General features: G+C 40.7%; 47 protein-coding genes, 4 long non-coding RNA genes and 3 other non-coding genes across 113 annotated transcripts; 31 read left to right on the top strand and 23 right to left on the bottom strand.

Moving 5' to 3' along the window:
• Window positions 1-971: 971 nt before the first annotated feature.
• LOC105663938 (uncharacterized) lies at window positions 972-12,912 on the bottom strand. 3 transcript variants are annotated; one of them, XR_013040481.1, is made up of 13 exons: window positions 12,780-12,912; window positions 12,438-12,681; window positions 11,554-12,368; window positions 10,936-11,292; window positions 10,557-10,858; window positions 10,367-10,483; window positions 9,647-10,295; window positions 8,848-9,056; window positions 8,356-8,716; window positions 7,304-8,047; window positions 6,912-7,060; window positions 6,665-6,774; window positions 972-4,989 (listed from the first exon to the last, which is right to left on the bottom strand). It is a non-coding gene; the product is annotated as an uncharacterized LOC105663938 (long non-coding RNA). The 3 variants fall into 3 exon arrangements; XR_001097313.2 differs by lacking the exon at window positions 8,848-9,056; XR_013040480.1 differs by lacking the exon at window positions 11,554-12,368 and having other exon boundaries at window positions 8,848-10,295.
• On the top strand, window positions 2,717-6,905 carry LOC100878912 (inactive ubiquitin carboxyl-terminal hydrolase MINDY-4B). Of its 3 annotated transcripts, XM_012296225.2 has the most exons (11): window positions 2,725-2,861; window positions 4,745-4,818; window positions 4,879-4,964; window positions 5,070-5,287; window positions 5,363-5,588; window positions 5,672-5,737; window positions 5,793-5,863; window positions 5,945-6,095; window positions 6,156-6,355; window positions 6,433-6,585; window positions 6,706-6,905. In XM_012296225.2, exons 2-11 carry the CDS (start codon window positions 4,752-4,754, stop codon window positions 6,749-6,751), a joined length of 1,284 nt encoding a protein of 427 aa, XP_012151615.1. In that variant the 5' UTR covers window positions 2,725-2,861; window positions 4,745-4,751; the 3' UTR covers window positions 6,752-6,905. The 3 variants fall into 3 exon arrangements, with proteins under 3 accessions (XP_003700041.2, XP_012151615.1, XP_012151625.1); XM_003699993.3 differs by lacking the exon at window positions 4,745-4,818 and having other exon boundaries at window positions 2,717-2,861; XM_012296235.2 differs by lacking the exons at window positions 2,725-2,861; window positions 4,745-4,818 and adding an exon at window positions 3,553-3,677.
• Window positions 9,677-16,168, top strand: Cad96Cb (protocadherin Fat 4-like Cad96Ca). Its single transcript, XM_012296260.2, has 16 exons — window positions 9,677-9,784; window positions 12,423-12,709; window positions 12,803-12,895; window positions 12,984-13,091; window positions 13,185-13,286; window positions 13,357-13,482; window positions 13,544-13,738; window positions 13,804-14,001; window positions 14,068-14,214; window positions 14,313-14,427; window positions 14,498-14,567; window positions 14,633-14,743; window positions 14,830-15,003; window positions 15,075-15,412; window positions 15,485-15,756; window positions 15,822-16,168. The coding sequence occupies exons 1-16, from the start codon at window positions 9,718-9,720 to the stop codon at window positions 15,909-15,911; spliced, it is 2,493 nt and encodes an 830-aa protein (XP_012151650.1). The 5' UTR covers window positions 9,677-9,717; the 3' UTR covers window positions 15,912-16,168.
• A 142-nt stretch (window positions 16,169-16,310) lies between these two features.
• LOC100882650 (uncharacterized) lies at window positions 16,311-18,469 on the top strand. Its single transcript, XM_003700105.3, has 6 exons — window positions 16,311-16,922; window positions 17,242-17,321; window positions 17,388-17,609; window positions 17,674-17,778; window positions 17,840-18,131; window positions 18,206-18,469. Exons 2-6 carry the CDS (start codon window positions 17,249-17,251, stop codon window positions 18,381-18,383), a joined length of 870 nt encoding a protein of 289 aa, XP_003700153.2. The 5' UTR covers window positions 16,311-16,922; window positions 17,242-17,248; the 3' UTR covers window positions 18,384-18,469.
• LOC100882543 (nicotinamidase) lies at window positions 18,390-22,463 on the bottom strand. The gene is made up of 4 exons (XM_003700104.3): window positions 21,582-22,463; window positions 20,519-20,780; window positions 19,728-19,874; window positions 18,390-19,618 (listed from the first exon to the last, which is right to left on the bottom strand). The coding sequence occupies exons 1-4, from the start codon at window positions 21,830-21,832 to the stop codon at window positions 19,217-19,219; spliced, it is 1,062 nt and encodes a 353-aa protein (XP_003700152.3). The 5' UTR covers window positions 21,833-22,463; the 3' UTR covers window positions 18,390-19,216.
• Window positions 22,464-22,857: 394 nt separating this feature from the next.
• LOC100882429 (5'-deoxynucleotidase HDDC2) lies at window positions 22,858-24,835 on the bottom strand. 2 transcript variants are annotated; one of them, XM_003700103.3, is made up of 4 exons: window positions 24,522-24,835; window positions 23,942-24,066; window positions 23,685-23,853; window positions 22,858-23,591 (listed from the first exon to the last, which is right to left on the bottom strand). In XM_003700103.3, the coding sequence occupies exons 1-4, from the start codon at window positions 24,570-24,572 to the stop codon at window positions 23,361-23,363; spliced, it is 576 nt and encodes a 191-aa protein (XP_003700151.2). In that variant the 5' UTR covers window positions 24,573-24,835; the 3' UTR covers window positions 22,858-23,360. The 2 variants fall into 2 exon arrangements, with proteins under 2 accessions (XP_003700151.2, XP_076395837.1); XM_076539722.1 differs by lacking the exon at window positions 24,522-24,835 and adding an exon at window positions 24,291-24,311.
• Window positions 24,836-25,725: 890 nt separating this feature from the next.
• Window positions 25,726-29,441, top strand: LOC100878693 (Vacuolar H[+] ATPase 68 kDa subunit 2). Its single transcript, XM_003699991.3, has 12 exons — window positions 25,726-25,861; window positions 26,589-26,698; window positions 26,769-26,881; window positions 26,973-27,338; window positions 27,428-27,484; window positions 27,554-27,648; window positions 27,727-27,998; window positions 28,090-28,273; window positions 28,352-28,469; window positions 28,539-28,819; window positions 28,889-29,078; window positions 29,146-29,441. The coding sequence occupies exons 2-12, from the start codon at window positions 26,617-26,619 to the stop codon at window positions 29,236-29,238; spliced, it is 1,851 nt and encodes a 616-aa protein (XP_003700039.1). The 5' UTR covers window positions 25,726-25,861; window positions 26,589-26,616; the 3' UTR covers window positions 29,239-29,441.
• Window positions 29,442-30,188: 747 nt separating this feature from the next.
• On the bottom strand, window positions 30,189-32,490 carry LOC100878581 (upstream stimulatory factor 1). Of its 2 annotated transcripts, none has more exons than XM_003699990.3 (5): window positions 32,335-32,490; window positions 32,059-32,129; window positions 31,670-31,950; window positions 31,421-31,585; window positions 30,189-31,344 (listed from the first exon to the last, which is right to left on the bottom strand). In XM_003699990.3, exons 1-5 carry the CDS (start codon window positions 32,373-32,375, stop codon window positions 31,123-31,125), a joined length of 780 nt encoding a protein of 259 aa, XP_003700038.1. In that variant the 5' UTR covers window positions 32,376-32,490; the 3' UTR covers window positions 30,189-31,122. The 2 variants fall into 2 exon arrangements, with proteins under 2 accessions (XP_003700038.1, XP_012151549.1); XM_012296159.2 differs by having other exon boundaries at window positions 32,203-32,477.
• A 640-nt stretch (window positions 32,491-33,130) lies between these two features.
• LOC100878361 (ubiquitin domain-containing protein UBFD1) lies at window positions 33,131-38,219 on the top strand. Of its 7 annotated transcripts, none has more exons than XR_013040477.1 (6): window positions 33,131-33,284; window positions 33,787-34,161; window positions 34,243-34,433; window positions 34,515-34,703; window positions 34,814-35,020; window positions 35,466-36,202. XR_013040477.1 is itself a non-coding variant. In XM_076539719.1 (6 exons), the coding sequence occupies exons 1-5, from the start codon at window positions 33,272-33,274 to the stop codon at window positions 34,922-34,924; spliced, it is 879 nt and encodes a 292-aa protein (XP_076395834.1). In that variant the 5' UTR covers window positions 33,131-33,271; the 3' UTR covers window positions 34,925-34,973; window positions 35,466-36,202. The 7 variants fall into 7 exon arrangements, 5 of the variants coding, with proteins under 5 accessions (XP_076395834.1, XP_076395835.1, XP_076395833.1 ...); XR_013040478.1 differs by having other exon boundaries at window positions 35,099-35,513; XM_076539719.1 differs by having other exon boundaries at window positions 34,814-34,973.
• On the bottom strand, window positions 38,087-42,244 carry Wbp2 (WW domain binding protein 2). Of its 2 annotated transcripts, XM_003699986.3 has the most exons (6): window positions 42,087-42,244; window positions 41,488-41,822; window positions 41,258-41,410; window positions 40,913-41,110; window positions 39,515-39,600; window positions 38,087-39,440 (listed from the first exon to the last, which is right to left on the bottom strand). In XM_003699986.3, exons 1-6 carry the CDS (start codon window positions 42,140-42,142, stop codon window positions 39,393-39,395), a joined length of 876 nt encoding a protein of 291 aa, XP_003700034.1. In that variant the 5' UTR covers window positions 42,143-42,244; the 3' UTR covers window positions 38,087-39,392. The 2 variants fall into 2 exon arrangements, with proteins under 2 accessions (XP_003700034.1, XP_012151516.1); XM_012296126.2 differs by lacking the exons at window positions 38,087-39,440; window positions 39,515-39,600 and having other exon boundaries at window positions 40,337-41,110.
• Window positions 42,245-42,656: 412 nt separating this feature from the next.
• On the top strand, window positions 42,657-48,656 carry Ent3 (equilibrative nucleoside transporter 3). 2 transcript variants are annotated; one of them, XM_012296054.2, is made up of 10 exons: window positions 42,657-43,028; window positions 43,635-43,789; window positions 43,875-44,003; window positions 44,083-44,157; window positions 44,237-44,460; window positions 44,534-44,645; window positions 44,719-44,886; window positions 44,951-45,138; window positions 45,204-45,444; window positions 45,519-48,656. In XM_012296054.2, the coding sequence occupies exons 2-10, from the start codon at window positions 43,696-43,698 to the stop codon at window positions 45,899-45,901; spliced, it is 1,614 nt and encodes a 537-aa protein (XP_012151444.1). In that variant the 5' UTR covers window positions 42,657-43,028; window positions 43,635-43,695; the 3' UTR covers window positions 45,902-48,656. The 2 variants fall into 2 exon arrangements, with proteins under 2 accessions (XP_012151444.1, XP_003700032.1); XM_003699984.3 differs by having other exon boundaries at window positions 42,658-43,369.
• Window positions 48,657-49,069: 413 nt separating this feature from the next.
• LOC100878020 (serine/threonine-protein kinase MAK) lies at window positions 49,070-54,963 on the bottom strand. 6 transcript variants are annotated; one of them, XM_076539712.1, is made up of 12 exons: window positions 54,834-54,963; window positions 54,103-54,700; window positions 52,072-52,817; window positions 51,757-51,999; window positions 51,564-51,685; window positions 51,269-51,481; window positions 50,824-51,171; window positions 50,607-50,765; window positions 50,402-50,527; window positions 50,048-50,311; window positions 49,439-49,650; window positions 49,070-49,284 (listed from the first exon to the last, which is right to left on the bottom strand). In XM_076539712.1, the coding sequence occupies exons 4-12, from the start codon at window positions 51,916-51,918 to the stop codon at window positions 49,154-49,156; spliced, it is 1,737 nt and encodes a 578-aa protein (XP_076395827.1). In that variant the 5' UTR covers window positions 51,919-51,999; window positions 52,072-52,817; window positions 54,103-54,700; window positions 54,834-54,963; the 3' UTR covers window positions 49,070-49,153. The 6 variants fall into 6 exon arrangements, with proteins under 6 accessions (XP_076395827.1, XP_012151456.1, XP_076395828.1 ...); XM_012296066.2 differs by having other exon boundaries at window positions 52,628-53,806; window positions 54,139-54,700; XM_076539713.1 differs by having other exon boundaries at window positions 54,139-54,700.
• Window positions 54,964-57,454: 2,491 nt separating this feature from the next.
• On the bottom strand, window positions 57,455-61,012 carry Alg9 (alpha-1,2-mannosyltransferase Alg9). The gene is made up of 12 exons (XM_003700102.3): window positions 60,875-61,012; window positions 60,447-60,585; window positions 60,091-60,296; window positions 59,894-60,007; window positions 59,708-59,818; window positions 59,360-59,642; window positions 59,177-59,293; window positions 58,882-59,095; window positions 58,669-58,810; window positions 58,462-58,591; window positions 58,223-58,353; window positions 57,455-58,150 (listed from the first exon to the last, which is right to left on the bottom strand). Exons 1-12 carry the CDS (start codon window positions 60,952-60,954, stop codon window positions 58,015-58,017), a joined length of 1,803 nt encoding a protein of 600 aa, XP_003700150.2. The 5' UTR covers window positions 60,955-61,012; the 3' UTR covers window positions 57,455-58,014.
• A 28-nt stretch (window positions 61,013-61,040) lies between these two features.
• Window positions 61,041-62,487, top strand: LOC100882211 (cilia- and flagella-associated protein 300). Of its 2 annotated transcripts, XM_003700101.3 has the most exons (6): window positions 61,041-61,180; window positions 61,247-61,328; window positions 61,407-61,476; window positions 61,541-61,713; window positions 61,775-61,947; window positions 62,014-62,487. In XM_003700101.3, exons 1-6 carry the CDS (start codon window positions 61,086-61,088, stop codon window positions 62,210-62,212), a joined length of 792 nt encoding a protein of 263 aa, XP_003700149.2. In that variant the 5' UTR covers window positions 61,041-61,085; the 3' UTR covers window positions 62,213-62,487. The 2 variants fall into 2 exon arrangements, with proteins under 2 accessions (XP_003700149.2, XP_012151414.2); XM_012296024.2 differs by having other exon boundaries at window positions 61,775-62,487.
• Window positions 62,488-63,009: 522 nt separating this feature from the next.
• LOC100877796 (uncharacterized) lies at window positions 63,010-66,492 on the bottom strand. Its single transcript, XM_076539792.1, has 10 exons — window positions 66,464-66,492; window positions 65,396-65,443; window positions 65,141-65,325; window positions 64,954-65,074; window positions 64,347-64,875; window positions 64,068-64,225; window positions 63,742-63,979; window positions 63,447-63,663; window positions 63,208-63,380; window positions 63,010-63,108 (listed from the first exon to the last, which is right to left on the bottom strand). The coding sequence occupies exons 1-10, from the start codon at window positions 66,490-66,492 to the stop codon at window positions 63,010-63,012; spliced, it is 1,797 nt and encodes a 598-aa protein (XP_076395907.1).
• LOC100882103 (phospholipid-transporting ATPase IF) lies at window positions 65,659-73,099 on the bottom strand. Its single transcript, XM_076539790.1, has 21 exons — window positions 72,905-73,099; window positions 72,694-72,798; window positions 72,370-72,624; window positions 72,037-72,189; window positions 71,667-71,965; window positions 71,388-71,602; window positions 70,655-70,941; window positions 70,413-70,592; window positions 70,045-70,192; window positions 69,799-69,941; window positions 69,476-69,715; window positions 69,122-69,264; window positions 68,859-69,018; window positions 68,346-68,654; window positions 67,971-68,157; window positions 67,752-67,897; window positions 67,577-67,680; window positions 67,206-67,434; window positions 67,016-67,107; window positions 65,787-65,904; window positions 65,659-65,689 (listed from the first exon to the last, which is right to left on the bottom strand). The coding sequence occupies exons 1-19, from the start codon at window positions 73,097-73,099 to the stop codon at window positions 67,045-67,047; spliced, it is 3,561 nt and encodes a 1,186-aa protein (XP_076395905.1). The 3' UTR covers window positions 65,659-65,689; window positions 65,787-65,904; window positions 67,016-67,044.
• A 185-nt stretch (window positions 73,100-73,284) lies between these two features.
• On the top strand, window positions 73,285-78,286 carry LOC100881994 (2-oxoglutarate dehydrogenase, mitochondrial). Its single transcript, XM_003700099.2, has 14 exons — window positions 73,285-74,044; window positions 74,192-74,301; window positions 74,367-74,648; window positions 74,765-74,975; window positions 75,031-75,208; window positions 75,279-75,394; window positions 75,453-75,592; window positions 75,656-75,991; window positions 76,048-76,269; window positions 76,382-76,658; window positions 76,720-76,805; window positions 76,994-77,314; window positions 77,442-77,726; window positions 77,963-78,286. Exons 1-14 carry the CDS (start codon window positions 73,666-73,668, stop codon window positions 78,161-78,163), a joined length of 3,144 nt encoding a protein of 1,047 aa, XP_003700147.2. The 5' UTR covers window positions 73,285-73,665; the 3' UTR covers window positions 78,164-78,286.
• A 1,571-nt stretch (window positions 78,287-79,857) lies between these two features.
• On the top strand, window positions 79,858-87,292 carry LOC100881886 (solute carrier family 25 member 32). The gene is made up of 6 exons (XM_003700098.3): window positions 79,858-80,324; window positions 82,951-83,104; window positions 83,187-83,439; window positions 83,524-83,637; window positions 83,716-83,861; window positions 86,301-87,292. The coding sequence occupies exons 1-6, from the start codon at window positions 80,168-80,170 to the stop codon at window positions 86,473-86,475; spliced, it is 999 nt and encodes a 332-aa protein (XP_003700146.1). The 5' UTR covers window positions 79,858-80,167; the 3' UTR covers window positions 86,476-87,292.
• Window positions 84,589-89,601, bottom strand: LOC105663919 (uncharacterized). Of its 2 annotated transcripts, XM_076539777.1 has the most exons (5): window positions 88,739-89,601; window positions 88,530-88,665; window positions 88,224-88,405; window positions 88,051-88,158; window positions 84,589-87,963 (listed from the first exon to the last, which is right to left on the bottom strand). In XM_076539777.1, the coding sequence occupies exons 2-5, from the start codon at window positions 88,650-88,652 to the stop codon at window positions 87,822-87,824; spliced, it is 555 nt and encodes a 184-aa protein (XP_076395892.1). In that variant the 5' UTR covers window positions 88,653-88,665; window positions 88,739-89,601; the 3' UTR covers window positions 84,589-87,821. The 2 variants fall into 2 exon arrangements, with proteins under 2 accessions (XP_076395892.1, XP_012151391.1); XM_012296001.2 differs by having other exon boundaries at window positions 88,530-89,600.
• Window positions 89,602-101,034: 11,433 nt separating this feature from the next.
• Window positions 101,035-103,813, bottom strand: LOC100877571 (uncharacterized). Its single transcript, XM_076539776.1, has 5 exons — window positions 103,746-103,813; window positions 103,323-103,452; window positions 103,034-103,224; window positions 102,639-102,746; window positions 101,035-101,443 (listed from the first exon to the last, which is right to left on the bottom strand). Exons 1-5 carry the CDS (start codon window positions 103,769-103,771, stop codon window positions 101,308-101,310), a joined length of 591 nt encoding a protein of 196 aa, XP_076395891.1. The 5' UTR covers window positions 103,772-103,813; the 3' UTR covers window positions 101,035-101,307.
• A 1,765-nt stretch (window positions 103,814-105,578) lies between these two features.
• Window positions 105,579-117,483, top strand: LOC100877463 (uncharacterized). Its single transcript, XM_003699980.3, has 7 exons — window positions 105,579-108,995; window positions 109,715-109,901; window positions 110,586-110,754; window positions 110,956-111,106; window positions 113,335-113,652; window positions 115,002-115,297; window positions 116,345-117,483. The coding sequence occupies exons 1-7, from the start codon at window positions 108,858-108,860 to the stop codon at window positions 116,499-116,501; spliced, it is 1,416 nt and encodes a 471-aa protein (XP_003700028.3). The 5' UTR covers window positions 105,579-108,857; the 3' UTR covers window positions 116,502-117,483.
• A 3,953-nt stretch (window positions 117,484-121,436) lies between these two features.
• On the top strand, window positions 121,437-133,785 carry LOC100881561 (uncharacterized). 3 transcript variants are annotated; one of them, XM_076539601.1, is made up of 5 exons: window positions 121,437-121,550; window positions 121,765-122,029; window positions 122,714-122,904; window positions 124,456-124,572; window positions 125,579-127,143. In XM_076539601.1, the coding sequence occupies exons 2-5, from the start codon at window positions 121,856-121,858 to the stop codon at window positions 125,742-125,744; spliced, it is 648 nt and encodes a 215-aa protein (XP_076395716.1). In that variant the 5' UTR covers window positions 121,437-121,550; window positions 121,765-121,855; the 3' UTR covers window positions 125,745-127,143. The 3 variants fall into 3 exon arrangements, with proteins under 3 accessions (XP_076395716.1, XP_076395718.1, XP_076395717.1); XM_076539603.1 differs by lacking the exons at window positions 121,437-121,550; window positions 121,765-122,029; window positions 122,714-122,904; window positions 125,579-127,143 and adding exons at window positions 127,806-127,957; window positions 131,751-131,953; window positions 132,447-132,554; window positions 132,644-133,785 and having other exon boundaries at window positions 122,922-124,572; XM_076539602.1 differs by lacking the exons at window positions 121,437-121,550; window positions 121,765-122,029; window positions 122,714-122,904; window positions 124,456-124,572; window positions 125,579-127,143 and adding exons at window positions 127,167-127,630; window positions 127,806-127,957; window positions 131,751-131,953; window positions 132,447-132,554; window positions 132,644-133,785.
• A 153-nt stretch (window positions 133,786-133,938) lies between these two features.
• On the top strand, window positions 133,939-137,013 carry LOC100881452 (uncharacterized). Its single transcript, XM_003700094.3, has 4 exons — window positions 133,939-134,286; window positions 135,786-135,943; window positions 136,510-136,617; window positions 136,684-137,013. The coding sequence occupies exons 1-4, from the start codon at window positions 134,164-134,166 to the stop codon at window positions 136,787-136,789; spliced, it is 495 nt and encodes a 164-aa protein (XP_003700142.2). The 5' UTR covers window positions 133,939-134,163; the 3' UTR covers window positions 136,790-137,013.
• An 877-nt stretch (window positions 137,014-137,890) lies between these two features.
• Window positions 137,891-141,249, top strand: LOC100881341 (uncharacterized). 2 transcript variants are annotated; one of them, XM_076539600.1, is made up of 4 exons: window positions 137,891-138,168; window positions 138,350-138,485; window positions 139,801-139,917; window positions 141,026-141,249. In XM_076539600.1, the coding sequence occupies exons 1-4, from the start codon at window positions 138,048-138,050 to the stop codon at window positions 141,153-141,155; spliced, it is 504 nt and encodes a 167-aa protein (XP_076395715.1). In that variant the 5' UTR covers window positions 137,891-138,047; the 3' UTR covers window positions 141,156-141,249. The 2 variants fall into 2 exon arrangements, with proteins under 2 accessions (XP_076395715.1, XP_003700141.1); XM_003700093.2 differs by having other exon boundaries at window positions 138,066-138,168; window positions 138,313-138,485.
• Window positions 141,250-143,037: 1,788 nt separating this feature from the next.
• LOC105663918 (uncharacterized) lies at window positions 143,038-148,147 on the bottom strand. The gene is made up of 4 exons (XM_012295989.2): window positions 147,898-148,147; window positions 147,652-147,830; window positions 144,475-144,591; window positions 143,038-143,505 (listed from the first exon to the last, which is right to left on the bottom strand). The coding sequence occupies exons 1-4, from the start codon at window positions 148,036-148,038 to the stop codon at window positions 143,400-143,402; spliced, it is 543 nt and encodes a 180-aa protein (XP_012151379.2). The 5' UTR covers window positions 148,039-148,147; the 3' UTR covers window positions 143,038-143,399.
• Window positions 148,148-148,430: 283 nt separating this feature from the next.
• Window positions 148,431-151,048, top strand: LOC100881117 (uncharacterized). Its single transcript, XM_003700091.3, has 4 exons — window positions 148,431-150,299; window positions 150,452-150,654; window positions 150,722-150,832; window positions 150,897-151,048. Exons 1-4 carry the CDS (start codon window positions 150,126-150,128, stop codon window positions 151,033-151,035), a joined length of 627 nt encoding a protein of 208 aa, XP_003700139.1. The 5' UTR covers window positions 148,431-150,125; the 3' UTR covers window positions 151,036-151,048.
• A 1,903-nt stretch (window positions 151,049-152,951) lies between these two features.
• LOC100881004 (uncharacterized) lies at window positions 152,952-164,318 on the top strand. Its single transcript, XM_003700090.2, has 5 exons — window positions 152,952-153,011; window positions 156,780-156,926; window positions 156,988-157,322; window positions 159,882-159,992; window positions 160,600-164,318. Exons 2-5 carry the CDS (start codon window positions 156,789-156,791, stop codon window positions 160,838-160,840), a joined length of 825 nt encoding a protein of 274 aa, XP_003700138.2. The 5' UTR covers window positions 152,952-153,011; window positions 156,780-156,788; the 3' UTR covers window positions 160,841-164,318.
• A 4,807-nt stretch (window positions 164,319-169,125) lies between these two features.
• nAChRalpha1 (nicotinic acetylcholine receptor alpha1) lies at window positions 169,126-282,375 on the bottom strand. Of its 3 annotated transcripts, none has more exons than XR_013040497.1 (8): window positions 272,682-282,375; window positions 238,820-239,095; window positions 216,591-216,635; window positions 211,427-211,536; window positions 198,842-199,022; window positions 193,463-194,506; window positions 184,097-188,082; window positions 169,126-176,209 (listed from the first exon to the last, which is right to left on the bottom strand). XR_013040497.1 is itself a non-coding variant. In XM_076539827.1 (7 exons), exons 2-7 carry the CDS (start codon window positions 239,075-239,077, stop codon window positions 187,879-187,881), a joined length of 1,842 nt encoding a protein of 613 aa, XP_076395942.1. In that variant the 5' UTR covers window positions 239,078-239,095; window positions 272,682-282,375; the 3' UTR covers window positions 169,126-187,878. The 3 variants fall into 3 exon arrangements, 1 of the variants encoding a protein (XP_076395942.1); XR_013040498.1 differs by having other exon boundaries at window positions 185,665-188,082; XM_076539827.1 differs by having other exon boundaries at window positions 169,126-188,082.
• Window positions 282,376-282,539: 164 nt separating this feature from the next.
• Window positions 282,540-286,285, top strand: nAChRalpha2 (nicotinic acetylcholine receptor alpha2). Of its 3 annotated transcripts, none has more exons than XM_076539828.1 (8): window positions 282,540-282,740; window positions 283,586-283,826; window positions 283,905-283,949; window positions 284,024-284,133; window positions 284,202-284,382; window positions 284,451-285,144; window positions 285,192-285,412; window positions 285,477-286,285. In XM_076539828.1, exons 2-8 carry the CDS (start codon window positions 283,590-283,592, stop codon window positions 285,681-285,683), a joined length of 1,695 nt encoding a protein of 564 aa, XP_076395943.1. In that variant the 5' UTR covers window positions 282,540-282,740; window positions 283,586-283,589; the 3' UTR covers window positions 285,684-286,285. The 3 variants fall into 3 exon arrangements, with proteins under 3 accessions (XP_076395943.1, XP_076395944.1, XP_003700025.2); XM_076539829.1 differs by having other exon boundaries at window positions 282,541-282,740; window positions 283,603-283,826; XM_003699977.3 differs by having other exon boundaries at window positions 282,545-282,740; window positions 285,204-285,412.
• A 90-nt stretch (window positions 286,286-286,375) lies between these two features.
• Window positions 286,376-289,477, bottom strand: LOC100880891 (lipopolysaccharide-induced tumor necrosis factor-alpha factor homolog). The gene is made up of 4 exons (XM_012295947.2): window positions 289,209-289,477; window positions 287,828-287,986; window positions 287,481-287,745; window positions 286,376-287,400 (listed from the first exon to the last, which is right to left on the bottom strand). Exons 2-4 carry the CDS (start codon window positions 287,979-287,981, stop codon window positions 287,298-287,300), a joined length of 522 nt encoding a protein of 173 aa, XP_012151337.2. The 5' UTR covers window positions 287,982-287,986; window positions 289,209-289,477; the 3' UTR covers window positions 286,376-287,297.
• A 2,710-nt stretch (window positions 289,478-292,187) lies between these two features.
• cos (kinesin-like protein costa) lies at window positions 292,188-296,249 on the top strand. Its single transcript, XM_003699976.3, has 2 exons — window positions 292,188-292,411; window positions 292,487-296,249. Exon 2 carries the CDS (start codon window positions 292,553-292,555, stop codon window positions 295,133-295,135), a length of 2,583 nt encoding a protein of 860 aa, XP_003700024.1. The 5' UTR covers window positions 292,188-292,411; window positions 292,487-292,552; the 3' UTR covers window positions 295,136-296,249.
• A 247-nt stretch (window positions 296,250-296,496) lies between these two features.
• TRNAV-CAC (transfer RNA valine (anticodon CAC)) lies at window positions 296,497-296,569 on the top strand. Its single transcript has one exon. It is a non-coding gene; the product is annotated as a tRNA-Val (tRNA).
• A 498-nt stretch (window positions 296,570-297,067) lies between these two features.
• TRNAL-CAA (transfer RNA leucine (anticodon CAA)) lies at window positions 297,068-297,189 on the top strand. The gene is made up of 2 exons: window positions 297,068-297,105; window positions 297,145-297,189. It is a non-coding gene; the product is annotated as a tRNA-Leu (tRNA).
• A 423-nt stretch (window positions 297,190-297,612) lies between these two features.
• Window positions 297,613-297,684, top strand: TRNAE-CUC (transfer RNA glutamic acid (anticodon CUC)). The gene has a single exon. It is a non-coding gene; the product is annotated as a tRNA-Glu (tRNA).
• Window positions 297,685-297,841: 157 nt separating this feature from the next.
• Window positions 297,842-306,106, top strand: LOC100880777 (odorant receptor 13a-like). Of its 2 annotated transcripts, XM_003700088.3 has the most exons (7): window positions 297,842-298,321; window positions 298,396-298,685; window positions 299,012-299,349; window positions 299,413-299,628; window positions 299,690-299,794; window positions 299,897-300,055; window positions 300,126-306,106. In XM_003700088.3, exons 1-7 carry the CDS (start codon window positions 298,248-298,250, stop codon window positions 300,186-300,188), a joined length of 1,245 nt encoding a protein of 414 aa, XP_003700136.2. In that variant the 5' UTR covers window positions 297,842-298,247; the 3' UTR covers window positions 300,189-306,106. The 2 variants fall into 2 exon arrangements, with proteins under 2 accessions (XP_003700136.2, XP_012151297.2); XM_012295907.2 differs by having other exon boundaries at window positions 299,012-299,628.
• On the top strand, window positions 300,203-346,372 carry sha (shavenoid). 2 transcript variants are annotated; one of them, XM_076539425.1, is made up of 10 exons: window positions 300,203-300,277; window positions 331,853-331,979; window positions 332,795-332,965; window positions 340,799-340,912; window positions 340,994-341,127; window positions 341,189-341,339; window positions 341,405-341,751; window positions 341,817-342,035; window positions 342,166-342,268; window positions 342,338-346,372. In XM_076539425.1, the coding sequence occupies exons 2-10, from the start codon at window positions 331,868-331,870 to the stop codon at window positions 344,899-344,901; spliced, it is 3,915 nt and encodes a 1,304-aa protein (XP_076395540.1). In that variant the 5' UTR covers window positions 300,203-300,277; window positions 331,853-331,867; the 3' UTR covers window positions 344,902-346,372. The 2 variants fall into 2 exon arrangements, with proteins under 2 accessions (XP_076395540.1, XP_012151319.2); XM_012295929.2 differs by lacking the exon at window positions 300,203-300,277 and adding an exon at window positions 306,284-307,081.
• A 1,777-nt stretch (window positions 346,373-348,149) lies between these two features.
• Window positions 348,150-352,833, bottom strand: LOC100880554 (ATP-dependent RNA helicase DHX30). Of its 10 annotated transcripts, none has more exons than XM_012295812.2 (14): window positions 352,705-352,833; window positions 352,390-352,593; window positions 352,149-352,275; window positions 352,025-352,066; window positions 351,881-351,941; window positions 351,400-351,791; window positions 351,126-351,304; window positions 350,056-351,039; window positions 349,635-349,976; window positions 349,342-349,565; window positions 349,063-349,264; window positions 348,806-348,989; window positions 348,657-348,742; window positions 348,150-348,583 (listed from the first exon to the last, which is right to left on the bottom strand). In XM_012295812.2, the coding sequence occupies exons 2-14, from the start codon at window positions 352,437-352,439 to the stop codon at window positions 348,391-348,393; spliced, it is 3,066 nt and encodes a 1,021-aa protein (XP_012151202.2). In that variant the 5' UTR covers window positions 352,440-352,593; window positions 352,705-352,833; the 3' UTR covers window positions 348,150-348,390. The 10 variants fall into 10 exon arrangements, with proteins under 10 accessions (XP_012151202.2, XP_012151188.2, XP_012151207.2 ...); XM_012295798.2 differs by having other exon boundaries at window positions 352,390-352,590; window positions 352,695-352,796; XM_012295817.2 differs by having other exon boundaries at window positions 352,390-352,590; window positions 352,705-352,788.
• Window positions 352,834-352,856: 23 nt separating this feature from the next.
• LOC100876898 (ribophorin I) lies at window positions 352,857-354,976 on the top strand. 2 transcript variants are annotated; one of them, XM_012295865.2, is made up of 2 exons: window positions 352,936-353,074; window positions 353,160-354,976. In XM_012295865.2, the coding sequence occupies exons 1-2, from the start codon at window positions 352,986-352,988 to the stop codon at window positions 354,820-354,822; spliced, it is 1,752 nt and encodes a 583-aa protein (XP_012151255.1). In that variant the 5' UTR covers window positions 352,936-352,985; the 3' UTR covers window positions 354,823-354,976. The 2 variants fall into 2 exon arrangements, with proteins under 2 accessions (XP_003700023.1, XP_012151255.1); XM_003699975.3 differs by having other exon boundaries at window positions 352,857-354,976.
• A 111-nt stretch (window positions 354,977-355,087) lies between these two features.
• LOC100876788 (deoxyribonuclease TATDN1) lies at window positions 355,088-357,275 on the top strand. 2 transcript variants are annotated; one of them, XR_013040471.1, is made up of 5 exons: window positions 355,088-355,265; window positions 355,420-355,599; window positions 356,039-356,432; window positions 356,493-356,762; window positions 356,840-357,275. XR_013040471.1 is itself a non-coding variant. In XM_003699974.3 (5 exons), exons 1-5 carry the CDS (start codon window positions 355,226-355,228, stop codon window positions 356,943-356,945), a joined length of 924 nt encoding a protein of 307 aa, XP_003700022.1. In that variant the 5' UTR covers window positions 355,088-355,225; the 3' UTR covers window positions 356,946-357,275. The 2 variants fall into 2 exon arrangements, 1 of the variants encoding a protein (XP_003700022.1); XM_003699974.3 differs by having other exon boundaries at window positions 356,493-356,696.
• A 295-nt stretch (window positions 357,276-357,570) lies between these two features.
• On the bottom strand, window positions 357,571-361,976 carry Tmem214 (Transmembrane protein 214). The gene is made up of 9 exons (XM_003699972.3): window positions 361,308-361,976; window positions 360,911-361,107; window positions 360,151-360,834; window positions 359,866-360,076; window positions 359,658-359,797; window positions 358,563-358,689; window positions 358,231-358,496; window positions 358,017-358,168; window positions 357,571-357,954 (listed from the first exon to the last, which is right to left on the bottom strand). Exons 1-9 carry the CDS (start codon window positions 361,432-361,434, stop codon window positions 357,840-357,842), a joined length of 2,019 nt encoding a protein of 672 aa, XP_003700020.1. The 5' UTR covers window positions 361,435-361,976; the 3' UTR covers window positions 357,571-357,839.
• A 280-nt stretch (window positions 361,977-362,256) lies between these two features.
• Window positions 362,257-368,033, bottom strand: LOC100880444 (uncharacterized). 2 transcript variants are annotated; one of them, XM_012295756.2, is made up of 5 exons: window positions 367,829-368,033; window positions 367,370-367,657; window positions 366,648-367,214; window positions 364,050-366,317; window positions 362,257-363,782 (listed from the first exon to the last, which is right to left on the bottom strand). In XM_012295756.2, exons 1-5 carry the CDS (start codon window positions 367,896-367,898, stop codon window positions 363,556-363,558), a joined length of 3,420 nt encoding a protein of 1,139 aa, XP_012151146.2. In that variant the 5' UTR covers window positions 367,899-368,033; the 3' UTR covers window positions 362,257-363,555. The 2 variants fall into 2 exon arrangements, with proteins under 2 accessions (XP_012151146.2, XP_012151173.2); XM_012295783.2 differs by lacking the exon at window positions 366,648-367,214 and having other exon boundaries at window positions 367,829-368,031.
• Window positions 368,034-371,779: 3,746 nt separating this feature from the next.
• On the bottom strand, window positions 371,780-380,685 carry GLS (glutaminase). 3 transcript variants are annotated; one of them, XM_012295707.2, is made up of 12 exons: window positions 380,234-380,685; window positions 378,630-378,727; window positions 376,484-376,519; window positions 376,263-376,362; window positions 376,023-376,165; window positions 375,545-375,918; window positions 375,200-375,480; window positions 374,951-375,127; window positions 374,679-374,839; window positions 374,069-374,212; window positions 373,829-373,969; window positions 371,780-373,692 (listed from the first exon to the last, which is right to left on the bottom strand). In XM_012295707.2, exons 1-12 carry the CDS (start codon window positions 380,324-380,326, stop codon window positions 373,512-373,514), a joined length of 1,929 nt encoding a protein of 642 aa, XP_012151097.1. In that variant the 5' UTR covers window positions 380,327-380,685; the 3' UTR covers window positions 371,780-373,511. The 3 variants fall into 3 exon arrangements, with proteins under 3 accessions (XP_012151097.1, XP_003700019.1, XP_076395822.1); XM_003699971.3 differs by having other exon boundaries at window positions 374,069-374,194; window positions 380,234-380,668; XM_076539707.1 differs by lacking the exons at window positions 376,484-376,519; window positions 378,630-378,727; window positions 380,234-380,685 and adding an exon at window positions 377,642-377,971.
• On the top strand, window positions 376,106-378,728 carry LOC143265776 (uncharacterized). Its single transcript, XR_013040472.1, has 2 exons — window positions 376,106-376,627; window positions 376,917-378,728. It is a non-coding gene; the product is annotated as an uncharacterized LOC143265776 (long non-coding RNA).
• A 114-nt stretch (window positions 380,686-380,799) lies between the features above and the next one.
• On the bottom strand, window positions 380,800-389,879 carry NKAIN (sodium/potassium-transporting ATPase subunit beta-1-interacting protein). 6 transcript variants are annotated; one of them, XM_076539710.1, is made up of 7 exons: window positions 389,265-389,858; window positions 388,352-388,489; window positions 388,189-388,269; window positions 387,925-388,116; window positions 387,787-387,847; window positions 387,416-387,449; window positions 383,137-383,280 (listed from the first exon to the last, which is right to left on the bottom strand). In XM_076539710.1, the coding sequence occupies exons 1-7, from the start codon at window positions 389,316-389,318 to the stop codon at window positions 383,271-383,273; spliced, it is 570 nt and encodes a 189-aa protein (XP_076395825.1). In that variant the 5' UTR covers window positions 389,319-389,858; the 3' UTR covers window positions 383,137-383,270. The 6 variants fall into 6 exon arrangements, with proteins under 6 accessions (XP_012151118.2, XP_012151130.2, XP_076395825.1 ...); XM_076539709.1 differs by lacking the exon at window positions 387,416-387,449 and adding an exon at window positions 386,951-387,008 and having other exon boundaries at window positions 389,265-389,857; XM_012295728.2 differs by lacking the exon at window positions 387,416-387,449 and having other exon boundaries at window positions 380,800-383,280; window positions 389,265-389,879.
• Window positions 389,880-391,959: 2,080 nt separating this feature from the next.
• Window positions 391,960-400,096, top strand: LOC100880333 (uncharacterized). 3 transcript variants are annotated; one of them, XM_012295647.2, is made up of 7 exons: window positions 391,960-392,236; window positions 392,313-392,997; window positions 393,083-393,221; window positions 393,314-393,432; window positions 395,451-395,545; window positions 396,726-397,428; window positions 399,938-400,096. In XM_012295647.2, the coding sequence occupies exons 1-7, from the start codon at window positions 392,226-392,228 to the stop codon at window positions 399,965-399,967; spliced, it is 1,782 nt and encodes a 593-aa protein (XP_012151037.1). In that variant the 5' UTR covers window positions 391,960-392,225; the 3' UTR covers window positions 399,968-400,096. The 3 variants fall into 3 exon arrangements, 2 of the variants coding, with proteins under 2 accessions (XP_012151037.1, XP_012151026.1); XR_001097249.2 differs by having other exon boundaries at window positions 391,961-392,236; window positions 396,726-397,729; XM_012295636.2 differs by lacking the exon at window positions 399,938-400,096 and having other exon boundaries at window positions 391,961-392,236; window positions 396,726-399,111.
• A 770-nt stretch (window positions 400,097-400,866) lies between these two features.
• Window positions 400,867-412,586, bottom strand: LOC105663875 (uncharacterized). Of its 2 annotated transcripts, none has more exons than XR_013040496.1 (2): window positions 411,357-412,586; window positions 400,867-403,798 (listed from the first exon to the last, which is right to left on the bottom strand). It is a non-coding gene; the product is annotated as an uncharacterized LOC105663875 (long non-coding RNA). The 2 variants fall into 2 exon arrangements; XR_013040495.1 differs by lacking the exon at window positions 411,357-412,586 and adding an exon at window positions 405,122-407,458.
• Window positions 412,587-413,225: 639 nt separating this feature from the next.
• On the top strand, window positions 413,226-419,996 carry LOC100876229 (silk gland factor 1). Its single transcript, XM_076539809.1, has one exon. The coding sequence runs from the start codon at window positions 413,875-413,877 to the stop codon at window positions 415,399-415,401; it is 1,527 nt and encodes a 508-aa protein (XP_076395924.1). The 5' UTR covers window positions 413,226-413,874; the 3' UTR covers window positions 415,402-419,996.
• A 50,695-nt stretch (window positions 419,997-470,691) lies between these two features.
• LOC143265763 (uncharacterized) lies at window positions 470,692-471,541 on the top strand. Its single transcript, XM_076539618.1, has 2 exons — window positions 470,692-471,064; window positions 471,209-471,541. Exons 1-2 carry the CDS (start codon window positions 470,865-470,867, stop codon window positions 471,435-471,437), a joined length of 429 nt encoding a protein of 142 aa, XP_076395733.1. The 5' UTR covers window positions 470,692-470,864; the 3' UTR covers window positions 471,438-471,541.
• Window positions 471,542-511,572: 40,031 nt separating this feature from the next.
• Window positions 511,573-512,196, top strand: Pet117 (cytochrome c oxidase assembly factor-like). The gene is made up of 2 exons (XM_003700083.3): window positions 511,573-511,767; window positions 512,058-512,196. The coding sequence occupies exons 1-2, from the start codon at window positions 511,676-511,678 to the stop codon at window positions 512,194-512,196; spliced, it is 231 nt and encodes a 76-aa protein (XP_003700131.1). The 5' UTR covers window positions 511,573-511,675.
• A 145-nt stretch (window positions 512,197-512,341) lies between these two features.
• lin-52 (DREAM core complex component lin-52) lies at window positions 512,342-513,338 on the top strand. Its single transcript, XM_003700081.3, has 4 exons — window positions 512,342-512,402; window positions 512,466-512,543; window positions 512,746-512,844; window positions 512,920-513,338. Exons 1-4 carry the CDS (start codon window positions 512,363-512,365, stop codon window positions 513,054-513,056), a joined length of 354 nt encoding a protein of 117 aa, XP_003700129.1. The 5' UTR covers window positions 512,342-512,362; the 3' UTR covers window positions 513,057-513,338.
• On the bottom strand, window positions 513,257-515,768 carry LOC100876115 (PI-PLC X domain-containing protein 3). Its single transcript, XM_003699968.3, has 6 exons — window positions 515,310-515,768; window positions 515,043-515,189; window positions 514,683-514,931; window positions 514,378-514,580; window positions 513,995-514,202; window positions 513,257-513,912 (listed from the first exon to the last, which is right to left on the bottom strand). The coding sequence occupies exons 2-6, from the start codon at window positions 515,131-515,133 to the stop codon at window positions 513,404-513,406; spliced, it is 1,260 nt and encodes a 419-aa protein (XP_003700016.1). The 5' UTR covers window positions 515,134-515,189; window positions 515,310-515,768; the 3' UTR covers window positions 513,257-513,403.
• Window positions 515,769-525,746: 9,978 nt separating this feature from the next.
• Window positions 525,747-553,883, bottom strand: LOC100879880 (insulin receptor). 7 transcript variants are annotated; one of them, XM_012295542.2, is made up of 8 exons: window positions 553,743-553,883; window positions 540,271-540,956; window positions 539,666-540,086; window positions 538,681-538,834; window positions 538,218-538,232; window positions 537,677-537,854; window positions 537,414-537,582; window positions 525,747-536,944 (listed from the first exon to the last, which is right to left on the bottom strand). In XM_012295542.2, the coding sequence occupies exons 2-8, from the start codon at window positions 540,546-540,548 to the stop codon at window positions 533,897-533,899; spliced, it is 4,263 nt and encodes a 1,420-aa protein (XP_012150932.2). In that variant the 5' UTR covers window positions 540,549-540,956; window positions 553,743-553,883; the 3' UTR covers window positions 525,747-533,896. The 7 variants fall into 7 exon arrangements, with proteins under 7 accessions (XP_012150932.2, XP_076395858.1, XP_012150921.2 ...); XM_076539743.1 differs by lacking the exon at window positions 553,743-553,883 and adding an exon at window positions 553,356-553,487; XM_012295531.2 differs by lacking the exon at window positions 553,743-553,883 and adding an exon at window positions 551,994-552,130.
• On the top strand, window positions 552,310-555,370 carry LOC105663843 (uncharacterized). The gene is made up of 3 exons (XR_013040487.1): window positions 552,310-552,447; window positions 552,892-554,492; window positions 554,596-555,370. It is a non-coding gene; the product is annotated as an uncharacterized LOC105663843 (long non-coding RNA).
• A 23-nt stretch (window positions 555,371-555,393) lies between these two features.
• Ugt50B3 (UDP-glycosyltransferase family 50 member B3) lies at window positions 555,394-562,455 on the bottom strand. Of its 2 annotated transcripts, XM_003700079.3 has the most exons (8): window positions 561,813-562,453; window positions 558,260-558,898; window positions 557,771-558,037; window positions 557,185-557,383; window positions 556,800-556,976; window positions 556,426-556,743; window positions 555,732-555,960; window positions 555,394-555,655 (listed from the first exon to the last, which is right to left on the bottom strand). In XM_003700079.3, exons 2-8 carry the CDS (start codon window positions 558,494-558,496, stop codon window positions 555,517-555,519), a joined length of 1,566 nt encoding a protein of 521 aa, XP_003700127.1. In that variant the 5' UTR covers window positions 558,497-558,898; window positions 561,813-562,453; the 3' UTR covers window positions 555,394-555,516. The 2 variants fall into 2 exon arrangements, with proteins under 2 accessions (XP_003700127.1, XP_076395860.1); XM_076539745.1 differs by lacking the exon at window positions 557,771-558,037 and having other exon boundaries at window positions 561,813-562,455.
• Between the last annotated feature and the right edge of the window lie 3,321 nt (window positions 562,456-565,776).

Below are 565,776 nucleotides of genomic sequence, written 5' to 3'. Positions count from 1 at the left end.
TTTCATTTTAGTTCGCAGTTCCGCCGCTAGATGGCGCCACAAATTTTCTCCATAAAATGACATTTTTTCGATTTTCTTTAATAATTGTCCTAGCGGGCTATAATTAGATTCGTACGATTCCGTAGGCGACAAGGAACAATTTGTATATCTCAGAATTTCAAAAAAGTCCTTAGTTTTCGAGAAAATCGAGATTTTCTATTTTTGTAGTTCCAACTTTCGCCGCTAGATGGACGGCAATTTTTTAGTCCATGAAATGGGCTATTTTTCTATTTTCCTTAATAATTGTCCTAGCAAGCTATAATTAAATTCGTTCGATTCCGTAGGCGATAAGGAACAATTTGTATATCTCAGAATTTCGAAAAGGTCCTTAGTTTTCGAGAAAATCGAGATTTTCTATTTTTGTAGTTCCAACTTTCACCGCTAGATGGACGCCAATTTTTTAGTCCATGAAATGGGCTATTTTTCTATTTTCCTTAATACTTGTCCTAGCAGGCTATAATTACATTCGTTCGATTCCGTAGGCGACAAGGAACAATTTGTATATCTCAGAATTTCGGAGAAGTCCCTAGTTTTCGAGAAAATCGAGATTTTAGGTTTTCGTAGTTCCGCCGCTCGCCGCTAGATGGCGCCACCTGTACCGTTTTGGACCGAATTCGACAAAAATTGATTTCCTAGCTTTATTAGGCATCAAAACGCATCAAACCCTAATAGAAATTTGTTTCTAAATGCCTCAGGAACCATACTACGTCGTCAAAGTGCCGAAATATTCATTTTTTTTATTTTCCTTATATGCGTGTTCGGACCCTCGCTTTTTAGGATCAATTTTTTCGGTGATTATTCGTTCGTGGCAAGTCCGATTTAAATTTTTTTTTTCTATGTCCATCTGGATGTACATACGCATGTGCATGCAAAATTTGACGAGGATTGGTTGAGTGGTGCAAAAGAAAAACGCGGACAAACAAGTTGCAAAGTCAAGTATAAGATCATCGCTCAATAATTTAATTATTCTTCGAATTTCCATCACATAAAGTAAACAATAGCTTATTTATGAAATTAAATTTGATAGTCCGAAAAAGGATTACAATTTCTATAATAGTAACATTAATGAATTTAAAAGGAAAGGATGTATATTGTATTAGAATCAAATTATGGAGAATACTTCTATTATATCTATAGAGACTAATCGATCAGTCAAATCAGACACTTTCTAACATCTTCGCAGGAACGTGTAAATCCAATCGATCATTAAGTAATCAAACACTCGTAGTTGCACGTAATCTACTGTTACTTCGCTCCTGGTACTACGCCACTCGGTTAGATTTCATATTGCACTTTGGCAATATACCAGACGTTATATACCATACGAGTCTACACACGCAAACGTTTCCGAGAATGCACGCATGCAAATATCGTGCATCTTATAAGGTCAATAGTAAGCTATTACCGAACAATTTCAACACCCGAAATAACAGAAACTTTGACGCTTTTGTACAATTATCTATTTACTGTCTATTCCTAAAGTCTATATACAATGTTACATATATTTAAATTGTGCATAGAAGTACACGTGCTTGCATTTGAAATTATACATCGTATATCCGAAGGCCGAATATAGAGGATCTATTTCGAACTAGCGCGAACTTGAACTTAACGATACGACGTAATCTTGATCGTGGAGGCGCACTATTCAGGAAATTAGTAATTATAGGAGATAAGATACATGTTCTACATGAATATCTGTTCCAGAACTATACAGATATTCGTACATAGAAATTATGTAATACGGTTATTAACCTTTCCTCTAGAAGAAATAATCATGTGTATCAAATACTTTTATGTCATGAAACAGACTCTCTGTTTCTGAATTATAAAATGCTGATTACAACAATTGACCGTGTCCACACATTAGTTAATAATAATTACTAACATAACTTTAACGACACGCAAAATTTATCATTACAAAATTGATTCTTTCTATGCATTCATAGCATCCACCACGGTAGTCAGAGAATTAATTACAGTTCGATAGTTTAACTCGCAGAACGCCTTTCGAACAAGATGTGCAATTTTAGGGTTTCCTAAGGTGTACGTTTTACTTTCTCGAGTTCATGGCTCGTTATGCATATACCTATCCAGAACCTGGTGGGATGGTAGCTCGTGCGCGGCGCGATGAACCGACTAGACTCGGCCAAAAGCTGCTGGAATTATTAACTCCTGTCAGTCTAGTCAGCTCGATGCACCAACGAGCACTTAACTGCCTCTTTCACTTGTTAATATTCTTTGAGAACTTTGATCGATTGACTTCTTACAGATCTAACTCTAAAGACAATTTCTTTGCCTTCGCAAACATATCTTTCTCAGCTCTACGAGTTCGACCCTCGTGACAAAATGGAAATATGTACAATGTTTCATAATTTCTAACATTCTGTAATATTCTATAGCATTCTATTTACGTGACATTTATTGACTTTCATTGAAGAGTCGAGTAAAGCATTAGTCGATTAAACTTTTTGTGTTACGTGTGATATAAGGGTTGAACAGCTCGTACGTAGCAATTCTTCGTGTTAATTTATCAAAATGAAGATATACAATATGTGTGAGAAATTTGTATGATTCTGTTAACTGTCGATTATAAGATGGACATTCTGAATATTTTGGATCGGTTCACGACTTTAACATTGGAGAAATTTGAGATTGTATAATTTGAAGTAGTGTAATGGCTGAGGATACACCTGTCGACATGGAAGAACTTGAAGAGGCGGAGGAGAGTAACAATTCGTGTTCGACGATCACTTCTGTGCGTGGCAAGAGACACTGCACGGAAATGCGAGCCGAAAAGCCTGTCTACCTCCGACAGAAAGGTATCGATTTCTAGATTCAAATATAATTGCTTAATTAACACGTAGCTCTTTTGAGCTGCAATTTATTTATGATTTGGAAATTTTCGTACCTTTAAATTCTTTAATTCCCTAATCTTTAAATGCCTCAATTCTTAAATTCGTAATCTAATCTTGTGCATACTGAGACTTTTAACTCTGAATAACTTGAGTTTTACAAATTATTTAGGAATATTGGTTCGGTGAACGAGATCGATGATAAGCGAAGAAGAGATCCGAATCGGGATAAATTAAACCGAGTTATATCGGCAGGTGTAATCGGCGAATGCAGATGCCTGTTCCGACACAAATTTGTAATTCGATAGACTCGATTACACGCGAACACGCGATTCGACCGACTTTGAAGTATTTTCGAGACGTACACAGATGAAGAACCCTAACCGTTATCTGATTCCTGTGCGCGAAACGAATAGCTACGTTATTCACCGTTATCATGAGTTTAGAGTTCAAGCTAAACTGATAAAAACATATAAAAATAGCAGTCTAAAAATGAATCACTCTATTTTCTAAAGTAGCATACTGAATACAATAGTGATCATTGATTACACATGCATAATATGATCTAATAAGTATTTAAAACGTACTGAGTCATTTGAAAGTACATACATATACAAGAAACAAATTGCAGACAATACAATTTGCGACGCAAAAATTCTTATTTCTGAAAGTTATTCGTTTCGAATAGAGTTCACAGGCAGGCACCAAATCTATTATGTTCGCGGACGAAAGAAAAAAAAACCCATGCAAGGGAGAATGTGTTAAGCGAGAACCGATTTACACGTACGTATCTCAGCAAGGTTTGCGTGTCACGCGAGGCAGTTTTCGCGAAACGGATACACATATAATACATCGGTAAATGATACACGCGTGTGCAAACACAATAAAATAGTAAATGAAAAGACGGACATTTTACGGTGCTGAAAACGGCATTTTCAATTTTTTATCTCGCTCCACTTAGAAAATTGCGGAAATAAATTTTACGTTTGCTGCACCGACTGATTGCCAAACAATTGCATAAAAATCGGATTCTTATTCTTTGGAATCTTCTTGTTACATTTACCGTATACTTAAGTGTAATACTGTTACTACTACTATTACTTATAATCGCTAATCTTTCAATTTGGAGTCCTGTTATTGACATTACTACTATTTTTAGTATTATACATACGGAAGATTTGTTCGATGACAACGTTAAATGCTATAATGCATGACTACATCATATCCTATCACTTATACTTTTGATTGGAAGAAACTGCAGGTACAGTGCAGAGCTGGAGAAAAGTTATTTGCACCAGTTGACTTTTACATGAATGATCGTTTTGACGAATGCACGAGTTCTATTTTTAGATTTATATTGAAGAGTTCTACAAATAACCAAGGTATCCAACTGACTACATCCAGCTCCACACAGTACTTGCAGCTACCTCTGTATCAGCGATCATTCATGAATATCGTTCGATTGCATTGCGTGGGTCGAGACACGTGCCACGAGAAGACAGATAGACAGACGTTATTAGGGCATGTCTGTCGTTCACCTGAGTGTCTTTGGACATCCGAATTGACGCGTTTCGTGCGGCTTGAAGTTTCACGGATTTCTCGAGATATCAAGCTAGATAAGCGTATATAAAGGGACCTGAAATCCTACACGGATTCCAATTGATATTTGATAGCTTGGTGCGCTGGGGTGCCAGTGTGCATTGGGTGACAATCGTTAGAACTCCCTTGTGTCCCGTGTCCATGCTTCGTTCCACTTCCTGTGCAAGACTTTTGCTTCGAAACTTACTCAAATACCTGAAGATCCTGTGATTCTATCGTGTATGAAGATAATTTTTTCATTCTTGGACGAGATTCGTGATGCTGCTGTCTGCTAGAGCCGCTAGGTGTGCAGCTCTTATGGGAGAGCCTGATCAACTCTATCCAGGTGGAGAACAGGAAGAGTACATTATCGAGGATAGATGATATTCCTGTTTCCCTGTTTCAGAGAAGATTATATATCCGAGGAATACCAGGACTTTGGCCAAGACGGTGGTCATCGGTGGTAAACCGATTGATGAGGAGACGTGCATGGTAATTTCTTCTGATTCTTCACGTCCTGTGAAAGATAAAAATGCATTAAAACGCAGGTCACAAAATTTAGAAAAGAGTCATAATCGTAGATATATCTATTTCCAGGCTTTAAGAACTCTAGTTTTCGGGAGTTCCGCTAGTCCACCTCGACCAGAATGGGCAAGAACCGGATTGACCTTACGACCTTACGGTCAAACTCTAGCTTTTGGACTACGAGCACCTAGAAATACAACCAGGGGTCTCGTCACTGCTGTCCAAGCTATTATGCTCAAGCATTTTCTGTTCAAATGCAACAAACAAGATGCTCGTACCAATCCAGAGAGGTACTTTTGAAGTTACAAATCTCTTAGTTTTCATTCTAAAGCAAATAATTTTCGAATGACACTGTCAACGTACAGCCTGCTAAAGCCCTCATACGACAGACAAATCGATGTTCTGACATCAGCGATAGCAGAAATCATTTGGCGATGCGCCGGAGGGTTTGTTGTACAAAATACTGGTTGTTCGCCAAATCAAGGTGTTACTGGAAACACAAACGCTGCCAGAGCCATAATTACTTTGCCCCAGGAGACACCCTATGTACAACACACTGTGCAATACTTTCAGGATGGTCTGACAGAGACTGTACGTGTACAAATTGAAACTTACAAGTTGTGATTATACCATTATTAATATTTAATTAAAGACGACAATTAATTTGCTTTTAGCTGCACTTATTCGAGCTTGATTCCCTGGAGGATCTTGAAATATTTATCAAACGATATTTATATTTGGTAAGTTAATACATCTTACTATGTTAAATGTATCTACATCAATTTATTGGTTCAGTTCCAAGATGAGGGTGGCCCTGGAGCACAGTTACTGTTATACAGTGCTCTGCTTTCAAGAGGACTTTCAAAGTAAATATAATAAATACTTTTATATCATCAGATCTTGTCAAACTTTATATGTTCGAAAAATGATCATTTGATATTTGATAGAATTCGAGCTGATCTTGAAGACCCAAAAGCCTCGATATTAAGTGGTTGTCCCGAAGAAGGTCCCACCACCATTGTAATCCTCTCCTTAACCGGTCGTGCTTCGCCTCATCTGCATAATGGAGTATTGCACGTAGGGGATGAAGACACATACGTGAGTAATTTTCTTGTTTACTACTTCGCAACCTAGTCAATCGCTTTTTTTTGTTTCAAGGCTGTGCCTCAATGGGGAGTTCTCGTGAGAAGCGAAATAGGATTCCTCGTTCACGAGGGTGACGGGCAAATCAGTAAACAACCTGGTTCTCGTCTCAAGACCCCCAGTCTACCCATTTGGGTCACATTGTGTCATGGTCATCATGGTGTACTGTTCAATACGAACCGGGAGTTATTGAGGAACTATCATGCTGAACGACGGTATAATTACCCTTATTGTAATCTCTCTTCTTTATTTTAAATATTTCTACTTGTAATGTCATAAACTTTTGTTCAAGATTTGAGGTCCAATATTTCACCTGCGGAGGTAGCCACGCCACCCTAACTGTGGATACCAGATCAAATTCAGGGAATGACTTAGAATTTGAGGGTCCTAGCAAAGAATGCGCAGATATGGCTGCGACTCCATTGGAGAAGCTCATTCGTTCTAAGTAAGTAGTCATTTATATAATTTCAGAATAATAATATTTAACCAAATGATCAATAATCACGGGTAAACCTTATACTTACAAGTAATTAAAAATAAATATCTCTTCGCAATTATTTTACAGGTGGCAAGATGCTTGTATACAATGGAACGGAACTCCCTTGATGTGATTGCACCTTTGTCTTCTGTGTCCCTACAAAATTACACGTTAAAGTAACTTTAAAGTAACACAGATACTGAAGTAACTTTGTGTTGTACTTGTTTAAACTCTGTAGCATCGTGTCTTTGTAAACATTTGTGTAAAGATTAAATATTGTAATAGAAGCTTACGTGAAAGTTACTCTCTTCTTGAAAAATTCGATAAAAAGTGATGCGAGTGTTTTATGTTTTCGACAAACATTCTTGAACACGCGATCGCGTGAAACAAGTTTTCAAACGTGTAGATAATTAATCGCACCTTAACGAGTTTCCGACACTACCTGAAATTAAAACGAGAAATCCTGTTCAGTGAATAAACCGTTAAAGCGTGCAGTAAAAAGAATGCAACAATTTTAGTAACATTCATGTACTCCACTTTAATAACAATCAGTTCTAATAAATAGAAAAGTAGAACTAGTTTACCGATCACAAACCTGAGTAATCTAAATACCAAAAGTTCCAAAACTCTAGCAACGTTCATTTACCAAGACTCATTTGCAGTTCTCTGAACCATCAAAACTTACATTTTCACAAACGAACGGTCTTGAATCTCCTCCACACGAACAATCACCAATTAGAGAACAATAGACTATTTCGGTCGTTCTCGACCAGAGGATTTCGTCTTAGACCATATCGGAAGAAAAAGGGTAAGGCATGAGTGCAGTTGCATGTGCGGACACACACGTACCCGTCGAATTTCCTGCCAACGAAAGTAAACACCTGTTCGAAGCAGGGCCAGGAAGGCTCTCGGTTGGTCGTCTGTTCCCCCTTCCTAACAATGGAGAACTCGACTTCCCGAGTGCCGGTCTACCGAGCTCTTTACTCGCTCGAGTTTCATAGTAGCGAGTTCTGCTATTCGACAGGTATATTCTACGGGTCTCTTCATTAATCTCTTCGTAACGATACCTTTTCAAGGTACAGACAACAAAGCCGATCGTCGAAAAAGTGTTCTCTTTGGTACAATTTTAAACGGTAGTTCCATTAAACGTCGGGGGTGAATAAGGTTCGAGGAACTCGACAGCGTTTGGTGTTGCTGAAGATGTTCCGTAATGAAATGTTTTGAAGAGTTGATAACCAACAGTGATAAGAATTATTATAGTTGAAGTGCGATCCGGTTTATAGATAATTGGTGAGTAGTGATGATGGATTGATGAGAAATTCCTTCGTTCAAGAGGCAACAACCAACTGGGAGCTTGAGTGCTGAAGAGTGAAACAGTTCTGCTAGCGATTCTGATCATCTAGTACGATTCTTGTGGTGAGTATGGACTCTGGAACAATGTGCAGAGATGACTGAAGCGTGCGAGATATACAACTGATATTTCATAGAATAGTTTTTAAAGTTCGTTGAACTGTACAGTTTAGATTCGTTGAAGAACACGTTTCTTATAGGAGTGTTGCATCGAACGATGAAACTTTGGAAAATACAATTCTTTAGTATATAATTAAATAGACAGAATGATATTTAAAATAATTCCCATAAAGAATCTATGCAATCAGACTACATCCGAAAAAGCATTAACATTTTCTATTTAATGGATCCCATCAAAGGCAATAAGAGTTGTTTCCGTGTCCGTACTTTCTTCACTTTCGTGAAAGCACACGTTGAATCGAAGCGCGGAGGGACGAAATGATTCATCAGGCCCGTTTCTTCTGTATAACCACCACTGAATTGATGGCGTCGCGAATCGTGGCCAGGAGGGAGACTTTTACGCCGGTTGCCCATGGCAGTGCGTTTCAGTTTACGGTCTGTGAATTTGAGGAGTATCGTGGCCCACATAGTCGTCGTATCCGGCTCGTGCATCTCGTATAAATCATTTGGACCTGCTTGGAATCTTTTTCCCGCCAGATTCGCGAATTATTTCCGCTTACTTTCGCGGCTTTTACCGCCCCATACTACCTTAGCACTGATTAGTATTTCTTAGTACCAAAGACAAACCCTGCAAAAAATACGTAAAGCTTAAGGTTCAATAACAATTACATAAGTGTCATTTTATGATACTTTTATGAAATTATGCTATAAGTTATATATTTCGAAATCAGTCATTTATACCACCTTAATATATTATACCTTAAAAAAGTAAAGTAAATTAAAAAACATTTTTCTTTGCATTGTCTGAAGAAATCACGATTCTCAAGCAGACACTTTTTGTGCACTGTCAGCCTACTTTTCCTTTTGTACTTCAATTCGTATTGCCCTTCTTCGGTTTCAAACATGTAAGATCGGCAAACTATCGCTCTCGCCACCCCCACTTATAGCCCTGATGTCGTTCCAGGTACCTAAGTTTCACGTAATAAAGTAGTTTCTTCGCATGCTTTCTAACCACGCGTTATGTTCACTCATTACTGACATACACGCTCGTTTTTCGTCGAAGAACTCGCTAATCAAATATCGATCGAACAAATGTTTACGCTCGCTGCTTGTCGAAGGCCTTAAGTTTTCATGCCACTCTCGGAAAACCCTACGATTGACTATAATAGTCTATAAAGACTGTAATCGTCTACGATATAAATCATCCAAATGAATGACTTGAAACAGTTTTTAAATTATGAAAGATTTTAGAAACTTGAGTTTATCGCACGAACGTCAAAGAATTTAGAAAGCTCATTTCCTTGCTTGACTGTTGCAAAACTTGCAATATGTGTGAATCTATTGAACCAGCGATCAAACCTGAACATGTTGAAAACTTAAAGCATTGAGATATTTATAACTACATTGTTACAGAGAGACTAGCAGAGACAATATCAAAATATCAAAGCCAAACTTTTTTCAAAAATAAATGTACATAAGAGTCTCTGTCCTTAGCTAAGAGAAATCTAAGTTGAATCAGAACCTACAATAATAGCTAATTGTTTACTATTATTTCAACCTCAAGTTCATCATCAATTTGCAGATGCATCGGCCGGTGCTCGAACCGGTGAAGGATGTCCTTGGATCGCCATGAGACAGAACATTCTGAAGATCCTGTCCATCCTCTGTTGCACGGTGCATTTGTACACTGGACAATGTGGGTATTCAAAAGCTTTCTCACGCACCTGCTGCCCGCTTCTCCTCTCCTATGCCCACCTTTCGTCCCTTCTGTTCCACAATTCGTCCTGCTGCCCCTTCTTTCAACTGTGCTCGCGACCTTAATCGCCCCTTCTTCCGCTTCATCACACGGTTGATCGCGTGTGAACGGTTGCGCGGAAGAATTGTGGTCGCGAAGACACCAGGTAGATCGTAATCCGTGTACGAAATGGATATCTCGTCGGCTATGTTCCGTTTCCCTTCGATGACTCTAGCGACACTTCCAGTTGCAGATAACGATCGGGTATCTTAGAAAGTTGCCTCATTGCGAAAATCGCAATGGCCCGCTCTGATGACCTCCCTTCCCTGTCACTGGACATTTGTGAAAACTGCTGTCCAATTTACGTGCTTGATAATTGGGCCGTAATAAATAGACTCGAGAACAGGTGCAATAATACTTTCCAAGTTTCGTTTTGTGACTTCAACGTAATTAATGTCATTTCTCGAGTAGACTGGAATTAGCGATTAGAGAATGTTGTAAAGTATATGGACAATTAAAAAAAGATTATAGATATAGACTCACTCTAGGTAAAATTGCTAGTTACGCCAATGCCATTAAGATTTACAAAATTAGTCGTAAAATGAAGTGAAGCGCGATTAATGATTACATAATTCTTTGATGCGGCATTCTAAAGATTATCTAAAACAGAAACAGAGATAATTAATTTAAATTATAGAATCATGGTATACTTGTGTACATAACAAATCCTTACATCGTCATGGAATTGCGTGTATAACTGTTAATCACGTGACTCCCACGCGAATCTGCGATCTCTTTAGTATTCTTATAAAGGATGATTTGTTTTACTACTAAATCAGCATTTCTAATTTGCATGACAATTAGTCGTTATCTCGACATGCAGGAAGCGCCTCTGTTGTTAAGATAAACGAGCATTTACTTTTTCCTTGATCGTGTGAATCAGCGTCGTTGATCTTTGTTTTGTCCACTGTTCAATTGAGCGAAGGAGATCGCTAATAAATTGTTGAGACAAATAACTCGTTCCACTTTATCACCCTAGTCATTGAAGCATAACAACATTATTACAATAAGATTCATTCCTAATCTATGAAGTAGAAATTGTTGATACTAACTAGCATCGTTTATAATAGATACAAAGTCGATAAAAAATTCTAATACTTTCAGCCTCAGTTATTATCTTTGACCAGTCATTATTAATTTTGCAAGATGGACATTATTCGAATCAGATAGGCGCATAAATTCTCGAAGGGAATTTATAGTGTAATTTTCTTCTGGAAAAGTCTTCGAAGTAAGGGGGGAAAAAGGTTACGAAAGGCACAGCCGGAACGTTGCATCGTCGATATACCGTGAGTTGGCAGCAGACGGAACTGCGCTCCAAGGGAGCGCACACGTCTAACCCTCGTGCACGCGTTCCTGTTAAATGACGTCTGCGTATGCACGTTTGATACCCACACACATCCGTATATGTACTAAAATCATAGGAATACATGTAATAATGAAATATATGAAGCATTTGATGATGTATACATGATACAAAAATAGAAAGAAAACGCTGCGTAAGGTCCCCTATGATCTTATCTAATCGCGCATGCGTAGTTTCTCGCAAATCGACATTGCACGCAATATTTTGAAAATCTTGGCAAAGAGAAATAAGAACCCTATTACATCGTTCTCTTTCTACTGTTATAAAACTATATACATAGCTAAGTAAAAAAGCATTGCAAAATTACTTTGTTATACAAGAAAGATCACACATAGTACAGTTAAATTGCGCAAAATAACGGATAACAGAGGCTTCAGTGCACAGTAAAGTAGAGTCAACGATCGCTTAACACCGCCTGCCATCCTGTTATGAACGCTTGTCACGATTACTCTTAATTCATGATCACACAGCGTTTAAATTACTTCTTATCGTCTACTAAATTAAAGATCACATAGAATGTCGACTAATTGCTCAGAGAACATTGCTTTTATCAAGTTTTTCCGTAAATAAATACAGCTGACAATGACAGCTTACACTGCCTCGCGCGTGATAGTCACGTGACTAGTTTCGTTCGAAACAACTTAGCCGCTAACATTAAAATCTGAGTAAGACTATCGTCAAGTCTTAATCAGTACATAGTTATCTTTAGTTTATACTACATTAAACGCAAATTAATTAAAGTGCTAGTTCTAAAAATTAATTTTCTGTAAATCGTATAGTTAGCACAGTTTATAAATATGTCTATAAAAATATTCGAAAATAGCCATAGTTAATGAGCGAAGGAATATGCAGACAGGAAGATGAGACGGCCAACCGGTTCATGATAAACACCGGAAAACCAAAAACCGCACGATTGTCGTGAACATAATACCCATTTCGGTATCAATGGAACACGATCAGTCGTTATTCCAGGAAGCTAAAGAAACAGAACCTTCGAACATTGTGTAACGTATCCTTAAACTTGAACAATCAAACGGCATGTCCTTTCGGTTTTTAAAATATCGTCCATTTTGTATTCCTTCATTCTACCTAATTAATATTGTTAAATATTTGTAGTTCATTCTACAAATGGTTAATTATGATTAGTTTCATTAAAATTGTATTATTTAAATATAGTGATTCGTGACGTACGATGCTTCCTGGAGAACGGTGCCACTGCCGCGCATCTCTTCGTCAACGAAGATTTGCCGGTCGGTGACACTGTGGGTGTCCTGGGAGTACTGGGTGATCCTGGACCGCAAGGAGATATCGAGCTCAGGCTGCAGGAACACGACAGCCCTGTAGCGTTTTCAGCATTTTCAAAAAACTTGACTTTAGTCAGACCTCTTGATAAAGAAGGCGTTGATGGACCTGCCAGCGTTTATGTGAACGTAATCTGCGAAAGGAAACATACATTAGATCCCGTAAGTTTAACACATCATATAAAGAATGCATTACATTGTTCGCTCATGATCTTCAATTTACTTAACATACCAATTCCTTAAATTTACTTCAAGGGTTTCGTGATACCAGTCAATATTCGCGTGACAGACGCAAATGATAATGCACCTCAGTTCGTGAACGCTCCCTATGTACTGAATATTTCAGAGGTGAGAATGAACCGTTTAGCGAACTTCACATAGACTAAGCTATTCTTGTCAATGTATTCGGTTACTGATGAAGATTGTGCCAATGTAGGTCACGGTAGTTGGTACAAGAGTTCTCCAAGGAGTACGTGCTGTAGATGCCGATCAACCAGGACCTTTTTCGACTGTACAGTATGCTGTTCTACCAGGTCCACATTCGGTAATTTTTCTCCCTTTTCCTACACGAAAAATTAATTCATTACATTTACAAAATATTCTAAAGATTTTTATAAGTATTCTAATTGCTATTTAGGACTATTTCGTGTTCGTGAACGCTTTGGAGGGAACCCTCGTGCTGAGAAAACCGCTGGACTATGAATTTCTTTCAAATTTCTCTGTTGACATCCGTGCACAGGTACCATCTTCATTCTAATCATTTAAAAATGTTGAAGAGGTTCTGTTATTTTCAGAAAATTATTTTTCAGGATCAAGGCAACCCTCCTAAATCATCAACGACCACGCTTTATGTGAACGTCATTGACGCGGATGACCAAAATCCTGCCTTTGAAACGGACCAATATAAAATTGTCATACCTAGGCATATAAAATCGGTAAGATTGGATACTTTATCATTATGAGGTGTTAGATTTCAAGTTTAACTCGCTCTTGTAGAGAAGAATACTGAAGGTTGAGCCAGCTCCCATAAAAGCTGCGGATCAGGATGCCGGGATCAATGCTCCAGTCAAATACACAATTCAAGGTGGAATCCTGCCATTTCTTACACTAAATCCTGAAACAGCCGAGGTCACGATAACACGGCCATTATATGAACATGAGTTGCTATCTCCAGCAACAATTGTTGTTAAGGTAAGAAATGTGGTATTGATATAACTCCTTCAGTCGTTTATTTAATAATGAAATCTGATTTTCAGGCTACGCAAATAGACAATCCAGACAAATACGCTCTGTCTACCATAGTTGTTTCTCGTGAGAGCGAATGGAACGTAGAACCTACTGCTGGTGGAAGATTACCTGTGAAGTTTATAAAACGAGATCACCAAACGAACATTCCAGAGAACACTCCTCCAGGAAGTGTTCTATTAACAACTGCAGTAAATAAAGTAGATTCTGTAAGTTTCATGTGAATTGTATTGTGTTATATGTAAAACTTTATTGATTATTTGTTCTCTTCGTAGAACTTGCGGTTTTGGCTTGAAGGAGCAGTAGAAGATTTGGAGAGGTTCTCCATCACTAATTCTGGAGAACTGATTTTAAAAGGGACTTTAGATTATGAGAGAAGGATACAGCACAGCTTCTTAGTTCGAGTCACCGATGGTCATCATGTATGTTTACTAAACCATAAAAAATTTTAAATTAATTACGACATAACTTCAGTGTTCCATAATAGAATATTTCAATCAAGTATTATAAAATATTTTAGAACGATACTTCACGGGTCAACGTCTCGGTGGAAGACGTAAATGAATGGGAACCCCGATTTCGTCATCCCAGATATGAATTTCACGCTGCAACCTTGAGAGAGGGATCTATTGTCGGTGAGCCTACTTTCTCCTTCAGAATTGTCTTCGTCTCTTTATCAATTAATAATACCGATACATTCCTTAGGAAAACTGGAAGCAGCCGATGGCGACAGAGACGATAAAGTCAGTCTTTCTCTCAGGGGTCCTGATGCAAGGTATCAAGATTATATCATTTAAATCCTTCAGCCATGATAGAACTTTAAATGTGCAATTGCAACAGGTCTTTCGAAATACGCGACAATGGAGAACTGATTCTCAGATCAGCAGCGACTATCAATGGTTCCTTGGCTCGATTAGTGGCTGTGGCCTCCGATTCGGGCCGTCCTCCCAGGTACATCGATAGAAAACGCTTAAATTTAGTGAACAAAACCTGTTGCCAGTTATAACGCGTGACTGTTTCAATATTCTGTTTTAAAGATCAAGTATGATCCCGGTGATCGTGCATATACCGAGCAGTGGCTCGGTGCCAATCGCTGCTAGAGCTGCACCTGCTTGGTTGGGCAGCAGCGTCCTTCTGGTAGCCGTTTTCGGTGCAGTCTTGGGACTCCTCGGTGTTATTATACTCGTCTTGATTCTGTACATATATAAACAGTGAGTAACATTATAGCTCACGCATTCTACGTTCGATTGAATTTCTTACAATTTTTACCGTACATGTTTAGTAAAAGACCAAAGACCAGTGGCTCTGTGAGTTCTGTAGGCACCGGTTACCGTGAAAAATCACCGGTTCCTTCGGCTCTGAGTCCTACTCCTCAAGTTCTTGGGGCGAACATGCTACAGGACAGTCTAGATATACCGCGAAGAGGACACCGCAACGAGACCGTCCAAAGCATCGACGAGCACGACGAGGCCGATGCTGGTGACGATCCAGAGGATGACAATCACGTTGATCAGGAAATCGTTGACGACAGCAACAACGGTGAAATTCAGGAGACAACCGACAGAAATGATGTTGAGAATCCAGTTTTTGGAGCAAGGAACTATAATGCCACCGTTAAAAGTAATTTGATGAGCGATGGATCTTTGTAAATGATTCATTGCGTATATTTCATTTATTATTTATGTAAATTAGGTTTAACCTCGGCTAGACAAATGCCTCTTTACGCGAGACACAAGGTTGCTCCAGCTCCAACTCCTCCGGGATTATCGGCAACAACCAACATCCCAAACATCGGTGGTCTTGTCCAGAATATGAATGATTTGAGCGCAAAGACTAACGTAAACGTTAGTTCAAGAGAATCTTCCAGTTATTCTGTCGATCTTCCAGATTCTTTAGTACCTGCCTGGCCCGCCTGTTCCGTTTCACAAAGAGTGAAGAAATTGTCCTGGGACGACGACGACAGGGTATCTTCCTCGTTGCTCACCTATAAATTCATAAATCTAAATTACTAATAATTAAATCTTTTCAGACAGTGGACAGCGTCGAAGTAGCGGCTGAAACGAAGAGCAGAAATAGCCAAATCGGAAACGAACGACTCAATCTCACCGTCTACTTTTAATCGCGACCAAAATTGAAAGACTGATAGCATGACTGTTCAATGTTACTGCCTGTGAAACCATAGTAGAACGTTTCAATGAACGATTGTTACGTTGCGTTACATCATTGCCAGATACCGACCAAATTTATTGTAAACACGAATGTACATACAAAGTGTATAGGTAATTATACTAGTTGCCGACGATTTGCATTGGACAATTGAGAATCTGATGCAAATTCCTCGTCACAATAGTTGTTCCATTAAAGAAATGCAAAGTATGATGCTTTGTTCCCTTCGATTTACATTACAATGCTAATCTACTGGCTGTATCAGTGATTCATTTTTTGGTGTGCCACGTAATTGACGAAAATTGTCCACTAGCTGTGGCTTCGAATGAGTCGAGAGAATGGAGAGAATCGTGTCAGTAGGACGATCTTTGAGAAATGCTGCATCATACTTGGATGCAAAAGCGAGCGAGAAATTCGTGAAACAATGTCCTGGAAATTTTATCTGGAACTCGCGAACTCCAAGTATTATCTAAAATATTCTAAATTTTTAGATATTAAAGTACATAACAAGATTCTAAAATTCTAATAGTCCAGAATTCTAAACTTTCACTGCTCTAATGCTTTAAAATTATCCCAGGATTAAAAAATTTCAAAATACTGGTAAATTAATATTCTCTTGCCCTAAAAAATTTAGTATATACTCTACTTATTTGTAAAAAATAACTTGAATACGATAACGAGTAGAATTTGCAGAAGTAAGTAGCATGTTGACGGAACAAATAATTCTAATAAGTGGTTGCAAAACCATGCGAGAAGGGCATAGTCGAATTCGTCGAAGAAAGTGACTTATTTTCCGAGGAGGAGAGAGAAAGTGTCCAAGCAGAAGGCTACTCGATCGAGTCTTCGGTCGATAGTCTTGCTTGGTTCACAAACGGAAACGGACCAAGCAGGTGCGCGTCTTGAAAGAAGAACTTACTGTGGAATGATAACAACCGAGAGGACGTCTCTGTTCTACGAATATTACGTAAGTAGTATCTTCATCTTACCCATTTACATTTCTTCTGAAAGAAAGACTTATTCCAATAACAACGCAATAAAATTAAAAAACAAAAATGATGAATACAATTTTATAAAAATGTTCTTATCAAAGAAATTATAACAATAAAATGAACGAATAAATTCACGAAGAAGAAATGACTAGTATAAGGTAAACGAACGAATTCCTTTTAAAGAAGTAATTAGCATAAAGTTAAGAACCGTTGCTCGAAACTTTCTTCGCGTAAGTCGGTATACGAAATAAAAACCACACTAGGTTTTTCCTGACCATCGTTTTCTACTTTCAGGTCTACCATGAAGCGTAAAGGATCTCATTTACATTTCCTATTGCTAGTTTTACAACTGTCCGTTTGTATGGGAATCCCAGGTACGTGAAGAATGACTTTTATGAAAATGGATGTCTTTTCTATCGAAGTTGTATAAATGTTAATAGGTAATTTGTCCCCCGTGCCTGCTATTGATTCATTGAACAGTACGCTGATAGAAACTTCCATTGGGCCTTGGAGCGAGATTCTGGAAAACTGGATTGTCTCTGATTCAAAATTGTCAAGGACATCGAAAGTAATGAAACTGGGTGACAAAACTTTGACCGTATCTAATAAAGTTTCGACACCGAACAAAAGAGAAGTTTCTGAAACGGATCTTTACTTGCTTGGTAAAGTACTTGATAACGCAATTCTGTTAAGAACATTTTATGATTGATTGTTTATTAACATTAGGTGCAATAGAAAAGCTCGTCTACAGGGTAGATTTCCTAGAGAATCGTTTGAGAAGAGCAGAAGAGCTACTATATTATGTAATTTCTGGAAATATCAATAAAAAAGGTGAGCTCTACCCTCTTACCAATTTCCAATACATTGTTTGATAATTAATTATATTTTTCAGAACCTTGTCCTTCCAATTACACGAAGATTGGCCAAAATTGCTATCACTTCAGCACCCGTGATTTCGACTGGAAGTCATCAGCAAGTTTGTGTCGAGGTATGGGTGGTCAATTGATCGAGTTCGATACGAATGATGAGAAACGTGACGTGTTCGCTAACTTGCAAACGAACTCCAAGCTGAAAGGTAAAACCTTTTGGACGGGAGGATTGAATCCGGGTCTCCTGTGGATCTGGGCAAGCAGCGCCAAGCCAGTTTTTCAAAACACAAAGCAAACGGTACCTGGTGATGGCAGGTAAGAGTTATGATTTATAGCATTGAAATTTATGTGATATGTGTATGGTATGAAGCTTAACCTTTCAATTGTAGGTGCTTAAAATTGTCCTACAATTCAACGTCCAGACTGTACTCGTACCAAAGCGATGATTGTGGAGCGAGACACAGATACGCCTGCAAATTAACGGTAGATGACGAGTCAGCGAATAAAATTGAGAAGAGTGCGCGAATGTTAATGAGCAAAGATTATTCGGGTACAAACAACGACTGAACTATATCATTATACAATCGTATTTATATTTATAATATGATATAATGTAAACTATAAATATATTATAAACTATAAACATATTTTAATTCATAATATAAACATATTTATTTGATTGTTTGCGAGATTTCTTACACGCTACTGAATGTTCTGGCAAGTAGTTTTAAAATAAATTAATGCTTTACATAAATAAAACTATTTCTATATTAAGTACCAGTGTTACTTTCATTTCCCTGAATATTGTTCTGATATAAGTTAAAGTATATTGTATTAAAATATTATATATATTAGATATGCATATTCGGTGACCACTATACTGTGTACTATGTACATAAATATATTTAAACCGTGAAGGTACCATCATCCCTGATCTAATATTCAGTAATTTTAACATATAATCTTATGTATGATAGGACTTAAATATAAATTATTAAAACTAATGAAATTAATTTAGTTAAACTAGGAATTTAAGACTATTGCGAGATATGTTGTCTTGAGAAATAGTTACTAGTCAATAAAAGATATAAGATTCTTAGATTTCCTTCATGATCTTTTATCTTAAGACTAGTCACATACTATTTCTCTCTTCTCCTTTTTAATAAAATACTGTATCTTTACATATTTATCATAAAAGCATTAAAACATACTGCAAGGAAAGGAAAGTTCATTTCTAAATAAATTCTAGAGTAATAATTATCTTGACATATATCGGTTCTAATAATTTCTACTCTCCTGTAACTTAGACCCATTTGAATGTTATGTTCTATGGCTTCAGCTCGTTTCTTGCCATACTCGTTTCAAAGCATCCTGCTCATTTCTTGTCCTCTCGTCTGATATCACTCAGAACCATCCACGGATGTATCCAAGGCCGGAATTGAGGTCACAGCTTTTGCAGATTGATGGCTCATGATAAGACTTCGTTTTCCCTCGTTCACCAACGACAGCACATCGTTACTGTCGGTGATCAAACCTCCGTTTTCAGCAATCAGTTTCTTGGTGGTCTCGATGTTATTTGCGTCCACGCCACGGCAACAGTCATCGATAACGGCTAATGCGTATCCTAATCGAAGTCCATCTAAACAAGTGGCTTTTACACAAATGTCGTAAGCCAAACCACATACATATAGGTGTGTAACGCCTGATTTACGGAGGATCGTTTGCAATTCCATAGAATCCTTCGAATTATTATCGTAAAATACCGAGTAAGCTTCCAAATCTGGATGTTGGCCTTTGCGTACCTGAAAAATGATGCACGTTTAATGAAAGCATTATTAAAATTCTCCTATCGACAACTAACGTAAAAGTTAACAAAGCAATGTATATAGAATGGATAAAAGTATGAACTACCTGTTCCGAAGCTGTCGCAATGACAAGGTCTTTGTGCAACTGTGCTCCCCATGTGTTCATGACGCAATGCTTCGGCCAAAGTATTTGTTCCAGATAAGGCTCCGCAAAAATTACGGTACTAAATGGCTTTGCATTCTCCTTGGTCACCTGCATAAATAAAAAAATCACGTTTGTATTATTGTATACGAGAACAAATTCGTTATTAGCAAATTTGCTTGACCCATTATTATTAACGGTTTATCTTTAACGGTCCTATTGAAATGAAATTTACTAAACTCTATTTGGGACCCACGTGTTACCGACGGTTTATTTTTAAGAGCCCTCGAAGAGCAAATAGTCAGGCGCTATTGTGCTTTCGCACGATTTATGGCAAGGACTTATCCTGCACGTGGCCTAAAGGGTGCTTGTAAAAAAGGACAATCCAGATGTCCAATAATTACTGGTGACTCGACGTTGTAGGTATCGGATGTTATGGCATTGATTGTTTGAAAAAAGGCATGGCATTATTTGGGAATAGAAAGCAACTTTAACGCGATGTCGCATTGCTTTAGAATAAAGTTGTCCCTCGCGGACTCAAGGATCTGGTCACAACATGGGATAAAGGAATGTGCCTTTCAACAAAAAGATTTATCGATTTATCGTCCACCATTTGTCCCGTTAAAGAATGAACTTTACAAAAGTACACGTTTCGAAAATTTCTTACTTAGTCTATAAAAATATATTTTTACATATTACGTCTATGAAAGTAAGAAAAATATATGCAAAAGAAAGGAAAGGAATTATACACCTACTTTTGAATCCGAATGCAAGTCGCGTAGGTGTAAATTTTCATAAAAACTGATATGATTTTCTGGATGCCAATCCAAAGAGTAAATAATATTATCAAAATGTCCCTTCCTTATCAAACGATTTATCGGCTCAATTACATCAACTCCATCCTGATTGCAGCCGCATCGACGGAGGGCTAAAGATCCGTCGATAAAGTCATTTTGCACGTCGACGACAATAAGTGCCTTTACAGGTTCAAAAATGATTCGCAACCAAACGTTGAATCTGTCGGTTAAATCAGATAAATATTATTGTGATATCGTAATCTAAAATTGAATATGAACAAATTAAAATTATATATATAAATATAGCACTGAAATCACAAATGTATATTAATTTTAATCATATTGTATTTATCTGTAAAAAAATTATTATTTGAATGACTTTACATATAAATCAATCTTACAGTAATCAGCACTTTATGAAATTTTGCTTAATAAAAAAAAAGGTTACATAACGTACATTATGAACAAATTCTGTTATAACATAACGTTCATTATCATATCTTCTATGCAGATACAATTCATATCTTTTGTAAAGATATGAATTTTCATATAAACGGTAAATTTTCGTTATATTGCCATATTTGCATGAATTTCTATGAACTTTCTTTATGATACTTCTGCACTACAATATAATACGTAGATCTATAAAAATCGCGGGAAAATGAAAGAAACAGTTCTTGCCCCGTATTAACTTTGATTCATTCCACTCCATTTTAACAATTTTTCTAAGTCTCTTTTTCTAACTTTGTTAAAAAACTATTTTCTAAATTTAGCGTTCGTACATTGATTTGTTAATTGATTGGTTAATTGACTCATATAATTACACTCGCGCATCTCTTTGTATTCATTCTTTCTCTCTCCCTCTCGTTGCTATACATCGCAACAATTATGTAAATCTTTTTTTCGAAGCTATGTTCAAATCACCAACATTACGTATATATGTTCAATGAGACTATAATGTTATGCTGAATTAAATTTATTGTTCGTTTTACTTGTAACATGCACACACATGCATACTCACATCGTCCATTCTTGGTCCTTTAAAATGCCATCTTTGTCACGATCGAATAAATTGAAAATTTCTTGAATTCTCCATTCTTCCTTTTCGAGTTCATCCGATTGGAAAAGTGCCACGCAAATCGACCGAAAGTTCGTATAATTTAAATTGTTCTGTTCTTTCAAATCGAAATCGGTTAAAAATTTTTCCATAGGGCGCCGCTTTTTCGCGCAAATTGAATTCACTATTGATTGGGTATCTCTTGTTCCCATCATCTACAAGAAACACGGTTACCAGTGGCAAAACCAGCTTGTATCCTGACGTAAAATTTCACTTGTAGTTGTAGATAATATGTTTATGCTGTTTCGCCGTAATATGTTCACAAGTGAAAACTTGTATTCGCATACAATTGATGTACGATTCTTTTGTTGATAATTGTTAAAACAACTTATTTTACAAGGTTAGTTTTAAGCAAAACGCTCGTAACGCGTACCAGCTACTAACTGACGATCGATCAATATCTGTAGACAACGCTTAGATTTCTAAGTGTATCTTCCAAAAACAACGCTTTGATTTCTAAAGATTTATTAGATAAATTACTGATTTACAATGATAATCAAAAACTTCTTTCAAATACTTGTTTCAGTTGATATTCTTACAGGAAATAAAGAAAAATATTTTCGTATATAGTCTGTGTCCGTAATTTTTTTTTAGCACACGAACAAAGTCGGAAACTGATTCCGGGAATTGATAAAACGTTTGGTTTCCACCGTTACCGATGATTATACAACTGATTGATTCCATTCACTAACCCTTATATATAGAAAAAGTGCAACGACGTCTTTAAATGTATGTGTGTACAATGTAAATGTAAGTGATGTATGTGCTTCGACGAATTTCGATTTGTATAAAAGAGCAATAAAATACTAACACACCTACTCATGATATTGTATTAAGAGTATTATCTTTGACTTTATAAGTTATATTTTAAAGGATTTTGTGAAAAAGATAAATGGATTATAATTATCATTCTATATCAAGTGATATATTATTAGTTTAGAAATAAATACATTTTACAATGGATGGATGCTTAGGGATATATCAGTTGCAGGAATATGAACATGAGGACAGAAATTTATTTTATAAAACTTTATTTACTTTTATAAATAGATAATAATAAATTAAATCATAAATGTTTGGTGTGGTAATTAACTGTCAGATTTTTAAATATAACAAACCAATATCTAATCTTATAGATATTAATTATACTTAAGTATTAATAATTTGTACTATTATTAAATTTCACTCAAAAATCAATATATTTATGACAGATAAAATTAAAAGTGTTTTAATTTTTTCAGTTACTTCACATTGTTTCTTAAAATTACCATAAATTAGTAATAAGTAATGTTTTCACAAAAAATAAAAAAAAAATCATTGCACTTGTGAAACATATTTTAAGATCTATTGAAAATGTAGTACATGTGTGCAACAAAAATTTGGTATTATTACTTTTATATTATTGTTCATTAACTTTTAGTGGATGTAAATTAGCTGTCAATATGCACCATCTTTTGTATACTCTATAGGCAAACTGGGTCATGTACATCAACTCACTGTTTTAAACTTTCAAAACATGTGAAAAAAGTTGTTAGTACATTGTAGAACGTTTTATCTATTAAAAATAAGAATTTGGAAAAAATGAAATGTTATTTGCGCTATCAATGACCCAGACTACCTATAAATAATTAGCCAAAACAAGAGTTATAGTTTTCAATCGCGTTTACAGAACTTCACATTTTTTCATTTTGAACTAGTTGAGACAGTCTGAAAAGCTTCTCTCCTCGCAGCAATTTCAGTAGCTACTTTATTGATAAAAGGATGTCTAATTTTTCCATTAGTTGCAACAAAAAATTCCTCTAGCTGTCCAGGAATTTTCTCTCTCTTTTCATATTCAAATGCCTGCATGATCAGGTCTAATCTATCCAAATCTTTAACATATTTTGCCTCTGCGGATTCCTGTTTTTCATATTCCTGTAGATCAGATTTAAAAAGAAACAATGATAAAACAAATTATTAAGGCCATTATACTTTTATAGATGTAAAATATGTATCAATTATGCTTACACGAAACATTTCTAATATCATAGGACCTTTGTTTCCTAACAGTTTACAAATGTCTTCCATAGCCTCATCTTCTAGCCTGTGTTTCTCATCAGGTGGTATACCACAATGAGGTGTTATATCTCCCACAATACACTCTGCTAAGTCATGAATTAAAGCCATCTGCATGATTCTATAGTTGGCAAAAAATAATTTATATATATAAAAATTTTGATGATCAATTATCTTCCACAGACAATATTAATAATACCATTTCATACTTGACTTTGTCTAAATTTTCTTCGTTATCCACTAAGAACGAAAGCATGGCCATTCTGTACATGTGACCAGCGATTGTTTCTGGATCAGGAATATTTCTGATCACCCATCCTGTCCTTTTCATATGCTAAAATCATAAACATGTTTATTAAAAATCTAGTTGTTTTATTAAAAAAAAATAAAAAATAGCTTTGATTAACAGAACATAAAAATATATGTAAGGAAGACCAAAGTTAAAACACATGAATGGCAGATGAAATAAAAAATGACTGCTTTTGTTTTTTAAGATAAATATTTAAAAAATATAACATTAATTAACAGCAAAACTGTCAAATAGCACTGAATAATTACTTCCTACAAATTTTTAGAAATTTTGTAGAAATCATTATATAATAAACATTCTATAGCATCAAACACATTATTAACTACACAAAATCATGCTGATTGCACTTGATTGAGAATGCCAAAAGAGAACATTTGACGTATGAATACATGTATACAGAAGCGAGATCACGAGTCCGAAACTATGAATTTATATTTGTCGCAATGTTGCCTTGACAAAAACCTTCGTTAACGACTTACCTTCAATCGACCAAGCAATTCCATGAATTCTTGCAGATTTGTTATATCCATATTTTAATATTAACAACCTTTCACCTACTGAAATGTCAAATGCACTTTTTAGGAATATCTATCAAACCAAAAGTTTTGAATTGCACTTTACTGATCAAGTTTTACAGATAATTATTAAATTACAGTATGAACAATCGTAGAACAGATATGCGACGAAGCAAGTCAATCAACTGCTCAAGACTGCGCGAAAATCTGACGCTCAAATGATATTCTTAATCACAGAAGTAGGAAATATATATAACATCCACACATATTTATGAAAAGAACTGTGTCAGTAAGCCATAGATTTGGTAATAGATAGATGGTATATTCGATACTTTCCGGAAGTATGATGCACCGGAAAACAAGTTTTCGTTCACACTACGTAAGTAATTTGTGATAAGGCGCTTATACTTTTTTAAATATTTACTTCGCCTGTACATTTATATCAAATTATTGACTTTAATGCTATATTTATGAGATTTTTATTTCTTGCAATGTTTATATTGTAAATTCGTATTTTAATTCATGTCTGTAAGTAATTCTTATTTAAAGTGCCCGCTAAATCGAGGTACTATATTATAATGTTCCGTACTAATAATTAGACATTAAATATATAATTATAATATATATAATGATTAAATATTACGAAATAATATTTGGTAATATTTAAAATCAGAGCTTTCCTTAAAAAGCTGTTTCCTTTAGCAATAACAATTTTTTTGTATGAAATACTTGAAAATCATAACTACATAAAATGTGCACAAATTTGTAATGCCTAATTATAATAATAAAGCTTAATTTGCCTTGACTGATTCTAATTTTAACTAGCTTCGTCAATGTCGTTTAGAATTTGGTATATACGAAATTTGTAATTGTTGCGCGCACAATACAATTAATGTTTAGTGTATTAATAAGTATTCTATTTTTATAATTGAAAAAAATATTAATTTCAAAATAACCTAATTTTCTACATTTCTACAATGTCATAAACAAATGTAATCTGTTAAATAATACTTTAAAATGATTACTCTTTTGTGCTACTATTAATCTTGTTGCAATTACGTTGTATTATTATAACTTTTAATTAACATTTGAAACACTTGGTATACAATGTTTCAGCAAAAACACGTCTAAAATGTTTTAATGACAAAAATTTTGTTCGTTTGTAAATCATCCTTAAAACTCGATCATTGAAAATAAGCTTTTAAATCAGTCAGCTGACCTGTCTTGTGATAGCAGCCAGGCTCGACTTGTGTAGCTTGACTTGCTGTTGTAGGGTGGGCTTACTTCGATACGTTTCACGTCTCGTAAGTTTCTTTACTGTCATTTATTTCATTGATCGTAGATGTACTGGGTGCTTTACAGTTTACCGCATAGCGAATATAATCATAACGATTTTATATCGCATAAAAGATACCTGTGATTTTTGCGAAAAGGCTGGCGCGTATAGTATCGATCGTGCCAGTTTGAATACACCATCGTATTTTCAATCAATGATAAAATTTATCTATTATATTCAGTCTGAGATCAATAAAAAAGGGATTAAACTGTTCCATATGGGTGATCGATGATAAATATCCCGTTTAAAATCGATATTTTGTTAGGACAGCAGACGTCTCGCGGGCTTAAAGAGGGCTACGCCTACTTTTTAAATGAACTGCTCACGTGAATTTTATAGTGAATGAATGTGTTAGTTGACATCAATCTTTTTGCCAATTCCAAGCGAAATTTATTTGAAACTGTTTGCAAAGGTAGTCGATTTGAATAGAACATTCACGATCGTCGATTTTTCTGTTCATTTTGTCCCATTTAATGATTGGTAAAGTGAGTTTAAGTAACATTTCGTATTACACTTTACTAATTTGTCTTCTGTAACTTAATTTATGATACAGTTGAACTTTTATGTAATGATCAATTAACAATATTTAATTTTTTATCAGAGTATATTTTACTTCCCTTCTTGTTTAATAAAATATTTCTAAGTGAATTCATTACATTTATGTCTACATAGCTTATGACTTAAAATGCTTTCAGTTTGGTTTTACATAAATAACGATTCACAATGACGAGTCGTGGGATGCCAAAAATTAGTAATGAAGAGAGGGAGACCAAATTTGGCTATGTTTATGCAGTATCTGGTCCTGGTTAGTATATTATACTTTTTACAATTTATACTGTGATTTAATTCTTTCTAAAATATAATTTTACTTACAGTTGTTACTGCAGAGAAAATGTCAGGATCAGCTATGTATGAATTGGTAAGAGTAGGATATTATGAACTGGTAGGAGAAATTATTCGTTTGGAAGGTGATATGGCTACCATTCAGGTATGACAACATTAAAATGATTATGTATGTTCTAATAATTACATGCACATTGTAATACTATGTCATTTATGGTCTTACTATTTATACACAGGTATATGAAGAAACTAGCGGTGTGACTGTAGGAGATCCTGTCTTACGTACTGGAAAACCATTGTCTGTAGAACTTGGACCTGGTATCCTTGGCAGTATCTTTGATGGTATTCAGCGGCCATTGAAGGATATCAATGAGCTTACAAGCTCAATTTATATCCCAAAGGGTATCAATGTACCAGCATTATCAAGAACCGCTAGCTGGGAATTTAATCCATCCAATATCAAAAATGGTAGCCACATTACTGGTGGAGATTTATTTGGCATAGTTTATGAAAATACATTAGTCAAACACAAGATGATTTTACCTCCAAAGAGTAAAGGAACTGTTACTTATGTAGCACCTGCTGGAAACTATACAGTTAATGTAAGTTAAATACTGATAGGTAAACATTTGTAGTGCAATAATAATGTGTTTAATATAATTAATAAACACCTTGCTGCTGTGTTTTATAGGACATTGTTTTGGAGACAGAATTTGATGGTGAGAGACATAAATATACCATGCTTCAGGTATGAATATAAGTTTACCTATATTTTTAGTATGAGCACATACACAATAATATAATTATATGCCTGCAGGTATGGCCAGTCCGTCAACCTCGTCCAGTTACTGAAAAATTACCAGCTAATCATCCTTTACTTACTGGCCAACGAGTATTGGACTCTCTTTTCCCGTAGGATTTTAATTCGTTACTTCTAAGCGTTTTTTATAGCAAATGGAACAAATACTAAAGATATTTATAAAATTATAGATGTGTACAAGGTGGAACAACTGCTATCCCAGGAGCTTTCGGTTGTGGTAAAACTGTCATCTCGCAAGCTTTATCGAAGTATTCGAACTCCGATGTTATTATTTACGTTGGTTGCGGAGAGCGTGGTAACGAAATGTCTGAAGTACTTCGTGACTTCCCTGAGCTTACTGTAGAAATTGACGGTGTCACCGAGTCTATCATGAAACGTACTGCTTTGGTTGCTAACACTTCAAATATGCCTGTAGCTGCTCGTGAAGCATCTATTTACACCGGTACATATACAATTGTCTACAAAAGAATTCAGCACATTTTGTTCTTGCTTTATTATATAAAGAATGTATGCAAAAATTATGTGTTCTATAGGTATCACATTGTCAGAATACTTCAGAGACATGGGTTACAATGTATCTATGATGGCAGATTCAACATCTCGTTGGGCAGAAGCTCTTCGTGAAATTTCTGGTCGATTAGCTGAAATGCCTGCCGATTCTGGTTATCCTGCTTATCTCGGTGCACGACTTGCCAGCTTTTATGAACGTGCAGGAAGGTAGTTTAATTCATTACAGGCGTATGTGATTGAATATTTCAATGTACTATATACTGATTTTAAACACATTATTTCCAGAGTAAAATGTTTAGGTAATCCTGATCGTGAAGGTTCCGTTAGTATAGTTGGTGCTGTATCACCTCCAGGTGGTGATTTCTCTGATCCCGTTACTAGTGCAACTCTTGGTATTGTGCAGGTACTGATTAGGATTCATAATTTAATATTTTTTGAAGAAACCCTATATTTATGTGTTTTATTTTTGTAGGTATTCTGGGGTCTTGATAAGAAACTTGCGCAGCGTAAACACTTCCCGTCTATTAATTGGCTTATATCGTACAGTAAATATCTGCGAGCTTTAGATGACTTTTATGATAAAAATTTCCAAGAATTTGTTCCTTTGAGAACCAAAGTTAAAGAGATCTTGCAAGAAGAAGAAGATCTATCAGAAATTGTACAGCTAGTTGGTAAAGCTTCCCTTGCTGAAACAGATAAAATTACGCTGGAAGTTGCCAAACTTCTGAAAGATGACTTCTTACAGCAAAACAGGTACTGATTATTTTCTTAGTACTATCATATTTAGAAGTAATAGTATTAATGTATTGCTGTGCTCTACAGCTACTCACCATACGATCGTTTCTGCCCATTCTACAAAACTGTGGGAATGTTGAGAAATATGATCGCATTTTATGATATGGCAAGGCATGCAGTGGAATCTACGGCGCAATCAGATAATAAAATAACATGGAACGTTATTAGAGATAGCATGGGTAATATTCTCTATCAGTTGAGTTCCATGAAGTTTAAGGTAAATATTATTAACGATATATTTTGGTATATAGAAACAGAAGCAATACGTATTTTGATTGTTTCAGGATCCAGTGAAAGATGGCGAAGCAAAGATTAGAGCTGATTTCGATCAGTTGCACGAGGATATTCAACAAGCATTTAGAAATCTAGAAGATTAATTATCAGAAACAATTATACGAACATAAATTCTCTATGTTCAGGAACCTTATATGCTGGTCATTTAAGGATGTCCTGGATCTACTGGAGAGAAGTATAACGAATATTTCGTAATCACGTATCACGCATTAAACTACTGTTATATTAGTTTCAATACTTACAAAATCTTGTACATAAAATGTTACAAATATAAAATCTACTATAATTGTATGTGTATTAACTGAATACTTAATATAAAAACAATACGTGATGGTTGAGATAATAAAATGGTAGGACGTCCTTAAATGCATTTCCAGCTTATAAAAAATATGTATTAAGTACTATAATAAGTTACTGCAAAAAATTTGGAACAAAGTTACATGTAATTAGTTGAAAATGTTAAAGAGAAGACAAGTTGTCTGGAGAATCAAGCTTCCTGTTATTTTGTTTAGCATAAATGAAACATGATTGTGGAAGATGTTATGCAGAGAAACATTTGTACGTGTGTCAAATAAAACATCGTAAAAAGCTCTCCATTCATCCATATATAATACATATTTTTCTTTCGAAAAGCAGAAACATGCGCTTGTTTTAGCAGCAAGGGTGATATGATAGCTTTTTACCTGGACATGAAACTTTCAATTAAAGAGTATTAAATCTTGTATTATAATAGTGTATTATGTCTACGCGTTAAGCGGTAAATATAACGTTACATAAAAGTGTTATTTTGAACGTTAAGACGTTGAGAAATAGTCTGAAAGTTTAAAAAAAAATATCAAGCTGTTAAACTGTTGAGGTGCAGGGTCTTTATATCGTTAAAAAGAAAGTATAGAGAAAAAAAGCATCGAAAACAGTGTTCTACTAACTTCGACATTTCCGTTGTATCATATGTAAAAATAAATAAATACTATACATAAAAAGAATGGATATCTTATTCAGGATTATGGTCAACGTTTCAATAAAAATAATGGAATCTCGTTAAATTTCATTTTAATAATAATATTATTATATAACAATAACCTCGCGATATTTACATCAACGATATATTACAAATCAGTATTTAATTTTTTTTTAATTATTTTGACGCAATTTTCATAGCATTCAAAATCTTGATTTGAAAAAAATATGTTTATTGCTATACGCGTACGTATATGCATATGTACACATATGTGTATATATACATATATACATACACATCTACACGTGTACGATTAATCTATTTTACATTCTCAGTCCCTAGATCATTTTATGAAGTACCTACTCTACACTTGTGAAAACAGTATTAAAAATAAAAAATATTTAACGATCTCTGTAAAGATTCAGTCACCATATTTTGCATCGCAATTTTTCTCTTGTATTGCAACAAAATTAATTTTTTTATTTAAATCAACTTTGGCTATGTCGCCCAAAATTGTATCTTCGAGAATTTCAAATCAATGCTCAATATTCACAGCCTTGGCTCGTTCACGTACACGAGGTAATTCGATCCAATGCACATGTACACATTGAAATAAAAGTATTTTTTAATAGGTCCTATAAGGTATAGTCATAACTCAATTACTATAAATTATATAAACATACATAATTGAATCACATCGAAAATTTAAAAAATTATGATTCTGTTTAACACAAAGCATAATTTGAACATATTGCAAAATGAATCATGTTATGTTTGTTTAACGTCATTAAACAATTAATAGAAATATAAAAATATATATGGACATACTCGTTATGACTATACCATTGAGACCACATAATATACCTTCTGACAAATATAATTCAAATATATCGAAATTTGACATTTTCATAAAAAAAATTCTCAGAGTAAATACTTCTTCTGACAATGAAGTCAGTTTAGATATCCTAATATTTACAAAAGAAGCACTGTGTTAAAAACTAAAGATTCTTTAAGGACTCAAGTGCACAACATCAACATTGGTTCCTGGGGTAGATGATATCTGTGACCTGAGTTGAAGGTTCTCACGCTTTAATTGTGCAACTAGTTGCTTTAATGAAGTTATTTCTTGTCGTAACTTTTCATTATCACGTAAGCATTGGCCCAAACCCTGATTAGCTGCTCGTAATTCCCCTATGTATTCACATGCTTTTGCTAAAATTCCTCCTTTGCTCTGTATGAAAAATAAATATGAAACTCTTAGTATATGTCTAGATTCATAAAATTTTCTCTAAATATTAATCTTATACCTGAGTTTCATAATTTGCTTTGCCTTCACCACTGCCACTACCACTACCATTTGCACTAGCATTGCACTCAGGTATAATTTTTCCTAATTTTGCAATCCAATTATTTATTTTATCTCTTCGTCTGCGTTCAACTTCATTGTGAGTTGCTCTTCTTCTATCATCCCTCTAAAAATATATACATGAATGAAATTTAAACACTGTGCCTTTTAAAGTTGAACACAAAGTATTTGGTAAAATATGAATTTGTACCTTTTTGAGTACAGTGGTACAATTTCTTGGTGTTTCTATCTGTAGAGTAGTAGTTCTAGGAACCAACGATCTTGAAGTTTGTGCAGTGGTGAAAACATCATTGGCATTTCCAATAACATAAAACTGGCCATTTAATGGGGATGTTAGGACCTGTACAGTGTTATTTCCTGGTTGAGTAACTGGCAGTTCTATTTCACTTCCAGCAGTAGTGCCATTTACTTGAACTACTCTGTATGCAAGAGTTTCTTGATAGCGCATTCCATCTTCCCCAACAGTTTCCCCTACAAAAAAAATTTGACAAAGTCAATAGGTGTACATTGAAGCATGTAAATTGTAACGAATAACGAATAACACAAAAAATACTGTCTACAGGTTGTGAGTATATTTACCTTCACAATCCACGATTTCTGCTTCTTCAATAACAATTCCCGTGCCGCTGTCATCCTTCCCGTTAACAGTGCTGTAAAACAAGCGTAGGTACGTTGAAGAATGGATATGTAACTTATCTATAGAGTTACGTCTATGCCTATTACTTCCACGACCGTTGTCCTAAGTCTTGTAAGTGCGCACTGTGCACTACGTGATGACCTTGAGGAGACCTCGAGCGAAACAGGAGGGATAGGTGTTCGCATTATCAGCCAGTCGATATTTAACGTAAACACTACCTGACATCCTGTTGTTCGAGGTGCTGCTCCAAAATATCCATTTTTTTCTACCAAAACGTTTGAATTTGTCAAAATTCACGTGAGCTGGTCACGGGACACGGCAACGAGGTCATGTGGTGCACAAGATGGCAATCTGTGATTACAGCTCCACCTAACGTCGTTCATATTTATAAGTTCAAAATTCACTGTACATACCGATGACTGATAATTGTTACTTGCGTTCAATAGATAAGTTTATGAATTCGAAATTTATATTACTATAAATGTGTTCATTTTTCAAGATTATCTAGTTATTCAAAGAAATAATAAGTATAGAAATAATTTATTGAACAATGTAAGTAAAATTGTACATATGTGTATTCACAGCCGTCGCTGGTTTTGTAATACTAAGAACAAAAATCGATATTATTGAGATCACCATCACGCATTAGATCTCTACACTCTGTATCGCCTCTCGTTATATCTCCATGCACTATATCGCCATTAAATTTGATATCAAAACTTTACAGTTCTCAAACGCAGAACCTTGGGCAAGTGCCCCATTTGCTTAATACTAACGGCGATACTGTATATATATTATATTTTCAATGAATAACCTAAAAATAAAACTTTAAATATAATATTTAGAAATTTCTGTGTCTACGTGGACAACAGACATTTTATTGCATTACTTTTATTAATCTATTACTTATTATTTAAATTGGCGTTAAGTTATGATTATTAAAACGACATAACGACATATATATTTTAATCGTTAGTTTTTTGACTCCACTAAAATTGAATCAAAAATGTAATTTCATTTGTGGAATGTATTTGAAAATTTGAAAGTCATTCCAAGGATCGCTGTAAATACGAATAGTAGGAACTGCAACGCATTCTACGATAATTTTGATTGGTTGCTGAAATATAGTATCTGTAGTCACTGATATAGTTCATCATGGAGTACGTCGGTACGTACTAGCTTGCCAATTTTTCATAGTTTTTATTAAAAGTTGCGAACCAATAAATATTTTTTATTATCGTTTGTTACATGTTTTCTAATTATTTTAATTGTATTTAATATTTCTTCCTGGAAAGGTCCTGTTGTGTAATATTATGAATCATTGCTGTATACGTTGGGTTAATTTCATAAAAACAATCATTGTTTTAGCTTAAATTTGATGTTTAACTGGTTTCAATTTATTTGAAATTCTGTGCAGTATTGGGGCTTTATTAGTTTTAAAAGTGATATGCATTTTTACATATTTTCTTCATCTGTATTTTAAACATAACCTTATGTCCTCATAAAATTGTTTGCTTGATAATTCTATTTAAATGTTTAAGTTACAAATTTGTTATCAGAATTTTGCAGAATAAATATTGTTTTTGTTTTCATAAAATTGAATTATATTTAAAATAATACTATAAGCATATATGGTTTGGATATCTATATAACATTTCCATATTTTTTAGATGCTGCTAAAAATGAAAGCAATGACAACTCTTTTAACTCAACTTCTTGTTCTGAACTAGTATCAAATACAAATTCCAATAAGGACTCATCAATAGAAACAAAGGATTCTGCATCGAAACATGAAATTCAAAATACACAAACACAAGATAATGATACTCCAACTACCTCACAAAATTTATCCCAAGAGAATATAGACTTTAAAGTGATTTATAATAAACAGAGAATTAATGTAAATTTTCCACTTGATGGTACTGTGGCAGAATTGAAAGCTCATCTTCAGAACATCATATCTGTACCACCAGCTATGCAGAAAGTTATGATCAAAGGATTAGCCAAAGATGAACAAACACTTAGAAGTTTGGGTGTTACAAAAGGTAATTTTTATGATATAATAGAAAATTGTCCTATAAACCATTTCTGTGAACATTTACTAAATCTTTTATAATACATTCAAGGTGCCAAAGTCATGGTAGTAGGATCAAAGTTAGATGATGTGTTAGCTGTATCAATTCCAACAAAACAAGATCTTTCTGATGAAGCTGCTTCCACTACAAATAAAGAACCTTTGTCTCAACAAAAAATGCATAGAAAAGTATTAGATAAAGGTATTCCTGAAGATGTTATGCCTGGTATATTAAACAGTAAGGTATGATTTTTTGAATTAATTTTTTAGAACTGCATTACTCATATTAGTTATTTATCATTAATTTAATTTAATTGAAATTAGGAACCTCTACCGGAATTCCCACTGGCTGGCATGTTAAATAAATCTGGTGGCAAAGTTAGATTAACATTTAAATTGGAACAAGATCAACTTTGGATTGGTACAAAAGAAAGGACAGATAAAATACCTATGAACTCCATAAAAGGTGTACACAGTGAACCAATTCATGATCATCCAGAATATCATATTATGGTTTGTATTTTAATAATAATTAGAACCTACATAAGTATCAAAATTTAAGTTTTATACTACAATTAAGTTTTATTGTTTTATTTACATTTAAATACTCTTAAAATTTGCAGGCTATACAATTAGGTACAACAGAAGCTTCAAGATATTGGATATATTGGGTTCCTGCACAATACATATCCGCTATAAAAGATGCTATCCTTGGTAAATGGTGCTACTTCTGATCAACCGTTGAAAGAATTTTCTTTCTTCGAAAGCAAAGTGTAATCAGATGTAAGCATTGATACAAACACGACTGTACTAGTCACACATTTTTAACAGTAAGTAATAACTTATTTTGCGTTGAATTATAACTGATACGTTCTAATAAAAGTATTCTTGTTAAGAAAATTTTTTAGGTAAATGATTTTTAATTTTATTGAAAGTAACGGCAGTTATTTTATATGATTGACAGTTTGAATTTTAAAGAACTTACTTTCTAAAATTATTAAGCGTTTACATAACATTATGATTTCTGAACCGTCTAAAATTTTTGTACATTAAAGTAATACTGTATTTGTAATTTCAATTTATCTGGATTATATTATACATAAGATTTGTAAATATAATAAGTTTTTTACTCTTATAATGTACATTTACAATTAAAAACGTTTTATTACCTTAGAAACAATTAAACACATAAAGTTTTACTTTTTTCGTTTATTTAAATAGATACATTTAAACCCTTAAAGCTAAAGTGATACTTTTGTAAAATTAAATTTATAGGAGGAAACGAAGAAAGAAGTTATGATGTTGCATTTACAATCTTTTGAAGTTCGTGGAGAAATAATTCAATTTTTTAACATTTTTAGGACATTAAAATTAAAATAGTTTAAGTTTATACATTCGAATTATTTCAAATTTTATTTTGACAATTGTGTTCAATATCAAAATACCTTTTATAAATGTTATGCTTAGCAGAAGAAAAGAAGAAATAGTTGGGAATTAATTTTCTCAAATGTAAAACAAATATACGATTTCTATAAATTATCCAAGTTGCAATAAATTAAGTTTTAAAGAAATATAGTCCGCAGACACGAAACTGGTGTAATTTAATATAATCGTACTATTTGTTTACGAAACAACGAATTTGTTAAAGTAGATACATTTACTATATACTTCAACATTGGCCTATGGACAAAAACAAATTGTAAAAAAAATTAAATCGTCCCGAAATTTTGGTATACATAAAATCGAAGTGGACTGTATCTCAACGGACGTAAACGAACTAATACCGTATAATTTTAGTATTGTAACTGCTGTAAATTAAATTTTATACTCTGTAATATGTACAATTGAAAACAAAATCATGAAAAAGAAACGACAAATCAAACTTACATCTATCGTAACATTTACATTAAATTCATAACTATTTGCACGTTTAAAAAACTATTCAATGTCCGTTTAAACGAGACTTGTATATCATGTTGTGTGATTTGATAAAATAAATAATTTTAAGTCTTCTTTATGGTGTTATTTCTATTATTTTGTTCAGTCATATATTTAAACAGAATTACTTATTATTAATAAGTAACAGAGATGTAAATTTATATTTCTAACTTTTGGACAAATATCTTAAATATAGCGATTAGCTGTCGTTGATGTGCTGTATTACTCATTCATAGGATATTTAGTTTCTTGCCCGCATTACTACGAAACATCTGCGTCTATTCACATTTGTTCAACACGTGAACAGGAAACTTCTTATTAAGGTTTTAAATTACTTGAAGCTATATAAGCAAGCTGGCCTTCGGACTTTCTTTTACTTTAAATAAGAAATTGCAAGAGTCGAAGGATACAGGATCTTGTACCAATCGAAAAACGATTGTATTCATTACATAATCGGTATAGAACTTCGTATTTGGAAGGAAGATAAGTGGTTCAAGGTTTGACACAGTATTTGTATCATGTGTGTAGGTATTCGTGGATGTGTATAGGTGAAAGTGGACGGATACGTATACAGTTATACATTTCGTGGAAATAGGTGTGTACGGCACGGTGTCATTGATGCCGTTCGATTCATAGCGTTGGTTCATTACTCTTATTTTTACACTTTGTGTAAATGATAAAGAACGAGTACATTTTTTCACCGATAATGATACAAATATGCTTAATCATTATGCAATAAATATTTTTGAAAATAATGTGTGTTTTCTTGTCACATGAAATTTGTATTGGAGAAATAAACGCACAATCATATTGGCAGAAAGAGTAAATTGAGAAAAACAACGCGGGAACTAATGAATTTTATAGTGGATTTGTTATTGATGACTTAACTAATGCTGTCATCAAGTTAAACATGATAAAATCATTTATAATTCAACAATCAGAATTTAAATAAATGAATATTAAAAGTGAACTCCCATAAATTTTTAAACAATTAAGTATCAATGATTACTTAAAAATTTATTAATTCTGCTAGTGATGGAACAAAGTGATAACACATTAGAAAGTATACAAGAAGCTTTCTTATCTTTAACCGAGAGATTTATGGAACAAGGTGTATCATTAGCAGATCTTAAATCTATTGGCATAAAAAATAATACAAGACATAAGAGAAGCTTTTACTTGCACTATGTTTATTCCAAGAAAGTTTTACTTGCCATATTTGCACCAATATTTTGTGGTGTGTTTTTTAAGTACCTCTATGTAGACATAATTAAAAATATCCGTGGTACCAGATGTTTAATACCAAATAATTATTTCATTTGGGAGTTCACAAGACCAATATCAAATTGTGATTATTGCCGAGATATCACTTCAGCTTTGATTTTGCCAAATTTAACTAGAGAAGAATTTAAGCAATACACTTATTCTTCTCGACCAATGGTGGTAAAAAATGCTGCAAGTCATTGGCCAGCTTCGAAGGTATTTAGCTGGAAATTTTTCAAAGATTTATATGAAAATATTGATGATGCTTATGATTCGGTAGATGAATGTCAGTTTTTACATTTCAAAAGTAATCTTACTAATTTACATGATGTTTTTGCAATGACTGAAGAAAGAGCTTTGCAATTTAATGGAAAAAATCCCTGGTATGTTGGTTGGAAAAATTGCAATCTTCAGGTTCTGGATACAATGAAAAAGTTTTATAGTCTACCTCATTTTTTGCCAGAAGATGCAGAAGTTCCTTATTCCAATTATGTTTTTTTGGGATATGAAGAAGGTGCTATTATGCATGTATGTATAATAACAATGATAAACCTAATTATTTAATTTTTAAGATTACACTTATGTTAAATGAAATTGTCTCTTCCTTCATAGCTGGATTATATTTCACGTCTCATGTGGCAAGGACAAATTATAGGCAATAAAACTTGGACTGTTGCTCCAACACCAGAATGTGATAATGTTTGTAAACGTTTTAATTTTACTGTTTATGCTGGAGACATTGTTCTTTTAGACACAAGAATTTGGTATCATGGCACTTATGTTAAAGATGGAAACTTTAGTTTAACAGTCACCTCTGAATACGGGTAGACTTTTATATATTTATAATCACGTTTATTGTATACAATTCTAGGTGCTATACAGATAGTATTTTTATACTATGGAATTTGGAAATCTAAAATCATCTGCCTTACTGAAGTATTTATAATAATATCTAATTGAATATTTATGAAACTTTTATATGCATAAGAAAAATTAGAACTATAAAATATACTGTTAAAGATCAGTATTTAAGCGTTAAATTATGCGTGTACGAAATTTTTATTTTACATTGTCTGTAGATGCCATTCTTAATGAGGAAGTTACTTATTAATGCAAAGTATAATATATAACATAGGTTGAGATAAGTTTTGAAACATATATATTAAATTGGCCATTTGTTCAATCGTTGTAAAATACTGTATATAATTTATGGATACATATGAAGTTTTATATGTACCATTTCTGCCATATTTAAAAACTAGTCGGAATAAAAATTAATATTTGATAATATTGCTGCAAGTAAATTGATTTGTGCTTTAATGAAGTTGGTTATTGTATGTTTAAAAGATATTTTTATACACACATATTTAAAATTTTATACATATACAAGCATTTAAATATACGTGTTATACATATATACATATATATATCTTCAAGAAATTAAAATATTTTACTTGCCATTAAGAAAAGATTTATATTTACATATTGAAATTTTGTTCTAATTTAATGTAAATTTTATTATTCGCGATTAATTTTTATTTATTTTATGTTTAATTGCATATGTATATACATATATGAACACTGTGTACCTTCCATAACTTTTAATAAAATATATAAATATGAACAATGCGTTTCAAGAAAAACTTTTCCCATATTTAATATGCAATAACTTTTATTTTATATATTTATTTCATTGCATAAAACACAACAATCATTTTTTTTTATATACCATTTATACAGTCTACATAATAAGTATAAATACTTGTATATTTTTAAGCATAACAATATAATATAATGTGGTAATTAAAATTGTGAATAGTATAGGAAATATAGAAATATGGTTTCATTTAGTTGCATACACCAAAACAACATTATAGCAAAATCTAAAATGGAATGCATATACCTGTAACTATGCAGTATAGTGTATTATACATATAATACTAATTAGATGGTAGTAGTGTTAAAATTACACCACTATTTTCAGACTCCGAAAATGCAGTTTTACTGGTCCTTTTTTTCCGTTGCTTGTTGGAAACTTGGTGGGCTTTCCTAAAATATATGATATGTATTTTTAACATTAAAATTGTAAGACCTTAATAATAGTTTAAAATTAATATAATTACATAATATGCAGGAGGTGGAACATAGGCACATTGCGGTCTGCTTGGATCATAATATGCACTTTGGGCAGCTTCTGCTGCCTTTGCATCTACAAAAGAAAGAAATAAAATGTTAATAAAATGAAAGTTGTTGTGTTGCAAATATATTACAATTATTATAAGTTACATACATTTGTATACGTTTGATGCAGTAAATTTTAATCTGTCTGGCATTTTCTTTTATTTTTATTACAATTAAATAAATATTTGAGAATGTTCTCCTTTATTTAATCATAAATTAACTTTACAATGGCAATGAACAATTATGGAAGCCAAATTCCAAAATACATCAAGCATAATATAAATCTTTAAATATTTGCTCTAAAAATATAACAAATTCGAAAGAATTTTTAAACAATATCGATCTGTATCTCTAAAGGAGCAGTATTGTATTATCATATATTCAAATTGAATTGTTCATGATAATAACTCAATATTTTGTATATTATTTTTGCAAGACATGGAAAATTAATAAGTTTATACACTATATTTACAATTTACACAAATCAGAAAATAAGTTAAAAGTTGCTAAGCACTCATAATACCGCTTCACGTATTTTTGAACTATCTCTGACAACTATGAGATAATAACTGAGCATAGTGAAAGTCAACCTTACTCCAGGTCAACCAAACCTGTTATGCAACAATATTGCATAATACTCAAAACCTTCAGACTTGTCAGACAAAATAGAGACTATGATTCCATTACCTGATTATTTTTATAAAAGATATAACATCATAACAAAACAATATATCAAATTGGTGGGTTCAAATAAAAACAGCAAGTTGTATTTGACTAAATTTTAATAACATAATTTGTTTATAGTATAATATTTATCATAAATCTGTAATAAGGCAACAAAAACATAATACTTAATTATTATACATGGCAACAATAAGTAACAAGCTTTTCGTTATTCATAAATACATTTGATAAAAAAAAATAGTTAAAATAATTAATCATTTTTATTAAAATATTATAGCATGTGATCTCGAATTGTGTTATAAAGAATACTAAGGGTTTATGCATTTGTATGTTTCATTAAAGATATAATGTTTCTTATGTTTTTAACAAATTATGTAAATGTATATTGTGTTTCGTTTGTTATACACAAAGAAATTTTTTAAAAAAACTTTAATACTATCAATAATATATAAAACACAAGTTATGTTAAAAGGCTTGTACAAAAAAATATTTAAATTTTTTATATTATTAGTAATTACGCGGATATGGATTATAAGTATTTTGTTGCGGATAATAGCCAGGCTGTGCGTAGTTGTTACCTTGTGGATATGCAGTATATGGAGGAGGATTTTGTGGATAATTATTGTACACTGGTTGCCCATAATTTGGATACGCACCTGCTTGAGACATTGATTGAGCATTATAATTTGGATTAGCCCACCCAGGTGCCCCATTTTGTTGTGGTGGTGTCCAGCCAGATTGTTGAGTAGAGTTTCCCCATGCTCCTTGTGGAGGTGCACTGCTTGCATATCCTTGGTAAGGTGCATTTATACCAGGATATGGTGGAGGCATATCCGTCATATATACACTGTTTGCTATGTAATAAAACACAATATAATAATTTAATTTCCTTATATTTAAAACATTTTGAGTAGTGTTTTTACTAATTAATAAACACACAATATAATTAGTATGAAATAAGAATTATATTTTAAAAAATACCAAAAAAAATAGAATTTAACCTGGTGGCATGTCTGGAAATACATTAGTTGGAGGTACCCAACCATAATACCCAGTTGGTGCAGCTTGGTAAGCTGGTGGTGGTGCAGCATACCAACTTGATGTTGGTGGTTGGTATGGTGGTGGTGGATCTGATGCAGGTCCATTACGTTGAGCTACATGTAAAGAAAATATGAAATATCTATTGTTTTAATAATAGAGAATTTTATAATCATATGTATAATAAGTATACCCATTGCTGCTGCTCTCAGCATAGCTTGTCCATATTCTATTGCACCGCCACTCTTGAAATGCAACTTGAATTTACATTCTCCAACCCAATTGCCATTCGGTTGAGCACGACATTTGCCTTTAATGTAATTAGCACCAAACATTGGTTGATCCACTTCGACTTCACTTAATGTTACAAATGGAAAGCTAAAAGACTGCATCCTATCCTTAGGATCCTTTGAATTGAAAATCATCCTGTGTGTAGTCAAGTATAATCGTCCCCGTTTAGTACCAACAAATTCTGCTTGTTCTTGTCCATGAAATTCCATTGTGACATTGTCGCAAAATAGTAATATGCTACATAAATAAAAATTTTATATTATATCGATTATATCGAAGATGAAACAAATATCTTATGATTTCATTAATTGTTGCAATCGTTTAAGGATTATAATTTTATGGATTTAATGTACTATTGTTATTAGCCGGAAAAATGATTGATAATAACAAGGAAATTGCTTTGGGAAGGTCACGATAATAACTACGTTGCAAAAACGTCATACTCGGGAACATGTGAAACAATGATATTTTTAACAATAATTAGTTTTTCTTTTAACTTACCATTCCCCGGCATGTATAAGAACGCCGCCATTAGCGTGAGCTGTATTTAAAGACATAGTTTTTAATTTTTGGTTCAACTTCAACAACAATACTTCTTTTTCATCAGCTGATTCATAAGTGATGAGTATTACGTAGTGCGCAAGCGCATTTTATCTCAATACAGTATATTCAATGATATAGCAAACATGTAATATATACATATATATATATATATAAAACAGATATAATTATAGGTATATATGATGTTTATGATATATCATATTTTATTGCATGTTTGGTACTATATAATCTATACATTGATTTTCAAAATATATAAGTTACAAACAAATACAATGATTTACTAAAATTCAATTTAAACTACATTTAAGTAGAGCATTGCACTTGCGTGGATCTGTAACGCTGTTAAAAATATATTTTTACATCTAGCTGTACCGTGTCTGCGATTTATAAAGCATTTATAACTTATTTCATTAATTAAATTTCGCGGTAGAACACGAACGAGTGATGATTATTCGTTCAATGGAAGATCATACTCATTTTGCGCAATGTAGCTAACTTCAGTAAGATCCCCACTAGTTAATGCTGAACCCCTACTATATACTTTTTAACTCCATCTATCATATAAACGGTGGAGGAAAATTTGTCAATAGAACATAAAAGGTGGCGATGTAAGAAGCATATAAAATAAAGATCACTGGGTATACACGTTTGGCACTAGCAATGCCATCAACGCGCACATGCGGTGCTGCTGGTTATAAAGTATGTTCAAACCAATCAAAGCTGAAATGCGCAAAATGAACAAAAATTTCATCGAACAACAAGTACGATCTTTCGTTGAACGAATAATAAATGCGCGCGCAGAAATCAATGCCGCAAATTTTCAAAGCATGCGCTCAAACTCGCGACAAACACGTCTGTGCTTTGCGTAAAGAAATAAATAAGGTAGTGATCAGGTGCAATTAACCGATCGGCAAAAAGTGCGGCGTGACGTGCTATAATTCAATCAACGTCTTTGAAAAAATTGACTACCAAAGCTTATCTCGAAAAAATGGAATCATAAAACAATTAACAGTTATAGATTTATTTTATCCTTTCACGGCAGTCACGGCAAACATGGATGAGAATTTGAGCCGGGGCTATGTACAGTTAGGAAAAGCGAGAGGCATGAATGAATTTAAATTCTCTAATGGATTCACTCATTTGTCACCGCCAGTCGACAAATCTAATTTCATCTACTTTGCCCTTACTCTTGGCGGTATAGGATTTCTCTTGCCATACAACAGGTCATGCTGCAATAAAAATATTTTTTATATGATGATAATTAAAAGACTTTCTGCTCTTATAAATTATATTTTTATCCAGACTCTAGAATTAGGATGTTAATATACACTACTGCATGTATATTGACATCAAATATAAGCAGTCAATAACAATTTTTTATAATTTTTAAATATATATGTACATATACATATTGTTTATATTATCATGGAAACAATATTATCATTTCAGTAATTCATTATCTATAGCAACAGTATTTATATTTTACAGTTTTATCATAGCAGTGGATTATTTTCAAGCAAGATATCCTGGGACTACCATAATATTTGATATGCAAGGTGTCTACATTATCATGGCTTTCTTTGCAGTATTTGCAAACAATATTTTAGTTGAAACATTATCATTGAATACACGAATAACATTTGGTAAGCATTTAAAATAAAAAGAATTATTGTATACTCCTCTTTTTTTCACATCATGCTTTGTTTTATGCATTGATTCAAATTGCAGGATACCTTGTTTCTTTTGTCACTTTAACTTTCATTGTAATTTGTGAAGTTTGGTGGGAACCTTTTGGTGTTACCACTTCATACACCATTAATTTAGTTGCTGTTGCAATAACAGCACTTGGGTGCACAGGTAATAATTGAGTATTAAATTACTCATTAACCACTTTACAAATTTTTGAATAAGTATAAGTCTTTTGTTTTGTTCACAGTTCAACAATCAAGCTTTTATGGATACACATCTATGCTTCCCAGTCAGTATACTCAAGCAGTAATGACTGGAGAAAGTATGTATAAATATTGTAGGATTTTTGTTCAAAGTATTTGATCAGTTAAATTCTTTTTATAACAGTTGAAGTTTTATAGGTCTTGCTAGCCTGTGGGTTTCTGTTAATCGACTTTTAACAAAATCTTTGCTTGATGATGAGCGCAGCAACACATGTGTATATTTTGTTCTATCAAATATTACTATTCTTATGTGTTTTGTATTGCATCAGATAGTTCGAAAGACTGATTTTGTGCAGTTTTATGTAACATTATGTCAGGAAAGAAATCGAATTACACTAGAACCAACAGAAGATGTTGGTTTGGTATGTTTTAATTCTTATTCTGATTCAGTGAATTACTGTAACTATTATTAAATTCAATATTCTTTTTAAATAGATGGATCCATTGGATCAAGTTGGTGATCCTTCAAAAGGTCAGTATGGAGTTCTGAAAATTCAAACTAGTCCCTTAGGAGGTGAATCCACAAATGGAAACAGTGATTTAAATGGTACATATGATTTGTAATAAATTCAATAAATATATTTATTTAAAATGATAAGTAAATAACTTTTTATTTTTAGGAACAAATCAGTATTCAGCATTTTCATTTAGTAATCCTGTGTATGAACCTGGTGCACCATCAGGAAATCCTCCTGGTAGTACTGGTCCTACATACAAGGTTGAAGATGTAGTTGTTATGAGAGGAACATATGGGACTCAGACTAATAAACCATGGACCGAAATTAAAAGTATAAAATTTTTGTTCTCATAATTTCAACAAATTTGTCAGTAACATACAAATCTTTTACTAAGGGGGTTTACTTGCAAGACTCGAAGTGGCAAAGATAATATTACCATATATGGTCAGCATTGGAACAGCATATTTTGTAACACTCTGTTTATATCCTGGAATTATGTCAGAAATAATCTCTTGTAAACTTGAATCATGGATGCCAGTAATTTTGATAACAGCCTTTAATGCTTCAGATGTATTAGGAAAGGTAACAATGTTTTTAATATGTGTGATATATTTAAAAATTATGCATTACATCATCTAATATTTCAGATGCTTGCATTGATTCCTTATGAATGGAAACGAACTCAGTTACTATATTTTGCAAGTGCTAGGGCCATACTAGTTCCTTTGTTTTTACTGTGTGCACTACCAAGAGGTGCTGCAATTCTCTCTGGTGAAGGATATCCATTATTGTTTGCTTGTTTGCTTGGTGTTACAAATGGTATTGTTGGCTCAGTGCCAATGATGCAGGCACCCACTAAGGTTCCAGAAGGTCATCGTGAATTAGCTGGTATTTGTACTTTTATTAAAAATAAATTTTTTTAATATTTTATTTCATATATCTTCACAGTTTTTCACTTTTAGGTAATATTATGACTTTATCATATACTACGGGTTTAGCGCTTGGCTCATTACTGGCATATATGATGAATACTGCTTTTGGACTGTCTATCCATCCAAAAGATGTATGTGATAACGTATTAAAACTACCAATAGTGCCAGATAATGGTACAACCTCAAGTATTTTGATAAATACTGTGTCTTCCACTTTACCCACATTAGAAAGTGTCACACCAAAGGTAAAAACTACTGTTACTGTTTTATCAACGCTTTTAACATCCACCTTAATGTCCAACAGTACTATTAGTACATTAACTACTAGTATGATGGATGCATCTACAACTGTAGCTCCTAAAATTTTTGTTAATGTTTCTGCCTCGGTTAATAATGCAATTTTGCAGCATTAGGATACGCAAGTTTGTGTGTTGTGTTGAATCTGGTGTTTTATCTGAACAAAATTATTTAAGCTATATGTAGTTTTATTTTATAGTATAGTGTTATCTATTTTTATTTTTGAAATTATATCACTTTCATCTGACACACTAATTAGTTTAAGTATTTTTTAAATTTTTTAACGAAAAATTTATAGAAACCGTAGAAACCGCCAGACTGAACACACACACAAAGATTAGAATTCTTCTTTAATATGATTCCATAAATCAATGATTTGATTTAAATTTTTAATACAACGTTGATTGACAAGCAACAACTATTTTTGACCAAAAACAGAAGTTAGTAATGAATAAAAATAGAATAATAATATATGATTTTAGTTAAAATTTTAATTGATTCTTGTAAGTATCTCTTATTCCATGAATTATATAATACTTATTTAAGAAAGTGCTTAAAAACTTGGACAAAAAACAAAATTTATTCTACATATCTTTTAAATCTACAAATTATTATATTTTATTTTCTTAAAAGATATTGTGCCTTTCATGCTATTGTGAATAATTTCATAGCTCGTGCTTATCAAATTTTATTGTTAAATACGAAAAAATTTCAAATATATAGCTGTACAATTTGTTGCACGCGGATAAAAGAATAAGCGATTTTTAATCTTTAAATAATATGACGACAAATAATTTCAGTGTGGCAGCTGTAGTATTAATAATGCTTTATTATTTAGTTAGACAAGTGTTGAAAATGAAAAAACCAATATTTTTGGAGAATTCTGCCTAATTCAGGAAAGAGATTAGAGGGATTAGAGATGCTGAGATTAAATTTGATCTCGTATAATTTAAGAATTAAGTCGATTTTCTTAGAACGCGATTACTTTTTCAATTGGAACTTGTTATTTTAAGTTCTTCTGGAACTGTCTGGAACGGCTATTATAAAACATGCGAAACGAAAACGTTGTATCCAATCAATACGGAATCAAAGTCCTTCCAGTAGTTCTGATGCGCACCACACTTGTTAGATTGATGGTTGAAGAATAGTAAATTTATGCGATAAAGTTATTATACAGATATATTCTGTAAGAAATTGTTACGAATCTGCGCGAATAGTTGATATTATAAACGTAAGATACGTATACTTGCAGTATACTTCCATATAAAAAGAGCATGTGTTTCTTTCAAGAGCGTAGTTTTTATCTGTGTTACATCTCAAAACATATGCACAATTATATGGGTAACTATAATCAAATTTTCAATCTTTATAGCAGTTAAATTTACACGATAGTTATCGCCAAACTTGAAACCATATTCACGTATTGTGATAGAAGTTAAATGCGTAACTAAAAGAGGTAGATTCCTTGATTTTTGTTGAAATTAAATCACATAAATGAAGCTCATCCAAGCTCGTGAATTAAATGGATTTAACTGACAAATCGCACGTGTGCGAATATGTGAAACTCGGATGCATTTTTAAGAACATTCCGATGGATTACTTCAAATATAAAATTATACAGTGGAGTCTCGCTATATGGCTTTAAATGGGATTTTAGGAGCAGTTGAAAATTTCTAAATGTGAAAATTTGGACAGCTGTAAATTTGAAAATACTAGAAAGTGTAAAGTTCGAGTGAAGAGGAACTGACTTAACAAGTTGTGTGAAAAGGAGCCATGTAGGAAGACTGCACTGTATTTTAATGGATAAATGTATATGTGTAATATTCACCAATGTACCACCCATCCAAACAGCTTACAGATGTACTTCGTATATTTAAAGTATACCTAGAAATCATTTAGATAAAACATACACGATAACTGCATAGATTTCTTGACTATACAAATGTATAACTCCAAAATAACGTAAATTAATGTCATATCACTCTTTGATCCCATCATCGATTAATATCACACTTTATCTTGTGCGGTGATTTGTTTTATACAATATTTCTAAGATGCACAAATATCGATACCCATATAAAAACAGCATGGAATGGGGTTGGTCTCGTGAAACGGAGGGAGGTAAACTATTAGGTATCTTACTTTTAACATATCATCATTAAAAGGTTTTTAAATTTTTGAGCAAATTTAAAGAAGTAAAAGTCTAGGAACAGGGATATGACGTGTACAAATTCTTGTGAACGAAGATAATTTTCGAACGAACTTTTTTTATGGAATGTTCCTTTGCAAAATATTTTTACAAAACGAATCCAAGTTTGTGACTGTGTGATAGAGAAACTAGTCATTGTTCGTTATGTGATAGTAGTATATTTTTTATTATGTTTAACGTATACTGTAAACACATCAGTTCCAAAATATATATACGCTAACATTATGTTTAAAAAAAGAATATTTCAAGGATTAAACTTATTGCAATGGCAAAAGTATTATTAAAAGTATTTAAATGAAAGTTCAATCCGCCATAGTTTATGAAATGAATGAAATATATGATTATGAATGTACAGTATCAGAATGCTTCTTAAAGATTGTGTGTAGAAAATACGAAGAATCATTTTGTTTTGTATATTACTTTTCATTATAATATTCTGTCCTTACATACTGTGTCAAGTGCGATATGGAGTAATTTTCTGAGCATATTTTGAACTATATTTAATAAAAAAAATACTATTAATTATACAAAGAAAGATGTGCTTGATTAATTTTTACATTAATCTTCTATATATGTCTGAAGTTACTCCATATTGCAATGAATCAACATGTACAAATAATAAATATGTATATATATTATATTATATTCTTTAATATATCTTATCCAAGTATTATGCTCTTTAGGAATCAAATATTACATTTTTAACCAGTATCATTAATCATTACTGTTTTTTACAACAGTTTTGTTTAGTAAATTATTAAAATACAACAAAAAAAAGATCAATATACTGAACTTTATATGTATGTAAGTATTATCAAAATAGCATGACTCAATAATTAATCCAATAGTACTAATAATAAAGGTAAAATATATAAATTGTTTTTCCCTACTTATCATTACATTAACATTAACCACAAGATCTTAATGGAATTATTTTAAGAATGTGATCATTCGTATGCAATTTAAAAAATAATCAGTGAAGTGATTACATTCTTAAAAGAATCAATTTTTTGTAAGTTGGTGCTTTTATATTATTCGAATCATTGTATCATTCACTTTGGTCTTCCTCGCAATGCAATGAAACGACGAACGTCATTTTATCACAGTTCAATAAATTGTATATGCTAACTTGGGTATATGTGTAATAGTTTTTAAGTAGTTATTTCAGATATTTAGCAGCCCAATCAGTTCTTCCATGAATACTTCCACTTCCCTTTGTGTTCAGTACATTCCCGTAGACATTTGGTTGAAATGTTCCTTTGTTTGTAGTTTCTATCAAATTAATCAATTCTTGATCAGAGTTTTTAATCATCTGTCTATGCTCATTATACCAACTATCTATATTATCTGTACATAATATTTGTAACTCTCTACTTATGAAGACTTACTTTGGAATATTAATACTCTAAATAACTTTCAATATAAATTGACATTGAATACTCACTTATCGTTTGTGTACCATAAACGCTGGGATAAGGCAACCTCAAAGTCTGATCCGTAATGTAACGATTTCGCGGTAGATAATATTGCTTTCCTTGATTTTCTACAGAATTCCTAGGTACCCAGAAGGAGTCTGTGAATTCTTCATACTTTTCCATCGGTTGTCCAACCAAATTCCGCATCAGCCTCGGTCGATTTGATTCGACGTCGCCGTTTCTTTTAAAGAGAAAGAAAAACTAAATTATTAGCAGAATACAACGAAAAAAAAAAACAATTAATAATGAGGTCTAAAAAAATTCGAATGATTTTATTGAACACCACAGATTTACAATAAAAATGAGGAGTACAATAGAAAAAACTGTGAAGAACCTGATTCACGTTCTAATAATCAATTAAATTTTCTTCACTAAAAAATCACATGACAATTTTAGATTAGTTAAAAGTTTGCAATGAAAGTTCTTTCATGGCAAACTTCTTTAGCAGAAATAAACAATAACGAGGATGCTTATGAAGTTCATTTTTCCAGATTAAACAGCACACCAGCGTGTATCCCAGTATTAGCAGTGAACAGGGGATCAGGATTCTCTTTAGAACATCTCGAAACGTTCGATACCTGGACGACAAACTTGTGCTCTGCCCTGTGACGTACCGAGCCACGCTGAAGTAATGTTGTTTTCCCGACACTTTTCGGCCATTTTTCAAGCTTGACTGCGATTGATTCCAACTTATCGTGGCCGGTTCGTTCCAGTGAGGTAACACCCAGTTTCCATTGCTCTGTTTCGGATTGTCTGGCAAATAATTGTCGTTCCAGTTGGCACGGTTCTCTTTATACACTCGTTCTGGGGCAAGGATTGCGTTCTCGGGAACGATCTTGCTTCTGACGTGGATAATCAAGGATTAGATTATAAAGTCGTGGGCGGAGGGAATCCACTTAACCAGGTTTCATTAGTAAATTCGTGCAACCAACCCTAAGAGCTCGGCAAAATCGTCTTCGTCCATTTTTGTAGGATTGGTTTCGCGCACGTAATTGTTATGATTCAGTAAGGGCAGCATCGGTTGCTCTTGCGCCGGTTGCATCATTTTCTCTTGCGCTCTACAACGGATGTTGAAATATATTATAGTGAACATTATGAACTGAATTAAGAACACATGATACGGTCGTAAGATAATACCTGGATTCCAACGTGTTAAGAATATCTTGCTGCGAGTAGTACTGCTTGGGCATGGGAGGTGGAAGATTCACTTTGTTTAGAACAAGATCTCGCTGAGAGGTAACTCCAATCTTCTTGCTGTTAATCGGACGTTGAACGTTTACTTGAAAATATGGATACCTGCACAGAAAAGTTTTAATATATGTTTTCGATATTTATAACAGTTAATTTCACCTACCTCAAAGATTGTTGAGCTGTCGGTCTTTTTATAGGGTTCCATCGCAACATGTCTTCCATGAGTATCACCGCTTCTTGGCTGGCATTTGGTATTAAAACGCTCAACGACGTGCGAGTAAAGTTTGGAAACTTGAAATTCATGGCAGCAGCTAATTGATACCCCTCTGGCCAGTCATCTTTCTCTGGGGTGCCGATTACGGAACATATTTTGAAGATCTCGTCGATCTCGCTTTTCCCAGGGAACAGTGGTCGAAACGTGTACAATTCTGCCATGATGCAACCAACTGCCCAAATGTCGATTGGACTGTTATAAGTTGTGGAATGGAGCAGCACTTCTGGTGCTCTGTACCTGGAATGAATTACAATGTGCTTAGAATGAACGATAAACAGAATAAATTCTAGAAGTAAAGAAGAAGAAATAAACTAAACATTTCAGAGATAATTACCATCTCGTAGATACATAGTCCGTATAAGGAGGTCTTGACCGTATTTCTCTGGCTAATCCAAAATCAGCAATCTTCACCAATTCTGGTCCCATGCATAATAAATTTTCAGGTTTCATGTCGCGATGGAAGAAACCATGTTTATGCATGAACGCCAGACCTTGCAGTACCTGGTATACTATATTTCTGATCACTGATTCAGGGAACAGTTTGTCCCTGGTATAAAACAAAAAATTCATGAATCTATGTCCACTCGTGATTGATGATACTATGTGTTTAACAATTTTAATGATTATACCTATCCTTCATCAACTGGTAAAGATTTTCTTTCATGTATTCAAAGACAAAGTATAATACGTCATTCTCGCGTATTACTTCCTTTAGTTTCACAACGTTCGCGTGACTGAGTTTCTTCAAGGACTGTAATGAAAAGCATCGCGATTACCGAAGAATTATGACATTCGTTTCACCTAGATAGTAATCTGTCTTACTTTAACTTCGCGCAAATTCATCGCTTCCTCCCAGGAGTAGTATTTTCTCTTCATTCTTTTTATAGCAACTTTCTCACCGGTGTCGATGCGTTCTCCAAGAACGACGGAACCGAAAGTTCCATCGCCCAGCTGATTCAAAGTTATGTATCTATTCATTTTCATCGATGCTTGACTTTCCTAGATTTCAGGTATCTTCAGCTTTCTAGCTGATTTATCATATACCTTTGTCGCGTCATAATAATTCTGAAAAATAATATATTTTGTTAATTTATACAAAAGATGCTGTTACAATAACTTCCTATGCAAAGATATTACAAACTGTTAAAGTTATTAAGCTGTTCCATATGAAATTTCGAATATCGAAATAACGTGATTTAACATAATTAAAATTATTAATGCAAAGTTATTCGCAATCGTATCTTATAAATCATATATGTCGAATCACACAGTAAACAATTGCTAATCGAATTTGCTTAACCTATAGCGCAGACAAGATGTTTGATATTCTGTATTTCTATTTCTTCAATGCCTACGTATATTCAATAACTAACATCCTGAATGAAATCTTAATTATGGCAATGCATACATAGAATAATCTAAGTTTATACTGTTTCAGGAGTTAACCGAGGTAATTTTCTTTTCATAAATATAAATTTATTTCAATAATTGTTATGTCTGGATCACCGTTCTTGTGAGCCTTGAATAGACGTGGAAAATTAAATCTATCAGAGTTACAATTATTGATTAAACAAAGGTCAATAAAATATAAAACTATCGCCGTTGTGGTCACTGCGTGTACAATCTTTTTCTTGAACTAAATCAATAAGGAGCATGTCGGCCCTGGTGACTTTTTCGATTAGGAATGACCTACCACACATCCTAGGAAAAGTTATTCGACCGTAACTCATGAAACGCCATATGAGTTTGGTTGTTTTCATCAGGTAATATTAGACTGTTCGCGTGTCGTCGACGAAATACACGACGACCTTTTCTATACTCGATCTACGGCTTGCCCATTATTGATTTTCGTTGATAGTTTCGCTGGTCGTAATGAGTAAGGACTAAAAATAAGAAAGAAATAAAAAAATCAAAAAGAAAACGAGGCAGTATTAATCTTCACCTATTCGCTAATCTATTCTAAATAATGTAGTATTGACTTTCTTCGCGAAGAATTGATTTTACGTCTCTTGTTTATTATTCAAAATTAGCCAAACTTACGTCCGGCCAAAAGTTAAATAGTTTGGCAGGAAATTTTTGATTGTTAAACACAAATATATACGTCAAACGGTATGTTTAAGCTTTTTCGCGTTTGCTGAAGTTTTCGATTTTGTTATAAACGGTATCGCTAGGAAACGTTGACATACCGTTCATGAAATATGAAGCGCTTACTTACGAGCACTTACGTACTCAGTCATTCAGACATGCACGTCGATAGCTGAATTTTAGTTATACTTCCAAACAATAATATTCATATTTCTACGTAGGTGCATGAATGGATTTTGCTAAAGACACGTGTACCTTTAGTTAGTTACATAAGAATAAATAACAAAGAAATTCGATAAGTATCTAAAGAAACAAAACGCCATATAACGAGTCTCTGAAAGATCGCGATTCTCTTCTCGTCGTTTGACATTGTACAATATCAAATAATACGTCCTCAATGTCATCCAGTTTCCGATAACCCAGTTTTAGTGTGGCAGGGTTAACAAATGACTTTGTCCTACAAGCAAGAGGGCCGTAATCGAGCACCTGGTCAAGATTAGCATTTTCTTCGGCTCGCATGCGACCGATCTTCAGTCATGCGAGAATATAGATTTTCTTGAACCAAGAAAACCTGTACATACACTGAGAACATATTTATACTAATTCCTTGAAGTACAAATTTTTTAATAAATTGTTAAACTTGTAACCTGGTCACTGTTCAATTAAAGAAACAACTCATCCTTCATAATTTATTGTAGTTGCTTGTTCGTTTCAGCAATTGGAAATACACAAATTTTAATGAAGCGAAGACAATAAGTTATGTGACTCTTCACCATTACTTCTAGCACTAAAATTAAATTAAAATACATTATGCAGAAAAATCTTATTACAATTGATAATAATCATATCACCAAAATTATCAATTAGTAAAAATTTATGTAACAAACGTCACGTGCCTGTAACATAAATTTAATTAAAATTATGTTCTTAAAAAAAAATTGAACAATACAATAAAACTACAGCAAGTTAACAGGGTTTTTAAACCTTGTAAAATAGCTGCAGGCGTTGTGAATTAACAAGATACCGGTTCGTATATTTACAGAAAGACACTGATAAAAAATAAATAAATTTAATTTTACTCACTAAAGAAATTAGTTGATACAATAGCATTCCACTTACTTCTTCACCTTTCTCCGCAACGCTTACTCGCAAACTGTTAATCGAGCGGCCATGCTTCGCCATGTATCCATAGTAACAAATGCTAACTAAAACTTGAACTGTTAGGAGATTGTAACTATAATGGTTGTTACGAACCCGCGTTGCTTCGTTCATTGACCGTACCCATTTTTTCCTTGATAAAATATTTATAATTAATACTTGTTATTTCAGTACTCTAATTTATTATTTCCAGTAGCATATCCTACATATTTTACCTTAAAATGTAGTATGTACTTACCTCTTTAAAAATAAATGCATAATAACAAATAAGGTTAAAATAGTAACTCACAAAGGTAGAAAGAATAAAACGTTTAGTTTTATTTCAATTGAATTCCTTTTGTATCTTCTATTACATTCTACAACCTGTTCTGTCGTTTTGTTTTCCTGCTGTTCCATACGAGTTCAGTAATAAGATCACATAATCGAAATGTGTAACTGCGTGTCTTCCCGCGTAAATCTTTGCGCATACGCACTCCATCAATTAATTCCTTTGGTATTCTACTTTCCTGTTACCAGGAGCGGTCTTTATAATAAGAAGACATAATTTAGTGATTTAATAAGTTCCATTTGCACATGCGCATATGTGCGCATATATACTTCCTTCGCTATTCTGTACTTCTACTATTGCATATACGCTTATTATTCGGGATACATACCCAAGTTAGAAGTTGTTACAGGGAAATCACGTTTCTCAGTGATGCTTCAAAATAGGGAAAGATGGATTCCAGTAAAAATATTTAAAACAACTGGGTGCATTTTATTTTGGATTATAACATTATTGATTGCCATATGCATAACAAATGAATGAATTCTTCAGGTATTTAAATAGTTGGGCTGATTTACTTTTAGTTCCAAAATGACGTACATAGTGCGTAATCTTTCGTCTTAATTGAGCGAGTGAGCGAAGGCGGGTGAACAACCAAAAAGTGAGGGTCCGACCACGCATATAAGGAAAATAAAAAAATGAATATTTCGGCACTTTGACGACGTAGTATGGTTCCTGAGGCATTTAGAAACAAATTTCTATTAGGGTTTGATGCGTTTTGATGCCTAATAAAGCCAGGAAATCAATTTTTGTCGAATTCGGTCCAAAACGGTACAGGTGGCGCCATCTAGCGGCGAGCGGCGGAACTACGAAAAACTAAAATTTCGATTTTCTCGAAAACTAGGCACTTTTCCGAAATTCCGAGATATACAAATTGTTCCTTGTCGCCTACGGAATCGAACGAATGTAATTATAGCCTGCTAGGACAATTATTAAGGAAAATAGAAAAATAGCCCATTTCATGGACTAAAAAATTGGCGTCCATCTAGCGGCGAAAGTTGGAACTACAAAAATAGGAAATCTCGATTTTCTCGAAAACTAGGGATTTTTCCGAAATTCTGAGATATACAAATTGTTCCTTGTCGCCTACGGAATCGGACGAATCTAATTATAGCCCGCTAGGACCATTATTAAAGAAGATAGAAAAAATGTCATTTTATGGAGAAAATTTGTGGCGTCCATCTAGCGGCGAAAGTTGGAACTACAAAAATAGGAAATCTCGATTTTCTCGAAAACTAGGGATTTTTCCGAAATTCTGAGATATACAAATTGTTCCTTGTCGCCTACGGAATCGGACGAATCTAATTATAGCCCGCTAGGACCATTATTAAAGAAGATAGAAAAAATGTCATTTTATGGAGAAAATTTGTGGCGCCATCTAGCGGCGAAACAGCGAACTAAACTGAAAAATCGTATGTCCGAACACTCGTTAAGGGGTCAAATAAAAATTGATTTTCTGGGCTTAATACACAAAAAAAATGAATAACTTATTGAACAAAAATTGCTTTAAAATGTCTAAAGAAGCATACTACGTCGTCAAAGTTGCGAAATATTACTTTTTATATTTTTCCTTAACGCGTGTTCGGACATACGTTTTTTCAGTTTAGTTCGCAGTTTCGCCGCTAGATGGCGCCACAAATTTTCTCCATAAAATGACATTTTTTCTATTTTCTTTAATAATGGCCCTAGCGGGCTATAATTAGATTCGTTTGATTCCGTAGGCGACAAGAAACAATTTGTATATCTCAGAATTTCGAAAAAGTGCCTAGTTTTCGAGAAAATCGAGATTTTCTATTTTTGTAGTTCCAACTTTCGCCGCTAGATGGACGGCAATTTTTTAATCCATGAAATGGGCTATTTTTCTATTTTCTTTAATAATGGTCCTAGCGGGCTATAATTAGATTCGTTCGATTCCGTAGGCGACAAGGAACAATTTGTATATCTCGGAATTTCGAAAAAGTGCCTAGTTTTCGAGAAAATCGAGATTTTCTATTTTTGTAGTTCCAACTTTCACCGCTAGATGGACGCCAATTTTTTAGTCCATGAAATGGGCTATTTTTCTATTTTCCTTAATAATTGTCCTAGCAGGCTATAATTACATTCGTTCGATTCCGTAGGCGACAAGGAACAATTTGTATATCTCAGAATCTCGGAAAAGTCCCTAGTTTTCGAGAAAATCGAAATTTTAGTTTTTCGTAGTTCCGCCGCTCGCCGCTAGATGGCGCCACCTGCACCGTTTTGGACCGAATTCGACAAAAATTGATTTCCTGGCTTTATTAGGCATCAAAACGCATCAAACCCTAATAGAAATTTGTTTCTAAATGCCTCAGGAACCATACTACGTCGCCAAAGTGCCGAAATATTGCACTTTGCATGCGCACTAGAATTGACATAGGCGGCTCATGTACGTATCGCAATGCTGATACAAATTAATTAATTACTCATTACCCGAACATTATTTATGAACTTTTATGATCAAACCATATAAATAATGCATTGCTGTCCATTCTTCAATCATAAAAGTGCACAAAATATATCCACAAAACGTGTAATTAATTATTCAAAATGACCTCGTGTATACCGCTTGTCACCGTGGCCGGCCTTAGGTTATTAGTTAATAACTAATTAATTTCATTAAAAATCTGAACAAATACGATATGAAAAAGTAGCTGAGAGAAAGTAGCTCCGCGCATGCCACAGAGGAATAATCACCGAAAATCCATATCCCCGTAGACTTTAATGCAAAATTGAATTTGCTCGCGCTTATGTACTTGACTTTTCAACTTTTTTGTCTACGTTTTTCTCTTGCACCACTCAGCCAATTCAACCGGATGACACGGTTGACTATTTTTGCTTTAGCGTGAAATTTACTCGCTCGCTCAATATTGGTAGGTTTGGCGCGGAGCGCCTCAATCAAACAAACCTAGTTATAAAATAAATACCATTTAATCATATACAAAAATTTTTGGTAAATATATCTTATCCAACAAGAAAACTTAACATCATTCATAATTTTGTACTTGATACCAGTGATGTATTAAGAGCAAAGCTACTGTATACTAAAAAATCAATGGCTTTCACGTAATTAGCTGATGAAATAAATATCATATAGCAGTTAATAAAATTGATATCATATAGCATTGTGCATGTACATACATATGTTTTGTATACAAGTAATCATATTTCCTAAAAATTTAGTACATTTATAATCACAAATGTTCAATGGAATGTTATGTTACTAAATGTTCTACTTTATTTTAATTATGGTACATATTTATCATATACCTTAATTTTTTAAGTACAATTCAATGTTTAATAGAACATGAAAAGTTATGTCACATACAAAATTTGTAATTACTACGAATGTCTTCATAGTTTTTAATCACTATTCAATCATTGCTTACATTTTTATTATCAAGTACAGAAATTTAATTGAAACATTTTATCAACTATATAACTTCCCTGACAAAAACCCTGTTCATTCAAATTATATAAATTCCCAAATTTTGTAATTAAGATCTATGTTTTTCTTTTGATAAAAGTGGAATTGATTTAAGTTTAATATTTTGTAATAAATTATATGAACCATATGTACAAAATTTATGTGATACAAATGGTATATAGAATGCTCTAAAAAATTGATGAGATCTGTAATGTAAATCATGAATTAAATAAAATAATACAACAAAAAACATTATTTTTTATGTGTAATACACTCACTTGGCAGAATTTAAAAATTTAGCAGACTTGATTATTGTAAAATTGTCAGTTAATCGAGAATAATTTGGTTCCAAGTCTGTTTCATTATCAATATCCAAGTCTAACACAAAATGGCATTTATTTATATTAAACTGAAATTATAATAAATATTATTAATGGTATCAAATAATGAGTAGTTATAAATTTTAATACTAATTATTTTTATATATCTACATTATGCATTATGAACAGTAACTTACATAGCGTGTTGGTTCTTCTTTATTCATATCATTAAAATGTGGTTGTATTACACTAGTTGCATTTTCATGATCTAGGAAAGGTTGTGGTAATTGTCCTTTAAATTCTGACTTTAAGTACTGAAGTTTCCAACTAAACATAATATCATTATAATAATTTTAGAGAAACATAAAACATGAATTCCGAAATGATAAAAAGGTGCAACTTACTTATTTGATGGGAAGAAAAAGCTACTTGGAAATCGGTGCCACTCCTTCCCAACACAGAAATTTATATAAACATCTTTAGGTATTTCTCCCTCTAATCCAAGTTTATTAGCATCAATCATTACTTCCATTGGTGCATAATAACCTGATTTTAAGGAAAGCGGTAAATTTTTAATTAATCGATGCAAAAATAAAAATCTATATCAATCTTCATACCTTTATATAATGCTAATGATCTCGATATACCAAGAAAACCACATAATAAGATAGCAAACAATGTAATGTGAGCAGTATATTGTAAATAATGATAAGCAATATGTAAGGGACTAAGTTTTGTTCTGACAAAAAAATATAACTTTTGAATAATATCCACTGCTATGGCTCCAGCCACACAAATCATTGGATAAACTGGAAATAAAAATCGTTCTTCCTACAACAAAAATATTCGTTAGATATGTACATATATATTTCGCCCTATTCTCGATATTCAAATAATTTTCATTTAATTCACCTTATGAGGCTGTAAGAAAAATACAAAAAGCCAAAGATACAGTGGTGCCAAAGAATACCAATAAGACAAACAAAGACGATCTCTTGGCCTTGCCGGTACAATCAACCATACTATAAACTATAAAATTTGTTGAAGTACTAACAATTATGAACATTTAAAAATTGTGAATATGTGGAATATTACCAATCCAAATGGAGCACAAAGTGCACACAGGAAAATGAAATTGAAGTTTAAAAATCCATTATAAATATAATAACTGAATGGCTCAATTCCATAAATATTTGGTCCATGATTAGTAAATACATTGTAAGTTATAATATTCAATGGTGCTATTACCAATTTACCATAATACACTGAATCAATCCATATTATTGGTATTAAAACAACAACACCAGATATGATTACCCACTTTATAAATTGACTCCATTCTTGTTTGTGTACTAACATTTCTATTGCAATTGGTAATCTACAAATACAAGAAAATTAACAGTATTGTTAGGTGTGAATTTTTTAAATATATGTAAGTTATACCCAAGTAATGCAGCAAATGGCCATCCTAACAAGGCAGATATAGCAGTAGCAAAAATGGCTAACTCATATTGACGACCATACCAGGCTGCTGTAGCCACAGTACTTAAATACCTGTTCAAAAGATATGTACAATACTGATGTGAAGGATCATTAATTTAATTATTAATGAACAATCTGTAAACATACATTGAAAAAGAAGATGGTAAAAATGCAGCACTAGCAATATACATGCCAGAGCTTAGAATTAGAAATACTAATGTTAGTCTGCCTATATGAATTCCAAATTCTCTGCATACATTTCTAAAACAAAACTTGGTCATTGCTTCAAGAAAACATTAATTATTATTATATGTTATCTGTAATAAATTTTTGCAGATACATACTTATAAAAGTATACCTCAGATAATGCACAACCCACAGATAATAGACATCTTACAAAATAGAAGACCAGAACAGGATTAGGTTCTAATAAATAATGATAGAGTTTTGCTGGTACCATATGAATTAATAAATACATGTACGATCTTAATGCATATTGTGGACTATATTCCCATGTTTGTTGACCAGTACCATAAAGTAAATAATGACTCTAAAGCAAGAGAAAAATATGATAATAAAAAGCACAGTATTCTTAAAAAATAAATACCTCATTTATTAAAAGAAAATTATATAATACAAATATATAAACTTATATAAATCATTAAAAATCACAATATAAAATTTAAGAATTATCTCTTACTGGTTCCCAATAATTATAGGTTTCATCGCAATCTGTTATGTGACTCCATATAGCTGAACAAAATCTGGCTGATAAAAGTAACTTAAAAGCTGTATCCACACCAGGATAAATAAGACCCGTACCAGAGGATTCTTCTGGCCTGAAACACATATGCTTGATTTTCTTCTTGGTTGATATATATCTACATTATTTTTTAATTGTTACTTTCATTTTTAATTATTTCAAACAATAGCACTTATCAATTACACATTAAATACATAAGTAAAATAAAGTCGTCAAAGATTTTACAAACTAACATATTGAAAATCTTAAAATTTTTCAGTCTAAAAAGGTTAACCGGCATGCAATATGTTCATATTTTATTAAATATAATATGACAACAAATTTCCCATTCAATGATTATTAATGAAGGAAACTATTTTCTTTACTTTGAAAATCTCCTGCCATTTAACTTTTTCAGTTCTTTCTTTGAAATAAAAAGCTGACGTTGACGTTGATTCGGCGCCATAGTTTTTCTCTATTCTATGTCAATATAAGCATGTATTATGCATATGTATTCATTTAGAGAGGATGCATATTTATATTCAAAACACACAAGTTCCATAGCTTTTATTTCTATGGCAACGAAATTAATTAAAAATGGATATCGAACCCAAATACACGTTTGTGCCTCTTGAGCAAAAGAATTATTTGGGAATTAATGACAAAATAATTCAGGAACTTCTCTTAAAGTGGTAATTTATGTGCTTGATAAATTATATATAAAAATTAACACAACGTACAAGAATGTTATTTTACAGGGGAATAAAAGGAAATTTTGTTATACAACATTTTTCATTTAATGAACCTTTTCAACAATATCACAAATATCATTTAGCTGAAGTTAGTTAAATTGATCTTAGTACATTTAAATACTATTTAAAATTGTAACATTAATGTATTATTATGTGATTATCTTAGGCTTTCTTTAAAGACAGTACTGTTTCAAAGCTATTATTAACAAGAAAAGGGAATTGTTGGGTAAAAGAAGGTATTGAACATATTTTTTTATAAGATACTAATTAGGTTTAATTAATTTTTTTAATGATTTGTAGGTATAACAGCAACAACAATAGAAATAAAACCTGTGCCTTGCAGTGTTTTGAATATGTCCTTTTTCAATAAATTAAAAGATTCAGATAATGGAATTACATATGACTCTGGGACTATTTGCAAAAGATATGATATGGAAATTGATGGTTTTCTAGTTTCTGATAATCTTAGAGGAGTATGCATTTTTTTCATGGGACATTAGTAATATAATTTTAATTTTAACTTAATATTTGTAGATATTATTGGATGAAGAATGTCCACAGTATAATTTATATTTGAAAGATGAGAGAGAAGAATTTATATTTCGTATTTTCCAACTGCTAGTTCTTGGTGGAGTATTATGTCAATATGAAGATGTTTTAGATCCATATTTGAAAGTTACTAAAACTATTTATAAGGATTTAATCAGGTTGTATTCTCATAAATGTTTTCTCTTTGTAATTCAAGAAACTGATATGTATTTAATTATTTTTAGAGTGGGAAAAGGAAAAGACTCAGATTTGTCAATCAGTACCCTAGTCCTGGAAATAGTAGCCAAAGATAAAAGAGGACAAGCATATTTTCCATGTGATCCATTTCACATACAAAATGTTGGATTTTTACTAATAGATAGCGTTACTCGTGAAATTACAACCTTCTTACATCAGTTTGGAGAATATTGTATTTCCGAATAAATATTATGAGCGGAAATATATATTTTCCAATAAAATAATATTTATTATATAAACATTATGTACCACAATTATGAATTTATTACATTATATTGTGCATTATGTACATCATACGTTCATTATATATTTTACATTAGTCAACTTGTTACAAATATAATATTTAAAAATGTTTAATTGTAAATAGTTGAAGATATCATCCTAAAGATGCAATGTATGTATAACCTACGAGATATGTATAACCTGTGAGACTATTAATAAAAAATAGGAGATTTTGATTATACTATCTATTACCCTTTGGTATATTGTAACAAACTTGTGGCAAAAAATAGTTTATAATGATTAACTGGCACTGTATACAACGTATAAATAATTCAAATATATTGTTGTGTATACTATGTTACGATCTTATTTATATATACAAATATGATTATTTCTCAGTACGTTTGCCATTTAAACTCGGTAATACCTCATTTCTTAGACATTTCTAGAGCCCCGAAAAGAAGAAATTGTCGAACGACTATTGTATTTTGTAAAGAATATTGACTATCACAATCAAATTAGAACTAATACACTTATAAATACTGTCCATAAAATAAAATTATTATGTTTATTAATTAAATGAAATTATATACCCTGCCCAGTTTATATTTATAAAGACTAGAAATGAACGTAGCTTGTAAATATAAACAATAGAACATAATACTAATTACAGCACCTTTTTTTATGAACGTTGCAATCTGTTATACTTGTTACCTATGTGTTATTCTTAATGTACGTTAAAATCATTAAAGATTAATTCGTTAATCCTTGCAGTAACAATACTTTCGTAAATGATGCAAAGAATTTTCCACACATCTTGCTTGAGATCCATACATGTTAATTCTACTGACATCTGATATCTGAAATTTAAGTTTTGTACGTTGTTATTTAATATGTATTCTATGAATATTTTTATCAATAATTTTGTTTAATCGTCATAATTTTGATAAAAAACTTACTTTAGTGGAAAACTTATTCTTTTTTATATCATAAGTAATGCTGACTTCAAATAATCCATCTCCTGGTTCAGTTTTTACTTTCAATTGATAAATTTCACTTGTTAATTTTGTTTGTGCACTAAAATCTCCTATGAAACCATCTTGATCGCCAGACTTTTGAAATTTTAATAAACCTATAATTCATTACTTTATTAAAATTAAATAAATATATATAATATTAATAGAAATAATTAAAATACCTTTATTAGGTATAAGTTTAGCAGCCCATAAAATTTCTTTCAATTGTAGTTGTTCACAAATATCACGATGATCGTCCGTGTATAGATTAAGGAACTGAATAAAATATCTAGCTGCAGCGATTACGTTATCTTCATCGACAGAGATTTCTTGCCAGCTAAGGCAAGCACACCAATGTGGCTCTATAAATGCATCCGCACACGTTCTATCTAAAGGTACCTATATGATAATAATATATAATAATTTATAATATATGTATAATGATTGGTTCTATTGTTACACGTATAATGCAATTACCTTATCAAATAAACTAATAGCTCTATGTTGGCGACTCCCGGTTTTCGGTGTTTCAAAGTTCAGTATGCTTTCTAACGTTTTATGCACATCAAATGGCGTTGTTAAATACTGCGTATTATGTAGAAAGTTTGCATATGCTTCTGGGTACACTTTTTTGAACCAAGGAGGAAAAACGAAAGAAAAGAACGGTAATCTTTCTTCTTGTTTACCTTGTACAGTATTACGAATATCTGCAAATCTTCAGATAAAAATTTACTGTATCAATTGTTTAATTAAGAGATAACTTTATTGAAAAATTTAATGTTGTGTTAAACATAATTACAAACCTATGTCCATGATCGCTCATTAATATAAGTATCGTGTTATTCAAATGACCGAATTCGTGCAAATCTTTTACCCAGTTATGCAAATCGTTGTCAACCACACCTATGTCATTGTAGGAATCATGTGAAAGTTCACCATGAAAGCCAAATAAAAATTTTGGCTGATTTTTGTAAACATTAAAAATTTCTTTAATATAATTCATCATTACCTGTAACAATATGAATTTGCATTATAATTTCTAAATGTAACATAATTATTGACATTAAATACTAAAAGAGTACCATATGTCTTGGGATGCTTCCAATACAATATTTATTATAATATCTAAAATATGGAGCTGCAGCTAAGTAAAATGTTCTCATGTAATGGTTAGTTGGTTGTTCTTTAAAACCTTTTAAACGATATGTAAAAGTTCCAATATGATGCACATCTTCCATAAATCCTGTTATATATCCATTTTGTTTATACTGATTCCATATCATTGGATATACATTAACATAATTTGCTTTTGCACCCATGCGCTTTCTAGTATCTGGTAATTCAAGTTCAATTTTTCCAGTAAGAATAGGAATAAGTGCTTGCGGTGTTCCATCACCTACTATATTGTATCCCTCTAAGACTAAAGCACTTAAATATTCTCTTAAATATTGATATGTTTTTGGTAATTTCCGTATAAACGTGTTTCTGGACAAAGAATCAAAACCAAACATAAGTACATTTAATTTTAGAGCCTTGTTTCCAACATTTTCCCATCTGTGTCTTTCTTTCGCTTCAGGATCATCCTTTACTCCAGCCATAATAGAATGCCATCTGAAAAATAGATAGATATATTAGACTAGAAATTTCAACTAACCGATTAAATACGTGCTTTCATTAATCCCAACTTACTCTGTCCCATCTTTTGATTCGCATTTAACATCAACAAAATCACTATGTTTGAGAACATAAGAGTTATCAGATTCAACAGGAGTTGTATATGATACCTCGTTGTCATTGTCTCTAAGGATTTCTGCAAGCGATATAAGCAAATATGAGTTATAATTTTGACAAATGAAATTATAATCATGTAACTCACCGCTAAAAGAACAAGATATCGATCCAAATTTGTTCTTTGCTTTACTGCTAATGACAAGTCTGGAACCACGGAGTATAACCCAATCTTCTGGCGTGCAAGACAATGGGGGAACATCATGTAGAAATTTTGTAATTTCTGGATTAGAAACATCCAAGTGAGGTAGCTTGCAAGCCACGACTCCTTCCCTATAGATACACGAATTTGATCTAATGTTTGTAGTTAAAATATAATTGTTATTATTGGTTATAAATGTACCTAACAGAAGGCTGCTCAGATTCCTTAATTAATTGAGATATGTGTATTCTGAAATAACATAAATTAATCACAATTAAACATGAAACATTATATAGTAATGAATCATGTTATAAGAGGATAAGTTGCCCACAATTTATCTAAATTCGACAGATCGTTATCAGCGAATCCCAATTCAGATCGAAGAACTTGCACAATGCAAAACAGCAGCGTAACGAATAACGCTGTTATTATAATACGCCGAAGATAACATGACATAATCCTCATCCTTACTCAGTTTATCATACTGCTATCTCACTGTAAGATAAATATAAGACAATCACAGGATATCGATTTATTTACATTTGTATACAATACGAATTATAATTCTGAAGTAAATATACAAGGTTTTAACCTCTATTCTTACAGATGCCGAGGGTAGACTTTTTAATCAATATTCACGGTCGTTGTTTAACGACTGCAAGATCGAGCGCTAGCTTCAGCTCGATCTGAAGGGTAGCTTTCGATAATACCTATAAAACAAAATGTATATTTATACCGTACACAAGTTGAATTTGTTCCGTCGAGTCTTAAAAATATCTCGTCGTTTAACAATCGTCGTTCAACCACACGAATATGTTGTTTAATGTTTGTCATTCGTTTACGTTAAAAAAACTGAAATAATTCAATGAATAATTCAACCGTGATCAATTATTTATATCATTACTGTATAAATTGACTCCGTATTAAATCGTGACGTTTAATATTTACCGATTAAGCGGTGAAAGTAGAAAAACAGATATAAAAGAGAACAAATATTTAGTCGAGAAATGTTGCTTTAAAATTATTTCTCTTCTGTTATACTGACACGTACACGCGAAAGCGAGGATCTTACTACGTTAGAGTATAGATGCGAAATTAAAATAACATACACATACTTTGTTCTCTTATTGAGTTATTATGACTTTTAATCATACTCGAGAGTGTCATTCACGAACAATTTACGATGAATAATGTGTGTGCATTTCAGCTTTTTTTTTATGAAACCGATAAGAGAAGTATATATGCAACGGTAGACATATGTATACGTACATGCTGCTACATACGTAGATGCAAACCATAGTCGTTGCATAAGTTTCCTGAATCAAAGGTCGGTTACGGAATTGTAAAATTCTTCAGTAATAAATGATTCGAGCGTTTTGAGTTTTCTCAATCTTTTATTACAAAATTTGGTTTCTTAAAAATTAAATAAAAAAAAAATGCGTATACCTCAGTCACAAAGTACAAAGGCATGTACTTTCCTCTATTTGTATGTTACAGTCTTAAGCTAACTTATTTAGGTATTTACAGTACGAATGAGTAAAAAAATTCATTTCGAAGAACATGTTCAGAAATATTACTGGTTATATCCTCACTATTTCGAGTACTATAAATTACAAATCATACTTTCTTTTTGTACTCTTTCACAAATTAAACAAGTATAAAATTGAGCGAAACATTTTTGATTTCGTTCCATAAGAGTTTTATAAAAACTGATCAGTATACTCTCGCTATATTGCCATGCCACGAAAGTTTACTGTATAATAAATATATTTACAAGCGTTGATTGTTGTGTGAATAAATTAATTAATTAAAACGACTTACGTCCCTTAGGAAATAAAATGTTATTCGATTCAATCGATCTTCCGCACCGTAAAACTATGTCTCCACGGAATTGCGTTGAGAAGACTTTGACTCTGTAGAAAACGATAAGTACGCCACTTAATTATCGTTATACGAATATTAAATTATAGCCTACATGTACACATATAATAGTTGTATAATTAATGTTTACCCAAGTTTGCAATGGCACGTTCTCTGTATTATCGTTGCTGTTTGCGTTTATATACTGTTGCGGCTGCTCCTCGTTTCTTCTGGTTATAAATGCTGGTCTGTAACTGTCGTACACGAGAATCAAATAGTCTGGAACTAAACACACGACGGCGACGATAATAGTCAAGAACCAGAACGTTATGGACGATATCAGCACTTGAAAAACTCTCAGCATATCTCCATCATATTTTCTGAAAAAAAATGTAGATATCCAATAGTGTTATCGATTCAGATTCAGATCAAATTCTATTTGAGGTGTGAGAAACACCTGAAGTATATTTTAGCAAACATTTAATTTAACGATCATTCTTATCGTCATTTTTACATACGTACATAGGTATGAAAGAATAAATAATTGCTACTGCAAAGAACGATAGCTCTGATAATCCTACTATTAGTACAAATGGCATTGTCCAATATGAACTACGAATTAATACCTGAAAGTTAAAGAAATCGATGATGTATTTATTGCAAAATAATTTTTGTAAATATCGAATTAGAGATATACCATTAAATTAGATATTAGTGTAACTAAATGGAAAACGCATGTACTAAATGACCACTGATCCATCGGTGTATTATTATACAAAATGGTGGGATTGATGTTTATAAAATTATATGCCATAAAATATGTAACAGAAGTATGCCAACAACCTAAAAAGAACAAAATTTTTAACGTGCTAAACAAAAAGGAGATTTTATTTGTTATAAAGTTGTCGTCAATTACCTAAAATTGTCCATATTATGAACTGATTTGTTGATAATAAATAATTGTTCCGATGTAACTTATATAAATAGGGATAACGTAGAAGCTGACCAGCAGTATAATCCTGCTCTAATAATCCGTATGCTAATATTGGTAGCGATGTGAACAGTACGTTGAACAACATTAAAAATATTCCATCGTAAAATGCCTAGAATCCAATCGTGAAACAAGTTATGTTCAGCTGACTCAACAATGGATAATGAAAGATTAATATGCTATCACGCTTCACACGTGACTGACATTAACGAGAATATATTACTTTTGATATTTTTAATTTTGTTATAAATATCATTTTTACAGTTCTTTCGGTTAGCATTAAAAGGGTTGAGATAATACCTGACCAGAGAAACCGCTATGAAAGCAGAAGAACAGTTGTGGCGTTATGAACATGAAATTCTTGTAAAAAAAATATTGCGTCAAAACGCTGATCCTCAGATAAAACCAATGTCCGTGAACCAGCAGAGCTTTTCTTAAAAATCTGAACTTTGCTATGGCAAAATCGGAACACATGGTAGCTTGACGACCCTCTTTGCCCATTATTCCGATTCCGACATGAGCTTCTTGTAGCATCGACACATCATTTCCTCCATCACCGATCGAGGCAGTGTGTGGTCGGCTTTTTGCAGTTTTTATCAAATTTACAATCTGTATAAAAATGGTCGGATAGAATTATATAGGTTATGAATGTTTTATGAAGCGAAAAATTTATGCAAAATTTTACTCAAATATTAGATCTGTTAATAACCGATCGTTTGTACAAGTGTTGCACGTTTATTTGAGTCTTCTACTTCTCGCAACACAGAACGTGTTAACGATGTTGCAAATGTAATTATTTCACGCGAAACTTACTTCGCTTTTTTGCAAAGGCGTTAATCTACAACAGACTACCGCATTACAGGCCATCCCAACGATTCTAAATTGTTCAGGATAATTTTTTAACGCGAGTGCTATAGCACCACCATCCACTAACAAACCATATTGACTATATGGCTCGATTTTTATTCTTCTCCTGGAATCGTACAAAAATAGCAGGTTATTACAACAAAATCCCAATTATATTTATTTTGGGTTTGATGCTATAGCATTTTACAACTCCAAGGAATTATACCTACTCAAAATCCGTAAGACGACGAAGACAAGTTCCATTGTCGGTTATTTCAGTCAGTTTCAGTATTTGAGTACCTTCTTTGAATTGACCACAGAGGAACGCTATGTTTTCAGCGGTTTCTGCTTTGTCCCCAGTCAACACCCATATCTAAGTTTTAAATATTCATTGAAAAGTAACTGTTCGATTTTTTATATTTTGTAGGCCAACTGGGTCATCTTTGTCACTTTACAGTTTTTAATTAGTAAGGTTTTTTCTTCGCTCGTGACATCGACGACCCAGGTCTTCTACCAAGGATTAAGTGAACAGTCAGTTAACAAATCCGATGATAGGCTACCATTTAATTACTCGGATTACTAACTTTAATGCCAGCAACTTGTAAGCATTCGAGAGTTTCCTGCACACCTTCTTGAAGACGATCCTCGATGCCAGTGATCCCTAACAAGGTGAGACCGTCTTCCATCTGACTGTAAGCTCTTCGCATATATATCGCTCGTTCGATGCCGATAATTTGCCTGGCCTGTTCCACCTTCTGCACCAGCTGATCGTACTCTTGCTGGTTCATTTTCTTGTACGCAACGACCAACGTTCGTAGACCTCTCTGCAAAACGAATCTTCGATGAATAGAGCTTAAACTCCGAAAGAGAAGAATGTTATGAACTCGTTATAAGACAGTGAACGAACTCTGGAAAAGTCAGCAACATGAGCAATAGCCTGATTAATGTCTCCCGAGACTATCAATGGGAAGATAGCCGAATCCGCCCCTTTGCAATACAACCAGTAATCATCCGCGGCGTCCTTCACTATTACCGACATCCTCTTGCGTTCTGTCACATAAAAGATTCTTATTAATCTCGTTGCCAGTCTGGCGAAAACGGACGATAAGTAGTAAGCGGATTCATAGAGAACTTCCACATTTCGAATACCAACCGGAGGTGAATTCCAGGACTTCCAACTTCTCAAAAGTCAACACGTTCTTGTTGATTTTGAGTTCCATTTTGTCCGCGCTGCTTTTGTAAAAAACGACTCCGCATCTGGCGCTGGCTTCGACCAAAGCTTTCTCGTCTGCAGATGCTGCCTACCGCATATGGATTACATATTTCTTGTTTGAAATGTAGAAAAGTTATATTGTTCAAATTAGACACACGGAAAATATTGACGTTATCGTTTAACATGATGCAACGTGTAAATTTATCGCCAGCTGTTGTTTACGGTTATTTGTCGAAGATAAAAATAACGACGCAGAGTCAATGTCACAGCTAGCGTTGTTCGAGATACTCGTTAGCAGATAATTTTACCTGATACTCTGGTAAATCCGGGTGCATCAACAAGGAACTGTTCAGCTGCGTCACCTTCTTCAGCCTAAAACTTTTGCGATACTCTGTTCGTTTTGCGATGACGCTCAGTCTCTGACTAGGGGGTGAAATTTGAACGACGTGGCACAAAGCGATGCTTATCATGAAGTGCCAAAGATCGTGCTGTAATTGTAACAATTGCATCGAATAAATAGAATCGAAATACGGACGCAATTTTTGTTTACCTCCCACGTTGTTAATTTCACAGCTTTATCTTCATCCCCGTCAGGAGGCACTTCGTACAAATAACCGTCGCAATCTTTTTCCAGGTATATTTTCCCATTGACCGAACAACGTTTAAACACCATTATATTTTCAGTGAGCGTGCCAGTTTTGTCTGCAAACAGGTACTCGATTTGCCCGAGCTCCTCGTTCAAGTCCGACGTGTTGGTTAACGCCGATTGATCGGTGTGTTCGTCGTACATGTCGATGTCCCAGCTGAAGAAAAATGAACTGAGGAATTTTTGTAATTCTGCAACGAGAACAATTGATCGCAGCTCGTCAGTCACGGTTGAATTTGAAAAAAAAAAGAAAAATAAACGAATCGATCAGATACTCGAATGATTGCATTGGAAAGAGAATTGCATTTGTCCCTCGGTTCATACGCGATTTTGAGCGATTTCTTTTTACGCGGTCGATATTGACCCCGTGTACATGGTGACCCGCTTTGCACTCGATCATGTCGAACGCCTACCGCTAAGGGACCGCCTTTTTTACGATATCGTGCAAAGCAAAGGATCAATATTAACTTCTCGAGACATTGACGAATAAAAGTTTTAAATAACAAACGCAAACAATGACACATGAAGGGAATTTTGCAATTGCTCTAACTTTAGAATCACGACACGATTGTTACGATGTCAATTTGGAAATATAAGTTTCTCACGATAATCATAAATACAAGAAATGTTTTTTTACCTATGGTGACGTATAACGATATAGGAACGATGTAATTGTACAGCACCGTGAAGCTTAAAAAATCAGTGACCAAAGAACCTACAGTGATGGTACCATCTTTATCTAAATATGCTTCCCATTTGGCAGTTTGCTCAAATACGATCTTCAATATGCACGACAGCATTATCTCGAACACTAATACCACAATGTATACGACGATGTATTTATTAATGGACCTGAAGTGCAACAAAATTCGTAACTGAATGTTCATTAGATTCATTTCAACAAATAGATGCTTACTTTTCAGCTGTAGAGAATTTGTTGCTCCTGATCTTGGAATTGAGGGATAACTTGGTATCCTGGCCAGTGTAAACTGCACAACCGACGATGTAATCAGTGTCCTTCAATCTTGATCCACGAAGTAACAAGTTCTCGATCGTCAAGTGGCCGCTGGCTACTTCGTTATTGCGATCCGGGACTTCAATCTTGCCGTGGAAACGATAAAGATCGGACGAAGGATGTTGGCAAGTAATAGTGGCTTTCATGGATGCTACATCCGGCATGTTCATTTTTGAGATCACTTTTGGAACGTGCAATGTCTAAACGGGTAACAAACTATGATTATTGTAATATGTGGAATTTGACACGATTCAAAGCAATATGATCTTACTTTCAAGTTAGTTTCTCCATCGAGATTCGACGTGGTTACGTAGCAACGTGCAGAATCTTCAGCGCTGTACAGAAGCAACAGATCGCAAGGAATATCTTCGTCGCGATTCACCTTCACCAAGTCGCCGACCACTATTTCTTCACAATAAATGTTCTGTAAATACGGGAGAATGCAAGAGACAAGCACTGCTACTAATCTCGACTTTCATCTGACACGAAAGTTCATCTAGTCTAGTCATCGATAGCTTATCAATGCGGTGTACGACAGAAAATTGAATGATTTTCAAGTAAGCGTAACTGACTTTATCACGATAGCGTACAACTGTTCACCAACCTGTGTGCACTTGTTACGAATCACAGTAACCAATCTCCTATTTATTCTTTGATCCAATATGTGACGAAGATAATCCTCGTATCCTTGTTTGCAGGCTGTTACCAGTATGACGAAGCTTAAGGGTAAAATGCTAGTTATAGGCGAAATCGGTGACGTGATCATCAATGATATTATCGCTGTTATCAGGAAATAAAAATTGGCTATTCGCCTGAACTGCTCGAACAGATTTTTTGGTATGAAGTTCCATATTGTATACTGTAAACGAAGTAATTCGCTGATAAATAATTGTATGTAACATGTGGACAATGAGCTAAGCATATTTACCCTCTTTGAAACGATACGATTGCTGGGGAAAATTGTTTGAGATGGATCGTTGTCGGGGCTGATAGTTACAACTCTGTGATCCGTGTACACCGACGGTGCACTACCCTGCAAACACAAAGCAAATACAAAACATAAATTATTCGATTCGAAACTATACCTTACTTTACCTGTCATGTAAATTAATTGTTCGGTAAAAGTTTTGCAAACTTGCTTGGATAAAGAGTATCACGTGGGATAAGGTATGGTCTGTTCGCACAAGAGCCGGAACTCTCAAAAGCCTTTTGGATTTGAACCATTTCGTTCTAATGAACTGCCATATTCTCACACCGAGAGATTTAATATCCAATTGTATTTCGAGATAAGGGAGGTTAACCAAATCATCTATGGGTTGAGTAACGTGTTCCATCTTTCCAGTTTCCCGCGCTTAACCGATCAACTCAAGGTACCTTATCTTTTACTATCGAATCACCGACGTTTATGTCAAACATTTCTATAGGAAAGAAAATATCGATAAGAAATTTGACGATGTTAGAAAATTGGATAACAGACCACAAAAGTTGCGTCGGTATTTATCGATTCGTTTGTTTCTGTTTTCTTCCACGTGCACAATATACAGCAACGGTCAACGAATATCGAATTAACTATCATTTTACAACTCAATGATAACGAACAATTTTAAGAAATAATCATTTCCATCTGTTCGTAATTTCGTCAAACGCTCTAGATAAAAATCTAGATATTCATCGAGATGTAAAGTGATGATTACATATTCGAAAAATGCGCGACTTCTCGCGCGAAGATCGTGCGACTATCGTCCGAAAGTGGTTGCGAAACGCAAACAGTCAAGTGTCAAATGATTCCGGAGGTGAGATGCAGTTCGATAAATTCGGTCAATAAATTTCGAAATTCAATGAAAATCGGAGTTCTCCCTCTTCTGCGATCCATCTATCGCGAGTAGAAACGTATGGGGTCATGTACACGAATCCACAGTTTTGTCGTCGTTCTCGATCCGTCGTTTTACGTCTGTATTATGGATGCCATTCCGGTGACATTGCATGCAAACGATTACCCCATACGGTGTTCGATTTGCCAAACCACATCGTTCGCTTCAAACACGACAACAGTGACACGCGTAATTTCGACAATGTGTTGAATACGTCTAACAGCCAGTACTTGGAGTATCTGTACAAGTTATGGCTGCAGGATCCGAAAAGTGTGAACATCTCGTGGGATTCTTTCTTCAAACTGATTCATAAGGATGTAGCGTTAACAACTACAGCTGTCAAAACAACACCGGTACGAGTCGAATCGCCCTCTTCTTTGGCGCCGCCGCATTTGACTCGTCCGCAAGGTAGATCGTTATATCGCCACGATGATTTAATGCTCTGGATAACTGCATGATTGTGTGTTGAATCGCGTTATATCTCCGCACTATGTAGCGACAGTTATTGCCACAGCATTAGTTGCTACTAGTTATAAGCATCATCGTAATTTCTAGGAGTAGCATTCCCATCTCAAAGCTCGAGGAACAAATCAGACAGCGAAATGCAGGGTGAAAGTTACATAAACGGAGCCCTCGATATTAACGCGACGATTCGAGCCTATCAGGTATTGAAGTATCGATTTCGACTAGTCCGGATAAAAGAACTGATTTTGTTTGTTTTTGATAAAAGACTCGAGGTCATCTGATAGCCGATATAGATCCATTGCGTATTCAAAATCCAGATTCACATAAACTGAAAGGTACAGCGAATTTACCACCCGAGATCGTGGTGCGACAGCATCTTAAAGGCATGACCGAGGCTGACATGGATAGAGAGTTTCCTCTCGCTCCGTTCACCGTCATCGGTGGACCTAGACGAAGTCTTACTTTGCGCGAGATACTGACCAGGTTAAACGAAGTTTATTGTGGTCATTTGGGTCTCGAGTACACGTATATCCACGATCTTAATATGGTACGATTTATGAATGAACAATACATGTCACGGTGAAAAAATCATCGGTGTATTTTCTGTTCTTTAATCCTGTAAGATCACCCTAACTCGGAATTCTTTTGTGCCACCTTTTCCAGTTAGATTGGCTGCGAAATAGATTTGAAGTGCCAGGCGCTTGGGACCTACCTGTTGAACACAGAAGGTTCACTTGGCTGAATATCATGAGAGCAGTTACGTTTGAAAGCTTCTTGGCCAAAAAATATCCCACCGAAAAGAGGTTCGGTCTGGAGGGTTGCGAAGCTTTCATACCAGCGATGGTAGAATGCTTGGAAACGTCAGCTATGCATGGTATTACGGCGCAATCTGTCTCAAACAATTGCTCTCATTCCGCGTTATTTTGTAGAGGTAGAGACTGCCGTGATAGGAATGGCGCATCGTGGACGATTAAACACCCTAATCAACGTTTGCTTCAAGCCGTTGCATCAATTATTGACGCAATTCTATCCGATCGCTTTCGAAGGTTTTGGCTCCGGTGATGTTAAGTATCATTTAGGAACTTACGTGGAGCGAAAACTTGAAAGGTGAAGCAATCTTTATGAATGCGAGCGAAAAATAATGTACTCAGGTTGTTGAACAAGATATTGTTCGCAGGTCTGACAGAAGAATGCACGTCTCGTTAATGGCAAATCCTTCGCATCTGGAAGCCATTGATCCCGTGGTTGTTGGTCGTGTTCGTGCCGAGCAAGTAGAAAAAAACGATGCCACGGGTACGTATAATCTTATTAAGTAATCAACGCTTAAAAATTAAACTGTCGATCGTTCTAGATGGTAAGAGGTCCATAGCAATTTTGGTTCACGGTGATGCCGCTTTCTCGGGTCAGGGTATCGTTTACGAAACGATGCACTTAACTAATCTGCCACAATACACCACTGGTGGTGTCATCCACGTTGTGATTAATAATCAAGTAATTCTTTTCATCTCAAACTTTTTTGGGTTCGACGATTTCACTTGCTTCGATGAATTTCAGATTGGTTTTACTACGGATCCAAGGTACTCTCGATCTAGTGCACATTGTACAGACGTAGCACGTGTTGTAAATGCCCCCATATTCCACATACACGGCGACGATCCGGATTTGGTGACTTACTGTAGCAAAGTTGCCAGTGATTACAGGGCAGAGTTCCACAACGATGTTGTATTAGATATCGTCGGATACCGAAGATTTGGTCACAATGAACTGGATGAACCAATGCTGACTCAACCATTGATGTACAAACGTATTAAACAGCATCCGAATGTACTCACTCTGTATAGCGATAAGCTGTTAAAAGAAGGAGTGATCACCGAAGCGTATGCCAAAGAAGTACGAAAAGAAATCTGCGTTTTATTCGGAATTCCTTATTTCACAACTCGTTCCAGGAGATAGACAAGTATCTGGATTACTGCGAGACAGAATTCACGGAAGCAAAAAAGGTGGAATCCATGCAATTGACCGATTGGCACGACGTACCATGGAGCGATTTCTTTGCTAATCAGAGTCCTAAAAATAAAATACCGCCAACCGGTATCGATTCGAACACCATACTGGCGATCTGCAAGGCTATTTCTACTCCTCCTAGCGACATCGAAGCTCATAATCAAGTACAATCAAGTATCATTATTAACACTTTCCTAGTGTTAGACTTTTCTTAGCTCTAGGCTCGTTCAGGCTATCACTAGCTTTTACAATAGTAAGCTCATGTTGTACGCGCAGGTGTTGAGGGTAATGGATAAAAGATCTCAGCTTACGGAGTCTCGCAGAGCAGACTGGGGTATGGGCGAGTGCTTGGCGTTTCTCAGTTTATTGAAAGAGGGCCATCATGTAAGGTTGTCCGGAGAAGACGTCGAACGAGGCACTTTCTCTCATCGTATACACATTATTCATGATCAAAGCAGAGATAAAACATACAAGAACATTTTGCACAATGTTTTCCCTGGACAAGCTCTGTACACTGTGACGAACTCGTCGTTGTCGGAGTACGGTGTTTGCGGTAAGTTTTGGGAAAAAAATATTGAATAAAACGTGGACGAAGATACCGTTAATACTTGTAGGATTTGAGTTGGGGTATTCAGCCTACAATCATAATTCTCTGGTAATTTGGGAAGCCCAATTCGGCGACTTTGCGAACACTTGTCAGGTAACACCGTGAGAAAGTCCAATTTAAGTGATATTTATAATTTCTTTGTGTCGAAATAATACGTTATCGATTATTATCGGATTAATCGCAGTTTCATTCGTTTATCACGAATTATCTTTAAAATCTGTATATTTTAATCGAACATGAATATTGAAAACAGAAGAAGGAAAGAAAAATGATATATTTAGGTTGTCCATGATACTTTGTTATGCTCTGGACAAGTGAAATGGGGTAGACAAGTAGGACTGGTCCTTTTTTTACCTCACGGAATGGAAGGACAGGGTCCTGAACACTCGTCCGGGAGACTCGAAAGGTTCCTCAAGCTCTGCGACGACGATTGCGTTTATCTTCCTGGATCAGAACCAGGGGCACCTGGGAATGAAACTCTCGAGGAAATCATGACGAGGCAGTTGTTCGAAATAAACTGGATCGTTTGCAATTTGACTACTCCTGCTAATCTTTTCCACGCACTTCGCCGCCAGATTCTTATGCCTTTTCGAAAACCTCTGGTTAGATATATATGTTAATATTAACTCGTTTTTAACTAACCCTTCACTAAGTTATCGACTGTCGAATGTCTTTTCTCGCCCCGAAATCTTGTCGTAAAACTGTGTCAGTTTTTCTGTTACTAATTAGGTAATTATGACTCCTAAATCTTTACTACGACATCCTATGGCTTTGTCATCTTTCCAAGAAATGGAAAGCGGTACCTCGTTCATGCCCGTCTTATCAGATCCGATGGTGAAACCAGGGAACGTGAAAAAGGTTCTGCTCTGCACTGGAAAAGTGTTCTATGATTTGCTGGCGGAACGTCAAGGGAAACAATTAGAAGATAAAATAGCGATCATTCGTGTCGAACAACTTTGTCCGTTTCCGTATCACCTCCTTGCCCAGGAAATGGCGAAATACCCTAATTCTAAAGTAAATAAATTTATCATTCATTAAAAAATTTCTAGCTAATCTTTCGTATTTTAAGCCTTCATACACTTCACTGATTTCAATCAATCAACGCATTTCCTGTATTAAATGTTTTCCAAAAATTTGGACTTTGTACGCACTTTCATCTTACATGTATCGAACAAATTTTTCGCCTAAATTAATTGATTCTATCTATGAGCACTACCCATTAAAAAGTTAACACGTTTTTTGTTCTTTAGATCATGTGGTTGCAGGAAGAGCACAAGAATCAAGGTCCGTTTAGTTACGTAAGGGACAGGGTAGCATTAGCACTTGGGATACGTATAGAAGATGTTGTTTACGGTGGTCGACCACCATCGGCATCTCCTGCGACTGGTAGCAAAGTTATTCATAAGAAAGAGTACGACGACATGATTGCGGTCGCTTTGAAACTGGACTGATTCGGAAAAGTTGTTCAATTTCGAAGATTAGTATAAAGAATATAATGTATACTTTGTAAATCTGGAAGCGACCGACGTATCAAGATAAGAACATTAATAAACGAACGAACAATCAGTGATGTACACGATGAGTTACCATTGACTTTCATTTCTGCCGAACACATGTCAATCTACTCACCAAAAGGCACAGATACCTCGCATACGTTTTATTGGTGTACCAATTTCCATCGAAACAGTTCCACATCGAATTCGTTTACTTTTTAATTGCTTAGTTTAAAACTGTTAAACACTGTGTTGCAGCTGATAGATACACACCTACTTGACGTGTAACATATAACTGAACTTGAGAAGGCTCTAGGTGTATCGTGCTAATAGTACGATCTATATATGCAAGTAATGAAACTGTATCATGATTTATGTATGTTCTCATGTTTATAACATTTATAGAAGCACAAGAAATCGTGACTTCGCGACGTAAAATCAGTACATATCGATGCAAGTTACTCTGTATACAAATTTTTAAATTTTATTTCAAATAACAAATACCTATTCATTTATAAATAGCACTGTTTTTCACAGTGCCAGACTCATTTAAAACCGGATTTATTATGCTCCTTTTTTATTAATAATTCTGGTCATTTACGAGCGAGAATTAGAATTAATTTTTTTCGCCATTGAATACATTAAGGAAGCGGATTAGCATTGATCATATGCAATATTGTGATTTCTCATTCAGAGGGAAACAAGTTAGAGCGAAGATAATTAATTCCTGATATTATATAGAAAATAAAAATTGGAAATTTTTTTATTAGAACAAACATCTTACTGGTCAGAACTAAATTGTATAATGTAAAAATAAATTGAGTCAGAAAACTTCTTACCATTTCAATCAAGGTTTTGAGAACCAATGTTTTGCCGATGAACAAATTTCCTTTTCCCTTTCAGTTGATTTTCTTTATTAATTCATTTGCCAAATTCGAAGCACCTGATTCATTGTTTTAGAGTTACTCACTGTTTCTTCATTTTATGCTTGATAGAAATAATTCTAACGCGGAATCGGATCGGTATTCGACTAATTAGAAAATTTGTATTCGATTTAAATACACTCAACATATGTTAATTAAATACACTTTTAGCAATTAATGAAATTTGTTATCAATTACACTTGGTATATCAGAGGGTGACGTGAATCGATCGGTTCACAAACTGTTGCAGGATAAAGCGAGAATGCTAACTGCGATATACTATCGTGACCGCGGATAAAAAATACTTTGTCCAATCACCAATACATATCCCGCCCTATCAGAAATCCAAAAGATAAGCAATAGCTTATCGAACTCGTCGCATCCGGTAACTTTCTGCAAAATTAGTTAATCGATACGTCCATAATGTTTTTTAAGAATCGAATAAATATTTGCAGATTTATGTTTATTTTCTCTGTACTCTTTTTATTATTTATACATACTGAAAGCCTAAATCATGTCCAGTCATATTGTCCCTATCGAATATTCAATTTCAGTTTATACTACTTCTATACGAAGTAATTTAGTAATCGTAAAACAAGAGAATCTTTAATATACAATTAAACAGTTCCTGGAGCGTGGCACGTAATCATAATTCGAATCGTATTTGCCGCGTAGATGCGCGCGCTTATTCTGATAGAGGGCGCTATATTCGAAGCATGCAGATGAAACGATGCGCAGAGCATCTAGTGCGGTCAGTTGAGTGCATAATATGCTGGTGTTCGGTGCGTATGACATTTCATCGCGTTGCGTAATCGTTTAAAGGAGCAAGCGAGAGAAAGAGAAGAAGAGCCGATAGAATAAAATCGTGTAGGCGAATATAATCGTGCCTCACGTTACCGTTAATCCTACGACACTGCCTGGTGCGGATCAAGAGATATGCCGAAGAGTGGAGGCGAGCATTGCTAGCGCCGAGAAGGATGCAAGTGGATTTTCCGCTAACAGATCGATAGCGAACAACGAACTGCTTGACACGGGAAAAATGTCGGCAATGAAGTCCAGTGGTACGCCGGGCACCACTCGCGTTTTGCCCGTGTTAAGCCACTTCAGATACGAGCATTTTGTTGCTGGCATATCTGGTGGTGTAGTATCAACGTTGATGCTGCATCCGCTGGACTTGATCAAAACCAGATTTGCAGGTAAGCGAATTTGTTTCGTCGTTGACGGCATAACGTTTGCTCGAAGCAAATGGCGGGTATGCGTTCGATTTGTTCCGCGATACACGTGGTGTACGAGTTAATTATTTGTTTCGCTGACTAAGACACGGAAAATTATTTGGGTCCGTTCTTCCGTACGATTCGCCTCTTTGACCATTTTCTTTTCGATCGATGCTACTTGTCGACATGTCGAACTACATAGAACGTGTACAGTAACTGTAAAGTTGTACCAACCAGTCGATGAAACATCGCAAGTGGCATTTCTAATCGAAAGGGAACAATTAATTTTTGCAGACACCAGGATTTACATGATATATTTATATACCAAATTAGGTTAGGTTAGAAATTTAAATAATACTAAATAGATGCGAATGATATGTTAGATACTATTTCAGTCATTCCCATTCGTCTTATTATCGGATTGTCGATAACATTTCGATATTATCGATATCGGCATCTTTAGTTCAAATACGCCATTTGCAACGACATAATCAGCGATAACCGAACAACTTGCTAAGTAAAATCAACTAGGAAGTAGTCACGTAACAAGTCTCGTTAGTCACTAAATATATTTAAACCAAAAATATTTGCATTGTTAAATGTAGAGTTAGGAATAGCATAGATTTTGTGAAATGTTTGCGAGCGATAAGTGTAAATGAAATATTTGCGAAATTGAATAACATTTTGGGTCGACGATTCTATCGATATTCGGCAACAAGGTCAGCCGAGCAAAAGCACGTGGCGTTATCGAGAAGAATCGAGAAAAGTATTTTCGACTGGGCTAGAAGCACGCGGTTATCGATTAACTTAGCTCGCTCGTGTCATGGTCTTTTAAAAATACATAAATATTTTAATATATATGAGAGGAAGTGATGTTTTTCAATGTTAGTTTTATTATTTCTTTTAATTAATGACATTAAAAGTTTCCTCTTAGCGCGAGGCAATACCAAATAAAAAGAGGTATCGCTATGACATTCTACTATAAGTACTCTTATCTAGCAATGTAATAAGAAAAATATATTTGGAATAATTTGCGTTTTCCGGAACTTGTAATCGGTAGACGAAGAAATTTACGAAGTTGTTAAAATATTTCTGTCAACATGTTATCGTTGTTATGATACGAATTTTTAATTAACATAAGTGAAAGAAGTTTTTTCATTGTCTATCAAAATATCTGAAAATGCCGCCATCTGCATATGACCTTGACACGCGTAGAAAAAAAATGAGATGATTGAGCCACGTGATTCTGGCAAAAACGAAATGGAAAGTAAGCGGGTCCATTTTCGATTACGGTCGAGAGTGGAAAGTAGAAATTGTTGTGGTTTCTTCGAGATAAAAAGCGTTTCTTATTCGTACTTGCGAAATTTAGTGTTGACTCACAGCGATTGTAACTCTACGCTGCTTTCGTTATTTAATTACTTCTTTTATAGTTAACTGATTTATCTTGAGCAGAGATAATGCAATATGTAATTACAATGAAAAGTACTCGATCCAGTTAACAATAAAACGATTAAAATGAAACATAACATCAAATGAAAAGAAATCGATTTATCTCGTTCGAAGTAGTCATCTAGTTCGTTATCAAAAGGGCTTCCGGTATTCAAGTTCGTGCATCTATCGACGAACTTCGAAAGTTTATTCATCTTAGCTTTCGATTTCGTTATCATTAAAACGCTGATGAGGTTGTAACGAAAGAGGCTCGTTTACCAATGTATTTTCGTCGTAAAATTCGTTGGCTAAACACCAAATAGCAAGAAATTCAGCGGATTGCGTCAGAAGCACGTGAGTCTGAACGATCGCGCGTTTTAACGCGGTTTCTTACGATTAAAATTGTTGGACGAGAAAGCTGACAAATTTGTCATTTCTGACGTCCTTCTATAATTAAAAACAATTTTACTTCTAAAATTCATTGCTATAATTTTCAGTGATCAAATTCAAAGTGTAGTATTAATTTCCTTTTCCATTATAAATAAATACGCATTTTTCTTTATGCAAATTTTTTAGCGCACATTTTATACTTTCTAGCAATATACGTATATGGTGCGTACGGTCATACAGCGCATAGCGATACGATGTGTAACCGTATGGTAATAAACATAAAACATCGGTGATGATGACAGAATAACGGTAGTTTAATTATCGTTATATACGTCCTTATCATCTTGTTAATAAAATTTTGCAATGTTATAATTCGTCCGATTAAAGTATTCGCAAATATTTAACAGAGCGATAAGTTGTCATAACAAGAGCATCTTGTGCATGTCAATAATATTGTCGTCTTTTCGTCGGTGTTTGTAAAGGCAGTTTAGAATACTATTATACGCTGCTGTTTATTCTGAACATTCAAGGAATGTAACATCGTTAAGAAATAAAATATGATTTTCACTCGTGATCCAAGCAATCGCGTGGCGAACGAGACTACAGATAAACCGTGACACGCGATGAAAGAAAAAGTTATTAGATTTCGTTTATCGCGCGCCTCCCCGTTATCGTTCAAGTAGAAACAGCGAACAAAAGTCTCGGACACAATAGTTTGGCTTCTACAAAATTTACACACAAAATTTTTGTTTTGGTAATTCATTAAAAATTATTTCTTCTCTCTTTATAGTCAGTGATGGTCATATACACGCGGGTCCACAGTACAAAAGCCTTAAAAGCGCAGTTATGCAAATTGTTAAGACTGAAGGAATCAAGGGACTTTACAGAGGTGTAACACCGAATGTTCTAGGCTCTGGTGGTGCATGGGGCTGCTATTTCTTTTTGTAAGTATCTTGAACAGCTTCCATTTGTCTTTTTCTGAAGTTGTTTCACAATCTCTAATATATGGCCATTGTTTCTGTTTAGCTATAATACCATTAAAACTTGGATCAATGGGGGAAACAATAAGAAGTCTTTGGGACCCTGTATGCATATGTTCGCTGCAGCAGATGCTGGAATTCTTACTTTAGTTATGACAAATCCATTGTGGGTAGTAAAGACACGTTTGTGTTTACAGTATATGGACGATAAACATCTTCCAGAAACACTACGGTATAATGGAATGGTAGATGCAATTAGAAAAATTTATAGAACCGAAGGAGTTAGAGGCTTGTATAGGGTAAGCTGAAGTTCCTATCAGAAGAACAGAAACAATTCATTTATATGGTCTTAATTGCATTTTTTCACTTTGGGATGTTAATAGGGCTTCATTCCTGGAATGTTTGGTGTTTCACATGGTGCCATTCAGTTCATGGTGTATGAAGAGCTGAAAAATTGGTACAATGAGTATTTGAATGCACCGATCGATTCTAAGTTGGTAAGTTTGATAAGTGATACTCATGAATTGCATGAAGTACTCTTGTGCAATATGTACAAGTTGTTTATTTCTTTGCAGAGTACACTGGAATATATCTTCTTCGCGGCAGTTTCAAAATTAATCGCAGCAGCAACGACTTATCCTTATCAAGTCGTAAGAGCACGTCTTCAAGATCATCATCATCATTACAACGGCAGCGTTGATTGTGTCAAATCGATATGGAGGTCAGAAGGAATTAAGGGTTTTTATAAAGGCTTAACACCATACCTTATACACGTGACACCAAATATTTGTTTAATTATTGTAATTTATGAAACATTTGCTAATATGTCTTCGGATTGATTTCTTAGATTATGTTAATCTAAAATTTTAAAACGTAGCAAGTAAAGGAGCGTATTACTTTTATTTTAAATATTTTAAAAATTTACCGAGGCACAATTTTGCTTTGATACTGAATTTTCCCAGCTCTTAAGTTGTTTTTTATCATTTTTTCAGTAGTAATCGATCAACGAATAATTTTTTTAATTTTGTATTTAAGACAGCCTGTACGAATTGTATTTTGGAATTTTGTTAGATGAACGTACATTTACAGCAGTATTATTAAAAAGAAAAAACTATTATTTTCTTATACAGTACACTTTCGTGCAGATAGTAAAAGCAATACGTGTTTTAATAGCATCTTTGTGTATGCTTCCGCCGTGTCGCTGTTTACGTTAAATTGGCAAATGTCAATCGAGAAAGTAGCATTGTTAGTTAACATTGAATATTTCTCTAACTATATAAGTGTATTATAATAGCGTAATTTGTGGAAAAGAAATGTTACTTTGTGGTTGTAAAGGATACAGCTGCTCAATTAATTTAGACAATACTTTTGAGGACTCTCTTAGGAAAAAGGCAACTCACTTGAACAAATGATATTATTGGAAATAGTTTCGTTGTTCTTGGTAACAGTACTTGATACACGATTAAACGATAAATGCCTTGATATTTTAATGATAGATATTAATTTATTTACACTTATTTCCGAGAACGAGGAGTGCACTAGTTAATAATCGATACGAATTTTAAAATGGCAATAAACCATATTAACGCTTTATTTATTTGACAGTCGTACGCGGAATACTTTTGTTTGCTATTTTAAAAGAGCATTCGGAGAAAACACGTATCTTTGAAGAACATTAAACTATTTTTCGTAGAAATAATTTTTATTCGGGCTGGCACTCAAATACATATATCACACGTAATAATTTTTAAGATAAAACTATATTTAATAATTCTTATTAGCATAAATTAATGTTATCTATATCTTGATTAAGAGCAATTCTAATTTGAATATTGTACTTCAATGTAAAGAAAAATATAACCGCGAGAAATACAACTTTGTCTTGAAAGATGTAAAATTAAAACTGAATTTCATAGACAGATTATATTTATGTCGATTATAATCTCAATTGAAAATGTTGATGATAATTGTGCGTAGAAATGCTAATGTCTATAAGTTCATCGTTATGTGGGCATCATTACATTTCTTCCGTTGCAATGAATAAGTACCTCAATTTGAAAGAAATAGAAAAATTAATAAAAAAGAAAAATAACTCAACGTTGCAAAGTTTGTTGTTGCAGAGTCTGGCACTCGAAGCAGCCGAAGCGTAGCAATAAAACACTCAATATCATTGGAATCTTCAACAAATACATATTTATTTATGCAGATTATTGATCATAACTTTATAACAAATTTGATAAACACCAGAAAAAAAACACTTAGTTATTTTACAGTGAAATCATTAACTGTTAGATAATGGAGGATCTTTCGCTTATCGTTTAACGGAGATCCCTTGCTTTTATATTTCATCCCTTTTTTGGAATCTGTAGTGACGCAAAATTTTGTACGGTTGTGCATAACGATTGTAGAAATAATTCGAAGAAGAATATTTCTATGGATGGTCATGATAAAGGATCGGATTTCTCCAATTAATTGTTCAAATATTTTTCTTCGAATCGAATGATCATTTCTAAGCGCAACTACGTGGCAGTTCTTTTCTTCTTTCCCTTTATAAATATTTTTACGAATAAATTGGAATGCTGTGGCGGGTCCACAGACAATTATAACGCACTGCAATATGTAAGGAGAGGCATTGCGTTTGCGTGCGTGTGTTTGCGTGTATGTGAACATGTGGATATAATTACGAATAGGCGGATCGTTTTGTCAAACCACCAGCAGTACGATTTTTGGACGTGTTACGTATTATATTAACGCTGTATGTGTACTCTACGTGACATATCGAACCGATGCAAAAAAACATTTGATTTAGAAATAAACTGTGTAGAATTGGAACTGTTTGGATTTTCAGAAACTCCTTATCCGTTTATTTCATTTGTCGTCGAATTAACATATTTAAAAAGTGATAAGTGATTCAACTAACAAAGCAATTATTTTCGATCTTTACTAATATTATTTTTTTTTTTTTAATATATGACGTACGATTACTTTTAAAGGATGGTTTTATGATACAAAAAGAACGACAAGAATCGTACGCCGGTTCAAACATTTTGGTGCGAATGAGACTTAAACTACTATAGTCAGTTAAATAGCCTAACACAAGCAACCGCGATATAGACACGGAGCAAAATAACAAAATAGTATTGCTGGTGGTTAATTGCAGGTATGAGGGTTGGCGTGGCTATTACAAGGGCTTGAGCGCGAATCTGACCAGAGTGACCCCAGCAACCGTCATCACGTTTGTTGTGTACGAAAACGTTTCTCGTTATCTTCTACATAGAAGGGACGAAGACAGAGCACCATTGCCTTTTCCGGCGAAGAACATGGAGAAACAATAATAATAATTTCATCGACGTCAACGCTTTGTCAATTGATCGATCTAGGGGTGTTCCTTTAACTTGTAGGAATTCAAATTTTAATTTCAAATTGTTGTTATTCGAAGTTGGTAATTTTAATTAAGCAAAATATCGAAGTTGAGTATACCATCTTTGTTACGGTGTATACTTTTCTTTAAACAGTCTGTTGGAAAAGCGTTAACTTGCCAATTACTCGTTCAGATCATTAAACATGTTTATACATCACGAAAATTTTGGTTAAATTGCACGAAAGCAAGGCGTACTGCATTTAATTAATTCCAAGCAATTGATCCGACAAATCGATTGATTTTCTGAACGCATTTAACGTGTTGTATCCGCAAAATTTTCTGTCCTAAGCGTTGCACTTGTATTCACGTGTTTATCGTGCGAGGGAAGCATGCATTATATGTATGTGGAATGTATCGTTATGAAAAGCAACTGCGAATATGGCAACCGAATTTCTAACGCAAAATTCTTACGAGCGTTATCGATTTTACTCAGTTTCATTACAGACTGTTTGACCGAAAACTATTGAAACGCACACTACGTACAAATTTGCGAATTTTACAAATTGTGACGTTACAAGTGTTGGAAACATTGTGTATGGCTGTTAGGTACCACTTAATTTGTAGTAATTGGATTACCTTAAATTCCATTTATTTTCAATTGGATTGGAGAACCTTTATAAAATTGTTGGAAAATAATTGTGTCCATCGGTATGCGCGTACATAAAATTTATTTGGCACGCAACTGAATGCAATGTCGATTTGAGATTAATTAAAATGGATTCTCACTGTTACTTTTTATTCTACAATTGCCTATAATTATCGATTGTACTCGCAAACACATGTTAAAATACTCATAAATCCAAGCGACTTAGTTCCTGAATCACGCGTATTTAATATTAAGCTCTGGATTTATGATGCACTTGCACGAGTGAAATATTAATAAACCTGGTGTTTATTGCAATTTATAATTAATTTGACGTTGTAATTCGATCAACGGTTAACAAGATGTATGATTTAATATACTTTATTTCACTCGTGTAAATGCAACGATACCTTACCATCTCTCGATATTTGTATCATTTACAGTGCCTGTAGAACAAGCTTTATTTCCTCAAAATTACGAAGAGTAATTTAGACGCTCATTACTTAGTATGTAAAGTATCTTCGTTTAATTACTTCTTTGCGACGATTACTACTTAAGCTTTATGCTTATTATAAAACATTATTTATCTAAAAAGCAATTCGTCTATTATTCATTCCGGTAGTTTATCCTGTCCAAATTAACGATTAACGAAGATTACATTAAATATTATGGCGTGTTTAACTAATTCCATTAAGATTCTGATGGCTTATCAGAGCTAATGGGCTTTGGGGACAGTTTTTGTACTGGTTATTACAGTCTTCCATGTATTCAGCCTCGGTGATTTTACTGGGAAGGTTTTCATTTTCTGAAGAGGATGGTCTGCGAAAAAATGTGTACAAAGATAATCATCCTTCAATTATAATATTTTTCTCATTAAGTTAAAAAATTCATCAGATCGGTACTTACGTGAGTAAAATTTGTAGTACATCACCGATAACTCCATTGTTGGTCAACGGATTGTTTGCGACTTCACAAATCATTTTTTGTAGACAGCCTTCTCCAGAGAAACCTAAGCTTTGGTATCAACGAGAAAGATAACGTATGTGTCCATGCTTTTATCCGTTGATCAGTGTCTTTACCTTTCTAACTTGTTTACAATAACTTCGTATGCCAGTCGTCGATTCAAACTCCGCTTTGCAAAATGATCGTCCAGGTAGTAGCTGGAATTCCAGTCTGGCAGACCGTAATTTGCTTCAAAATAGAAAGAAACTTGAATCGATTTATTGGGGATATCGAGAGGTAGTCCGATTGCCATGAATATCTGTAAACGCAGTTGTCTAATTTTGGTAGGGATATAAGATACAAAAGCAGTATATGGTACGCTATGTATGTGTTAGAGTTAGTCGACAAAGATCGTTTGTTTAGTAATTTATTTGGTACTTTACCCCCATGCCGCTCCCGTCAGGGAAGGATACAGATCTTAGGTGCCTTGCTACGCCTTGTGTGATATTTTTCACCCCAGAGACTCTCGATAGCCACATTAAATAACATACCACGAGAATATACATTATACTTAAATATCTGAAAGCCACAAGGATTATTTATTGTCGTACAAGATGTACAGACCAATTTCTATTGTTAAATAAGCTGTCACCTCAATGAAATGAAAAATTCTAATCGTTTTTACGAAGCGACAAATTTTCTTTGAAATTTTAACATTTTGTAAAATCCTTTTTCACTTCTCTCGTTTGCCAAGCAGGAAACGCTCGACAAGATACTGAACACATTCGTAGAAAAATCAACAGTTTTATGCGTTTCACTTCGCGGTGCTATGTGTTTCGGATCCGTGAGAAATTTTATGGTTTGCCTGCCAATGTTCGTGATTTTACGAGAACGTAAAATCACAAATCGATTCGTGCACGTAGTACAAGAGATGCATGAAAGATTCTGATTTGTAATTTACAATTTCGGATTTAACAATAGCACTCGCGAGATTCACATCGTTAGATTCATTTTTGTTCGAAACAATATCGCGAACGACTAGTACTGGAACGTCACAGCGATTTATAAACTTCCCGACAGCGTTAAAAAAGAGATCGTAGAAGTTAGCGGTGGTCTAGTAATTACCTATGTTAATGAATCGTAACCGGTGCTATTCGCGTTTCCGTGTAAACTCGGGATGCCGTTGTAACGAACGAAGAAGATAAAACTACACGCTAGAAACTACGTTTACCCAGATAATAATATAATAAATTTAATTTTACTTCGTACGTTTACTTTACTTGTTTTTACTGTATCTCGAAATTAAAGCTTATTAAAAACTTGCACACTATACAGTGATTATTTGAAAAAGAAAAGAATATGCTGTACATGTAGGACGTTAAAGGATTAATTTATGCCCGGAACATCTTCCTATCCATTTTCGTAAATCCTCCCCTAGCAGGATCACAAGGGGATGCGTTTATCATCCGTGGGTCGCTTAAAACGATCCGGCGGCGTACGGTCGCGGCCGGATCAGTATGCATTAGCTCGAGATTGAATTAATCATTGAATCGTAATGCGGCTGTTTCTGCGTTGTTTAGCGCATTCCAGATTCAATGGCGAACTTGTAATTATACTCGAGGACTTTGGCCCCGTCGCATCGCCAACCTCCGCTGGAATAACGCGGCAAAGCTACTACCCCTGTGTTTGCCGCGGGGGTTGGGATATCTGGGGCGAACTTGTGCTGCTGGAAACGCACGCACCCCATTTACACAGATATAACTGCTGAGATACATCATTGATTAGCAACCCTGCGAATTTACCGCTCGTGAATTTCTCTATGGTAACTCGCGAAATCGTTTTAATTTATTCATAGTCAATTTGAATTCGCGTTCCGCGTATATGTATTGTCATGCGCGAAAGAAATGTCTTATTTCGAACACTGTCACTCGGTATGCAGGCTGACCCATTTCAAATTTATCAACAAAATTATCCGTTGAAATACGAGCGTTATAACGAATCAATTTTACGGGTGTCTCGTACAAACGTAGTTTATAGAAGAATAATTATATTCATTTCCGCCGCGTCTCAGCGTCCACGAAATTTAAACGATATTCCGGTGCTAACGCGCGCGAAAATTGTTTTTACGGTATCAATAATTATCACACCCTCTGTTTAACGCGCGTCCACTGTCCGTGGTTTGTTTGAATAGCAACAGCGAATAATTAGAGCAATTTGCTTCGAGTTCGTTGCACGAGGTGCAGAGTTTAGAAGATTTTCGCTGCACGAGCAAACTGAAATATTCGAGTTTAGACTGTCACTCGAAGCTTCAAGAGTTAAATATTTCATTCGAGCTACAATTAAATAGATGACGGAAGGAAGAAATTATTGAAAAGTGCAAATGGTTTTCTGTCATCACGGACGATTATTTAGCTGTCATCGATCAAGAATAGAGAATGGAATCTCGAAAGGAAAAGGAGAATCCACAGAATTCCGTTGCAGGGGTTGGAACGTGGAACAATTGCAACCCCTGCTGCACGAGCTGCAGTTTCCAAGATTGTTCGACCGTCGGTTTGCAGATGGCGGCCGGTGGTTGGTATCCAGGACTTCCAGCCCCACCCATCTAATTTGAACGAGAACCTTTTCGGCTTTGTTGGCTGGCGACGTCAAAATTTTCAAAAATTAACCACTCCCCCGTTGTTCCTCCGCTTTTACTGTCTGGGAGTTTCGATCAAAATCCGAGATAGCGCATTAATGGAAATAAGTCCTGAATTAAATTAATAACAAAATCGGGAATTAAACCTTCGGAGTCGAAAAATTGAAATTTATATTATTGGAGAATCAGGAAAGATTAATATACGAGGGAGGTTATAGATTTCGTAAACAAAATTTCAAGATTTATGGAAATAATACCTTAACTCCCGATGACAAGAATGGAAGAGGATTAATAATTAACGCGAGGATTTCGACTGGAAAATTGTGGTTTTCCAACTATCGATCCGTTGATTTAACATGCACCGAAAGGAGACGGAGTAATAAGAACCAGACGGGGATTTTACGGTCGGTCCGAAGAAAATAAGCGCGGAAAATGTTTGCTTTCTTTTCATACATAATTTATGATCAAAATGAATAATCAACAGGATGGATATCAAACCTTGTTTCGATCGTTAGTAAACAACGAATGCGAAACGATAAAGGAGCGACACTTTTTATTTAAAATTCGGGCAGTGCATCGTTATGAAACCGTTTAAAATAGTAACGACCGAGTGGTCACAGCAGTTTGCCACTATTATACATATAAACGTGACTTATCATTTTCGCCGCGGGTAAAAGCATTCCTGGCGTTGCTAATTAAATAAAGTGACGAGTTTCGGTTGACTGGCAAACAACGGGATTACGCAGTGCTTGTAAGGTGTGTGCCTGGCGAGAACAGAGAATATATCCCTACGGGGGTGTCGTGAGCTAGGATCTGCGGAAATGGATATGATCCTTTTGTTTGCCGTGGAGATTTCGCTAACGGAAGGCGGAGGCGACAGAGAACAGCTGTAAAACGGATGTGGTTAATGTGACTTAAGAATTAAATTAACTCGCCTGAATTATGAAAATCTACTGGTAAACTATTGTTCAAAATTAATTTCGTTCGCGTAGGTCAAAAACCGTTAACTCGCGAACGAATTAATTTATTAAAAAGCTATCGACGTTCGATGCCTCGTTGGATTACAATTGATCAACGAAACCATGAACCGATTGCCTGATGTCGCAAGGTTCCGGAGTACGGATTAATTCCAAGCTACACAGATTTCAAGTACGTCCCTAGACTTACCGCAGTTGCAAGTAGAACAACATTAAGTACCTAACCAGAATTCGTGGTGCGGGACTTCGAACTGCCTTAGGCTGCGTCAAACAGTTCCTCTTCTGCGTCGAAACTTCGAGGGTTGCTTTGAGGACTCCTGAATCGGAACGATTATGAGTTTACTGAACGTCGGACAGGCCAACGATCGACCACTTTTCCTTCGGATTTAACCCTTCAAACACCTTCGATAAGCACGTACGAACGATGCTTTCAAATTATTTCACGCCCAGGTAAATTTACAAATTCATTATGCACCTCTCAATGTCCCATAATTTACCCTCCCGGCCCTTTCACGTTTTCAACGTTATAAATCAATTCATTTCGAAATTGCTCGTGTCAGTCTAACATTCAATTACAATAGAGAGTTTCATTTGAGAAATTGATCACCTAGCATTTCGTGATTAAAAAAACGATACTCGATTCGTGGACAGCGCTTGTCCCAGTCAATCGATCAATGTTTATGAAACGAATTTCATCTCGTTCTATTATCGAAACTATTTCGGATGTACATACGCGAAACAGACACGTTCAAAATTCATCTGCCGCGTAGAAGTTGCGTTTTTATGAAGCGCGTTTCTTGCGAAACCGCTTGCGCGAGGTTGACACAAGATTCTTAAGTACACGAGTATAAAAAATGTTCGCTTTTTCTGTTTTAAACGACTCGGTAGAATTTTAATGCGTTCCGCGTGCGAGGTCATAATAATTGGACAGGGAATATTAAAGGTGCTAACGGTATTTTCCAGGATCCAGCCGTGTCACGCTGGTTGTCGACACAGCAACGAGACGCGAAAGAAAATTCCGTCTAGCGTGGTCCTTTTTCCGCGGCGCGGATCACGAGGAAAAAGTGTACCGTAAGCGTTTATTCCGGTCGAGCCGGCCACGAAGCCGTAATTCACGTGAGCGAGTCGTCAGTCCAACGTGGTTATTATCAAGAGAAATTACTTTCAGCCGGAAGAATCACGCTCGCGTTACCGCCAGGTGCGTGTACACATTTTGGGGTAAGTTAATACGCCTAGTAAATTAGCCTGGCGCCGAGGGAAAGAGAACAAAATTTTCTCTTTCCCAGATTTTTCATACTTTTTCCCGCGTTCTTTCTGCTTCCACTTCGTTATTTTTTCTTTGTCTTTGGACGAGAAATGGTATTACGAAATGGGTCGTTTTCAGCGAGATCGCGGCCCAAAAGAGAACCTTGCGATAACGCACGCCCTATTTCGGTTTCTCTTCTTTCGCTTATACGCGTATCCACCCATTTTTTAATCCTCCGCGTTGTAATTACTTTTCTAGTTTGCTTTAGCTTTGATTTTTCTATGGTAACTAACGGATTTCGAAACGTACATAGATTTTATGACTCGGTACACTGTCATTACGAAGTGCGTTTTCGTTCGATTTACAACATTCGCAATGTTTTAAATACTTATTCGCTGAAATCACTCGATAATTCGGTGAACGCTTTAATTACAAATTCGATTATATACTTGCGAATAATAGGTTAATCTTTCATGCTAATTTTCTGTATTGCAACAAGTCGTTTGTCAATTGATCATGTCTTTACAATTTAAGTCTTGACAATTTCGTTCAGAATAACTCGAACAGCTACTCGAATTCTCGTTCAAATATTTCCATCGGAGAGGAAAATTCCTTCCTAATTGTCTGATATTTCCTTCGCCCTCCATAAAATTCCTTAAATTTACATTTTGTACCAAAAATTTATCGCCCAAACGAGATTTCAAAGAAGAACACGCTTGTTTACTGTGTGCGAGCAGAAAGAACTCGAAGGGTAAATTTGGTAAAAGAAGGAAAAAAGAGGGGATTGCGAGTCCAATGGCGACGAAACGCGTTTACTCGACCTCAATTCCCGTTGGCCAGTTCAAGGGGGGTTGAAATCGGGGTTTCACTTGTATCCTCACCATCTGCAGCCACCAGCACTTCTGTACATACTTGGTTAAAGGGCTGACAAAGCTAATTCTGTAAAGTGTGCGTCTGGGACTGGACGTGTTAAACGGGTAACGGACGTGGAAGAAGAGGGTAGGTTTGGTCCACTCAGAGGGCTTACGGTGCGGGTACGGGGAAAAGAGAGTTATTCTGGAAAATTTGGGATTGAACCTGTCGCCAGAAATGGAGAGGGAATCCTGAAATATGCAATCCACCGGTTGTTTGCCGGAGACGCTTGAGAAATCGTCTATGTCACGATTTAGACGCGCAAGGGATGTTTCGTGAATTGACAATCTTTAGACGATCGTGGCTCAAAAAGAATTTCAACGATATTTTATTTTGTCAACTTTCACATTCTCCATATATTAAGCATATTGTTTATTCGAAGGGAAAGTTTGACTAACAGAGAGGCGAAGTAAAATGTTTTAATTCGATGTCTGACTTTGGAGAGGCCACGAATTCTGGTAAATATCCGTAGTCCAATAACGAAGACTGTCGATTTCGAGATGACGGATTTAACGATCATTTCTCGTTTCTAATTGTAAGAGAAAAATCTCCAGAGAGATATATCGGATTAAGAGCTGACGAGGGTAATACTGCAGGAAACGTGCTTCGAATGGCGGATGTTAATATGTCTTAGAAGAGTAATAAAAGTAGCCACTATAGCGAACGTAAAACTGCCAGCTATCAAATTGGCTCTTTATCGAATAGACAGATATTATTTCCAATCGAGCCACGTAAAATACACGGTAGGCTACTATTCATAACACGAAAGCGGTTCTAACGTAATCCGCTTAGCGTTTTAAACTATATTACTACCTTGGGAATTTAATAGTTACAACAAACGAGGTAAGTTGCCGATTGTTAGCTCATTATCATTGCACCGGGCGCTGTTCCCCGGCAATTAACGATCAAAAGAGCATCAGTGTTTAGTTAGCGCACGATCAAACGCTTAAATCGTAGAACGGAAGGTGGATGTTACGAATTCACGGTGAAATTAGTTTTGTAGCCGCGGTGTAAGAGGAAATTCGAAGCAGCCACTGAAATATGCAATTGCCGACGAAATGATATTGCTCGTCGAACCGAGAAGTCGAGGAGTCGATCGTTCCTTTCGCGAATCAACTCGAATCCGTCGTCGAAACCGTAGAACGTTTTGGAGTAGGTCGTTTCTCGAAATAATCGATGCTTAGTAGCACGAAGACGACTCGAGAAAGAATTTCGTTGCTCGAAAAAAAAAGATATCCACAGGCCGATTACTTTCGACCCATTGCAATCGTTAATGACCCTTCGGAATCGATACTCCTTGTCGTGATCGATTGCTCACGATAATTATCCTCGTTTTCATGGATGCCGATTCCAGTTAGCGAGTTAAAGCTCTCTTTTATTGGCAATAATTCTTTCTCAAGGATTTCATTCTCTGATCTCTAATGTCTCGGTTAGCTTGTTACATATCGAAATCTTCCTGTTTAAAAGCGCTCGTTCTAAAAAGTAATCGCGTTCCGATGTAGCACATTCGTTACGGAAGCTAACTAACGCGCAATCATCGACGCCCGTCGCGACGCCTTTGTCATCCGTGAACTTCCCAGATCGTAATTTTGTCGTAGATTAACTTTCCCGGTTCCCGCTTCCTCTGTCTGTGTGGGAAAACTTTTAGTCCAATCATTGGCACGGAACTCGCTCGAAATGAGACGGACATTACCTTTCACCGAATACTTTCCATCCTGCTTTGTCTCCTGTTCGAAATTAAAATTGAAATTGCTCCACGTTATTTCTTTCATCTTAGGTAATTGCTACCAAATTGCCAGTCTATTCAATACCACTGTTCACCACCGCTGACCAGTGTCAAATTAATATAATAGAATTAGATCTTTTTAGAAAGAAACTCTGTCGTCGTCGCTCTCGGCTCGATAAAAATAATTTGAACGATAGGGTTAGACCCTTTCCATCGTAGGAATCGAACGCGTTACACCTCCACGATCAACGACCTTTCTTTTCCTGGAGTTGCCACACCCTAAATGTCTCTAGATACAACGATGCTTTCGACCGTCAGAAATCGTTTGCGGCATCGTAATCAAAGTGTCCGTGGCAGTAGAGCACGGTTCCGGCAAATGAAAGTTCGGTGGTTTCCTAGAACGATAGACCGGCGGGGGCGGTTTAGCAAAAAGACGAAACGGGCTGGAAAGGATGGCTGTTGGCAGCGGTGGATGGACGCGGTTTGTTTAAACGAAATGACGCAAGGCTCGTAGATATACGCGGTGGGAAATGCAATTTCTCTCTGGTCTGCTCGACCGGCTACAATCAACCCCAACCATCCCGGAGGGTCTTTGTCCTCTACCTTCTCTTTTCATCGTCGTGCCAACCCTCGCTTACAACTCGTCCCTAAACGAAATCTATTCGCCGTTCACCGCGATATGCGGATTACCTCGCAAACTCTAAAAAAAAAGACAAAGGAAGCTAGGCGGTCGGGGACGAAGATTGAAATATCGTTTCCAATGGAGCTCTTTTCTCCTTCGCGCTTCCATCTTCTCCTTCGATTATATCAGGACGTATCCTTCCTCGATCATACCATTACCGTTCCTGGCTCTCTTCCTTGTTTCGTATTTGATTCGTCGCATGTACCTCTCTTTCGTTTCTTTCATACCGGTAATCCCTGATGGTTATTTGGAAGAGATCTCGTTAAACATCGAGGTAAGATTTCCATTCCGGTTACCTGATTACGTATTAGTTAGGAACCGCATCGCGAAACCAGTTCGAATCGGCGTAATTTCGGTTAAAATTGGAAATTAAACGTTCGAAGATCGATACGGTTATTATTATCGGGCGGTCGATAACTCGTTATAAATTGTATTACAAATAGAGGATCACTCGAACAATCGTGATGTTTGATTGACTGTAAAAATCGAGGCATCAAGAGTGAAATGAACTGACAGAGTCTGGCATCGATTTTCGTTTCCCGTTGGCCAGAAACGCCAGCCAACCGCTACCCTCCCGGAACTGTCCGGTTTGGTAATCAACGTACCAAGAGGGTTTAATCGTGACCGCGGCGGCTTTATTTTCAGCCTGACCCGAACTTGAATCCTATCAGATTGCCTCATCGTTGCGGAATACACCGGTCGCCAGCTTAGCGGTTACACCGTGACTCGGATGTCCTGTAACTCTTTGAAGTTGAAACGCCTACAACCGGATCCGATTGGTTTGTTCTTGGTTTCAGCTTGATTAGATTCTCCAATGAACTTTCACGGTGACCCTCCTCGTTTCACCTCTTAACTCCCGGACGACGGATGATGGGTCATTCAAGAGCCGGCTTATTCGAGTCGAGACCGTGACATCCGCGCGATACCTATCCTATTTGTCTCGTTCTTTCTGAACGGTGCCGATCGAACGAAATCGGAATTTAAAGGTGTTACCTACGAAATCGAATTCGATGCCCTTTAACGCTTCTTAGGCCGCATAAAATCGCAATATCTGCTCGTTTACCCGTGTTCGGTGCAGACTTCTTGGCACGATCTTAGAAGGTCGTGATTTCCCGATAAATTCAGCCCGAGGACCAAAGAATCCTTAGCTCGCGAGTTCGTAGACTCTCGCCAGGGTTGTATGCGAATTTCTCCAGTCGATATGCAAATTTCAGCTTGGCGGAGTCGTCGAGAGCCAAATCAATGGAAGGCTATTACCGAGAGACGGATTATTCGGTGAAATTCGCGGAAAGTAATTAATGCTGGCTGACGCGAATTCAATTCGCCCATATAAATATTTTAATCGTTGGTTAACGAACTTCCCTCCGACGATCGATCGATGAAATCACCCGACCAATCTCCCGCCCTCTCTTTTTCCACCGCGTTGTCGTGGATCAAGTTTTCGTCGAACCAGCTAAAGAACAAAGTGATTCCTAACGGAAGAGGAAATTTGTTTTCCGGAAATTCGTTCGAGAAGTTTGTACAGAACATCAAAGTTTCCTTAGACACGGAAGAATTCATCGAACATTTTTCCCTCCTTTTCTTGGTCCAAGAAAGACAACGCTCAACTTTCAGATTTATCGTTCTACATGATTTCTCATCCGTGTTCTTCCGCTTCTTTCGTTCCTCATCCTTTTTATTAATATCCACGGCTAAGGAAGTACTTCGGGAAAGAACGCAACCACCGACGTACAAGTAAATTCCTTTTCTAATAAACGCTGCCGCTGGAAGATATATTACCAACAAAGTGGCGCTGCTGCTGGAATTTGTTCAGAGCTTTTTCTGCATTCTTCCTGCGTTTTCGGTTCGCGTTACGTACTTTCCGTTCAAATTGAGAACGCCAAACTTAACGTTCGAGCTTAGAACACGGAAGATCGAAAGTTTTCACTCGGCGAACAACGATGCATATTTCAGAATTCATTTTAACGGGGTCTCATTTAAAGAAAGACACGCTAATAGCTATGAAATCTCAAAAGCTGGTTTTACCGGGAATTTTTTATAACCGAGAGAGCCGGTCACCTTCAACGAGAAATGAAATATTTAAGAAACGTTGATCCTCGATTAAAAATTCCCTGAGAGAATCGTGATTCTCCGAGAAGAAAATTTCGAGCAAAGATCATCGGGACGATAGAAGTTCGGCACCGCAAAAGTACGATAATAGAAGGTCACGACTTACGGAGGAACAGGATACGGAAGTAACGTACGCTTCAAAGGAAAATCTACGTTGACTGTGTTAGCTAGAAGTCAAAGGTCGATCGAAATAAAAAGATTCACCGAGAAAACTTTTCGAGCGCCTTGAGCCGCTTTTACGGTTTACATCAAAGAATCTTTGCTAGTGATACTTCGTTAAAATATCTTACTTTGCCAAGTATTTAATAGGAAATTTATTTGCAACTTCGCTTCCCTCGCGCTATAAAAGTTCCGTCAGAAAGAGGGAAAAAAATTGGGACGAGATTTCTTCATTTTGCCAATGGTCGCAAGATTGTCACGATTGGATCTTGTTGGAGGGCAAGCTTGTTAGAGGGACAAGGCTGATGAAACGAAATCGTGAAGTGTAACGTTAATCAATCTTCGCGGTTGATAAGATGAATTGCACCAGGGGAACAGCGTCGGACCGCACGATTAATTAGACATCGTATACCTACTAGGATAGAATCGTATTCGCGCACGTGTGCGATTGTGTCGTCTCCAAAGGAAACATTGATTTCACGATTCGAGACACGGGATTTGATCTTTCGATGCAACGAAAGGAAGACTTCTAAACGGAATCAAGGTTAATATTTCTTCGCTGCCGTTTCTTCCCCTCGAAGAACGGAAACGCGTGTATCCAGGGGGTAAAACAAGCCGAACACGTGCCAGGTTCGTTATGTGTTTCGCGATCCATCGATTTGTCTCGTCATCGTTCACTAGGAACAGATTCGATGATGGATCATCTTCCCACGGTAGATTGATCGCGATGTCGCGTACGACAAATTTTATTTATTTTCCAATTCAGATGTACAGGTCTCAAAGGCGATACCGTTTCGCCGTGTGAATTTTTTTGTTTTATAAAATTTACAGTTTGCGAGTTGTGTATTATTTTTGACTCGCTCTCTAGGAAATAGAAAGCTATTAAGCTAAGGGTGAATCGACGATTTCTACCGACGCTCAATCTGTCAAAGACACAGAGATTAATACATATTCAACGGTACGCGTTTCTGCGCGCTTCGAATCGCGATGTCGGAATAATATTAGCGAGCGTTCATGCCTGGCGAGAAAATGTGCCAAGTCTCGCGCTTCGAATTCGGTTTCGCGAGCTTTAATCGAGTCGTAGCGAGCGAAAGTTCCGAGCCGATTCAAACAGCGTGGCGCCAGTCGGAAAGCTCTCGAAACTTATTGAATCGTCTTAACAGTCTTCATACAACTTTACCTGTAAACGTTTGAATTTACTCCGAACTTTACGCGGCGCTTTACATATCGTTTCCAAATCTTCCAAATTCTCGAATCCCTAATTTCCAAATTCGACAGGTACGATCCTGCCTAAAACAAAAGCGAAGAATAAGAGAAAGAAGGGTAAATTGGAACCACGTCACGGAGTCTTGTCCACCTCGATCACTATGTATAATGTACACCATAGAGGGAGGCGTGTAAAGGAAATCGATTAACAGGCCAATTTCGAAATTCATTAGCCGATCAAGCTTGAATCGCTGTGGAGTTGCTGCATGCCAACGAGCTGATTAATCGGGACTCGACTCGTGAACTTTCCACGCGTCGATGACACACCTGCACACAGATTAAAATCACCCTGGCTGGCTCGCCATGCCAATCGAAAATCGTCAACCGTGTGGAAATTCGCGAGGTATATGCAAGAAAATAGAACCGAGAATTCGCGATACTCTTCCGACCTGCGCTACTCTGTTCAATTCTAAATTTATTATTAAACACGATTATATCAAGGAACAATGCTGGGTAATTTATTCGTTTTTATTTGTAAAAATCGTACGGTCAGCTCGCGTAAGACATCTGATTGGGTTTACGAGGAGAACGAAATAGGACAGAGTTGTTTTTCGGATGTTGGTTTATTCATTTTAGGATTTGGTGCGGCTGGGATTTGTCAGCCGATTTTCTCAGCTAAAGTTTCCCGGTTGTATTCTCTCCACGGCAATCCGAAGGACTTGATTTATAGCACGGCTTCCTGAACAGAGGACTTTTTAAAAGATTACTCAACGTCCTACAGGATATATCTCCCGCGCTTTCGACCCTGCCAGAAGATTGTTGAAAATTTCTTTTTTAATTTTTAATGGCGCTACGAAGTGTGCCGAAGCAATCGAGCGACAAAATTATCTACAATGTAGATACACAGCGAGAAGATCGAAGGAAGAGAGAGGGAATTCTCGCTTACGTGCACTTAAGCACTCTCACCTTTGAATCTCTAATGAAACTTGTTACAAGTTCCGAGTAGTTGCAACGCGTAAAATATCCGACTTTACTTTCGTGACCGTCGAAACTCTCCCGGACTTTACATCTATGGCGCGTGTAAAATTCAGCCGGTTTCACGAAGTTCCGGCATAAAACCTGCTGAACTTCGTATCGCGGCTTCAACTTTTTTTTCCTAAACACCTTTCGTTGCTGTAGATTTTCCTTTTACCTGCCGACACTGGAAACGAGAGCTCGAATCGTTGTTTACTGTCACTTTAAATAGTTCAACGTAAGGAATAAAGCGTTTTTGTTGACGGGGAATGAAAAGAAATGTTCGAGAGAGAATACGTACTATTCGAGAGGGCAAACATACCGGTGCAAGGCTTTTTCTAGTCGACATAGAAATCGCCAGCAGTTACCGTGAAAGGGGAAAGTAAATGTTAAACGATACATTAATATTCGCGTCTCTTCGAAATGCAAGCAGCTAGCAGAATAGTCGATCAAGAGAGTACACGCGATACAAAGATCGTGGAAGGTGACCGGCAGTGCAGGCATAAAATCGAGCTGTTCAACAAGAATTGGAACGCGGCGGTGGTTTTTCACAGTTCAACCAAAGACTCCAATCAAGTCGAAGAGTCCCACGGGACATTGCGGTTGGTAGTTCGAGCAGCTTCCATTACGTCCGACCACTTCAGCTTGAAGAATGTCCTGCGGCAGTGGCTCGTGTCGGGAGCTTGTCGGTCTGAAAACAACGTGCACCGTACATACATCCGGACGATAATAAGGAGCTTTTTCTTGCTGTGTCACGGTGCGGTAACGAGCTTCGCGTAACGTCGAGAGACTCGTTAAAGAACGGCCATTAAATCGCCGTCATGCGATTCTTCCTTCGGGCCAATTTAATGCCGTCCAACTACACATTTGACAAATCAAACGACCCGGCAAACAAATAGGCATAACAACGACCCGCTTAAGCCGTTATTACCGGCCGCGTTTCCAACAGGTTCGTTTAGTAGGATAGCAAAGAGAGTTATTAAGTTTCCCCGTCGTATAATTACGTCGTGACATAACCGCGATGAAATCGTCGTTCGCTGGCTCGAAAGAATCCGTCGAAATAATAGGATTTCGCGAGTGGACTAAGAACCCGGGAAGGGATGGAACCTGACAGAAGAATGGTTTCACCCATATGGAAGCTCTTTTCTGGCAAGTTCATTTTCAACTTGGTAGCTACGGGGAAATTTTCACGACGAGGAGCACGTAGTTGACGGCGAGGACAACGACAATGTGGCGTCACGGGCCGCCTGCGGGCCCTCTTTTTTATTCATACGTCCCTGGCTCGAGAGTTTATCCATCTACTAGCACACGCACGGACACACCGGTTGGGCGCACACGAAAGCGAAGGAAGAGAAGCTTGGCACGCGGGCGAGAAGCGAGAAAGCTAAACCAAATTTGCTTTTCTACACGGTCTGTGTATCTACTCCAATTTGCGCCGCCTTGGACCGGCCGAAAAAACGACTGGCTCCTTTTTTTTTCCTTTTCTCCCTTTTCGCCCTGCGCGAAAGGAGGTCGCGCCGACCAAATTTTCTGCTGAATCCTTTAGCGCGTTTATGCGCCTGCCGAACAATGCCCTCTGTTCGGCTCGCGAACAACGCTGGCTAGTGGCGGTGAAAGAACTCGATAAGTTACTAGACCGTCGGGTATCTCGTATTCGACGTTACCGCGATACGCGAAGAGAACGTTGTTAATTAATCGAGAAGATCGTTAACCTCCTCGTGGTCGAACGAGCTTAAACTTCGCGACGGAGCGAAAGAGAGACTCGAACGAGGAACTTGAATGAATTTCAACGAATTCGGGGGGTCGGAATGGAGTCGGAGGGCAAGCTGGAGAGGTTATTATCGGATAAGGATTAGGATAATGTAAAAGTTAATGAAGAAACTTACGTGAAGATCACGTGCAGAATATCACCGATGAGGCCGTTATGTCTCAAGGAATGTTCCGAAGTTTCGCAAATGGCCCTCAGCAGACATTCGTGACCCTGATATCCGTAGCTGTGCGGCAAGTCAGGAAGCAAAGTGAAAAAAGAAAAAAAAGAAAATAAAATAAGACCGTCCTCTTTCTGACCTACTATGACTTCTGGGTCACCCTACGTGCTCACCTACACCGAAGCTTTCGCGTTTTCTACACCCTCTATACACAAATGACTGTTACCACTGTACGAGAGTGTAACGTCTCGTTCGGTACAATAGCACTAAACGCGACCATTAAGGTCAAAGGGTTCACGAGCACCGGAATGGAAGATAAAAGCGCCATCAAGGATAATCAGCATCAAACTCACTTGATAAATTTCTTCTCCACCAGTTGATAAAGCGTCGCTCTGTTCAAGCTGCGCCTCTTTCGTCTTCCTTCGCCGGGATCGAACCATGGGTCGCTCACGTTCACTGGTAAATTGTAAGTGGCTTCGAAAAAGTCTGCTATGGACACTGATTTGTACGGTTCATCCAGCGGTATCGCCAACGCGATGAATATCTGCAAAGTAAATTTAGCCATTGTTCTTCAATTTCGAACCGAAGTCGATTACCCATCGTACACGCTTTACGCAGAAATTATCCGATAAGACCACTCACCGCGTAAGTACTTTCCTCCGGAAACGCCATGATATCTCTCATGGGTCGATGGAGGACTTCCGCGAACTCTGAATTCAAAAATTTCGAAGCAGTTTGTTGGAGCATCAGCGCCAGATTGGCCATTAAAAGTCTGCAAAAGGTTCAGCTTTCGTCACATTGAAAAAATTCGATGAAAAATCTAGAGAAAAGAACGTTACGTAAACGCGGTACGACCGCAGTGACGAATATCTATATAAAATTATGTCGCGGTTGATAATTGCAAACTGTTAATTAAAGTTTTAAATTAGCAGGCACACAATGAAATTAAAACTTTTATCGCGGATAGAATGAAAATTCATCGTTTGATCCCATCTCGCGTGAAATTCGTTCGTCAAAAACCTGTTAATGACCGATAACCAATTTAAACTTAATCAATGAACGTACAGAAGTTCTTCCTTAGAACTCTTCATGTTGGCTCGGAGAGAAAATACGAAACACTGAGAGTTCGTTCTGGTTCATCTTCGTTGTGCAAACCGGTTCTTTGACGATGTTAATTAATAAATACCTGCACGGAGGGAGATACAGTTATAAAATTAGAGCCCGTTCGCGTTTATAGAGGCAATTAAAAAATTGCGATTAAGCAATCGACGTAGCGAACGATCGAACGAAATAATGGGCAACTATAATCGAGAACGTCAAATAACGCTTGCAACGTATAACATTAGCCGCGAATAATCTTGCGCGGCGGTAAAAGGACGTTACGTGGCAGAAATATGGATGGTGTAAAGGTGTTTCGAAGCGACGTAATTGGTATAGTGGCTGGGGATCTAGTTTGCCACGAAAAATGCCAAGGTTCGAGGTCCAAAGGGGCAGAATCCATTTATCTCTTCGTTTTACACCCCTTCTGGCTACGATGGCATCTACGGTGCGTGTTCGTGCCACGAGTGTCGCTTCTAAATTCACTCGATACGTATTCGCTGATATTAATTCGCTACCCTTACGCTTCGATTCAAAACTGGCTAGTAAAATTTTGAAACGAAGGAATTTCATATATCGGAAAGCCTCGCCACATCGGGGCTGCGAGGAATTTTCGCGCGACGCTGCAAATATTACATAACACAAATTTTTTCCTGCTAGAAATTCCTACAAATTGTGTGACACGTGCTAAATAACTCGTACTTCGTTCGCTTTTCACCGGACCTAATTTATGCGGGGAAACAGTTTCTTGTTGTAGGGTTAAATTTTTAAATAAAAACGATAAGTCTTTTTGTCTGTATGTACAAAGGGAAAAGGAGATCTTTCAAACGTAACCATATTCCCTTTGTTCCAACGTGGTATTAAAAACGCACGCGAAAAGAAAAGCGATTTTCTCTTCTTGTCAGCGTTTTTCTCCTCCGTAATCCTGCAAACAAACTTAATGCGCTCTATCGAATCGCAACGAGGACGGAAGTTAATTGCCCCTTTTCTGAAATCACGAACAACCACCATCGAACGCATTCTTCTCTCTTCCTTTATGTACCTTGAGTCCGTCGTTTTCGTGTTGCGGTTTTATCATCGTTAAAGCGAGGCGTTATCGTGGCCCGTGTGCATCGATGTAAAACGCGAAAAGAGAATTTAAAAACGAAGAATAATTACCGTCCGAAGTGGGCTCATTTACGTACGCACGGTTTAACCTACGGCCAAGCCAGGCCGTTTTCAACCCCGTGGCCCACTCGGCTTTTTTACCCGTTTCAAGGAAGTTTTTTAATCACCGCCACCCAGAGCCTCCGCGGATATCTGACGCGGAGGATCGTAATTGCATTTCAAAACGGTGGCCGGTTACGCGTGGAAAACTTTCCCGACTGACTTTCGAAACCTTGACGCTCGTGGAATCGTTTGAAAGCGTTTCGACGATGAATCGACGCGAATTAAATTCCATCTCGAGCACGGTTCGCGGCGAGAAGTGGCCTCCCTGTCAAACTTTCATAGCGGACGGCTGCTACAGTCATGCAAGATGTTCCTCTTCCAGTTCATACGAATTCCCTGGTCCATGCGTTCTTCCGTTTCCTACAAATTATCCTATGCATCGACTCCTACGTTTTCACTCGACGGTGGATAACTAAGGGGTAAAAGTTACCAGCAATTCATTAACATTCAGATGGTGGGTCAGCGTTGAAAAGAGCATGGGAGAGTTCATTGTGAACTCGCGTTATTCCTGTTTAGAGGCGTACACGGATCGTAATTTCGACGCGGCGCCTTTGAACAGATTTTCCCGCGGCCTCTGAGGATGGACCAAGGGAACGTTACATCTCTATCATTAAAATTAGAATGGTCGACGCTCAGAGGAAATTACAGACCGCTGAGAACTTCCTACGTACCATTGAAACTCGACGAAAATCTAACAGCGTGGTTGCACGCGAAACGCGAACGAGAAAATTCCGAAAAATTTCACCTGGTCACAATTTTTTTAATCCCAACTTTCTTCTCTCCCTTTTCATCCTTTTTCAAACTCTCGAATAAATATCGCTTCGCAAATTTCAATATCGTCGCACGTTTCAATTTTTATTAAATGCATCTTTTCACCTTAATCCTTCTTCGGACTTTGAAGTTTACTTCCGTAGAGCCATTGTTTTTTGTTTTAACATCTATTAAAATATGCTTAGCTTCCAGTAAGCCCCCGTGAATAATATTCCGAACACTCTGCGAGCTAATAAATCCTGGTTGATATTCATCGACACGTAAGGAGCATCGAGTTCGATTATTCTCGGCGAAGAAGAAGGAGCAGACATTAATTCATGGGAGTTTTTTTACGTGGATTATGTAGATCGAGTTTTCTCGCTCGGCTCGGATATCGAGCATCCTTAAAATGTGCCAAATACTGTAAAAAATGTAACGAGCCGTCTTCAAATTCGCCGAACCGACTCTGACAGCCTAATTTTGTCGTCAACGGTCAAGGAAATAATCAGAGTAATTTTTTTTACGTTCCTGTGTTCTATCGATGTCCCGTGGTTACACAGTCTCATGAATATTTCAATTCTCTTCGAATCGATATGCGTTCAAGAAAAGAAAATGTTTGGAGAGATCGATGCTCGATGTTTTTACCGATGAAATTTCAACTGAATATTTTTAAACGTCAAACGAACGATGGTGAAAAAGGAGAAAACGACAGAACGTAATATCGTGATCGTTAACAAGTTACAGTTCGATAAATATTAGAGTGAAATTAAGAACATCTTCCGTAGGGGGAGGTCTTTGACAAAGCACGAGGACTGATTTTTTTCCACGCGAGTTCCTGCTACTCGTCAGCGCATCGATCCAAATCTAGCTCAGAATTACAATTTATAATCGCGCGTATAAATCAAGCAACGAATAATTTTTATTTCTGGGACGTTATTCGTGCGCTCGCGGCGTTAACAAAGAGAAGGAAAATTTGATATTTTAAATTACCGCCGTGAAATGATAGTCAGGAACGTCTTTGAAATTTGTCTCGTTGATAAATGTATTAACTCGCTGGCAGAGTCTATACGAAAAGCATTTATCGTATCAGAGATGGTTCCAGCATGAACTACACGCTACTGAAATGGTGAAACTTCGTCGAAGGAGAGAAGAAACGCGACACATTCTATCCCCCTAAAGAAAAAGTAACAGACGCATCTGCGGTGAATAGGCACTTCGTCCTGGGGAGGAAAAATGGTCTCCGACCTGTTTGTGAAAACGGGAAAGCGTCGCTATATGTCATACGCGAACGGTCGATGTACCATGGAATGTTTCTGGGACAAAACACTGAAAATATAACCAAATGAAAGCGGAGGAACGGGGAGAAGACACGGAGAATCGCAAGATTGAAACCGTTGAAAAAAGAATCATCGAACCGCGAAGAAATCTTTTAATACGAGTTTTTAATCTCCTTCTGGTTCGAGTATCCTACACGAATTTATCGTTTCAATTCGACCGGTTTAAGGTCCGGTTCACGGATCAGTGGAACACACAATTTTCGCCTTTTCCGCGCGTTACAGCGTTCAAGGGAAGAATAACTATTTCCGTGGTGAAAGTGAGGCACTATTTTTCGAGCTTCCTGTCCAGATGGAGATAAATTGTCGCTGAAATAGACCGGCCTCGTGGCTGCGCCCGTGAATGCGCTCATCGGCCCGAGGAAAGATGAATGAACTGCAGTTACCGACAGACGAAATGTGCCAGAGCCTGCGAGAAGGATACGACGATGTTTGTATTCCGTGCGAGAAATTGAAATTCCTTCGAATCTCGAAGAAAAACCCGATACTTTTAGTCCTTGCCTTTTCCGACTCTGTGCAAGTGGAAATTCGTATCGTACACATCGGACCGGGACTTTTATCTTCCGAGATGGGTGTCCCAAAATAATTGATCTCGTCGACGTAGATGCATAATTTTGACCCTTTCGAGCGATTACCGTGAGTAGCCCGCGAACGGTTACAATAACAAGCGTGGATCGATCCATACGGACAGTTCTTATCCGCAAATCCGATTCTTTCTCGTACGTACGCTTTTTCTGCCTTCGGCTTCTCAAGGCTGCCAACCAATATCTGAGTAAGCTTCTCAGAATCAAGTGCCCCTTTCCCTCCTATCCGGACCTATTCAGGGGAAAAAACGAGCGTCGAAGACAGCGAGTGCTTTGATCGCTTCGAGTTCCCCGATAATCACCTTTCATAACCGCGTTTTTTTCTCATTACCCTCTTCGTTTATCCGTGGTAATTCTCGTGGATATCGGTCCCAGTTCGAATCAATCCCTCGGGTACTTGGCTGCCTCGAGAAGGATATATTCCTCTCTGGCGTCTACGTGGCTTGTTGTTAAGGGGATTTATGACCGTGGCCGGATGCTTTGGCATAAACGAGACCGAGCGTAATACGAAAATAATGCAAATACTGCGAGCGAATGCGACGATACAATTTGGGAGAAGCCAAGGGAGGAACAACGACATTCATGTGCTAAGAGGACGGTGAATCGCCGACGACCTCGGCTCTATCCATAGTTTTGGTCTTGTCTCGAGGATCAGGTATTTCGAGTTCGGTTCGTGAATGGAACTCGAATGGAACTTTAGGGGTTAACCGTCCTCGAAGCCTCGGAATGTCAGGTAACTTCTAAACTATGAGGTATGGACAAGATATTGTTACGCTTTCTCTTCGAATCACCAAATAAAAGAACTTTCGCGGTGCATGTCACGATGATCAATTTGAAAATATTTGAGACGCGAACTGGAATGTCCGGAACGAAAGTATGGAAGTTGCTAACAAGGCAGTGGACTACGAGGAACGTGTTAATTGCAGCGGTACTCTAAAGGATTCGGTCACGCAAGTCGCGAATACGCGAATGGAAATTCACGTCTGAATTAATTTGAGCGCAGTTTCGATGCAACCTGTCCATCCGACGCTTACACGCCTTGGTTGTTAACAGGAACCGCGATCGAAGCTGCTTCATTGTTCGCTTAACTCACGATAACGAACTAATTGCCCCTATTAACGAGTCCTCGCGCCTCGCTGGTTGATCTCCCAGCCACGAAACAGTCCGAGAAACATTCTCTCGGTATTGTTCGAACGTGCGCCATGCGGACCATCTTTGTCCTTTCGTTTCTGTTCTTGTGTCAAGTTCTACGATGTCCTTTAGACTGCTCCGCCTACGAAAGGAACAAGAGGTACTTGGTCTATCCAGCACCTGGGAAAATAGTCCCCACTAAATTACAGGTATACTAATCTTAACCTGTCAAAACTTCCCTGTCTCTAGTACGCGTTATTAAAATTATAAGTGTCGTGTGTTTTTCTTAATTTGCTTCGACGTTGAAACGCGAGCAGGTGAATGGTCGGTGCATCCACGCGCCATTCTAATTAGGTATCGATCACTAATTGTTGAATCTGCTGTACGTGTTAAACAAAGGTGATAGGAAGCATGAGCAGTAACTGTCTCGAGACAGAGACATGACGTTACAAAAGACACGACGCGATAATGATATCGCTGTGATAACTTGACACCCGTTTCGCGTGCAATTAGAACGCCACATTACCCGTGGATCTTAATAGTTCTGTCAAAATTCAATAACCAGAAACTGCGCTACTGTAACGCGTACGGTAAAAAAATTGTAGAAAAATATCTAGTAAAGTTTTCGTAATTTTGATGCTATGTAATACGTAACGGAATTGAACGAGTAACAATGGAGAACGATATAAATCACTCGGAATCGGTACAGTTTAACATCGTGACGATCGATAACGTTTCGATGCATAGTACGACGTATCCTAGGATAGATAAGCCAAAATTATCAACGTACATGTAGCTCCGAATTTTGCCCCTATCGCGCGTTTTCCGGGTCTAATTTAGTCCGATCGAATGTCAATCGGCCCGGTATTCGATTGGCGGTTATTATAAACGATCGATGACACCTTCGTGTATTTGAAAACCGTTCCAGTTAATCCTCGGCCTCGGTTTACCTATGGAAGTCGACGTCAGCCTGATTATGGGATATGTGGTGAAATTTAATTACGCCCTACCCTCTAACGCATCCTACTTGACGGATTCATATGTTCGCTATGACAGATCGATCAGTCCCGGTGTCCAGGTCGACGAGAATGACGAATCCTCGCTGGATCATCAAGGTACGTGACTTTTCTCTTCTTTTCGCGCCGATGCATTTCCGGGATAATTTATCGATCGAACAAATATACGTTTTCACCCTTTGACACGAGCTTTCTCTTATGTAATTTTTGAGGATTCAGCACTCGTTCACGTAGACGAAGAGGAACGAAAGCGATCGCTCGAAAATCTTTGAATTAAACGTTATGGTTATTGAAATCGCTGGAATATCCCCCTTTTAAGTAGACTTTCTCGAATTTTATGTATCGCGATAAAGGAGGATCAGTCTAGTGGCGGATCCAACGTAACAGTCCAATTCCTCTAAATCCGGACGAGCACCCCTTGGCCTCGAGAGCCGGAGGAAGGAAGCTCAGTGCCCGGATAAGAAGAAGATCCTCTTCCTTTACATATTAACGAGGCTACTTTTGTTGCGTGCCATGTAACGCCGTTCACGAGCACGATAACGAACTGCTCTTTGTCCGTGTCGATTCCATTAACGCTTTTCCTCTTATCGATCTATACGACAAACAACAACGATACAAAGCATATCTTTGGCGATCTAACACGAGAGAGAGCAACGCGTAGCGTGATTTAACGCGCGGCCATTAGCCAGTCAGGCAACAGTTTGTGTTTGAAGAGCACTCAAAGGGTTGATCGACCCTTTCTCTCCCTCCTCAGCTCCACTGACGGAGAGTTTCTGTCTGCAGTAGAGGAACCGATCATTAACAGATGGGAAATCTACGAAATCCTCGAGTCGGTTCTCGGTGATTCGCGATCCGGCAAGGCCTGCCTTTTAAGAGCGATCTGCGAGGCTTCCGCCGTTCCTTTCAGCCGTGTTCACGGTCTCAGCTCTCAGCTCATTCATCTTCTCCTCACGTGAGTATCGATTTTAAGGTTCGAACGGCGCGAAAGTACGGAAAAGGTGGTTTCGGTACGTTTTCGAGGCGATTGTGCCTTTAGCCACGAGTCGATATCGAACACCGTGTTTAACTCGTTCGCGAGAGAGTCGGCGTTACACTCGATGACTCTTTACATTCGCGTTTCTACCTGTCTGACATAAGTCTATTCTCGTTTCAGGCCTTCCAGCACGTCCGAACCTTTCAGAACCACCTATGATCGAGTGTATCGCGCGGCTGAAATCATGGGTCGACAGGCAATTACCTCTTGCGACAATTTATTCCCGGAATGCTCGGAAAGTCCCTTGGAGTATTTCACCGAGGTCCATGAATAAACATCCGATTAACAAAAAAGACTGACAGCTTGTGTTCATCGATATTCTACGTTCTCATAAATAATCTGTAAAACTGACAAACGGAAATCTGTACCAAAAATAAAGTAAAAAGTTTTGTAAACGCGATTCTCTTCCTATAATCCATCACACCGGAGATAAGAAAATGTCACGATGGTTTTAACGAACTCGTGGAACCTCCAAAGAATGTGAACTCGCGGTTAATCGAGAGTTCAAAGAAGGCTGGACGCGTTAGAAAACAAAACGAAGAATCGATTGGTAGCTGCGGTCGAAACGGAAGGTTCTATCGAAACTGGAGAAGAAATTTATGTGTCCCGATGTCGTGGGATATTAGAAATATCAAGGGAAAGAAAAGGAGGGCGGTAGCAAGGAGAAGTAAAAAGGGAACAAGGTGTGGCGAGGGAGAACAGGGTCTGGTGGCGAAACGTGACGCAGTTATCCCGGCGTTATTGGCAGTTCTCTCGTTCAATAACAGGTACACGTAAAGAGAAAATACTCCGGTTGAAATTTATAGAGGACGTAGGGCGAGCTGAGCGCGGAGAAAAAATGGCCCGTGATTCTGGTCACCAACTACGAACGGAAAGGGGCAGAGAGAGAGAGAAAAGCTAGTTTTCTAGGACGTAACGATTCGTGGTAATTAACACGGGACAATATACGATTTTACTTCCGCGTCGTTACAACGTCAGCGAGGTCGAAACCTTTGAACTTCGAAAGCTACCATATCCATCCTCCTTCCCTCGTTTCGTTCGTTTTCCTCTCGCTGCACCGCGTGCCGGTTAATTGTTGATAATTCCCGATGCGTGCAATCGACGAATCCGTTCGCGTTGAACAGATTAACGAACGCATTGTTCCCCGGATGCGCGTTGCTGGATTTTGTTGAGAACTTTCCGTGATCATTCGCTCGATTGTACTCCAGCGTTTGCGCATATCCGAATACGATTGTACGACCGGACGATGAGTCGTTCGAAATTACGAGGTTGATTAAGAGTTTCATTTCAAAAAAGCGTTGACCAGTTTTAATTTGGAATTACTTTTAAATTTCTTATCGTGTAACAATTCTTTCTCAAAATGGTATCCTACAAGCAACGCTACAAATATCTGTACTTGTCTCGATAGTATTATCACGGTGCTAGTCTCCGAGAAACATTTAACGGTCGAAGAAGACCAGCAGCAACCGCATCTCGATCCTAGCAAATTTCCTCCCAGCCAGTACTAAAATTTTCTAGATCCTCGCATCGATTCTCGATCCCCCAGGCTGCTGGTCAGCTTTCGATTTCCGGGGTCGGATGTCTCGGTTGGTCGGATAAGGAACGACAAACGGACATCGTTTAACCTAGATAGATAAAGGATGGGTTATGCGTGTCCCCACGTTCGCGGTTACGCTTCGCGAAAGAAAGACTCGTGTACATAACGAGGACGAGGTTTACGAGGCCGTTCAGGGGGTTGTAATTCAATTTAATGTCGGGATCGTAGACTCCGTCCGACCGGTTCACGAAGATTCCGCCTCCGAATTACGGGTCACGAAGCAGGATACGGTGAGAGATTCTTTCTGAAAGCGGGATCTCTCCACCCGCTTGTTCAGTCCGCCCTTCCTCTTACCAAAGAAATCCCGGCAGGGGTTCCCTTGGAACTCTCGCGAGGATTTTATTGCGTAGTAACGTCGCTCGCTGATTTAAGCGTTCTCGGCTTTCGGTTCCGTTCAAACGGCGATTCAGAGATCCGTCAAGAACTTTCAGGCGAAGCGGCTAAAATTTGTTTTTGCGACGTGCTCTTTTCGCGTGTACCTCTTATGCCTTCGACGCACAGAAAGGTTGCGACAAGATTTTTATGAAAGTATCGACGCGAACAATTAATTTCTCGATAATATAATTCTCTTCTCGACGGTTCCTCTAAGCCTAAATCAACAGCACCTGGCAATAAGTCGAAATTACTTTGGTATCCATCGACAAATCAAAGTGCTCCAGAAACAAGCCAGTACGAAATTGGAACTCCAAACAAAGGCTAATCAAAGGAGATCTCTCAAGAGCACGCGAATCAAGTGTCCTGTTATTCGAGTGGCAGTACGAGTTAGCAGGTTCAGAGGTGCAAATCAGCCACTCGAGTCGGACGAAGATCTCGTTGTACGTTTAAACATTGACATCTCACGGTTTCGAGACAAAACGAGGCAGGTTATACCCACACGGTCAACATCGGAATGATCGTGGTTACGCAAGCCTCTCGGTTCGTCGAACCGACCATACGTGGTAATCGTTTGCTTCGGGCAATTTCCGATCTCTCGTCGACTCGTAGCGATCGTAGTTCGCGTTTCTACGGTTTGTCCGTCGCTTCGGGCTCGAAAAGTCGCTTCAATGACTGGGACGATCGTCTTCCTAACGGTGTTGCTCGTTTGTCTGTCTCGACATCCGGTACAGAGCTTCGAGGACCATGACAGAGACGATTCCATGGGAAACAACGGAACCGGGCTGCTCAAAAGTCCCTCCCGGCGACCCAGAACTCTCATTTTCCCCGATCCCGTCCAGCTTCTGGTACGTAGAATCGCAGATCGTGCTCGGTTCGGCTAATGAGCCGTTTCTGTGGCCGATACACTCGTTCAAACGATAACGATCAGTTTCCGCTTCTTTCGTCTCGAGAGAATTGAAATCCATTCGTACAGTGTGTGACCTAGGGACAACGAGGATAATATTAGAATTAGGCTAAAAATCTATCCTCTCTATTAAGGTTACAATTACGCGGTAGTCCGCGAGTAATAACCGTCAGGGCTGCAGCAAAGTGTATAACGTATTTCGATTCCCATCTTCCGGTCTGATATCGTGGTACACATTCCACCTGACCTTTCAGGGCTCATCCAATTTCTGTGCCAGGTGGATACCTACATATCCTCTGTCCGTGTACGTTGGTTGGCTGCGTGCAAGCCTTCGTATATACATACATATTCATGCACACGTAGGCGAGTAGCATCATGGCCTGGGCGGTATATGAATTTTCGATAAAACCGCGAATTTCCACGGAGAATCGTTTCGAGCCGCACGCGTCTGGGGAGGACAGTTTAACGAGATTCGCGGAGGGTTCGGGTTAAAGCGTTTTTGCATCGAAATCCGGCTCGTTGCCAATCGAGATCGATACACTTCAAAGAGCAACGATACGCTGCTCTGATCCTGGCTACTCGCGCTAATTGCACGCCACCGCCTGCGGAGAAAGCGTTTTCCCTGATATTCTTTACATCTTACAACGTTCGATCTTACCTGACAATCGTTCGATTAAAAATACTAGATTAAAACGAGAATCGTAGCAGGATGTTCCCCGTTACGCCAGAGTAACACGCATCCGAAATCTTTTTACCGATCGCAACATTTTCCGATGCTTTTCACGCTAGAGTTTACAGTTTTACGGCAGAAACCGAAGTTTCTCCTTCGATTATTTCCACGGGAACATCTTCTAGATACACGGAACAGCGGTTACTCGATTCGTTTCAACTGCGGATCGCTCCGATGGACGAGATACATCGCTAGATTTTAACTCGATCTCGTCTCAGTTCATCCAATTTCCTCCTCGAAGTCGTTTCATTCCCCTACACCATGAATAACCGCCATAACAACGATTTTTCTGATCGAATCGCGTCCTCGGTGGTCTAGGTAGTCGCTTGATAACGACTGATTTCGTGGAAACCTTTAACCACGTACGTACATTCGGCGAAACGTAGAGCAGAATATAGGGAGAAATTTTAACGGCAAGTTCTGTCGCGTGCAAATGTACCCTTGGGAATAATAATGTACTTGGCCCGTCTTCTCTACCCGGTCCCACGCGAGTCACGATACGCTCTGTTAACTTTCAGTTTATTCGAAAGATAAAAAACTAATTTTGTTACGTTTGTTAGCTGATCTTCGGCTTGGGCACACCGTTGCAACTGAAGTACGAGAACGTGATCATGGGTATATTCGCGAAATACGTGTACATGGTCCCGACCAACGCCTCGGACTTTACCGTTCCCGGTGTCTATTATTCTCGGACACAGAAGAGCAGGTGGAGCATCTACAAGGTGTTGGAGAAAGCGGCAGGACTGTACGGATTCGGTGGCAAAGCGTGTCTGTTGAAGGCCATTTGCGAAGCTGCGTCCGTCCCCTTTGACGGTACTCACAGTTTATTGGGACAATTGTTGCAGGTATTCTTCAAGTAAGTAATCTCGAGTTAAGTACGATCGAACAAGTTTTATCGGTAGCTCCCTCTGCAACGCTAACGCGAAACTTTCGACCTGGCTCACGTGTAACCACACCTAAACCCCACCCTATCCACGCCCCAAATCCTAGAGAATATAAAGTAGCGTGCTACGTGACACGCTGAAAAAGTATCTTCATTCAACGTTAAGCAGCATCGAACTGTACCGTTAACTACCACCATAATTTTCAGTTAATTACTGTCCAAATTTGGGATTATCTAATATTTGAAGTTAGCGCCAGCGTCCAAACTCGAAGCTATCTCGCATACTGATGTATCTAACGTTAGTTAGGGTCCGGAGCTGTTATTTAGTACCCTAATTTATTCTCGCAAGTGACTATGGTCGCTCGAGTTAAGTAGAAACAATTTTCAGCATCGAGAATACTAGCGTGTACAGTTAACGAATTAATCGCAGAAACCGTGTACAATTTTAACGAATAGTTTTGAAATTCTTCGCCGCTCTTTTTAAAGTACCACGAATTCAAAGTAAAGCGATCTCTCCGTCTATCTTCCATCCTCCTTTCGATCTCACCCTACCATAAGGGAAAAATTTCGTCAATTTATCGTCTTTTTTTCCCCTGAACTTCTCCCCCGATCCCCAGCCATCGCGCTAAGCATCAAGCACATAAATTCTGTCGGTATCCCAGGAGTTTGAAAATTATTCTCTGAGAAACCGAACACAGACGGGATGCGAGGTAAAACTTTTCAGCAACAGCGTTAAAAGCCAAGTTACGATCACGTAACTGTTGAACCGGGTCGATTATCCATGGCGTTAACGTCGAAGGATTAACCAATGTCCGCATAATTCGAAACTAATTAACGAGCTCTTGACTACCGGGATAACTCGGGAGTTTCTCGCGTGTTATCGATCCCACGGTAACTCCTCTTCTTGCCACCCGGATTCTTTTTACCAAAACCTTGGTCCTGCTCTGTCGCCTCGATATCGTCCGGCGACGATTGCGATCTTTCACGGAGAATTCGAACGCGAATTCGTTGGAATTCCAGGCCTTCCAGCACCGACGAGCAATACGACCAGTACGAGGACCAGGAATATCGGGCGGCCGAACGTTTGGGCGAGCAAATGTCGGCGGAAAACTGCCACGCCCTTTATCCGGAATGCCGCAGAAGTATCCTGGATGTGTTTTCCATGGTCACCGTATGAATTCCAGACTAACACGACCACGACTGAGATTTTGCCCCGGTTACCTTATGGAACGAACAGTGCGAGGTTTGTTCGATTGATTGGAACTTTGGTTACATTCTGTCAAGCGTGTAAAGGAATCGGACGGACAGATTCTACGTCGGTAGATATTTATCGAGTTCCGTTGGGTTTCCGCTGGAAACACGATTTCTGATACAACCGAGCATCGGTTATCGGCTTCCGAGGTGTAAACCTCCCGTTGCGAAAGAAATTTTGCTCCGCGAAATTGCGCTAGATTTAGTTTAACGTACGTAGAAATAAAACTTTGCGAATAGTTTATAATACTTTAATTCGTGCGAAGATAAATTTGTGTTCAGATCGATATACGTATATGTATGTTAAGGATCGATGTTATTTTAGTAAATAAATGATATCAAAGTGAATAATTTGATCGAAATACGCTCTTTTCCAAGGCGAGTATCGATCAACGTCATAAAAGCAGGGGTACGATCTAGTATTCGAAACATAACAATGGACGGACGTATCTCGAGCGTTTCTAGCAGTCAGTGTATTTCTAGAAGAACGATTCTTCCGACAAGTTGAATCCCCTGCCGGGCCAGTTGAACGCTTGATTATCCTCAAACGATGCCGAAAATTCATCCCTTCGAACCGAGCGTCGTTTCTCAAGGTGTCAGACGGCCGTGAAAGCATTTCTTAACCGCCAGGTTTTCCGCGAGCATTCCGTTGCACGGTCTCGAGTTTCATTTTCCTAAAAGTACCCGCAGCAATCGTCGAGTTTCGCCCCGGCAGTTCGTTGGAATCTGAAATTAAAGAATCTTCAACGTTCGCCGGTAGTTGCTTCGTTTCAAACGAACTCTGATATCATGCCACTAGCCTCGATTACGATTCTTCGAGTTGCGGGAAGATCAACTTGTTTCCTTCCAAATAAGAAACTTCGTTATTGAAGTGAACGTTTGTCCCGAAGATCATCGTGGAAGTCCAGTTACTTGCCGATACTTGCCGCTGGAACAACGCGTAGCACGGTCAAGCGTTAGGTTTTCGATAGATCACCGCCCGTTGTATTGCCACTTGCAACTTGCAGCGTTCACGAGTATTCCGGAAGTTCAAGAATGCGTTTGTCTACAAAGATGCGAGCGTCGGAAGATCGAAAAGCGAGGGAGGCTTGAGCCAACACTGATCTAAAGGGTGTACTTGTACGTAAATCTCAAAGAGAAACTGCTTTAGACTCGGAATTGAAAGCTTTCAACCGGCTGCTTACAACGGAAGTTTTACTTAAATGGAAAATCTCGACGTGCTTGAAATTTCATTTCAGGATCCTTATCGATTCTCATCGATTCTCCGCGGGGACTCGATGAAAAATCATGGAGCAGGAAATTCTAGTATGCCGGACGTCAATGAGCAGGTTGCAAAACGATAATAGCCGGTATTACGGCACTTTAAAAAGCGTGGTCCATTATCGCGCGGGGTGAGCCAAGTACGTGTAACGCTTAAAAGCTCGAAGGAAAATGTGCCGGAGAGAGAAAGAGAGAGAAAGATCATTTACATAGTATGCATATAACACGGAAGAACAGAGAGAAAGAAAAAGAAAGGGATTATATCCTGCGCGTAAACTAAACCTTGGTAACGAGAATTACGCGAAATGAAAGGTCGATTAGCTGCTTTTTATTCGGTCGTCGCTAAAAGGTTAGTTAATAACGGATTTCGGTCGGATGTTAAAATACTCGTTGTTCGTAAGGGAAATTGATACGCGTTTAATCGGAAATAACGGTGTCGATGAACAACTGAAAATAAGCGTCGTAAACCACGATGGCTGTAGTCTCTCTTCGTTGCTATTCCGCTCTGCTACGAAGCCACGATAGCGCGAACGATTTCGCGAGACGTGTTCCTTCTACTGTACTTTCATTCGAGCTCTTCAGAAGCAACGGCAGAAAGTAACGACGCAAGAATGAAGGGTGGAAAAAGGGTGGTCGGAAAGAAGAGAAAATGGCCAACCCTTCGCGAAGGACGCTTTGGATTCTCCGGCAGACTGCGAGATATCTCTCTGCTTCGTGAAAAGATACGTTCACCCCCTTTTTCGCTCTTCGTCTCCTCTCTCTCTTTTTCGTTCTTTTTTTTTTATTTCAGTCAAATCTAGTTCGTGGATCACACGGAATGAGAATGAACGGGTTTCCGAGAGGAGAAAAGGAAGATACGTTTGGCCGCGTTTCCCGCGTCATTTTTTCGTCCCGGCTATTATAAATTTTCGTTTCGTTCGACTCGGGGAAAATCTGCTTTCGCTGGCGTTCTTTCGCGTCCTTTGTGAACAGGATCTTTATGGAGGGTAAAACGGTAATATTTTTTCAGACCCTCCGGGCTATCGTCCGCCGTCGTGTTCGCGAAAGCGCGGGAAACATCTTTGTCGTCGATGATCTTTTAAATAAGAATAAGGAACGAGACAGGATCAACGCAAACGGGGTTAAGTGTCGTTCCTTTTATTTTAGGACTAAGCAACCCACGAAAGACGAGATCCGACCTAACGCCTCATGACAAATTAGGTTTTAGAGTCAAGACCGTTTTACACCATAAATTAGGATATAAAACTTCAGCGGCGTAAACACGCACCCTCATAAATTAGTTCCCAAACGCTTTAAACTTCTTTACCCTTGTTTATTCGTACTTTTTTCTATGACCTGATTTTCTGCATCACCTACCTTTCCAACACACGAAATTGGTATATAAAGTTATGAAGTAGCGACTCGATCGATATTTCGTATATTTCTTCGCGTTCATCGACAGAAAAATTTACAGCGCGAAATCTAATTTTCGTAGGGTGCGAATTGAAAAAGCGTCACTTTCCCGAAGTTAAAGATATTACAACGCACGATGAGCCGGAAAGGATCAAAGAATCAAAGAATTTCGCGAATATCGTTTTCCAGCCAAAATATTCAGCTACCACGAAGGAAATGCAGCGGCGGAGGGACGCAGGGTGAGGATATCGAGAAAGCGATGTCCTTCGATCGAACAAGGGTCTATCGGAACGACCCTCTAGGCATCGAGCCATCGTAATTTACGAGGAGACCCTGAAGGAACGTCTTCTACCGGGTGCAGCGTAATCGGATCACGTCGCGGCACGTCTCTAAAATTCAGGACCTTCAAAATGTCTCTTTCTTGTCTTCCTCCAATTACCGTCCGGGGAGATTTTCAGTTTCTTCGATCGAACCTCTTTGCATTTCATGCGCCCGATGAGTGCTTTCAAAAATGTTCCGAAACACCTCGGGAAACGTCTCCGTTCTGATTACGATACAAAATGATTATAGAACGATTCAACGTAAGACGATGCGTATTCGAAAGATTTTCGCCATTCGAGGATAAACGTCGTATCTCATTTTTCTCCTGACATCGACGTATTACTTCCGGCGTAAGTATCGCTTTTATTGCACCCGTCATTATGATCCTTTACGAGCCAGGTGAACGTAAAAAAAAAGCAAACTCGCCTCGTTGTCGATGAAAAAGCTCGCGGAATGCGTGCTTTCAGGAAACGCGTCGACTGCGAGAGGCCACCGCGTATCGATCCTTCCGGAATGGACCTCGCCTAAAAATCCTGGCCCTTTGAATCCCTCTCGCTGCCTATTGTTCGTTTCCCAGTCTCTTTCTTCCCTTTTTTCTTCTCCTCTTTCGTCTTCCTTGCTTACTGTCTCTCTCTCCCCTTTTTTCTCGTCGTTTGCTGCGATTGTACGCGTCGTTGAAACGGTCACACTCGATTCACGGCTGTCGGAATTCGGGGGGCGAATTAAATCTGACTCGCAGCTCGCTGAATTTTAATCTCGCCGACGAACGACAGGATCCGAGATCGTTGCAACGAGTTAAACGAACCGTTGCTTGTTCATCTCGTTTGGGACTTTTATTTTCTTCGACACTTTGCTGTTTCGTTGTCGAATTAGTCTACAATCCAAACGATCGACGTCCGAATTCTTCAGGGAGATTCGTTTATTACGAGCATTATCTTTTAAATAAAATTTTTTAGTTCGAATTTTGTCTATTGCATTGTAAACGATTCGCTCTTATTGCCACGACTCTGCGAATAATTTTTCTTTTGTATCCGTGTCTTCCGTTTAATCGCTTATCGTCTTTGAACGACGTCGAAATGGAACGCGAGAGAAATCTCTGAAACGTCGGCAACAGAACCTTTCAGACCTCGTATCATCGAACGAGATTTTAATTCAACTTCGGTCGTTAATCGTGCAGCGTTGGAAACGGAATTAATTAAAGCTGCTTAACGGGTCAGGCCGGGCAATTATTGGATTTACAACGCTATCGGTGGCAAGAGTTAAGCTGATACCCCGCCGATGAATCGAGCATCGGTTTTCCAAGTAATCGTTGAATACCTTGATAAAACGCGTTGGTATCGGTGTCGATCCTTTATTCCACGCGATCCGCGATGCTTCAGCGACAGCAATTTTATTTCCTCGATCGAATCGATTTGTCGCACGAAAACGGAGAAATACGCGTGTCTGCTGACAAATTCGATCCGTTTTAAATTCGCCGAACGCGACACGGTACCCTAGAAAATTCTGGGGCCTCGATGCATTTTATCTCGTTATCTCGGGAATATTGATTACTATGTATTTAATAAAATTTCATTACAATTTTTATTTTCCAATAATCGCGACCGATACGGCGTCCGAGCAACACCGGCAAAATTGCGCGACGATTCGTCTCCAGGGACGCTGTAAAATGTTTTCACTCGGCAATTTTGCATCGCAAACGTTCGTCGAACGCAAACATCGTTCCATCTCCCGCCACAAACTCCGGGGCTCATTATCGCGTCGTCACAAACTGGTCGACGCGTGCTGGTTCACGAGGAAGGGCACACTCGCTGCTAGTTCGTTGACCAACCATCGAAAATCGGTCTCCAAATTATTCCGGTAAAGCGTCTGGTTAATTCCGTCGATTCGACAAACGTTCGTTGGCAACATGTTTCAGTCGTTCGCGTTAATATTCGCGATTCTATCGCCGTTCGTTCGGAACAGCGACGGTGTTCTTCTGTTTCCCGCAAAATCGGTATTCCAGGTAATTACGTTGTCTTTAATATAATCATTTTTTAACGCGTTTTCATAGCCCCCGAGACGGCCAATGTTCGAGACTTAAACCGTGCTTCTTATCCTCTTAGACAGCCCGTGAAACTTATTAAGTCCGTTGCTCAGATAACGAGTACTCCTACCAAGTTTCCCCTAATTAGATTGCTTCTCTGTTTGCATTGAATTCTTAATGTTTTCTGTCTAAGACGACCGAGGAAGCGGCGCAACTCGACGGATATCCGCTTGTCGATGCTTCGCCCGTGACAAGCAAACGTTCCTTCTTAATAAGGGGTTCTCATGAAACGTTTGAATAAGCAATTTGAAAGAAGAAAGTTAATGGAGTATTCGCAGCTTTGCCGGCGAAATTGGCAGAGCCTGCTTTTAAATAAACGAGCTGAAAGTCAAGCAGCGAGCGGGCTACTGAATGAAATATCATCCTTGAAACGTTTAATATTTAACCGGATACAATTGGTAAATATTTGACGAAGTATTCTCACCCTATTTGCTGCTTAATCAACCAGTTTTTTACGATAAATCCTAGCGTGGGACGTTCATATCCGTTTTGTTGTCGAGTCATCTGGAAAACCTTTCTCGATTTCGACGAAGAGCGATTTTTACAAAATTCCCTCCATTCTCTTCTGCTTTCACGTCCGATTTCTTTGCATCGTATTCCATATATTTTTTACCCTAGACATCGTTTCGCAGGAGAATACCGCGTTACGGGATAAATTCTCCCACTTACGGCTCTCGGGGAGTCGATAGTTTGTTACGAGCCAAGCACGCGTCATTTACTTCGCAATTTTTTAAACGGAGATCGATATCGCGGTAATAAGCATTTGCAGCGGAAATCGATCGCGCATTCACCGTGGGTCACTCCGTGTATTAAAGCGGTATCTGTCGTAAAAACGAGATCCGGGTATTAGCGAATATCGAAGAATAAAAAAACTTGCTACGAGGCGCATTTCCTTCGATACGCAACGACCCCTTCCTAAACGCGCGTCAAACTTTTCCAACGACTCGGAATCAGTATCCAGAACCGTTCACCTTCTCTGGATAAATTTTTGTTGTCTCCCTTCACGAGTCGGAAAGTTTGTTTCGTTCGAGAAACGATCGTTCCCCGTCTCTCATACGGCGTCCGTTTGTTCCATTTTCCAGTTCACGACCGGCATATCGGTTCCGGTTTCCATGAACAAAAGAGGCAGCGTGGTTTTCTCGGCCGCATTCCAATTCAATTATAAACTTCCGTCGAACTTGTCGGAGCTCGAGCCTACGATAATGCCAGCCAGGCAGTCGAGGGATCTCAGTCTGCGGGACACCTACGAGACCATCGAAAATTTATTCGACCGGTGAGTATTTTTCCTAATTACCGCAAGCTCCTTCGATTCGATACATTTTACCGTCAACTTTTCGAACGTAGAGTACGCATAGTAAATCTTAGCGCGTTACGGGGAAGAATAAATCGATAAACGCGACTAGGGCGAACGAATAAATTCGTAATTAATGGACACTGGAATTGGCTGTGATCGTTCCTGGCGACGTTTAATGAAATTCCATTTTCTAGCCGAGGATCATCCGCCGCGTCCGTATTTACCGCCGATGGAGCGCACAATGGGCCGCTGATTACTCGAAACAAACGGGAAACCGGGCCTCGAAATGCGTTTTATGAACCGTCGGATAAACGTTTCGTTGGTTTTCAAGGCAATTTTAAGCTTTTTACGCAGGGAACAACCAAAGGTGGAACAAAAAAAAAAAAAGGCTTCGAGCTTTTCCTCGATAACGAATGTCAATTTTGTTCATTTAGCGAGTTTACGCGTTGACTGCCACGGTAAAAATCAACGTGTTTACCGTGGCACGCGACAATAACGATTTTTAAGGACAACGTCCTTCAGTTGATAACAGAATTTCAATTACTCGTACGCTATTCGGTTACATTGTTAATACGTTTCCGTAAATTATTCGATTACGTCCCATTGCGAAGCACCGCGTAATTTCGTAATCAATGGTTTATCTAATAGACGCACCCACTGTCATAATTTCCTGCTACTTATCGTTACTCCTTGGCGATCTTAGTTTCCAAGACAATTGCTCTTGAAGCTAACAAAGGACATTCTTGCCGGGAGACTAAGCGAGTATAACGGCCTCAAGATCAAAGGGCTCGAGGATGAGGTAAGGTAAAGACGGGAACCTGAACATAAATTAATTGCGACATAAGGCAATTACTTTAGCAGCTCGCGGTACAGACCGAGAGACGGAGTAAAGCGTACGTAACTAGGGAACAAGTCCGCTTTGGAAAGGCTGTGCGGAAGTTAAGAAAGTGTCGGGGCTGATTCGTGGTTGACGCAGGGAGACGCGACGTCGAGCTAAGTGGATCGTTAGCGGATTGAATGGGACGAAATTTCGGTCAGCTCTTTATTCTAATAAATTGGAAATCATTTATAAGCAACCTCCGTATCGATCAGGGCGCGTTCAAGCAAAGACGCTTCATTCGTAACGCTTTATACTCGCTGTTCCAATTCGAGGGCACCGGTATATCGAGGCACAAGCGTTCAATCTAATTTTCATGTTTCCTCGAGCAGTAGATAATTTCATTGAAGGTAACCGGGGAACGAGAGCGTCGGAAACGAAGAATAATGAATTTCTCGGTTCTAGAACGAACGATGGAATAGGGGGACGCGTTTAAAAATTCTCTTTTGCCGGTTTAGAGAACCAATATCATCTCGCGGCTGCACGACTCAAGGATCTCGCCACTTCCTGATGAAATTACCTCCGCGAAGCGTTCGAAATGCTAAAAGACGGCAAAAAGGGAGCAACGAAAAAGCATCGGAGCAAGAAGCGGAGGAAGGGCGCGTAAGCTTCGAGAGGGTGAAAAATTAAAATTGAGCGTTCGGTGTTTATAGGTATGGCTGGCAGGACGGCAGAAAGTGTCTTTTAAGGACCATTTGCGAGCTCGCCGAGACACCATTTGGCAGGACACGCCAGGACGTCCTCGAGGAGGTGATTCACTTAATTTTAACGTAAGTTCGTTGCGACGAATCGCGCGCTTTCAACCATCTAGCACACCGCCGCGTGCATTTCCCGAAACGAAATTCATTTCTTGAGGAGCTTCCGGTTAATGAATTCCGTTGGAAGTCCCTAATGGCTGGTCCTGCTCGCTCGCGATAAAATAGGGCGACAGTGCGGTGTAACGAAGCACGTATAAGCCAAGATAACGCGATAAATCGACGCTACGTTTTGACAATTTCAAAGAACTCTCTTAAAACTAACAAATTTATTACCGCTCTCATTATTTCGACGAACGCGATTCGATGATTCGGAAAATGCCGAGAAGTTATGTACCCGAGGAAAATCTATCATTCCAGCGTATACAGAGCACAAAGGTAGCGCAATAATACCGGAGTAATTTGAAGGGATCGAACAACGAACGAGGATAGTCGGCGAGTGGAATAACGAACAGGGATTTAATTAACCATCGATCGGCAGAAAGGGTTAGCTAACGTATTGGCAGGACGATCGGGTAGCTAGAAAACTGGTCACGAATTTGCTATTCCAAAAGCGGCTTCGTGTACTCGAAGGAAATTGCAAGCGATCCGGTAGCCGTGTTCTAATTGTGACCAAGTTAGGCGCGTGCATTAAGCTTTTAATGGAAGGTGTTTCGCTTAGCTTTTCCCTTTGTATCTTCTTTGTGCACGCGTGCCACCGACAAATTTTTACACGCTTAATTTTACTCTTTCGTTTTGATGGATCCTTCCTTTCTACTTTTTATCTTACGTTTCAAATTACTCTACATAGTTACAGGATAAAGATAGCAACAATGTTACCTTTTGTATGATTACGTTTCTTCCGCGAACAATAGAAGACGTAGTCGCATTAAAATACTGGCTATAGCAACGGTGAAAAGTAATGGAACGCGGCTCACTGCTGGAAACGCGTTGATAATAGAAAGCAATTGCAATTTATTCTACGTTAACACCTTCCCGCTGAGATCGTGCTCATCGTGGAAACCTGGAATTTCTCGATCAGGCCGACGGAGGACTTGCCAGAAACGACTAATTCCACTCACCAGAGCGTCGACCAATTGTATCAGGAAGCGGAGCGATTGGGAAGATCTGGCGGTGACTGCATCCTGGCCTATCCCGATTGCATCGATTCACCCTTGGAAACGTTTACGGAAATCTTGTTCCCTTAGGGGACACGCCGCATTTAAATGTCCACTTCGAATCCACTCGCTTCGTCTGAACTTTCGCTCTCGAACGAGACTACATCGAATCCGGTAACCGGATCATTCGAACACCCATGTATTACGACGATTTGCTCGAGAACCACGGTCAACGTTTAATACAGCTTTTTCTGTAAAATAAGAAAGATAATTTATTTCTCCAAAATACCTGTGTTTATTCCCAACATCGTTAGTAACGCGCGTACGATACGTTCTTAACGAAGAGAAATGTTGCCGGAGCAGTTTTAATGAAAGCCAGTGAATTTCACGCAGATAGATTGTTTTATCAAACTTTCGCGTCAACTATATTGGAGTTGATGCACGAGGGTTAAGGAAATGTACGGTGCAGCAGCCTGGTCATAAAAGAATTTATTATGGAGGAGCTTTGACACCGACGAGGACAGCAGGGAAGTAAGGTGCTAAGTAAATTTCGCTGTAGCAGCTTCCACGTTGCCCTAGAAACCTCTATGTTCAGCTACTACCCCTTTTCCTTTGAATAATTCCTAACGAAAAAGTCTCTTACAATTCATATTATTCCACGCCTTACATCGACCAACACTTTCTACGAATACCTATCGTTTATCATCGTCAAAAATTCCGAACGAATTCTCTAAACTGTCGAGATACGTGTGAAAATGGTCACGTGACAAGAGCCTGCTGTATCTAGAGCGACAGCGTAATATATAGGGTGGGTAAATGATTGCAGAAATCGCTGGCAAGTGGGTTCATTTGTCGATATAAAAGAAGCGGTCTGCAATTGCGTTAAGTGATAACCGAGGAACAGTGATCGAAACGGTAATCAAGATCGACAGGATCGATTCACTAGGCAGAAATGGAGGATAACGTTTCGTTTGGCAAGCAATTCCATTGATCGATAAGACCACTCTGTTTTCGCGATAACTTTTCGTGCTGGCAACCATAAGTCGGCGATCGAAAGCGATCGTTCGCAGGCCAAGAGCGAAAAATAAGGAAAAGTCTTAAGTAAATTTCGCTGTCGAGGTTTGCTCTAAAGTAGCCGGGGACGCGATCATTTTTCCGCGCGAAATTTGTCCATCTGATATTTTATTTTAGTTACCTCCTAAACGTTCAACCATTCATTTGTTACGTTCTGCGTTTATTTTTTTGCTTAGTAGAGATTTTGTACTTTCAAAGTATCGAGCCGCCGCTTTGAAAAATGTTCCAACGCGTCTTAGTCCCCTTTTGTGATTCTAAAAGTTTTATTAAACGTCAAGCTTCTACGTCCTGTAATCGTGTGATTTATGCTCGACTCGTACCCCTTTCTTTCATACTTTTAGGGACAGAGATGTGAATGGCTCTTTTTCTCGCGAAAGAAAAGAATGGCACTTTAACGATATCCAGACCTTCCACTTATATTATTTTCCACATATTTAATCTTTTCTTGTCCAAATTTTGGCTCTCCAAAATACAGACTGTCGAAACTCTGCGAAGCAGATGAACCCAACAACTGTTACGTCCTAATGAAGTATCCAAATAACGCCGACGTAACGAAAAATAACGTTGTTTGCTTAGCTGATTATCGAATTCGGTAGCAATGGCCGAAACGGGAACCGACGAAGAAAGAAGAATCGCGTCGACGAGTAGCAGGATTCTTGGCGGTACAAAATTAGCTCGTTCAACAGGGTACAGTCAACCACAGAAGCTTCCTAGTGTAACTATGTTCCGAGTTGACAGATGACGCGTTAATTTCGCGGAGGAACTGGAAGTTTCGGGCATTCAGACCGGTCGACAGAGTCCCGGCGAGTTTCGTGCTAGTTGCGTGCCTTTGTGCTCGCCACCAAGGGGACGAAATTCACTTTGAGATCAGGATATAGAACCCTCATTCTTTCATCCACGAGGTGAGTCAAATGTACTCTCTGAAAGTTTGCCAACGTGCTTTTCGTGAGGTCGTTCGCCACATTCGTTTCAGACTCGAGTTGACGAAACAGGGGAAAAACAAGCTTCTTATTTCGAGAATCATAATCGAGTAAACCGATTTTGACGTATCTTAAAATAATTTCTCTTCGGTTATAGTTAAGATGTTTATTTGGACGAAAGTGGATCGGAAGCTGCCTCTGCTATTCCTTTTTGCGCTGATCCAGCCTGAAGAAAGCGAGCAAGCGAGAGAGACGAGGCAAGCACTGTATCCTCCGCCTCTTGTTTACCCTTTGACCGGCAATTTCAAGGTATTTATTTTATGCTTCGACGGGAAAGCTTTAAACTTTAATATCGGCATCAGAAAATTAAGATGCTGCGATCCTTTGACGCGCTCCTCCTCGAATCAAAAAATTATTGTGCCATAGTAACGAAATTCGCGATGGTTATACGTTCGAGTTATTTTTGTTTCGAAGAGTACGCCAACGTTAGAATTGGAAAGCTCGCAGACGAAAGATTGGTAAATTGTTGGATTAATTATTAATCGAGAACTATTAATAATTAAATTTCAACGAGTCCGGTTTCTGTACACTTGGATAATGGTCGGGCAATAATTCACGCTTTTCGCTGGTATCTGAAAACCATATAGAAGATAAACAGGCCCATTTAACAGGAAACGCGAATGAAAAATACGCTCGAGTGCACGGTGAACGTGTCCGGGCTTCGTATTTCCCTTTTATTTCGCGTCCTTCTTGCCACATAAATATTGTCGGACGCTCGTACATCTTGCGTATTCAAATTTCGCCGTTTTTGAACGGATTCGCGAGTGTGCTCCGCGAACCGTAAGCGAATTCGTTTCGTCGACCTGTATGGAACTCGTTACGCTTCTAATTGATACTGCGAATAAACTTTTCGGAAAGAAACGCGAACAGATATATCTCTCGGTAGTAAATCTTCGATGAAATAATTAATTTTATCAATTAATTTCAGTGGCTCGGAGACGGTTCTTCGAAAGAAAGTTTCCTCGAACTCGGTCAACGGTGCTCGTCGAAATACCGGATTCAGCAACCCCGGCACGTAGAAAATGAAAAAAGAGTCCTTTAAGAATACAGGCCGTGTGTCTGGCTAACCAGTAATTTAAGTCAATCTTAGGCAAAGCATTCCCTCTCGCAAACTGATATTTTTCTTTCGCTGCCGGTAATTACTGGCTGTTTCGCACGAATCCCAAAGCGATGCCGCGAGTTAAAAGAGTTCGCGATGCAAACCGTATCCGAGTCTTATCGTGGACAGCCGCACTGTTTTCCTTTCCGCAATTAACGTCTCGGATGTCGGAGCGTCAGACACGAATTAATTAATCCTCGGTTGAGTCTTCTCCGGCTCGATCTCTTCTCGAAGTCCTCGACAAGGACAAGCGGGGAATCGGAACCGAAAACTAAACGCAAACTGAACCGGATTCCTCGAGTTCAGGACTTACCAGCGTGTTTCACTTGTCGGAAGTCGAGAGAGTCTGCCTGATAATTAACTGGAATCTTCTCCGATAACTTTCGAATTAAATCTTTTAATTAAATCGGAAAATTCCTCTCGCTGCTCCGTTACGTTGTACTTTCTTCGATTTCGCTTCGCGCGACGCGTTCGATCGACGGATTTCCAGTCGGCTGCGCGATTCCAAATATTTGGAAATTTGCCTTACGAAGGCGGGAAACATGAAATAAAATTCACCGTTTCTGGGTCAGTATGTATCTAAACAGTCGAAGCTGCACTGCGTCAAAAGCGCAGCGTCAAAGCGAGAAGAAAAACGAACCTAGCAAAGAACGTTGGATTACTTCCGTGTCTTCGCTTCGTAGTCAGCCATCTTATCGGGAGAGCAATTTCTTTCTCTAACTAATCTTTAAAGAAATACCTAATGGACCTAGTAAAATTATAAGAAACTTCCTAAAGTACGATTCGTATAAATAACGCGGCGGTGAAAATGTTACAAGGTTTTCTTACAACGATATCGGTTTACTTAAAGAAACGGGAGGAATAACGAAGTGCAGGGCAAGAGTGGAGGGAAGAAAGTTCAGCGACGGCTTAATATCTTGAAAACGAATAGGGGTTAAGCAGTATTCCAAAAGTTGAAATACGAGGACCAGCGGATGCGAAATTTCCTCGCGAATGGCAAAAAAGACCCACAGCTCAGCTGTAATTTTCCTCCATTCCCGTTTCTTCCCTTCGGTCGCGAACCTCTCGGTTTACATATTTATTTGCCGAGTTAGAAAAATTGCGTTGGTCGACTTAAAAACGAAAGAGTCTCGCGAGTAAAACGAATTAACGGTAGCGATGTATCGCGAAACATCTTCGAATGCTTCATTTCGAAGGCTGTTTCTTCTCGAACGGCAACAGAGCCAATTTTGCTGTCCGTTTGATTTCGTTTCCTTGGGCTTTTCATTTCATTACATCCGGCACATTTATCTCGCTCGAGCAGCGATTTCAAAGGGAAGGCGAATCCGAGGAAAACTACTTCATCCAGACTTCCTTTTCGACTTTTCCTCTTTCTCGAGCCAGTAAATTCTTTACACTTGCAAAAGTTCCTCCTAACAATTCCGAGAAGATTCTATCTCGGCATCGAAAGAGAACCCCTTTACGCTGTTCTCTTTTTCCGACAATTACTCCGAGAATGGAAAGAAACTGTCTTCGGCGTCGCGATCTTTTTCCTCATCCTCGGTAAATCATTTATAAACGCTGAGAAAATCGATGATCGGTTATAATTATCGGGTGGTTTGCCCGGTCGTTTCCAAGTTGCCGCGAATGCGAAAACGAACGGAATTTCCGTTCGTTAAACTTTACCGCAATCTTCTCGCTCTCGCGAGCGGCTGGCGCTCGCAAACTTTAATGAAATCTTTCGCAGCTTTTTCATCCGGCCTACGCTTTGAAGACAGGATTTTTCTGCTCCCTAATTGCCCTCACTGCCAACTTTCCACGACCGAGTTCTGCACCGGGTTGCATTGTTTTTGCAAGCCTTACACTTGGTCTCGAGGCGTCGGGAAGCAAACCAAGCGAAATATCATGAAACGCGAATCGCTTTGCCACGCGTCTTTCCTGGCTGCTCGTTCCGAGACAAGTTTGCCTTCACGAATTTCTCTCGTTCTTATCGTTTCCGTAGCGTACCCGACACAACTTTCTCCTCGTTGTCCCGCTCCTTTTTCCCAGGCTTCCTCTTTCTCCTCAGGATTCTTTTAATGACGGTCTTCGAGTCATTTGTTCCGCACTCCGCAGCGTTTTCTTTTCCTTCGGCAAAGAGAGTCATGAGCGTTGTTGCGTTTCCCTTATGGTTGTTCTTTGTCACTCGACTATTCTTTTGATGCCCAGCGTCGTTTTTCTCCAAGGGAAAACACAGAAACGTGCACTTCTTCGTGGTCGTCTTCGGTGATCCAAAGAAAGTCAGAGTTACGAGGAAGAAGCTTTTATTATCTTCACCGTGTTTCGCACGCTTGCTTACTCTCCCTGATGGAGTTTCTTTCTCCTCTTTCTTTTCCTCCAAATTGTTTCTTTGAATGCGTAAGTAAAGCTTTGCTCAAAGTGGCGGAGAGATTTTATTTGATCAAATTTTTTCACCAATTCTTTTTCTCTCTTCATTTTTTAATCCCTATTCCAATTAGCGAAACAGCGTTTATTCTCATCGCACAGCGGTTGTATTACGCAGCTTTCAAGGTTTCATTCGATCGCTGTCCAAACACTTTTTCATCGCTATTTTTTTAGTAATCCATTTATAACTTTTATTTTAAACCCGTACAGTTTCAGGACAGGATAAATCAAATTAATTCCGTCGTCCCATCATTCTCGATATACGCCCTCGAGAAGTTGGTTAATTATTTATCCGCACCACTTACGGTGCTAGTTGCTTTACCGAATGTAATTATTACTTTAGAAAAATTTGATAAGTGAAAAATCGATAGAGTAAACAAAGGTCGGTTAAACGATGCAAACGTTGCAACATATATCGCGAAAGCATCGCGACAGGAATCGAGTAGGTTGGTAAGCTTTCGAAACGACGAAATATCGTCGAAATCGAATTCGACGCGCATCTATCGCGTGCATCTGTATATTTATTGCCTTTCTGTCAAGCTAGTCGTGGGCCTAGCAGTGCCGGTGCAACTCTCCGGGAGGATTTTGGTTTACGGCCAAAACTTTCAGTTCCAATATATGTTGCCAGACAACGCGACCTTCTTCACGAACTTCTTCGAGGGCTCGTCACGGCGACGTCGCAGAAACGTAAGTTGGAACGAGAGGGCTCCTGTTTACAACGTTCTGGAACAAGAACTTGACAGGTAAATGTCTGCTCTGAAATCCTTAGTTCCCGCGATGCCTCTTTTTAGCTTAACATCGCGAACAATTAGTCCCTTCAGGGGACGTTGAAACTTTTGCTCGAGAAATAACGCGTCAATCCAGAAATTTACAACCGTGATGGATTAATAGCCGGCGTTTCACGGAAGTCGTAACCGTAACAGCGTTTAATAAATTCCGACGCTTGGAATCCGCGTTATCGAATAATTAACCTGTCGAGAAGTTTATGAATAATTTATCGACGTTACCGTTTCTATATTGTTAATTCTGGTACTCGTTACACCTTGTAAATCACGCGTATTCAAAGTGAAATGCACATTTTGATTCGATCAAGCGATAACGGTAGCTTCGGTAAATAACCGATGTAGCAAAGCGTTTAGAAGTTAATATTTAATTACGAAATGAAACGACAGTGACGCGTCGTGGTATCGGGTTTACACCGAAAGGTCTAAGCTTAATTTTCTAATTACTTTTCAGGAGGAACATCGACGGAAAGAGTTGCTTGAAAAAGAACATCTGCGAGGCTGCTGCAACACCCTTGAAAGACGAGGGTCTGCTGGGTGAATTATTGCATCTTCTCCTAACGTAAGGCGCCTCGATTCGATCGATATCGATCTTTCAATTTGAGAAAAGAACGTTAAAGAGTGTAGCACGCGTTCAAACTTCCATTACAGTCCCGATCACGGAGACGCATCGACGATGGACGAAGAATATTTAGAGGCTGCCGCTGCCGGAAGACGCGGGAAGAACTGCTCCAGCCTTTACTCGTCTTGTCCCGTCGGCGCTGGGATTTTAGATAAAATATCCATCGTTTATTAAGCCAGCTCGCATTCGCGTTATCAGATTCTCCGCGTACGTTGGCCACTTCTCGCAGCCTCAGTTTCCTTCCTCGACCCAGTTGCATCCATCAAGCTCGCGTTACGTCAACTTTTCTTTCACAGCGGAATAAATCTCTTTCTGTCTTGCGTTACACACGCTGTTACGCTCGTTACGACGCGATAAACGAGCAACCCCGCCAACAGCTTTCGTAACTTTTCCACGCGAAATTCTCGTTAATTAAAGGCTCTGGCTACCGTCGAAATAATTTTCAGCGTGGCTTATGAAACGGGATTCTTTGATCCACCACGATACGCTCCTCTCTTTTTTTATTCTCCCTTCTACCGCGTTCATTTTCTCGTGCTACTTGCTCCTCGAATTTCCTCGCATTCGAGGCACGATTAATCAGAGAGAAGAGGAAAAAGGAGAGGAACGAAACGCAAGGATGCTTACCGTCAGTATATTTTATACAGCCTTCCGGATTAAGCATGCCGCGAACAGGTGTTCGTGTATAGGCGCGAAATAATTTATTATCAAGTGCCAGTTTCACGGTTGTTTCGACCGCGACGGGATCGTTTCAAAGCGTCGACCAGAGCTGAATGGAAGTCGCTTTAATCGAAAGGTAGCCGAAGGTAGCAATTGCCGTCTGTCGAGCCGTTCTTTCCGCGACTCATGGGAATTATTTCGTCGATTTTTCGCCCGGACGTTTCGTCTCGCTTCCAGGAATACGGTTAAACGAATTTGCCAAGTTTAATGAACTGCCTTGTTTGATAAGTACACTCGTACAACTGTACCTTGCATGTATCGGGAAATAACCACTCCTACTGTTACTCGATCGAGAAGTTTCGTCGTCGAGCAAAGAAATCGAAACTTTTCATCGTATCGTACGAACAATACGGCAAATTTCTGACAACTTTCGAAGGAAATGAAAACATGTGTGTAAGAGGCGTTCTACCAATTGTATCCGCTTCCGTAAAATAAAATGATTCTTTCCAATCTATGCGGAACGAGGCAATAATTTTATATTTTCCTTTCCGTACTTATCTTCCTCTGACATTTCTCCTTTACCGTCAATAGCAAATTCACGATAAAATTATTAAAAAAAGACAGTCTAATTGGAATGATTTTCGTTTCGAATAACGTATAGAATAGCTGTACGCGAAGGAGGAACCGAGAGTTTGTAAAATTGAAGAAAAAATTTGCGAATTGGTGGGGACCAAAGCACCGTTATCAATATCCCACAGCAGCGCTGTCCGTCCAACAGATTCAATTCCAGTGAAGCAAGGATTCCAGGACAGACGAGAGTATTTTCATAGCAAGTTGTACGGGTCTCGTGCGACAACTTCGCAAGGACATCTTGGCCCAGGTCCCGACATTCATGCTGATTATGCGACTGTTGTTCTGGAGTATCCTCTGTGCTACCTTCATTACCGCGGGCAAACTCGTGACCGCAGGCAGACCCACTAGATCCTTGACGTTCCGGAAGGGCAGCTCCTTTTTCGTGAGTACCTGCCAAGTGCCTCTCTTCTTCCGGCAATCGAATCTCGCGAACGAGAGCTCAATTATCGAACGAAACATACTTATTCTATTTACTCTACGATTCTTTTCTATTCACCGATTCGTTATTACAGAAATAGTCGATTACAACTTTTCTCCGAGAGCTTATTTGAAATCTGAACAACCTTTGGTTTCGATTCAATAATTTTTTTTTACCTGTTTCTGATGTGTAACGCTTTCAAAGGTTGACCTCGCGTGGTTCACCGCGGTAAATTTTCCTGTACCCAACCATAGGATAAGGCGTTCGACTCGTAGACGGGAAATACATTTCAGGTGGATCCACGAATTACGACAGAATGGTTTCATAGTGCATTAATGCGGTGCATCACCGAGTGCTCATCTGCTACCCTTTCAAGCCGAAAATATGCCGTTACGATTAAGTCACATCGTGTCGCGACTTTCATCGATCTGTCGGCACGTTTCCTGTATTATAAGATCGGATCCTTTAAAGTTTCGTTTCAAGAGCGACGATAATCAGCGAAATTAATTAGAAGCAAAGTATATCGATGAGGAGTTTAATTATAAACGCTGTTAATAGATAAGTTTGCTCGATCGTAAAATTTGAAACGAACGTAGCAGGAAATTTGTTGAACACGGTGAGGGAAAATTTAGGATTTTAGGGGTGCAGCAGGTGCGAGGCTCGGGTAGGCTGCATTTCCAGCCCATTCCACCAGAAGAATTATGCAGCTCGCGATGATCCGGTGCACTTACGAGCGAGTGCAACGCGGTATCGACGACACTGCACGTGCGCTACTCCTCCTAATGTACGAGACACCGGCTGAATTTCAGATCAGCATCCATAAATCGATACACTCCGCTCGACCGGAGGCCAATATGCAGCTAGCAATAATAAAGTGCAAAACTACGCCATCGCGTGGCACTTTATTCGATAACAGAGACGATAGGTTCTTCATGGGTGAAGTGGTCGTGAAAGTGTTATCATAACACGAAACTTTATTCGATTTCTCGGTCAGCGTTCGCGGGGCTCTTTGTCTTCGCAAAATGCTGCTTATTCCTCGACGTCTCGCTTCGCGTTTTTGATCGACGTAAATTGATAAGACTGTTCGCGCGGAAGATTGTTAGCGCAGCGGAATACGCTATGACTTTAGAGAATAGTCGCAAAAATTGAACAGTAGCGTATCGCGTGGAACCATCCTCGCAATTTATCATCGTTCTCTTTCGACAGTCCTGAATACATTCATACGCTTTCCACCGGGATTATGCAATACGCCGGGATGCACCCGCGCAGTATTTTCATGAATCCGAAATCCTACCTTCGATGTTCTTCGGGATGTTTCGAGAGATTAATTTAATTGCAAGATACATTTCCTTGCGGTAGATCGCTACGCGTTATAAGATCAAGCGTTAGAGAGTTAACTATCGATTGGCATAACTCCCCGGTGTTAACGGAAGGCAACTACTAACGACGATGTTCACTTGCAGTACAGAGTGAATTACAAGCTCAATACGTTCGCGTACACGACAACGATCTTTGCGCATGCAGCCGGCTTCAAGTTGGTATGGCAACTTCCTAGCGATACGGTCAGGATCAAGAGGTCCATCTCGGATGTACACGAGGCCGCGGAGCTCGTGTACGAAAGGTAATAAATAGTTTAATAGTCCGTGAATAATGCAACGGACGGTAGCGAGACCCGGAGAAGCGCAGTCCGGGAAATTGGCAAGAAGGCTCGCTGGAAAAGGGTGCCGGATGGATTTCTGGCCATCGGAGCCGAGGGTTTCCGGCGTCGACCGCCGGATCGGCCAATGCTGTACCCGCCGACTGCTTCCGCAGTCACTCACTGCCCCAGCTTCCCTTCCTTTTTCTTATTTCCTCTATCCTTCGTTTCATCCTTTCCAACTGCGCATCCGATGGGCTTCCACGATTTCTCTGCGAATTTTATCCTCTGACCGTTCGTGCGCCCTATTTCTGCGCTCCTCCTTTCGATACCGAAACTTAGATACAATCTCTACCTCCGACGTTACTCAAACGTTTGCCACTGTTTTCATACCTCGATGCAATTATGTATTTCGCGACATTTCTTCAAATGTTCCAAGAATTTCTGCGCTCTCGAAATGCTTGAAAATTTTCGAGATCAAATATTCGTCGCAGATAAGCAGTTTATAGGAATGGTTCGAAATCTTGATTTATATTCCACGAACATTTCAGCCACGGTTTCGATGGCCGATCCTGCTTGCTGAAGAACATTTGCCAATCGATGGAGTACGTGAGGCACAGAGATGGAGTAATAGCGAAAATATTAAAATTACTTGTAGGGTAAGCAAAATCAATATCGATTTCACGGTATCAAAATACGAACCACTTAACCGTCGTTGATTTCAGGTCGTATGGGAATAATGGCAGTTTGTCGGAGGATGGCGTTTACTGCGACGTTCACGTCAGAAATTGTCCCCTCGAGTTAGTAGGAATCGATAGCTTTATAGAGTAATAAAGCCGAGAACGCGTTACAATCTGGTCGACGCTGATTGATATCCCACGTTTAAATACGTAATGGAGAGCGTAGTCTTAATTTTAAATTAAGTCGGAGGGAGAGAGGATTCGAGAGCTTATCTTCTCCCCTATACTTGCTCGAAACCAACATTGTATCGTTAACGAAGATTTATGTATTTTGGAAAATAAAGATGAAATTATTTATTAACGCTTGTCGACTGATTCTCGACCATTACCAGAGGATTAATCGGATAACGATTCCCATCGTTAGCATCCATAACTCTTGCTTCTCCGAGGGATCAATATCTCGACGTAAGATCATATTTTTAGAGTTTGAACCGGAAGTGTCGGTCGTTCATCATCCCGGCGGATTTTCCACTCTTCTGCGACAACTCTCGCCAACATTCCACGACAGAACGGTTATAATTGCATCCACGTCGGACCACGCGTTAACGAAAAGCATTAATTTAGAATGCTGTGCGGTTTTCTTGCCAGAGACGTCGACTATGGTGTGGGTGGTGGTCGCGAGAGCGCACAACTCCCATATGCAATTAACAGACGCTCGTTGCACAGCTATGGTCTCCGAAATGAGGAAATAAGTACCGTGGCCCGGTGAAAAAGAGCTTTTCGTCTCTCTCTGTTAGATGGATTTTTTCTTTCGGCACGGTAACCTTCCACCAGCGAAGACAGTACGAATTAATATAACGGAGCCGTTGAAAATATAACAAACAAGTAGAACGTCGAGAGTTCGTTCGTTCGTGTCCTGTTTCTACGTATTTTGTTACATTGTATTCAAAAAAATAATTACGTTTCTCCAAATAAAACTGTAACGCAGAGGAATCTACCTTGCGGTAAATAAAGAACCGCTGTACGAACCACGGTTAAATTTCAGAAATAATTCTTTTCGTATCAGATTCATAATGGTTTACGTCGATTTTGATAAAATTTAACCCAGTTAATCGTAAAACGGGATCGAGACGGCCGACAGCCGTTTTGTTTGTCGAAATAATTACCGTCCGACGTCTGATTAAACTTGTGAAAAGCTACGACTAGCTCGTTCCCGTTAACTCGCACCGGTAACTGATCTTCCAGAAAGGAATCGATGCCTCAGTGTAGAACGCACTGTAGTCGCGGTGAAATCGACTCGGAACTTGCAATCTCGTAAATTTCCTCCGATACTTTCTCTTTCGAGGAGAAATTCAAACGCATGAGAACGAAAACTAACGTCGCGATCTCGTCGAAGCGATGCTCATTCGATGTCTTTCGATCGTGCTCTTCTGCTTCCATTTCTTGATGATCGAGGGTCAAAACGACACGTCGAGATCGTTGTCCAGGCCGAAGAGGTACTTGACTTTTCCAGAGGGCAGCAACATGCAGGTCAGAAACGATTTCGTATCGAGCACAAAAGTTATTTTCACGAGTTTAATACTTCCCGAAGCACAACACGTTTAAAGCGTTAATACTACAACAATTGAATAATGTTACAAAACGTTTCCCGTTTTTTTTCTCTTTCTTTTATAGCTGGTGTACTGTTTGACCTTTGGAACGTTCATTACAGAAACTGACATTGTAGTGGGAGCAACAGCAGCTTTTGCTTGGGAGCTGCCGCACAAAGTCGACACAAAAGTAACAAGGTTGCTCCATCGTAGAAGCAGGAGTGTCGTATTTCCCAAAATAGAAGCCTTTTTGCAGTCGTAAGTAAATTACAATACCCACTGTTTATCCAGTTCAAAGGACGGATTCAGTGTTTTCTTTCATTTAATCCCTTTGTTAACCGTTCGCGATGCAACCATTATTGACTCGCACTACTTGGTAACAAGCCACCGTGCTGATGTCTCTCCTCGTTCGGTTACCGTGTTCAGAAATCGCCATTTCACGATATTCCCTTTCACTCGAGATATTTTATACATCTTTCGATTTCAATAACTATTCGTAAACATTATTATTGACTCGTACTACTTACCGCCTACGTTTCGCCTCCTTTCCGTAGTTATCGCAGTTAATTAAAAAATGTTCTCGCGAATATCTACATCGAGTGGCGGAAAGTTTAACGAATTCGGACTGATTTTGAAGCTGGAAACTACTCAAACAAAACAGTGATTCGTTTTAAAACGAGTTTCAGTCGTAGGTGGCAGAAGTTAAGTAGAAAATAGAGCGCCGAATGGTAAAAGGAGAGGGATGGATCCTGACGCAGAGGATGGGAATTTCAATTTTTTTTTCTGCTCCCTCTGTGCTTTGCTCGCTTGTTGTTTTTGTCTGACGAAAACTCGCTTCCTATTCGCTCCTGAAGTGTGATATAACATGCAAATGGAACCCTTTTTTCCTGGCTGGCACATGCAAATGCACGGCAGGCTCAGGAATTTTCATGAGAAACGTGTGAGAATAACGAAACAGGAAGTCGCTTGGTTTGATTCTGTCCCATTTATATAACACGTTCCATTTCCTCTCCTTCGACCATTTTTGTGCATTTACGTCGCTAGATGCTCGACAAACGAGCTGTACGCAGAAGGTTGTCGAGTATTAAATAAAAACACGATAATGGGATGAATTATTCAGAGGACACTGTAACTGCAGTTCACAGCTTTCAATAGGTTATTTCATTTTCCAAGATGGGCTGAAAAGTTCTCAACTTCCATGCTTTAATACTTCGGTCGATGAAGTTTGCAAGTAATTCAGTAATTTTCACTTAACGCTTCGTTGAGTTACGGTCTTACCTTTCATAGTTATTTCTAGAAATTATCTTACGTTTCTACGTCTATTAATACACTTTTGAAATTCTGAAAAACTCGTGAAGAATTATTTAGCAACAAAGTTAAAAATTTAATCGACGGTGAGAATTTCGCTACTCTTATCGCTCTAATGACTCGCAACAGCGATTTCGTGCGACGCATAGTTATCCCGGAAGTTCGTGTCGCGGAAGTTTCCGGCGGTATCGGCTAGCAAAGCGTACGCGTTCTCGAGTTTCGAGCTTAAGGCAGAGAAATATCTGAAATTAAACGTCATTGACAGCACGGGACTAGATGGAAGAGCTTGCGTGATGAAGGCGCTCTGCGAAGCGGCCCAACGAGACCCTGCGGACGTTGGCAAAGGAACCTTGGTTCAGGAACTCCTGCACGTAATATTCACGTAAGTCTTTCTTTCTCACAACGTGTCAAAACTTTCAAAAAACGCGACATCGTGTTTACGCTTCGGAGCTTACAGTACATTATCGGTACAGAACATTTGTATTCATGATTGTATAAATACCAGATACAGGATATGAATATGGGACAAAGTATTAATAGTACAATGATAATGTCATTAATATTAAGTGAAATATTTGCATTCATATTGGGGTCACCGGAGGGACATCCGCAATAACTTTCCCGCAAATCCTCACTCGACTATCCTTCAATTGATTATATCCATAATTCAATATGCATTCCTATATACATATCCCTCGAAGCGACTCTAACTAGTCTGGTTCACGAGTCCAGACCTTCCATAGTAATAAAGTAACTTCCCGAGTAATATTCTATTTAAGTCTCCTCTCCATAATTCTTTAAACTCTTATCAATTTCACTCGCCTCCGTACGCAATACGGGTACGAGTCGTTATTAGATAATTAATCGGAGGAAGATTGATATCGTGCGTACTCATTGATGGGTGTATAATGAAACATTCAGCGACAAAACAGGCCTGTATCTAATTCGAGCAGTTAGTCAATTAGAGCGATTATCAAGCTAAAACGTCTGGCCGACCAGCATGTAATCAATTAAAGGAACTAATCAACCGAAACGATTGAGTTACGAGTGGTGGACCCATGTAACCGATCATCGACACTTGGCGAGTCCATTTTAGCTTGGCTGAATAAATCATTTCGCTTGTCCGATACCTTGCTGTCATACTTAATTTACCGAAAAGTGTTAACAGTATCGATTCTTTTCGTCTTTTATCTACGACCTAATTTCTTCCTGAAGAATTTTCCAAAAATTACGAAGGGCTAGTTAAATTTAATACAACTTTGTGAATTTTGTATCCAACGGAATGATCAGCATCTTTTTTTGCACTCATGGTATGTTTCGTAAGGAAACGGTTAAATCAGGTTTTCTAAGCGACGACGGTCGAAAATCGGAGGTCCTATGGCTTTCGGTGGATCCTATCAAGAGGAGCCTCGAAGCTAGTCCGTTCGACGAAGCAATCTCGATTCGTCGGTTCCATTTGGCTACCTTAAATCCCATTTTCTTTCTTGCAGGCTGCCCAGGGACGGCGGAAGGTTCGAGCGATCGCAGGATCAAGCTTACGAGGACGCATACCAGAGCAGCGAAAATTGTGGCCAACTTTATCCGACTTGCCAGCATTCCATTTACGATCTAGACTTCTGAGGCCCCGTTTGCCTCTTCAGGGATACACGCGTGTACGTTCAATTTTCTTCTTCACTCGCAAGGACTAGGTACATCGAATAAACATTTCCTCAGATGTCCCAGTTAAATTTATTTGAAACCGTAGACCGCCGTAATTGAGCAAACTATGCGCATCGTTTAAAATTTTGGCAGAAACGAATGGTGACACGTTATTCCGGGGCAAGCGATTAATAAATTTGACCCTGAAGAGTTGAAGGGACCGTGGAATTGGACGCATTCGTATGCGTGTTCAACGTTGACCGCGTTTCTCTCGTCGGACGTGCCCCGAGGAAGAAACGTTACCGAAGTTTTCCTGGCTACCATCCCGGTCCTGGACGATTTTTCAACCCGAACATTGCCGCATCACTGCATAATCTTCATCCACCGCGAACACGGTTGCTCGATTGCTGCCAAGTTGCGCGAATCTCCGCGTTCGAATCTCGGATATTCTTTTTTCGCGCGACAACTTTCCATATTCGATATTCCAAGCTTTTTCCGATATTATCTCGACCACCAACTTAATTAACGATCTAATACGCGTTGAGGGATTACCGCGTGTTTTAAAGATAATATTCGTAGCAAGCTTTTCCACGTTCGCTTCAGAAAGGGTTAAATTCGCGATACACCGTTGACCTTACAGTAAACAGCGTGTTAATCAAGGCTGTGTTTCCATGTAACTTCCGTTTAATTCCATTGCGAATTAGTCGTTGCTAACTTTCAGCCTGCAATCAAGGTGCATGCACAAATCACTTAAACCAATTTGCAAAGTAATACTTTCAAAGCAATTATTTATTTTATAAATCGGTAACTTTCCACGAAATTAAGGAGTCCAAATGGAAAAAGCGGAGAGAAAAGAAGTTCGTGAAAAGACTGATCGATTCCAGTCGGAAGGCTGGAAGTTTAATTTAGCATATGGAGGCAAGGGAGATGGAAATTGGTCTGGAATCGATTGGGTAATTCGTTTAATTCGTTGTATCGATTAAAAAGAATTTCATGAGGATAAAAGACTAACGAGTGCTTTGAAAATGTGGATAATTAATCGATAGCGGGACGTTTACTTTCCTCGTTTCATTTTACCGCTTTACATCGATAAAACAATCGATTTATAATGCATTCGCGGTTCTACGAGTTTGAAAACTGCTTACGAATTATGTTGATACACGACTAATGTTGAACTTTAATGGCACAGAAGGAATTGAATATGACAACACTTGTTACAAAGCTAATTTTAATCTCGAGTTCGCGTGACAACGTGTTGCGTTTACAACTTGGTCCTCATTACTAATCCGTCGAATTCGTAATTTTGTTCGCGGAGCATTGCTATAATTTTCGGAACAATGGAAATTTCAAGCCCCAGCTGACGTTCTCAAAGGGAGAATTGCGTTATAGGCGCACAATATTCGTGCACGCATAAACACAGTACCCTAGGAGGAGGCACACGCGTGCATGCAAGCAAAATAGCGAAACCATGCAGCAGATCTCAATTCCCGGTAGGGCGCATCCTCGAGTATGCTGATATTATTCTAGAATGAGCGCGAGATTATTATAGGACTAATGGATTCACTGATAACGTCTACTCGATAGATAGCGTGCCTCACGGTGTTCTACAAAATGTACGCTCTTTGTAATAAGTACCGTGATTAATGAACGTTCACCTTTCTTACGTAGGTTATTTCGGAAAGAATCTGGATTGTCTTACTGTTCAGACAGCTCCATATAAAATATTAACTCCCCGTCGTTTGTCTTCAGAAAATTGTCTGAAATATAAAATTAATCTGGTGAGGGGAAATCCGCGCCATTTGTTCCAGAAATTGTTTCATCGAATTATTCTGCAACTTTGTGTAAGGATATAATTAAGCAAAAAGTAAACAGTGGCATCATGAGCTAAAACTTTATTTCGAGAGATTTAATCAGATTATATTTCACGTCAAAACGGATGAAAATTTATTTACGGAGATGGAATGAAATAAGTTTACAGTCTCACCGCGTTCTCACCGAGCTTTATAACTCGAAAAGATTAAATATCGTTTGAGCTTACGAATGTAAGTGTGAGCAAATAATCAGCACGGTAAATTCGTATAAACTGCCCCAACGCGCATCGATCAAATTATGACTAGTAGATACAGTACGGATTAGTCAGACACGGCGCGATTTCCGTGGCAAACGTAATTCGAGTGCTTTCGAAAGGCTTCGCGTGGTCATTCGTAAAACGAAGGTTCTCTCTGTTCAGAACACGTTTGGACATTTTTCTCGCGCTTGTTCGCACTCCTCCTTCCAGAAGTAAGCTTTCTCGTAATCGGTCATCGATTCCGTGTCGCCGATCTCCGGTATTCTGAAAGACGATAAACGAACGAGAAGGCCCTTGATTAATTATATGACGAGAATTCAAGCTTCTTTCGCGCGAAACAATAAACAACGTTCCCTCGATCCGTGAAAAGCTGGCGATTCTTGGCGCGTTGGAAAGTTCCGAGCGATTATTAAAACGGGACGGCGCGAAAAGTTGTCGAAGGAAATTCAGCGAGTTCAGCCTCCACGGGTTTCTGAAGTTTCTCGGTTGTGCTGGTCGAAGACTACGTCAAGCGTCACACCGGATGCCATGAATAAATTCAACGTGTTATCGAAAAAGTGTAACCTAGGCAGACCGTCTCTCGCTGGCAGCTTTGAACGGACTTCGAAAAACGTGCACCCGACGACAGTTTGATGGCAGCATCCGTCACTCTACTTTATTTTCTCTATCCTCTTATATATCTTGTTTTAATCTCCTCCTTGCTCGAATTATTGGGCAATCTTTTAACAAAGCAATTTGCAACTTATTTTCGCTTCAACCGTCAAACGTACTTTCTCTACGTCGAAAACAATCGGTCGCGCACATCATACAAAATATCGATTTTCGATCGACTACGAAATTTAAACGTCAACGTTCGACAGATTCGAAGTTTACAGAGGGATCGCGATATTAAATTTTACTGGGCACCGACTGCATATTAACTTGTCCCTTTTAACGATCACCCTTCGATTAATCAATGCCTCCAGCTGATCAATATTGCATCTTCCTTAATCAATCTTTCGCTAATCATCGTTTAACCATTCGCTTCGATCACCACCTTCTCAGCTTTTCCCGTCTCGATGAACGTTCGATTAATCAATGCTTTCTACCGCGATCTTCCTCTGCCATTCCATTGTCCTTTAATTAATCTTACCGTCGATCATTGTTCGTTCGAAGCGGAGAAAGCGTAGTCCGTTTTAAGATCCTTAAGCGTCGCGCGTCGAAGCAAAGTAGATAAAAAAAAGATATACTCACGCGAATACGGCGTGCGTAATCTCCTGAAGGAACGATCCGTTGCCAATCTGGTGTCGACTTCTTGTCGCCGCGTTGCAGATCGCCTTAAGGACGCAGGACCTCCCGTCGTTGCCCTGACTTCGTAACAGGATACGCAGTTTAAAGCTAGCTAATACCAAAGGACTCTCGGATCGTTTGTCATTATCGTCCTCGTTATCGTCGTCTGGCTGTCTGTGAGTCGGCGGTCTATTCATTAAGTTCGCGATAATACCGAGCCGGGACAGAGCGGGGGTACGAAGTGGTTCGGTGTAAACCGGTGAACCTTTACAAGCACCCACTCCGCCCTTTTCAGCTAACTCCGCCCCAAAACCGTTGCCGGTTACCCCGGAAGCAAATACTGGCAATTATAGAGCACGGTGCTGCGCTATTAGGATTGGAATAATGCGGTTCTCGTGTCTACTCGCGACACTGCCAGCAATCTTGGGATCGTGTTTACCCTTTTAGTTACCTAACGCGTATGTACACGGTCACGTGTATCCCTTAGCATCTGCTGATCACGTACGCGTACGCTCAAACTCCTCGATGCGCTGCAATTTACTTATATCGTTTGTTTCGTCCGCTAGAACATCGTTCGATGCTTTTTCGATCGGCGCTTTGTTCTTTATGAACTCGTGTTGCGCGCTAATCGGGCTGTTACCGTGATGAAAGTTACTTTTTATCGTTGCTGGAACAGCATAAAATAATGTCAAAGTTACGAGTCGAAGGTACGAGAAATCGATTTGGAGGCTATCCGGGGAAGTAAATGAAACGGGCATAAATATAAGAATTAATCTTGAATGCCATTTGTCGGGGGGCACGCGAATTCCGATGCAGCAATTTGACAAATGGCTACCAATATCGGGCAATCGAAGATATTTATGCAAACGGCTACGCGACACGTGAGGGGTTGGGTGTTTTAATCGATCGATAATGCTTCCTTTCGAGTAATGCACCCCTTTCGTTCATCGAGATAAATCCCTCTCGTTTGTCAATACTCGACCGGTCTTGGCTGGGCTTCTTGCGCGGTTCAACCCCTTCTCTGCGAAGCCGTATATACGTGTTCGAAAAACTAACTAATCTGTACGCGGAAACAAGCGTCGAACTACGTTTTTATCCAGGCACCTCTTTTAAACGAACGATTTAAAAAATTATTCAGATCTTTTCGTTAAATCCTTCAAGGGTTCTTTCTGACTTTGTTTTGGAAAAGTTTTCAAAGTATCGGAGGCTCCTTTTTATCCTGATTGATCCTCGAACGCAAAGAAATTGTATAGCAAACTCGCGAGGATTTTCCGCGTATCAAAGAGCGTTGCAAGAAACCGAATCGCTTTCCAGGTAATCCTTAATGCTCAAAGATTTCTGCAACCCTATCGAACATCGAGTGGCAGTAATGCGACGCTTCCGAGACTAATTTCGTTCGTTAAACGAACGATCGGTATACCGTTCGATTTATTTCAATGAAATTCCGTCAATCGAGGGTTCTCGATCCCTCGTCCATAATCGCTCCGTCGAAGAACCATTATTTAAGGGTGAAACAAAGCGAGCCACATTCTTCAGGAGGGCCCATTCGTTCGTTCGTCAACATCTCGAGGCTCGCTTTATCGTTAACGCGATTCAGAGCGCACAATCGGTGCCGAATCCACGAAAAGCTCAACCCTTTCACCGGCATCGACAGAAACGAGCGACGAAAGCTTTGCTTGGCCGGCGAGCTTTGTTTCTTTCATCGGTTTCTTCTGTGCGTCGCTCATAAGGGACGATGAAAAAGAGAGAGAGAGAGGCAAAGCTTTGAGATTGAAAAGCGGTTCTATCAGTGGCGTTTCGTGATCGCCTTCCATTTTCACAACGGAGGTCAACGTTTGTTCACGTTCGTGACGTGGATTGAAGGGATAAGGGGTGTTGAGAGCCACTTAAGCCTCCTCATGCTTCTCATTGTCGTTTTCGACGATTATCCAACGAGAAACGGACAAGTGGCCACGAAGAAGGCCGCTCTATCGACGGTTGAAAATTCGAGACCGCTCGTTGTTTTCCATTCGGAGCGAAGAAAATGCCCGAAAATCAACTCTTCGCGAGACCGGAACAATGCAGCGAGCTCTTGGGATCGTGAGCTTGTTTATACCCATTTGTTTATAAGTTGCAGGAAAATAGGTCAGCAAACTTCGCTCCTTGCGACTCGAAATTTACGACCAAGATAATTCGAAGCTCTTCACTTATGCCATTACGAGCATCGGCAAGTAATATTAAGTTACAGCTTTTCACAGGATCGATACAGTTTGACGACGTCACGAGATAGGGCTTGCGACGTCTCAATTTGAAGCTCGAAGTTTGACGAAAATGGCCAGGTAAACGGTTCACCGGTATTATTGATACAAACCGGCCGGTTCTTCGTTGAAATTCATAGAGAAACCTTGAAGAATATTCGTTGCCGCGAACCGAGAGCAATTTAATCGCGTTTTCGACGTCTTTCATAGCAGGATGTAGTTAAAGATTTAATTTCAACGGAAATGGTACATTTTGGAGGAGAACACGATATCTGAATTGCCATCTAAGTGACCGCGTCTCGCGTAAAGGCGCATCGAATCTGTGCCAGCTAACTTCGTTAAAGGACCCTTGTCGTTCCCCTTACAGTCTCTTCAGAATTTCTATCGCGTTCAAAATGAAACGAACAAGAATTTGAAAAACAACAAGATAAAATATTCTTCCAGCCTTAGAAGGTAACTCGGTTATTTAATATTAACGACAATAAGATTTCATCCATTTTCAATACGCTATTTACCTATTTTATTTTCCGAGCACGCAATTCTTTTCAATTCCGAATCCCCTCGCTATCCCTTAATCCCTCCGGTTTCTCCCAAGAAAAACCCGCGTCAGAATCTCGCTATTTTAATCGTTAACACGTTTTCACGATTCGACCAAGAAAAGTGGTCATAGATTTCGAGTACAAAGATCTAGAAACGGTTTTATCGACAATCACCGTGATCCCTTTGATCCCTTCCTGGCAAGAATCGCGCGATGATTCGAGTTTTATTCGAAAGGATGCGATGAAACCTTCCCCCCGTTGTCGGGGATTTTTCATCGCGCAAAAAAGGACAGGCTTTTTCGAGAAGGTACCTTAAGGTAAATGCTCAAAGAACTTTCCTTTTGCAAGAGCCTTTTCAAACTCACCTTCCTAGCAGCAGCTCCACTTTGCGATACAACTCTCTTCTGCTTCGACGATGATAATCCCCGAACTTGTTCGACAGCATGCTCTTCGAAGGCAACTGCCATGCCTGACCCGCGGTAACTCCTAAGCTGAGCGAGCCGGAAGGCCTCGCGTAGCTGTTTATGGTCATGCAGTATACCAGCTGCACGCGTGATCGATCGTTTTATAGTTACGCGTAGGACTACGTAGTTAAAGAGAAAAAAATCTACCTGAACATTGCTTCCCTCAGGAAATACCAGATATTTCGTCTCGAATTCCCTTTTGGTCCGACCGATGCTATGATTCGTGGAAACTGCCGGGTCAAATAGAGAGAGAAATCTGATCAACAGGATGGCGAACGACAGATTCATCGTCGAGGTTCCGTTATAGTTCGCGAATTACGTTGGACAACGTAGGTGGATCGGTCAAGCCGGTTCGCTCGGACAGAGACGATAAGTGACTGAAACTGGTGAATGATATAATGACAGGCAATGGTGGTTAGAACGTTCTCCTGGACCGTTTAGCGAGCAGTTTAAGGCGGGGTCGTTAAGTCGCCTTAAATTAGCCGTTAAAATCTGCCAGGACAATTGTGCCCGCTTTTTAGCTGTCCATTTTTCTTGCCTCAGAAATTGTTGCGTTTTATAGCGATCGAGCACGCTGTCGTTATCGCAGCGAAACTTCCAAACACTGCCCAAGAAATTCTATTTCTTCCTCGATTACTTTATCTCTCGCCATTTATTTTCGGTTGCTTGTAAAGGGTGAAAAGTTCTTTAGTCGTATAATCTGGGAAAAGGCGAAGCGTGAAAATAATGATTACGGCGGAAAATGTTAAGAAACGTCGATCGTGCAGGAACGAACAAAAAGGAGGCGAGGGAAAAATTTATTATCGCCGGTGAAAATCCGCAGTTCCGTTTCAGCAGCGACGAACGTTCGCAATTATATTTTCGACCGTCGAGTCCAGCGGATAAAATTTCACGAGCTGAATGGGGACCGTTTCCCATCGTTCTAATTACTCGTCGAGCACGGAACGATGATCCGCGATCTTTCCAGCATTTTCTATTAATTCTCGTTGCGGATCGTATCGCGGTAATTCGCGCGATTCAACACCGGTTCGTTGACACTCCGTGGCCCAGGGCATCCTTCGCTTTACTATTTATGTGGCCAGACCTGACGACAACCGTTTGCGTCATTTATTCAACCTGTCTGCTTTTTTCGACGCTGTACGATATAAACCGACAAACGAATATTATTTATTAAACTGATCAATTCGCGTTATCGTCGCGACAGTTAGGAATGTAACTCGCGACGGTGCACCGCGTAGCTGTACAACGCGAGAGTTAATGAAAACGTCCTTAAAATTCAATTTCGTGGACTTCAAAGCGGTCCTTTCAGGTTACCGTGCTCCCGGTCTTCATTCATTTATACAAAAACGATTGGGCCGACGTAATTTCGCGAAGTCCCTGTTCTCGTTTAAAATGCAGCGACCCGTTTAATTAAGACCGATCGGCCAACATCGAGCAAAACTAGCTTTCGTCTTGGACATCGAATAAATCACTCGTTGGTTCCTCGACGAACTTGCCGGCCGTGTTCCGTACCGTAAAGGGAATGAAAAAGCAGCAACATCGCGGGGATAGGAGGGCTACGAAGTCAAATTGCCCCGTAGATGAGAACCACGAAAATGGTCAGGATTCCTCGAGATTGGATAATGCAGGGACGTCGTCGTTGAATATATTCCCGGAGATTTGCGAAATTTAGGGACACCCTGATCCTGCATAGCGCTCACGGCTTCGGGATGGAGACGGGTTCCTTCGTTCAGGAATTCTTCAGAACCAGCTGGAACGCGAATTTGAAATTCCGTCACGACGAGAACCGCCGGTCGAAGGATACGGAATCGTTTACGATACACGGCCTGCTTAACGCAACATTTCCCAGAACAACGTTTCCTCTAAAAATGTTAAGAGCTTCAGGGTACGATCGAATACTTTCAGCAATTGACACGAGACAGTACGCCTAAACACCCACGCAACGTTCGAATCGAATAATTGCACGCGACGTTGTGATTTATAGGCGGACTGTCCGATCAACGACGCTGGACGAAAACACTGGTTCATTCTTGACCGTGTCAACAGCCATCTCCTTCCATCTCGTCCGTGTACTATTCGGAACCTGGACAAATATAATCGCACGATCAGCGTAGTGGCCAAGAATAGTCCGGCAGGTTCGATAACTGGAAGGTCAAACACGCGTGGCCGTTCGAGACGTATTCAAAGGAAAACAACGAGCTACGGCAGTCGGCGAGAAACGCGTAAACGAACACGGCCGTTCCGATCAGCTTAGTAACCGCGAAAGATGTTCCCTGCTACGCCGAACAGCGAGTTTCCGAGCCAGCTCCTCCCAGGAGAGGTCTGAGCTTCTCCGCAACCGCGAAACGGCTGATTTCAGCCGGTAATTCCGAGAAATGAGAGCCCCGTGGCTCGTCCTGATTCTCGCCAAGATCCTGGACCTGATGCTGGTCCTCGGGGACACCGTGTGTCACCATAATGACACGGATTTCGCCGTTCCTAGTCAAAGGTCCACGGAGATTCTGTCCAGACGTAGACGTCTCGTTTTTCCAACGGGCAGCACGTTCGTGGTAAGTGTCGACGATTTCAACGGGGAGTCATGTGGCGTTTTGCGACGGAATACCAAACGAATCCTTGGGAACGCCGCGTGGTGACGATCGTTACAGGATGGAAGACGAAAGTAGTCTTTGGTATAAATGATCGTGTGGTGCAATTTTTGTAGCTTACGGTGTCCATACTGCAACCGATTCCCGTCAAACTACCCAACAACTGGAATCTCGATTTCGAGTTTGACATGATCTGGCCGATCCCGGTCACTCGAGAGAAAGTAGCTGCCAAGAGAAAGTATTTCGTCAAAAGGCCATGGACTGTGAAACGAAGACATCGACGAGACCTCTACGCTAATCTCGAGGCTGCTTTCGATAGGTATACTTTGATGGAATGTTTCTGGAAATCCTCGTGGAGCAGAGCGTGAAAAAACAATTTGTTTCAGCCAGAAATTGCCGGGACGACAATGCGTTTTGAGGACTATCTGCGAGGCGAACTTACTGTTGAGCCCTCCGGGCGTGTCTTTTATCGAAGACGCTATACGATTGATTTTGAGGTATCTAAAGTACATAGAGAATCTCTTGTTTGTCGATTTATCGAACGTTTGATGTTTGTTTCAGCAACGTCGAGGACGTGGAAGACGTAGATTCGTACGACATCGCGTACAGGAGCGAGGTTCCATGCGACGTCGCTTACGCTTGCCCCTTTTCTTTCTTAAAATTATTGTTATACCACTTGTATTCGGACAGTTTGAGCTGACAATAAAGGTCTTTTCTTACGGAGGTTTATTTGTCTTCGATACCAAGCCATAGCTTTAATTGGGAATTTCAGAATTCGAGAAGTCTAACTTTTTTCCTTTCGAAATCGGACAGCGACGAGTCACGCTTCTAATTAATTACACGTAACCCGGAGCTTCTTCGGGATGTAAAAACACGTCCCTGGGAAGATAATCGGAAGCCGATAGACGCGACGAACGAGCCATCCGGTCGGGTTATCCCGTTTCTCATAAATTTCCATCTCGTCATCGAATAAGTTGAAAGCCCCGAAGGCGTAAACATCATACGCGAAGAGGTGGCTAAAGTGGATAAGCGGTTAATACATATTCGAAACGCGCAGCATATCCAACCAACATGAACTGGTTAAGCGGTTGCGATGCGACGCCACGCGACGTCGCGACGCACGTGTCGTGCTCCAGCTGTCTGTGACGAGCTGCTACCTGCTGACGTGCTGCGTGACGATGCAATTGACACGCGTGGCTGCGATTATTGGCCCGAACTAGCTTTCACCGATCCTCCAGGATACACCTTGCTCTAAAACGCGAGAGGAGCAGCTTGACACTCGAGAGCGAACCTCCAATGATTCGATGAAGGGACGTTATAGGTTTGGACCTCTTTACAGCCTCTCGAATATTACAATCGAAAATCATAGTTGCCGGACAAGCTGTCCGCTTCAAAATAGCTCTCCCCGTAATTGGCACTTCATTTAACGAAGTTCAGAGAATGAATCGATTCGAGTATCTATCACGGTGCAAGTCGAACTTTATCGAAGTTCATCCTCCAGCTTTTAATCGATCTCCAGAGAAATTTGTCCTACACGAAGCAGCTAATTTCTCTCAACGTATCTTTCTAATTTTTCTCAAGCTGTTCCTTAAAGTCCTTCCATTGTCTTTCAGGGAAACTTCCAAACGAGTCCCGACGGGCTTTTTCCCGGAGACACGACCCAATTTTCCGTGGTGCGACTTCGAGACTCTTCGGTATCGACAGTTCCTAGAATCAAGCCATCTGCTACGTTTATTTTTTCCCGCCTCTTAAAAGTCGAACAGATCTCGTCGGATCAACGCTCTCGATATCGGAACGCTCAATATTGTCGAATTGGTCCGAATTTAATAACGGGCACCGTTATGTTTGATGTCGTCGTTGGGACGTTCCTGCAAAGTCGAGCAAAGCATCGATCTAATTTTCACGCCTGTTCAACGAGATTCTTTATAGTTACAACGATTATTGCTTATCAAAACAACTACCGAGACAGACGAATTGTAATATACACAGAGGATGCGACAGAAATTAGAGGGACGTGCAAACTGATCCTCATAAAGTGTTAACGAGCAGTTGTACAAGGTGTTCGTAATAACTTGTGTCAAACTTAGTTATTATGTGCTCATTAAGTAGAACAAGAAGCTGACCCAGGATATACCAGGGTTCTCCGAGTGAGAAATGAACGTCCTAATACAGATAACAGGTTTAAACGTTCTGGAAAAGTAAAAAATGGAGCTGTTACTTCCTACATCTCTCGTTACGCTTTCGTTTGCGATTACTTTTCAGTTCATTCGCGTAACTAGGTAATTTCTCAATCAGCAAATATGCAAATCCTCGATTCCCAGATTATCGGATTCGAGAATCTGAAAGTTCGCGATTTAAAAAAGTGCTTGACGCGTATTTTATGGAAAGAAGCCTCTGTCCTTGGTGGGTCCGAAAGGAAAACTTTACCGCGTATAATACGTTCGTAAGATGTCAACCACAGCGCTAGCGGTGGCAGCAATTAGCACGCTGGCTCCTTACGGTCGTTCGACCGTCGGCCTGTTAATTGTTTGTCAAATAAGGCGCGAAGGAACGCGGCTCGCGTTAATGAACTTGACAATGGCTGGTCTGCTCTCGAAATGCAATAATAACGGTCGTTTGACATTGGCCCGAGTGTCATTCGTCGTGAAGACATCATCGAGAAGCAACTAGACACCGGTGAGTAAACTAATTTCCATAAATTCCGACAGAAACCTCTCTGGTTTTTGTATTTCATCTTACATCATCTGCGTTGTTCGCGAAACAGGAAGTGGGAATTTTATGCGTGTTCAATTTCGCGGCTTCGTTAGCTCAGTTTCGACAAGTCTTAAGCGGTGAATCTTCGGACACAAAGTTTGTTCGGAATATTAAAAAGCAGGTTCTTCGTTATCTGGAACCCAACCGATTTTAGTACTCCTAGATAATTCTCCGAGACATTCTGCTATGGTATTCAAATGGCGTTACCTTTGATTAAAAGCTGTTTGTTGGGTTTTAATAAACGCTTTTATAAGAAGTGAAAGTTTAACCTAGCAGGTTAGTATATCATCGACGTATTAAGTCGGTAAAAATAGATGGAAAAACGTGAGTTAACTGAAAGGCAACATGCAACGGAACTAGATATAATCGAGAGTGCAAGTGGAAGTATCGGGTGTTGTTGAAAAGTTGGAGCAATTGTAAAGAAGAAACGAAAAGGGGAAGGAAATCCGGCGATGTAATCAACGGTAGAGGTATCGTTATCAATCCCGTCGTTTCCCAAGTAGGCCTCGTAAATTGAATTGGACGAATGAGCCACGGAATTGTCGCAATATCATATTTCTTGGAGCCTTAACGATCGGGTATCTCGTCGGGGACGGACAAGGAAAAAAGAAAGGAGAGCAGGCCGAGTAGTCCTGGTCGGCACAGGGTAATATGCTTTCCCGATAAGTGAGATCACGTCGTTGCCATCGTTCATCGCCGAAAGCCCCATTGGAAGCATGGTTCCCGTGTTTTCTCCGGTATCGCCGTCACCTATCGATCATTTCCTCCGCCCGTTGCTTCCACGGCCGACTAACAACTTCCTGTTTCCTAAAGAGTTTACCGAACTGAGTTACAAGATACTTCCACCGACGAAGGATCGATCTTCCTTGTTTCGAGCGAGTTTTCTTTCTTATTTTTTTTACCCACGCTTTTCGACTCTTTGCCTTTTCTTCTCCTTCGCGCGCACGACAAAGTTTTTCCTATCTTCACGCATTGTTGTCGAGAAGAGTACGTTACTCGTATTTTGGAGCATCCTGTATCGTTTATTGGTTCGTTTAGCCACATTTCGTCTGGCTCTTTCCCGCAATTTTTGACGGATCGCCGCGACGATTTCCGAAATTGTTTCGGCCCTTGAAATATGGTTCGGTTCCTCGTTGAAACGAACGGACGATCGATACACGCGGTCCTAGTGTGTGCACACCCGCTGGAGTCACGTCTCCAATAAGCCGGCATCAAAGCAGCAAGTTGACGTTCAACCTGCAAGACGGTGAACAGCTCAGACATTTCTGTCGTCCAAGCTTTCCTACCCAGAACCGTACACGCCATCCGACCGAATCGGGACGAGCTCGTCGTTGATTATGATAAATCTTATCCGATAGCGAACCACCTTTATTCAACCTGACGGCTGTTTCGCGCGATCGATGAAACGTCTTGTCGCCTTTCGACCAGATTTTCAGACGCTTCTCGTCGCTTCGGAATCCTCGAGCTTCCTTCCTCCAAATTCCGATCGCGTATCAAGTTTTGCTCTCTAAGCTCTTATTCTCGTATCAGTATTTCGACTATCGCGGTTTAATCGTAACGAACAATTTGATGTTTTTCCAAAGCGCTGTTCGCTGCAATCGTGTGTAGCTTCCTCGCGAAAGCGGTCGAGAGTAAATCGTTTGTAGATTATTTATCTTCGAGTTACAGAATCAATACGGCGCTTGAAAGTTTCATAAAGTATTCCATATGTAGAAGTACAAGAGACGGTTATATTCCGATGCATCGTTAGAACATCGGAATATTATCTGGCCGGAGTCGCAGGAACAAGCTGTGCAGGATTTACAGCCCATTCGAAATCGTCAATATTTGCCAACCCTTACTTGCCTCGAGTCGAGAAACATTTTTCCAGAGCGTGGAATCACGTCTGCCGTGTTCCGGATACGCGAGGCTACATCAGACAGGAACGAACGAGGGTGAAAAGTAGTTGAGAAATTTCAATCGCTTGTGTTGACTCGTCTAATAGATTCCCGAGGTGCTGGCAAACGGGAGCACTGTTCTGATTCGATCACAGACAGGGAATTTCATTTCGATCGCGACACGTTCATCAGCCTCGTCCAAATTTAAATCGCGGCACACGCGTGATTGGATTTTCTTATTTAACTCGTTAACCGTGTGTCATCTCGTTCGATAAGATGTCCGATTCGTAAAAAAGAAACTGATAACGGTTGAACTAAATAGAAGCATGTCCCGGTGGCAAGCGAAGGTACGATTTTCCCTAACGCATTTTCTCGTACACTCGCGCACGAGTTTCCACGCACGGCAAACAATTTTTCCACGTGAAATAATCGCGGCAACTGACGCCGGAAAATTGACGTTCGTCTGACAAGGCGAAAAGCGGTGGCACGAACACCCTCGAGGTATTCGACAATATCCTTTTCCCCAACGACAAAGGCGAAATTCCTCCGAAAGGAGCGCGGGTAAAGACGACGGATAATCGGAAAGAAAAGCGACGCGAGTGGAAAGGAAAAGTAGACTCAAAAGTACAAGTTGCAACGAAATTGGTTGTACAATTCGAAATCAACTGTTTTCGCTTTGTTCTTGTCGAAACAAACTCTCTGTTAAAGATTTCTGTATGTTCGAATATTTGGGAATTAAACAGAAGGCAGCCTCGACGCGTAGTCGAGCGACAGGTTCATCGATTTGATCGGTACGAGTTAATCTCCGCTCATCGTTCAAGATTATTTCGAGATCCTGTTCCAGCAATCTCGACTTAACTCCTCCACTCGTGGAGAATTCCACCGCCGCGTGTCAGAGCTTACCACGTTCCTCGTGGTCGCGAGAGCAGCCGGTTTTATCAACGTACTCGACGCCTCTTTTATTTCAACCGAGTCGTCGAACAATTTCTCAACGGATTATACCAAGATTTGCTGGCAGAAAGTTGGGTAATTCCTTTACAACTCGCCACCGACCAAGTTTCCGTGCCTGTTGACCAAACCGTCCGCGGTAGGACAAATAAAATAATTCTTTGTCGTTCGGAAAAAAAGTCCTCTGGTTCGTTGCTGGGAAAATTGCTCGTTCGTCGTTTCAAGCTCGGATTAATGAGATGTCCTTCGAAGAAAAGCCGGGTTACTTCTTTCTTTCTCTATCCCTCTGTCTTCGTGTTTAACGGCTGTCTCGATTCTACGAAGACTGAAATGCGCTTGCCTCGAAAACGGGGCAAGTTATTTAATTTTCGTTCAACGACTGATGCACGCAAGACAGAAATTGCTTTATCGCGATCTCGTAGTTTGCTCGATGGCAATTGAAACGAGAGGACGGGAAACGAGGATACGTCTCGTATAAAATTTCCCCTTGTTTTTTAGGCTCGAGGAAGTATAAATGAGACTAACGCGTTATGAAACGTCAGAATTTTTAAACGCTGTTTCGGTCGTTTGTCGAAGCAACTTCCTCCTCTATATCGACAAATATTTAGAGGGAACGTAACGCGTTGCGAACGGGGTTAATTAAACTTCGCGTACAAGTAACTTTATCCCTGACTCGAATAACGTTTTCCGAATACGTTAAAGTTACAATGTAACAAAGCAAAGTCTTCGTTAGTTCGGCGGAGAATCTGTCTAACGTTTGATCTCGCCACGGTATAACAGCGGCGAAAGAATGAAAGTTCCCAGGAGTTCGTTGCTTCGAGGAACGTTTCGAATTTTCGATAATAACTTTTCCTCTCCTTTTCAGCGCAACGATATGAATCGAATCGGAGGTTACACTCTGCTTTTAATATTGTGCATTCTGGCAAGCGATTATCGAGTCAGTTCGGACGAAAACACTCGTTTGTCGAGGAGAAAGCGATACGTCGTTTTTCCCGAAGGTTCTACCTTTTCCGTAAGTGAAATTTCTTCCCCTACCGTCAAACTTTGTATCAATAATTCGTCCTACTTTACAGATCGCCCTTTGTCTAACGGTGAACACTTTGTCGTCGGATGACATTTTCGCGGAGGGTGTGAACTGGGGTATCGCGTACGATTTACCCAACGAAAGTAAACCGGCGCTCGAGCCGTTTTTACAGCTTAGACACGACCAAATTAAACCGGCCAGCAAATACGACAACTACGCGAACGTTTCGCCGAACAAAAACGCCGTCAAGTATCCGCAATGGAACACCAACGAGAAATATTACTTCAAACCTGGAAAAAGGAAATACTACAAGCCCGACTATTATTATCTGCAACGAAGGCATCGTAGAGATCTCTATAACAAGCTGGAAGTCATCATGAACGCGTAAGTTCTCATTATTCGAAGCTATCGTCCGAAAGCTCTGCAGATAAATTAGTCGTTTCGGTATTAACGTTTAACGCGTTAAACGAAAGGGTTCGCGAAGAAGACGCATAACCCGACCGGTCGAATCGTGTAGAACTCAAACAGAAAAACGGACAAAGGTCTGTTGACAATGAAGTAGAATAGACACGGCGCTGCTCAGACAAGTAGAACTAGTACCAACATCGATTTAGTCGGGTAAAACGACGGAACGTGTGAACGAACAAAGCGGAACTACGCGTCGCCAACAAGCGAAATGATCCTCTGCATGGTCAGGCAACTTGCGCTTCTTTTGTCACTGTTAACTTTATCTCTTTTATTCGCGTTATTGCTTTTGTGTCTACGGCCGCGTGCAATCTACGTTGCACGATAAAAAAAACGTAGAAAACCGTCTCGTATTTTTGCGTAAAAAAGAAAAGAAATATAGATAGCCGACGATGTTAGCTGGATCAAAAGAGCGTTGGTTCTCGAAGTCTTAAAATCGTACGGACGAATAAATTTTTGCGGAGCGCGTCAGACCGAGTGGCATGCCGGATAATAAAATGTAACAGCGGCTTTAGTAGTATGGACGTGATCGAACGATCGTCGTTCGCGTTTATGGAGAGCCGTCGAACCGTCTCAGTTTTTTTCCGTGTCATCTACGCTGATGTATTTCGGCCGCGTTTCTGCGAAACCGACCGTGACAAGATCAAGAATAGACGAAGGAATATTGATTATGACCATCTTGATCCTGCTGCATTCGACAGAGGGAAAGCTTCAAGAAACGCCCGATCGGATTAATAACCCTGATCTCGATTCTAAATCTAAACCGCTGTAGCGGAAGAAAATTGAATTTTTAATTAAAGGCAATAATGGAAAACATTCAGTGCGAAGTAACGCGGCAAAACTAATGTTCCACGTACTATTTGCATGCGTCCAATATTATATCTGATGATCGGCCGAGGAAAATAATCAAGCCCCTCGGCGGTGGGATATAAATCTGGTTATGGACAAAGCGCACAAAAGAGAGAGAGAGGGTAAACTATTTCCCTCATGGCTGTTGGCCCCAGAAACAGATAAATGGTCTGCCAGGCTCGTTCAGAAACAACCCCGACCCAGCTACCGACTGCTACCCCACCATTCAACCAACGTTCCACGCTGCTTGAGGCGCCACCCTCTGATTCATACCACCCTTAAGCAGCTCCAACACCACCAACTGTTTCCTTGCAAGATTCCTCGACACGATCCTCATCCTACCTCTGGAATCAATTTTTGCGCGTTGGAAAATGTTCTTATTATTTGCGGCTACATGCTTATAGAGCCTCTGCTTTTATTTATGGAAGGCTGTTTGAAAAAAAGAGATCGTTATAAACGAGCTTCGACCCGAACATATTTTACTCGGATAGATTATTTTCTATCTACATTGTTTATTTATGCAACGTAGGAAATTGATGACCGCGGAGAGAATGCAAAGCGGATTAAAAGTTATGCTGTTCGAAATGATCGCAAGAAAGAAATTGTAAGAGGTTTGTTTGCGCGATCTTACGGTTCTAGCATTAATTTTGTTCAGCTTCTTCGGATCCACTTTTCCGAATTAATAGCTGGCATTTATCCGGATTGGCGATCGCAAAACGTGACCTTATTTCATGGGGTCATGCGTTCTCCTCCTTGTTATCCACTCCTTCTATTCTCCTTTCGCCAAGCAAATATTATGTTTTTCTATAAAAGTCCAAGCCAACGTGGAATAATATTTCGTGGGTAAACTCTGTATTCTTTGTTCGAAATTGATATTTGGAAGACTAACAAGGGATGTTACGAAGTTGACAAACCCAAGCTTTTAAGCAAATAAATCTTACAATAGCGAACTTACCAATCGGAAATACGCAACTTGCGAACTCGAACTTTTTTAAGGTACAGAGATATTGGTGAAATATGGTTTCCAACCCCAATTTCAAGCTCCATTTTCACCCCTTCAAAGCGGAGAATAGCTGATAAAAAGAAAATATACGTGAAATATTCTTTCCAAATATTATAGTATGCCAGAAATCTATCCGAACCGACTACGTAACATTTGTTTGCTTAATATTAATAGCAGGGTCGTCGCTAATTTTTTTTCATTATCCCGAACATCGGTGCCGTAGCTTTTATTTTTTTAATAAACGATAACAATTTTCAAGATCGATCACGTGACTTGTTCGGAGCCACTCAAATCAAGGGTGAAATTATTGGGGAGAGAAACGAATTTTTCAAACGCCGCTTCAAAGGAAACTTTAATCTTCCACGAAGGAGGGTCGGTCAGATGAGAAAACATTACTACCACCCTCTTTCATCGTTCTTTACGTGCAACGAGATGCTTGTTCAGCGGCGAAAGGATACATTAATACACGATTTCGAGTATTTTTTCCTTTTCGTCTCGCATTAAACGTGATTAAACTTTATTTCGACCCCATATATTTCTGTACGATTTCGCGCAGGGTCGAACAACGACAATTTCAGCCTCGATTAGAATTTATTTCTTTCGCTTAATCCCGTTCGTTATTTCAGGATGAATTTCGACGGCAGAGCCTGCATACTTCGAGCGCTATGCGAGGCCTCGCAGCGTCTGATGCCGAAGGGGAACACTCTCATCGAGGAGATGATGAGGATATCGTTTGCGTAAGATTCGCACGTTGGATCGCGACGAAGGGGTTCCTTTCGAGAACGAGCTTTGCCCTGGAAATCGATGGGATTTCGGAATAATCTTATTTCAACGGAGATAGGGGATAGGTGGAGCGTCGAAAGCGAATTTTATTAAGCGAATAAAGTTAAAAGGATGACCTTCCAGGATATTTTGCTGTACACCGCGTAAACTTCGTTTCGTACCGTCTCGGTTCTTTATGCGCGAAATTTTATCGAGCTTGACGGACTCCGACAGCTTCCCTCCTTGCATCGTAAACTTTACGCCGACGACGAAGCAGCCATCGGAGCGTAGTAATATTTCACGCGAATTTTCGATTAACGTTCCTCGAATTGCACAAATTGAATCGGGAAAATCGAGCCACCCGTGTGTACACGGCAGACCCTCGTTATTTCGTTACACGCCATTCTCGACGAGTCCTTTCGAGCTGATAGAATCGCCGTGTCCCAGGTGTGACCACTGGTCGCGATAATTGGCAAAAACCGGTCGATTGCTTTTTCAACCCCTTCGACGCGACCAACTGCTACTTCCCTTCAGCGTCAGAGAGAAGGCAGTTTCTGATTCCACCTCCCTCGATTGTTACAGTTTCCCATTGAAACGGCTGTTCTCCGGCGAGCCCGAGGAGCACCACGCGTACAGCAAGGCGCACAAGGCGGGCCACGAAGGTCAGGACTGTGCCAGCATATTTTCTGGATGCAGTTTTTCCTTGATCGATATGGCGCTCGGAAAATACGACGCGTCCCGATCGCGGGAACACTCGTTTCCGTCCGACTATGCGGATGCCACTCCGTTTTCCGGCGACCGAATCAGGTACAACATGAAATAAGAACTCGCGATGGAAGAACCAGTATTTCGGACGAATCCGAGAGTCTGATCAATTTATCGAGAGATCTTTCGGATAGAAGATTAGCCGGTGGTCAAGATCGAGTCGATACTTGGAATCGAAGAGCAGGAAAAAGCAAGTAGGAGAAACGTGGGCTTCGAAAGCGAAAAGAGTCGCTGCGAGTTACTCGAGGTACTCTTAAAAACGGAGATATCCATAAGATAGTAGCGCAGACTGCTACATTTTCGGTAATTGGATGAGCTTACTTATCGAAACGGGTAGAGAGGGTTGAACATGAAATAAGCGGCGGCAGGAGGGCTCGGATAAGGGTTTCCGGAGATACGAGGTTGCCGTGGCATCCGCCAGTTCACCGCCTCGGCGATAATAACGATTCTTTGTAATATTGTTGCACCAGACGCCAGTATATTCGACGTAATAGGATTAGGTCGCGCGTCGGAGCGAACATTATCCGAAATCGGGAAAACTGTTTCGAACAGGCGACTGCAGACGTTCCGTGAGAATAAGTCGGCTTTAGTCGCGTCGCGCGGTTTCTACATTTGCATGATCGTCGACCTTCTGCTGTATTATGCATCTCGATGCAACCGAATAACGGATCCGGTGTCCGTAAACGAGAATTACAAGCATAAACAAAGATCTCGATAAGTAACTCGTTCGATTTACCCAAAATACGTCTAACGATTATAAAACGAAGTTAGTCCTTTAACTGGATCAGTAGTTTCTACGGAGTTTGTTTTTGCTCGCTAAACGAGTAGAATGGCCCTGAATGCGATCAGGCATATTGCGTTGAAAGTTCGTAAAGTAAGCATCCGTCTACGGACGAGAAACGAGCCGGAACGGGACTCGTGTATAGTCAAACAAGTTACATCGGACTCCATACGTAATAAGCGAAGTAGAATGACTGCGAGTTGTGTGTACTTTACGTAATACCGAGCCTGTAAATAGCGGCGCGGGTAGAATATCGTTTCCGTGTAGCCGGATAAGTAGAATAAGTCGACGATGCGATCAGACAAAGAGTATTAGGTACATATGTACATACATGTATCGTCAGGAGAGCAATTTCCTGTCCTCGAACGTTATCGAATGCCTCTTGTAAATAATATCTCGAGTACATATCGACAATTTGATGGTCTCGCGAGTGGGTCACTACGGACCTATCGTTATTCCTTTCTTCCCTTTCATCGTTTAGGAACATGATTTCTTACTTCGAATAATTGGTATTTCCAATCGGAAAGATTGGAACGTAAATAAAGAAAAGGAGAATTAAAATAAACGTTCGAACCGAAAAGCGATAAATAAGCTCGTTATCATCAATTGGTCGAATAAAATTCAGTAAGAGTGAACAGATATCGATTCGATGACAGTGACACCGCCCCAGTTCGCGGGCCAAGCAGGGCGTGGTATAGACCGCTTATAACAACCCTCTTTTTCCACGACACTACCGATTCCGTACGGTTAACCACAATTCCCTTCGGTGGAAAAAGAAAAAACCAAGAGCTACTCGTCGCTCCTTTTTTTCCTCTCGTCACGCTTTTCAACGACGACGGTCGCGCTGTATCCAGAGACGTCGGTTTTTATGCATAAGACGCTCCTTTCAAAAGCGTATTTTCCAAATTACCAGATTACTCGTCGTTACCTGAAAAGCAGTCGAACACAATGGCTCCATAATTTATACGTATCAGCCTTTGGCCCCGACACATTTAATTCGCTCGTTGGTACATTCGCCTTTTAAACTTTTTTTCTTTTTCCATTGGCAAAGAGTACCGGTGCTTTTTCAAAAAATATAAAAGAATTTTTCCCCGTTAGGATCGCCACACGTACATACCGCATTGAACCTAAGCGAAAGCAACGGTTCTAAAGCAATCTTTTTCGGTAGCAATATTTCGTTAATAAAATAAAAGCTGGAAGGTAAAAGAACGTTGCGATAAGGAAACGCATTATCCACTTTGAAATTAGAAAGATCGGTCGACTGGCTGTTTTAATATAAAGAATATTTCCGTTCGCGTTTCTGATCACCGATGGAGAAACTTTTGCGGAGAGACGGATTCTCATCGAATGCTGGTTCAAATCAGCTCCGTTAAAAAAAAGTTACGGACATAACTGGTTCCGTCGATGAAACTTCCAGGTGAAAAGTTCAACCACATAAAAGTGGCTACTGTATCGAGGTTCGCATCGACATCGAGACTTCTCGTCACGGATTCCCCTTACTGTCTCCACGAACACCAATCGAATTCTTCGTCTTCGATGTATCTCTCGTTCTAAATATTTCGTCGAGAATAAAAGTTACATCGTCGGCAAATACCTCGCGTGTTTTTTCCTCGGTCGCGCTATTCGCTCTTCGACAATATCCAGCGTGCATCTGTAGCAAGAACGCGACGCGAATGTTCGAAAACGCGTACATACTGCGCGAATCGTGCTCGCTAATATTCGATTATCCGCATTACGAACAATGGACAACGTGACTATCATACTCAGCCGGGATACGATTGTTTGAACATTCGAACATTACGAATTACGTTAAGCGGCTGAATGCAAACAACGCGGCTACGTTTCAGCAATATTTGCCGCTAAAATAATACCTCCGCATTCTGTTTTAAAAGAGAAAGACCACTCGTATAATCGGTAAAGAGTGAAATATTAAATTTTCGATAGAAATCCTTGTAGTTTCATCGTGTTTGCCAGATGAAACCGACGGAATTGAATTTTCTTTCAATCAGAAATCCTATCGCGGTGAACTTGATATTCAAATATTTGATATAATACAGGCATGCCCGTTCGAGATTAAGTCGAACCGCCGACCAAATTTAACTTTTCGGGTCTGTTTCGTTGGACAAACGATAAACACGAGATTATACGTGCCGGCGAAAAATAATAAAATATAGAGTATTGTTTGAAAGCTAGAGGAATTTGTAGAGAATTAAACGACACGATTAAAACACGTAACACGTAGCTACGGTTCTTGCCACTTTCCGCTTCATAAAGGATTAAACTGCTACGTCCATACTTGACTATTTTCTGCCGCTTAAGGTCCAAATTAAAAGGAAAGAAATTGCCTCGGGGGGTAGGGGTTGCTAACGTGCCAGGAATTAAAAGCGCGGTAAAGAGCGTTACACGTATTAAAAGTGATAATTAAGGAGCGGTCAGCAAAAAAACTGAGACAATGACAGTATCCGCAGGAATTTCATTTCTATCCCGCGAAACGCTAATGTTAGAACGCGATTAAAACGGTAATCGAATATCTTCCGTTTTAAAACAATTTCCAAAACCATAACGCTAGAATTTCCTCCGAAATTGCATTACTCCGCGTACACTTTAATCTCCGACAGATTTTATAGAGCGTATCGTTTAAAAAGAAGAGGAGAATAATTATCGAAGACGTATAAACGCGAGCCAGCGTGGCGAAATAAATTGTTCAGCGAAGGAACGCGAAACAAAAAGACGTCTAATAAAACAATTTACCGGATCCTCGTCGTTTTTTCATTGTTTTTCCGCAAACAAAAGCAGCACACCATAGAAATCACCGGTCCCCAAACACGCGGCCTGTATCCGTTGCAGCCGCTTAAGGGTTTAATAATCCGTCTCGACGAGGACAAAAGGGTTGGCTGCGTTATCATCCCGCCCCGTTTGATTATTCATTCACGCTTCGAGCCACGGCAAAGCTCGAATCCGCTTTTAACTCGCCTTGGACCGGCCTGCGAAACGCTCGTTGCGACGAGCCGGGGCTATTGATTCGGCCGCCACCGCTGCCGCAGTACTTGCCCGACAAATTGCTTCTTCTCTCGATTAACTTCGTTTCGCGACCACGCGTATTAAACCGCCTTCGACCATTCTTGCTTTCCAAACGCTTCTCCTTTTTCCCTAACACTCCATCGATACACAGATAACGCCCTCGACGATCAAAGCGCCGCACAGATTTCCCTCTAATTAGAACATTTCGATCGCGGTATTCTTCTCCAATTTATTGTTCGGCTCCCAAGACGGCAACAACTAGCGATACTTAAACCACACAGGAAAAAGTGTATCGATCATTTCCAAGAACTTTCGTTGTTAACCGAGTGTCTCGATTCCTCTCGCGATCGCTTCTCGAACTTTTCATCGAGACGTTTTAACAAACTTCCATATAAAAAGTAACCGGTAACTTTCCTGTCGACTCGATCGTTAGAGACGTCACGAATCTCGTACGGCCTGAATTTTGCTGACAAATTCTCGAACCGTAATATTCTGGGAAAGTTTCCGAGAGATAACTTCGCCGAAAACAGGCTACTGATCCCGGCAGTTTTTCATAAAATACGGGGAGTCGGCTTTCTTTGAAAAATTGGAGATTTCGAAGATAATATTGTCGAAATGGAAGAAATCAGTCGAGTGTCTGGTAGGTCGCCGATGGAAGCTGTCGAGGGTAACCGCGAGCGCCACTCCCGAGAAGATAGGGGATGAAAGGGAAAAAAACAGAGGGGTTGCTGGTAAGAGATATCCAGCGATTCGCCAGGGGAAATTCAAATTCGTGGTGGAATCCAATATTTCTGGGGCTTGCAAGAAAGTCCCGAGGAATGTCACGTGGAACGATATTACGCGTTGGCTCGGGGGGTTGGAAACGGTACGGCCAAGGGTTGCAGGGAGTTGCAGGGGGCCAGAGGGGATAGGAGAAGCCGAACAGGGGAAAAAGTCTGGAAATCCAGCTAGGCAGGTCCTTTAAGCGGACGACAAAGGATCTTCAGCAGAAGTATGTTGGGAAAGCACTCGAGAACGAGCAGAAAAGGGGGAAAACGTCCGTCAAAACAGTTTCACAGTGGCTACGACTTCGAGTGGTCTTCTTTTATGCTCGTCTCGTTCATCGCGCGCGGATCAATCGAAATCGACGTTCGTTAATCGGATCGCGTTACTTCCAATTAACGTTGCTCTCGCTCGAAGCCGATTAAGCGTTTCGCGCGTTTTTTATTTCGAATATATTCGTGCGCGGAATCGATGTAAGCCGTCTCGAGTAAATAATGGAGGGGGTAAAAAATGAGAGTCGTCGGATCGCGAAGATAATCCGGAAAGAAACGAGGTCATCGAGATCTACCTTCCAATCTAAAGTTTGACGTTTAACACGGCATGCTCTTGGGCCGACGATAAAAACGCGATGATTCGCGAAGCGTTAACAAACAGTCGTCGCGAGTAACTGGTTTATCGCGAAACTTTTAATTACGTTTGCTCGTTTTCGGCAGCGAGGCAGCCAGTGGCTCTGATTTTCGATGAAACTTTACAAACTATCCGACCAGTCCGAAAGCGAGGGATAAACTGCTTAGACGACTTCGCGACGATAAAAACTGGCCAAACCCTGGCTAAGCAACGGACTTCGACGAGAGATAACGTTGTTGAAGTTGAGAACAGCCTTCCTCTCTTCGAGAGAACCGACTTTTGTCCTTTTATCGTTGCTTGCGGAAACGGAATCGAGTTATTTTAACAAACGGACCAACCCGCTCTGTTCGACTTAACCTCGTTACGATAATTGTTTGCGGAAGTTTCAATTTTCCTCAGATTTCTATTTCGACGAAGAACTCGTTGATAGGCGGTAAAGAGGAAAGATTGGATAGAAATTGACCGATGAATGAAACGATGTTTGATCAATCGATCGGTTCCGCTCGTTGAATAGCGATTTCACTCGATGAAAGCGAGTCAATGATGAACGCGTTATTTGCATATTTATGCGTCTCCTGGTCCGAGGATTTCCATCAAATTTATTCATTCATGGAAACGTATTTGCTGGTACATATTGAAATATATTGCCTCGCGCTGGTAAATAAAAATTGGTTCGATAATTTGTAAGCGGGATAGGAAAAACTTTGAATCTTCCTCGTTGACGATTGTTCGATCAAATAGAATTCGATGCTTCGTTTCTTTGTCTCTTTTTCTTACAGTTCCACTTAACGATCTCTTTACACAATTGATTACGAGAAGCTTCGTCTCCAGATTCAGGGAATAATTTGAGGTAAGAATGAGAAATCAATAATGCCGGTTTATCGTTAAGATGCAGGAAGAACTTATTATTTACCGTTATCAGATTTAAATATCGGGCTCAGGCATTCGCCAGGGAGAAGGCGAAAGAATCTTGCCAAGTTTTGCCAGTCGAACACAAATTGTTCGCAAACGAGAAACGCTCTGGCCGTAGAAAGTTGCTGGTAACTATGCGCCAAATGAATATCATCGTAAACTGTTTCCGCAAACTTCCAATCCCGTTGCTCTTTTTACCGATTCCCGGGCCAACCAATGTATTTGCCAGTCTACGGCAACTCGAGAGCCCCGGAAATATTATTTACGAACGAGATTGGCGTAATTGCAAATATTTCTCTCCACTTTATGTAAATAATTAGATACGCTATTTGGTTGCATGTCGCATGATCCGATGTCGCAAACATATTACCCTTTATCGATATAAAGCTCACGATTTCGCGTGCGAGCGAATACTATGCCGTAAAGCGATTCGTTTCACCTACAAAGCGGTTATTTCGCATAAAGACCGTAGTCATTTTCGTCGAGCTTTCAAATTTATGCGCTATCTCCATTTTTCTAAAAAAAAACACAGGATGAACCGACGAACGCTAAGAGCTTCGTTCGCGCAAGAAAACGTAAGGAATGTATTAATCTCAACGCCACTGGGACTCGTTATCTGTGTGTACTTTATAGCTAGCTTCTCATTGCCGTTTACAAGCTCGACTTACAAGAAGTTGCATCTGATTTATTAAATACGCTATCTTGAACGGAACGACTAAAAATGTTGCCGGAAGATCGTCGCAAAACGGCAATTTACACGAAAACGAGATTAAGCAAAAGAGATAGGATCGATTTCTTAGCGGGAAACAAAGCAATCCTCGAACATTAGAAAATTAAGACTGTTTTCGTTTGGTTTATTCAAGGAACCGCAACCACCCCGCCCCCATATATACGTTTCTCTTTTTTTTCACCCAACAACGTTTAATTAAAATGAAATTGTTTTTGTGTTGCGATTTCATCCGGCGCGGCGCATAGACCTTCTGCCTACGTAATGAGGCAACCTCCACGAGGAATCGGCTTTAATTAACTTAAATTTATTGTCCAAGCGAGACGGAGAAAAGGGACGAGAGTACTGTAGCTGCAAAGAACGACAAAGAGCAAGAGAGACCCGACTTGTGTTTCACTTAGGAGAGAAAAAAAAACCGCCTTAATTGTTCTTTATATACCCTCGTTGCCGTGGTTTTCTGGCCGCCAGTGCCTGGAAACTTCGTCCTAATTCTTCCGTCGGGACGTATTCTTCAGCATCCCTCGTAATTTCCGGTTTCCATTCGCGCCAGCTACGAATAAACCTCGATACACCGTAGCCTGGACAACGAAGGAACGACGAGAAAATTAGGCGGTCGTCTCGTCTTCGCGTCGAATTTTCAACGAAATTAAAGTCATGGAATTTTAAACGACATTCCAGCTTCGTATCGCGACAGTTCCTTGAATCCCTTTCTACATTTTTTACGATCGCGCCGTTTATCCCGAAGCGAGGCAAGCAATAATTTGCAAAATATTTCATCTCGAAAGCAACGTTCAAGGCCTCAAAAAGTTGCTTCCACAACGATTCGATTCTCTTCCATCGAGAGCGTTCGAAGTTGCGGAACTAAGACAAACAAAGATCTTTCGCCGGAGACGACAAAAGTCCACAACGTTTCGCTGACCCATTCAACTTCTCGATACCTACCTCCGTTCGACGTCTTCGGTCGTCTAATTTCTTTTTGTTTCTCGTGCTCACCCTCCTCTCCGTTGATCGCGAAATTCGCTCTTCTCGGCTGTTTGCTATGGAAACAACACGTTTCGTGGTTAGGTTGGAATATAGAGAATAGGGGACGATAAAGGAAGGAAAAAAGTGAAAGAGACATTAGCGGAGGCGTAAAATGTTTCCGTCGTTCCTGCTGCGTCCATTTTTCGACGGATATTAGTAGTAAAAGCCATCAATAATGGATTCTTATTAAATAAAAGGCAGAAAAAAAGAGGAAAGTCGGAATATAGCGTGTCATATCGTCTAATGGTTTTACCGTCGAGGGCTTTTTGTCCTCGCGAGGTTAAGGGATGATTTTGAAAAATGATCGATAGTCCTTGATTAATAACGATTAAACGAATCGAAATTCCCATGCTACTACGCGGTCTACATTATCTAACTATATCTACTAGAATACGGTGCAGCCGAGATGAAAAATGGAAAAAAAATACTGGCTCTCGAACGAATACCCAACGTGACAGGATTACACATCTCCGACGCCACCATCAGTATATATATTTTTGTCAATACGTTTATTATTTTTTAAACAATAATTTTAACCGCTCGTTTATTTCAATCGTTTTACATACGTGGATAGTTGTGTGTAGAGTGTAGACGTTAGCTTACAAATAGGTTAGTTTGGTTTCTTTTGTTTTTTTATCCATACATAACGTGAGTGTTCATGTATATGTGTGTATTCGTGTGTGTGGATGTGTTTCATGTAATTCGTGTACGTAATGTATGTATAATTATGCATGTGTGTATGTACGTATGCACCCTCGCGTGTGACTCCCTCTCTCTTCGGAGTATTTGCCAGCGTCCCTTTAATTAGGTAATTAATATATTACACGTGTCTCTGTTTCTGTCCCAGGCAAACCTCCCTCTTTCCCCTTTACACCTTGCAAACCCCTCGACTCAGCCCTCTTTCAACCCTTCCACCTCGAACTACTCTATTCGCCAGCAGCGGAATCGCTTGAGGAATTATAAGACGGATTTAAGTGACGTTTCTGGTTGCCTTTTGTTAACGGAGGCGACTAAAACGAGATCGAGAGCGTGTACGTGGATCGGCGATCGAGCGATATCCGCGAGAGGAAGTTCGTTTTATGTACAAAGAATCGAATGGTCGAGTCCTCGCGAGCCTCGATCGATAGGAGATCCAAAATATTGCTGGACGGTTCGATCGCTCCGTAACCCTGTGTAATTTTAAGCTAACGTATCAAATTTCTGTAAATTCGGTAAATTTGATCACGAAACAGACGCGTATGTACACGCGTTCGGAATACGTATACGAAAGGTGTTGTCGGTGAAACAACTGAAATGTGTATCTTGCAACAATGTACCACGTGGTGGTTCTCGTTAAAATAGCTAGAGAGGATTAATAACGATTCTCGGTAAAAGGTGCGATATACGTATATCACAGCATATCAGACGAACCGTCCAGCCGGTCGATTGAATTTCCCTAACCAGACACGCTACTCTCGTCGAGTCTGATGTACAAAGGGTTTCACGAAGGTTAACTGTATACAGTGTATCGTACGCGTTAATGGCTATGGGGGCTCGTGAGGCTCGTTCGAGGGTGGTGGATGATTGACTTGGTCGCTCGCTGACGGAAATGTTGCTCGATCGGCGGCCCCTGCTTCAAATAACGTCCTATTGTTTGCCTATCGATCGCGATTATCGGCCCCCGAACGACTGCTAGTCTTGAGGCTTTGTCGCGACAAGGCTTGTCGCACTTAACACGCTCGCTGCGGTTTCGATTCTGCGTCTCTTCTAACATATGCAACAATTCGAATCATAAAGAATTCGCGTTTTAGGAAAGAAAGAAATACCGCAGCGAACGTGTTATCCCTTTGCGATCGTACTTTTCTGAAACATGGAGTTCGTATTAAAATAAAAACGAAAAAGCTCTGTATACAGTGTCGACTCGGAACGTGCTGCTCGAGATAAAATCGCAAAGGGTTAATCTGTTGTCTGATGCTTCCGGACGTATCGAATAAATATCCTTGGAACCTCGATGAAGATAGGGACAAATACTCCCGTAGGATGTGCTCTCGCATCCGGAAATATCAAACGGCGATAAGGTGAATATCCACTTGTTGCGAGTATCCGTGTGTTATCGTCGTTGCGTATCGCGCGATGATTTTGTTTTCGTATCAAAACAGAGGCTACGGTCTCGTTATTTCTTTAATGCGACGATGAAAAACCGACAAGTGACCCATTCAGCTTGTTGCGTTCCTTTGTATAAAAAATTTTGATACGCAACGATTATTTGCAACAAAGGGATACCCCGGATTATTACGAAACAGTGTTAAGTGCAACGGTGTTAAGTGTTCTCTCTATTGTTCAGCAACAATGGCACAGCAGGGGCTGACGCGAAAGAAAATTGAAAAAAGAAACGCACGAACACGGTAACAAGAATACGATGAACAGATGGCACTCGATTTTTTTGTTTTTTGAGACACAGACGCACGAGCAACAGGCAACGGACAGACAGACAGACAGACAGGCGGACAAACGGATAGACAGACAAACATATATGTGTAGACAGAAAGATCGGCACATGTTAACAAAGATTCTCAGTGATTCGTTGTTGTTTATTTAAAACAAAATTTCTTTCATTCTCCTTCCGGTACTCTGCTCCTTTTTCCCTTTTCTTCACCAACCGTTCTCACTCGATTTCTGTCATTCTCGCGTACGTTCGAGCGTCTTCGTCGACTCGCCCGAGCGATCGTAACGATAATAATAATAATAATAATAATACCGTTAATAGCGATAATAAATAATCGTAACAGTCGCGATAACAATAATGGCAAGTACAGTAGTAATGATAATATATCGATTACGACGAAGGATCCTCGTGAACGTACGATATTAGTTAATCGTTACTCTCTGCCCTCGGCATAACGCGCGATATTCCTTCCGTCGTGTTTCGCGTTCCCCGTTCTTCATATTTTTATGTACATATGTATATTAATACTCGTCTCGAGTCTCTTTGATACAACGCCAAACCGTTACGCAACAACAACCGATCAAACGACCGTCACGAATAACGATGTTCGATATTCGTCGCGATTTATCGCTGCTCTCAGCGAATTCGACGAATCTTTCGTCGATTTTTCACGGAAAACGACTAATCGTACAAAATATTTCGTAGCTTTTGGATGCCGATAGTTTATGCTGTCTGTCGTGTGCTTTTATTCAGCGAACCACGCTTCGGGTACTCCTCTCGCACGAAAAATCCTTTTAGTACGTCAATGATATTTGCATCTACCTTTTTGAAGAACGCGAAAAATTGAATTATCAAGATCGAGGATACGCGTATAACTTTGGTTCTATGTTCTCGATTCAAGACGATTCTAATGTTATAGAATTAAAACAAGGTGTATCGATTGAAATTTTGCGCTGGTGAATTTTCTCGGATCCCAGTTTTCTTTTATTCGTTTGCTCCGAACTGATCATATTTCTAGTGTTGAAATTTTTCACAGATTCAAAGATTCCGTAAAAAGTTCCGATTGAAAATCGATAATTCCGCAAGGTTTCCCGCAACCGAGTTATTCAAATTCAATTCACCGACCTTTGGTTCGTAAAAACCCGAACGATTACGTGGTCCCGGTTCCAGGATATCCTCTCGCGTTCTTCTTTCTCTTTTCCTCCGCGATTGAATTTATAATTTCGATGCCCGGAGGCGTCTACGCTGCTGGCCATCGGCGATCCATTAAATTCGCGTACGTGCTAAAAATCGAGCGATTACGAATTTCAAATGATCCGCGAGAAAAACTGTCGTTCCGCGGCGAAGCGTGATTCCTCGATTAGCAAGTTGATCGGATTGAAAAAAACCGCAGCTTTCGTTTATCGATTCTTCCGAAACAAACCAATGAAAATCGAAGTAGTCGATGAAATTTCGTTGAATCAGGCGCGGCGACTCTCGATCAAACAACGTCGAGCTGAGAGCAGCTTGACGCTCGATTTCGTTTCTTCGACCGCTTTATTTCGCTCGACATCGTCGATCGGATACGTACATACACATATACATACATTTACATATACATATTATTTATAATCACGAACGAAGGCGAGCGAAAACTCTCGAGAGAAAGAGACCGTTGAACGTTCCTCGCGAACAACGCGAGAAGAAGCGTCGTTTCCGGTTCCGGTGAACGGATCACGCGTCTCTGGTCGAGAGTTTCCGGGACGCTTCGCGAGAATTAAATCGAGACGCGATCGAGTAACAGAAAGAGGTTCGACGTTATTTATACCGATACATGAATATATGTATTCGAATAATAGTATATTCACGGATAAGCGTAATATATGTTTCGATTTTGGACGATGAAAAGTTTTTCGTCTTCCGACGACGCTAGAATTTCAATAATTTCGCGATGCCCTTGGTTTTGCGACAAAACAAAAACGCGATCGGTTTAAGACGATAAAAATGGAATTTCGTGAAATCGCCGGCTCCGTTGCTGTACGATCGATATCGATTTTCTCAGTGAATACGCTATTGTTCGAGCATTTTCGTGCATCTGTGTACGTTTGCTCGTTGCTCTTCGCGTTGCCACTCATTCTCTGCCTCCTTCTCTCTTCGCCTCTCGTTCGACTCAAAATGATCATTCATCGTCTCACGCGCAATGGTTAATAACTTACGTTTAACAAATTCATTATTTGCGTATCTCGCCGCTACGTGCTATTCGTTCTCGCTCGTTGCTCTCACACGATCGTTACATTCATCAGATTTTTTTTTTATTCGGACACACACGGCCATACGAACACGATCTCACAATAAATACGTATATAATCAAATATTTATATTCCAAGCCGACTTAATACAGGATAACAGTTTCTTGTCACATTTGTATATCTCGTTTTAGGTCGTAAATCTAGAGGATTGGCACGAGACCGCCGTACGAATCGGTTAGTTAGAAAAAATCTAGAATCTTCTTAATTACCCGTAATTTTATCGTAAACATTTAACTGTAGATTCGATACGTTTTAACTTCCTTCCAACACACCTTTCACCTTTCTACCATCTTACGTACGGATATAACAAAATGTTCCTATGTTTCCTTCGCGTTTTCACCACTCGTATTCAATGTATCGTCGTCGTCGCGAGTTTCTTCGTGTTTCTCCACTTGATTCGACAACGTTTCTTCTTCTCTTCGTTCGCGTCTATGTATGTAGTGTACGAGTGTGTCAAGCGTGTGCATGCGTGTAACACCCGATCGCGTGTAGAACGTTTCTGTTTCTATCTGTTCGTCCATACCCTTCCCGTTTTCGAATATACACGATTTTTCGATGAACGCCAGGAAAAGGAAGCGAAAGCAGGAGAAACGACGATGGAAAGGAAACCGAAACGGAAGAAGAAACCGAACTTTCGGATTGAACGCTTTTTCGCCCTCGAGGAAGGAAACGAATCGAACCTGATATTCCGATTAATCGGTTGATACCTATTTTTTTTCTATTCTCGGTGCAACGTCTTTTTCGTCCGCGGAAAGAACTTTTAAACCCTCGAGGAGGAAAAAGTTACGGGGGATGGCTAGTTTCTTCTCGTTTCTACGAATATACCGCTTACGACGAAAGATTCCTCGGGATAATAAAGAGTGCAAACTTCCCATTCTAGACGTGCATCTTGTTTCAATACATTTTTATTCATTTGTTACATGAAATTCTTCGTTTCGATACAAAAAAAATCACCGCAATGATTTAACAAAGATCGATTAATCCTCCACATAGCGTAACAGCGTTTAACGACAAAGGAAACCTTCGTGAACGAAATGAACCGCCTCAAGCTTTATTTACACGTGTTCTTTATTATCTAGGTTGTTTTTTGTGCGTACTATGTAGCCCTAAATTCGTTCTCGTCGACTTCAGACTCGCCTGCTGAACGTTACTTTAACTGCGATTCAGAACGAGAGCGATGCGAGTCGAGAAACGAGTGAATTATTGAAAATGCAGGAAAATGGACTCGTATGCCTCTCGTTCTACGAGTGAAACATACGCACGTGTGCAGCATATGTCGTTTATACAGGGTGTTTGTCGAAATTAGATATCGCGTTTAACTCTGACATGCCCAAAATCGTTTCTCCTCGATGTTATTCTATTTAGTACTCTACATTAGTTCGTAAGGAATTGTCTTTTAAGAAAAAATAAAATAGAAACGTCTGTTGTCCTTACAGAGGGATAGCGCGTCAGAGTTAAATTAAAGTTTCGATTAAAATTTAGAAGCGAAATTAATCTCGGCATTCTATGACACTTGTTAATCAACAGCGTAAAAATACTTGAGCGATCCACATATTAAATTTAACCCGAATGTTCACCCCGTATAAACATGTTCGCTGTAATAGTGTAGTTCTTTCTCCTGATCGGCCCAAGAAAAAGGGGTCGATGGTTGTTTGTCGCATCCGAATTCCCACTAAAACACCCGACTCGGTCAATTCACGCAAACGCAGTCGTTTCACCACCTTTCGCTCTCTTTTATCCGTTAACGATCGTTTGTCTGTTGTTCTTTTTGAAACCGTAGAAAATCTGAGGCGTAGAAAAAAAAGCGTCCTCTTCGCTTTGCTCGAACATCCATGCACGAATGCAAGGATCAACGTCTCTTCTCTTAAAACGCTCGTCGATCGTTTATCTTTTCTCGCCATAAACAATTCTGTTTTCGTCCATTTCGTAATAGAACTCGACAGAGGCGAGCAGACGAATCGTTAGCACCTACTGTTCGTTCGTTCGTTTCGTTCCATCCAGCTTCGATACTCGATTATCGACGGCGAATATTCACGGATGGCCCGCAAGATGGCCGGGAGCAATAAGTGTCTGATTGTCTTAACAATACTATCAGTTTTACACGGTTTATGTTTGTTCTTCAACAACTAGTCGCTTTTAATTCTTCTTCTTCTTCTTCTTCGGTTCTTTCTTCCCCGTAATTCTTCCTTCTTTCTTTTTGGTAAACGATAACAACACACACACACGCACATACACGCGCTAACACACATACGTACACACATACAACGGTAATAACGTTTCGTGATCGTCGCATAGTAAGAGTTCAACGCCTCGATATACTTGCAAAGGGTACCTTTTTTATTTATTTATTTATTTTTTCTTGTAATTAATTAATATTCAATAAATTTGTTTATTCAGCGTGATTATTTTTCTCGTTTTACTTAACCTTAGGGTTAAACGTTACTCGTAACTCGTTTATTGTTTAAGTGGTAGTTTATTACTGCGTGTTACGTGCTATTATCCGTTATTCGTTTATTCACTATGCTTCATTATTCCTTAACAGCGTTTTTAGCATCGTTATTAGTATCGTTATTACTATTGTTACCTTTTTTTGGGTTGTTCTTATTAATCTACACACTGTCTCCTTTCTTTCACCATCTCGCACCGTATTTTCCTTCGTCATCGTTCGCGGCCGCCGTGCATCGATGGTGTTCACACACGTATTCCGTTTGCGTCTCTTCGTCGCTCTTTGTCCCTTCGGTATTTCGCCGTTTCCAAAAAACAAGATCCTTCTTCGTTCCTTGAACACAACGGATCACGACGTGGCCGGAAACACGGAATTTTCTTCTTGCTCGGCCGTGAATTAACACTATTTTGCAACACTATAAGATAACATCATCTTATTTATATATATATATATTTATATTTATATTTATATATATATTTATATAACACGTATGCAACGTTGAGCAAAGATTTCGATTTAATCCGTTCGAACACACGAAGAGATCTCTAGCCAACGTCCACCGATCTCGCGACCCCTCCCTCCCTCGACCCTTCCATCCCCGGGATTAAAAATGTCCGTTCGATATTCATGGAACCACGTGCGCGTTGTTTTATGGTTTCGTGGATTCGGTTGACCTGCTTTCGAACACGTGGGCGAATAATGACTTTGCTTCTCGAGGCTTTCGTGATTCCGGTGACCCTCTATGGCGTTGCACTTTCGAACACCGTGTTTCTCCTCCATTTACCGTGCCGATGCTCGCAGTTTGCCGCGCGAAATTTACCGTTATTACGCGAATCGCTACGTGACAAGCCGGAGGGCCGATGAATATAGCGGAGGAACAATAGATGTCCGGGTAATAATTTTGGAATTGAAGGGAAGGCGAAAATGGGCTGAATGGAATTTGAAAAAATAACGACGTACAAAGAGTTTCGGTTTAAACGGTGAAACTACAAGGTACGCGATTGTAAAAATACTGCTATAGAAAAATTCTGAACTTGTATTGCCTTCTACAGCCCCGTTCGTGGCGATATAACCGCTTTTTTATTTTTGACAGAGCTATTACTCGGTAGTTTCGCTTAACGCGAAAGCAAAATGGATGGCGAGTCAACAATTGGTCGAACCGTATTCGTCGCTTCGAAGCTCGTCCTCGAAAACCGGAAACACGCTACACTTCCCGAGGAAAAAGGGGATTCAAAGGGTTTCTAACTTCTCCCGCGTGTCTGTCGACCCTCCCTGTGTATCGAAAGACGATCGTACATTCTCGCTTATCTTCTTGTTCGGTTTTCCGAAAAACAACACGCTTTTTTCCACCGTGTGCTTTTCGTCGTTCGAATCCCTTTCGAAAGCGCCTATCGTAGAAAATAACACTCGCGTTTCGGATAATCGTTTCTGCGTCGATATTTTCGATCTTCGTCCACCTTTTGCGAATTCTACAATATCGTATCAATCGTAAAAAAATGTAAAGAGCTTCGTGTTCGTTTTACTCTCCACGGAAAGACAGGGCAAAGTTCGGAGGGTTGCTGAATTACAAGTGCCAATTAGAGAACGTGGTAGAATTTCGTAACATCGATCAAGCTTCGAGACTTCAAATTGATATGCCACAACTGGTATTTTTGCCTTACGAATTCTTCTCAGTCTTTTATCTTTCGAAATGAACCGTTTCTTACGAAATAATTACGCGTAAGTTTCGTGTGTTTTGTTCTCTCTCTTAAAATGAAAATAATCTATTTTTGCGAACTAGTTCTACCAATCTGTCTAATTCGTACCTATAACTCGAGAACACCGTGTAAATCGAGCGACCAAAACGTGGACAAGAATACTGGATCCGAGAACGATGCTCCAAAACGCAGTGCGTCACGTTGCACTGTGAAAATTCTAACGCGTTTGGCGATTGTTACAAATAGTTTCGTTAAACGAGCAAACAGGAGGGAACCGTGCGTGTGCGCCAACAGAGATGCTTCGACTTTTGGCAAAAAATTCATCGAGCAATCGAAACGCCGTTCGCGACCGTTCTTCGTTTCGTTATCGTTTCGATTACGTGTCGCGATCACTCTGGATCGTTCGTCGTCGTGTTCGTTATAAATCTAAGATCCCTCGATGAAAACGTGAAAAATTGTCCCGTAGCAAAGAGACGCGCCCCTTTGATGGTATGATTCAGTAATGCTGAGATTCGTACGACTATGGAAGAAACGATTGATGCACGATTGTCGGAAGAATTCACGATCACTTTGTCAGAGACCACTACGAACGTAATTAATAAACTGTTGCGTGTCTTTGTCGCCAAAGTAGCGAGATCCGATCGACCGAACCTGATCGATACAATTCGATCGTTCGAGTAGGCTTCTTTCGAGCCTGTTCAAAGTCTTCCCAGAGCGTACAAGAAGCGTACAGAACGTTTCGAAGTACGAAGAATCTTCGGAGGATCGTCGAAAGAGTTAGATTTAAAGCATCGATTACATCGGTAGAATATCTAGCTCGAAGCGATGGCATAAGGGATGGAATTACTATTCCAGGGTAAATTCCTACTTTACTCTACTCGACTAACCACTCGCCTTCGGTCTAGGTTATATCGGTAAAGTGGTTAGCGTTAGTAGAAAAAATCCGCTTTACTATCCTCGCGTAAACGGTTGGGCAAGTGGTTAAACAGAGTACTCGAGCGAATAGTTGGGAAAGTAGAGTACGGCAGGATTTCACCGTGCAATAATACCATTCGCTTTCCCTCGCTATTCCAATAGTCCAGCTACTTGCTCTATCTCTGTAACCTAGACCTAACTAAGAACAGTCCTCGGTACCAAATATCGGAGTAGAGTCAATAGCGAAAGTTTAATGCTCTGTTTAACATCGAAATAAACGTGTAACGGTATTTCGGAAAGGAATTAATCTCGTTACTTTCGCGTCACGCAACCGTTGTTCGGTGCTAAAAATGCAATTAAACGACAGAAAATCTCTATGTCCAATGATGTTTAAAACGATAAAAAATAATCAGATTACTCGAGTGGACTACGCAGTGAACCGTGCATTCGATAAAGTAGAAAATTCCCGTTTGCGATACGGAAACGAAATCCCTGTCGTTCGTCGTACATGTTACGTAAATTCTCTTTATGGACGGTTTAACATTTCTCTTTCACGTTCCCACGTAAATCGACGGTGTGTTAACAGGACGACGAATTTACCGTCGAGTTAAACATCATCGTTCCCCCTTGTTTCTTTTCTCTCTTTGTATTTTTTTTCTGTTTTTTTTTTTTCTTTATTATTATTTCCCTTTTTTTTCGATCGTTTATTTTGCCGTTTTGCGGATCACCCCGAGAAAAATCGTCATTGTCAGGAATGCCCCACGGAAGACTTTAAGCTTCTGACGATACAGTTAACTTGGTTTATTTGAGCGTTTCGAGACTGTGACCCAGACCGTGGCCGCGTACGAAACGTCCTCTTTTTCCACTAGAAACCACGTGGACGTCCGGACGGCTCATGAACCACCGTGAAAACCCAACAAAATTTCTCGATATCGTTTAACGCTGAAACAACCGACGGTGGACGTACAATCGTTCTCCGATGAAAAATTAACGAACAGAGATCAGAAAAATGAAATAAAAAAGGTTCTCGACAGGTTCGGTTGTTCGAACGTTAAACTTTCGCTCCTGCACCGAAAACAGTGATTTTTAGATCGTTAAACGAAGCGTTCATCGAAGGTATATACAAACCGAGGGAGAAATCGAATATCTGAGAGTTTGTAGCTTTTGTAGACGGGTCGAAGAAAAAGAAAGAGAATTCTGGGCACGAGGGTCACAATCAGAAGGATCTACCTATAGTAATTAACACGCTTACGAGATTATCACTTACGCAATTGTCGAGTTTCGCTTATCAAGGCTATCGCGCGCGCGAGTTTATATTTGTAAACACTTACTCGAAATTTAATCTACACACAGTCACACGTATGTACGTAATGTATAATTCTCGAACAACGTTTAACCATGGTGTGTCCACGTACGATGGACACGCGAGAACAGCGAGAAACTGGAAAAAACACGAAGACAGGAAGACGGATTTTTGCAACACGATATCCGATCACGCGTGCTCGCGAATCATTTTAAAACTAGTAGGCGTCTGATCGAAAATTTCACTCAATCGTACCTTTATCGAGTTAAACGGAATTAGTGAGATTACTTCGCTTTGTGCTGTACATTTCGGAAGAGACGCGAACGTAAATTCTACGCAAGGTCGATGTAAAAGGGAATCGTATATTCTGATGTATGAATTAATTTTAACGACATTACGTACTATACAATGTAGAATGTAATTAGCTGGGTGTTAAAGGGATCCGGTAATTATAAAATCAAACTGAAATCCTACGAAATGTTAATTGATTTATTGTTGCGAATTTAAACGAAATTTCTCGTTAACTAGCAGGGAGATTCGTTATACGGTAATCGTACGATTGCAATCGATCGGCGAGTTTTTCACTCGAATTTCATAAATCAAGGAAATTGTCTGCATGTTGTGTACACGCATCTCTCGATCCGATAAAATGGTAAAATATTGTTTTGGGAGTAAGTAGAAACGGAGTATCCTCGGATTTAGTTCGGCTTAAGACGAAGCTTGGAATGTAACGAGAAATCGGTCGATCCGAAAGTTTCGACCGAAAAGAAAACGTTGAGACGGGGAATTTTAATCAGAGCCGTCGTTTCGGAAAGGTGGACACGTTTCCCCGTGATAATCGAAACTGAGCGTACCCCCGTCCCGTGAGAACGAGCCCACGTTCACGGAATCAGCGCTCGCTTAATCCATTTGCTCGTCGTTTCGTTCGCTCTCGCTCGTTTACCTTACATGCTCGCCCTAATTTCCAGCCCCTGGGTTTACACTGCTAATGAATCGCGCGTCTACCAAGGCCCGAGGCGACTGAAAAATTCAATTACCACGCGGCCGGCACCAGCTATCCTTTCAAGGCTTGGCCAAGCAACGCCCGTCGTCGCCCAGCCTCGTCGCGAAAAAACCGACCGGATCTTACACGCGGGAATGCGAATCGACGAGAAACAGAATTATTTCGCGCACGGAATCCTTTTCTATTCACCGGAGGCTGACTCAACGTCCCTATTCACGGCCGGCCAGGCCAACACACCATGAGATCAAATTTCGAATCTCTACTCGCGGATTTTAATTAATTCTCGCCTCTTTCTGAATGCTTAATAAACAGCCGAATGTCGCGAGATGCAGGGTTCGAGCTTTTTCGGCAGACGATAAGATACCTCGATGAATGACTGCTGGACATAATTACATTTACACGGGATTTTGTTTAGTCGGCTGTAAATAGAAGATGAATCGGGTAACGTTTACACCGACTCGCGTATCTGCTCTCATTTATACCGTCCCGTTCAACAAATTTAGTACGCGGCGATTTAAAAAGCTTTGCGGGTTCAGTTCTGAAAGAAAAATTCAGATGCTACCTTCTCTTTTCAAAATTTCATCGTTATTCGTGTGTTACGTATTAACGTTTTGAAAAGTCATATTCTATGGTCCGAGTAGAAATAAACTGTAGGTAGAATGATCAAATAAATGCGGTCCGAATAAACTGACGAGTCGGTGTAACCTTCTGAAACATTTCGTCTGAAAAATCTATAAGAAAAAGGGATCAGCTTGTGCGGGTTTCCTTGTACGAAATAAAAAAATACTTGTCAAATAATCTCTCCCTTACAACAAAGATCGTTTGTGTCTCGCGTCGAGATAGAAAATTAACTCGTCGACGAAGAGAACGCGTGATCGGAATCGTTCGACGATTTTTAGGGTGAAAGTTCGCCGCGTATGGGACGAACAGGCACGACGGCGTATTCGAATGTGTTGGCACACACGCGTGCGACACCTACCCTTCGATCAACCCCATGGATTGCAACGATCCGCGATTACCTGTCGTTAAACATAACGAGCCTGCTTCGATTGATCAACCCGCGACGATGTTCGTTTCGACCATCGTTAACGCGTTGACTGTCACACCTTCGAAATATTGCCAAAAATGATCGAATATCGATGTCAAACCGAAACAATGTTAAAACCTTAAGAGTTACCTATAAGAGTTTAATGTCGAAAAGAAAAACTTACGGAAAGTTGTTACGAAAATTAAGTTAAAGAAATCATTTTGTATGTCAGTCAACGTGTCCACTTTTCACCTACCCTTATCACGTATTTTTGTACTCTTTAACGTCAACTACGTTATTTCGCGTATCTTCCTGTATATACTAATTGTAAGTACATGACAAAGGTGTATACTCACTTTCGATTGTGACTGTGTTTCAAAACGAACGAAAGGAAAACGATTAATTAAAAAGGTATCGGCGAAACGAGTATCGTCCAAGATTTCGTTGATCAATCGTTTGGATCGAAGCAGAGTCAAACACAACAACTATCGTATTATCTATTAATTAATCCTAATCGTTTGTGAAGCCTGTCGATCGATACGATCAATGAAACTGTGAATCAAATTGAACCCACGAGAAATCGCACGAACCTACAGTTTCACCAGTCGCTTCCACTCCTCCTGTTTTTCATTGTCACGATCGATTATCAACGTTTACTATCAACGAGTACCAACTTAACGTACGACAACAATCTCTATCGTTTTATCTGTAAAACCCATAAAACCTCCATTCCACGTCGTTATCGTATTCAACAACCTTCTTCTTCGTTTGCTTCGCTTCTTAAGCTCGACGCAAACGAGCGGCTTCTTTCGTTGCGATTAGCTAGATTAATTCGCTCTTTCAGCTTCGCAGACAACCATAATCGCTCGCTGCGAAGCGATCATTGATTACCGCGATCCGTTATGGTCGTTCCGCGCAAAAAATTTACCTTTTAAGACGAAGGAGCATGCAAGGGAAATTCTCGCTCTCGTCGGGAATAAAATCGTCAACGGAATTCGGGTGAATTGGATAATTCGCGAACGAAAGAGTTAATCTGCAACGTGTCCGATCCCCCTACGATGTCGCGTTTCGTATTAGAAATAAGCGGAGATAAATATTAAATTGTTTATCGAATTTTAAAATACGCGGGATGCAAAATCGCAACCATAAAAGTCACTCGTCTACACCGGAGCTTAATTTAATCGTATCGATTATCGTTCTTATAATTCTCCAAACAATGGAGGTGGTAGAGAAAGGGGCTCGTTCAAACGCTGCATCGATTAACTTTGCCACGAAATATAAATTCGTCTCTCCTTTTTCTTTCGAATAACGGATTAATAATTATCTTTCGGTAGGTGAACATTTAATATTTTCCAGGAGAATTATTATCGGACTTCTACCGGGGAACTCGAATGCCAAGAGAATTTCGTGATGCGCGAAAAGTTAGACTCGTCGAGGCAAATTAAACTGTTTCGCGGTAATTAATGCAGGCTAATTCTTTAACGGTAACGACCGAATTTCGCACGAGCCAAGTTAATTTAATGTATCGTTACGGTTAACCTTGTCGCGTTTCTCTTTTGCCGAGAATATTCGTCAGGGTGTCGCTCGCCGTTTAAAGGTTGATTTATACTACTTCCATTCGGACAGCAAAATTATAAACTCGACTAAGGACCAATTATTCGTATCGTTGCAATTAACTCGTCGAGCCACTGTATAACGTGCCATTTTCGTTTAAAGCAGTAATTAAACTAAGCAACAATAGTTCGTTCCTTTTAACTCCGAGGATATAATTCTTTAAAAACCGAGATAGGAGGAGCGGGTACAAAATTGCAATTTCGATTGAGATTTATCGACGAACGGGTAGATACGAACGAACTTTGTTTTCTTTTGGTTCTACAATTTGTTGGGAAAAATTGTTCCGAGATGAGCGCAGTTCCAAGCGCGTGACCCAGTTTCTACTTTGGACGCGACACCGTACATTATGCTGCCGCGTGACGTTCTCGTAATAACGTCAGAAAGCGTGGCCGATTCCTATTTGAAGTCTGATTTAAACCGTGTCGTAAATTAATAACCGGGAACAGGAAGTTGGAGATACGGTCAGTAAACAACGCGGAGCGGTACAACGCGCCAGCAACAATTTCCTTCGACACACACGGAAAATTCTACTTCGCGATATCCACGAACAGAACTTCGACTTCACCGGATTATTCGATACCGCGAACATAACGCAAACGCAGAACCACCAATCAATTCGTTGTTCCTTTTGTCGACAATCGTTTAAGCGTGCGCAAATTATAAAATTGAAATCGAAACAAGTTAGTCGTCTGTTCGCACCGCGCGACGTACAAAATACAAAACGAATTGAATTTTGAACTAACCTGTCCAATTTTCCAACAGCACCGTTTCAAACAAAAAACATCCCTGAATGTCCAATACTCTCGTAGAGAAGTTAATCTCTGCAGCGGTACGCCAGTCTAAAAAGCAAACTCGAAAACACGCCGGTTGCACTCTCTATCTCCTCTTCCACCCCCATGAATTTTGGAAAACACGTATATCTCGTTGCATCAGGGCGGATCATCGCGTTTCCCGACACCCAAACTTCACGCAGCCACGTGTTCCTCTGGATCAGCGTAACAATACGTTCCACACACCACACCATTAGCAACCACCATCACCACCACCACCAGCACCACCACTACCACACCACCGTCAACCACCACCGCCACGGACTCGACGAGTGTTTCGTTCTCGGCTATGCGATTGATTAGTTCTCTCGTGTAATTAATTCTCTCCCGTTTATACCTATATGCACATATTAAATATATAATTATACCGTTAACTTTACGTGAGCAAATAAATTGATTATTATACCGCTCGGAAGGGGCGCGGGTTGTCCTGGTTCCCCTTCGTCGCGACTCCGACAACGAGGAGTAGAAACGTCTCTGTGGCACGAGTTGTACGCGGTCGGCCACTCGCTCGCGCGTGTACGAGCGCGTAATCGTGCACGTGGCCAGTTTGACGGGCGTTCGAGGAAGGATTCCATCGATGAACGAACGTTCGAGCCGCTTTGAGCGTCGCTTGAACATGAAAATGATCGATATTCTTGAAAGACTGAACGAGTTACGGCGAGTTCCGGTGAAAACGTAAGGCTCCCGGGAGTTTCGGGTACTTTGAAAGACCGACGAGAGGTTTTGGGAACGGTAGAACTCTTCTTCGAGGGTCTGACGAGGCACGAAAGCATCGATACACCGAGTTTACGTATAAATTACCCTTGTAAAACTCCTTAAAACGTTCTTCCTTCAAAATTCTTCTGCCTCGTGAATTTCTATGGTTTCAACTTTAATTAAAATATAAAAAACCTAGCCGCTACACGTTCCTCTTCTTCTTCCCTTTCTCCGAACCGATCTTCTTCCGGTCGAAAGTTACCTTCTCTCCGTAAATTTCTGTAGTTTCGGGTTCGTACGAAAAATTGAAACCGTTCGAGATACCAAGATCCTTGATCCTGTTCATAAATTTTTATAGTTCGAAATTTGCATTTAAAGAACAAAAACGAAACTCGCTGCACCCTCTCCGACCCATCGCTGCGTATTCTTGCGACGATATTATTCTTCCTGCTTTTCAAGCTGGTTCCGCTGCACCGAAAATTATTCTTCCCTATAAATTTCCATAGTTTCGAGATTACATTTAGAGGGTCAAAACGAAACTGTTTACGGTGCCAGGGTTCTTTTCATAAATTTTTATACTTTCGAATTTGCATTTAGAGGACGAAAGCCTTTCGAGTTTACACGCAACAAGGGAAAAACGGAGTACTTATTCCGTTGTTCATCTTCCTCGTAAATTTTTTAACAAAAATTCCTTCGTTTTCGGACTACCGTCATCCTTTCGACTAATCGCAGCGCGTTCCTTCTGCGGCCGTTTCACGGTGTGCTCGATTCTTTAAACTCACCTAAGAGAGATCCGGCCAAGAAGAAGAGAACGCGCGTCTGGTGTTGCGGGACGTTCGCGAAACGCACCGGGGAATGGCAGTCGTTGGTCCTCCGTAAACTCTGATCCCTTGGCTCGACGAAGGTAGAACAAACTGAAACGGCGGCTTTCTTCTAATATTCGAGAAGGAAATCGACGGAAGATAGATACTCCGTCTCGACGAAAGTTGATCGATGTCGGAGCGTTCGTTCCAAGGAAGAGTAGCTCGCCAAAATATCCCGAACCGAAAAAAGAATGGCGGAAGAGCCGAAATCTCGATTGGCACCGGAACATCGAAACAATTCTCCTCGTAGTTGGCGCATCCTGGCATCGGATCCTTCCACGACCATTCGTTGTCCTGTTTCTCGGTAACCGATTGGATTCATCGATAACGCTTGAATTAGTCAGAGGTTCCTTTAGTTGGCAGTTGTTTGCGAGTTCTTCCGCTCGCGATCCTCTCGATTCTCTCCCGAGGTTTCGTCGAGAACACGCACGACGAAGGAATTGCCAGTGGCCAACGTTCGATCGATTCGAATATCCTCGTCGCAACGGCGCGTCCGATCGAACGATTCGTCTCGACAACAGCGAGCGAGCGAGCGAGCTACGCGCTCTGGTCCAGAACAATCGAGAAGATAAATAAATTAAAAAACTGTCGACGAGGCTGTAAAATCCGTCCGCCAGCACACCGTTGCCACGTTCGACGATCGAACGAAAGAGGAAAAACGAGGAAAATTTTCAGTTCTCTTCCTTCTTCTTCTTTTTCCCTTTTCAACTCTGTTACCGCACGCTTCCTGGCATAATAATCTCCGGCTCGACGACTCGTTCTTTATCGCTGCTAGCAATTCTCTGGCCGAAGAACCCTCCTTCGTCGTGTGGGTTACGCTAGCTCCCCCTGTTTCGCTTTATCTTTTTTTTTTTCTTCAACGATGCGCTCGGTTGTGCGAGTGGCCTGTGCTGAGCGCGACCGCCATGATTTTACACGATGTGTCGAGAATGCGGATGAATATCGCGCTGTGCTCATACGCTGAGATCGTCGAGTATATACCTACGCAATGTAATAGATGTATCATTTCTATATACCTATGTACACGTGTGCACGCCAAAGGGATGCGAAAACGCACGCGTGCGTTTTCCTCTCTTCCTCCTTTCTTCCTTCTTATTTCTCTCCCTCTCGTTTGACTCGTTTCATTTACGTATAAATTGTTTACGTGCTCGTTTCGCGATTCGCGTCACGCGCGCGTGCGTGTGTATGAGTGAATATCCTCGGTATGTATGCGCGTGTGTGTATGTGTGTGTGCGCGCGCGTATGCGTGTGTGTCTGTACGTGTATGTAACGTGTGCGTGCGTGTATAGAGATGTACGCGTCTTCGTAGCTGCTGCGTGTAAACGTCATCTTATATAAAATCGGCAGTTCGGGCAGTTCGACGTCTCGCCGCACGACTCTAGCCTTACGTATGAAACCAGATTTACAAAAATACGTTGCGCGTGTGTCTCGCGTATTTGGCACTTTTTCTCCCCTCTCTTTTTTGTTTCTCGTTTCGCTATTCCTCGAGCCCCTTTTCGTCCTCGCTCGTCCCATTTCGCCACCATTTGCCCCGTGAGCTTTCCGTTTCTCTCTCCCTCTCTCTCTTGTTCGCGCTCGAACACACTCACGCACACATGCACGCACTCTTTCGCTCCGTCGTGTTCATTCACGATCACTCGCGCTACCGCTCCTTTCGATTCACCCTCTTTCCCGCTATCGTCTTCCCCGCCCTCGGAGAGTCGACGATCGAACGATCGATCGGCAAAGTTCGCAGAGGGAAAGATCAACGCCACCGATACACGGATTCGTCGCTGAGAACGAAACCGGCACTCGAACGAATTCTCTGTTTGTTTTTTTCTTTTCTCCAATCGTCAACTTTCTTTCGCTTTTTCCTCCTCGTTGCTGGCTGGTCCCGCGTGTCCCGAAGGATCACCGGAATCCTTTCCGACAGCAACGATCGAGAGAGGGTCCTCTTCCACGCGAATCGTGGAATCGACGCGAAATTCGGCAGTTTCGATGATACGGAACAGCCGTTGAACAACGACCGCGCCAACGGCGACGACGACGACGACGAGAACGACGACGACAACGACGACAGCGACGACGTCGACGTCGGCGACGATACAACGGCTGATGCGAGTGACGCGGCACGAAGCCGCGCGGGATCGTCGACTAATCCTCCTCGGGGCCCATGTTCAACAGCATCATCTTCTTCTTCGCGATCTTGCTGTACTTGATGTCGATCGGCTTCGTGGTGTCGTACAAACTCGGCGCCTGAAGGATAATCAACACCGTGCCCAGCACACAGGCCACCGTGAATATCCACAGAAAGATCCGATCGAGCACCATCGCAACGTACTTCCAGTCTTCCTCCACCTGAAACCAAAAGCGATTCGTGATCGATTAAAATCGTTACGGTTAAACGGGAATGCGACAGAGACTCTCCGAATTCCTACGTTCTAAGGTTTACAGTTTATAGGGCGTGCCGTGTACCGAGGGAGAATTTCCAAGTTGTACAAATTTCTAAGTTCTCTTCTCTGAAATGTCGCTCCGTGGAGGCAGCGAGTCGTGAATTCAAGAACCGGAAGTCTAAATCCCGCGCGTATCAAAAGGAATTTTTAAGTTCCCTCGTCGCTCGAGGAACCTTGAGTCGGTCGAATTAACGTTGAACCCGTGTTTCTTCGATTCGACCATTCGCAGTCGAGGAGTATCGGACCGAAGTAAAGAATCGAGTTTCCTTCGTCGTTGAAAATATGACTTTGCCATCGAACGGTCGTCCCGTCGCTCAAACTTCGTTGTCCAAACGTTCTATCAAAGTTTTCTTTCCCCGCTGAACCGAATGTATCATTCACCGAACGGAACAGGGATCGCGCGTATCCTTGTACGTATCTAAAAGCCGAGACGTATCTTTCGAGTTTCAATCGAGAACCCTCGCGACGTATACCAGCGCGTTACCCCAGTTCGTCTCGGAAACTGGCAACAGGGCAGCAACTGATCCCTCGTCCCGACGTTGTATCGACTCCTCTCGATTCCCTCTGCGACAAGAGAGGAAGTGGCCGATAAAACAGACATCCGATACTTTTATGATACTTTCACGAGAACGCTGCTACGAATATCCTTCTCTTTCAATTTCGTACAACCTTTCCCCGTGCATCCTTCTTTTTACACACCCTTGCAAACTACTATCTCGACAAACGAGCTTATGCTCGTTTCCCCGATCTCTGCGATCAAGTAAATCAACACTAAAGTATCCACCGCTGTGTCGTAACTCCCTCGAATTCTTCCTCTTAAGGTGGAAGTAGGACATATCGGATAGATTATATCGGCATCGTAGTAGACGCGCGGCGCAGTCGGATCGTAATGGGGTGGAAGCGTAGAGTGGCAGCCAGGCGAGAACGTAATGGCGCGAAATAGAAGCGTAATAGAAACGTGGTAGAAGCGTAATGGGAACGCGGTGCAAGTTTTAACGTCGCGATCAACAAACATATACGAATTGCTCGATTTTCGTATTTCGAAAAGTAGATGCAAAGTTGGTACGCGAACGAAGATAAGGCGTTACTTAATCCCGGATCGCTACGGTCAAAGTACTTCTTGCCAACACCTTCGTGACATCTATCTTTGGCACCGAGCCAATATGCTGGAAGCGAAGAAAAGCCGTTGCTGGTTATATCGTAGTGCCAACAGACTATACTTCGGTCATAAAACAGTTCGTTTTTTTTTACAGACCATTTGTCTTTATGAAAAACGACGATGACGCTTTCGCGATAATTTTCAGCGCACGTTTTCTCTTCCACCAAGAATCGCCGTAATATTACCGTAAAAGACGAAGATTCAATTGCCGTCGATCGCGCGTAAAATTAATACGAAGTTTCGTATGCTTCTCGGCGCAACAAAATGTATATTTTTGCGAGATCCACCGGCCGAGAAGTGTTTCAGTGTTTCGCGAAAAGTTACTCCGTGCCAAGGGCCAATTCTTCCCCTTTCTCGGATCCGGAGATCTCTATCTCGACCGTATCTCTACCTTTTTCTTATTCTCGCCCTCGTTCCTTTCCAGCTATTTACATTCAGAAACGTTTAGGGGTCGTCAGGTAGGGTGTGACCGAGACAAGCACCCTTTTGGAGATGGCTGACTGTTATGAAATGCGAACGACGAGATCTAATCATACTTTCCACTTCTATTGTACAATTTCACTGAGTCCACGCTGTGAAGCAACCTGAGTAAATAAAGACGCCTCGGTATATGCTAACGAATTGCTGTACGTGGTTACGGATCGATTAGCGCGATGCGACGAATATAGCTAAGCGCTTTCGGAAAATATAAACGATAGCCGCCTCTCCTCTTCCACTTCTATTCGCAAACCGTGAAACTACATAATTCGCGATGCACAGAAATTCAAACCGCAAACAGGTTCAGTTAATTGCACGCTGTATGCACGCGTCCAGGAACGGAGTTTCAGTGTACTTTGTGCGGGCAAAACGCGCACGATCGCGTCCATTTTCAGCCTCGGTCCTAAACCAGTCAGCGACGATTCGGTTTACTGTGGCCGCGAATCAAATGTACAGTCGTTCGACCGTACAATTTTTCATCGAACCCGAACATTCGCTCAGCGATCGAACATTCGCTCAGCGATCGAACATTCCTTTTGTCGTACAAAATTTCTAGTCACGCTCGACATCTTTTGTGTGCAACCTGTACTTAAACGTCGTTGTTGCAAGCGCTTCGGAGCGGAACATCGGGGAACTTTGTCGACGCATCTGTTTCGCGAAAGTTACCAGTTTGTCCAGCAATTGTCGATCCGTGAAATCCGTTCGAAACACCGAGTCTATGAATTCCGTCACTGTGCTTCCGCTGCGAGTAATTTTCGTATGAATTTTGAATCAGTTGGATGGCCCTTCATCCCGATCAGATGAATCGTTAACTTATTATTTCCAGGATATTTCGTTTTCTTAGATTAATAGTTCGCGCTGATAACTTATTAAAAACATTCCACGATTCGCAACGAGGCTCGAATCGAGTTTGCCTTGGGAGCAACCGGAAGTCCCCGGTTGATGCGGTCAGCAGACGGAAATCAAGGCATCTCCGGGATCGTGACTCGAGAATTCGATGTCGAACAGATTGAATTTGGACCGTGGTCTCTCGCTCGTATGCAAATTCGTAGTAACGTGGTTCTTCGAGCACGCCGTTTCGCGTCATTTTCATCAAACTTCGCAGCCGTTAGGGGTTGTAAAAGTTCTCAAGATTGATATCTTGTGCAACGTTCGATTAAATTTTGCTCGTAGAAAGTAACGCGAGAGAGGGGCAGAGATGGAGAGAGAGAAGACGAAGGTAGTTTCTCGCGTTTTCAGAGCGCCAGCATTGATAGCAGCCTTTTTTACGCTCGAGTTTCATAAAACACGTCCGTAATATCGGAAAAGTGGAGCGTGAGTGTAATAATAGCGCCGTCAGCTCCAAGGGTCTCGTTAAAACAAAAACGATATTCCTCGACACTTTCTAGAGACACCAGGCCTCGTACACGAATTATCATATTTTGGGCTGTCGAACTTTCGGACCAACTTCCGGCAGGACGAAGCGATTCTAAAGCTTAGGACTATATCGAACTTCTTAAGTATCGTTCTCTGGCATAACCCTGCAAAAAGGCAGCAAGTTCGAAGCTTTCGATGAAATTCATTAGGTGCTAGAACAGCGTTGACTTTAATAAGGTCTAGTTAAGTCGTTGCATATTAAGCACAGTCTATCGACACGAAAATATATTACAAAGTACCATTTGCACGTCATTGTATACATATAAAAAATATTTTCTGCATACGAATGCTGTTTCACGGGGTAATGTCGCTTAATTGAACCGAAACGACAGTAAGAACCAGGAAAGAAGAATTTTGGAGAATGATTTCCGAAGTGCAAGACGCCATTCGAATAAACTGGATACAAGATGGATCCGTGAAACGCTGTCACGTCGCTCGTTCCGTGCAACTATGAAATAGGGAGCATAAATTCGTTCGAATTTACGAGTGGCCCGGACAAATGTCTCAACTTTGAAACGTGTTCCCCGAGAGGCGGACTTGTCAACGTCTGAACCAATTTCCGGAGTTTTACATCGTTCGCCAAGTCGCGAAACTTCGAAACGCAAAATTGAGAGAGCGAAAGTTCGCCCGCCTACGATTTGCTCGAAATTTTCGGATAAACTTCGACCGACTTATCAGTGATTAATTGAAACTCTTTACTGCAAAGAGAAATCTCGATGCGGTATACCGTGTTCCAGAAAAAGCTGACCAATTTCGCGGATTCAATTTTTCGACCGAATTTCTCCTCTAAATTCGAAACTACCCTGCCAATGTAAAAAGCCTTTCGTTCGAAAACCGTGCACTTTAATCGAAACACCGTTGCAACGTTTGGTAGGTTCCAATCGCGGGAAGAAGGAAATTATTTTCTTGGAAACTCGGAGCAAGATTTTACGTTGTTTCTCTTCGCGTATTATGGTCTAGCAGATGTACGCTTTCGAAGGTAATGTCACGGGTCTGGAAGATCGATGGGGACGAACGGCGAGCGTCTTTCGGGCTTATCGAGACTTCGTTCTTCTCGAATCCAACTGCAGCGTGTCGGATCTCCGAGTGAAAGCGTGCAAGGCAGCTGGTTAGTTCGCCTATTCACGCCAGGATACTATACAGAAGCTTGCCGTCGACGGTAAAGGAGTTTGCTCGAATAATAATACGCTAACCAGACCTCCGCCTCTTCAAAGAACTCGCCGGTTCTTTTGTCTTTATCGCGAGCAGACATTCTCTTTTCTTCGGTTAATTCGGCCGGACATCGCCATTTTAATTAAAGCCGTGCTACGAGGGACATTAGAGGATTTCGAGGCACCGAATCTTGAGATGGAAAGCCGTGTTACGTTCGCGCGGAATCCGATACTCGCGGAATCCCGATTTCGAAAGGAAGGCGACCGTTCGACGGTAACGAACGGTTATGCCACTCGATACGCGGACTCTCCGAAACACGATTGATTCGCGAATCCCGTAATTCGTGGCCCGGCTACTTGACGCGATCTCGGCCTAGCCCGGGACACATACCAGCTTTAGAATTAATACGATACCCTCTGGTATGCGCGGCCAGTTTATCCCGCGGAGAGAGAATGCGCATCGATTGTTTCCGCAAACGACATTCGCGATATCGGATTCGTCGCGCGACCGCCACGTAACGCTGTTTTCAATGGTGCACTCGCACAACGGCGTTCCTACGACATCCAACGCGTCGAAGACGAAGTTTGTAAAATCTCGCGAAAAATCGATACTCCATTTGGAAAGTGGAACGAAAGCAGCGTAAAATGATAAAAGCGCGTTCGTTTGCGATGCTGCGAAAAATATCGAGAATGGAAAGACTGATCATCCCGTGCGGGTCGAAGAACGGCCTTTTAATCTTTGCGAGTGAGCCACGTGACGTGATCGGTAATGGAGCTTGCAAATAACGGCGCGTAGATAGGATCCGGTCAACGGGAGCAAATTATAACGAATAAACCGTAGGTAGCGTGATACGAGGCCTGATAGGATGGCGGCAGTAGTATCGGATCGTATTAATCAGCCGGAAACACCTCGGGATCCGATTGCCGTTAATAGCTTCGGTTCCGTTCGTCGAACGTCGCACGATTTATACGTTTTCTTGTCGGTCGGTTCAGAGATTAACGGGGGAAATCCGATTGCGGGAAATGTAGGGATTTATTCGAAAGAGAATAACGAAAAATCTGCTCGAGAAGAGAATACTTACACTCTCGAACTTGTCCTTGTTCTTGGCGTGCTGAGCGATGAACCTAGCGTCGTCGATGGTCTTCTCGATCTCGCGAACCAACGGCTTCTCGAAGGTGGGGCTGACGTCCTCGTGAACGTAAGCGGGGCTGGCCGGGCCGAAGAGGTCGTCGTCAGCCCCCGGCAGTGGGAGCGAGGGTAGCGGCTCCTCGAAGCAGGGTGCCACGGTGCCGACGGTGGCCACCGCCCCCAGATCGTACCTGGTCGCGGTGGGTGGCAAGCCGTGCGTTGGTATCTCGTATTCCCCGCTGAACCTTTTGCCGTAGTACGAGTCGTACTTATCAGTCTCTTGTACATGGAACACATCGGTGAGCATGCCCTCGGCCGGTTTCCCGTTGCTCGCTTCGACGTCGTCGTCGTCGTCGTCGTCGTCGTCGACCGGTTCGCCGTCGACGTTAATCCCGGCGACACCGACGCCGTTCCTTCCCTCGTCCTCGTCCTCGTCGTCGTCCTCCTTCTTCGGCCTCTCGATCAGAAGGTACCGCGGCAACACTTGAATGAACACCACCCGCACCCATTTGGCCATACGATGGGTGACGGGTGAACGAAAGTTCACGTTCAACACGGCTATCGTCACCACCACGGACAGGGTGACCAGCACCATCGTGAACAGGAGATACTTGCCGAGCAACGGCACCGTTAACGACGTGGGCGGTATGATCTCGGCCAACAGTAGGAAAAACACCGTCAACGACAACAGTATCGAGATCGACAGCGATACTTTCTCGCCGCTGTCGCTAGGAAGGTAGAACACCAGCACCGAGAGGAAAGATATGCCCACGCACGGTATGATCAGATTCACCGTGTAGAAGAGGGTCTTGCGGCGCAGGGTGATATTGAACACGATATCTGGATAGGGCTCCTCGCAGCATATGTAGAACGCCTCGTTCCTCACGGCAGGCACTTTTATGATGTCCCACTCGACGGAAATGTAGTAGTCGGTCAGGTCGATCCCGACCTCGATCCGGTTCGAGTCCTCCGTCTGGTGCAGGTGTCGTAGATCCACCTGCGAACAGTCGTTTCCATCGATTTTAGTCCGCGAATAACTTCCGAAATTCTTCGACAATTTCGAACGGCAACGATTCCTTTAAAGATTACCGCATCCCTATGTAATCGAGGACCGAGATAAGGGGCATTACTCGAAAGGAGTCGTTTCACGGAGGTTAGGTATATTCGTGCGCGTGTACGTGCCTGAGAGTTAAACAGACACAAAGAAAGAGGGGCGATGAATAATAAGGGGTATTTCATAAGATGTCGTATAACTGGGAAATGAGGGATTCTTCAGCCAAAAATAAAATGGCTACGAAGGACAACTCCCGACGAGAATAATCACCATTTTTTTCTACAACGAGTAACTTACAGACGTACTTCGTGAAACTCTCACGATCTTCCGTTATGCTTTACGTTACTTTACTTTCCTTCGCGCTATCGCGTAACGCTTTTCCGAGACCGCAACAAGATTTTTTTCAAACAGGATACGAAATATCCTTCTCGTTCTATTCCCTGGCGCATAGCGACGGATCCAATTGTTTAAAGAAAAGAAGCAGAAAACGGACAAGGAGAGAGGAGGAAAGAAATTGGATACCTCTAATGGGTGCTAGAATAGGTAGCGGATTTCCTGGAAGCCGTCGAATATAGGAACGGGTATAAACTCTGAAGAGTGGAGCCGAATCTCTCTACCATCGAACTTCTGCCGCTAGCAGGATGCTCCTTGATCCTCTCTGGACCACTTTTAAGATCTCGATAGCAAAAAGATCGCCACGCGTTAACCACACCCCTTTCTTTCTTTTATCAGGACTCTTCTCTTGGCTAAATAACTTCGATGCCCAACGAATCGTTCATTTACGGTAAAAAGAGTATTCGAGCGATACCAACGAACCGGTTAAAATGCGCGTTCGAAAGGACGGTGACCAGCAATGGTCGCTCAACGCCACAGGAATGGTTTATCGTTTCACGCGCGGGATTTATTCCCGCAACGGTGTGTTCACTGGTGAAATCCACGGACAGGTGGATTTGTCGGCGAGGGACAAATCTACCCGTTCACGCGCAGAAGATACGCTCGTGGGGAGCAGACGACGAAAAGGACTTTGACCGTAATAACGCATTGTAACGTTTCGTCCGTTACATTCTACACTTAATTACTGATCGCGTTACTGCACCGTTACTATTGCTGCTATAATCGCTGTACATTCAGACTTAGGAATAATCTGAACCCAGAGGAAGCTTAGACCTCCGACTAAATTACGGCTAAGTAGATGATAGTTGCTGGAGAAGTTTGCAGTTTCGCGAACAGCGTTTAATGCGCGCGAGATTACGGTAATGTTTAATTGGCAGAGTTGGCGAAGGAAAAGCAAAGGAGATTGGTTCGATGCGTCTGCCTGTCGCTTCTCCGTAAGAAGACTCTCGTCTCGGGGAAGCTGGAAGGAAAATTCCGACGGAAAGGGTTCTTCGACCAGGCATCAACGAACGGAATCGACGAATCGTGGCATTTTATTGACATCTGTTAGCGCGTTGCTCTTGTATCGAGAGATCCACGAAATTCCAAGGATATTCTCGGATGGAACAGCTCACGGTGAGAAGCAACGTTGAAAGCTGCCAAGAGTAATCGATAAATCGCCACGTTTCGTTGTAAATCGTTCTACCCTTTCGTCTGAACGAGAACGCTCGGTGAAAGGCATCGATCAATGGCATAATTCTACACGATTTTTGATCAACTTCATCCGAACGAACGATATTTCCTTTGAAGGCGAAACAGACGCGTTAATAGAATCGATGAAAGGGTCGACTTCTCTCGGAGAATTGAATGGTAACGCGCTTCATCCGCGAGACAGAAAACGGTTGATCGCTCGAAACAGATAAACGCTAGTCATAAAGTGTTGCCAATGCGAGCTCTGCTTTCTCCGCGTGAACTTTCTTCTGCTCATCGAGCGTTCGCGCAAAATGGATTCCATTCCAACCGAGACCCTTGACGATCCATTGTTCCGAGACTTCTTGGAACTATCGCGCGTCTCTCGTTTCCAAGTTTAGATGCTTTTCCATCATCGTAGACAACTTTATGGAGATTCCGAATGACTACGATAAGGATAACGACCGAAGCCGATGAACGTCATCGAGGTACGACAGAGAATTAAGCTCGTCCGATGGAAACGAATACCTAAAGTTCCTTTACTTCTATCTTCGGAGACTACCGATGTAGCGTGGAAGAAATGACGCGATTTATGGACGGAAATTAGGAAGTTTTCCGTGGTTTCCAAAAAGTATGGAACGAAGGAGACAAAGCTTCGAAAGTTTCTAACGTTTCGGTTTCTTAACTCCGAATAGGCGTGCCATCGAGTTATTAATATTAAGTCAAATAGCAGAGAATAAGTGGGTCACGTGGAAAGTTTGGAGAATCGCGAAAGAACGGTTAACCATTTAGGTATAATGCGTACTTCTTCTCTGCTTGTACGTAGAGCAAACAGATGGCGCTACCTCGCGCAAAAATGGCAAATTCGCAAAACTTAGCGACCCGTATTTATTAGTTTTACTTTCGAGATGAAAATATCGCGAGTACGCGATACAATAACGATATCGTGCTCGTCTGGCAATTTAGAGAGAAAAATACGGTCCAACCGAGTGATTCATCGAAGATTTGCCACGCTTCTGCAGCTGTATGAATTATTTCGTCGCAGAGAGGCACACAATGTTCGAACGCTTTAGAATCCAACAATCTCGAGGGATTCGTCGACGAGTCGAGGCGAGGCAAAATGAAAGAAAAACACCAGGGAATAGAACTGTCAACGTAACTTCTAACGTAATTAATAGTTCAGGCACCACGCGAAAAGTTCAGGCAACATTTTTCCGCGTTGACGCGACCCTACGATTCTACGAAAGTTGGTTTAATAGGGATTTTCAAATTCTCATCAATTTATTACGAGTACGAATATTCTCGAAAAACGAAAAAGTGTCGCACGGTGAAAATAGGTTGCGCCTCTGCAACCTTTTCCCTCCTTTTGCAATAAGGATTCGGGATATTTGAAATTATTGGAGCGACGTCACGGATCCAATGACATTTCGCCAAAGGTTCAGCCGCGATTTAGGTATTCCTTGGGGTTCTGATTGCATTACCAGCGTGGTCATATTTCTATCCAGGTCCACTTACGGTTTAATAAAGTATTCCTTAAGAGATCGATCGAGTTATAAAACCGGTCACGTCCAGCTTCGCCACCGTTCCTTTCGAATAAAAAATTCTTCGACCAGTCACCCTACATCCAATCATACTTTGTCCTCGATGTCGCTTCGATAAAACGTTGCTGCGAAAAGCAGAATCTAATTCGTGACATAACGATCGCGTAATTAATCCTTTTTAAACTGACTCAAAGATTTCGAATAATAATATTCGACGCCACGAAACGAACTTCGATATGTAAATTGTAGAAAGCAGAGATATCCGCTGATAAAACTAATTGACGTATTCGATTCAAAGGGAAACGATACGCTACAGAATTTCGATGGCTCGTTCAATTTTTACGAATAGCGAACGATGTGTCGTAACATTCTGGTCTACAAAAATAAAGTCCTTGTTCGGAATAAAGGAAACAAAGAAAAAAAAAACGCGAGGAAAAACGTAACATAACCATCGCCACGAGTATCGAGGGGATGCAGATATAAATGGAACGTCGATGTTCCGGTGATTTTCGTTTATCGACAGCAACGTACATTTTTGTAAAGTGACTTATGCGTTCGATGATAAGTCGTTCGTTGCCTTTGAAAAAGGTTGGCCTTATCGGGAGCCAAGAGGAAGAGCAAACACCGAAGATGGATGGCCATTTTGGGAAGCGCTTTTTGCAAATCCTATTTTCTAAACTCCGTATCTCTTACAAAGGAATGATTTTCAGTTACACTTTCAATCTTTCAGAATTCTATAATTTCTGTTTGTAGTTTTATTTCCTATACTCTCTGCGGAGCTCCGATGCTCGCTGCTTCTTACCAATTAATGCCTAATTAACGCAACTCGAGCAAACACCTTCGTACATAATTCTCGTCGGACGAATTCGGGTTAAATCTTTGAGAACGCTATTAAAATTTTATACCGAGTAGAAAGGTCAAATATTTGTTGATCAATTATTAAAGAAAGAAGATTTTTGGGTTGCGAATCGATTATTAATCGATGTGTGCGCAACTTCCATCGATCATCGAGCATATTACTTTCGAAAGTTTGAATCGTCGAATAACTGGACTTCGTAAGTTGAAATACGACAGCTTGGTTATTTCTTCGTTATCGCGGATGGGTAGAATTTCTTGACGATGATTAATTGCCGCGTAAAGGTGGCCGAATTGTCGGTTGAATCTTATTACTCACCGTGTACCCGTCGTAAGTCCACGAACCAAACTTCATGAAGCAAGTCTGCTCGTCAAAGGGAAAGTACTCCACGTTGATCTCGCAGAATGATTTATAGATAGCCGGCGGTTTCCACACGACCTTCCCCGTATGGTGCAAAATCGCCTTGGTCATAATGGTCACCTCGTAGTTGCCATCGGCGCTGAAAACAAAATTAATGTCCACCCTGATTTATGTTGGCACACATTTTTTTTGTCGGTCCGTCACCCTCGTTAGAAAGCGACTTCAATGTCAGATCAGCGATATTGCGTTTACGTGTCATTAATTAATCTCTTCGTTCTTAAGCCCCGAACATTCGAGGCTATCTCTCGCGAACTCACGAATAATTTAATCCCCCTAGAATTTCGGGTAACTTGGACGATTATTCGCGAATGAAAAGTTCTCGATAACTTCGAGGAACTTAAGGACCCTCGATAGACTCGAAAGTTTCCATTCTTCGTTAATTATAGAAAACACCACCGGTGACGAGATACGACACGAGACGATGGAACGCGCAGCCATAAAACTCGACTTCGGTATGCATCATGGTCAACGAACATTTTCCTTTTCGATCCTGCTTTTCGAAGGAATAAAATGTCAATACTCGACAGTGTGTTACGAGCGCTACATTCGAAGCAGCGAATTGGAAAATCGAAAGAAATTTCAGTGGCGCGTCCAAGTGCGACGCAACAACCAAGATAAGAGATAAGAAAATCCAGGGAATAAAGAACGAAGGTAAGCAGGAAAAGCGCGCGTTCTAGAAGCTACAACGGATGCTAGGGAAACGGAGCTTCGGAGGAATAAACTCGACGAGATAATGCGGTTGGATTTCTAATATAATACGCGCGACTGCAGCTGCAGCTGTCGTTGCTGCAACTGCACTTGTTGCGCTATATTCGCCGGACCGTTCTCTTTTATTATTAGTCGCTTACTCGGTTTTCTTCCTACCGTACAATTTCCCTCTGGTCGATGTCGCGTTCTTTGCCACTTCAATTGCGGCCCTTTTAACTGCTATGTCTTCAACTTTATCGTCGCGCTCTTTAACGAGCGATTCACGTATCGTATTTTTCTTGTCGCGATAGGAACGTATCGACAAATACATTCGCCGAATAATAATTGATACGCGTGAAAATTCCTGCAACAGGGTGGCAACAAAATCGTGACTACCCTCGGAATAAAGTCTCCATTCTCACGCGCGCCATTCCTTTTAACGAAAGCAAACAAAACGTGCGAGCAGTCGGACGTAGAATCACGGCGCCGATACAATATCGAGCACGATTACTTCCGCGAATAGCAAGGATTCAATAAATTCCCTGTTAGGAAAGCGCTGTTCGCGACAGCCGACCAGAATATGGAAAATCAGTGGGAAAGCACGTTTTGAATTCGAATATGCGACTACGCTCTACTCAGCGACAGGTGCGCGTGGCTCGCAGCGGATCGCTTCGAGGATGAATGAACGTTGCTGGGAATTGAGGTTGCGCACGTGTAATGCGAAATAAAGCCAAACGACTCTGGCTTTTTATCGCGTCTGACAAAATATATGGCCCGGCAAAACATGTGTAAACGAATTGTTGACAAAACTTATCGTCTACCCGAACTTGCTCCTTTTCTCGCCTGTTTGATCGATGCATTTTGATCGGAATCGAAATTGTTTCGTCTAATAACTCTAAATGAAATACTGGACAAGATACTTCTATGACAAAACGCAGTTTTATTTCTGGAACATCGTTTCCAGCTCGTACAGAGTAGTACGCCAGCACGGAGATAAAAAAGCACGTGTCAACTAGCCTAAGCGTAGAAAATTGTTCCAAGGCAACGAGCGGAAGTCGTCGTTCCCGAGCATTCCTTGTTCAGGATTCATCCTGACAACGAGAACAATGCGTGAACAGGACAATAATTTCGTAGCGAAAACACAGGGGCTGACATTTTCAACGTCTCCGTGGATTTCTCGAGCTTTGTTCTTGGCTTCTCTTGGAGAAACGTCGCTGCTTTTAAGTGGACGTCACGTAATTACAAATACCGTAGACACGAAGGAGAAGACCGGGTACCGTGACGAGAGACACCGGTCCTGTTGCTGGAACAACTTTTGAGTAGATGCTTCGGGGACTGAAAGATTCATTTTATGTTAATGCCGGTTCTTTCGAACTTCTACTGGCTGGCTGATTCAAGTTGGATGGACTACTGAATATGTCCGCGTTGGCTTGGTGACAAGAAGTTTGTTTGGGGAGGAATAATTGCGACCACAGAAAGTCTTCTGCGGACTTTCTAATGCGTTGCTAATGGTTTTTAAACTTAACATCCTCGCTGGGAATGACGTGTCTCCGTTGTGCGAAATTTCTCCACGCAAACTCAATTTTCGACAACAAATTTTTCTACTCGGACTAAATAGTCGGCAAAGTAATTCGATGTAATCGTAAGAAGTTTTAGGAGCAAAGGGGAACAGTGGCGGGGTAATACCGTAGCAAACCCCATAACCGTCGTACGCAAGAAATCTCGTAGTGGGATGAAAGAGCAACGACTCCGAAAGTCGCGCCAAAGAAGTTTCGGATCTCTCGATTAATCATGTTTTTTTTACGGGTCCCGTGTCGGTTCTTGCGACCAGACGCCACGTAAATCTTGAAAGTTGACGTCCCTTTTAAGCGCTCGTCTACTCGACCGACGTCGAACACCATAGGAAAAAACCACATTGTCCTCTTCGCGAAGGACATTGAATTTCCCGTTTCCAAATCCTATCTCCTCTCGACGTTTTCCATTTGTTATTTCAACGCGAATTCGTATTGCTTAAATTGTCAATGTATTTAACCTTTCCTGCCTCTCGTTTTATCGAGACTCGAAATAACATTTCACAACTGCGCGTTAACAAGAACGCGAATTAACATTTGTTTAATTTTAATCTTCCCCTCGTCTATCATTCCACAAAGGACATTAGTAAAATTATTTTACGGAGTACGGAGATAAATGTATTTAACGTTCTCGCGACTGCACCGTGATTTTTACGTAAACGTACATATAAAACAGGCGAAATGTACAAGCAGCGTAAACGATAAAATATACATTCGCGTGTACACTCTATGTATTTTCTTCTTTTCGCGCGTGTACACCGTTCGTTATACCGAGGCGTAATATTCGCAGTCAAGACTGTATTAAAAACGCGACGTTTTATTTAGCGGGTGAAACGAGACGAACGTTCCAGTCGGATTTCGGGAAATTATTCATCGAAATTCATCGCAGCCTCGCGAACGGATCTCACGAATTATCTAAAAGAAAACACCGAAGGAAAATGGTCGAAACTCGCGTTCTTTACGGCGGTGCCGCGAAAGCGATTCAACGAATTATTCCGCGTTCCCTCGAGCGCGATACCCCGTTGGGATTAAAAATAAAACTGTCGAAACCGTGGATTCGGGGTGACCACCCTCTCCTTTCCAGGGTCGATGCACCCTCGCGCTCGGAATAAAGGAAGAACGCGTATCGAAGTTGGGAAAACTTTGGGGTCGGGTAAAGGGGATGGAACATGTATCTCTTCTTAAACCTTGAGATTTAGTTTACCATTGAGCGTGACTGTTGGGGTGGAGTCGAAGGGTGGAACGTTCACGGATGGCGTGGAAACTGTTCTTTGCTTAGCTAACGTTGCTATATCTCGCTAGATTTATCGAAATTCCCTGTAGTACGTGATCCGCTGGAAATTACTGGCCCCTTGCCGTCTGCGAAACTAACTCGAACGTTATCGAAATACCTGTTATTTAACTAACCGTGAAATTTCTTACGTAACTCGAATGTCAATCCGCTTAATATTTCGCTGGAATATCCAAAGTATATTCCGGAAGATGTACGACAAGGGCAGGAAATAAAATTGAAAGAATCGGAGGGAGAAGGTCTGCGCACTCGCTCGGTACGCTACTGAACGTACCGCGAGATGGGCACGGTCGACGGATCGATATAAGTTTCGTGGTAGAACGGGAAATTCTGCAGCTCGTTTTTGTCCTTTTTTCGCCGAGGATCCTACGCTGCACCCGTTTCAGCCAATTAAAATCGCACCGGCGATAAATTCGCGATCGCACCAACGTAAAATACATGGAACGAGATTAGTACGGATCATGGTTCTTTACAATTAAACTTAACGTTTCGTCTGTGCGAGCGAGTTTCTTCGGAACGAAATTCATGGTGAAAGTTTATCTCCGGTGTAAAAGACATCTCTATGGTTCTTCGCTCTTTACTTCTTTTTAGAAAGCGATCGAAATCATAAAGCAATTCAATTTCAGGAAACTTTATGGAATCGACAATTTGCGGCCACCTTTTCACCTCGTCGAATAAAATAACTCGGTTAGGTTTATCGACCCCCTTTACGGATTACCAAAGTTCGAATAATCCTGAAACGAAAGTTAACGTTAATTCGTTCCAGATATCGCGCCGTGATAAAATTTAGACGCGTAATCTGTTAAAAGTCTGCCGAATCGCGATGCGTATCCTTCCGTTCGGCATCGTACATTTTGTTGAAAACTGTGTCGGTGTAAATCTCAATAAACGATGCCGGGGAGCACGTAGGAGCAACCTTTATGACGTAAAAGCAGGAGTTATCGGGAAAAATAAATCTTACGTAGTGACATTTGGATTAGCAGATGCCGAGATGGATGAATGGGTTTCGGTCGCGGAGAGGAATCGTAATTTTTACCGGGTCACCGTCGGAATTCGCTCCGAAAAAGATTTCTACGTCATTAGTCGCGAACAATTCTATGGAATAAAAATTTCATCGACCGATAACTAAATACATCGATAACCGTGAAAACGGCTGGTCGTTTGCAATTTTTAAATATTCAACAGGAGACCTCCAGAAATTCCTATTTCGCGAGCCGGTCCCGTTTCATGCAAATACCGTTCGATTCGCATAATTTCGCGCGGCGATCCACGGTACGCGAAATTGAAAAACCGCATCCGTCGAACGTTTCGCGTTGCTCGCGAAAAATGTAACCGTTGCAAATATTTTTATACATTTTTTTCAACCTTTATGCGGGGTCGGGCCGCGGATCGAATGGTGATTTCCAAAGTTTCGAGTCGTAAATCAATCGAACGAAATTTCTAAATTGCCACGAACAAGCAGTCGCGAGCTCGTTCTCCCGTTCGGAAACAATATTGGCGAGGTCAGTTGGTCGAAACAAGACAAACGAGCGGGGTGAAAACGTTGTCCCGAGAACGCTTCATTCGCCAACGATCCGCTCGAAAAAGATTATCGTGGATTTCGCGAGAATGGTCAGCGATCCGTGGCAACGGTGGTTTGTTTCCTCCTCGCTACTCGGTCCATTTTCGTTCACCGGCTCGAGGAGATATCGGAGCGTGCTATCAGAAAATGCGCATCCTTCTGCTCGTGGATTTAAATTCCGTCACGAAAAAGCTCCTCTTCCCCAGGAAATTCTATTTTCCGGTCAATGTCTCCGTCACGATTTTTAACTCTTTCCCGCCAGAACATCCTACGCGTTCCAGAAATAATGGTCACCGGCTTCACCGTAACGAAGCGTAAGATTGATGTACTCCGTCGAAGAATTTGTCTCGAGCTTGAATTTGTCAAATCTTATACCCCGCGAAGTTTAACGATCGAGGCGTATCGCGTCGAATTTGCGAGCGTTTACGCGTTTCAAGGGTGAAAAGCGAACGGAAAGGGGTGGAAGCTCGGATTCTAACAGGGCCACGTGTACTTGGCATATTTTAGGTCAGCCGACACCTAGGCCGTTATAATGCGCCTGGATGTCGCCGAGTACTCGACTCGAGAACAGGGGTTACGGGGGATGAAAAGAGGAGCTGATGAAGACAGAAACGAAGGAGAATACTCGGTGATGCGCGCGACAACTGCGACGATAGTTGAACAGACGCGAGTTTCGACTCTCGACACCGAGGATAACGCCGTTTTCGGCTAGACGAGTTAAACGCGACCTCCTTCGAGGGTTGCTATCCCCCTTGTCGCACTCTTTAGCGTGTTATTTTCAAACGGTTCGAACTTCGAACAAAGAAACACGCAAGTTTCGAGCGTTCCAAGGTATAAGAGGGAACTTCGAGAGGTAAAAAAGATACGCTAGAGAACGAAGGGTTGAAATTATGAAAGTTTGCGTAAGATTCGAGGGTCGAAGTTTCGAGAGGAAACGAGAGAACGACTTTCTACTTCCTAAAAAGAATAAAGCTATCGCGGGCAGTGTCAAACTCGAATCGATTGGCCATAAGAGAGCATGGCGTGCTAACGCGTTATGGTCCCCATCGCGTGACCCAACGAATCGCCTCGATTTTCATTCGGTTCGACGAAAATTAAAAGGAAAATTAACGCGATACCGTAAATTAGAGTCTGTTTCATTGTGCAATATCGCAACACGGTCCTCGACGATCAAAAAGTAATTCATCCGAATGAAAAGTGAGCGAATTTCACGCCTATAAGCATGAACGATCGATCGACTCGTACGTAGGTAAAGGGTAGCAGAAATATCGAATCGAGCTGCAATTGAGTTAAAGCGTCGTTAATTTGCACGAACACAGAGAAGCGGAACACCGTCGGAGAACGAACGCGTGACTTACGAGCATTAACTCACAAATTTGATACCTTCGCGAACAGTTCAATTTCCTTTTAATTTACCGCGGCTCGACTTGAAACACCCGTTAAAGCTCGCTGACGTTAAATGTATTACCTGACGCGATAACCCGTTTCTGCTTCGAAGAGGATTGTCGCGTGCCACTAATCATAAACTCGACGCTTAGCTGTCTCCTGGACAGAAACAACTACTGTTACGTGATAAATAGTAAACAGGTTCGAGGAACCGTCTGCGGCGTCGGACTTATCGCTGATCTGTTTCACTGGGAAGTTGCCTTTCCTAGGAAATCCAGAGTGTCGCGTAAAAATATTTCGCAAAAAAAATTAAAGGACCAGAAAGCTTCTGGAGTCGAAGTGGATAGCCGACAATATCGAAGGGTCGTTTTCGCGAGAAAACGATCGCTGTAAAAGAGTATCAGCGGTCCGTGAGAGTGCGTTCGGTTTAATTGAAGTTCCTATGGCCGACGGTAACGAGCTCTCGAGCAGGATCCTTGGACCCGTGAACGAGGTTTTAAACGTTAAACGCGTACCCCACGGAACAAGCAATTTCTCCAGGGGTCGAAGGCCCATCTCGCGAGCGGCTCTCCCGGTTACTTTGAGGTCGTGTTACTTCGTTAACACGCGCGTTGCGCGTACGCGAGCGTGGCACACGCTTCGACCGGATTACCGTGTCTGGGACGAGCTGCAGGCGCAGTAATCCGGCGATAATGGAGTAACGAGATTCCGGCACACGTACGTTCCTTGCATATTTTAACTTTGCATTTCACGCTGTCCACCCGCACGTACCGGTGTGCTCGGGTCATTGTACCGAACCCTTTTGCCCGTTTCTCCTCTGACAAACCTACACCTATTTACGCCCGTTGATTGCACCCAGACGTCCGCTATCGACGCACCTTTTTGCGCAGCTTTTTCCATCTTCCTTCCCCTTCGATCATTTTTCGTTGATCCTCGGGCGAAAAGACCGGATTTCGGAGACCGGAAATCGTTTCGTTTCTATTTTCGACGATCGAGACTCAACGAACAGGAAAGTCTCGTGGATCGCGGTGACGATTGAACACGCTCGACGCACGAGAAACACTTTTCCCTCCTTTTACGCGGCTTTCTTTACGCGGCCAAGCATTCGCATCGTTGATTGCACCTCGACGCTTCGCCAGTTTTATTGGATCCTCTGCTATCTGCTCCGAACTAACACACGAGCGCTTTTTCGCCCGCTATTGGATCACTTTCAACGAAAATCGTTTTTCCTCGATACAGGGAGGGCCGAGATACAGCCCTCGGGGAAATAGTTTCCATGTAATTTCAACTTTTTCCCCCTGCCGCGCCCTGCGAAACTATTTCGATTCTCTTTCCTTCTCTACGATCTCTCCCTCTTTCTCTTTAACACACGCGCGCGCAATGTCCGGCCGATTAACCGCAGAATATTTGATTCGTTTCAACGGGAATCAATGGTAATTATATAGTGCATGATGGTCATTAATTGCGCACCGATACTTGGATCCGAGCCAACGTACCCTGATCGTGTTACAGGACGCGGAGGGTTACTTCAACCGTTACGTTAACTGCTAAATCCTCCTCTTTGTTGCATAACATTGTCGCGTCTAGCCATACACGATATATTATACAAGAGAATATTTACGATGCGCGTAACAATTTTTACTCGATTCAACATCAGTTACCTAATTGGTCCTCGCGAAGTTCCGAACAATTTCAGCCACAATATGTTTTTAACATGGAAGAAAAAAATCGTGGAAAGTGAAAATATCTACAACTTTGTACATAATAGAGAGGAATTGTGGCGGAAAAAGGAATGTTCGTTTGAAAAGGGCAAACTATCAAGCTTTCCAGACCGCAGACTTCTTTTTAAGTAACAATTGAGCCCGATCGGAACGTGCTCGAGGAAATATCCGTTTTCATATTTCATCGACTAGACGGCACGTTTGCCCTCGTTGGCCTTTAATACGTATTTCCAGGATTCGATTAAATCCACCGATTCTCGATTAACCGCGAATATTGTTACTGTTATTGTCCTGTTTCGGCGATACGAGTCTTGTCTATTGCTTTTATCTCTACGGAGGAAAATTGTATTTAACAAGACCAGAAATTAAATTTGTTGCGCTGCTTTTCACTTAGCTTAGCGAATATCTCTATCGAATAGTTATGAAAATTCTTTACATTAAAATAGAAAGAAATAACGCGTGTCTGTCTCGGTGCTAAAGCAGGTATTTTCTGTGCAACGTCAAGATTGTATTATCGGATATTTCGTAATTACAAAGTTTCAAGTATCGAATTGAAATTTACGAAGGTGTTAATGTCAAATACAGGTCGCGAAACGGGTTATCGATTCGTTTCCCTTTCGAGTCGGTCGTTTCTTAATTAAATTTCACCCAATGATCCGTCGACGTTTCTCCATCCGGCGAGCAACCCCTCGGTCCCGACACTCTTTATCGATTTCTCGCGAAAATTTCCCCCGGAAAACTTTCCGTCTCCCTGAAAGAGCCTTTTTCGGATAAACTTCGAATACAGAGGGGAAAGTTTCTTTTCGCGGAGACCGCTTTCTTCTAATAAGTGCTACATCGACTGGTCGCTTAATTTGCGTGTACACTGGTCCGAGAAGTTGGACTACTCGAGACGATTTGCCACAAAACAGACAACGTTTAACGGAGGAAGGTGCAAATACGGTGTAACGTAATTGGAAGTATAGATTCGTAAGATCAAGACGTCGCTGTGGGTGTACGTATAGCGGGAAAGTTGTCGCGGAGGAAACTAGGGAGCTCAGAAGTCAAGTTTACCGGAGCAACTTGACTTCGATTTAATTGATACACCCTCAAAAGCTAAGGGAACCTTACCGTCGGTCGAGGGTCGATGAAGAACTGTCGCAGAACGGTCTGGGAAATTCAAGCTGGCTGAGAATGGGCGTTGACCTCGAAGTTGTAAACGAGAACGGTTAATCAAACGGAGCAGTTCCCTTTCTCTCCTCGGAAAACTATCATCGAACCTTCCTTGTCCGAAACTTCGTTATATATAAATTGTCAGAAGTTTCAAGATACGGTCGACAAGCAAAATAGTCATTTACCAGCTATTCGTACGTTATTAACCGACAAACAATCGATCGTGTACGAACTTCGATAGAGTCTGAAATTTCTATGGATCGATTAAATTAACAGGCGTTATGAAGGTAAAACGGTGTAAGAACGTAAGAAACGGTCCAAGATCGTTTCGCTGAATAACAGAATCCGGATAACGTTCGATAATTCGCTTCGTCCCCGCGGAACGTCACAAAAGCAATCGACAAACTTTCGTCTCTAACAGCGAGACAAAGCCGTGACCAAGTTATTAAACAGCGAATTGCCTTCGACAGAGAGGCTTGAAATTCGATAAAGTGGTCAAAGGTAGCGTCGTTGAAAGGAATACGGTCACCGGGTCTCGCGGACGTCAAACGAACGACGTTATCAAAATTCAACTGATATAAACGATGCCGTATTATAACGCTTCCTCGATATCCTGAAATCACGGGGACGTATCCTTTGGATCGAGTCTCGACGACGATGGATCCGTTGAATTTCGTATCACAAACGGGCCACTTCCCTTTTCAAAGTCCCCCGGCAATGTCGGTGAATTATTAATCAGATTCGAATATCCCATACAAATTACTTTTCCATCCGTCCCCTCGTCCTTCTAGATGGCGAAATCGAGGAGAGGACGCATTTGCATGCTGTCGGGGCTGCACAAAGCCTCGATACTTTGAGCCTTTCGAAACGCCGCGCCGCCGGGACAATCGATTCCCTCCTCTCTTTCTCTCACCCCCGCCCCTCTTTTATGCCCTTCGGTTCGGAGTAATTGAAACGACGTAATGTATGTCGAGAGTTTCGACTTCGAGAAGGTTCTTTATGATTTTCCATTGAACGCGTGCCGCGTCGAAACCACTTCAATGCGTAATTGAAATAAACTCGTCGAGATTCAGACGCGACTCTCGCTGTCAGGTTTTACGGGACAACGCTCGACGAGAGCACAATGAAACGTAGTACGCGCTATCCTGGACTCGCGTAAACGCGTTACGAAATGATTAGCTAGCACGGTACTCCGAGGGACTACCGAGGAATCGAACGGTTTACGATTTCGCGCGTAACTAAATGAAAAACGATCGCGCCGCTAAACGATAATCTTCGATCGAGGCTCGCCTTTGCGTATCAAAGTGGCTTCGCAAGATCAGAGATACTCGACTAGCAATCCAATTACAACGGCAGGCAACATCGATAAACAGGAATAGCAAAGGGGAACGCGCGCGTGTCTCAAGTTGAATTCAATTTCTTCGCACCGTTGAGCTCAACTACCGATTACCTTCGTGGAACGCGGCGGAACAGTTGCAAAGCTAATTACATCGTTAGGAAAGAATAATCAAAGCGAACTAGCAGTCCGAGCAACGCTCGAGCATAATTTCGCCGAATAACCGTGAAAATTCACTCGATGGTACGTGCCACGAAGTTCAAGGCGTTAAACTCGCCCCGAACTTGACTCGTTAACCGAAACAACTTAGCCGACCGCTTAACCGTGGCCCATGGCTAGACCCAATAATTGTCTCTGCTAATGGAAACGACTAAAATCGTAGCGCCCAGAAGCTCGGTCAGAAAGCACGGTCGACATCAATTTCGCGTCGTGTCCGGTGAACCGCAACGAAGAATCCTGGTTGGACGATAACCAGTGTGACGAAGTCGAGGCCGGAGAAACACGAGCCATCTAGTCGTCGAACGAACGACATTGCGGCCCTGCTTCGTCGTAAAAGTGTCGTCCGTATGGTGAAGTAGATTCTATTTCTCAGAGTTAGCTGGCTTGGGTTACGTGCAACGTATGTGCCGCCTCTTCTCGTCCTTTTCCTCCTCCTCTTCCTGGCTGGATTTTCAAAATGGCCTCAACGGACGTCGCTGAAAACGTCACGTAGCCTCGTGGAATATTCCGCGGGTAGTTTACGAGATACCGTGCTCTGCACTTTCCACTAAAATCCTATGAAGTATGGCCGGACCAAGGTGACGGACGAGCCGGTGCACCGTGACCCCACCGATACACGGTACCCGAGAAAGAATGGGGCAAAGGGGGATCAACCCTGCCCAGATTAACGGTCGCTGAAATATTATGGCCGCGAACTCCCGACCGTCGCGACGGTCTTCGCTAGAATAATCATTCGCGGGATTCGCTTCCGTGAATACGGAAATAGTCCTCCAAGAATAACTTCCTAGCTTCTCCCAGCATCAATCTGGTTACTATTTCGTTATATAGTTGTTTCGTGTAACTAATTAATTAATAAAAGCGATCGCTTCAGAGAATCGATATGTTTTTAGACGAAAAAGCAGATTCGACACGTATCGACGGTTCGAATTTCGCGTATCGGATTCTAACAATTAAATTCGAAACCGTAACGAATTACTTGTTGGACGAGTTGAATTTTACGCTAATGGAATGGACATTTAACCCGCGTTTACGGTCACGTTTATTGCCCTACCTATGATACAAACGACGAAAGCTTAAAACGAAACCGAACGTCGAGCTTTCGCAATATCCTAGACGGAAGCGGACTTATCGAACAGCTGTTTAAGGTGGCCCTTTCCGGTTGTAAAAATAAAATCTCTCGAACGGACAAATTGCTTCCGCAGGTCGGCTTGCAGCCGTTCGTGCAAGACGTCGCAGGGCAAATTGCTTCTCGGTCACGGCCGTATATTTTATCACGTTTTATCAGCGAAGCGACGTCTTGCACCGGTGGAACACCGCTACTTACGTTTACCATTTTTGTTGTTTCATTTTCCTTTTTTCCTCCTAAAACTTCGAATCCGAGTTATATACATTTCCCGGGGAAGCTTCTACTTTTATCGCGACGGTAAAACTGCATTTTAAAACCGTATACAGGCTTAACAAGCGAAACTTTCGCGCTTCGAGCTCAAGATTAAAGTACGATATCTCTATCTTGATAGTTATTGTAGGATACGTCGAGAAAATTAATCGAATCAACTTACTTGTTGTAAAGAACAATGTCCGGCAACCATATATGTTCCGACGGCACGTGAAGGGTGTCGACACCGCCATAATCATCCGGGTTCCACTTCAGCTTGTAATCGTTCCACTCCTGCAAGCAGAAACGGCACAAAAATAAGTCTTGTTTATTTTCGTATCGTGGTAAAGGGGATGCAGCAAGAAAAATAAAATAAAAAAAGCAACAATGTTGTCTTCTACACGCTTTTAAAGTTAGACAGAATAGGAACTATGTCGCCTCGTTAACTCCAGGTATCTTCGACGGTTAAAGCGATACGTAGAAGAAGGAATTCGTTACAGAACTGTCAATTTTCATTTCGAGTTCGTCACTGGTTCCAAGTACCATTAACTTGGACCCTGTACACGGATGTCAATCGATGTCTTAGACGGGGTCGAAACTCGTCAATAGCTATCTAGCAGAGGAAGCCGAACTCCCGACAAATCCCGATTAAGTTAGCTTCTACGTCCCGCAAACTAATAATTCCTTTTGAACGCAGGAAACTTGCTACTCTGGAAAATAGCGATGTCGCATGGAGTAAGTAGCGTAAACTCGATTCGATTCGATGTCGGTAATAGTTGGAACAAAGTCGCTATATCGTACAAATGCCGTGTTCGATGCGTGGCGATATAACGAAAAATGTTATCGTAGTTGAATCAATTACAAAGTCCGCAATTTTGGAATGTCTGTTTCGCGATGTTTAAACGAGACACTACCATTATCGTTTCGCGCGTTTAATCCGCGTTAAAGCTGACCAAAAATCACGGCTACGAGAAAGAGTTCGTCAGAGTGGGTCGTATGAAACGCTCAAAAGCACAGTCATCTGTCCGCTCATAAAAATAAACTGCGGTGATAAGCCGATGCTCGCAGCAAACTTTCGCAAACTTCCACGCGCCGTTAAACGAATGCCAACCCTCTCTGTTCGCTTTCCACCGCGTTCGCCATTGGTGTCATCGTTTCCACCCCATGCATCGTTGAGCGTACAGCCCCCTTCTCTCTCTCTCGCTCTTGTCACTCCTCTTCACCGCTCTTACCCCCATCGAGAGATCCACGCAGACCGGATAATTGGCTGTTGGAAGTTCAGCAACCGGCAGGATGCGGCTAGAAAAAAGCGTAGACTCGCGACCAGCCATGGGATTCACTTTTCAGCGAAACGGTTCGCGAGTTCAAACGAGCTGAACCGATTAAACAGGGAGGAAAAGTAATTACGCCGTTCTTAGCCGAGCTTTTTCTCCCTTCCGATTCTTATTTCGAGCCGAGTCTTGATAGCGGATCGCGAGATAACGTCCACCGGTTGTCGGACGGTTCTTTTCCTTCGCGTTCAAAGAGTTTCTCGATACGATCGACCCATGCTTTTTACACTAATGTTTATGTAGACCGGTAACTTTTACAAAGATGCTACCTTCTCGACGGAGGGACAAATTGACGAGAAAGCGATAGATACGAATCGAGAGCGTATTATAAGAAAACTAGTAGATCGAGGAGAACGTAGTCAGACGAACGGTGATCAGACGCAGAGTCCATTATATGTAGAACATTTAGAACGGATTGAACGACGCGTAGTCGGTTGGGTAACGAGCGTGTTATGGGGCAGTTGGAGCGGACTGAGCGACGCGTATTCGAGCAGATGCCAAACGAACCATCGAATGGACTGAAAGCGGATTGGAAGCGTCTCCTGAACCGTGAGCAAATGGACGAAAAGCGAATAACCAAGCGTTCTAACTCGCGTTTCGTACAACATAAGGATCCATGGGAAACCGAACGCTGACGAAGCTTTTAATTTTAATTAACGTAGCTAGAATAAGATGTTAAATTTCGCCCGAGAAAATTGAATAATTGCGACCGCATACAATAAATATCGATAGTTAGGGTGATTTCTCGCGATGAGACAGCGCTGTCGGAAATCGTAGTTTTACGACGTCGGTTGTATCGAACCTTGTTGTTCCGAGACCGGGTAAATCTGAATGCGAACGTAATTTATCGTCGCGTCGAGGGGCAGTAAAGTTTTACGGGCCACCAAGTGGCTCGTTCGCGTTCGACAGTCTTGAGAAACAAACGATCGCCGCGTAGACTTCTCCTTAATCCTTCTGTCCCGATGAAAAATCGATCGATTCGGGCGTAGAAGCGTGTCCCGATAGCGTAGAAAGATTACGGATCGAAGCGATCGGAGATGACGGAACGAACGCGGACGAGGAATCGCGAATATATTCGAGTCCGCGGAGATTAATCGTACTATTCGCGATCAATGAATTTACGGATCGTCTATAAATTCGTTTCTGATCTCTATCTGTCGGACAGAGAGATTTACGTTTATGCGATTAACGGAAGAAGAATTAAACGAACTGTTCATTCGGGGGATCTTGATATCGTTGAAGGATTTCATGTCGGTTTACGAATCGGAAAGATCGATTTGAACGACGGCTTTTTATAGGACGACCATTAAATGGCAATTTCGAAAGTCAAACGGAAGGAACAAAGAAGAAGGTTCGGGGCATTGAAACGTTTCTATCGTCGGTGCAGTAGTTTCAAAGGTTCGCAACAGGATAAAACATCGAGTCCAACAAGTTCCTACCCACGTAATTCCAGTAAAAGCCGTTTCTTCTGCATTTACAATTATTAAACAACCGCTTCGCGTGCCGAAAGCAACACAAAACCATCGTAGTCGCGTGGTTCTCGTTCGAGAACAATTCTTTATATTAAATTCGCAGCCCGTTTCGCCGAGCTGAATATAAAAAGAGCAAAAAAAGAATGAACCGGAAGCACGGGAACAAAGAACGGTTTCGCGGCGAATTAAAAAATTTCTCTGCTACATGTTACAACAAATTCTGAAGCGCACGTACAATCGCGTCTCCTGCGAACACCGTGAAAAATTCTTTTACTTGGTATTTTCGAGCTAGCGTATTAAATACTTTGATAACCCCGAAAGTTCTGAAAATCGTAACCAAAATACACGGCCGCAATTAATAGCGAAACAGCTCCGAATTCTCGAGTGCAGTTTACCGTTCTGCTCCACTTGCAGCCAAAACTTTCAACAGATGCAATAATTATGGTACGTGACGGTTTCTCGACACTTTCCGCGTTATCCAGCCACGGCTATCGAAAACAGGCATTTTCCATTAACCGCACGCCTCACTTGAGTCATCGCTTCGAGATTATAAACGCCATTCGATACCTGGATCGATGTTTATTGCGGACACGTACATTTTATCGCCAAAGTTCTAACGTTGTTAGCCGCGCTTAGCGTAATTCATAGGGCGAGAAGAGAAACGAGATATTAGCGAGCGGAGGACACCTTTTCAGGATTGCGGCGATTTCTCGAAAGAAACAGCGGCAAGGAAGCCGAGAACTTCGTTATCCATCACGTCTGCCAGAGTCAACAAGGCTAAAACGTTTGCCGGTGTCATTCGAGCGGCGTACGCGCGATTGTTTACCTACTCCTCCAGCATCGGGCGAACTTCCGAAAGAAACTGGGAGCCTCCACTTCCTTCGCCGTCCCAACAATGCCAAACAATTCGCCGAGACTGATAAAGGACAGCCACTTCGCTTGGCAGACGATCCTGGCCGAAGACACGATTCTCCGCCGTTCTTGTCCCTTTTTTTCTTTCGTGTTACATCGCGTCCTGTTTCCGCTTTCGGGACCGAGGATTGCACGGAAAAAGAGGCGCGAGATCTATTGACACGGACAAACGATCACGGCCGAGCCAAGGAAGAACAACCGGCAAGAACCAACAGACGCCGGTGTCTCGATTCCGTTGGGTGTTAAACAAAATTGCGAATCCGATTTCTGCCACCGAGACTGTCGTTAACTTTTTAAGCAAAGCGATCAGAGTAACAGATTTCCCGTTTTTCAAAGTTTCTCATTTCGATTAACATTCGAACAGATTACCGACCTACCGCTTCGTTAGCGTTGGTCGAAAGCAAAGTTCAATTACGAGCGTTGATCGAACCCAAATCGAGGATTGGTTTCTTGTTCTGGTCGGAATCGAAATTGAAATTGAAACTGGTTTATAGAAGGGAGGACAAGGTGGAGAACAGTTTGGAAATCGGAAATCTGATTGCTGGATGATGGATCAAAAAATCCACTTCGAAACGTCAACTATGCTTGTCCCTACACAAGATTGAAATCGATATCAACCGACTCTCGTCCCGTGCAAACCTGCTATCAATTCCCGAATCGATTTCCTCGAGATTTTTCTAATATTTCAATTTAAGAGCATCGTTAACCGCTCCATGCTTTTCTTATGGTCGATTATAAATCGTTTGCTATACGTTATCGCAAAAAACACTCGCAACCGCATATCGATAAGCTTCGAAGCGATAAATCAGCAACGTTGCGATAATACGTGTACGTATATTTTCGATATGCGCGGAACAAAATAATACGCTACACTGTATTTCTAGATTATACTGGCAAATACAATAATAACTCGGAAACAACTAGAGCGAGTTAAGCCGGTGCGTATCGCGAAATAAAAGACCGTAACGCGGTTGCGAAGACTCGAACAGGATAAAAGAGAACGAGAAGCTCCGAAGATAAAGAGTTTTGAAGGGTCGAAGTTCGCGAAGGGTTTCCAAGGAACGTCGCTAAGGATCGACTAGCGATTCGGATTTCGCTGTCAACAGTCACGGGATGAAATTTGTCCGCTTTGAAATTCCAAACCTTCGCGATCTCGCAGAAAGAGGAGATTCGACCGCGCCGGTTAAACTGACGCTGCTACCAACTGAATTTCTCCCTTTTCCTCTACCCTCTCTGTCGTTGCTTTGTCGAGCTATCATTATTCGAGAAAGGAAATCGCGTTTCGCTCTTTCTCAAACGCTCCTCGTTCGTTCGCCAAGAGGCATAAGGTCTTCTCCTACCTTCCCTTCCCATCAACCTTTCTTTCTTTCCCGTGGGAATCGTTTCACGAACCGAGAACCTCACGGTTCGTTAACCTAGAACACGAGACGCGATAACAAGGAAAATGGAAACGTGATCACATATTTAATTTGAACGCGCGAAGCTGTTAAACCACGCTATTTCCTGTCTCTTTTCATTCTTTAAACCTTACTGGTTCTACAGGGTAACTACTTTATGGTATCGACAATATTTTTCAATTATAAGTCCAGCAAAGAAAATATTTTGCATGCACGAAGAAAGGTATGGTACTTACTTGTTCCACCCATACGTTCGTCGTCATGATCTGGTTCTTCAGGTTCTGAAACAGAAAGAAAAATCGACTTGAAGTTCGGAAGGCACTTCGCTGTTTCGAGTATTTTCTTGGAAGGTGGATTTATTGGGTTCTGAAGGAACTCGAGATGGACAGTTTCGACAAACCCGACAAGTACAATGCAGAGTCTTCTATCAAATATTAAACATTAAAATATAAATCGCAGTAATTATGTATTTTAAGGCAGCTTCCGTATTTCTATAGACTATAATTAAGTTACAAACGAAATCGTAATCAGGAAAGTTTAAATGAAATAACGAAATGACAAACGTTGATCCTCGAGAAAAGCGGACGGATCGGTAAAACGAATCGAGTCTTAGAGTCTCGGGTTGAAACAACGGCAAGGATCTACGTGGATCTTCGATTTCGATCTTTCCTTCCGAGGAAGCCGAGCGTCATTAAGAACGCAGCGAACAAATCCTTTGATCCAGCAATTAGAGTCCCATTTTCAACGAACGTTTTCTCTTCTTGGGTCAGCGAAGATTTAACGAAGACACGCAACCATTTAGATTTTCTCGAGCGATTCGGTTGTTTCTCCTCTAAAGATTTGCCCCGTCAAAATGAAAAGGAAAAAAAACAAGGGAATCGTGGTATGGGAAAAGAAATCGGACGAGGAAAGAAGATAAGCCGTCGCGGGACAAAATCTACGAGTGTTTCCAGAAAGAGGCGAGAATTATGGTTCCAACGGGGATACTGTCGCTTGGATTAGAAGAGACTGTTGCCAACATCGCAATTATGCGCGGTGATTCAGATGCTTTTGTCCTCTCTCGGCTCATTGTACGCTACTAAAACTCGCGTACCGCTGAATTCTTCCAAATTTTTCCGCGCGTATTCGCGATTAATTTGTTAAGATTTCTTAACCTACATTTTTAAATTCTAATTCTATTTGCGAGTTAAATAAAATTGCAACGATTAAATAAACGACGAGAATCACCTCCGGTTTTAAAAGTCAGGAAACAGGTTTCCCCAGGAAAACGAGAAGCCGTTAAGGGGCGCCTCGAAACGCCCAGGTTATCCGCAGAGAAAAAAAGTCCGCCACGTAAACGAGTATATTCCAACCCCTCTGTTCATTGGGTGACGATCCTAAACAGAGGCGTCGGGTAAAACGCGTCGCTGTCTGCTTACGTGTAAGCAGTCTAATGTTATGGAAATTGGATGTCGAAAGAAAACAGAGAAGGTTCCGTATCGGCTTGCCTCCGGAGACAAACGAATGGGAAGAATAGCTGAACGTGTTTCCATCCTACCACAGACCCTTTTCCCTCCACGCTTACACCGTATCTTCACGGTGTGTCCCACGTAATTTCAGCTCCGCTTTCCCTTTCCAGATGCCTCTTATATCGCCTTTGGTCCCTTTGGTAGCCACGTTTCCTCCTTCTCCATTGTGCCGCGTTTCTAACTCGCTGCAAGAACCTCTCTCACTTTTACCGGATGTCGTTTCCGCTCGTATCTATTTACGCGGTACATTTCCTATCGAACGAGTATGCGTGCAGGGAATTCCGGCTGGTACGTTTAACGATACCTCGGAGAAATTTTGAAGATACGAACGAAACAACGAGAGCGGAAACGTTTCGATCCGCTGGTAAATTTTCGTCCGATACGATCCTGGCCTCTCGTGCATAATGCAGGTTCCTCGGGAAGACTGCGCGGCGCTTCTGGTCAGCGGAAGGAAATATTCAAAAGGGGCGCGGCTCGTTATCCGTCGATAAAAAGGAAGCCTCGAAATCGGTTGTTCCAACGAAACTCGAAGGAACGAAACGATGCGTGTCGAGAACAGCGTGGCAGACAAATCGATAACGTCGGAGAACGAAGCGGTTCTGTGACGACGACGGAAGAAATATTTTAGTCACCGGTTACTGCTCGAATATTTGAAATATTATTCACGGTATTTTCTGTTTAGCCGCGCGATAAAGTTTAGTCCTGACACGCGCGGAGGAACGCGAGAACGACGAAACGGTGAACAGGAAATTGGACATGGATTTATTTACATGCGAAGGGTATCCTGTCCCTTTGACAAATCGAGCCCTATCGCTCGAGACGCGGAACGTAAGTCCGTCGCTTTCCAGGATCAACGGGTAGAATGCTATGAGAATTCCTTGTAACGTTGCCGAGGCAGCTCGAAAACGGAATCGTGATACGAATCGCGGAGAAGGAAGAACAGAGACGAACGTCTCTAGACAAAGGAAACTCGATGCTTGAGCGACAAGAGAACTTACAGCTCTCCTGGCAATTTGTTGCTCGAGAATTTTATCGACGCCTCTTGCACGCTTAAAATGGAACGCAGAACCTTTATAGCGAGTAACGACATTTTTCCAAAGCGATAATTTTCATTCCGATAATTTCGTATTTTTTGAAAAACTTGGATAAAAGTTATCGCGTACGAAATTATGCGGATCGCGTCAGAATTCTCAGAGTATCGGTGTAATGGGACGAATATTTTCTGACCTGTGGGCGGAGAAATTTCGTGGACCGGACGTAAACGAGTTTCCCGCGTTATTACAGCGGAATAAAAATGCTATCTCGAGGGACAGACCACCAGCAGCGTTCTCAGCCTGTTGTCCGAAAATTACGAGAAGACGAATAAGAATAAAAAGCTTCGCGTACATCGGCTCGATTCCCTCCCACGTCCATAAAACGTTCCGTCCGATCTTATCGAGAAAAATAAGAGAAAAGTGTAACTCTTGGCCAGAGCACGGTACTAAAAAATTAATATGGCCATCCCTACCCCGGCAGATCAATTCGTTAAAAGGACGACGTTTACCGCCAACTTTTCCGTCGTTCACGTTCCAGCTAAACCATAAGAAAACTATATTTCCAAAGGACATCGATAAAAGAGCAAACGGTGGATGGTCGCGACACGACAAAGGAAGGAAGTTACGTCGTATATCAGTCGTGGTTTCCCTTATCGAGCGTCTATCTACCGGGGCTAAGCGATTTTTGAACATCTCGTCGAACAAGAACGAAGACCCAGACTGTTGATAAAAAAAAATGGGGAGGCTGGCCAGCTGGTGCGAAGGAGCTTTTTGTTCGGCCTTCCTTTCAGCCTTTGCCACGGCTCGACGGCGCCGCGACGACCGCCATCTCGTTCGCATATTCAGGACTCGACGAAGGCTGTTTCCATCGGCCCGTCAATTTATTCCGGGCAAAAAATCTTTATTCGTTGGAAGAAACGCTTTCCATGCTCGTTTTGCGTAGGAAAGCGTCGGAACTTGAATCGTTCGGCGAAGAAAGGGAAGACGGCGCGCGTAAACAGCTTAAACATCCGAGAATTTATAACTCCGGCAAACAGAAAACGATTATTAGCGAGTTCCGCGTAACCTGTACCGGGCGAGTCATCCGGCTAAACAGCTCGATTTTACGATGCAAGCAGCACGAAATGGCGCACGATTTACGGGACAGCGCTACTTGCAATTTTCCATGTTGGAATGCAGTCGCGATCGGTGAAAATCGAAGCCGTACCGTCCAGCTCGCGATTTATACGCGCGTACTCGTGATTCGTTGCCGGCGAACCGGTAAAGCCGGAAAGAGAATTTCTTAACGTAGTACAACATCGACGGATCCAGTGTTCCCGTTTCAACTACTCGAGGAACCCGGGGAAAAAATGTGTAACGCGTCAGCGAACTTACGTCTCCGGGAGGATGCTTCTATCGCGCTCGCTGAACGCCGGCCACGTACTAGAGATTTTCTTTGCGTAAATATTACGGAAATACGTCATCCGAGAGCAGCAGCCCTTCTGACACTTAATTGCTCATCCCCAATTAACCCCCAAACCTCGCCGCGGCAACCCAGGCCTTTTCTTCTCTCTCGTTTCGTTCGTGCTTGTGTTCTTCTTTATTAAATTCGCGGCAACCGTGACGTGCTCAGACGTTCCACGCTTTTCATTTCGAACCACGGTTCATTCGTAACCCGTTTCGAGGCCAGCGTTGATTTATGACTTTTTTTTTTATATATACCCTGATTCATGCACCCCTTTTGTTTATTCAACCCGGTCCACGTTGCGAAGAGCGCTTCCTATTACAACGTGTTCTACTTGTCCGACTATTGACGATGTATACTACCGCTATTCTGCCTGATTCAATGCGTTATTTAAATATGTATATCCACTCGTCGTTATCATTAATATCGCGTAATTTCGATACAAAAGACGAGAAATGAAAAAAAAATGTTCGCGCTGTTCCAGGAACGAGCTAAAGTAATTTATATTAATTGGTCAGCGATTTAATTAAATACCCCTTTTGTTCGTTAAAAGGTAGGGTAGCACAGAGGATGCTTCGCGTTACGCCACGTCCTACTTGTTCGATTATTGACGGTGTGTACTACTGATTCCGTTGTTTAACGCGATATTTATACATTTGTTACGCGTTCTCGTTATTTATATAATTCTACTTGTAAACGAAACGTGCGAAGGTAATCTATATTAATTTGTGTACGGTCGTACTAAATTCCCTTTCTGTTTATTCAACGGCAAAGTCGCAAAAGGTACTCCGTATCGTAGGCGCTCCAGTTGTCTGACTATTGACGGTACATACTACTGACCCTGCGCGTTTCGATGCCGCGCCACTAGGTTACACAGCGAAAACGATCCGTATCGCTTTGCCGATAACGAAAAAGAACGACAACGAATTTAACTCGTAGAATTAACCTTTGTAATAGCATCAAGAGACTAATTGTTCGTTTCGCTGCATTAGCTACGCTAATAACTTCGACGGCAACCAATAGCGGTAGTAACGATTTCAAAGGGATATGCACGGTTCGATACCGGTCGAAACAAACGGAAAGAAAAGCGAGGGAAAACAGTGAACTTTGGTCGATCAGCTGCAAACCGAAAACTCGACAATTAGCGAACCACGAGGAGAAAGAGCCTCGTTGGCGCGTTCCAAAAGGCGTCGAGAAGAGCAAGGGTGGCCGGAAGATCGTGTGAACGGGAGCATCGTAACAAAAGGGAGACAGAGCCACGGTTTCCGGCCAGGTCGTGGCAACAAAGACAAATTAACCGGTGCAAGTAGAAAAGTTTTAATTGTATTCGGCCACCGAATCAGCTCGATCCTTTTTACCGTTCGCTCCTCGACTCGAGCGTCTTCTTTTTTCTCTCGTTTTTGTTCCCCGACTTTCTGCCGGTTCCTCGAACGGCCGGCTCCGATTTAGCCGCGATCGAACACCGCTATTTTCTGGTGGTTGGAAAGATTGAGCAGGGGGGAAAAAAAACGAGAAAGATCGATCCGCGATGGCCAGCTGCCATGAAACTTTCAGCGGAGATTCGAGAATTCGACCTCCCGTCAGATCGTGAATCGCGCGACAGCGGAAGAAGGTAACGACGAATGGTAATGGCGGATTATTTTTACTTCTGACCCCGTGAAATCCTGGCTTCGTTGTACCACGATAACGACTCTTTGAGAAGCGAGCTCGTTAAATGGATCTGCTTCGAAAAATACCGAATCGAAGCACGCTAGACTCTTCTCGCTATCTGTTCGATACGCGATCTCCTGGCATGAGTCAACGACGAGTATAGAATCGTATTAATTTAATACTCGAACGATACAACGTATGGCTGTACTACGCGCAACGATACGATCCTTGGATACATTTTTCTCGCTTACACTCGTTTCGATATAAAACTACGATCGTTGAATCCGTCTCGAAACGTCGGTTCCTCGTCGAATGATTTTTCTATAGGGAATGCAATAAGAGGTACTTTAACGCGCGCAGAAAAATCAGTCATTTTCCACTGACGAACGAACCAATCGAATCATCCAATCAACCGAAAGTGCAGCTTCTCTTTGTGCGAAAAGTAAAATTTCATTGGCCACTGCAGAAGTAGTTAGCTTCTGGAGGATAGAAAATCCAATTAAAGCTTTCCAGACAGGACAAAGAAGCGAGTGTAAGAAGAGGAAATGAACTTTAACTACTTCGAGACGCTACTATGAAAATTGCTATCGTTAAAAGGTGAGGGTCGATCGGAAGCTCGAGAAGTATCGCAATATCTTATGCATAAAAGTTCGCGAAAGGAAAATAAAATGACCATGATCCAAATAAGACGCTGTCGCGAGCCATTTATCTGGCTGAAAGCGATTCGTTTATACCCGTGACGGAGGGAACACGAAATTAAGATCGATTAGTTATGAAATTTAAAGCAGCTTCGATCGCCGGTTAAATTTTTCAAGCAACGCGCCACCGACGCCCGTTTCTCGAAAACGCGTCATAGCGATAGTCGGCTACGTCGATTTCTATTCGAGAATAGCATGGTAACGACCGCGGCGAACTTCCAATCGATTTTGTCGTTTCGACCATCAACCCGCCACTGGCTGGAACGATGTCGCGGCGTCGTGGTTGAAAATTCAACGGCGTCAAAGCGCCGCGACGCGATACAACTCGACGCGACGAAAAAGGACTATCGCGTCACGGCGAAAAGCAATTTGCAAGTTGTCACCGTCGATACCCCCGATACCGTGTGCCTTCTCGTTCGCAATACCTACCTTCGACAATTTTTTTTCCCATAGCCGAATTCTGCGATCCTCCACCGATCGAGTGCTGTTCCCTTTTCCCTTTGTTCTTCGTACAGCTTTGCTCGATCTTTTCCGCGATACTCGCTAGCGTGTTTCGACGCAAAAACTTTCGTCTCATAACGCGCATCACCGGTACGATCGTCAAACGCTCACTCGAGTAGTTTAACGACTATTTGACTGCGTCGGAGAGGTAAGACAATCACGAGCCAAGAGGTTGATCGACGAACTATACATTGCCCTGATACAGTATATCTAGTTAGATTTACTGTAACTATGTTGATCGAAAGTAGCGAAGGAGATACTTAATCGAACACCGCAACTACATCTCGGGATGTAAGATTCAATCGAGCCCTACAAAGCTGTATATCACAGTCACAATTTCTACGAGTAACGCGGGAGATTATCGCGAAATTTATGGCAACGGACACAAATCCAATTAGCCCTGGAACACAGTCGCTCCTAAGAGGATATATTAGTTTGCTTCGGCACGGTTGAGCCTCCTTTCAAGCCCTCTTCCGCCTCTCTTAAAGAGGATCCATTTAGCGAGGAGAAGTTACGCGAGCATTCTCGAAACTCGCGATTTCGGTAAGCTGATCATCGGTTACACCGCTGTATTCGATCGCGTTCCGTCGACCGTTCAGCCTTCGGATTTATTACTAGCTTCATCAGGCTCTTAAGTAACAGCCAGAGTTTTAATCGCGTTCTACTTCGAACTGTAGTCGTTAGGTTGTTTACAGAGGATAGCCGATTACCCTCTTTCATGCTGCGCTATCTCTTTAGGACTTTTGTTCGAGCAGATTAATCATTCGCAGCCTGTAAATCCTTATCGAACAACGAAACGCTGACAGGTTCGCGTTATATACGAGGCGATCCATTTTGGTCTACGGCTTCTTCGGGCAAGAACCTAATCGACCGAGGCGTTCGAAAAATCGTGAACGAAGAGCGAACGTACGTCGATCCGGAATTCGGCGCAAACCCATAAAAACGAAGAGAAACAGGGTTCATAAACGAGCACGATAAAAGCGAACGTACGACGGGACAACGGATCGGAGTAGACAGAGTAGGAGAATTCAATAATACGTACTCGATTTCCGGCTGTTTATCGGTGTCGTTGTCGACACACGAAAACGACCGTCAAGACACGTAACAAATCTGGCGCGATTAAAGCGTGCCGAACGCGTGCGCCAAACAATCGTCGTACGGGTACAGGGCTCGCGATGCAGCAGTATTTAAATATCGGAAAAGCACTTCCGTCGATGAACGCTATTCAATCCCAACGGTATTCAATACCTTCATTCCCAATTCCCGATATATCGTTTCCATCCGTCAGAGACTTCGAATAACGACGAATTACTTCGGGGAATCGTTCTTGCTCGCTCGCCCCTGTCCGAAAAAACAATGATTTTCCTACATGGTCGAACGATTGATCCCCTCGATCGGTTCGAATACGGTTCGTTGATAACGTTATTCGCCGAACACGTTCCGGCCCTTTCCGAGAACCGATTTTCCGATCAAATTCGACGTTTCTGGCATGGTGCGACCCGTGTCGCGAAAAACTACGCGCCATACCGTGGCGTATAACCCTGAGTCTTCGCGTTCCTAGGATCTGATAATATCTTCGTTTCAGCTGGATACGATGATCTCTATGTGAGATAAATGGTATCAGTTTTTCTCGTATTCGAGAAGAACATTTTTCGGCGAAAAACGAATATATCTGGCGAACTCGCTCGACCGTAATTATTCACACGCGCACGACGAAATTCAATCGCGCAGATCGCGGTATCGATTCCAGTTTCGTCCGACGAAATTTTCATTCGATAAACGTCTCTCAGCCTCGCGTGCAGCTATTCGGCTTATGGATTTTCGTTTTGACCGTTGCGTCGTTGGAAATTTATCGAAAACCGAAATTCGGCATGCTTTTTAATTAAATTCCTAGAACGAGACGCTGGCGCCGTGTCGTTTCTCGGACTCGCAACAATGCGTCACAAAACTGTACATCGTGACAGTTCATCGGTAATTTGTAACAAAATAGCGAAACACGGGAGAGAGGGTTAAGAGGAAGTACAGTCGTAATTACAGTCGTTATCGATTAACGCTGCATCAACAACTGCGACACGATACCGGAGAGCAAATGGCTTCTACGAACGTTATCGCATTTACGAGGATTTTACGTACATTTGACACGTTACTTACTTCCCTGCTTCCCCGCGCCGTTTCTCAGTCTCGCAGTGTATCTCGCGGTTTCGGATGCTGCAAACAACGCTTGCCTCCTTCTCGGATATCGTGATACAACGCCTTCTGTTGCACAATTAGAGTGATCCTTGTTTGTTCACGAGTTTCCCTCGTCGCAACAACGGACCGACGTACACGGGAAAATTTACCGGTGTATTCAATTTCGAATGTAACACGATATTACCTACACCGATAATCCATTTCCCGTGTCTTTTTCCTGTATCGCCATGTCGATGTTAACGTAATACCAGAATTATTACTGGTTTGAAATTTTCTATAGACTGTTGCGACTGTTTAACACCTGGCTCGAACGCGTACGACTATAATCCGTCATCGGTAAATTACAGCGACGTCGCTCCGTATCGCGCTCTAAAACGTAACAGCTCGTGAATCTCCAGCGTCGATAGGGAGGAAAAAAAATACACAAAAGTGCCGGTAAAGTTTGATGGCGTAGGTGCGCTCGCGCACCACCGGGTTATATAGATCGCGATACGCTCGAACGAGCGCGGCAGCCACTAATTAACTCGGTCTTTAATTACTGCCGGCGCTTAGCATCTCGACCACGGATATTCGCCGCATGAAATCGGCTGGAATGATGCCGGTCGCGGCATTAGCCCCTCCCGACGCACAAAAGAATGCGCGATTGCTCCAAGGGAAAATAAAGAAGAAAGATGCGCCCTTCGGAAGGGTAGTGACGAAGGGTGAGCGTTCAAATGCTCCAAGGAGAGCGTCGCGGTTGGAAGGATTTCGATGCTTTCAAACTTTACGTTCTATAATTAATCGTTTCGTTGCAAACGCTGTAGTTTGCCAAAAAAAGTTATAGAAATAAACGACAAATTTTTATTCGACGTTTAAAGTCGCGTCTGTGTCAAGCATCGAGCGAAGAAACTTCTTTCATTTGCATCTACGGGCTGGCTGTCAGTCGCGCAAATCGAAGGCAGCTTCGTAGGGAATCGGTTATTGTTAACCTCGTTATCCGTTAGTAATCCGTTCGGGGATCGATGATCGATACGCGACGTATTTTCCATCAGCCATCATCCTCGGTTATTGATACGGCTTTTCCAGCCGGCTATCTGTTCCTGAATGTCTCCGTCAGAGACTTTTCAAAATGACGACTCGCTCTTCAAAGCTGACCTCCGATCCTTCGAGATTCCTCGTCTATTTCCGCTAAATCTCCTCGTTTCGACGTCACGTAGCAAATCTCGCTTATTTTTAGAAAAGTCTCATGCATAACAGACGTATATAATTAACCTACGAGTACAACGACAATTTAAATGCGATCTTAAAATACGGCGAAGCCCGATTAACTCTGTAACGACTGTACTTAAAAACCTCTCCTTAAAAAAGTTGTGCACGATTAATAGAGCGGAGTTACGAGTGGAGTGCAAGGGTCAAAAGAGATAATAGTGTAGCAAGACTCGGTCGAAAGTATTTATTAGAGAGGTTGGATCGAGTGGAGGAGCGACACGTAACTCGGCAATCGTCGTGCCACGCCCGTTATTATTTCACCGAGCGGCGTGCAATTGTAAAAGCGACGTGCTGCTGCAATAGCTGGTGCCGTTTGGCCATTCGTGGAGTCGTTGCAGCTGGGAGTGCAGTTGCAGCAGCAGCAGCAGCCACAGTTCGATGACCCTCGGTTGGATTGCAGCGGCGACGCTCTCGCGCATCGATACGCCTCCATATTCGCCTCGACAAAAGTAACGTCGAAACGTCTGTCTCTCTTTCGCTCCTCTCCTATTCTCTCTCGCTCTCTTTATTTCTATCTGGGAAATTTTCCAGTACGCTCGAAGCGCGTTAGACACGACAACAGGGGAGAAACTAAAGGGAGACATCTGTACACATCCATCCATGTATCGTTCCACATTTACCACTTTCAATTTCGTCCAACGGTGTTAATATAAATAAAACCTTTTTTAATAACAATTTGCGGGAATCAACGTGTCGTAAATTTTATGTTTTTTTCAATATACGAAAAGCGTCCCATTTTCAAACTTTTAGTCGATGCGCGATTCGGTAGTAGACCGCGTCGTACTGCATATCGCGAGGGAGCTTCTTTTATCGTGCACGATTTGATTTTCCAGAAAAATGAGTGGCTGGATAAATATAATCGAACGGTGGGAAAAGAGTTCTTCCCCTACAAAATTTCGTGGAGAGTGTTTCTCCTCGAGCCGAAGGTTCGATAGAGCAATTAACCCATTTGCATCGACAAGCGGGATATACAGAAGGGGGATGTTTAGCTCGTATCAACGAACGGGAATTATCCGTGAACGGTTAACTTAACGCCATCACCGGATACGAAATAATCCTAGATTGTATCGAGTACCTCCGAATATAGACGATATTGTAAATGTTGATTGGTAGGTGATTTTGCGGTATCCACCGATCTAAGTATTTAAACAGAGTTTATCGGTGATTATTAGTCCTACAAAGTGAAACCAATTTTCCCTGATAATCGTTGCTGATAACAGTTTATAAATGAAACGCAAACGTTTTAATAAAAACGAGACAAATGTAAGTAGAATTTCGAGTGACCAATCTCGCACAGAATAACCGGTCGTAACTCGAATGATGCACGATTCCAGTCGATTACTCGATTCGAATGACAAACAAGGTCCCGAGCATTCAGTCTCGTGTACCGACCTCTCAGCCCAAACCCTCCTTTCGCTCATTTTTCCCCCTTTCTTCTCGAAAGCCAGTTAATATCCGAAAGTAAACAAAAGTATCGCGGCATCGGTTGGCTCGGTAAAATCAAATTATTATGATGAAAGACTGGTCGAGCATTCCCGGCCGCAGTGCTCGGCACTTTTTAAAATTCATTAGCAAATTAACCCGCTGCCACCCCCTCCGAGTGAAAAGCTGACGGAAATACACCGCGGCACGCTGTTCCACCCTCCTCTGCCGCACCGTATCGACGCTTTCCTGGGAAGTATCGACGTTTACCACAGGGACTACTCCGATGCAGGAATCGATATCGCTTTCCAATCGTTTTCTTCGAAATTAATTAAAAGATTGAATGTCAAAAGCGATTAGCTCGGTATCAGATAGACCCTAACTACTCGTGAACCGATTATCCCAACATTATCTATACGAAACCTTTAAGACCGTACTAACAGCGGTACATCTTTTCGGCTGGTAGAAATCGTACCACACGGTTCTAGGCGTTATTGAAAATTTAAATTGAATTCAGCGAGAAGTTTCCCCTCTCCGAGGAACACAGCGCATCCGCGATAACTTCGCTTGCTCTCACGGAAAGGGGTTAACTGCCCCTTTGAGTGAATCGCTAACTTGCGACCGACAGTAGAGGTCCGATCGAAGTTCGCGTTTTGGTTATAGAGGTAAGCTTTGCACGATAAGGAATCGACTGTTCCTCGATAGGTCTAAATTGGCATTGTCTCATTTATGTTTCTATGGACCGTACAGGGCTCTTTCATTTGTCACGGCGCCCACTGTTATTTGCCAAACCGTAGCATAACAGATATCCAGAATTTCGAGGGCTGGACAAAGTTTCGTTTTATCCGTACAATGCTCTCTGCGTTCCAACGGAATTCGTCGAAACCGAAACTTATCTTTCGATGCTCCGATGCCAATAAATTTCAAGTATCGTCGGTGTTTTCTGTATCTATAATTCGTTATTTTGTTCGTCTCACACAGTCGAGTACTTGATGGTAATCGGTAAAGTTGCCTGATCGATTATAGCGTAAAAACGCTGATTAAAGCGCGCTTGGATATAAAACATAGGTTGAGAAAAACGAGTTTAACCCTCCTGTTTGTCGACACGTTCGAAATTGGTCGAAAACGTGTCGTTCGATATAGAATTTTTGAAAAATCGTACCGTGCACTAGGTGCCGAATGTATGCACGATGAAACCGGCAGGTTCCTCTTACGAGAATTCATGGAGATCCCTTTTAATATTCCACGATGGTGCTGGAGCGTACAGTATATTAAATGACTCTGCTTCATCCTTCAAGCTGCAGTACGTAATCTACATATGTATTTCAAATTCTAAGCTAACGCGTCAAACAACAATCTGCATATGGATCGCGGTGTTAGTATGGATCTGGAGGATGTCAAGGTTATCCCGAAGACGTAGAATAATCGGTCTTCTACAATGGAGTCGTATAAATTTGTCGACGAAGCAACTATACCGACCGAGTAAACAGAAATATAAAAAAACGTAGGTCGAAGGCATCGTGACAAGCGAAGAGACAAAAAGAGAAAAACACGAGCAAGATATATCGCTCGGAGACAATTCGGGAAAATAACTTTTTAGAGAATTGCGTCTCTTCGCATCGTGTTTGCGTCGCGTCGTCTCGATTCCGCTCGAAACGAGCAACCTTCTCTGGTATCCTCGATCGATATTTAACTATCGAACTTGAAAATGTTTAATAAACCGAACCCTTTCGCGAGAATCATAAAAATGGATAAAAGATTGTCGGCCGATATAGAAAGACCGATCACCGGAACACACCGTGGAACTCTTGTACGGTGTACGGGCATTTTCAGCCTCGTTTCCAGCGAGCGATCTCTACCCACTGGTTCGCGTCATTTCACGCTCGTGGACGCGTCGTCGGTTTTTTATCCCGCAAGCGATAAGACGAAAAAGCAGCTCGAGTTTACGTGACAAACGAGCTTCTAACGAATCGGCAGATCGCTACTCGACACGGAGAACACGCTCGCGTCGTACGCTGTGGTCGCCAAGATACCGAATACACGGTCTTTTATGCGAAAATCGATATCCTGGCTAGCCGAGGAGTACGATACGCAGATGTACCAGCGACTGATGCACGCTCATTGCTCGGATACGCCAGCTGGCGTTGCTCTTATCTTTAATGCGCTTTTCCTTCTTGTTTTTCACCGCGCCTATCTTTCCACCTCTTTCTCTCGCGAGGATGAAACGACCGCGACCATTCCGCCTGTTTGTGCTTTAAATCACCCGGCTTGGATAAGCTCGGCAGAAAAATGTCCTGGGACAAGGTGGCGCGAACGTCAACTTTTCTTTACCTCTAAGCGAGTCGATTATCGCGCGTTCGTGTACCGAAACAATTTCTTCCTTAAGCTCTACTATACGGAGAGGTAGGAAATCGACCCCTAGCATTTCCCACAAGGACCTAGAAATTGACGTTCGACGTCGCACAGAGAGCCATTGACAGTCGAACCCTATTATTTCGCACAGGGATATAAGCGCTCGAAATCGAACCCTGGTATCTCGCGTCGTAACCGGCTACCCTATAGCGTCCTGTTGCAAATGTATGCTTTGCAGAAGTTCCTCGGCTCGTACAAATGGCCGTTTCTTGCGCCGCGTTAAAGAAACTCGGTTATTTAATCGTTTGAGCAACGCCACGAGCGAAAGAACGACTGTACGCGAGCAAGATTTTATTTACAGTCTTAATTTCGCGTGGCGTGGCTCATTCAGCGTTTCCTTCAGCCAAGCCAGCTAACGCCAAGGTTATACCGATAATTACGATCCCATTCTGCTTTCTATTCGCCGCAGGAGTCGGGACCAGCACAAAAGTGAAGGCTTTCCACGCGTTTCATCGCGGTTTTCCGAAAACATAATCCCGCGGTCTTATTGCGGCATACGCGGCGCGTCTAAGCCGACGCTCGTAAATCCACAGAGATTATTACGGACTGCAGCCCTCAGGTTTGCCAGCGGTTACGCGAGCATTGAAAAATTCTGCTGTCAGTTAACCCACCGCGTCGTACCGCATCGGAACCCACGTTTCCTTGGGGTTCGACAAAGGATCTCGTTATTAACGACGCGATGAGCTTGTAAATTATGTCGCTGAACTTCTAGCGCAAGAAGGGAGCAATTTGGAAACGTAAACGTTAGAGGCGGATAATCGGGGACAACCGTGTACCGTCGTGTCGCTTCGATTCGGATTTCCCGATGAAAAATGAACAAGATCCAACGACACCGGAGCAAGGGACGAGGGGCTAATTTCCGAGCAACTGGAATCAGTGGATACTCGAACGGTGGATACAAGAGTTGCGGCCGGTAGTTACGGCAATTGGATTCCGAGCGGCGGTGGCTGCTGGCCTGTGAAAACTACAGGAAACTTAATTACCCGAAGTGGCCGGTAACAAGGGAGAAAGCGATTACTCGCCGCGTTGAATCCCGTCGATCTGTCGGTATTGTCATCAATTTGCGAACCCGACTACACGTAGACTCTCTGTCGCGCACCTTCTGCGCCTGGTCGAATCGCTTCGCATCGCGCTGTACCCGAGCCGAAAACAGATATCGATCGCGAGTATTGTTGCCGCGACGACCTGCTCGTTTTGTTTCAGCCGTCGTCTCTTTGGACGCGTCTCGACGATTCGTTTCATCGACTCTCCTCGCAGGAAATTACTGATGCCACGAGAACGCTCGCCGATAACTCTTCTAATCTATCGACTACCCTCGCAACTTTACCGCTCCAGAAAGCTCTCTGCCTCTTCGTTTCCCAACTCGCTGAAAAATCATTTCGATTTGTCAGGGCTTAAGACCCTTAAAAGCTCGAGGATTAAGACCTTTCGAGGCCACCGACTCTTACAAGACTTTTACCGCTCTTACGTACGTTTCGTTCCGATGCGTATCCACGACAGAGATCGATTACGAAAAAATAAACGCTACGGTGACTAACATTTTCTTGGCACGCTATTTTTTCTCGTCCTCGCAATTACCTCGCATACAAAGCGAGCAATTTATCAGCGCAGGATAGTCTCGGCTTTCCGCGTTTAACTCGTTCTTTCATCACTGTCAATTAACTCGAGTTGCATCGCGCAATTAGAGTACTCGTCGACGATCAAGACGGCGAGATACATGTTGGTAAGCCAAAGGATGCGGCGCTTTCCTTCGCTAGCGTTACAGGGATCGCGTTACCTCTTCGTTATCAGTCGCTGCGCGCGATAACGAACGCGTTCTTTCGCTCATTAGGATCGAGTGGAGCAACTTTCTCGCTAACGATTGCGATATTCTCCAGTCGCGTTTGCTTCGATCACGGTGTCGAATGACGACGACGGTAAAGTATCGGGAAACTTTGAATATTACACCTCGCGTTTCTTTCGCGAACGGTCAGATCGACGCGCGCGACAATAATTGTTCGATCTTATCGCGTCGAATTTTCGGCCAAACTCGGTTCGACAACTGTATCGCGTCAAGTTATCGCTGCCGATAAAACTTGAAAATTCCCTTATCGCGATATCGCTTAAAACGTGCCCAAGAATATTCGATCAAAGTTCACGGAAGTTTCCAAAATATTGCTCGCAACCTTGTCATCCTCCGGTGCTTAGTTTCGAAGTCAATTTTAAGTTGAACGCTGTGTCGGGTACAGCTACGGTGTAAAATTTGCATAAAACTCTACGCCACAGGGTATAAGTAGTCGTCGTCCGTGTCCTACTTCGCGATTACAATTACCGTCCGTGGGAGAATAGCATTTTCGGAAAGAGCTTCTATTTGTACACCCTGATCGAAGAAAAGATTATTTATGGTCCCCTGAAAAATGGCATTTGCATCGATAGTATGGTAATCTAGGAGATCAACGATCGCCGATGAAGCGGGTCGCGTTCGTGTAACCACGTTTTCGGAATTAATAGCGACGCTGTTGAATCGATTGTCACGTTTAACGCGGCAAATGATTACTTTCTGCTCCAACTGTGTTTGCATCCACGATTAGTTGTGTTCCCCTTGGCTCCTGGGGGCTGTTGACTCGCGACCATTACGATAGTTACACTTTAATATGTGTTGGCTCTATCGAAGCGAATATAGCGCGACGATTAACGTTTAATGCCGCGTCGGATTCGTTTTTCTTCGTATCGAACGATCATCGTTTGTTACAACGCTCCAAAGGATTTTACCGCGGCGAACGTTTTCGGTTCAATTTCCCAGGAAGAAAGAGGAAAATCGACGTTTAATCTTGCCCTCGATGTTTCGTCTCGAGCGGATTCCTTCTTAAATTCATTAACGATAACGCCTCGATAGAAGACGATTAAAATCGAGAGGCCCGATCCGATCTGTTGCTGGCTAATTAAGTTTCGTCGAGTTTTTACGAGCACGCCGGTCGATAAGATTCAACAGGGGATTATGCTCTTCGCGTAATTAAGTTCCGCGGCGCAGTTTTCCCAAGAATTTTCGATAACGGAAGGAACTCCGATACGGCGAGTGCGGCGCTAATACGTTCGCACTTTATCCTGGAAAAGTTGCTCGCGCCTAGCCAACTTTACCCTCCGAATAACCAAAGTTGAATGGTTTTTCGTGTTCGTCGGTGATCGCTTGATGCGATAACTTTGAAACTTTGTGTTTTCCAACAAATCAGTGCCTCGTTATTTCGATCGGTTACGAGGCTGCTTTCGAACAACGCAACAAAGTTATAAACAAACTAACTATCGATAAATTGCGAACCATCGTAGAAAATTTCTGACCCCATATTTTTAATATCGAAGTATCGGACGGGAGTGTATCTTAGCGCGTTAATTAGTGTACCGGGAGCCCACCGTTCGAATTTTCCTACAATTTTCGAGCGCAAAAATACGCGCGCAATAATCAATCATCCACTAAAGCATACCTCCGCGACTCTTTTTGCCACTCGCTGCCTCGATCACGGTAACGATAATTGAAAGGACAGTGTATTTTTTAATTAACGCGTTCAAAGGAAAAGAATAAAATACAGCGCGAGGCTCGTTTATTTGCATTGCACCGGTCCGCCGCGTATATGTATAATCGCTACCCCTCTTCTCTGGCAGGCGGTACGTGTAATGGAAAACGACGCGTTTCGTTTGGCCCGTTCAATTTAACTCCGCATCGAGAAGCGTAATTTTGCCGTTCGATTTAACCGAACAAAATACCGAAGTTCCACAGCTGCATCGTTAATGCACCGCGATCGACGAGTAGTTTCGGTTTAATTGTTTATCCGGAAGCAAGCACGGTCCTCCCTATCCGAGTAATCTAATCAGCGCGAGAATTAATTTCGAGAATTGTCAGAATCGTCGGAAACGAGTGCAAAGTTGCGCTGCGTTTTCTATTCGAACGCGCGCGGCACGAAAAAAGAATCGCGGAGAGAATTATCGAAAGAGGAGAGACAGAGAGCGCGCTCTCGATTACGAAATATCTAATTAAACTTTGTCTTCCATCGGCTAATTGTCTCCGGCCGTTTTTCGGAACGCGGTACCGTTACAAATTTACGTTCGGTGAATTCTTTGAACCTGGCGCAATTCGTTAACTCGGGCATCTAATTAAACCGTTAATCGGAAAAGACGAGTTAACTCGTTAACGAAGCGAAAGGTACACGGAATCTAATAATAATGTCGATAAAACTCGAAGCTTTTTCGGAAAAGTGTCGATCCCTGTTAAATCGATGTACAGAATTTTTGCCGAAGCGTTACAACGCCAGGGATTATCTGTAATTTTGGTACATAAATGTTTGTGCACGATACGATAGCGTCAACAAATATTAGCGCGCAACACCGTCGACGTCTAACACGCGTTATCGCGGAAGCAACCTTCGCAGCTCGAAAATTGGCTATAAAAGGCGAGCGATTGTTCGGCATTCGGAACCGTTGCGACTCATTGATTTTCGAGGAACTATCGCAACCCCTCGGCTTAATTAGAAGAAACGGCGAGATCCGTAAAGGGGTCGTGCCCTTCGAACCGTTTCCCCTAACAAGACGGGCGTTTGCCACTTTCCTGCAGCTCGAACATCGTTGCCCTCTTTAACTACACCTGGCTGCAAACGCTCGATTTAATTGGTACTCGTTCGAGATCAATCGAGACCAGTCGATCGGCGTTGCCTCGCGAACGACGCACCGTCAAATATTTACCGTTTAATCGTCCATTTCCAAGACATAATCGATAGAACAAATAACGGAATCGAGCATAAAATTTCTCATTTTCCGACCAAACGTTTATTAATTGTTTTTCCGCGCGCAACCGTACGAAGCGACAATATTTGCTCGGTGTCCGGCCACTTCCGGTGTGTTTTCGAAACAGAAGAAATCCTGTGGCAATATAAACGACGGACGAGCGTGATTTCGTGGCGCTTGTCCGGCTGTGAGTCAATCTCGCCCCGGCTCGTAAATCCTTATAAAGTCGAAGACTGCTGTCCCGTCGAGAACAACCGCGATTCCGAGAAGGTGTTTCCTTTGAAAAGGAGGCCGTGTAAATAATGGCGCAACTCCACCGTCTCAGAAATCGCTCCTCTTATATGGCTCCTCTGGGACATCATTCCTTCGTGACCAGACCCGCCACTTACCACCATCCGTTAAACAATCCCCACTCCATTCTCTTCTCGCGTATATTTTACGTCGACGAGCTTCGATTTTCGATTATTATCAGCGGTGGTCCGGCACGAACAGCTTTAACCGAAATTTTCCGCGAATTAACTCGTACGATAGCTTAAATATTTGATGGCGATCCGGTTAGCGAATCGATCGAGTATCGAATACTTTCGCGAAAGAATCTTCCACTTTCTCGCGCGAGGTTAAAAGGTTGGAAAGATCCAGAAGCCGAGAAGCTTTTTTTAAATAATACAGGACTTACGAATAGACCGCAGGACCGTTAAACTTCTTTACACCCGCTCTTAAAAAACGAATTTCCGTATCGTAAAGCTAGCGAAAACGTTAACCTTAGCTTTGTTTGAAATAAACATTGCTTCCGTAAAACATGGAGCAAGTATCACGAGACGTTTCCCTCGCACCCGTTTTACGAGGATCCTGTTACGCGCTCGGTCGACGACCAAAGCTTTCTACAGGTGTTTATCGATCACCCTGACCAACCCTAGCCGAACAACCGCTTCAACTTTCCGCGTCTCGCGATCGCTACGAACCTCGCGAACCCGTTCGATCGCTAAGCGAAGGTATTTGAAGATGCCGGACACCGACTCGATTCAAAAGCGTAATTCGGGAACGAAGAACTCATACTTCGACGAATTAATTACCGTCGGACATAATCGGCAAAACTCCTGCATCGTTAATGAGAAAGAGCCGTTGGCGGAGTACACTCTCCCGCTTCTACTACAACGGACCGACAAAAGAGCCGCTCAACGAGCGTTTTCGTGGCCGTAGGTTGTCTAAACGTACCCTAAGACAGAGCGAAAATCAGCTCCAAAAGAGCTTCCGTCCGAGTGTCTGTTTAACCGGAGAATACCCAGCCAAGCAGCCAACACCTTCATTGTTTCGAAGTGTACTCGACAACGAAAGGAAAGCCGAGGTGCCGCTTTCGCGCTTCCGGTACCTTCGTGCATCCACTTACACCGAACGAACAATCGGTCGTTGGCTAGCTAGCGATTATTGATCGGATTCACGAGCGAGACTTCGTCACCGGTGAAAAGTGGGCGTTGGCTGTTGCGTGACAAGAGGATCGTCGGTCGAGCGCATCGATCGTCGAGAATCGATCGCGGATACGCGGCGATCGGAAACCCTGCTCGAACGGAACGGCGAGCTTCGAATCACGAGTCGAGGAATAGGATGCTTTCCGCTTCGGTTAGACTTTCTAAAAGCGAAGAGAAGACGAATGCTGAGCAGTCACGAGCATCGCCGGCGTTCCAGTTATTTTAATCGTTCCATAGTGGTCCAAATGGGTTTTCCTTGTACACGGAATTTATCGGTCGTTAGCTCGAGAATGCAACACCTTTTTGCTTCTTCCGGTGGATCACCGGCGAGGAATGCGAGCCGTGATCGCGTTCGATGATTCGATGGATTCTTAGTTTACGGCGTTAACGAAAACTTTGCTCGCCAAGTTCCATCGTTTCGAAAATTCGAACGAAAAGTTCGTTACGGTGCTTGGCAGGATCGTAATTGACCCGACACGTTTTTAACGCGTAAATCATACTTTCCCAACTACGAACGATTAATATAACGACGATCATGTCGGATCCTTTGGCCCGGGCAAACTTTTCGCTGGCGACAATCGGCTAGAAATTATTCGGAGCGCTCGTAAACACTCGCAACCTGGCGATGACGTTCACGATTTACGATTCGACACGCGTCGAGCAGAAAGTTGCCGCGAGTTCTCCGTGTAACTGTAATTACCGGGCGGGAACGTGTGCGCGTCCGTGGACCCGCGCGAAACAATCTCACAGACTCTTCGAGTTTCCAGCGACAGCGGAAACAGCCGGATTTCAATGACTCTCAGCCAGTCTGCATTTTGCTGGCTGCTTCTACTTACGAGTAAACGCGACCCGACAACGGACGTTACGCGAGCAGAGCCTAAATCACCCGGGCCGGACGAAAGTGTTCGAGCCGTAAACAAATTTCTGCTCCGCAGGACAGAAACGCATATATTTCGCGACACAAAGAACCTTGTTTCGCGATACGTTCTACAATTTACGCGCGTCTCTGTAATGGACTCGATTGCGACGGACGAGAGAGAAGAAAATAATTGTCGACGTTTCGCCGACTTCCTTTTAATTCGTCTAGATACGAACTTTTAATTGACAATAATTCGTAAAATCCTCGGGGTCTGGACAAAATCGAATTTTTGAACGTTTCGAATATTCCGCGTCGTTTCACCAGCAATTTTAATTCTCAGCCGTTTTTCGGGAAAAAGAATTCGATAGGATTAAAATTCCGTGAATTTCGAACGCGAACGAAGCGAATGAGCGCGCACCGTCCCGCCAGGAATTACGGCGTTGATATTTCGTTGATAATGCTCTCCGAACGGTGAATCGGTCGAGCGACCAGCCGATAACAAATTAATTTATAGTCGGATATAGGAGGAGGTGGAATAGAGAGAACACGTATTTAGTCTATAGACATCCGTGATCGAGGTAATTACAGCCGAAATTCGTGGCAGTCTCTATAAGCATGTAACACGAATGTAATAACCAAGGAGACAATGCGGGTACCGGCAAAGAGGAGCCCACGAGAGGGGAGGAGGTGGACGATGGGACAAGGGAGGGATAGACAATCGCGTAATTGTAGCACATTGATCCGTCGGAGGAGATGACCTCGAGTGTATAGGTAGCCGTACAGGTCCCTGGCAAACCTCGCCGAGACACGATTGATTGCTTGCGATCAGATTATGGCAATTAATGGCCGAAGTGCTATGGATCAACTCGGTTGTAAATTAGTTCCGGTTCCAGCCAGAAACTCCGGGAATTCAACTTATCACCGCAAGTACGTGGACGAACGTATGCGCGCTGTATCGAGACCGACTGCGCTATTCGTGGTGTTTGCCCGTCGATTTCGAACGAATTCTCAGTTAGCCGAGGGTACTCTGCGCGAACGCGCCGAATTTCTCATCCACCGATGCCGAAGGATTCGCTTTAACGCTCGAAAATTACCGAAATTCCACGCGTTTTCGACCGGCGAACGCCGCGGAACGATAAAAACACGGCTTTCCACGCTCTCTGGTAGAAGCTGTCACAGATTCAAATCGTTTCGTCGCGATTCCAGGACCGGAAGGATAGAGCAGAGTAGTTTCTAAACGCTATTCGTTAACTAGAATCAATGGATCGAGAATGTACTCACAACGTCGATGAGCTGGGAGAGGCGTAGTCCCATTTTGACAGTGAGGCGATCGCTGTTGTTGCCAACAGGGCGGATGAGGCGGTTGTAGTTCGACAGCAGGTCATCGTAGAGACGCTTCGCTTCCGGATTGGCCGAGGCACCCGGAAACGGGGCAACAAGACAGGAAATGGCCGTCGCCATCGCCAGCAATCCGCCCAACCTAGACCACCATCGCCACCAGCCTTTCCCACCGTCGTTCGACCAAGCATCCCTAAGCATCGTACGCCTTGTCCACCCCTGTAATCATAAGCATCCCTCAACGTTCATTTTCTGCCGCAAACAGTTATTCAAACTTAAAATAGTTATCGGGATTTCTTATGTCTGACTACAGACGATCCGCTACTACTTGCATAATTTCTTAGTCGCACGTTTCGCGTCCTCGTTCGCTGTTTCTTGATCGACGAAATCTGTCGCGAAAGACGCAACAACCATTAATTTTGCCGCGCGCGAAACATCACTCGTCGAGGTTTTCGTGTACACGAGACACCTGGTACGTGCACACGAGACACGTGCTTGTCTGTACCTCATAACGCTTTGACGTCGAGACTTTTCAAGCGAATCACGGTACATAGTAAGGCGTAAGTTGGTTGCCAGACGAAGTCATTTACTAGCCGTGTAGAAGAGCGTAACCGCCCATAAAAGAGGGCTTGAACGGCATTGTTGTGTCGCTGAAAGGTAAGGGAAGAGAGAGAGAACCTCTCGAGGAACTTTTATCGCTTCGTTGCTGACCTACCTGCGGCCATTATCAGTGTACCTATACGCCTGGAAAAGCTACTTTTCTCAATATTATCCGGGGATTTACGCGTCCCGACGTTCCTTACTCGATTCCGAATATTAACAAATCCAATAATGTTCCCCGTATCGGCTATACCTCCGCCACGTGTCGTGCTCTTACATAATTCTAGCGTTAACTGTATGGCGTATTCGGTCGAGTATAGAGTATTTGAATTTGTTAATCGGTCATTTACGAAACGCATTGTCGACGCAGTTGCGAAGTTATCGAACAAAGCTCGTTTTGACGTCGATCAGGAAATAAAAGGCGACACCGGTGCCGGTATAATTTCGCGCGTTAGCCAAAGCATAATGACGCGGATTCGCAGTTAAAGGATCGATACCGTAAAATTGTAAATACGAGCGGACGCGTTCTTGCGGACGTGCAATTTCAACGGCAGGTATCGATTGTAATTTTACGGCCGGCATCGACGAAACCGTCCGTATTCTGGGAATATTTATTTCCTGATCTGACGCGGATCGTACATGTATAAATTTCATTTGCATGCCAATAATGAATACATCTTTTTATGTAATTCGTCGATTAACTGGTTGACTCGCAAACAGGAGCAAACAACGCGCAATGCTTTATTGATCATTATTCAAACTGTTTCCATATATCTGCAAATTAAACTATATAATTGTCTTCTGCGTATCGAATCGTGTTATTTTACTCGAAATGCGATATTCGAGCTATTCATTTTCAATGCGTTAATTGGCAACGACGATTTAACTAGCCACTCGAGAAAAACGAACGAAACCAAATTGCTTTCAAACGTATCGGTTTATTTTAATTATTAGAAGCTCCAAAATATTATGAAAAGTCGAATTGATTTCGTTTAAATACCGTATATAGCACGCGATCGTGTTCCATCAGACGCGGTCAGGTTTTTCTTTGAAAACGTATCTGGTCACCGAAACGTGTACGCGGCGTTTACAGAACCGATGCAAATTTACAAATTTTCCCTCGCGATTCGTCGCCGACTATAACTGCACGCTTCTGTTTTAACACCGCATGCCAAACACGCGTGACGCGTCAACGTTTCCGCCTGTTTGGTTAATGCGTCGAAATGCACCGATTTATTGATTCCCTCGTAGTCATTTGCATTTTCCGTGTCCACGATACGACGCTAATTGCAACGTAACACGTGTTACCGAATGGAAAACGCCGATCGAGCATTTTTCATCGACGGCCCAAAAATAATTCACCCGTCTGCAGTTGCGCGTTGCCAACCATTACTCCGATCGTTCGATCGAATCGTTTTATTCGCTCCGTTAACAGCCATCGATTTAATCCGGTCATAATTAAACGGAAAATTTCATTGGATTATAAAGAACGAAACGACGAGCTACGCTGTTTTTTTATGAACTACTCCGTGACAGTCGATAAGTTCCCTTAGAAAAAGTTTGATCGGGCAGGTTACCATATTGAAAAATGAGAAATGGCGCGGAGCCAAGATAGTCGAAGCGGAAGCTAGACCTCGCGGGACACCTTATCGAGACTGCTTAGGGTCGACCAAACGTAGATAAAGCGACCCCCGTGGTCATTATCAATCCCCTTCGTCCCCTAACGGTTTCTACTCTCCGCTCGAGTTAATTACGCTGGAATTCCGTTGATCCCAGCTTTTTCCAAGAATCCCTTTCGTTGCACATCCTTCTCCGCCATCCCTTCACCGTGTCTTCCTTATATCGAGCCATTTCGAACCACACTTTTCGAGTTTTATCGAGCTACGTCGACCTCTGGGGAGGTTGAACGCGGTTTGATACGAGACCGGAACTCGATAGATATATTTTACTTACGGGAATTTCACGGAGAACGGTGCAGGATAAACGCGAACGAGGTTGCCGGTTAATTCGTCACAGTTCGCCAAGTTTCTCGCGAAACTTTTGTCACGAACGGCACCGGTTAATTGTCTTCCAAAGCAATTTTGAATGTAATTCGCTCGGGGAACTCTGGAATTCGCGATGGAACTTCGATCGCTCCACGTATTCGCGAAAAATCCACTTTCTTTGACATCCCAGCGGCAGGCTGCGAATCGCTTTATCGATTATCGGACATGCTACTGTTTGATTTTAATCGTGGCCGGCGAGGAACGGAATGTAACGACGCGGAAATTTCGAGCTATCGATCGGTAACGGTATCGCGAAATCTTCGCGATCTCGTGGTCGAACCGAGTGTCACATTTTTCAACGCGATAGCTGGATTTTTATTTTTTCTCGCCGATGGTGCCTCTCTCGATCGATCGTAGACAAATCGTGACACTTGTCTTTCCAATTATTTCATACGATCGGCTTTTTTATCCTTTCAAAACGCTCTGCCTATTCTGCTAATAATGGAAAAGTTGTACCGCGCTGCGGCAAGAGAAGAGACGTTAGTCAGCAGTCGCTGATCACTCGGCGTATTAAATTTATGGAAAGTTTAGGTGAATTTATTGAAAGGAGACGTGGACAGAACGCGAGCTATGAATGCAAGTCGTCATCGTTCAGTGTTCCGACGCAGCTCGAGCGTTGCAACTGGGCTAATCGAATCTCGTGCCACGTACAGCCACTAACTAAGCTTTTATACACGCGTTCAGGCTGCGCATTAATTGGGCCGGCTCTCTGATTCGTTACGCTACGCGTATCCGTTCGCCAAAATGCTGGAAAGAAAATAAACCTCGTGTCCTCTTAACGAGAAAGAGAAACAGGGGATAAAATAAATCGCTTTTATGCAAGGTAAAAGAACAAACTTGTTCGAGAGTGTTAACTTCGATTCGAAACAACTACGAAGTATCGTAGCTCGCACTCGTCAGACTCCGACAAAATGTTCTCCAAAAGAAACGTAAAATAAGCGATGGACTAACCAACCGCGACAAACGGCCAAAGACAGAACTCCGTCAATCTATTCAGTCAAATTACTTCTTCCGTAAACGTGCAACAAAGCTAAGCTTTATTTCCTGCAATTCAGAATTATATTCTCCGTAACTGCTTCGAAGTTGTAAGCCCCGAACAGTCAGCGACCGAATTCGGATCCTTTTGCACGAAAGAAGGGGATGTAAAACAAACTATCGTCTCGGTAAAAGTAAGGAGTCCATCTCCTCGAATTCGTAATCTTAATCTCTGGAACTGCGCTAAACTTGCACGGTTCGATGAAAAAAGCTTTTAAACGGCCAACGACCGAACTGGAACAGCCGGTCCCTTCGAGGAGAAGAAACGCGAACGTAAAAAAGAAAGAAGTTTATCTCCTAGAATTTAGAATTTTACGTCTGTACTGTTTTAAAGTTGCGCAAGCTTCGATTAAAAGAACCCGAAACGGTGATCGATCGAAGCCACTAAACTCCAAAGGCTAACCAATCGAAGCAACGACGCTCAAGGCGAATAAACCTTCCGGTAACCGCGCAACACCAAAGGATCCAGGGTAATTAAAACGACGCGGAGAACGAGGGTTCGCGTCCACGGGCTGAAAAAGGAAACAGGATATAAACGGCGCGATAATAAAATTAACGTCTGCCGTTGGTTTCTCAACGTTGCGTGTTTTTTCCCTTTTTTTTTTATAAGGCCTCGCGTCGTTTTTAGCCGTCGAGGCAGGGCTTAATTTAGAGCGGTAGCTGGATTTACGGGGGTGACTCTCCCTCGAGCTTTGCCAGGTTATAGATCGTGTACCGGCTGACGGGCGACAACGAAACAGGATCGCAAGAAGCGATCCTCTCTACGTGTACGCGTCTCGACTCGCCAGAATGCTCCTGCGTTTATACGAGCTTTCTATTTTTTATGTTAGAACCATTAAGGCCGATACACTTTCCGTCGCCGAGCAAGCAATTTTTGTCAGACCTTCATAAAATGCAGGAAGAGTTTCTTTCGCCGACAGCAACGGAAACGGCAAAAGCTGGCACAATTTCCGGAAGTTCGCGTTTTCGCTGCTCCTAATGACCGACACTTTTTACGGTCGACTCGCAAAAATGCTCGGGTGTACCCTCGCCGAACGCGAATTAATTCTCAGTACGGAACGCTAAAAAGCTCCGGAGATTTTGATTTCCTGGCCCGCGGACGACTAGCGCCGATGCAACGATAAACGTCCACTCCCTTTTCTTTTCTTGTAACAAATGTTAATTTAAATAATCAAGGAAGAAATAAGTAATTTCGATCGACCGCATGCGGTTGTTAAACGGTTTCCTTACTTTTGCACGAAGGTGGTCGACATCGTTGAGTCGTACTACTTAAAACTCTGAACTCTTCGCTTTTCACGACGTTGCCGCGGAAAGTCCTTAACGTCCCGTACATTGTTTGTCATAAAACCGAGAAATATAGCTCGGTGGTCGACAACGAGTTTAACGTTCCTTTGCAACGGAACCGAAATAATAATCGATTCAGCGATAGGTATGACACACACCGTTTACGGGTTACAATTATTCAAATGGACCGGCTGTTGCCGAACAAGAACATTTTCCCAGAAACACAAACGCGTCGAGCGTGTACATTTGGCACGGAACAGAGAACGCGTATTCGCGAATCGCGCCGGTGTCGGTGCACTGTTTAGCCCGAACGACGACAGACTAACTATCCGAGTAACCGCTGCTATCGCGACAATGAACATGGTCAATGTTTTATCGTGCGTAAGCATAACACTTTATTATACGCGGCCATTTTCAGCGGTTCGTGTGTTTGTACACGAAACGCGACCGCACGTTATCTCGATCGATGTTCGACTCTAAATAGCGAACTCGTGAAAGGATAGCTCTCGTATTAGCCCTTTACGCTCGTATTTATCTAAACGACACGGCCATCCGTGGAATTGTTTTCCATTAAACGCGCAGTAATTAGGTATTCTAGCCGTTTCTCGATTCTATTCTGATTCAAAATTATGCTATCCGGTATGGTTCAGCATTACGCGTTAAAGGTTGATATAGCTGGTACAAAAAGGCAACGAACGTGGACGTACGAAAAACGGGTGAATCGTTGAAAATGGCAGCCGAGTGTCGAGTGTAGGGTAATTCAATAATAGCGGACGTACGAGGATAGCCAAGAGGCAGAGGGAGAAAGGAAAAGCGAGGGAGAAGGAGTAAGAGAGGCAGAGGGAGAAGGAAGATAGGTATTCAGATGCAAACTGGAGAGAATGGCCGTGGGTCGAACGAAGAACACAATGGAAAGCAATCCGGGTGATCTACGAGGCCCACGCCAACAACGATCTCGATCCATATGGATAAACTAATTCAAGACGCCAGACGCTGCTTTATATACCTACATCGACATCACAATGCGAGAAAGGCTTCTGGGGGATGTCGATTCAATGGGAAACGTGGCTCGACCTTTCGCCTATATCTTTCTCGGAGCCACGGACACCTCTACGTTTCGAGGACGTACCACGCGTTCAAATAATCTCTTCCCTATTAGACACCAGAATCCCTGTCCGAGAAATAACTCGCAAAAGGTAACCGAACCGCCTGCTCCGAATAGAAATCCTATTGTAGCTGCGAATGATTTCGACTCGCGATATCTTTGCTCCGAATTCACCGCACGATCTGTACGAGCTGAAAATTTCCTACGGTAAGATTTAAAGGTCCCTGCAAGTGACTTCGTTGGATCGAAATTCGGTGGATCCCAGGGTGCAACGAGAAGCGGGTGGCCACGAAACGGTCCTTTTACTCGTGTTTATACGCGGCGCCACTGAAATATCGGTTTTGCAACTGACGCGTACCATATCCGGCAAAGATATTTCAACGGCTCTCAACGTCTACACGCGCACGCACACCCGTGCACGTGTATATTCCCAGCGAATACGTTCGCCAGAGGATTTTCAAGTCGCGTCAAATGTACGTCAAAACGTTCTATCGAATATGACGTTTCTTCTCGAATACGAGCGAACAATTTTCCTCCGAACTTTAGCGAGTAGACCTGGTTTTGATACGACTGCAGATAGTCGCGTAAAAGTTTGAGAACCTCGATTGACGATTCGCGAATTCCGAATTTCGTTGAAAGGAAATGGACATTTTATTTTGTCTCGATGACGGTCGAATGAGATCTTTTGAAAGTATCCGACTTTCGTTTCCACTTTAAGCGAATTCAACGGAGATTAAGTATCCGGGTTGAAAAGAAGTTCGCGGCTCCAACGTTGTCCAATGGTCGGCGACATAGTTATTGAAAAAAATTTGTAGCAAACGTTTAGAGTCGGTGGTTCTTATTTTTGCGACGAAACGCTTTCATTCTTGCAGGCCGCTTTTCCCCGATACACTTTAGACACGCGCCAGCCCGGCCGTGAAAGCGCGATTAAAGAAAACCTGTATTTACGCGAAGCTTTTGAAAAACCTTACCCCTTCATAGTCGGAGTAATTGTGCGCGTTCAATTCCTTTCAATTAAAATCCGTCGCGGTTCCCCTTCCCTTCCGTCCTTTCTTTCTCTCGATCGAAAGACGTCGTCCTTTTCTTCTTGTCCAGCGTTTTAATCCCGTCGCGGAAAAGAACGTCTTGAAGAGCCGTGATGCTCGCTAGTAGACGATTCAAATTCGAATCCATGGTGTCTCGAACCCCGTTAACGACACGAATTTCCCTCGCGGCGCGTGAAAAGCTTAGGAGAACAGAGGCCTTTGAATCGAGCTAGCTCTTGTACGATCACAGCTGCTTGTTTAACGGACTCTTTCAAGCTCGTTCGCTCGCTAATTTGCCGTATTAAAAAGAGAGAGGGAGAGAGGAAGAGAGAGCGAGAAGGAAGGAAGGAAGGAAGGAAAAAAGAAAGAAGGGAAAAGAACTCGCGTGTCATTAAGCCTCGCTGCTTAATTGGGTTAATGAGGCGATGGACCCGTCGCACGAAATGACAGGCCGCCCGTTATTCGAAGGACCCGTTGCTCCGGAAAATTCATTAGGAAAACTCTTCAGCTAGGGCATCGTAAACGCGGCATGTTTCTCGTGTTCGTTCTTTTTCTTCGAATTTCATCGGCACGCAGGGTATCGAATGTTCGACGCTGATCAATTTTCAGCGAAATTGGAGCAACGTTCGATTTTCTTCTTCCGTTTCCATTCTCTTATTTGTTACGGTGCGCGGACACTCGACGCGAGTGCCACTTGGTTCCATCGGAAACTGTTATTTGTTCGATCGCGATAAACAATTCCGAATACAGCTAGCTACGAAACACAAACTACGAGGAACCTCCGGTACCGATAAACTAAAATCGAGTGTCTGTCGAACGGTACTACCGAAAGGGTTAAAGTTCGTCGACAATTCCGCCGCTCCGAGTCGAAATTCGAGCGGTTCGGTATTAGCAGAGGAACCGAATGGTCCAACAAATATTTCACGGTGGAACGCACTTGATGGAAATCTGCCTTTCCCTGCTTCTAGCGTACGCTGTTTAATCCGGGCAGGATCTTTGACTGAAATCGCGGTGTATTCGGCGAAACGGGCGTACCCCGGTCTCGAACGGCGGATTAAAAGATTACGAGAGGAAACTGGCTCGATACGCGGCCGGAACGAGAATAAATCTTAGAACGGTTTCCCCGATGCCCATTCCGCAGACAGGCCGCAGCAACAATTAACAACTGTGCCGTTTCTACGGCACACGCTTGATTGCCCGCCGGATTCCACTACGATCGATACACACCGGCTGCCGCTTTTTATCCTCTCCTTCTTCCAACTACCGCGGACGAGTCTTAACGCTGGCTCAACTTATCGATAAATCCACGACAGTTACCTGGATCTACCGGCTGTCCCCGCTTTTCAAATATTTCTTCTCGGAAAACGACTCTCTCCGAGCGAAAACGACAACGTAATTCCGAGTATCGTTAAAGCTGTAAGCGCGAGGCTACGTATCACGCGAAGATCCGTAGTTAACGATGTATCAAAAACGACTACGAAAATTACTGGATGTCGACGTTCGTAGGAAAACGAGAGATGACGATCCACGAAACACACCGTACGTGTGTGTCCATGTGTTTAACCGACAGTTCGGCCTGTCTCTCCTCGTTCCTTTTATCGGAGTTCAGCCGGTTGCTTCGGTTGGTCGAACTCTAATCACCAGAAAACGCTCTTACCGTTCGACCCTCGTGGAAAATCCCTTAGCTCGTTTCTCTTTCCATCGAGCGGCTCTGGTCTGGTAATTTTCGGGAAACGGAGCGCCACGATAAATCCCCTCTTGACGGGGTTCATTCCGAAAGTTTCTCTACCTAAATCCACTCGGATCCTCGATACTTATTTTAGATTTCGTTCCGCTATAGTTAAACTCGATAATTCTTATTTCGTCGTGGAAAAAGGAACGTTCACCTTTGCCCATTGTCAAACGCTCGAACCGATTCAGGCTCGAGTGACGCGTACGTGCGCCAACAAAAGGTTCATTCCACTAGCTCGATCGTTAAGCCGAATACCTTAATTAGCCAATTTTTTCGTACATCGAAGAGCACGGTAAAAGGGTTAACGCGGCTTATGAAAAATTCAGAGAAACTAAGTGACGCCTAGTACTTTCCTTGTTGTTCGACGAGCGTCTTTTTTTCCAAGTTTCCGCGATAGGAACAGGAAACGAAGTACGCGCGAAAAAAATACTCGTCGGCGTGGAACAGAATCTACGTGCTCGCAGTTTCACGTTTCGCTGCCGGTAAATTACCTCGCTGCTTGGATTTTTATGCGTCGAGGATCAAGTCTCTTTTATTCCAATTTACCGGCAATATACCGCGAAATGCTCGAGAAAACTAACTGGGTGAATTACCGCTCTCCAACGAATGTCGAGCCTCGAGCGATTTAACGCGCGATGGAAAGATGTCTGTTCGTCGTCGAGCCTCGAAATTACTCGGTGACCAATCGGAATCGAAGAGTACGTTACTCGATTCCGCGCGTTCGAATAATTCCCGACGCGCGCAATCTCATAACCAAAACGAATCATCGACGGAATAAATAAACTGGACGATCGCGTTGTTCGAGCTTGTAAAAACACCGGCTCGTCGACGAACGAACGGAATCAGCAGCCTCAATTAGCTGATCGTTATTTGCACGCCATTCGAACGAATGCTTCTCTCGTCTGGTTCGACGAAAAAATGAATCGTTCGATCGTATTCGTGATCTTGATGCGGAACAACGTTGAAAAGTGAGTAACCGAATGAATTTACGGTACTTAAATAGGTTGGGCGTGTACGCGAGCCAGCGGTAATTCGATCGAAAAGTTGAAACATTCCTAATGTTTATTAACGCGACATTAATATTAATTAAAGGATTAACGTTAAAACTAAATATTCATAGGGGGAAGAGTATAATCTGTTTACTTTGTAAATGGGCCATAGCCCGATGAAAGTAACGATTTCCTCGATTAGGATGCAAATTAATGGCTTCCCGGGGAAATCCTTCGCGCGAACATTTTGCGATGTTTCCAGTATCGCGTGAAATAACAACCAACTGGATTCTAATTAATACTCGACGATAATTCGTTCGTTCGTTCCTGTTTCATCTGCGCGTTTTCACCGTTGGCATAGCAAGAAAGTAATCGAGATCGAGAATAATCCCATAAATTAAACTCGATGGACTTCTCTAGGGAAAATACGCGGACCCACTATACTTTATACGTATATTTTCTAGAAAAGTCTGTCGTACGACAAACCCGTTACTCGTTGAAAAGTATACGCTCGGACTACGGATACACCGTATCCGAATAATTCTATTTTCCGTCAGTCTTGATAATTACAACGTGACACGGATGATTTCTGATACCGCGAATCAATTCGTTATGCACGTACATGGACGCGTTTACACCGGATCAAGGATTCAAGTTTAATCGCTTGAAATACAGTTTAAATCGAGGATCGGAGGTAGATAGAGGCGAACAACGACGAGCAAGCTAAGCGAATCTAATTAATTTCCGATAAATTAAATAACTACAAATCGTGCGGCGAGCGTTACACCGTGAACCAAAGTTTCGATTTGGTAAATGGAAATGATAGATGATAGAACGAATTTCGATCGCGATAACACGTGTATCGGCAACTTTTTGAGGAACGACGACAGCTCGTCGATTAAACGTGGCCGAAGTCGATATATCGTTAGGATTCGACCGCTTATAAATTTCGCGACGAAACAACAGCCTAGCGTGTTCTAGATAAGTAAACGTAGATGGACGTAGATAGCGGAAGGAATGATTAATTGGAATTTATCGGGAACTCGGCTGGAACTCCTCTGTCTCTTCGTTTACAAGTTTCGCGCGGTGGTTAGATTTATGCGATCAGTTTTGATCGAGTGTTCCTAGAGATCGCTTACCGGGCAATAGCTTTCCTAAACCCCGTTGTTAACGTATCTGCCAGGCGAGTTCTAAACAGAGGGATCGACTAATCCGATACGAAACACGCGGTACTAACAAACTTTTTATTCGGATTACAGATTACGGTGATAGGTTAATAGTTCGAGTTTGATCTCTTTTAGTTATCCGCGTAGCGGTATGCCTTGATAAGGATTACAAATCACGCTCGTCCCGAGCGTACGTGTTCCGAACAAAGGGTTACCGATTTATCTGTTTAGTTGGCGAACTTTCCATGTTTTTGCTTCGAAACTGGAATCTGCCGCATAGGGATCGAAAGTTTATCGGGCATACAGCAAGAAATTTAATAGCGGTAATATTCTAATCCGCGCGAGTCGGGAAGCAAATTAAAGGGAGGAAATAAAGGGTCGCGGTAAAAACGAGATGCGTACAGGGAAAATCTCTTAGCGAGTCCCTTTGAAACGCGCCAGGCAAACGAATAAACAAGTCGTGTCTGGGCGCTGGCCCTTATTTACTCGTTAATAAGTATACGGATACTCACGGATGGACGCGCACGAACTCGTACGCGTGTAAAGCCGTTTTCCCGTCCTCGCGTCAATTTACCCCCGTTGCAAGCAGCCGGGGCGAACGAGGGTGTACCGTATAATATACGTATACGCACACGTAACCGGCTAAAATGCGCGAGCGTGTGGCAGTTACGCTCGCCTCTGTGTTCTACTTGCAGCGATAGAAATTATGCAAAGCGGAGCTGTGCAGGACAAGAGAGAATAGAGCGGTGGCGTTCGCGAGGGTGGTCGGGTGGCTGCCTTGGAAACAGGTGGAAAAGAAGAAAACTCGGCGAGAAACGGAGAACCGAAAAGAGACGAATAGAGGAGAAAAGGAAAACTCTACAGGCCGATGTAAATGCGAGACTCGACAATTTAGATTTGTCGAGGGTGTGGCATTTTATTCGCCCCGATTCGACTACGCGAAAAAAGATGGCCGATAGCAGCAGCAGAAAATTAACGATATAATTTTTATTACATCGTCCTGAAAAGCGTCGAATGGAGAACTTTGAACTAGCGTAACGTTCTGAACAGTTGCGGTAGTGCAGGGCGGAACGGTTAAACATTCAAGTGATATAACTCAACGATACCTCCGACGTCCGTGAAAAACGCGAGGGAAAGTGTTTAAAATAAGAAGACTTCCAGGTAGTTTCGATAGAAAGAGCAGCCAGTTAATCCCTGAATAATAGATAATTCGACTTAGCGTAAAACCAAGTTCATTTTTAATCGGTACATCGTAAGAAGCCACTTTCACCGTTATACAGAAAGTGCATCTCCATAAGCAAACGCTTCGGCTGTAAAGTAGCTGTTCAATTTTCTAGCTGAAAAAGGATACGGATACATCAATTTTTAAGCGGCACTTTACAAAGACCAAGATATCGACCTCGAGTTCGTTATTAAGAACCGAATAGCCTTTCAAAAGATCTCGTTAATTTTTCAACGCACAAACTTTATCGATGCGCGACGACGCAAAAAAGGAACCGAAGCAGCGTTGCTTCTCGATTTAGCGTGTTCGACCAGCGGTGTCTAGACAAGCGTTTATCGCCGACGGCTCATTAAGACGATCAGGGAGAAAGGGAGGGGCGGTAGCGTTCTATTTTCATCAGACATCGAAGGTCAAGTATCGTCGTTGTTAAGTGGCCGCTTTTATTAATTTGCTCTGCGCCACTGCAGCTTACCCGACGAAGCTAACGATCACACTCGCCGCTGCTTGTCGTCTTTCTGGCTTTTCTGACGACTGAATAATTCAGCGAAATCTCGACCAGCTGGGAACTTTTGAAACTTTCAAGCCGCCTTCAACGACACTGAAGACACGCCGTGTCGTTTCAAACATTAACTCCCCTTTCGAGGAACGTTTCTAGGGAAGTTTCGCCGAATCGCGAGGAACCGTATTGCCGCTGGAAACGCACACGCTTTAACGAATCTCGCCTTCCCCAACGTTTTGTTTAGACGTTAAGTCCCCCGTTACGACGTTGAAATTCCGAAATCGATTTCGTTCCAACTAATTCGCTCGCTTTGTAAGCGCTAATCTGGTAAAAAAATTTCAGGGAACTGTAACGCGGCAGTATCGATTGACAGGTTCGTTGAAACGAACTAATAAAATATCGTCCTACGTCCCCGCAGCTTTTCATCCACTTATCCTTCTTTTGCCATGAACCTCCCGCGATTCATAATGGCAAATCCATCAATAGCGGAATAATGCACGGGACATTACCCCGTTTAATACTCGCCGTTTCTTCGAGCCATCGCAGAATGCACCGACAGACAGAAACATGGATTAAGCCTTTTTACCGGCGAATTTTTCATTGGTCGATCTTTCGAGGAAGACCGACGCAACGAGAAGGAATCAGCCACATTTTCGCGCACGTCGTGGTAAACATTATCCGAGCAGAGAATGGACGGAACAATCGACAAGTAAAAAACATCGATTACGTTTCCCGCGTCGCGTTGAAAGCAGTCACGGTTTCATCGCTCCTCGACGATCATAGAAACTTTTTAACGCGAGTTTCCATCGCGTCGGATGACTTCCGCTTTCCCTATCTTCCACCGAGTACCGTGCATTCGACGAAACGCAAAACAATGGCGGATTCACGCGACGGTGCGTTCCCATCCACATCATCGCACTAGATAACATCGAATCGCGTTCGACGGATATCATAGAAGCGATTTCGCGAGATGAATTGTTTCGCCGTTAACAACGAGACAGCGGATCCCGGCAAAAAGAAAGTAAAGCGAAAATGTCAAGAACCGTGGAAATTTCGAAAATAGAGCAACGTTTCCGAAATGCGCAAACGGCGAATATTAGTTCCAGACGTAAACCGCTAACGCGTTGATCACCGCGACAATCGATAATTAACGTTACGAATTCCATCGTCGTCGCGTTAATTAGCGCGAACACGCGACGTTACAAGTTAGGACATAATTGGAGCCGAGTTTCCTCGGCTTAAGAAATCGTGCCAACGACGAGAGAATTTCTACGAGCGAGCTAAGCGTAAATAGTAGTTCACTGCCGCGATACAATTGTATTCGTCGCGTCGTGCAGAGATGCGAGAACTTCCACAGCCGGTGACATAACGATATGTTCCATCGGCAAGTCTGATGCAGGCAGGGTGTACACGTAGAATACCGGTTGCCTCGCTAATCAAGCTCTATGTCTAAGGCTTAGCGCTAATATTGATGTTGGAGATTAGCGAAATACCCGGAATCTCGCTGACCCTTCCATCCTATTCCCTTTCCCGTCAATCCTTACGCTGCCTCCCTCTCGTTCCGACTTGCGATCGAAAATTAACTACGACTCAGAGACCTGCAACTCCGATTCGGTGTAATTCGATTCTCGAATAAATAAACCACTCGTTTCGTTATTGTTTGTAACCTTCTGTTTCGCCAGTTATTTTCAACTTCCACAATGGATTTTAAAAAAACAAACAGTATAAAAAGGAATTGAATACTATCCGGAACGTTGGGTGTTTACAAGCATCTCGTTTTCCAAGTGTTGTTTGCCTACCACTTTGGCTATTAAAGAGAGAAGGCAGTTCAACATTAACTTTGCCCATTACGAATGAGCACGAAGCCATTCTGCGCCGATCGAACAAGATTCTTGCACAAAGTTCAAAAGTACTTTGCAAACTGCGATACTTCCCTAGCCAGTGGACCGAGAAAGCAACCTAACATGACCGTCCACGTTAAATCGACGTCATAAAACGATAGCGATGTTATCCCCTGCCAACGTAAACGCTTGCATTTTCGATTAACTTCCTTGAAATATGCTTTTTGGATGGAAACATCCGTCCGGTTTAGATCTTTTTTTCGCCGTGAACCTTCTGTACGATTTCCCTCTGAAACCTGCAAGATGAAACATACAACCCTTACCCAACGCGAAATTTATGAACAAACGGTATTTGCGAATCAGAAAGGTTCGGACAGTAATGGTTTTCCAATCGAATATCGTTCGCGCAACACCCCTGCGTACGATAACCAACGAAATTCGAGTTTCATCGTTTACGAATCAAGAAAGGAAAACACCGTTGTGTCTTTCCCGAAGTTCATCCATGAAAAGATAAATTCCATGCGCTAAGCGTTATTCGGTGAAGGCATACGGTGAAAATCGAGTTTCGTTATCGACTAGGAAAAAGCCACAGCTGTGACCGACCTCGATTCTAGCAAAGGGAAGAAGGAAAAAGAACGACGAAATAATGCGAAGAACAGGTGGAAAAGGTGGAGGAAGCCAAGTTGACGCCCAAACGTACGCGCTCTAACTGCAGCGACGCGTGCATGCAACGTACACGCGAGCCGAAATCGATTAATGCGAAATTAGGACGAAAAGTCAAGTCCTCGCTGGATGAAATGTCGCACCCTGTCCTCGCACCCGTGATGCTTTGCTCAAATCTCTCTGAAATTAGAATGGTTTATCGAGTACCCGAAGGAACTCGACTCGCCGATTTCTTCCAAAAAAGAACACGAGCTTTCGAATCGAAAAGAATTTTCTGTTTCGAACGCGTCACCGGATATTCATGGCAATGGATCGATTTTATAGTTTGTCGATGTAACGTTTACGCGATACGTAGTTTTGCAGATATTCCAAAATTTGAAATCGATATTTATGTACCTACCGACGGACAAAGTCGGCGAAAAATGTTTTTAAATCGTTAAATTGATATATGCCATTCAATAACAAACGATAAAGTTTCGATGTTTCGTCGAAAAAGAGAGGTAAAATGAGGATCGAAAACTCGTTCTGTTTCGCGCATGTATTGCTTAATCCGCAAACAACAATGGTAAAAGACGATTAATTCCACGGTTGATCGATACAACGTATTTATAATGTATTTGTTGATTATTACGTAATAACAATAGTCAATACGGTCCGTTGATTGTAAAATTCATTTACATAAAGATTGATTTTCCATAATCAACGAAACGGTACAGTGCGGTACAGTTTAACGTCGTTAAAACGACTCTGCGCGGAAAATACGAAATGATTCTAGAAAATAAAAGACGAGCGAATAGATAAAAATTAACGCGATCGAACTTCGTAGCGAGAATGGTCCGGCTTTCAACCCCGAAGAATTAAAAACACGACAAGCTCGCGCGACAAACGAAACGTTCCGTTTCGACGTGGAGCAGCGACGGTCGATAAAACTTTCACGATGCGTCAATGGCGTCTTCGCGCCGCATTTTTGTGCCGAGTTTTCAAGCGGAGCGAAACGAATCTGATGCGTGTCACTGGGTCAGTCGACGATAATGGCAACGCCTGTGTTCCTTTTCGTGGCTACATCAGTTTCGAGTGCTTTTAAAGCCGCCAAATATTACATGCTACACGCGTGCCAACGATAATCTTCCATTTATTATTACTCCGATTTCGTGTCCCATGATCGCGTCGCGGTGAATTAACCTTTTTGACCAACAGAAATTTCGCGCGTAATTTATCGTAGCCTAACGTTCGAGATAATTTTCTAAGTCGTGCTTACGTTCGTGTTCGGATCGGCAGGATTAAATTACAATTGTTAAGCCGTTAATTGGACCTTATTCTTCGCGGTAATTTATACCGATTAAAATAGCGTGCTCCGTAATGTTCGCTATTTATCCGAGAGAAAATGCAACGGGGAGGGGATGAAAGTTTATGCACGGTCGAGTCGGGGCCTGGACAATGGCCTGGAATCCGCGATAAGGGTAGACAGGGTCCACGAAGCTGTTCTTCCTTCCTCTTTACCCTTCCTTTTGCTCGCAAATTCGGGCAAGCACGAAGAAAGAATTACCTCCTTGCCCGTTACGAATTCGATTTCGTAGATTTGCTCGCGTTACGAAGGTTCCCTTTCGCTTCGAGTAGAAACAGTACTCGAACTGGACGCGCAGGGGATAGGTATCTCGAAAGAAGGAGTCGTTCGGGCGTTAATCAACGATCCCGAATATATCCATTCCGAAAAGCGGAAACGCCAGGCCAACGGTCGCCTCGTAATTTTCGAGCCTTTCATCAAACGCGACCCGTTCATCCACGTTGCACCGCCTAAAGAGGAGAGATCGAGCCGAACTAATTCCCAGGGTTCCATCGAATGGAAAGCAGTTAGTCTGCAGGAAGCGATATCGGGCCTCGGTGGTTCGTAGTCCTTAACCCTTTAGCTCGACACGGTCGAAGATCGGTCGATAGGTCGATGCAACGAGCTCGCATCGGGAGCAACGAGTTGACAGTCGTCGAGGAACGACGAAAGGGCGGTAGCAGGGTGAGAGAGAAGCGGCACTAATTGTACGTCTCGTCCTCTCATCCTGTCTCAACCAGCCTGCAGCGGCCTTCTAAAAAGCAACCAAGCTCGACCAGCAGCCGCCCTCATCATCCTGGAAAATAATACACGCTGGATGCTTCTGCTTCTTCTTTTCCATCGTTCCTTTGTCTCGTGCGTCCACGTCGTGTCGGAGTTTCCCTTCCCCTCTTTTCTACCCTCTTCTCTACTACTTTCTCCCTCCGTCCTTGCCTCTTTCTCCGTCGCTCTTTTCTTTCGCGCACAGGGTAGACGTCGCACAAAGCTTCTGGATTTTAGATGCGTTCTCGCGTCTACGACGACTTTTTCTGCTTTATTTCACATCGCGTCCGTTTTCTTTCTCTAGACATCACCCGCGCCGTTAACCTCGACCAACCCCTAATTAAACGGATTAACGAACGAGCGGACTCGAACAATTCCGCTAACTCGGACAAACGACGTTGATCATTTGGAAATTATTCGACGTTTGTTTCCTACAGAGGCGCAACTTTGTTTCGCGAACGTGTCCAATGACAATCGCGAAAATCAGGGTGAATGGAACGCAATCGATTCTGAGCATGAATATTCATTCGATTGATTTACAAACTTATGGGATGGAGTCTGCGATCGAACAGGATCTACGAGCGAAATTGCGTCGACGAGTAACGAGATTAACTCGGATACGCTGCGTAGACTTCCTGTAAAGGTGGGAAAGTGTTGTCCACGTTGTACATTTTCTTGGCCTCGTCCGAGAAATACCCGGCCAACGTTTCGAAAAGACAAACAAAATTGCGCGACGTGCTCTGCCAGCCGCAAAATGTTCGAGGAAGATTTGCACTCTCGCGTGACCAGCATCAAAGCGAGCGTTCAAGACGACGCGACGCGCAGCTTAGCTCGAGCAAGAAATCAAGACGAAGCCGCGTTCAAAAGCGACGGCGAAGAGGAGGTGGATGGTCGATTCAGCGCGACGAAGGGCGGAAAGAGGCTCGTCCTCGTTGGAAAATAAATCGCGCGTGCATGTGCAAACGCCACATCCGGGGCGTCGCGTGATTCGCGTCGTAAATTCTGCGACGAGCGGTTCGTGCGACGAACCGAACAACCGGGTTAAATTTTACCAAGGATGGCAAACTGTCGCCGTGTTTAGCGCAGGAACTTCGCGACGAACATTTCTAGTAAATTTCCTTTTCTTTTTTTATCAACACCCTGTGCGTCCAGCTGGACGTAGCCGCGATCTCGAAGAAAGACACCGATGTAATTAGATTGGAAGTTACACGTAATAACAGTAGTCGGGATTACTTTGTTAAAGTATTGTACGGTCGAGTGCCGCTCGAGGAGACGAAAAGAAAACGAGCAAAGAGGGAATTTGAATCGTGGCGGGTCCATTGAATGTCCCGTGGAAACTCTGGTCGGGTCGATCGATTCGTTTGTCGATTGGATTGGAAGTTTGTCAAAAGAAGCGTAGCTTTTGTAAGTATAGAATCTATCCGGGAAAACCACAGAATTTGTCCCGAGGTAAAAGAGCTCCGAGGTCGACTACTCTTGCACGGCGACGAGTGACCGTTGCCTCGAATCGACTGCGAAAACGTGTCAAGGGGGTTAAAGAGAAACACCGCTACCAGCCAGAAACTTTGGATCGCAGTTAAACTATGGATAGCGCTCCCCGCTAATTCCGCGAGAAAATCTTGGTGCTTCGCGTATTCCGGAAACCGCATCTTCCCTCGGCCAAAACTTCGTTCCTCGCGGCCCGGACGGAAACGGAGATCTCGTATTCTTTCCTTATTCCCGTACTTTCCTCGACTTGCCGAACTATGCTGCGAGGAATTCTACAACTATTTTGCTATCTCGAGATAGATCTTTCGCAACTGCTCTCGCTATCGCCAAGAATGATCGCTAAACAATTCGTTAACTTTGTATCGTCGTTGTTTTAACGAATACTTCGTTAACTCTCCTCGATTTCCGAGAGAAGGTTCGATCGCGAACGATATGTTTCGTATGAGTCGTCCCTTTAAACTAGCCCGACTGTCTCCGCGTTAATTAACCCGAGAATCTTAATTGTCCGAAACGACGAGAACAGAAACGGATCCTCTGGCGTTTTGAAAATTCTTGTCTCCGATATTTCGCGGCGCACGTACACGTACGCGCGTAGGTGTGCAGTTTAAAGCGCCTTTCAGTTCACCTCGGCTGTTGCTGCCTGGGGTATTTTCCCTGGAAGCTCGTCATATTTCCAGCCGCACGCTGGCATGTCCCCATCAAGTACCCCTGGGCCATGCATAGTTTTACAAATAATTCTAGCCCTTGTCAGCGAACCGTTAATATTCCTCGCAAGGGTTAGCGAGGGTAGGATGGTAGTCGTGAATGAAAATTATCCGACAACAGGGCGGGGCTCGGGGTTAAGTAAGCAAAAGTTTGCGGCGAACAAGCGGTGAAAGGAACGCGACTAGACTGGATACACAATTTTGATAATTAATTATCCGCCGGATGGCTATTGTTCTCGGACTACGGTGAGCGACTAGGCGGAAATTTCGGTTCGACCGTGTTCGATTGGCTCGGTGAACTCTTTCGAAAGGCGTAACTCGCTCGAGAACGCGAGAAGGAAAGAATAAACGAGAGTGTAACGCGAAACTGGGCGAAGAATGCGCTTCGTCGATTCGAGGAATTTAATTAAAAGGCGGGGAAAATGTGCTCATTAAAAGCAGCCCGGTGAATTTTTAACGCGCGATCGATTCTGCTCGGTAGTCGACGTGTTTTTCTGGAAAAAGAAGAAACCGACGAGCGAGAGGAAGCTGCGAAATTACGAAGAATTAACCCTCGAACGAGGCAGCTGGATCATTTACAGCGCGTTTAAACTAAACGAGCGGATGCTCTCGTGCAACCAAGACATCATAGGCGGACTTCAAAATCGTGTCGTACCAGATCCTGAAATCTCTCGTATCTTATCCCATCTAGGATCGAAATAATCAGCGATTTAATAAACTGTGGAAACTCGTGATACCGAGTGTTCTATTAATTCGACGTCGGTCAGGATACAGGTAACGATTAATCGGTCGTTCTGATGTTGATAAATTAGCGGAATTTCTCGAAGAATTCTCGTTCAAGCAGGAAGAGTCGAAGTTTCTAAGCGCGGATACGGAAACGTCGTAAATTTCTACGAGTGTGTACATTCCCAGGATGTTAATAAGGAGCCCAGTGCCGTCGAAACAAATGATTTCATTCCCAATTAATTCTGAATTACAAGTTACCGCATTGCAGTGTGCCGTTGCAGAACCGGAGCCGCGTTAACATAAATAACAACATTTCGCCTGTCTGCGAGAACAAACTACACTTATTTGAGCTTCGTAGCCGCGAAAATTTCTCTCTGTTCCATGGAAACCTGATTCAATTCGCAACCGCGCAGCCATCGATTCACGATATTCGGAAAATGAAACTTCTCGAAGAACGAACCAATTTGGATCAGTCGGATTAAGAATATCGATCAAAAATTTGCCTAGACATTTTCATCGAATTTAAACGCGAATTTATTTATTTCTTTATGTGCTTCGAAACAAATATGAACAAAGTTTTACGAAGCACGACATGAAAATAACGTGGGTTTGAACCTGTATTATTTTGATAAAAAAAAAAGAACGTAACGATCGAATGCCGATAGCGGGCCATAAATGATATTTTACGATTCTTTCGTCGGCCATTCGATACGATAAAAGAAACACTCGTAAGCAATTCGCCAGCGATTCAACTCCGAATCAATTTGTTAAGTGCTACTCTCAGGATCAAATTTGTACGATTAATATTTGACAAATATTTATTTACCCCGTCTAACAAGACCAGGTTTGTACACACAGCACACAGAGGGTTGCGCACCCTCCTTTAACCGCGTTTCGAGCATCGATCTGTTCAACTGCGCGACTGCCATCGCGAAACTAAAACAGTTTCGAGTCGGCAACGTGCTGGAAAGCGTTGAAACGACTGATGCAATTAAAGTTTTCTCGCGATATTGAATTAATCGCGAAGAAGAGAGTAGCACGCGCGCAGAGAGATGAACAGGTATAGTAATCGAGAGAAGACGGATGAAAAATAAGGGAAGAGAGGAAGGGCGGCAGCGTATTAAGCGGATCGTGTTAGTTCGAAAACTTTGTGCAAATCGGACGTGAATTATGAAGGAACGATGCGGGTAACATACCTACGGGGAGTTTCGTAAGAATGACGGGAATGTCGGAATATTTACGACACCCCAATGGCACGGCTTACTTTCGTTGATAAATTTCCTGGAAACGAACGCTTTTTCCTACCCAATTGCGCCATTGTGCTATTCACCGGCAAAGAAAACGCTTCGATCCTCGGAGGACGAGAGACGATTTTACCGAAATCTCGATCGAACGAGAACATCGGATTACCCAAACTGGAAAGTATGGATCTAGCCTGTATTTTGAGCGTACAGTTTGCTTTATCCGTGGCGAGGAAAGGTTGCAAATGAAACCGTAGGTTATAAAAGAATTGCAAATAGTCTGTGAATCGATTGTTCGAAAGTTGTACCACGAGTTTGGCACACTTAGAAAGATTGCAAATCAAATCGTAGAGAATTCTAAATAGTCGAAAGTTTCGACACGGATGAAAATGGTGATAAAAAAATCTGCATGACAAAGAATTGCGCTTTTCGGGCCACTGGCGTTCAAACAACGAAACATCGCGCTTCGACCGAATCTAAATCGCAGGAATATCGTCGGGTCGGCTGTAAGAAACTAGACTTTCGAAAATCGCTACCCTCTCGTTGCTGGAAAGGGTCCTTTCCGTGGCGAAATTGAATCTCCGAGAAGAATGAAAAATAGAAAAGATCGGCCGAAATCGGACACACGGTCGTTTTTCACTTTTTCTTTTCTCGAAACGGACCATTTACCCAGATTTCGAGGATAAAGCGATCCGTGAAGCCGGTCGAATAATTCGTCCGCGTTATTTCCCGGGTCCGCGTGTGTTCCATTTTACGTAGCACTACGCGATATGCTGATTTCGCAAATCCGATTTCCCTGTTGCGAGCTGTTTTCTCGCATGCTCGTTCGTGGTATGCAAAGCAGTCGATCCGTTCAACATGGCGTACAACGATTTTCCGAAAATTAATGCGAGGTCCCGTGGAACCGGGAGCGCTACTAGAAATACAAAAGGTTACAAACAAACAAAAGCTTCGATCGCACTCGATCAAAAAGAGAATCCGTACAGCGTCGTTCTTATCGAGCAACTCGGCTTCGAGACGAAAGGGAAATAAATACGAACGCGAGGGTCATTAAAACCTGCCTACTATGAAATAAATGGAAATGGAAGCCACCGGTTTCCGCTTCTATTTTCATCGTATCCGAAGAGAGGAAAGAAAAATTGAAGCGTCGACGCGTATTCGAAATAAATAACGTGTCGCTGATGGTATAATCGATAATTTAATATGGAGAGTGGACATTTTGTAGTTATTCGAGCTATAAAGTATTCGCGACCGTGTACAATGCTCGACGAAGAACATAATATAGCAGTATGGATCAGATTCTGTTCAGCGACCACACAGAAATAGCTCATCAGAACCTTATAGCTTCCTTATCCCCTCGAATGATTTCGGTTCATTCTCAGCGACCGAACCTTGACGTTGAGACCTTCGTTTCGTCTTTGTTCCATCGTACGCTTCGAAAAAGACGCGGTGCCGCGGTGATTAGCTCGCAAAGAAGCCCCGACCATTCAGACTGAATGGAAAAATGTAGGGAAAAAGTAAGAAGGAAGAACATTCAAGGCTACAGAGGAACCAGGATGAAAAAGTCGGCGAATATTTTCAAGTTTTCCGAAATCCACCTTGCTACTCTAATGATCGTGCACCATTTTTGCGCGGAAAATCAAATTCGCTCCATCTACTGCTTATCGCGCAGACTTATCTACCGATTTATTATCGATAATTCCGTCGATGTCGAATCGTAGCAAATTCCTTGAAATATTCTCCGAAAAAAGAGCGTCCCGAATAAATTTCGAAAGCTGGAGACCTCGTTCCAATATCGAAGGTGCGGAGAACGCGTTTCACGAAGCGTAAAAGAAATAGCGGAGGTTTCCAACAACCCCGGGAAAGAATCTGACGAATTATCGCGAGCGAGGAAGCTGCCTAATGAAAAGAGAAAGAAATGCAAAGCGTAGCCGGTGTCTGGACCGTTGCCATATTTTTTAATCTGGCAGAGTGTCCTGGCTCGTTCGAGTCGAATTCGACGACGCGACGGTTCGTTCGCGTTACAGGATCGCGAAATCTGGTATCGCGTTCGAAAGGGCGACAGACGGGAAATACGCGGTCGCGGGACGAACGATTTCGCTGGAAAATTGCTGCTCGAAAATTGGAACGGTTCCTTCGGGGCTGCTGCTAATTTTCCGCCGTTAATGACGAACAACGCGCGACATCGCGGAATTCTGATCGTTCGATGACCCGAATAGATCCCGCATCGACAACTTTACGGAACAACGGTCGCGTTGAATTACTTTTAGAAAGCACACGGTGTATTATTTCGAAATTTCTCTCTCGTTTGTTCCGTCTATCGCAAGATCGATTGGTTCGATGTGTGTCATTATTTCAACGGAAGAAGAAAGAGTGATTGAGCTATACTCGCGATAACGTTCCATCTCTTTAAAAAGGAGGAACGTTAACAAGCAACTTCTTTAACAGAAGTATATAGTATAAAAAAATTATTCGGGGTCATGACCGAGAAACATTACGAGTTTAAAGTAAACTAATTTATTTTTTCGGAACTATCGTAACACGTGAACGACACCTGTTTGTTCGATCGAGGAAGGAAGGTAGGTTTCTGCAGTACTCAGGAACAAATAACGTCACCGTACTTGCTCTCGCGATTTGTTATTTAAATAGAACCTCCGGCATAATATTTTACATGGTCGTTGCAGTCCCGGATACCGGGTTACCTCTGACGGAGCTTTTTCTCCGGATCAACGCACATAAAGTATTCGCTGGGAGAATTTATACTCGCTGTTCCTCGTTTTACACGCGATGAAACTGTTCGCGTAAAATCACGCCCTGTCGTTTTGTCTCCCCGTGAAGAACTGCCAAATTTCGACCGGGGAACGTTAAAAAACACTCTCCTTATTCGCAGCAAACCGTTCCCTTCCATTTACGCGAAATTTCATTTCCGACAAATTTTACGTCTCCCTTTTGGCGAAAAAGCAAAATAATTAACGTTCGCGTTCAATTTCCGAAACTAATCGCTACAGGACACCCCGTAGATCGCGAAAAAACGAAATATCGTTCAGCATCCAGCGATTGCGCTCCGATAAAACAACCAGCCGATATTATCAAGCGTAAAAAGTTGTTGCTTTATTAAAATATGTACGGTGGGCGTGTGTATTCGGGTATTAACTAACTCACAAATATTGACAACGCCGTATAAAAAACGTTGCTATGTTTTTAATACGTCTCGTGGTTCGTGGACATCGGAGAAATAATTTTAATTAAGCGAGGAAGGATGCTCTTCGTTCGGAAGCAAAATATCGAAACTGCCCGATGCATCAACTTTATTACGATCTAACCTACCATCGAAAAAATATTTTCATTATGGAAGTTGCATTAAATATACATTATTTTTTGTAATCAGTTTTTCGTAGCTCGATCGTTTGATCGTTCGAGAAAGCGAATAACAGGAGCCAGGTTTAGGTTCGTTTGTCGCTTCTCAGTGATTTGATCCTCTGCCGTGTTTCCGCATAGCTGATCTCGTGGTTAAGCAGTAAACCATGGCCGTGTGTTTAAGCGCTTTAAAGGATCCGTTTGCTTCTGAAATTGTTGGCGAACGGTGAGAATACGGTTTCGGTATAAACGTAGCGATGCCGTTCCAACCGTTTCCCTTCCGTCTCTCTCCACCATCGTTCGTCTACCCGAATCTGATTCCGTTCCGAGGTTGTTAGTTGCGAATATCCACGAAATTCACTTTTCAAAAGCGTATCGCTTAATTTGCTTTAGAAACATTTCGCTCGATTTTAGCCTATTACGTTTTCGGCTGCAAAGTTGTTTAGAACGAACAAAACCGTCGTTAAAAGCATCGTGTTTTTCGACATCGATTTCCATTCGCGAGGAGTCAGAAGCGATTTAAGCATAACGAAACATCGGAAGCGATTTAAGCGTAACGAAACGAGGAAAACAGAGGGGTTTCGCTGCAAGTCCCCTAATTACCTGTCCGCCACCGAGTCTCAAAAGTTTCGGTCGTTGAATTCAGTTGCCGCGTGGTTTTAATGGCGGCTCACGACGAACGATAACCGTTTACGGTTTCCCCCCGTACCGATGGCGAATTGGTCCGAATCGTTTAACGATTTCGAGTTTATACTCGTCTAGTTTGTTATTCGACGAAGGGTTCGTTGAACGCTCGAAGGGAATACTTTCCAGCTGAACGATGACACAGAGGGGTGGGAACAAGGGACGAATAAAGAGGGCAGCAAAAAATTGTCCTCGTTAAGTACGACGACCTCCATTTGTCTCGCTATAAAAAGATTTCAACAGCGATCGAGTGGAAACCGAGGTTTAAATTATCTGATCGATAAACGAAATCGAATCGTCGTTCGATCGTTCGACAAAATACTAGCCGATAAAATGGCCGAGACGCGGGTCAGTCGTTGCGAGGAAAAGCGTCGTTCTTAAAACTGTTCCTTCGACGATCAGAGTTCACGCGAAAACCTCGATGGCGAACAAAACGCGAAGAATCGCACGGGTTTTCCTCCATTGTTCGACGAACCGGTTGAAACAGCGAGAGAGAAATAAGACTGCAGGCGCCAGCGTATCCAGATAAACGAGGGGAAAAAAAAGGATTACGTTTTCATGGGTTGAAAGCGGCGGATAGCGAGGAAGAGAGAAAGAAAGGGTTGGTTTGAGGTCGGGAATGGAAGGCGGTCGAAAGATACGGAAAAAGGGAATTAAGCAACGGGCCACAAATCCGGCCCTCGACGTCCACGCCAGAGGGAAAAGGTACTTTAAACGTGGCAAAAAGTAAACTCGAGCGTACAGCAGGTTAAGCGAACACGCTCGAAAAACATGCACTCTTGCAGAGACAAGCCATTTCGAACAATTCTCCGCTAAAATCGTATCGACAAGCGTCGAGATTTCCAGACGAAGGCTAACGATCGTCCTGTTCCGTTAAAACGAATTTTTGCGAGAGACGTTTCAAGACGAAGGCTGAAACTTCGAACGATCCCCGAAAGTATCGTACACGATCGATGAATGACGTTTCGCGTGTTTGCAAAGACGTAAAATCGTTCTCGAAGGCTGGTCATCGAAAGAAGTTTCTGGTAAGGGCTTTTTGCATGAACCTGTCAAAGTTTCGAGAGTCCGGTGTGCAAGGAAACTGCTCTTACCCCATTTACCAACCGAATCTCGCCCAAACTTACCATTCGAATGCTTTTTCTTTTGTTTCCTCGAAAAGTTTCGCGACTTACGATCATTTCTCATTCCTGTACAGACGCGCTCTCGGGACTTGTCCGGATAGAAATCTCGCGTATTCTCTTCGCGTAGCCACGTATACACCTTCGCTAAAAAGAAAAACATTGTAGACTCGCAGCAGTTAGCGCTCGCTGAAAAAAATTGTCGAAGGGCCATTAGTCGCGGTTAACGTTCGAAGGTCTCGACGCGAAAGCCGTCAGACGGGTCATGAAAGGCTGCAAACTGCGATAACGTGGTCTAATAGGAACGATAAGGGTGTACGTGGAACAGAGTATCGCTTGCCGCGCAATCAACGGAACGATCGGTCATCCGAACGCGAATACCGACGACGATCGCGCGGACGAGCTCATTAAAAACTAACAATCGTAGAATTTCCAGCGGACGAGCGTTACGTTACTTGTGGCTCTTTGTCTCCGGTGCATCATTCACTATTATGCGGCAGTCAGCCGCGTGACTGAGTGGTTCGCAGGAGAGTCGAGAGGCTAGCCGCCACAGGCTGTTCTGAAATTCTTATTTTCTCGTTTCCCTAGCTTTCCTGGATTCGGTCAACACCGGCCGTGTTTTCGTGCCCCGTGACACACACACGTGCACGCGCGCGCACACCTACATACGTGCCACGTTTAATATTCTCGACGAAGCGAGCCGTGTACAGAAAGGGGCTGGCAAGGGCAGAGGATGAAATTATTATTGCGAAACATTTGCATTACAAAGTGGTTCCATCGGTGGCCAGCCAGGAACAGGAGACCAACGACGAAAGGGAAGAAAAATAGAGCAGTGGCGTGGATACGCGGTTCTCTTGGCCTCGGTGTGCAACACTGCCACTTCATACCGAGGGGCGAACTCGGTCGCTTTAACCTGCATATTCGCGACTGCGCCGGCAATAGCCTCGAAATGAAAAATGCAGTCTGTGCATACTTTCCTCGCTCGGATGAGAATCAACGTCCTCGATACACAACGATCAACCAAAGTCTTTCTATTAGGTTGTTGCATATCGAATGACCGATTTCGAAACGCGCCTACAAAGTCCGATACCCTCGCAAAATATCACCTATGACATAGGATACGACAATTTCTGGTCAATCTACTCAAGACTAGCCAGCTACCTTTGCGATATACGTATGCATATTTTTGTTTATGGAAAAACAAAAGGGAACTGATTATTGGACGATATGCTCGTTTATCGCGAGTCTCGAGCGGCCAACGCGAATTTGAATGCGCGCATTCAGATATCGACACTCGAGTGCATCGCTTCGAGTGCGATCGATAAAAGAAGGCAAGGAAACGAAGCGCTATGTACACACACTCGACTCGTTTAACAAGCAATTTGATGATTTCGCGGTGGAGCTCGAGGAGCTCGCGATTTCCCTCGTGTTTTCGCGACTTCTTTCTTTCGTCTCGTTTTTTTTTCAGCCGCGGTAAAACGCTTTCGTAGCGAGCAGTCTTGAAACGCGAACGATAAAATCAACGAGCAACGTCGTAGAAATTTCACTTGATTTTTCATCGCGATATTTTTAAGGCTAAAAGATTACCCTCGACCCGTTTGAACAGCTGCAAAATACAGGGGTGGAAATATTTGCTCCCGGATTAATCGAGATCGTATTAAACGCTTATACACCGTTCAAGTGATCGTTACATTCCAGTTGATTATATCGATTAGATACGAAGCTCGAAATGCAACTAATAGGTTTGTCCACCGGATCATGATTCATGCCAAATTTTAACTAATTTCCTTGCTTCGACGAAGCGTGTCTGGACGATATTACCAACGCGATTTTAACCAGAAGATACGGTTTTCGAATAATTTTAATGAAAATCGTTCAATTTCGTAGGAACGAGGTGCAAGAATTAAACGATAGTTTTCATACAACGAATACAAAGTAATTAAAACAATTTACTATAACCGACCGATGGAATCCCGAAGCAATTATCGCCCTACAGTTTCGTCTGTAAACCGTACAATTTACGGTTGTAGTAAATCCGGAAGATTAGCGGTACATGCTACAAAACGCGTAAATAAAATCGTGCCTGGGCAGATTTTCGAGCGGAGGAAAAGCGGGTCAGATCGAAAATGGCAAATGGTAAACGGAATTTTGTCGATAGCTACAGCCACGCCCAGCTCGAAACGACGTTCTCGATTTTCATGGAGATCGAGTTAAAGCGAACGATATCTGGTTGCGCGCCTACGTTCGAATCTCGCCGTGTCTTCGAATAATCACGGAAAAAGCATCGATCGTAAAAAAAACATCCGATTATTTCGTCTCCGCGATTCCTGCTCGCGCATCGCCGTGCCAGAAGAAGGAAAGGTATCGTTCGGAAAGTAAATAAAATCGTGGGAAGATTTTCTCGATAAATTTCCCACGAGCTTTTCTCGAAAGCGCTCGACGGCTCCGTGACAAAATCGATTCGCGCGCAAACGAGTAAAACGGACAACTGTAGTTAACCGATTTCCGTACGCTTCGCTTTCACGGGAAAATGAACGATTCGTCGATGAAATCCATTCGAAATATCTATTCGCGCGGTGGTCCCGTGCTCCAGTAGCCCGTTCCGTCACTCATTTACGATCGAGTAAGAAAATGGAGCAGTGCGGTGGGTGCGGTTCACTCGGTTACGTGGTGTAACACCACGCTACTTCACAGTGACCGACCAACTCGGTCGCTTTAACTTGTATGCCTACCTACCCGTTCTCTCCGGCTAAAAAAAAAGACAGAACCGATAAAAGTATTAATTACGAGCCCAGCTATGTTCCGTATCGGAGGAATCGATTCGACATACCAAGAATTAATAAGCCTTGGTCCAACAACAAGTACCGGATTAATCCTAACAGTCTGACCGAGAGAAAATTATTTGTATCATAACCTAATAACGGAAGATCGTACTATCATTACGCGACTTGGCGATTATAATTGCGAAATTATCACGTTACATTATCGGAAACGAAAATATTGACGTAACCGTCCGATAATATTTGTCGAATGGAATTGTACGCTAACACGCACCGCGAAGGGTCGAGGGGACGTACAAATCGTTTTGGATTGCGATCATTGTGCAGTGTAACTCGACCGAGCCCGACTCCATTAATTTCAATTGCGCGTTTAGACTCGCATTTAATCGCGCCTTTGTCCACGCGAATACGTGACGCTAATTTTACATGTGGCTGGACTGGACAGGGACAGATTCGTACGTTAGCGTCATTCCACGCAGACTTTGTCAACATTTATAGCTGTTATGATATTTTACCGCGGTCCAACTTCCGATTCCGCCCACTCGTACAGGGTATACAACATACAGTAACCACGAAATCATGGAATCGAGACTTACGGACCTAACAATAATAGGAGTGCCGGTTCCGCTTCGAAGCAACTCGAAAGCAATTCGCCAGACCGATTACACCCGTTTATTTTCCGAACAGGTGCATGCAACGAAAGTATTTTACGCGAGATCGTAATTCGATACGTAACATGTATCACGGAGGCAATTACCCGAAGCGTTAAGCAACTCTCGCAGGGATCCTTTCTAAGTAATCACGTAGCACGCTATTGTTCTATGTCATGTAGGCAAGAGGAAAAGTGAAAATGGCCGTAGAAAATTGTTCGGAACACCGTCGCGTGTTATTCACCGCTATGAATACTAATTCCACGATCCGTTCAGGTGAGGAATTCAATGTCGGCTCGGTAGGATCGTAATCGAGCGGATTAAGCAGTCGATAAAACGAGAATTCGGGCAAAGTTCAACGACGACCGACAACGATTAAAAGCAGAAAAAGCGGATGTCACGGTCGTTCGACGGCTTATACGATAATACGTGCGGTAATCTGATGAAACGGGAAATCGAATCGCGGGGGAAACGATAAAAGGCGACGCTACGAACGAAGATGGCTCGCGAGAATAAACAAACCGAACGCGTTAAAAGTCGTCGTAAACGTAGGAAAAAGCCGAGTAAACTCGTTTCGAACATTTCTGGGTTCGAGCGACAACCGATGATTAATCGTTAACTCCGTAAAAGCGACGGGCTTTCGTTTCGCTTCTGATCATGCATATCCATCTCTACTGCGACAGTGAAACACGTTAGTTGCCCTGCCGACCATTCGATCGCGCGGATACCGCGGAATCAATTGCAAGATTCGAACGATAAACCGTGAAGCAGTATTTGAAGTATTAAAATCGAGATCGTGGTCTCGGATGGATTCGGGCATTCGCTCGAAATAAGCTGGCATCGGATCAAAAAGAAGCGAGGAAAGTTTCGCGACACGCGAAGGACCGTGACGAACGTGACGAGCAAAGAGGAAATCCGAACACTGTACAGGCTAGAGAGATTCAGCAGAGGCAGACGTTAATTCGAATGTAAATTTCGTCCCTGCATACATATAACCATGAAGAGTGGATCATAAATTTGAATAATATCAATATATCTCGGCTAGTAAATCACGTTCGCGTGATGCCTAGGCGAGACGATTGACTGACGATGACAGTTCTCGAATCCTTAATGGTGTTTTTGCTAAAACGTTTTGCGTTTTATGTGACTTGGGTCGTTCGAAAAACTTGCATTTTTAACGACCGACAAGCACAACCATCGGGAACAGATTCGCTTCGTTAAGATGGTTGTATCGAGATAGTTGAGGACATCGGTGAGGAATCTTTGTAATCCGACAATTCGTAGAAATCGTATCTAACTAGATCGTTTTAATCGACGATATTAGTCGAAACGACGATGAAATGGAAAGCAAAAATTGAAACAAAACGATAAAACGAGAAATATCTTTCGTGGGGGGATATTCGATAATACCGGCTTCTGAAAAACCGATATTTCGTGGAAAAATTGAATCGTAACGCGTTAGGATAGAGTGTTTTAATCAAGGATTCGCCGATAAAATGACACAGAATCGGTGGTAGCACCGGAAGTGCTACCACGTCAGCAGGTTTTGACCGTCCGTTCTCTCGCATTTCCATGGAGACCTGAGTTCGCTTGACGCGCCGGAAGTGTCAGGCTTTATCCGGAAGCGTCGCGCGGTGACGACGAAACGACCTTCCGAATCCACGATCGAAAACTCTTCATTCCCCGCCGCCGCGAAACGCCTTGAGCCATCGTGAAAATTGAAAAAAACACCGTGAAATCGGGTTTCTATTACCTCGTCGCGATCTCACGATCGGTTCGAACGAGCTAGAAAAGAAAAAGAGAAAATCTTCCATCGAAAGGATCGAATCACCGAACGATTCGGGAGAACGAGTCACGCACGAAACGAAAACAGATTCGTTTCACGAACAAACGAGTTTCGTGGACTTGAAATTGCTCGAAACAGTCGCCGATTTGTATTTATCGATCACATATGCGTTCAGGGAAATGATTGCGGCGAATTTGATGGACATTTCACGGATAAAGCGGAGGTACTCTGATTACGAGACAAACGATGACGGAACGCGACGATCGTTGTAAACGAAATCAAGCAACGTTTGTTCGTGATTTGATCGCAGTTGAAAAAGAAAAAAAAATGAAAGCTTCGGGATAAACGCGATCGTTGTTGTTCAACGGCACGTTAATAAACGAGGAGTTTTGAAACGCGTCCATAAATGTCCAAACGAGTTTAACGTTTTACGCGTGCGTTTTAAATTCCAAGGAAACGTTAATTCGTTCCGCCGACGTATCGATGAAAAATAGTGTTCGACGAATCGCGGTGTCGATACGCGTCACGCGAATACCGTGGACAATGCGAACGAAAATTTAAATTATGATCGATTCGCCGCCCGGTTCGAAAAAAACGAGCGTGTATCCGCGATCTAAATTGCGTAGCTCGAATTAAAAGGAACGTCGCGAAGCACGGGGGAGGATGAATAATAAATTTTCATGGAATTTTATCGCGATCACCTTTTGGAAGTTGACGAGACACATAGGTATCGACGAAACATCGAAGAAGAGAAAAATATCGAAGGCACGAGGGAAAAGTGGGAGCGAAGAGAGGGAGTTGAACTTCGTGGAGGGTGAAGAAAAGGAGAGAGAGACTAGAGGACTACGCCCAGGACCACGGCACCCCTTGAAAGCACTCCGACGTTTTCGCGCGATTCCGTTGGAGCTTTTGGATGGCTTTCCTCGCTAAAAGTTCAGGGAAAAGAAGCAATTTATTCCTCGTCCTGAGCAAAGACGCGTTGCGAACGAGCAAACGGAGAACAGAAAGAAAAAACATCTCTGCTCTGTATTTAACCAGGATTTCGCGTCGATTAACCGGTCCGTTCGTTTCTCGAATTGATTTCCTTTGAACGCGAATGAAAATGAAACAGAAATTCCTGTGCCTGGAAAGATACAGCGTTTCGCTGCAACGCGATCGATCGATATTTCGCTGCGCTACTTCTTTTTTTTTTTTTCAGATAGAAAGGCAAATATTTGCCGGCTGTTTCAACGTTGATCTTTAATTTGAGAATAAAAGGGAAGAAGTTCCGGCGTTTGAGCAAACGTACAACGTTAATTTTGCTTTTTTTCTTCCCCTTCCTCGAGACCCGACGGTGGCACAGCTCGAAATTCTGAACAGTTTTCAGATTAGCGGTACAAAAGCGATCCCGAGAGCACGCTGGGAGCGCGGAAAACTGTAAAAACGGGAAAGCGCGATCATTTGTCCGTCAAACGAAAACAGTCGAAAGTCAAGAGAGGAGAATTTAATTAAACGCTTTTGTTTTTTTCGCGACGGGCAACGCGTAACAAGGACCGACACCGTTAAAATTATTCACATCGACGGGCTAATTAAATTAAATCCACGCACGCGTTTCGTCGCTCGTTGAAGCGTCTCGAGCGTTTCGTTCGGTAGGCGCAAACTAACGCTTTATCGTTTCGTCGACAGCGTATAGAAAAGGAAACGAAGGACCGCGCGCGCGGCTCAAACGTAAACACTGTGTATCGTGTATTCCCTGAAACTGTCGGACAACAAAGGCTAAGTAAACCGGAAGGTCCGACTGTTCGAAAGAATGGTGACGCTAGGCGCTCGGGTTTTTCGATACGCGCGTAAAAATTCCAAGAATCCGAGAATCGAGGACGCGTCGTGCGGGTAAACCAGGCGGAGACGCGATAGCCTAAAAGGTCGGTGCATCGCTTTGTACGATGCACGAAGATAGAGGGATAAGAGAGAGAGCGAGGAAAGAGAAAAAGTGTACTCACGTTGCTCTGCCGGCGGGTGGGCACATTGCCCGCGGGCGTCGATGAGGAGTAACGGTGAAGGACGAGCTACCGTATCCCGGGCGTGCTGTGTAGCGAGCACGAGGACTTGGCGCGCCGTGCCGATTTACCCGCAGCAGTCCCCAGTCCTCGTCGCGTGGACGTGGCGCACCCGCACATATCCCCCACGTACTCGTCGTCGTGGTCGTAGCGGGTGTCGTCGCCGTCGTCTCTGAGGCCGTTGCCGCCGTCGGCGTGACCGTGGTCGCGTGGTAATCGTCGTAAGGGTCGTCGCGCGTCAACCCCGGACGCGTAACCGTCGCGGTGACCGGTGCGGTCGCGGACAGTCACCGAGGACCGTCACCGAGACGCGCGCGGATAACGGCCCCGCTGGCTCAGCCGAGGCTCGACCGCACTGCGGGCAGGACGCGGGTATCGGGAACGAGCGACCGGCCGGCCGGCACCGGTACGCCTAAACCGTGACACGAGCTAGACGGCGCACCAACACACCAACACCCACCAGAAGACGCGGCACCACCGTTACGAAAGACCGACCACGAGAAACTCGCCTTCGAATACGGATCCGGACGGCACAACAACCGCACTGCTTCTAAGCCGCTTAACGAGACACGAGATGGTTAGAGACCGTTGCGTTGCCTCCTCCGCGCTACCAGCCATTCGATGGCCCGAGAACGTACGAGCCAGCGACTGCGGCACCGCCACCGATTACAGTTACTTGCAGCGCCAGCGTACACGGAATCCTCGACAGGCTGCTCGCGACAACGATCTTCAACGACGCGTTTCTCGCCAGGTTCCTCGTCATCCTCGATCCAACGACTTTCCTCGACGCTGCTGTTGCCAACGATGCTGTTGCCGATGAGATACTCGTCCTCTTACCCGTAGTCGTCGACGCGCGTCTCCTCGAGATCCTCGCGTAGCTGGCCACGTTCGTTCGCAACCTGTTCGTTCGAGTCGACGACGACGCGTTCCTCATGGTTCTCCGACAGATATCCGTGACCGCGAGCCTGCTTGCCATAACCCGGACGAGTTCGAGCGGCTCCTGCCAGCCGCCAGCTCGACGACCGCGGACTACGCTCTGCCCCTTTTCGCTTTTCCCTCTCTCGTATCTCCCTTCGATTCTTCGAAATTTCGCGCGGATTCTCGCCGATTCTCGCCGATATTCGCGACGCGACGCTCACGGACGATCACGAATCCCAAGAGGGTCGCCTAGCTACGCTCTTCCCTCCTTTTTTCTCTTTCGTCTCCTCCTCTCCGACGATTCTATCTCCCGCGGAACGACTCGAATCATTCGCTGGCAACGACGATGCGGCACGCGCGGCAGCCCGCATAAGCGGCGGCTGCCTCTTCCACGAGGCTGACGACGATCATTCACCGCTCGGAGCACCCACCACTACACCACTACCACCACCACTACCATCACTATCGGCCACCGCCACCCTGAAGCCACGCTGACCTCCTACCGACTTCGACTTTCGTCTTCTCGACACACCTTTCGCTTCCACCCTCGCCCTCTCGTCCAGCTTTTCTGTCCGCTTTGAACCGATGCGCACGTACATACGTGCACCGCGTCTAGCCGACCAAACGAAAGGTTGCCATCGTCATCGTCGTCGTAGCCGTCGTCGTCTCAGCCGCGTCGACCGTTTCGACCAGCCTCCTGCACCGTTCCGATTCTCTCGTCATTCCGAGCGCGTACTCCCTGCCCGATCGCCCGAGGAATTCCCACCGTTATATCTCGCGGCTGTCGCAAACCCGCTCGACGCACCACCGAGACGCGTCGCGTCGTCTCCGCTGCGCGCGAGGATGACTCCTTTTTCTCTGCACCGTTTCGCACGAACAAACGGTGAACGTTGGCAGCTGGCTTCCGTTCTCGTTCTCGTTCTCCTTCTATTTCTCGTCCTCTTTCCCGTTCCCGTTCCTCTTTTCCGCTTGCACGATCTTGCTCGCGTGCCTGTTGACGCGCGTGTACGCGGGTTAGGCGCGTGTCGATCACTCGGTCCAGTCAGTCACTCGCTCGGTCGAGGTGCGCGCGTTCGCTGGATCCTTGCACCGCTGCGGGTCCTGCACCAGGGAGTCGTGTCGGTGCAGCAGGCACTCCCAGGACGTGTCTCTCTCTCTCTGGCAATGTTCCGACCGAGCAACCCACCTTAGCACTGACGCTCTGCCCGTTCCGCGGGTGGCGGAGGAGGCGGTGGAGGCTGGGAGGGGTGTTGTGGCGAGCCGTATCTCTCCCTCTTGCTCCCTCTCGTTCGCGCATTCGCCCTTTTCTTCCGTTCCTCTCCCTCCTACGCTGGCCAACCGTTCCTACTTTCTCGCTCCAGTTGGTCGACTCGCTCGTTCTCTACGCTCGGAGTCTCTCTCGGGTTAGAGCCCCGCCGCACAAGCCACCCTGCGCCCCGGGAGCCAATACCAACCCATGTGGAAGCCCCGACGCGAGACGCTGGCGATGACTTGCGAAGTCGACCGAACGTAGCCGAGCCGCCGCCACCCCTGCGCGCGCGATCCTCTACGGTGTACACCGACGAATCGCCCCCACCGCCCAGGTGCCGCCCCTGAAAGCTCGCGAAGCCCGCAAAACACGACGCGCGTCCATGTGGCAGCACCGACAGGACCGGCGACGAACACGGCCGAGGACCGGCGAGTTTGCGCGGATCGAGTCCGAGAGGAACGCGAGACCATGTGCAAACCTCGAGGCGGCGACGCGCCGACAGGATACGCGAACCTCTTTCGCTTTCTCCGCTATTTATTTCCGCTTGTTTTTCCGCATCGTGGAGGACCGCGAAAAATTTCACGCCACGAAACCCCTTGCGGGTTCCGTGACTTTCGCGATCGGTGCGAGCTCTTTTTCCCTAAAAGCTACCGATCTTTAGCTACCGATTTTTAGCGGTAGCTAAAAGCGTTGTCTCGTACGAGATTCGCTGATCGCCGAAGAGGGAGCAATCTTTTTTGCGAAAAAATTTTGCCGGTCCCGAGCGGGGTGCACTCGAAGCACGGCACTGTGCACGACGCTCGTCGAGAATCGACGAGTCGCTCTGTCTGTCTCTCCCTCTCTGTCCCTCTGCTCTGATCTACCCTGCGCTTTCCGTTCCACTTGTACGTGTTCAGCATCTCGCCTACCCTCTGTCCTTCCTCGTTGCCGTTCTCTCCACGAGGTATCCCAGTCGATACTGACACTGGCGGTGCGAGGTCGACTCGTCAGAGGGTGCTGAACGAAGTGCAGAAGCGGCAAAGGGGTGCAAGGGGTATCTACCGAAAAAGAAACAGAGTGTCTCCCTTTCGCACTTGTCCTCCTCTTCGTTTCTCTTTTTCGTTGAAATTGTACAATAGAAACGAAGCCTTATCCAATGCGGACATATCGGACATAGGCCCTGTAGCTTCTCTCTGTCTCCTTCGGTTTCTTCTCTAGCCGTATTCTTCCTCCCTCCTTGCGCTTTCGCTCGAATCGTTCGCCGTTGACGAGCCCGAAATCGTTGATTTAACGAAACGACCGGAGGGTTCTCTGTACCCTAAAGGGCGGAGACGTTAATGGGTCAACCGTACGAATGGATATCGTTATCGACGACGGTAACGGAACCAGCAACGAACGTCGACGAATAAATTGGCGAAGCGCCTTTTGGTTTAACATCGACGAAACTGAAGAAACGATACACCGTTGTTAAATTAAAAGTCGCTACTCTGTTCGCGGAACGCGATTCTTTCGATTAAAGTTCCTTTGAGAAGGCTCGAAAAGTCCGTTTCGCGTATCCACAAGTTTGGAATAACGCGAAATCCACTGCAGCTTCAAAGAGGAGGATAATAAAACGATACGACGTGGCAATTTGCGAGGATCAACCGCTGTCTAAAGCAAGGAAGATTCCTTCAGCGAGAAGAACGAATTTCGTTTCGTCGAATCGGTAAAAATAGCAAAAGGCGATGCGTTGATAGAACTCGAGCAGCGTCGTTACTTGTTGAGCGACTGGGACCCGTCGAGAGGATATCGACTGGAGATTTGTTCGAGCGACGACCACCGATGATCGTTGTCGCGAGTTTGCCTAGCTCGAAGCATAAAACAGGCATTTTCCGCGGGTCGGCTTTGCTCTGGAAACGCGCGGTGACCGTGAATTTCGAAGCACGCACCGTTCTGCGAAAACGCGGAGAACGCGAGCGAATAGAAATATTTGACGGGATCGAACGAGCGCAGATCGGGGCGATCGGTTCTCGATAACGCCTCAAATTTCCAGCGAAATAGTCTCGTAATCGTGAACCGCAGGGGCTACGGTTAAGCGGAGCGAAACGGCTCGAACCGAGGGAAAATATGTGACAAGCGCGTACACGTAAATGCAGGTAGGTACGCGGGACAACCTCAGATATGCGGTACTCCGTTGCAACGCTGTCCTGATGGGGTATGTGTACGGTATTTCCGGGAGGGCCGCCGATCTACAGGGATTCTCCAAAATAAACGGGTATGCGTGAAGTTCTTGTTTACGGGGCGCAGACGCCGGAATTCCTCGAGGGTTGCCGTGTTCTGCATTGCTTGCTTTTGGACAACGCGAACACGCCCCTGCACGAAACTGTTCCCGTCTACTCGATAGGCATCCGCTGTACGCAACGAACGAACCAAACCGAACAGAACCATTACCGATGCGCCATGGTCAAATATATCAATAATTCATGCGATGGTAGGCCGATCGGTGACCGACCAGCATTTGCGTTTGCGGCCCATAAATTGATTCGTTATGCTCGAAGGTGTCGGACGATAATTCGAACGATCTCCTCTAGTTAGGTCGTCCAGTTTCAGACGCGAGGAATGTTCTACCGAAGCTTTCGCGTAGTCTCTTTCGAATCGTCGCTGAACAGTTCTTAACGATACAAAGTTCCTAGCGACCAAACTGCTAGCGTTAAAGTTTCCGCGCGTCCAAGTATCGCGATGTCTCGCGAAAATGGAAACGGTCGGTAGATCGGCACGTGCCCGGCCACTGGACGTATTTCCCATAGGTATTTTCAATCTAGAAGATGGATAAGCTTCCTTGGAATATCGACATCCTCGGATTTGCTGAGCGCGTTCGATAGCGCTATCTAAAAGCACGTGCTGTAGATATAACACGAACAGGTCGTGAACGAACTAAGGATAAAAAAGATTCGAAAATTTCGAAAATCTGCTTATAAAAACATCTTTGTAACTCGCACGATATTATCTATCCCTTACGCGTCCGCGTTTCCTCCCTGTTTTTTCCGTCTTCCCTTTGTCTTTCACCGCCTTGTCGGCCTCGTGGGACCGAACATCTTGCCTTAACGTTGCTGAAAGATCAGAACTCGAGCGAATGATGTCGGTGACAGACGGGCCGAGACAACTCTCACGGGAGGCTGAACGAACGAAAGAGAAAAAAGTCGACGACTGGTAGAAAAGGTTGAGCAGGGAAAAAGGTGCAGGACGAAGCGGTTCGCCACAAAGTCATTTTTCTCGTTCTGCATGAGCCGGTGAATGGAACGGAAACCCTTGAAATTGGAAGGAAGAGAACGCTTCTGGATCAACGAAGACGTTCGCCTACTTCGAACGGTTACGTATGTACAAAGAAGATATCCGATCGATCGAATCGCTACCCCGAGATTTAAACCTCGATCTTTTTCGTCGCGATTCCTTACCATCGTTCCCAACGAAATTATCAACGCGTTGTACAATTAATACAGAATCTTTCTGCGTATCCTCCTGACGAGCAAGCAGCACTTGCCGCGATACAAGAAATTATCAAGGAACTCGAGGCCAGAAATCGCAAGAACAAGCATCGTTTCTTGAGCAACGGTTGCGACCTAAGAAATAAAACTGGTTGAAACTAAGTTGGTAAGGCAAAGAATTAAAAGTGTTATCGCAACGCGAACGCGGCTGTAGAATGATCAGCCGAGCGTGAGGCGTGACGACGGTACACCTTTTCGCGTACGTATGCATATATACCGGGTGTTGCGAAAGGGCTCGCCATAATTTACAGAGCTCGAGCAAACACTCGTTTAAACTCCAACACGCCTTGACCATTATCCCGCGTTTAGAAGGCAGGTTAGGTGGTGAAGAGTGGAAAGCGGAGAAAGACGAAAGAGATTCTGCGAGAAGGGAGGAGAAAACGAGAGAAGAGAAGAGGCGAGAAGAGGTACAAGGACGACCAACTGGTTTACAATGCGACAGGAGAATCTAACGACGAAGTGTAATGGGATTTCAGCTTATCTCGTGGACTTGCGAGTTTTCCCCGTGCGACAGCCACGGGAGAACAAGTAACATGCTAAGAGATAGAGAGGGTTACTTGATGCGTGACACCACATTAATTACCGGTACCTCCCAAGAACCAATTTCGAGGCACATCCCTTACTTTCGATCCTTCTCCCTTTATGCTCTCGTTATTAAGATACATTCTTGTTATATGGCCGTGGATTGCGGCAAAAGAGTTCTTAGAATCGACGTTATAGAAGGAACTGCATGAATCCTGGTACCCTACGATGCGATGGCGGTAAAGCACGACGTAACGCGTGACCATACGTATTTTTCTTCCTTTTCGTTCCCTCTTTTCTTTTCTCGCTAGAAAACTCCTCTGATTCTCTCTCGTGTAACCTGGTTCGCTATGTTGAAAATTTCAAACACGCCTCCACGCTTGCCACTTTCGACGTGGATAAGAAAGACTGGCAGAAACGAGATCCCAAGAGTTGTTTTCGATTAATAACTCACTGCACGGAGGTACACGAATTTCCGTGTCTCCGTTTATCGCACAATTTAAAGGATAGACCGAACAGAAGCGCTGCGGAAGGGGCGTCGAAAGTGCTGTTATCCTGTTTAAAATTAGCGAACGATACGTGTTAAATATTTCAGCTGGAAGATGAAAGAAGAAAAGTTACAGCATACCTTAATAAACGACGTTGCAAAGCATTCTTGCTGCAGCTTAAAACAGATGTACCGAGGTACAAGCCATAAAGCGTAAAATACTTTGCTACGCCTTCGGAGAAGATCCTCTACCCGGAACGCGTGCACACATACCGAAGAAGAGCAAGCTTTTAACCAGATGCATAATGCATATTTCACGAGGAAACAGTGGCAGCGCGAGGGAGAACTTTTATCAACGGACGAATAGCGACTTGATTCTTTACTAAACGATGGGAGATCAATTTCGGTTCGTTAACGCTTTACGATACGCGTATCGATTCCATCGATCAATGGTCATCGGAAGCAGCAACAAGTCCGCGATGAGATAGAAATTTCTCTCATGATTCAGCCTCTCAACCTGATCAAATTCAACTCTCCACGTATCGACGATTAAATTAGCAGTCTTATTAATTAACTCCCGTACTAGCACCGTTTTATTTTCTCATTTATCAGACTTAACTCTATTAAATCGTCCTGGTGTCCCCTTCGTTCGCTGAAAATATTCTGCCATAAATTTCGGCCGGTATACTAGTCTAGAATCTTGGCATTAACACTTCGAGCAGCTAAACAGCGGTGCGGAGTGAGAGAGATACCCAGAGGATGGTGCAACGCATTTCAATGCACCTCGTTGGAGAACATATTCCTCGACAGATGCATCCCTTATGTGTAACATGCCGCGGGTGTTTCGGTGAGCTTATACGAAACGATCGTGCAAGCGCATACATACCCACGTACACGCGTGTACAATTTTATATTACGGACGAAGGTTTATTCGAACTTAACGTTGACATTGAAATTTAACACTGAATTCCTTTCCGGCATATTAAAATAGTAACGAAGGACCGTTCTCACTGGAAAAATCGTCGACGATTTATTTATTTGGTGAAAGAATAAAACACCTTTTGTTTTCGCAAAGAATAAAACATTACTGCCACGTTAAAAAATTTGTATCGATTCCGTGGAAATGATTAGAAAAAGTCTTTTCTCACGGCCATTAAACGCGCTGTGCAAAGTAGAGTCTCGAGGTGGAAAGTGGCACTACAGCTTTCGGCTGGTTCGCGACGAACGAACCCGGAAAAACAGTCACGTTTATCATCGTGGCTAGCGCATCAGGGATGAACCTAGAAAGATATAAACGCAAGAAGACGGCTCGCGTGTAAGGATAAAGTGCTCTAATGCACGGACATGTAATGTAATGTAATGGCTCGTTTCTGTCGCCGAGAAAAATGGCATCGGTCGAGAAAGCTGGTTCTAGCGTTAACGAATTCTCGTAAATACACCGACTGTTTCGGCTGGTTCGAATCGAACGACGAAACGTAAACGAACATTTTTACCCCCGGGAAAAATAGAAAGGTTTTCGATGTTACGCATTGAATCGTGTTTGCTTGTACGTTTTTACACCCGATTCAAGATACAATACCGTTCGTAACTTTATACGGATATGGCATTGAAAAATGGGGCTATAGCGACAAAAATGTTCTCGAAGTTATTTATGTTTTATGAATCGCCAAGAATCCTCAAACAAAATAGTTGCAACAATAATTTTATCAAACGGTGTAGAGTATTTCGAATGAAATGGATCGTGACAAAGTTTCGTTAAAATTTCGAAACAACGCGGCTCTTTGTTCCGTCGTTGGGCAGAGAAGTATTTAAAAATAAAGCACCACGGGGGCGTAAATATTTGATTTCACTAGTCTTCCAGCCAACCTGCGGGTCTAATTAATATTAAAAAAATACTTGAGGGTAAAATATGAAATGCATTAGTGGACGCGTGCACCCGTACGTAAGAGAAGAGGCCAGTTACCCCTGTCCATGCCACTCGAAAGTGGTTCCCTTGTGCACTCGGTAGTGCTTCGCGACAACGAAACCCGGAAAAATAATCCCATTTATCGTTATACACGCTGACTAAAAAGAGTACGCAAACAACAAACTGACACGAAGACAAATTACTTCGAAATCAATTAAGGAAAACCTTTCTTCCTTCTATCTCCCTGTTCCGGATCCACTTTCAAAAATTCCACGGCATATCGAGTTACGCTTTCAATTTCTGATCAAATAAATCCGAGCACGTTAGCCGACACGGTCTCCTCATCGCCTACAAAATTACCTGTGCCATTCGATGCAACGAAATTTCATTCAATTAAACTTGTCTTCCGCAAAATTTTCTTTATTACCTTGGAGGCTAAGTGAATTTATTTTCAATTACGATAACAATCGAGATAACGCAAAGCACCGTTCAAATTGTTAACATCGATCAATCAGCGTGCTGATTTAAACAAGCAGATAATAGCAAAAAAATAAGGAAGCACTTCAGCTGGGAAACCTTTTGAATACCATTCCATCTAGGCGAAAATGAAGCACGAACTTCCTTCCATCCCCTCTAACGTTCCATCGTTAGCTAAATTAGAAAACTGAGAAGGGATTTCTCTCGGGTTGCTCAACGAAGGGGTGGTAACTTCCCTGCGACCAGGCAAGTGGTGGTCTTCCACGTAACCGAATACTTTAATACAATAACTGATACAGGAACCGCCAATGACCATCGTAATCGATTAATTAAAAAAGGGAATTAAGAAGAAAATTGTTACTGCGCTATGACGCCAAATGCGCTAACAGGGTATATACGATTACCAACGCGCAAAGATTTTCCGCCCCAATAATCAATAAATGAAAATGTCAAATAGAAAAGGGTGAAAAAAATTGAATGTGAAAAACAAACCGAAAAATACGCGTCGAAAGGGCGTTGGTGAAGGCGGAGGGAATCGTGCAGAACCCTGATGTACATTAGTGTGTGCCTGTTTTTCTAGCCTCGAGTGCAACGAACAGAACCTGCGCCCTGGGGGTTGTCCGGCAACGCGCAACCACCCTCGAACAGCTCGGTGCATGCGCAATGGGGTATTGATCCTGGGGAATCTGAGATGCACGTAACATCATCCAGTGGTCCATTGGCTGTACACAATGTCATTGCTGTTCTAACGCTCGTCCGGTATCATTGGAACGAGAAAGTGATGCGAGTCGCGTCGATTACACGTCGCGTCGGTTCTGCTCGGTTGGCGCAGCGTCGCGCTGATTCGAAAGAGCCGCGTTCAAAGATTATGATATCCGCGCGAGATCGAACGTGTTAGGAATCGTACATCTTCAGGGACCCTGAAGAGAACCGATCGCAAGTATGTAATTTTATTTTTAAGTTATTCGTAAACGTTGATCCGAAAAGCACGCTTTGTTGACGCGTTCATTGCCATAGTACGTTTGGAAAGTTCGTAAAATTCGTTCGAGTTGAATGGACTACGTTTTAGTAAAATACGAGGCTAGTTATTCAATAAATTCGATGTAAATGTAAAAATATATAATTGGTCAAATTGAGTTGTATCAACGAACGACTGAATTTATCCGACCGCGAGTTCGCAAATAGAGGGATGATATTTTGAACATCGAAATACTAAATTAAAACTTTGGAATTAAAAGTGAGTTGATCATGTGTTGTACTATTTCTGCTGTGCCAGTTCACGCGTGTAATCATTGTTGAATTAGAAATAAAGAAAATTTGCAATCCGCAGTACTATTCGAATGTTGAAACGAAGAACTATAGTGTTTACATAGGTTGACAGAAATTTTTTTAACCGACTGTACGGAAGACATGACCCGGTGCAGATCGATCAGCTTTATAGATTTTCTTTTGCACTTTGGAGAATGAATAGGAAAATCAATTCGCATTGTTCTATGGATTATCCGTTAAATTAATTCTCTCGAAAATCTACTCATTTATCTTACAATTTTAATTGGATCGATTAACCACTTATGAACCTTAATGAATAATAAAATTTGAGTGACAAATTCGATATGAAGAGAATTACAGTTTACGCAACAGGTTCATTATTCTTCGAACAGCAACCTAACACAAAACCACCGCTGAACTACGAACAGGCATTGACTTAATTTTCTCTAATTCATGAAGTCGAATGAAGAATAAATTATCGAATTAATTAACAAAGTGTATAAAAGAAGTTGAAAGTTTTATGCAATACACAGGATGTCAATTGGACTGGAATAACTCTACACGGTGTTTGCTCAATATGATACTTCAAGCAGTCATCTTGATCCTCTCGGCAAGAACATGCTACAGTAATCCTGATGCAAAGAGGCTGTACGACGACTTGTTATCGAATTACAACCGACTGATTCGGCCAGTCTCTAATAATACCGACACCGTGGTCGTCAAGCTAGGACTTCGTCTTTCTCAGCTGATAGATCTCGTACGCGATACCTTTAATTTCCTATTTTCTCAAGTACTCGATATAGTTAAGTAAGCGAACTTCAATTAAAAATTACAGAATTTGAAGGATCAAATCCTTACGACGAATGTCTGGCTGGAACACGTAAGTCTAAAATAACGTAACGGGTTTTTCGTCGATGTACAGGACATGTTTAATAGAACCGAATCTTGTCTCAGGAATGGCAGGATCACAAGTTTCAATGGGATCCAGCTGAATACGGCGGAGTCACCGAACTCTATGTACCTAGCGAGCACATATGGCTTCCGGACATTGTCCTCTACAACAAGTATGCACGAAAGTTCTTGGAATCGTACTCTACGAAGTTAATAATTCTAACAATATCGCAATCGACAGTGCGGACGGAGAGTATGGGGTGACTACGATGACAAAAGCTATCCTGCATTACACTGGCAAAGTCCTTTGGACACCTCCAGCGATTTTCAAGTCTTCCTGCGAAATAGACGTCCGCTACTTTCCATTCGATCAACAAACTTGCTTCATGAAGTTCGGTTCATGGACTTACGATGGTTTCCAGGTAAAAATAATTGTCAAAATTGTAACTAGTATCAAACACGAAATATGACCCTTGTTTGCTCACGACAGATCGACTTGAAGCACATTAATCAGAACATGGGAGACAAAGTGGAAGTGGGCATCGATCTTCGCGAATACTACCCTAGTGTAGAATGGGACATCTTAGGGGTTCCAGCGGAACGACACAAGAAATATTATCCCTGCTGCCACGAACCGTATCCGGACATCTTTTTCAACATCACGTTACGTAGAAAAACATTATTCTATACGGTGAATCTGATCGTGCCCTGCGTGAGCATTTCCTACCTGTCCGTGTTGGCTTTTTATCTGCCAGCCGACTCGGGAGAGAAAATTGCTTTGTGTATCAACATTTTACTGTCCCAAACCATGTTTTTCCTCCTAATATCCGAGATTATACCGTCTACGTCGTTGGCGCTGCCGTTGTTGGGCAAGTACTTGCTGTTCACGATGATTCTAGTAGGTTTATCGGTAGTGATAACCATCGTTATACTGAACGTACACTATCGTAAGCCAAGCACTCATAAAATGGCACCGTGGGTCAGAAAGATATTCATCAGAAGATTACCAAAGTTGCTGTTCATGAGAGTACCTGACGATCTATTGAACGACCTCGCTGCACACAAAATCTATGGAAGAGGAGGATCCAGTAAGAAGAGCAAATTCAACGCCGCAGTTGCTGCCGCGGTGCAATCTTCTTCCATAGTGTCTTCTCCGGATTCTGCTCGACATCAGCGAATCGGTGGTACGTATTAATAGATGAAATTGTTTTTGCAGCAAATAAACCGATAGCGCCTGATTCAGGTTGCAACGGATTGCACACAACGACGGCGCATCACAGATTCCTGGGAGGTATCGGTGGATATAACGGACTTCCTACAGTGATGTCTGGCCTGGATGAATCTCTGAGCGACGTAACACCCAAGAAGAAGTATCCTTTCGAACTTGAGAAAGCTTTACACAACGTGATGTTTATTCAGCATCACATACAACGACAGGACGAATTTAACGCGGTAAGAATTTAATACGAAAATCATATTCACGATCAAAATTTGTTTCGTTTTCGTTCCACAACAGGAAGATCAAGATTGGGGTTTCGTCGCCATGGTACTGGATCGTCTTTTTCTTTGGATCTTTTCGATCGCCTCCATCGTGGGCACGATTATCATCCTCAGCGAAGCTCCGGCACTTTACGACGACACGAAACCGATCGACATGGAATATTCGTCCGTGGCTCAACAACAATTTCTTCCTCACGATGACTTGTTAGAAACTCTTGTGTAGAATCGTCGAGACGAATCGTGAAAGAGTAGAGAAACTGAGGTGTTGATTTTCCATACTTCAAGTTTGTCACAGTGCCAACGCGTTGCGTCGAACGAATTGTTTATTTTTCTTTTTCTACCGATCGCTGAATAGAATTTACCATGTTCGTTTGAATAGATCAACGCCTCTGGCTTCTTCTTGCCATTTTATCACGAGATATACAATTGTCGATAGCATTTCGTATTTAAAAATGTACATTTCATTTGTATTTGTCGTTATACTGTATGCACACGACGAACAAGTGCTCTTGAATAACAATAAATGTTATTGTCATACAGCTAAGAGGACAGAACATCGCAATATTACTCTTAGAGATTTTGTAACATTGTTACGTAGAATGTTTACGAATGATCGTCAACATCTAATCGTATATATCGACGAACCGTTTTATGCTCGAGTTATCATCTCAAAGAATGACCGAAAATATTGTTAACGTAGTATACGTAATTTTTCAACTATTAAAGCATAATCGATCTTTTTCATTACACTCGAGACATGTACTCGAAATTGTTCGATACCTTCTATGCTTATCAAAGTGAAATAAACTGCCAGTTTATTGGCAACACCCTGTTTCATTTTTAATACCATCGATCACCGATTCCTAATATAAGAAGGTCCTTAATGTTCCTGATACCAGGGATAAACCAGAAAGATATCCACAAAATTATTTTTATTCGAATTTTCCTTTACATAAGAGACGTCAGTTAAACATTTAATCAATATATCCAATATAAATAACTTGAACAAAGTCCTATATATCATTCGAGCACGAAATGTAAATGAGATAAACCATGCTTCTTCGCAATATAATTCGGATGCTGTTCGTCAATCTCGCAAAACCTTTATACGGTTCACGTAAAAATACCTCCCCTGTACTAGTGTCTATACACACACACATATATATATATTTAATTATGCAGGAATATGTTTCACTGAAAGTCCCGGAAGCACCAATAAAATACAAAAATAAATACAAATGCAAACATTATTGTAAACAGGAGACGGGACAATTTTTTATTCCACGTACACAGTCACTCTTTCTTCTCTTCTTTTATCAATGGAATGCACATCGGAAGAAGCAAGAGACAACAATGTAAGAAAAAAAGAGAAGAAAAACTGTTTCTTTCCTTCTTTCGCGTTTCGAACAAACTTTTTATCTCCTTGTTTCTCCCGAGAAAAGTCTAAGGCGACGGAATATGAGAAATGCAAAAGAGAACAACGCCGTTCTCGAGTTCAATGCTGGAAAATACTTCTACAAGAGTATCTTATCTCACTCGTTGCCTGCATACTCGATGCACTCATACACTCACTCATTTTACATACCATGGAATATATAATAATTCTATCACACATTATAGGTGATATTCGCGTCACCTCGCGAGAAATAAGCGTCATACATAGTGTGTCCGATACGATTCTACAATAATCTCGATCGAATCGTTCTTCCTCTTAACTTAATACGCGAACAAGCAGGGAAATATATTCTAAAACCCTCCTCCCGTCTTGATAACACGTTACACTGTATCTGGTTACATAAAACGGATTGTAACAAAGTATAAAGTACGCAGATTCCATTCAACCTTTACATGTGCCGATGTAACTTTTGCATTTCGGACAAAAATGATGAACGTTCATGAAGCTGCTGATGCAATACGGCAGGCACGAGCACAGACAGCATCTGAAATTGAAACGCTATCGATGAAAAGAAAAGAAGACTTTAAATTCCTTAAACTCCCTTAAAATGAAAGTAAAAATTACCCAAGTAAACAGAGTACGATGCAACATAGGTGGGCACTCGGTTTGTGATCTTGTATCGTGGTGGTCTTAATGTTGGCGTGGCACGTTGGACATGTCATTTTTATCGGATTTGGACTCAATTCATAAATCACGGGTTGATAGGTGACCCGGACTTCGGGCGCTGGCGCCGGGTTTGGATTTGCATTATATTGCGGCACCGGCACTGGCACTGGCACCGGTACCGGTACTGGCTGCGGTTGTGGTTGCGCTGGAGGTTCGCTGGGAACTGAACAATTCGACGGATATAATGAAATTGTGGACCAAGTTCGATGATTTATGCGTTCGAAAATGAACAAAGGGATGCTTACGTGCTGGTGTTGGCATAGATGACGGTCCTACTGGATATGGCGCGATGTTTGGTTGACGAGATACCTGATTCCAAGAACCAACAGCCTCTTCGTACGAAGGAGGTGCGGAAGGCGGAGGAGGCGCTGAAGGTGTGAAGACCACGTTTTTCTCCATCTCTCCTGAAATTATTGAGCAACAATAGTTGAAATTTTTGGCACAAATAAAATTTGTTTTGTCAAATAATTTATTCGAAGTTGAGGCAAATATTTTATCCGCATGTTCAAGCCAAAAATTTTACGCGATAGTTATACTACTATACGCAAATTACACGAGCTAGTAAATCCAGCTCAAGGGAACAACATATTCGTATTAAGATTCTTCGCGATATGTACTAATAGATTACAACCCGCTATCTAGATAGTTCAAAGTTTCTAAATGAAATTAAATCGAACAAGGATGCAATAGCGTTTGAACAAAAAAGTGTACGAACGAACGAGCACGAAAGTGTGTGAATAGAAAGTTGAACGGATGTTAAGTAAGAGAAGACAACCGCGATGTGTACACGCTCACAGAGCTGTACCTAGAAAAATTAAAGCCCTGAGTATCCACTCGTTTTGTTTGTTCCACTTGATTATAATCAAATCATGTACTCGACTAACTCGGCTGAAAGCTTAATTTAATCTGAACATGGGAACTTGCACGAATCATCATCGACGATTACTCACGACTTTATCTAACCAGCGTACACAAACGAGAAATCGTTATAGTATAATTATTTGTACATAATTAATTGTATACCGTGAATTAAAATTAACATTAGATCGTTAATTTTTCGGTAATAAACATGTGATAATTATTGTACTCTATCGGGAAGTACATAGTTTAATACTAGCGTTATCTGTTGTTGATTCTTTTTTCATTGGCAAAAATAAATGACGCATAACTTGCGAAATAAAAAATCACCGCTGACTTTGCTATGACTAAAAGTTCAAACAATGTATTCTTAACTTTTTCTTTAGTCCAATTTTTTGTGAAAATGTACAATATAGAACTTTTATAAAACAGGTTATTTGTAAGTAAGAGAATTATTCTATTAATAGAACGTGTATATTTTTGCTAGTTAACCTCCCATTCAGTAAAGTATGTAACAGTTTGATTACATAAGTACTTAAATATGCAAAACAAGGAGCTGAAACAGGAACCGAATATTATTTCTTTTAATTTCGATGTCTGAGTATACACATGACGTAAAATTTGACGCATCGATGTAACGCTCCTTTCACAATCGTGACAAGGTTACTTTAATCGCGATTGCGGCATGCATACATACAAATATGCAATCACCGAGAGATTGATCACCAACAAAAAGTTTAATAAAACATAATGTATCGAGATACTTACTAAAATGAAAAGTTTAAAAGTTTGGAATAACTTAGACGTCCCCGATAGCAGAGAGGTTATAGTTTAACGCCAAGAAGTACCAATAGATTATGTGCACGGTGAAAGTACTATAATACATATCTCACTGCACAGTGTTTAATCATTTTGTAATATCGTGTTGTACTATGTATCTCGTATTTACACCAAAAACGAAGAAAAACAAGCGACACTTTGAAGGAAACCGTCACGTTACTACTGTTGAAGCGATTGACTAGATTTTGTTACAGTTTTCCCTAGCGGCCAATCACAGCATAATATTTGTTCCATAATTCCTGTAATACTCACTAGATAACGCTAGTGAGACAGTTTTAGAGTTGACAAGTAAAAATAAAGACTTATTCGATATTTTTATCTTATTAAATTGAATATGTTACGATAATATTATATTCTCCCTTTTTGCAAATTAAATAATCGTAATACAGATTTTATTGAGCGAAGCTCTTATACTTGGCTTTGCAACTTCTTTGGCCGCGTTTTTCTTTTGCACCACTCAACCAATTCTCGTCAAATTTTGCATGCACATGCGTATGTACATCCAGATGGACATAGAAAAAAGAAATTTTAATCGAACTTGCCACGAACGAATAATCGCCGAAAAAACTAATCCTAAGGAGTGAGGGTCCGAACATGCATATAAGGAGAATAAAAAAATGAATATTTCGGCACTTTGACGACGTAGTATGGTACCTGAGGCATTTAGAAACAAATTTCTATTAGGGTTTGATGCGTTTTGATGCCTAATAAAGCCAGGAAATCAATTTTTGTCGAATTCGGTCGAAAACGGTACAGGTGGCGCCATCTAGCGGCGAGCGGCGGAACTACAAAAAAACTAAAATTTCGATTTTCTCGAAAACTAGGGGCTTTTCCGAAATTCTGAAATATACAAATTGTTCCTTGTCGCCTACGGAATCGAACGAATCTAATTATAGCCCGATAGGACTATTATTAAAGAAAATAGAAAAATAGCCCATTTCATGGACTAAAAAATTGGCGTCCATCTAGCGGTGAAAGTTGGAACTACAAAAATAGAAAATCTCGATTTTCTCCAAAACTAGGAACTTTTCCGAAATTCCAAGATATACAAATTGTTCCTTATCGCCTACGGAATCGAACGAATGTAATTATAGCTTGCTAGGCCACTTATTAAGGAAAATAGAAAAATAGCCCATTTCATGGACTAAAAAATTGGCGTCCATCTAGCGGCGAAAGTTGGAACTACAGAAATAGAAAATCTCGATTTTCTCGAAAACTAGGGACTTTTCCGAAATTCTGAGATATACAAATTGTTCCTTGTCGCCTACGGAATCGAACGAATCTAATTATAGCCCGCTAAGACCATTATTAAAGAAAATAGAAAATATGTCATTTTATGGAGAAAATTTGTGGCGCCATCTAGCGGCGAAACTGCGAACTAAACTGAAAAAACGTATGTCCGAACACGCGTTAAGGAAAAATATAAAAAGTAATATTTCGCAACTTTGACGACGTAGTATGCTTCTTTAGACATTTTAAAGCAATTTTTGTTCAATAAGTTATTCATTTTTTTGTGTATTAAGCCCAGAAAATCAATTTTTATTTGACCCCTTAACGCGTGTTCGGACATACGTTTTTTCAGTTTAGTTCGCAGTTTCGCCGCTAGATGGCGCCACAAATTTTCTCCATAAAATGACATTTTTTCTATTTTCTTTAATAATGGTCCTAGCGGGCTACAATTAGATTCGTTCGATTCCGTAGGCGACAAGGAACAATTTGTATATCTCGGAATTTCGGAAAAGTCCCTAGTTTTCGAGAAAATCGAGATTTTCCATTTTTGTAGTTCCAACTTTCGCCGCTAGATGGACGCCAATTTTTTAGTCCATGAAATGGGCTATTTTTCTATTTTCTTTAATAATAGTCCTATCGGGCTATAATTAGATTCGTTCGATTCCGTAGGCGACAAGGAACAATTTGTATATTTCAGAATTTCGGAAAAGCCCCTAGTTTTCGAGAAAATCGAAATTTTAGTTTTTTGTAGTTCCGCCGCTCGCCGCTAGATGGCGCCACCTGTACCGTTTTCGACCGAATTCGACAAAAATTGATTTCCTGGCTTTATTAGGCATCAAAACGCATCAAACCCTAATAGAAATTTGTTTCTAAATGCCTCAGGTACCATACTACGTCGTCAAAGTGCCGAAATATTGCATTTTGCATGTGCAGTAGAATTGACATAGGCGGCTCATGTATGTATGACCTAGTACTTATATGTTATTTAAGAATTTAACAATATTGTAATACCTTTTTACCAGTATTTTATTACCATTATAATTATTTAAAAAATAGTATAATACGTTTTATAAATTTTGTAAAAATAAATAAAATAAAAATTACTAAAAGTTCATTTGACTCTTTTTGAGCGGGAACAGTTCGCGAACTTTTACCGCCGCGCACGAGTGTCGAAAATATTGTGTGCTCTTTGAATGTGTATAAAAGTGTTATTATGTTTAATAAAAGTGATTTGTTTATTCACACGAGGAATAGAAGTGGCAACATCATGGAAAATTTGTCATTCGGTAAGTGAAAATGGAAATTTGTTTAATAAATCGCTTTTCCAAATTACGGATTCAATCACTTTGTAGTCAGTGCTACCAATAACAGATTATTCAAAAAGTTCAGAAGAGTTTATTAATTTTTACGCATTATCCGTTCATATATTTTCATACAATAATCATTTATTGGATATTTATTATCTGGCTCATTTTATGTTGTATTGTTTCATTGTTAGATCAATTATACATTTTCGCGCCTTTCCGCGTATGTTCATTTTAAATAACTGACCGAATACTACTCCATTTATTTTGCAATAATTACTTGCATGTAACTTCCAATACAAATGAACAGCTTCATGACATTTCATGATGTTGAAAATCTAAGTATTAATAAATCATATTTCATAATGATTACTTTGCCGAGTAATTGTTGTGTTGGCAACAATTTCTGCTAGACATTTCTGTTGGTTATTGAACACAGAACCTTGTAAAACAGTCTGTCAAATGTGTTTAAACGTACGAGGATAAAGTTCGAAAGAATTAGAATTAATCAAAATGTAGAATTAACATAAAAGACTACAATGTTTTAAACAGAATTTTGGAACACGACGAGTTCCAAATAGGTTAGAAACAGTAAATGTAAGTGTGAAGCTTTAATCTTTAATGTTTTTATGCAGGAGGGATAGTGGTAGAAAATTATTATTTGTTTTTCAGGACAGTCCATGTAACCGAATTAATTTCTATTTATTATGTTAAATTATAATATATAACATATTCAAAATGATGCATTATACACCTTGGATCCATCATCAAATGATGTTGGATCAACATCAGTGCTATGTACCTTATGTATCTACTGTGCCATCGTATCCACAAAACAGTCATGAACAGCATGTCATGGAAGATGATAATGAACAAGTCGGGGATGAAACACAGGATACAATGACTACCGCTACATCAGGGAAACGTAGTTCTAGCGCTGATATATTTAGATTGGAATTTGCTGCGGCACAATGGTCTAAACTAGTCTCAAATGCTGAAGGTCTTTTTAATAAACTCATGACAAGTAACATTCTACCTCATACGGAACAAGATCAAATTGAACAGTGGCTTTGTATGAAACAAGAGTACGAAGAATGTATTGCAAATGATGATACAGGTAGTTTACACGGTTACAATGACAACACAAGGAGATCCTTGGAAAGGATCGAAGAAGTTACAGAAACAGACGAAAAGACAGATGAATCTGTTCATAAAATAGAAAGAAAGATCGATATCAATTGTTTATCTAGTTCTGAAGGTGAACTGTCTGAAACTAACGACGACGACGATGCCGATATAGACGACGAGGATGAAGAGGAAGAAGAAGAAGAAGACGAAGAAGATCACAGCGATGCGAGTTCTGAAAATCCTGACTTTCTGGAAAAGTTGGATGAATGTATAACTAAACTCAAGATAGAAACAGATAGAATAGTTGATTCCAAAAAGGATGAATTTAGAAAAACGGATATTGGACTCATTTCGTCTATAACAAGATCTATGAATAGTAATAATAATTATGTATCTGCAATTAAGCCTATTCCATTTAGAAATCCAAATTCAAGAAGAAATTCAATGCTCCCTGGTTCTGAAATGTGTAACGAAGTATTAGCATTCAATGATAGTCTTAAACCTAACCACAATCAAATGTTAAATAATAAAACACTAGAACTAATTAATACGAAAATCTTAGATAATCATGATACTGAAACGATAATTAATGAAAACGTTACGATTCATAATGATAATTCACCAGACCTATTGATTGATGCTCTTAAAACGACAGAAGTGCCAGAGCCGATCAAAGAATTGAAAACATTGGCTTTGAACAATGAAGTAAAACAAACGCAAGTGAAAAAAATTCAGTCGGATCTCGACGGTGCTCATAAACGCATAGAAGAGCTTCAAACGACGATTAAAATCAAAGAACGGTTCATCGCAGACATGATAAAGAATTCTGATGCGCGTGCCAGTGCAAAACAGAAATTTCAACGTAAATGGAGCAAGTTGGAAGAAGAATATTACAATACGAGAACCCAATTAGCTCAGGCAGAGAATGCATCCATTTACAAAGATTCCGAGGAAAAGTCTGCTCACAAGAAAGAAATCGAATTGTACAAGAACATGGCGATTCACTACGAAAAGAGATTAATGGATATCGAAATGATAAAGCAAATCGCAGGTGATTCGGCAAAGAAGGTTTTGGAACTCGAAAGTTCTTTAAACACTTCTAAAAAACAAATGGAGAAACTGAAGAAGCAATTAAAAAAAGAAGAAGAACGTAAGAAACAATTGGAGGAGGAACTTGCAGAGGATCAAAAGAAAATCCGTGAACTGGAAGAGAAGTACAATTTAACTGCTTCCAAGCTGAAAGAGATGCAGTCGGAAAGCGAGGATGAAAAAAATAGTAAATCAAGAACCGATTACTCCGACAAAAAGAAAAATCTACTGGATGTTAGCGCAAGAATATCGCACCTTGATCATGTCTTGAAGGAAAAGTCCATGGATTTGGAGAGAACAGCGGACATAGACGAGAAAGAAGCTTTACGTCACGAGATTCGAAATCTACGACGCACCAGAGATTGTTTGGTAGACGAAAAATGCGATCTAGATGAAAAATTTCATAAAGAGAAAACTTTGTCGACGGTGGAGGAACGAAAATTGTTAGAATGCGGGGAGACCATCGAAGCCATTGACGCCATGATCGAACATAAGAACGAAATGATTTGCGGAAGGAAAGGTTTCGACGAGAATCAGTCGCAACGCGAGAAAGGAGAAAGAATGTTAATGGAAAGACTGGCAAAACTTTCGGACGGTGAAATGAGAACGTTGTTCTACAAGTATTTCTTGAAAGTGATCGATCTTAAAGAGAGCTCGAAAAACTTGGAGGTTCAAACAGCAGAATTGGAGAACCATATAGAGACGCAAGAATGGCAGATACAAATGTTGACGAACGCTTTGAAACAGACCAAACTCGAAGCCGAAAGAAGAATAGTTTTGATGCAAAGGGAACACGAGGAGAAATTGCACCTAATGTTCAGACATTTTGCGGAGGAGACGGGAAGTTCTGGTCACGAGAGATTGGACAAGGATTCGGAACTTGCCAAGTACAAACGCGAAAATAAAATGTTAAAGAAACGATTGGCAGATGTCGAGGCCCTATTGAAGGGCCCGACACCACCGCGTACAACTAGTCCAGCTAAAATATCGCAGCAAGGAATCAAACAAGTTCCTCCAAGCAGTCGTCCGACAACCAAAGTAACCAGACAACGGAATAAACTCATAATACAGAAAACAACCGACTGCGATAAAAAGAAGAAATGAATTTATTTCTTTTCACGTTCATCTTCGATTAACAATCAATTTTTTTTCTGTATGTTGCAAGCAAAGTTCAACGTCGAGTCAATGTATGCACTGTATACACTATAAATTATTAGAAAATTTACCTAAGGCCTAGTGTATGCGTTGCTAGCAACATATGTGTATGTACATTTCTTTTGTACAGTATAGATGTTACTTTGTCGATAGTAATTTAACGAAATTTTAACTTTTAAAACCAAGCATTTTTATGTTTTTAAAAGCGATTTAGTCTAATCAAGTTCATGAATACATTGAATTTCATTGCACTTCATTCTCATTCAGATTACTGATCAGTATTTGTTACGTAATCTTAAGTAGTGTACTCATGAAACTTAAGGATATTGAATCTCAATCAAAATAGCATTTGCATGTTTTCCTCGATCTCGAAATGTTATTTAAACGGTTATTCAAGTAAGCATTGCATTTGAATGTAACAATTGCGACGATGCATTTACGTTCGGAACGATAAAAGATCGGAATTGTTAACAACCATGAAAATACTCGTTACGTTAAACGTAGTTATAAGTATTTAAATGATGCATCACTTGTTCATGACATTCTACTAGTTCCATTTAACATGCATCTTACACTTGGTAGGTGTAAAAGCGAGCACGATATCGAATAATTTGTATAACACCACGTTCATTGACTTCCAGCAAATAATTTATAGCAATTTTGTAAATAAATTGATAATACGTTAAACCCGATATTGATGTTTAACCCTTTGAATCCTCACAGAAACGTGTATTGTTTTATGAAAGATTCGAATGACTATTTAATCGCTACCCATATGTTTCACGCACTTTTATTCTTCATTTCATGAGGCTATAAATTCGTAAACTACTCTATTAAGGTGGTCTTTCACGCATCTATCGCATTACGGAAGTCTTTATTAGTTAATAATTAGATAATAAAGTATGATATATGGGGTGATGTTAAACTTTTATAGACGCAGTATTTTCTCCTAATGGTTCCACTTATCATTTCGATAACTTTATCCAAATTTTCAGTTTCCAATTTCTTGAAACTCGATACACGCTGTAAAACAGATGCGGTCATTAAAGGATTCAAGAATTTACTTGGCGTCTTATTTACCTCCTTCCGCATTCTTCCGGTTGCAGAATTCGGTTACTCAGTAAATTGTTAAGTTATTTACGATCCAACCTGACACCTCGTTTAACCGATGCTACCATAGTACTTGTACTTAAGATTAACACCCAAGTTATGCATGTAAAGGTATAATAAAAAGTAGCAAAACTTTTATGCCCTCAATTTGTTTATTTAAATAAATATTTGTAGTAAGTTTAAGAAACGTTAATAACACAGTTTCCGTAGTGTAGTGGTTATCACGTGTGCTTCACACGCACAAGGCCCCCGGTTCGATCCCGGGCGGAAACAATTACTTTTTACCATTCTTCTTCTTAACTAAATATTTCACTTTCTATCATTTTTATAACCACAAATATTATTTTTATAAAATTCAAAATTATTGTCTTTGAACCATGTAGAATTTTTGTGTTTCATTTTAGTTTCTTAAAGTAAAGATAATCATAGGAAAATTTGTTTATAACTTTTTGTACAACGAAATATGCACATCTTCGCAAAAATGATTAACACGTTCGCAGTGAAAGTAGACATTTCCATTAAGATTTAGTAGAAAAGGACACATTAGTTTGTACGAAGTGGAAACAGACGTTTGTCATCAGACACAGCGAAATACGATTTATTAAGGATCCAAATTTTAGCTCTTAATTTCTTACCTGATATACTTCGTTTTACTTCTTCTTTGGTTTTTCGTTTTAATTATTGAATTAGGTGAAACACTTTAATATAATATATCGGTCGATAATATAGTAAGAACGATGTCATAGATTTTGTGAGAAGTCGACACCAACTGTCAGGATGGCCGAGCGGTCTAAGGCGCCAGACTCAAGGTTCTTAACCTTCTCAGTTCAAAACTGAGATTATGGGCGTTCTGGTCCTCTCTGAGGGCGTGGGTTCGAATCCCACTTCTGACAAATTCTTTTGTGCTTTTCAACAAAATTATTTATCGATCAAATTAATCAAAACATCATTTTTAAGAAGGTGTTAATCATTAATACGTAGATACAGCAAATGTTCTGAGTTCGATTCCCGTCAAAGTGCATTTATTTTTTTTATCCACAAAACTTAACAAATACATCTCTAATTATTTCAAAGACATTATTAAAAAGTATTAATCTATTAAAATTTAATTTTATATACATATTTATTAAAATATAAAAGTTATACATATAATGTATGTTATATTACTTTTTTAATGCAGCACTGTATGTATTTTGTATTGTTGAATAATTATAATAGCATAAAATAACATTTTCAATGTATAAACAATATGTATTAACAATAATTGAACTATATTGTATGATATAATGAGTATTGTAAAACGAAGAAGTCGAAAATCCGGTATGGTCTAGTGGCTAGGATACCTGGCTCTCACCCAGGAGGCTCGGGTTCGATTCCCGGTACCGGAAGATATTTTTTTCCATTTTTCCAAAAGTAATTTTTTTTATCAAGCACTTTATTTCAATAAATCGGAACGAACACTAAAGAACATGTCATTTGACTCCCTCCAAATCAGTAGCTTCACGAACACGAATATCGTATCGAAGCGAAGGGACACAAAACAGTTGCTGTCACAGTTGCGTTTTAGTTACATCATTCGATACAATTGCTCGGTAAACACGTTTCCATTGCACTGTCCCTGTTATTCGCGTAAACATATATCGAAACATGTCTTTGCTCATCTATCGGCATACAATCACTGCCACTTGTATCGACATTCGCGGAAGTAACTTCGTGTACCTGACACGTGCACTATGACCGAATCTATAATTCCGGGAAACGGCCGTGCAATCGCAACCGTTTATCTATAATTTTCTCAACGAGAACCGTGTCAGATCGAACGAAAATAACCGATGATAACGTGACAGGGTTAAAGTACATACTATGCAACAAACTTCGTACGAGACAAGCGACTTCGTGACTTTGCCTGAGAACGCATTCTTAGTTGTTCCAGTAAAGAAACTCGTTCTCGATGGCTCGAACGCCAGGGCACAAGTGGATGGTAGCGTTTCGAAAATTGATAAACATTCAAATAAATTACTTGAAGTGAGATCTTTCATTTGTTGCATAAAAATTAGTTTTGCATTTTTATCAGAATTTTCACTTTGTTTGCCCGCTAGGTACAGCGGACTTTGGGTAATCGATCCAGGACATCCATGGTTATCGAAAAGTGCATATTTAGTTTGCAAAGGGTGGACGCTGAGTGCGATGTACATATTTGCAATTACTCTGTTCGCGGATATTTGCGACAACATAGACAATTTGTCTATTACCTCCGACGATGGATGTGTCTTCGCCGGAATAGCTGTCGTGATTTTCAAAACGATGAATTACCAAATCCGACAGAAGAAGATAGCATTGTTTGTCGACAAAGTATTGCAGTGTTCCGACGATCTCTGCGAGTTTTCAAGTAAGTGAACATATTTTTTATAGTGCGTTTTATGTCTCAATAAGATCAATTCGAAATTCGAAGCAGTCATGCAACATCGCATGTTACATTTCACGATACGACGAAGCAAAATTTCATATTATGTATCATCGTATCACAATACTGTGACGTGACATGACACGATATTTCGTAGCATGTACCAACAAATTTTGTGTATCTCAGAATTATTGTCTCCCGAACGTGCAATCGACTCTTTTTTCGTTCTGTACACCACACGTGTTTGTTTCCTACGGAAACGATTTCTCATCGATTCGATTGCGAGTCAATCGTGAAATGTCATTTTCTAGATGAGGAGTCTATAAAACCCATCATCGATAAGTATCGACTACGTATCACGGTTACCTTCTGGGGGTTCAGCGCATTGGGATGCGCTTTAGGATTTCTTCTTCTGTTCGCTTCGCCAAGGCAGAACGATTTACCAATTAGAGCAAAGTATCCTTTTAACACGACAACACCGGGTTGGCGCGAGCTTAGTTTTTTTATCGAAACTTGCGCCGTTAGTGGTGGTCTGGTTGCGATCGTTGGTATGGATAGTATTACAATATATATGTCCAGCATAATAACCATGCTTCTCGATATTCTAAGCTGCAATTTCGAAAGTTGCAGTGGTCGATCGGCGAACAACGTAAGATTATTCGCTACTATTTATATATGTTCCAAAAGTTTGATCAAAGTTTGGTTTTACCAGGAAAATGAAATTTGCCTTGTACGTAATTGCGAGGAAAGACAGCGCGACAAATGGGACTCGAACAAATTTTTGCATCGATACAAAAATTGTATTCGATTTCATCAACGACTAGTGACCTTGAGCAAGGAATACAATAGGCTTTTCAGCTCTAGCATGTTCGTTCAGATGCTTTCGAGTACTTCGATGATTTGCCTGACCGGTTTTCAAGCTGTCGTGGTAAGAATCGATGGTCCAGTGCGTTGATGGAATCGTGATCGATTCGTATAATTTGTAATAGGTCGGAGGGCAGAGCTCGGACATCATGAAGTTCGGTATGTACTTGAGTGCCGCCGTATCTCAGCTTTTGTACATCTGTTGGATAGGAAACGAGCTAAGCTATTCGGTGAGAGCTAATTAGAAGCGTTGATGGATCGTTCGGCGCATAATGAATCGATGGAGTCTTCTCTTAAAACGACAAAATTCTTAAACACGAATCATTATTCAGAGCTCCGTATTGGATAAGAGTCAGTGGCTCTCAGACTGGCATCACGAACATTTACCCAGCATCGTACAAGTGTTCACGTTGTCAACTATGTCCACCAGACGGACGTTAACTTTAAAAGCTGGAATATTTTTCGTGTTATCTCTGGAAACCTTCATCGCAGTACGTACGCGTTAACGAACGACGAAACGATATACTTTTCATTTTTCTAAATCGCCATGCACTTTTGCAGATAGTCAAAGGATCTTATTCGGTGTTCACTTTATTGAACAATATGCAAACGACGGATCCTTGATGTCACGATTCTATCGGTATTGAAGGGTATACATTGTAGCGTATCATGAAAATACGCTACGATCTTCCGAGGTATAGTTCTATAAAAAGGTACAGTTTGAAAAATCATTATACCTTAGAAAGTTGATCTCTTATTTTTGCTAGCAAGTATACACGAAGTTAGTATCACTAATAAGGCATTATTAAATTATTCCTTATGATCCACATTATCACGTGTCTTACCAGTCATGACTGTTTCTACTGCGGCGGTGAACGAATGCGTTCATCGAGTGAACACCAACCTAATATTTCGGGCATGACCTCGACCGAGGTCGAAAGCAAGAATAGAAGTACTATTTTTGGAAAGCTCATAATCGTTAACGAGTCTATGGCAACCTGTTCCTTCGTCACGCTCGCGATGATCCCCACCTCCATTTATAGCTTCGGGCCAGCAACCTTGCAAATTATGGTCGACGGAACTCTCTCGCCTAGCATACCACGGATTTACCGATTCGTTCTGTTTGTGCTCGCTAATCGCGTCCAATAACAGCCAAGAACGCGTTATATCGTTGATGCATGGTGCTTACGCGTTTTGTATTAGATGGCGGTTAGTTAATTAACTAAAGTTGCGTTTCTTTAGATGCAAATTAGCAAACGATCGTCGCGTAGCTAATTCACGATTAGATGCGAACGTAGCCAGGCGTCGATTAAGTACCGTGAAGATCACTGCGGCGCTTCGTCGTTAAATCGAGAATGGGACGAAATCCAAGGGAAGATAATTAAAAAGCGTAAGCGAGGCTTTTACTGCTTCGAAGCTGTCGTTCGTCTCCCTGAAATACGAGAATATTCGTGGTCGACTGGAGTATCCTGCAACGCGGTTCATCATGCTACCTACAGTCTACGCTTCCATCTGACCGATTACTATCACTTTGATTTATAGCGTCCCACCTGTTTCGTACAGGGTGTTTCGTTTACCCAGACTATCAATATTCGAAGTATTTTTGGATGTCGAAATATTTGTTCGCTAATAGACACATATGTCTTTCCGAACGGTAGCTGAAACGAGGGACTTACGATAGCATCGAATTTGTAGGACTTAATAAATTTCTTAGAAATTTAAGATTACCATCTATTAATCACACTGTCGTTACCCATACATCTTTCTACATAACACCCGAGTATATTCTAACCTGCTATCTAATTATCCAGTGATCTCATCTTTAAGATAAAGGGGTTACGCGTCTTTTAGTGAGAACGAGAAGCCAAGGGTTATCGTCTCATTTGACGGTGATTAAGTTATTTTATTCGGACGAAACGTTGAAGACACACTTCGCGTAATAGGAACAAATTACTCTATTGTAAGGCAATGAAAATTTGACGCGTCCACATCGAACATGTTTTAAACTGCACCGACAAAGAAATAACTCCTGAATGAAGTTACGCGTACCATCCAGTATGGAAATAAGGAGTATCGTGAACATTGTGTCGGAACGTTCTGTAAATCTTTCTTCGAATCAACGTCAAAGTCATGGCTCTTGATGAAACGCCATTTATCGAGGAATAATTAAGCAGACGATGGTACATACTCGAATCGGTCGAGCATAATTGTCTGGCTTGTTGCGAGATAGAAGCTAGACGAGTTCGCCAAAGCGGAGAGAAGGAAGGAGGATGGCCGTTGTTCTGGTCGCCTCACCGACGGCACTTGCTTCCTAGACAGATGGTCGCTTTACCACATGTTACCTAACTGTAGGCCTTCTTTAAGTACCATTTCTGTCGCTAGTATCGCCGCTGCGCTGACTTTGCTTTGTTGCGGCTGAGACTTCTTGCTCGTCGTTTCTTTTCCACGAGAAGGAAACGTACTAATCATCCGCGCGCGAGTTCTTGCCATTTTCACGCGATCGTGTTTCTTTCGTTTTCGAGATCGGGGAGAATTGTTTTCAGTCGAAAAAGCGACGAACAAGTTTTGATCAACAGTCTTAATGCGAACGTTAATTACGATTTTATATTCTTTTTTTAATCAAGATCTAGCGAGAACGTCGACTGTGAAATTTTATTCCGTTTCCCGCTTACTTCGTTAAAGATAAAATTTGTGTTTAATTTCATTCTGAATGTGCTACATGACATAAATAGCCATTTATTAATCTTTCTACCATTTCATGGAACGCACGCAATTTTATTGTCTAATAAAGTTTAATCTCAAGTCGCGGACAAACACGGGGTGTAAACGAAATATTTTTCGAGAAGCTTCAGTTACCGCGTGAACGATACATTAAAACATGATTCAGGAATTTCAGAGATCCTGCCAGATTCAAGGGTTTCGCGTGTGGTCCTCGCGGAGCGATCTTTTTCGACTTATCACGGTGCTTTTTTCGTCGGAAGCATAAATTCCGCGTTGAAATTTTCATACAGCGCCGGGTTCTTTCTCGATCTCGTCTGACCCGTGGGTTAAACGCATCCTTCTTCGTTTCGCCGAGAACACGATGCGGAACCTCTGTAGGAAGCCGAATATCCTCAGAAACTGGAGTGGATTCGTTATCGAAGATTGCCCTCTGTGCCAGTTCTCTTTTCCTCGTTTATCAAAGTCTGACCCTTTCGTGGCTGAGTTATACGAGACGTTTCGTATGAAACAGGTGTCAGGGCGCGATAAAAGTTATTGTTCAATTAAGAAACTACCTTTGAGATATAACGCGGTGCCGTGTTATTAAGAAAATTATAATTACACTTTATTGCAGTGATAACGGAAAGAACGATCATAAAGCAATTCCCAGAGCTGCTAAAATGGTGACAATTTAAATTCAATTTTAGATTCTATTTCATTTACCAAATAAGGGAAGAAGATGAGACGCTTCGCGGTTGGGTAAAAATTTAACGGAGCCACAGGATAGACAAGCGAGGGAAGAGGGATTAATTGGACTGGGTTTAATGAATTTTTTAGGGCAACCGCACTGGGCACCGTCATCTCATCCTCCAAGTTTAATCATGAAAATTAATAAGCCTGGCACAGTGGGTGTTCCACGAGGAAGGTGAACGGAAAGTGTCACGGTACCAGTTAATCGTGCAACGATCGAATCGCTTGATAAATCGTAATAACGACGTATATGAGATCAGAGGTTACATGGAAACTACAGCAAACTCGATCGCGTTGAAGCTAAAAAATGTATCAGGAAATCGTTCTTATTTAATTGCTATCGATTTACGATAAGTGAAACATAATTATATGGAAAAGGCAAATTTTCTTCGTTTATTAATTAATTGACCGTACTGGCTATTATCGTTTCGTAACTCTCGGCTTCTTTGTGAGCACCTTGCAACGGTTCCCGACCGAGCAGCCTCGTGCTAAATCACCCCAATAATACACAAAATCGCGACGGTCACGGATGGAAATTCGATCGAAATCGCGTTGATTAAAATTCCAAAGTAATGCGGCAAGAAGCGCGTTATAACCCACGTAACTCGCGTGTTTCTTTTCGACGGATCATAATGAATGTTTGAGGGCTACTCTCATCAAACAGGGTCGCGATTATCGTCGCTGCACCGGAAGAGTGCTCGATGAAAACGAAAAAATACCAACGATTACCCGTTAATTACCTTCCGGGTGGTCAAGCCAATATTCACCCGTTGGCCAGGTATCCTCGTGGCCGATCATACGAATAAAAACGGCATCTTTGATTGTGCAGCCCATGCTCTTCCCCTGATTTGACCATGTAATCGGACGATCGGTGCAATCATAACACTATGGACGAAATCTTGAACCGTTTCTATAAAAAACTCTGGAGAGTGTAGGATGTCACGTAACGGGGCTAATTCTTCGATGCAAGCAATTCTGAACGCTGGGCTATCTTTAGCCGTAGTATTCGTAATACGTGTTCTAGCGTAAAAGAAAAATCTCAGTCACCATCTTGTTCGTCTAAGTTAAACCTTGAACCGGGGGTAATTACGCGCGAATCTTATTACACCGATTCCCAATGAAGTTACGATATAAGGTATTCTTCGCGAAGAACTGTTCGTTTCGAAAATGGTCGTCGATCGTTAAGTTCGAGAGTTTGCTGGCGACCAGTGCTCTTTATATTAACCGTGAAAAGATGTTATCGATTTTCCCCGGGTGAAGATCGTTTTACAAATTTTTATAGCGAGCGGAGTTCGTGAATAAATTAATCATTCATCGTTGGAGAGGCGAGCAAGCACGATCCGTCTGCACGAAACGATGAAAGAACATTTCGGGTTACTTTAGGAACATTTCTCACTTCTCCTGGAAACGATACTCACCGGCGACACTTAAACGCAGTCTATCTTATCCTTCGTATAAATAATCTTCGCTTAAATATCGTCGAACGTTGTAAATTTTGATAGCTGGAACATTTTTGCCGGCAACCGGCCGATGGCTATGTAACCAGCCATTAAAAATTTATCATCGAGCCGATGCTTTATTGGATTCTTCATTGGCCAGGTGAAATTATAGTAGTTACGCACGCACATCAAGTTTTTCTCTTTTTTTATGCGGCCTTCGGGGATCAAGCGGACAGCTACTTGTTGAAACGTTTCGTTCAAATCGCCGCATAAAATATCAATTAACAAGCTACCTTTATCTTATCTACCGTGACTCCCCGTGTACGTGTCGCTTTTTCAGTCGTTCTTTTTTTTCTTACGATATCGAACGCAACGCGTGACGATCGGCAATTTGTTGAATGTTAGTATCGATCAGTCGTTTGCGTAATCGTAGCCTCTTAATTAGTAGACAATTTCTTCGGCTGTTTCGATACTTTCGGTCATCTTACGGTGATTATATCGGAGAAGGGAGATAAAGAGAAAAGAGGAAGTAGTTGTAGGTAAAACTACTTAAGAGGCTCGAGCCTTAGGCATGGGACAGTAAAATTCTTTCCTCCCCTTGGAAAGCGTTTACGATGATTTTGATGGAGTTGCATTTTCTTCGAGTATCTCCAGAGTTGTAAACACAGGTGTCGATAAAATTGTCTGGTCGATGTGGAAAATCGCCTATCCAGCGTGCGAAACATTGACTCGCGATCGGCTACGAATTCGGGGAACGATTGGAATGTAAAACGACGTTCCGCATAGTTTGTTCACGGTTATGATTCCGATTATGATAGCCTTTGATAGTCTGCGAACTAGAAACTGGGCCTAGCTGTCTGCTCGAGTAGGTACGTGTTCGTCCGTGAACGACGTTGCCGATCGGGAAAATCGTCACGATTTTTCAATTTTTTATCGCCAATACGGATCACTAAACGCATCGCGTTTCTTCTTATGTCCTCGAAGTAGAACAACTCGACGTTTACTTTAAAACATTTTTAGCGAGGACTCTCCAGTTTTCGAGAAAGCGTAAAAAGATCGAAATCTATATACGATTAGACATTATCGATCTGCGCACGTTTCTCCTTCAAAATACGAACAAATAGCAGACGACAGCAATAACGATTGATGGGGCGAATCGTACAATTCTGAGAGCGTTCGCAGCCTATTCGAGAAAGGATGTCGATAAAAATTGATCACCGAGAAAGGATGATGTCAGTCTACCGCGATCGTTAGAAGACAATACAGCAACGTATACCAAGACGGCTACCGCTTCAAAAAGGGACGACGAAGGACCACGGAGGAGGAAACGAACGATGAATAGGTCGGTGAGAACGATGAGGAAAAGAAAGAAGATGACTATGGAGTTATTCCAATACGATCCGAAGATGGGGAAACTCGAAGGAGGGAAGAAAGCAAAACGAAGACAGGCGATTCGCTACTGGCACGATAAACAGATACCCTCTTCTGGAATGGACAACCGGTATATCTTCGAACCACGTTCTTCTCGTCGCGGTTTCAACATTGGATCAACACTGCCACTTTTCGTTTTGCAACGAATTAAACGAAGCGGATACTATCACGCTGTTTAGAAGACAGAATCGTGCAATAACTTCTAGTTTCATAAATTGTGAACGATTCCGTTGACGTTATTATGACCCAGGGAGCTTCAGAAATTTACCTTCGCATAGTTTATAGATTTTTCCATTCGAAACAATAAAGTTTCGCGGTTAGAAGCTCGTCGAGGCCATCACTGGTTGGCGCCATCTAGCAAAGAGGAACGACCAAAAGAGAAAGAAGTTCTCGGAGGGATCGCGACGCAGGATCCGAAGAGGGACGAGGAAACAGCAGGGAAAGACCGAGCCGGAGATGGTCGTAGCTCCGCTTGCGCTCTCAGGCACAAACTACTCGACCACCAACCAGCACGGATCCAAAACCCTACCTTGCTTCTTACTTTCTTGTCTCTCGTGGTACACGCTCGCTCTAGGATCAACCCTCCGCCTGCACTCGTTTTTTTTTATCTGACCCATGTGAAACTACGCCTCGCATGCAACATACTTCAGTAAACGTTACCTTCAACGGGTCTCTTGAAAATGGTACTCGTTACCGCCGCTTGATCTTCTGCGACCTCTCTGTAGCTCCGTAGGACGATCATGAGCGCCGATGAGCAAACCTTAACGTCGATGTCCAGTGAAAAGCGATCTTTCGTCGAGAGATCGGGGCAGCAAGTGATTCGGGTTGTTTTCGACACGCGGAGTTGTCTCGTATGAGGCGAATATTTGTAAGAGTCCTCTGTCAAGAGGTAGTCGAATCTGGACGAGGAAATTGGCAGGGTTCGAATGAAATTGAGTCGTAGGGGATCATTTTCGTGATCCGTAGATCTCGATGTTTCTCGTGAAAAGCACCAGGACAGTTTGAACGAACAGTGAATGTTGTGATAAAAAGAAGGATTGTACTGTACGAAGTTCGAAGCTGGCGAAATGAAGATCCATTGGAAGGCGTGAAGCGGATTCGGACATCATGCACGTGCTACAAGGGTGATCGATCATCGTCGATCGCAGCGGTCAGGATTCATCGCATGGCTCGTCGGATCCAGTTGAAATTTAGCAGGTGAGTTCATTTTTCTTACGATCGGTTCATTTTGATATTTAGAAATATTAACTTTGTGATATTTAATGGTGCAAGGTGTTGAAAACGTTCTGCATTTAAGGAAAGTTTACTCTTTAACATGTTGCTGAGGTGGTAGGATTTTTAACTCGTATCAGTTGTTCTGACTACATCCATCAGACACCTGCCACAATTTTTCCTCGCATCTAATTGAATGAAGGCTATTAAAGTGCCGAGTAGCAGCGACTGTACCGAGTTCATTATAATTTTGACAACATATCGGTATCTTTGCGAGTTAACTACAACATCCACGGTATCAAGCGTTACGTTTCTCGCGTTTAATTAACCTCCAGCTATTAATCATCCTTCCAAAATCCGTCGGTTTTGGTACGTCTCTCTTCAACGTCCGAAAGAAGGATGAGGCCTTTAATCTTGACTGGGTCAATCATTGCCGTTTGTCGGAATTGCTAAGAAAAAAAGCGGTAGTGATTGATAGAAATTTAGCAACTGGTTCGTTCTTGCTAAATATTACATTTTTTTAAACGGTACGAGAGATGTATCATCGGTTAATTAGTAATCTCTGAAATTCGCGCGATTTCTCTTCACGAAATCGTTAAACAGTTATATATCGCAGACGGTTTTTGATCGTTCATTGTAAAACAGTTATTCGGGTGTATACGAAACGATATATCATCTTTGCGCAAGATTTTACAAATTAGCCGAAGAAAAGATTAGGTTCTAATGTCCGATATTAAGACATTAAGTCAACGAAAATGTTAATTCGAGAATGTGGACTGCCCGGGCGAAGATTTTTAGTGTAATAATATTCTGTCAGGAAACTTTCGATATCGTCAAAAGTGTCGAACATTTATAACTCCAAATATTTAGTGCGAACTCCGCTAGTCGACACATAATTACACAAATCATTCGACGTTCACGTTTGTGTCATCGACGTGGCATTTAATAACACGATCCACCTGTCACTTAATTTATCCTCCAAACCAATAGAGCTATCTAACAGTGTCGGGGAACCTCCTCGGTTTCGTTTCTAATCCCTGATCAATTTCAATAAATAATACCGTCGCCGGTGTTGTCGGATGGTTTTACAACTTCTCGCCCGAAAGAAACCCACACCCGTGCTTCCGTCTAAACAAACAAGATGTCGAATCGACTGAAAATTGCCAGGAAACACCGTTACGCGATGGATCATGAACTTTCTTTTGAACTTTTATAATTTCAACTTTCTTGACGATGCAGCAGACATTTGATTTCGCGACGTCACGAATGCACAGGCAGTTAATTAATCACGGTTGACGGCAAAATTGACCGGAAGAAGACAATGGTAGCGCGGGAATCGAACGAAAGAACGAGCAAAGAAGATAGGATCACCTTGGCCGTGTACAGAAACGACCTTGCAAGGCCACGTAGAAGCCGCCTCGACACACACACCCACTTTATACTCGTAAAATAAGACCAGAGTGAGACGTCGTGAACGTGCTAGAAGCCGGCGGCGGATCTCACCTAGGGAGCAAGCTTCCCCTTCGTCTGATAGACGGGTTCTCTGTTACGTTCATTCAAGTTGCCACGCCTCTCTGCTCCACTTTCCAACTTCTTCCACTTTCTTCCGTGTCTCGTTCCTTTTTCTCCGAGAAATTGTTCGAAATCGAACAGCATCTTTATTTGCCGAAAAATTTAATCGAAGATATCGGCAGGTGAGAAACAAGGATAGTCACGGTACAAAAATGTCGTTTAATTCTTAGCTTACGGTATACGCTGTGGACGTATTTGGTGAAAGCTCGGCTGTACTTGAAAGTACTTGCTTCGAACCTTTCCCACCTAGTCACTCGCCAACTGTTCGAAATTATTCAGTCGGATTCGAATCTGCTTTCAATACACCTGGATCCCGTATTTGGTCAGAAGAACTTGTGAATCCGTATTGTCTCTGAATTTCAAGCTTACGGTGTACGGTTAGCAACCGTTATAAATTGCATCGGCTTTGATACTTTACTCTAAAATTGGATATCAGCGACACTCGAGTCCTTTCCAGAAAATGCGTTGCAGTATCTGTCACGGTGTTACAAAGTTCTCGGTGTCATGGTCCAGAGAAATTAGAACCTCGCGTTCTTATTCCCTTTCGCCGACGTTTCGTGTTATTCCTCTTACAATTATTTTCGCTCGTAATTTAGCGCGTAAATGAACGCAACTTCTGCGAATGGTACGTCTTGTTATCGCACGAAACGATCAAAATGTTGATTCATCGATCGAGAGTGACGTCGATGTTCGGGCGCTAACGATTAATCGATAATTTATCGGAAGTATTCAATACTAGGATTCCCAATCGGGTAAAGTAACAAGTTACGAAAGTCGATTACGATGCACGTTGATCACGGACAATTAATCAATCGATAAATCGATTGACGGATAATTGAACCGCAATCAAACACCATTTACGTCGTTCCAGCTTCAAAGAGGGTAATTTTAATTATTACCGTGAACAGATGGTCGAGCAGTAAAACGCGTCCGACGATACAACAGTCGTATTGAAATCTCGTTAGCTTCGGTGCAGAAATCGCTGCTGTCTTTTATAACTCGGCATTTTCCCGTGTTTCCATGTGACAGGAGTCGGAGGAGCGACTTCTATCGCACTTATGCTGTCTGAATTTCCTGAGTTCGTTTGCCGTCATGATTGAATATCTCGTATTATGCGTATTTTGACCCCTCTGCCGGTAGGAAGCTGTAAATGAATACCGATTTGTTTATCGTAGTCTATAGAGTTTCGATGCATTTTTTAAACGTTGTCTTTGGTTCGCAAACTCTAATTTTCTCGCGAAAGAATTCTGTAATAATATGCGATACTGTCATAAAATCGCAACTTTTTTACTGTGTAACTGTATGGTATACAACTCGGTCATAAGATGAATCCCTGGCTAATTTACGATTCACTGCCTCGGAATAATAGATCCGGATGTAACAGATCCCGTGACCCTATACGTCGCTACAGCTGCTGGTCGGCTGCTGGTTGTCTTCTCTCCTTTCAAAGGAGACATTTTTCCGATTAAATAATGCCGACTCCAAAAGCTTGTTCGCTCGAATAAAGTAGTGAAATTGCGACGGAGTAACAGTGGGATGATGCTATCGACAATTGCCAATCTTCCTCTACCACGCTATTCAGAAACGTTTTCAATATTTTTGCAGCATATTTTCACTTCGTAAACCTCCTATGCCTGTCTTCATCTTCGACATTTCTGCGTGTTTTGTACATCGATTTATGACACACGGCTACGTATCGACGACAGGATCGTTTCGACCAATATCTCAATCCTCTTTTACCCGGAGGACCGTGTCTTCTTTCTTCCTCTTTCCAAATTTCTTTCGACCACTCCTGCACGGTCCGTTTATTAAATAGATTCTCGTTAAATGAGTTGTCGCATTTAACGGTAAAACGTCTGGTTGTAACGCTTCTTTATTTGTCTTCCGCGTGCTCGTACATTTTTATCGTATTACGAGGAGCAAGGAAACAGAACGTTGGAGAAGTCGTGGATTATTTATTTATTGACCAGTGTGTATTTTTACGCTTCTCGGACTTTTTTAATTATTACTCACGCAAATGTTCGACGCGAACAGTGGTTTACGATGAACAGAAAAAAATCTGGCAGCACCGGCTCGAATCACGAATACGCTTTCGTTATGCCTCTTCTTCCGACAGCTCGTGCGTAATTCATTTAGTTACACCTTGTTACGCGCGAACGAGACACGATAATATCTGCTTAATTACGGCTCATTGTGATGATATTATACTTAATCGCACGAAACACAGGAAATACCTGGAATAGTAGCTCCTCATTCTTTTGGCCACTGCAGCCAGTAACCACTGTCTTTTCAAATTGTGCTCCTCAAGTTTTGAAAATTAAAAAAACCGAAATTCGTTGCACTCGCGAGAGTTAAATTAAGAGAACAAACACCTCGAAGTAATTAATACGTGCAGCAGTTGTTAACATAATGGAAGTTGCGGTAGAGAAAGGAAAAGGGAAATAAAGATAGATGACCGTAGTTACATTTAATAGAGGAAGAGGCATCGCTCGACGCGTAACTCTGTTGTTATGTAAATCGAATACAGCATTATGTAAGGCATTCGCTAATTTTCCTTTTCACCGGTTGAATCGGAACGTTTGTTCGCTTCGATCGGAACAGGTGTTCGTTAGTTCCAGATGAAATTCCACGACAAAAGTATATCCAAACGAACAAGGAAACGCTTTAAGAGAAAATTTAACAATCCGAACGATGACGACGATAGTGAATATACTTTCACTCGAGTGAGAAGAATGTTATAATATGCTCGTTAAGAGTATAACATAATTATGAGTACATATGTTCTAATTGCAACGCGTTCGGTTTCTTGCCACGGTTTAATACCTTTCGAAAGTAAAAGCTCGTCAAGCAGCTGCTTACAGCTTTATTCTCTTCCGGTAGCTAAAAAAATTATTCATTCTGAACTTATCCGGAGAATTAGATGTTTCGATCGAGAATAAAAAGGAATAAGTGTTTCGTTAGATTCACCAATTTCATTCTGACTCGCACCTGCATCCACAGATACCGCTACCGCAACAAGATGTCCCACGATTTTCTCTAATCTTTTATCAACGGCGGGAAAAAGAAATCCGCTAGAAAGGTTCAGTGGACCGATTATCGTGCTTGCGAACCTTGACGATTCGTCAATAAGCTACGGTATCTTCGTAGAATGTTTATCATAAAAAAAATGATCTCTTCTTTTGACTTATAAAAATAACATTAATTAGCGTCAATGATGAATCATTCCACCGTCAATGCATTTAGAAGACAACAAACTACATACGAATTAACCTATCAACTAGGTAAGTGACGTAACGACACCAACTTTTCCTGTAAATTTACAGCGAAATTAAGTCCAAGTACGAGAGAACTGGTTCTATTTACCACGGCGATGGAGTTAACCTTGCACGATTCACTGTTCTACTCCGTATGCAAGCGTAACACGTACAAAAAGATTATCGAACCATTTTAGCAAGGTTACTCTAACTGGAATAACAGGTTGCAGGTGTAAACGTTTCGCCTGACACCCTTAACCTACAGGGCAAAAAGTTTCAGCTCAATGTAAGTAGATATAGCTTGCAAATTCGTGACATACACGCTTATCTGGCTGTTTAATCCCCGTTTACCTGCTGCATGTTAATGCAATATCTTAATTGATACCGTTATCTCTTTGAGTGTGTCGCTGAAGATATTCCGGCTGCATTTTAATGAACAAGTCGCCCTGGCCACTGCTCATTTTATTTCGCCAGCCAAACAGGCGGAAGATATTTTGTCCCGATCGATAGTTTGGTGCACGTGCACAGTCGACCGTTAGTTTCAATTTTTTACACGTTAGATGCACTCGATCTACACTCGTCGAATCGTCGGACGAAAATTTCGACGCGTTAAATCTCGCTACGTTTATTATTGACGCAACGAATATTCGTTCTCATAGTCTTCGGAGAGAATGCCTCAATTTTCAACAGTCTGTTCTACGAAGGGTGTATAATATATTCGGCGAGGTACGCGCGAATGATCTTCTTCCGCGCGATGATCACCCGCGATACGCTTCGGCCGTTGTTTTCTCGTTATACGCTCGCAAACGCGCCTTTTTCTGCTGTACATTGTTTCCAGTTGCTTGCGGTAGAACTTCTGATTCGCTGGCACGGTGTTCTCCAGGCGAAACCTTTCATTTTCTAGTTAACGTACGAGTTCCTCTATCTTGGCTATAATAATTGCATAAATTAAGACGAGCGGTATCGACTGAAACGGAAAGTGCGTGCCCTCTCGTTTCATTCAAAGTCTCCGACCCAGGAGCTATTACCGGCAGATTTTAATTGCAAATTCGTGCAGAATTTTTTCGAATCGACGTGACCGCGTAACTGAATGAATCGAGCCAACGATGTTCCGAAGTTTCATTCTCGTCACTGTAGAATTACTTGTTAGAAAATTGAATGGAAACCGCAAACGAGTCGTACACTGTCTATTGTTTTAAAGAGATTCTTAAATTTTGTTTATTTATCGCTGTATTGAGTTGCTTTCTGGAAAGTTAGCAACACTGACAGTAATTGTACAGTTGACCGATTTGATCGACATCCGGTGATGCGTGAAACGACGGCTTACAAGACGTCTTCAGCTACTTTGGAAAAAAGTTAATTTGCTTGTGGCAAACAATGGTTTCCGATAACGTGCATTAAGCAATTGAACAGTATACAACTGCTACATTTGTACAAAACTTTTATTTGAGAAATATCCAAGGCTCAAAAAAAAATTTCATCTTGTATTCGGATCGTTGCCATTCTGAATCGTTACTGGACCGTTCCAGGACTTTCCAAGAAGGGGTCGATTCGCGCGAAATCCTTCGCGGCATCCGTTAGCCGATTCCCCTGCATTTCCTGTTGGAAACATTCCTTCCGTTCGCGCATCGAAGGATGATCCTGAAAAAGGACGCGGAGCAAGGAACCGCTCGGTTCGCGCTCGTCACGGGGCGTTGATCAATACGAACGCTTCTATTCGTTTGTTTCCCGTATCAAGAATCGTTCCTTCTTCCACGTAATTATCGCATAATTCGGTGTACACGGTTTATTTCTTATTAACAAATAAATTATACTTACTACCGTCGTGGATTGATGCGCGTTGCGAGCAGTATTCCTCGTTTTATTAATAGCAACAGCAACACTAGTGACGTCAAATAAATCAAGCGACCATAATTGAAAACGAAATGTCGCGATAAACAGCGAGCGTTGAAATCGTTCCTCCGCGAAAGACCAATTGTGCGAAGAGAAAGATATTTTCAGCGAAATATGCTCGGTCACGTACTCGTGGATTAATAATTAACGCGGTTCCTCCGCAAACGCTTATCTCCCGTAGACACATCTCGTTCGAACACGTCAGTCTCGAACTTCTCGATTCTTTAGGGTTACATTAAATTACCTCGTTAAAAAATCTGATTCTCCGTCGCGAAAAGAGAAGCAGTCGCGTAAAGTCATGAAATATTAAAAGCACCTACAGGAAGCGTATTTCCTCCTTATCGTGCCAAGTAGCTACACCACTCTAATAAAACTACTAATTACTTCGTATATGGAAAACGAGTTCCTTGTTTGTATTATCTTTTTAACATTTTATCACTACCTCGGATTATCCGGATTCACGATTCGACGCAGGATTACATAAATTTAGGCGTTAAGCCACCATTTTCTCGACGTTTCTCCAAACTCGTTCGATTAGTGTTGCCGGTTGACAAGAGGCGAGAAGCTGACCGGAAGACGCTACTTCTCGAGCATAGATCGAACGAGCATGTTTTTGCCATGGTGGAATGCGATGCACACTACTGTGGCACAAAGTATGACGATGCACCTCGTTGGTGCATGTAGCCAAGCATCTACCTGCTGGGAATTCTAATGGTGTCAGCGAATGAAAAAAATTCTTACTTTACGATGCACGTTCTCTCGAAAATGCATTGTCTTTGGGGAATTTGTTACCGTGAAATACGTTGTACGACCTCTCTTCTGCTGGTGAAGTTGTCGCAACGTTTCATTTGTTAACCATTACCTGTTCGAGTTTAACAAGAACTTTCTCATTAAAAATATGATCCTTGCAATTTGAAAGCGAAGTCACCCCTGTATTCCTTTAAATTCAGAATCCACAATTTTGGAACATTAGCGAACAACACCGTGTCATTTGTTCGCTACATGTTCTCTACTTAACATGCAACTTCATTTACATATATAATTATCTATCTTCGAGTGCACGAAGTATCCTGATTTCAGTGGTTGAGCTACCGAAAGATATAAAAGTAACGTTAAACTGTTTCATTAAGAAGCAGCTCAATTGCTAATCGAAGGTCGTAAAATCAAACGGCGTAACATCATGAATTCGTTGCACGAATTATATGGCAAGAATAATTGCCCTAATTTAGCTCGATCGTGTTTCTCTGGACGAACGGAGTACGAAGACCATTGGTTATACTTTTTGGTAAATCGTTTTAACAAGAGTTTCGAGCGAATACCAGAGTTCTCGCTCGTGCCTAATTAATTGTAACCAAAGGAACGGGTTTCGTTCCGCGTTTCAATTTACTGCTGGTCCACCGACGAATTTCCTGTCTACTGAATAATGCATACGTGTCTAATAACAGACGTTAAATCGAGTCATAACATCGCCAGGAATGTTCAAACTCTACGAAAACTTAAGATATTGCCAAGGTAAATGTACGAGATGTACAATTAGATATTCAATTAGATTGAATACTCGTTAAACTTGTTATGAAGCAATTTCTACTCGGCGAGTAATACACAAGCGATAGCATCAAAACGAATTAATTATTTTCAGAAAATATCCGTTTGACCAACGAACAATTTTATTACACGAAACAGGAGCCCTTTGTTTAATTATTTTTTAGCGAAAGAACAATTTGATCATAAGGAGTCCCAAACCACAACAACGTTTCCTATCTCCTTAAATAACCGGCACAATATGCTCTGTGTCATGGAAGTCGAAGAGGGTAGGTAGTTGAAACTCGTTAAAAAACCGTCTTCGCCAATTAAAATGCACCATAGAAACAGCGGGCTACGACCGCGACCGTGTCAGCGTAAAAAACGAGAGTCAGGACCATCCGAATTTAGTCGTTAAACTGGCAACTGAGGGGAGACGAGGGACGTGTTTTTGTCGCGATAACGCGGTCCGGTCTTTATCCGAAAAATTAATGCATTAACACTAGCCTCGTGGAATTACTCGCAATAAAGTTAAGGCGAACGATGCCGGTTACGGCCACGTTCCTTTTTTTAACGGTTCGCCTTTACGATTTCTTCCAGCTACAGGTTCCATTTATAGCCGACAAAGGGATTCAGTGGTCATTCGTCTTCTTCTCACCCTTCAATCGCGAACAATGATCAGTCTTTTAACGAATCAATCTTGCATTCATTCGCACGAAACTGTCGGGCAATTATTGCTAGAAAAACAACGCGAACGAAATCGAACTATCGATGCCTTACACGATTTTCGTTCGCAGCGAATGTGACCGAATCGTATGCCGATGTCGTATAAATTGCACGGAGAAAGTATCCTTGCTCTGGGTTCGATTCGCACGAGAGAAACTTGCGTTTCTGTTCGGATTCACCGGGAATCCGCACAAAAAAGGCAAGCGGACGAAAAGAATTATAGGCACGATATGCGATTTCCTTGCGCCACTTTTGCGCGATTACTTACGCTATCGAATATATCGCGACAAAAATCCTGTGACACTCGACCTCTTCACTCTCTAACGGTAACGAGGTAAAAAATTCCTTGCCAACTGTCAATTTATAAATCAACTTTTCTAACCAATTAAAAGCTATACTTGGACGCTATGCAATATATCAAAACATGATTAATTCTTTCAACATTTTCTCAACGTTCACGAATTGTATATAAAACTGATTATGTAACGGTGATAAAAATTTCTTTATTCGATATCCTGACAATATCCGTGCATCCCAGTGTCTTAGAAGAAGAATCACCGCTCCGTTCGAATAGACTTCCTAGAAGTTCCAACTCGCTCGAAAATTGCCGATTACCAGCGTAAATTTGCCACGTGTATAATCCTTGAATCAGGTTTAATCCGCCGTTATCCTCGAAGTTGTCTACTTCCTGAAACAATATTGCCAATGTAACAACATCTGTTGCAAACTACGGTAAGGTGCATTGGTGCTCGTCGAAGCAGATGCAGCTTACGTAATGACATCGCGTAACCACGAGTACAAGTTAACCCTGGCCTCTGGCCGTCGTCGTTGGTCGATCAAGGAATTCTCGATCCTGTTTGATCGAGGATCGGAAAGGACAAGCGAACGGTACGCGTCGTGGGACGCTCGAGATAAATCAATCGGGGAGTCCGCGTGTGAAAGTTCATAGGTGCGAAGATGTGCTATGCTACCGGGACCTCGAGTGACGCTTATGCGAATCTGGTGGACGTGTTTCTTATTCTTCAACCTCGACAGCCGATCCGTTACGTTGTTCGATTGAGCGTAATTACGCGATCGGAGTAATTGACCCGTCAACTATCGACGTGTTCATTTTCTTGTCCGCGTGGAACCGCTAGCACCTATGAATCTTTACATGTCCCACGTATCTCGAACGTGATTGAAGTTATTTTAAGACTGTTTGAGATATTATGAATCTTTCGGAAGGAATAGAAAATCATTCGTTAGAAAAATATTAAACCTTGCTAAGCTCGAAACGCAAATGCAATCGGCTTGAAATTTATGAAGCTCCGTTACGACACGAATTAAAAAGGGAAAGAATTATGCTTTTTCCAGGCAATCAGTTACGCGAGATTCGTAAAGTTGGTCTAGTCGGAAATTTATGAGTGAAAATGTGCAATATTTATCGGGCCACGACGACGCAACTTTATGCCTACTTTCATCACTTTACCTACGGCCGTGACTTTCACGAGTTATCGTTTCCAGTTAGTGGTATAACTCGATAATAGTCGGCCACAAAGTAGAAAGCGATTTAACCGTGTTTGTAGTGCATCGTTCTGTGTCGTCGCCCCTAGAATGGCAGTTCGTTTGATGAGTTCTTAACGAGGGTGAAATTGTCATCATTCACAGAAACATTAATCATTTTTTTCGAAAAAGAAGCATTAGATTCTCGTTACGGATCACACATAGAAACGAATTTCTTCTCTCGGCCGACGTCAACCTTATTCCCTCTTGACCTCGAACGTTTTATATAGATTATTAGAATTCTTAATAAGTAGAAAGTATTTGCAGCGACTATGTATAAACAATTTATGCGTTATTAAAATCAAAGCTGTGTAAATTGTCGAACGAGTACACTCGATCAGAAATGATGGACCGATGAAATACAGCCCTTTAATTGATAGCTATACACATAAATTTACGAGTTACAAGCGAAAAATTGGGTATAATAAAAGGCTGTAACAGTCACGCCTAGAAAAAGCAATAACGTTCCCTTCACGGACGTCGAAGGAAACTTTTAATAGTCACGAAATGATGTTCGGAGGATCTCCGTGCCGTTCATTCCGTTTTTCGTACTTCACGCGAACGCCAGATAAATAGAACCATTAAAATAAGAAACACTGGTGGCGGTCCATAAATCCGACAGCTCGTAAAAGTCGGCGCGATGATACGTCTCAATCGGCGTCGATGATTCGATCGTCTTCAGAATTCCACGAAAAAGTGAAATCGGACGAACGAAACGAACGTCGTAAAGTTCTGTTTGCGCGCTGATTTAGACGTGTTTATCATCGATAAACAGAGAACAGATTCCTGAACATGTCCGATACGACAACGCGATAGATTAAACGATGTCTTCAAGTTTTTAATAAATAGCAGTGTTTGGCACGCGATTACTAAATCGATAACATTGTCGATTTACTGACGTCGCGTTTAGAAATTGATACGGAACGTGGCCGTTGGGTAATCAGAAAACGTCGTCGTCCGTGTAGAACCCTTTGCATAGTTATTAAGATGTTTATACCGTATTAAAGGCGTCCCACGAATATCGTGGCATCGAATCTCGCAATAAAAATTATACGAGAGGTTTATCAAGCAGACACGAAACACGAGTCCCTCGTTCCTTCCTTCTTTTTTCCTCCTTTGATCAAAAGACATAACGGTTGTCAACGAAGAAAACGTGGAAGGTTGAAAATTGGCCAGCTCACCAGACTCGACTGTTACGATACCAGGAAGGTATTATTCCTGAAAAAGGATCATCTTGCGTATCGATGGAATACATTTCCGCCCGTTATCGTCGCGTTCTTGTCAGCCGAAATCTTCGTTTCGACGTCCGCCACTTTTCATACTCGAAATGACACGGATCGAATTCGTTAATGAATTTTGCACGAAGCGAAAATGCAGAAGAATTTATTGTTATTTGTATAGTGGAGCATTACACGGGTTGCAATTGAGAACATGGAAGCCATAAGAGTGAGAAATTCTTGACGACGTCGCACTAGCCTAATTCGGTGGAACTAGTAACTTTAAGATCATATATCATGCTCGTTCCTTGCAATTCCGCGCGATCCACGCGATCCGACTGGATTCAATTAAGCTAAGGGACCAGATTTAGCCCACTCGACTCCATTGTTTTTCTCGATTACGCTACTTTCTTTCACCAGTGGTCGCAGCACGTCCTCTTAAGAGGCGTTCTCCACAACTATCTCATTAACAATCCACATTTCTCTCGAAAGTTCCTTAGAAACGTCTCGATAGACTGGTCGATAGAGCTTCTTCCGCGATATTAATAGTACCTCTAGCGCGAGCGTTCCGTGGGTTAATTACGAGAATTAATTAAATCGCGACTCGCGACGTCGGGGTTATCTACTTGACGTAACTTTGATTTATCGTGCTTTCTCGAAATGTTCAATCGACTTCGAGAGAAAGTTTCTAAAAGTTTCAGCCTCTAATTACTCTTTTACCCTCTAATGCGTCTCGAAGATTGATATATTTGAATCCATTACGACCATTATCTTCTCGGTTAGATGGGAGAATGGAATCGTAATGTGCTTCATCGCCTTTGAATTATTTGTCTCGTAATGGAATCGATTTCGATTAGTTCGCGGCTCCGTTCGATTTTCTATTGCGTTCCATGTACTTTGCTGGTATGTTAATCGGACAAATAAATTTTATTTTCACGCTTTTCATTTAGTTCTACGATAATTCAACGCCCTCCTGTATAAATACAGTTGGATATTTTCGTCCACCGATGCAACGTCTTCGTACCGAAAGCGTTATCGTTCAGCCGTTTAATCGTTTACAATACGTTTCCGTGCGATTCTAATAAAATTCTAGAAACGCCTGACATTCTTCCGCCGAGAATAAGAAAAATTCCTGTCCCTGAGAGAAACATTCGCCCCATCGAATTTCCAGTATCTCGACATCGCTATTCCAGATCTAATCTCGCGAGAATTTCGTGCATACTCCACTGACGCGGATAACGATTTTCCCCGTTTGACGATTAGGTGATTTTCGTGGTCAAATGGAAATATAGACCGCGTGTAGATCTTAAGTCGATAAAACGGTGCTGACACGTTGAAATAATAAATTTCCTGGCCTGTTGGGAATAGTTTTACGGATACGACCCCCTCTATCCACGGTAATTTGTGAGATACCGAACGGCTGTCTCTAGATTTCGAGTCATCGAACAAGCGGTTCGCTAGATAAGGTAATTAAAGCGATATTTCATTCGTCGGGATCAACTGGCCGGCCACACGAGTCACGTCTCGTACGTCAACGTGATAACACTGGTTTCAGAAGAGATTTTAACTCGTCGGCTTCTTTCTCTCGGAGCAATTAGCTATTACTTTTGACAGGACACCTAGATCTCCGAGTTGACGAGGGGTTCCTTTCACGCTCCACCTGCTAATTATCAAATTACGAAATGAGCTTTGACATTCTCCCCGATGGAGGCAGTGTTAGAAAAATTTTCGATGCCTTATCGATCGAGTGTCGCACGAAACAATCAATTACAGAACTTATCTTAATGAAAGGTTAAGTTTATTCGATCGTTTTTGAGAGAAGTGGATCGATAGGGATGGTGCAACGTGTTCGAATAGAAAGTGTTTCGTGTGCCACACAGATCGTTCCTTACTCGTGCAAAATACTCGCGGAAACTCGTTTTCCAGCGGTGTTTTGCGGCGATTGAAAGGCAGCTGAAGTTCATGAACGTAGCAATTACGACACCCAAGCGCGATTACTACGTTAGTTTATTGCTGCTAATCCGTTGGAAATCTACCGAAGTTAGTAAGGGTAGATGCATTAAATGTTATGCTGTAATTTTGAAGCATCATCAACACGTATACAATTAATTAAATTAACAAAAAGGAAAATAAATATTTATCTATACTAGACTTTCAAGCGTTTAGATAATTGAGCATCTCATAAAATCTGCACTCGTCTTTAATTAAAAAGTTGTAAAAGAATTAATGACATAAATCGTGAAAGTAACACCGAACACAGAAATAATGGTGGAGGTAATATTATCATCGCGCAAAGCAAGTAGCTACAGGTAGTTAATTGTCACTAAAATTGTCGAATCGCGGCGTAAAACGGTAGGAAACATAGACGATAATGGCGACGAATTTATTAAACACACGCGAAGTCTGCATGACTCGCGCTATCCGTGATTAAATACAATCGTGATACGCTTCAAGCTGCGTACACTCGAAGGCCCCGTTACAAACGAAAGTAATTTACTTGCATTATGGGCATCGATTTACCGCGAAATAAACGTAGATATCGGTCAGCGTCCCATCGCTGTATATTTGCGAATTACGTAGCAGAGCTATGATTCTTGATTCAAAGAATCCATCTCGAAAACAAACATTCCTGGAGAGGTGAATTATTGTGCACTCGTGCAACGTCAATCGTCGCTTCTGTTCAAGTACAAGTAGCCGTTAATTTTTTTCTACTTCTCAATTTACGTCATCTGTCTTCTACGCCATCGGTCACCACCCTTTTGATGAATACAGATAGCTGAAACCGTAAGAACGTCGAATCCAGTGACTTCTTCCAGCCGGTATTTGCAATTCCTTCGGTTGTGCTGTACACAAAAGCTGCTTAGTCAAAGTCGATACATTCCGAGAGAGGAACAGCGACGGGAGAAGGACAGGAATGAAACGAAGGGAAAGAAAGACAAACAAGGAGGATGGAGAAACGAATGGACCAACTGGACAGACTTTATCGTCGACGCAGGGAAACACGTTTGGACGTCTACGTGCTTGTCAGCATGCAAACAGATGCACGAAAGTATCCTGCTTAGCGCGAGGAGCCCATATTCTTGCCTTCTTTTCCGCTGCTTGTTCCTTTAGACAAACATACCCGATCGTTCGTTCGATTGTTACCGCGCCTAGAATTCGTCGAACTTCCTACCACTTCCTTGATGGAACATCGTGAAACGTTCCGCGAACTATTGTAATCGATTTGCGACTACTCGAGTACTTAATTCGCTGGTACTCAATTTGGGGCAACTGGTACGCGAGTAGTCGAGATGCAAATACTCTATTCACGAACACAAGAATAGAAAGGAGCAGATAGCGGGAGGAAGGTCATAACGTAGGCGAGTAACATAACCAAAGGTTGTAAATCTATGCCTATCTTTTTTCCATGGTTCACCATACGATGCGCTTCGAGACAGCATAGCTTGCCACTACGTTGTTGCTTACTCCGTTCAAATCGTGCCGGTGCGCGCTCGAACATAGGCGGTCTGTCGAGACAAAGAACTCGGAAGTTATCGCGAGGAATTGTAAATCTCGCACGAAGGTGCGCTTATAATTTCCAGGGGTGTGAACGTACGCCAGCTCTTCCGTTGTAGGTGGAACTCAATGCCAACGTATTAATTTATGATCTTCGAGCTATTGTTTTCTCGAACAGGGGCCCATTAATAAAAATTATCCGAATTGTTTGCGCCTCTAAATAATTAATCTGCGGGTGTTATTCAACACACTTTCCACGAGAGAAAACCATACATATTCTCTTCCACGTGACTGCGCGTAGCGTGTTCTATTAAAACAGTACGAACAGAATTAGTTTTAATTGTTACAGAAGGAAGTCATTTCTTTACATCTTCCTATCTACGGCATAATAGAAATTACAATTATAGTACGGAGAGAATAAATACAATGCGATTATGTTGGAGGAAGCATACTTTTCGAATAATAGAATAAGGAGTTTGGCCAAAACTCGCAGGCGGCTATAGCCATGTTACATTTCAATTTTCTCGGAACGTGCCTGTTGATCGCACCACGCGAACGAGACGAACCGCCTAAAACCAGCAATTTGATGCTCGTGCAGTCGAGCAATATCGGAGCGGCAACGATTCCTTGAAGCCGAATCGAATCGCGCAAAACCGATCTTTACGCGGAAAGTATTCTCTGTTATCTGTATGGACAGAGTAATAATTATCATATAAATTCCAGCTGGATTTCAATCAGCCGTAAAGCACACGTAACTGTTTCGTCGAGCTTAGAACTGTCGTTCGTTAAGATTAGCTTCATTGATGTTCATCAGTTAGAATGATCCACGTTGACTTCCGAATGCAAACTTCAAAGCCCGTATTCTTCCATTTCTATTTACCGGCGTATTTTTCTTTATATACCCGTATTCTTCCAATTTTATTTACCGCCGCCATCACCATCAAGAATCGACGATCTTTTTTAATCGTGCGACTATTTGTCGCGTTATTCAGTTTAATTACATGGTTCGTATTCCTTCCGTGCTAGTTCCCACGTACGGATTAATTCGTCGAACGAGGATCAAAGCGTCGTGAAACCTGAACGAATATCAAAGGGAACTCGATTAAAATTAATAACCGATAATCATACGAGTCGCTTGTTCGCGATGCAATTACTCGTCGCGTTCAGCTCTGGCTGTTCGCGTTCGCTAACGAGAGCTCGACGGCTTGTTTCACGACTTCTTTAATCTCGATAATTATACGTTTCCCCCACTGTTCGATAATTTCGCCCTTACAACTACGCCACCTCGAATAATTCGATTTCGAGCAACTGATCGACTTATCATTATTCTTGCCTTAGCCAATTTCTCGAGTATTCTCGCCAACGATATTGATCCTTTCATTATGGTAGCGCGTAATTTTATTACAGGGTTTAATGTGCGACGAACACGAATCGGTTGGTTTATTAATTTTTCCGATAACTGAAAAGATGATTCTCTCTGCTTGCTGTGAAATCTGTCTCGAAGATTACTTCGTAGCATCCCTGGAACAATCCTTCTCTGGGGAATTTACGACGAAACCAGGTGTGACCTTTCGAATGGTAAAACTCGGATGGATGCGATTGGTAACCAAATCTCGAGTAACGAGAGTTCACGGTGCCGAAAGCGATGGCAGATCTTCATAATTACACGACGCCAGTTATGTTGGTTCCTCTGTTCGCGTTCGGTAAAACGTTATTGCCGTGGACCGGTGGTCGGTCGATCGCGTTCCACGCATCGCGGGAACTCTTAATCTGACATTTGCATAAAAAGCTCGTCGTCCAGTTTTTTCGTGGATCGCTTACTGGAAGTGCCTTTATCCGTTAAAATTCCCGATGCACCGGAGATATCGAAGGTCGTTTTTCGCCGCTCTTTACTGCGTTCCTCTTAACGCGGCCGCGATTTTTACCGAAAGCCCGCGCCTCGTTTCACGCTTAAATTACCCCTCTCCGTTTCGTCTTTCCTTGTCACCGTTGTTACGTGAAAACATCGCTTTGCCCCGGACAATTTAACCGCGTAGCGACTTCCTCAGCGCCGCGAGTATCACTTTTCAGATGCACGCTCGGATTATCACCTTAATGGAGAAAACCTTTGGTCGAATCCTTAATGATTTCGCGATACAAGGACGCGAGATTTCTTTGGGGAAGCTGAAAAAGATCCTTGCAAGGAAGCTTGTACAATACATATTCACGTTCGAGTAATTCGATACTGAATCACGATGCATCTAGTAACGAAAGAAATCATGAAGCAGGGGCTAATGCACCAGTGCGAGTCGAACGGCCAAGTAAATCGGTAAATCATCGACGCGATGATCGATCGTCCTCGATTCATGAAAACTTGTCTGCCTCGAAATTGTAGCTACAAAGTTGGAAAGATTTTATAATTTATAATAGGAAAGTTACATCGGCGAGACCGAGTTACCGTCAAAGGAGAGGCATCGATGGCATCGCCACGCCAAGACAAGTTGCGGATCCTCGTCTTATTTACGATTCTCGAGTGGAGTATCGACGTTCGCCATTAGTAATAGCGTTTCGAGTTTCCATCTCTGTTTTGAAGCGACCAAAGAAAACCCACGTGGTGTACGAGCCAAACGCTTCGTACATTCCGTGCAAATGTACGCCGAGGACGATGCTTATGCTGAATTGATGATCGCACGAATGCAAACCAAGCTTTATATGACCTATGCTCGCGAGCTCGTGCTTTTCGAAATGTTTATGGCTGTCCGTGAATACGATCGCGATTAGCTATCGCCTGTTCCCACATTACCCTTCGAGTTGTTGTACGTTCGGCATCGGTTATCGATCATTTTTCACGGATTAAAATCGCGCAGAAGATTCCACGCGTCGTAAAACTTTTTCTTTCCTCACGACTATCGGTTTCCATTAGCTCCTTGAATCGTGCTGAAGAATTAACGGGAATTAAACGGGAAATTAGTTATTCCTGAAACTGTGCATAATCGTTTTACAATTCGTATATTTACAATAAGCAATAAATCACAGTGACAGGACCAACAAGCGTCTACGAGATAAATACAACTGTAAAGCGTTAGAAGATCAGATCGTAATCGGTTTCTGGACTCCTGAGATGAATATTCATAAGAAACCCTCCATCTTCGAGTTGTCCGTCGATCGAGCAGCAACGTTTCGAAGTTGGAAGCGTTTCGTTCACCTTCGAAAAGAAGTCAGATTTAATTTACAATCGTGCAGCCGACTGCGAGTGACGCAAGTTGGCGATATTTTAGTCCCAATCGGTTTTGCGTCACCGAAAACTGGCATTAACGTCGTTCCTACGTTGTGCCGGAAAAGTTTAGTCTTATTCGTACGAATGGCGACGTTCGTAAAATACGCATCGACGTTGCAATAAATTGACGAACACCCATGAAGAAAGCGGCATCGCGTTTTAGCCCCGTGCCAGAAACAGGACGATCGTCCACACGGACTCGCGTCACTTTCGACCACCAATTACGAACCGTAAGTCAGTAGGAAGCGTGCCAAGTACGCTTCAGCTCGAAACTCTAAATGAAGATGGTCAACGATTATTATCGTTTCGCGTCCTGAAAAATACGACTCGGTTTGAACGAGCAATTTGTCTGCTCGTTGCTCCTCCAGCTGTGATTCACGATACTCGCCGTCGCCTTTGGCGATACTCGAAGCTGTTTGCACGCCCTGCCTGTTACCAAAATTCTGCTTCGGAATTATCCTCTTTGCACCACCCATATAAAATACGTTCCCGCGAACATAATTTCATCTCGAATCTAACATCTATCGGCGAAGATTAACGCCTTTGGGCTGAAATATTATTGGATTTCTGTGAACCTCGAAGATGAAGGACTTTTACCACGAACGGTGCGCAGCTTCTTGAAAATCAGTTACCAATCGTGAAGGACTGATTCACGAGTCTCGCGTCGCCTTCAGCGATACTCAAATATTTCGATGCACTGTAATCCGCATTTCGCAAGTTTAGGTCATGACCGGTCTAACCAAAGAAACGAATACGCTTTTGTTAAGCATCGATCGTGACGGCAAAGCAAGATTTCTCAACCGATTAGCAAAATTAAATCACGACTAGACAAGAAAACGACAGTCTCGAATTCTTTAGCTCAAACGGAAGTTGAAGTTATCTCATCTCATGGATCAAACGTAGAGGATTCAGGTTGTGAGTCGAAGCGGTTAGGGAGATGCATTAGCAACAAAAACCATGTCCCAAGTCTCGAACAACTTGTCGATCAAGGAAAAATCTTCTTGATCGTTCATTTTTCCCGCAAAGCCCCTTTATACGGACAAAGCACCGTAACCATCGTGGGACAAGAAGTTTCTTCGGGTAGCAACATCGATTCTACATTTCTAAAGAGTAACGACTTCGTACGTAAAAGTCTGACATAATACGGTGATTGTCAGACTTTATATAAGCTCTTTTCGCCCTAATCGATAAAATTAAATAGTCGTTTCCTTCGCTCGCTTATGTAGGTGCAAGAAATCGCGATTGAATACTAACTCGCTTAACAAGTTAATGCATTTGTTAAATAGCTCGATGTACCTGTCGCGGGTCGTTGATTCGGATGCGAGTACAGCGAACGCGGGTTGCATTCGTTCCCTGCACAATAATCATTGGATAAAAGTGGTTCTACCTATTGCACAATCTACGATTTCACGTGTTCCGCTGTCCGTTTACCGCTACGTCATCCTATAAATTATGCAGCTTGCCCGTTCGAAGCAATATATCACTGCTTCGCGTGAGCATAAGTAGCGAAAATTAACTTGGGGACGACCGTCGCTCATTAAATATTCGCGATACTTCATCGAGGCTCCGGGAAGAAAGCAATTAATTATAATAGAATTCTACAATGACCACGTTGTCGTGCAGGACTCGCGATGAAGTTGCAACCCACGTTTTACTAAGGCGAAACGTTTCATGGTTCATCCATAGAATCACCCGTCTACCATATGCCACGTTCGAACGTGTCAACGAACGGTTCTTAAACGATCTTACGGCTACGCGATGTTCGTCGAAATTGACTTAGTTGCCAAAGAAAGTGTCGTTCTTGTTTCGCTCGTTACTCGATCGAGAAGACGTTGAACTCGCGTTTGTTCCCAGATGAATAATCGACTTTCGCTCGATGCTTCGATCGAAATGGAATTCCGTCGAGTTTCTCTTCGACAACCTGCCAGTTTGAACAAGTGAACAAACTGGCAGCTTCTAGGAGGGTCGGAAGACAGTTTAAGTTCACAAATATTAGAAGGAGGAAGCAGATGATGGGAACGCAGCTTGGTCAATAGCGTGCGTGTATTTGCAAACAGAGAAGCGGTTTCTCTTTCGATTCTACGCACATTTTTCAGAAGTCGTTACGATAGTTTGCTCTGGGTTTATGGTGCTGACGGTGTGAAACCATTCTTCGATGGCATTTTTAACGCGCAACTTTGGAGACGTAAGTTTAAACCCAGGCAAAGCTTTCTCTTTAAGAAAGCGTAACTCATGCAGAGGGTAAATTTGAAGATGAAATTATTCGATTTATACAACACTAGTAACTCAAGATGGTGCCATTTCCATCGACTATCAAAGTTCATTGCCTGCGATTTTGCTTCGCCGTTCGAAACTCTTCTACGGGCCGTAAACATTACGTTCCGGATCATTTGCATAATTACCGAAATTTATCGATTAATAAAAAGGCGAAGCAGCTTTCCCGACCGAGCGCGCTGCTCCATCAACACGAATTTTTCGAATCTCCAACTTGTCCTGTTAAAAGGTACATCGAAAAGGGAAAGCGTTCGTTTCGACAATTGAGCTTGCTTAAGATTCGATTCCTAGTCGATCCAACACTTGTTAACCCAAGAAATCCAAGAAGTAACCGGAATAACAACCGCTTTCTACGAGTAGACACGCTGAAACCAAATCTGATACATTTCGTTTCGTGTTGACCGGAAAAATAGTTCACCCTAAATTCTTAACAACGAAACGAATCGACCGTGTTCGGGTAATTCGAACACCATGTCGGAGATACTATAACAGTATTTTTCTGGTCCCTCGTTACGGTCAGTCGAATAGTCGAAGCATTTCCGTTCAGAACCATCTTCCTATTGCATCGTGATACTCGTTGCTCTGGAAACACGTGCTCTACACACGCGTTACTCGTATACAAGTTGTAAATCGATAGCATTACTTGGGTCGAAATCGTCCTTGCTGGGAATTTACAATGGATTACGAAAGTGCTCCGACATTTATACGGTGTCGATTACGGTGTCCCTGTGAATAACGGCCCTATGGGGGACGAGGCATTATTGTCTCGATGTTAATCTTAAATGGTAATTCGAGTATCGCGTGAGTAAATATTTCTGAACGCTAAAATTGTCTTGGACGAAAGTTGAGCGAAAGGAGGGTGATTAGAATTAAATAGCTAAGCTAGGGAAGGGTTCGAGGCGAACGTAACCTGCTACGACCGTGGGTAAGGCCAAACCACGTAATTTTATACTATTATTTAACATCGCGTCGGGGATGTAATCGCGACAGTTCGTTCTTCGCAAAAACTAACGGTCCAAGGACTAAGAAACTTCCGTGAAACGGTATTTTAATAATGTAATATGCGCTAACGCACTGGTTTCAATAGAGAGATTAACAACGTAATAGGGGAAAAATGTTTTATGGGATAGGGAACGCGTTTCGCTGGACGGAAAACGAGGAAGTTATTTCGTGCACACGATTCGATCGAACCATCGTCTTGTTACAATCTTGTACAACATATTCGCTTAGGATCTTCATAGTTTTTAATGCCAGCAATTAGAGGAACAGTACATCCGCACATTCGGTCGAGAAAAGAGGAGGCCTCGGCAAATTAAGATAAAACTCGAGGATAATACCGAAGACCCCGATTTTAAAAGGCTTTCAACTTAATCGTATCTATCTTCGAAGTAAATCCTACATTTTATGCAACATCCTGTAAAACGAGCACTTGAACCAGTGTCATCGCGCGTGATACACCTGGAACGCGGTATCTCAAAATAAGTTGAGTTTCGCATTTGCAAATGGTTCGATTTGCTCGTGTGTCACCGACAAATGTAATGGAATACCATTGCACTTCGCAACGGGATAAATCTGGCTTTCGAAGAACCACTTCGGTAAATTTGCGATGCCTTGTTTTTTATTAAAGGGACCGAACGGTAAATAACAGGAAGATCGAACAGATACACGTGTATCTTCCGTGACGAAATCTATGATGATTCGTGACGATTTCGAAGAATCATCTGTCGAACGTGATCGATTCTTTCTTTCTCTATTTGTTAGCGAAACAAATACGTACAGTGGATGCAGTAGAGAAATTCAGGAACTGTAAGCATCGTAATTGTCTACGAAATGTCCTGCGAAGCAGACAGTGAACACATTCGAAAAGGAAGATGAATTCCGTATTGCCAGACAGCACGTGACGGAGATGCAATCGCGGTGGAATCTACCTTGACACAGAACGCGCTATTCCGCTTGGCAATCGATCACGTGCCATCTCGTGCTACGATCTGCTCTTCATCCTTACTTGTTCGCGACCTCTTCGCTTTGCATAATCTCGGATTATAAACCGGAAACGTAGCACGCAACCGGGGAACGTGACCGATTAACATCGGACGACGCGTGTCCGTGAAAAGGCAGCCTCTAACGATAGATCGTAACGTGATTTTATCAAATTTACTCGACTAATTACGCGCTGAATCGTTGTCTGTCATAAGGAACGTCTTCTTTTCGTCGATCTACTTGGCCACGCGCGGCTTCATTACGGCCATTTTCAGCCGTGACCCCGATCAAGAATTAAAATCAAATATATCAAATTATTATCGAAATATGCTAATGTCGGCCCGTTTCTCTGGCTGATAAATTCACGGACGATAATCGAAAAGCCTTGCCGTAATCGTTTCGTAAAACGCTATTTATCGATCGTAAATTTTGTTTCCGTTTCGTACAATAATGCATCCTGATCTCAACACCTGTGCCACCTTATGTTCAAGTCGTATTTCACAGTGACGAGTTTCTCAACGATAATGCCCGCTTTTGATGGTGAATTAATCAACTGAACGTTATGCATATAAAAACGTGTATTCAATAAAAATCGCGCGTATTTACAAAATTCTGAAGTTTTGAAACTGAAGACAATAAAACTGTCAGTAGCGGTCGTTAACTGCTAAATTAATATTCTTTTTTCTAGCCCCTCTTATAATGACTTATATCGTGCATTATGTCAAATTGATCGTTTCTTTTAGTTAGCAAACCATTTTATTGCGTTTCTTCTACGGTCGATTCTCGGGAATCAATAGAGTCGTAAAGAACGTGATAATGTGCCGTAAATTTCAATTGGCACATAACATGGAATCGAAAAGTAGGCAATTAAAAGGAAATAAGGTAGTTTATCGATACCGGGAAGTATCGTCCATTATTCCGACCGTAACACAGATTTTTTGCAGGTCCTCAGTTCGCTAATTCTCTTCGTTTAGAATTCGCGAATGTTCCACTCGAACCGTTCGCTAATTACCTCAATTAGGAGCGGTCAAATATTCGCTGATGCCTCATCGGGTTTGCTCCGAATTTCCGACAGATTCAAAGGTAGCGAAAAAGTATACAGAAATTTCGCTGAAACTCGTCGCTTCTTGTCGCACGTTTTCCATCGATGGCAAACTTATCTTACGCGTGCCATCCGCTCGATTGTGCATAACGCGGACACACGTCGCGTTGATGCGCTACTCGCGACACGCATCGAACCTGCAATTTATGCAGCTTACCGCGATCGTGTACGCGCTCGGGATACCATTCCAGCTTGTAGGAAGATTCTTTGCGGACTTTTTTGGCCCTGGAAGTAACATGACTCGTGAAACACGCTATCGCATGGAGCAATTTTACCCCTGGTGTTTAAGAAAGAGAACAGTTTTCAAAGGAAATCGGTAAGAGAACAGTCCTTTACCGATCTGCAAATTGCGATTTATTAACGAGGCCACATTAAATCGTTAACGAATAACAGTAAGTAACTTTTCGTCGCTTCGAATTCGCTGACAGAGATGATTCAGAAACACAAGGAAGTTCGCCACGCGACTTTTTTATCGGGGAGATTTATTCCCTAAGTGCCACGAGCAGTTCATTGTCGAGTAGCAAGAAAGGTTCGCGCGACACGTTCACCGCAACAGCTGATCACCGAGAGGCTTCTAATGCCGATTAATTCGTGTCGTTAATTCCAGTCAACCGAGAGACTGTACGTCTATTTTAACCGTGTAATCGCTGTAATTTTATGACTGCTTCTTCCTATGTCCTACAACCAAACCCTAATACGTCAAAGAATTACTAGATAAATAATTGCTTACGACGATTACAGAAAATGAACATCCGTTTTAACTGGATAGAACGAAAGAAATACATAATTGCGGACAAGGAAACTTCGAAAAGAAGCAACGGGGAATAGTTGATTTATTCACGGCCAAAGATAAACGATCCTCCACATCGTTCCCGTTGATGTCCAGTATGAAAATTTACAGTAATTCGCTCCACTTTGTTTCAGAATGCTGTGTAGAAGATGCGTCTTCTAGTTCTGGTCCTCGTGGGCTGCTTGAACGTTCTCGAGACTGTACGTTGCCAAGAGCTTTCGGTCATCAGGCACTCCGATGGAGACATTTTCACCTTGGAAGGTAAGCGAAGCACCGACTGCAATTATACGCCTCTTTCGCTCTCCTCGACACGACGTCAAAGCAAACTTCTTCGAAACGCGCTTCTATTCCTGTTCGCGATGGAACGAAACTGTAAATCGCGTAATCGTGATTTGCAGTGTCGAGAAACCGTACGGGATCTGATATTTCGAGAAGAAATCGTACGAGAGAAGAAACGAGTGAGTTTCATCGAGATTTTGCACACAATTCCTCGTGCACGAAATCTGTTCGAAAGAAAAAAGCTCGCGCGTATTAACCGTGAAATCGCGATATAACGGTTTGACAGGTGTATTTCGCCTGGTCAGACGGTGCGTCGCGCCCGCGCCACCAAGCGAATTTCTTCATCTTAGAAATTCATCTTCGAATTACGCGCGTGTACAGTTATTCGCGTTTTTCCCGCGAACGAGTGAAACGACAGCAGTTTCTACGGTTGCAAAATTAAAGAACTTTCACGCACATTTCTCGAAATAAACGCAGCGTTTCTTTCGTGATCGCAGTTTTCTTCGGCGAGGCGTTGCGACGGAAACGAGCAGCGTATGATTTAAATTTCAACTTTAATTTCCAATTTTATGCATTTCACGCTGTTTCGTTAAACACTTTTTTCCTAATATACCAAGACGCTCGGTTAAAAAATTTGAAAGCTTTACGGCGAAAGCACCGTTGCATAAGACGTTACGATCGACCTAACTTCATCGATCGAAGATTAAACGCTCGACAAAAATGTTTAATTTTTCACTGTTTTATCGTGGTATATGATCTTAAATTATTCGAAATAATTGCAAATTATACCTGTTTAGGATCCTGCACAGAGGCATGCACGATACTCAGCAGCGGTACGGCCAGTCCTTACACGCATAGTCCTTCCACCGCAGGACTCGTTCCTCCGAACAACACCTGCACCTGCCAATGCAACTACGGGCTGCCAACCTTCCGGGAGGATCTTCGCATCTGCGTGAATGATATTCACGGTAAGTCGTTTTAATCCTCCGGTCGTACGGTTATTTCTCCTCGGAAATAATCGAATCGAACGAATCCAGACTTTCGAGCTTTAAATCAGGAAGGCTGGACGTAAGTACCGACCGAATATTCGCTACGTCTTCGCATTAATTCTAAATAATTTCATCCGTTGACAAACCAAGTCCAATATACAAAATGCGCGAATAGCGCCAGGTTAAATATTGCGCTTTAAGTTGCCTGAACGCGAGTTTATCTGTTCGCTGAACTATAATTTAGCCGAGTCAAGTATGTTCCTTCGAACGTGGTACTATCTCTAGTGCCATTAGCTTAACCTTTCACCCTACATGTAACTAGCCCTGCGTAAATAGAAATGCTAGAGGTTGTAGCTTCCACGAGAGTCATTTCATAGGGTACACATTGTATAAACAAAGATAGAGAAATCGCAGGAATTTATGAATTCGCCGTGTTCACTCGCTATCCGTTTCCTTATTTCAAACTCCATCTTTCTCGGTTGAAATTTCCTTTGGCCATGATCGAGCAGTTACGTGCACGTACTGTTTTCAATTGAACCGTGTCATCAGAAATGATTACTCCAGCTGTTTCTAGCAAATCGTCCTCGGACATCACGCTTCCGACTCGACCGTGGCAAAATCAGAACCATTGCACGATTTTTAATTCTTTCGTTCTGACACTTACAGTTAGAGTAGCCAACATAATTGGATAATTAATTTGGATTGATCGTACGGAACGGATAGCAAATCGCCAACAAAGTAGAGCAAAAGAAATTCTACGATGAAACTTTGCTCGTGTACGATACGTTCCGTTTTGAATGTACAATGACAATTACGAACGAAAATTTGAATCGAGCTAATAGAAGCTGAATGGCTACCTTCGTTATTGTACATAAACTAATCGAATTGCATGTTGCGGCATCGTTTCGCCCGTCAGACATGCGGTTAAATCAACATAATCAAGGGGGTGCAACTTATTGGACTAATTGGATTAATTTGCAATTTGAAATGCTTCGCATGGAGATTGGGTTCCGCTGGCAAATTAGTAGGTAAGGAATATTCCCTCGCAGGCAAACTACGAACCTTATACTTTTCATTTTGGCTCGTTCGATTCTTAAATGGCCGTGTAATATTCTCCGCTTAAATACTCGTTACGCGTCACTTGGAGTATGATCATTATCGAGACTTCGTGGACAATTTTCCTCACCAGCAATTAAATCGAGTTACAATGTAGTCGGTATCCCAAGATACGTATTAACTCTGGGGAGTTGCTCTGTGACTTTACTTTCTTACGAAATTGAACTAGTTTGCAAATGTCAGTGCGATGTTTATCAGACACGGTAAAAATACATTCAAAACGCAAGATGTCCAAGACAAATTACTGTGCCGAAAAAGATTCTCAAAATGTCACGATGATGAACGGTACCTGGATAGTTGTAAACTGGCGATTAAAGATCTCGTGCGGATTTCCGTTCTTCGGCCCGCGATGTATCGTGAAATATATTCGCTTTGCTACTTCGTGAAATGTCTACGACCGGCGGCAACTTGTACTCAGGCTCGTCGTCGATCTCGAATTTCTAGGATCGCCAGAATCGCGAAAACACGGCACGAAAGCTCTGCGTAGGCGGCCGGAACTTTGATGCACGAATGAGATACGGGGTGGTGCGAGAAAAAGCACGACACGACTCGTTCCTAAGATGCAATCTATAAAATTAATGACGAAAACCTGTGGACAGTCGACTCTTGCTATATTGCCGGATCGCGGTATTTTCGATCGACCGAGATCAAACAGCGAACGGAACCTTAGTTTCGATACATACATACTTTGTTTTATATCTTCATTAACATAGAGCGAACTTAATTAGGAAGATCGTTGAATATTTATGAGTCAGGTGTGTACGTCTAGCAAAAGACTCGCTAGATAATCACAGAAAATCGTGATTCGTCGCTGAACACTTCGTCGACTGATCGCCAGCTATGAATAATAATGGAATACCTTCACGATTTCTGACCCTTATGGGACTCGTGCACGTTTCGCGGCACCTATTAAACTTCGTTCCATAATACCAGGGAGATTGGATGATACATCATTCATGATGATTAGTGCACATCGTGTGTGGATCGCGATCCGAAATCTATAAGCACTATCCGTCATGTTACGTTCCCTATTTACCTTATTAAAAACTACTTTGCTCGAGTACGAATGTACCGTATGATCTTCATAGGTGGTCCAACGTTGAAAGTGAAGCGACATTGTCGACGTCTTCCGACTATACGCCTTTCAAGTACCGCCTAACAAGTGTTACAAAGAATTATGCATGCAACATCGACACGATAGTCACGTGCAAAGTATCGATGTCATCGAGCTGCGATGACAAACGTTTTCTATACACGTTCAATTTCGTAATATTCTCATTGTACAAGCACTGCGATGCATCAGTTGCCAATGCAACAGTCTCTTAAATATTATTGACGTAATTTCCAAACGATCAAACAACCAAACTCTAAATTTTCAAAATTGCTCAGCCAGTTGCGAGCAGTTTGTGTATTATCGCGGAACAAGGATTCGTATATCCGTGTAATACGCGTATTAGAAAAATACGTGCACAGAAAAGTTATTACATCCCGTAATATCCTTCTCATCCGTGAAACTCTTGCATTCTTAATTCGTACACCGTTTCTGATTTGATGTACGTTGCGGAGAAAGGATTAATATCCCACTGTACACTGTAATTTCCTCTCTATACCTGATGTGCATCGTACATCCACCGATGGCTACATTATAATCGTTATCGAAAAACAAATGTCGACGTCATTTTAATTAAATCGCTTGGTTAAGCTCGGAGAAATATAATCGGTCTATTCCGAATCCGAATCCTTACTTAACTCCCCTGGTATGAACCTTGCCCATGATATCGGCATAACCTTAGCCTATTCAGAAAGTGCCGATCAAAATCGCGAATCCGTTCAGCCTGCTCCAGTACACATCCCACCATTTTCAAGCAAATTTTAGCTTCCATAGATGTCGATAGCGATCAAGGAGATTAGAACTCGTCGAGTCAGTTGTTGAAAGCGCATAATGTATCTAGCAATGAGGTACATCTGCGTATCCGAGTCTTTCCGTTCATTTCAGAAGGTCACGAGGAGATTTCATCTCGTAATATTGAGCCCTCGGGCTCTTACAGACCGCTCCAGTAATGATGCAATCGCATAATCTAACTATGGCTGCCTTCTGTATTGTGCACGCGAAACTTAATTTCCGACCATTCGAACACTCACTGCACACCTGACGTGCTCCTCTGATAATTCAAAATCCTCGCGGACTTAATCGGATAACTTATGGTGAGATTCTTGTATTCTGTTATCGTTCGGTTGATGATACGTGTACAGCACCAGGAGCTAAACGCTATTTGCATTTAATAAGAATTGCAATCGAACTTTGTAAAAATGCTAATGGCATTCCATTGTTCTCTGTATTACAAGCGTGACCCTAATCTTTTCAGACCTCTAAACTCTACCGAATATCGCCTTGTACACGCGATTCTAACATTGCAACCAGCGACTATTATAAGGGACGCGCAGTATTCAATTATTCTACCAATGTCTTATTGTTTACTTCGTCAATTTACATTTTGAAAGAGACGATATTTCTCTTTCGTTTTAATTACGTCGACGTGTGCGGGGCTTAGCGGTATCGATAATGCATCGGAAAAATTCATTCGCGCGAAATAAATTTCCAAGTAAAATTAGCAGACGATTCGATCGACGATATCTCAAGTGCCCATACTGCACTTCGTACGTCTCGATTTTTCAATCGCGCGCTTGCATCGAAGAATCCCTAATCGTAGTTCCATCTTCGAGTTACTTAATATTCAACGACTAATGCGACTCCCCGTGGTCAGTCGTCGACGACTCTTCATCCATAGGCAATGAATCAGAGGAGAAAAAAAGCCGCTTATAGATATAGATATTCATCATTCTATTTTCCCGGTAATTGCATTCATTACGCCCACAAAGTGTCGGCAAAAGCGTGAATTCATCGGTTATATTTACACCGAGATAACAGTTGTCCCGAATACTCTTCGTCCACAGATGTTACGTCAGGAAGGAAAATCAAGGTAACGCGTGAACAACAACCTACCGCGAGGATTATCCCATTAAATTATCGCGAAGGTATGCGGCGATGAACCGTGCAAGAACATCAATTATATCGCCAGCGCGACAAGGTCCTTTTTGTAGCCCCGTGTCGTGTCATCGCAACGACAGAACGTCCTTATAAATTTCACGGTTTTCCCGTCATCAATTTCTATCAGTTTTCTTCGCCAAACAAGGAACGGTACCAGTTTTACCCGTTTCGCGAAACCGGCGAATCCACAAGAAACGTACGCGGCGGTAATATTTCATTCTGTCCTCTCGCGAATTTTGTTCGCCGTCGCGCGAATAGATCTATCGTATCGAGATTCGTTCGCGCGTTAACTCGGAAACACTGACTGAGAATGTAGCTTCGGAGAAACGATGGAGGTCCTGGAACGTCGAATTTGCCCCCATTTCGAGGAAATTTACGGATTAGATAGTAGCAACTCCGTTCGTTACATAGGAAAGTGTCACTCATTTTTCATAATCGGCAAAATAATTTACAGTTAGCGACGTACATAGTTTCGCGCGAGAATCGGTGTCTGGTTCGTGCACGGTGGTAGGTATCAATTAAAGAAATGCCGAAGCAGAGTCGGTGCATCGGTGTTTGCGCCTTCAGGGTCAAACGGTCGCGTGTCTCTTGCAGTTTCCAAGGCCGATCGCGACCAATAAATAACCGATTCGCGAGAATATGGCTGCACTCGAAGACCGGAGGCCAACAGTGCGCCTGATCAAAAGTACCGCAAGGAACAATATCTCTGGTCGAGTATGTCCGCTTGGCCAGCGAAGAGATTCTGTCGCGACAAGCTGTAATTTGCGCGTTGCTCAGATTCATTAATTTACAGAATTATTTATAATTGGATGGGTAATAATATTAACTTTACCACTTCGTATCGATGCGCATAAGTGACACGAGAGGTAATCTCCGATAAGACTTATTATATTCCGAGTTAAAGGAAACGGCATAGAACGAAACATTTAATATTACTCACAGGTGTTTGCCGTAATAGAATTCTCTTAACCGTCGCGGGTAATTGATACCGTCTCGATATTCGTTTTTCGTAATAACCTATGATTAAACTGGTAACAGCGATAATAAACGTCCAACCTACGTCAGAAGGATAAACAGTATTGTAGGAAATGCGAGGGTGATGCTCGGGAAATCTCATCAAGTGCCCCTTCGGTAAGAACGTTAATCGCCATAGAGCGTGAACACTTTCCGCATTATACCTTTGTGAAACCGTCACGAATTCAGCCGACTCGGAGTAAGGTCGTCCGGAGCAGGTCGGTTTATCGGTACCGAGCCCCCATAACTTCACGATTCCTATTCCCCAGTGACATTATCTATCAGCGAGCTTAGAAGGCACGGATCGGTTTCGAGGATTCGTCGTGGTTCGACGAAGGTCAGGGTTCATCGGCGTGGATCGTCCCCGTTGACTCGTTTCTTCGGGTCGAGCTTGCCGATCGTTAATCAACGAGTCGTTATCCGATGTTGGATCGTAGCCAGACGCAGGTAGCCGGACCAGCGTGCTCCTATGAGTAAATGGGGACACCGAGAAGAGAGCTGCCGGCGTTAATTGCTCTCTACCGTCGATTATCGTAAATCGCGTCGCTCCGCGATCGCCTTAATGAGGAAACACCGACGTTCGAGCATCGTTCGAGAAATCTTGAATGAAAGAACCGCTTCGACCTGGCCTCTTCATGAAAGTGAGAATACAATTCGATCCATGCTTTCGTGACCTCGCGATTCTTACAAAATGTTTCAAGGCGCTTTTCTCCTTTCGCGAACGGAAATAATCGGCAACCTTTGCGACTCGTTTCGGCAAATGATGTTCGTACACTAATTGTCAGATGTACCGGTTAGCGAAAGAGGTTTATCAAGATTTAAGCGTTTAACGCACCCGCAAATTCCGTCGCAATGATTCGGAATGAGTAAAACGGGTTATTCCGGAAAATGCCGTTCTCTATTAAATTTTTAAAGGATCATTAAAATAAGTATTTGTCACCTGTAACGCGTTGACCAACCGGTTCACGAACAATACAGAAACAACGGAAACTCTGCGTAATTTTTCTCGGTCGCGGAGGTCGCAATGAACATAATTTTAGGCAAATTTGTGGTAAATCTGTTTTCCATGCGGGGAAGATAAGTTCTGGATCGATGAGAAAAATGTTGACGATAATATCGGGTCTGGCGATTGGTTTGTTAATTTTGTTCGTTTAACGGGTCGATAAATCGTAGGAAACGCTTCGCGGAACAGATTTATTTGGAGGGCTGTCTCTTTCACGGCATAGAAATCATCCTCTTAACGGGCATGTTTCTCGTTTGATCGCGCGATACCCGCTGCTAGAATTATCTAATATCGAAATTATGCGACGAGTCGGAATCGACCGTTTAACGGACGTCGAGAAAATAATTGTCAATCATTTTTATGCGAAGCAATCGCTTTGCCGAGACATCGACGAAACGATAGGTCTATGAAATTACGTGACCACGAGTTTCCTCCTATCGCTTTAATCGTCGATCGCGCATGAGTCGGATCATGCATAATGTCCACTCTATCCAGGATCTAAACCCGGAGCGGAATGTTTATGAAGTTTTCAATTGGCTCGGTTACGGTTAGTAGGGCATCATTGTTCCTTAAGGAGAAAGCTGAAGGGAGAGTCTCGTATATCTTTCGACTTTCCTCGATGGGTACGCACGTTCATAGAAGACGGCACACGTGTTCCCAAAGAGAAAATGCCACGAACTCCGTGCGCATATTTACCGATCTAAGGTCGTGACACTGATCGTCTAGATTCGTCCGAGTCTTCTTCGCTAATTTCTCGATTCTCTTTATCGTAGGTACGCTAGTCGACAAACTGTACGCGTTCGCTGAAGAAAGAAGAAACTTGTAACGTTGCCACCTATGTGCTCGTTCCCCTCGCGTAAAAATCCAACAAAGAAGCGTATCAAGATTAATACTTGCTTTGCTACAGAAATTCCTAGCGGTTAGAAGGAACGTACAAGAAAGTACATTCGTTTGTACGTAACGAGGAGGTTGTGGTCAATTATATGTAGTATTTTTTTGCTAACGATGCTCGACCCGTAACTTAGGATTGTCGTGTGACAATTCGTTCTCGAACACTTGTTGTTTCTTTTTGAAATACAGGTTCGACAATTTCTGGCCATGGACCGTGCCCAAAGAGGAGCAGGAGAAACGTTGCAAAACGTACCGCTTAATTCGTACGTGTACCGTTCAATTTTTAACTGCTACCCGACCGAATAGCAGGAAAGTCGCTCGTTAAAATGTTAATAACCCCGGTCGAATTCGTTCGGATCGTCCGCGAAATTTACCGCGAATAATTTGATACCTAATCAAACCGGTCTTAGAACCTTCGCCTCGTTGTTCTTCGTCGAAATAACTGGACAACTTGAACGGGTAGGTCTCGAAAAAATGCCAACACGTCTCGCTCTCCTTCTTGCGTGATCATCGATCAACGGGAATGTCTCGTTGACAATGTTCGCTGTCCATTGCACTTTCGTGCGATGCATCCCGAGTTTTCGAATAAACTTCGTAAATTGCACCGCTTTCAGATCACCGCAGGCGATACGCGACTCAAAATTGCAAGTTGCCTTCTGCATACGCACGAAATCACCGGCTTACTCCTAACAAATCTTGATATTCCACTTTTACTCGAAAAATTAATTTTTGTTCGCAGAATGCAACGTCGCTGGTTTCGTCAGCAGCACGGGTCAAATTGAAAAAGTGCCGTACGTCTACCTACCCCAACGTGGACAGATAATTTATCCCCATGCAGAAATCTGTTTCGAAGGTGAGTCGAGAAAATATCGAGATTCTATCTAGTTAAATTAATAATTGACCGTATGAAGAAAAATGCGTTTAATCGTCGAAGGTGTGGCGACGCCAGTGTGCGGAATAACCGGTGCTCAGCAATTAGGAAGAGCAGGATGGTCGGAATTGAGGAACCTTTCGGACACCGAGCCACCGTTTAGACTGTTTCGCGACGAGGGGAGGACGTTCTTGCAGGTTGGTAACGTCAATATTTCTTCGCTTCGAATTCTTTCGAATTCTCAAAATTTCGTTTCAGTGGATCGGTGAAACAGGACTGAGGGAAGCTGCAGAGGGTCGCGTCGTGACTGCCAAACTCGTCTGCAGGGATGCTTCTCCTAAGTCGAAGTTTCCTGGTGTGTTCACGCCGTGCGTAGCTTTCAGGGTGGCTGGTTCACCGTCGAAAAACAGTGAGCAATTAATAAATATTGCCTTCGGTTGGTTAACTTTTATTATAAAATGCGATTTTGTTTAGACGTTCGTGAAGTGACGTTTTCCTCGACGACGCAATTGTCTCAGGGACTTTCGGCCACAGAATATACAGCCATAGGTCTGTCGTCCGTGATTCTGGCACTGATTTACGTTGCCAGTGTGTCGTTGTACCTTCACAGTAAGAAAGTGAAGAGGAAGATCGTCGAAGAGCCGGAAGTAAGCTTGTCACCCGGCCGAGAAGTAAGCGGGTTAGTGAAGAACAACCCGTTGCTCGCCGCTTCGAGGCACTTCGAGAGCGACACCAACAGCGGTCTGACCGAAAGCGATCTTGGCGATGAACTTCCGGCAAGTGACGGTGAACACGGCTTCGAGAACGTGCGCGCAACAAATGTACGTACCATATCAAAATTTATTTCAGAACGAAGGAAAATGTAATATCACTTATCCGTGAACAGGTAACATCAGCCATCGTTCATCCTCGCTGCGTCTACTTGGACCAATCGGATACCTGTTTCGGATCCGGGACGATTTTGGGCGAACGAATACCGGAAGAGGATGTACGAGTCGTGGAAACTGCGGACAATCCTCACCAGCAAGATGTTCCTGTCTTACCCGGTGCTCAGCGACGGAAATTATACTTTAACCCTGCCTATTTTGACAGACAATTGTTGCTTGTAAGTGGAGGTTTTAAAATTTCCACGAATATAAGAAATGATTAAAAATTATTATTAGGAAAACAACGAGAATAATTCGCGTGCTCTGATAATTTCGAGATAATGTAAAGACAGCCCGGGATTTTTCTAGGCTCCCCCTCCAGCAGCAATCGAGTTCCTTCTCAAAATCCGGGAGGTCATATCCATCGCGAAACACAAGATGGTCGCAAAGAGATTCGTACCCACCCTTGTCAGTAAGTTATCGCTCTGAGCAAGGAAACGATGTTAACGGATTCGATTTCATGCATTACCGATGATTTTAGGTATTCCAGAAGAGGAAAGCAACCCGGACCGATACGACACAAACGACAAGGGCCAACATCGGTCGACTTCCAGCTCCGTACAAGGGTCCATCACAAAATCGCGAAAGCCTCAACGATGCACAGGGTGCCCCGGTTGCACGGAATATATCAGAAACGCGGCTACGTTTCCGGGAACCGATCCTCTCAATCCTGGTGAGAGCAAGGTACGAGCGTGGTTAGAAGACGTGCGTTCGACTCCGCAGCGTCGTTGGAAGAACGCGAACGAATGTCGGATGATCGTTCAGGAGGACGACAAGAATTTCGATAAAAATCTGGAATACTTGAAAGAAATGGCCAAGCAAGACTTTGAGACGGGTACAAAGAGTCTGACGAGAAAGCTCGCTTCGTGGAAGGACAATCCATCGATGGGGAAAATGTGTCGGAACGTGGCCAGAAGCGAAATCCTCGAGACGAATGACCGATACAGTGTCTCGAACCGTTCCACCAAGTCGATGTTCGAAGAGTTCAACTATTATTCTCGAAGAAACGGAGACGATTCTAACGGCAACAACACTATGAACGCTAAAGTGAGAAAAGCCATAGAGAACTCGTTCATCGAACAAATGGAGGAGAATTCCGTTTTAAAACCTCGAACCAACGACGAACAGGAGACCGCGAAAGAGGAGACGATCTCTGCCGAAAGCAAAGACGAAGGAACAGAGAAGACGATTTCCAACGATGGCTCGTCGCGCAAACGAGAGAAGAAACCGAACGAGAGTTCGACGACGACAAAAGAGCTACCAGACATGATCAATGAGCTTCCGAATGCAAAGAACACCGCGAAACGCATCATGGACGCCGTGATTCGTGAGATGGTCGACGCAAAGGTGCTGGAACATCATTCCAGATCCGGAAACGGCACGGATTACGAGGTGGACAGTTTGGAGCGTTCGAAATGCAGCAGAAAATCATCGATTTCTCCCGAGTCTACGAATCAGTCGAGTCCCTCTTTATCCACCGCGTTGCCGATGGACGAGGAATTAACGATGCAGAACGCGGTGATCAATACCAGAACCGGCGAAACTATGACGTCCAATAAACTGAACAAAGACGTTCTAGAGAGGAATTACTATAATAGTCTGCCCGAACTGATCTCTTCGCAGAGATCCGAGAGTTATTCGTTGGTCAGCGAGGTGTACGTGAACGACGGCTACGACAGCCCAGCCTGTAGCGACGATTCTGGTCCAGAGATTCGCTACGAGCCCGAGAACCCGGGACACTTGACCATCAAAGTACAAGACTCGCCGGAGAACTACGTGAAGCAAGACGAGTCCGAATACGAGCCTGATACGTTGGACAGGAAACCGATGAAATTGAAGATCAATGTCGACGTAAACTACGAGAAGGATGTTCCGGAAGAGATTTACGTGGACTCTCTCGAAAGACCTGCCCAGATACTGCTCAAAAGTAAAGGTAGCTTTCGCGATCAAGACTCGACGAGAAGCAACACGCCTTTGCAACGCGGCTACGGTAGTCTTCGAGAGATCTACGAAGCTAGGTTGAAATCGAACATCAGAGACTCCAACTTGTCGAGCAGCACGAGGTCGTTGAACGGCCACGCGGAGGACACTGCCTCCTGGAAAAGATGCAAGTACCTAACTCCGGAAAGCAGACAGTTGAAGAGACAGCGACAACCGAGTAACCAGCCCGACGTGGTGCCGTTACCGCCTACGGAAGATATCTACCAGCACCCTAAACCCCCGCGTCGCGTGAAAGACGCGAGATTATCCTCCCTCGTGTCAAAAAACGGTTGGGACAGGAGTCCTGCCGAAGCGGGTGACCCTACGACCAGCGACGGTGCTCCTGTCCGCAGCGACGACCTTAACGTAGGGGCCACTGATCGTTCTTGCTCTTGCGAGTCTCGAGCACTGTCCGAACAATCGATAACCAGATGTAGGCATCGAGTAGATGCGCATTCCGTCGACAATTCCAAGACTAACTTATCCTCGTCCTGGAATAACGCTCGCTGCTGTCAGAAGGACAGGAAGAAGCTTTTGAATCAGTGTCATCAGCACGCGTTGACCAAGCTCAAGCCAGGGGAGAAATCTAAACAAGACTGCCAGAAAAAGCACGACGAATATCAGACTTGCAAGAAACACTCGGTCAAGCATTCCAGAAGCTTCGAATCGATAAACGGTTCGGTGAATCGCGTATTCGATTGTCAATCGCCGCGAATCAAAGTGGAAGATAGTGGATACCTCAGCAGTACGGACAGCAACGGGTCGCACAAGCAACTGCTTAAACACGAAGTGAGCAGCGTCTCTGAAACCGACGAGACGGAATCTGTCTGTGATGGAGCCAGTGAAAGTGGCGCTGAGAGCGTAGGAACCGACAGCGTATTCTTTGGAAACTTTCGAAGACTAGCGGAATCTTCTCGCTTCGACTCGAGCGTAGACGGTAACGCGTATTTTCAGCCGTTCGGCATCAGAAGTGAAATTGGAGCTTCGGAGAGAACGAATTTCAGCACCAGCGACAGCGAGACCGAGAGTTTCATCACGGTCCTTCCCCTAACGGAAGCAATTTAACGATTACTCTATTGCCACTAGAAATTAAATTCGGATAGATTAGAGAAAGTTTTGTTAGTTACGTTACAAGGAGACACAGTTGTTCCATATGCGACAATTCGTTCGGAACGAGTAAAAATCAAAATCAACTTGCCATCAGATTAGACAGAGATTTTTGCGAGTGGCAACAAGTATTTTATTCCGAAACAGGTACTTAGTATCGTTTAAGTTTACGGCCAGTATACTGCTTCTTCCATTTTAGAAATCGTAAATATAAAATATTGTTAATTTATAAAATTATCCGTTTCTAATTTAATGAAATATTAAGCGCCACGCGTTTAAAAGTTCGTCAAGCGGGTAAAAGAGCGTAGAAGTATGAAATTCTGATACATATTTGTGAGACTACGTTACTGTTAAATGTCGTATTTATTTAACTATGGTTGCTACCAATAATTATTTCAACAATTAGTATATCATTAGTATAATAACCTACGTTGTTTAATAACTGCCATTGTAAGATTTAATTTAATGAAAACATGGCCGGAAGTGTGCAATACTACTAACGAGAAGATTATAATATCTATAATGTACAATAACAGAACGTTATTACTAGTCGATGTGAAAAGTTACGAAACATCGTTGCTTTATATTATTTTACTAAATATTTAATATTTAATACTATCTTTAGATACAGAAAGTCGCTTAGACTTTTTCTATTTTTCACGGAGTATACATTAGGCCATTCTTTACAAGAAATCAATTATTTAATATATATTTTTGTCAATTTTTTCTGCGTCACGATACTGTTATTCAAATGTTCCAGTCAATATACAATATTGTAAAAATAATCGCGCATGCGAATGATATCTTGCCAAAACGGTATTAATATTCTATGCTGATTTTTATCGACTTTGTTAATACATACGTTATCGTTATTTTTTACAACTATTCATTAACACATCATTATATAGGTATAGATTAATTAAATCTTGTTATTTCCTTGTTGCAGTATAAGATACAGTTAATCCTATTCATTATCGGCGACAAAGGTTTATTTTATTTATGTTAATTTTAAATACGCGTATTCTAATATATCTTATTGTTATCGCGTTAAATTATTATAAATTAATATATATGTATGCGTGCGAAAGGAAAACATTTGTTAGACAAGAAACCGTCCACTAACACTTTTCTATTCAATATTTTTAATACTTCATTATACGTATTTATATCAGAAGCGCATGCTTCAATGTACCTGCCAAATGTATATACGAAATAGAATTTAATATATTGAATGACATAGCGATAGTTTGTAAGTATATTTTACACCGTCTTGGAAGAAAAGAACATTATTCTATTGTTACGAATAAATATTGTAAAGATTTGATCAAAAATTAGAATGTATATTGTGAATCAGAATATGGAGTCGCGCTCGACAAGGACTCAAAATCTAATGTCTTTTAAATATGTAATAAAATGTTTCCGCAAATTACGTTGTCCTTATTTAATATCAATGCCCCCTGCGAAATTGTCGCGACTAGTATAATTTAGTAGTAACGTCGAATCGAAAGGAAATAAAAATTTAAAAAATGAATAGGCGCGGAATTAAAAATTAATCTAAAATATGCGATAACTTAAATGCATGATCTTCTGCAAAATTAGAGATTTTTACGCTTTTCTGATACGGCTACATTATTATACGGCCGCGATATAGTTGAAAAAATAGCATAACAGTACGTCAAAAGCGTTAAAAAAGAAATTAAAAAATAATGCATTTTATGGACCTCAAAAAGCCTAGCCATCTAGCGGTGAGCGGTGGAACTACGGTATATGAAAAATTTCGACTTTCTATACTAACGCCATCTAGCGGGCGGGTACCAGGATCTACTTTTAGTAGCAGGATCACAGAAAAGTAGAGGAGGTATGCGGAATAAGAGGTATCCCGCGCAAACGGCGCGCATGCGCAATAGGCACTATGCAGCGCGCATGCGCAAGCAGCGCGCATGCGCAATGACAAGTATTAGGAGCGCAGGAAGTAAAGGAGGTATGCGGAATAGGAGGTATCTCGCGCATACAACGCGCATGCGCAGTAGAGTTATACAGTAACGATAATGAAGAAATATTAATTTCTCATTTTCTGAACACAATTTGTGAACTTTTATGATCGAAGAATGATCAGTGATCCTTTAGCTACTTTCACATATCCCATTTGTGCAGACTTGTATTGAAAATAATTAGTTATTAAATAATTTCCAGCACGAAGTCGGCGCTACACCCCGTACGTACCAGCTAATATGAAATAATTAATTACGTATTTTCTAAATATCATTTACGCACTTTCGTTATTAAAGAATGATCAGTGATTCCTTAGCTACTTTCCCATATCGTATTTGTTTGGATTTTTATTGAAATAAATTAGTTATTAATATCGAACTGCAAGGTATCGGATCATCGCATTCGGAACACACGAACTGACTAGAATAATTACTTAATTACACGTTTTTTAAATATTATTTGTGCACTTTTATGATTGAAGAATAATCAATGATGCCTCAGCAATTTTCTCATGTCAAATTTGTTACGATTTTTAATCAAAATAATTAGTTATTACTGAATAACCTATGACTAGGCTCATGTGTCCGTAGCGACGCCGTACCTGGCCATAGGATATTCATTAATAACTAATTATTTTCGTCAAAAATCGCAACAAATGCGACACGAGAAAATTGCTGAGGCATCATTGATTATTCTTCAATCATAAAAGTGCATAAATTATCTTCAGAAAACCTGCTATTAAATAATTATTCTATACAAGTCTCATATGTACCGAGTGATGTAGCGTCCTGCAGTGGGATATTATTTAATAACTAATTAATTTCAATAAAAATTCGAACAAAAGTGACACGAGAAAGTAGCTAAAGAATCACTGAACATTCTTCAATCATAAAAGTTCATAAATTGCGTCCAGAAAATGAATAATTAATTTTTTTTGTATTATCGTCTATATCGAGTAACGATAGCTCCATTGCGCATGCGCGCCGTGTACGCGGGATACCTTCTACTCCGCATACCTCCTTCACTTTTCTGCGCTCCTAATACCAGAAATAATTCCTGATTCCGCCCGCCAGATGATGCTGACAATACCATTTTCTGAGCGCGTAAGTATAAATTTTGAAAGACTTAAGTATCTTGCTTTTTGAGTACTTTGAACTTATTAAATAATTAACACGATGTAAATTTGCATTAAATAAAGGTGATATTATTAAGACTACAATTTTAAAGTTGTGTTTATTTATACTATTGTGGTTTAACATTACAAGAGATTGTACAATAAAAATAAAGATACAATACGTAATAAATAATTTTAAGAACTTTACAATGTTCATCAGTTTTTGTCCATAAATTTAATAATGTCTGTTGTATCAAGGTATTTCTACATATCTACAGAATAATCTTTTATACTATTTAAACAGTAAGGAGGATTTATTAAATAATATTAATAATTTATTACTAACATTCAGTACTAGAATCGATATTCGTTGATGATTTTTCTAACATATTTGCAAGGACAGTCATTACTTTTGTTTTATAAGATTTAACTGCTTTCAAATCATCTTCATTAGTATTTACACCTTGGTATTTAATTATATAATCTACTAGATTCCATATTATAGTTCGAAACTGTAATAGTAGTTTTGCCGTTCTGAAAAAGAGAATAGTTTATAAAAAATGTTTTATAGGTTTACCACTTGAAAAATAAATATAAAAATACAAACTCTTCGTCGCAACAAAATTCTACGTTGTCGATATTGTTTAGTTTAATATAGATTTTTTCCTGTTCATTAGGACAGTTTTCCGTATCCTGTAAACAAAATTTTACAATTTTGAAACAATATTATTACTTAAATATGTTTTAAAAACATACCTTAAAGCATTGAATGTCATTATGACTAAATAACAAAACTGATAAAGGTGTTAACATGCTCGTTTCAGAAATTGTGTACAATCTAGACACTCTTCTCTTTCTCAAATAGGTCATTACTTCGCTTGGCCACATTTTCCTATTATGGTTGACACTATCGTTATTAACCTCGACTACTGTAGAATCTCTAAAAATACAAATTAGAAATTTAATTCGTGTAGTCCGTATATATGCTTTTATAAAAGTATGTATATACTGACTCAGATCTTAAGGTATTTGCATATTTGGTGTAATAGCCTTTATATCCATACGCATTTCTTTTTATTAAATGATTAGTTGCTGCAAACAATATTGCCCGAATTAATTCATAATTATTACAGAACATATTTATACTATTACTGTCGAATGATGAAGTAAACAATCCGCTACTTATAAGTTCAGACGCATGCAGTTTCTGCAATTCTACAAACAAACAACAACTGATTAAAATATCGGAGCACATATTACATATAACTATTAAGAAATATACTGATACTTACGTTTCGCAGTATGAAAATATGAAGGTGCAAAAATATTTTCAAACTTATTATCAGGTGACGACCAATGATTGTAATATTGTAACATAGCGATATGATCGCTTGTTTTATGAAACTTAAGTTTCTGTGATTTAATGCTTGATTTTTCGCTTAATTTTTCGTCTAATGAAACAGTAGAACTCTCGCCAAACGGTATAGAGACTAATGATAATATCGGCTTTACACATCTAAATAATGAAAATGAGTTGTTTAAATTAGACAGTGTAACTTGACAAAATTTATGTATTATTACTTACTGGAAAACATAAGACAACACTATTGCTTTACTTAGTTTTGGATCTAATGAAAAATGCGATGCACGCTTTCCTAAGTCTGTAAGATTTTCATCATCGTCAAGAAATCCAAGTGCCTTCAGATTTTTTAGAGCATTACATATCGATTTACTACTAGGTGATTGAAGCATATTGCTAAAAAAATCGTTTACTTTCTCGTTACTGAGTTTTTTTATAGTAATAATTGTAGCCTCCAACGGTTCTGTAAATATTTCTGGTTTGGGATCCAAATCCAATGTGTCGTATTCTTTCTTTGTAATTAAATGATAACTTTCACCAGGTCTAGTGCGTCCGGCTCGTCCTTTTCTAAATATTTGTGGAATTATCATTTATACTTTCATTCTGTTTAAAAATAAAAAATATGAAACTTATAAAAAGGCATTACCTTTGATCAATATTTGCTTTTGATACCAAACTAAATGTCAATACGGGTTCAGTGTCGTTTTCATACCATTGATATTCTCTTTTAATAGCAGTATCTATAACGTAACAGACGTCTTCAATAGTAACGCTACATTCTGCAATGTCTGTAGCTAAAATGACTTTTGTCATATTTTTAGGTGCTGGGTCAAAAACTTCAAGTTGATTTTCATGTGACACTTTCGAATGAAGCGGTAATATCAATAAATTTGCAATCCCTGCATTTTTAAGTAAATTGTGTAGCCGTTTAATTTCCTGCCAGCCTGGGAGAAAACATAAAATACATCCAGGTGGTTTATTTTTAACAATCCACTGTACTAATTGTACTATTTCGCCAAAAGGAATTCTTAATTCCATTAAACCATGTTTTTTCAATTTGCTTTGAAAAATCTGAATATCTTCTTTAAAGTGCATTTTTACAGGATATAATTTTCCTGGAATATCAATAACCTTGCAGGAAAAGTATTGTTGAAATAAACTTTCATTTATAGTTGCAGACATAATAAGTAATTTTATAGATTGATTTTTTTGCAATATTTCTTTCATTAATTTTAGTAAAATATCATTGTGTACACTTCTCTCGTGAGCTTCATCTATAATCACGTGCGATATTCCTTCTAAAGTAGGATTGCTTTCCAGCATTCGCAGTAATATGCCAGATGTAGAAAATATAATAGAACCATGCAGTTTTGGTTTTATGTTATCAAACCGTATGTGATAGCCAATTACATCCCCCATTTTCTCATTTCTTTCCGATGCAACACGATAAGCTAAAGAAATTGCTGCAACTCTACGAGGTTGTGTCACAATAATATTACATTCACATGCTCGATTTTCTTTTGTATATTCATCCATAATAAATTGTGCAACTTGAGTACTTTTTCCACAACCAGTATTTCCCTTAATTAATAGTACTTGATCAGATTTCAATATGTCAAGTATTTCTTGCCTAAAAAAAAATTTGTCTATCTTAGTAAATTAAAAATAACTTGTGCGTGCATGCGGGAGCGTGTGTGTATCCATATGTATACATACCTATAGTTAGAAATAGGTAAATTACATATTTTATTTTCTCTATTTTTTAATTGTTTTGCTAATCTAGAATTACGTTCTTGATAAAAAGATGTGTTTGCTTCATACTTAAATTGTTTTTCGTCTGAATTATTTGCTTCAGAATCAATCATAGGTTGCTCTTTTATTATTGGTTGTATGGCCTACAAATAATTATTATGCATAATAATTAAATGTATTTATTGGTATAAAATATTAAATTAATAAATAAATATATATGTATATAGATAAATTTTACTTGTTTAAATGTATGTATTAAAGTTTGTATCTCATTTTTAAATTCTGACTCAAGATTTATTTCAACAGATTTTTGTTCTTCTGAAATACGTTGAATATCTTTGTAACTGTACAATACAGGTTTTTGTTTCTTAATTTTCCTATTTTTATCAAGCCATTGTAAACACATCCTTGCTGCAATCTGTTTAGCAGTTTTCTTATTGTCTGCCTCATAAGAAAATGACATATCCTGAGGCCATTTAATGTCAATACTGCATTTCACCATATTCTTGCCCTGTTCATTTTGCAGTGTTGAGAATGAGATTGATAGGCACTTTTGGTTCAATTCGTTATCGACAGCCTGATAAATAGCATCTAGAGTTGACACAGAATTTGATTTCCCATTTTCAGTGTCTGAAATTTATAACAAAAAAATATTTATTGAATTCATGTATATTTAATTTTCTATTAATATAATAAAAATTGTCTTTTATCATAGTTACCTTGTATTTTTCTCATTGAATGCTGAAAATTTAATGCATTTTTATGAAAATCCATATTTTGCTACAATATTAATATCACATTAATATGACTATTAAAGTAACTTTTAACTTCCTTCATATTATCAATATAATTAATATAAATACCTGTCCATGCTGATTTATCCTATTATTATCATGATTATTTATCTGCAAAAATTAAAATCATCATAATAGATTTAACAAGTTCATAAAATTTGAAATATATATATATATATTTATATTTTCTTACTTCTTTAAATTTATTTGATGTTACAAAAATTGATTTTTCTCTTAAATTACTATAAAACACTGTCTGAGCTTTATTAAATACCTTTAAATATGATTTACAAATTTGATTCATATGTAATGATCCCAAGCTGTTAATATAAAATTATATTAATTATTTTTAAGTAGTTTCCTTAAAGAACAATTAAGATTCAAAACTAATAAGTTTGTAAGATATCTTGCATAGGGATATGTATATTACTTACAAACTATTTGTTGACTGCCTTGAAGCAGATGTAATTCGAAACATCAACATCTTTTTAAATTCAATATTAACTATTTAATCAACTAAATTCTTTATGCAGTTATATATCTTAATAGGGCTGTAAATATTTTGTAGCATGATGATATTCAAAAGATTGTAACTATCTATATATAACAGTTACACCATTCATGTTCGTGTTCACCTACTTGAAAATAAACAATTACATAATTACATGAGTACTCATTATTATTTCTTTTTTTATATAAATATTATTATGTATCGTTTTTATTACGTATTTTATACAACCTCTAACTACCTCTATGTTATACATACAGAACACGTGCAAAGTTTGCATCATAGCCATAGAAAAGATTATGTTTAATGATTAGTAACTGTTTTCATATATTTTTGTGTTGAGAAGTCTGCTGAAGTTAACCGCGTTGTGCATGCAGTACGAACGAATAATTTTGAAACATTTTAGGTTTCCTATCTACATAACATATAATCAAATGAACGCCACGTCTATAACGTGCTGAGTGTAACTCGTTTGCCGGTTAGACAAAAGTGTTAAATAACCATAAGGTTCAAGAAATTTTTATGAAACATAATGATCAAAGGGAATATAAATATGTTAATACGAAATATCGGATTGCTTTTTGGATTACTTGTTCTATCTTCTGTCACGGGTAACACCATTGATCATGATCTAACTTTTAAAAGCGTGGAAAAACATATCGATTTACAATCACAATTAACAAAAATTACTGCCAGAATTATATTAGAAAATGGAAGCCAAGATCGTCATGTACGAAATTTTCTTTTCTCATTGGAACCGAAGCAAAAACACAGTCTCAGTTACATAGCAGCTTACAAAGAGCCTGTACGAGTTGAATTGAAGTTGGTCGAAACGAAAATAGCGGCGCATCCAGATAAGACTTTTTATCAAGTTGAATTAAAGGATCCTCTTTCTCCTGGGAGGACTGTGTCTGTAGAAATAGAATGGACATTAACACATGAGCTTGTGCCTCATCCGAAGGAGATCACACAGAAGGAAAAGCAGTTAGTGAAATATATAGGAAATATTTATCTTTATTCACCATATAGTATAACAAAACAAACAACCACTGTATCTTTACCATCACGTAACATTGAAAGTTACACTAAATTTAAGCCAGTCTCACAAAGTGATTCAGTTATTACATACGGCCCGTATGAGAAGCTTCCGCCATTTGCTTATGAGGAACTAAACATTCATTTTGAAAACAACAATAAATTCCTCACTGTTACTAGACTTGAAAGAAGTATTGAAATATCACATTGGGGCAACATCGCAGTAGAAGAACATATTGATTTATTACATACTGGTGCATTATTAAAAGGTTCATTTTCACGTTATGAATTTGCTAGAGAGTCAAAGTCAGGACAAGCCAGTATTCAAAGTTTTGATACTGTTTTACCTGCTGCTGCATCCGATATTTATTATAGAGATGAAATTGGAAATATTTCAACATCACATACCCGTATCAAGAAAGATTCGGTAGAATTAAATTTACGCCCAAGATTTCCACTTTTTGGTGGTTGGAAAACTAAATATATAGTAGGATATAATGTTCCTAGTTATGAATATTTATTTCACTCTGGTGATCAATACACATTAGAAATGAGATTATTGGACCACGTATTCGATGACATGGTAGTAGATGAATTAATTGTAAAAATTATTTTACCAGAGGGTTCAACAAATATTGAATTGAACCTTCCATATTCTGCAATATCTTTACCAGATTCACGTCATTATACATACTTAGATGTTACTGGTCGTCCAGTAATTTCTATTACAAAGAAAAATTTGGTTGAAAATCATATTCAAAATTTCAAACTGAAATACAAGTTCCCACGTATATTAATGTTGCAAGAACCATTACTCATAGCAGCAGCATTATACTTGTTATTCTTATTAGTGATTACATGTGTCAGACTTGATTTTTCGATTGATAAAGATGAAATTTCAGAAAGTAAATTACGAATTGCTGGACAGTGTGAAAAAATTTTAGCTGCACAAGATCGTAGAGTAACTTCTTATAATGAATTGGATGATCAGTTGGCATATTTAAAAGCAAATAAGGATGCTAATGCATTTTTATCTGTTGTGAAAAGCATTAATCAAGAATATAAGAGTGCAACAAGCACTATTGCTGAAATTGCACAACGGTTGAAAGGAGAATCTGGAGACATATATGATCGTGTTCAAGAATTACAAAAATATGATAGAACATTGAAAGAATTGTACAATCAACAACAAGCATTATATGTCGACAAATTGGTACCGGGTAAAATCGGTCGTCAACAATTTGTAGAAGCTGAAGCAGTCCTTACTAAAAAGAAAGAAGAATGTGTTGAGAAAATAAATTCCATTGTAAAATCTTTACAGTAATGAAATTTTTGCTTACACTTAAAGACTTAATAAAAAAATAGTTTAAACAATAATTTTAAAATGTTTAAATATTAAGTTAGAAAACCCTACCTATGTAATAAGTTAAGATTTGTAATAAATAATTGATTTATAATAAAGAAATGTAAATTGTTTATCTCATATTTTTTATTAATTAATTATAACAGTTATATATAGAAAATGATGACGAAAAATTAATATAATCCATTACAGTCAACAAACATTAATTTTAATAAATAATATGAAGGTATAATATCGGTTCTCATGAAACGTCAAATATCCCATGAAGTTAAATGCCATTGTACAACGCCGGTTAAACAAGACACCTGCTAACCTTTTGTACAGTATCGTGTCCGAGAAAGCTGTCATTTCATCGATAGGTTGAATGCTTGCAGTTAGAATGAGTAATTTACGAAAATTTATAGGTAATTCAATCTTTTACTAAATGATCACGTTAACAATTAGTACTTAACAATCGTATACGTGGTTTATAATACATCTTTTTGTTGCTTTAAAATATTTCTCGAAAGGTTATACATTCATGAATGATACAATCTATCGTTCTCAATTTTATTATAGATATCGGGGCCAATTTGACAGATCCTATGTATCAAGGAATTTATCATGGATCTCAGAAACACCAGCCAGATTTAGATAAAGTTTTAGAACGAAGTTGGAACAACAATCTTTCGAAAATTATAATTACTGCCAGTAATATTGCAGAAAGCAAAAAGGCCCTTGAAATAGCACGAACAGATGGTAAAGTGTTTATTTTTTTTAAATAAATCCTATTTATTAAAATGCATGTGATTTAATTAAAAAAAAATGAAGCATCGTCACTGTCGCGTCTCTCTATCACGGGCAGCTAGTTTATGATTTTCAAAATGTAACTTTTACATAAAACTATTGACATATTATACACAAGTACATTTATTTTATGTACCTTGCAGGCTTTTAACTGTAAGGGTAAAGTTTGATTACATTATATAATTATTGTTTGTTTGTTATTAGTAGATCGCGATGCAATCATTATATATGAAGAAACCGCTGAAAGAGAGATGCAATGGTTGCTGTGATTCTATTCTGTAACTGCAACATCAAAATGCATGTCAGTGGATATATCTAGGTACATACTATGCTATCATTTTAATTTTTTTTATTAAACATAATCATGTATTCATTGTTATTTATATTCCAGAACGTTTGTTTTCTACGGTTGGTTGTCATCCAACACGTTGTAATGAATTTGAAGATAGTGGTGATCCAGAAGCCTATCTTAAATCATTATCTGATTTAGCTGCAGACAATAAAGACAAAATTATTGCTATTGGTGAAATGGGACTAGATTATGATAGACTACAATTTTGTTCTAAAGATGTTCAAAAAAAGTATTTTGAAATGCAATTATCATTGTGTTCCACTTTAAAGTTACCAATGTTTTTACATTGTCGCAATGCTAGTGAAGATTTTATAAGAATTTTAAGAAAACATAAGGACATATTAACAGCTGGTGTTGTACATTCCTTTGATGGTAATCCAGAAGAAGCTAATTCTATTTTACAAATGGGATTGTATATTGGTATTAATGGATGGTATGATAAATGATCTACTTTTTCCAGTTTATTATAATACTGATTTCATCTTATTTATAGTTCTCTTAAAACAGAGGAAAATCTGTTTGCGATAACGACAATTCCGTCAGATAGGTTAATGATAGAAACTGATTGTCCATGGTGCGAAATAAGGCCAACTCATGCTGCTGCAAAAGATGTCATTACCAACTTCCCATCAATTAAAAAAGAAAAATGGCAACCTGACCGAATGATTAAAGGAAGAAATGAACCATGCACTATAGTGTAAATATTAATTTGTTGGTGAAAGTATAATCATAAATTATTAAATTACGATTGTTCATATTTCTGGTAAAAAAAAATTACAAATAAGTTTTAGTCAATATAACAAGTAGAATATAAATTATCTATTAATTTTATCCTTACAGCCAAATTTTGGAAGTACTTGCACGAATCAGAGACGAAGAAGAAGAATATTTGTGCAATCAAATATATAAAAACACAATGAAAGTTTTTTTTCCTCATGAACTTTAACATATTAATCACGAATGAAATGCTACCTTATAATCAGTGTGTGTTTAGCAGTGCACACTCGTACATGTAATCAGGGAAGAAAGCTGTGAAACTATATATAATGTGAAAAAAGGAAAATAATTTCTACCAAAATCATTTCTCAGAAGGAATGGAATGAAAGACTCATTTTTACAGAGCTTAATGGATGCGACGAACGTCATATTCCACCGATCTCTATCCATATAAAATATTTTCTTGTTAAAATTATCATTATCGCTATAATCATCGCCATTAGTTGAATTACTAGCGCTATTACAATTATATTTATAATAATAATTATTACCACACCTATATTTATCAACATTATTTTACAACTCCTATGAGCATCACTATTGTTATTCTTATTACAAACATATATTAGGCTAATGTTTTATATTTATACATATATATTATAAAATTAACCATATTCTCTACTTTTCCTTTATTTTTATAAAAAAAAAGAGCAAAAAATATCTTTATTTAATACATTATTCAATTCACACGTTAACTTGTTATATTCTTATTCAATCACCATATCAGAAACATTAAATGAAAATACATTCACAAATATATAAAATAACAGGTTTAAGTTTAGTACTAAATAAAATAGTCTATATATTACTTTAATCATTATTTAGACATAGATATTAACTTTAAAAAAACTGACATTCTCATAAAATTTGCAGGTTTTTAAAATATCATAATTCATTGGAATATTATACATGTTTCAAATATCACAGGTAAAATGGCCGCCACAATATATTTGGAAATATGTAATATTTTAACTTCGGAATCATAAAACTAAATGCTGAGGTGTGGGAGATTTTCACAGAGGAAATCAGTTTGCAACATCTAATGAATTTCATCCATGAAACTTTAGACTGTTTGCATTTTTTCATACACCCAATCATATGTCTGACTTGCCAATGATTGTGTTGTATCAATTGCTTTTGAAGCATAATTTTGTAAATTTTCAGGGCTTAATTTTCCTCTAAAAAAAAAAAAAATGTTTAATATTTGAAACTATCATTTCTGGGAAATTTGTATACTTACACAAAAACATTATGTTCTAGCCATCGAAATGTTGCAACTGAATATTCAGTAAGTTTTTCAGCGTATAAGTTTGAGTATACTATTACAAATTCTAAACCCTGATTACTCCACAAACGAATTTTACCTAACATTCCCGGAACATAATATTCAATCTAGAAACAATATAAATATTTATATATGAAGCAAATATTGTATCACAGTTTCTGATACTCACTGTTTCTAAAACCACAGGTCCATTCTTTATACTATATTCTGCAACATTTTCATAAATTTTGAAGAAAACATTTTTCATCACAAGATAAACATCTCCAGCTAATTTCATGTAAGGTTTACACGTGTCAATGGTTGCTTTATAATATTCTGGAGAAGTAGCTTCTATAAATTCAAGACCTTTAGAGGAATATTCTTGCACTATTGTCCATGACTGCTGCCCATATGTATATAATATAGTTCTTCTCAGACATTTACTTGTATTGGGTGCTATGTAATTATAATATTAGTAATTTACAGTTACAATAAAATGTGCAAAATAAATATTTATATTACCTTTAAAACAGCCTTGTTTACAAGTATCATAACCGACTATGACAGCAGTAAGAAGTAATAACAAAATAATTCCTTTTTTCCAAGGAAATTTTTTATCGGTGGAAGCTGTCATTTTCATTAACAATACCTGTAATACAATGATGTATTGTAAAGTTAATCTTCATGGAAATATATTCATTACTTAAAAATGCTTATAAGACCTTTTCTAAGCAGTACAGTTATCAGAGGTCAATCTGAATACCATAAAAACAAACATATTGTTGATTTGCTTAAGAGGATTTTATATTTCTTATGTAATTATATACACTTCTTACCTTCTGAATTAGTAAAAAAAAAAAAAGATATTTTCTAAACTATTTATATTAAAATACCGTTTCGCCAACGTTTTTTATTGAAAAAAGATATACGACGAATGATGTTAAATGTCGTAGCAGCGTTACCGTCGAAAGGACAATATGCGATCAATAATCTCTCCTCGAAAAAACAAGCTTACCTAACCTAAACTATAGTCAAGATTCAAATTTATCGTAGATGTCCAACGGTTGGCCACGTAACTTTTAACGATACAATTAAACTTCCAGCAAAAGTTTCGAAAACATTTGCCGTAAACTGTATTGATATTTAAACGAGCCTGTTCACGTGTGAACTTCGGCACTTTGCCAAAATACAATTTATACGTCATATACAGCGGAACCGATGTTAAGTGCCTGCGCACACGTAAGATACAAAAGAATTGTAAGTACTACGCGGGCACTTTAAATGATTTTGCATCAAATAGTTTTCATCACGTAAAAATAAATATTTAATTTAACGCTTTTAATAAACTTTTACATATTATATTTGTATGCTAATTCGTCCGTACTATATATAGCGACTCTCCCGTTAGAAGAGACAAAGCAAATACCACTAACAGTACCGCACAACTACTCTTCCGTTCTTTATTCTACGACAACTCGAATAATCATTTAACCGTTAATACAGAATAATATTAACCTCCTATAATGTAGTCCCCTTTGTGTCTTCCAGTGAAAGAGGCACTGTGTATAATGATAATTATATATCATTATTTTTTTCAAGGTTTACCTCAAGACTTACCTTACAAATTTTACTGCAATTATTAGCCAGATTTTCGTCTCTACCCTTCTTCCACCTTTCATTTGTTGCCTGGAATACTACACAGGTTTCTTTTAAACATTTTGTTTCTAGTTTTGTACATAAAATACTCCATTTTGCATCTAAAAAATTAAATAGAATTAAAATCATACTTTCCATTAAATCGTTTCGTAATAATTATAAATATTACCGATATATGTTAAAAGAAGATGAGATTGATATAAATTCTTAACATAGAAAGACCTCCAAGCAGAAAAACATAAAGAATCTGTAGCCAAACAATCTACAAGAGTTTTCACTAATTCATCTCTGTAGTTTGCATGTACTTTTGGTGTAATTTTTCCCATTAACATTTCAAATAACTTCACATAACTTATATTTTTATTCTTAATTAATATTGACTGAAAATAATTAACAAACTTTTAGCATATCATTTCAAAGTAATAGTTTAAGTTTATAAAAGTTAGGTACATACTCTTAATTTCTCCATACTATTATTTATTTCTCTGCCCACATTGGCAGGAATATTAAGTTTTCCAGAACATGTATCTTCGACAATGTCAAGATAAAGTTCTGGTTTAAGATCATAACAATTTCCATGCTCAAAAACAAGATCATTAAGAATTTGGGCAATGTAACTAGAATAACTTTTTGTCTCCAACATGGGAGACATTACTTCATGCCATACTTTCAAACCCACAGCCAAGTTTTTTCTACCACCTTGAGATAAAGCCCATAGCAAAGACAAACCAATGGTTTTTCTATTTTGATAAGAGTTTCTCACGGTAATCAATTTAGGAATATTAGCAACAGTCATTTCAGGGTTAATACGTGCTAAAAGTTGTAAAAATATTTTATGACCCACAGCTGCTGATCCTTTAACCATATCAGTGGCCATTGTAGTAAGAGTATTTTCATAAAAGAGTTGTGCAGTTTGTTTTCCTGCCATTTCAATAGCTTTTTCCAAAGTGGTAGAAATTGGTTTAGGTACTATACTTAATGGGTAATCTTTAGGTTTTCCAGAAAAGATTGCATCTTCCTTATCAACTGGTATTTTCACATTTAAGAAAGCAGCAAGATCTTTTAGCCAAATCAATGGAGCTTCTGGGAATCTGGTTTGACCAGTAGTTAAAACATTACGTATTTCGTCTGCATCAATCTGTTGGAAATGAGTATTAGTAAAGTTATATATGGATTAGATACAAAGTCTATTTAGAATACACATGTATTCATACCATATTCAATGCATCTTTTATAGATTTTGGTGGTTTTTCTTTAGGTTCTTGTTTCTTCTTCTCAGAGTGCTGTAGTTTTTGTTGCTTCTTTTTTTCTTCATTTTCTTTAGTTTTGTTTTCCTTTTCCTTTGATGGCTTCTTATTTTCTTTATTGTTATCCAAATTATCATATAAAGTTTTCACCTGACTCAAGGGAACTGAAATAAATTAAATTTTTGACAAACATATTTTTGTATCTGTGCAATATAACACAATATTAGATATTCTAAAACATATTTCCATAACAGTTTCATACACTACTCAAAATAGACGATAATATTTATAGATTACAAAAATTAGAAATAAAATATAACTAAATAAATTCTTAAGTTAATAAAGGTTAAAAGATAATGCTTACGAAAATCTTCTACTTTTGGCGCATTTTCGATAAATTTCTTTTTTTCCGCCTTAGTAAGTTTATTGATCTTTCCATTGCTCTTATCTTTTTTATTTCTTCCAACTAATTCCCATCCACCAGACGACATAGTGTAATAAATGCAGTAAACAAATGCACTCCTAACAATACTTTAAAAAAGGCACTGAAATGTTTGTTGGCAGTTGTGTTGTCGACCGAACATTGTACATACGTGGTCGCGCATGCGTAGTATATGCTTTGCCATGCGCTATTATTGTTCACAGTAGGTAACTTTTCCGATTCTTTTATAAAAACATATGTTAACAATAATATTAGATATATCCATGTGAAACTTTTAATTAAGTTTTCTAATTACCCAATACTTAAGTATATGTATATAAATATATATGAAGCGCATTCAAATTTTTATGCTGAAGATCATTAATCAATACAGTAGAACACGACCCTAGAATTCTATTCATGAGTTATGACTGTCGATAAATAGAACGATAAATTTTGTACGCATACATAATTGGCACATTCGGACCCGCGGTATTCACATTGCAAACATTTCTGTGCAGACAGTATCTGCATACATTCACAGCATACGATATTCTCGACCTCATCAAACTACCTCAAACCTACTCGGATACTATTTCCACGTAGATAGCATACACATGAACAGAACCATCGGTAACGAAGGGAACTACTTTCAACAACTGTTTTAATACATGATTTCTTTTGTAGGAGCTAATTTGCAAAATTTGAAATGATTCCAAACATGACGGTTTTCCAGAGAACAGCCTAAATTTCATCGTGATTTTTCTAATTTGTTGATGCTTTCATTTTACTTACTACACTCATAATACATATTTCTTTTAACCTTATGATTTACAAGAATTTTGAAACGTATTCATAATGAATGCAGGTCATTGAAGAAGTCTAAACGAAATCGATAAAAAATCGCAATGTTTATTAAATTCTTATTTCATACAGATATTGGAATAATATTTATATTACATAAGAGAGCGAGGCAGAGGTGGAAGACTTGATATCTGTAGTTGTACGATAATACATGATAATAGACGGAAATCTCGTGAAGACGCAAAGTGCTGGGCACAGAAAGCGATTATTAATAATTATACACGAATTACAAAATGTCATGGTACAACTTTAGATTCATTCGTAGATTCACTTTTATTTTTATTTCTACAGATTTCTGTGAAACGTCGTTAGAATGCAATGTCGCTAACAATTAACTTAAAATATGTATATACATATTTTAACACTTTTAAATTTTAATATCTGAACGTCGGTAGAAATTTACATTGAATTCGGTGTAAATTTCATTCACACCAGAACGATATCATTATAATAAACTGTGACCTACACATATTTTTTTATTATAAGAACGGGCAATTTCGAATGCGTCATAGTACATAAAACACGCGTAAATTGTATACCATTTTAAATGCAGAATAAGCGAAAATTCATTATCTTCTTTTTGCGCATACATCTGTTTATCGTTGATAGCCCTAAACAAAATACAGTCATGATATCGCATAAAATCTGTTTTAAAAAATTACAGACATTTCATCTATTCCAGAGAACTATTTATAATATAATAGTAAATAGCTAATATCGATAAATAATTAGAGTATTATATTTCAAGCAAGAATACGAGAAATGTCATTGAAATATTGTCCCCTTCGAAGGAAATACTTCGAAAACGTAATTTGGCAAGAACGGTATCACAAGTATTGGACCATACGTGGAATCCTCGACTCGATTTAATAGCGACGAAGTTTCGAACAGATTAATGCAATAAAAATCAGATAAATTGCACAGCAGTAATTGAACCGCAATTTATTGCATAAATCTTGGTTACACCGTGTCACTATTATATATCAATGTCGATTGTATCCACGTTTTGATCATTAATTACGTTCTATCGGTATACGACGTGCTAATTGTCGTCGTTGGTCGATGTTATCCTCCGATATGTATTTGATCGGTGACGTATCTCGGACCTTACAATCTATCGTATGAATCTCAATTACAGTAGAATTTCGAATTTTCCCTGTCGTTTCTACATACTACGTCTTTGCATCAGAAAAATATCAAGGTTCTACTGTACTACATTCGAAGGAGTATTCCTATAAAGTTCAAAGCGATGGCACGTCCATGGTATCAGTTTAATCGAATCATTCGGGAATCTCGTCAAACAATGGAAACTTGGGCATCAAATTGGTTACTTGCTGAAAACGAGCATGCTTCTCGTGTCTATGTTAGCCGCAGCTTGGCTGGAGGCTGAACTACTAGCTGATCCTGATTTCGCGCTGCTGGATGCTTCTGCTTTTGCGTTGGCCGACGCACTTCCAGCTCCAAAAGCGGACGATTTGGCTGAACTGGTCGCTGAAGAGAACCCTCCATTGGAAAACGAGTTGGAGTTCGCAATGGAAATTGCACTTGACGAGCCTGAAGAAGGGAGAGCAATTATTTAATTACGATCAGGCCTAATTTTATTGCCTCGGCGAATGATGAAGTCGATGTCTTGGCACTGATAGTTGTGCCTATAAGAAGAAGACCGAAAAGACTGTTAACTGTCGCTTAAATATCTTTCATTAAAAAATCAAGAGACTTGTTTTCCTGACTAGAAACTAGTATCAATCTTTTGACAGGATGATCAATGAGTTGTGAAATACATAAACAAATTTTATCCGGCATCAAGATAATGAAATGTACCTTGTCCTAAAGCGCCCGATCCGGCAGTTCCACTGGAAGCTCCAGCTATTGCTGTAGCATCGGCTTTAGCGCTGGCGCCCGATCCACCAGATCCACTGGAAGCTCCTGCTGTTGCTGTAGCATCGGCTTTAGCGCTGGCTCCTGAACTACCTCCGGCATTGGCTAGAGCACCAGCGTTGCTTACAGCATTAGCTCCAGCAGATCCACTACCGAAAGCTGGTCCAGAAGTTCCAAAGCTTGGTGCGCCTTTGGTTGGTACTCCATAGCTGCCACCTCCAGAGCCTGATCCGGCACTTCCAGCATTGGCCAAAGCACCAGCGTTTGCTCCAGCATTTGCTCCAGCATTAGCTCCAGCAGATCCACTACCGATAGCTGGTCCCGTTGTTCCATAGATTGGTGCTCCTTTGGTTGGTACTCCATAGTTGCCACTTCCAGAGCCTGATCCGGCATTTCCAGCATTGGCCAAAGCACCAGCATTTGCTCCAGCGTTTGCTCCAGCGTTTGCTCCAGCATTTGCTCCAGCAGGTCCACTGCCGAAAGCTGGTCCCGTTGTTCCATAGATTGGTGCCCCTTTGGTTGGTACTCCATAGTTGCCGCTTCCAGAGCCTGATCCTGCACTTCCAGCATTGGCTAAAGCACCAGTATTTGCTCCAGCAGATCCACTACCAAAAGCTGGTCCAGAAGTTCCATAGATCGGTGCCCCTTTAGTTGGTACTCCATAGTTGCCGCTTCCAGAGCCTGATCCGGCAATTCCAGCATTGGCTAAAGCACCAGAATTTGCTCCAGCGTTTGCTCCAGCAGATCCACTACCAAAAGCTGGTCCAGAAGTTCCGTAGATTGGTGCTCCTTTGGTTGGTACTCCATAGTTGCTACCTCCAGAACCTAATCCGGTACTTCCAGCATTGGTTAAAGCACCAGAATTTGCTCCAGCAGATCCACTACCGAAAGCTGGTCCAGAAGTTCCATAGATCGGTGCCCCTTTAGTTGGTACTCCATAATTGCCGCTTCCAGAGCCTGATCCTGCACTTCCAGCATTGGCTAAAGCACCAGCGTTTGCTCCAGTATTTGCTCCAGCAGATCCACTACCATAAGCTGGCCCAGAAGTTCCATAAATTGGTGCCCCTTTGGTTGGTACTCCATAGCTGCCACTTCCAGAACCTGATCCAGCACTTCCAGCATTGGCTAAAGCACCAGCGTTTGCTCCAGAATTTGCTCCAGCAGATCCAGTGCCATAAGTTGGCCTCAAGGTTCCATAGTTATTAGCACCAGAGTTCGCTCCAGAGTTTCCAAATACACTGTTTGAACCAGAGTGTCCATTAGCACTACCTGATCCGCTAGGCGCATATTGATAAGGACCTTGTGGAGTTGCTGGAATTGCTATTGGAGCTGTCTTAGTGGGTCGTCCATAGACACCAGTTGATCCTGCAGAGTTAGCGCCTGCATTGGCGTTGGCGTTAGCTCCAGAGCCCGTCAACGCTCCTGGAGATGGAGCACCGGGATACGTAGTAGGGACGCCTTTTACATTAGTCTGACCATTAGCACCTGTGTTCGCATTTGCCAAACTTCCACTATTGTCGACATAGTGTCCAAGTCCTGAAGGGGATCCAGTGGGAGAAGTTTGGTGATTTCCTCCAGTTGGAAGTCCACCGTGGAGGAAGGGATTATTTGCTCCAATTTGCGATTGAGAACCACCTACACCAGCAGCATTTGCGCCGGCATTTGCACCAGCATTTGCGCCGGCGTTTGCACCAGCGTTTGCGCCGGCATTTGCAATTGCACCTGCGTTTGCGCCTGCGTTTGCTGTTGCACCGGCATTAGCGTTTCCAGATCCACTTAAAAATGGATTGTTCGTGTTTATGGGAGTAGCTGGACCACTTGGATAGTGTCCTGCACCCTGTCCTTGACCTGGATACAAGTTTCCATTAGCGTTTGCACCTGCATTAGCATTTGCGTTGGCACCCGCATTCGCAAGCGCATTGCTATTCGCTTGAGAACCACTCAAGAAGGGGTTGTTCGTTCCTATGGAAGTGGACGGAGCGTTCGAAGGATAGTAATGCGGTTGTTGCATGTAGTCTAACGGAGCTGAATAACCGTTTCCATTGCCGAAGGCGTTAGCGTTGGCCTTTGCGTTTGCGTTGGCGTTGGCATTGGCATTAGCGTTGGCGAAGGCGTTAGCGTTAGCGTTAGCATTGGCTCCTCCAAATCCTGTCGGATATCCGTTGGTGTATCCTCCTGGTGCATAGTAGTTGTTTTTCCCGGCTGCACCAGCTAGAAGAATCCATGATCAATTGAGTTAATAGAATTAAAAAATTGTTCAGTCATGAGGATAGAGTTAAAAATATTCATAAGAATATGTTTTTTAAGATATCATTGTTAAACATTAATCAACAGAAGAGGTAATGTTAACAATAATTACATGTACAGTCAGTTAGTGTCTAAGAGTATTAACTCCCATCAAATGTGTCAACAGAGTGTATCGATCATTCTCAGTTAAGGTGCAAACAAACAAATAAAGTTACAATGCCCATTTCACTTCTGCAAATACTGCTTAGTTACGGTGCAGAAAATTCAAATGCCAGCAGCATCCAAATGGCTCACCTTGGCCTTGGTTTAGCATATCCGTCTCGTCTATTATGATGATTTCAACTGGTTCTGGCTTCGGATTTGGGCGATGATGTGGTCTTGGTCTAGGAGCATAATGTGGCATCGGTCTGCTGTATGCGGGGCCATCTACGATTATCACCGGTAACACGGTGTCTTCATAAGGCATGACTGATGGTGGCGGTTGAACAGGTGGAAACGGATGAACGACCATCGAAGGACGAGGATGATGCAAAGGTGGAATTATTTCTATATCGTATCCTCCAGATGGGGATATACTGACGGACGGTTGTTTCAGAGAAACGGTGTTTACTCCAGCGTTTGTATTAGCCTGGTTGTTTCCAGTGTAATAGCCGTTTGCGGTTGATTTCGCGTTAGCGATCGAATTGGTATTCGCGTTGCTAGTTGCATCGGCATACGCATCAGCATTTGCAGCTGCATTTGCACCCGACTGAGAACCACCGTAACTACCGTATTGAACGTTTGATGGGACGTAGTTCTTATATTCATCATCTTGATCAGCGATGTTAGAATTATAATTCGGACTGATGAAACCGTCGTAACCTACGTTGAAAAATAAGTTCAAGGCTTATTAAGGAGTTCAAGAGACTCTGTCAAAGCCTTTTTTTGAATTTACAGCTTTCCACATAAAGCTAAACCTAACGAAGGTTGAACTTCTAACTTCCTAATCATAATTTCTCCAATAAATTTTTAAATACCTTGGGCATTAGCTGCGGCGGAAGCATCAGCGTTCGCGGAGGCTCCTCCAGTAGCTTGCGAATTCGCCTTAGCATCCGCAAAGGCTGTTCCACCGCCATTGGCTTTGGCGTTCGCTGATGCCGATGCCGAAGAAAAGGCCACGTTTCGGGTGATCGACAACGGTCCCAAGTTCAGTTGGCTTCCGTAAGTGTGTGATTTACTCTGTGCTTCGGCATCTTTATCCTTTCGGAAGATACCCAGAGGATCTAAATTGATTCCGTGCTGAGATGCTATTTGCGTGAGCAAACCTGCGAAAAAAATAATTTTTTAATAATAATAGGATAGCTCATGGCTAGTTTCATACTTTTGAATTGGCAATCTTATCGGTATAATACTTTATAATTAATTATAAACGATCATCCAATCACAGGTGACTTCTATAACGATCATTGTGTTTATCAAAATAATCCTCAACTCACCAGGTCTCGCCGATGAGTTCTCGATTAGCAACAACAGTACAATTGGCACGAAACACTCGAATAACCTCATGTTTTACACTGGTTCGTTACTTCCTGTTCACACACGAATTCTTTTTCTTGTCTTCGCCGGCGTCGTTACAAGTCGATAATCACTACGGTCGAAGAGTCAAGAACGACTGGTGCTGTTGAACGAGACAACAACCTTATATACGGAGACACCGGTGGATTTTACGCCGGCCAATAATTGCCCGTTTACCCATCGTCGTTCCCCTTCTTTGACCTTTCATTTCTATTTACTTCAAGAAAAATTAAGATTTTTATGGACAATCATTTTAACAGATCTGCTGGATTTCCTTGAACACGAGGATACTTAATATAAAATATAAGATTAGAAAATAAAGGTAAGGGAATTTCTTGTAGAAAGGACTAAACTTTTACCGGCTACAATGAAGCTGACATTGTCAAGGTCTTGTCTTCTTCGGAGAAACGTTTCATGTATTTCCCGGGATATCCCTAGCGGTTAACGACTCTTGTTTTTAATTAAAATTTCGACTAATTATAATAACTAAAATTTTTGTCCAGTTGTACTGTTGTTAACATTTCTATTTCCTACACAATTTTTGTTCGATATTATAATAGCAATAATAATTAATCATTTTAATGATTAAATGACAATTCTGTATTTCGTTCTTGAATAAATTTTTTGTGATCTATCTAACACATTCTGCGATACATCTAATTCGCGCATCGGTGAGCGAGCATCAGTTTCTTTTCCGGTATACAACACTATCATATTAATGCCAAAAATGGAATGTGGTTCTCGAAGAATGCTCGAGAAAAAATTTTGATCAAAACACCTGTAGATTTTTAAAACTAACTGTTCGATAAATAGCAGTGTAAACGATTGGCATCAATTAATGAATACGGATGTTAATAACGATGAGTAACGTAAAGTGTGTAGGAGAACGTACAATCGTGAAAATGCCGGGAAAAGAAGCGAAACTATAAAAAAGAACAAGGACACACATGTCCTCTTCACATGGATCTAATGAATATTCACTTATTAAAAGAAGGATCAATTTCATGGGTTTATACAACAGTAAAAATTCCTGTTTTTAATCGTGTTAAAATGAATAATAGTTCCTAGAAATTCGTTAACATCGATAGAAATTTCTTGTTTGTTTATCTGTTTTTTAACGTACATTAGATAGTTGGAATTTTATGATTACCGAACCATCAGCGCGTAAATGATCAATTACGTAATGATATTAGTGTTAGTATCGGGAAATATTCTGATAACGATATTTTGTTGTAATAAATGGTTCAAAGTTTTGATCTCGTGTCGACGCATCGTTATTCAATGCGCAACAATATAACATAGAGACGTATAAAGCGAGATCATACAACGCATGGAGGTACAGGAAGAGAGAAATTTGACAAATGTTCGAATGTAATATACGCCAAATAATATCTACGTTCGCGTTTAATTAATAATTCGTTTCACCAAATACAGATAACATAATCGGTTATCCTTGAAATGGGAATTGATCATTTTCCTCTATTTTTTCCTTCTTCGATTTCTCGCGAATGGTTCCTTGACCCAATATCGAAGATTCACCGAAATCAGCTAAGATTGTGGTGTAAAGAAAGAATTTCGAGGTCTTTCGACTCTGGTCTCGTTCGATCGATCGTAGCAGTACGTGAGTTTTAATCAGGATGCGTTCATTGGATTTCCCGCGTTGTTCATGGCACCTTCTTATTTTCGTGTTCGTATCTTTCCAACATTCCCAACACGAAGATTTAATCGGCATAATTCTGATTGTCGTTTGCTTCATTAATTACCTTCCACTTTACTTCTATATATTTTTTAAATGAATTGTTTATTCTTCTTTATTGGCGTAGACTGAATGTATCGTTTTTATATTTTATTTACGTTGCTAATTTATTGCTAATGTCGGCATATTTTGTATGTTTTTCTAAGAATATTCTATCTTTAATATAACCAAAGAAACTCTTTCGATGTATTACCGATGGATGAATTAATTTATTTAATCCGCTGAGTTTCAAAGATTTCCGACTTCTAAAAACCCGAAATACTATTGACGTAAGCACTGGTTTTAAAGACAACGACACGTTCCTTCGACCATAAATGTACGTCACACTCCTTTCCTGGAAGACCGTCGCCACTACGATTTAGAACCTTAGAATTAAATCGTTTTACGAAAATCTGTTATTATCGATCGTGTGCAATGTACACTTTAACTGTCAATCATGAGAACATTTAATTGAAAATTATGAAACATTCAAGTTTCATCACAAAACATTAAATTTTCATTTTAAACTCACGTAACATATCGTTCAGACATCGACGCTGGGAATCCTCAAAGATAGCAATTGCAAAAAATTGAAGAAGAACGTGTTTTTTCACGCTTATGCAAATTAGATAACCGGTTGATGTCGCTAAATAAAGATAGACGACAAAATAAATATTACAGTTAACTGGTTATTCATTCTTGAAATTTATAGAACCTTTCCATGAGAAAGAAAAAAAAATTATAATTAGATTCTTAATTATGCATACCGCAAATAAGGAAATAGAGCGAGTAGAAACGAAGAGTTTAACCAACAAGGATAACAAATTGCGTTATTATTTGCAATTAACTCTATTAGCGGTTAGACAACTAACATCGGGACTGAAATACCGTTTCTTTCGAATGATTTATTTCAACGACGACTTATGACGTTGAATATTTTATTGAATCCATAAAATTCGTGACACGAAAATACTAAGAAGTTTCTGATAATTAGAAATTTCAGTGGAAAAACAATTGAATAACATTATTGATGGTAAGATACGTGTAGATATTCGTCGAGGTTTCCACCTACATAATGACAATGACGACTCGTGACAGAACATACACGCGTACCGGAAGTGACTCGAGCTAATAAACAGTTCACTGCGAAATCCATTTTTATCGTACACCCTGAACTAGTGGTTACAGTATTAGAATCTCATAAGGGAACTTCCAAGTTTCTACCTGGAAATCCCATTCTATGCGTCATGCTGAATAAATGTATTAAATATGTTTCAATTTTAGCAATGTCCACAAACAGTTATATCCATACCTCGTTAGAAATTTTGTCATTTTTATCGAATTAAAAAAGAACAAGTTTTTGAAAAGTTTCCACTTTTCACGTGGAAAATAGGGAATACCACTCTGAATAAAAATAATTATGTTTTATTCCATGTTGTAATTATTTATCTATAATCTTCGTTCTGCATGGTCGAAGAGCAGAAGCACGCAACCCTGACGGGGATTCTCATCAAGAGCAGAAATGTAGATTTTCCAATTAAGTATAGAATAATATACGCTTGCTGGGAAAATACCGTTTGAAACATGGCAAGCAGCTTCGTTTGAATTTCGATAAAGTTAAGAAGAAACCGACAGCAAGTTGGAATGATTTATGTTTGTTCTAAAGAATCGTAATCGATCAATTTGATATGTTGTCCAGTAGGGGATGGATTCAAGATCTTTGGGTCAAACACCTCGATTGGAGAAAAAGGAAAGCTTGTCAGTGATACGGAACTAGTGCTGTTACGAAATAAAATCACGATGTAGCCTCTCATTGACTCGGTTCTCCTTGATGACTCATTTTCTGAACCAGCTCGTCGACAACGCACCTCGAAATTCTATGGTGAGGGAAACCCAATGCCACGCTTACGTGACACGGTGTGTGTATTTTTATTTTTATTTTTTTATACTAGAAGACGAAGGTAGAACCTGTCGACAAATTTACATACGCGTCTTGAAATTGCAGGCAAATATTCAATAAGTTATCAATCATTTTAAGATTATCCGAGATGATTTCTGTCTTTGATCGTGACAGAAGTGATAAGTTCGTATATTAAATAATAACACAAACCTTGCTTATTTTTTTATAATAATAATCTTTCATAGCGCAGCATAAATATTTATTTCACAAGAAACTTAAGTACAAGGATGGAGATGTATACAATTTGTATTAAACACGATTCTTGGCCGAAGAAACTCTTAGACTTATCAACATACATTGTAACAAATTCACTATTTTAATCTTAAATTTATTCTATGACAAACTTAACGCGCTTGCCCTGAAAAATTCATAAAATGAAAGTGACTTGTAGCGGTAACGATTATTACCGATGAAAATTATTGTCCCGTTTTATCTGAACTTAAATCGGCCGAAGAATCGGTAATGTGTTCCATTACATATACGCACCATAAACGCGTTATTATTGTCCTTCAACTTTTGGAAAATATTTTGATATCTGTATCGTTATAGCAACGAACCACCGATTACAAATTTAACTTTCGTGCATTCAACAGATCGAATCGTGAAGTTTCTCGTGGATGGATGAATATTTCCTAATTCCATTAATTGACATTTCACACGTGGTCGTTAATGTTGCAATAGGTGGTTAAGAATCAGGTAAGAGACACGGACTATGCATCAGTAATTTTTTAATAACCTTATCCTATTGGCTTTCTTCACAATCGTCCAAGGAAAGCTACTTCTTTTTTCGTTCACCTCAAAATAATTGACGACAGGTAACATTGACATCACAAACCCTTCATCTGACAGTATAAAAATCATTGAAAAGAAACGCTAATCTACTCGAAAATAGACCCATTAGCAAGCGACTGAAGAAATATCGTTTGTACGGAAAAAGATAACTCTTTCTCAATGACTTTTGCATCCGTTTCTTTAATCATTTCGCAACATTTAACGCATATGATTCGAAGAATCACAGTTCCTGTTCGTACGATTATGTTTTCGAACCAGATTACGTCTAAATGGCACGAGGTCACGAAACAACGAGTCACGAGCACTACTTGCAAGCGAATCAACGTTACATAATCTAACTAATGTTCGATCGTCAAAATCGATCGAAGATTCGTGTTCGTTTATATGTAGTATGATCATTAATAGGAACGAATATCACACGAACGAATGGAAACGCTATCTATACTTGAAAATCTTGAACGTACATCGTTTTTCTTGATTGTACAATGTTTCAGAATGGAAATTGTTCATCGATTATTTTAATATGTATACCGAGCTTCGTTAAAACTTAACGAATTAAAAATACTGTCTACTGCTTAACATATAAGATACGACCTAAATCACGCAAATAATACTGCAAAGTATCTTTACCTTATTCGCTAATAACCTGTAACCCTGGCCAATCATCGTCTCAGAAAGTAAACGCAACAAGAAGAAATGAAAAAAAAAACACGAAAATGACCTTAAAATATAAAGCTGGAAAGAAGTGTTGCGTTCCCTGAGATCCACATACATGTAAACGAAGAATGCATACGGTGCTCATATCATTACCATAGGTTACAGGGAGTCTAAACTGCTATTTAGCTCTAAAAATGTAGAAGTAAAAGAAATTGACCGAACTGTATGCATCGTAAGAAAATAATTCGTTAACTCGAGTTTCCATTTTCCTTTTGGTTAGATCACGTACACTTGGATATAACGCACGCTTCTCTTAGTTACGATGTATCGATTTTGGGAGCATTCGGGCAGAACCTAAAGAGAGCCAGAGCAAGCCAGACGAAGCTTACGTTACGTCCAAATGTACGTCTATTTAAGTTCATTACTTTTTGAAAAATATCCTATCTAGAACGAAATCTGTTTAAGGTAGAGGAGTTTGGCCCGCGGATTCTACAACTTTTCGAGAATCTGGATTTTCTTCGGTAGCTTCTTTCTCTTCGTTTTCTGGTTCCGATTTTCGAGACATTGCATAATTGCTCAGATATTCCACCACTTGCATGTGTCCGAAAGCTTCTGCTTCATCAATTGGTCGTTTCCCCCACCTACAATATAAATCTTGTTTCTCAAATTTACGAAATTGGCAAATCTCTTAAACTCGAAACTCCGAGAGAGAGAGTTCGTTTAAGAGTCGGATCATTTGATCTACACGGACATAAAACAAAATTACATGACGTTTACCTGTCCTTGGGTTCGTCTGGAACCCCGCATTGCTCGATCAGAAACTCGACACAATCCAGATGTCCTTCGCTGGCTGCCAAATGCAAAGCTGTCCTGCCGTCGTAATCTGATAGCGTCATGTCCATTCCGCTTAATCGATGCCTGAAATTATTGCGAACATACTGTGGTTTTCCTTTCGGTATCGGAAATATTTCACCGATAATTTAGGCTTTCTAGGTCAAGCAATTAATCGATGCTTACCTCCTCATCGCGGTAACATCGCCACTGGCTGCACTGAACAAGAGGTTGACGATTGACAATCCTTTGGTTTCGTATTTGTGCCTTCTTGGATCCTTCTTATTAGTCGCGTGCTTCAGGTTATCGTACCTGTGATCATAGTAGGTGCTACACTAATCGGGACGGGATGGAAAACGACGGGAAAAAAATGAACACAGACGATGTAGAAGATAAAGGCAGAGACAGAGTTTTCGGTTGGATTTGTTCGTGCGGGTACGTGTGTAGCATGGGGTTGTGAGAAAAGCAAAGGAGGGAAAATAAACAATCGATTAATGTGTTATCATCACTGGTTTCGTGGTTCGAATTAGTTTTATAAGCAGAAATTAAAGAAGCTGCTTCAACGATTTTGCGCGACAGTACCGAAGAAAATTCTCCTAATCAATCTATGTGTATAGTTTTCGTTTGTTCCGTTGTTTCGAGAGGTACATGCTTCGTGCGAAGACTCGCTTTTGTGACTGTTAGTGTGCAGATTGTTTTCGTATAAGTGTAGTAGACTGGTTGGTCGCATCTAATGCTAACCATGCTAAACTAACACGTTTTCCATCGAGTCAAATCAAAGAAGTAGTAGTCGTACCTGTGGAAATTGAACTCGGACACGAGTTCCTCGCAAAACTGTACGCCTCGACAGGAATTTCCTAGAGGATCCAACGGAGGTGACCAGGTGCAAATGCCCATTACGTTCGGAATAACCACCAGAAGGCTTCCTGACACTCCGGACTTTGCTGGAATGCCAACCTGTGTTCGAACATACGCTCTTCTCATTAACAAGAATATGTTAGCAAATAGTCAAGTACCGTGAACGTACCAGGAACCTTACGTTCGACTTATAGTATAACTAAAAATCACCTTAAACGCAAACTGGCCACTGTAGTCATACATTCCGCAACTGTGCATCAAACTCAAGACATCTCGAACGCTGTCAGGTTTTAACACTTTCTCTTCCGTGATGGGACATATGCCACCGTTGGCCAAGGTGGCTGCCATCACCGACATCGTGTCACAATTTGCCTCCATGGAGCAGCACTTGATAAAAAAGATATCCTATGTTTATTAGAAAAACTACAAGAAAAGAACAAGTACGAAAAAGAAGCTCACCTGGAAATAAAAATCCATTATTTCTCGCAAATTCGATTTATCGGGATAGCAATTATGCTCCCTCATGTAGAAACCCAGCGCGTAATTTCTATCGGCAGCTTCTCGTTCGGACAAAAAGACAGCATTGTTGAAGCCGAGGTTTTCTCCACCTGCCAACCTCTTGAAATAATTCATCGTGAAGTCAAACTTCTCCGCTAAAGTCATCTCGGGCTTGATCAACGATTTCAGAAGGGAACAAACCAGTATCGCTCCCGCATTGATCATGGGATTATGGGGTTTTTCTATGAAACACAAGTTTCGAAGTCAGCTATCGTTAAAAACATTAAAAGATATAAATATACTCACTGTTGTAATCGAGCACCAGTTCGTTAAAATTTCTTCCAGACGGTTCTTGACCGACATACTGATGGACAACTTCCTGCCCCAATCTGTCCAAAGCTATAGCATAAGTTAATGGTTTACTGCAACTTTGCAAGGTGAACGGGATCGAGGTGTCGCCGATGCTGAACCTCTGTCCATCGATCGTACACACTGAAACGCCCCAGTAATCCGGATTCATTCTCGCCAGTTGAGGTATGTAGGAGGCGACCTTGCCCTCTGAGTTCGACTTGCATTTCCAATAGAAGTCTTCTATGTGCTTGGTGAAACCCGACCAGTCAGGGATAATGAACTGATGTCTGAACGCCCTCGAGATTAATACTATGTTCGGGTTTATGATCCTGAAATTGTGATTAACAGTCTTCTTCACTCGTTTCAAGTCAACATTTTATACGTTCTACATCTATACAGTTTAACTATTGGAGAATTATTAAATATTAACTACCTTCTAAATTGATCCCTGTTCAATTTTTGCGTCTCGTGCGAAACACCTTCGTGTCCGCCGCTTTTCAAGTGTTCCTTTCGCAGATTGTCCGTGAATTCTTGCAGTCTAGGGTCGTCGTTTCGTAAGCCGGTTGTCCTCAAAGCCTGCAACCACGCGAACGCAAAAAAGAACTCGAAAAATCCTGGCGAACTATATTTAGCGAATGATTGTATATTAAAAACCGCGGAGAACAACACTCACAGCTAAAAACTTGCCCACCGGTAGAAGACCGGTTTCTTCGTTTTTGAACATATCGAACAGAACATCCTCGGCGTTCGTCGCTTGGTCCTGATCTCTGGTACTAAAATTATCAATCACCAGATTAATCGTAAAGATACTTTGATCAGAATTTTGTTAATTGAATTAAATCATTCTTTACACCTGTTCCTTCTTATAACTCATTATAACTTCATAGTACTCACTACATGTAATGGCTGTCATGAATGAAGCTGTACTCGCTGCAAAACAATAAAACGAAAGGAAGACGATCAGAAGAATGAAAGAATTACCTAAGAAAACGTGCCAGCATCCTTTTAGATTTGTAACCGTTCTTTTCCAACCAAATGGTACATGCAACCTTCGTTTTTACGGAATAATCTTCAGAGAAGTTTACTGGCACTATTTCAGAATTTTCAGTCGAGATTTTTTTATTTTTCTCTACGCGAGACATAACGGTGCTTTCGTTTTTTTCCTTCATTGTTAAATATCTTTTTTTCACTGCTCTCTGTTCTGCTTCTTCGATTAATTTATTATCAGATTTGAAACTTGCTTCAGTTTCTTTTTGTCTCACGAGTAAATTCTGGAGTACTAAATTTCGATTTGGTTGAAATTGCCTAATCGACACATTTTTATTAGTCAAAGAAGAGTTGAAGTTCGTCGAAAGATCGATACAATGTTTTATCCTGATTTGTTCACCGTGTATGAAAAGTGAACGGTCGAAACGACCTTATATCAGTTGGGAAGAAACGACCCCACTCGAAGAAGAAACCGCTGTGTAAAAATAATGAAGTCACCAACAGGTAGCAAAATGTATTTTGCATATGTGGAAAATAGCTTGAGTAAATTAAAATTATCACGGTAGCGCCATTGCATAATCGCAAACAAAGTGACACGTGATCGTCTAGATTCTGATCTTCAATGGGAGATTTATTAAAAAAAATTCGCAGCAGTAATTAATAATATATCGATGATATTTGTATATTTGTTGCTAACAAGAATTTCTGGTTGTGCATAATAAGAATATAAAACAAAAAGTGCGATGTACGTAACACAATGAATTGCACCTGACAAACAATTGATTAGACCCAATTAGAGCCACTGTATATTTAAGGACGAGAGTCATCTGGTCAGCAGAAACATTTCAATACACTATGTATTTTCTTCGAAGCATACGCACAATGTTCGAGACAAATCGCAAAAATAAACCATGGTATAAAAATAGAAAAAGGAAGACGAAGAAAAATTTCGAAGCTCGATCACTCATTTGGCAATCGATGTGTCATCGTACAACCTTACATGTCAAAAGAATATAAACTTCTTTATCTATTTTGTATAAAAAAGTAAATTACGGTTAATCTTACCAAAAGGACTGGCGGAAATCAACGAGATCATCCACAAAGCTGTAGTCGAAACTGTCCATTGCCATCTTTCTCGATTCAACTAATCGTCCATTGTCCCAAACGAACAACTATGGCTACTTTCGCTAGAACTGGAGATCTTCGAAAGTTCTTCTATCAAATGAAACAAAGTTCTGGAGAACAAAGGGACGTGTCTTCGGGGCGTATTTAAATGGAGAGCAATGACGCTCGGACGATAAATTGCAATCGGGTCTACGTGGATCAACGGTTCTCAATTAATAAACCAATATCGTCATCTTGATCGTAGTTAAGATCGAAACTTGGAAGAACAGGGATCCATTTAGAGACCAAGAAGAACCACGACGATCAAAAGAAGAGCATACCATAAAGAACTTACATAAGTAAAATTGTTCTTAAGTTATAGAACTAACGTGATAAAATATCTTAACAAATATCTTGCAACTTTATCTGTAAGTTTAGTGAATAAATAAATAACTAAATAAAATTTGCTATTAGAATAGATAGGATTAAAATTAATCGAGTTCTGGTTTTGAACAACGAATGATTGAGAACCATCAGCCTCGATTACTTTGAGTCTATTGATACTTCATTGTGTTCCACCAAACGCATGAATCTATTTCTCCGTTGTTACGAGAAATGATTAGATCTTTTTCTTTATCTTTTTTTCCTTTCGAAGCTAGCAACGAGGACTGCGACCTGCATAAACGATTGCGAAGACTATTGTATCGATTGACGGGGTTCAACTGCTCTGACTCGTACCACAACGTAACCGCTCGTCGTTCGAATTGTGCAATCGAATTTGAAACGCGTTTTATTGTACTGTATCATTTTTAGATGCATATCATCGTTCGATAAATAATTTTTTATTTCAGATTATATTTTATTTAACCTCATTTATTTCTCGCTAATTCAAACTATCATCGTTATGTCTCGCGTGATTTGCAAATTATTAGATTAGCAATTAAATTACCGTGTTTGCGCTCGTTCCAATTCTAAGGCACTTCCGAAAGCACCATCCAAGTACTTTGCAGTTCCGAGCTTCTTTGACGCTGGTACAGCAGCTCGTCTCTGCAATAAATTAGAATAGATAATCTTAATTCAATACTTACTCGCTCCCTTATTCTGAATAGCGATTCATAACCGTGATTGTAGATGAATCTCATTTGGAAAATTAGCAAATTTGAACCATTTTAAAGACAACAATCGGAAATGAAAAAACTACAATTTTTGCCGAAACGAAAAAAATACAATTCGAGAAACCAATTTAATGATCCACGTGCAAATAATCGGGTTGATGAAGAGTGCAAAGGGCGTAAGAGTGCCGGTTGCCAGTTGGTTCTGTATTGATTTTTCGATGAATCAACCCCTAACAGCTCTAAGCCGAAACCTGCCACGTGTACGCTTAATTCAGATCACCAGGATACACAAACGAAAACAGAATCTCCGTTAACGGTCGTTTTTTGCGTGGACCGGTGACCCAGATTTTCAATTTGTAGCTCCTCTTTCATATTTTATGCACAGCTTCGCTTTTGTTGAATACATATACTGCAGATTGGTCTTTTAATATAAACCAGCACGAAATGAAAGTGTAGAAAAACGTGTCTTCTTTTATGATTAATCATGGTCGTTTACACGGATCGATGATTATTAAAATGAAACAGTAAATCATTTATATTCCCAGCTTAGTCATCCTATTAAAATGTCGATCCTATCGGAGGTATCGATCTTCGACAAGAATTTATCGTACAGAAACTCTAATAGCCGTCCAATTCGAGCATGTTCGCTGTCACATCGCGTTAGGGTATTTCTGTCGTTGAAATAGGCCATTGTCGCCGCCCACGTGGACGCTCGAGACAAACAAAATTTCGCGCTTCTCTGCGTTTATGATCGATCATTTTTTTTCTTTATTGTACCATTTTCAATATGGAAGATTACCGTTAGCACAGTTTTATCACACTCAAGTTCGCTTGACCGCTTCTGAAGTACCTTCAAAGGTTCCTTCAGATACTGCTAAACTTCTTACTGAGAATACTTAGAGAATGTAGAAGAAAACGTTCAACAATAAATAAAGTGAATGTCCACGTTATCAGCAATCTGTAAAATATGACAATACCGAACTCGATAATTTGTAAAATATGTAAAGTATAATTTATAATTCGTCTAAGTAGATCTTGTAAATGTAATATCGATCACACAAATCTGTGAAGCTCCATCGTTCGAATCTCAACAGCTGTCTCTAATCAATTAGCAACGATTCTTTCGTTCAAGTCGATCGGCGCTTCCAATCATCAAAGACTCTAATCTTCTACTAGCAACCCCTTGTCAACTACTCTTCTATATTTCCCTACATTGTCTCACCACAAAAGTTCCACTGATCTTCCTGAAAACCATACAACTTGACCGAATGCAACGCAACTAGTTCCATACAGTCGACAAAAGACTAGCACGTTGTCCATCGAATCGAACTCTTTACTGAAAGCTATGTAGTACGCCGTTAACGATCGAGAGGGTACGGCCAAATTTCACGCAAGTTCACGTAATTCAGATCGATAATATTGCTACGATCTGTCGCACCTTATTGCTCGTGTGCAACCGTCTCAGTCCATTCGAGCTAGCTTTGACGATCTTCAGCATCCTCACACCCCTGACGATCGCCTCGCGGTTCATTCGTGCTCTAGAGAGAGGCGAGGTCCGTGGCACAGCTAAAAAATCTTTGTTACAAACGATGATTACAGAAGTCAAAGGGGTTGACACTTAACGTGAGCACGCACGTATGTTCGATGGTGACGTCGCGACGCCCGGCGACCCTCGACGTCTCGACGAGAACGAGGTACTGCGGTGTAAGGGTCGTGAGGACGTCTAGCAGCAGGGAATGCAGCCGGCACGATAGGGCACATGCGCGATTTCGTCACGGCGTCGTAAAATTCACAACGGTGACGAGCTGTCTAGTCAATGTTCAACGGAAATTGGACCTCTTGGGGAGCAAACGACGGGTCTTCAGCTCGAAAAGATTCTTATCTAAGGGAGAAAAATCTTCCTACTTACTCATTGATCGTTCCATGTATATATTCTCCTATATACGAAGAAGGTACTCTGTAGGGATCATTTTAAGGGATTTTGAAATGAACAATTGATCAATGGAATCTTGAACATTTGTCGTTTATTGTCTCGCAATTAGTACTTCGTAATAAAGATTGTACAGCAATGGCGAACAACAATAAAACATTGACCAACTCACCGTCGCTTAACGAGTAACTGTTATATCACTAATAAAATAATGTCGAATCCTGAGCGCAGAACAGATAAGTACAAATTCGTGACATTAAGTCTTACGCTAATCGATAGATCGCAATAATTAAAGGTAGCTGCCATTTAATTAAAAATTAACGTACTTGACGATACGTTCTACGTATAGAATATTATAAATAATTGGATTTCCTCGGTGTTCGACTTCATCGCCAATTATTTTATATCTTCGGAAATGTAAAAAATTTAAATTACGGACGATTACGATATAAACGATATTGTACGCAAACCGTGAACAAATTCACAGCTAACAAACATTAAGTACTAAATTGTGCGCTTAATTTAATTTAATTCTACGTTGTACGATAGTTGAAAGAAAATTGAGGCAGTTTTACAATTACATAGAATATAAGTATTATCGTTAACTTACATCGATGTTTAATACTTTGGTTTTCATTTCACACGCCATACAATCATCAACGTAATCTATTTTGATTCTCCGTATGAAAAAAGATACTCGTTTGCTCACTCTTTGATCAGAAAGCTCTTATTGCACTTTTCGTGCACTGCTTATTCAACAAGATACTTGTGCACGAATTCATTTGTTTTTCATTCGATTCACGCTATCTCGATACATGGAAGACTACGAAACACTTATTTTATTAAGTTTTCCAAAATAATACGTAGGAAATTTTTTTAAGGCTCACCATTTTTTAAGGCTCGAAGGTGGTAGATATAAATAAGAATGATTGTCTTGTTTTGTACAGTGAATATGATTTAAAGTAATGATCGTGACACTATCATATTTACAGATGGGTAAGAGTTTGAATGACGATATGAGCGAACTGTGACAACATCATCGTTGTGATTGTTAATTTACAATGCAAAAAAATATGAAATAAAGAGATATCAAAAAATAATTTAACTTCCTTGTATACAAATTTTCTCCGTATAAAATTTCAGATTTCCAGTGCAAAAAATCGTGAAACGTACGAACAATTTTCAACCCTTTCACTAAGCACGATATGTATCATTTATACAAACGTTTAGCGATTAGTTTTTGACAACAGTGAAAAGGTTAAATGTTTAAAATGAATATTTAAAAAGAACCTCCAAAGCATTAGATCCTGAGATAAAAAGGCAGAGTCTATAAAAGTAGCGAAATATTTGATATGTTATTAACCCTATACAATCCAACGTTCAGACAATTAGACATTTGGATTGTAAAGGGTTAAAGCGCATCTTTTACATAAGATTTCAACCTTAGAAAGTACATAACGAGATTCAACAGGGAATAAAGATCCACTGTGATCGAGTAAAGCTTGGAAATCAGTAACGTAACGAGAAAGACGAACTTTCTCTCGCTTACTGATCGCTTAAACGTAACAAGTACATTGTAGGAATATAGTAACGTATTATTAGTTGCTAAGGAATGGGCCCAGGTTCTCAGATTCACACCATGAAGTACAGATATGTCTAGCATTTGTTAAAGCTAATGTTAAAATTGGGAACTAAATATTCTCGTATCTTCCATCGGATACAAGCTTACACCCAACAGTGTCGAACAGTGCTGAAATCCGAACTTAAACGTAGGACCCAGATCCTTCCAACTCAGATCACCGTATCCTGATAAGCAGGAGGTCCGCTCAGGACAAATTGTCTCTGACTCTGTCTAACGATGTCTGTTCTATTAGGCACCTGAGGAGTAGCTCTCACTCCGTGATAATTACTGTAACTCGACCTAGCGCTTGCTGGCCGATTATTATAAATCTCGTCCAGATCTTCTCCGTTCAAACTCTGAGTGCTGGTCTGTTGAAAAGTAGGGTTGCTCTGCCCTTGCCATTGCATCGGACTCAATTCGTTCGGTTGCCAATTATCGGTGAGATTCCTAGTTGAACTAGTCGCATCCCAGTTGGGATAATTTTGATTCGTATAATTGCTCGTGTTGGAGTAGTTGTTCGAAGAATCCTGATTCCACAAAGTGGGAGAGGACACGGCCATGTTCACAGCCTCTGGCTGCCAGTTCGAGTTCCTGTCTCTGTCCCAACTCATGGAAATCCTGTCGTAGTTCAAGGTACCTTGCGACAACGAGTTCACGTTCTGATTCGTCAAATTGCTGGGTGTCGTGTTAGCGTACAGGCTTTCCTGCTGGTCCATAATACGATTCACAGGATTCTTTCTTCGAGATTGTCTGACCGAGCTTCTACGACTGGATCTCCGCGTTCCATCTCTAGAGATGACCGATCTTCGCTTCACTCTTCGCGGTGTCATCGGTTTCGGGGACACGCTTTCATCGTGGACGGCTGGTGGTTCCGGCTGGGAGTACTCGATGCTGTATAACGGCCTTGGCTGCTTTTTCTTCCGTTTAGCTTGCACTGTAGCGGAAACAGAGCGAAAGTTCTAGTCACTGATTAAAAACGATCGAGTCTGATCAACTTGTGCCTGGATTCTTTGCCGAACAGTTTTCTTGTTGGAATGAAAGTCAGCACCTGTTCTGCACACCAGGCACAAGCGTCAGGGTTAGGCACACACGATTGAATAATGAACGGAGCGATGTATAGAACTATTAATGAAAATCGTCGATTATTTCTGACCAGGCTCTTACATGCACGATGAACTTCTGAGATGATTTGTCAATAATTATGATAGCTACCTATTTCGATATTACAAAATGCAAGTCTCTAAGCGCGGGGCTATTCTAAATATATTTTTTTTATTGATTCCACCCAAAAATCCATAAATTCAAAGATGTACGCGCGATGAATCAAGGCTCGGAACTCGATACGTTCGACAAAAGAAGAAACGAAACTTGAAACGGAAACCAAATAACTGAATAAAAAGTTCCCCGAAAAGACTGCACAGCAAGGAGAATGTTAGATGAGAAGGAGAGAAAAGAAAAGAATTGGGGTTAATAAATAAAAAAGCAAGCAAGTAGTAGGCATTGCACGTTTATTGTCGCCAATGAACTGCACCAAGGTAAATCATACGATACAGTAAAAATAAATATATAAAACTAAGGTCTACACGCCCTTAACAAACTACATGACTACTGTACAAGCTCGAACGGAAATAATATAAAAAAAAAAGAAAAAAAAAATAAGACAAAAAAGGAGGAGGATCATTCTACACATTCGACGACGAATCTGAAGTGACTCGTTGACTGAACGTGTAACAAACTGCGTTCATTCGGTCAAATCCTCTATGACGAATACAATGAAATTGCGTTTGCATATTTTTGTGAACGAATCGCGTAAAATATACGCGTGAACTTCAAACGCAACTACATTTATATGTACAATAATAAACGTGTTCGTTCAAGTGAGCAAACCTTTACGATTCTACCGAGTAAAGACTCAGGTTGTTGCAAATGAAATGACTATAGTTTCGATAACAATAATTTGGTTAAAACTGAAACGTGTTCCAAAGTTTGTCGTGCAATAGTTCTAAATGAAATTCGTAAAGAAACAATACATGAGTTTTACTCTGATCTATTATTTACTATAATCGAGAACCAAACATTAGAGAAATATTTATAAGGATTTATCCTACTTTGCGATACTATGCTGCGATTGGCAACCAACCATTTTGTCACGAGGATATGGTCGTCTTCCTGAAACTCCTAGCTCTAAATCTTGCTTCACGATACTTTTAACTCATGAATTCATATCGGATTATGCTTCAATATCGATCATTTGATATGCAACAACTTGATTGAACCGTGATATATTCTAAACAAATATTGCAACTATCGTTTCACCAGGACATTTAATAAGTAACAGTGCGTTAATTAAGACTACTTAACGTAAAGCAAAAAAATATAGAAAAACATATTAAATAATGCACAGGTTCTGTGTCGTAAGTCGTGAACAAGGCTAACAATAGATACAATCAAATGCGATGAGAAAATATCCAATAATATACAGATTCAACAATATTCTATTCGTAATTCTTTTGTAATACCAATGACATCATTTAACGATGGAAAACATTCAGCAATCAACGGTTCAATTGATTACTGTAGTTTAAGAAATTCGAAACGTATTTCCTTTACACGATTCAACTTGCATTGCATTGCGTACGCTATGATTGTTAACTACTGTTGGATCGCATGAAATATTCATCGATCAATCATCGTACGCAAAGTGTTAAGAATAGCAGTTGTTGAAAGTTTAAGTATCCCATTAATCTTATTACATATAAATTTTCTTTGGGGTTTCTTTTCCTTCCACTAATTGGGTCATGCTGGATTCAATCACCGAGTTAATTAACAGTGAAGATACTTTTCTCATCGCACTGAATTAATTTTCTTTGTCTAGTTTCGTTAGCCATTGATCTACAATCACTACTGTATGCAGTCTATCAAGAAACAAATGACTTCTCGTTTAATCGATTCACAAACAGAAGAGTCTCATATACAGTGGTCGTCACTTCAGATTTTTCATTTTCATTACGAGCGTAACCAACGAACCGTGGAATGTCGAAAGTTAACAAAGAGCCTACAGATATCTTACGGTGTTTCGATTGCACGTATCATATTATTCGTTGCTCGAAGGGGAATATGTAAAATAAATCTTAAACTTACAAAAAAAAGTAAGACACAAGTACTAGCATGCACTACCGAATGCTCAGACTCTTAAAATCCAAAGTTCTCGCAGCACCTTAACAAATTTCTTTTCTCACTATCGCGTTAACAACAAGCTAATTAAAAAAAGATAGTAGCATAAAAAAAAGTTCTATCAAGTGCCATCTTGTAAGCCAAACCAAGGAACTCGTACGAAAGAAATTGTCACAAAAAATTGTAAAATTGTACGATGTTCTACAACGTTCGTGAACGTTTACAATAATAATTTTATTTGCTACGTGATATACTGGAAATCTTTCGTCGGAATCTCAGTGTTCCAATTAACAATCGATCAAACCTCAAATAACATTCTCAAATCAACATGATCCATATTTCTATACGTATCACAGTGCATCATGTATGTAATCTAATGTAAAAAGTAATATTTCTATATTATTAATAATATGCTCCGTCGTCTCTAAAAGACAAATCGCATCGAAAATATACCAATCTGAACACGCAAGCAAAAGAAAAAGTAATAGTGCTAATGAACACACAGTTCGATCCACTGTCAGTCGATACCTTTCTTCTGAAAACGTGTCTAATAATTAATCGTTATCGCGTGTGATGTTACAAGAAAAATGGGTCAAAATCGTTTCTAGGCATCCTATGCTAGCTACTCTAATTGTTCTATCTATTTGGCAAGTATAGGAATTACACGTTACACTTCTCGAATTCGTATATTGTAAGAAAATTCAGTATCGAAGCACGTGTAACCATTCTCAGTCGTATGTTCTTTTTCTTTAAATTAAAAAGAAACAAGCAATCTCGTATACAAAAATCCTACACGAACAAAATAAGGATTTTGCGTTTAAAAATTACTGGCATACAAGGACAGAGGTCTACTGTCGCGTTTAGTCCTGTTCTGTTTCTCTTGTTCGTTCGTGTTCTGTTGATTCTCGATTGCCAATCTGGGATCAGAGTAAAACGATCTCAACGGTTGTTCGCGAATATGATCGGTGAACACTCTGGGCTTGTTCGAGACTTTACTTTGTTTTGCACCTGTTGGACGTGATTTGATCCGCGGCGACGCAACCGGACTGTATCTCGACGATGACGACGACTGCGGATAATACATTTTGCTTTTTTGATACCTCAATTTAGCGGCACTGTCCAACGAATCGTACTCGTCGTACGGGGACACTGGTCTTTGCAAATGGTCCAGAGGATTCGAATAATCGTTCGGATAATCAACGTGCTTCAGATCGCGATTCGATTGGTTGCTACGATTGGTTCTGATCGTGTCGTTTTTGAAACTGTTCTTACTTCGTCCCGAGCTATTGAATAACTTGTCGCTATTCTTTGAGAAGCTGTTGTTATCGTGACAAATGGATTGATGAGAGCTAGTTGTGCCTGTGAGATAATTTTGAGCGGGATTTTTTTGAGGGTGGGCAGGTGATGGAAGAGCCGAGTAGCTAACGTACATAGGATGCAACGGCGTGTGGCCTGCCAACCCAAAGTCATCACCTCCCACAAAGTCAACTGAAATATCACGTAGAATCCATTGCATTAGAATTCGAATTTACATTGTGTTTAGTTGCGAAGAGGCTGCTGGTTCTTGTTTTTCTTGCGAATAACTAAAAATAAGGGTACGACTTTAACTTTAGATTCAATGCACGAACAATTGCAATTATCGCTTTTTTGTGATAATACGAATAATGTATATGCAGTTATCTGCAAAGGAGACATGCTATACTGATAGTTTTCTATAATAAAAGAGAAACAGAATTCGTTTACGGTTCAAGATGCAAAATATATTGGCAGACATTCTGAAGGGTAACTATACGCGTTCAAAGAATCTTATGAATAACAAGATACTAATGCGCCTTACTCGTGCTTAAAGGAACAGATAAAATGCGTGCAAACCATGGATCAGGCAAAGCACTTACCAAAATGGAGGATCAAATCCACCAATGAAATCAACTGTAACCGACAACCCTCTTTTCAAGCAATAATAAATCTTAAAGAATTGTATTTAATATATAATGACATGTATTCGTTTATCTTTAAACTGAATAAAGAAAGATTTATCATTGCACTAGTATAATCGCGTAAACTTTTTTCTTTTCGTTTACTTTAAAATGCTCTTAATTAATCTTTTCCTCAATATCGTATTTATTAATACCAATACATCACCCAATCTTATCACCGAATGATACCCAGAATAGAAACTAAAAATAATCTTACTCCACAAACTAAATTTTATACTAATTTGACACTGGCAATAATAAAAACGAAATATTTTAAATCGCATACTTACAACTATCATCTTCCTCCAGAAAAACCTTACTTAGACAGATACCACCCACAATTGCAATAAACTGAAAAACAAAAATTGGGTTTCATAAGGGCAAAGTTTCTTAAGTATTCAGTAAAAAATTGAGTGAATTACACTTACACCTAAGATACACTGCGTAGATGCATGTAAAATTTCAACTACTTCATAATCCAGAACACAGTCTGTTACGTTTGCAGGTCGTGCTGGTCTGAAAAATTCTGGTTCTGTAACATCATAAATAGCTTTGCAGCCTGGTCCATTGACATGCCACCATGAAAAGCTACCGGTACCAAGGTTTAAAATATCGCTATTCTGAAAAATCAATTATCATTACAAATCATTCATAGTTAAAGTTATAAAACTTTATATGTAATCTGTACTCACTTTGTCCAATATACCCACATCAAGGTAAAAACATATCATGAAAATGTTCCATCCCAACCATAATGCGTTCCACACACAATACTGAAACAAATTACATGTAAAAGCATGAACTGTAAATTATGATGTGTAAGATTGTAAAAATAATGCTACTTCTCTGACTTACCGATATGATATATTTAGGTCTATATTGGAAGGCTCCAAAAAATCCTAGAATCACAAATATAATGTTGAAGAAGTTGACCAGTATCGGGGCCCACATAAAGCCCAAAAAGTCGAAAACTTGGCGCTCTACAGTAGTAATCTGCAAAAGAAATACAAAATAAGTAATAATGAAAGGAGCAAACAAGTCAGTAGTCTATGACACTAATTTTCTTAATGTCTACTAACTCCTTTTTACGCACATTCTTAATCTGTACCAATTGCCCTACATTCTAAATGCTCTATTAATTACCTACAGAGACACAATAAATTTCCATGAACAATTTTTGTTTCTTGTCGGGTTTTGTTACTTATAAATAAAGTAACAGACCATAAATTATTGCAAAACATTTTTATAATTTAATGTTAATTATTGTGCTATATCATATTGATGAATCTTATCATGGAGCCATAGCTTGCATTATACTATAATTTTAATTTGCAAAAACATCGTAGCACGGTAAAATCACGTAAAACGAATCGATGTCGATTAACACTCGCAAGAAAGCAATAGAAAATAGGAAAAGCGATTCTAGATGGTCTGCATAGTTTCTAAGATGATTTTAGTACACCGTAAAGATAAACCACGCGACTGGGATCGATAAAGCGATACAATAATCCAGCAAGTGTCTGCAGTGTTTGATCCAGCCGTAACATCGTCGATAAAATCGTTCGAAATTGGTTCACAGTTTCTACGGAACAATAACCATGTTAATGAACAAAATAGAAATAACTCGTACAATGAAAATTGTTTTGTTAACAAATCAAATACGTGACTCATTGTAGAGGAAAAAAACGCTACATGTATTACGAATCACCTAGCGTATCGCAACGATCGCAAAGATAGCGGAGCAAGTTTCTTCATTAAGGAGACTCACAAGTTGTAAGATGCATATTGTCAGTAGGAAGTGCCTTCGATTACAAATTCCCATGTCATTTGGACAGACGAATATTTAGCGAGCGAGGCCACTGTCTCTTTGGTCAGTCGAAGTAGAAAATTTCGCTACGCGTACGCTGCATCACTGTGGCACGTTCCAATGGGCCGCCATGTTTTCTCAACACTTGTTCCGTCCCTTTCTCGTGGGTGACTAGAGACTGGTGCAAGTGACATGCACTGCACTCGCTTCGTTCGCGTTTGCGGTCGGGGTATAATTTCGTAGGTAGCCGACCAATCGACCGTTTGCTTTGTCACAGATTACGTGTACATACAGTCTACTCCCGATGATGCGTTTTAACCCTTAAATGCATAGTCACCATTCTCCAACTTGTTCTCAGCACTCACACTGTACTCAGTCGGTGTCAGTAACAGGTCCCATTATTTCTAACCTCGTCAGGTTATTAATCGGGAAAACGTCCCGAGTGGGAGAACAGTTTGTTCGTAATGCTCTCCTTAAACGTAACAAGTACCTTAAAACACATTAAGTGGAATATATAAGATATGGAGAATCTTCTATTCGAGTTTCTCCTATTATATAAAGTATGCGTTATGAATTTTTGGTGCTTATGAACGGGGACGTACGGAAAATACAGTATATACTAGGTAGTTTGTTTGTACTCATTTGTAAAAAACAAATTACTGTCACTATCTGAAGATTATTGTTACTAATTGTTCAAAAAACAATTTTTATTGCTTCATATTAACGCAGAAAAGTCAAAAAACCAACTCTTAATGATAACGAAATTAGATTTTAAATTGCTGCAGTTCTGAGTTTTCGAAAACTCGTTGCCCAGGTTCCGCAAGTATCTCATAAAAATGATACACATATAAATACATCAAGAAAAAAGGAAAAAATCTTTTTAAAAAAACCGCCACAGAGGCCGATAACAGCGCCACCTAGCAACAAGCCATTGAACTAACTGGTCGTATTGAAGTTCCGCGAGTCACCGCTAGATGGAGCTGCGCCAAGCCATATAAGGGGGTGTTCAGATTAGGCAAGTACATGTCAAAATAGCCTAATATGAACAACATTTAATACGTGTCAATTCTAAGAACTTTTGCGACGTTGAATTCCAGGAATTCTCATATTCCTTTGATACAAATCCACTATTTCAAATATGTAAATTTTTATTCTGTTGGGTTTGTTAGGTAACAATAAATACGCAATGATTGTTGATAAATTTTTCTTTATTTTCACCACTTTTCATACAGTACATAACTTAATTAAACTTATTTTTTAATCATTTAATTACAAGCTTGTCGACTGCTCATGCTATGTGCGGAGACTAATCATTTAACATTGACCCCCTGCATAGTCCTAAATATTCTCGGATCTCATTAGAATTGAAATAATACCATAATGACCCGCTAAATTCATTAGAAACGATAATAAGAAAAATTGCTTTTCATGGACCTAAAAATGTGTAGCCATCTGGCGGTAGAAGTTGGAACTACAAAAGTACGAAATTCCGACTTTCTATACTAGTACCATCTAGCGGCCGCGCACCAGAAGCTACTTTTAGTATCCGGAGCGCAGAAAAGTAAAGGAGGTATGCGGAAGAAGGGGTAGCCCGTACAAACTAGTGCGCATGCGTCGTAGGCTCGCAGCGGCGGCCATGTTGCGCATGCGCAGTAGACACACAGCGGCGGCCATGTTGCGCAGGGGGCGTGGCCACGCCTACCGGACTGCGCCGCGCATGCGCAGTAGAACTCACATAGGCGGCTTATATATGTGTCGGAGTGTTGGTAGAAAATAATTAATTACTCATTACCTGAGCACTTTTTATGAATTTTTATGATCGATCCATATAAATAAAGGATCGCTGAACATTCTTCAATCATAAAAGTGCACAGAATATATCCACAAAACGTGTAATTAATTATTCAAAATGACCTCATATGTACCGCTTGGCGCCGTGGCTGGCCTTTGGTTATTAGTTAATAACTAATTAATTTCATTAAAAATCTGAACAAATATGATATGAGAAAGTAGCTAGGGGATCACTGAATATTCTTTAATCATAAAAGTAGAAGGATTGTGTCCAGAAAGGGAGGTATTAATGATTTTTCATACTCATTATCGTGTATATAGGGTTAACATATAGCTCTACTGCGCATGCGCACTCGTTTGCACGGGCTACCTCTTATTCCGCATACCTCCTTTACTTTTCTGCTATCCTGATATTAAAAGTAGCTTCTGGTACCCGGCCGCTAGATGGCGCTAGTATAGAAAGTCGGAATTTTGCACTTTTGTAGTTCCAACTTCCACTGCTAGATAGCTACACATTTTTTTTCCCAAACACAGAGAAAAATAGTAGGCCTTTTTAGATACACAGAAATAGTAGAAATTAATAGCTGTACAATAAATTATTGTTTTCCATGTTATTTTTACAAATTAATTTACTACGATATTTGAGTGAAGAGTGTAATACGAAGTGTAAAGGCTACTTGCAAAAGAATGATACTTTATTCAAATGGAGTGGACAAATAAAATGACTAGATCGCTGATGTAAGCCTTGAAATCACTTTTCTGAAAGATAATGTCACAGAACATGTCTGTAATTTAACAGATTATAATCTTTTATTCTGTTAGTTCCTTTCAGCAGCGCTGGATGTCTCCAAGAGTATCATTTCGTTGGCAATGTCGGTATTTCAGATCGTGTAATACGAACTCCCACAAAAACGGTAGGACTGTACTATACATATACATATCACGTCTATTACTGTGCTATTACTAGTATTCATGCCGTAACGTTAGTTACTTGATTCAAGCTCGTGCGTATCGAAACGTCAGTATTTCAACACACATAACAGTACGAGATCTCGTGAGATCTCCATGTCACATATATCGCGAGTGTTGATTTGCGATTAACCTCTGACACGGTGTAAATCTTTCTCAGAAATGGATAAAAGGTAAGAAACTATATTCTACGCAATTCGTTCGATTTATGGTTATTTGTTGATTCAATAAATGCGAATTTTCCTGCAGATTGGATACATCAAAGTCAGGGTATCGTGAGGATGTCACTGGTCACTCTAAAAAGAGTAAGAAGCGATCCAGCAAAAGGAATAGTATGATTAACTCATGGATGAATAGTCTCCAGAACAATCAAAACAATGATATGGTACCTGGCATGGAGCATCAGCATGTACTGTGGCAGTCTAACATGCAACAGAACTTCCCAAATAACGGACAGCGCCTCTTTACGACAGCCTCTGATCCTAGTATGTGTGGTTACGCACAGGTCCCAATGACCTATGCCATGGAGCCAGTTTCACTACCACCCATGTACAGGTTATATCAACCAGTGCCATTTTCTGGCATCAGAACTATTCCCAACAGACCCAGGAGACACTGTAATCAAGCTCATCCAATGGAATTGAGCATAAACTCTATGGGAAACGGTTATACGAGTCTACAGGAGAATGGTTTGACATCTCCTATACCAATTGATTATCAGAATGGGGACTATGCAAGTTTGCCACCCACTGCTAATAAGAACAGTGGAATTAATGGAGACGAATTAAATTCAGAGCACAGAAGGTATTCAGATCCTGGCCTTGGATCTGCCGAGGCTCCTACCCAGAGCGAAGACCCTGACAGTGTCGATAGTGGAAGTTCCATTACAACTATTGGTCGCAGCAATAAACTAGTTCTGTCTCTTATTGAACAGGTGTACATTGTTTGCTGCTTACAACATAATTAGATAACTTCATACTTAATTTCCCTATCAATAATTATATGTTTGATTTTTCTAGATGACAGAATTGAAAAAGAGTAATAGTCAACTGTTCAAAGAATTAAATGAAACAAAGTCTGAATTAGGGAGTATGAAAGCAAAGCTGGCACAGTGTAAATATAATGGCTCTTCTGATTACCAACCAGGAATGTTATCGGGTAAATATTTATACTGTAATCCAATTCATATATGAAATATTTTTAAACAAAAGTTGTTTATACCGTAAATGTTGGTATTTTAATTGTTACAGATTTCATTAGAGAAATCAGGCAAGCGAATAAAACGTGCGAAGAAGGATTAGTTTCAAAAGTGAAGTCTATAGTGGAAGAGAAGTTGAATCAGAGGTCATTAGAAGTAGCCAATTTAAATGTAGGTATTATTCATTTCTTGAAAAGTACAAGAATACCAGTTGCTTGTCAAAATAGTAGTCTCGTCAACCAACATTATCCTTGGTGATTAGATTAGTCATAGATGATTCATAGCTTTCTTTCCAATTGACTCACAATCAGTACCTACTCGAAGTCTCATAAAAATGTTTTTCATTTGTAATTATCTGCACTGAAAAGTGCAATAGAATTATTGTAGTATGAACACTTAATTAAGAAATTATTCTTGAAGTAGGCATGCTCCGATAAAAAGGAGCAGGAAGTACGGATGAAGAATGGAAGTTTGGGTCGGAAGATAGGAAACGTGGGAATGGAAAACAAAGCGGGTAGAGAGCTAGGGAATCCCCTCTCTCTCTCGACTTTGCAGTTAGGCTACAGTAATGTGCCGCTTCGGCCGACGCTTTCGGCATTTCTACGACATGGTCATGGACATATTGTTTGCGTAGCATTCGTACGTTCTGTTTGATTAGGACGGCCAGGTGATCTTCGGTTCCCCTCTCTCACCTTTTCTTCTTTTTCCACAATTTCCCTCCCTTTCGATTATCATCTGCACGCGAATTTTCGTCGATCAAGTTTGCAGCGGACTCTGTCAGAATACCGTTTTCTTTTAAGCATTTTCATTGTTCAAGTACTCTTTCATATTCACGTTGAAGTAGGGATCTTCGTCTATTGAACAAAGGATATTTCATGTAACAATTGAACAATTTTCAGATAAGTTCCCAAACTCTCTGACCATCGTCTGCAGTTCGAAAAGAAGAGTTAAGCGATCCAAGCATGTTCAGTGGCTCCAGAAATGACTTCATCCCTTAATTGTTCACTGTCAAGGGTCAGACTCCTAGAAGAGGGTTGAAGGCACGATTCTATTCTTGATAAAACTGGCTGATACCGGAGAACCTAATGTAGACGTAATACGAAATATCCGTGACGCGGTAAAAATGATTAGGTTTCACATGAGGGTGCTATCTACAACGAGGGGCAGGAGGGTAGAGAGAAAAGGAGAGGGTTCGAAAGGGGAGGCAGAGGGACGAGGAAGGGTGAAGGATGAGGCACTTAGCGGCTGTCACGGCCTCTCCCTTGGCCTCTTTCCTTTCCCTCTTTCTCCCATCTTCTCGGGTTTCAACCATCCATTAGCCTCATCAGCCGAAGCGATGGCCGTCCGTGCTGTGCTCGCCTCCTCTCTGTCGCGTTGCCAATCTCGTAATTGAACCTTCGGGACCTTCCACTTTCGTGCATGTAAATTTCTGGCCGCTGACACCCGACCGACGACGAGAAGCCACTCGATGCGTTTTCAGCTGGCCAAGTGCTCGTCGCGACGGGGAATTCGTGTCATTCGCCTGTTTCGCGATTTAGCGATCAGAAGAAAAAGGAAGGGGTTTCGCTACGAATCAGATACGGACATTAGATGTTTTATAAAATGTTCTGGAATATTAGGGAAACATGGCAAGAAGATATAGGAAATTCAGTGTGGTGGTGGAAGCTACTAAAATTTTTAGAATTTTAATAAGAGTGAAGGATGAAATATCAAATATTAATTAATGTTTTGAAGAGAAGTTGAGAGATTCTTTTCTCGACGAAGTAGTAATTCTCCGAGCGAAGAGAATTACTGATAAATTAAACCTTGGCTAAGTTGGAACCCGATAAACGGTGCGGAATCGTGTAACTAAAGAGCGGTACGTTGTAAACCGTTATCTGGTGAAAAATTGCAGGTTACTATGTAAATTGTTTGATTTCTTTCGAAACGAGCCGAGGCATCTTATCTACGCTGGTATATTATTGTCTCCCTTATCTGTTATCTTTATCCTCGTTTTCTTCCGTCGGCAGAGGACTTGCTCGTCTCGGAGCAAAATTTCTTTTGATTCTTTTTCTAAATTATTTCCATGCATTTCACATTCGGTACACAGCAGTCCAGAACAAAATTTAGTACACATTTTTATTGAAAATTAAATTAATTACTTTCGCAATAAATCAATTAACAAATAATTATTCGTTGAATGTTTTCAGAATCAGATCTTGAAACTGGTGGAGGAGAAGGAGGAGAACGAAAAACGTATTACAAAATTAGAAGAAGAAGTGGCAACCTTGAGACTGAACGCAAAGTGAGTGCTCGTTTATAATTTATTTTTGATAGACGAACATTTGTGGGACGGGCTTGAATATTTTTCCTTTTGTAAAATACACGTTTTGTGTTTGACTCGTGAAAGTAGTACACGATTTGCACAAAACACGGTAGAATTCACCTAACTTGATTTATTTTTTATTTAAAAAAAGTAATTCTTTGTCAATTTTTGGATTAATTTTATTGAAATATTTATTATATCTGGAATAGGAAATTACCGTATTTTATTAATCGAAGGAAAAATTGTATTAACTAGTAATTTTGTAGTATTTATCATTATTCGTCTATTATTCTTCCCTCTGTTCTCCCACTTTGTTCTCCCTCTATGTGTAGTTTCTTTGGAATCACGGAATGAATCATGTTATTCTTATTTGTATATTGCCAGACATACATAAATTTGTTTTTTATTTTTTATTCAAATATTTCAGAATATCTATTTTGTATAAATTACGAACTTGGTGACTTTGCTTTTTATTATTTTATTAGTGTAAAAAGTAATTTCTCGATGATCTGAATACAAACTTTCAACATAAAGTATATACTGCTCAAAACAGTTAAAGTACCATATTGTTAAAGAGCTCTTATCGATGGAATATATCTGAACAAGAAAAGTCAACAATAATTTGCAATTATTTTGAGCAGTGTACCACATAATTTCATTAACAGTCAAACAGTAAGATTAACAAACTCGATATGAGTTAGCGTATTTCGAACCTCCCATCCTGCCTAACATATTCACCCCTTTCAAAGACACTAACATCTACGAATAGAGCCTTGCAAGACCTCATCTCTTCAGCTACGACTTACCAAAGCCTTGCAACACTCTTAACCCTAACCGCACCTGAGGCTTGCATCGATGAACCTTCTCATAACCGCATCAAAGCCTGCAGTATCTCAACATAGCCCTCGCAACCTTTCTTCGGCAATAACTCACTAAACCGTCACACTCTCAGAAGAACCCTCTGTCCCCCAGTCACGATCCATCTCTAACCCGGTGCCTAGAAGCTTGCCTCCTTCTGTAAGAGTTCCCGCCTGAAACCCCTCACCGCTCCTTGAAAACGAACCTCGACGCATGCCGGGATCGCCGTTCGCGAGACGCCGAAGAATCCGGCGAAGGTGAGGCTGTTTATCTAAACTGGTGGACTTGTATTGGCACTTAGCAACGAGGGCCGCGAGATCGCAGCGTTCGAGGAAGAGACGCTGGCGCTGCGACGGGAGCTGCAGGAGGCGCGGTCATCCAAGAGCCTGGCCGAGAATCACGTGGCAAAGTGCGTAAACGCGAGATCAGTCAGCCCTGTCGTTGCCCTCGACTCGCCCTACCTAACCAGCACCCCCGTGCGTACCGCTCTCTCCGACACCTGTAGCCTGGTCCCTTCGTCGTCCTCCTCCTCAGGCTCATCCTCGACCCATCAGCACTTCGCCATGCTGCGCTCACGAACCGCGGACCTGGCTCACCACTTCGTCTCCGAGAAGCCAAGCTACGGGTCCGTGGACTGTACTCCACAGTCCACTTGGACGGTAGACGAACAAGGTTCTAGCATGCAGTCGCCCGTTGCGGAAGACCTGACCTACGAAGAGACCTCCAGTCTGACCAACTCGGATCTGCCCGTCGACACCAAGTCGGAGGATCCTGTCGATCGAGTGGAAGAGAAGGAGGAGACCAAGGAGGAAGTTTGTAAGACGGAAGACGGATCCAGGTCGGAGAAAAGGAGCAAGGGGTCCAGGAAGGACGAGGAGACGCGAGGCGCGCAGAGGGCAGGCTCGAAGAAGACCAGGAAGAAGAAGGTGAACTCGAAGAGGTCGTTCAGCGAGGCGGACAAGCCAGCTTCCTCGGAGACGGTGAACGAGAACGGGCGGAGAACGGTGAGCGAGGACGAGGCTCGTCAAGATGACGAGGACACGTGCCGAGCCATCACCGAGATCCCGGAAGTGACCGTTGTCGGTGGTGGCTCCCCCTTCGTGCCGAAAGATCTCTGCTCGACGGGAATCCTGACCTCCAGAGTCCTGACAGCACCCTCACGCGCTACCTACACCACCGCCTACATTTAGGCCACGTACGCGCGGGGCCCCGCAACCATACGCGCACCAATGGCGGACGCGTGCCGCAAACGGGGGCTTCAAGGGCTTGCTAGAGGCTACTACTATGTACAATGTCGAATAGCACGTAGGTCTATCGTTCACTCTATCCTCGAGTAGCGTTTTTTGGCTATTATGCTTGGAACGGTAGAACCTCTTTGCCTTGGTTCCTGCTGACGGGTTCGTGTCCACGGTAAGCGTGGATCATTGTTTGGCGTGACTAGGGGACTTTGTAGAGCAGAGTTTTTGTATTAGGAAATCTTGCGAAACTTTCCCAGATCCAATTTCCGTAATTCTGAAATGGACCTAGAAATCCTAGTTACGCCAATCAAATAATTTGGCTGTAGCTTTGCCTTGACCAAACTTATTATACATGCTATCGTGTGGAGATGACGAGATGGCAAGCCTTAATTTCGCGATTCATTCAGAAGTTGGATGCTGTATTATATTTTTTTCACATACCATCTTGTTATCTCCGAGCAGTAGTTATTGAACGAAAGTGTCCTTAATCCCTTGCCTCGTGGTTTCTTTGGCTCGTGCCATTAACACCTTACCTGCTCGAGGATGAAATGAATAAGCTTTATAAATTAATAGTAATTTGAAGTAACATTAAGGTCGAGTGTACAAAATTTCTGAAATGATCCTTTTGGTGCTAAATGATTTTAACGAGTCCATTGAATACTGGATAGTTAACGCGTTGACCAGTCATCGACTGATGTGTGAGCATCGTGCAGATTGTCGTTACATTCCTGATCTATAAAAGCAAATTTTGGAATTGGTTAAGAAGCCTTTTTTGACATTGCAATCTTTGTTCACTTGATACTATTAGGATTGTCAGTAGGTGTGGAAAGCGGCAATATAACGAGAATCTGCTATAATATGATGCGTGTTAAGTACAACGCTTAGAATTTAGTAATTGCATCGGCACGTTTGCTTGAGCTTATTTTATTACAGTTTTAGTACTCAAAGGGTTAATTACTTGGTAAGGTGTTAAACGATTGAGTTGCTTGTACACAGGAACACTGTGTGCATAGCTTTCTTGCGCGAGAATTTTGAATGGTTAACATAGTTAGGTAATTAACAAGACCTTCGGCGATGAATTTTTACGAATGACTTGAGTAAACGGAGAACGAAATGACAGTAAAAATTGAATCTCTTATATTTTGTTCTCTAGATTTATTAAGTTCGTGACTTTGATTTTTACAATTGTACTTGTCGTAATTTTACGATCGTAACTTTTCACATTTTTTTATCAAATACAGATTATATTTTTTTATTTGTGTAAATATTTTTCGAGTTACAAGTCTGTCAGCGTGAACCAAGTCCCGGATTGTTAAGAAAATGTTTCCATAAATGCTTTTAGTGTTTGCAACAAAAGGTACGAGAAGAGCATTGCATTGTGTATCTTTAATTTTGTATGAAAGAACGAGAAATTCAGAAAAAGAAATAAATTTGCTCGTTGAAATAAAATGCTCGTTGATTTTCTGAATTGTGTTTCAGTCGAACAATCGTAAAGCACTTCTCACGGTTTGCAGCTTCTTCTTTTTTTTATTTTATTTGTAATAATTTATATATTCGAGCAGTGTAACGTCATCGTTGGCATGGCTTTGCAGCTTGTATTATAGCATGGTTCAGGTTTTTTATCAATATCGTGTACAGTGTGTTGCTTCTTGTTTCCCGTGTGCAATATCGTTTTATCATTGTACGAGTCGTTGATTGGCCTTGGTGTAACTATTACATAAATATTGCAGCGCATTATTTTCAAGAAAGCCCTCTTATGAAATCCCTCACGGTTATTCTTTGCATATCGAATATAAAAAAGCAAGAAGTCCCTTCAAAATATCGTTGCATGAAAGTTTGCGTAAACGAATTACAGAAAAACCAAAAAAAATCTAAATGTTCCACTGAACAAAATACGTTTCATAAAGCGCTCAAATATTCATAGTCGATGTACACGTTAAATAAAAAGAATTTGAGCGACTTGAAACCAAATATCAATCCTAAACTGTGATATCAAAGTCGCAATATTTCTCTCTTCGATCGAAAAAACCGTAGAAATTAAAAACCAGCATCCTCCATGTAAAAATCACCCTCCGCTTCGTTGATCAGCCGCACAGTATCTCTGGGAGTGCGGGGCAAGCGAAAACCGCCTGTTCTATTCTGTTTCTTTTAGCTGGCAGCATGGCTTTCAGCTGACATTGTTGCTTTTGCCGCTTCTAAAGAGAGTATTGCAGAGATTCGTTTGGGCCAGTTAGCACGGCATGTAACTTGACAAAACGAACTCGTCATTTGTCAGACTGGAGAAGCTGCTGGACATACTTCGTAGTAAGATGATCGCCACGGAGCAGGAAGGCGAAATCACGGCGAAACGCGTGCGAAATGTTTCTACCTCTTCCGGCGAGGATCTGGACGAGGAAGAGCAGAGGCGAGAGGACGAAGAGGACGGTAACGTGGACGAGGGGACACCGTACAGGGAGAAGGTAGATCGATTGGCAGTGATCGAAAATGGTATCAAATTGTCTGGACCCGTCACTGATCTTTAAACTATCAGAGAGGGTTTGAGGTTTCGAATGGTTTGATCTTTACAGTTGTGAAATGTCTAGGATTGTGTGGGAGTGTTTGAAGGGAGGTTTGGATTAGTTTGAGAGGGTTGGATGAAGGTTACATCGTTCATCTTGGTGTGGAATGTCCAGAATGAGTGTTGGAAGGAAGGTTTGGATTAGTTTGATGGGGTTGAATGAAGGTCTTGGATGCATCATTCATCTTTCTAGGTGTGAAATGTGGATGATGATGTCTTGGAGGATGATTATTCATCCTTCTAGGTATGAAATGTCCAGAATGAGTGTTTGAGGAAGGTTGGATTAATTTAATGGAGTTGGATGATGATGTCTTGGACACATCATCCTTCTAAGTATGAAATGTCCAGAATGAGTGAAGTATGGAAGATGTGGATGAAGGGAGAACATAGATCGCTAACACCATTCTTGAATAGTAAAATATCCAAAGTACGAATGTTAGGAGACTGAGAATGATAGCAAGTTCCAAGACCCGTGATCCCTAAATTAGCCGTTCGAGCGTTCAAAGTAGCCGTATACAATTTTGAGATCTTCGAAGGATTTTGAATAGTCGATTAATTTTTTGGAGCTTTTACTGATTTTTAGGCTAAGTGTTTGATCGTTCAAAGTAGGTTAAATCGTCGATGGATTGGATGGTAGTATTTGACCCTGTTTTTGGCATCTGAAGGTTTGGAAGATTTTGAACAGTTAAAAATAATTTCATAAAATGAAAGGAAGACTTGAAATAATAGAAAATGATTTGAGAAGAATCAAGCTTGTAGATCCATGACATTAGATGAACAAAAAAATCTTTAACTTTATTCTCAAGTGATTCTTATAGGACAGAACAGATGTCTCTAAAGCAATTCAGGAAAAATTAATAAGATATTTATTAAATTTTTGTTTTACAAAACAGGGTTGAATTTTGGTACTTAAAGGATAAAGTTTGTGTTTAAGGATTAGATAAGTGCTTTTCCAACCCTTGTGCGATTGCGGTTGTTTCTCGTATTATCAGTAGAAAAAATAACGAGCAATTGTATAAGGGTTGCAGCGTTCAGAATCGCAACCTTACCTGTGATCGTTCATTCGTCCCAATTTTTTGAAAACGGTTCCTCAAGATTCTTATCGTGCCTGTTCGATTTTCCAGAATTTTTTCCATTGTTATCGCATCGCGAATGCCAACGCGTAACCCTTCGCGATTAAAGAGGCTTTATAATCAAACCTTTTGTCTTTTATACTCGCTGGTTCGTTATCAAGATTTATTAACATTAATGTTATTAACAAGATTTGTTTCTGTAGTAAATTTAGATGCAATCATTAATGATGTAAAATTTTTCATGCATTCTGAACATACAGAATTCATTGTTTGTTTTATATCGGATTTGTGAAATACCGATGTTTTATAATTTAGCAAAAATTCCAATAGGGTAATTATTAAATTGTGTGCAATCAGATTTTGTCCACAAACGATCAACTGGGAAAAGATAGTTTTGAATAGCTCAAAAATATATTTTTTTATGAACTAACATAGGCTCATAGTTATAAATGACAGAAATATCACGAAATTGTTTGCTGTTTATCAGTGTAAAAATATTATATTCGTCACAGGATTATTCGTTCGACAAAAATAAAATCACCTATTCACAATAAAATTATTTATCAAACAGCATTTATACCTAACTTGCCACATTCTCGTGATTTTTCGTCATTATGTAGGTACATTCTCAAGCAACGATTAACATTTTTCTTTTTCTCGCTGCATCGCTTTAATTTAGTAATAAATGTATCATCTTATCGTAGCGGATTGCGCAGTTATCGTATTTGCAATCGAATTTCTACCAACTTCGAATATATTGATTAAATAACTAATTAGCGTATCTCGTGTAAACAACAACTAAAGTTTTCTAGATTAGATACTTAGCATTTTATTATCTTGTACACAGATTCTACTTCCCGTTATCAAATAATATATATCATTATAGAAACATAATATCTCGGTGACTCACGTTGTTTATTCAAGCGAGATCGACATATTAGTTTGTTTAGAATACTTATGTTTTATTACAATGTATACAAAGATAATGAAAACAAACAAATTATTTCATCAACTCCTTTTTGACTACTATGTTTAAAAAATATATAGAAATGAACGTGAGTCACTTTACAAGATAGTTACTCGCATTATGTATTTATTATGCACACGCGTAGTTTATAAGTTTTCCTTCAAATACGAGTTTCAGGTAAAAAACAGTATTTTCGTAAGCAAAGTCGTATTAGGTTGACAACTAAATTATGTCCAATGATTTATCACAGTTTTCTATGGTAGAAATTTAGGGATGAGGGAAATGTGAATTTAGTTGTTAACTTAATATTTTCGTGTCGTAGTTTGTAACCAACGAAATCTTTTGTCTATTTTTCGATTTCCTGTACAAAATGGTAGAATCTGTAATCAGCCAAATCTTGATCGAAATCTACTTAACATTGTAAATATATACGCAAATAAGGGTGATAACGACAATACAGGGTGCTTCAAAATTTGATCTTTCACTTTCGAATTATATTTCTTGTGGCAAAATTAATTTGAATTACTGGGAAACCTTGTAGGCTCGTTATCACTCGAATCGCAATAATAATAGCCTGTTCTATTTTCATAAAATATATTTATTGTATCGATAAAATGGTAGCTCATAGTTTTCTAAGGGTTTTCTGACAAATTTGTAATCTCAATTCAAAAGTTACAGTTCGCAATAATAACTCTCGAACGATGGAGCTAGATTTTCAAAATAAATTAAGCTTCACATTGCAAAATATCTACTAAAATTGCAAGAATCTAGCCATCGTTGGAAGATTAAATAATCGAACACCGTTTCACTACTATATCCGTAATTAACGATAGTAATCACATAGAAGTACTTACAGTAAGTTGATCACCGTATATTTTAATGCACCATATACTCAATCGATGTGGAAGTGCCATCAAGATCGCAAGGTTTCCAATTGTATTTTTTTATCGAATGCAGCTATCGAAAGTGCCCTTTTTACGACGTTCATGTATTTTATTATCGAGTGTGCGTGAAATTTGTGTTGCTGAATTACTAATTAGCTGAACTAAACAGAACTGTATCGACTTTTTTTTAAAGACTTGTTTTAATCGATAAGTTACATGTACTCTTGAGATTTTAATAAAACAAAGTATACACAGAGATGTCATATTTTATTTATTCCCCCGCTTTATATTTCATAAAAGATTATATTTGATAAAATTTCTGAGAAGAACGAAAGAATTGTAACAGCCATGAGTTTCATAAAATGTTCGATTATGGAAGAATAAAAGTGGAGGAACATCGATAGATTCGATCGGGTTATATCTGTGGTTACATCGAATAATATTATGCCGTAGCATAAATTTTCACGCGAGACCACTTCATTAACTACCGAAAGGCAACGTCATTTTTCCAAGAGACTTCAACGACCGGTACGATGTTTTTCTATCGTCGCCATCTCGTTCGTGTACAGGGCGCTCCAAGTGTTGTGATTAGCGAAAGATGTTATTCTTGTGTATGGATGTTTGTTTTAGCTGTGCAGCCTCCCACGAAGATCGTCTGGAACAGTAAAAGGCTCCATGTAGATGATAGTGACGATGATAGCAAAACATTGTTTCCATCCTTTCAGGAGAAATGTATCCACTATCTGTTGCCATTCTATTTCTGAACGTTACAATTTTGTCGTAGGAAATGTACATATGTTCGAGATGTGATAGTTTAGAAATTTGGGGAGTTGACACTTTTGGAGGTAGGTCGGTGAGAGATTAGGACTTTGGGGAATTTGGGATATGGAGAATTGGGAATTTCTGAACTAGGGGTTGGGCATTTGGTAATTTGGGGATTTGGGCATTTGGGAACTTTGGGATTCAGGGGATTTGGGGATTTGGAGACTTCAGGATCTGAGGATTTGGGGGTTTGGGCATTTGGGAACTTTGGGATTTTGGGGATTTGGGGATTTGGAGACTTCAGGATCTGAGGATTTGAGGATTTGGGGGTTTGGGCATTTGGGAACTTTGGGATTCTGGGGATTTGGGGATTTGAAGACTTCAGGATCTGAGGATTTGAGGATATGGGAATATGGGGATCTGAGGATTTAAGGATTTCAAAAGTTGGAGCTTTGGTAATTTAGGAATTTGGAGATTTGAAGATTTAGAGTTTAGGAACTTGCTAGATTTGGACTTTGGAGATCAGCAAATTTGAAATTTCTAAATTTGAGAACGAGGAACTCCAACAACCCGAAATTGGAAAATTTGAGAATAAGGAAACTTGGAAACCGATAACCACAATTTTGAAAGTAAACGTAGAACAATAAAGTTGGTTCCCTAAATGTTCAATGTCCATTTCGAACGAGGAGGAAACCGCGATCGATGAACACGTGGAAAAAAAGATGGCAGGTGGTGGATGAGCCAGGTTGATCAAACGGTTCGAATTGGCAGCGATTTCTCGACCGCTGTTTCCTACCACGAGTCAATTTTAATAATATCACCCCCTTGGTCCGCGATGACTCGCACGATTTTCCGACGGCTTTCAATTATCTCACGGTCTGCGACTCCCCGCGAAATATCGATCCCTACAGAGTATGTCGAGCCGGAAGTTGCCTGGATAGAACACGTTATGAACTCGGATGATCAATGTCATACTTCAGTATTCTTATTCCATAACTTTAATAAAACCTAAGTTAAACTCAGAAACTTTTAATTTTATTCAAAATCATTATTTAATATTTTTTCATAATTGTTATCGAGTAATCGAACAAATTTTAATATAAGCTCTGTTAATTTTGGGTGATTTGCTTCAAATAATCTTTCGGGAAACTTATCGTTTGTAGAAGCACGAAACGAAAACTTAACGAAAGATCGACATGGGCCGAGGGTTGCGCACCGGTCTTGTTTGCACAATCGATTCCTCGCGTGCTGCTTTTGTACTCGCGCAGGACACGATAGTCCTTTCCACGCTGGAAAATATCGAAACTCTTCGATTGCTCGTTTATCGTCGAATGCGCGATCAACTATCTGCTTTGTTTATCTCGTTTACTTTCTTACTGTCTTCTGTAATCTGTGATGCATTCGAAGTATACAGTAAACAGATCTGGGTAATTTGAACGATAAAAGTATTTGTACAAAATTATGAATTTAAACTGTGGAATGTTAGGAGCGAATCGTTTGAAATTATGGTTTGATGTTGGTTTAAAGATGTGATGGTTTGAAGTAGTGAAGGTTTGAACAAGTTTAACGCAAATGCGGATGAATTAAATTGTGTCTATGTAGAAACATTTGTCCAAAATGATCGGATAAAAAAGGAAAACGATTTTGAATGAAAGAATGTTTAAAAAAATCTTATCATAGCGTTCGATAGGGCAGCTCGTCGGCACGTATACCACTCGCATTATCGATCAAAGGCCTCAGGGTTATTTACCCTGTCCGAACATGGCGGTAGCAAGAATTACCGATAATACGGGCGTAATGCGAAATTACGCTCGCGATCGTATATTCGTGGTTCCGACGCATCGTCTGCCACATAATCGGCGTTACGAGACTCGCAGAAAGAACGATAGGTTTCACGAGGATGCCATAAACGGCCTGTAAGTACCTGCGTCAGGTAAAAAGGTGGCCGGTTTTTGAAACAACGAAAGAGGGAACCGAGGTGGACGCGCGAACGGGAACGAAAAATCCTGCAGTAAAACGATAATCGATTTACGATGGCGGCGCTTTGCGCCATCGGACCCTTCAAAGACACCCTGCATCCCGGAAAAGGGAAAAAGGGAAACGGCCAGAGTTTCTTGTTCCGGCAATAAAGTGATGTGACGCAATCACGACGAACAATAAAACACGAACCCCAGTTTATGTTTTATGGTTCTGTTTGCAATTTTCGGATTTTGCAATTTGGTGACATGAAAAGACATGATTCAGGCGTTTTATTGAATATTAATGGTAGAATGGGTACGTGAATTTCAAGGTTTAAAGTTTCACGTGACTAATATGTTTTTCGTGCCATGGTACTTTGGCATCAAATAAGATACTATTGCTTGCTTGACGTATCAGGACCATTTTGGGTCATTCTGACTAATGGGTCATCGAGTCTAGTAAACAAGATCATAAAGAAAACTGTCGAATCTGTTGGTCATTATCTTTGACACTTTGAGTCACGATTTACGACTCTTTTGTTCCTCACTTCTGGAATCTGAGTGATTCATTGGGTCACAAAAATATGTAACTTTGTGAGGGTCAGATATATTGGTAATTACAGGAATATTGATCAAAAAATTTGTAACATTGGTCGTGATCTTATGGGCCAGTTTAACCCTCTTAGGAGACAGCAGACATCTTTAATGCTTCATCGAACTTCTTTTGTTTAGAGATTGTTTTGATTATGTAATAATTCTTGTAAAGAAACGATATGATTTTATTTATTTCATCTCCGAGTATAACTCAGCGTTTACCGGTTAAAAAGTTTGCGCAAACGATTCGAGGGATCGTCGCGAAACGATTCAATGTCTGCAGACATCCTTGTCTCTCGCAATTGTGTTCTATTGATCCTGCAAGCGGCTCGGTTATTACTTGCAAATATTTACCGATTTGCCACGAATGACAAACAAGCGACGCGAGCCGATTCAAGATCCCCAAGATCGAACAGCTCTCATCTATTTATATTGCCATAATCGTCGCTCAACTCTTTCTTTCTTCAAGTTTTTGGCACACTTACAGGCATCACCCACCAGTTGATACAGTATCAATTTAATCCTGCTATCAACTAGTTAACGCGATTATTAATATAATCGTAAAATAAGGGAAAGTTGTATATTCAAAATTTTGAAAATGTTTCTAACTTAGCAGCTGTGGAATTCTGGGGAAATGTAACAATGAAAGTGCAGATTTGAACCGAGTGGTCGAAGGGTGTTAAGCTCGTGCAAATCTTAGCCTGTGACTTCGTAAATCGCTGTCACAACATTTGCGTGAGAGAGGAACGAACGGGAACGTGTGAACCCCATTAAGCACCGGTATAATCGGGTCAAAACTAATTTTCCTGCCTTAGGAAAAACCCAAGGTTGCTGGACTTGAATTAGGTTTTGCCCTCGTTACAAATTTACTATGAAATGTGATAGAAATAACTATAAATATTTTCAGCAAATAATTCATTAATTATATCTTGTGGAAGCTTTTAATAAGTAACATAAAGAACGTCTGCAAAATAATTTCTGTCTCTTTTTCTAGATCCAAAGCCGCCCCTGAACAATCACGGGAACGTCAGTTTTCATCCCCGAAATCTCGTCAGCCGAAATCCGACCTAGAAAAATATTTCACCGGGTCGAAAAGGACACACGTCGAACTAGAAATACCTGTCACGCGCTTACGACGGTTCTCGCCCAAGGGGTTTGTTGTTTCAAGACTTTACGAACAACAAACCGGCCCTAGGATCAAGAAGTCAATGTTTCGCGAGAGTCGACCCAAATCACGGAAAATCAGGTGCATCCGCGGTTAGGTCACGTCCGGAAAACACTAGTCCGCCTACTTGGCTACGGGAAAAAAGACAAGACATGGACGGGAATATTGGGGAAAAAGCGTGCCATGGCATATCATGAATATCGTTACAACCCTTATGATGGACATTCGATATTTCTTGAAAATTTTAGCTTGGTATTATAGTTAGTAATTTTTCTAAATAATTTTAACTTAATATTGTTATATAAAATATTATATTTTTGTATTAAAAATGAAATGAATTGTAATATTGTATTAGTTAAATAAACTATTATCATCTTAACCAATACCATTCTTGTCATTCAAAATAAAAATCCACTTCTAGAATTAATGTAGAAAAGAAATGTTGATATCCTGGCAAATCACTAACCTAGAATCTTAGGCTATTTTTGTGCAGTTTAATCGTGGAGGATCGTTGATCCTCGAGAACGTGCGACGAGTCTATTATTTTTGCCTCAACCGAATCCAATGGGGTGGTTGGGTCCTCCTCGTCGAAGATAGGCCGTCGGACAATTCGAGGGCTGCAAATCTGGGAAAAGCTCGACGAGGCACGCACAGCACGTGACTGGTCCTAGGGTTAGGTCTGCAACTCGTCGGGAACGATAAAGCACACGCGGGTGTATCGTTTTTTGAGTGACTCAATTCCTGCACCCACTTACTCTTCCATACCCTCTTCATAAATTGCCTATATTCGTACTCATTTTTGAGAAGTGTTAATTTATAATTTAATTTACTTGTAAGAAGAAAGTGAATTGGTCCTTTTTGATTAACAGTTTATTCTTATAAGTTGAAAGCGTAGGAGGACAAAAAAGAAGCGGTAAACTATCGCGAGGAAGTGATGGGCCGACGAATCGAAGGCATACAACTCGATGATTCAAGCGTTTAGAGTCGGCTAATACTTTACTCGAGAGATTCGTAAACACACACATGTACAGGAGGCCATTCACGAACAGGCGGCGCGTTACAACGTTAGATCCGAGCACCCACCTGTACAGCGGGTCTTTATCGAGCCACCAATTGTTTGCGGAATGAAAATATTGTCCCTGTAAACAAGTGGGCTAGCTACATTGTGCCAAGCGCGCCGGTTCTTCGTTACAACAAATCACTCCCTCCCAGCGATCCACGTTTCGAGCACAAGTGCGCAATCGAGTGCTGTTTGTTTCGATTAGTAGCGATCCTTAATCTACGATTAAATAACGATTTGCTATTTGACCTAGATTACGCGTATCGCGACCGCGATCGATTCGAACAAAGACGAATTCACTCTTCCCTTTCGTCGACTTTCTACCATTTTTCTTTTTTTTTTCGAGCACGCTATTCTCCGTTCCAAATTAGGGGTAATTTGATGAATTATTCGGTAGACATTTCCAGTTCACCAATTTTCTGGATTTGCCGGTTTTCGAATTTTGGAAGTTCGAGCAAAGGAAGCACCGAAACACGTGAGTCAAGGGTCGATAAAAGTGTTTTGTCATTTTTATAAGGAGAGGGATGAGACGAGGATGAAACGAGGAAGGAGCAGGTTCTGAAGGATGGCTCTACCTGGACCTCCTTGGGTGGTCCATTCGTGTTTTTCTTATTATTAACACCGTTGATAACGGACTGGAGATGCGAAATTGGTGGTCATTTTCATGAGGAAATAATAACTATTGCTAATTTGATTTTCGTAACAGATGCTACTGGAAAGATCAAATAAATATTTGTTGTCAATTTCATTTTTATGATAGAAAAGAATGCCTGCTACTCGTAATATTGTTTAAAACCCGAGAAGTTAAAATAAAAAACACCCTTATATGTTTTAATAAAAGAATATGCAAAAACCTGCCATAGGTTGAATTTTTTGTTAACAGCATTTTTTATGTCGAAGAGAAAAATGTACTCGAAGGGTCCTTCTAAGACGATAATACTAAAATACTCTGATAATCCTTCACTTTAATCTATAGATTAGGAATTACAATTGATAATCACGTAAACGGATGGTGTTACGTACCACCCCATTAGCAAGGGATGAATCCTTCGAAACAGTGTCATCTTCGTGCACTGAAATAAGGGCAATAAAAAAGAGCCTTCGGAAAATCCGGATTTCTTTCTGTGCTTAAGTTTGAACCACGAGGAAAGAAACAGCGATGGCGTGTCCCATGAAGATAATCCTATGGTGTTTACGATCGAGCAACCGCAAGAACGAAAACAAACGGTCTTGCAGGGGGTTACTCTTATGGTTGTTGTGGATAATAAGTGGTACTAAAGTGACTGTAAACGATTTGCGGATCATCTTGGTGCTTTTGAAAGGATCACATTTTTTAATTTTTGCAGTTTCAAAATTCCACGTGTACAAATTTTTATGTTATCGAATTTTTACGTGTCTAAATTTCTACATTTCTGAATTTCCACGTGTCCGAATCCCTTCATTTTCAAATTTCCACATGTTTAAATCCCCACGCATCCAAATTTCTACATCCCCAAATTTCCACATATGCAAATCCCTACATTCCTAAATCTCCACATATGCAAATCCCTACATTCCCAAATCTCCACATGTCCAAATCCCTACATTCTCAAATCTCCACATGTCCAAATCCCCACACATGCAAATCCATACATCCCCAAATCTCCACACATCCAAATCCCTACATTTCCAAATCTCCACACATCCAAATCCCTACATTCCCAAATCTCCACACATCCAAATCCCTACATCCCCAACTCTCCACATATGGCAATCCCTACATCCCCAAATTCCCACATTCTGAAATTCCAAATTTCTCAAATTACTAAATTCAGAAATTTCCAAATCTCCAAGTTCCCATATCCCAAAATTCCCAAACCCAAACAAGAATATCACGCATATTTTTTCCAGGCACTAAATATTTTGTAGGAGTTTTAAGCTTGCCTCTCGATCGATGCACATGCCTGTTATCACGAATTATCGCTTATCAGTTGCATTAGAGCCGAATTACGAGGGACCAGGCCCTGGCTGATAATTATTCCATGCTACGACGTTTCTCCTGACAATATTTTAAATCTGAAATAAATTCAACATGGAACACTATTCACGATCCGTCGCTGTTTTAGAGAAAATATAATTTGACTAAAATTTATTTAATGTTCTAAAATTTGTTGGAAAATGAAGGGATGATCAGCAGTATAAACTTAGAGCTTTGGAGCGGCGGCATCAGAGCGAATGAAGCGACGGATCGAGTTAAGCTAACCGAATTATCTGCCGAAAATCCGATCTCTTTTTATTACGCGCGTTTAATATTCATGGGCCACGGACAGTTAATTATTCGAGACGTGATAAACGATTAATCGACGCTGATCGAGCGACGGGGCGCGAGTTTAACGGAGAAATTCGATTGGTAAATCGGTGAAGACTTTCTTGGAAATTAATGAGAAACATTTATCGCTAACCCTACTTTTTGATACTCAAATATTAAAGGGATATATCGTAAAATGTAAACAAGTAAATAATAGTACTCGTATTCATTGATAGATCGATTTTAATTATCAAAGTTAGCCTTTCGATTGACACGAGTATCAATATGTTTTAATTCGATCGTAAATATTAGTGAATTTACGTGGATGTTTAGAGTTATCGATGTTACAGGTATAGATAAATATTGTACGTGTACATTTGTACTTACAATTAAACGTTATCGATCTTGTTTGATTTGTCTAATTTTAACGCAGGTAACAAAAACACGGTTCTGATCCGACTTATTGGTGAGTTTCCGTAAACTTCAATATTTATACCGTGTCAAATTTGTTTATATTATCTCTCGAGAACAATGTACTAGCTCGGATCTAGCGTCATGTTCGTTTACTATGTTCAAACATTTTAATATTTGTCAGAGTAAATATATAGCAAATATTTGTCGAATCACTTTGAAATTGTGTGTATTTGGATTCGAAATAACCGCTCGAGTGCTCCATGCGATTTCTTCGAGCTAATTGAATCAATCGAAATACGCTAAATTTAGTCGATCAGTAGCCACCTACGATAACTTTCCACTTTTAGCCGACCGATTGCGAAAACAGTCGTCAGAGACGTGGGTGTTTCATTAACCCACGCGTTAATTTGCTTTTTATTCAAATAATCGATGTAAGTATAATCGACAACGTTTACTTTGTGGGGAGAGGTTATGAGTGGTGATATAATGCGAGGTTTGCAGCATTGGTGATACAATCGACTATGCAATTCGTAATACAACGCATACCTTACACCAGGTGATATAACGCGAAGCGATATAATGTGTGGAAATAATACATGGCTCTACAAGTATGAGATAAGCTACACAAGGTTGTGATATAACGTGTAGTTGTAAATCAATGTAGATATAATAAAACTTATGAAGGGTGTCTTACGAATCCAGACTGAGTGTACTCATTCGACTCTGTTCGAGCCACGATAAATAAAATAAGTCATCGACTTATGTAATCGACACGTTGTTAAATTTATCCGTAATGTTTGTAATATTCGATTATGCGAGTAGATTATTCACGAGATTAAGGATTCGTATCGCGCGCTAATAAATCAAAATCGATAACGAGCAAGAAATCGTTAATTAATCAGATCGCGTAAGCATCTGTTCAAACAGGTTGATTTCTGAATCATTCAGAAGGAAGACGATCGTGCAACGAAAAAATTATATCGATAATCAAATGTTTACAATATTTCAAAACTGCAAACATGCAATGTAAATTTTTTAATGGCTATTAGGATCAAACCTATGGTAAAAATATTAAAAACTTTGGTAAGCCATGTTTGAAAATCATCCTCTATGAAACCCAAAACATTCGATCGACTACCATCTATGAAAAAATGCTATCGATAAAGAAAAACGTAGAAGGAGGCCTCAGAAAGAAGTTTGACAACGAACCTGCGTTGTTTCTCGAGCAACCCTCTTCGAGCTGTTGATCCGTGGCGGCTGCAGTCGCTCGCGGAGCGTCGCGATGCCCGCGGACAGGCGAAACTCGAACTCGAACTGGAGGCACGAAAAAGCCGGAAGCGAGTGGAGTAGAAAAGCCGGCGCGCGCGCGAGCCGGTAAAAAAAGCGCAAAAACAGGCAACGACGGGGAAACAGGGCGAATCGTGTGGAGAGGAGAAACGATAGAAGAACGCGGTCGAAAACGTTCGAGAAAAGTAAAAAAAGAAAATCGCGAGAGGAAAGAAAACGGAGCGAGAGGAAGAAAAAGGAAAGCGTTGGCGCGACGCGTGACGCGCGCCGATAGGTGTCAAATGCGTGGCAGGCAGACAGTTGACATGACATGAGAGAGCGAAGGCGACGCGGCCGTCGGGACGTCGTGGTCGGGCGTCGTTGCCTGGCGTCCTGCGGGATATTGCGCAAGCGGCGTTTCCCGCAGCTGCGCGTTCCCGGCACGTCCAGCCTGCTCGCGTTATCGCGCCACCGATTCACGCGATACGAGGGGGACACATTTGTAACCGCACGGCAGTCCAGGATTGGTGGACGGTGCCGGGCGGTGGTGGCAGACGGCTCGTGATTGTCGGAGCAGGGCAAAACGGGCGCGGCCGAGGGCGCTCGAAGTGGGGGATGTTTGAACAAGATCGGGAGACTCAAGAGTAGCGGAGTACACTCGCTAACCGGCCTCCATCCACACGGCACACAGAGAGACAGAGAGACCTGACTGGTGAATGAGGGAGAGTGGAGGTGAGGTGGCTCAAACAGGCCCCGCTCAAACAACCACGATCGTTGCTCTTGTGTGTTCAGCCTGTGCTGGCCGCGCGACCAGCCAGCCGCGTCGTCGAATCCGCCCGCGTACTAGTCGCGTCGCGTTGTTGAAAGAACCTGACCGTCGCGGATCAGCTTTTGTGCGGGGACGTAACAGTGATCGAGTGATCCACCTTCGAGGAACAGGATTGTGATAGGGATTCAGTGCGCGGCTGTGTACGAAGGAACGACTCTTGTTTGGAAAAAAGGAAAAGTGAAGTTTGAACGGTGAATTTTTGCTCGGGGTAAATTAGCCTGAAGAACGATCTCGAAGAGTGCGGTGAAGGACGAGTGCGAGGAACGCGATAGGATTCCCGTCCACGGGGAGAAGATTAAGGGAGCATCGCATTACCAGCAGCCCTGGTACCGCGGCTTTCATGATTCCCGTTTGACGAGCAGACAGCAGCCCGCCACCCCGGCACCGGTGAGCTCTATGACCATGCTCCAGTCGCAGAAGCTGTACAGCGACGCTGGTAGCCTAGGCGGCGCGATGACCAGCGCCACGATGTCCACGATGGGCAGCATGGCGCCGACGTACAGCTCGATCAACACGATGGGCTGCGTGTCGATGGGCATGTCGATGGGCGTCGGAGTCGGGCCTAGTTGTAGTCCCCAAAGTGCCGGTGGTTTTAACATGAGCACCATGAGTTCGGCTGTGGGGATGGCGTCGATGGGCGGCGGTGGCATGGGAACTTACGGGAGCGCTTCCATGGGCGGCGGTAGTGCTTGCATGAGTGCCGTCGGATACGGTCCACTGACTACAGTCGGCAGCGCCGGCGTTACTCGGGATCCCCTGTCCTTGGCGGAGCCCGAGTCGCCTAATTCCGCGTTGCAACGCGCGAGAACGGACAAGCCGTACCGCAGAAGTTACACGCACGCGAAACCGCCGTACTCCTACATAAGCCTGATCACCATGGCCATACAGAACGCGCCGACCAAGATGCTGACGCTGTCCGAGATCTATCAATTCATCATGGATCTGTTCCCGTTCTATCGGCAGAACCAGCAACGCTGGCAGAATTCCATCAGGCACTCTCTTAGTTTCAACGACTGTTTCGTGAAAGTGCCCAGGACGCCCGACAAGCCCGGCAAGGGCTCCTTCTGGACGCTGCATCCCGAGAGCGGCAACATGTTCGAGAACGGGTGCTACCTGCGCCGCCAGAAGAGGTTTAAGGACGAGAAGAAGGAGCTCACCAGGCAGAACAACAAGCACCAACAACACCAGCAACACCACGGTGGACCGGCCGCGGCGGGAGCTGCGGCCGCGATCGCCGCCGGACACAACAGTCCCAGCTCCCACGACCTGACCCACGCAGGTAAGAAAACCCCGTCGTCGCTGCACCACGGACCCCAACAGCAGGACGACAAGGACCTCCATTCTTTGGTGTCCTCGCACCACCATCACCACGTGTCCAGTCTGCATCAGCACCACGCGGCTCTCAAGAGCGACGGAACCGACATAGGTGGTCTCTTAGGACCCGATCTGGGCGCAGCTCACGACGAGCTCACCGCCATGGTTAGTCGAAGTCTTCATCCTCATCTGATCTCCGACCCAGCGGCCCTGCATCACGGGATGACCGGGAGCCTGAAGCAGGAGCCTCCGTACACGGCGGCCAGTCACCCGTTCAGCATCACCAGGCTACTTCCTGGTGCCACGGCGGGTACGTCGCCCGGTGCCCAAGACACCAAACCCCCCGAGATGAAGATGTACGAACAGTTGCACCAGAGTTACGCGAATTTCGGCTCCCCGCATCATCCTCACGCGCATTCAGCACCGCCCAGCCATCACCATCACAACGGGATGCATACGGGCTCGAACGCCGGCGGTCCCATGCACAACATGACCAACCACCATCACCAGGAGTATTACCAGAGTCCGCTGTATCATCACGCGACCAGCGTGGCGAGTAGCAGCGCGCCACCACCGCCCTCCGTCGCCACGGCTGCCCCAGGTTTGTGACACCACGCTGCGCACCCCTACGCCCTAGCCTGAGTCGCTGCTGCCGCGGCCTACGCCGCTACCGCAGTCGCCGGAAATCACGAGACAGCCAGTCTCGTTCTTCCTGTTCATCATCATCATCATCCGCCGACCACATCGACAGCTTCACCCTCTGCCTCGTCCACGTCGGTGTGCACCCAACCAACCGCCTCCCTCACCACGTCCTCGAGTCACCAGCGACGAAGACGACGCTGCGAGGACAACGAAGCCGACGCTTGCTGGCCCGAGGAACACGAGGAGGACTACGACGAGGACGACGAAGAGGACGACGAAGAAGACGTCGTGTGAGCTGCGTTTCGGGAAGATACCCGTCGAGGTACGAACACGCGGCTGGACAGTCGCCCAGTGTCGATACGTTTGTTGATGGGGGGATTTGTGGTGCGCAGGGTGCGGGGTGTCTCGACGGAGCCCGCGAGATTCAAACGTCCTCGAGCGACGGACGAGCCGGTTGCTGCGATCTTTTAGATACTTTGTTGCTTACTTAAGGAATTTGTACAGTTCGCTGCTTATATTGTTGTCGTTGAGCCTTGTGGACGATTGTTTTCGAGTTTCTTCGAAATTTCGAGGAGCCATTGCACCCGGAACGTTTGATGTCGATCGCGGTTTCTGGATCGTAACACGCGTTTCTTGCTATGCAAGTTTCTTTAATCCGAACTACCGCTTGTTGACGGTAAGACGAGAGACCACGTACAGTACCGTAGACAGAAACAGTCTCGCATACTTTAAAAATATGTCGGGTTAAAATATGTGCTAATAACTTTTATATAAAATTGAGGACCCTACGTGCAAGATCGCTTCTCTTGTTTACGAATGATCCCTTTAGAATCTCCACGTTCTTGCTTTATTCCTTCAAATTGTCAAAGTCTCTTGAATCTTTATATTATGTCTTTTTGGATGAGTCGTCATTCACAAAAGTGATTTGTTTAAGGGATAAAATAGTTAATGTGTACGTTGTTTCGAAAATCGCGATCGACATCGCAGCGACGGCGATACGCGAATCTTCGATCTGTACGTGGCTGAAAGAAATCGATCGAGACATCGATGAAGCGCCACTCGAAATGCGTGACTCATTATTGCGAATCAACCAACACACACACGATTAATAGATTGCGATCTACGAAGAAACGGAACGTAGAAAGTCGCGATTTCGTTGACCGTCGCGACTCGTCCGACGCTTCACGCGCGATCTCCGCTTTCGCGATCCCTCGAGACGTCCTCGATTACGCATAAGGCTTTCTGTGATACGCGACAACGACGCACCAGGCGATTTTCCGTTGCGTGGCACATCCTCAATGGCCAGTCCTTCCGATTACTTTTTCGTTTGTTAGGAAAACTTCGGTTCGATGCCACATCGGTTGAAATTTGTGTCTCGAGACGCAAAAGGGATAGGAAACCTTGTAGGCATGAATCATATTTTTTATCTGTTAAAAATTTGGTGAAAATTTGCACGCCATTAGATTTTTAATTTTTGAAAATTTGCTAAAGTTTGCAAGCATTAATTCTCAAATTAGCAGATTGTCATATTTCTAAATGCTGCGAGTCTCAAATTTTTGCACCCCCTCGTCCACTTACGACGTTGATGTTGAATGTAGGATATTTTTGTGAAACGTATTTAGATTGTACTCGAAATTGTCGAATCTCGATGAAATCTCATCTTTGTCGTGCCTGATCTGGTACTTTCAACATCTTTTTTATGGATCCAGCATCTTTTTCTGTGAGACTCTTATTTTCTTTTTCATTAGTTTATTATGCTTGTCAAGATAAGCAAAACACTGATCGCTATCGTTTCAACGATGCAGTCTTTCTCAGCGAAGTGTTTGAAAAGCGATCAAATTTTATAGCTATAAAATACACACGGTGTGATTGCAAATATTCCACAGAAGAGAAAATATTTTTTTTCTTCGACGATCATTTGGATCTTTGGAACTATAGATATCGATGACTCCATATTTTACACTCTTACTGCAAAATTCTTTACATTGACGATGCACAAAATATTAATTTTTGACTATTTATATTTTAACATTTTAACTGGATTTGATACAAAATCAAAATTCGTGTAAATTTAAATTTTACCTAGTTTTAATTGAAATGACAATTAAGTAGTACTTTTACCTTGGTAAACCAGTCGCTTTTTATTGATCACAGTTCTTGGAGATAAGGAGCAGGATCGTTGATCGTTAGATTATTTATCATTCTATAGATTAATGCTCGACTATCTGTTGAAGATGACTCAGTGAATCGTGCACGTAATTCCCGTACAAGAAAATATTTTTGACTTCAATGTTCTCTTCTTCCAGTTGTTAAATCTTTCAATCGATAAAAAATCTTAATGGTTTGCAATTTTTAACAGATGAACCTGTCTGCTCTATAACCCAACATTCTGAACAGACTTACTACATATAATCTTTATTACTTGAAACTTGGTTAAAATGAAATGTAAAGACTTTGATTCATGCCAGGAGGTTAAAGGACGAAAATGGAAGGACAGGGCTGAATTCGCGATGGCTGGCTCGAACCCGCGAGAGCGTCGGCGTAGAGCAAAAAATGTGATAACCCGTGAGAATAAGTCTAAATTAATGAACGTAGGCTTGCAAAGACGCCCGTGTATCCCCGTGTAGAGGTGCGCGTTCGTACGTACATTATTCGAGCCCACACGATCACACACGTACACAGACACGACACACACAGGCACAAGGATACGAAAAATCGTTTACAGATTTTATCGAAAGCGTCGAAAGCAGGACACGTCCAGTGTTTTTTTTGTATGATACGTGTAGATAGCCGCACAACGTGTACGATGTACAATATTATATATGTTACAGAGAGCTATATATATATATATATAAATATATAAATAAATGGAGTCTAACGATACACTATGTTAGGTATATACATATTATATATAAATATCGGAGATAAAGAATGGACGAGTGAATGACGAGTGCGAGAGTGAGCATTGTACAGCGCGTTTCAAAAGCATCCCCTAAACAGACGGAACCCCTCGAGGACGACCCAGTCGCGTAATATCCTCGACTTTACCCCCGTCGGAGGGTTGCTTTTGAAACACGCCCCTCCACGAAACGCCCTGTAAATAGAGGAGACCAGGGGAGCTGCGTGCTGCGAGCAACATCATCGAATCCATTTTCTAGGCTTTCGTTACATGTTAAACGCTCCCTTTCGACGACGGAATATCGCCCCTCGTTCTACCTATTTTCTGATCCATTCTGGATTAACAGTCGATATGTGTTTCGATCGCTTCTTGTAATTTAGGACGAGTTTGGTAAATTCTTTAATCGAGAAATTTTTCATTTTCACATTGGGAAATTGACTACCGAGCTGTAAGGAGTCTAACACAATTTAAAGCTTAAAGTCTGACAGAAATAACTATGTTTCGTGTTTGTAATACAAAATGGCTGGTCATTAGAAGGAGCGAATGAACTAACTTGAAACGCGATTTCATGACAGAAAACTAATTTAAAATGGCACTTAGGACGCATCAATGAAGCTTGATATTTGTCGAAAGTACCTACGTAAAGATTTCATTAAAATTCGCACTAGAAAATGACTGGCCAGTTGTGCTAAGAACCGATTTCGAAATGTGTAAAATCAGAACATTTCATTTCAAAATGTCTCATGTATTTGTAACACAAAATGACTGTACTTAGTGCTACGACTTGTTTCACAGTATTCAAAGTTCAGTGTGATAACAAAATTATAGCAAAGTAGTTACCGTATCAGTTTTAAGCTCTTCATAGTTGTAGAAGTGACGGCAGATCCGAATTTAATTCTCAAAATGGCACAAGATCTACGTCACTTTAATTCTTGTGCATCAACGTGGAAATTCCATACTCACTAATTTCTTAATAAAGCAATCAGAATGTTTTCTATCCTTTACATGTTCAAACATATATGAAATGTGACGTAAAATTTGAACAGTGCACAAGAATTAAAATACTTTCTGTGTCTTCACGTGTTTGGAACCTAAACAGTGGTAGAGTTTCAGTAGCATTGAACAAGATCTAACGAAAGAAAAATTACAGAACAGCTCTACGACTGTAAATCGTCAAAGAACAAAATCAGAGATTATTTTAGTAGAATAGATAGCATCATTTTAAAAGTATAATAACGAGGTCATTATAGTAAATAATACAAACGAGGGGCGAAACTGCAAGTATCAGAAAATCTCGTCGTCGTTGTTTACGCTTTCCATTGTTCCTGTGCGTTTCTCAGCTTTTTCTGTCCACCAGAAATTCTCCTACGACAACGTGACCCCGAAATCATCCCCTTTCAACCCCGTTTCTCAACCGTTCCGGTACTCTTACCTGTCCGAACTCTCCAGTCGAAAGTTTGGTCGAAACGAATCGGTGACTGGATGTACATACACTTAACACGGACACGAATACACGAACACAGATATAATTGTAAGCATGAGAGCGGAAAGAAAGGATGTCTCCGTCCGTTTGCGTTCATTTGACGCCGGAGACGAGCGAGGGGAACGACGAGAGCAAACGAGGATGTAAATGTTTCAATAAATCCACGTATTTCTACGAAAATTTCACGATTCTTTTTATGTTGCACTTTTCCCATTCCTGGCGATTTTGTGGCGAACTTCGAGTTGCGGGAAATATTTTGATTTAGGGGAATTTGGGGAGATGGAGATTTGGGGAGATGGAGATTTGGGGAGGTGGAGATTTGGGGAGATGGAGATTTGGGGAGGTGGAGATTTGGGGAGGTGGGGATTTGGGGGTGTAGGAATTTGGGGACGTAGAGATTTGGGCCATTGGAAATTAGGGATGTGTAGATTTGGGGAAATGGAAATTTGGGGTTTTAGAAATTTGGATGATGGGATTTGGGGACGTAGAGATTTGGGGCAATTAGGAATTAGGGATGTGCAGATTTGGGGAAATGGAAATTTGGGATTATAGAAATTTGGATGATGGGATTTGGGGCCATTGGAAATTAGGGATGTGCAGATTTGGGGAAATGGAAATTTGGGGTTTTAGAAATTTGAATGATGGAATTTGGGGACGTAGAGATTTGGGGCCATTGGGAATTAGGGATGTTGGGATTTGGAGAAATAGAAATTTGGATGATGGAATTTGGGGACGTAGAGATTTAGGGTAATACGAAATTAGGAATCTGCAGATTTGGGGAAATAGAAATCTGAATATTGGGATTTGGTCACATTACTAATTCCAAAAAGTATAAGACACCGACAAATTTACTCTTCCGATGCAGTTTACCGAATCAAAATAACTAAAATTAAAACCATGTCTCATCAGACCTGTATGCGATATTATGGTTCGTACTACTGAAACTCAAGTTCAGTATAAATATAATCGATTACCAGTTATATATATCGTTTCATTTTGCATCCATAAATTCTGCTATAAAAAGAAACGCAAAAAGGGAAGATCAATTGAGCAATTTTATCTTATAATTCTTTGTTTGCGACGAGCAAACGAGAAAGTTTACAAGCGAAACTCGTTGTTTTTCCTGTTTTTCTTCGATCCATGGATTCTTAAGCTCTCACGTACCGCTGTTCTCTAATAATTTCATTTAATTATTCTCTAGATTATCTTATTATTACTCTTTCAAAACTGCGATTAACAATTGAGGTGCAAAAACTCTGTAACATTACACAAACCAATGGAGAAATATTCTAGCCGAACGACAAAGAAATCATTGGCCGACTTTTGTATTGTAATCATGCGATTTCCGATATGTACGATAAAACGTCCAAGTGGACGGATCGAAAATAAGATAAAATTCGGTAGCACGTGTATATGTATAATACGTTGTAATTCCTTCACATTTGTTCTATATTTTAATCGATTATTACATCACCGAAATCATGATTTTTCGATAACATATTTCCACCGAATTCGATCAGGCATTGTTCACAGTATTGTTTATTTAAATTTTATCTCTAAAAGCATTCTGAAATTTTTTCACTCTTTGTTTGAAAACTCTAATCGACGGACTACGATCTTGACCTTGCCAATTCCTGTCACGTTGCTAAGAATATCCGAGAAATTGCATGAAACTACGTTATGAGGCTTGCATCATCTCTCACGCAAGCTAACGTTTGCTTTTTTTCTCGATACTTGCAAAATCTTCAGAATCGTTTTCCTTATTTTTTGCTGTCACAAGGATTTTTTCTGCAAACATTTCAGTTATCTAGCAACGCACTTTTACCTCTAATCACAGCTGCAATCTGTCTCTCCTTTCCGCCATTTTAAGCTTGGCAAAAGTATTTATTGTTAAAGGAATTTATGATGGAGTATTTCGACAAACTGGGATTTCAGAAGAGGTTTAATTTGAGAGTTCAGAAATTTGGAACTCGAGGATGAAGAGATTTGGGATAAGGACTTGCAGACGTAGAGATTAGAGAGTCTAAAAGTTTTAAAAATTTGGAAATTAAAAAATTCACTCACCTGGTAATTGACTTCGAAATTCAAAAAATTTGAGAAAACTTAGAAACTTGAAAGCCCGAAAGTTTCGGAACTTAAAAAGCAGTCCATCAGCACAATAGCTCTGATCGAATGCAGAATTCCAACAGGCATGATCGAAGTATAACACAATATAGTCCATCACCAATTACTCTGCAGATGTTCTTTTTCGTGGAAAAAAGAATGCATTTTTTCCTGACTGAGGGTATTAACAAATTCGTCCGATAATATTTGACTTTCATTCGGCTACGTTTGCACGAGCACTCGGTGGCTGTTCTCATTGACTCGACGACCGCTTTTTATTGGACGATCCCCTCCTTTGGTGTTCCGTGTGAACGTCCTAATCTGTGTATGCAATCGATACTCGCTCATTAATTACGGATTTGCTTGACGAGTACGAAAATCGTCGTGTAAAAATTCGACGGGTTAGTGGACGTTCCTCATCGGACCGCATGTCAGATATAAATCTTGTGATATGATGTATTCCGCGCGTCATAAGGTGTTTTACATAACCGATCGAGTGGACATTGATCTTTGGTGGATTGAAATATATTGGTAATAAGAAAAGTTTGATTCTTCGAATGCTTACAATTTCGAGATAGGTCCGAATAGAATCGCTTTCCTAGCATATTGATTTTCCCCTGACAGACACTGTTGTTCGAATTTACGGCCCCGCTGTTTTTATTATCTTATCTGCCCCTTTTACGTCACGCATTATAAGTTCCCATTACACCTATCTAGCTTTATTGGTCTTAAATCGACCCTTCGTCACCTTATTAGTGTCATTGAATATTTCAATACATATTACATTCATGTAGAGTTATTCGTGTAGCATAGAGTTACATAGACCTATAATGTAGATTTATTATATGCATTATACTGTATGTAGTATAATAATATAGATCTGTACATATAATATGTGTATGTACATAACAGTGTATATCCACTTTTGCTGGGGACTAGACGCTAATGGCGACACTGACTGTGTTCATAGCAGTCGCGGTGTTAAACACCGCTCGAGACGCTATAATGGATAATGCTTACACTATATTCCCTACTATCGGGCGATTAACAAATATAGAAATACGGGAATTCCGGTGGGAACGGCGTTACCGAGTTCCCGGATACCGTAACGAGTCTTAGTTAACGGGTGGACAATCGAGGTGCAATCTCCCGCGGATTATTCAGCATGATACACAGACAGATATACATTGAGAGGTACTACAAACCTGTGTATCTCGCCAATATTTGACTAAATCATGAACAATGTTTGATTGTACACATGCGCCCGCGCGCGTTCATCTCGCGCGCACACGCGCCCCTCCGTCTATACAAGGTGTTCATCTTGTATTACGCGGCCATTTTAATCTCCAACATTTATCTTGCTAATAACCCTTTCCTAAATCGTTACGACCGTATTCGGTTTAAATATTGGGTTCAGACTGGAACTTGACGGATGAGCTCTTGAAATTCCCGCCAAATGTTGGGCGCCAGATTTGAATGTCACTGATTCAAATATCCTTCTTATTACTATCCGTAGAATTATTACAAATGTATTAGTATTAGAACGTTATATTTTTGATTCATTCAAATGGGAATACCTGACCATGTCTGTACTTTAATTTCAAAGAAAAGATCCTTGCAATAAAGAGGCAATACAACGTTAAGAAAGCACTAGGAAATTCACTAAACTATACAACTACCACACATTTTCACCGATATCTCGAAAGCTAAGCGAGTTAAGTGGTAACACATGTAGACAAAAGTTGTTTGGAACGTTGACCTTGACAAAATATTTCAAGGACAGCCCAAGGTCAGCCCTAAATATCCCTACAATGGCCAGAAACCTTGGAGAACAACGTTCAGGCTCCCAATTGCAACAGTTATTGTCAAGTCTCATGCTCGACGAGCAAATAAACAGTCATTCCGATATAAATTCATCTCGACGATTCTTCGTTATCAAACTTACGAAATCGTGTGCATCAGAACACCCAGTATACTCGTGTTCGTTCGATACACGCTCTCCGTTTAGTCGTACTCGAACGAAACAGCGGATACACGCGACGAAGAAAGACCGATACAGAGAGAGGACGGAGTCGGCCGCGAGAGGAACAAGGACGCGACGAAAGTATAGTAGAAGAGAGGGATGAAAGTAGGGGGTTCCGTAAGAAACGAGGGAAAAGGGGTGGAAAAATGAGCACAAGAAGGTAAGACAAAAAAAGAAGCTCGGTTTGATCGGAGAACCGTTGAAGGGAGAAAGAGTTCGCGAGGTTGAACACCGGACGAAGGAGAAAAGAGGGCGGGTAACGAGAGGGAGGGGGTGAAAAGGGGGCGGAAGGGGTGGCGAGAAGGTGGGAAGATCGAGCGAACGCGTGAGGAGCGGAGAAGCGTGTAGCAGCGTGGTGGGGATCCTCGGGCGATTGTAGGCCAGGGAGGCGGGGGGTGCGACGTTTTTGAGCCATGGTGGGGGGTTGAGGGGCCGTCACGTACCGTCGGAGAGGGGAGGGGACGCCGATATCGACGGAGAGGAGAAAAGCTGAACGGGCGAGTGTGTGCGTGCAGCGTACAGACGCTTCGTTCCGCTTGTAACCTCTCCACGGCGTGGAAACTCCGCGCCGAGGGCTGCGAAGGAGGATACCGGGTCCCCTCGCATGGAATTTAACGCTTCATCGACGGGTTTTATCAGCGGCTCGCTCGGGACACAACGATAAGCGGACTCGTTAATTCGAGGATATTAAACCGGAAGGCTGCGATGGATAAAGGATGTTGCGAATAGATGGCTACCTCGCGGGTATTATTGATGAGGACGGTGTAACCGGTATTTGCGAGGACTTTATGTTTATCGGGTACTTGATTAAGAAGATGATGAACAATCTCCCATAGAAAATACACTCTCAAGATCTACCACTCTTTTTAGGGGTTTATGAAAATTTTTTAAGATATTGTAGTCGCTTGTTAATCTCAGGATGTGGAGATTTTAAGATCCGGTGATTTAGGCATTTGGGAAACAATTGGGCATCAAAGAATTTAATAATACTTGCCCTGTTAATGCAGTGGTTCTCAGTCATTTTTCGTATTTCATGGTAATAGAGGGTTTAGCAAATTTCGGTGCTCGATCACAGATATAGCAGCTTGATCCTTTTGATATCGATACCTCATTTCACGGGTCGCGTGGAGCTTACGGCTGCATTGCGCTGTCTGTATGCAGATATTTGCACGGGCGTACATGTGCACGCGGTGTTAGTCAGGCTAATTTGCAGCTTCGTTAATTTATGGTTGCGCAAGCGTGAATTTCACGTCGCCAGCAAAGGCGAGGAGTCAAGGTTCGCGGAGAATCAGTGAGAAGATGTGTGACCGGGAAGTTGCTGCAAGCGTCACAAAAATATTCTCTCTTGAAACATCTAGCTGTTTCACAAAATTTTATTCTACTCTTATCTTGCGTGGTGAGGTTTTTCATATATCAAGCTTACCCTCTTTCGTGGCAGCTGCACTTTTATAAAATTTTTCTTTTGAAGATCTGAAGCTTTTAGATTAAAAACAGGGGGGAAATCTTGTCATCGAGGCAAAAAGCAATTAAAGCATTCACAATTTTTCAGAAAAGAATGTCACTTAATTTGAAGTTTTCTGATCGTCAGTGATCACTAAAATAAGTTGCGGTTGCAGGTTTTGTGAAATCACTATTCGTAGAATCGTATTACAAACGATTACACGCAATCATATTTTTCTGTATCAAGTAATTACTGCGCGTACAATTGTAATTCACGTGGTTAGAAATTGCACAGTTACAACTCACGTGATTAGTACTTATCTGCTCACACGATTGCGACTCGTACGTTAATATCTTGTGAACCTCAATAACACAGTGTCTCTCAAATCGATCACAATAGTCAATTGGCTTAAAAAATTTGTACAAATGTGTTAACAGAGAGAAGAGTCTTAGCGTGAATAATTAAATAATTAGTAATAAAATCAGTAATGAATGTATGACGTGGTCAGGCAAGAAAGGAGCAAGTTTCGTGAAGTGTAAATATTCAAACAGAAGGGGACAAACGAGAAGCAATGTCAGTGTGAATAATTTTATCGAATTTGTTGCAGTTTCTCTTTTAATTAACGTCGTCATAATTAACCGACATCGTCACGGTCGAGGCAAATATTTGAGGCAAGGCAGTAGCTGTGTACGTATCTCTGGTTACAATTAGAACACCTTTGCTACAAATTCTCTCTGTGTTCGTTGCAAATAGTTTTTCAACGAGTCGTTAATAAAACGCAAACGCGTTAAGCTTGATTTTCGTATTGACCACAAATATTTGACGAACGATCGAACCTTCTTATCTTCCCTTTATTTTTTAGCGTATATTAGTCGCGTGACATAAACCCTTTGTGTTCGCGTTTTGTTAACACCACCCTTGCTTCCTTGATATGGCGCAAAATGACCGTAAAACCAGGGCAATTTTTAGGCGCAAGTCAAATGTAGATACAAGAAAATATTGTGGTGTTGTTTTCTATTGCCACGCGTTATAATTCCACGCTTTATAATTCCACGCTTTATAATTCCACGCTCTGCAATTCCACGAATTAGAATTCAAGGCTCTGCAATTCCACACGTAATACAGTTCAACGCTTTATAATTCCACGCTCTGCAATTCCACGCTTTGTAATTCCACGCTTTGCAATTCCACGAGTTAGAATTCAAGGCTCAGCAATTCCACACGTAATACAGTTCAACGCTTTATAATTCCACGCTCTACAATTCCACGCTTTGTAATTCCACGCTTTGTAGTTCCACGCTTTGCAGTTCCACGCTTTGTAATTCCACGAGTTATAATTCAACGCTCTGCAATTTCATACCTTTTAAAATTTTCACGCATTGCAGTTCAACGCTTTATAACTCCACGCGTTGCAATATCACGCCCCGTAATCCCACGCTTTACAATTTCACGCGTTGTAATTCCACGCGTTATTACCACGCATTGTGTCACCATGCGTATCACCACGAATAGTATCAGCACGCGTTATATTATCACCTATAGTATCACCACGCGTTCTATTATCACCTGTAGTATCGCTCCACGTTATTTTATCACCGGCACTCGTTATATTGCCACCTTTAAGTCCACAACAAAATGTCTAATTACGAATGTATTAATCCACAATTTTCACAGCGAAATTTTAATCACCAATAACGTTTTCGAATTTATTTTCTTCAGTTGGAGAAACAGAATTGTGGAAATATAAGATACCGTAGATAGCTCGGTGTTTAACAGACGATTGAATAATATCTGATAAGAGATATCAACTTAACGCCGCCTCTTAAGTGCAACATGCCAATCCCGATTTTTATTGTAAGTTTAGCTCTCGCATAAATGAAAGCTGCGCAAATGTTGGACGTTTTTCTAAGTAATTTTATTATCTACGTGGTTTCCATGATGTGTTTTCGCGATGATTTCTATCGGAACGATTTTACACGATAAACGTCTGCGAACTTTCACTCAATTTGTATCAATATTGATACTCCATATTTTCTTCGTATTGTATTTTAAAACGATACTTGAATCTGATGTCTGAGAAAACTTTCGTTCTTAAAATGTTCAAAGGTGCATAATTTGTATTTACTATCTGATCAATTACTTAATAATAAATAATTATTATCACAGTCTAATAATTATTCTCAATTTATTCACATAAGACAAATAAATAAAATGCAAATAATTTATTTATCTCACAATTTCGAACAATGTAAAATTACCGAATTAATCCATCAGAGCGTTAAACATAATTAACAGGTAATTAATTAGCGAAGTACATTGATTAAAGATTTTAATTAACTTGTCAACTCGATAGAATTTTTCAAAGAGCAGAAAAGAAGAAATAATTACAATGTATTACGAATGTATTATATTAAAAGTAAAACGAAAAATGAAATATATATTATTTTGTACGAACGGTGGAACGATAAACTCGTAATAACAAAAAGTTTACGGGTACGGGCGATCGATTAGCGTCGCTCTGCGAATTTCATTTTAATGGAGTGTAATGGCTTTATGGAAATACGATATAATTCGTTGCACGGCAAACATGATAAAAACTGCAAACAAATTTTGATATATTTCACGGCATCGCGCACGGCACACGGGCACGTATAATTTTCAATTTAATTTTATAACTGGATCGCAAAGCGAGCTCGCTACCGAGTTCGTTCATCCCTCATTGTCTCATGCAAAGATAATTAAAAAGAACAATATATGCACGAGCATTTTGGCTTTATTTGTTGATACTGCCACGATCAATTTGAAATTTATTCTTCTTTTTTACTTCAACCTCGTTTCCATGCGATTCTCTCTCGTCATTAATCTGTTTTAATTAGCGAGAGTATTTGTTTTGCAGCATTAAGTAAATTATAATTAAATAGACACGTCATTCTGTCTTCCATGTTATTTCAAATTTATTAGCAATTTTAAATTTTGTTTTCTTTCAAGGAAAAAATGTTTTTCACGATACGAAGTTACGTCAGATGTATCAATGAAGAGATTTTTGTTGGCAAAAGCAACGTTTTAACAGCGCGTTAATCAGGGCAGAGTTGATGGGTATTGAAACGGTTGAAAAAGAGGTGAAATGGTAATTTTGCGGTGGAAAGATAAAAGGAATTTCCACGAACAATGACAACGAATCGATAAAAAAAGGAAAAGTGGGGGTTTAGTGTATTTTTCCGTGCGAGGATTTAAGCAGGCAAATGTTATTCCATTCTGTTTCACGCGTGACATAATACCAGCAGCGCCCCTTTTAATTAACGTTACTACAATTAACCAACACTCTAGCGGATGGGACAAATATTTGAGTCGAGGTTACTTATCTCTATCTGTCTCTTCACTGAAAATTTTCGCGTATTCGTTTGAAATATGTTTCCCGTTTATTTTCCCCTCATTTTTTTCTTCCGTGTGGCGTTAATAAAGTGCTCCGATTTGTCGACATTCATTCTTCTTAAATCGTTCGTCATGTTCTTGGAATCTTCGATCACGCGTGGAAAGTATTATTAGTCGTCAAGAATATAGACAATTATAATTCCAATGAAATACATTAATCGTATCACAATTTGCGCCTTTATCTGTGACTCAGAAATCAATCGCTAGATGTTTCAGTTATGAGAACTTGTTGAGTCGGTTTCCGAGAAGCGAGAGACATTGCTCGCTCGTGACCCTTCGCACATTCGAGCAAAGTTTACGTTAAATGCAAGATACAATTTTAATATCAACTCATTGAGTATGGAATGAAGAAAATGGCTGACCATTCTGAAGAGCAGACTTACAACCATGTCACAAAGCACATTGTATCAAAGTTTACATTGAGTGCAAGATACAATTTCAACATTAACTCACTAACTATGAGATGAAGAAAATGGCTGATCATTCTGAAGAGCAGACTTACAACCCTGTCACAAAGCATGTTCGTTCAAAGTTCACATTAAGTGCAAGATACAATTTCAACATTAACTCACTAACTATGAGATGAAGAAAATGGCTGATCATTCCGAAGAGCAGACTTACAACCCTATCGCAAAGTACATTTATGTTCACAACTGCGAGGTACCATTTCAACCCTAAGTACCTCATTGAAAGTACCTCATGAAATGAAAGAAACTATGAACCTCGTTCACAAAGAGTAGAATCACAATCATGTCACAAAGTATATCAAAGAAACTCATGCTGAAACAAAAACAGTGAAACATAAAAAGCTCAGTGACCGTTTGTGAGCCTTTTTCCATATGTGGCGGTAATTTCTTCTGGTCTCGAAGGATAAGCGGCGAAATCTCGATAACTCGTCGGCGACGAAAGGCAAAGTCTGTCGGCGGTTTGCACTTTGTACACGTGTCCGTCGAATTCGCGTCGGCTGCAAGCAAGCCGTGGCTCCGGTTTACTTAGGTGCGGCCGAGAAATTGAAATTTTCGTAAACGGATTAGGGGCCACGGCCGCAGGACAAACTCCTTGTTAATTAGAATGTAATCCTGCTCTTAATGGGACGTCCGTTAATAAAATCAGCAGGACGTAACGTATCCACAGGCTCCTGGGGCGCCGCGACGCCGCGGCTCTGAGACACCGGCCAATTTCGTCCGAGGATCGACTGGAAATTGGAATTTCCTCGTCTGGAGAACCTTCCATTCTCGCAACGCCTAATTGCATCGCCATACACAATCCACTGAATCGTTCAAGATTGGAGCGGAAGATCTGCTAATACCATTATTTTAATTGATTCGAGAGTCTCTCAACGTCGCGGATATTGGCAGACATTTTAAAACATGTACTGTTAAATTACTTATACCATTTATTGTATATTTCTTTGATTTTTTTAATTATTACTGCAATAATGATATTTATTTTGGACAAATATTTTGTGCACTGTTTTATAATCTATATCAATGTGTAACAATGTGTAACAAGTAGTCAATAACTGACTGTCATATGTAATATGACATGTTATTCATATGTACAAACGGTTCATGTGAACCTTCCTTTACTCAAATGAAGAACTAATGTGTATTAACGCATGTTTCATCACGTGTTCTTTTTTTAGATTTCAGTTATGTGAATTTTGATACGATTGAGAATGTGTGTTTTGGATACGTTTTCGTCTCTATTTGCTTATCGTTACGAGGCTCTTATAATCTAGAGTTTTAAGACCTCCGGTAATTTCCCCATACGCCACCATCACGTAGGTATATACCTAGCATGAGAGTGCTCGAGAGACTTCGTCGCAAGTCCCTCTCGAGAATCGAAATAACGCGTTACTTTCCTGGAAAACGTTGCGCCAAGTGAAATGAGGTGAAAAAAGGGAAGGAAAGTGGCTGCCTAAAAGAATGGTAAACATGGCAATTGAGAAAGAGCGGGATATCTAGAACCAATTAATCACAATTTAGTAAGGGAAGCGAAGGAGCTATGTACTCCAGTGTACCAGTTCTAAAGTTCCACGGTTACCAAGTCACAAAGTTAAAAAATGTCACAGAATGACAAGAAATCACGTGGGTACAAAGTCGCTGATAAAACCACAAAGTTGCAAACCAAAGTCACAAAGTCTCACCAGTCCAAAAGTTCAAATTGTTAACATTTGGCGAGTATCCAAAACCTGAAATCGCTGAGGTCCAAATTTTAAAGTTCCAACACATGGTCCAACCACAACCAGATCTCAAATTAGAAAAAAATCCAGAGGAAGAAAAGTATCAGCCCTTCCTCGAATGTTCAGGCAAACCCATCAGAAAATCCCGGTTCAAAACAAGAGCTGAAACGATTCGAAAAATCGGAGTAAGGAAAGAATCTGTCGTAGGAAGAAAAAGGAAGAAGAAGAAGAAGAAGAAACTCGAAAGCTCCGATTCACGAGCTGAAGGAACAAGTAGAGGAAGAACACACGTACACAGAGAGGAAGAGAGGAGAGAAGAGAGGCGAAGAGGAGGGAAAAACGCGACTGCTGACGCGTGTGGGAGCGGCTATCAGCGAATATGAGCACGTTTATCAGCGTGGGGGTACGTCGGCCATGTTGAACGAGCCTGCGTTCTGGATACCCGATGTGTCTCTCCCACTCTTTACCGTTTCTCCTTCTCTCTTCATCCTTATTCCTCTCACAACCGTTTCTCTCTTCGTCTCTCTGTTCTTCCTCTTCTGTAACGGTTTCTTCTTCGCTCTTCAGGGTCTCGTCTTCTACCGTTTCTCTTCATCTTGTTCCGGTACCATCGTTCCTCTCCGTCAGGTTTCTCCTTCCGTAAGCGTTTCTCTTCGCTCTTGCACTCTCCGTCTTTCTTCAGCTTCCCTTCGGGGTTCCTTCGCACTCTTCCTTTATCCTTTCTCTCCTATTCTCTTCAGCTTCAGTCTCTCTCTGACTGGTTCCCCCTCTACGATCGATTCTCTCTGTTCATCCTCCGGCGTTCTCCCTCGTACACAACCGTTCTCCTTCTCTCTTCGGGTTGTCCTCTTCTGTAACAGTTTCTCTGTCTTGCCCGAGTCCTCCGGGCTCCGTTCTCCTCTTTTTAACCAAGTTATCCTCCTGGTTCGAACGCATGGTTCTCTCCTTCTGTCTCTCCCTCGTCGTCTGGTCTCTCCCTGCTCTCAGTCGGACGGAGGCGCGTCAATACCTCGGCCAAGCGCGTTCTGCACCCCGCGAAGTCTCGTGGGCCGTGAGCGCGGGCGCGGGCCAACCAGAAGGCAAGCTGATACCCAGGCGTAGCGATGGCAACGCTTTCCTCGCTCGACCACCACCGCCGCCGGCCAGCCAGCTTTCCTCTCCTCTCCTCGCGGCTACGTCGTTTCGCTCTTTTCACCGAGAGACCACCCGTTGTCTCCTCGTCTGCCGTGGAAAATCATGGGGAAACGGGAGGAAAACGAGCGAGAGGACCGACCATACGGAGAAGGAAGACGGGAACGTTCACTGGGCTAGCGGGCAAACCGACGATCGAAATCGAGACGGATTCACTGGGTCGAGACTCGATCAGACGGATTTTTTCGGGGATGCCTCCATGTACTCTGAGGTGCGATTATTGGGGTTGCTATTCGTAGGTATGCGAATTTTATAATTTCGTATGCTGATGATGGAGAATGATAATACCGATACAAGAAATTTCTAAAGAATTTACTATTTTAGTTTACCAATTTTCGAGTTGTTCATTTTGTAAATTCATTAGCAAGTTTGGTAATTCATTAATTTCCTAAATTCACAATTTTCAAGTTTTTCAATTTGAATTGCCAATTTTTTAATTACCAAATTTCTCCACTCATTTCGAAATCTCTAAACATAATGAATTCTCAAATATTTAAATTAAAAAATTTGTAAGTTCGAATCCCGAAATTCCCGAGTTTTCACGCACATGTTTAATCCCGACATAACAGAAAAAATCGCTAGAATTCGCGTCGCAAAGACGTCGTTTCGGCGAACGACGAGGGGGCACCAGCCTATGAAATATTAAAACACCCCCTGAGACAGGGGTTACGCGTTCCTCGAGCCTCTCGTCGAAATGAATTCCAGGCGGAAGCACCGTCCGCTTCGTTCCTGAGAATTGCGCTCGATCGTTCTCAGGTGTAACGAAGAAGCTTCCTTTCAACGATCGTTTCTTCTTTATAATTTACTTTGCTCCTTTCTCGAGTACCGTAACAATTTTTTCAGCTGTCGAGCCTGCGAAAGAAATTTCGATTAATCTGCGTTATTAAAATTCTGACAACCAGAGTTTCTCCTAAATTCTATCTCTCAGTATTTTCCTCAGTTCAAATGTTTTGATACAATAAATAAGATAATCATGTATATTGAGAGCGAATTGGCTTTACACGTTCACGGCAATTATTCGTGGGTCACAGTGCGTGGCGTTTAGCTTTATTCAACTATAATGAAGTGCAAAGGGTAAACTCGTAACCGTATAGGGGTGTAACTATGGGGTGGTTTTAGCTTAGGAAGCCTACGGGGGTTCACGGGTATTAGAACCGTATTGGACTCGTTTAATGTCTATTGTAGGGTGTTGTGAATGTGTCAAACGCTTATGCTTTATTATTTAATTACATCGTCACTGCCGAGCTCATCCTTACTCATAGAATACCTGAAACTTTAGAAGTTTTGGGACTTGAGGATTTGAAGCTTTATGATTTAGCAAATTTATAAATTTAGAGATTTAATAACTTCGGATTTTCTTGGAACATGTCAAGGTTTTCAGACTTATGCCTTCTAAGATTTGCACTCTCTCTTCAATCGTTATAATAAAGCTACTCATATGTCAATGACCGAGGCGAAAACCACCCCCTAGCAATATACAATAATCTCCAATGTGCCACTAAAAATGACCTAATCCAGCCAGTGTATAATTCCGTTCATCGGATATCTGTAATCCAGTTTTTGGGGTGCAGTAAAAATAGTCGAGGGGACGAAATCAGGTGTGACGGATCAAAGGCGACCGCACATGTTCGTTCTCGGCCCTGCTTCTAATTATTTATAATGCGATTAAACGACTAGTCGATTGTTTTAAACGATCCTTTTAGTTGGAGGGGGTGGTTCGAAAATAGTGGGGATCAAAGGGTGAGCGGAGAGCGACGTGTTTGTCGAAGGTGCGACATAGTATGGCGGGTGTATCGTAATTCGGCACTTTGTTTCGCGATTCGGTTGTTTGTTATCGGTAAATCTAAACAAATGATCGCGATGGAAACCGGCAAAGGGTGGGCCGTCGACTCTCGCTGATAACGCGGATCCGTTGCGGCCGGTTTAGCAAATCGGCGAACGAGCTTATTCGCGCACAGCTGATTCGCAAAGCTTGCGCTTGTTACGTTCTCGAGCCACGGCAAATATTGGCATGGGTATGTAAGCGAAGTGTTCGACTTTTTCGGACACGGCATTTCGTTCGGCACTTTGTGTGCCTCGATCACATTTAGGGGGTGGATTTCACGGAACTACGGTAACGCTGCTGCACTTTTACAACTCTCTCGCTATTACCAAGAGCTTTAACTTCGTTTGTATCAAATTTCAAATGGAATAAAGTTTAGGGAAATGGGGTGCTATTTTAGAAATAAGTGGAAGGTAAATGTTTAGGATTCGACGTTCTTTTTAATTAGATGCTATGGCATGTAATTGTAATTTTGATTTCATTTAAATGGTGTAAAGTTATTGAGAGATAAAAGTGTTTATGAAGATCAGAATTGTCAGTGGCGATAAATCTTGCAAATGATAGGCAGTTAAATTCCGGTTGGATGAAAATGGTGGTATCTAGTAAAATGGTAACTGAATCATGGAAACAACTGGTTGGATGGCTAGGTTCGATCGACACGCACGCGAGCAACGTGCCGTACAACGCGTAGTGTGGATTTACGAGACAATGATCAAGAGATGACCGTGGTCCACTGCAATTACGGAAATGGTTACTCGAGGCAATCAGGTTAAACTGGCAAATTGCGATCGATCGTCCTTTAGCCGTGCAAGGAACTGCGCAAACAAAAGATCCCCATCTCGTACATTTTCACAAAATCTCCAGCCACCTTTCTAAACTTTTCGCCTACGAAAAAATTTACATTAAGAAAAACAAACCCAGTTTACATTAAAAAAGACAAACCTCGAATTTGTTAATATTACAATTTCGTAGATAAAACGGATATTAAAAGAATTTGATTTTAAATAATTATGAAGGTTTCGTCAGTAAATTTTTGGAGTAGGTAACCTTCAGAATTGCGGGGGTTATCAAGGGATCAGACGAATTGATCTCGCATGTGTAAAATGGGAATACGAAGTTGGTCATCTACAAATGGCGATGCTGTGGTGAAACGTGCCCACTGGTGTAACGTACGGATTTATGCGAGGATAACCATGGATGACCATGGTCAGCAATCATTACGTCGATGGTCGCTACAACGGATCACAGTCAAATAAAGCAGACAAATAAACAGAACTATTGACCAAAACCTTGAAACGTGCAAGTTAAAGTTCTTTTATTCTCCATTTTTTTAGGAAACTTTTCTTTAACAAGTTGCATCTTGATATAAAATGTTTGACTACTTTTTCAGCAAATACTTTTCATTTAAAAATCAGAGCTATCGTAGCATCCCTATCATTCATCCTCATATGATTCTATTTACCAAATTAAAATGAAGTGTAAATTAAAATGAACTATAAATCAAAATGAAATGTAAATTAAAATGAACTGTAAATTTAAAAATGAAGACAGTTCCACAATGTATTACAGCGTTAAAATAATTAGCGAAAAGAGAAAAAAGGTGACTCGATTAACAGGTTGAATCATCTTTCTCGCGTGGCACCGAATAAAATGAAAAAGCGTTCGGAACGTCATCGTTCGATCCAGCGACGAATTAAAACGATTCGAGCGTCGGATTGATTAGGAATAATTACCGTTAACGAGGCCGATTAAAAGCCAGGAAACAGACGGCGAGTCGTTATTAAATGTAAACAACGATGTTTTTAACGATCGTCCTCGTTCACAGTTCGATTGCCGAATCCTGGCCCGGACCGAGCTCTAAATAATCACCCGGCAACGGAATTATTTTAACCGGTCGAAACGCGGGGATTGCGTGCTGTTTGCATTGCGCGCATAAATTATCGAACGTAGCAAAATCGGGCGATTTCGCGGCTGTGTTGGTGAAAACTCGTCGAACCTTCCTCTATAATGTCGCCGATACGATAATTATTCGACGTCACTTTCATTAATCGTTTAGTAATTTCGATCATTTTTATTAATCGCTTAGCTCTCTTCAAATACTTGCTTGTCTTCTTCATTTGGGATATTGATAGGTGGTATCTCGGGTTTTTAGGATTTTGCAGAGTTTGGGACTTGTGGTTCACGCTGAATGTCACTTCAGTTCATATCGAAGAAAATGTAAATTAAACGATGACGACTATTTTCGATGTATTAAAAACGAGATTAGCGTTGAAAAGCGAGGGATAATTCTGGACGTTATCGAGGCCGGTCCACTCGTACAGGGTGAAATCTATTATCGTCGAAGTGACCGTGATGTCAGAAACGCTTGATGGATGAGCGGTGATTAATTATATAATGTCCAACCCTCTTCGTAACCGGTGCTACGTCGGCTTTTCCCGATGGCAAACACAGCAACGATCTCTCTTTCCACGTTGTCTCCGTTCCTGACCGAAGAAGCACCGCGAACCATTCGAATTGACGTATTAATTTTCTAAAGTGGATAACACGAGGCCGTATCGTTCACCGATGAAGGGAGAGATCGATCGAGAATCCTCGTTAATTTCGATAATGGAGACCGCCAGCTCGGATTTTTCGCAATTTCCTCCCTACTTACCGGAGGTGGAATGTTTGATCGTTGAACGAGGGATGGTGCATTCGAGCTGAATACGTTTTACAGTTGGTTTTGCGAATATTTCCGGAAGTTTACAATTCCACCGATACACTCGAAATTACAGATGGATCTCATGGAGAAATTGGCACAGTTGCAACGATTATATACGAAGTAACAAAGATTTGCTGGCAAAAGAAGACAGTTGTGGACCCGGTGTGTTGATCGCGGATGAGAAGGGGTGCAAGTGTAAAGGGGGATCCCAGAGGATTGGCCAGGGAATTAGCAGGAATATAGCAGCATTTAGATCGAATCCATCGAATCGTGACTACCCCCTATTTGTCGAATATACATACGGATATTTTTCCGAGCGATCATCTCGTTATTTGTTTCCAGGAAGGGTCCCTCTGCCAGGATCTATTTTTCTCCTTCTGCCAGTTTTCATGAACCGCTTTATTAGGTTGTTGCATGTAGTTTCAAATCGTTTCTTGTAACTGTCAGCCATTTTACATTGCACCTTAGACATTTTCTCAAGCCTCAGACTTTAAATTGATACTAATCATTTTGTAATATTTACATGTGAGACTTCTGATACATCTAAATCAATAAATCTAATTAACAATAATGAAAAAGAACATACGCATTGTTCCTGAACATGTATATTGTTCTTGCACATATACATATTGAAAATAACTATACCTTCAAAGGATCGAAAACATTATACGCGTAATAGAAATGCTTTTCGTGCATGACCGTGAAAAGAGCAAGGCTTACAGACCGTTAATAGACCTGTTTGCACGTGAGGAGAATCGATGTCTGAACCGCGGGGTGCAGGGAGGCTGACGACAAATTCAGGGCAACCGGCGAGGGTGTTCAACGAGGATCCGGCTTAAGGATCGCGACGTTTAACGCGAAACGCCAGGACCAACCCCTGTGGCGCGACACCCGTCAATAAAACGCCCCATGAAATGCTAACTATACGCGTTGTGGCCTGCACCCCTCGTACGCTCTTACACCCCCTTTTTCTAGGGGCTGTCTGTCTCCCTGATCGATACACGAGTATCTCGGAATCGATTTGCTGTATCGCGGTGCATCGCGGCTTCCGGTCCAGCCGGCCGACAAACAGAATAACCGGAAACCGTGTGTTCCATCAATATTGTAGAATAAATATCGCTGTATAATCGCCATTGTAAACTTGGGCTTTAGGTGGGGATTCGTTTTTAATTACAGAAAGTTAATTGTGATATTGATTTTATAGTGCAAAATTTCATTAGTGCAGAGTAGACGATTGTAAGAAGTTTTGCGAAGTTTGTAATGGAGGAGTATTAAGAGCGTCAACAGGGATTAAGATAGCTGTTTTTGCGATCTCATACTTTTCAACGAAAGGAGCCTGTCAAAGAATAACTCTTATCAAAAGCATAAATTTCGAAAACGTCTCGAGCTACTGCGAATTCTTCTCGATTTTCAGAAACCTCTTATCAAAGAATGGTATTTTTAAAACAATCCTCTCTGCAGAGGAATCCACAACTTTTAAAAAAATTACTGATGATTTGTAAAAATATAATCATAAGAATATTCAAGGACTGTACCGAACCGACTATGCTGAAAAGTTTCCATTAATTTTTTCAAGAACTACGCAATGTAACATGTATTGTATATCATTCGATTTGTCTTGTATCTATCTTTAAATTTGTGATTTTTAAAAAATTCACAGTGTACAGTTTACGATGGAAACTTGTAAGATAACGAGGCCAACGCTCGAGAAGAGTTGCAAGAATTTCTAGCAGAATAGCCTCAAGTCGACGATACTAAGTTCGCGTGACGATATCGCATGTTTGCATAACGATAAATCGCCTGTACCTGGCGCCGATCTTAGCCATCTTGGTCCCATTTGCGCCAAGAATAATGCGCTCGTTGTTCTCCGTCGACTGAGAAAATCATTCAAAAGCTACCCGAGTATACCCACTCACAGAAACTATATAACATAATTTACGATTAACCGTAGATAAAACGTTAACCAGTAATATTTCATTAAAATTATATTCCATTTTTCTTTCATTAAGACCAGTAATATGTAATTTGTACCCTATATTCGTAATTTCTAACGTTTCGCGGCGATTCAAGTAGTTTTCAAATAAAGCAAAGTTCCAAAGATCTGATTCTTTTATTCCCGATGCGAGTGTAACAAAAAGATGGCCGTGTGTTCGGCTTTCGAGTGAAAGCCGCGGTTTTTTTCAGGTAAACGGTAAACGTTGGTGGCTCAGGTACGGGCCTGGGATCGTGTGTTTGAACCTGGTCGCTCGACAAACAGCGGCACGTTCAGGATTTCGTCGAAAGGGCCCGATAGAAGCTCTCTTCAACTTCCGCCACCGCTTTCCTCGTCATCCTTTTCCCCGAACCGTCGCGACGCCACGTAAAAGCGCGTCGAGTGCCGCCGTTTTTTCCTTTCGTTGTGTTTTCACTGTCCTCCATGCTTTCTGCTTTGCGGCACGGATCGGGTTTCGTGAACCTCGCTGAAGAAAAGGGTTCTGGACATTTCACTTATAAATTCAATATGGCCGCTTCGAGTACTTTACTCTCCCTTTCTATATTTTTTACTTTTCAAGATTTCAAGGATTTTTAAATTTTAAAATCAGGTATTCGAGTTTGTTGAAATTTTTTGCCTGATTGGCTGAATTAAATAGCTACAAAAATTATGGAATCTCTGTAGTCTTGAATACCCAAGTTCTGAAATCTGCAAACTTTCAAATCTCTAAGATATCAAATCTACGCAATAGATTTTCAAGTCCCTGATGTTTCAAATCTTCAAATTCCAAAATGTCCAAATCCACGAATCTCCAAAACATATTTTGAGGATATCGACAGATTCGATTTCTCGTTGAGAACTTTCTCCGAAGAGCGAAGATCGATTGGCCGATTTGTCGAGAGACACGGAGTTCCGGCACGCTTCCTTTGTTTTACGTAATTTCCGCGCCAATATTAGCACGCTGCGTTCCGTCGGCGTGTTCCGTTCTCTTTTCCTCCCTCTCTCTTTCTCCACCCTTCTCTCTTTAAAGAGAGAGAGAGTCGGCTTCTCGTGTATTGGTTTGTGTGTTCTTCGCAAACAAACCAATCAATGCCGATGCCTTAACTCACCTCCTGCTCTCGCGCATCGAGCTTTTTCCTATTTTTTTGCTCGAGCATCTTTCGAATAAAGCATTTTTTCACCCCCGAGTATTTTATCATGCCTTTCGAGATATTTTTTATGATTCGTTATTGCTTCGAGTAACATTTTACTTGGGATGTTAAAACTGAGAAGTCTTGCAAATAAAAAATTTGGAAAATTTAGGAAGTGGAATTTTTCTTGAAATTCTCCGAAATTTAACGTTGCGATACCAAGTTGAAAATAGACCATATGTTCATCAAGGAATGCATCCAGCCGTATAAAAGAGGCGACGGTAACGAAGAACGTAAAAAGCCGACGTCGTGGGCGTCTATTTGCGTAGATCCAAGAGATCGGACAAGTGGCCAAGCCTTTGTCGGGCTCTCCACGCTCTGTGGGTGGTTCTTTTTCACCCTTTTCACCTGTCTCTTTCTCTCTCGCCCTCGAGTTACCGCCACCCTCGCAACCACCCTCCTATCGTTTTCCTGGACATCGTTATCGTCGTTTTTGCCCCCACACGTTCTCCTTCAAGACTGGTTCGTCCATTTGACTGGCTGTAATCAAGCGAACGCCATGTTCTTTTGAGCAGGGGTGGATAGAATTATTAATGGGACAATAACGATGTCTGTAGATAACCTGACCAAACAGAGAAAACATTTGAAGCGATTTTCAGATGATACCTCAAATATTTTTTGACAATAATTCGATATTTTGTGTATGGTGGATTGTTTGTCTAGAGAGAGAATCAAGGAATCGATTGGGGGTTGTTTGTTGGTGGTTCAGTTTGTAAGGGTTGTTTCATTCGTCTTCTGATTCCAGAGCATATTTAGACAGGCCTTGGTTTTATTTGTTGCCTTTAAAAACATCCCCTTTCGGTGGATTCCCGTCGACAAACGTGGAACAGTGACAAAATAATTATTTCTTGGAACTTTAAATTATTGTCTCTGAACAGTTTCCATAATTATTCCTAAATTCTTAAAATTCATCTAATAGCAGAAAGAGCTTACTTGACAGAGAAACAAATGAGAGCCCCACAAACCTAAATTCTATTTGAAGAGGCTATTTACCGCGATAAACCTCGAAAGGTAAAATCGCAGGATTTACAACCCCCATGGTCGAGTACGAGAGGAGAAATAAAGAGGCTGCAACGAGTAGCTTTCGTTGGCGTCGATCAGACACGAAAACGAGCACGATTCTGTGGAAGGGGTGCGTGCAAATCCACCCCCGACGGACAAAGGGAGGCGCGACTGTATGTACAAACCAACGGAAGCGTGTTGAACCCGGCAAGCGAGGCAAGAATTTCCGGGGAAACATTCGGAAATCGTCGAACGCGTCTACCCACCGTTCCGGAAACGTGATTTCAACCCCCTACCCGCCCTCCGACGAGAGAGCACACTCGACGACTGGAAGACGTCGAAATTCTTGCAACCACCTCCTCGGAACGGTGAATTTGCACCCGCGAGTCAATTTTCTATTCCTCGGCAAATACTTGATGCCTGTTTATAAGCGGTGAACGTGCACGGACGGATGCGAAGGACGCACCAGGGATGCAAGATTGATTTCTTTGCCGCGTTCAATTTTTACCTGCGCTCTCACAATTTTTAAATCATAATTTTCTGCTTCTATCTTACGTTTCATATATCCTCATCAACCCTTTGTACTTGAATGATTCATACCATTCACACGAAGGATGCAGGGGTGCACCAGGGATGCAAGATTGATTTCTTTACCTCGTTCAATTTTTCCCTGCGCTTCATACGACAATTTTTAAATCATTTGATAATTTTGTGCTTCTTGTATATTACATTTTATATGTCCTCATTAACCCTTTGCAATTGAGACTCACACCATTCACACGAAGGATGTAGGGGTGCGCCAGGGATGCAAGATTGATTTCTTTACCTCGTTCAATTTTTCTCTGCGCTTAATACGACAATTTTTAAATCATTCAATAATTTTGAGCTTCTTGTATATTACATTTTATACATCCCTATTAACCGTCTGCACTTGAAAAGTGGCTCACAGTATTCAGTACAGTATAATTTGAAACAGGTATTCTTCAACCAATTCCATAGTCTTATAAATGTATAAACACATGATAGTAACTGATAATAAATGATAACCACAAATTCAACAGTTCGACTAAAAAGTAGTAGAATCAACAGCGAAAGTACAAAGGGTTATGAGAGGAACATTTAAGATCCAAAGAGACAGATACAAAGAGCAGCATCGTTTGAAAGAAAACTCGGTACCTGGCAACCCTCGTTGGTCAAATATTATCGTTCTCGTTGAGCCACGCTCTGAAAACGATTGCGATCCGCTGCAGTCACGTAAGAGCGTTATTATCACAGTGTAATGTAGGTCGGTCGCAAACAGACCGGTTTTTTCATCGATTAATTATCGGTGAAAACTATTCCTGCGATATCTCGATTAGCGCTTGGATGTCGCGAAGATGGTTTTTTCATCTGAAGGAGGTCGAGAACCCGCTATCGAACGGCGCGAGAAAAATATGAATTAAAATTTGAAAGATGTGAGTATTCAGGAATTTTGAAAGGTGGAATATTTTTTTTATTAACGAATAGCTATTTGACTAGCATAGTTCAAGAGTGGCGTATATTTTTAGGGTTAATAAGCGAGCAATAGACGGACGAGAGGGTTTGGGGCTGTAGGTCGCTAATTAGTCGTGCAGGCAACGGGTCGGGGCAAAATTTGCGAGAGAAATCTGAATGAACGTGCCTTGAATCGTGCTACGCGGTTAATACAAATGTGTATTACCGAGCAAATAAATAAATATTTGGTCATGAGCGGAGCAACTCAAATATGTTCAAGCAATGTCAGCAGCATCTCTGTCGTCGCTCTTTCTCCCTCTCCTTTTGCCGTTCTCTTGCTCCGACGCCTGTGCACCGACACGAGCACACACACACAGTTCTATAGGTAAATCTACACTGACACACGCACCTTTTCGCGTGTGGTAAAATCATGTAGGTGTACAACGAACCGTAGCCGAACACGAGAAAGAAAACGCTCAGCAACCATACACGCGAACGCTGTTCATCGTGAACAGCTTTTGATCCTCCATTTTCTCGATGCCCTTTCCGTGCCTCTGTTTTTTGTCCATTTTTCGGACGGAATCCATCGTTCTGCTATTATATTCTCTGTTTCCCTTTATTTTATTTTATCAAAGTCTGATGGGGTTTTGCTGTCCTTTTTGCGTTCGAGATATTAAATGAAGTTTCTTAGTTGGAACGTTGATCGTATGTATTTTCAAGTTTTTAGATTTTCAAGTTTTAAATTCTGTCACTGAATTCTTAAATTTTCAAAGTTTCAACATCCTACTACGAAATTTCCCTTCTTTTCATTTTCAAATTTTATTACCACCAAATTACTAAAGTTTCTACTACAATTTCAAAATATCCACCCTCTCAAACCCTTAATTCTCAAATTTCTACACCTCGAAAATTCCCACACGACCAAACATTCGCCAAAATGTTACATCGCAGTTCACCCCAGTATTTCTATAGCTTTCCCAAGATTTTTGCAATTCTTTGTACATTCAATTTTCGTAGTTCCCTCTGTATTCCTCCGATCTCTCGACTCTATCTCCGTTCGTGTGTGTCTACCATTATAGCGTCGTTACGCGCGCGCGAGAATCCGCACACAGAATGGTGGAACGCGTATCCGTATCCACGTAGGACGGCAGGCGATAGCGTTCGGGTACAATATGTACTCAGTCTACCCCACGGTTGACTCTTGGTATTTGATTCTTGAATCATTTTGTGTACGAGAGGAGCGGTTAATCGTAGGTTAAATATTTTGGCCGATCGAGAGCGTCGGCCCGCTTCGCGTCCGATCCTGCCTTTTTCTGCATAATACATCCCCTAAAACTCCACAAACTATATTTACCAATCACGGTGTCTAAACTACTATTATCTATATAATTAATTTTGTTGACGTTCAAGTTTAACCCCCTTGTACTACTTTGATACTTTGATAAGACACTAGAGTACACGTGACTTTAGCTGTGATCAATTTTTATGGAATTTTTAATACAAATTGTTCAAGTGGAATTTTTAATTCATGAAGTTCAAATGGAATTTTTAATTCATGGAGTTCAAGTGGAATTTGTAATTCACGGAATTCAAGTCTGATTATAATTTACATAGTTTATGTATTTTAACTTTCTTGTTTCAATATTGTAGTGATGGCTCTGAGCCAACAAATAAATCATAGTTCACTGTGCATAGAAGTACATCACGTACAATTTAGCGTCGAAGACTTCTGATCAGACCACTGATGCTTTTGTTCAAAATAAGAGCTGTACCTTAACCTTAAAAATTAAAGATTAATTTATAATTTGTTGGGGTAATGTTATCTGTAAATTGTTAATGTTAATATCGAACCACATCACGTTTAATTGTACTCATTTCTTCTCCTTTGTAAAACCTCCTGTTAAACATTTGCTTTAAAAATTGAGGCCACGTACAGCTGATACAATTAAATCAAGTCTTGTAAATGTTTGAGAACAGCAGATGTCGGGTATTGTTATAACAATTTGATACTTTTATTTCGTTAATTATGATACAACTGCGAATACTATTTTCGTTCTATAAAAGTTTTTTGTACAATCGAGAGAAAATATTTCGTGCTATAATTAATGCGGTTGATAAGATTTCTGTGTACCATTTTCGTTCAGATATGTAGAATATACAAATGCGCGAAAGACATTATCGTGGGTAAAGAACGATTATGCAGAGGCTTCTATCTAATCGTATTGCTGTTGTTGGAGACGGAAGGTCATCCTTTAAATACAGATACTCCGTCATTTTTTCCTTACCTTGATATTCTTCAGACCACGTCTTCATCGAACGTTTCCAGCTCGTACTATCAGGAATTCCAAATATTTTCTAATTCCTTTTGATTAAAAACTTGAAATAATTTTAATAATTTTATTTTACAAACAGCATCAGGATGAAATATTAATATTTCTGTAGAATTTTCCTAGCATTCGAATGTCCTCAATTTTTCCATATTTCTGAGAATTCTTAAGTTTTCCATAGTCCGTGATTTTTCGCGATTTTTCACTGTTTCGTTTACATTGCCGATATTTTTTTGATACATTTCATTTCTCTTGCTTCTCAAACATATCCCATAACTCCAATATTTGTTAGTATTAGCCATAGTTTTCAATATTCCTGGTAATCACCGATATTTTCTAGATTTCCTCTCGGTCCGTGTTTATCCATGGACAGTTTCGATTCGAAGCTGTCCACCGGAGCGAAGAACAACGGTCGAACGAGCCGGCGCAGGAGATTGAAAGGCACCGGTGCTCGTCCAAGTGACGAAACAAAATTTATTAGCATCCGAATCGAACGGTAGGACGGGGCCAATTAACGAGACACCGAACACTTGTGCAAACTCGACGAAGTCGTCGGTGACGATTCACATCGATCAATTCGATCTCGAAGCCAGCGATTGTTTGGATAGATCGATCCGTTTCGTGTCCCTACGTTTCGTTCCGCTTTTTTCATTAGCTCGTTGGTTACGGAAACCTGGAAATGGAGGTCAATTCCTATCGAAAGAAAGGGTTTCGACAGCTACTTTTATTATTCATTTCGTATATTTTCCCCGAAGATAAAAATGATCGATAATGTAAAAAATGACAGGAAGATTTAAAAGCGGAGTCTACCTGGGTAGAAGCGATCTAATCGTCAGACCGTAATAAAATTCTACTTGTCCCTGGATTCCACGTATAAACACACACGCATACGTGCATTCGTTCCTCTAAATGTACCAGCCTAACTGACGATATCTATCCAATCTCCAGGTTCATATCCCACCCCATAAATACATGGCTGATAACGACGGACTCCGACGATAAGATACACGACGAACGTTCGTGCGAGGCTTCACGATGATGAAAAACAAATAAACGAAAAAATATACCACAATTTTATAGTCATACCATCCAAATTTTTTTCGAGCATTTCTCTACTCTTGCATTTTCTATTTTTCTATTACCCATTTCTTTTTGTACATTTCAAACTCTTTAACCATCTTTGACTACTTGCACATGCTTCTATTTTTGTCTATTCTATTTCTATTTCTTGTCAAAGTTATATTCGTGGGATTCAGTCTAATGTATCAGGTTTGGTGGTGTTTTGAGTATTTTTGAAATTATTGGACAATTTAAATGAAAATGATTTTCCATGATTTTTGAAGAACGAGGAGAAGAAATAACGACGCGACAGCGCGTGACTGTAATTAAGTTCCTCGTGATTAATAGCACCGGGCACCAAGCTCGTTCTCTCGGTTGTTGCATTAATTTACAACTCTGTTTAAGGCCCGACCGACCGAGAACCGTGCTCCCGTCCGCCATAATTTTCTCTCGAGGAACACTCTGTTTACACACTCGATAAAGCGTATACACACACATATTTTTTGCTCGGTGTATCGCCACGGTGTTCACATGGGATATAATCGTGGAGCTTCTTCAGCGATTTTTAGGGTCGATCGTCTTCTATGGGAACCTTTCATCTCTGAATACACATGCACCGATCGAATCGAATTCAGTCAATTCGAATTTTATGATTTGATTAAACTATGCTGAATAACTGGAATTGAGCAGAATTGAACCATCAAAAGCATTGCAGCCCAGAATAATTCGAAATTGAATTAACCCCTTGCCATTTATTTGTCAGATCAACCCAGGACTATAACATTAAAACAAAGAAAATTAAAATGTATTTTATATTCAGGGATCCTTGATAATGCAACTTGGACCTAAATTTCAAGAGTATTAAAAATTTGAGTAAGGTTTGTCACACGTAAATTGTAAGTGCATGAGACTCGAAGCACAGGAAGAGGTTAACCTAACATCATCCTTCAATCGAATCATCCGAGTCACCCCGAGTCGCTAATGCACGGTCCATTTTACAATGTAACGAGGAATTAAATAGCGAAACGAGAAGCAGAAGGAATATAATTGAGAGAAAGAGTTTGCACCGCACGAAAAGGGGTGGCTGATAGAAAGAACGTTGAACTGAAGGGGTGAGAGTGGGTGGTTTCTTCTTCGTTAATTTAAGAATTTGCCTCGTTAGCCAAATCATGTCCACCTCGTTGCTTCTGGCAGTTGATGCAATTAATTAAGCTATCCGGTGTTGGCAGCTTCGTGAAATCCGATTAGAGTAACGTGGAAAGAGGTTGATTCGACGTCGTTTTTTCCGGATATCGATGCGCGTTAACGACGCGATTAGTCGATTCCGGAGAATACTTTTAATCGATTAGATTCGCTACTGACACCAATTACATTTTACTGTTTAATTATTTACTTCTATCATTTTGGACCGGTTTTCGTGAGATACTTTTTCTTGCAACATAGATGTTTTCTCATATTTTTTATATTATCGAATAACATTTTCATTTTTATATTATTAACATTTTTTGTTTGGAGAAATTGTTATGTAACGAGTATTTATCTTTTAGTACGATTATTTAACATTTTATGTAACAACGTTTTGAGTCCCTTTCTGCATCAACTTATGGTGCTATTTTATTATACATTTTATGAATTTGTAACTTTTTTTATATAAGAATTAGTAGTTCAACTTTACTTCGTGCAATTCTGTGCCGTGTAATTTTTCCAAGAAAACCTCTTATCAGTACATTAGGTGCCTTATCTCCGCGTGCGAATTCTTCAGATCCTTGCGACTTCTCGTTAAAAATCTCTACAAAAACCTCTCGAAGAGATCCCTTTAATTCATACTGTCCAATCAAGTATTTTAATTAATAACATGAAATCGTGTATCGAAGTACACTTTCCTTGTTTTCGCGTGAGAAATTCATTCGAATCGATTCGAACGATTTAATTCGACAGACAATTCGATATCTTTTGTCGGCATCGAGGGTATTGTCTTGAACTGCCGCCATTATTCTGGTGCGGTGCAAATCGTTCATTTTGCAGTGTTCCGCGATTTGCAACAGTCCGTTCGTTCGAGAACATTATGTGACCAGTAAATTGGATCGGATTCCGGTTTTTCAAAATAAAAACAGATACTTCATACTCCGGTACTTCTTTCAAAATTTCTTTGAAATTAATAAAAATTGTGGACGTATTAACAGCTTGCGTATTCGTCTAATTTAATCAAGTCGTCTAATTAAAAATACATAGATATTCATTTATAGTATGTAATTTCATTTTGATGTGATATTATCATTATTTTAATGTACGTTAACATAGAATATAAAAATATCGTCCCATTTTTAGAAGTGAAATTTTAATATCACACTCTGTATAATTAAACATGATAATGTTAAAATAATTAAACTCTGTATAATTAGACCTGAAGACTGTTAACAGTTAAGGATTGAAAGTACAATTCTTTCGAGACAAGAATTTCGTTTGAAATCGAGCAATCTTTTTGATGACGAGCAAAGTTCGCAAGATCGAAAGGCCAGGCAATTACACGGGCTCGATCGATTGGCCAGGTAATAAATTTTTTTACGACCTACAACCGAAGGAGATGAGGACCGTGTCCGATCAGCCAAAGCATCAGACCGAATTGAAATACTGCTTCGGATACTTACACCTATCTTCAGCTAAAGAATGCAACCTTCAATCATTTCATTTTCTCAAACTGTTCAATGTTTAAAATATCGAGTCCCCAAAATTTCCGAAACAGCTTGAATATTTGAAGAGTTATTGGAAGTTTGCCTATCTGAAAATAAAAGCCGATACGTTCAATTAGCGAGGGGTAATTAATGGGTCGATCAGACGAAGAAGGGAGTTGAAAAGAGAATAAGGGTGGACTTAACGTTGACCAGGCGGAAGTTCGTTAATAATTTGGCCCTGGCTCCGGTTTTCCTCGCAGCGAAGTCTTTTTGAAGCGGGGCCCAGACTCGTCGAAGCTGAAGCTCGACGAGGAGAAGGAAGGGGTTGGTTGCTGCACACGCCACGGGGGTTGAAGTCTGTTTGCTCATGAAATATGCAGGCATGCGCCCTCCGTAACTGCTCGAAAGCACTGAAACTTGCGTGCACCGAGGCCGGGCCACGGGATTTTCTGACCCCTCGAACGTTTACCGAGGCAACGCGTTCGCTCGAACGGGAACACGCGTTCTTATCGATGATTGCCCGATCGACTTATAGCTGCTCGGCTATACCGGTCGTACCTCTTGCTTCGTTATTTTCAAACGAACTTCAAGCTAGTTCTCTTAATAAGAAGAAATAAAATTATTGTGCAAGTCTTTAATAGAGGAACGATTTTCAAACGAAACCGTTCTTCTGAACTCGTGTCTTAATACAATATTTATTAACTTTATATCTCAGCACTATTGAACCCTCCTCATGAAGGCACAGAACAGGAAACCTCTACGCGGCTTAATAGCGCCATGGTAGTCGAATAAAACGGCTTTTTATACACGATCGTTATCGTCGGCTTGATTTCGACGCGGGTTAATTGCGATAACCGGTAACGCGGTTCGACGTCGAGGCGAGGGGATACTGACATATGCTCTCTACTCGGGGTTAAATAATCCTAGGCCCATGACTAGTCGGATACACACGTCGACGTGACGAGCTTTCGTGCTGCTCGTCAGCTCGTAAAAACGCTTGACACGCTACGCCCATGCAATACAACCATGATACATGTTGCTGTGCCATATGGTTTCACGATTCGCGATCCGGTGATTCGTGGCCAGACAGGTGTGAATGAATGACTATATCTATTGCGACTCTGCTTAGTTTTTATACAAAGGTTCTACATTTTTTTAAATAAAATTCGAGGACTATTTAACTCACTACTTATTGCTAGTTTAGCTTGTTCAGAACCTGTGAGGTTCACGTCGAATTTCTCTAATGAACATCATTCTAATTACTGACTAGTTACATATTTGATAAATGTATACAATTCATGTAAGAAATTGAGACGAGTCTAAATAAATGACTATATTTATGCTGTTGTAAATTGAAGACATTTTCATCTTCATTGTTGTGAAGACATTTTGTTACACCATGAAGAAGATAATAAAGTGTATAAACAGAACTTCTGCAGTAAAAATTGCAGCATCCGAAGAGAATCACTTAATGAGGTCTTGAGCAGCGTGGAACCTATGCAAGTTGAATTTTTGAAACGGGTTTTGATAGTTGCTCGCAAAGTCGCGCTCGACGTTTTGTGAAATGCTGTCCTAAAAGAAGAACATACATGTGTGCAAAGAATTAGGCGAGTGACAGGGTGAAACAACCGGGAGGGTTGACACTGAGACTGAAAAAGTCAGCGTCGCGCAAACGGTCTACCCTTTACGCTTGCACACCACTCGACCACCTCCGCAGGACATTGCGATGCCAAACAAGGACACCCCCGTTGAATACGCAGTTTCGGAGGAAAGTCACCCCTCTTGCGCGAGCGTACACAGTTTTCTCGGAGATTAAACAGATTTTCTGCGCCTTGACCGAGAAACTTGGACAAACTCGACTTAACTTACTTTCACGAAAACGAACAAATAGTATTCTTACATGTACACGGACAGGTTCTTTAAAATCAGAGAGCTAATCTCTGATTCTAAGCACACTGTAAGCAAACCTTCTAATTTATTATTTTAATTTCGAGGTAATCTTGATGTAACTCTAGTTTCATGTAATTTAACGATCTGAATGCTTGGAGATGATTTTTGATTCGAAAGCAAACCTTCATCAAATTTATCGTTGTACTTAATTTCGAGTTAAGTTAATTTTGCTATAACCCTACTTTTATATAATTTAACTACGATCTGAATAGTGCAGCGAATTTGAATCGAAAATGTCAAAGAACTTTCCACAGAAACGGTAGACGCAAAAATCAGGTATTTGCACTGCGATGTTTTTCATCGAGGACGTAACATTATCGTTTCTCAATCGGATCGGTGGATGTCCGATAATGTTACGGCGTATTTGCCGTATCTCGTGCTGTTTTAGTACGTGCCGTTTTTCCAACGATCTGTCTGCGTGTGCTGTTTGCTCTTTTCGCGGGAAAAATAAGATGTTTTTGCGTTGCGCGATGATTCGCGAGCAGGAAAAGCAAACAACATCGACGGGGCTGTCGGACAATCTGAATATACTAAGAGAAATATTATCTGATATGCGAACGAGTGTTACGTAATTTCAGGTTTTCAATGAAACACAGATTTCTGTTTTTGCTGTGTCTAAGAAAGATTGGCATATTTAAATTCTTATTCGTTTTACATTCTGTCCGATAGACTTAACGTGGATAAATATTTAAAATGGTAGTGTTATAAATAGTTCAATGAACAAAGGATGAAAAATGTAATTAATACTGAATATTGATATTATGATAAATACAAGACATGAAACTAAATAAAGTCTGATTTCTTTCTTAATTGTTTGTGTGTACGTTCTGTGGTAACATATTTGCAGATCTGATAAAAATTTACCGTACTGATTTTGTCAATAATTGCGTTAAAAACAGCAGTTTGTTGACACGAGTCAAAAATAACCACTGCAGAAAATCAATTAAACTTTCCAACATATTTAATGCATTCATAAACTTGAAATTTTAAGTAAATCTCTAAAATAAAAATGGGGAACATGGCCATAAAATGTGAGCACCGAAGTTCTTCGTATCACAGGGGTGAAAGGGAATTAATTTCAATTAGATTATCGGGAGAAAGAAAATCACGGCGTAGTCTCACCCTGGCAACAATACGGTATCACTGCTCTCTCGGCTCTCTCTTGAGCCGCAACAATGCGAACAATGCTCGGTCACGTGGCGGAGCTGCTGGTTAATATCGCGGCGATAAAGGAGCCGGCGATGTTTTACAAACAGCACCCCGCCACGTGCGCCCACCCCCTGTCAAAACATTCGGGACTAAAACGGTGCTCGCTTTCCATGGGGCTAACCTGTCCCACCCTTCTTTCTCGTGGCATCGCACGTGATTCTGCACGATCCATGTGAACACCGTGAATCTTCGGAATTGGACGATTCGAATTAATTCGTTGCTACTTTGACAAGCTACGTAGGATTTCGATGACTCGAGTTAAGGGCTGTAAAAGTTGGTCAAGTTGATTCACGAAGTGAAAGTGAAAAATGTGTGCTGAATAATTGAAAGATGAGAGACTGGTCAAAACTGAGTCATCGTCTGTCAAAAAAGGAGAATGTTAAAGTACAACTCAGTCCGAAATGTTCACACGAAATTCTTCCTCCAAGCCACGTACCACGTGCTCGTTAGATTTCTCAAGAGAGTAGCATCGCTCCTTGGATCTCTTGGCACCGTTTCCCACGAGCAAGTATCCATTTAAAAAGCAATCGCCTTTGATCGTCGGAGAAGTTAATCGCGACGAGGTACTAACCGATGTAAACTACCTTCGATGATACTTCTAAGTCCATCGACGTTGAATCAATTCCCCGAAGCGATGGGCGCATCCCCTACGATCGTGTATTCCCTATAATTTCCCATGCGTTCCTGCTCTTTTCAAGGGTATACGTCATACACGAATCCTTCTAGAAACGATTGTGCATCGAGTGCTCTTTCGAATTTTCGCAAGATTAAATGCTAATTTCTAGTTTTCGAGATTACCCTCATACTGGCGTGAGTGGAAGGGTGACCATATTGAGACACTGCAGAATGAAATGTATTTCTATAATTTATTAAATATCAGTAATTTGAGGACTGTTTGACGATGAGTGCAATTTGAGTCGCGAATCTGGTGTAAGGTACAAGCGTAATTCGTGAAGGGTATCCGCCCAGTAAAATAAACCCTCGAAACGTTCGCGTTTTACTTGATCCTCGAGACTCGATTATGACACCGGTACGAGAGCAAGCGACTCCTAGTTGACAGAACAAACAGGTGACGGTACCAGCAGCGATCGTAAGACTGGTAAACATATATGTACGCGCTGGCCCGCCGCAGCGCGTTACCAAGCAAACAGACAGCATCAAAACGCATTAGCCGATTCTGATAATTCCGATTTACGATGCGCTTATGGCCGCTAATTGTCTGATTTATCGGCGATGTTGCGCTAATGCGATTAACACGTGTCACGCGCGGCGATTCGTTGAAGCCGTGAAAGCTTCGTTTCGAATTTGCGAGATATCTCTATCAAACGAATATCTGCATTAAACGTGGAACTTTCTTTATCTCGATTTTGTGTCAGAAATATTTCAATATCCTTAGGTCCGAGTATTCTAAATTCGAACGCAAGATCTTAATTTCTTGAAGAAGGAAATTTGAGAGGATATCAATGTAAAGATGAAAACATCCAGGGATCGTTGATTTTCCAGGTTTTCGTGAATCGATAGAGAATACATTTACAAAGATGTTGGATATGGCAACAATAATGTTTACACATTTCCTGTCACGGTGACACTTTAAGCGGCAGCCGTGTTGAACACAGAGAGACATTTATCGTTGTATACATTGTATATATTTGCTCGTGCTTCCAGCCAGCTTTCGCGTAGCCGTTCCCTGTTGATTCAAAATATCGTGGCCATTTATTCAGCAATCATCGACGCGCGATTAGACATAATAAAGATCATGCCGCATTATTCCACCTTCCCTTTCTTTTCCGGCTGTTGATCATTTGCCCGGGCAAATATTCTTTTAATATTTAAAGATCCTCCCCGTATAACCGTTCCGTGCAAATACCACCGTCGAGTGTAAATATGTACAAAATATACATCGAAGGAATGTATAAATACCGAGAGGATTATACACTTTCAGGAAATACAATATCCGGTGGCTGATTTCCTTGTTTAGTTTGCGCGAACAAGGTTTGTGGATTCTTACGAACAATCACTCTGAGCTATGGTAATTAATCGACAATTATTATTTATTTGCTTGAGCGAAGAAGCTTTCCTCCGTGGGTCACTTAGGCTACGCAAGATACTTTCTTTTCTTTCAAATATAGCAAAATATCTAAGTTACACTGTGGGTTACTTTATAGGTTACATAATATAACCTCACTCGAGGAACCTCCGTGGGTCACCTTATAAGTTATCTACTATGTCCTCAATCGAGGAACCTCCGTGGGTCACCTTATAAGTTACTTAATATAACTTCACTCGAGGAACCTCCGTGGGTCACCTTACAAGCTACTTACTATATCCCCATTCGAGGAGGTGGGTCACCTTATAAGTCACCTACCATAACCTCAATCGATGAGCCTCCGTGGGTCACCGCAATCCCACCTTAACCTTCTCCAAACCAACCTTCCCGTTATCAAAAATCTGAGAACCTAACCACAAGACACGACTCTCAACGCACCCCACAAAACCCCGTAACATCCTAATCCACCCCTGAGACCACAAATGGCAAAAAATTAATTAGAAATAATTTAGCCGTATCAGATCGAACCGCATCGAAATCTCGAAACCGCCGACAAGCAGGGTTACAAGGGGGTTAACACGGGTATCTACCCCTTGAGTCCAGCCGCAGAACGGGGGCGCGTGTCCTTTTTCGAGGAAGCATGAAGTGCAGCAGCCGGGGGTTTTATTGGGGTCTAAGCAACTACACGGCGTCCAGCTGTGGCCCCATGGTGTCTGGTGTTGCGCACGGGGTTTACCACGGGGGTGGTTTGACGTGTGCTTACCCCATGCTGCGCGCTTACCACCTGTTCCATCGGGACGCGTCTCCTGGAAAGGGGATTTGCTGCATCGTTCGATTAACCGGGCACGAGATAAAACAATAGGCAAGTGGTTTCGTTTTGTACGGGGGGTGGAAGCAAGAAAGTTAAGTGGAAGGGGCTGGTTGATTGTTTTGAACGTTTGGTTGGAGAAATTTATTTTTAATGGAGATTCAATGTCTGCAAAAAGAGCAGGTTTGATAATTTTTTGTAAGGGATTTTCTTCAGTAACAGGAACGAAATGAAATCCCATAAGCATAATTCAATTCATCGATGTTTGCCTCGTAATGTATCGAATTACACACCATTACGGAATATTACGTCTCGATCAATTATCTGTTTATCGATACTTCCAGGCTTCCAGAAGATCGATTGGTCCCACCTTTGTGTGAATTTGATATCCGGTAAGAGCCTCGACATAATTACCCGCTTGCCGAAGCTTTTTCTTTTTTTATCATTCAGAACACTTCAAAGTTGTTATACAACCATAATTTTATTTAATGTTTAAACGTTCAGTACAAATATAAAAAATTAAAAAGTACAAATGACTGACAAATTTAAAAAAAAAGGTTAATACAAAAATAGTTACTAGAATTTTTTCATGGCGAGAGCAAAAAGATAAATTCTGGATAATTGAAGGAAAGTTCTAAACAACGATTACTCGAGGGGAATAATCCAATATCGAAACAACTTTGTATCGATATTCCCGAGCGAGGCATGTCGAATTAATCGTTTGTACATACATTGTAAATTGACGATGCTGTTTTCGAGCATATTCAAGGGGATGCCTATTGAAAACTCGATAAAATACCGCCATATATCGCGAGTAGGCCAAACAATTCCATCAACGTATTTTGTTTGGCGAATATATTGACAGATTTATCGCGATGCTAGGATATATTCGAAACAATTAATTGTGGCCATGCTCTTTGTACATAGAATGCTCACAAACTTTCGAATTTCAGTTTTACTAAATTTCCAAATTCTGAAACTCAGGTTCGAAAATTCTAAAATCCTAAATTTCTAAATTATGTTATTTTCATTATTTTATAGCGGTACAGATTAACTTGTAGTCGCGTTAAATGCGAAGTTCCGAGGATGCGATATGTGTGGATTTTCGGAGGGTAAGAGAGTTTAGCTGAGGGTTGAGATGCTTCAGCCTCCGGTTCCACGCCATCTTTCGCGACGTCGGGGACATTGTATTTCCGTTCGGTGGAATTTTTCGTCACGGCGACACCTCGATCAATATTTGCGCAGCCGGGAGTGGAGACCACGTCACGCTCGACCTTCCGCGGCCATATGCGAATACGCACGCGGCTGCATACTCGCGACGACTCGCGCGTGTTCGAGCGTATTAAGTCCCGATGCATCTCCCACCTTCTCGTTCTCCTCTATTTTACCGTCTTCAACATTTATATTTTTATAAAAAGGATCGATACTGATACCACGATAATTCAAGGATTAAAAGTTGAAAGTCTAAGTGATTTATAAAATTATTTCCTTTAGTATTTGATGACCATGATGGGTAGGTGAAATGGCAATATAGGAAGAGGAGGTGTCATTTGGAAAATTATTACCGTTTATTAAAGTAAATGTAAAATCTGTGAAATGGTTTTGAAAATGATTCGCGTAATTGTTTATCATCCAACACATAATGATTTTGAAGTTAGGATGCTCGAGAGTGTACACAATCTAGATACGAAATTATGTAAACTCGTACGAGAAAAGTAAACCGATATAATTTGGGAAATAAGTAAACAAATAAAATTATCAGCGGCCGTTATAATCATTTTCGCATCTCAATTATCGCTCGATGAAGCATAACTGTGTCGCAACAAAATAATTGCGCCACGCGATTTATAACCGTGACGGTAAATAAATTCTCCTCGTTTGATTTAAGTCAACGAAAATCCGGTGGATTTTTAATCCATCCCCACCAGCCACCCCTTTCACCACGTGTTTCCACGAGCCTGAAATATCCTCGCAAATATTAGTCCAAGTCATAATAATTATTAGCGATAACTTAATAAAATCGCGTTCCACGAATATTTACGGATACTCCCCGATTCGATGATAAAAATCCACGGAGCGCTAATTCTTCTTGATTAACATAATTATTTTCGCATTTATAATTAGGGACGAAGAAAAGAACGAAATGCTAATTCGTTCGCGTGTACCGAATTTTCGATAATTAGTCGTTTTCGCGTATTTGGCAAGATGTCCATTCGAGTTTATTAGCAACTTTTTTTAATTTAAATTAGCTACACAAAGTCAAAATACACATAATTTTTCGGTATAATTCATTTTTGCTCTTGGGAGGCACTTTAGACTCATCATTCAATTATAAGTCTTATAATTTTATAAGCATAATCCATAACCTTATATTATAAATTACGAATAATAGATATCCCTCGTGAAAGTCACGGGATAATTGCATTTCCAAGAACCGTTTCTAGAGAAGCAATCTTAGCGTCACTCGCTAAAAGATGAAATAGATCGTAGTCTAACCAGAACGAAGGTTCGCGTATTTGCAGTGGCAGTTATGTCCACGTTAGCATCATCGAATAGGGCGACGACAACGAAGAAGACGACGTTTACGCCTTGGTCCTCGTTCACGCTAAACACTCGTAATGAGTGATTATCTTGGTTAGCCTGGTTAACACACGGTACCAAGGTGGCTGTCAGTGTGCACCGTTCATTTGTTCGCCGTGACACGTGCCCACACTTGCTGGAACGTATTCACGCAATTCTACCGATCTTAATTTCTCACAATTCTATTCTACTTATTTTAAACCCATTTCAAAATTTATTTTACGATTGTTCTCTGTACATCTGGGAATTTTTGAGTTGTCACAATAAACATGCAACCTTAGCTTAGATTGACAAATAAAAAGAAATATAAAATTAAAATAATTGTTGCTCCTCTTAGCTGTCCCAGGTTTCATCCATCCACATCCCCATAATTCATCCCTAATAATTGCTAACCTATTGCTAGTCTACTAAGTAAAAGGAGGTAAATGAATGGAGCAACAGCTGGACATTGAGGTAGGTCTACGATCTGAGATGCCAGTTAATTCAGGCAGCGTCGATGAAGAGATTCGCGGCAGAATCGCGTCGCGAAACGCGTAACGTGGGGGACCTCCAGGACCTGGCCGCTGTTTGAACGACAAATATTTTGTCATCAAACTTCTGTCGCGCGGAATGAGCGTGTCTATATGTGCAGGGCTAATACAAAGCGTTTCACGAGCGTTTGCTAAAATCGGGTTGCTCACGACCACCCCTTCACGACACTTCTTGTTGGTAAACGTGTTCTGATCTTCCAAGACTACGATTCGAATCGTTCTTGTACGACAAACTAACATTTTACATGCTACGCCTTAACATTTGCACCTTTGGAATTTTCAGTCTCTGTAAATTAATTTGCAGATTCCTTTCCAAAAGTAAAATGTGTTATTAATAATAAAGTGAAATACGTTATTAATAATAAAGTATAACGCGTTATTAATGATAAAGTTAGTAGTTAGAATAAACTGCGTTATAATAAGCTGCAATGTATTATTAATTGTTATAACAGATATGTGTCATTAACTGATTAAACTGGGCATCAATTATTCGAACAGAATGAAATTATAGGAGTTTATACACGAAATTTTTGTCGGAGTATTTTTATTATTATTGGCAGTTAACGGAAGAAATAATCGCGAATCTCATCCGCATTCGGTATAATTGAAATTAATATTCTGGAACTTGATAATGATCAAACAGTGAAATTTAAATGAAGCGGAGGTTGAATTTTCCGACGGACGTGTTTAATGATTAATTAAATCACACGGGGCGAAACTGAACAAACAGAAAAGAATCGAGAAATTCATCGTTGAATAGGAATCAAATTATCTGAAAGTCAAAGAATTAAAATTTTTGTTATTAATAAGATATCGAACGCTTGTAAAAATACAACGCTTATAGTTAATTAGATTATACAATTTTTCTTATAATTCTACACTTCAACTTAAAACTTCAACTAAAACTTCAATTAAAAATAAACTATTATATACAAATAAATTACTGTTAATTATAATTAGACTAGCAAAATTATAAATAGTATCACAGTGAACAAAGAACAGTTTCGAAAGCAGAGAATCGTGACACGAAAGTGGCGAAGACGTCCGTTGATCTTTGATCATTGGGTCATCGTGTTTTCGCGTGCACGGTTACGAAAGGAGACATTAATATTTCATTAATATTCCAGCGAGTATTCCTGGAAAAGCGAGGCCGAAGGTGGGCTTCATTAATGCCCGTTGTGTGTACAATACACGCTGTTCGAACGAAGGCGTCGGCGTTCTTCAACGAGAAAAACGGAGAACGAGAATATACCGTGGCGGTCGATGGATCGAAGAAAGAAGGAATTTCTCGTCCGGTCGTCGTCGACTGGTCGAGCCGGTGCTAGTTAATTAAGTGCTAACAAGTAGAGAACTACCTCGCGTAGCGAGCCACCTCGACGGACTAAAATCGTACGTGTCTGCCTTGGAAACAAAAAAACCAGCTTTTACATTTTATGTTGCTACAACTTTATTATTTTATTCTACCTCGCTTTCGGACACTTTCAGAACAGTTCTTGATCAACGTTTTTAACAGATAAATTTTTGTAGATTATGTAGATTATTGTAGACTAGTGACGTTGTAGAGACTCATATCTTAAAGCGTAGAGTATAGAGTAAGGGTGTATTTGATAAAAAGGACTCTTTTTTATGGACAAACAATCATTTGTACTTGTAACAAAAATACGAATGGATTTTGTTCATAGTAAATGAAAATGTAACATGACGAAGAGTCTTATTATCTTCGCTTATTCTTTTTAAAACCAATTGATTGTCCTCTTGACAGTAAAGTGTGTACAAACATTTCAATTGCAATTACTAATCGTTAATTAAATTGCCCAACACCTGAATATAGCCTTCGGTTCGTTAATGCATCGATATTACATAACCGAACGACGCAAGATTTCGCTCGTGGGTTGAGAACGTTAAGCAACAGTACTAGAAGAGTTGAAGAATAAGAGAAAATGTAAGGACGAATATTCGCTTTCTTGAATTTCGAATCTCGAGAATCACTAGACTCGAGTGTATGTCTTCATACGTTCTCTATTAAGTCCCACCATGAAAGTTCTGAACATTTAACAATTTAAATACTCACGACATGTAAAATTGACCACAAACCCTCGATCTTTAATCTTTAACCTTGGAAACCACAATGTTACGTGTCGCAAAGATATGAATTATAAAACGATGAAGTTCGCGAAGGAAAGGGTGATTAAAGGGCGTCGATTCGCGTCAAAAAGCCGTCGCGACGGCATTAGCGTCGTTCGCGGAACTCTCGTGTCGGGGATGATTTCCGAGGCGCGACTTCGTGAGTGGTCTCCTAACCCGTTCCTTTGTTTTCGAGGAGCCAGCGATAATTCCGCCATGAATTTTAATTCGATCCAGCTCGAAGCGTTCATGAATTTTAATTCGCCTCTTCTCGCCTGCTTCCATCCCCTTTCGTGCGTTTCTTCTGTCTCGTTTTTTGGGTCCGCTATTCAACGGTAAACGCATCCCTGAAGAAACGATAACCTCCCTCATTCTCTCCTCTACCTTTCTTTCACTTTCTCATTTATTTTAACTTGTCAATAATTCAATTACATTTCCCGTTGCGACATAAAATAATTACCGAAAAAGGTAGCAGAAGTAAAATTAAAAACCGTCCACCTTAATAGCCAACGATTAATTGTATTGCATGAGTATAATTCACTCACCTTCAATCTGATGAAGCAGCGCATACAGCGTGGTTAGACAAAGAAGTTTGATAAAAAATATTGCAGAAATAAAATTAAAAACCGTACACCTTAATAGCCAACGATTAATTGTATTGCATGAGTACAATTCACTCACCTTCAATCTGATGAAGCAGCGCATACAGCGTGGTCAGACAAAGAAGTTTGACAAAAAATATTACAGAAATAAAATTAAAACCCGTGCACCTTGATACTCCCTGATTAATTGTATTACAGCACGAGCCTAATTCGCTCACCTTGAATCTGATCGAACAGCGCGGTTATACCCGCAACCACCCTCATACGAAACAACTAGGACGATTGTTCCCGAGATAAAAAAGCGCCCCAATGAAAGCAATCGGGCAGATTGTTTCGTGGAGGATAGACGGTAGGGGTCGCGCTTGATCTTTGCGATCGTGGCCCTGTCGAAGTGGCCCCAGGGGGTGGTTTACCAGGTCCCGGACGCAGAACCTCGACTAGCCGCGATATATTCGACGAGCAAATCAGAGCCGGTAATCCTGAGCGACAGGGAGGCTTAGCACCCCTCCTGGAAATGGTAGCGGCGAGGGTGGCCAAGAAGAGAGGGAGAAAAGGGATGGTTAAACGTTCACCCCAACACGGACAATCTTGCATTGTGCACGCTCGTACGAACGATTATAGGCGAACACTGGGCACAACCCCCCCGATCCTTGGCATCGGTAACCCCGTTGCGATCAAGGGTCGCGAATAATACCGGTTAAACGCTACATATTGCTGGCCGAGGCCAGGAATTTACCCCCGGATTTGAATAACGATTTGTCGCCCGGCTCCTTCGACTAACTCCCCGTTTTGCTCTGTTTTTCGATAGGGAACGAAGTCGTTTATTGTGTTCATGAAACGCTTGTTTTTCACGGAGATTTTCCGCGGATCAGGTTTGCCTTTAGGGGTGATACGTCAAAATAGGGAAATACAATTCCGAAATTAATATGTCTAGGAAATTTTGCAGAGAATTATAAGAAAATATGAAACTTTCTCTTTGCAAAATTGACAAAAATTTGAAAAAAGCTTGACGCAGAACATAAGGGGTGGCTCCCCACGCGCGACGCCATGGAAACCAAGGCAAAACATAGTGTCCATAAGGGGATGCGAAATTGTATCAATGGAGTACACTCGAATTCTGATGTAAAACCGCAGCTTGCGGTGACACGAAATTACTCGGAGGACCGTAACGCGTGAAGCACGAAAGGAAAACCGAGGATCCCCACGTGGCCGGTCGAGGGTCCTCGATGTCATTCGCTACAGAGACGTTACTTTCGTTTCTCGAGCGCCACGTTTTCGATGCATCCTGTCGAGATTCGAGAGTTCCCGATGCTTTTATGACATACGAGGTTTTTACACCATCCACTGGGACGTTTACTAAAAATCTTCACGCAATCGACATGACAAAATAGTTCATATAATCATACATTTATTAAGTAATCCAAAACAAGTCACCTGAACTTTCATACTCTTTGAGATAATTTTCAAGAAGTCGAGTTTGATGAGCTTTGAAGACCTACTTCATTTGGTCAGAATACAAAAGAAATTTTTGAGATAGTTTGTTCTTTGTGATTCATCCAGTATTTGTAGATTCAGAGAAATATTTGAATGTCGGAAGTTGATCATGTACGAATTAAAAAATGTGGAAATGAAAGTTTGAAGTAGTAGCTATGTACATTGTAGTCCAGCACACGTTCGGCCTTAAGTAGGGGTAGCAAAGTATCGGTGGCGGAAGCAGGATCGCCGGAAGCGACAGGGAAGCGACATTAAAGAAAATTAAACGTAAAAGCCGTCGACCGACCCAGAAATTGAGTTCCTTCGCCTTTGGCGGGCCGAGTCCACGGGGATCTAATTATCAGTTTGGGAACTTTCGAAATTAATAAAACTCCATCCCTCTTCCTTCTCCTCGACGCCCTTGCTTGGTCCCTCTTGTTATATTGCTCTTCGAAGTCTCGAAGAACCGACCTCTTTGAGGCTGAATGGGGTGGAAAAGGAAAGATCACAGGGGGTGGAGCCGTCGTTTCGAAGTCTTCTGAGACGTCGGGGGTGGATTCGGAATTTACCAGTCTAATGCGACTGAAAGTCTACCCTCGAGACTCGCTGGAAAAGTTTGCAGGCTTGCATCTCCTCCTTGTTCCGTTTACCCTCTCTTTTTACCAACTTCCCCTATTTCTTTGTATCTATTCCGATCGTCGGAGTTTCAATAATTCTACCAGCCCTTAACTCTCGCGTTCGATAGACCACACCTTAACCCTTTTGGTTCAACTGTTTTTGTCTCAAAAGCAGGTTATTGATTTGAGGTTCAATCAGTTTCAATTTACAATACACATGTTTGTACAAATGTTAATTAGTTAATTACGTCTCTGTTTGATTAAATTATTTATCGTATTCGTGATAAGTTATGAAATCACGCCATACCTCGACATGTGACTTTTCAAATATCCTAAATACACGTATGCGAGAGATGCGAGGGTGCGATGGTACACATCTATTTTGATTTCCTTTTATCTTAATCGAGAAAGGTGTCGCGGTTATGCAAGAACGTCCAACCACGTGCACATTCAATCCCCGTTTTGCTCTCTTTTTCCATCCTCACCCCTATTTTCCATCTCTGTGATCCTTGTCCGGCAGCGAACACAATCAGACGAAGCGTATCTGTATTCGGTATCGCGAATGTTGACTCGAGGTATATTTGTCCAGCAATGGAGGAGCGTCGGTGGTGGTGGTCGACAAGGGGGTTGGTGGCTCGGTTCAAATATTCTGCCGCTTCGTTCGCCGCCGCGACGATCATACACGCATTATTCCGCCGCCGTGAAACACGACGCGTCACGGAGGAAAGTGGACGAGCAATGGCTTTCACCAAATCAAAAATCGACTCGAAAGCTCGAACCGGGTCGAAAAAGATAAACAATCAATTTTACGCGAGCTACCTTTTTCTGGCTGATACATTCACGACCCGCATTTTTTGAAATTAAGGACTAATTTTTTATTTTTATACATCAATGTAGTGGATACAATAGTCTTAAAATTAGGGAACTTCAGATTTTAAAATACCTTCTCCCAAAAGTTTGTAAAAAAATATAAACCTTGAAGTCCTACAGATCTGAAAGTTTACATTTCACAAAATATTAAGACAGCTCGAGTATTCGAACGAGGTGAAAAATATCTGCGAGTAAAGATCGATGATTAGTTAGTAAACGTCGAATTAGTCAATAGACGTTTCGTAATTACACACCCGTTAGAGGAGCTCGCTAGCGAAGCCGAGAAGCAGATATCACTTGGCGAATCAATAAAACGTGTTTGATTCAGCCAAACTGCTTGTCATCGCGTATCCATTTCAAACGTCAAACAAGTACACTAGTAGCATTTATCCCGATAATTATACGACCGCTGATTACCGGTTCATTTTCTAGTAAATATTTAGTTGCCACGATACGGGATACCATGTATTCCGACTAGTAACGCGATAAACCTTATGAGAAAATCAACTGATCAATTTTCCTTCACAAGTCAGCTAAAAATGACTGACAAACTTCGATTACTTTGATATACAATTTTTATTCGCAAGAAAGTTCGTCAAAAAATAAAGGTGATATAGGAAGAGGATAGTATTGAAGAGGAGGATCGTTATAAAAATATGAAGCTTTTAATCAACACCTCGTTCGAGGCTGAAAGGCAAACACACTGGTTTCGGTGTATTCAAAGTTAGGAATAGCAAGATACACGAGACGCTGGTTACTCGGCTAGGGAAATAAGCTCCTGAGATAAACGTACCAACTTCGATTCTCGGCCAAGTAATCCCCACCTTCGGATTACATTCTGCTACACAAACTCATAACAGCGAAACGTCCATCCTGATTCATTGCTCGGATTTAAAATCCTTATAGTAACATATACTTAGGACTTCGATCATGTGACTTCTGTGCACCGAACCGACTTGCTTCAGATTTAAAATCCCTATAGTAACACATGTACTTAGGAGTTCGATCATGTGACTTCTGTGCACCGAACCGACTTGCTTCAGATATAAAATCCCTATAGTAACACATGTACTTAGGAGTTCGATCACGTGACTTCTGCGCACCGAACCGACTGTGCGGAAAAGCGACTGTGCAGAAAATTCATTTCTCGCAGGATGCACCTAAAGACGTGTACAAAGGTCTCCGAATGTAATTACACTTAATATTTCAAGTTTCTGGCAGACGTATCAAACGAAAGATCTCACAAGCTTCGAGCACTATAACCGAACAAATGAAGGGGAGTGAACGGAGGTTTATCGCTCCTCCGGCAGACAGCAATTTCCCGAAAAGGTAGCTGGTATAATGCACGAGTGGTTGCGTGATGGATTAATGGTAGCTGCAGGACTTTTACGAGGTGCAGCCCGACACGGTTTTAGTCCTGCGAGACTCGCTAAAATGGAAATCCTAGCCGCTGGTTGGCTACGGCTGGCTCCGCCTTTCATGCTATCCCGCTATACGTGTTACATCCTGCCGTTTAAGTAGATGTATGCTACTTTTTATGCCAGTTATAGAGAGGACAATCTCGAAGGTAACGAATAAAATCGAGTTAGATCGAATCGAGTACAATTTTTTGGGACGTAAAGATCTCGGTTGAAATTGCTTCGTGTTCCAGATGCACGAATCGACGAATATATTCGTCCGCTACGTGCTGCAGAATAACCCGACGAAATTTTTGGCCAATATCTCGAAACGAGATCGACGGTTCTTCCCTGTTTGCTCGAGTATTATGAGTTGTAAATGAGGGTTCTCGGTCACCGATGTAAAAATTAATGGAATCGTGAAATGCTGATGTTTATCGTACGGTAAATTGACTGTTAAAAATTGACCACGGTATTTATTTACGAACCGGATGAATTTGTCGAGAATGCAGAAAAATATCGAGTGGATCGATGACAGGATACACGGGCGATTTATTAAAATTTTATCCAGTAATAAGGATTACGTAATCGAATCGTGGCTCGTTTAATTAATACTATGCAAATAAACGCGTTAACGGGAACATTGTCGGAAATATATAAATAAACGCTGCATTATGTGCTCCCAGTGTAAATTACGTACTCTGCTGGAAATAATGTAACGTTGTAAAATTCAAACAGCGCGTACAGAATAATACTTTCGATGTGTATTATTTGAAAACGATATAATTTTATGGCGAAAAACATTTGTAATTAATTTCATCGAAAAAGGGAGCTGATAGACTCATAATTTTGTCCTAAAAAATTAAAGAGACAAAATGTTCAACGATTTTTTCGGCACGATGTAATTCAACGTCGAAAATGGACAAAACAGGGTCTAATTTGAACGCGATCCTTTCATACAGGCGATCCATAAATGATCGAGTCGAAGAACAATGGTGGCACGAGTTCAAACAAATCCACGTGAGATCCCTTTCTGGCTGGTTCGCGTGGAAGATGGAACAAGTCCCGTGGGATGCGAGTACACACGATCGCAAGAAGAAGCAACGAAAACGGGGGATGAAAGCGGTAGACGCTTCGTCGAGCGTGAATTCGCGATATTGCCTTTGGATTTCGCGTAATTGTGAAAACCAAGAATATCAGATATTTACAAACTTTCCATATAACATACTTAAAATTAAAAAGAATTAGGTAAGAAGAGGTCACAGTAAAAATCATCCCAAAAATTAATACCACGTGACATTCTTAAACATCATTCCCTAAATGAAGAAGTTAATGATAATAAGGGAAGAAAAATCTAAAGAATAAAAACAGCTAACGATCAACACGTACAAAACAGTGAAGGTTATAAAAAGCGAGGAACAAAAAAGAGACAAGACACGAAAGGGTTGGTGCGATCGATGATAGAGCAAGAATTATGAGGAGGATCAATGAAGCGTGTGACGAGCGGTATTCATTAAATCATAGATGCGCGTTGGTTACGCTCCATTCCGCTCGGTTCAGCTCGACTCTGCTCGAGGTCTCTGGCAGCGATATACGAGAGTTGCCCGATGAATAGCGCGGTGTTTGCATAGGTCCCGTAGGTGAGCGGGCGAGCGTGTTGTCGGGGATGCGAAGAGGAACGAGCGTGCGCCAACGAGCTAGCTTCGCGATGGGGTAGAATTTTCAAACGTAGACGAGAGTGGAAAGAAAGAAAGCCGACACAGCCTCCTATGTACACTCAGCTGTCGGCCTGTTTTTACCCGAGTTCTAACCCTCTTGTGTGCCGCAGTCGATTCGCGTCAGAAATCGAAAGTGGTCGAACTTCTGATAGTTTACGTTTTCTTCCTTATTTCAAGTATTAAAATTATTTAAATACAGTTATGGGCAGAGGAGTTCGGAGGAGGATTCACAGGCGAGGAAAAGGGGTGCGTGACGAGTACAGAGAGGAGAGACAAAGTTACACGGTTTGTGATTTATAAATTTTCGAGTGTAGAAATGTGGAACAGGAAAATTTAGTATCTGGGAATTTGAGACTAGAAAAATTTAGGAACGTGAGACTTCAGAGGCTCTCAGAAATAATTTAAAAATTGAAACTACCCCTCTAACTACCCATCTAAAAATAGTAACAATCAACGAATTGTAGAATGTAAAAAGAGTACAATTAAAACTAAGGGCCAGACAAGAAGAAGGTGATAAAAGAAAAATACAGAATCGAAGATAGCGATGAAAGGCGAAGAAGAAAAGGGGCCACGGAAGAAAATGAGGCGAAGCACAAAATGGAGGGAAAAAAGACTCGTCGAGGGAGCTTTCTGTCGAAAGCTGAACGATAATACTTCGCGGTGCTCCCTCGAACGCTTCGAGCGGGATAAAGGCTCGCTTTTGGGACGAGTGAGAAACGAATCGAGGGGGTGGTTCAGGGGTGGAAGAGGCGCCGCTTTCGAACAGTGAAGAGGGATGGCTATAGCTTGTAAGTGAATTTTATTGCGCGATTATATTGAATCCCTCCGAGCCACCAGCTACTGTCAAACCCCACCCTCGTTGTTCCACCCCCGTGGAGAGGGTTTCATGCTCGACGGTGCTCAAACCTTCCCTAAGAGTAATTCGAAATTTGCTCCTCGTTTTTCGATCTCCTCAATTTTTATCGTTTTTCAAATATAGAAACATCCTTAGTTGTCGGACATTTCACACATTTATATTTTATAAACATTCTTTAAAAATATAAAGATGCTGTTCTTAAAGAAAGTAGGGGTACATAAAGTTTCTATAAAAAGTCAAGAAATTATTATAAGAAACTTCGAAAATATATTATGCTAATATAATAATAATTGAAGACATGCTTTCATGAGCAAATTAACTTTGAAGATATTAGTTCGCGTAATAAAAACGTTTGACAGGAAAGGAAAGAAAAGATTAAGCGAGAGAATAACATGTAATCAGGGTACATAGCATGGTGAGCACCACTTTTGAATCTCGAGGGTTGCACGGTAGTTACTGCCGGCGGATACCAAATCGAAGCTCTTGCCCACAGGGATGTTTGCACGTTGGATCACGGACTCCATGGCAAAATTTACCATAGCAAAACCTTGCTATTCCCAGCGGTGCGAGACTCGCCCGAACGGTGCCCCCTGCCACTTCCTGTCTCGCTATTTCGCAACCTATACTTTCCTTATTCTGCACAATCGATAATTGTCAGCACAATATATAAAAAATCCTCGCAACATTTTAAACTTCAATGCAACAATATTTACCCTTTTTAATTAAGACTTGACTGGTAGCCATTTTGTAATATTGGTCCTTGGTTAGTAGTCACGTCACACAATTCGAACAAATTATAGGTTTTGAAGAAATTTAAGAATTTTAGAATGAAGGGTTTGCTTTCTGAATATATAAATTTCGAAGCATTGAAAAATCGTCCAAACGAAATAATTCGAAAATGCAGAAATCGAGTATAAAAAGAATATGAAATAGTTCGAGCGAGTGAAATTAGTCGATATCGAGTAAAATTAGTCGAGCAAGACCGGCGTCTCATGACGAAGCGAAAAAGATCTCATAGTTTAGTTCGGCTGAGTGCTGGTCTTATCCCGGAGGACAGGGAGAAGGAGGTTCCCAGGACGATCTTATTGGCCCTCCTTCAAAGAGGCAGCCAGTTGCTCTCTCGAGATAGCACACAAGGTGGAAAAAGATGGTCGAGTTGAATTAATTCCTCAACTATCCTTTCTCCGGTCCTTCGTTACGGGCCACCTTGAAATGTAATCGTTAGATACTTTTCTGCTTCTTTCCAACTGTTTCTTGTACTTATCGGTCGAATGCCTGTTTCCGTTGTATTCATCGATTCTCGTCGAGATTCTTTGCTCAACTTTCGATATTTGAACCACTTTACGCTGTCGGACTACACTTTAATATTTGGAGATTCTGGTATACTTACAGATAGTTCCTAAATTATCATCTTCAACTTCGTCATTTAAATATTTTTAAACAATATGTGAAATTCGAAAGAAGATTCAACAGATACAATCAAGTACAAGATACCTTTAGATCTACCAAGTTCTGGTACAAAATAAAATTCGAAAGCACCCTAAAATTATGAACCACGAATGATCAAAAGAGCCAATAAACGGTCTCTCAACTCAGCTCGCTTGGATGGAACGAGCCAAATGTTGGTGACTGTACGGATACGATTTGGTATGATTTTTTAATAAACACCGATCAGACAGCCAGATGTACCGTTCGGTGCTTGACTCAGGATCCGGAAGAGCACTCGTTGGGCTTAGCCGGGGCCACTCGATGCACAAAACTGACGGACGGACAGGCCCTACTGCATCGAACATATTAACGTTCGTAGAGAACGGAACAAAGCTACGCCATTGTTTTGTGCCGTCAATAATCCACTTGCCCTGACTTCGAGGACCAGGAGCGCGTTTAGGGCCGGCACAATTGGAAAAAAGCAACGAGGAAACCGGGAAACCGATGCCCCACGGGCAACTACCAAGGAAACGGGAAGAATGCTCTGATTTCGAGCTCTTTTCGGACCGAGGAAATACTTGGGATCGATATGGACTAGGGAACTTCATTATTTTTACTTGTTTGTTCAATTTAACAGATAGTAGCAATTTGATAAAAAAATTGACTATGATGGAGCTATTTGAAGTTTTAATAGATGACATGTTTTTGTCAAAGAAGGTTGGCTTTCATTTCTTATCATCTTGTGGATTTGTTCAATTCAGGACATCAGACGATGTTAAACAACTTTGAACGATTATAAATGAGTTTAAACAATATTAGTTTCGTGGACAGTCTCGAAGTCCCAAACTAAATGAAACCTCGACCCTGTTCAAAGTATACGAATTCTCATAGTTACCTAGTACAATAGCAATTGAACATGTTTCCGCAATAATTCAATACTAATTCAGTAAATAAACATTTCACTATTTATGCTTGGTAAGTCATAAACAAGTACAGTAACAATTTAGGAGTGACCAAGTAAATCTAGTAAACGTCTCAAGACTCCGTAGTAGCAGATGGAGTAGCGAGAAGAAAAACGGCAAATTAATTTACCGTGGACGTTCTCGAGGTCCGGATGCTGGGTAAATATCGGTACGCGGTTAGATATCAGGCCCGGGTAAGCGAGGACTCTAAGCGTTGGCAATCGAATGATTAAAGGCAGCTTCGCCTGGTTACGCCGGATACGACGAAATTCCCGACGGAAATCAGAGTTGCTGGCCATCCAGCCGTGTTCCCTCTTTCTAAGCACCCTCCCCGACCACCCCCTTCATTGGCAAGCATCCTCAAAGCCACCCAGTCACCCGCTCCTTCTAAACCCTCCAGCAAACCGCGTCCCTCTTGGCAAACATCGAGCTGCTTCGAGTATCCTGGCAGACGAAGCGAAGACAGGAAACGCGCCGATGGACAACCCAGGTGCGATTCTTCCGCACATCTAACTCTCTATTAATCTTGATATTTCACATTTCTTGTGCACCTCGTTTTCTTCCTCGGTTTTGGTTCTTAAACTTTGGAGGTTTAAGTTTTTTTAATGCGAAAGTTTTTATGAATGTGGATTTGGAGAAATTACAGTCTTTACGTGGTGTAAAAGGTTTGAGTTTGGAAATGTTTTCTGATACAGATTGAATATTTTGTTTCCTCGAACGCGACAATTTCGGGTAGAATATGTTCGAATTAAGGGTAGAATAGCTGGCGAGCTAATGAAACGTTGAATCTGGCAGAAATTGTATTTTGAAATCACGTTTACTTTTTACAAACCTGGATACCGTGTTTGCTTGCACTAGTATTTGCGTTCGGCCGCGTTTATTGCATCCTCCGACGCGTGGAAAGGGCTAACCAACGTGTTCAAAACGCGTAAATTAAACCTTTTCTAGTATCTCTATATTTTTCCACTTGATTTTCATGCTTTTTTATTGTAATTTTCTTCGTTTCTCAAGAAAATTTAGTATCTTCTGAATACTTAACCCTAATAGTTACAGTAGAGTCAGTTTTCGAAAGGAAATCGAAATAACTTTTGATGCAATTCGATTAACAGCAAAAACCAATAGAAAATCACTTAGGAAACAAAAATTGTGAACTGAACGAACATAGTCGCATTTATCCATAAATGTCGGAATGTCAGAAATAGAATGATCAGATTTTTCACGCGTAATTTTTGTGTGTCATGTCTTTAAAATCAACGGCCAGTTAATCAAATAGGATTAATCGAGATGGTACGCAAGTCGATTCTAGTTTACGAGTTGCTGAGATCCGAACAGCCGGAGGATGGCTTCTCCGAGAAGGAAATCGTCGAACACATCTGCAATAAACACGACATTACGCCCGGAAAAGGACTTCGGAGACAGGTGGCTGTTGCTTTACGCCGGGGACTCGATTTTGGCATCATCGCGAAGAAGAATAATAAATTTAAGTAAGGAGTTGTAACCTTACGGATTTGTAAATTTGTGGCTCTGTGAATTTGGAATTTTGTAGATATGTAAACTTGTGGATTTGGAAATTTAAGGACTTGTAAATTTGTGAATTTATAAATTTGTCACTTGAATCGTCTGCACAGATTCGATCCTGACAACGCAAAAATCTTAACCGCAAGAAGAACATCAAAGAAGGGCAAAAAGAAGAGAAAGACATCTAAACGAGCGACAAGAAGAAAGACATCCGACAAAGCGAAAAATAAAAATGACAAGCCTAATCGACAAATGCCCCCAGCAGGAGTTCCAAAATCTTGGATTCCAACTAGAAGAAACTTAACCGAGGAGCCTCTGTCGAAAGTCAAAAAAGTCTAATTCCAAAATCTCGTCCCCTGTACATTTTTGATCGTTTACTAATATTTGTTTATATTTTACGTATGTATTTTTGACGCTTTAATAAAATGTGTTTTCTCTTTCAATATTTATTTTACCCAAATATTTGAATCATGAAACTATTATTGACGAAATTATTTTGATATTGTTATCTTTGTCTTTACATTTTTACTGTTATATTTTACAAGTTGCAGCGTTCATTTCGTCATTAAACACGGAAAGGGAAACGTGTCACGATAATTGTCGATTCGTGAGAACCGGAAACGATCGCGAGTCGACACGTGTCGAGAAGCGTTCTGAAAATCGTTTGTATCTCGTCAGAATCAAAAGGTGAAACACCTGCGACACGCGTTCAACCGTTGGCGATTCGTGTCGAACATCGTCACGAATCGTCGTGGAAATAAAAGGAAGATTCCATCGGTTGGAAATGTCCCCCGTGAAGAACCAGGAAATGTTCTCTAAATGGTGGCTGATTGCCGGACAATAAAATTCATGGTACTCCTTCTTCCTCGCTAATTCGAATGCATTTGTACGTTCTCGGAGGACAATGCGGCAGACGTTATTCAAATTCCTCTTCCTCGGGAATTTTAACCTGTCTGTTGTGTCTTCATGGGGAACCGTGAATATTTTATGGCGTCATGAATATCTTCGATCGGACATTCTTTGAATAATTAGTTGTCGGATTGCTTTATGATGTTTGGCATTTTGTGCGATTATATTTATGCAATAATCATTGTATTCTTCTACTTATCAAACATGTACTTATATATACATCAATGTATTAATAAACATGTATATATAAATTAATATATTAATAAACAGGTACATTAATGAAAATGTACGAAGAAATATATCTACACATATAAACATAAAATGTATAAAATGTACAAAATATATTGTGCAATATATTAATACATGAAATATATCAGCCATAATTATTAATACATTACGTGTACATTTCAACACAACAAAATACAATAAATATCGATAATGCAAGACAATGTACAAAATTACCCTTCGTCTAGCAAGGGTTGAGCCATAAAATTACAAAGAGCCTCACCAATTATTTCAGTTTCAAGAAGTGCAATAAAATGTCCTGCACGTGTTTCCATGAAAAGTTTGTCACGTATTGTTATGGTCAATATCCCAAATTGGAAGCGAAACGTGTGATTAGTTGAATTAGTGGACAAATGGTTCGGAACCATATGGTGGTCATCCGCAATCTTTCAGGTACTTTGTCCGTTGGGACATCGACCCTAAACAGGAAATGCCAGCTTTGTTGTCGAACTATTAGGCAACGCATTTTTGGATAAAAGTGCTGATTGTTAGTTTTCGATGCTAGGGTGACTTTCAACAGAGAACTTGAGGGATTAATTAATGAAATGAGAAGTGGTGACAACTGGTTGGTAACAATTTATAAAAATAAACACATAAAAACCTGAACACAAAAAAATATAGAAACCTAGTTCTTCCTAGTTTGTAATAAATAAAGATTCTCCATAATTATCACTCGTGGGAACCAAAAGTGCAAGAAAGAGCAAAAGTCCCGAAAACAGGTAGCTCGAATTTGTTCGACAAAAAGCGATTTCCTCCGCGTATATCCGGCGCGATCAAAGAACAAAATCGCGATGAAAACTCGGCGGAAAATCGTCGGTCAGCCCGTTCGAGGTCGAACCTTTGAGAAAACGTGGTTATACAGTGGCCGTGTCTAATCGTCGAACGGTCAGCGAATAGTTGGATGGTTCCCAAGGGTGGATGCAGTTATTTGGATCGTTCGGCCTCCGAGATTAAGGATCCAGAAATCGGTCGCTACTTTTGAAGCAGTTTCGCCTAACAGGATTGCAACATCCTGGCGGAAGGTGGATTTCATGGGAAAAGATCGGGTATAGACATTTTACGTAAGGGGTGGTTTTCTTTGCAGGTGTTTCGTTGCATAAGAGAAAAATCATATTATAGTACAAAATTAATATTAATTGGAATGTCAAGATTAAAGAACATTTAAGATTAAAGAATGTCAAGATAAAAACATTTATCAAACTGTTTATACAGTGTTATAGCAAGCTCCTCAAAATAGCTGAGAGAAGGTGGTTATATAAAGAGGAGGTGTACGTCGATAACCGTCTGGGTAAAACGATTGTAGACGTGTCACGAGGGTCGAGCCAGGGCTAAGTGTTGCATCGAGGGTTGCTCAACAATGACCGACCATCGTCTCGTGTCGAACTAATTAGGCGGTTTATTGTTATGGGAGGACGGTTTTTCTATTGGCGTCAAGCGTGATATATTGCCTGGACCAAGGTCCTCTGGCGCTCCGAGTTTTAATCGAACCTCGTTAACTGTGAAAATTGGACAGCTATTGGCTGCGATTTATAGCGTTCTGGATCCTGTAATACGACTTATATAATTTTAATCCGATTACACGATTTGAGGACCTTTGAGCTTTTAGATTACTTCAAAACAGTTGAAGAAATAATTGCGATACAAATATTTTTTCAATTTTATTTCAAAGGTAAAACTTGAGTTAAGGATTTTTATTTGAAACCTAACTCAGATACGCAATTATTAATCATGTAATGAACTCCAAGTCTATAAAATTGTTGGCTATGTATTATACGAGGTCTTCAACGAAGGTTACTGTGTTGAAACAGTGTTTTTTTATAAGAACAGGTAGGAGGTTTGGTGTGAACGTGGAACGTATAAACGTTCTAACAACGCGTTTCTTGTGGCAAGCAACGTCTGACATCTGGGACGACGTGTTATCTTCGTGTTATCATTTCTCAGATTAGCGTTAGTAGTCGCACGTTTGCTTTGCACCGTGCTGCTTTCTCTGTGTACCCTGGCTATATCGCCGTCCTGCCACACCACCTTCCTTCCTTCCTTCCTTCTACGCACCTTTAAGCTGCGTCCACAGAGGAACACGCGGTGAACACCTTTCTCAAATTTTTAGATGCTCTTACTTCTGTAATGTGGAATTTGGGGAATTAGGGATTTGGGGGTTTGAGGATTTGGGGAATTGGGAATTTGGAGATTTGAGGATTTGGGGAATTAGGTGTTGGGGATTTGAGGAGTTGGGGATTTGAGGAGTTGGGGATTTGAAGAGTTGGAGATTTGAGGAGTTGGGGATTTGAGGAGTTGGGGATTTGAGAAGATGGGAATTTGAGAAATTTGGAATTTAGGAATTTCGGGATTTGAGAAGTTGGGAATTTGGAAATTTGGGGGTTTGAGAATTTGGGAATTTGAGAAATTTGGAATTTAGGAATTTGGGGATTTGAGAAGTTGGGAATTTGGAAATTTGGGGGTTTGAGGAGTTGGGAATTTGAGAAATTTGGAATTTAGGAATTTGGGGATTTGAGAAGTTGGGAATTTGGAAATTTGGGGGTTTGAGAATTTGGGAATTTGAGAAATTTGGAATTTAGGAATTTGGGGATTTGAGAAGTTGGGAATTTGGAAATTTGGGGGTTTGAGAATTTGGGAATTTGAGAAATTTGGAATTTAGGAATTTGGGGATTTGAGAAGTTGGGAATTTGGAAATTTGGGGGTTTGGGAATTTGGGAATTTGGGAATTTGGGGATTTGGAGATTTGCCACATTCCCCAAGCCCCCAATCCCTATAACCCCAAATCCCTACATCTCCAAATTCCTAAATCCTGAGATCTGCACATCCCAAAATCCCTATGTCCCCAAATCCTTATATCCCCAAATCCCCACATCCCAAATCCCTACATCACCATCCTACACATCCCCAAATTCCCAACTCAAATTTCTAAATTTCCTCTCCAAAATTCCCCCAACATACAAAATGGCCGCTCGCAGTAATTTACGGTTTGAAGAATAAGTGACGTGTGAAGAGAGTTTAAGGATGAAAAAGAAGGCGACAGTATTCACCAGCGTCGCAACACCAAGAAGAAGACTATCTGAGTAGATTTTCCGGTATAAGAATGCGATAGCGTTCCTCGCTGAGCAAACACCACCACCGAAGAACCACGGTTGCGTTCAAGCAATTGAGAACGTCGTGAGAATTCCTTTTAAGTATCTCTAATAACGGTACTGATAATACCGGGACAGTATGAAACGGTACTTCGAATAAATCACAAATAAAAAGCACAATATGTAACTGCGAGAATTTGCAGGTGAAAATTTTTCACGTCCATTTCGCTCGCTAGATTTATCGCCCGCTAATTATCACTTTTCCAAATGTTTGATTAATCTTTTCAATTTGAAAATCCTTTAATTAAAAGCAGAGTTCACATTAATTGAAATCGAGGTTAATTTATGTTCGGTTCGTTTTTAAACGAGGCTCAATTTCATATTCTCTTTTAATATTATTTTTGCGATACATCAAAATTGTTATTCGTATAATCGATTGAAATTTGCAAGCACGGGTCACGATTGACCCAGTAACTGTTGTGCGAGGGTTATGAAACCCTGACGGAGATTTATGGAACCGACGCATATTTTGAACAAATAAATTGTTTTCAGGGAAAAATACGCATCGATCTAACAGGAAGGCTATGTCCGTCGGACTAGCTGATATTTTTGCAAGCGATCACGGAACAATCGGCTCGCTGTTTCCGGTCTCGCCGTTTGATTTTCACGCGAAAAATACGACTCCCATCCAGCAAGACAAACGTGTTCTAATATTTACTTCGTGAAACTGTAAAAATGACCAGTCGAAACGCGTTACGTTACATACATGTTACAAATCCGCCTGCTGTAACGCCGGACTCAATGTTCCAACTGCAAATATGCTGACTGTAGCTATCATTCTGCAAATAATTGCAATATTTTTCCTTTTCGTCCTTTGAAAGGCTAACCTAACCTTTTTCATCCTGCTATACTGTTGCTGTACTTTTTAATATAATTATATATGACGAAAGAATGCAACAAGAGGGTCATTGATACAGAGATTCTTGTGAAAATGTGAAGGACAGAACACGGTACCAATTAGGCAGAAGATTGAAAAGAATCGCAGAAAACACAAGCAGTCGAAGGGTCGAAGGCTGGACACCGGCTGAGCCCCGATTCGAGGAGGGGGATGATGCTCGACGGTCGTGTGAAGGAAGAGAAAGAGGGAAGTGAGAGAATACCGGTCGAGAAGGGTGAGTGAGATGACAAGGAGGCACGGAGAAAGAGAAAGAGAGACACGGATCAAGGATAGTCTTTGCCAAATACCAATATTTGCGACCGCCCTGTTGGTACCTCTGCTCGACTCGACCTGACCCGACTTAACTCAACCGATCCAGCCGCAACTCGACTCCTCTACTACCCCCTTCTTCTCGCTGACTATCCTACCTATCGGGACAAAAAAATGAACAAATGTCCTTCTTCTTAGATGGTTATAACTTCGTTACAACGAGTTCTTTCACGATCGGGGGTTTGGATAGAGGGCTGAAGGTGCGAGATACATTTTGTAGGTCTTCCAGTGGATGAGGGGGTGTTAGATTGTTGAAGGGTGAAGTTGAGGAGAAGTGATAGGGTAGTTCCAGGGGGTGATAGGAAAGTATTAAGAGTGTCTAGTTATGTTAACTCAATCGTCAATTATAGGAAAGCTTGAAATCTCTAAATTTCCAAATATGGAGTCTTCAGAACCAAATCTCTAAATCTTCAAATCCTCAGGTCTTCAAATTCCCAAGCCCTTATATCACGAAATTCTTACATTCCCAAGTCCTATGTCTCCAAATTATTTTACTCCTCCATCCCCAAATTCAAAATCCTTGAATCCAGAAATTTTCCTTCTATTCTACCCTTCTGACCTTTACAGTTCCTTCTGACCTTTCAGGTGTACAACTAGTCCTCCAGAGAAAAATCCTAGTTACGCCAATGCTGTATCCAGTCGACCCCCGTGAAACCGTAGAGAAAAGCATCATCAATCCGTCCATGGTTTATCAGTGGACGTCTGTTGGAGTGGACTGCGACAAGCCAGATTGATTTCGGGGTATGCGGATGGTAACGTAGCCCCATTGGCTTCTCGCCCGAGGGCAGCAGCGACGACGACTAGAATAGCGACGGTTATATTACACGACGGTGTGTCGCGACAGTCGGTGGTGTCGGCACAGGTCGGGTCGCGTTCGATGCAATAAATAATAATTAGGCGCTAATTAGCGGCGGCCATGTTGGCCGCTGTCAGTTGTCGGGGGGCTGGGTGGAGGGTGGAAAGCGATGCCAGCTACGGAAGGGAGTGGTGGAGGGCGGTTTAATCACGTCACACAGGAATCTACCACACGGTTGCTGGCCGCCTGTCTCGATTCACTCAAACTAACTCGCGATCATCATCATCCACACATGCACGCGTGTCTGTGTAGGAGAACACGCGAGCACCACCGCTTGTCCCGGACATGTTGACGATGTAGGGGCTAGCCTGTGCGGTCGTACGATAATACAACGAGCACGAGGGTGGATAGCGGAAACGACGGGGTGGGAACGGAACGTGGACGTTGGATGCTGGATGCTGGATGGTGGATGCTGCCCGTGGGATGGCGGTGCACGAGGTGGTCGATTTCACGCGGTCGATCGCTGAACCCGCAGCTCCACCCCCGTATGCTCGCGCTTTTGCCCATTCAAAGAACAGACGCTCACGGTTTCGATCTCTGCGCAGTTTTATCAAATGCCCACGATTTTTTTCCGATCGGTACTTGATCTACTGCCTCAGCATTCATAGAGAACTTTATCGACTCACTATCGATGATCGCACCCAATCTCCGCATGCGCAAGCTTCACACTTCCGATTCTTCTAAGCATCTGGTTCGAACATTGATAGTCGACAAAGCTAGAATTTTTGAGCTCCCACATTTTCAAATTTAAAAATTGTAATAATTTAATGATTACATGTGCTCACACGTACATAGTCACACACGTCTTTATATTAAAATAAATCATTGTTAACGATGAATATTAAATACATGTACAATGCATAGTAAAAGAAACTTAGCGAGTAAAAGAATAAAAATGAGAAGGTAACCAAAAAGTGTTCTCGATATTCACGTACAGGTTATCACCGGAGTTAACCTGTTATTCCGAGGAGGGGTTGTTTTGGCTGTCAACAGAGTCCTTTTTGAGAGTGCCTTAAAGGGCTCGTTAAATCACCACGGACATTTTCGCCTTTTACCTGCAAATTTTGCGGGACTCCTGTCAGCCGAGTTTCCTCAAATATTGAAATTGGCTGCGGTTCCCGATGCGAGTCGCATTCTTCGAAGGCAAGCCCCGTGGATTCACGTGGAAAAGATGAAGAGGCGGCATTCGCTCAACCTCGTTTGCTCCCCTTTTCCTCCCTTCCTCCGTTTCGTTGCACCTGTGTAGCAAACTTCATTTACCCTCCCCCCCTCGAATGGAAAATAGAATGCGCTTCGAAAACGTTGCTACGGTATCGTTTAAAGAGAGGGTTGCTTGTCAAAGAAAAATATTGAACGCTTCGAGAACGTGTATCCTATAAAATACTCGTTATACCGCCGTTTCGAGAAGAAGTGTAACTAAACTTTGCGGACATCGGTACTGCGTTTTCCGATTCGAAAATTTCTCCGTTTCTAAATTTACAAATTCGTTCGAACGGAAGATAATCTTTCTGGGAAATTTTTTCGCGAAGAACGATGACAAATTTATCGACGAAGAACGAAAGGTATCGGAAGCGCAGTCTAATTAGCCGTATTTAAACCGAGCCTAACAATCGTAGTCAGAAAATAAAATGCCGCGCAGATACGAGCGACGAAATCGAGTTAAAATTGGTAGAAGGGTGCAGAGAGACGGAGGGGTGCGTTAAACCGAAACGTTGGCGCGTTTCTCTCTGGCAGTCGGTGAAAATGCATTAATTATACGAATGCGGACGTGTTCGCGGCCCAGGAATATTTTAATCTACTTAAAAAGCCATCCGTTTGAAAGTAATTATCGCGATGAAATTAAAATGTCAACCGGCTGCAACGAGGGTTGACGAGTGCGCGACTCGCGGGCGTACGTATGTTTGTGTTTTGCGATCGGCCGCGTTGCTGTTTACCTGCAAATCTAACTAATCTAAATGGTAATGCGACAGAATTACGACAGCGACCGTTCTCCATACTATCCCGCTTTTTAACAACCCCTGCCGCGCCGCCAACCCCCTTTTAAATCCCGGTTCGTTCGCGTTTCGTTGCAACATGCGGACAACGTCATCGTTGCCCCATTACCAGCGCGCTTTTAATGAATTCCCAACTAACAACACCGACTCTCGCCATTTTAAAACGTTTATCGCGCCAACCGTTTTCATCCGAATCGTTATCATTATCCGGACAAAATGGAGAGCTGACACGCTTTGCTCTTCCTTTTACTAATTTGTGAATCTATTTATTCTCCTCTCCTCACTTCTCCCACTTTATAAACTCTTCTGTGTTTCTGTAAACTTGTGCAAGCACCAATTTTTCTACGTCCATTTGTAAGACATTTCCAAGTTTCCCGATTTTAGAGTGCCTCCTTAGTTCAAAATCACTAAATTCAAAATGAACTTCACAAAACAAAAATGAAATAATTTCGTAAAACTAAAAGAAGGATATAGAGTAGAATAAATCGAGGATGTATGAAAGAGAAGGTTAGGGGTGGTTTAAAGCGATTTTCTCCCAAGGGAAGAGAAGAGGAGAGTATCGCGACAGACGGGTTGCAGGCTCGTGTAAACAATACCTCCTCCAGTTCCTTGGAGGTGGGGTAGGTTAGGCGTAGGTGGACCAAGGGGGCACAGAGGGGCACGCGTGTGTACGCGAGGTGCTTATTGGGTCCGCTGGGGGCTGCTGCGGAGCGGAGAAACAACCCTCTGACCAAACACGCCAACATCAATCAGCACCAGTCACTCGAGCGTTCGCCATTGGCGCCAACATCGCGATATTGCCTGCATTTACATCCGACCAGGAAAAACCTAATGCTCCCTCGATGCCTCGTGACGCACGTTTCATCAGACTCTTTTCGATAACCCTTCGATCGATTCGGCCACTTTCGTGCTAGTACGTTGTTCGAATCTGATCGACTTGACTCGTCAAGTTTACCCCCCAAAAAAATTGACAATCATGTCGTAATTTTCTGAGTTGTCAAAACTTTCTTCCTCTGCAAGACAGATGCCATAACAAAACTTCTGATTAACCCTAACAAAAATTCTTACAAAAGATGTTCTTATTATTGATCAATCGTATTCTAAAAGTGAATATAATTTTAAGTATAAAATTGTATTAAATGTAGCATGAAAACAATAGCAGAATCCTCCGACCAACAATTTCAAAAAGCTACAAATTCACAAAATAAAATCAGAACGGATCAACAATCGGATAATAATTCCGCTCGCATGAAATGTTTGTTCGGAATGAAAATTCGTACAACAAATACATTAAACACGTTCGCGCATTTCCGAGACACGTAAAAATTACAGAACGGTGACTTGATTTCAATATTATTTTTCGCCCACCTCGTCGATTATTAATCGCTGTAATTGTATCCGGCCTGCATGAAAAATACAAATACAACGGGGCTCGCCTATAAACATATTTATATTCGATTTCGCAAAACGTGAACCGATTAACAGGTTGCACGATGGAGGCACAATTTTGTCGTCGGTGGATCGTGTAAATATCCGATAAAGGGCTCGATAGCGACGATATTAAATTAATTCGAGATACGGGGAGAAACAGGGGCGTTACACGAATTGTCACCACCCTGTAGAATTACGAGCCTCGGCTTACAATAATATACGCGCTAATGCCATGCAAAGCTCTCCCTCTTGCACCCCCTTGTACGAGCACAAACACTCCACATTGTTTTCCCTTCGATCCACAAGAATGCGTCTTAATTTTTCTCCTTGCGACCCTTGCAAAGATAACAGCAGGGAAGAAACTTTTTCCAAGAAAAATTCTTCTTTGGACCAGGAAATTTTCTGCTAAAGTTCAGACATGAAAATTCGGAGGCTATCGATTTTCAGTGTTTCCAGAATGATGGGGGATGGACGAGTTGCATCCTGAAGGTATTAATAAACAAGTCTTCATCCCCCGAGTAATAGAAGGCAATCAGCTGAGCCTTCGACCCCGTTGATGACGTAGATGAGTATGGCAATAGTGATCCAGTGTTGTCACAGTGACTCAGTATTTGGACAAGAACCCCGAGCTACGGCCAATGAGCGATTCGGCAAGAAACGTTCTCACTGAAAACCTAGACAAAGTACAAAATTATTCCGAATAACAGAAACAAATGACGTCTTTACAGTGACATTTCTTATCGTAAAAATTTCAAACAGGGGTTTGAGTAAACGATCGATGCGATCGAAAGTAAAACACGGTGAAAAGAGAGAAAGAGGCGTTCGGTCGAAAAAAGCGAATGGAACAGCGGCGTACCGGTGAACATTTTTCGAAATCGACGCTACGTAATCATTGATAAGATCAAAAGCAAAAAGCGTGTATAAATTTGCCTTTCAAACTTTACTTTTCGCTCGGTGTTTTACGCGTTTATGCGTTCCGCTGCTCTTTTATTCCTGCTGTTATTACCGGCGGGAAAAAGTGGCAGCAGCCACGATATTCAGCCACGAAATTCCCGTCGAGAGAATAATCTGGCCTCCAGCCGATCGTTTAGATCCTTCCGGACACATTTTTCTTTCTATTTGCGTCCGAAAATATTTTATTCGACGTACCATCGGTGTATCTAAGATTTATCCTATTCGGTATAATCGTATTAATTGGACTTGTATAAATATTTCAGGATAAATACTGCGCAAGTATTTGCGTCAATATTTCGATATCCATTCGCGTATAAATACTGCACAATTGTTTGTACAAGTGTTGTGTATTTTCTTCAAAAAATATTAGAGAGTTAGGTATAATTCGCAAACAATTTGAGTCTGTAAGCAGAATGATTATTTTAATATTAATCGATGCTATTAGAAGCTTCTGAAAGTTAAATGTGTGTTCTGTGATAATATTTGCAAGGGGGTTACATGACATGGTAACTAGTGTCTTATCGCTGTCACTCACTCAGAGTAAATCGATCGAAACTTTGCAACGTTAAATATCATCGAGTGCGTCGCATGATTGTTCAAAATCTAGTTACCATAATTTGAAAACGAACAAATTTCGAAAATTTAAGTTTGACAAACAGAATCGTCGCAGCTTCTAACCCTAGGCAAGAAAGCGAATCGAAGAAAATCGTGCGCGCGTAAACCGCTTTGGTTCTCTCATAAAATCTCATAACCCCGGGGCGAGTAGGCACAGGCCGGGACTCCCTATTGGAAAAAAGAGAAGGGCCTGGGGGAAGGAGGGCAGGATTCGCTGGTGGTTTGATTCACGATGGGGCGACACCAACCAAAAGGGTCTAAGTACCGGTCGTACTTTTGCCTGTGCGATGAATTTTCAATGGAAGAAGGACCACCGTAGGGTGGGACGAGGTTTTCGGTGCATCTGTTTGTCTTTCGGATCACGCCTTTAACGCAGAGACTTATGATGCTGCCTCGTGTTCCCTGTACGAGACTTGTTATTCGTACTTGCGGATCTGCTTCGTTATCGACCTTCTAGCTTCGCCAACATTTCTAGACAAGCTTCTTCGTCTGTAAAATTTTACATTCCACATGTGTGTTCATTGCTTTCAAGCAAAGTTTCCTGTACAAGTCTATCAGGAAGTGTCTCGAACACTGCGCAATGGAGACAGTATACTCCAGCTCGAGTGTTCTTGATGTGATTTCAATCACAGACAATTGGTTCTCAAAACGGGTCAGTTACCTTGAAGTAAACTGGGATGAAACTTGTGGCTGCTTAAATGGATCAAATTTCAGGATCCACATTGAGACGATTAGAGTACGATTCTGATTTGGATCATCCAAATGTACATCTTCAATCCACCTTGAGATGATTAGAGTACGACACTGACACAGAGATGTGTCCACCTCCACTGATTTCATGGAGAAACCCGACAAGCACTCGACAGGGATCTCTCGCCAGATGACACTCGCCAGAGATTCCCGGTACCTTTTTATCGAAAGCTGTGCTCCCGATAGTCATCGAATCGTCGAGCACTCGCGCGAACGTGCGCTGCGTCGTCCAAACATTTCGGACAGCCTAAGGAAACACATTTGCCTGCGGGCAAACACACCCGACTGTGGTAAGGCGAAAGCGTGGCCAGGCGAGACGAGGCGAGGAGCAGCGTCTTCGAGCTGCCTCGAGGCAAAGTGGAACGCAGAATGTGTCTGGGACTGTTTGCACTGCAGGACAATATTCCGAGTCTTTTGAAGGACGAGCCGAGAAGAGCCGTGTTATTTCGTTCTCTCTTGCCTGGACTCTCCTCCTCGCTCGTTTCTTTTATAGCTTCTTTCCGACACGTTCTACCCTAACCTCTTTGCTCCTTCGTCCGGATTTTTGTTATTCCATCGATATACACCGCTTCCAGGTACAGGATATCACCCATGAATTTCTTAGTGGAAAAGCGAGACGATTGAATTTTGCTTGGATCGATAACTTCTTCGGGCAATATCTTTTCTATCAATTATACTAGTAAACTATGTAAATCAACTATGTAACTTATTCCTCAACAATGACCATATCATATCAACAATGACCAGAGAGATAAAAAGAGGGACAATGATCAAAGTGTGTTGACAACTGTGAATGGAACCTGAGAATCAGGGAGAGTCTTCCAGAATCTAGCAATGTAAAATGCCAGCGTGATCTAAATGTGAAGGTGTGCCAATTGATCGAAATTCTTAACCACGCCAATTACTCGTATCTCATTTGGCCGGCTCTCGAAGCGAAAGCACTAATCCGAAATTAACAGTTCGTCGAATCCAGCGATCAGCAAACTATCCTGGAGCAAACAGGCGGCCTAGCCCATTCCACGTAGGTTTGTCGGGTCACTCGGAGCATGAAGATGGTCCTGTAGTCGTTCCGTAACTGCGACTTATATCACCGCGTGCAGCGATTGGGTCATCCTCTCTGTATTCCGATGAAAGCCCCCGGGGCGACGGAGTAGACGTAGCAGGTCGCATCGGGAATGCGCTCGCACACACCATCTCGGCATCCTGAACGATCGCGCACATACCTGCGGGGAATAGATTAAGCTTGTGTCGGCGCATTGTCGTAGGGACACATGTAGGCTCTAAGTAGGTTGTGTGCGTGTGCAGAGTTCGCAAACATGTCTGTAGCGTTGTCAGGCGGGCAGGAAATTACGTCCGCCTTTAGCCGCTCTCTATATTACACCACCCTCTGGCTGGCGCGCCCGTCCTCACACACACACGGAAGGACAGTAGACACAAGCGTAGCTATCCTTATATTTCGAGGCTTACACGTGGTTGGTAGGATCGGTGCGCGCGAGCGCACTCGATCTCGGAGGATGAGGCTTCGGAGAACCTACCTGGGCCAGAGATACGTGTGTACACAAGCGCCATGTGTACCCGCGCGGTATGGTACATACCTAGGGCTAACAATAATGCGACTAGTTGCAAATGGGATGGATACCCATACCTGCCGACGTGACAACGTGTAAGATGGCACCGAGAGACTGTCCTATCTGTCCTTTTAGCTCGTGGATTTTCTACGAAGAAATTCTACTGCGAGGAAAAATGTTATTTAAATTTGTGTGTTCAGTGGAAGAGAAACGTCCTTAAATACTTTTATCTATATGACCGCGGATCCTTAACCCTGATAGCTACAGAAATGTTGGAGTAGATCCAAGTACCTAGGCCCTCGGGTACCTAGATAGGTCTCTAGATCATCAGGTAGATCTCCGCAGATTCTTGGATTGCTCAAATACATCCATATGTTTTTAATCTTCAAATGTCTCTAACTACAAATACTTGGATTACCTCTAAATCCCTAGATCTCTTCAGATACCTCGGTTCCTTAGATCCATCAGATTACTACATCCTCAAATGCATCCCCTATATTCCTACATGCCTTCTTATATTTCTTTTACACGTGTCCACCTTGCAGAATGCGAACAATATTAAAGTGACAGAAAGTGTAGCTAGAAAATAACGTCATGGCATAGAAAATTCGGCAAAGTTCCTTTCGTCGGATTCTCACAATCGATCATCGATTTCTCATCGCGGAAGACGCAACACTCCGCCCCTCGTATCACGAGACGTAGCTTTTCATTCGATTCTCGTTCGCGAAAAGAGAAAAGGTCGGGTCAGCAAGGAGCCAGTGCAAGACCCATTGAAGCCCACGTGAAAAGAATCGAGGAAAAAGGCACAACATGAATTTCACGGCGATTCTACGAGACACAATGCGAGCCTGGATCCGGACATTTTGACTTTTGTCCGCTCTTTAACCATCAAGGTTTCCTTTGCTGTCGCCTTTGCCTCTTCAATTCCACCGGACGTTTGCTGCTCTGGATTCACCGAGCCCTTTTTCCGTCTATTCACCGTCTCTCACGAATTCCGGTCGAAGATGGACTGTTAGCCTCCCCTTTTGTTCGTCCCCCGAAGAATACCGACCAATATGTATTCATTCGTCGTCGATTATGCATGATTCCGTCGTAATTAGATCTTTTAACGATCAGTCGACCCATCGTATATTCCTTCTTCGATTAACATACTTACCTCATATTTAATTATTCAATTGTGGATCTATTCTTTGTACCATTGTCGAAAAGTTCAAATTTTTGATGTGTCAGACGACAAAGCGAATTTATGGAAAGTTTCTTTTAAGAATTTGTTCTCGTAATTTTTGCGGAGTATCATCCCTTAGAAGACATTAGTATATTCTTTCTAATCGAGGTCAAAGTGTACTCTCAATACTGCAACTTCCCTGAAAAGTTTGGAGCAACCGAGAACACCTATAGAGTCTTTCCCAGCCAATTTGTCGGGGTTGTCTATTTCTCGGACGTCGATGAATACTGCGACACCGCCCCTCACGCCCCCAGGAAACGGTCTTCGGACAACGAAACGTCCCTGCAGACCTTTGATTACGTACATAATGTGACGCGATTATTGCTGGGGCGTGGAACACGAAGGGATGTGTGCCATCGAATGATGTATGGCACCTTCGACCCAGAAATGTGTCTGTTTACGGTGATTTCAATTTGCTTTGGTCCCCTTAACGGTGCCTATTACAAAACTAGTCACAACCGTGTAATAAAATACGGAATTTATTAACCGTTACCCAAAGAAAAAAATTACTATAGTATATATAATATGTGTAAACCACAATGGTTATTTGGGGACCCGGAAATTTTTATAAATGTAAATTTGTAAACTTGCGAATTCAAAGACTTAAAATGTTGCAAATTTGACAAGTGTAAAAATTAGAAAATTTCCATGAATACAAACATAAATATTTGAATTCCTAGATTTTCTAATTAGCAAATAATTGACGCGAATGGAACAGCGTTTTTTCTTCCGCAGCATCGTCAAGGTTGCAAGAAGAACATTAATGCATACTCACGTAGACAAACACTCTGTTTTCAAATTACCGGCAACTTTTTGTTCCCCGACGTTAAAATTTGCGAATCACCGTGCGTGGTAAATAGACCGTAAAATAGAGAAACGTATCGTCGGCAAATATCGGGAAATCATTCTTTCTGACCGTTTCATCGTGCATGACTTTTCAAAACATTTAACAAAAACTTCTAACGTGCAAAAAAAGCGCGACTGCTTAACATGCGCGTGTCACGGATAAAGAGAGAGACGGGTAATAAAAGAGAGAAACAGCAATTTTTCGATCGTTTCAAACAGGAACGGAACAAAATGTCTCCGATTTTTATTAATAGCTCGTGTTTCAATATCAAATGACAGCAAACAGGAAAAACAACAAAGGATTTCGACGACGAGCAAGATTATAGTTTGTTGAAACGCCAGCTATCGCGTTTCAGGTTTTTCATATTTTTTCGACAAATCTTTTTTTTCTGCTCGACAGGTATTATGTATTTACCTACACACTGTAAACCTCAATCACCGGTGAAATCATTAGTTAAAACATCTAATACTTTAAATCGTAATGAAACTAAATTATATATTATACAAAATTATATACGAGAGGAAGAGTTCATAAGCAGCCATCTTTTTTGAATTCAAAAAACACACATTTCTTGAATTAAAAATACAGTCGAATTATACATGTTTAAAAAGGATCGAAATGTACAGATATGTGAATAGGCAGCCATCTTTTTTGAATTTAAAAAACATACATTTTTTTAATTAAAAATACAGTCGAATTATACATGTTTAAAAAGGATCAAAATATACAGATATGTGAATAGGCAGCCATCTTTTTGAATTTAAAAACACATACATTTTTTTGAATTAAAAATACAGACGAATTATACATGTTATTATTTAAAAAGTATCAAAATGTAGAGATATGTGACAGCATACTCGAAGTTACAGAGTTTCAGTCATTGCATAAACTGTCCTTGCAATGTACACACACATGCATATGTAAATACGTGTATATATAAAAAAGAGTAAAATACGTGTGACAGTATTCTCAGAGGTTTTGCAAACTGTCCTGGCATAAAAATTCGTGGAAAAATGATTGACAGACGAATGAAGATCCAACAGAGACACTTGAGTACGTAGCCGGAATACGAGGGCAAGTATCTTGAGCGAAAGAATAAGATGGCGAGAGATTTCCATTGACGGGGAAGCGCGTGTCAATTCCTGGCGAAAAAAGGTCGACGGATCGTCCCGCTTGTTGTCGTGGCGCAAGCGCTTAAAACAACATTTTAAGCGGGCAAACATGCATAGAATATGATAACAAAAGGCGTGACCGTAGCGGAACACATGTCCAAACATTAGGCACAATGTCCTACCAGTTCGAAATCCTGACCCCCCGTCTCTAACCATTCTGTCCTTGTTTGCCGCACGCCGGCAACGGTAAAATGTTTGCAATACGTTACACGGCCATTCAGCGAGACGATACGCCCTGGTAAACTCTGCTTAAATGCCGTACGATGGCCAAGAAATGGCCCGGATGAATGACCGGCTAGCTTTTCTACGTCACAATGAAATCGGTTGTAACCATAAACATGGACAACCTTTTAAGTAGAAAACTTAGGTGCCAGAGGAAATCGTTTTGGAGGTTTCATCTTTGCACAATTCGTGGAATCGTTAAACATTCACTTGAGGATATTTGCAAAATTTGTTGAATCCTCAGCGAGGAATCTTGTTACCTAATTGAGATGTACACGTACTTTGCAAATTGACAAATCTTCACTAGCATATAAAGACGTAGTACCTTGTCACAATTTAAAAGAATATAAACTCAGTAACTTGTAGAATGTTAAGTCATCGCAATGTTAACCCTTTAGGTACATTTGACGAGTGAGACTCATCTACTTGGGCGAAGTTACGAGTCTGACATTTAAGGAGACTTTTATATATTAATCCATATAGCGACAAATTAAATCCGTCTTCAAAATCTTATAATTAATACCCCTCTAGCAAACGTACAAATAATAAAAATTAGCCTAATCGATTGAGGGTAGTTGAATAAAAAGTAGTGTTCAAGAGCAGCAAGATCGCGTGCCACTTGGTCGCGACCGCTAAGACTCGAAGATAAATATGAAATTAAAGGAAAGGACACAGGGGAGAGCAAGACAGAGGGTTTGAAAAGGAAGGTACACGGGATCTTTGGTTCCCCCCGTTTCTGTCCGGGGTCTTCGCAAACTCCCTCTACAGGCCGAAATTCACCGCGGCGGGAAGTCGTTAGGCGTTTTCTGACGCGAGATAAAATTCTGGGAAGCACGTTGAAACGACTCTCTACTCCGGGGCCTGGGTATTGTTTTAACGTGTTTGAGTCAAATATTGACGCAAGTTGGGCTCGCAAGCCAGCTTGGAACGAAACGGAACGGAAGAGACGAGAATGGCGTCGACGGCGGGGGCTGCGAAGCTGAAAGTAAGCGGGAAAGAGACGGATCGGGGTTGGTAAGAACGCGATAAAGCGAGAGGCCGGATAGAACGACCCACATAACATCCACGAGAGAGTCCGCGAGTCGTCTCGCGGTAACGAAGGAGCAGGAAGAGAAAAGTAACGAGAAAAAGAGGAACCTCCTTTATTTCCATCCTGTCTCCATTTTCCGACGCGTTTCGTCTTCGTTCGCCAAAACGATGTACCCGAGACGGATACCCTTCCTCTTTCAGTTCGGATATATGCCACTCTTACCTGAACATTTGACCGACTAAGCTCCAGACGACCCTTAAGACACGTCAATAAAAATTAGACTGCTGATCATTTACATAATTTACAATTTTATGACAGTACGTGATCATGGCTATAAACGAAGGAAACGATTTCGTTCCAGGAAACGACTGGAAGAGGAATACGTAGACTTAACACTTCGTTACGAGCAGTCGGTTGCATTCCGCGTGTTTCACCTAGGACTCGCCTCTGTTTGCACGTGCAACACGAGGTAATAACTCGAAAACTCTTATTCGAGGTTGGCTCAAAGCGTTCCTGCCAGCTTTCACCGCGAGTTCGAAAAGAAAGCGGAAACGGTTTTCCCGGCGTGCACTCGGTAAATTAGAGGACCGATTCTTTGCTACCGTACGATCAAACGTTCCCATGCTCCGAGCGTAGTCGTAGAATCTTTTGATGTCTGAACGTTACATCTGCAAAGAATTTTCTTTACGTACGTTTCACTCGGTCCTTCTGTTTAACAAAAATTTCCTTTAAAAGTCATGTAAGTGTAACCTCTGTTTGCTGATGCCGTTTCTATTTGATGAGATGTTAATTCTTGTCATTTTGGAGAGTACAGAGATCTTGTGGTCTGACTAAGGTTCTGGATATCTAAAAATATTGATAAAAAAAGGTACTTCTTTGACACACCCTGTTCAGTACCGCTAACTGACCGCCAAGTAAATGTAACAAATACGTGACTGTTCCCGAACATCAATTTAGAAGATCGAGGGACGTCGAAGGATAAAGACGATTTCCCATAGATCCGGTAGCAGGATTCGCGGTCTAAAGGATCCCAGATTCTCGCAAGAAAAACGTGGAAAGCGAATTGTAGTACGAGGTGCCGCAGGGCGCGTGGAACGCAACATTGAACTTGTAAAGAGCTAACGAGATCAATGTTGAGGTTCAGAACTGGTGACTGGCTGTTTGCTGATTGGCTTAAATCAGCGTTAAGCCGATCCAATCCAATCCGTGCTTCGAGCCAGGCGGTCCCTTTTGCTTCCCTTTCGACAGGGCCGAAAACTTCAAGGGTGAAACCGTCGAATGGGATACACGTGAACTACGATCTTGAGGCTGATCCTGAGATATGCGATACAATTGTGTTTCCATGTATCGTGTGCCACGGGATGTCGTCTAGAAGAGAGTTAATGGGGGAATTGTAAAACGTCAAGGTATGGCGCGTGGAAATTGTGAGGAGTCGAATTACTGTACGTGGAAATTGCAAGGTGTCAAATTACAGCGCGTGGGAATTGCAACGCGTCGAATCACAGCGCGTGGAAATTGCAACGCGTCGAAATACAGCGCGTAGGAATTCCAACGCATCGAATTACAGCGCGTGGGAATTCCAGCGCATGGGAATTGCAACGCGTCGAATTACAGCGCGTAGAAATTCCAATGCATCGAATTACAGCGCGTAGGAATTCCAAAGCGTCGAATTACAGCGCATAGGAATTCCAGCGCGCGGGAATTACAGCGCATAGGAATTCCAGCGCGTGGGAATTGCAACGCGTCGAATTACAGCGCGTAGGAATTTCAGCGCACCGAATTCCAGCGCGTGGGAATTGCAACGCGTCGAATTACAGCGCGTAGGAATTCCAACGCATCGAATTACAGCGCGTGGGAATTCAAGCGCATGGGAATTGCAACGCGTCGAATTACAACGCGTAGAAATTCCAATGCATCGAATTACAGCGCGTAGGAATTCCAAAGCGTCGAATTACAGCGCATAGGAATTCCAGCGCGTGGGAATTGCAACGCGTCGAATTACAGCGCGTAGGAATTTCAGCGCACCGAATTCCAGCGCGTGGGAATTGCAACGCGTCGAATTACAGCGCGTAGAAATTCCAACGCGTCGAATACAGCGCGTAGGAATTTCAACGCGTCGAATTACAACACATAGGAATTGCAACGCGTCGAATTACAGCGCGAGAATTTTGCAACTTTTCGCTTGTCAATGTAAGAAGTTTGACCACGGAATTTTTGCATGACAGAAGGTTCGAAGGCGTCGGGACGCTTCGCGTTTGCCGAGCATACACCGCGATTCGATTCACTCTCTCTCTTTCCTCGTGCGTGTGTCTTACGTGTACACTTCTATACATCTCGCGCGAACCCCTTGAAAATAGGGTGACGGAGAGACAGAGAAAGGGGTGAAAAAGAAGGGTGAAAGAAGGACAGGGTGCAGGGAACGGCGTGGCGCGAGAGAGAAGCAAACGATAGGGCATGCGTGTACGAGCGCTATCTTCGGCTGTGTGCACGATGTCAATATTATACGACAAACACACTTAAATAGGCTTAAAATACTAACATTCAGCTCGTTCCACGCCGCTCTATGAACTCCGCGAGCGACTTTATGGAAAGTGTGTTTAGCCATATCGTTACGCGGGAAATTTGCCCGGATCGTGCGAGTAGCTCGGGGCTACTCGAAAACCTGTCACTTTTTCCCGCATCTTTTTTTCTCCTTCAATAAAAATACTGTGCATGAAGCTTAAGATTAAATAAGCTAACCAATATTAGAATTATAAATTGGTACAAAGAGTACAAATCATGTACTCCAAATACAGTGTCACTTTTACATAAAATTTGGAAACTATCAAATTCAATATAACACGATAAACACTTACTGTCTATAATGTTTCTGTGAGTGAAAACGTTAGACTTCCGGTGAACACCGGAATCGTTGAATGAATGATGGTGTCCTTTTTAATCGAAGACGAAGGATGCGGAGGGAGGAGCAGCAGGGCTGCGAAACGGTAGCCAAAAGGCTGTCAACGACACCAGGTAATCTCCTGGTAATCGTGACAAATTACGGGCAAAGTTATGGTGAGCTCCTTTGCCCACGGTCTTATGGGCCACCGAATGAATGGAGGGGAAGCGCCAGGTGGGGCGTGCCTACCCCATGCTGCGAGGCAAACAATTATGTAACACCATGGTACATACCACCGTCGCGACGGGGTTTCTATCCTTGGCACGAGAACTATCAATCGATTACCGATATTCGACAAACTTCTCGAATTTATCGTTAAATATCGCCAATAGCTGTTGACTGTTATGGTACGGACTGTTATTTGTCAAGGGATATTATTCTGTAAAAGGATGTGTCGCTGTTAGGAACAATTGTGAAATGAAATTTTTTAGCAGTAAGTTTGGTAGGATTATTTTTTCTTGAATTTTGTAGACATTCTTGAGGGGTATTATAACGCGTAGAAATTCAGACGCATCGAATTACAGCGCGTAGGAATTCCAGCGCGTCGAATTACAGCGCGTAGGAATTCCAGCGCGTCGAATTACAGTGCGTGGGAATTCCAAGGCGTCGAATTACAGCGCGTAGGAATTCTAACGCATCGAATTGCAGCGCGTACGAATTCCAAGGCGTTGAATTAGCGCGCATAGGAATTCCAACGCGTAGAAATTTCAAGGCGTCGAATTACCGCGCGTAGGAATTCCAGCGCGTCGAATTACAGCGCGTAGGAATTCCAAGGCGTCGAATTACAGCGCGTAGGAATTCCAGCGCGTCGAATTACAGTGCGTAGGAATTCCAGCGCGTCGAATTACAGTGCGTGGGAATTCCAAGGCGTCGAATTACAGCGCGTAGGAATTCTAACGCATCGAATTGCAGCGCGTACGAATTCCAAGGCGTTGAATTAGCGCGCATAGGAATTCCAACGCGTAGAAATTTCAAGGCGTCGAATTACCGCGCGTAGGAATTCCAGCGCGTCGAATTACAGCGCGTAGGAATTCCAGCGCGTCGAATTACAGTGCGTAGGAATTGCAACGCGTCGAATTATAGCGCGTAGGGGTTGAAAAGTTGACTCACATTATGTGAAATTTTACGGCTATTGAATTTTATACCAAAGTATTGAGATCTGAAATAATTTGAAGATTTGCAAGAGGGTTGTATCGAAGAAGCATTGAAATCGTGTCGCTGTTATCTCTCCAGTTAGGTTTGACGTTTCAGAAAGCAGTTATACGCAGAGATGAGAGTGATGGTTAGAAACTACCGTGTCACTCCGATGTTTAGGTAAGATATTTGGTCTCGCAAATATTTGGAGATTGTCTACAGCCTCTAACCACTGCGCACCACTCCATCGACTCTTCCATTTAATTAATGACGTACACCCAACGTTCGAGGTGTTGATGCACCTTAACGGAATCGTCGCTCGAAGATTATCGTTCCAGCATTCTTGGAAAACGTGCACGGCCTTTATTATTAACATCCACAGATTATTTCGTGCCGTGTAAACGACCGATTGCTTCGGCGATTTGCATGAAAACCGTCGGTGCGCAAACTGTCTCTCCAGATGTTTAACAAACATACAAACAGCTACGACAAACACGTATTTCCGTGCTAATTTCCATTCTTTGCTAATCACGGTTTTGGTCAACGGGTTAATTGACGTTTGTAATCTCTGATATTTGTAATTCCTTTTAGTCCATTCCAGTAAAATAACCAATGGTAATTTATTTAATATTCTGTATTGCAAATAAATAATAAACGAATATTGATAATTTAAAAATATATATATACGTCCTCTGCTGTTAGCACGAAAATTTTCCACGATGGGTGCACCAGGATCGTAAAAGGTTTTTATGGTGTTTCGTGTGAACCAAGCATGACCATAAACCACAATCCCTTCCTAATATGCTACAGGGTGGTCGTCCTTAGAAGAAACCGCAAGTCCTTTTCAATAATGTGGTCAACCATTAACCGGTTGTTAGGATTGTTTACTTTGTCCTTGTTCGTAACCATCGTATGGTTACATATGGAAAACCATGAACCTACAAATCAATTAAAGCTATGTATATTTCACCCTCGAATGACAATGCTGGATCAATCGTGACACGGACCTATCAAACGTATATATGCGTGATTTGATTAGAATTAACCAGGTGAATTTTGTAATTAATATCTATAGAAATAGTTGTGGATTTAGAAAATTCATGGGTATGAAAATCATATGGGTATACTGCTGAGGGTTGGTGCAATTAGCGTTGCAACTCTACGCGTTGAAAATTCCATAGATTGTAATTCGACGCGTTACAATTTCCATGCACTGTAATTCGACGCGTCGCAATTCCCACGCGTTGTAATTCGACGCCTTGGAATTCCTACGCACTGTAATTCGACGCGCTGGAATTCCTACGCGTTGTAATTCGACGCCTTGGAATTCCCACGCGCTGGAATTCGATGCGCTGGAATTCGTACGCGCTGTAATTCGACGCCTTGGAATTCCTACGCACGCTAATTCAACTCCTTGGAATTCCTACGCGCTGTAATTCGACGCGCTGGAATTCCTACGCGTTGTAATTCGGCGCGTTGCAATTCCCACGCGCTGGAACTCGGAGCGCTGAAATTCCTACGCGCTCTAATTCGACGCGTTGCAATTCCTACGCGCTGTAATCCGACGCGTTGCAATTCCCACGCGCTGTAATTCGACGCGCTGGAATTCCTACGCGTTGTAATTCGGCGCGTTGCAATTCCCACGCGCTAGAACTCGGAGCGCTGAAATTCCTACGCGCTCTAATTCGACGCGTTGCAATTCCTACGCGCTGTAATCCGACGCGTTGCAATTCCCACGCGCTGGAACTCGGAGCGCTGGAATTCCTACGCGCTGTAATTCGACTCGTCGCAACTTCCACGCGCCACAATTTGACATTTTACAATTCCCCAACGCTGCAATTCGACGACTTTCAAATTCCATAGCCTGTAATTCAACGCGTTATTATTCTACTCAGTAATTTTACGTACTGCACAGAATGTCGTCAATAATTGAAACGGAGAATTTGAAATTTCAAACCGAAAATGCAATAATTCAAACAACGATCCTTTCATCCACGCAAAAGAAGAGAAGGACAGAAACAATGTTAATGGTGTTTACAAACTTTAAAATAAACGGTACGTTTTGCACGGGATTACATTAATCCGGATTTCCAGTGAAAAAGGAAGAACATTGTTGAAGTTCAGAGAAAATGACGGATTAACGTGAATTCAAAATGGAGGTAGAATGCAAATATTTCAAGAAACGTAAGCTGCACGATCCGAAAATTAAATTGCATATTACCGTAATAATTAAAACGCTTGTTTATATTACACTTTGCCACGTGAAAAATTCGAAAACGCGGGCGCGATGAATTTTATTTAAATAAAAATATGTATGTGTATATACATTACGGAGCGACGGCGTTGAAAATCGAACGGATCCTATCGATACAAATTTAACAGAATATTAACTGAATTTCGATGTTTTCATTGACAACATTGTCCAGTTTTTAAGCCCGTTGAACGGGAAATTATTTTTGTTTTACGAGGACTTATAATTGATAACTTCGTGATTTAATAATCATTTCGAAATTTAGCGTTCTCGTTATGGAAAAATCTCGTCATGTTTGATTGAATATCAAACACGATACAACATTGCTTCGGATATATTATTCAATGCTCGAGGAATTATTAATTAAATCAATTTAAGGATTAAACGATTATTTGTAGTACATGTTAGATTCATTTCCCAATATCTACTGATATTCTTTGTCATGTACTATTTTTCAAAATAAATAATTTAAAGATTGATGTAACTTGAACTTCAGATACTTTCAGCACACCTACCCTCACAAATGTGTACCGCATCAAAACGATGTAAAGTAAGAACATTAGCTCTGTGTACTTCGTAAAGCGGAAGTGACAGGCGAATTTGGACGACGCATTTCCGCGGTTCACCCGGTATCTGGTTGGTTATAATGTATGGCCTAGTCAGGTTCGGCATGGTCCAGTAGGGGGTTCGGTTGACAAATCATTAACTATGCATCGAGCCGGCCTGCAAATACTCGTTACTAGTGCTTCTCCGTACTATCCCACCCCTCTATCCACCCCCACGACCCTATCTCTGTGTCTGCCCATCCCCTCTTCTCTGCCGCTCCTTGCAACCCTCCTCGCGGAACCGACAAACGCGGCACCATCAACCTACCTTCTGTCAATAACCCGACCTAACCATACCTAAATACATCGGTGATCATTATGCAGCGTTATAACATCCGTTGCTGTTGCCTAACCCCCGCCCACCGACTCTTCCACGTCCACTTAAAATCCCTTTTCAATTCTTCCTTTTTGCTCTCAACGTTTGCTTGAGGATTGCTCGAATGTAGGTTATACCTTCTTGTGGTTTTAATGCGAACTTGGATGTTTGCGGGGGTTGGGCATTTTTTAGGATGATGTAACTTTAGTGTTTGGAGCAGTTACTTGTTTATTGGGTATAGCTTTGAATGATTTTTATAGAATGATTTTTTAAGGATGATGATGTCGTGTGATGTGATATGGGATGTAGATCTGAAGGAACTTTAAGAGAGCTCGAAGATAGTCCAAGGGCTATGGGTACTATAGACTCAGGAGAGTCTAACGAGCACCTAGAGGAGACTTAAAGAAGGGAGAGACTACAAGAAACTTGGAATGAGTCTAGAAAAAATTTAGAGAGTATCTAAAACATAAGGAGAACTTTGATATGCTTATGAGTAAACATAGGTACAGTGAATAGCCTTGGAAATAACTATACAAGTGGCTAGGTAGAAGAATGATATACTTGTGATACACTAGAGCTGGTAATACTCCAGTGAAGACATAGTAACAGTGATACAGTAGTGTCATTGATGCCCTAATGATGACTAGGCCTACTAGTGATATCCCAGCGTAGCCTAAGTCAACTGACAAGTACCATCTTAACCCTGCACTTAACCTGTTCCTGCCGCATCCAAATAAACAAAGCATTCCACATCGTTCCACATCGTTCCAAATCAGTCCTCAAAAATAAAAATCAGTTGACGCAATTCGGATGACCCGAGATACCCTGAGAAGCAAAGCAAGAGGAGAGCGGAGACGAAAGAGCAGCGAAAGGAAGGGTGGAAGGGCGAAAGGGCTGGACGGAGAGGAGGGATAGGAGGACGAGCAGGACTGAGGTTAGGGTCGGTACCAGCATACCGGGCTGGAGGGTTGAAGAGACGAGGGTGAAGCTGGCTCGGAGGGTGAGCGAATTCGCAGCATTAAACATGGTGGACTCGCGCATTGGTTGCGCAGTAGCTGGGCGTTACAGGCCGCACCATCGACCAGCGGACTATACGCGTTACTGTATACCAACCATCCTGCGGCATGTTCTCTCTCTCCCTCTCGCTCCTTCTCTCTTCGTCGTTGTAGCTAACCTCTGTCTGGTTTGCTCCTGTTGTTTCTTACGGAACTCGGCAACCATCCTTCCGCACACGCGGCTCTGCTGAACAGTCCGCTGGGTCCTTATATTATGGGTTGCTCGAATGTTTGGGAATACGGTCAACAACTATGGATATGCTCCTGAAGATACATATAGATCTCAAACCTCATTATCGTGTAAAAATATTAAAAATCAAGATATATTTTTTATCAAGATACTTTTCAGTAATTTGGTTCAAGTTTTTAAGAAGTCTTAGTATCGTTAATAAAATTGCACTCGTATACCACCGATAAATGAAAATGAGTGTCTTCTTTTAACCCCGAGGATAAACAGTAAAGCAGGAAATCTGAAAGTAATAGAGCTATGAAAGACTTTAGACAACAGTCGAACGTCGTAATCACGCGTTAAACAAACTAGAACCTGTTGTCGAAGATATCAGTGCAAACAACGACAAATCGAATCTCTCCGTTCGCCCATAACGGGGATGGGTGGCTCGATCCGGTGGAAAAGCTGAAATTTGCAGTAAGATTTTCCAGAAGAGGGAAAGGTCTGCGGGAGGTAAAGGAGGTTGATACTCTTCCAGATGTGGTAGGAGAGGGTGAGTGCGGTTTGTTGGACAGGGTGGAGAGGGATGCGCGAGTATAATAAAGGGTAAACAGCCCCGTTCTCTTTCGCGGTGGTTGGCCTACCGCCACGAGTAAGGTCCTTTGCGATTTCGTGAGATTTTCAGTTAATTTTCTGGTTCCTCTTATGGACCACTCCAACGCGGCATCCAGCTTTTCCTGGGCTATCTCTCCGGTCCACCATTCGGATCCTACGGGCTGAGCCCTTCCCTTTTCGTAAGAGTTTTCAACCCTTCCAACGAGGCAGCCTGGTATAATATTCAATTACATAGCTGCAAGTAAAGTCAAACAAACCCACGGGCCTGCGAATCTCTCTTCGTCTTCGCCACCCCTCCCTCTTCCTGTTCCTGTCTTCCTCTATCCCGGCTCTCCTGGCCTCTTCCGGGGTTGGTCGAGACTCTCCCGGTGTATACACCCCCAGCCCGTGTATATACGTTGCGTTACTCCACGTTACTTTACCCGTACCGTTCGCGCAGTTTGCAGAGACGCCTGGCCATGGTAACGAAGAGAGTGCAAATTCTTGTTTGGAAAAGACGGGACTATAACCCCCGACGTTATTCACCCTTCCGTGCTGCTATACGGTCCGGCGAAAAAAGAGAGACGCGATCACCTGCCGCGTGTACACGTTTTATGAATTTAACCCTACCACCTTCTTACTACCAAGGAAGGTTGCTTCATTAAACCTTCTATGCACGATTCGACAACCTTGCATTATCTTTTTCGATTCTTATAGAAACCTGAGAATTTGGGTATGGAAGTTTGGAGGAGACTTGTAGATCTAGAATTATAGAAATCTAGATGGAGATGAAGTGTTGAAATCTAAAAGAATACAGCGATATAAGAATAAAAATTAGTACAGAAAAGTTGCAACGCATTATTAACTTTGATCCTAAAAAACTTAGTCCAAATATCTTACAGTAATTTTTTTATCATCGATGCATATTCAATAAACATTTCACCTTCTGTTCACCTATGCAAAGTTTTCAAATAAATAATGACAGTCACTCCACATAAATTGCACATAATACAGCGTGTAAATTTTCTATCATATATTGTATTGATCATGCTATCATTCGGTGTCTATGAAGTGACTTCGCTGGCGCCATCTGTAGACATTTTCCGGAGTAAACGAAAAGTAAAGACCTACACATTCGCCTAATATTTTCAATTTCCACTGGCAACTTGATAATTCTCCTTCGATTACACATCACGCATCAATTGATCAGAGATATTCCAAATGCTCGAAATAATCAGACTTCTCCAACTAGGTTCAATATTTTTAGAGCTGCTCGTACACTGTACAACAAGTTAAACACTTAATATTACCCCACCAAAAAGGTAAACTTGTTATCCCTTGGCAAATTTGAGCAGAGCAAATCCCCGTGATACAATGACACGGTTTTTATCGGCTTACGTATTTGGGACCATTGACTCTCGATTTCGGGCTTTGCATTATGCCACTTCGGGATTCTGATTAGTGTTTCTGGTATTCAAGAATTTTTGGACATAGAGAAGATTGGAGAATGACTTTAGTGACTTAAGGAATTTTGGAAAATTAAAATTCTAATTTTGGGACTTTCATTAATTTGCACTAATCAACCCTTAATTCAATCTACTTACTTAACAATATCGATACGTCCTAAAACCGTGTCACACACGTTCCAGAATCCAAGTACGATCGAGTACCTTAATACGATCGAGTCAGAATAATCGCAAGCGATAAGTGAAAATTACAGCGACAGTAACGTCGCATTACAGGTAATTAAAATGTCGGCGTAAAACCAAGTTACACGGTTAGGGAAGGTTCGACGGGCAGTTTACGAGAATTATCGACGATGATGAGCGGACAATGAGGAGAGCAAGTCGGCCGGAAACGGGGCATAATGGGCCACGTTTGCCCGCCGGCTGAACAACCCCTACGATTCACGCTCGCACCCCTTGACGCACGGCTGACGAGTCGGCCGAATTAAATATGAATAAGCAGAACGTCGTGCGACCGACCGATTCTCATGCTTCCTATTTCGCTGGACAAATTACGGACAGTGGTTAACTTCCCTAATTATTATATAAAATCCCCTAATTGAATTACTCTGATCGAGGAATACATGACAAGGTGACAACAGATATTTGTGATATAACTATAAGATATTTTATGTAACGAAGAATGTAATAGATTTCATATAAAGAAGAATGTAATAGATTTCATATAAAGAAGAATGTAATGAAAAAAGATGTAACAAAAAGAAAAAGCCAGAAGTCTATCAGCATCGATTAACATAGAATCAACATCATCGAGCTTGAACAAATATTCAATTACACCGGAAAAATACCAGGGAATTACATGGGAGTCGATTAGCAACGGGGTCATATAAGCGGAAGGGAGAAAGAAAGAGGAAGAGGTTATATACTGGAATAAAAGTTGTGTCTCTCTTGAACGTTGCTTTCTTCCCTCCGTTTGGAGTTTCTGCGAGGACGAGGAACTCTCGGTTCCACGGGAACACGGGCTGGCCACGCTTAATTCCAGCTAATTAATAAACTTTTACCATCTCCGTGTTTGTAGCCTCCCCCGTTCGTCGGCCAACCTAACCCAACCCCTCTTCCATCCGACGTTCGAATTCATCTCCTAACCAGTTCGTCTCAAAGGGTGGCTTTACTGTTCGTTCACTCGCGGCCCTTTCCTCCCCTCTTTCGACCTCGCCTTTTCTCCTCGTCCCTCTTAACTTTACCCTTTCGAGAGCGAGTTTAACCGGCTTCAAAGACACCGTACAATCATCCGCCTTCCGCTAGACGAACTTCAAAGACCGGATCTTCCGTCGTTCCCTCTATTTTTTACTTCGCGTTTTTCCCTCGAAGGCCGCGAAATTCCGCGTTTACCGGAAGCCAGTGTTTTCCTCCGGAGTGAAGCAACGCGACGTTAGAATCATCAAGTCGACAGTTTAAGGTTAATTGAAGTTTTCGGTCCACGATTAATTAAGATTCATTTCGATCCCAAATGAAATTCGTCAAAAAGTAATTCCACCGTGCGGAGTTAATAATCCCTTCGGTTCTCTCACCCCCAATTTTTTGCCTCTTCACCGGGGATCGAATAGCTGGGTGTTAATTGTATCTGATCTACTTGTACGCGTATGTGATCACATATCCACCAGAAAGAACTCATAAATTACAATTAATTTATTTATAGTTATCTATCGAGGTTAACTCAACCCTTATGTTACACTTGGAAATATAAAAATTGTAGAAATTCCGAACGAGACCTGTTGGTATGATTTTAATACCGTCCTTATCAATTGTGAGGCACGCCTTTAGCAACGGTATATCGTGAATAGGGACCAGTCGTAAAAGCGCGGTCCGCGTTATTTGTAGCGAGCGTGCTCTTGCTAGTGTGTAAATCACGTCTCCGAAAGTCGGGTTTATTAGCGAGGAGGCGACTTGCGATGTTTGCTCGACGAGGAAAGAAGGGACAGGGGTTCGTTGGATAACGGAGACACCGGCTTCGAGATCTTCGCCGGAAATACTCGCGCGTTCACCGCCCTCTAATAACTGTTGGCTTTGTGTGCTCGCCGAAATTATGTCCCAATAAAGGTTTTACGGGGCCAGATAATACACAATAATGCCTCTTGTGTCTCGTTAATTACGCTCGACAACTAACAATCTAGAGCGACGGTAAATAGTTACGTTATTGGACGCGTGAGGATACTCTGAGTCTTACCTGAGAAGATAAGTATATAGATTTTCTTATAGAATCGATGATGGATTTAGAGATTTGAAGATCAAAAATTATGAGAATCAAGGAATTTCAAAATAATAAAAATGGTAACCTGAGCAATTAAATTTTAAGGGTTGAAAAATATAAAAGTTTGAGAATGTCTACGTATGTCTCCAAATGAAGTCTACGTTGCATCGAGGTGTACCAGTGATACTTGTACACTTCCCGTCGAATGGCGTAAAAGTTTGTACGATGTGTAACAACCTAATTCTCCGATGTATTTCGCGTGTAAGAGCGCATGCGCTCGCGTTTCACTTGTGGCTTTTAATAAATGGTATAAAAACGAGATCAAATATTTAAGCGAGGGAAATATTTGAGCGAGTGCCTATTATTACAGGGTAGTCGCGCAGCATAGATATCCGGCCGCAACCCCATGGTGCACAGAGCCATTCCGTTTATGTCTGGCAAATATACCAAGTTGTTCGTTTAGATATATGTTCAGGTATCTGTGTGTCGATTTAAAGCGACACCGACGAGCAACCGAGTATGTACCTCTCTCCATTTTTCGTTCGCACGTTTTCTTTACTCTTCAACATACTTCGTTTTGTTTCACCCTTCGATCATTGTCAAACTCGGTTGTTAATATTAATTATTACCACTCTGTAATTATAATTGTTCCTAAATCTGTTCCTGTTCCTATATTCTTAGATCCACGATTTCATAAGATCATTGAAGTCTTAAATTTGCAACTTCCAAAACGTCTATCTCGAACACACAGATCACTGTCCACCTCCGCATTCTTAGAATTAGTTAAAAACCGAGTATTTCGTGGGAAAGATTTCATGACAGCCACGAATAAATACTTGTCCTACAGGCTCTAATTAATGGACGTGGACGTGTTTACACGTTCGGAGAAAGTTGGATGTAAATAACGTACGGAGGTAAGGTGGCGCGTAATTACTCGTCGGCACGCGGCCACCTTCCGATAAACGAGCCTCGTTTGACCCTCTCCTTTCCATGTAGCTTCTAGTGCGGCACGTGACCGGAAGTGTCGCCATCAATCGTGCTCACGAGCACGTGCACCGCGAGAATAATTAATGAGCCGCGTTAAAAACAAATAAGATGCGCGCGAACGCGCTCGAAATTTTAGGGGTGTAATGGGAACCATTTTGTTTATGGGACATTAATATGGCAAAATTGGTCTAGTAAATTGCGATGAAATAATCGATGTGTTTTCGAAATGGGTCTTAATGAGTTTACGTAGGGAAGCAAACTATTAAAACTTGAAAATGTTGGAACTCGTTTCTGGACTTCACGTGGCCTCATCGTTAAATTTCTAAGTCCTCAAATTTCTAAATCAGAATATTCCCAGATTCACCTATGAGCAGATAAATTCCTGGGTCTCTAAGTTTCTATGTCTTTAAATTAACTCGTTCAGAAATCTTAAAGAATCCCCTAGAAATGAGGAAATGGGTATTTTTCGCGGGGAAAGCAAGAATAGGATGAAATGGAAAAGTGGTTGCATCGAATATGGGCACTAAGGGTACGTCTTTGACGCCACGTGACCAAACGGCGCTTAATCGAACAATTTTTCCATCGAATTTAGAGTTTGTTGCGGGCCTAGGTACACAAGAGTGTCGGGCAAAGCGATCGTAGATCCGGTGGTGGAAAGTGACGCGAGCCAGAGAGGGTTGATGTGTGCGACGTCGAAAGAGGAGGATGAGGTCGGAGGAGAAAACGATGGCCACCTACGATCCCATCCCTCGTTCGTTCATTCACTTACTCACTCTACTCCCGTTTCTATTCTCTCCTCTCTGTGTGCTTTTAATTTACCGGGCGGCAGGCAAATGTTTGCGCCACTCCCCCTCGATCGTACAAACCCTCTCTTTCGCTCTGTCCGCTCTTCCTGTTCCTCCTTCGACTCCTACGCCGCTTCCTGTCCGCCCTCCACGATCCTCCTGTACATCCTGCAACCCCTTGCGAGCCACCCCCATGCCGCGAATATATTGACCGACTCTCTGACCGTTCGAGATACGGATGCTCGGATGCGGGGGTCGATGGTAATCTACCTAATACGCCGAGGTCACTTATCGAACGCTTTGGAAAAAAATGTCACCGCTTGCTCGCGGTTTTTGCAACCCCCTGTGTCACTGCTGATTTCCTGCGATTTCAAAGCTGTTTTTAGCGTCGACACTTTGAGATTAGACGACTATTTTATCTACCAAAATGTTTGTACCTTTGTAGAAAAGATAAGCTCTAATTTTAACTCCACTTTGTACAACTTTGATTAAAACCGACTACTAACTTTACGTAGAATGCAAAAAATAAATTTGGCAACAATGATGTTCACGTAGAAATTGATTTTTAAATATGTAAGACGTGCAAAGTTAACTAGTATCAAGTTTACAATCTTAATTAAAATTTTCGCTTCTGACGTCAGAACGAAGTTACAGTTTTTTGCGGAAACTTTGAAGTATTAATCAGCAATGTTAAGAAATGTTGTGTAATTATTCTTTAATTACAACTGGAAAGAGAAATTGGTAACTTAATTCCAGTAAAAAAATAGTGCAGCTTCCATTAGCGTAGAATGGGATCGTTTAACATGTCACTAACAGTGATGAAAGGTATCTCCAAGTTGAAACTGCGAATTATACTTGTCCAATCATGAACACCGTCGAATATTCGATGTTTACAGTAACAATCAACTGTTGACAAATATTTTCCTTAAACTATTGCTCTCCGGAGTACGAGCCAACAAACCACTGGCTCCTCTGTTGACAGACCATTCGACAACGCTTACACATCTACCTTGTCCATTCATCTTTATATTTCTAGTTCGCTTTTGGATTACGGTGAATAGATGGAGGCTGTGATCTCTGTTATTCAGATACCAACTCACCAACTTAACGATGACTTACAATTAATTTGTATCTTGCAATATTCACGTGATTAAGTGTCATCAGATAGCTTTTGTTATTCAGATACTAACTCACCAACTTAACAATAAATTACAACTAATTTATATCTAGCAATATTCACCTAATTAAGTGACATCAGATGGCTTCTGTTATTCAGATACTAACTCACCAACTTAACAATAAATTACAACTTATTTATATACTGCAATATTCACGTGATTAAGTGACATCAAATGGCCTCTGTTATTCAGATACTAACGCACCAGCTTAACAATAAATTACAACTAATTCATATAAGTTACAAGAACTAATTCATACAACATACAACTGATTCATAACTGCAATATTGATGAAATGATGAAGTGACCCTTAACCCTTTTCACGGTACCGCATCATCCCCAATTTCAAAGAAATCTCGGCATCGTTTCATCCTGAGTCTCCAATTTTCTCAAGAAATCCCCATAGAGCGCTTTATAATCACGAGTTCGCATTATCAGTGACGTGTCGACGATTCTCGGTGGAGGGTAGGGGGTGCGAAAACGAGTAGATAAAAGAAGAAGAGGCCGGTTAGAGATAGGGGAAAAAGGGGTTGGGACCTTTCGGTGTTGGAGGACGCGAACGTGGAGACGTTGATGGTGGTGGTTGACGGTGGTCGACGGTGGTTGACGGTGGTGGTGTATGCCGCGACAAATATTTACCTGTCAACACAGAGAGGCTCGCGCTACCATCTCGTTCCATCCCTTCGCCGCAAACGACATGCATATCCAAGCGAACGTTTGATGGCTGGACGAGAGCGAAAGAGACAGGGTGGGCTGTCGCGAAGGGAGCCAAATCATAAAAGGGGCCGATTGAGAGACAAAGCGGAAATACGGGGTAATGACACGCGATAAGAACCGAGAACTTCATTTTCCTTCAACCATCTCCTTTTTTTGGAACCACTCAAAAAATTGTCGACTTCAATTCTGTTGACGACAATATGAATGTATATGAGCTTTATATGACTGAAGTTAATTCTTTGTTTCAGGGGGGTGGTTTATGAAAAATTTGAAATAAATAAACATTGGAGAAAGAAAATGTTGACGAAAAGAACGTGGAGAAGTGTTTTGCGAAGGCAAACGATTGATCTGAGCTGCATCGAACGGCAATAAAGCAGGTCGCCGCGAAAAAGAGTACACATTCGGTCTCCCTCTATCAACTCGCAGATATCCAGCAATGTGACAAAAGTCACATCGCGGGCTAATATTTGACGGTCGTTCGGTGGTTCGCGTGCCTTCCCAAAGAAATTCCGAGGTGCAAAGCGAATCCAACGCAAACCGTTTTCAATGAACTCGCCTTTTTGTTATACTTTACCACCTGTCGCGTGTGTGCGCAGGGCTGTGAGTCTAGGAGGCAGAAGTAACAGAGAAGGCGCAAAGATGAACAAAGAGACGTACAGACAGATCGATGAAAAGAGAAAGACGAAAAAGAGCCGTGTGTACGAGAGTGTGAGTAGGGGGTTGAAAAGAGAATGGGTAGCTGGTTAGAGGGTGAACGGAGGAACATGTGGTTCTATTTGTAAAAACAAAGTTTGCGCGGGACAAACACGGCCAGACAGTGGCGGGCCTAGTCAGTCGGCTTCCAGGTAAAAGCACAACAAAGACTCGATTGCGTTCCGTTTCACTCGCTCTGATTCCTTTTTATCCGCCCCGAACTGCTGCTTGTTCCAACCCGTTGCTACAAGTATCATCCCTGTTCACCGATCTTTGCACGACAAACCGATGTTCTTCTTAATTAACCCGCAGACTCTCGCTTTGGGACTCATTCTCTCTGCTGCCACATTGAACCTCAAACCTTACTTTTTCGGATTTGTACTATTTTTTATAATATTTTGAAATTATCGCGCAGTTTATAAGCTTGAAATTTTGAGACTTAGAAATCTTGCAATGTTGTAATTTTTTAATTTAAAAACGAAAGAGAAATTGTGATAATCAAATAGTTAATTAGGTTGATGTAGTCCTTTGAGACAATATTTGAAGCTAACAGTTTCGTAAATCTGTGGCGAAAGTGTTGCTAAACATTGGAAGTCTTTTGTATATTTGATTTAAGACTTCTTGGTTACAGTTTCTGTTGCTCCTCGAATATTGGTTGTTTCAGCTTGGTCTCCATTACTGTAAGAATTATCAACACTCCTGCTAATATTATCACAGTCAACATGATTCAAACAAGAGACACGTGTTCCCACTGTTAGCTCTATTGGAACTTGTACCCTCGACTAAAGTGAATTTATTTAGTCAACAAAATAGCCTCGAAAAATAACTGTTTACACGATTTTCATTTCTAAATTTCATTGTTATCGATACCTAACTTAGTTTCTTGGTCCTTTCAAAATTAGAATTGGACCTTTCAAAATAATATAAAATAAAAATTGTTTAATTTTCATATTTCGAAATAAGATGTCGAATTTAATCGATCGTAAAAGTTTATTTTTATCGCGTTTCACCATTTTCGCACGTTCCACCGAAATAGAAGTAGAAAGACAGAAATGCTCGGAGAAATCTCGAAAGGTGAAGGATTAAAACGCCGAAGGTGTGTTCGCGTGTGGACAAGAACGTACACGAGCGTACGGTAGAAGGATGTTAATTAATATTTATGAGCAACGTACGCGCATTTTCTGCGTTCAACTTGTTCAATGAGTGCCAATTGTCAGCGGCGTTCACTTAAATTGCTCATCGAATATTCATGCGAAAGCGGCACAGGGAATGCAGTTTCTGACCGATACCTAAATACGAACGAAGAACGTCCGAATATTGAAATCGACCAATTAACGTCTCTCCATTAATTATTTTCTTCTAACCTCTTCCTGCTAAAGATACTCTTCTTCTAATTCCTTTTCTCACGTTCTTACATTAACACGTCGATTTTTATGTTTCATAAACATATTTTTTTTAAATGCTTTTTTATATGATTTTATTAAATGTAGTGATGTATTGATGCATTGATTGATTCTCGTGAATTCAAACAAAAGACACTTTTCTTGTGACTTCAAACGAAAGACATTTTTCTTATGACTTCAAAAGAAAGACATTTTCTTGTGACTTCAAACTAGAAACATTTTTTTTGTGACTTCAAACAAAGGACATTTTTCTTATGACTTCAAAAGAAAGACATTTTCTTGTGACTTCAAACAAGAAACATTTTTTTTGTGAATTCAAACAAGGAATATTTTTTTTGTGACTTCAAACAAAGGACATTTTCCTTATGACTTCAAAAGAAAGACATTTTCTTGTGACTTCAAACAAGAAACATTTTTTTTGTGAATTCAAACAAGGAATATTTTTTTTGTAACTTCAAACAAAGGACATTTTTCTTGTGACTTCAAACAAGGAACATTTTTCTTGTGACTTCAAACAAGATACATTTTTCTGAGACTTCAAACAAAGGACATTTTTTTATGACTTCAAAGGAAGGACATTTTTTTTATGACTTCAAAGAAAGGACATTTTTTTGTGACTTCAAAGGAAGGACATTTTTTTTATGACTTCAAAGGAAGAACATTTTTCTTGTGACTTCAAAGGAAGGACATTTTTCTTGTGACTTCAAAGGAAAGACATTTTCTTGCGACTCTAAATGAAGTTGAAATACAAAAATAATCTAATAAATGAATTGTAGGTAAGAGTGAGGTAATGCGAAGGCGATTCCAAGAAGGAAAGTTTTCATTCTCGAAGACAGAGGAGATTGTGAATTTGGACGGGCCAAGAAAGTTTCCGTACCACGTGTAGAGAAGGTAGAGGATGTATACTAATTGAAGGGCCGGTTAGAAGCAAGACAGTAGCGAGTCTCCTGATTAACACCTCCTCCGGACCACACACAGGCTCACTTTCAAGAATTTCCAGTCCTATTTTTATTTATGAACAGAATGTGCACGCGTGTAATCATGACACGCAGCCTTTTTCAACGGGATCATTGTTCTTTATTGAAAGGAACGAATGTCCTCGTTGTTGGAATTAGAAAATCAAGTTCTAAAATCTTGGTTGAAAATTTGAATTATTCATTTGTGAAGCTTAAAGGCTTCTCGCTTGGACAAATATTGGAGACATTTTTTAAGAGGTTTTAGGGTAATAGATGTTTGAATAGATCCTTCAAGTAGATTATAGACTGATAAGAATTGGAATTAAACGCTGTTAGAATTGGCCTTTTACAAAATTTCCAATTTTTGTTAAAACAAATTGCAATCTTAGATTGTTATAATTCTCAGATTAATTACAGTAATATTTTATATATTGAAAGATTAATATTTCTGAAGTCAGAGGTGAAAGAAGAAAAGTGCAAATGTGCGGACAGGAAGGAAGATAGGCAAAAGTGTAGAAAACGACCGGCGAAAACATCAACAGCAAGAAGATAGGAGAAAGAAAGAAAAAAAGGCAACTACTTTCGGAAGTTCATGAAAGTTCGTTTACACAACTCTTTCCCGTACTGTGATGCATTATGCTCTCGAGACGGACTGACCTGAAATCTTCGGCCTCTACTGCTCTTCACCAAGGAACAGCATCACGACTCGTCATTCCGGTAGAGCTTTCTACGGATTTGTCTGATATACTATGTGTCCCGGAAGTATTTCATTAAATACTCGGACAACGTCCAATCTTCTCTTATACTCCTTTCATATCATTTATTTTAGGGTGTTGTATTGTTGTGGTGTCGAGAAGTTACCAAATTATTAAGGGATACGAAGTTCAAACATTTTAAATGTAATAGATTAAAACTTACAGAGTTCTCTAGTTTAATTCTGAGATCCCCAAATCTCCTAGTCCTCAAGTTCCCGAATTCTCAAATGTGCTAGTCTTTAAATTTCTAAATTCTCAAATATACCAGTTCTCAAATTCCCAAATTCTCAAATATCCCAGTCCTCAAGTCCCCAAACACTCAGACCCCAAATTCTCAAATATCCCACACCTCAAATTCCCAAATTCTCAAATATCCCACTCCTCAAACCCCCAAACACTCAGACCCCAAATTCTCAAATCTCCCACACCTCAAATTTCCAAATTCTCAAATCTTCCACACCTCAAATTCCCAAATTCTCAAACGTCCTAAACTTCAAAATCTCCAAATTCTCAAATATCCCACTCCTCAAGTCCCCAAACACTCAGTCCCCAAATTCTCAAATATCCCACTCCTCAAGTCCCCAAACACTCAGTCCCCAAATTCTCAAATCTCCCACACCTCAAATTCCCAAAATCCCAAAATCCAAACCCACAAAAAAGAAACCCTACCTTCCCATCGCTTTCAAATTACCTTCACTGCATAAATTTAATTCCGTAAAGAGGAATATTAAAGACATATCTAAGAAAAGTTTGCCTCCTTTCTACCTGGTGTGATATTCTACCCGGTATGCTGTCGAAGCGACCGCTCGGTCCGATGAAGTAAGTACTTGGTCCGCGCACGACTCCTGAGGGTACTCGAGGCTACGTCGAGAGAAAGACCTCTTCTACATGGGTGGTCCATTCTCCTTACGCATGCATTATATAAGTTCAGTAAAGTTCACGCTAAAGGATACACACGGAACGATGTCCAGCAGCAGCGAGGAATCCGATAATTATATCCTAAACCGTTCTCTCACGCTTTCCTCGCACCCACCCTACCCGAACACTTGGCTGCGCTTCTTTCGGCCGAACGGTCTAAACTATTTTTCCTTTCGACCACTCAACATACCTCTATCTTTACTGATAATCATCTGCTATCTCTTACATCAATAATTCAAATAGATTATTAGACAATTTGCAAGAATTGGAAATTTATGATTTAGCAATTTAAAACCTTCGAGTTCTTGTAACATTTTGTGGGATATTATGCACAATGACATGACTTATTCGTGTAAAAGAATTGCTTTCTGAGTCCTCTCAGTGCAATACCATATTACACCCCTTTTTCGACAGAGAGTCCAAAAGAATGCAGATAATAAAATATTAAAAGCAGTGAGAGTATGAAATAATTTCCAGCGTCAAGAATTTGTGTTAAGTTCTTGAACAAATTCCGAGATAAGGATTATTTAGCAAAAGTGGCACAGAAAATTAGTCCAAGATCTCCGCACGATAGCCCATTTATGTGTGCTCCATCTTTTCTGGTGACTGTCAGTTGAGAAGGGATGGTAATCCTCACGTGACCACGCAAGCATCTGGAACGTAATTGGGACCGGAAGTAGCCTGATCGTAGGGAAGGACTGGTAGCAAGGTTTCACGGGATATAGGGTCCGTTCTTATCTGCAGAATACAGGCCACGATCCTCTGCCTTGGTGTTCCACATCTCATAGGTTATATGGGTTCAGCCGCTTATGATACCGCGTGATGAATCGTTGCCTTTTTGCCCCTCGGACTCTTTGCATCCCTTATGAAGGTCTATTCTTGAGACTTCATGTGTCAATACTCTCAATATTTAAATACTTGTCCATAAATTTTGTCAAATTCTCAAATTTGTAAATTTACAATAACCTACATATTTATAGATAAATAAATCCACCCACTCCTTGACAGAATAAAAATATTTTAATTTCTTATGCATGTTATAAGTGTATGCATTTTATATTTCGCAGTTTTTATAATGGCGAGAGTCGATTCGATATATCGAACGAGAGAGTCGAAGGAAGCGCGACTGTGCTTTGTCCATACGATCGTGCACAGTGAAGTTCAGAATTTTTTAAAAATTAAGGGATAACATATAATGTCACTTGCGTCAAAACTTACATTCGCGTTATGTTGTGCAACTTCATTGGGTATAATTGGTTACGTGCATTATAAACAAGAATATGATAGGTAACTCGAATTCTCGTTTTCGTAGAAAGTTAGGTTATATGCGCGTCGCGAGGGAACATCGTCATCATGTAACACGGATCGGTTGAATAATATAAAGTTATATGTAACTGAGAACCATTTACAAATATACAGAAATTTAAAAAGAAGTAATATAGGTATATCTTTAAATGAAAGAAGAGAAGTAGATTTTAGTAGCAATAATTTGTTCGAATCGTTTAAAATTCAAGTATAGTCCGTGTTACATGGCGTCGTATTTCGCGGGATAATGTATATTTTTCTAATTATTGCAGGAAGCAGCTGCATTTAGGTGTTGAGCGTGATATCGAACGACAAGAGCGTCGAAAAGCTGAAAAGTTATTTAATCAGCCGATAAACTTTACGGATAAGTTACCAACATCCGAAGAACAGGAACAGCTTCAAGCTTCATAATTTGTAAGAATTTACTTGATCCTAACAAAAATTCACTTGCATTTTATACTTAACATGTCCCCATTGTATTATACTTAAATGAATATTGGTATCTTCATTTGATTTTCTAGTTCTACAGCTAATTTTCAACTTCTGTAAGGTTTGGAGGTTAGGAAGTGCCTGTCCAATGAACATCATGACTACAGAAGAATCAACAGACCAACCAGGTACGTATTTAATTTAATTCGAATAATATTCTTTCTTCACTGCTTTATGTTTTTTATGTGCAGACTTGATTTGTGTGGAAGAGAGTTTAATGAGTCTAGAAAAGCTGGATCGAGCTTCACCAGACCTGTGGCCTGAACAAAGTAAGTAACCATTGCACAATTTTTGGTTCTACTAAAAATGTTAGAACATATATACAATGCACTGCAAAAGGAGCTGAACTTTTCTTATTGAAATTAGGAATATTGTTTCACATTTAAAGACTCATATTTGACCCTTCCTTTATTTCATTCAAAAAGTTTAGTTTCTTTTGCAACAGACCATGTATATTAGCCATTAATGAAGTTCCAGGTGTAAATGAGTTTGTTGCTCAAAACTCACCCCAAACGGAGCCATCTTCCTGGGCTGCTGGTCTCACACCGGATGACATCAATCAATTACATCGTAAGTTCCTATTTGTAAATTAAATTGTGAGTGTTTGAAATAATTTGATTTCAAATTGAAATGATTTTATTTCAGAACTGGGAAACTTGTCAATGAATGGTTTAATATCTGAAGTAAAAAAACTACATGATATGGCCTACCAGTTAGGACTGGAAGAAGCCAAAGAAATGACACGTGGGAAATACTTAAACATTTTTAAACATAAATCATGAAATTCCGCATTTAAAAAATAATTTAACTCTCTTAAGATCCAGCATATATGTATATCTGTACATACATGAAGACTGATGGGATGTTGATGCCATTACAATTGAAGGCATACAATAAAGAAAATAATTATATATATATACATATATAATATTTATAATGTATATAAATAATTATATGTATATACATATATATACATGTATAATTATTTCTGCTTTGTACAAATGTAATTTTTATTGTAGATGTATAACAGATATAGAAATATAGTAACATTTTGAAGTTTTAAATATGTAGCAACAAATAAAAAAGGTTACACCTTGAATGTTTTACCTATCCTTTTAATTACAATTAACTACCGACAATGTGAGTGACGATTCTCGTTCGATTTAATCGCAACGTCCACGATATCGCTGCCTCTAACAAAATCCACCGCCACGATATTGGCACTGAATTGCCAGATAGTACTGTACCAATTTGTGACATTCAAGTTGACCTTGTACGCCATGTTTCGAAGACCACCGAGTGAATTGAAGAGAACATCATTGAAACTTGCTGTCAATTCCGCCATCGCTGCTCGTGGTCTCTGTCTAGTCCTCCTGTCGTTGCTTTCAATTTTGTTTAAGTACTTGTACAAATTTTCGACATTTCTGACGTTACCCCATTGGTGCGTCACACATGGCCACACAGTACCATGGCTGTGCACCATCCAAGAGTTTTCATAGCCAATTATCAATCTTTTCCCGGTGGACCAGATCTCATTTAATGTCATGATCCATCCACGGTTGTATTCAAGGTAATAGTCCCGAAATTCATTTTCTAAATATTTTACCAGTTCTGTGTGTTCCGATAAAGAATGGAAGCCTGTCATAAAGTTGAGATTGTATTATTACGGAATAATTATTGTACTATTACGGGATAATTGCTAGAAATTTTAAGGAAGTACCAATGGGAAATTCGCGAATGTCGAGGATCACTATCTCTTCGGTGTGGTCGAGGAATGTTTTCACCTGATCGATCACGGTTTTTAGAGAGACTGAACGGTAGAATGGTCCGTGGTTGGTCCACCAAATTTCTTTTGTCTCCGGATAACGTCCTACTCTGATATCCAAGTATCGAACGCCATGTATCAGTTGACCCAGGATATTTGTGTCCTAAGAAATCAGTACTATAAATACTATAAATAAAATTGAGTACACGTGCTCAAATAACTGGTGAAGTTCACGATCATGTCCTTGACAGTGTCTGTCAAGGTGAATATCAGAGAAAATGGTACAAGTATATTTACTAAATAAAATTTAATAGAACCAGCTCACTTTTGTGTAGTACCTGTGTTATGGCAAAATTCGAGACTATGTTTATCTTTCGACTTCCTTCATCGTAAGACGCGGAATCATGTGTCCCCGGCAAAAAGATTTGACTCATTGTTAAGTTCCCCAAAATGTCTTCTCTTTCTTTCATCCAGGTGGGTTGTGATTTTAGACAGTTTGTCATTTTGATATTTGTCTGTGTTAACCAGGCCACGCCATATTCTAAAGAAAACACATTATAGCAGTTGAACTTCTTAATAGAAAAAGATACCATCCGTAGTTTTGTAATTAAATGCTGTTTGACAAAAATATTTGATTACCTACTTGTGCATTCCTGTACGAAAGAAAGATTCGAACTGGGTACAAACTCCGCGAATTTCCCAGTTTTCTGTCGTCCATTTGGACCTTCTGGTATTACAGTGTAAACCACAGTCGAATAGCCAAGAGGATGTTCCTCGTAAAGCGAAATTTTATCGCCGGATTGAATGTTCAGGTTGTTCCAATAAATCTCTATCTCGTGGCTTCTCGACCGCGAGATTTTGGGTGAAAGAAGTATACCGATATTGGATTGCCCTACATATAAATACCGAGTCATTAGCTAGCAAGTTAATCTTCAAAGATGAAACTTTTTTCGAATAAAAAATTGCTTGCAGATTTGAAAATTTGCAATTTTTATAAACTTACAGTTCTCCTTAGATGGATTGCAGACTTTAGAAGGTAAAATCCCGCTAATTATCGTCGTCAGAAGAAATATGGTTAATGCGTATTGAATCATTGCTCCTTAAATTATAGCAGTCCTGCTTAGCTTATTTAGTTCGATAAAATTTTTTCCTGCAATAGTTAATTAAATAACGTTCTCGTAAAGTATCAGAAATTGCAGTAAGAAAGAATAATTAGTTCGACATAAAAATGAATTACGATAAAAAAAGGAAGAGTAAAAAATAATCTTACAAATGAGTCGTTACAGGAACAGTCTCGTAATTCTTGAATAATTGAGTTTAGATTAGCTGGTCTTTAGTCACACGCGGAACAAGTGACAGTAAAGAGATCACGAGAGGAGAAAAAAGAGAGGAGATGATAAATAGAAACGTAGTGCAACGATTTGACCCTACTACACGATGCACAACACCGTGAAACGCGATTTCGCAACGAGTCCTTCTTTACTCCGCAATGAACGCTTTGATTATGTTCGCAGATACCAAAGTTCGATTTCCCCGTGACAAAATTATTCTCTGATCAGCAAAATTATTGATCTGCCTTTCAATGTCTCAAACTTATCGTTTCGATTAAAATTTAAACGTGAACAAATTCAATAAACTATGCGATTACGTTATTTATAAAATTAACTCAGCAAGTCAAACACCCGGGGAACAAAAAACACGACTAAAATATTCCTGCTATTTCGCGGAACACATAATCGTGTAAACGTTAATCATTTCTTTCAAAACGTTATACTTCTCCTATCGTTTTCTATCGGGTGTTTACGTCACAGTAATTACTACGGAAGCAGTTCAAAACGATGCTAAACCAGTAGTTAGGAGCATTATTTCAGGTTTCAATGTGGGAGATAATTTGCAAGGGGCATACGTGTTTCTATATTTTGGTATTTTATTTCAAGTTCACTTTTTCAAGGATTTCATTTATTTGATTTATTTCTCTTTACAGATCTCTTGCATGTGGTTACATATAGCTTACACTTGTTAGTTATAATTAAAATTGAGGTGCATGATCTGTGCAGTACAAATAAAGAACATATGTAATCTTTTATGTGTATTAATTTTAGAAATCAAAAATCGTATGCAAATTTGATTTTTAACTTTATGTTCGTATAAATTTTGAAAATGGTACCACTAGCGCCATCTAGCGGTGAAAGGTGCAATTAGGGAAATATAAAATAGCGATTTTACGCAAAATAAGGTATTTTTATGAGTAGGTAATGGTTCAGAATTGGTCTAGGATCACGTTAAAGTTCAAAAAGTGGCTTTACAGTGGGTTTGGAGCTTTATTTACGAAAATAGAAAATATAGCGATTTATGGGGAATACTAGTGGCGCCCCCTGTCCGTCGAACGGGGTGAACTACAGCCATCTGGAGCACCTCCTTCGTTAGTTCTACTTTCCGCCGCGAGGGGGCGCTGTCTGTCCCTCTGGTGGCGAAAATTGGAACTAACGAAGGAGGTGTCCCAGATGGCTGTAGTTCACCCTGTTCGCCGGAGAGATGGCGCCACTAGTATTTCCATATATGTATATTAATAAATAATCATTTTGCAACATATCTGCAAGATTAAGTTAAAAAAAATTAATAAATTTAAATAATTACAACAATAAATTTGTTAATAAACTACCAAAAAATATAAAATTATAAAAAATATGACGTTAGAATAATTATACAGTAACCAATGAGAGTGGCTGCACGCTATTGGTGGATTACATGATGTCTGATTGGCTACTGTACACTAGCAATCACTCTTGCACTTCGATTTGATCTATTGGTCGATTACGTGATGTCTAATTGGCTACTGTAAACTACCAATCGCTCTTACACTTGAAGAGGTCGCCGCTGCTCAGTTTTGTTTTGGAAGTCGAGGAGGTCGGATCGGCCCTGTCAACACTTACCGGTACGAGTCAAGGATTTACTTTATCGATATTGTGCTTGTCCCTGTATTACCTACTGTGCTTTAATAAGTGTCTAGTGTGTTTTAATAAATATTTTTTAATAAATATGCGGGTGTATTAACAAATTTTATGGTGTGATTCTACAAGTGTCAGTGACTTAACCAGTGTGTTACCTGCATGCATATACGGATATATTAGTGTACCTAGTGTGTTATTACTAGTGTTTAATGTGCTTTAATAATTATTTTTTATTAATTATGGGGGTGTATTAATAAAATTTATGGTGTGGTTCTACAAGTATCAGTGATTTTACTAGTGTGTTTCCTTAAGTGATTGTGCATGTGTATACGGATTTATTACTGTGTTTTATGGTGCGGTTATTTGAATGTTTTATTAATTTTTTACTGTTTTAATGTATTTTGTGGAGTGATTATTTAAGTGCTTTTACAAACTATTATTGGGTGTTGGTGTACTTTATGCAATGATTATTTAAGTGTTTTGACATATTGTTACTGGTGGTTTAGTGTACTTTATGCAATGATTATTTAAGTGTTTTGACATATTGTTACTGGTGGTTTAGTGTATTATGTGGAATGATTATTTAAGTGTTTTGACATATTGTTACTGGTGTTTTAATATATTTTATGGAGTGGTTATTTAAATGTTTTAACAAATTGCTACTGGTGTTTTAGTGTGTATTATGGAATGGTTATTTAAATATTTTAACAAATTGTTACTGGTGTTTTAGTATGTTTTATGGAGTGGTTATTTAAATGTTTTGGAATACTTGCACTGGTGTTTTAATGTGTTTTACCATGTAGTTATCTATGTGTTTCGGTATAAATTTGCAAACGTTTTAACCTGTGCCATACAATAATTATTCAAGTGTATTGACATATTTTTTCGAATATTTTATAATGTTTCACTGAGTGACTATACGTTTTGATATACATTTGCAAATTTATTACTGGTTTTTGTAATGTAGTACTGCATGCATGTTTAACTTGTTTATTAACTGTTTGCGTTTCTAAAATGTATACGTTACTCGAAATGCAAATTGATTGACAGTTACTAAATTGTTGTCCTGCTATGATTACAGATCACGCTGCCAATCCAATGGACAAACTGCCAAATCCAAACATTGCCAAAGCAGTCCAAAGCAGTCCAAATCTCTGATGCTTTGCCGGTAAAGCGATCGCAGTGGCGCAAATCAGCGATCGGTGAGTCGCATGCTTTATGGTTCCTCCGGTTCCCATCATGTCGTAGGACGAATGGTCCGAAACGACACGGGAACTGGTTGTATTTTATATTCTTGAGCGAGCATAGTGACCACGACTGTACGATCGTGCAAAATTCGTACAAACTGTTTATTATATTTATTAGCTCAGGTCAGGGTTTTCTTGTACATCGCGTTTTAACTTCTTTGCAATTTGAAATTAAAATTAGTACATAGAAGTCGGATGACCCTCCGATTTCACAATAGTTTTCGAGTCATTTTGATAAAGTTATCGAGTCACTTTCAATTTTTACGTACGCGTGAAAATTTTTTAAATAAATGTACAAGAAAGTATCGCGAGAAACAGATTTCGATATCAAAGTTATTTATGAATGTTTGAGTCATTTAGAAATTTACTTTGATATTAGAAATCTGTTAAGAATGAAACTACCGATATACTTAGATTTTTGCAAAGTGATCTTCCATTTTCCATTTTGAAAGTTTTTTAAAGTTAGAGTCAATTTTTGCTGGAAGACACTTTATTAGCATGTTTCTAATCATGTTTTTAGCTCAGGATTTTCAGCACACATGAAGAAAACTGGTAGGTCAAAATACACGTGGCCGTGTTCATTTTTATGCTCTATACTCATGCGCGTGCTTAGATGCTACTCGCATGGGTTAGGGCAGGTGGACACGGTTTAGTTTTAAGATGTTTGGCGATCGACAAATTGACAGTGAATTATCGACACAAGTTACACGTGTGTGTGTGGTTAGGTCGTGGACCTTGTGTCGATTAAACTGTAGATTCATTTTTTAAATTTTGCAAAATTCTATTTGAAAATGCATACAAAATGCAAGTCGAGTCATTTAAAAATGCATACAAAATGCAAGTAGAGTCATTTGAAAATTACATAAAGTAAATAAGTTAGAAAATTCTATTAGTACTTTAAATTATTACATGTACATATTACATTGAATATTTGAAAGAGTATGAAAATGAAATATGTTAAGTTCACTGTCAATTGTCGGTCGATTTCAGCAAAAAGGTATGAACTTAGAGTGTGAATGTAGTATTGAACTCGGGTGTCGGAGACGTCCCGGGACGTACTCCCTAGGATTAGGCTTTTTTGCACCCGGGTGGTATGTGTGAGAACCGTGGAGTGTGTTTTTGAGAGAATGGACTTTGCAATTTTTTAAATATAGCGATAGGCAGGCAGGTAGCTTACTTCTGGTGTGAATGAGTTAGTTTTAAGTAGGTAGGGCCAGAGCAAGCTTTCACGTTTCTCTTTCCTCCTTTCTCACACGTGAGATGCTTGCATCTGGGGGGTTCACGAAAAATCGAGAAGAGAAAAATTAAATATGAATATATTTAATATCTCTTGAACTCGATTGTTCGTTCAGGCCAGGCCTTTTAGTTTGTAAGTCGCAGTCGGGTTCTAGATCCGACTGCAAAAATGAAGTATACAGTGAAGTGAAGTGCAGTGAAATAAAATATTCTGCTCGGACATTCTTTTACGGACAGCGCGTTCTAAGAATCGCTGTTCGTATTTTTATTTTGAGTAATTATTTTTCTTACCAAACTAACTTATATTACATAAAATTTCGATTTTGTTATCGATCGAAATAAATGGATAGTGATGCAATTTTATTTTTATAAAATTGTCTGCTATCCGTTTATGGAGATTGATAGTAAAATTGAGAGTATATGTAATTGAAAAATAAGAATGTCCGAGTTACCGTAAAATTTCGCGAGTGATTTTCGTGAGGCTATGCCGAAGAGAGAAGAGGCTATATGCCGAAGAGCCCCGGCAAAGTTGCCAAAGAAGAGGGGAACTATCAATGGCTGTCCATCTTAGGATGGAGAGTCATTTTGTCACTATGCTCGCTAATTATTTTTTTGTATTTTGCATGTATTTTTTTGAACGATACAAAATGTATCGTTTTGCTCGAATTTTTACGAGCAAAGCCACCCGCGACTTTATGCCCTCCCAATTAAATTTCGAGATTAAAGATTTTTGCATAACTTCGCGATTAAATTTTGAGATTAGAGATTTTTGTATACCCTCGCGATTCGAGATTTTTATGCCCGCCCAATTAAATTTCGAGATTAGAGATTTTTGCATCCCTTCGCGATTACAGTACGAAATTAGAGATTTTTGCATCCCTTCGCGATTACAGTACGGAATTAGAGATTTTTGCATCCCTTCACGATTAAATTACGAAATTAAAAATTTTTGTATCCCTTCGCGATTAAATTCGAGCTTCGAGATTTTTATATCCCTTCGCGATTTTATCTCGAACTTCTCGAGATTTGTATATCCCTTCGCGATTTTAATTTCCCCAAATTTTATGTGTTAATTATTTTTCTCTGTTTCAGGAATTGATTTTGAATAAATTGTTTTATTGTTGATTGATTTTAAATTCGAATTTTTCATCGTGTTTTTTTGTTTCTCGATAGGGTTGTTTCACATCTTCTCGTACAATTTTATTGGTTAATAAAATTTTGTATGTTTCAGACTTTATTTTTTGATAAGTTAACATGTTCTCTCTTCTCAAATTTCTGTGTTAATAAATCTTTGTCTGTTTTAGTATTTCTTCTTTGGTAAATTCTGTTGTCTTCTCAAATCCGCAATTTTCATTGCGTTTTGTATTTTTTGAAATTCTTGTATAAAATAAAGAAAAATTTTGCTCCTCGCACAATTTCCTGTGTTAATAAATTTTTGTTCGTTTCAGAATTTAATTTTTGGTAAGTTATTTTCAGTGCATTAATTTTAAGTTAATTCCGAGCTGTGGGAGGCAGGGTGGGCTCGGGCGCAGGTTTTTCGTCACTTATTGTGACGAAAAACCTGCGCACATTATAAGTACCTCTTATTCTAATTTGCACTCATCTTTGTCAATTTTTAAACTTACATATTAGACTGTAGTAATAGTTTGTCCCTTTTTCTCAATTTCCCCTAACTTAAAAGAAAGTTCTTCCAACTTTCTTTCCTATCTTCTTGCAATTTTTACAAAGTTTTATATGCGAGTGCAATTTTAGAATAAGAGGTACATGTAGGGCATTTAGGATGTACTACAGTATGCGTGAGTGAGTGTCCTGATTTTTATTTTAAGTAGGTAATGTTTCATATGTGCCTAATTATATTTTTATATTTCAGATATTTATTTTAAATAAGTAATTCAATTTTTCTTATGTGCCTTAATAATATTTGTCTGTTTCAGGTTTTTAGCGAGTCGATTCGAGGTTTATTATATTTTTATTCTGAAAATGTTAATATAAATTTAAATGTTAGCAGGAATTGTGCATGCCTAAACATTTCAATGTTTCTAATCTTGCTTCTCTGTTTCCTCTTTTTATTGTTACACCTATTTATTCTATAGGTAATAGGTCATCATTGGAGACATCAATCACCGAGGGATCATCGAGGGATCTTCGTGGGATGCGTGCGTTAGTTTTAAGCTAATTATATGCGTGCGTTAATTTTAAGCTAATTTTATGCGTGCGCTAGTTTTAAGTTAAGTGTGCTCGTGGGCAGGGCGGGTGGGTCCTTGTAAGTACCTCTCATTCCAACTTGCACTCATCTTCACAACTCCCAAACTTTGTACGCGTTAGCTTGTAGTATACCCCCCTATTTTTTGTCAATCGTTCCGAACCCAAGTGGATCATTGGGGGTTCATAGCGCTGTGAACTCGGGCAGAGGTGAGCTGCAAGTACTGGTGTAGCGCCAGGGACACATCTCTGCGGGGCCGATCGATTGATGTTCCGTCTCGATCGGGTGCCTCAGGGCAGGGTTTCCTCTCTGCAGTAAGACTTACCTAAAACGTAAGCTGGGAGAAATGGGAAACTTTCCGCGGATGTGTCACTCGTTCTTGCCAGTATTTTCGGTTCATTTCTGTCTCGTGGTTCATGTAAGTCACTATGCACTACCCTTTGACTCATGGAAGGCGAGGTTCGCTTGGCGAAAAATATCGACCCCCTTCTTTGCGAAAGTTCTTCTAACTTTCTTTGCTTTTTGACAGAAAGTTCTTCTAACTGCCGTTAGCTTGTAGTATGCCCCCTTGTTTTTTGTCATTTGTTCTGCGCCCAAGTGGATCATGGGGGGTTCATAGCGCTGTGAACACGCGGTAGAGGTGAGCTGCAAGTGCCGGTGTAGCGCGAGTGATATTCTTTGCCCGGCGGGGCGGATCGGGGTTGGCACCTCTCATACTCTGATGTGCCTCCCCGACCCGCCGCCATTCTGCCAAGGGGCATCACGGTCTGGGTATCCTCTCTGTGGTAAGACGCGAGAGCGCTGGGGGAAATGGGAACCCTCCGCCAACTGGGGTGTATCACTCGTTCTTGCCAAAGGTATCTTCGGTTCATCTTTGCCGTCGTGGTTCACGTAAGCCACTATGGGCTACCCTTTGACCCATGGAAAGCAAGGTTCACTTGGCGAAAAACTGACCCCCTTCTTTGCGAAAGTTCTTCTAACTTTCTTTTCTTTTAGCAGAAAGTTCTTCTAACTTTCTTCCCTTTGCTTTTTGAATTCGTCGTAGATTATTTGAGTGCAATCTTAGAATGAGAGGTACCGTGCGGCGTTTAGAATAAGTTAAGCGTGCGTGTGTGGGATCCCATGCGATTTGTATTAAGTTAATGTATGTGTGTGTGTGTGATACAAGTTCTTTACTGGATTGTGGTAAAGAACTTGTATATGCGAGCCTGTGAGCTATGTAGAGTTAGAACTCATTTATCCTTCTGATAAATGAGGTTGCATTTGGAGGGAGGAAGGGATTTGGAGTTAGGGTGGGTCACTATCGTAGCCACCTCCACGTGGTGTGACCCGGTAATCGGTATAGTTCTCTAAAGATTTTTAAGTCTTTAGAAAACTACATCGAGCTGAGGGCTACGGTTTTATTTCACGATTGTCTTTAAAATATTTCACTCCTTTGCCTAATTTTCTATGTTAACAAATTTTTGTCTGTTTCAGAATTTAATTTTTTGTAAGTTATGTTAAGTGCGTTAGTTTTATTTTAATTCCGAGCTGTGGGAGGACAGGGTGGGCTCGGGCGCAGGTTTTTCGTTACGATATGTGACGAAAAACTTGCGCAAATTGTAAGTGCCTTTTGTTCGAACTTGCACTCATCTTGATGACAATTTTTTAACTTGTTAGATATTAGTAGTAGGAGCCTATTATTTTTATTAACAGTTGCTTTAAACTTAAAAGAAAGTTCTTCCAACTTTCTTCTTTTACTCTTTTCTTTACTTACTATTACATTATACGAGTGCAGTTTTAGAACAAAAGGCACATTTAGGGCTTTAATTTTATGTAAGTGTTTTCAATGTTCCATATTTGTCTTAATCATTTTTGTATATTTCAGGTTTCAATTTTATGTAAGCAACTTATTTATTCATATGTGTCTTAATTGTATTTATTTTTTGTTTCAGGTTTTTATTTTAACGATTCATGTTCTTTTTATTGTTACACCTATTTATTCTATAGGTAATAGGTGATCATTGAAGACGTCAATCACCGAGGGATCATCGAGGGATCATCGTGGGATGCGTGCGTTAGTTTTAAGCTAATTGTATGCGTGCGTTAATTGTAAGCTAATTTTATGCGTGCGTTAATTCTAAGTTAAGTGTGCTCGTGGGCAGGGCGGGTGGGTCCTTGTAAGTACCTCTCATTCTAAATTGCACTCATCTTCTCAATTCTGAAACTTTGTACGCGTTAGCTTGTAGTATACCCACTTATTTTTTGCCAATCGTTCTGCGCCCAAGTGGATCATTGGGGGTTCATAGCGCTGTGAACACGCGGTAGAGGTGAGCTGCAAGTGCCGGTGTAGGGCGAGTGATATTCTTTGCCCGGCGGGGCGGATCGGGGTTGGCACCTCTCATACTCTGATGTGCCTCCCCGACCCGCCGCCATTCTGCCAAGGGGCATCACGGTCTGGGTATCCTCTCTGTGGTAAGACGCGAGAGCGCTGGGGGAAATGGGAACCCTCCGCCAACTGGGGTGTATCACTCGTTCTTGCCAAAGGTATCTTCGGTTCATCTTTGCCGTCGTGGTTCACGTAAGCCACTATGGGCTACCCTTTGACCCATGGAAAGCAAGGTTCGCTTGGCGAAAAATAATGGTCCCCTTCTTTGCGAAAGTTCTTCTAACTTTCTCAGCTTCTTTGCGAAAGTTCTTCTAACTTTCTTAGCTTCTTTGCGAAAGTTCTTCTAACTTTCTTAGTTTCTTTGCGAAAGTTCTTCTAACTTTCTTTTCTTCCCCTTTGCTTTTTGAATTCGTCATAGATTATTTGAGTGCAATCTTAGAATGAGAGGTACCGTGCGGCGTTTAGAATAAGTTAAGCGTGCGTGTGTGGGATCCCATGCGATTTGTATTAAGTTAATGTACGTGTGTGTGTGTGTGTGATACAAGTTCTTTACTGGATTGTGGTAAAGAACTTGTATATAGAGTGAGAACTCATTTATCCTTCTGATAAATGAGGTTGCATTCGGAGGGAGGAAGGGATTTGGAGTTAGGGTGGGTCGCTATCGTAGCCACCTCCACGTGGTGTGACCCGGTAATCGGTATAGTTCTCTGAAGACTTTAAAAAATCTTCAGAGAACTATACCGAGCTAAGAGCTACGATTAGAAATTAATTTAGAATTAGCATTTAGAATTATTTAACATTTGTTGTTATTTAGTATGTTTGTAATTCGCGTATGGACTGAACTCAGAGCGCATAAACTAAACGAAAATGCATTTAAGTATACGGTGGCGCCCCCTAGCGGTAAAAAGTAGGAACTAACAAAGCGCGTATCAGAAATGAGTGTAGTTCACCCCGTTCGCCGGAGAGATGGCGCCACTAGTATTTCCAAAAAATGCATTAAACTGCAATTGCCGATTTTAGCGTTTTTAGACACATTACGACATTGTTCTTATCATATTTTGATCATAGATTGCAAATATGATCGTATAAGAAGCCTACAGTTCCTAATTTTTCTAAAAAAAGAATAGAATTTTTGATTTTGTTCTCAGCCATCAAGGTATAGGTACTTCAGGTGGTTATATTCTTCCTCATTCTTATTTATGGATGGTGTTATTCTTATTTTTATTCATCCTGATATTTTAGTTATGTATTATTTAACATTTGTTGTTATTTAATATGTTTGTAATTCGCGTATGGACTGAATTCAAAGCGCATAAACTAAACGAAAATGAATTTAAGTATACGGTGGCACCCCCTAGCGGTAAAAAGTAGGAACTAACGAAGCGCGTATCAGAAATGAGTGTAGTTCACCCCGTTCGCCGGAGAGATGGCGCCACCAGTACAATTTTAGTTCAACCTCAATTAATATTGATTTTTCTTAATTAATACGCAATAATATGACTCAAGTATCAATAATAATTAGTTCCAAATTGAATTCTGCACCTAATATAACAATTTTATGAAAAATATGTATGTGGTACAGAAATGACATCACCTCGAGTTACATCAGTTTACATGCTTCAAATTCTTCATCACTATTTTTCTTTTTTAATTAAGTCCTACTGGAATTAATTATAAGAAGGGATTTATTAAAACGCCCAAGAAATTTTACTCATCCTCCTTTATTACAAAACTGAGAAAAAAGAAAACTTTGCGAGAGTAACAAACTTTTGGCTTATGTGACTAGTTATAATACTCAGCGGCAATACTAAAATTAGTGCAATGTAAGTATGTACATTTGTGTGATTAGGTGTGACGTGTATCGTGAACGCCGTGAAATACAATAATAATCGTTGAAGTTTCGAACGCAAAACAAACGGATACAAAAATATACATTTTTCTTCAGCGTACCTAGTTTCGGAAAAAAACTGAAAATTTCATCGTTCCACGAGACATTACACTTCTATATTTCTTCTTTCGCACAACATTCAATCTTTTAACGAAGAAAACCATCGAATCTTTCAAATTACAAGTTTACAATCTTTCACACATTTCCAATTTTCTTTAAAATAAGTTACAGGAGTTAAAAACCGTCCGAAGAATGAAATTTCATTTCCGGTCTTTGTCAAATTTTTACAGTCTAAAATTGTAACAGTGTCTAAAACTCGTTCGTTAAAATGTTAAAACATATCGTTCAACGATCTTCTTTCATTGTCTCTTCTCCATCACGCGTATTTTACAGACTCACACCTTCATCCACACATTCGTACTTTTAGCAGGGTAGACACAACTTACTAACTTATACGGGTTAGTCGCTTTACTTGGTCCGTTTCACGTTGCTCGCCCTTATGTTCAAATTCTCTATATTTTCACTCTTTGGAGCACTTGCAAGTTTTCGTTTACATTCCCTCGCTGGAAATTTAGATCCGAGGAAGATTCCACATAATTACACATAGCTGCAAGGACACATATGTGGAACGCTACGTCATCTCTAAATCTTCCCTAGATCCCAGAATTTCCCAAAATTTAAAAAAATGAAAATTAGCAAAGAAGGATAAAATTTCGGAATGTGATTATTTCCCTCCTCCCTTGTAGGTCAATTCAGGGCTGATTCGCAACGAACGGCTGGCGACGGTAAATACTAAGAAACTAATTCGCTATTAGTCTCTGTCTTGGAAGACACGGTATGGCAGGAATTTTTGATTCAGGAATTACGGGGAGGTCAAATGGGAAATATTCTTTTGGAAATCTAAGGGAAAATATTCTGGAATAAATAAATAATTAATCCCTTGCCTTACGTGGTCAAATAGTGATCTCAGTCGTGATATCAAGGTTTAAAAAATGTTCATTTGCAACGAAACACAACTGTAATAAATAAATAATTGTAAAACAAGGGATTCGGGAGAAGCGTCGCCAATGAAATTTTCAGTTTTCGAACACATTTTTTTCTTTTTTTCTGTTTTTAAACGAATCGAACTTATTCTCTAAACGAGAGATGAACGAATTAAAAGGATTCGATCGATGAAGGAAGCTTAAATCCTAATTATTCAACAATCCTAAACGTATAAATAAACACGCGATGATTAATTTAAGAAAACCGCGAATACCCGTACTCTTTTCATACCTAAACACTTCGGAATCATTAATCGTTACACTCTACACTCGATAACACCGTTGTTGGTTTTTTATTAATTACGAATACACGAGTACCTCGATCGGTTAATTATTATACACTTAATGGGTAGCAAGGTGTGTAGAAAATATAGGACTATGCGTGTCGGTTTCAATTTCCACACATTTTAATACGTGTTGCTGATTTCGTTGCCTTCTAAGTCATTTTTTTACTGATAAAATTTCCAAAATCTCAATCTTCAAAAATTAGAAAAATTGTAAACGAATCTGCAAGTTTCTGCAACTCGTTATATAATCCCCTAAATATATCGCCATTCTGTGCCAGTACATGTGTCCACATTAGCATCATAATTTTTTGAACTGATAAAACTTTCAATCTCAATCTTTAGAAATTAGAAAAATTGTAAACGAATCTGCAAGTTTTTGCAACTTCTACAAACTCGTTATATAATCCACTAAATATATTGCCATTCTGTGCCAGTACATGTGTCCACATTAGCATCATAATTTTTTTAACTGATAAAACTTTCAATGTCAATCGTCAGAAATTAGAGAAATTGTAAACGAATCTGCAAGTTTTTGCAACTTCTACCAACTCGTTAAATAATCCACTCTTTATATCGCCATTCTGTGCCAGTGTCCAAGTTAGCATCAAAATAAAACATTGTGAAACATCGAGTCAAATATCGTTAATTAAATTTCATTAAGTGCCTCACTCTACGTGACCTCATATAAAATACAGTATAAATAAAATTCTATCCGCAGAATAAAAATGTGGAAACATTATAGTTTGAAAGTTGATAAAATTACTTAGGAGGCAACGAATTATATCAGATGGTCTTTGTGTCGGCTAAATTGAAAGATCTTGATTCGCGATAAAAATACACGCTCCGACCGGAAATTAACGTTAACACTTTCCTTTATCGACCATTTTGCCGCGAGTGATTTCGTTCCGTTTTTGTTTTATTTTAGGGTCGGGTAATTTAATTAGCTTACCAGGTGCGTGATGCAGGAAGCCAGATTTCGGAAATTATACCCTTACGAGTCAATTAAATTTCTACCTGTTCTAATCTAAAAAAGATTTATTCCTGAATAAACTTATCAACTATACCCTGAATCGAACCTTAAAACGAAGAGTTGAATTTTTGTTCGATACCTTTACGCTAGTCGAATTACGATTTTAAAAATTAAATAATGGAACTTAAGTAAATCCACGAATCGAGGCGATTCGAACTAAATATTATTGCAGTATTTACATAGAAATTTATTCGACTCCCCGCCGGAAACGTTCCTGTACCACGCACGACGCGGACGCGCCAAACACGATACGTTTTATTTACATTGTAAAAAGACGCGATACACCTAATTTATAACTAAGTCTTCAGTTGTCAGTCCATTGAAAATTCTGCTGCACTTCGCGTGCGTTTGTGCGTAAAACACGCACCCTGGACACGTTTCAGTGCCGTAACTAAAATGGTTAACAAACTACTGAGCACCACGTAGAAACGTACAATTCGAACATTCTGTTAAAAAATTTAAGAGAATATTACAGAGAAGGTTTAACACCGGAACAACCACCCTCCAAAATAATCTAAGATTAAATTATAGAGTAATTTTGTCCAGATAAGAATATTTCTATATTACATCTTAATAAATTAATCCTTACTCATGCACGAGTAAATTTTCTAAATTAAACTCGAGTTATATACACACCGGTTGTTCTAACGTTAAAATTTTCTGAAAAAATAATTTAGCAACGTTCTAGTTACGGCACTGATCAGCTGATAACGAAAAAGTTCTCCCTGTTTTTCTCTATGGAAACAGATGTTTCCGGGGTTTTCGCGTAACCGGAAACGCGCAAAACAATTTCCTGCCTTCAGGCACTAGGCGGCAACAGTAAATACTATATCGCCCGAATAGAACGGTAATCGAGTGATTAAACATCTCTGTTGACCCGAAATTCTTTCTTTTCTTTATTATTTATTCAATTCCTCTAAAAACGTACGATCTAATAATTTTCTCAATTTGATCCATTCCTCTGCACCGTATTTGAAATGTTCCTTTTATTTACACGATTTAGACGCTATTTATTGCAACGAGTAAAAAATAGTCGTTTATTCCTATCACGACAGATAAAATGTTTAATGCCCATTTCGAGTACATTGTTTGATTCCGAGGATATACTTTCCAGTCTCTCGTTCTCTTCTTTTTTATTTGCGAAAAAACGGCCAGCGACGTTCCGCGAGAATTCAATTTTTGTACGACGGCTGGCCGGTCTTTTGGCGAGTTTCCGAACACAAACGATTCAATGATTTGCACTCGCGAACTTTCACGGGGTACGAAGTAGGCTAATGTTAACAATTCACACGCTTTCGAATGTGAAACTAGGTGTCCAAAATCTGTCACCGATCGACTAAACCATTTTTAACCCTCTATAATCAAATTCATTACATTTTCCACTTTATTCAAGAAAATGACAGAAAAATGTACGAGCAGTCAAGTATTTTTTAATATGCACTGTTTGACAAATTTTAAACAATTCAAACAATTAACTTATTGCATTATTCGATCATTTTTTACAGAGCACGCAATTGAACAATTATGTACAGCAAAACTTCCCTTGAATAAATTAATCAAATTAAAATGTAGATTTCAGAGTAGAATAATAGAGGGTCAAAATTTGCAATTGAAATAAAAATGCACTGTGAAATCGAGACCCGGTCGCGGATAAACTTATACTTCAGTCTTTTATTGTCACTATATAATTAAATAATAAAAAAGATATAAGTTACCGGTTGACCGTAAAGAAAAGATACTTCAATTCTCTCGAATCGTTTTTCGCTGCGAATTTTTAAGACACCCTATATATACACACGCACCGTTGCTAATCGAACGTTTACACTTCTTATTGATCTACGTCCGTATAGTTATCAAAATTTGTATGAATATAATTTGTATGAATAGTCGCATTATCGGGTCAACATTCAGGTACGGTTCTATACGGGCTTGTTATTATCACTAATTGTTACACAGACACATATGTACAACGTGTGCGACGGTGAACGTTTCAGGACTTTCGATTCTCTAGGTATTGTTCACTGAATTTTTGCAGAACCGAATTCGGAGAAAAATCTGACTCTAAAAACTTCTGTAAGATAAATAAAGTCACTGTGAATATTTTTTTTAGTTAATTAAGGAATATTTTTGTTCCGCAAAATTCTGCAAACAGTTTCGCACTGGGACAAGAAGATAAAGACGGAATAGTTGAGAAAATGGCGGCAATCCTTTTGCCTTTCAGGATAAAATTAACGATGTATGGACTTTAAGAGCTTCCGGTGGTTTCTAAAGTTTGGCGACGAAATGAGCGTCGCACTTTCAGCAATTTTTAATATATTAATACCTGTGACCGTTTTCACGCGAGTAATCGACTGTACATCATCCCTTAACGCGTTCGGTCACTCGATATCGATCGTCACGCGATATCGCGGGCTAGAACACAGCCACTTTACCAAACGCGTTAATTCAACCCTTTGCACTCTGAACATTTCAAAAACAATAGAATATATAACTTTTCACGAGAAAAACGAGTACTTTGTACAACATATAAATTAACGAGCGAATTTTCTATAGAAAAATCTGTAAAGAGTGCAAAGGGTAAAATGAATATAAAAAAAGAGAGAAAGATTGTGTATATTAGCAGAGGTCAGACTTTCATTTACGTAAATCATTTTATCCCTGCTTTTCGTATTACTATCGCTAATTTTTTATTCTAGTTATCGTTAAATTAAATGAATCGATATTGCTAAATTAAGAGGAACTTCTAGGTATAATAGTAAAACGAATTAATTATATTCGGTAAAGACGCGGTTAAATACCATACGAGAAATGTAATAATTTAAATATATAAACGTAAAAACTATTTGTTTTTTTTTTCGTTTATAATAAAATATATGTGTGTACGTGTATGTGTACGTGTATGTACATGTATATACATGAGAAGTTACTAGTTTTAAATTAAAGATGCAACTACCTGGTGTCTCGTTATCCATCTAGGTGTCTAGGTACATTTCTATTAATTTATCTCAGTTTGATTTAATTTGCAAAATAACACATTCAAATAAGAACGAAATTTGTCAAATTTCAAACACTTTATATTGCTTTCATGTTGATGGTTTGCAAGAATATCAAGATACAAAATTAAATTTATTTCTCTTCCAAACAAAACAATTTGAACGAAAGATAAATTAAATTGCAACTAAAAATTCCATCAAGGAAATAAAAAACCGTAGACGATTTCAAACGAGCCACTGCATACTCTAACGGGCATATGTATACTAGACTTCCCTAGGGAAATAAACTAGGCATAATGCGTTGTAATTCCCGAGTATTATAGCGAATGTACCTTCGAGCCCTCACTAGTTACTTGCTACGATATTCAAGAGTTATTACATCTTATGTCAAGTTTACAGCGAATGGGGCTTCTCGCCAGTTTCCCTAAGGAATCCTTTTATGGTAGGTCATTAACGTACATCCAGGTGCAATGGCTTCTTACGGATAGAGATTTCAATTTTTAGGAGCTAAGAAAAATAGAGGGAAAAATTTTGACTTGAATTTAAAGAAGGGTGGATCAGAAGGCTCCAAATGTGGACATAGAAAGAAATAGAACTAAGGTCTAAAAGAGCTACGTAGAAAGAAAGGGCGGAGCCAAAGAACGTAAAGCTATAAATCCATGAAGTGTTGCACGTGAGTGTACATGTCAACCGTCTGCATACATATGTTCAGGTGAATACTACTCCCCTGTTTCCGATCGATCGAAGAATAAATACGGTCGCCGTAAAAATACTTATCCGAATGTGTGTATACATATGTGTATATATATATCATTACAATAAAATAGAGATATGACTCTGTCGTCTCTTAGAATTCTCTCTGCTTAATCAAGCTTCTAACAGCTTTATATCTACCTTTTATTAATATACATATACGTGTACTTATTGCAAAGATTGTTGGCATGCTTATTGCAAGTTTTACTTACAACATACCTTAACACGAGGTGTCTAAGTTGTTCGATTAATGGATCGCACCTCGTGTAAATGGTATGCATGTAACAAGGAACTCTGCTGTGAATGTGTGTACGTGTGTGTGAGAATGTGTGGACCGAGAAATCTTGGCGACTTTTATGAACATAGTGTACGGTAACTGGGTGGGTCATGGTTCATCTGACTTTTTCTGGGTGATTCTCGTTTGTCCTAACAAAATTTTCTCGGTTCAATTTTTTCAATTTCCTGAATATTCAAATATTATTCCACCGTCACTTATATTGTTCACTAAGATTAGTCTTGAACCCAACTTTGCAACGTTTCAAACTCGAATCACCCGTAACCAGAAAAGAATTATCTGAATCCCTGAAGATCTTATTAAAAAGTTCACGAAATGGTAGGTATAAAAAATAAACGAATGCACGATCTAACCTCGTGATCCTAAAGGTATTGCAGGACAGAGAGTTTGTCTGGTATTGCTAAGAATGTCTCTCAAGCGAAAATTTCTGTATAGAGAGAAAAATATCGATAGATATGTATATATGTATATACCTACTAGAACTTCTGATCCGTCTGAAGCACAACGCTTCATGTCGATCGACGAATCAAGTAAATTTTCTCTCCTTATTTTGCAACGATTTATACACTTTGTTACACGGTCGGTTATTTTAGCAACGGCTCAAAAATACAAAAGAAAGGAAAGTTTATACAACCACTATTCGATTAACTCGAGTGCTACGAATTTGATTCGACGAATAGGTTTGCGATTTAGAGAGAACCTGAAGTCTCAAGGTATAAGAAAATTTGTTATCTTTCGATCGTAGCAATCAACGTTAATCGAGACAACAGAAGTGCATTGTGAACAGCACCAGAAAACGTGAACCTGATACGAAAGTGAAAAGATTCGTGTCCACGAGCGGTCGACCTAGTCTAGCGAAACTAATTTCGTCCGACTTTCCAATGAAATAGCGAAGAACCCATTGTAGTTCCGTGTACAGAATGTCCGCATGAATCTAACGCAATACCAAATACGTACATGTATATTTAATTAATCAGTTCTTTCGCGTGTGGCTCTAAAGTAGGTCAAGGATACCGCTATTCTAGGAAACAGAAAATCCTCACGAAAGGACAAAAATAAAAAAAATAATAATAAAAGAAAAACAGTAGATAACCCTTCCAAGGAATGAACAGTTCGTAGACTCGCATGGCCGAGGAGTTAGAGCTTTTGGTTACGCTTAGGAAAAAAGAACAGATAAAAAGAGACGAAACTCTGAACACCTAACGCGTTCGAAATCTAGACGCTTTTGGTTAGGCTCGCATTTTCTCGTCAGACGAGTATGCTCGAACACGAAAAACGGTGAAAATCTCTTTTTCAGTCGCTCGTCGTCATCCTACATACGTCAACGAGTACCGAGAGAGACCGAGGGTGTCGCAAATAAACGATGCTCGTGTCATAAACGAAGAAATAAAAGGAAAACGTATGTCCCTCGTCTATCTCGTGCTCGCTGGACCCTCGTTTCGCGATTCATTGCCCTGAGTATCGTTTTGTACATGGTACGTCGACGAGTTTGTGACTTGCGAGGGTCCGCGTCACAACTGACTACAAATACAGAGAGACCGTGTGTACGCGTGTAAATTAATCTCATCGATCGAGAGGTACATCCTCCATGTTGGCTACGTTACCGAAATGCTGGAAACCGTTCTTGAAGATGCGGGCCCTGCTGGTGCCAGCCTTAGTCTGGTCGAGCAACGTCACGTTGTCCTCGAACTCCTTCACCCACCTGGCCGTTTCGTTGCCCCAGTGGAACCTGATGGGCGCTGCGTGATGGTACGGCTTCTTCATGCCCGAATTGCGGCTCTCCACGCCCTCCACCGAATGGTAGAACGACTTCTCGTAGAAATCTTGGCCCAAGAACGGCTCCAGCTCGGACACGATCTCCATGAAGGTCGGCCGATCGCTGGGCCGCCATTTGAAACACTTCTCCATAATCTTCTGGATGTTCTCGGGACAGTTGCGAGGGATGTTCAGGGTGCCCTTGTGCAGCACGTGGCTGAGCACCTCCTCGTTCGAGAAGCCTTGATAGGGTATCTCGGCGAGGGTTAGGATCTCGTACAGAACCACCCCGAAGGACCAAACGTCAGAGTCCGAAGTGAACACACCGTCGGAAAGATTCTCGGGAGCCATCCATCTAATAGGGAGCAGTCCCTTTCTGCCGATCTTGTAGTAGTCCGTCTCGTAGACGTCCCTGGCCATACCGAAGTCACCGATCTTACAGACTAGGTCCTTGGAGACCATACAGTTCCTCGCGGCAAGGTCACGATGGACGTACTTCTTGGACTCCAGATAGGCCATGCCATCCGCGATCTCGGCTGCCATTCGCATTATCTTGCACGCGTCCGGTACCAAGCTGGTGTCGCGAATTCGACGCAGGTACGTCTTCAGATCCCCGTTCTCCATCAGCTCCATGATGACGAACGGAGGGTTCTCTATGGACACCACACCTAGGAGCTTGATGATGTGGTACGTGGAGAAGTTCTTCATCACCGAAGCTTCGTTCAGGAACTCGTTCTTCTCCCTCTGACTGGCCGTCTTCGAGATGGTCTTTATTGCCACGGAGACGGTCTTGTCGTAGATTCCACGGTACACCATGCCGAAGTTGCCCAGACCTAGCTCCTCGAGAATCTCCACGCTCTCCCTGGGCACCTCCCACTCGTCGATCACGTACTTCGTCTCTATGTAATCGGGATTTACGCTGGCTATCAGTCTTTCTTGCTTCTTCCTCTTCTGGTGGTTCCTCAGGAGTAGGATCAGCACAAGCAGCACCGTGGAAACGAAACCCACGGTCAGCAACGCGATCAACGTTACCGGAGCGGTGTCGATTAGACCCACGGAGAAGTAAACCACTTCCGAGAAGGCACCGTCTCCTGCCAAGGACGTGGAACGAACTCGCAGACTGTACTTCCCGGGAACCAGGTTCTTCAAGAAGTAGCCATTAAAGGCGTCCTTGCGACTCGTGTACGGTATGCACTCGGTGCTCTTCTTCGCGTCCTTCACGTCTAGATTCGTGTACTCGATGGTGTAGGAAACCGTGACGGCATTGGGATCCTCCACTTTGTCCCAGGACACTTCCACGATGGTGTTGTTGGTCACCAGTACCTTGACACCCTCCACGTTGTCAGCGCTCTCGCGCTTCTTCGTCCTGCTGTTCGTGTACTGGACCGAAGAGCACATATTCTTCTCGTCCACTTTGACTCCGCACGCAGCTATGCTGATGGTGTAGCGCGTGTAGTGTCGCAAACCTTTGACAACGAACGAGTTCTGTTGTCCAGTGACATTATACAAGATCGGAGCTTCGTCCACGTGGCTGTGGGAACTTTCGAAGTCAGTCTTCGCCTCTTCAGGTCGCGGCGTGGACAAATTGTTCGTCATCTCGTAGAATCGGTCGTCCAGCATGGAGTTGTAGTTGTTGTAGACGCAGTAATCCTTCCAGCCGGGTGATATGTAGCTGATAGTCGTGTTCTGGAGGCAAAAGATCTCGAACTTCTTCGAGGTGACGATGTTCCTGTTAGCGTTCTTCGAGCAACAGTTGGTTATACTCGGCACTGGTGTCTTTATGGTCACTTCCGGTACCGCCTCCGTCGTTTCGATCTCGTTCTCCAGCGTGTTGTTACAGTAGTCCCTCGCAGAGATCAGGTCATTGTCCTCAGGTATCACGGCGCTGGATAGAATGTAGTACCCTATTGGTCCGTTCGGGTATATGGGCAAATCCCATTTCACTAAGATCTCGGAGTCGCTCAGACTTGACGACATCACGTTCGTCGGAGGCGACGGTATGGTACTCTTGGTCCTGAAGAAGATGATCTCCGATTGACCAACCGGGTTCACGAAGTAGTTAGAGTTCTTCGCGATGAACGTCTTGACATACACGCCGTACATGGTGTACGGTTTCAAGTTGACGATGTGCTTGGACACCGTGGAGTTGAGCCTCGGAATATCCACGTCGACGATCTGCCAGGTGTTGTTGCCTCCGCAGGCGTTGGACTCGTACGATATGTTCCTATTCTCGGTCTCGATGTAATTGAGCAGATAACTGAGCAGTTGTTGTCCTTCCGGCGGCTTGTAGCTGTCCCAAACCAAGTCCGCGAAATCCGGACCCAGGTCTTTAACGGTGATGTTGATGTTCACGATGTCGCAGGCCACCTTCTCGCCGTTGGACTCCGGCTGCACCTCCAAATCCGTGAAGTTCGAGATGTTCACCATCTTGCTGAACTGCACGATCTTTGAGAGGCACAGCTTCGGATTGTAATGGAAAAACAGTCGACCGTTCTCGATTTTGATCTTCTGGTCCGGAGCGAACAGGTTGGACAGATTAGGGTTGTCTAACACCGCCAGACTCGCGTTGTTTATATCCAGCTTCTCCCCTTTGATCACCTTCAGCTTCTTGAAGAAGCTCAACGACGTGATCGGAAACGAATGAGTAATCTTCACGTATTCCGTGATCTCTTCTACTAGGCCAAACGCGTCGCTCAACTCGTTCATTATGTTTGGATTCCCGTTTCGAATCTGGAACTCCAGGGCACCTTTCACCACGGTTATACCCCGGAAACTCTGAGCATCCGAGATGTGGCGTATCAGGGAGCCATGGGTGACCTTTCGACAGCTGCCCTCGCATTGGCGACAGGTCGTCATCTGAAATTGCAAGGTGATTTCGTGTTATCAAATTTTTAAATATCCAAATGCATCTGTCACAAGATAAGGGAGAACTTTTCAGAGCTCATCTTATGGCGAACGGTACACCGCGTAAACTGTTATCTAAACGAAAGCTAGAACTCAGCACAGGATATATTTCGAAAGGTTAGTCGGCTATCTGTACTATCTACCGGCTACCGTGCAATCATCAATTATCACCACTTTCAAACTTCGAAAGTAGAACGATATGAAAACCTTGTCGTTCCGTAATTGGCGATTTAGCATTTTAACACTCGAGTGTTTTGCGATAATGAACGACGCTCTCTCTCTCTCTCTGCCTCTCTTTGGCCTTGGAAATTAAATACGAACACGATACTCGACTTAAATACGAGTTCAGAACTTCCTTCGTGTAATCACACGACTTCCCTAACGCGTTTGGCTAATTAATCGAACGAGAAAAGTTTCTTACGTTGTTTTCGTCGAGTGCGTACTCGTATCCTTCAGGACAGTGAGTCACACAGGATCCGTTGAACGGCCTCCAAGCTTGCCCTTCCTCCAGGAAATAGTAGATCCTTCGCAATCGATTCATTTTCACGCACTCCTCCTTCGTTACGCATCGTCTCGAAAGATAGGAGTATCTGCGAACAATTAATATTTTAGATTATCTTCTGATACTTTTATCGAACGATATCAGTTTCGATGGAGCCAGTATGTAATACAACAGTTGCTTACAGATGAGGAGGACACGTTTCCACGCACTTTCCTTGGTGTCGATAGTGTTTGCACACGTAACACTCGCTGTCCGAAGGTCCTCGACACTCGCCGATACACTGTTCGTGACAATTTGGCTTATCTATCTTCTGACAATGCTGGGAAGTCCAGCAATAACCCTCGGGACAATGGGAACACACTGGAAAAGGGAATGATCGATTAATATTGCGATCACCCGGTAGTTCTACGCGGATTTAACCCTTTTTCGAATAACGACGAGTGAAAGTGTCAGCTAAATGTGTAAAAGTTTTATATGAAGCGACAAAGCTGTACAAGTTCTTGCTTCATCGAATGTGAATTCGAAGAAAGGTTAAATGAATGTGTGTTTTAACGTGCAAACGGTAATGTAACAGTGAACGACATCAACGTTTTTGTTCGTATCATGTTAAAACATTTTCACCGTGAGATGAAATATTTGTGGTGTGGAAACTTTCATACGCCCTATTTAACGTCGTGTGCTTGTATCTAATACGTTACATGTAGATTGGGATTTAATATTAACCAAGCTCAGTGTCTTCTGTAACAGAGATGAAAAAAAAATACAACAGCTGATTAGTGCGAAGCAGTGGAACTTTTGTTTGGTGTCGGGGGATCGAGTGTTAATTAATCTTAGTCACGAAAATTTAAGTATGTACAAATATATTAAAACGTATGAACAAAAAGATTAATAGCGTTTCCCAAACTGTAGATTGCTAAAATATAAAGAATTCAACAGGTAATTTTAGCAACTAAACTTTGACGAACTTTAGCAACTGAAAAGTCCGCAATACTAAAGTTTGAGAAACGTAACAGAAAATGACAAAATTGAACGAATGATTACAGGATGAAAACTGCCTCCAAAAAGCAAAAGCATATCAAGCAAGGGTGAAGCCAGACAAAAGAAGCAGCTCATTCGGAACGTGCAAATAAATAAATAAAAAAAAAAAGGGATAATTAAAGGATAAGACAAGGAGGAAATATAATACCAGGACAAGAGGCCTCCTCCCCGTTATCCTTGATGACGTTCTCCCCCGCGGACACGATCAGATCCCAGTTCAATGTGTTTGTGTAACAAAGAGACGGATTCTTTTCGATTCGAACGCTACCTCTGGAGATTTCTCTGAGATTCTTCAGGCCGATCTGCAACGGAAGAAAATTTCGCTCGAAAATATATTTGAGGGTACTTCGTGGACCGAGCCAGTCAAAAAAAAATCGGCGATACACCGATTTACTAACTCAACCGAACAGAGGTCGAACGACTGGTTAATTCGATTGACTAATTAACGTCACTTGACCCGAGGGGTCAACTGGCTGAGTCCAGAACGAATTGGAACGAAGCATCGAAGTCAGGAATGACTGTATCGTCCACGAACGTGGCGATTCGACAGAATTGGACTATGAGCTAGTATACTGTTTGCTCCCAAATTTCGCAACACTCAACTTCTGAAGTATTCTATTTCTCGACTTCCCAGATCCCAAATTTCCTATTTTGCAACCCCTAAATTTAAACATTTTAGTTTTGCAATCTACAACTTCCTCAGTTGTCAATTACTCAAATTGGCAGCAAATTGAAGGTAAACGTAAGTTCGTTAGAATCGCGGTTAATAAACAGAAAATAGCCAGGCAATATCGTCCAAATATTTGCGAACTAAGCGAATATTGATCCGCGTTTATTTTCAGGAATAACACCGCACCGAATCGTTCGCACCTTCACCCCTTGACACATATTGTTTCGTTTTTTCCTCCTCTTTTTTCATTCAAAGAGGTACTACCTGCGGGTATCTTTCGAAAATATTTGCTCTGCAAACAGCGCGATTTTATTCCACCGTATCGTGTTTATCTTTTCGCTGCATATTGAAACATCGACGCCTTTCACCAATTTGCTATCTATCCTGCCACATCGCTCTTTAAACTATTTTCAATTTTAAAATATTGATTACATTCCACGTTTCATGACGCCCGGACACTTACCTCTTGCAAGTTTTGCATCTCGTACAGCATGAAAGAATAATCTGTTAATAGAATATTGCCCCGGATCACTTCGAGGTTGGGGAACAGGTTGCTAAGACTTTTTAGGCCGTTGACGCGATACATCAGAAGGTATCCGGTGATTTCCTTGAGATTCGGAAAACTGATGTTTTGGAAATCCTTCTCGACACCGTTCTCCATCAGGACGATCTGCAGGAATCCCTCGATGACATGGCAATCCTTCATGATACCGAAGGCCCATGCGCCGTTCCTGATGTCGATGCTCTGACAAATACCGTCACCGATCGTCACGTTTTTATACCGTCGAGTCTTCTCGCGGATGTCCGTCGATTTTGTAGTCGGTTTCGGCAATTTGCTCGATTGGCCAGGTTGCTGGCCCATTTTCGTGTTTGCCTCCGTCGATCTGCAATCATAATTGAAACGATTGCCTTCCTGCGTTCGTCACAATTCGTTCAATTTTTTTATTCGTTTCATGCAGAATATGGAAAAATAAATAACATATTGAAAATTTCGTGTTAGGGACTCAGCTAGGGAGTCATACGAGAACTTAGTCGAAAAGAAAGTTGTTGAAAGGAAGACAGTTGTACCTGGAAGCATCGATCGCCCTGTTGCTCCTGTAGGAAACGATCTGATCATAAAAGGGGTCGTCGAAACCGCCGTCGACCCAGTGGCGTACATGTCTCTCCTCGTTGAGCAGCCCGATGTCCTCCAGTTTCCTGTTCGCATAATCTGTCTCGTATTTGGCCTGAATGCCAGCAGCGTCGTTGCGGTAATTCGTCCTCGACCAGCCGTTGTCCTGGCAGTAGGCCAGCCGCGTCGCGACGCAGAGAAACACGATCAGCAGCAACCACCTCATCTTCGTCATCTTCTTGTCTCATCGACACTGTCCTATTGACCAGGCTGCTCTATCGTGAAACCTTCTGAAATTACCCCACCCTTCACCGGTGTCAACCGCCTCCACGCACACGAGTCTCTCGATTAATCGGTCCGATCGATCGATGCCTCACTCGGCCACGGCCAGGACTCTGTCAGACTTCGGTTAACCGACGGTTCGGCTCGTTGACCACGTGAAATACGCTTCAACGGATTCGATTCGTCGTTTATCCGCTTCCTTATCCGTTAACCCCCAGCTTCTGAACTTGAAGAGGCTCCTACGGTCAAGGTAGCCTCATACTCCGTCAGTTTTGCCGATGCGGACTCCGATTCAGAAGAGTTTCTTGTTGAAGATGAAGAACTTCCTGGCCCTCATAGCTCCAGCGACGCTTGCGAACGCCTGCGAACAATCGACAGTGTTTAGATGCTTGATGGGTTGTGATTCTGGGAATCTCGATTGTTCGAGACACGTTTTAGATTGCGATCGTCGACTTGAACCGATCACTTGACCCTTTAAGAAGCTACGTCGACGAACTGTTTGCCAGACGCCCGCTTTCGATTCGTCATTGTACCATTGGGGAGAACATTTTCAACTACTTCTCAAATGAACCTTTCGTGGTACGCGAATTCTCATATTTCCCTCTACCCGTTTTCAAGACTCTAGTACACAATTTCGTACAAATTTATTGTTGTAGGTTTACCGTGTATTACGTAAATGGCCCATTATATAAATTTGCGTATTAACATACAAACGGTCGAAATTTGCATGTTAGTTAATGAAAATGAATGTTATCTCGAAAGCTTTGAAGAGAACGTTTAATAGAAGCTACATGAAACTTACATTAAAGAAAAATGGGTCATAGTATCGTTTCCGTATCGCGGGAGATTGATAAATCGAGTAGAAGCCTCATCGTGGATAGCGCTCGTAATTAACGCAATTTGTTTGGAAAGGAAAGGCTCGTTCTTCGATTAAGCATCGCGTAGCAGGTTGATCGACGGTCCCCATTCAAATTCACTGGCGGATTATTAGCCGGCAATGGAGAAAATGAAGTGGCACTTAACGACGAAAACATTCGATAAACCCATCCACCCGACAGATATTTTTCCTTCTGGCTTGTCATCGTTTCTCTTTCTGCCGCGTTGATTTCTCTCCTTCTCTCCCGGTACGCGTTTTCCGCTCCGGCAACCGCGACGACGCTATAATTTTTCGCTTTACAAGCGTGTCATTTTGGTCCGAAACGAATTCGTTTTTTATCTGCGTCACCGGGGGCGAGACGCGGATCGTTGGGAAATGTCGATTGGAAAACGTGTAATTATAGTCGGGTTGAATGGGTGTGAACTTTTTTGCTATACAAATAGTAAAAGGATAAAATGTGTACCATATCATGTAAAGTAATGTTAATAATTTGTGTGTTGGAAAGGTTAATTATATGCTGCCTACATCCATTAAGATTTGTTCCATCGGCACCCTTGATAGATACAAGAACGCGTGAACGTGTTCTCTTTTGCTCGTCACAAGCAAAATTACAAGAGGCGATAAAGCGATAATTGCACAATGGGCAAACACGAAAGTCGCTCGCGGTAGCACGTGCACGAGCCTCGGAAGAGCACATTGAATGGCTTGGAATAACAGCGCACGAACGGTATTTACTGTTACTCCAACCAGACTATTTACTCGCCGTCTTATGCAATAGCCCCGGTTCGTTTCACGATTTCGACGATTTGAGAAGAACAACGCCTGGTAATCAAACATTAAACTTTTCGCGATTACCAGCAATTAACGTTACTTAACACTCGCAGATTAAATGGATTAGCACTTCATAATCTAACAGTAATATAAGCGAGTATACGCTAAATGTTTGAAATCGCAGGAGTTTCTGTTAACACAATTTGAGCTGTTTCTCGCACGCAACGATTGGGCATTGACAATTTTCTGTGGATTAGAAATTGAAACTATTAAAAACTTGTTTCTTTGAATAGAAGTGGCGCGCGTGCGCGCGCAACTGTACTGCGCATGCGTAACGCTATTCAAGAGACCTTTTCGGAAAATACTTGAATATTTGAAATTGTAGCAATCGGGATTGAACTGGTAATTGTCTGATACTATGAGAAATTTGGAACAATTATATTAATAGATGTGGTGGTTTTAGTATGCGAAAGAGATTTTTTAAAAAATGAAAGTTGAGCAACTTGAACTAAACATCCAGGAAAGTTAGGTAATTAAAATATGTTGTTGAGTAGCTCTTTTTTGATGGAAAAAATTGCGCTTTCGTTTAGAGGAGTGGGATTGAAAGGACGTGAAATTGGTCAAGCTGGCGCGAGATTCCGCCCATTCATAACTTGACGCGATGCTGATAACAAGCTGATAAGCAGCAGATTGGCTCGTGCCTGGGTCCCCTTCGTTTCTTATCGCCCACTATGTCGTGGAATTCGAGACGGCAACGTACGATTCAAGCTACGTGGGTAGCTTCGTATCAATGAAAAATCAAATACGATTTCTTTTGACGAGGTGAAAAATATCGGCTGGAAGGGCGAAAGTAAAAAAGAGCGCGTATGAATCAAAGATTAGAATTCTGATAGAGTTTACATAGTCTGTATGGTTTCCAGAAATATTGGTTACCTCATACCCGAATAGATTGCCAGAATTATTTTCAGCAATGTAACATTCTAAATAGAACGCTTCGAGAGAAAGTTGCACGACCTGTTAAGACAAGTAAACGGACAGGTGTTTCGCGTTATGATGGATCGTTTATGAGCTCGATGTAATAACGAACGAGGAAACGACTGCAGTTCAATTATTGAGACCTCAAATTATTTTGAGCCACGTGGAACTACGAATCTGACACCAATGTCGGATGTTTACTGTCTGCCTTTGCCGCGACTTGTTTACTCCAAACTATTTCGAGTACCTTTGAGTATTGCAATATGCACTTTGAGTACATTGCACTCAAACTCCAAGTGGTATGAACAGTTTTGCTTCGGTGACTGTTCTGCACAATTTATGTCGTTCGAGTACGCGAACTATAGTTTCAAATAATTAAGGACAAAATTCATGAAGTAGCCAATATTTTGAGTGAACAGTTCCAAGTATTAAAACTGCCTACTTTTCACCGTACAATCTAAAATTGTGAATCATTTGAGCAGCCGACCATGAAGCTATTTTGAATCGCCACGAATATTAAAACCAGCTCCCGCAAAATTGAGCACTCTATTTTCAGCAATGATCATTGAACTTGACTGTACTAATCGCGAGTGAAGCTACAAATCTATGAGCTCATATGAGCAAACAATCGACCAGTTATATCAACAAACTTGTTTCCGTGAAAGATCGTCCGAGACGGAGTCCATTGAACCCGATCCAGTCACACCTACGTAGCAATTTCGCGTGGTGAAAATAAGCAACGCTAAACGACGTCTCCCACAGAAAATCAGAAAATTAATTAACGTACAGTGGTTTGTTCTTATCAGAAAAGTATGCCAGCACTCGTCGAGGCCAGTGAACGCTCGTAGCTGTATTTTCAGTGGAAGACACACCATTTATTAGAAGCTTTATTCCGTCTAACGGTTTGCAACTTTCTAACACCAGCTCTCTTCGAGGTGTACGCGTATCCAATCGCGTCGGATTGACTCGTCATAAATACCAAAAAATGTCGACTCGTAATGAAAACATCGCGAGACAGCAATTTTATTTTATATGCCTTTCTACCTTGAAGACTCGTAAGATTATTCGAGGAAGTCTCGTCGAGGAACTTAGGTGGCATCATCCAGACTTCATCTGGTTATTCCAACCTCCGCGGACGTCGATCGAGCCGCTAATAAATATTCATTCGGGGTGTTTGCTTTTTCGACTTGCCACTTTGTTGATGCATGCGTAATCGTTGGCGTTCCACCAACCTCGGTAAATTCGTTTAATCCGAGCTGGCTCAGATTATACCAAGGCTGAAGCGATTGTTCGTATTAATCGATAGATAACAGTTACGAGATTGATCACTTGGAAATTTAGTGACTTAGAAATTTGGAGGTTCTAAAATTGGGGAGTTGGAGTAACAATGTACTCTGATAATATCACCACTATAACAATAACAACAACAAGCACTATAACAATAACAACAAATTTCCAAAGTATTGACATTATATGTCAAGCACGTGTCACCAACCTCTCAACAGAAGTTCCAGATCGAAGTCTCTCGTTAAGAAAGAAAACAGAAGGTGTTTTTTATTATTGCAAAGTGATAAGAGCGTTGTTTATTCACTCGTAACGTTGACGCAACAAAAACAGAAATATTTATACGATATGCAAGGTATTCGTGGAATTTCGATTAACGGCAGGGATGTAGAAGAGAGGAGGAGCATCGAGGTTAGCGAAACGTTTGAAAGAACGTCAACAGCTGACTCACGAGCAAAGCGTTACGTTAAGCGGACCATAATTAGATGGACATGACGTTGTAACCTCGTGCCGAAACTTTCCGGCTCGGGAATCCATCGGGAACGTTCGTTCAACGTCCATTCCTCGTTCTACTCCATTTTGTTCATCGAGTTTCCGGTACCAACTAGGGAAAAGTTACTTCGGAACTTTTAGCGGATTCTCTGAGGAGATATAATTTGACGTTTTTCAATTTCCCAGTTGTCTTGTAATTGCAGCAATTAAGTAATTATAACAATTGTTGTGAATACCTGTAAAGATTATCTTGCAAGTAATTGCTCATGTAATTACTTTGACAATTGTTCCAACTGATAAGGTGAAGCATGTAAGGACTCTACTTGAATGAAAGAATTAAATTTGTATTTAATTTTGCAAACGTAACAAAGCAGTCATCTAGTTTGTTGGAAGACGATAACATCAGACATTATTGAATTCTGATGTTCCGTTTCAGATGACTCACTCTGTATACTTTATCTTCAGGACAAAGTTCTTGCAAGAGAACTGGGCGTATCGCTCTTGATCAGATCTTACGTCGCAGAAACGTAGAATGTTGCTCGAAGGTGAAGCAATTGACGATAACTTTAAAGTTACCTGATATTTGCTGGAAATTATGGAACGCATTAAATAGTCCCAAGGTGACAAGCGTTGCAATTGAGATTCAAGCTCGTGTGAACGGAGAAATCGTAATTTTTATGGTATTACAAGTAGAATTTAAACGATCAAATTGAGCAACCCTGTTGGTATTAAACATTCCAAGAGAACTTGTTAACATATAGCCGATTTCTAGGATCAGCTAAATTGCAATATAGCAGATATAACGTAGAACTGTAACGAACTTGTTAAAAATAAGGAAATAGTAATTAACAGTAGTGTGGCGTTAATCCTTAGAAAGATAACAATCATCGTGTCATTAAATAACAGTTTCAACTGGTTAGCCATGAAATATTCTTGGGTATAATTAACCGGATATTCGCGAGCGAGGTTCACATTGATCGAGCAATTAATATAGCCGGTATTATTCGTGTTACAATGTAATTACAGTGAGAACAATGGTTCGATGAGCATTCGTCGAAACGATATTTGGCCTCACAATTATTTTTCGAGCAACGAAAAACGAGTCACGCAGTGGTAACGCACAACGAATCCACCACGAGGAGGCACAGATACGATTGCCCCGTAACGATATAATTAGTTTAGTCGTAATTACAGCTTGCCACGATCGTTCGTTGATACACGCGGCATTTTGCCATCGTAACCAGCATGCGAGCTTACGCGTACCGAACGAAACATTCTGAACGGATGCTCGTTAACGTCTTACACTACAATTCTACCAGATGCTCTAATTACTTGCTTTCAATTATATAACCACCTTGTATATCATGATACTAAATTCATTTAGTATCTCCAAATTTACACGCCATGTACCTTGAACATTCTCTCTGATCTTCCAATGATAAAATCCTCCACTACGTACAAGTAATGCTACTGTATGCACTAATTGACTACATGTACTAATGATGTACTAATGATGGTAACAATGTAACAGTAGGATACTAATGTAACTAATCAAGCGAAGGGTGATGTAAAAGTATAAAGCTTGTGGAAAAAGCTTGAGAGAGCAAGTATTCAAAAATTTGTTTTCCTCGATCTATCTTCGAACGGGGCCACGTCCGATTTGCAGAGCGAAGCTCGTAAGACGGATGCAAGCCGTAGATAATACCGAATTATTTCTAGAAGCATAAATTACAGCGAAGCTTGCACAAACAACACAATGTCGCGATGACAAACAAGCAACAAAGAACTCTCGTTTGAGCTGATGGTGGCGACGAAGGGAGAGACAAATGACGGGCCAAAAATTGCATCATTGCGTCACCGGGTGTCAATCGGTTGCGTCACCAGCCATATTTGTCATTCTTTCCTTGAAGGGTACGAAGAAAGTTAACGACGGTTCAATAAAATACGAACTTTGTCCTCGCACCCTCAGAGAAAATTATCGAACATCAATACACTAAATGTTTTTATGGTAGTTAGTCAATCGTTACTAACCGTGTATCGAACATTTCGAACTTTCACCGTTTCAGGTGCGAGAATTAGAGAATATTCAGTTTTTCCTCCTTTTGACGAAATTTCGACACGAGTTCTCTGCGAGGTCGACTCGAGGAAACTCAACGTGTATCAATTTCACGCAATTTCATTCACGGTGATTCAATTACGTACAATTTTCGCGTTAACTCGAGGCAATTCGAGAGCTATTGAGATTCAGACGTGATTCAATTTTCTTGTGATTTAGTTGCGATTCAATTCCACGTGACCCAATTCAGACAGTTCAATTTTGCTTGAGAAAACGATAAAAGAACATTGAAGATTTTATCGTTTTAAAAATTGTCCGTTCTACTCCTGAAACGCAACCCCAAAAGGTTCGCATCTACATAACCGGACTACTAATTTGAATGATCAACACAATAGGATCCTTAAATCTTTGTAGCAGGGGTTAATGACATCGAGACGCATCCCCTTGAGCCTTACGCTCCATAAATAAGGGTGCGTTTTGAGGACGAGCCCTATCATTTAATATCACGTAGCGATTTCGTGGTTTCAATAATCTAGATAGTGATCGCACTATGTTTGGATCGCGTTATCATCGAACACTCGATGTCGACATCCAATGTTACGATTACAAATAAATGACACTGTAACATTTTCACGGTAAATCGATGATAATGACATCAAATGTAATAAAATTAAATGTCACGCTAAATGTGTACGTAATCTAGTGGGTCACACGAACGAGGGAAACGAGGTGTCCGAGACGGATCGATCAATGATCTATTTTCAGCGTTCGAGTCGATCTAGTACCGGAACTAGCACGCATCGCGACCGTGAGAAAATGTTTCCAGGAAGCTTTCAACCTCGTCCCACGCGTCGCCGCCTCGACGCCATCTTCCAAATTGTCCGTGTCAAAGGATCTCCTTCCATGACATTTCCCATACGAAGATAGACCGCCGCTACGAGGACCATTGCGTTTATTTATGAAACGACACATTCTTCTGTCTTGTTACACGCGCACGCGTCACTTGCTTGTCTCTTGTTTTCGCACGAACTTATTTAGGGGCTAACGAACGGACGTACTGATTCACGCGCGTCTATTAGCGACTCGGCTAGCCTTCTTCAATAACTTTGTCAATTACTTCCACTTTCAAATATAATTTGTTTCTACATTCCTAAATTCTTCGACTCACAGATTCTTAAGTTTCTATGAACACATGGTCTCCGAATTCTTGAGCTGCCATATCTCTAGATCTGACGATTCGTAGATCCCTGAGTTCTAGATCCACAAATTCCTAGGTCGCCATATTCTTAGATCAAAACAAGATCCTCGAATTCTCATGCCTCCAGAGCTACAAATTCCTGGACACCCATATCCCTAGATGCATAAATCTCAATGTCAACAAACGCAGTCCAAATTTTGAAGTCTCCAAAAGTTTCTAAAAATGGCTCTCTCCTTGGTGTAAAAACTATCTCCGAAAGTGTAAAAGATTGCAAACTAGTCAACACCATCCCGTGGGAGACAAATCAATCAGATCTGTATCGATTTTAACGTCAATTCCAACGGCGCGACTCGATTGAAACAGAATCGACGAATCTCCCGCGGCGACTCCGATCAGTCGGCGCACGATAATTGACCGCGATGAGCCCGCGCCGTCCTTGAACGTCGCGATTTCCCTTTTTCTCCTTTATTCCATGAAAACCGGCGAGGTCGGCACGCAACAACAACAACCACCACGCACACCGAGGAAATTTCCACTTTTCCACGCGGCCAACGCGGAACAGCGAATGGATATTTCCACTGCGCCACTTTCGTTTTCGAGCCGATTAGTTTATTACCAGCGGAGGCCTGATAATGCGGCCATGCATGCCACCGAGAGAGAGCGATGTCGTTTAGTGAGAACGCGACTAAATGCCCCTTTTGGAAATTTCAATTATTTCTTGTTTACGAGATTGAGACATTTGCACACTGATTTTCGCGCCAATGGCTGAGGCATTTGAGGTATCTACTGGGTGAGGTACTTGAAATCAAACTTGTTCTGATGAATTCGGTGATCAGGTCGCATAATTGTAGAAAACAAAATTCCATCTGATGGTAGATTTTGTTCAATTCGAAATCTATTTAATTATATTAATTAATGTGATCTTTCAAACACCTCGCGGATCAAGCTTGAAAATCTAAACCGTAAAATAAACCTCTCCTCGATTCCACACTTGATATTCGAGAAAAAAATGTCGCTCCAAAATGAGTCAATTAAAGAAGCTGCATTATTACGTGGGTGGGCACGATAACGTTATCAGAGCAAACAAGGTATTTGTCACCTAAGTCACAACGGTTGCGTCGATGTTTTCTGACTCGTCTGGCGTTACATAAACGTATTATGATTCTTTATTGCGTTTCTCGTGAGAAATTAACCTTCGGGCTTATTGTCTTTGATCTCGTTTCACCGGCATACTCGCGTCATCATTTTCCCGCCAAAAGTAACTCGACCAAATAACGATAGCGGCCATTGTCACATGGGGATGACAGAACTTAGGGTTGTCTGTTAACTCCTGTGTTTGTGATACAAAAGTATTTCTGCGCAGAAAAGCGATTACGTTGGAGATAAAAGATAAATGCTGACGCCGGCGTCCTTTTTATTCACACGCATCTTGAATGAACGTTCGTAAAACGTAGTTTTCATAACTTTGTTATTGTTTATGCAGAAGAATTAACGTTAAGACAATCTGTACGGGATTAAAATAAAATTGGTTTTATTGCTGAATCGCGTAAACGAGGATATTCGATTATTGGCGATAAGAATTTGTGTTTACGAGATACGCTTCCATGTTGACAACTAGAATTTGGAGATAATCGTTACAGAATTTTGTTGCGTCATGGTATTTTTCTGAAGAGGGTTTGCTATATTGCCACAGTCACGTGAGTAATTAGATTTAAAGGATAACGAAAAGATAGCACGTTGACTGATGCAATTGAAAATAAAACTCTCGAGACAAAAAGTAAATATTTCTTAAGGAACTTATGCATGCAAACATTCATACAGTATCGTAAAAACGATCTGTGCTCTTGATTTATTATTCCGCGTGTTAATTAGCTGAATTAAATAGCTGTTTACAACATGATGAAATATTAATTCAACATTATCATTCTTTCTTAATTTTTGGAACTGGTTGCGAATTAATTGGTGTCTGACGTTTCGAACGTAACGATCTGCATCGTTATCAGTGTACACAATTCGCTGGTTATAAATATATTGCGCTTTATTAAGTAACTAAAATTTATTTGCTGATCTGTATGGCATCGTTCAAACTGCGACCCGATGAACGGTCAGCTAATTATTTACGTTATGTAAATCGAGTTACGAGAGTATAATTAATATTTTAATAGATTCTATTTATAAACGATCTATTGACACGAATGGTGGCCGTTCGACTCTCTTAATGCTCCGCGTGTGCTTATTTGCGTTCGATCGCTTCCTTTGCTAATCGAATGTCACGGTTAACACAATATTTCTACAACGATATATTCCGGTATTATCGTACTTCGCATTTGGGAATTTACGACCTGGAAAAAGGAAGGTTTGAATTTGGAAACTGATGAACTTGAAAATTTGAGAGATGGAAAAATGGTAGATGTAGAAATTGTACGTGGAAAGTTGGGAATTGAGAATTTGTGAATTCCATGCCGTTCCAAAGTCGAGTAAGAGAAGTCCTAGTGCATCCACACGTACAATTTGCCACACATCACACACTAACACACGAACCAGCGACCTAATAGAGAAAGCACGTGAATATATTACTTATTGAAAGAACAGTTAAGAAAGAACGTGTTAGAAAAGTTATCGTTGGCAAATACTTACGTGTCTCATAGGATACATAGAGTGTCGGTTACGAAGTGGATTTGGAGCGGCACGATGATGACACGTCGATAACACAATCACTACCGGAGCACCACTGCCGTGTGTCCCACATTACTCGGCGTGCCGATAGTCCGAAATCACTGCGTTTAATGAAACAAACGAAAGAAGATAGGGAAACGTCGTTAGAGAAACACTAAAGTAAGCAGGTCGAGTGTTATGTTGTGTTGTATGCTCGCGATGGATCGATGTGGCGTTCGTAACGCGACCGATTACAAAACACGCAACACGCTAATTCTTTCTTTTTTCTCCGTCTCGCTTAGCCGGAACTTTTTCAAGGCTTCGCGCCTGAGATTTCATAAGACAGTGGCTCACATCGACGATCCATCACCTTCTAAGATTTTCCTCGAAAAAAGCAATTAAAATTTGCTTGATCAATCGATCATTTGTCTAATAGCGCCACAAGATCATAAAGTTCACTGTTATATCCGCTCGCACACCTGTGCTTATGAGGGCACCTGATCTACGACTAGCATTATATTTTAAGCGTGATGGACAATGCGTCACCGGGTATAAAAGAAGAGACGTATATTCTCGAACGGTACACGAAATTTCGACCTTTTCCTTCAACTTCGCTCCAGGGCTTATTTAGGACAGAGAGTGCGTGCGTGTCTGCGCGTACACGTGCGCGACCACGTTCGGCAGACGCGATGATTCGTGGCTCGTTTCTAATGCGTAGTTAGTATCGCGAGCATAACACAAGGAGGAAAAAATCGAAGAAACCGTTCCTCGAAGGTTGTACCGCCAACGTTGCGGACCACGCTTCGCTTGTTTACCTTATCCTACCTTCAAACAGGTTGCTAATACGCATTTGATGGGATTATTCAAAATTTCGCGCTATTTTCAATGTCACTGTAGCGTCACATTCAATATTTTATTTATATTCGACGATTACTTGTTTAACTAGGATCTAACCTCAATTTAAGCTATCCTTACTGTAGGTTTTATAGTTATTCTTGTTTAGTACCGACTATAATCCCCAACCACATCAACCTGTCAATATTACCTAACCATAACCTGAAATGAAATCTAATAATTCTAATCAATTTACCGCTGCTTAAACTTCAGATATAGTTTACACAAGCTTCAAATTAAATTTGCGTTGCAAATGTTTGATCACTTTCTCCCGAACAATACATTCGATATATAGAATTATCAATAACACTTGTATATTGATGCCACAGTTCCAATTCATACCGTGTCACGTTAAAAACAACACCGTAAAGACTATACGTATTCACGCGCGACGCGTTGCAGACACGCACGTACGCACTCTCCAAATGACATTGAACCACAGCGAAGGCGTAATTCTCTTCGATTGGTAAGAAAGAAACCTAGAAAGGGGTGGGTGTTGTCACTGTCGCGATATTTTATGCGACACAGCGAATCTTCTCGTTCAAACTCGAAAGAGAGAGCCGTCGTTGCGCCGCTGTTACCAAACGGATGAAAACAGAACGAAAGGAAGAAACAAGGGACACGTGCCAGATAACAGTAACACGTCCAACGTAATTACGACGTCCCATATAAAACACTATTTTATCCGTCTCCACATGGTGTCAGGAATATAGGGATGAACCGTAAGCTTAGATTATAGACAAGGACAGACAACGCTTGAGAGGGGGATCCCTAATAGGCAATGGCCAAATTTCATTGGTCACTTCTGCGCATGTCCTGCGCCGCCAACTATGAAAATTTAGGAGTCGTAGATTCGACTGTTGACATTTATGACAATAAAGAGGATTGCGAGTTTTGTTGAAGGATTTGTTTGGTTTCTTACTGGGGAGGTTATTTTGAGAGGAAGGATTTAGAGATTTCTAATTGAAAAAGGGTTTTTAGATTTGGAAGTTTGTTAGAGGTTTAGAAATGTCAAATTTGAGAAAAGTGGAAGTTCGAAACAGTGGTAAATTTTGGGAGTTGAGATTGACGAATGAAAAATATTTAATTTATAGGTGGGAACGTCAGACAGTGAAAACGGGGCATCAGAGAGCCTCATACCGCAGTGGCCTTCCCCCTCAAGGATATCTGCGTGTCTATATTCCAAGGTGCAGGTTCTCCATCCTGCCGCCATTATCGCGTGATAAGGAAAAACAAAAGGGACCTCGGAAGGGCGGGAGTAGTGAAAAAAAAAAGAAAAGAAAAGAGAAAGGAAGCGAATTGAGGAGAAAGAGAGAGCAGAGGCGTCCCGTATTGCGTAGTAAGCGCTTGAATGGATTACGTCACGGCGCGGCAGGCAGACAAGAGGGTAAAATCGTCGCGTCAGACACACACGGTCTGGCAGGGCGTTTTGCATCGAGGACTTCGGCCCCGACCTCGGCCGTTTTGTTTTCCGGTCACCAATGGGGTCCCCGACGTCCGCACGCACTACCGCCACCATATCAAAACTCTACACTGCCGTGTGCGCAGCATCGTTTACCGTTTGCGCATATTCGTGTGACAGGATGCCGTTTTCCACCGGGATTCTCGTGCACCTTCGCCATCGGCCGAGGAACGATCGATCGCCAAGATACACGCGGATTTCCCTTGCGTCGTTGAACGCGTCAACGCGAACCCGGGGGAACTCCCGCGTCGCTCCCCACGTGTTTTCGCGATCAAACAACAGTCAACTCCGGCGTGTCTTGGCGTGTCTTCACGCTCTCTCTCTCTCACTCTTTTTCTTTCTCCCGCTCTCTCCCTTCCGGTCTCGTTTGCTCCCTCCCTTTCTATCGGCCGCACGCCTCTTTCTCTCGCTCTTTCGCTCGTCTCGAGTGTCTCGTCTCGTACGCTTGTTCCTTCCTGTCTGCTCGTTGCCTTTGCTGCTTACTTTTTTCGTCGACGAGTCACGCCGAGAACTGGCACTGTTGTGTTCCACGTGGGTAAACGTGTCCTTTCAAAACACCACGGCACATTCCAGCGTGCATAGCAGCGCATTTACCTCTCTCCCATGTTTCCCTGCCAGCGTAACGACACTAACAGCCTCCGCGAACACGTTAACCGCGAACGATCGAAACGTACGTTTTTCGAGTCCGAAATAACGATCTACGACACTTTGAGAACGCGTTACGGTACGAACACCGACATCCTGACGAACGAGTCAGCTGGTACTGATCCGATCATGATCAAGCGCTCGCTTCGACCATGGGTCATGGACGTAGACGCGCCGGGGAAATAGTAACACTGTCGAGCGCCGCGACGGCAGTCCGACTTATGCGCCGCCGTTCGTGCGAGGACCTTAACTAATCTCAGGCCCGTACCCTCAACGGTGTTATCCCCTCCTTCCACGACATTCTTCACCCCTTCTTTACGAATTCCTCTGAAATTTCTCTTCTTGACAGTCTTTTGTTCCCTTTTGTTTCGTAAAAGGATTAACCCTTCTCGGATTTAACTGGGAAATCACTTTTCATTTGATCTTTCAGGTATTTGTAAAGGATGCAGTCTTTAGAACTCGAAGAGTAGGGCTGTCAGAAGGATCGTGTTCTTAATTTTTCAAGAACTTGAGGTTTTTTAAAAACTTTTCATCTTTGGAATCCTTGGGACAATGAGGTATCTTCTTAGGCTTTTGAAGTTTGGAAAGGTGTGAACTGTTCGAATTTGGAACTTAAAATACTAAAAGAAACCTTTTGAATTTTAGGACTCGAAATATGTAAAAGGAATGTCAATAAATTTAAACATTTCAGGAACTTGTTACGACTGTCATTATTCAAGGAAGTACTAAAATACACTGTTGGAGCCTTTCAGTATATCCCAAAACATGTTCTCATCTAAACGAGGAATGTCTATTGTAGAGGTTATTGGAAGTACAGTTAGGAATAGCCACTCGAGAAACGAGTTGATAGGTTAAGTTTCGAAGTACCATAAGACGTGCCCTTCCACCATTTTCTTGAGAAAAAACTGTATTCTACTTGTCTGTGTACGCATTTCTGTAAGTGTTTTCTGGTACGGTTCATTACCGATTCGATAGATATTTCTTCAAAGACTGTTCCTCTTATTCAACAAGATCATACGATCCTAAATCGTATGACTGTTTTTTTATTTATGTTTAAGACGAACATTTAAATGGGAATAAGATGGACTCACAAAAAAGCTTGTATATTTATGAGTTCTGAAAACATCTATAAATCTTTATATTGTTATTATTAATGAGATCATGTTTATTCAGATGAAGTTCCGGTTATGATAAACGGGTATCTTTGAATTATGCAGCTTCAAGAGTTTGTTTTCAACGCGTTTTTTACGTGTCCAGCAGAGATCGTAAACTTTGTAAATATTTGCGTGTTGAACGTGAACATTATGTGTAATGCTTCCTGATCTACGTTACGAATAATTGGTAATAGAGAAATCTGTTGCATCGATCGATGTACTTACCGTCTATCGATAACCTCTTTAGCGCGAAATTTAAAAGAAACTACAAATTATTTTAGTTCAAGTTACAAGTTTTTCTGCAAAATAAATTGTTAAAGAAAATGTGCAAAATGTTTAGAAAAACGTTTTTATTATAACTTTATAATCTTTCCTCCACTTGTACATTTATAATAATTAATTTGCACTGTTCAACACGCGTGACGTAATAAATATTCATAAAATAAAATCACCACAGTCTAGTCTATCTTCTTTTTACCAACTTGTTTAAACAACGTCCTCCAACACAACTTTTTCAATCCGTACACCAGCAGTGTCAACGCAATTACGTAAAATATTATTACATCAACGGAGTAATAATGAACGACACTCATGTACCTGAAACAATGCAACATTTTTTCGCTAATACACTGAACATTTTACAATCCTTTGCATGCGTGAGAAATTTATGTACCTTGTTGAACTCTTTAAATGTTCGGCGCCTTTGTGCTTGGCGACGTGTTCCACCCACCAGGTGGCTAATTTTCGTGGACTGATTGGCAGTTCTCGTAACAATGAGCTCCTCTTTTTCGCTGCAGTTCTGTACGAATTGTTGTGCACTGCCCCTACCTTCAGAATCCCTTCGCGAAGGTTTCCTATTGATATCCTGGCCAGGTCCATTACCATGGCGTAGCCTAATTTCTCTGTAATGCAGAGAAGCATTCATTAGCATTTGAAATTTTTGCACTGATGGACTCTTTCTTCACAAGATATATGAAGGTACAGATTCCTGAATTTGCAAGGCTTTGAAATTTGTATGTTCTTCATTCCTAAAACCCAGATTGTCAGCTTACCTGTTTCTAAAGCCCAAAATGTACAATTTCCCAGTTCCTAAATCCCCAAATTCTCAGTTACTTAATTTTCAAATCCCCAATTTCTCAGCTACCCAATTCCTAAATCCTCAATCTCTAAACCCCCAAATTCTCAAATCCCCAAATTCTCAGTCTCCCAATTCCTAAATCCCCAAATTCTCAGCTACCCAATTCTCAAATCCCCAATCCCTAAACTCCCAATTTCTCAAATCCCCAAATTCTCAGTCTCCCAATTCCTAAATTCCCAATTTCTCAGTCCCCAACCCCTCGCAAATTCCTTTGCAAAGCAATCCTCACCAGCTTGAGCCGCATTTCCATCGTGATCGCAAAACACGGGCAAGACGAGGGTGGGCGCGCCATGGTAAGCCGCCTCGTGCAGAGACAAAAGTCCTCCATGGCTGACGAAAGCTCGTAGCTTAGGATGTCCAAGAAGCTCCTGCTGCGGCCACCAAGCCGCCGTCCTGACGTTCGATGGCAGATTTTTGAAGTTCATACCTTCCCACTTCCAGATTACGTTGTAAGGAAGTGTGGCGAAGGCGGCCACGAAAATTTGTCGCAGCGCTTCTGGCATCCCTGATGCGCGGACCGACGATCCCATAGAAACGAATATGAAACCTGCAGATTGCAGATGTTGAGAAGTGGATTCAAATGCAAGAAAATTTAATTCCTACCGCGTTGTAAAAATGTCTCCAGATCGGGGCTCAGTTGTGTGGCAGGTTGGCAATGGAGGCAGGCGACGTTGACAACGTTCGCTAAGTACGGAACGGAATCAGCCACGCTGTAGTGACTGTTTTGCAAGGTCAATGGAATCTCTCTGGTCAGGTCTCGTACGTCCGGTACTTGGTCTCCTGTAAAAAGAGCAGGTTGTTAGAAATGTGGAGAATGTCGGGCAGTTTGAGGGGCACAGTGTATACTAATTGCTTCACGGTGCATCATCGAGACATAAACTGTACTGGGTCACGTCTTTACTGATCTTTCATGGCTTTAAAATATCACTGTAATATTTGATAGAGTGATGTTTTATACAATTCCCAAATTCTATCTTTGAGAACGGACCTAAATATTTTCTCAGAATCGGTTGGAGGTATCCGCTGACCATGATCCAGTGCATTATCCTCAACGAGACGAGGCAGGCGGCGTTCAGGATCCTTTGAAGGAAGTTCATATCCTGTGTCAAGGATTTTCCGAAGTAGGGCGTGACAGACCATGGTGATGGGTTTCCTTGCCGACTAATCGAACCACTATACAGAGCCACCTGTAACAAAATATAGATTGTAGTCTAATCAATTCTCGTATAATTGCGTTCGTTACACGTCTACTGATAATTAAATGCGGTAGATTTAATTGAAACGCGATACCCAGAGTCTTGAACTTAGAACGCCACTATCGGAACTCGACTAATAATCAGATAGTTTGATGTTTGTAATCAAAATTGAACTACCAGTAGAATAAGTCGAATTATAATTAATTTATTAAGATAAATTTTATTATAAAATTTAATATGACACACATGTATTTGTACAATAAGCTTGCAAAGTTTTATACAAGTTTTCTGTAAGGAATTTCAACAATAAAATGTTAGCACCTACCATAAAATTTAGTACAGAATTAACTATGCGAATATAAAGTGACGCAAAATTACCGTGTTCAGCATAATAGTTGGAATATTTTCCCCATGAAGAATGCCAAGAAGGCACTCTGGAAAGGCTCCATCCACAACGACGACGTCCCAGCGAGCATGAGGATTACCTTCAGGTTTTCTCAAAGAAGAGACCGATACCTCATCGCGGAGAAGCGACTCGCAAGCCTCCCAGGCATATCGCATTGCATCCCACGGAGAGACAGGCATTTCATCACGGAATCTTGCACCTACCAGATCCCATTCTGACGTGTAATTCCCCACGTATGCCTGTCGATAACGCATCATGCTCTAAATAACCCGAACATTCTAATTTTTTGGGTTCTTGAGAACTTTGAAATTTTGGGGTTCTTAATGTCATGCACTCAAAAATAAGTGCATCATTCACCATAATCCTACATAATTCAATCACGCACCCAGAAACCTAGCCTTAACTTTGACTAAATCCTATCTAAATGTATTAAAATAACAATGTAAGATAAAAATAATCACCTCGAATATGGGAGGAACGAACTCCTGTAGGCCATTATTCGCCGCAGGTCCGGTGAACGCGCTCAAGAGCGTGACATTGTGTCCCCTCGCCTTGAGACTGGTCCCCAGAGCCACAAACGGCACCGTGTGCGATTTGGTGCCACCCATGGTGGCCAACAACACGTTGTATCCCACGGTGCAATCGCAGAGCCCGCTGACGATCAGTAGAACGACCAGTCGATCGATCAGACCGATCATCTTTTCGTTTTATCGTGTTCGGTTCGCAGATCCGTGTTTTCTATCTGACGACAGCGACGATCTTGAAGCAACACTGGTAGCGCTTGTTATCGGACGAGCTATCGGACGTCGAAGACGGTAACATCGTCGAACGAACACGCTCTCCCTCTTCTGCCTCGATGTCTGTTTGCCTGAGTCTCTTTTTCTTGTTAATTTGTACGGGCAATTCGCGTCAGAATTTTCGTGGTACCGGAATACTCGTTCGTCAAACGTTGACTTGGAAAATAAGCTGATCCATTATCATTGTAATGATCGTTTGAAAAATGACCATTGGAGTTAAAGAACCTTTTGTCTACTTTTGTCCGTGGAATTTTGAACCTGACTTCGAGCTGAGGTTTACGTAATTTTTTTAGCTGTGGGTCTCTGCAAGAATAAGTGGAAATTCGTTTATGGAGACGATTGTGGTGGAATTTTGATCGCGATGTGCAATTGGATTCAACTCTACGGTGGACTTTGGATGTTTGAAACTTTTGGGACTTTGAGGATTTTTTGGAACTTTAGGAGATTTGAATTTTAGGTCTTAAGACTTTGGATTCTAATACGTCTGTAGCAGATGTGACAAGTTGTCTGTGAGAAGTTGATCGTGTAACTTGAGTGTTACACAAAAATTTAGAATGTTAATTAAACAAATTTCGAGCGTACTTGCACCTAATACACCTGCAAAACAAAATAAATTCCAGCGAAAATATTTGTGAAATGACAACCCACTCCATCGATTTTGCATACGTAACCGTAAATCGAAAAGGATTCATTGAAGCGAACTTCCATTCTTAAATCGATCCTATCTGAAACTCTTGTTGTTCGAGCAAATTACTGTTTCCGTCTGTTCAATCTCCGGATTCGGTTAAGGAATCTTTTCTCCGTCCATTTACGTCCTACAATGGAGACTTCTCTCAAACAATCTCCTTAAATCGCCACGTTTACCACGGCCGAATGTATCTGTGTGAAAAAGGAACGTCCAAGTGAAATCGAGCGAGCATGGTCCATTTTTCGAGGGGAGCCAAAGGAGAGAAACAGTCAGAGAAAGGGATAAGGCCAAAAGGATTGGGATCAACCGAGTGGCTGAGAGATCGCATTGTCGATCGAACGAGAACTGCGCACTTGAAACTCGCGTTATTAGTGAAAGTCTCGACTTGAATATCGTTGAAGGTTCGATTCGCGTATTCGTGTCGCGAAATGTGAAGGGATAAAGGTCGTGGGACCTGTTACAATACTTTGATGCCTCGAGTACTCGTCACTTTAATACGTAACATTTTATGTTGTCTACTTACAATTCTGAAAACTAGTTATTTCCTGTCGTTGCTTGTTTAACTTTTACTTGCGAAAAAATGTGGTGTTGGAAAAAAGAGGTCGCCTCAAGTTGTCACGCTTGGTTAGGTTAGGTCTATGATTTGTAGACTTGGAGGTGTTTGTATTGTGGATAAATGGGATTTTAGGGAGGTGTGGAGTTTAGGGAGATCCTATATTCTAGGGGAAGATCAGTTTGGGTGATAGGGAGATCCTAGTTCAGGACTTAGGAAGATCCTAGTTTAGGTGATAGTGAGATCCTAGTTCAGGTCTTAGGGAGATCCTAGTTTAGGTGATAGGGAGATCCTAGTTTAGTTCATTGGGAGATCCCAGTTTAGGTTATTGGGAGATCCTAGTTCAGGTCTTAGGGAGATCCTAGTTTAGGTGATAGGGGGAGCCTAGTTCAGGTCATTGAGAGATCCTACTTTAAGTTATTGGGAGATCCTAGTTCAGGTCATTGAGAGATCCTAGTTCAGGTCATAGGAAGATCCTAGTTCAGCTCCTTGGGAGATCCTAGTTTAGGTTATTGGGAGATCCTAGTTCAAGTCACAGGGAGATCCTAGTTCAAGTCATAGGGAGATCCTAGTTCAGCTCCTTGGGAGATCCTAGCTTAGGTCATAGGGAGACCCTAGTTCAGGTCATAAGAAAACCCTGCATCCTACAGGAAGTTTAGTTTAGCTAATACAGGTATACTAAAGGCAAATTCTAGTTCAGGTCATAGGAAGATCTCCACCCTAAAGGAAGACAAGTTTTAATCATAGGTCCAGAACTTGTGGAACATGACATCCATGGCAAATTTAGATTATAGTGAAGGATCCTAGGTAATTAAATTCTATGAGAAAGTTTAAAACAAGTGTATGAATTTGTATATAAACTTTCGTTCCCGTGAACATAGTTGTACCAAGTTGTTACTCGTAATTGAAATCTGACAAGATCGAAGCGAGTTCGCGACGAACAGTTCTGGATGAACGGGTTGAACGAACAGATGAATAGCAAGGTACACGGAAGCATAGAAACACTACAAATCTGCAGTGTAATTACAGATACATCGAGTTAATTAGATAGGTAGAGTTGGAACGACAAACTGAACAAGATGAATGCCTTTCTTCGAAATTACTGGGAATATTGAAGCGGAATACTAATCGCTGAAAGCGGAAGGTTCACCGGAGACATTCTATGGACGAGTTCTGAATAAATGACACTCCAGTGTTCGCTGAAATCTTTTATATAGAATGGCGTTATTCGAAACTCTTTTAGCATTCGACAATGTGGTGACGTTATTGTATTCATAACGTGGGTCAATTGTAAATTTGGCTATTTGGGAATTTAGGAATTTGGTAATTTGGTAATTTGGTAATTTGGTAATTTGGTAATTTGGTAATTTGGGGATTTGGGAATTGGTAAATTTGGCTATTTGGGAATTTGGGAATTTGGGAATTTGGGAATTTGGGAATTGGTAAATTTGGGAAATTGGGGACTTGAGAATCTAGATATTTGAGAGATTGGAGGATTTGAAAATTGAGAAGCTTGGGCATTGGGGATGTGAGAATTTAGGGGCCTGAGAATTTGGATGTTTGAGAAATTGGGGATTTGAGAATTTGGAGATTTGAGAGATTGGAGAATTTGAAAATTGAGAAATTTGGAAATTGGAGATGTGAGAATTTATGGGCCTGAGAATTTTGATATTTGAGAAATTGGGGATTTGAGAATTTGGAGATTTGAGAGATTGGGAATATGAGAATTCAGTGATTTAGAACTCCACGTGAGAATTTAAAAATTGAAAAACTTGTCTCTTAAAAAATTTGAATAGCCAGACATAAAACGAAATAGAGACAATAAGCTTCGTAACAGAAACGTTTTCGCGATGCTAATTTCAGCCTACGTTTTACGAATGAAAGTCGAGGAGAAACGAGTGTCTCGTTTCGAATGGACGAAATTCGGTGGCACATCCTTAAAAGGTGGCACACGATCCGGAACACTTTTTGCTTACCTTAAGTCACCACTTTCTTCCTCTTGTCAGAGTTTCCTTCCTTTCTCGTACACTTCATCATATCAACTAACAAGGTTTCTTTTTCCAGCGTTGTCCAGGTCAACAATCTTCCACCTATATTTCCGTTGGCTCAAAATTTCGAACACACTGGCGTCAAAATTAAACGATCAGAGTCCTCTGACGGTGAATAATCGTTGCACTGGTCGATCGATGTTCACGGTTCGTACGGAGGTTTCGATACAAACTGTACGACGGTGGTAAGAAAAATAATGATCGATCAATTTTCACGGACCTTGAAGCACGGACGTGTTTCAACGCTCGAAGCTCGGATATCACCGAGCGTGAAAGTTTGACTGGCCAGCGGCAGCTTTAATGATCAGCTGTGCTCAAAAGAGAGAGAGAGAGTTTTGCCTCCCACCAGTTTGATTTCTTGCTCGACGGTCTCCTTCGTGAGGATGTTCCGTAACGGGTAACAATGAGACACATGCCCCACTCGAGAAATAACTAGAGATTCTTTAGCGTTTGACTCGGATGCTGCGTTCGTCACACATCAAATTTATTTTAGAATGTGTCGAAGTTTTAGGTAATTGATAGGTTTAGTCGAGGTTGAATGGACAGCGGTGTGAAGGAGGAAGGTTAAGGTCCAACCTTACGGTCCACCTTATGGACCTTAGCAAGATTTTTGGTTGGGCTGTACTAGGTTTTGTATTCGACGTCTCAAAATTTAAAGAATAGTAGAGTTTCGAAGCACCGAACTCCCAAAGAATACCATGCGCGGAGTTACAACATGTGGGATTACCATGCGTGGAATTAAGACGCGTGGAAGTGTCACGCGTGGAATTATAACGTGTGAGATTACCACGAGTGGAATTAGGGCGCGTAGAAATACCACGCGTGGAGTTATAACGTGTGAGATTACCACGAGTGGAATTAGGGCGCGTAGAAATACCACGCGTGGAATTACAACGTGTGAGATTACCACGAGTGGAATTAGGGCGCGCGGAAATACCACGCGTGGAATTACAACGTGTGAGATTACCACGAGTGGAATTAGGGCGCGTAGAAATACCACGCGTGGAGTTATAACTTGTGAGATTACCACGAGTGGAATTAGGGCGCGTAGAAATACCACGCGTGGAATTACAACGTGTGAGATTACCACGAGTGGAATTAGGGCGCGTAGAAATACCACGCGTGGAATTACAACGTGTGAGATTACCACGAGTGGAATTAGGGCGCGCGGAAATACCACGCGTGGAATTACAACGTGTGAGATTACCACGAGTGGAATTAGGGCGCGTAGAAATACCACGCGTGGAGTTATAACTTGTGAGATTACCACGAGTGGAATTAGGGCGCGTAGAAATACCACGCGTGGAATTACAACGTGTGAGATTACCACGAGTGGAATTAGGGCGCGTAGAAATACTACGCGTGGAATTATAACGTGTGAGATTACCACGAGTGGAATTAGGGCGCGTACAAATATCACGCGTGGAATTATAACGTGTGAGATTACCACGAGTGGAATTAGGGCGCGCGGAAATACCACGCGTGGAATTACAGCGCATAGAATTAAAAATTGAAATAGTAAGTTTGTCACGTTACGTAATTATTTACAATTACAAAAACGAAAGTAAGAAGTAATGCTTTAAATTAGAAATTTGTTGGTCGTAAAAGAAACTAATTTCGATTCGTTTGGAAGCACCGATAAAAATTCTTCGACGCGTTGTTACACAATTTCGTCTCATGATTAACGCATCAAATTTTCAACTTTCACAATGATTCGTCGACTCATTGGCTTCTTGTTCGATCCTGAAACGAAATTCGCTTTGTGGTTAATCACTGTCTCAATGCTTCGAAGAAAGACAAACGAAATTATGCGATTATTATAATAAATTAAAATATAAATCAACTCAGTACATTTAATCATTCTTTCTTATCGAATTTCATTCGTTACAGCAATTTCGTTTATTTGAAAGTCAATCAATATTTAAATTATAAATAATGTAATAATCCCGTATCGATTGAATTATAAATAATAACAATGCTACCTTGTTAGCTCAATAAATAATACGAAACATTGAAAATCAGCGATACAGTTGAAAAGCCCTCTTGTCCAATTTAATTACATAGCGATGATGGAAAAGCAGCAAACAAAACGATGGCCACTAAATTAACTTCAATTATGGAATATTAACAATGCGATTGATCGATCGTACAGGTGGTTAGGTCCTTAATCACATCAAACAACCAGAATAAACACCAAATTTTATACAACACTAATAACAAATATGAAGACTTCTGAAATAAACAAAGTTGCCTTATCATCGATATTCTTTCAAACTGATTTCCACTTCAAAAGCTTTTAACGCACATCAATCTTCGATTTGAAAAACGCTGAAGCGTGAATACAATGAATGAACAAAATAAACTTGCATTCCTATTTATAATATTGTATGAGAGGAACAAATGATCGTGCTTAGTAAATGGTGTAAGAAGTCAACATATTTTGGCTACGGTATTATAATGTATATGAAGTACCGTGGGTCATAGTTAGCCCCTCAAGGTACTCTTCACTCGTGGTAATCTCACACGTCGTAATTCCACGCGTGATACTTCTACGCTTCCTAATTCCACTCGTTGTAATCTCACACATCGTAACTCCACGCGTGATACTTCTACGCTTCCTAATTCCACTCGTGGTAATCTCACACGTTATAACTCCACGCGCCCTAATTCCACTCGTGGTTATCTCACACGTTATAACTCCACGCGTGATACTTCCACGCGCTCTAATTCCACTCGTAGTAATCTCACACATCGTAACTCCACGCATGATACTTCCACGCGCCCTAATTCCACTCGTGGTAATCTCACACATAGTAACTCCACGTATTCTAATTTCTCACGCGGTAATCCCACGCGTGGTAATTCCACACACTCCAATTTAACGCGTGCTACTTCCACGCCCCCTATTTTCGCGCGTGATACTCCCAAGTGCCATAATTCCACGTGTTGCAAGTGCCACAATTCCAAATCAACCCACTGCAATTCAATGCGTTGTAATTCTACGCGCTGTAATTGCATGCGTGGTAATTTCACGCGTTCTAATTCTTCGCATAGTATTACATGTGCGACTTTCAACAGGTTCATCGACAAGTAAAAGAATAACGAAGAAACTATTTCAATTGATTCATAAATCAATGCATCGAACGGTTGAGTGCTTTAAGCTGACAGTAATTAGCGCCGTAATATCACTCGTAAAATCATGATGTTGAAATCTCAATTACGCCAATTAACCCAGGAAATATGAGTATATTTTCGTGGAAAACACTCGTCTACAAGTTCAGAGGCACTTGTACCTCTACAAGTTTGTAATCCGCGATTTAAAAGCGAGGTTACGTAAACTGTGTAGGAAACGAATTAAATTAAGGTTCGGTTCAATTGAATTTATATCGATCTATCGATTGTGTAATTGCTGTGGGTACGTGACATCTGGTTTATGAATAATTTAATGTTAATTTCATGCATTTATTCCGTCCGAATTTGTTTATAAATCGACACGCCCAAACTGCGATACTCTGGTTTCTCTTTCAGGTTTTTATTCGCTTTTTGTTTAATCGATGATTTGAATTATGTCGATGTGGTGATTCCAGCTCGCTGTAAAATCCAGCGCAATCGCTCGAAATGATTGGGTTAATTAAACATCGAGAATGTGATAAAGTAAATATTTATTGCAGTATCGAGTGTCATGAATAAATTATTTTAAACGATGCGCATGTTCAAATGGTATTAAGCTGTTGATATATCAATTTGCAGCTTTCACATCCTTTTTTTATTTATTAAAATTTTACAGGTAATTCTTTAATGGAGGACTATTCAAGATAATCGTATTATCAGTGAATTGATTTTGATTAAATTCGAAAAATTTGCATCGCCTGCGGTCTTCAGGAAGATCTGT

This window comes from Megachile rotundata, chromosome 14, assembly GCF_050947335.1.
Source record: "Megachile rotundata isolate GNS110a chromosome 14, iyMegRotu1, whole genome shotgun sequence".
Taxonomy (NCBI): domain Eukaryota; kingdom Metazoa; phylum Arthropoda; class Insecta; order Hymenoptera; family Megachilidae; genus Megachile; species Megachile rotundata.
This window is presented reverse-complemented; position numbering and strand designations above follow the sequence as displayed.

Excerpts from the sequence above, each read along its gene's own strand:
- LOC100878912 (XM_003699993.3), top strand. The coding sequence starts at position 2,717 with ATGGCTGAGGATACACCTGTCGACATGGAAGAACTTGAAGAGGCGGAG. Across the intron at positions 5,288-5,362 it reads GCTCGTACCAATCCAGAGAG|CCTGCTAAAGCCCTCATACG; the intron begins GTACTTTTGAAG and ends GTCAACGTACAG. Across the intron at positions 5,864-5,944 it reads CTTTCAAGAGGACTTTCAAA|AATTCGAGCTGATCTTGAAG; the intron begins GTAAATATAATA and ends GATATTTGATAG.
- Cad96Cb (XM_012296260.2), top strand. The coding sequence starts at position 9,718 with ATGAGACAGAACATTCTGAAGATCCTGTCCATCCTCTGTTGCACGGTG. Across the intron at positions 13,092-13,184 it reads TTCTACCAGGTCCACATTCG|GACTATTTCGTGTTCGTGAA; the intron begins GTAATTTTTCTC and ends ATTGCTATTTAG. Across the intron at positions 14,215-14,312 it reads GAGTCACCGATGGTCATCAT|AACGATACTTCACGGGTCAA; the intron begins GTATGTTTACTA and ends AAAATATTTTAG.
- LOC100882650 (XM_003700105.3), top strand. The coding sequence starts at position 17,249 with ATGAAGCGTAAAGGATCTCATTTACATTTCCTATTGCTAGTTTTACAA. Across the intron at positions 17,322-17,387 it reads CGTTTGTATGGGAATCCCAG|GTAATTTGTCCCCCGTGCCT; the intron begins GTACGTGAAGAA and ends AAATGTTAATAG. Across the intron at positions 17,779-17,839 it reads TGGAAATATCAATAAAAAAG|AACCTTGTCCTTCCAATTAC; the intron begins GTGAGCTCTACC and ends TATATTTTTCAG.
- LOC100882543 (XM_003700104.3), bottom strand. The coding sequence starts at position 21,832 with ATGATGGGAACAAGAGATACCCAATCAATAGTGAATTCAATTTGCGCG. Across the intron at positions 20,781-21,581 it reads AAGGACCAAGAATGGACGAT|ATTCAACGTTTGGTTGCGAA; the intron begins GTGAGTATGCAT and ends TTTAACCGACAG. Across the intron at positions 19,619-19,727 it reads TTGCGACAGCTTCGGAACAG|GTACGCAAAGGCCAACATCC; the intron begins GTAGTTCATACT and ends ATCATTTTTCAG.
- LOC100882429 (XM_003700103.3), bottom strand. The coding sequence starts at position 24,572 with ATGGATATAACAAATCTGCAAGAATTCATGGAATTGCTTGGTCGATTG. Across the intron at positions 24,067-24,521 it reads AATTGCTTGGTCGATTGAAG|CATATGAAAAGGACAGGATG; the intron begins GTAAGTCGTTAA and ends TTATGATTTTAG. Across the intron at positions 23,592-23,684 it reads TGATATTAGAAATGTTTCGT|GAATATGAAAAACAGGAATC; the intron begins GTAAGCATAATT and ends TCTGATCTACAG.
- LOC100878693 (XM_003699991.3), top strand. The coding sequence starts at position 26,617 with ATGACGAGTCGTGGGATGCCAAAAATTAGTAATGAAGAGAGGGAGACC. Across the intron at positions 27,339-27,427 it reads CTGGAAACTATACAGTTAAT|GACATTGTTTTGGAGACAGA; the intron begins GTAAGTTAAATA and ends TGTGTTTTATAG. Across the intron at positions 28,274-28,351 it reads TTTTATGAACGTGCAGGAAG|AGTAAAATGTTTAGGTAATC; the intron begins GTAGTTTAATTC and ends CATTATTTCCAG.
- LOC100878581 (XM_003699990.3), bottom strand. The coding sequence starts at position 32,375 with ATGGATATTTTGGAGCAGCACCTCGAACAACAGGATGTCAG. Across the intron at positions 31,951-32,058 it reads AGAAATCGTGGATTGTGAAG|GGGAAACTGTTGGGGAAGAT; the intron begins GTAAATATACTC and ends TTTTTTTTGTAG. Across the intron at positions 31,586-31,669 it reads GTACCACTGTACTCAAAAAG|AGGGATGATAGAAGAAGAGC; the intron begins GTACAAATTCAT and ends ATATATTTTTAG.
- LOC100878361 (XM_076539717.1), top strand. The coding sequence starts at position 37,164 with ATGGAACAAAGTGATAACACATTAGAAAGTATACAAGAAGCTTTCTTA. Across the intron at positions 37,920-38,003 it reads AAGAAGGTGCTATTATGCAT|CTGGATTATATTTCACGTCT; the intron begins GTATGTATAATA and ends CTTCCTTCATAG.
- Wbp2 (XM_012296126.2), bottom strand. The coding sequence starts at position 42,142 with ATGTCTTTAAATACAGCTCACGCTAATGGCGGCGTTCTTATACATGCC. Across the intron at positions 41,411-41,487 it reads GCTGAGAGCAGCAGCAATGG|CTCAACGTAATGGACCTGCA; the intron begins GTATACTTATTA and ends CTTTACATGTAG. Across the intron at positions 41,111-41,257 it reads ATTTCCAGACATGCCACCAG|CAAACAGTGTATATATGACG; the intron begins GTTAAATTCTAT and ends TTTATTACATAG.
- Ent3 (XM_003699984.3), top strand. The coding sequence starts at position 43,200 with ATGGATGAGAATTTGAGCCGGGGCTATGTACAGTTAGGAAAAGCGAGA. Across the intron at positions 44,646-44,718 it reads TGGAAACAGTGATTTAAATG|GAACAAATCAGTATTCAGCA; the intron begins GTACATATGATT and ends TTTTATTTTTAG. Across the intron at positions 45,445-45,518 it reads AGGTCATCGTGAATTAGCTG|GTAATATTATGACTTTATCA; the intron begins GTATTTGTACTT and ends TTTCACTTTTAG.
- LOC100878020 (XM_076539712.1), bottom strand. The coding sequence starts at position 51,918 with ATGAAAATGAATAGATACATAACTTTGAATCAGCTGGGCGATGGAACT. Across the intron at positions 50,766-50,823 it reads ACAGCTCAACAATCTTTGAG|GTATCCATATTTTCAAGTAA; the intron begins GTAGGTGAAATT and ends TTTTCTGTGCAG. Across the intron at positions 49,285-49,438 it reads TTATGGTACACAAACGATAA|AATTGATTAATTTGATAGAA; the intron begins GTGAGTATTCAA and ends ACTCTGATCAAG.
- Alg9 (XM_003700102.3), bottom strand. The coding sequence starts at position 60,954 with ATGGCGCCGAATCAACGTCAACGTCAGCTTTTTATTTCAAAGAAAGAA. Across the intron at positions 59,294-59,359 it reads TTTGTGCTCCATTTGGATTG|TTTATAGTATGGTTGATTGT; the intron begins GTAATATTCCAC and ends CAAATTTTATAG. Across the intron at positions 58,354-58,461 it reads AAGAAGAACCAACACGCTAT|TTTAATATAAATAAATGCCA; the intron begins GTAAGTTACTGT and ends TTATAATTTCAG.
- LOC100882211 (XM_012296024.2), top strand. The coding sequence starts at position 61,086 with ATGGATATCGAACCCAAATACACGTTTGTGCCTCTTGAGCAAAAGAAT. Across the intron at positions 61,181-61,246 it reads CAGGAACTTCTCTTAAAGTG|GGGAATAAAAGGAAATTTTG; the intron begins GTAATTTATGTG and ends GTTATTTTACAG. Across the intron at positions 61,714-61,774 it reads TTTCTGATAATCTTAGAGGA|ATATTATTGGATGAAGAATG; the intron begins GTATGCATTTTT and ends TAATATTTGTAG.
- LOC100877796 (XM_076539792.1), bottom strand. The coding sequence starts at position 66,492 with ATGGTTTGCATCTACGTATGTAGCAGCAT. Across the intron at positions 63,980-64,067 it reads ATGAGCGATCATGGACATAG|ATTTGCAGATATTCGTAATA; the intron begins GTTTGTAATTAT and ends TTTTATCTGAAG. Across the intron at positions 63,381-63,446 it reads TAAACTTATACCTAATAAAG|GTTTATTAAAATTTCAAAAG; the intron begins GTATTTTAATTA and ends AATGAATTATAG.
- LOC100882103 (XM_076539790.1), bottom strand. The coding sequence starts at position 73,099 with ATGGAACACGTTACTCAACCCATAGATGATTTGGTTAACCTCCCTTAT. Across the intron at positions 70,193-70,412 it reads CGGATTTACCAGAGTATCAG|GCAGCATCTGCAGACGAGAA; the intron begins GTAAAATTATCT and ends CATATGCGGTAG. Across the intron at positions 69,942-70,044 it reads AGTCCTGGAATTCACCTCCG|AACGCAAGAGGATGTCGGTA; the intron begins GTTGGTATTCGA and ends TTTATGTGACAG.
- LOC100881994 (XM_003700099.2), top strand. The coding sequence starts at position 73,666 with ATGTACACGAATCCACAGTTTTGTCGTCGTTCTCGATCCGTCGTTTTA. Across the intron at positions 74,045-74,191 it reads GCATTTGACTCGTCCGCAAG|GAGTAGCATTCCCATCTCAA; the intron begins GTAGATCGTTAT and ends CGTAATTTCTAG. Across the intron at positions 76,806-76,993 it reads ACTTTGCGAACACTTGTCAG|GTTGTCCATGATACTTTGTT; the intron begins GTAACACCGTGA and ends TGATATATTTAG.
- LOC100881886 (XM_003700098.3), top strand. The coding sequence starts at position 80,168 with ATGTCGGCAATGAAGTCCAGTGGTACGCCGGGCACCACTCGCGTTTTG. Across the intron at positions 83,440-83,523 it reads GAGTTAGAGGCTTGTATAGG|GGCTTCATTCCTGGAATGTT; the intron begins GTAAGCTGAAGT and ends GGATGTTAATAG. Across the intron at positions 83,862-86,300 it reads TGTGTCAAATCGATATGGAG|GTATGAGGGTTGGCGTGGCT; the intron begins GTCAGAAGGAAT and ends GGTTAATTGCAG.
- LOC105663919 (XM_076539777.1), bottom strand. The coding sequence starts at position 88,652 with ATGTATATTCTCGTGGTATGTTATTTAATGTGGCTATCGAGAGTCTCT. Across the intron at positions 88,406-88,529 it reads CTGACGGGAGCGGCATGGGG|ATATTCATGGCAATCGGACT; the intron begins GTAAAGTACCAA and ends CTGCGTTTACAG. Across the intron at positions 88,159-88,223 it reads ATTGTAAACAAGTTAGAAAG|CTTAGGTTTCTCTGGAGAAG; the intron begins GTAAAGACACTG and ends TTGATACCAAAG.
- LOC100877571 (XM_076539776.1), bottom strand. The coding sequence starts at position 103,771 with ATGAAGAGTTCTAAGGAAGAACTTCT. Across the intron at positions 103,453-103,745 it reads AGTTCTAAGGAAGAACTTCT|ACTTTTAATGGCCAATCTGG; the intron begins GTACGTTCATTG and ends AACCTTTTGCAG. Across the intron at positions 101,444-102,638 it reads ATTCTGCACGTGATCTTCAC|ACCGACAAGCTCCCGACACG; the intron begins GTAAGTTTCTTC and ends CGTTGTTTTCAG.
- LOC100877463 (XM_003699980.3), top strand. The coding sequence starts at position 108,858 with ATGCGGACCATCTTTGTCCTTTCGTTTCTGTTCTTGTGTCAAGTTCTA. Across the intron at positions 111,107-113,334 it reads ATTTCACCGAGGTCCATGAA|CGCAAGCCTCTCGGTTCGTC; the intron begins TAAACATCCGAT and ends TGATCGTGGTTA. Across the intron at positions 113,653-115,001 it reads CCGATCCCGTCCAGCTTCTG|CTGATCTTCGGCTTGGGCAC; the intron begins GTACGTAGAATC and ends TACGTTTGTTAG.
- LOC100881561 (XM_076539601.1), top strand. The coding sequence starts at position 121,856 with ATGAAACGTTTGAATAAGCAATTTGAAAGAAGAAAGTTAATGGAGTAT. Across the intron at positions 122,030-122,713 it reads TATTTAACCGGATACAATTG|TTCACGACCGGCATATCGGT; the intron begins GTAAATATTTGA and ends TCCATTTTCCAG. Across the intron at positions 122,905-124,455 it reads ATCGAAAATTTATTCGACCG|GTATGGCTGGCAGGACGGCA; the intron begins GTGAGTATTTTT and ends CGGTGTTTATAG.
- LOC100881452 (XM_003700094.3), top strand. The coding sequence starts at position 134,164 with ATGCTGATTATGCGACTGTTGTTCTGGAGTATCCTCTGTGCTACCTTC. Across the intron at positions 134,287-135,785 it reads GGAAGGGCAGCTCCTTTTTC|TACAGAGTGAATTACAAGCT; the intron begins GTGAGTACCTGC and ends GTTCACTTGCAG. Across the intron at positions 136,618-136,683 it reads ATATTAAAATTACTTGTAGG|GTCGTATGGGAATAATGGCA; the intron begins GTAAGCAAAATC and ends CGTTGATTTCAG.
- LOC100881341 (XM_076539600.1), top strand. The coding sequence starts at position 138,048 with ATGTCTTTCGATCGTGCTCTTCTGCTTCCATTTCTTGATGATCGAGGG. Across the intron at positions 138,486-139,800 it reads ATAGAAGCCTTTTTGCAGTC|CACGGGACTAGATGGAAGAG; the intron begins GTAAGTAAATTA and ends CGTCATTGACAG. Across the intron at positions 139,918-141,025 it reads CTCCTGCACGTAATATTCAC|GCTGCCCAGGGACGGCGGAA; the intron begins GTAAGTCTTTCT and ends TCTTTCTTGCAG.
- LOC105663918 (XM_012295989.2), bottom strand. The coding sequence starts at position 148,038 with ATGAATCTGTCGTTCGCCATCCTGTTGATCAGATTTCTCTCTCTATTT. Across the intron at positions 147,831-147,897 it reads CTGAGGGAAGCAATGTTCAG|CTGGTATACTGCATGACCAT; the intron begins GTAGATTTTTTT and ends TCACGCGTGCAG. Across the intron at positions 144,592-147,651 it reads GTGGAGCTGCTGCTAGGAAG|TCAGGGCAACGACGGGAGGT; the intron begins GTGAGTTTGAAA and ends CCTGTTACGAAG.
- LOC100881117 (XM_003700091.3), top strand. The coding sequence starts at position 150,126 with ATGAGAGCCCCGTGGCTCGTCCTGATTCTCGCCAAGATCCTGGACCTG. Across the intron at positions 150,300-150,451 it reads CAACGGGCAGCACGTTCGTG|CTTACGGTGTCCATACTGCA; the intron begins GTAAGTGTCGAC and ends CAATTTTTGTAG. Across the intron at positions 150,833-150,896 it reads GCTATACGATTGATTTTGAG|CAACGTCGAGGACGTGGAAG; the intron begins GTATCTAAAGTA and ends TGTTTGTTTCAG.
- LOC100881004 (XM_003700090.2), top strand. The coding sequence starts at position 156,789 with ATGAATCGAATCGGAGGTTACACTCTGCTTTTAATATTGTGCATTCTG. Across the intron at positions 156,927-156,987 it reads CCGAAGGTTCTACCTTTTCC|ATCGCCCTTTGTCTAACGGT; the intron begins GTAAGTGAAATT and ends CCTACTTTACAG. Across the intron at positions 159,993-160,599 it reads ATGATGAGGATATCGTTTGC|TTTCCCATTGAAACGGCTGT; the intron begins GTAAGATTCGCA and ends CGATTGTTACAG.
- nAChRalpha1 (XM_076539827.1), bottom strand. The coding sequence starts at position 239,077 with ATGCTTAGGGATGCTTGGTCGAACGACGGTGGGAAAGGCTGGTGGCGA. Across the intron at positions 211,537-216,590 it reads CGAACGTATGGGTGGAACAA|GAGTGGAACGATTACAAGCT; the intron begins GTAAGTACCATA and ends TTCTGCTTGCAG. Across the intron at positions 188,083-193,462 it reads ACAAGGACAAGTTCGAGAGT|GTGGAGGAAGACTGGAAGTA; the intron begins GTAAGTATTCTC and ends TTTTGGTTTCAG.
- nAChRalpha2 (XM_076539828.1), top strand. The coding sequence starts at position 283,590 with ATGCAATACACAGGATGTCAATTGGACTGGAATAACTCTACACGGTGT. Across the intron at positions 284,134-284,201 it reads GACATTGTCCTCTACAACAA|TGCGGACGGAGAGTATGGGG; the intron begins GTATGCACGAAA and ends CGCAATCGACAG. Across the intron at positions 284,383-284,450 it reads GGACTTACGATGGTTTCCAG|ATCGACTTGAAGCACATTAA; the intron begins GTAAAAATAATT and ends TGCTCACGACAG.
- LOC100880891 (XM_012295947.2), bottom strand. The coding sequence starts at position 287,981 with ATGGAGAAAAACGTGGTCTTCACACCTTCAGCGCCTCCTCCGCCTTCC. Across the intron at positions 287,746-287,827 it reads ATCTATGCCAACACCAGCAC|TTCCCAGCGAACCTCCAGCG; the intron begins GTAAGCATCCCT and ends CGAATTGTTCAG. Across the intron at positions 287,401-287,480 it reads ATCGTACTCTGTTTACTTGG|ATGCTGTCTGTGCTCGTGCC; the intron begins GTAATTTTTACT and ends TTTCAATTTCAG.
- cos (XM_003699976.3), top strand. The coding sequence starts at position 292,553 with ATGATGCATTATACACCTTGGATCCATCATCAAATGATGTTGGATCAA.
- LOC100880777 (XM_012295907.2), top strand. The coding sequence starts at position 298,248 with ATGGCTCGAACGCCAGGGCACAAGTGGATGGTAGCGTTTCGAAAATTG. Across the intron at positions 298,322-298,395 it reads ATTCAAATAAATTACTTGAA|GTACAGCGGACTTTGGGTAA; the intron begins GTGAGATCTTTC and ends TTTGCCCGCTAG. Across the intron at positions 298,686-299,011 it reads CGATCTCTGCGAGTTTTCAA|ATGAGGAGTCTATAAAACCC; the intron begins GTAAGTGAACAT and ends GTCATTTTCTAG.
- sha (XM_076539425.1), top strand. The coding sequence starts at position 331,868 with ATGCGTCTTCTAGTTCTGGTCCTCGTGGGCTGCTTGAACGTTCTCGAG. Across the intron at positions 341,128-341,188 it reads AGGGGAGGACGTTCTTGCAG|TGGATCGGTGAAACAGGACT; the intron begins GTTGGTAACGTC and ends ATTTCGTTTCAG. Across the intron at positions 341,752-341,816 it reads AGAACGTGCGCGCAACAAAT|GTAACATCAGCCATCGTTCA; the intron begins GTACGTACCATA and ends ATCCGTGAACAG.
- LOC100880554 (XM_012295812.2), bottom strand. The coding sequence starts at position 352,439 with ATGTTGATGTTTCGAATTACATCTGCTTCAAGGCAGTCAACAAATAGT. Across the intron at positions 352,276-352,389 it reads AGGCAGTCAACAAATAGTTT|CTTGGGATCATTACATATGA; the intron begins GTAAGTAATATA and ends TTATATTAACAG. Across the intron at positions 351,942-352,024 it reads GGATAAATCAGCATGGACAG|CAAAATATGGATTTTCATAA; the intron begins GTATTTATATTA and ends TTAATATTGTAG.
- LOC100876898 (XM_003699975.3), top strand. The coding sequence starts at position 352,996 with ATGATCAAAGGGAATATAAATATGTTAATACGAAATATCGGATTGCTT.
- LOC100876788 (XM_003699974.3), top strand. The coding sequence starts at position 355,226 with ATGCTTGCAGTTAGAATGAGTAATTTACGAAAATTTATAG. Across the intron at positions 356,433-356,492 it reads TATATTGGTATTAATGGATG|TTCTCTTAAAACAGAGGAAA; the intron begins GTATGATAAATG and ends TCTTATTTATAG. Across the intron at positions 356,697-356,839 it reads AATGAACCATGCACTATAGT|CCAAATTTTGGAAGTACTTG; the intron begins GTAAATATTAAT and ends TTATCCTTACAG.
- Tmem214 (XM_003699972.3), bottom strand. The coding sequence starts at position 361,434 with ATGTCGTCTGGTGGATGGGAATTAGTTGGAAGAAATAAAAAAGATAAG. Across the intron at positions 359,798-359,865 it reads TCTTCTTTTAACATATATCG|ATGCAAAATGGAGTATTTTA; the intron begins GTAATATTTATA and ends TTAATTTTTTAG. Across the intron at positions 358,497-358,562 it reads TAAACAAGGCTGTTTTAAAG|CACCCAATACAAGTAAATGT; the intron begins GTAATATAAATA and ends ATAATTACATAG.
- LOC100880444 (XM_012295756.2), bottom strand. The coding sequence starts at position 367,898 with ATGAGGTTATTCGAGTGTTTCGTGCCAATTGTACTGTTGTTGCTAATC. Across the intron at positions 367,215-367,369 it reads CGCCGCAGCTAATGCCCAAG|GTTACGACGGTTTCATCAGT; the intron begins GTATTTAAAAAT and ends TTTTCAACGTAG. Across the intron at positions 363,783-364,049 it reads ATCGGGCGCTTTAGGACAAG|GCTCGTCAAGTGCAATTTCC; the intron begins GTACATTTCATT and ends TCCCTTCTTCAG.
- GLS (XM_012295707.2), bottom strand. The coding sequence starts at position 380,326 with ATGAACCGCGAGGCGATCGTCAGGGGTGTGAGGATGCTGAAGATCGTC. Across the intron at positions 378,728-380,233 it reads GGTTGCACACGAGCAATAAG|AGACGAGCTGCTGTACCAGC; the intron begins GTGCGACAGATC and ends AATTTATTGCAG. Across the intron at positions 373,970-374,068 it reads GATGTTACCGCGATGAGGAG|GCATCGATTAAGCGGAATGG; the intron begins GTAAGCATCGAT and ends CAATAATTTCAG.
- NKAIN (XM_012295728.2), bottom strand. The coding sequence starts at position 389,318 with ATGGGAATTTGTAATCGAAGGCACTTCCTACTGACAATATGCATCTTA. Across the intron at positions 388,117-388,188 it reads ATGTGGGTATATTGGACAAA|AATAGCGATATTTTAAACCT; the intron begins GTGAGTACAGAT and ends TTGATTTTTCAG. Across the intron at positions 383,281-387,786 it reads TCTGGAGGAAGATGATAGTT|TGCAAGCTAAACGGAAGAAA; the intron begins GTAAGTATGCGA and ends TTTCCGCTACAG.
- LOC100880333 (XM_012295636.2), top strand. Across the intron at positions 393,433-395,450 it reads TAGAAGTAGCCAATTTAAAT|AATCAGATCTTGAAACTGGT; the intron begins GTAGGTATTATT and ends GAATGTTTTCAG. Across the intron at positions 395,546-396,725 it reads ACCTTGAGACTGAACGCAAA|CAACGAGGGCCGCGAGATCG; the intron begins GTGAGTGCTCGT and ends ATTGGCACTTAG.
- LOC100876229 (XM_076539809.1), top strand. The coding sequence starts at position 413,875 with ATGACCATGCTCCAGTCGCAGAAGCTGTACAGCGACGCTGGTAGCCTA.
- LOC143265763 (XM_076539618.1), top strand. The coding sequence starts at position 470,865 with ATGGTACGCAAGTCGATTCTAGTTTACGAGTTGCTGAGATCCGAACAG. Across the intron at positions 471,065-471,208 it reads AAGAAGAATAATAAATTTAA|ATTCGATCCTGACAACGCAA; the intron begins GTAAGGAGTTGT and ends TCGTCTGCACAG.
- Pet117 (XM_003700083.3), top strand. The coding sequence starts at position 511,676 with ATGTCACTTGCGTCAAAACTTACATTCGCGTTATGTTGTGCAACTTCA. Across the intron at positions 511,768-512,057 it reads TATAAACAAGAATATGATAG|GAAGCAGCTGCATTTAGGTG; the intron begins GTAACTCGAATT and ends TAATTATTGCAG.
- lin-52 (XM_003700081.3), top strand. The coding sequence starts at position 512,363 with ATGAACATCATGACTACAGAAGAATCAACAGACCAACCAG. Across the intron at positions 512,403-512,465 it reads AGAATCAACAGACCAACCAG|ACTTGATTTGTGTGGAAGAG; the intron begins GTACGTATTTAA and ends TTTTATGTGCAG. Across the intron at positions 512,544-512,745 it reads AGACCTGTGGCCTGAACAAA|TTCCAGGTGTAAATGAGTTT; the intron begins GTAAGTAACCAT and ends CCATTAATGAAG.
- LOC100876115 (XM_003699968.3), bottom strand. The coding sequence starts at position 515,133 with ATGATTCAATACGCATTAACCATATTTCTTCTGACGACGATAATTAGC. Across the intron at positions 514,203-514,377 it reads CGAATTTTGCCATAACACAG|GACACAAATATCCTGGGTCA; the intron begins GTACTACACAAA and ends CTGATTTCTTAG. Across the intron at positions 513,913-513,994 it reads CATTCGCGAATTTCCCATTG|GCTTCCATTCTTTATCGGAA; the intron begins GTACTTCCTTAA and ends ACTTTATGACAG.
- LOC100879880 (XM_012295542.2), bottom strand. The coding sequence starts at position 540,548 with ATGACGAAGATGAGGTGGTTGCTGCTGATCGTGTTTCTCTGCGTCGCG. Across the intron at positions 540,087-540,270 it reads AGGGCGATCGATGCTTCCAG|ATCGACGGAGGCAAACACGA; the intron begins GTACAACTGTCT and ends TTATGATTGCAG. Across the intron at positions 536,945-537,413 it reads ACGCACTCGACGAAAACAAC|ATGACGACCTGTCGCCAATG; the intron begins GTAAGAAACTTT and ends TTGCAATTTCAG.
- Ugt50B3 (XM_003700079.3), bottom strand. The coding sequence starts at position 558,496 with ATGATCGGTCTGATCGATCGACTGGTCGTTCTACTGATCGTCAGCGGG. Across the intron at positions 557,384-557,770 it reads CAACTATTATGCTGAACACG|GTGGCTCTGTATAGTGGTTC; the intron begins GTAATTTTGCGT and ends ATTTTGTTACAG. Across the intron at positions 556,744-556,799 it reads GGAGACATTTTTACAACGCG|GTTTCATATTCGTTTCTATG; the intron begins GTAGGAATTAAA and ends TGCAATCTGCAG.